This window comes from Heterodontus francisci, chromosome 9, assembly GCF_036365525.1.
Source record: "Heterodontus francisci isolate sHetFra1 chromosome 9, sHetFra1.hap1, whole genome shotgun sequence".
Classification (NCBI taxonomy): domain Eukaryota; kingdom Metazoa; phylum Chordata; class Chondrichthyes; order Heterodontiformes; family Heterodontidae; genus Heterodontus; species Heterodontus francisci.
In genome coordinates this window covers 1,557,139-2,133,854 of record NC_090379.1, presented here as the reverse complement: position 1 = coordinate 2,133,854, position 576,716 = coordinate 1,557,139, and the positions used below count along the sequence as shown (strand labels likewise).

General features: G+C 47.7%; 3 protein-coding genes across 5 annotated transcripts; 2 read left to right on the top strand and 1 right to left on the bottom strand.

Annotated features, from left to right (window-relative positions):
• Window positions 1-5,603: 5,603 nt before the first annotated feature.
• Window positions 5,604-22,880, top strand: batf (basic leucine zipper transcription factor, ATF-like). The gene is made up of 3 exons (XM_068038441.1): window positions 5,604-5,771; window positions 9,600-9,704; window positions 21,821-22,880. Exons 1-3 carry the CDS (start codon window positions 5,706-5,708, stop codon window positions 22,022-22,024), a joined length of 375 nt encoding a protein of 124 aa, XP_067894542.1. The 5' UTR covers window positions 5,604-5,705; the 3' UTR covers window positions 22,025-22,880.
• Window positions 22,881-131,811: 108,931 nt separating this feature from the next.
• On the top strand, window positions 131,812-478,961 carry flvcr2a (FLVCR choline and putative heme transporter 2a). 2 transcript variants are annotated; one of them, XM_068038428.1, is made up of 11 exons: window positions 131,812-132,552; window positions 149,267-149,408; window positions 158,202-158,342; window positions 200,018-200,085; window positions 286,646-286,749; window positions 357,769-357,879; window positions 373,172-373,277; window positions 408,118-408,229; window positions 440,097-440,155; window positions 447,024-447,110; window positions 477,669-478,961. In XM_068038428.1, exons 1-11 carry the CDS (start codon window positions 132,025-132,027, stop codon window positions 477,732-477,734), a joined length of 1,524 nt encoding a protein of 507 aa, XP_067894529.1. In that variant the 5' UTR covers window positions 131,812-132,024; the 3' UTR covers window positions 477,735-478,961. The 2 variants fall into 2 exon arrangements, with proteins under 2 accessions (XP_067894529.1, XP_067894530.1); XM_068038429.1 differs by lacking the exon at window positions 447,024-447,110.
• Window positions 478,962-506,499: 27,538 nt separating this feature from the next.
• Window positions 506,500-565,663, bottom strand: erg28 (ergosterol biosynthesis 28 homolog). 2 transcript variants are annotated; one of them, XM_068038427.1, is made up of 5 exons: window positions 565,595-565,663; window positions 547,881-548,014; window positions 516,003-516,093; window positions 508,525-508,643; window positions 506,500-506,848 (listed from the first exon to the last, which is right to left on the bottom strand). In XM_068038427.1, the coding sequence occupies exons 2-5, from the start codon at window positions 548,011-548,013 to the stop codon at window positions 506,760-506,762; spliced, it is 432 nt and encodes a 143-aa protein (XP_067894528.1). In that variant the 5' UTR covers window position 548,014; window positions 565,595-565,663; the 3' UTR covers window positions 506,500-506,759. The 2 variants fall into 2 exon arrangements, with proteins under 2 accessions (XP_067894528.1, XP_067894527.1); XM_068038426.1 differs by having other exon boundaries at window positions 565,560-565,617.
• Between the last annotated feature and the right edge of the window lie 11,053 nt (window positions 565,664-576,716).

Below are 576,716 nucleotides of genomic sequence, written 5' to 3'. Positions count from 1 at the left end.
TGATGTGGACAGTGTAGAGGGAGCTTTACTCTGTATCAAACCTGTGCTGTACCTGCTCTGGGAGTGTTTGATGTGGACAGTGTAGAGGGAGCTTTACTCTGTATCAAACCTGTGCTGTACCTGCTCTGGGAGTGTTTGATGTGGACAGTGTAGAGGGAGCTTTACTCTGTATCAAACCTGTGCTGTACCTGCTCTGGGAGTGTTTGATGTGGACAGTGTAGAGGGAGCTTTACTCTGTATCAAACCCCGTTTTTTTTTTCTTTTTGTACCTGTCCTGGGAGTATTTGATGGGACAGTGTAGGGGGAACTTTACCCTGTCTCTCACCTCTTATTTCAGGAGTTAACACTACTTGTCTATTACACAGTATTTACAACTCAGAAATAGGCCATTCAGCCCAACATTTCTCTGTTGATTTTGATGTCTCACCCTATCACCATATCCTTCTATTCCTTTCTCCCTCGTGTGTTTATCCAGCTTCCGCTTAAATACATCGATACTATTCACCTCAAGGACTCCCTGTGGGAGCGAGTTCCACATTCTCACCACTCTCTGGGGAAAGGAGTTTCTCCTGAATTCCCTATTGGATTTATTAGTGACTATCTCATATTTATGGTCCAATGTTCTGGTCTTGCCCACTAGTGGAACAATCTCTATATCTACTCTATCGAACCCCTTTATCATTTTAAATTCATAAATTTATCTCCCATAACACACTACTGGAGACGTCACTAGGCAGCGTGCAAATTGTGTGATTGTTGCAAAAACATGTGAGTAGGAGGAGGAGGAGTCTATTGAAGTGTGGGCCAGTGATTGTCCATGAGCAAAGGGGACCTCGACAAACAGGATGGTCTTCACCTGAACCAGAGGGGTACCAATATCCTGGGGGGGAGATTTGTTAGTGCTCTTCGGGGGGGTTTAAACTAATTCAGCAGGGGAATGGCAACCTAAATTGTAGTTCCAGTGTGCAGGATGTTGAGAGTAGTGAGGTCAGGGATAAGGTTATAAGGACACAAGAGGGCACTGGCAAGCAAGAGCTTGGTTTAAAATGTGTCTACTTCAACGCCAGGAGCATCCGGAATAAGGTGGGTGAGCTTGCAGCATGGGTTGGTACCTGGGATCTCGATGTTGTGGCCATTTCAGAGACATGGGTAGAGCAGGGGCAGGAATGGATGTTGCGGGTTCCTGGATTTAGATGTTTCAGTAAGAACAGAAAAGAGGATAAAAGAGGGGGGGGTGTGGCATTGTTAATCAAGGAAAGTATTACAGCGGCAGAAAGGACGTTTGAGGACTCGTCTACTGAGGTAGTATGGGCCGAGGTTAGAAACAGGAGAGGAGAGGTCACCCTGTTGGGAGTTTTCTATAGACCTCCGAATAGTTCCAGAGATGTAGAGGAAAGGATAGCGAAGATGATTCTCGACAGGGGCGAGAGTAACAGGGTAGTGGTTATGGGGGACTTTAACTTTCCAAATATTGACTGGAAATACTATAGTTCGAGTACTTTAGATGGGTCTGTTTTTGTCCAGTGTGTGCAGGAGGGTTTTCTGACACAGTATGTGGACAGGCCAACCAGGGGCGATGCCACATTGGATTTGGTACTGGGTAATGAACCGGGCCAGGTGTTAGATTTAGAAGTTGGTGAGCACTTTGGCGATAGTGATCACAATTCGGTTAGGTTTACCTTAGCGATGGGCAGGGACAGGTATATACCGCAGGGCAAGAATTATAGCTGGGGGAAAGGAAATTATGACGCGATTAGGCAAGATTTAGGATGCGTAGGATGGGGAAGGAAACTGCAGGGGATGGGCACAATCGAAATGTGGAGCTTATTCAAGGAGCAGCTACTGCGTGTCCTTGATAAGTATGTACCTGTCAGGCAGGGAGGAAGTTGTCGAGCGAGGGAGCCGTGGTTTACTAAAGAAGTTGAAGAGCTTGTCAAGAGGAAGAAGAAGGCTTATGTTAGGATGAGACGTGAAGGCTCAGTTAGGGCGCTTGAGAGTTGCAAGCTAGCCAGGAAGGATCTAAAGGGAGAGATAAGAAGAGCAAGGAGAGGACACGAGAAGTCATTGGCGGATAGGATCAAAGAAAACCCTAAGGCTTTCTATAGGTATATCAGGAATAAAAGAATGACTAGAATTAGATTAGGGCCAATCAAGGATAGTAGTGGGAAGTTGTGTGTGGAATCGGAGGAGATAGGGGAAGTGTTAAATGAATATTTTTCGTCAGTATTTACAGTGGAGAAAGAAAATGTTGTCGAGGAGAATACTGAGATACAGACTACTAGGCTAGATGGGATTGAGGTTCACAAGGAGGAGGTGTTAGCAATTTTGGAAAGTGTGAAAATAGATAAGTCCCCTGGGCCAGATGGGATTTATCCTAGGATTCTCTGGGAAGCCAGGGAGGAGATTGCAGAGCCTTTGTCCTTGATTTTTATGTCGTCATTGTCGACAGGAATAGTGCCGGAAGACTGGAGGATAGCAAATGTTGTCCCCTTGTTCAAGAAGGGGAGTAGAGACAGCCCTGGTAATTATAGACCTGTGAGCCTTACTTCGGTTGTGGGTAAAATGTTGGAAAAGGTTATAAGAGATAGGATTTATAATCATCTTGAAAAGAATAAGTTCATTAGCGATAGTCAGCACGGTTTTGTGAAGGGTAGGTCGTGCCTCACAAACCTTATTGAGTTTTTTGACAAGGTGACCAAACAGGTGGATGAGGGTAAAGCCGTGGATGTGGTCTATATGGATTTCAGTAAGGCGTTTGATAAGGTTCCCCACGGTAGGCTATTGCAGAAAATACAGAAGTATGGGATTGAAGGTGAATTAGTGCTTTGGATCAGAAATTGGCTAGCTGAAAGAAGACAGAGGGTGGTGGTTGATGGCAAATGTTCATCCTGGAGTTTAGTTACTAGTGGTGTACCGCAAGGATCTGTTTTGGGGCCACTGCTGTTTGTCACTTTTATAAATGACCTGGATGAGGGTGTAGAAGGGTGGGTTAGTAAATTTGCGGATGACACGAAGGTCGGTGGAGTTGTGGATAGTGCCGAAGGATGTTGTAGGTTACAGAGGGACATAGATAGGCTGCAGAGCTGGGCTGAGAGATGGCAAATGGAGTTTAATGCGGAAAAGTGTGAGGTGATTCACTTCGGAAGGAGTAACAGGATTGCAGAATACTGGGCTAATGGGAAGATTCTTGGTAGTGTAGATGAGCAGAGAGATCTTGGTGTCCAGGTACATAAATCCCTGAAAGTTGCCACCCAGGTTAATAGGGCTGTTAAGAAGGCATATGGTGTGTTAGCTTTTATTAGTAGGGGGATCGAGTTTCGGAGCCACGAGGTCATGCTGCAGCTGTACAAAACTCTGGTGAGACCGCACCTGGAGTATTGCGTGCAGTTCTGGTCACCGCATTATAGGAAGGATGTGGAAGCTTTGGAAAGGGTGCAGAGGAGATTTACTAGGATGTTGCCTGGTATGGAGGGAAGGTCTTACGAGGAAAGGCTGAGGGACATGAGGTTGTTTTCGTTGGAGAGAAGGAGGAGAAGAGGTGACTTAATAGAGACATATAAGATAATCAGAGGGTTAGATAGGGTGGATAGTGAGAGCCTTTTTCCTCGGATGGTGATGGCAAACACGAGGGGACATAGCTTCAAGTTGAGGGGTGATAGATATAGGACAGATGTCAGAGGTAGTTTCTTTACTCAGAGAGTAGTAAGGGCGTGGAACGCCCTGCCTGCAGTAGTAGATTCGCCAACTTTAAGGGCATTTAAGTGGTCATTGGATAGACATATGGATGAAAATGGAATAGTGTAGGTCAGATGGTTTCACAGGTCAGCGCAACATCAAGGGCTGAAGGGCCTGTACTGCGCTGTAATGTTCTATGTTCTATGTTCTAAGCAGGAATGAGGTTTGAGTAGTGTAAAAGAACAGTAGTCTGAACTTGACAACTCAGGTGAAATCATTGAACCTTTTGCTTCATTCCAGCACATCCTAGCATTGACCTGTGTGACCTCTTCCCACTGTTGTCTAGTCAGTGTTGAGGAAAATAGGGAGGAGCAACATTGGGACAGCTCCCGACACATTCCTGCCTCTGGGGGATTTTTCCACAGCGGGCTGGGAACCGTGCCAGTTCCACGGAGGCAGGCAGTGAATTAGGACAATTAAGGCCCCACTTAGAGGCCATTTTGTTAGTAAATCACCAATGTCAGAGTCGTCTCTCTGTCAAGTGCAGAAACCACCAGCTCATTTGAGGCAGCCTCCTAGCGGCGGGCCACTGGGTCATCGATGCTGGAGGTTCCCTAACCCAATAATAGGGAAGCAGGGATGAAACGCCGTTAATGGTCCAGCCGAGGGATTTTCCCTCCAATCTGATGGCCCTACTGGTTTTGGGCCTCTATAATTTATCACTGCTATGCAGGCAGTCAAGGGCAGCTCGACATTGAGGCACCCTCATCCTTGCCTGCCTGTCCCAGCAGCGCCCACTTCTCCCAGTGGGACTGCCGGACTGACATTGCTGTGTGCCCTCTGATTGGGCCTCTACCCTTGGGAGCCAATTCAGAGGCTGCATCCCGGAAGGTTGTGCCCACAGGTGTGGAGAGGACATGGGTAGGCCTGGGACCCCCATAGGGGCCCATTGTCAGGGTCTGAATGCCCAGTGGAAAGTCCATCCCATTATCTCTCTTTCACTTTATAGATGCTGCCTGACCTGCTGAGTATTTCCAGCATTTTCTATGTTTATTTACAGCACATCCATTAACTGTGAGCTAATACAGATAAAGTGGAAACTGAACCTGATCTACCCTGTGCATCAGTCACACACATAATTCATAAAATAAGGGATCAGACCATATGATAATTCTCTTGGTGCTGGTGTGAATGGGTTCTGATCTATTCACATGCTCTCTGTGATGGTAAACTCCAGCTTTCTGTACTCCCTGGTTTCACCTCACGGACTTTCTGCCTTCCAGGTTACACAGTGCTGAGAAAGAAAGCTCAGTCTCCTGTACGTTTGGAAATGATAGCAGCATAAAAGCAGTACAGTGGTGAGAATAGGAATTCCTGTTATTGGTAAGGAATTGACTGGCTACAAACTGTATATTAACTCACATGTTTTTTCCAAGTAGGATGTAACATTTGTGATTTCATTGGGGCCACTTTGCTGTCATTTCCTATGAGATACACTTTCACCTTGCAACCTAACTTCCTTTTTGTGGTGACCATAAAATACATAGATTTAAACATTATTAATTCTTACTTTTCCAGAGTTATTATTGTTTAATTCTGAAACAATAAGTTTGAAAATCCTGAACTTTTTAAAGTCAAGTTATCTCTGTTGCTCTCTATGTATTTATAGATATATATGCATGGTAAAGCATGTAATGAACTGCATTTAGTTTAAACTCTGCTATGTGCTCTCCGTGTCTCCTGTGACTCTGTGGCTTTTCTCTTGCTCTTTGCCTGTAGTTTTTGTGTATTCTCTATTCTGCCAGTTTGTGTTGCTCCCACTCACTGAGAGACACTTGGGTTTTTTGCTGGGTTTTTGCAGCTTCTATTCCCAGATGTATGTGACACAGTTTCCGCCACAATCACGTGACTTCCAGCTTAACAGGGTATGTTACTTACCAGAAGTGGTTGGTTGAGACTTTAGAAAAGTGAGATGAGAGGCGCAATCAGTGAGAGACTGAGAGAGAGTACGAAGGACTGCTCCGCGAGGCATGGCTCAGGACTCTGACAGTAGCGACAGCAGCTACAGCAGATATCAGCCATCCAGTGGCAAACAGGTACATTAAATAGAGAGAGAGTGGAAACTCCTGAGCAGTAGATATTGCATTGTATGTATAACAGGGAAACATAAGGCAAGGCAGAATTAGTGTTAGAATTTGAATTAGTAAATGCAGTTCTCAATCTTTCTTAGGACTAATGCCTCTTATTAAATTGAAATTCTTTGCACTGTGAGAGGCTGTACCATGTATCAAAGTATGCATCTGTTTTCTTTCCTTTATTTCCCAATTTTCTCCTTTCCTTTCTGGAAGTTTCTGACTCTTGTTGGGCTACAATTTCCATGCTCCTGATCAGCCTTTGCTGCCTCAGCCCAATTCACTATTGAAGTGAACCTGGGCAGTAACACTTTCGAACTCGACTACAAAATCCATCATAGCCAGGCCAGCCCTGTGCTCACCTGATATCTGCACACGTGCCCTCTCGGCAAGTCAGGGAGAGCAGAGACTTGCCTTCGCTTCCCCCTCTGGAACTCTGCAGTACTCCATTTGCTGAGTTCACTCAGTTTGAAACGGCAATCTTTTTTGTTCTGTGTGACTCAGCTGAGTTTGTCATTTTTTGGCTTCTAAAATTTCCAAAGGGAAATGGCCACGTTTTACAGGAGCCAGAGACCATTTCCTCACAGATGGAATTTTAGTTGCCAGCATTCTTCGGGTTTTGTCACAGTTCTGACTGAAGCTGATATTCTCCTCAACTAAAGAGTTGTGTTGGAATCCTTTCCCTTTTTATATACTTTTAACCTCTGCTTTACCACTTCTTATGAGCAGAAGGAATCTAATTCTGCAGAACCTCATTCTTTACAACTTTTGAATGATTTGTCTAATTTGTTTTTTAGAAATATTGATTTGTATTTGATTGTTAGTGTGATTACACAGCAAAACGGATTCCTCTAAATTAATCTTTGCATAAAGTATAAAATATAAAAAGAATTTGCTGTTCTGCTCACAAGTAGCAGATTTAAATATTCATTGCACTCCCAGCCTGTACTGCTAGTGTGTCCTCTTATACAAAAAACTGATATGGATTTCCTTACAAGTGTAAGGAAACACACTGGGATCAGGCATTGCTGTGCTCCAGACAGAATTCCAACCCTCACACAGTGTAACCAGAGATGCATCTCAGGCTGCAATTCAACTTTCAAACAGTTCCATTCTGCAGTGCATGTTCCTGCAGTGCAGCATTACAAACCCACTTTTATTCAGTTTCAGTACTCTCATTTACACAGCTAGACATTTTGTACTGTTAAAGACAGTGATTATAAAAGCTCAGAAATACTTCACTTTACTGTGTTAGAGTTCAGCTGCAGCAACGGACAAAATGCCAAACTGGGCAACAAACAATTAGCTCCTGAGGAATTAAGTAGTAAATCACAATGGATAGATCATAATGGTACATAGACTCTGTATCAGTGCTATACCCTGTCCTGGGAGTGTTTGATGGGGACAGAGTAGAGGGAGCTTTACTCTGTATCTAACTCCATGCTGTACCTGTCCTGGGAGTGTTTGATGAGGACAGTGTAGAGGGAGCTTTACTTTGTATCTAACCCCGTTTTCTTTTTTTTTCCTGACACCCACCTCTCCAGAAAAATTGCAGCCTTCCTTGATGGTTTCCCTCCACTCTGTATTCACCTTTCTCCAGTCTCTCTCCCCAGTTGCCGCAGTCTCCACTCTCCACTCTGTATTCACCTTTCTCCAGTCTCTTTCTCCAATTGCTGCAGTTTCCAGTCTCCTCTCTCCACTCTGCAGTTGGTGCAGCTGCTCCCCCTGATTGCTGGCAGGAAATGCTCCAAATTGCCCAGCCAATCCCAGTGCTGTACCTGTCCTGGGAGTGTTTGATGGGGACAGTGTAGAGGGAGCTTTACTCTGTATCTAACCCCGTGCTGTACCTGTCCTGGGAGTGTTTGATGTAGAGGGAGCTTTCCCTATCTGGAAACCTGGAACACCACACAATTGTCAAACAAAATCTAACAAGTGGAAAAAGTTACATTCTCTGACATGGATAATTAAAGGAGTTATATAAATACAAATTCATTCTTTCTTCTTATTTATAAGGATGTTCCTCATCTAGTGGAGCAAAAAGATAAAAGGTGTTGACATTTTTTTAGCTCTAAGATAAATCATTCTGCATTTCTAGTCACTTTATGTGAAATTAATTTCTGAGCTCCCAGGATTACAGCTGTGTTACATATGCTCCTTGTTTTGCTCTGTCTGGAAGTTCTTTCAGGTTAAATTATGGGCACAGGTTGAGTTAACCTGGGTTGTGTTCTCTTGATTTTAGAAGCTTGAGGGGTAGTCTAATTGAGGTGTTTAAGTGGTTTAAGTATTCCATAAAGTCAATATAGAAAAAACTGGTGGGGAAATCCAAGAGGGTCTAACCTTCAAATTAGAGCCTGTCTGTTCAGGGGTGATGTCATGAAGAACTTTCTTCACACAAAGGGGAGTGGAATTTGTGGAACTCTCTCCTTCAAAAGACTGTAGATGCTGAGGATTGGTTGTCATTTTCAAGACTAAGATTGATTTTTTTTTTTGGTAAGTTTATTAAGCGATATGGAGCTGATGGAGTTGGGATACTGATCATGATCTGATTCAATGATGGAACAGGCGCAAGGGGTTGAATGGCCTCCTCCCTGTTGCTATATTTCAACTCGTCCTATAGATGACAAAGAATTACCTTGATGAAAAACAGACACCAGGGCTTGTAAATGCGATCTAGATTTTATAAATTGTTAGCTCCTTCAAACATCTCTGGATTTGTCTGATGAGTGGAATCCTCAGAATGAGTTTGGTGATTGGTAGCAAATGTATTTGTTGGAGGACTGAGAGACAAGGACAGAGACATCAGTAACAGCAACTTGCACTTTCACAGAACATTTAACATAGAATAAAGGGTCCAAGACCCTTCACAGAGTTGTAATCAGACAACTGCACAGGAGTGACTGGTTTAACATGTGATGTGCAACCTGCCAATCAGAAACATGTATCAAAAATTGTCATTTCAGTTACACACTAATGGTAACAGGCAGATGTTGACCTACTTAAAATGGTAGCTGAAAGTTCTAATTTATCATTTTATTTTTCTTGAAAGCATGTAATGTACAGAGTACAGTGGCAGTGCGAGTGTCTGGGGGGATGTGCAGTGCAGCATATCCAGAGGTCGCATGGTTAATCAGCTCTGTCATGCTGCCACTGATTCACATGACAGCAGGCTACTAAATTTAAACTGGTCACAACATCAGTGTACATTGACATTTAACACAGAGGGAGCAGAGCCAGTACTTTTTTTTTATTCATTCCTGGGATGTGGGCGTCACTGGCCAGGCCAGCATTTACTGCCCATTCCTAATTGCCCTTGAGAAGGTGGTGGTGAGCTGCCTTCTTGAACCACTGCAGTCCATGTAGGGTAGGTACACCCACAGTGCTGTTAGGAAGGGAGTTCCAGGATTTAGACCCAGCGACAGTGAAGGAACGGCGATATAGTTCCAAGTCCGGATGGCACGAATGTTACTTGCCACTTATCAGCCCAAGCCTGGATATTGTCCAGGTCTTGCTGCATGTCTACACGGACTGCTTCAGTATCTGAGGAGTCACGAATGGTACTGAAATAAATAAATGCTGTAATAAATAGACAGCAACAGATAGGATCCACTAACTGAAACAGCATTGTTTAGATGGAATGCAATATTACATACATCTTCTAAACACTACTGTACATCGAGGATACCATCTGTACACTTGGAAATGTGGTATACAATTTCAATCTCAACAGTGTTGCATGTATTCTGTAATCATATTTATCGAAAAATTATCAAACCTCCTCTCACTTATTTCCAGGAAAACTTTGAAGAGACAAAGAAAGTCATGAGAAGGGAAAAGAATCGTCTCGCAGCTCAGAAGAGTCGACAAAGACAGACTCTAAAAGCAGACACACTACATCAGGTATGGGAATCGAATGAATGAGACAGACTTAGACACCAGAGCAGGTAAAGAGGGACATAGTAACAGATGCCAAAAACAGGAGCAGCTTCAGGATCAGATTAGAGGAAGAAGAGTTGGGAAAAGCACAATACAGATGAGTACACAGCACAGAAAGAGACCATTCTACCCAACTGCTTTATACTGGTGTTTCTGCCCATCTCTCCATCTCACCCCATCAGCATATCCATCTATTCCTTTCTCCTTCATGTGTTTATCCAGCTTCCCTTAAATGTATCTATACTATTCACCTCAACTACGCCCTTGTGATAGTGAATTCCAAGGCTATGGGGCAAGTGCTGTAAAATGGGATTAGAATAGTTAGGTGCTTGATGGCCGGCATAGACACGATGGGCTGAAGGGCCTGTTTCTGTGCTGTATAACTCAATGACACTATTTATGCCCCTAATTCTGATCTCACCTGCCAGTGAGACCCATTAAACTCTTTCACAATCTTGGAGACCTTGATCAGATCACCCCTCAGACTTCTCTTGTCCAGAAAGAGTCCCAGCCTAATTGGTATATCCTCTCAGTTCTGGTATCATTTTAGTGAATCTTTTTTGCTCCTTCTCGAGTGCCTCTATATCATAAGAACATAAGAAATAGGAGCAGCTGTGGTCCATTGGACCCCTCAAACATGCTCTACCATTCAATACAATCATGGCCAATCTTCTATCTCAATTCCCCTTTCCTAGTCGAACCCCATATCCCTTGATTCCCTGAGGGATCAAAAATCTATTGATCTCAGCCTCAATTTACTCAATGATGGTGCATCACACCCTCTGGGTTAGAGAATTCCAAAGAATTACAGCCCTCTGAGTGAAGAAATTTCTCCTCATCTCAGTCCTAAATGTTTCACCCCTTATCCTGAGACTGTGTCCCCGTGTTCTAGATTCCCCAGTCAGGGGAAACAACCTCTCAGTGTCTACCCTATCCAGCCCCTTCGGAATGTTCTATATTTCAATCAGATCACCTCTCATTCTTCTAAACTCCAGAGAATACAGACCCAATTTACTCAGCCTCTCATCACAGGGACCAATCTAGTGAACCTTCACTGTACGAATGCAAGTATATTGTTCCTAAAATATGGAGACCAAAACTGCACACAGTATTCCAGATGTGGTCTCACCAAAGCCCGGTACAATTGTAGCAAGACTTCTTTATTCCTGTACTCCAATCCACTTGCAGTAAAGGCCAACATGCAGTTTGCCTTCCGAATTGCTTGCTGTACCTGCATGTTAACATTTTGTGTTTCATGCACAAAAACACTCAAATCCCTCTGAACATCAACATTTCATAGTTTCTCACCAATTAAAAATATTCAGTTTTTCAATTCTTCCTACCAAAGTGAATAAGAACAAAGAACAAAGAAAATTACAGCACAGGAACAGGCCCTTCGGCCCTCCAAGCCTGCTCCGATCCAGATCCTCTATCTAAACATGACGCCTATTTTCTAAGGGTCTGTATCTCTTTGCTTCCTGCCCATTCATGTATCTGTCTAGATACATCTTAAAAGACGCTATCGTGCCCGCGTCTACCACCTCCGCTGGCAACGCGTTCCAGGCACCCACCACCCTCTGCGTAAAGAACTTTCCACGCATATCCCCCCTAAACATTTCCCCTCTCACTTTGAACTCGTGACCTCTAGTAATTGAATCCCCCACTCTGGGAAAAAGCTTCTTACTATCCACCCTGTCTATACCTCTCATGATTTTGTACACCTCAATCAGATCCCCCCACAACCTCCGTCTTTCTAATGAAAATAATCCTAATCTACTCAACCTCTCTTCATAGCTAGCGCCCTCCATACCAGGCAACATCCTGGTGAACCTCCTCTGCACCCTCTCCAATAACCTCTCACTTCCCCACATTATACTCCATCTGCCACCTTTTTGCCCACTCACCTAACCTGTCTCTTTCCATTTGCAGACTCTTTATCCTCACAGTTTACTTTCCCACCAAGCTTTGTATCATCAGCAAACTTGGATCCTTTTCAAGTATGAGACCACACTGTTCACAGTAGTGAAAGTATGGTCTAAGCAAGGTTTGGAACAAGTTTAACACAATGCTTTTCAACTTTTCAAATGAAATTTAGAAATAATAGCGAATACTGCACGTCAAACGGTCAGATTGTCGAGTCAGAGAGTCATTTAGATCACAGAGAAGGCCAGTCAGTCCATCCAGTCCATACTGGATCTCCATGAAGCTATACAGTCAGTCCCACTCCCCCACACAATCCCTGGAGCAATGCAAGTCTATTTCTCTCAGGTGGCCATCGAACCTCCACTTCAATTCTTCTGCCCGGTTTGTGTAAATGGAGCAGAAGGAGCTTGGAGAATTTACACAAGGATAAGTGACGCAGTTTCCCTCAGTGTTGATACTTCCACCTCCGAATGAAAAAGCTGTTGGTTCAAACACCACTCCAGAACTGGAAAACCTAAGATTCAAGCAGGAGAAGCAAAGAGGGAATTCAATCCCTTAATCTGGGCTGAAATTTACACTGCAGTACTGAGGGAGTGCTGTACTGTCAGAGGGTCAGTACTGAGGGAGCGCTGCAATGTCAGAGGGTCAGTACTGAGGGAGCGCTGCACCGTCAGAGGGTCAGTACTGAGGGAGTGCTGTACTGTCAGAGGGTCAGTACTGAGGGAGTGCTGCACCGTCAGAGGGTCAGTACTGAGGGAGCGCTGCAATGTCAGAGGGTCAGTAGTGAGGGAGTGCTGTACTGTCAGAGCGTCACCACTGAGGGAGTGCTGCACTGTCAGAGGGTCAGTACTGAGGGAGTGCAGCACTGTCAGAGGGTCAGTACTGAGGGAGCGCTGCACCGTCAGAGGGTCAGTACTGAGGGAGTGCAGCACTGTCAGAGGGTCAGTACTGAGGGAGTGCTGCACCGTCAGAGGGTCAGTACTGAGGGAGCGCTGCAATGTCAGAGGGTCAGTAGTGAGGGAGTGCTGTACTGTCAGAGCGTCACCACTGAGGGAGTGCTGCACTGTCAGAGGGTCAGTACTGAGGGAGTGCTGCACTGTCAGAGGGTCAGTACTGAGGGAGCGCTGCACTGTCGGAGGTCAGTACTGAGAGAGTGCTGTACTGTCAGAGGGTCAGTACTGAGGGAGTGCTGCACTGTCAGAGGGTCAGTACTGAGGGAGCGCTGCACTGTGGAAGGTCAGTACTGAGGGAGTGCTGCACTGTGGAAGGTCAGTACTGAGGGAGTGCGGCACTGTGGAAGGTCAGTACTGAGGGAGTGCTGCACTGTGGAAGGTCAGTACTGAGGGAGTGCTGCACTGTCAGAGGGTCAGTACTGAGGGAGTGCTGCACTGTGGAAGGTCAGTACTGAGGGAGTGCTGCACTGTCAGAGGGTCAGTACTGAGGGAGTGCTGCACTGTGGAAGGTCAGTACTGAGGGAGCACTGCACTGTGGAAGGTCAGTACTGAGGGAGTGCGGCACTGTGGAAGGTCAGTACTGAGGGAGTGCTGCACTGTGGAAGGTCAGTACTGAGGGAGTGCTGCACTGTCAGAGGGTCAGTACTGAGGGAGTGCTGCACTGTGGAAGGTCAGTACTGAGGGAGTGCTGCACTGTGGAAGGTCAGTACTGAGGGAGTGCTGCACTGTCAGAGGGTCAGTACTGAGGGAGTGCTGCACTGTGGAAGGTCAGTACTGAGGGAGTGCTGCACTGTGGAAGGTCAGTACTGAGGGAGTGCTGCACTGTCAGAGGGTCAGTACTGAGGGAGTGCTGCACTGTGGAAGGTCAGTACTGAGGGAGTGCTGCACTGTCAGAGGGTCAGTACTGAGGGAGTGCTGCACTGTGGAAGGTCAGTACTGAGGGAGTGCGGCACTGTGGAAGGTCAGTACTGAGGGAGTGCTGCACTGTCAGAGGGTCAGTACTGAGGGAGTGCTGCACTGTGGAAGGTCAGTACTGAGGGAGCGCTGCACTGTGGAAGGTCAGTACTGAGGGAGTGCGGCACTGTGGAAGGTCAGTACTGAGGGAGCGCTGCACTGTGGAAGGTCAGTACTGAGGGAGTGCTGCACTGTGGAAGGTCAGTACTGAGGGAGCACTGCACTGTGGAAGGTCAGTACTGAGGGAGTGCTGCACTGTCAGAGGGTCAGTACTGAGGGAGTGCTGCACTGTGGAAGGTCAGTACTGAGGGAGTGCTGCACTGTCAGAGGGTCAGTACTGAGGGAGCGCTGCACTGTCAGAGGGTCAGTACTGAGGGAGCGCTGTACTGTCAGAGGGTCAGTACTGAGGGAGTGCTGCACTGTGGAAGGTCAGTACTGAGGGAGTGCTGCACTGTGGAAGGTCAGTACTGAGGGAGTGCGGCACTGTGGAAGGTCAGTACTGAGGGAGTGCGGCACTGTGGAAGGTCAGTACTGAGGGAGTGCGGCACTGTGGAAGGTAGGACACTATGATACTGCCTGCTTGTTTGGGCCACCTGAAAACTCTATGGTATTATTTGCAGAACAAGGTGTTCTGATCAATTCTTCACTTTCAACTAACACGATATGAACAGATGACCTTGTCCTTTATTTCTGTGCTGTTTGAGGAACTTTGCTATTGGAAATTTGGTCACTGTGTTTGCCTCTGTAGCAATACTGTGAAGTGCTTTCGGATATCCTCACTATGTAAAAGTTCCTATATAAATGCAATTCTTTCTTTCTAACTACTAAAAATACCATATCATAGAATTATACAATAGCACAGAAGGAGGCCATTCAGCCCATTGTGTCTGTGCTAGCTCTTTCGAAGATCAATCCAGTTAATTCCACTCTCCCGCTCTTTCCCCATATCCTAGAAATTTTATTCTCCTCTTAATCCAATTTCCTTTTGAAGGTTACTATTGAATCTGTAACCACCGCACTGTCAGGTAGCAAATTGCAAATCCTAACCACTCGTTGCTTCAAAGATTTTCCTCGTGTCTCCTCTAGTTCTTTTGTCTATCAGTTTAAATCTGTGCCCTCTAGTTATCAACTCTTCAGCCATTGGAAACAGTTTCTCTCCATTTACTCTTTCTAAACCCATCATGATTTTAAACACATCTATCAAATCTCCTCTCAGCCTTCTCTTCTCTAAGGAGAACAACTCCAACTCCTCAGTCACTCCATGTAACTACAATCCATCATTACTGGAACCATTCTAGTAAATCCGCTCTGCACCCTCTCCAAATCCTTCATGTCCTTCCTAACGTGCAGTGCCCTCCACCTCTCTTTACATCTGCATTGTCTCTCATTTGTCAGATTGCTTGTCCTGGATGAGCAGAAATTTCCTCCAAACTAATTTTAGGAAGATTGAAGTCATTGTTTTCAGTTCCTGCTACAAACTCCATTCCTGAGCTACTGACTCCATCCCTCTGCCCAGCAACTGCATGAGGCTGTTCACAACCTTGCTGTTATCTTTGACCTTATGATGAGCATCCGACCACATATCACCACGACTGCCTATTTCCACCTCTGTAACACAGCAACATAGGAACAGGAGTAGGCCATTCAGCCCATCGAACAGCTCCACCATTCAATATGATCATGGCTGATCATCCACTTCAATGTCTTTTTCCCACACTATCCTCATATCCCTTTAAGACATTGGTATTCAGCAATCTGTCAGTCTCTGCTTTAAACATACTCAATGACTGAGCTTCCACAGCCCTCTGGGATAGAGAATTCCAAAGATTCACAACCCTCTGAGTAAAGACATTTCTCCTCATCTCGGTCCTATTATGTCCCCTGGTTCTAGACTCCCCAACCAGGGGAAACATCTTAGCTGCATCTACCCTGTCTATCACTTTAAGTATTTTGTAGGTTTCAATGAGATCACCTCTCATTCTTTGAAACTCTAGAGAATACAGGCCCAGTTTCCCCAATCTCTCTTCATATAACAGTCCCGCCATCCCGGGTACAGGTCTGGTGAACCTTTGTTGTACTCCCTCTATGGCAATAATATCCTTCTGAAGGGGACCAAAACTGCACACAGTACTCCAGGTGCGGTCTAACCAAGGTTCTGTACAATTGAAGCAAGACTTCACTACTCCTGTTCTCAAATCCTCTTGTGATGAAGGCTAACATACCATTAGCCTTCCTAATTGCTTGCTGCACCTGCATTTAGCTTTCAGTGACTTATTGACAAGCACACCACAGTTCTGGTCACCACACTATAGGAAGGATGTGATTGCCCTGGAGAGGGTGCAGAGGAGATTCACCAGGATGTTGGCTGGGCTGGAGAATTTCAACTATGAGGTGAGACTGGATAGACTAGGGTTGTTTTCTTTGGAGCAGTGAAGGCTGAGGGGGACCTGATTGAGGTATACAAAATTATGACGGGCATTGATAGGTTAGATAGGAGGAAACTTTTTCCCTTAGCGGAGGGGTCAATAACCAGGGGGCATAGATTTAAGATATGGGGCAGTAGGTTAAGAAGGGATTTGAGGGGAAAAAAATTCACCCAGAGGGTGGTTGGAATCTGGAACGCACTGCCTGAAGGGGTGGTAGAGGCAGGAACCCTCACAACATTTAACAAGTATTTAGATGAGCACTTGAAACACCATAGCATACAAGGCTACGGACCAAGTGCTGGAAAATGGGACTAGAATACTTAGGTGCTTGATGGCTGGCACAGACATGATGGGCTGAAGAGTCTGTTTCTGTGCTGTATAACTCTATGACTTATAATCATAGTTTATGACTGTGACTCTATGACACCCAGGTCCCTTTGTACATCTACACTTTCTAATGTCTTACCATTTAAGAAATACTCTGCACATCTATTCCTCCTACCAAAGTGGATAACCTCACATTTCTCCACATTATATTCCATCTGCCATGCTTTTGCCCACTCACTAAGTCTGTCCAAATCCCCTTGGGCCGCTTTGCATCTTCCTCACAACACACATTCCCACCTAGCTTTGTGTCATGCGTGAACTTGGAAATATTACATTTGGTCCCCACATCCAAATCATTGATATATATTGTCTACAGCTGAGACCAAAGCACTGATCCCTGCGGCACCCCACTTATCACAGCCTGCCAATGTGAGAATGACCTGTTTATTCCTACTCTCTGCTTTCTGCCTGTTAACCAATCCTTAATCCATGCCAATATATATTACCTCCTATCCCATGTGCTTTAATTTTGCTAACCAACCTCCTGTGGGGGACTTTATCAAAAGTCACATCACCCTAAAGACCTGCTTGGGTCTGGAAAAAATAACCCGACCTGAACCCGACAGAACTACATCAGACCTGAGCCCGACCCGGCCCGAGTCCTTCCATTTTTTCCTGCGCCGACCCGACCCGCTCCTGATCTGAGCCCCACCCGACCACCGGAATGTTCACTTTCTCCAGTTGACAGCATTCGTTTTACATCCATAGTGCACTCACTGTACTTACCACTTTTGGAAGGATGGAATGGAAGGAAACTGCAGCATGATTGCAATGACGTCATAGAGATGCTCACTCACTGCGCAGACTCAGAGTCTGTGGAGTCCGGATGCACGTTTCCCTCCTTGACATCCCGCACTCCCAGCTAAGGCAGGCTTTTCAAATTTTGATACTTACTCAACTTCCCTTTTCCTCCCAGCAGAACAAAAGGTAGTACTGTGTGTGTGTCCGACCCGGACCCAGCACAACCCGACCCAAGCCCAAAAGCGGGATCCGGAAGAGTGACCCGACCCGAACCCGAACCCGACACATGTCATCGGGCCCTGTCGAGTTCGGGTCGGGTATCCGGTCTTTACATCACCCGACTTCACCCCTGCTGCTGAAACTCTGATCCATGCCTTTGTTACCTCTAGACTTGAGTATTCCGGCCTCCCATATTCCACCATCCAGAAACAAGAGCTTATCTAAAACTGCTGCCTGCATCCTAACTCATGTCAAGTCCTGTTCACCCATCACCCCCTGTGCTTTCTTTGCTAGAACAAATGCTGGAAAGTGGGATGAGGCTGGGTGGCTCGTTTCACAATGGGCTGTGTGCCCTCTATCTGTGCTGTGAACTTGCTATGATTCTATTAGTCTATGAATCAATCTCAAACTAATCCCACTGTCCTGCTGCCTTTAAACAGCCCTGAAATTTCATTTGCTTCAAATATTTACCTAATTTTCACATAAAAGATTCAATGTTCTCGGCCTCAACCTCTTCCTGTGGTGAAGCATTTCACCATACCCTGGGAAGACTTTTATAAATTCCTTTATCTGAAGAGTGCAGCATTAATGGAAGATTGATTAATTTGTGTGCACTTCAAATTGAAACCCATCCTGCCCTGTATCCAGTGATTATCCCGACTGCAGATCTGTCATGGCCTTTTCCCTTAGCTGGGAAGTACATGGATTTTTCAGGAAGCAGTAAAATCTTTCCTTTTTCCCATTATCTTTGTAGGTATAACCTAATGACAGCTGACCCCGGAGGCTCTGTGCTGTTTATATCAAATGCAGAGAGTGAGCAGTGTTTCTCTGAAAACAATAGCACACTGTCATGGTTGGATCAGACACATGTGTGGTTGTTATATGTGAAACTGTCAGAGGAAGCAGTGAATCTGGTTTGTAAGCTGGTGATGACTGCACACTTCCTGCAGTTGGCGCGTATAAATTAACAACAATCCTATATTCTGAAAACTACTTAGCAGTGAAACGTGTAGGTCTTTACAAAAAACTCCGACTTGTCTTCTCTGCCATTCTCTTTCTGTCTCTCCACGTCTGCTTCATTCCATTTCTAAAACAACCTGGGGTTTTGATCCCCAAATCTCACAGCATTAAAGAAATTATATAATTTTAATTTACCAGATGTGATAATGTCACCTCCATGAAATAACACAGCCTTCAACCTGCAACTTTAAAGTTTGAGTTATTCCATCCCCACCCTCCGAGTGCAGCATAAACCCGATGTATTATTCATGTGTAGTGTTGCACTCAGTTCACAGATTTCACAAAATAGTTTGCCTCAGTGAGAGTGTAGGCGATAAAAGTTTAACTGTTTCCATCAAAAAATGTCAAGAATTTCCATCATCTTGTAATCTGATGCCCCCTACCGTCAGCAGTAGTGTGAGAAAGGAGTGACCTTTTCATGTGATAAAGATGGAACATTTGACAGGGAAAATCAACAACATCTCAGTAAAAATAGCTGACATTGTTGTAGAGTCAGGAGTCCTGACTCTGATACTGAAATATTCTTTCCCTCGCTCTTAGTTTGAAATGATTTAGACTCCTGTCTTGCTCGAAATGCTATTGAAAATGATTCTTTCCATGTTCTTACTGGTTATTCAGCCAGTAGCAGCTGCTCTGAGTATCCACCCCAGGGACAGTGTTACCTGACCAGCTGGGAGAGTTGGGTTAGGAAATGGGGACTTCCCACTCACTGGGCTGAATTTTACAAGCCCACCACCACGAAAACAATGCTTTTCCAAAGCACGGCAGCTCATTTAAGCTGGGACGGGCTGCACCCCACACCACTCCCGATCATGTGGAGGCGGTGGGCTGTCTATCCCCAGCAATGGGATCAGCTGCCTGTGCACTGACACCAATTTTAAAGGGCTTTGAGACCTACAATTAAATTTAATTATTTAAAGCACAAGGACAGAAGAATAAATAAAGACATTTCTTCTGCCCCTCTCCCATTCCCCAATAACAGTTAAATTAATAACTTTCCCTCTCCCCCTGCCGAACACTGACCTTGTCCACCTGACCTTCCCCCCCTCCCCCCGCAAAGTGCATAAACTTTAACCTCAAACCCTTCACACTAATGATGTTACTTTGACCCCCATTCCCCCCCCCGAACGCACTAAGAAACTTACGTCCTCCCCGCTCCCCACCAGCATTCCACCTCGTTTCCCAGACGGGGATCCAAAGGCGCAGGAGTGCCGGTCACCAGGCCGAAGATCAGAGCGGGAACTCAGGCAGGGATGTAAGTATAATTAATGCATTCATTTACATTTATTTGAATATGCAAATGAAGGTCCTGTCACCGAGCAGTGAAGGGTCCGTCACGAGGCCTTACCGCTGCTGGCAATATCAGGCCATGCCCTCCGAGCGTCAGGGTGTGTGACAGCCCTCTCTCTCAGGCATTTTCCGCTCCCGCTCCCACCCCCCGCCACGAAACCCAATGTCATGGGGTCTGTAAAATCCAGCCCAGTCTGTGGAGTTTTCACTCCACACACACAGCATGCACATAATGTCACACATCGTTCACAACCCAGAAGCCAAGCATGATTGACAGGAGGGTGGATTGGAGAGTGATGGGGACGGCTGCCAATCCGGAGGGTGGATTGGAGAGTGATGGGGTCGCTGTCAGTCCGGAGGGTGGATTGGAGAGTGATGGGGTCGCTGTCAGTCCGGAGGGTGGATTGGAGAGTGATGGGGTCGCTGCCAGTCCGGAGGGTGGATTGGAGAGTGATGGGGTCGCTGCCAGTCCGGAGGGTGGATTGGAGAGTGATGGGGTCGCTGTCAGTCCGGAGGGTGGATTGGAGAGTGATGGGGTCGCTGTCAGTCCGGAGGGTGGATTGGAGAGTGATGGGGTCGCTGTCAGTCCGGAGGGTGGATTGGAGAGTGATGGGGTCGCTGCCAGTCCGGAGGGTGGATTGGAGAGTGATGGGGTCGCTGTCAGTCCGGAGGGTGGATTGGAGAGTGATGGGGTCGCTGTCAGTCCGGAGGGTGGATTGGAGAGTGATGGGGTCGCTGTCAGTCCGGAGGGTGGATTGGAGAGTGATGGGGTCGCTGTCAGTCCGGAGGGTGGATTGGAGAGTGATGGAGTCGCTGCCAATCCGGAGGGTGGATTGGAGAGTGATGGGGTCGCTGTCAGTCCGGAGGGTGGATTGGAGAGTGATGGGGACGGCTGCCAATCCGGAGGGTGGATTGGAGAGTGATGGGGTCGCTGTCAGTCCGGAGGGTGGATTGGAGAGTGATGGGGTCGCTGCCAGTCCGGAGGGTGGATTGGAGAGTGATGGGGTCGCTGCCAGTCCGGAGGGTGGATTGGAGAGTGATGGGGTCGCTGCCAGTCCGGAGGGTGGATTGGAGAGTGATGGGGTCGGCTGTCAGTCCGGAGGGTGGATTGGAGAGTGATGGGGTCGCTGTCAGTCCGGAGGGTGGATTGGAGAGTGATGGGGTCGCTGTCAGTCCGGAGGGTGGATTGGAGAGTGATGGGGTCGCTGCCAGTCCGGAGGGTGGATTGGAGAGTGATGGGGTCGCTGTCAGTCCGGAGGGTGGATTGGAGAGTGATGGGGTCGCTGTCAGTCCGGAGGGTGGATTGGAGAGTGATGGGGTCGCTGTCAGTCCGGAGGGTGGATTGGAGAGTGATGGGGTCGCTGCCAGTCCGGAGGGTGGATTGGAGAGTGATGGGGTCGCTGTCAGTCCGGAGGGTGGATTGGAGAGTGATGGGGTCGCTGTCAGTCCGGAGGGTGGATTGGAGAGTGATGGGGTCGCTGTCAGTCCGGAGGGTGGATTGGAGAGTGATGGGGTCGCTGTCAGTCCGGAGGGTGGATTGGAGAGTGATGGAGTCGCTGCCAATCCGGAGGGTGGATTGGAGAGTGATGGGGTCGGCTGCCAATCCGGAGGGTGGATTGGAGAGTGATGGGGTCGCTGCCAATCCGGAGGGTGGATTGGAGTGATGGGGTCGCTGTCAGTCCGGAGGGTGGATTGGAGAGTGATGGGGTCGGCTGTCAGTCCGGAGGGTGGATTGGAGAGTGATGGGGTCGGGGGTCGGCTGCCAATCCGGAGGGTGGATTGGAGAGTGATGGGGTCGGCTGTCAGTCCAGAGGGTGGATTGGAGAGTGATGGGGTCGCTGTCAGTCCGGAGGGTGGATTGGAGAGTGATGGGGTCGCTGCCAATCCGGAGGGTGGATTGGAGTGATGGGGTCGCTGTCAGTCCGGAGGGTGGATTGGAGAGTGATGGGGTCGGCTGTCAGTCCGGAGGGTGGATTGGAGAGTGATGGGGTCGGGGGTCGGCTGCCAATCCGGAGGGTGGATTGGAGAGTGATGGGGTCGGCTGTCAGTCCAGAGGGTGGATTGGAGAGTGATGGGGTCGGCTGCCAATCTGGGGACCTGTGGCCTCAGTAACAGCAAAACGTTCAGAAATGTTCCTCCAATATTTTTATTTATATTTTCTTTGCAGGAAAGTGAACATTTAGAGAAGGAAAATGCTGCCTTAAGGAAGGAGATTAAACAGCTGAATGAAGAGCTGAAATACTTTAGCACTGTGCTGAAAAGTCATGAGAGTCTTTGTTCTGTGATGAGTTCCCCAAATGAGGACATGGTTTATCCGAATCATTCCTTCCACCAGACACACACCAACACTCCATCTCGGCTCCATCTGTGAGCCGAGAGCTGAGAGAAAGGAAGCTTGGAATTAGCACTGAACAAATAGAATGGTAATAATCATGGACTGACTTCAGGCAAGATGAGAGCAAATACAAACTGAGCTACCAGTGTCAACTCTTCTAGAGAAACCGCATGCTCACATATACCAGCACTCTACTCTTCGTGCTGCACCATCCATTCAAAGTTCAGTGTCTGGCAGTTTCACAAAGTTTGTTTTTCAAAAGCATAAATACTAATGCCTTCTTAAAGATGGAGCAGTAAGTCCAAGGCTGACAACTGAGACAGACAGTTACAGGAGAATCCTGCCATCAAAATAACTTCAAATGCAGAATCCGTTTGAGTTTGGCAAATGCTAAAAAGCAATTTATCAACACACAATGATGTGAGTGTTAACACAGACTGCATCTTCACACCCTGAATGGTAAAGGATCTGAAGGAACTGAGGTTGTCGTGGTTACTGAGGAACAGAATTCAGTGTTAATACTCCTCCTCCAGAGGATCTGCCAGGTCGATCTGGAATTTACAAAGAGACATTCAAATCCTCCAATCAATGGAATGTATCAGGCCCAGGAGCTCACGGTGCACCAAGGAGGCAAACTCAGGACAGCTGTGCACTATAACGAACTTCTACCAGAGCTACAGAGAACATTTTAAACTGGCGGGCGGGCGGGCAAACGGGCAGGCAGCAACTGAAACTGCTCCATTACTCAACACTGCCCTCATTCAGTGCCAGGAATAGAAGCTGAGCAATCTCATTGTGAAGTGTTAATTACCAATGATTACACAGTTTACATTAACAAATACAACAGAGTTTCACATGGTCAGTAAGATAATCATGTAGAGCCCAGGCTGACTGGGGGGGCAAGGGGGGTGGGGGGGGGGGGGAGTGTGGGAGGTGTGTAGGTGGGGAGGGAGTGGGTGAAGGGTGTAGGTGGGGAGGGGGTGGGCAGAGTGGGTGAAGGGTGTAGGTGGGGAGGGGGTGGGCGGAGTGGGTGAAGGGTGGCACCTCATTTACTTGCCTGATTGCGATGGTGCATTTGAATCCCAGTGACATCAGACCATTTTAATTGGGGATGTGACAGAACCTTCCGGGCTCCAGCCCATCAGTGAAAGCTGCTGCCGGTATTAAAAGGGTCCAGGACACAGAGACTCAGCTCAGCAGTTTATGCCAACAGGATCCAGAATCTGCTTCCTGGCCCTTTCCTGCCTCCCCTGCCTCGGGCTGTCCTTACCCCATCCCTTACCTTGCTGGGGACTGATCCTGTGGGTCCCTGGAGCATTCTGACCTCCCCCCAACCCCACCCCCCCTCTTTGGGTATTGGCCCTCGACCACTGGGGGTGACATCATTCCCACTGGTTTTGGGCCTGAGTCAGTGTTGGGCATTTCAATATTTAAATCTCCCTGTTCTCACACTCACCTTTGGCCTCACACCCCTGATTCCCACCCGCCACCTCCCGCCCCACACAACAAACCACCCAGAGTTAAAATCAGGACTGCCAGCTTTCATCAGGATTAGTAAGAATTTAGACATTTCAGTGACCTGCCCATGATGCTGTATCAGGAATAATATACAAAGGGTACAAGACCTTATCTCAGCAATCCCTCTCTACCACTTCCTGTTCGAATGTGTTCACAGTTGTTGTACAGCCCATGAGCACACCACTACTTTCCCAGGTTTTATATTTGTGTGCTTGATGTTAAGTGTTGCCAGGCGTTCCCACGTAGGGGTCTGTGCATGTCTTAACCCATATTTACACACACATAGATATGGGATAGCGATCATGAGCACGATGAACCCCCCCCCCCCCCCCAACGCTAGGGTACTGAGGCAAAATGCAGTACCATGTTGCTGTCCTAACAGATCAGCTCAGTCTGAGGATGAGTCTTCCCCATTCCTGAGTCAATCACTCTTAAACTCATTGAGGATAGGGAGCCTGTCAGCTGTTAAATGAGGATCCATTGATGCAGTTCAGTGCTTGGATCATCTACCTCAACGCCACTTTCCCGCGTTATCCCTGTATCCCTTGATGTCATTAGTATATAGATATCTATCGATTTCTGTCTTGAACATGCTCAATGATTGAGTTTCCACAGCCCTCTGAGATAGAGAATTCCAATGATTCACCACCCTCTGAGTGAAGAAATTCCTCCTTATCTCAGTCTTAAATGGCCTTTCCCTTATTCTGAGACTGTGTCCTCTGGTTCTAGACTCACCAGTCAGGGAAAACATCCTCTCCACATCCACCCAGTCACGCCCTGTCAGAATTTTGTAAGTTTCAATGAGATCACCTCTCATTCTTCGAAACTCTAGAGAATACAGGTCCAGTTTCCTCAATCTCTCCTCATAAGACAATCGCGACATCGCAGGGATTAATCTGGTGAACCTATGTTGCACTCCCTCTGTGGCAAATATATCCTTCCTTAGATAAGGGGACCAGAACTGTACACAGTACTCCAGGTGAGATCTCACCAAGGCTCTACACAATTGCAGCAGGACATCTTTCCTACTGTACTCAAATCCCCTTCCAATAAAGGCCAACATACCATTTGTCTTCCTAATTGCTTGCTGCACCTGCATGCTAGCTTTTAGTGACTCATGAACAAGGACACCCAGGTCTCTTTGGATATCAACACTTCCCAACCTCTCACCATTTAAGAAACACTCTGCCTTTCTGGTTTTTTTCTACCAAAGTAGATTACTTCACACTTATTCACATTATATTCCATCTGCCATGTTCTTGTCGACTCACTTAGCCTGTCCTTTTCTTTTTTATTCTTTCGTGGGATGTGGGCGTCACTGGCAAGGCCAGCATTTATTGCCCATCCCAAATTTCCCTTGACAACTGAGTGTCTTGCTAGACCATTTCAGAGGGCAGTTAAGAGTCAAACACATTGCTGAGAGTCTGTAGTCACATGTAGGCCAGATCAGGTAAGGACAACAGATTTTCTTCCTGAAAGGGCATTAGATGGGTTTTTACAACAAAAAGAACAATTAACGATAGTTTCATAGCACCATTACTGAGGCTTTCAATTGCAGATTTTTTTATTAATTAATTGATTTAAATGCCTCTAACTGTGGTGGGAAATGAACCCATGTCCTCAGGATACTAGTCTGGACCCGTGAATTACTTGTTCAGTGACATTACCACCACACCCTAGAATCATAGAAAGTTTAAGGTACAGAAAGAGGCCACTTGGCCCATCAAGCACCTTTCACAATCTCAAGACATCCCAAAGTGCTTTACAGCCAATGAAGTACAAAGCCACCAGGATAATTCCTCAGAATAATAAGTTATGAAGAAAGGCTTGCTCATTTAAGAGTTTAAAAGGAAATCCCAAGCCAGTGATGTCCATGGAACCTTGTTTTAGACCCATATAGCAACACCAATGTTAACTGGAGAAATTAATTCTTCATCTCTTAACGTCAGTCTTCTTAAGATCCCATTCCCAACTGTTGCTTTGTTGGGTTTGTGTTAGTAACCTTGTCGGGCGTACTAGAGAAAGTCTTATACTCTAGTAAAGGTTAACTAACAAATAAAAACAGTTACTATATACACTCTCCGCGAGCCACCGAAGCTAGCATCCTTCTTGCTGCTATACCTTCTTCACGAGCTTATCTCATGTGACTATTACACATTCACTCGGACAGTGAGAGGGGTCTCTCACTGTCTTCGGTATTAACCCTTTACATCCTTATACTACTCCAATTACATGTAACATCATCTATACTAATAGTGTTGCGTGACTGCAGCCAAACTTTGGCAGCTGCCTGGTGTCAATCTGGTTAAAGGTAGATCAGCAGCTCAACTAATCCATAATCAGTGGAATGCCTTTTAATCCCTGACCCTGTTTTGTATAATAGCACAGACAATTCCTTTTAGAGGCAAAGGTCGAGATTTCTACAAACTGTTTAATATGCAGAACATGGCCATCGAATATCTACAAGCTCGAGAGCTCAGATTTAAATATTTAACTGAAAGAAATGCCCATCTCTGATTGCTGTAGTCTTCTGCAATGTGCAATTACAAATCACTCTCCAAGACAGAGTAGTCCAAATATATTTGTGGTTAAAGTATGTTGTTTTGCTTTGTGCCATGATTCAGTTGGGCCCTACAAGATTGTGCTTGCACATTTACTACTTACAGAATATTACGAGTGAAGGCATTGAAGTGGATGATCAGCCATGATCGTATTGAATGGCGTAGCAGGATCGATGGGCTGAATGGCCTACTCCTGTTCCTAAGTTCCCATGTTTCTAAGTGGCAGTGCTATCAGTGGAGAGGCATGAAAGAAGCGATGGTGAGGGAGCATCTCTGTGTCTCAGTAACCAGGAGTGATAGTATACAAAGAATTATTACATATAGTTTGGGTGCATTGTCAGTAAACCAATTGGAGATTAGCTGGCCATGCAGTTACAAATCTCAATCAAGCTTTACTTTTTGATTGAATATTCTGTCACCAAATGTCACTGAAAACCATTAGATCAGATCATAGTTACGAAGATCTGAGTTACAAAGTTCATAGTTACAAAGATCTGAGTTACAAAGATCTGAGTTACGAAGATCTGAGTTACGAAGATCTGAGTTACGAAGATCTGAGTTACAAAGATCTGAGTTACGAAGATCTGAGTTACAAAGTTCATAGTTACAAAGATCTGAGTTACAAAGTTCATAGTTACAAAGCACGAGGCACTTTTTGATCCAAGTGTCATTGTAGTAACAACCCGTTACCCCACAGATTATTTCAATCTGACATTGAACTTCTGAAATTGGGCTCTTTCTCTGATCTTTTCCCCTGTCAAGTAGTTTTCATTCATTTGTAAGTATGTGATTCACACAAACATTGACAAATTTGTTAAAACTACTGCTCACAGGAAACATTGGGGCTAACAGCCACATTTCTACTAAACAGACTTAAGTTTCAATGAGTTAAACTTTGACTATGAAGTTCCTAACCCTATTCATTTCATTCCTGTTAAAGACATTTACTATGGAAATTTTTGCAGTTTGGAATTTTAAATTAAGGAAAACAAAATACCTTTGAAATGATTTTTTGGGAGGCTGAGATTAAAAGATTAGAGATACAGCACTGAAACAGGCCCTTCGGCCCACCGAGTCTGTGCCGAACATCAACCACCCATTTATACTAATCCTATATTCCTACCAAACATCCCCACCTGTCCCTATATTTCCCTACCACCTACCTATACTAGTGACAATTTATAATGGCCAATTTACCTGTCAACCTGCAAGTCTTTTGGCTTGTGGGAGGAAACCGGAGCACCCGGAGAAAACCCACGCAGACACAGGGAGAACTTGCAAACTCCACACAGGCAGTACCCGGAATCGAACCCGGGTCCCTGGAGCTGTGAGGCTGCAGTGCTAACCACTGCGCCACTGTGCCGCCCAAAGAAACCAATCTACTGAATACTGGTGTTTAGCCAGGGTTCTATAAATCTAAACGTTTCTCCATCTCTAAATTATCAGGCTGTTTATCTGACATCCAGTACTGGATCAGCAGAAATTTCCTCCAATTAAATATTGGGAAGACTGAAGCTATTGTCTTTGGTCCCTGTTAAAAACTCTGTTCCCCAGCTATCGACTCCTTCCATCTCCCTTGCATCTATCTGAGGCTCACTCAGACTGTTCAATACCTTGACATCCTATCTGACCCCAAGTTGTGCTTCTGGCCACATATCCACTCCATCACCATGACTGCCTACTTCTACCTGCACAGTGGCGCAGTGGTTAGCACCGCAGCCTCACAGCTCCAGCGACCCGGGTTCAGTTCTGGGTACTGCCTGTGTAGAGTTTGCAAGTTCTCCCTGTGTCTGCGTGGGTTTCCGCCGGGTGCTCCGGTTTCCTCCCACAGTCAAAGACCTGCACGTTGATAGGTAAATTGGCCATTATAAATTGCCCCTAGTATAGGTAGGTGGTCGGGAAATATAGGGGCAGGTGGGGATGTGGTAGAAATATAGGATTAGTATAAATGGGTGGTTGATGGTCGGCACAGACTCGGTGGGCCGAAGGGCCTGTTTCAGTGCTGTATCTCTAAAAAAAACATCACTTGTCTCTGCCCCTGTCTCAGCTCATCTGCTGTTGAAAGCCTCATTCATGCCTTTGTTCCCTCTAGACTTTACTATTCGAACATACTCCTGGCTGGTCTCCCACATTCTACCATTTGCAAATTCTAGCTTATCCAAAACTCTGCTGCCTGTATCCATACTCACACCCATCACCCACTGTGCTCGCTGACCTACACCGGCTCCCGGTCCGACAACACCTGATGTTAAGATTCTCATCTTTATTTTCAAATCCCTCCATAGCCTCATCCCTCCCGATCTCTGTAACCTCCTCCAGCCACACAACTCTCCCTATCTCTGTAACCTCCTCCAGCCCCTACACTCCTCCCTATCTCTGTAACCTCCTCCAGCCACACAACTCTCTCTATCTCTGTAACTTCCTTCAGCCCCTACAATCCTCCCTATCTCTGTAACCTCCTCCAGCCCCTACACTCCTCCCTATCTCTGTAACCTCGTCCAGCCCCTACAATCCTCCCTATCTCTGTAACCTCCTCCAGCCCCTACACTCCTCCCTATCTCTGTAACTTCCTTCTACCCCTACAATCCTCCCTATCTCTGTAACCTCCTCCAGCCCCTACACTCCTCCCTATCTCTGTAACTTCCTTCTACCCCTACAATCCTCCCTATCTCTGTAACCTCCTCCAGCCCCTACAACCCTCCCTATCTCTGTAACCTCCTCCAGCCCCTACAATCCTCCCTATCTCTGTAACCTCCTCCAGCCCCTACACTCCTCCCTATCTCTGTAACCTCCTCCAGCCCCTACACTCCTCCCTATCTCTGTAACCTCCTCCAGCCCCTACAACCCTCCCTATCTCTGTAACCTCCTCCAGCCCCTACAACCCTCCCTATCTCTGTAACCTCCTCCAGCCCCTACACTCCTCCCTATCTCTAACCTCCTCCAGCCCCACAACTCTCTCTATCTGTAACTTCCTTCAACCCCTACAATCCTCCCTATCTCTGTAACCTCCTCCAGCCCCTACAACCCTCCCTATCTCTGTAACCTCCTCCAGCCCCTACAATCCTCCCTATCTCTGTAACCTCCTCCAGCCCCTACAACCCTCCCTATCTCTGTAACCTCCTCCAGCCCCTACAACCCTCCCTATCTCTGTAACCTCCTCCAGCCCCTACACTCCTCCCTATCTCAGTAACTTCCTCCAGCCCCTACAACCCTCCCTATCTCTGTAACCTCCTCCAGCCCCTACAACCCTCCCTATCTCTGAAACCTCCTCCAGCCCCTACAACCCTCCCTATCTCTGTAACCTCCTCCAGCCCCTACACTCCTCCCTATCTCTGTAACCTCCTCCAGCCCCTACACTCCTCCCTATCTCTAACCTCCTCCAGCCCCACAACTCTCTCTATCTCTGTAACTTCCTTCAACCCCTACAATCCTCCCTATCTCTGTAACCTCCTCCAGCCCCTACAACCCTCCCTATCTCTGTAACCTCCTCCAGCCCCTACACTCCTCCCTATCTCTGTAACTTCCTCCAGCCCCTACAACCCTCCCTATCTCTGTAACCTCCTCCAGCCCCTACAACCCTCCCTATCTCTGTAACCTCCTCCAGCCCCTACAACCCTCCCTATCTCTGTAACCTCCTCCAGTCCCTACACTCCTCCCTATCTCTGTAAACTCCTCCAGCCCCTACAACCCTCCAAGATCTCAACACTGCTCCAATTCTGACCTCTTGCTCATCCCTGATTTTATTCACTCCACCATTGGTGGCCGTGCCTTCAGCTGCCTGGGCCCCAACCTCTGAAATTCCTTCCCTAAACCCCTCCCCCTTTTTCTCTTCTAAATCACTCCTTAAAACTTACCTCTTTGAACAAGCTTTTGGTCACCTGACTTAATAAACTCCTTCTGTGATTCAGGGTCAACTTTCACTTATTAATTACTTATTAATGCTCCAATGAAGCACCTTGGGACTTTTTACTGATACATAGTATTTGCAGCACAAAAACAGGCCATTCTGCCCATTGGGTCCATGATGCTGTTTATGTTCCACACGCGCCTCCTCCCACTCCTCTTCATTTCATCCATCAGTATATCCTTCTATTCCTTTATCCCTCATCTACTTATCCAGCTTCCCCTTTGTATTCATGTTATTTGCCTCAACTCCCCGTGATAGTGAGTTCCACATTCTGCCCACTCCCTGTGATAGCGAGTTCCACATTCTCCCCACTCCCCTTGATAGTGAGTTCCACATTCTGCCCACTCCCCTTGATAGTGAGTTCCACATTCTGCCCACTCCCCTTGATAGTGAGTTCCACATTCTCCCCACTCCCCGTGATAGTGAGTTCCACATTCTCCCCACTCCCCTTGATAGTGAGTTCCACATTCTGCCCACTCCCTGTGATAGCGAGTTCCACATTCTCCCCACTCCCCGTGATAGTGAGTTCCACATTCTCCCCACTCCCCTTGATAGTGAGTTCCACATTCTCCCCACTCCCCTTGATAGTGAGTTCCACATTCTCCCCACTCCCTGTGATAGTGAGTTCCACATTCTCCCCAATCTCTGGGTAAAGGTGTTTCTCCTGAATTCCTGATTGGATTTATTAGTGACTGTCTTCTATTGATGGTCCCTGGTTTTGGTCTCACCCACAAGTTGAAATATTTTCTCTGAGTCTACCTTATCAAACCCTTTCACAATCTTGGAGATTTGATCAGATCACTCGTCAATCTTTTTTCTAAAGTAAAGAGCCCCAGTCTGTTCAGTCTTCCTGATAGTTAGGTCAGCTATGTGGCCTTGTCCAATCTACACCTTCTCCTTTATTATCTCTTGCCCCACCCCCACCTCACTTGCTTATAACCTGTGACATTTCTAATATTTGCTAGTTCTGAAGAAGGGTCACTGACCCGAAACGTTAACTCTGCTTCTCTTTCCACAGATGCTGCCAGACCAGCTGAGTGGTTCCAGCATTTCTTGTTTTTATATCAATCCATGTTATTGATTTAAAGGGTTACTGTTTATTTTTGTCGATTTTATTCAACACATGGAAACCTCTGTTCTATTTCTGCAAAATAACAGTTGCAATCTGAAGTTTGACTAAGTGTATTTAACTCTGATTGGCCCAGTCCTGAACATAAACTTCATCAATCCAATTTCCTGCTCGCTCTGAATGCCTGTGAGCTGTTCCCTTACTCTGTGTGTCACAGTGTGATCTCACTGGGAAGAACATACTTGCACTCTATTCTGTTCATCCAGGATACATTTTCAGACAGTGGCCTGGAATGGTAAAATTGTACTGTCCCATTACAAGGATGAAAGATGCTAAACTGTTGTAGTAATTCATGACTTTTGCTGGGTCAAAATCCTGGAACTCCCTTCCTAACAGCACTGTGGGTCTACCTACCCCACATGGACTGCAGCGGTTCAAGAAGGCAGCTCACCAGCACCTTCTGAAGGGCAATTAGGGATGGACAATAAATGCTGGCCTGGCCAGTGACGCCCACATCACATGAATGAATTAAAAAAAACTTTTAAAAGAAATCTTTATAGAGGCATGTTTTGGAGCATGAGTTGATGAAGTCATTTAATTGCAGCATGTGGCTCTGATTTCTTTTGTTCGGGCAATGCTACATGTTTCTTCCACCAGAGAAAATTACCATCCGGTTTATAAAGTCAGGAATCCTGGTAGAATGAGAGCAGATTCTGAGGCAAATACCAATTTCAATAATTAAACACTTCATGGCTGTACGGAGCATGACGAAACCAAACTCACAATGGTTACGACTTCAATTAGTTATGATCCTTCCAGTGGTTTTAACACTGGTCCCACCTCAGTAAGTAATGACATTAAAATCAATCATTCTGGCAATTTCTGGCATCAGGGAAAAGTGACCATGAAAGAAGCTGTCAGGGAGGGGAAATTACTGGACATGTTCCCATCCCACCCTGTGTGCTGACTCTCAGTGCCCTCAGGGTAACTGGGTCGAAACACCCCACCCTGTGTGCTGACTCTCAGTGCCCTCAGGGTAACTGGGTCGAAACACCCCACCCTGTGTGCTGACTCTCAGAGCCCTCAGGGTAACTGGGTCGAAACACCCCACCCTGTGTGCTGACTCTCAGAGCCCTCAGGGTAACCGGGTCGAAACACCCCACCCTGTGTGCTGACTCTCAGTGCCCTCAGGGTAACCGGGTCGAAATACCCCACCCTGTGTGCTGACTCTCAGTGCCCTCAGGGTAACCGGGTCGAAACACCCCACCCTGTGTGCTGACTCTCAGTGCCCTCAGGGTAACTGGGTCGAAACACCCCACCCTGTGTGCTGACTCTCAGTGCCCTCAGGGTAACTGGGTCGAAACACCCCACCCTGTGTGCTGACTCTCAGTGCCCTCAGGGTAACCGGGTCGAAACACCCCACCCTGTGTGCTGACTCTCAGTGCCCTCAGGGTAACTGGGTCGAAACACCCCACCCTGTGTGCTGACTCTCAGTGCCCTCAGGGTAACTAGGTAGAAACACTGGTTTCCCAGTGCCGCTCACATACCAAGATCAAATAAACTACCTGACTGGATAATTCTCAAACTGCACAGCCTGGGAACCACAGTGCAGAAGGTCAGGGCTAAGAGACTAAGCACTCCGTTAATGTGTGTCTTGTGTAATCATCTACAACACAAACACGACACTGATTGTAATTTAAGTGACTGTATTCATTATATTGTGACTTCCTGGGCAAAGAGGCTCTGTGTTAAGGCAAGCTTTGCACTTTGCTTTCTACTGTGATTAATTTGAAACTCTGCAGTCTGTGTGGGGCAGTTTGGTACAACTGAGTGGCTTGGCCATTTCAGAGGGCAGTTAAAATTCCACCACATTGTAGTAAGTCTGGAGTCACATGTCAGCCAGACCAGCAGATTTCCTTCCCTACAGGACATTTGTGAAGCAGATAGGTTTTTACAACAATTGATGATAGTTGTAGGGCATCATGACTGAGACTAGTGTTTAATTCCAGATTTTTATTAATTGAATTTAAATTCCACTGGCTATGGTGGGATTTGAGGCCATGTCTGTACCTTTGGATTATTAGTTTAGTGAGATGACCAGTGTTTACAAAGCTAAGTACAAAGGATTTTTGTTGGGTAAAGATATCAAGGGATATGGAGCAAGGTAAAGAACAAAGAACAAAGAACAAAGAACAAAGAAAATTACAGCACAGGAACAGGCCCTTCGGCTCTCCAAGCCTGCGCCGATCCAGATCCTCTATCTAAACCTGTCGCCTATTTTCTAAGGGTCTGTATCTCTTTGCTTCCTGCCCATTCATGTATCTGTCTAAATACATCTTAAAAGACGCTATCATGCCCACGTCTACCACCTCCGCTGGCAACGCGTTCCAGCCACCCTCTGCGTAAAGAACTTTCCACGCATATCCCCTCTAAACTTTTCCCCTCTCACTTTGAACTTGTGATCCCTAGTAATTGAAACCCCCACTCTGGGAAAAAGCTTCTTGCTATCCACCCTGTCTATACCTCTCATGATTTTGTACACCTCAATCAGGTCCCCCCTCAACCTCCGTCTTTCTAATGAAAATAATCCTAAACTACTCAACCTCTCTTCATAGCTAGCGCCCTCCATACCAGGCAACATCCTGGTGAACCTCCTCTGCACCTTCTCCAAAGCATCTACATCCTTTTGATAATGTGGCGACCAGAACTGCACGCAGTATTCCAAATGTAGGTGAATGGAATCATGATCTAACTAAATGGCGGATTCAGCTCGAGGGGTTGAATGGGCCTTGTCCTGTTTCCCGATGGAAGGTGTTGCAGTAACACTCCTCCTTCACATTACTCAGTTGCAGGGCGTTACAGTTGAGTGGATGCTTCTTCCCAGCCTCTGACATATAACAGACCTGATAAGACAGTCAGCTATTTCCTCAGTTCAAAACTAGAACGTGGTCTTACTTTTAATTATCCTTTGTTTCCCTTAAAAGGTATTAATTATTCACAAGTAGCTGTTTAAATTGCGAAATAATAAAATGTCTTCTGAAGGCAGTGAGAAGCTGGTGATTTGGGCCTAGAATTTCCAGGCTCTGCTACTGTTACAGTCTCACAGGCAGTCCCGTGGAAATCTGTTCCCCATTCATTTCCAGCAGAGTTACAGCCGTGGAGCAGAGCAGCTCTGAGAAAAATCTGGGGCCGCAAGATTCATTCCTCCAACCCAGATTTGATGCCAGTGCTACCATTTTCGAAATTTCCACTCTTGCACTCTCTCTAAAACACATCCAGCACAACATACGTTCAGCAGCAGGAAGCAGGTCCCCACTAGCGCTATTTAAAGCAATCATGAACCACTCTGAGGTTAATTGCTGATCAATTTCCACTGGTCCTGCCTGAGTTGAGGGCCGGGTGGTTTGCACAACAGTTTAAAGTGTTTGGTGAAGTCGGCAGGATGAGGTACTGCAGCTGGAGAAGGCCTTGGGTCCGTCATCAAGGGTTCTGGTTGGGAAATTTGCTCCTGGTCATTGAGGCTGTAGTTAGAATCCCCCATGGCTTGCAGCATGAGTGGGAGATGGGGCAGAAGCAGCATAGAAGGGGACAAGCTGTTCACAGAGGGAGGGGGAGGAAGAGAAGGGGCTTCAGCAGGAGGACTTTTCGACACAGGGTTTTCAGTGAGTGCTACCAAATGACCAATGGCAGTCGCTGGAGAGTTCATCGTGTTCTTTGTGACCAGAGAGAAGCAAGTGGAATGTCCATGTGGTTTTCCCCAGGGTGCAGCGTGCCATCGACTGTACACACTGGTTTTCTGGGCGCCACATCTAAGTGCTGAGATGTAACGCGACCGCAAAGGGTTCCACTCCCTGAATGTGCAGTTGGTGTGCGTCCCTGCTCCAAACATCGTGCAGGTGAATTCTTGGTAACTTGTCAGCAGTCATCATGCCTTCAATCCACGTACGTATTTGAGCCACCAGAGGGTAGGTACTGGCTGACAAGGACTATCTGCTTTACAACTAGCTCATGACACTGGCACAACCCAACATAGAGCAGACCATGAGCACCCGACAGCACTCACAGAGCCAGTGTCCCGATTTATCCTGGTCTGCGCTGTTGTATACAAACTCACCATCAGGCAGGTACCGCCCCTGCTACCAGGGATACAGTGAGTAGCTCAGGAGGAGGATGAGGAGGAGGAAGGGAGGAGGCAAATAATATTTCCCCTTGCCGGCCAGGCTGTCTGTGTTTGCCTCATTCAATTCAGCTGAACATCACCTGAATTCCCCAATTCTATAACAGACACAGACCTTACAACCTTCGCCATATCAGCTGTGTCTCAGTGGGTAGTTCACTCAACTCAGAGTGAAAATCTTGTGGGTTTCAAATCCTACTCCAATACATCAGCATAAAAATCAAGGTTGACACTCCAGTGTAGTACTGAGGGAGTGCTGTACTGTCGGAGGGTCAGTACTGAGGGAGTGCTGTACTGTAAGAGAGTCAGTTCTGAGGGAGTGCTGTACTGTCAGAGGGTCAGTACTGAGGGAGTGCTGCACTGTCGGAGGGTCAGTACTGAGGGAGTGCTGTACTGTCGGAGGGCCAGTACTGAGGGAGTGCTGCACTGTCGGAGGATCAGTACTGAGGGAGTGCTGTACTGTCGGAGGGTCAGTACTGAGGGAGTGCTGTACTGTCGGAGGGCCAGTACTGAGGGAGTGCTGTACTGTCAGAGAGTCAGTTCTGAGGGAGTGCTGTACTGTCAGAGGGTCAGTACTGAGGGAGTGCTGTACTGTCGGAAGGTCAGTTCTGAGGGAGTGCTGCTCTGTCGGAGGGTCAGCACTGACGGACTACTGCACTTATGGAGTCAGTTCGGAGGGAGTGCTGCAGTGCCGCAGGGTCAGTACTGAGCGAATAATGTACTGTCGGAGGGTCAGTACTGAGGGTGTGCTGCACTGTCGGAGGGTCAGTACTGAGGGAGTGCTGCACTGTCAGAGGGTCAGTACTGAGGGAGTGCTGCACTGTCGGAGGGTCAGTACTGAGAGAGTGCTGTACTGTCGGAGAGTCAGTTCTGAGGGAGTGCTGCATTGTTGGAGGGTCAGTACTGAGGGAGTGCTGCACTGTCAGAGGGTCAGTACTGAGGGAGTGCTGCACTGTCGGAGAGTCAGTACTGAGGGAGTGCTGCACTGCCGGAGGGTCAGTACTGAGCGAGTGAATTACTGTCGGAGAGTCAGTACTGAGGGAGTGCTGCACTGTCGGAGGGTCAGTACAGACAGAGCGCGGTACTGTCGGAAGGTCAGGACTGAGTGAGTGCTGCACTGTCGGAGAGTCAGTTCTGAGGGACTGGTGGACTGTCAAACGGTGAGTACTGAGGGAGTGCTGCATTGACGGAGGGTCAGGACTGAGGGAGTGCTGCACTGACGGAGGGTCAGGACTGAGGGAGTGCTGTACTGTCGGAGGGTCATTACTGAGTGAGTGCTGCACTGTCTGGGAGTCAGTTCTGAGGGAATACTGTACTGTCGGAGTGTCAGTTCTGAGGGAGTGCTGTACTGTCGGAGGGTCAGTGCTGATTGAGTGCTGCACTGTCGGAGAGTCAGTACTGAGGGAGTGCTGCACTGTCGGAGAGTCAGTATTGAAGGAGTGCTGCACTGTTGGAGGGTCAGTACTGAGAGATTGCTGTGCTGTCCGAGCGTCAGTCTTGAGGGAGTGCTCGACTGTCGGAGGGTCAGTACTGAGGGAGTGCTGCACTGTCGGAGGGTCAGTACTGAGGGAGTGCTGCACTGTTGGAGGGCAGTTCTGAGGGAGTGCTGCAATGTGGGAGGGTCATACTGAGGGAGTGCTGCACTGTCAAACAGTCAGTACTGAGGGAGTGCTGCAGTGTCTGGGAGGCAGTTCTGAGGGAATACTGTGCTGACCGAGGGTCAGTACTGAGAGAATGCTGCACTGTCGGAGGTTCAGTAGTGAGGGAGTGCTACACTCTCGGAGAGTCATTTCTGAGGGAATACTGCACTGTCATAGGGTCAGTACTGAGGGAGAGCTGCACTGTCGGAGGTTCAGTCCTGAGGGAATACTGTACTGTCGGAGGGTCAGTACTGACGGAGTGCTGCACTTATGGAGTCAGTTCGGAGGGAGTGCTGTAGTCTAGGAGGGTCAGTACTGAGGTAGTGCTGCACTGTCAGAGGGTCAGTATTGAGGGAGTGCTGCACTGTCGGAGGGTCATTACTGAGGGAGTGCTGTACTGTCGGAGGGTCAGTACTGAGGGAGTGCTGCGCTGTCAGATAGTCAGTACCGAGGTAGTGCTGCATTGCCGGAGGGTCAGTACTGAAGGAGTGCTGCACTGAGGGAGTGCGGAACTGTTGGAGGGTCAGTACTGAGAGAGTGCTGCACTGTTGGAGGGTCTGTACTGAGGGAGTGCTGCACTGTTGGAGGGTCAGTACTGAGGGAGTGCTCTACTGTCGGAGGGTCAGTACTGAGGGAGTGCTGCACTGCCGGAGGGTCAGTACTGAGGGAGCGCCGCACTGTCGGAGGGTCAGTACTGAGGGAGTGCTGCAGTGACGGAGGGTCAGTAATGAGGGAGTGCTGCACTGTTGGAGGGTCAGTACTGAGGGAGTGCTGTACTGTTGGAGGGTCAGTACTGAGGGAGTGCTGCACTGTTGGAGGGTCAGTACTGAGGGAGTGCTGCACTGTCGGAGAGTCAGTTCTGAGGGAGTTCTGTACTGTCGGAGGGTCAGTACTGAGAGAGTGCTGCACTGTCGGAGAGTCACTCCTGAGGGAGTATTGTACTGTCGGAGGGTCAGTACTGACGGAGTGCTGCACTTATGGAGTCAGTTCGGAGGGAGTGCTGTACTGTCGGAGGGTCAGTACTCAGAGAGAGCTGCACTGTCGGAGGGTCCGTATTGAAGGAGTGCTGCACTGTCGGAGGGTCAGGACTGAGGGAGTGCTGCACTGTCGGAGGACAGTACTGAGGGTGTGCTGCAATGTCAGAGGGTCATTACTGAAGGAGTGCTGCACTGTCGGAAGGTCAGTACTGAGAGAGTGCTGCACTGTCCGAGAGTCAGTCTTGAGGGAGTGCTGCACAGTCCGAGGGTCAGTACTGAGGGAGTGCTGCACTGTCGGAGGGTCATACTGAGGGAGTGCTGCACTGTCAAACGGTCAGCACTGAGGGAGTGCTGCACTGTCGGAGGGTCAGTAGTGAGGGAGTGCAACACTCTCGGAGAGTCATTTCTGAGGGAGTGCTGCACTGTCGGAGAGTCAGTACTGAGGGAGTGCAGCACTGTCGGAGAGTCAGTTCTGAGGGAGTGCTGCACTGTCGGAGGGTCAGTACTGAGGGAGTGCTGCACTGTCGGATGGTCAGTATTGAGGGAGTGCTGCTCTGTCGGAGGTTCAGTACTGAGGGTGTGCTGCACTGTCAGAGGGTCATTACTGAAGGAGTGCTGCACTGTCCGAGAGTCAGTACTGAGGGTGTGCTGCACAGTCCGAGGGTCAGTACTGAGGGAGTGCTGCACTGTCGGAGGGTCAGTACTGAGGGAGTGCTGCCCTGTCGGAGGGTCAGTACTGAGGGAGTCCTGCCCTGTCGGAGGGTCAGTACTGAGGGTGTGCTGCACTGTCAGAGGGTCATTACTGAAGGAGTGCTGCACTGTCGGAGGGTCAGTACTGAGGGTGTGCTGCACTGTCAGAGGGTCATTACTGAAGGAGTGCTGCACTGTCCGAGAGTCAGTACTGAGGGTGTGCTGCACAGTCCGAGGGTCAGTACTGAGGGAGTGCTGCCCTGTCGGAGGGTCAGTACTGAGGGAGTGCTGCACTGTCGGAGGGTCAGTACTGAGGGAGTGCTGCCCTGTCGGAAATTCAGTTCTGAAGGAGTACAGTACTGTCGGAGGGTCAGTCCCGAGACAGTGCTGCACTGTCGGAGGGTCAGTACTGAGGGAGTCCTGCCCTGTCGGAGGGTCAGTACTGAGGGTGTGCTGCACTGTCAGAGGGTCATTACTGAAGGAGTGCTGCACTGTCGGAGGGTCAGTGCCGAGACAGTGCTGCACTGTCGGAGGGTCAGTACTGAGGGAGTCCTGCCCTGTTGGAGGGTCAGTATTGAGGGAGTGCTGCACTGTCAGAGGGTCATTACTGAAGGAGTGCTGCACTGTCGGAGGGTCAGTACTGAGGGTGTGCTGCACTGTCAGAGGGTCATTACTGAAGGAGTGCTGCACTGTCCGAGAGTCAGTACTGAGGGAGTGCTGCCCTGTCGGAGGGTCAGTACTGAGGGAGTGCTGCACTGTCGGAGGGTCAGTACTGAGGGAGTGCTGCCCTGTCGGAGGGTCAGTACTGAGGGTGTGCTGCACTGTCAGAGGGTCAGTACTGAGGGAGTGCTGCACCGTCGGAGGGTCAGGTCTGAGGGAGTGCTGCAGTGCCGCAGGGTCAGTACTGAGGGAGTGCTGCGCTGTCGGAGAGTCAGTACTGAGGGAGTGCTGTCCTGTCGGAGGGTCAGTACTGAGGGCTTGCTGTACTGTCGGAGAGTCAGTTCTGAGGGAGTGCTGCATTGTTGGAGGGTCAGTACTGAGGGAGTGCTGCGCTGTCGGAGAGTCAGTACTGAGGGAGTGCTGCACTGCCGGAGAGTCAGTACTGAGCGAGTGAATTACTGTCGGAGAGTCAGTTCTGAGGGAGTGCTGCACTGAGGGAGTGCTGCACTGTCGGAGGGTCAGTACAGACAGAGCGCGGTAGTGTCGGAAGGTCAGGACTGAGTGAGTGCTGCAATGTCGGACGGTCAGTACTGAGGGAGTGCTGCACTGACGGAGGGTCAGTACTGAGGGAGTGCTGCAGTGTTGGAGGGTCAGTACTGAGGGAGTGCTGTACTGACGGAGGGTCATTACTGAGTGAGTGCTGCACTGTCTGGGAGTCAGTTCTGAGGGAATACTGTACTGTCGGAGGGTCAGTACTGAGAGAATGCTGCACTGCCGGAGGGTCAGTACTGAGGAAGTGCTGCACAGTAGGAGGGTCCGTACTGAAGGAGTCCTGCACTGATGGAGGGTCAGCACTGAGAGATTGCTGCACTGTCGGAGGGTCAGTAGTGAGGGAGTGCTACACTCTCGGAGTGTCAGTTCTGAGGGAGTGCAGCACTGTCGGAGAGTCAGTTCTGAGGGAATACTGTACTGTCGGAGGGTCAGTACTGAGAGTTTGCTGCACTGTCGGAGGGTCAGTCCTGAGGGAGTGCTCTACTGTCGGAGGGTCAGTACTGAGGGAGTGCTGCACTGCCGGAGGATCAGTACTGAGGGAGTGCTGCACTGTCGGAGGGTCAGTTCTGAGGGAGCGCTGCACTGTCAGAGGGTCAGTACTGAGGGAGTGCCGCACAGTCAGAGGGTCAGTACTCAGGGAGTGCTGCACTGTTGGAGGGCAGTTCTGAAGGAGTGCTGCTATGTCGGAGGGTCATACTGAGGGAGTGCTGCACTGTCAAACGGTCAGCACTGAGGGAGTGCTGCACTGTCGGAGGGTCAGTAGTGAGGGAGTGCTACACTCTCGGAGAGTCAGTTCTGAGGGAGTGCTGCACTGTCGGAGGGTCAGTACTGAGGGAGTGCTGCACTCTCGGAGAGTCAGTTCTGAGGGAGTGCTGCACTGTCGGAGAGTCAGTACTGAGGGAGTGCAGCACTGTCGGAGAGTCAGTTCTGAGGGAGTGCAGCACTGTCGGAGAGTCAGTTCTGAGGGAGTGCTGCTCTGTCGGAGAGTCAGTACTGAGGGAGTGCAGCACTGTCGGAGAGTCAGTTCTGAGGGAGTGCTGCACTGTCGGAAGGTCAGTACTGAGGGAGTGCTGCACTGTCGGAGGGTCAGTGCTGAGGGTGTGCTGCACTGTCAGAGGGTCATTACTGAAGGAGTGCTGCACAGTCCGAGGGTCAGTACTGAGGGAGTGCTGTACTATCGGAGGGTCAGACTGAGGGAGTGCTGCACTGTCGGAAATTCAGTTCTGAAGGAGTACAGTACTGTCGGAGGGTCAGTCCCGAGACAGTGCTGCTCTGTCGGAGGATCAGTACTGAGGGAGTGCTGCACTGTCGGAGGGTCAGTATTGAGGGAGTGCTGCTCTGTCGGAGAGTCAGACTGAGGGAGTGCTGCACTGTCGGAGGGTCAGCACTGAGGCAGTGTCATAGGGGCAGTACTGAGGGAGTGCTGCGCAGTCGGAGAGTCAGTTCTGAGGGAGTGCTGCACTGTTGGAGGGTCATGTACTGAGGGAGTGCTGCACTGTCGAACGGTCAGTACTGAGGGAGTGCTGCACTGTTTGAGTGTCAGTATTGAGGGAGTGCTGCACTGTCGGAGGGTCAGTACTGAGAGAGTGCTGCACTTGCAGAGGGTCAGTTCTGAGGGAGTGCTGCACTGTCGTAGGGTCAGTACTGAGAGAGTGCTGTACTGTCGGAGAGTCGGTTCTGAGGGAGTGCTGCACGGTTTCAAGGTCAGTACTGAGAGAGTGCTGCACTGTCGGAGAGTCACTTCTGAGGGAGTACTGTACTGTCTGAGGGTCAGTAATGAGAGAGTGCTGCACTTATGGAGTCAGTACTGAGGGAGTGCTGCACTGTCAGAGGGTCAGTACTGAGGGAGTGCTGCACCGTCGGAGGGTCAGTACTGAGGGAGTGCTGCAGTGCCACAGGGTCAGTACTGAGGGAGTGCTGTACTGTCGGGCTGACAGTACTGAGGGAGTGCTGCACTGTCAGAGGGTCAGAACTGAGGGAGTGCTGCACTGGTAAGGGTCAGAACTGAGGGAGTGCTGCACTGTCGGAGGGTAAGTACAGACGGAGCGCGGTACTGTCGGAGGGTCAGTACTGAGTGAGTGCTGTACTGTCGGAGGGTCAGTACTGAGCGAGTGCTGACCTGTCGCAGAGTCAGTTCTGAGGGAGTGCTGTACTGTCGGAGGATCAGTACTGAGGGAGTGCTGCACTGTCGGAGAGTCAGTACTGAGGAGGTGCTGCAATGTTGGACTGTCATTACTGAGGGAGTGCAGCAGTGTTGGAGGGTCAGTTCTGAGAGAGTGCTGTACTGTCGGAGGGTCAGTACTGAGTGAGTGCTGCACTGTCGGAGAGTCAGTTCTGAGCGAGTGCTGCACTGTCTGGGAGTCAGTTCTGAGGGAATACTGGACTGTCAGAGGGTCAGTACTGAGGGAGTGCTGCACTGTCGGAGAGTCAGTATTGAAGGAGTGCTGCACTGTCGGAGGGTCAGTGCTGAGTGAATGCTGCACTGTCGGAGAGTCAGTACTGAGGGAGTGCTGCACTGTCGGAGAGTCAGTATTGAAGGAGTGCTGCACTGTCGGAGGGTCAGGACTGAGAGAATGCTGCACTGCCGGAGGGTCAGTACTGAGGGAGTGCTGCACTGTCGGAGGGTCAGGACTGAGAGAATGCTGCACTGCCGGAGGGTCAGTACTGAGGGAGTGCTGCACTGTCGGAGGGTCAGTGCTGAGTGAATGCTGCACTGTTGGAGGGTCAGTACTGAGAGATTGCAGCACTGCCGTAGGTTCAGTACTGAGGGAGTGCTGCACTGTCAGAGGGTCAGTTCTGAGCGAGTGCTGCACTGTCGTAGGTCAGTACTGAGGGAGTGCTGCACAGTCCGAGGGTCACTACTGAGGGAGTGCTGCACTGTCGGAGGGTCAGTATGAACGAGTGCTGCACTGTCGGAGGGCAGTTCTGAGGGAGTGATGCACTGCCGGAGTGTCAGTACTGAGGGAGTGCTGCAGTGTTGGAGGGTCAATTCTGAGGGAGTGCTGTACTGTTGGAGGGTCAGTACTGAGTGAGTGCTGCACTGTCTGGGAGTCAGTTCTGAGGGAATACTGTGCTGACGGAGGGTCAGTACTGAGTGAATGCTGCACTTCTGGAGGGTCAGTTCTGAGGGAGTGCTGCACTTGCAGAGGGTCCGTACTGACGGAGTCCTGTACTGTCAGAGGGTCAGTACCGAGACAGTGCTGCATTATCGGAGGGTCAGTACTGAGGGAGTGCTGCACTGTCGGAGGGTCAGTATTGAGGGAGTGCTGCACTGTCGGAGGTTCAGTCCTGAGGGAGTACTGTACTGTCGGAGGGTCCGTACTGACGGAGTGCTGCACTTATGGAGTCAGTTCGGACGGAGTGCTGTCGTGTAGGAGGGTCAGTACTGAGGTTGTGCTGCACTGTCAGAGGGTCAGTATTGAGGGAGTGCTGCACTGTCGGAGGGTCATTACTGAGGGAGTGCTGTACTGTCGGACGGTCAGTACTGAGGGAGTGCTGCACTGTCGGAGGGTCAGTACAGATAGAGTGCTGTACTGTCGAAGAGTCAGTTCTGAGGGAGTGCTGCGCTGTCAAAGGGTCAGTACTGAGGGAGCGCTGCACTGTCAAAGGGTCAGTACTGAGGGAGTGCTGCGCTGCCGGAGGGTCAGTACTGAGCGAGTGAAGGACTGTCGGAGAGTCAGTTCTGAGGGAGTGCTGCACTGAGGGAGTGCTGCAATGTCAGAGGGTCAGTACAGACGGAGCGTGGTACTGTCGGAGGGTCAGTACTGAGTGAGTGCTGTACTGTCGGAGGGTCAGTACTGAGGGATTGCTGAACTGTCGGAGGGTCAGTACTGAGGGAGTGCTGCACTGTTGGAGGGTCAGTTCTGAGGGAGTTCTGTACTGTCATAGGGTCAGTACTGAGGGAGAGCTGCACTGTCGGAGGTTCAGTCCTGAGGGAATACTGTACTGTCGGAGGGTCAGTACTGACGGAGTGCTGCACTTATGGAGTCAGTTCGGAGGGAGTGCTGTAGTCTAGGAGGGTCAGTACTGAGGTAGTGCTGCACTGTCAGAGGGTCAGTATTGAGGGAGTGCTGCACTGTCGGAGGGTCATTACTGAGGGAGTGCTGTACTGTCGGAGGGTCAGTACTGAGGGAGTGCTGCGCTGTCAGATAGTCAGTACCGAGGTAGTGCTGCATTGCCGGAGGGTCAGTACTGAAGGAGTGCTGCACTGAGGGAGTGCGGAACTGTTGGAGGGTCAGTACTGAGAGAGTGCTGCACTGTTGGAGGGTCAGTACTGAGGGAGTGCTGCACTGTCGGAGGGTCAGTACTGAGGGAGTGCTGCCCTGTCGGAGGGTCAGTACTGAGGGTGTGCTGCACTGTCAGAGGGTCAGTACTGAGGGAGTGCTGCACCGTCGGAGGGTCAGGTCTGAGGGAGTGCTGCAGTGCCGCAGGGTCAGTACTGAGGGAGTGCTGCGCTGTCGGAGAGTCAGTACTGAGGGAGTGCTGTCCTGTCGGAGGGTCAGTACTGAGGGCTTGCTGTACTGTCGGAGAGTCAGTTCTGAGGGAGTGCTGCATTGTTGGAGGGTCAGTACTGAGGGAGTGCTGCGCTGTCGGAGAGTCAGTACTGAGGGAGTGCTGCACTGCCGGAGAGTCAGTACTGAGCGAGTGAATTACTGTCGGAGAGTCAGTTCTGAGGGAGTGCTGCACTGAGGGAGTGCTGCACTGTCGGAGGGTCAGTACAGACAGAGCGCGGTAGTGTCGGAAGGTCAGGACTGAGTGAGTGCTGCAATGTCGGACGGTCAGTACTGAGGGAGTGCTGCACTGACGGAGGGTCAGTACTGAGGGAGTGCTGCAGTGTTGGAGGGTCAGTACTGAGGGAGTGCTGTACTGACGGAGGGTCATTACTGAGTGAGTGCTGCACTGTCTGGGAGTCAGTTCTGAGGGAATACTGTACTGTCGGAGGGTCAGTACTGAGAGAATGCTGCACTGCCGGAGGGTCAGTACTGAGGAAGTGCTGCACAGTAGGAGGGTCCGTACTGAAGGAGTCCTGCACTGATGGAGGGTCAGCACTGAGAGATTGCTGCACTGTCGGAGGGTCAGTAGTGAGGGAGTGCTACACTCTCGGAGTGTCAGTTCTGAGGGAGTGCAGCACTGTCGGAGAGTCAGTTCTGAGGGAATACTGTACTGTCGGAGGGTCAGTACTGAGAGTTTGCTGCACTGTCGGAGGGTCAGTCCTGAGAGTTTGCTGCACTGTCGGAGGGTCAGTCCTGAGGGAGTGCTCTACTGTCGGAGGGTCAGTACTGAGGGAGTGCTGCACTGCCGGAGGATCAGTACTGAGGGAGTGCTGCACTGTCGGAGGGTCAGTTCTGAGGGAGCGCTGCACTGTCAGAGGGTCAGTACTGAGGGAGTGCCGCACAGTCAGAGGGTCAGTACTCAGGGAGTGCTGCACTGTTGGAGGGCAGTTCTGAAGGAGTGCTGCTATGTCGGAGGGTCATACTGAGGGAGTGCTGCACTGTCAAACGGTCAGCACTGAGGGAGTGCTGCACTGTCGGAGGGTCAGTAGTGAGGGAGTGCTACACTCTCGGAGAGTCAGTTCTGAGGGAGTGCTGCACTGTCGGAGGGTCAGTACTGAGGGAGTGCTGCACTCTCGGAGAGTCAGTTCTGAGGGAGTGCTGCACTGTCGGAGAGTCAGTACTGAGGGAGTGCAGCACTGTCGGAGAGTCAGTTCTGAGGGAGTGCAGCACTGTCGGAGAGTCAGTTCTGAGGGAGTGCTGCTCTGTCGGAGAGTCAGTACTGAGGGAGTGCAGCACTGTCGGAGAGTCAGTTCTGAGGGAGTGCTGCACTGTCGGAAGGTCAGTACTGAGGGAGTGCTGCACTGTCGGAGGGTCAGTGCTGAGGGTGTGCTGCACTGTCAGAGGGTCATTACTGAAGGAGTGCTGCACAGTCCGAGGGTCAGTACTGAGGGAGTGCTGTACTATCGGAGGGTCAGACTGAGGGAGTGCTGCACTGTCGGAAATTCAGTTCTGAAGGAGTACAGTACTGTCGGAGGGTCAGTCCCGAGACAGTGCTGCTCTGTCGGAGGGTCAGTACTGAGGGAGTGCTGCACTGTCGGAGGGTCAGTATTGAGGGAGTGCTGCTCTGTCGGAGAGTCAGACTGAGGGAGTGCTGCACTGTCGGAGGGTCAGCACTGAGGCAGTGTCATAGGGGCAGTACTGAGGGAGTGCTGCGCAGTCGGAGAGTCAGTTCTGAGGGAGTGCTGCACTGTTGGAGGGTCATGTACTGAGGGAGTGCTGCACTGTCGAACGGTCAGTACTGAGGGAGTGCTGCACTGTTTGAGGGTCAGTATTGAGGGAGTGCTGCACTGTCGGAGGGTCAGTACTGAGAGAGTGCTGCACTTGCAGAGGGTCAGTTCTGAGGGAGTGCTGCACTGTCGTAGGGTCAGTACTGAGAGAGTGCTGTACTGTCGGAGAGTCGGTTCTGAGGGAGTGCTGCACGGTTTCAAGGTCAGTACTGAGAGAGTGCTGCACTGTCGGAGAGTCACTTCTGAGGGAGTACTGTACTGTCTGAGGGTCAGTAATGAGAGAGTGCTGCACTTATGGAGTCAGTACTGAGGGAGTGCTGCACTGTCAGAGGGTCAGTACTGAGGGAGTGCTGCACCGTCGGAGGGTCAGTACTGAGGGAGTGCTGCAGTGCCACAGGGTCAGTACTGAGGGAGTGCTGTACTGTCGGGCTGACAGTACTGAGGGAGTGCTGCACTGTCAGAGGGTCAGAACTGAGGGAGTGCTGCACTGGTAAGGGTCAGAACTGAGGGAGTGCTGCACTGTCGGAGGGTAAGTACAGACGGAGCGCGGTACTGTCGGAGGGTCAGTACTGAGTGAGTGCTGTACTGTCGGAGGGTCAGTACTGAGCGAGTGCTGACCTGTCGCAGAGTCAGTTCTGAGGGAGTGCTGTACTGTCGGAGGATCAGTACTGAGGGAGTGCTGCACTGTCGGAGAGTCAGTACTGAGGAGGTGCTGCAATGTCGGACTGTCATTACTGAGGGAGTGCAGCAGTGTTGGAGGGTCAGTTCTGAGAGAGTGCTGTACTGTCGGAGGGTCAGTACTGAGTGAGTGCGGCACTGTCGGAGAGTCAGTTCTGAGCGAGTGCTGCACTGTCTGGGAGTCAGTTCTGAGGGAATACTGGACTGTCAGAGGGTCAGTACTGAGGGAGTGCTGCACTGTCGGAGAGTCAGTATTGAAGGAGTGCTGCACTGTCGGAGGGTCAGTGCTGAGTGAATGCTGCACTGTCGGAGAGTCAGTACTGAGGGAGTGCTGCACTGTCGGAGAGTCAGTATTGAAGGAGTGCTGCACTGTCGGAGGGTCAGGACTGAGAGAATGCTGCACTGCCGGAGGGTCAGTACTGAGGGAGTGCTGCACTGTCGGAGGGTCAGGACTGAGAGAATGCTGCACTGCCGGAGGGTCAGTACTGAGGGAGTGCTGCACTGTCGGAGGGTCAGTGCTGAGTGAATGCTGCACTGTTGGAGGGTCAGTACTGAGAGATTGCAGCACTGCCGTAGGTTCAGTACTGAGGGAGTGCTGCACTGTCAGAGGGTCAGTTCTGAGCGAGTGCTGCACTGTCGTAGGTCAGTACTGAGGGAGTGCTGCACAGTCCGAGGGTCACTACTGAGGGAGTGCTGCACTGTCGGAGGGTCAGTATGAACGAGTGCTGCACTGTCGGAGGGCAGTTCTGAGGGAGTGATGCACTGCCGGAGTGTCAGTACTGAGGGAGTGCTGCAGTGTTGGAGGGTCAATTCTGAGGGAGTGCTGTACTGTTGGAGGGTCAGTACTGAGTGAGTGCTGCACTGTCTGGGAGTCAGTTCTGAGGGAATACTGTGCTGACGGAGGGTCAGTACTGAGTGAATGCTGCACTTCTGGAGGGTCAGTTCTGAGGGAGTGCTGCACTTGCAGAGGGTCCGTACTGACGGAGTCCTGTACTGTCAGAGGGTCAGTACCGAGACAGTGCTGCATTATCGGAGGGTCAGTACTGAGGGAGTGCTGCACTGTCGGAGGGTCAGTATTGAGGGAGTGCTGCACTGTCGGAGGTTCAGTCCTGAGGGAGTACTGTACTGTCGGAGGGTCCGTACTGACGGAGTGCTGCACTTATGGAGTCAGTTCGGACGGAGTGCTGTCGTGTAGGAGGGTCAGTACTGAGGTTGTGCTGCACTGTCAGAGGGTCAGTATTGAGGGAGTGCTGCACTGTCGGAGGGTCATTACTGAGGGAGTGCTGTACTGTCGGACGGTCAGTACTGAGGGAGTGCTGCACTGTCGGAGGGTCAGTACAGATAGAGTGCTGTACTGTCGAAGAGTCAGTTCTGAGGGAGTGCTGCGCTGTCAAAGGGTCAGTACTGAGGGAGCGCTGCACTGTCAAAGGGTCAGTACTGAGGGAGTGCTGCGCTGCCGGAGGGTCAGTACTGAGCGAGTGAAGGACTGTCGGAGAGTCAGTTCTGAGGGAGTGCTGCACTGAGGGAGTGCTGCAATGTCAGAGGGTCAGTACAGACGGAGCGTGGTACTGTCGGAGGGTCAGTACTGAGTGAGTGCTGTACTGTCGGAGGGTCAGTACTGAGGGATTGCTGAACTGTCGGAGGGTCAGTACTGAGGGAGTGCTGCACTGTTGGAGGGTCAGTTCTGAGGGAGTTCTGTACTGTCATAGGGTCAGTACTGAGGGAGAGCTGCACTGTCGGAGGTTCAGTCCTGAGGGAATACTGTACTGTCGGAGGGTCAGTACTGACGGAGTGCTGCACTTATGGAGTCAGTTCGGAGGGAGTGCTGTAGTCTAGGAGGGTCAGTACTGAGGTAGTGCTGCACTGTCAGAGGGTCAGTATTGAGGGAGTGCTGCACTGTCGGAGGGTCATTACTGAGGGAGTGCTGTACTGTCGGAGGGTCAGTACTGAGGGAGTGCTGCGCTGTCAGATAGTCAGTACCGAGGTAGTGCTGCATTGCCGGAGGGTCAGTACTGAAGGAGTGCTGCACTGAGGGAGTGCGGAACTGTTGGAGGGTCAGTACTGAGAGAGTGCTGCACTGTTGGAGGGTCTGTACTGAGGGAGTGCTGCACTGTTGGAGGGTCAGTACTGAGGGAGTGCTCTACTGTCGGAGGGTCAGTACTGAGGGAGTGCTGCACTGCCGGAGGGTCAGTACTGAGGGAGTGCTGCACTGTCGGAGGGTCACTTCTGATGGAGTGCTGCACTGTCGGAGGGTCAGTACTGAGGGACTGCTGCACTGTTGGAGGGTCAGTACTGAGGGAGTGCTGCAGTGACGGAGGGTCAGTAATGAGGGAGTGCTGCACTGTTGGAGGGTCAGTACTGAGGGAGTGCTGTACTGTTGGAGGGTCAGTACTGAGGGAGTGCTGCACTGTTGGAGGGTCAGTACTGAGGGAGTGCTGCACTGTCGGAGAGTCAGTTCTGAGGGAGTTCTGTACTGTCGGAGGGTCAGTACTGAGAGAGTGCTGCACTGTCGGAGAGTCACTCCTGAGGGAGTATTGTACTGTCGGAGGGTCAGTACTGACGGAGTGCTGCACTTATGGAGTCAGTTCGGAGGGAGTGCTGTACTGTCGGAGGGTCAGTACTCAGAGAGAGCTGCACTGTCGGAGGGTCCGTATTGAAGGAGTGCTGCACTGTCGGAGGGTCAGGACTGAGGGAGTGCTGCACTGTCGGAGGACAGTACTGAGGGTGTGCTGCACTGTCGGAAGCTCAGTATTGAGGGAGTGCTGCACTGTCGGAGGTTCAGTCCTGAGGGAGTACTGTACTGTCGGAGGGTCCGTACTGACGGAGTGCTGCACTTATGGAGTCAGTTCGGACGGAGTGCTGTCGTGTAGGAGGATCAGTACTGAGGTTGTGCTGCACTGTCAGAGGGTCAGTATTGAGGGAGTGCTGCACTGTCGGAGGGTCATTACTGAGGGAGTGCTGTACTGTCGGACGGTCAGTACTGAGGGAGTGCTGCACTGTCGGATGGTCAGTGCTGAGGGAGTGCTGCACTGTCGGAGAGTCAGTTCTGAGAGAGTGCTGCAAAGTCGGAGAGTCAGTTCTGAGAGAGTGCTGCACTGTTGGAGGGTCAGTACTGAGTGAGTGCTGCACTGTCGGATGGTCAGTTCTGAGGGAGTGCTGCACTGAGGGAGTGCTGCAATGTCAGAGGGTCAGTACAGACAGAGCGCGGTACTGTCGGAGGGTCAGTTCTGAGAGAGTGCTGCACTGTTGGAGAGTCAGTTCTGAGAGAGTGCTGCAAAGTCAGAGAGTCAGTTCTGAGAGAGTGCTGCACTGTCGGATGGTCAGTACTGAGGGAGTGCTGCACTGTCGGATGGTCAGTTCTGAGAGAGTGCTGCACTGTCGGATGGTCAGTACTGAGGGAGTGCTGCACTGTCGGATGGTCAGTACTGAGGGAGTGCTGCGCTGACGGAGGGTCAGTACTGATAGAGTGCTGTACTGTCGAAGAGTCAGTTCTGAGGGAGGGCTGCCCTGTCGGAGGGTCAGTCCTGAGGGAGTGCTGCACTGTCGGATGGTCAGTACTGAGGGAGTGCTGCACTGATGGGGGGTCAGCACTGAGGGAGTGCTGCGCTGACGGAGGGTCAGTACTGATAGAGTGCTGTACTGTCGAAGAGTCAGTTCTGAGGGAGTGCTGCGCTGTCAAAGGGTCAGTACTGAGGGAGCGCTGCACTGTCAAAGGGTCAGTACTGAGGGAGTGCTGCGCTGTCGGAGAGTCAGTTCTGAGAGAGTGCTGCACTGTCGGAGAGTCAGTTCTGAGAGAGTGCTGCACTGTTGGAGGGTCAGTACTGAGTGAGTGCTGCACTGTCGGATGGTCAGTACTGAGGGAGTGCTGCACTGTCGGATGGTCAGTACTGAGGGAATGCTGCACTGATGGGGGGTCAGCACTGAGGGAGTGCTGCGCTGACGGAGGGTCAGTACTGATAGAGTGCTGTACTGTCGAAGAGTCAGTTCTGAGGGAGTGCTGCGCTGTCAAAGGGTCAGTACTGAGGGAGCGCTGCACTGTCAAAGGGTCAGTACTGAGGGAGTGCTGCGCTGTCAGAGTGTCAGTACCGAGGGAGTGCTGCACTGCCGGAGGGTCAGTACTGAGCGAGTGAAGTACTGTCGGAGAGTCAGTTCTGAGGGAGTGCTGCACTGAGGGAGTGCTGCAATGTCAGAGGGTCAGTACAGACGGAGCGCGGTACTGTCGGAGGGTCAGTACTGAGTGAGTGCTGTACTGTCGGAGGGTCAGTACTGAGGGATTGCTGCACTGTCGGAGGGTCAGTACTGAGGGAGTGCTGCACTGTTGGAGGGTCAGTTCTGAGGGAGTTCTGTACTGTCGGAGGGTCAGTACTGAGGGAGTGCTGCACTGTCGGAGAGTCAGTACTGAGATCGTGCTAGACCGTCGGAGAGCCAGTTCTGAGGGACTGATGCACTGTCAATTGGTCAGTACTGAGGGAGTGCTGCACTGCCGGAGGGTCAGTACTGAGGGAGTGCTGCACGGTCGGTGGGTCAGTATTGAGGGAGTGCTGCTCTTTCGGAGGGTCAGACTGAGGGAGTGCTGCACTGTCGGAGGGTCAGCACTGAGGCAGTGCAGCACTGTCATAGGGTCAGTCCTGAGGGAGTGCTGCACTGTCGGAGGGTCAGTTCTGAGGGAGTGCTGCACTGTCGGAGAGTCAGTTCTGAGGGAGTACTGTACAGCCGGAGGGTCAGTACTGAGGGAGTGCTGCACTGTCGGATGGTCAGTGCTGAGGGAGTGCTGCACTGTTGGAGCGTCAGTACTGAGAGAGTGCTGCACTGTCGGAGAGTTAGTTCTGAGGGAGTGCTGCACTGTCGGAGAGTCAGTTCTGAGAGAGTGCTGCACTGTCGGATGGTCAGTACAGAGGGAGTGCTGCACTGATGTGGGGTCAGCACTGAGGGAGTGCTGCACTGTCGGATGGTCAGTACTGAGGGAGTGCTGCACTGATGGGGGGTCAGCACTGAGGGAGTGCTGCGCTGACGGAGGGTCAGCACTGAGGGAGCACTGCACTGTTCCTGGTGCTGTCTTTCGGCTGAGGTTTTTTTTCAGAGAAGCCATCTGCCTGCTCAGGTTGGTGTAAAAGATCCCATGCATCTATTTTGAAGACGAGCAGGGGCCGGAATTTATCCCTCAGTAAATATCTTAAAAGCAGATTATCATCCAATATCACTTTGCTGTAGGTGGGAGCTGTGTATTGGCTGGAATCATCCCTTCACTCTTGATGATTTACCCATGCCACTCCCCACGACCTCTGTGATGGTCACACCAATGATGGCCACTACCATTACCTCCATGGCGGTGAGAAGGGGCGGCCTTTCCTCTCCCTGACCGGTTAGCTGCTGCTGCCTCTGGTTATGAGCCACCTTGTCCTGGAAGAGAGAGGGAAGTGGGTCAGTGAATGGCAGAACCCTTAGGAGTATTGACAGGCAGAGAGATCTGGGCGTACAGGTCCACAGGTCACTGAAAGTGGCAACGCAGGTGGATAAGGTAGTCAAGAAGGCATACGGCATGCTTGCCTTCAGCGGTTGGGGCACAGAGTATAAAAATTGGCAAGTTCAGCTGCAGCTGTACAGAACCTTAGTTGGGCCACACTTAGAATATTGCGTGCAATTCTGGTCGCCACACTACCAGAAGGATGTGGAGGCTTTGGAGAGGATACAGAGGAGGTTTACCAGGATGTTGCCTGGTCTGGAGGGTATTAGCTATGAGGAGAGGTTGGAAAAACTCGGATTGTTTTCACTGGAACGACGGAGGTGGAGGGGCGACATGATAGAGGTTTACAAAGTTATGAGCGGCATGGACAGAGTGGATAGTCAGAAGCTTTTTCCCAGGGTGGAAGAATCAGTTACTAGGGGCTATAGGTTTAAGGTGCGAGGGGCAAAGTTTAGAGGGAATGTGCGAGGCAAGTTCTTTACACAGAGGGTGGTGAGTGCCTGGAACTTGCTGCCAGGGGAGGTGGTGGAAGCAGGTACCAGAGAGACGTTTAAGAGACATCTTGACAAATACATGAATCGGATGGGAACAGAGGGATACGAACCCCGGAAGTGCACAAGGTTTTAGTTTAGACAGGCATCAAGATCAGCACAGGCTTGGAGGGCCGAATGGCCTGTTCCTGTGCTGTACTGTTCTTTGTTTGTTCTTGTTTGTATGTGGTGCAATGTTATTGGGTGATGTGGCTGTCATGGTTGAATAGCTGGCAGTGTGTGATGTGGGTGTGAGACTTGTAACAATGTTAAGTGTGTGAGGATGAGGTGAAGCTATGAATGTTAGTTCTGAGTCCTGATTGATGGAGATGGTTGGTAGGTGAGTGATGGGGGGTGTGGTGACTTGAGCAGTGAATGAGGCTAGTGGTGAAGTCGTAAAGATCTCGCATTTCAGGATGAATTTACTGGCTTTGATCACTTGTGTGAGGTCATTAAACTTCTTTCTGCACTGCATCCAATGTCGTCAGGTCTAGACTACTGACATTGGCAGCAATTGGCTATCTGTTCCCACGACATTCTCAGTTTCTATCTCGGGGGTCTTCAGTCCCTGTGTGAAGAGAACCTCCTGCATCAAGGCCTCCACTGCTGGATCAGAGAAGCTTGGAGCTCTTTGCCCTAGAACAAAAAACCAAAGAAAATTACAGCACAGGAACAGGCCCTTCGGCCCTCCAAGCTGCGCCGATCCAGATCCTCTATCTAAACATGTCGCCTATTTTCTAAGGGTCTGTATCTCTTTACTTCCTGCCCATTCATGTATCTGTCTAGATACATCTTAAAAGACGCTATCGTGCCCGCGTCTACCACCTCCACTGGCAACGCGTTCCAGGCACCCACCACCCTCTGCGTAAAGAGCTTTCCACGCATATCCCCTCTAAACTTTTCCCCTCTCACTTTGAACTCGTGACTCCTAGTAATTGAAACCCCCACTCTGGGAAAAAGCTTCTTGCTATCCACCCTGTCTATACCTCTCATGATTTTGTACACCTCAATCAGGTCCCCCCTCAACCTCCGTCTTTCTAATGAAAATAATCCTAATCTACTCAACCTCTCTTCATAGCTAGCGCCCTCCATACCAGGCAACATCCTGGTGAACCTCCTCTGCACCCTCTCCAAAGCATCCACATCCTTTTGGTAATGTGGCGACCAGAACTGTACGCAGTATTCCAAATGTGGCCGAACCAAAGTCCTATACAACTGTAACATGACCTGCCAACTCTTGTACTCAATACCCCGTCCAATGAAGGAAAGCATGCCGTATGCCTTCTTGACCACTCGATTGACCTGCGTTGCCACCTTCAGGGAACAATGGACCTGAACACCCAAATCTCTCTGTACATCAATTTTCCCCAGGACTTTTCCATTTACTGTATAGTTCACTCTTGAATTGGATCTTCCAAAATGCATCACCTCGCATTTGCCCTGATTGAACTCCATCTGCCATTTCTCTGCCCAACTCTCCAGTCTATCTATATTCTGCTGTATTCTCTGACAGTCCCCTTCACTATCTGCTACTCCACCAATCTTAGTGTCGTCTGCAAACTTGCTAATCAAACCACCTATACTTTCCTCCCTGTTGTGCCATTTGCACTGTTTTTCCTGCTGATAATGCAATGCAATGCACCTTTAATAGGCACAGGCTGACTTTAGTTGGTACTTGCCTCGCAACAACTTAGGTCCCCTTGCTGAGATGCACAGCCATCCAGCTGCAAGTGTAGTACGGGACGGCACACTAATATCATTATAATAAGCAGGAAGTACAAAGTTTGTATGCTGCCTCTATTGCTAGAAGTAGGTGCGATCCCCAGGCTGGTTTTTGGGGCTGACCAAGTTTCCCCTGGTCCTGGACTCATACCAGCCTCCAGGAGCAGCATCACAATCTGGTTTTGGCAGCAGTCACTCCTGATCGAGCACGGGGAGCAAGGCTGCAGTTTGAAGACCCTGTAAATTAGTGTCTAGGCACAATATTCAGTGTAACACCGTGTAATACAGATTAAGAAATTCTCAGCTTAAAACCTGGGGGTAAATTGGTTAGCCTGCGAAATAGGCCCTGGGGATCACAGTGCATGATGAACCCGTGCCAATAAATTGGAATGCAGGCTGTACAGCAACTGCAATGGGAGGGTTAATGTACCAGAGGGAGGGGCTTCAATGGGAGTTAATGTACCAGAGGGAGGGGCTTCAATGGGAGTTAATGTACCAGAGGGAGGGGCTTCAATGGGAGTTAATGAAACAGAGGGAGGGGCCTCAATGGGAGGGTTAATGTACCAGAGGGAGGGGCTTCAATGGGAGTTAATGTACCAGTGGGAGGGGCTTCGATGGGAGTTAATGAACCAGAGGGAGGGGCTTCAATGGGAGTTAATGAACCAGAAGGAGGGGCTTTGATGGGAGTTAATGAAACAGAGGGAGGGGCCTCAATGGGAGTTAATGTACCAGTGGGAGGGGCTTCGATGGGAGTTAATGAACCAGAGGGAGGGGCTTCAATGGGAGTTAATGTACCAGAGGGAGGGGCTTCAATGGGAGTTAATGAACCAGAGGGAGGGGCTTCAATGGGAGGGTTAATGGACGACAGGGAGGGACTTCAATGGGAGTTAATGAAACAGAGGGAGGGGCCTCAATGGGAGTTAATGTACCAGAGGGAGGGGCTTCAATGGGAGTTAATGTACCAGAGGGAGGAGCTTCAATGGGAGTTAATGTACCAGTGGGAGGGGCTTCAATGGGAGTTAATGTACCAGAGGGAGGGGCTTCAATGGGAGTTAATGAAACAGAGGGAGGGGCCTCAATGGGAGGGTTAATGTACCAGAGGGAGGGGCTTCAATGGGAGTTAATGTACCAGAGGGAGGGGCTTCAATGGGAGTTAATGAAACAGAGGGAGGGGCCTCAATGGGAGTTAATGTACCAGAGGGAGGGGCTTCAATGGGAGTTAATGTACCAGTGGGAGGGGCTTCGATGGGAGTTAATGAACCAGAGGGAGGGGCTTCAATGGGAGTTAATGAACCAGAAGGAGGGGCTTTGATGGGAGTTAATGAAACAGAGGGAGGGGCCTCAATGGGAGTTAATGTACCAGTGGGAGGGGCTTCGATGGGAGTTAATGAACCAGAGGGAGGGGCTTCAATGGGAGTTAATGAACCAGAGGGAGGGGCTTCAATGGGAGGGTTAATGGACGACAGGGAGGGACTTCAATGGGAGTTAATGGACGAGAGGGAGGGGCTTCGATGGGAGTTAATGAACCAGAGGGAGGGGCTTCAATGGGAGTTAATGTACCAGAGGGAGGGGCTTCAATGGGAGTTAATGAAACAGAGGGAGGGGCCTCAATGGGAGTTAATGTACCAGAGGGAGGAGCTTCAATGGGAGTTAATGTACCAGTGGGAGGGGCTTCAATGGGAGTTAATGAAACAGAGGGAGGGGCTTCAATGGGAGTTAATGAAACAGAGGGAGGGGCCTCAATGGGAGTTAATGTACCAGAGGGAGGGGCTTCAATGGGAGTTAATGAAACAGAGGGAGGGGCTTCAATGGGAGTTAATGAAACAGAGGGAGGGGCCTCAATGGGAGTTAATGTACCAGTGGGAGGGGCTTCGATGGGAGTTAATGAAACAGAGGGAGGGGCCTCAATGGGAGTTAATGTACCAGTGGGAGGGGCTTTGATGGGAGTTAATGAAACAGAGGGAGGGGCCTCAATGGGAGTTAATGTACCAGAGGGAGGGGCTTCAATGGGAGTTAATGTACCAGAGGGAGGAGCTTCAATGGGAGTTAATGTACCAGTGGGAGGGGCTTCAATGGGAGTTAATGTACCAGAGGGAGGGGCTTCAATGGGAGTTAATGTACCAGAGGGAGGGGCTTCAATGGGAGTTAATGAAACAGAGGGAGGGGCCTCAATGGGAGGGTTAATGTACCAGAGGGAGGGGCTTCAATGGGAGTTAATGTACCAGTGGGAGGGGCTTCGATGGGAGTTAATGAACCAGAGGGAGGGGCTTCAATGGGAGTTAATGAACCAGAAGGAGGGGCTTTGATGGGAGTTAATGAAACAGAGGGAGGGGCCTCAATGGGAGTTAATGTACCAGTGGGAGGGGCTTCGATGGGAGTTAATGTACCAGTGGGAGGGGCTTCGATGGGAGTTAATGAACCAGAGGGAGGGGCTTCAATGGGAGTTAATGTACCAGAGGGAGGGGCTTCAATGGGAGTTAATGTACCAGTGGGAGGGGCTTCGATGGGAGTTAATGAACCAGAGGGAGGGGCTTCAATGGGAGTTAATGTACCAGAGGGAGGGGCTTCAATGGGAGGGTTAATGTACCAGAGGGAGGGGCTTCGATGGGAGTTAATGAACCAGAGGGAGGGGCTTCAATGGGAGGGTTAATGGACGACAGGGAGGGACTTCAATGGGAGTTAATGGACGAGAGGGAGGGGCTTCAATGTGAGTAAATGTACCAGAGGGAGGGGCTTCAAGTGTCGGGTTAAAGTACCAGAGGGAGGGGCTTCAATGGGAGGGTTAATGTACCAGACGGAGGGGCTTCAATGTGAGTACATGAACCAGGGAGGGGCTTCAATGGGAGTAAATGAACCAGAGGGAGGGGCTTCATTGGGAGGGTTCATGTATTAGAGGGAGGGGCTACAATGGGGGTTAATGGACGAGGGAGGGGTTTAAAAGGGAGTTAATGGACGAGAGGGAGGGGCTTCAATGTGAATAAATGAACCAGAGGGAGGGGCTTCAATGAGAGGGTTAATGTAACAGAGGGAGGGCCTTCCATGGGAGTTAATATACCAGAGGGAGGGACTTCAAGTGTCGGGTTAATGTACCAGAGGGAGAGTTGTGATGGGTAATATCTGGAGACAGGAGAGTTGTGATGGGTAGTAACTGGAGACAGGAGAGTCATGGTGGGTAGTAACTGGAGACAGGAGAGTTGTGGTGGGTAGTAACTGGAGACAGGAGAGTTGTGGTGGGTAGTAACTGGAGACAGGAGAGTTGTGGTGGGTAGTAACTGGAGACAGGAGAGTTGTGGTGGGTAGTAACTGGAGACAGGAGAGTTGCGATGGGTAGTATCCGGAGACAGGAGAGTTGCGATGGGTAGTAACCGGAGACAGGAGAGTTGCGATGGGTAGTAACTGGAGACAGGAGAGCTGCGGTGGGTAGTAACCGGAGACAGGAGAGCTGCGGTGGGTAGTAACCGGAGACAGGAGAGCTGCGGTGGGTAGGAACCGGAGACAGGAGAGCTGCGGTGGGTAGGAACCGGAGACAGGGGAGCTGCGGTGGGTAGGAACCGGAGACAGGGGAGCTGCGGTGGGTAGGAACCGGAGACAGGTGAGCTGCGGTGGGTAGGAACCGGAGACAGGAGAGCTGCGGTGGGTAGTAACTGGAGACAGGAGAGTTGTGGTGGGTAGTAACTGGAGACAGGAGAGTTGCGGTGGGTAGTAACCGGAGACAGGAGAGTTGTGGTGGGTAGTAACTGGAGACAGGAGAGCTGCGGTGGGTAGTAACTGGAGACAGGAGAGTTGTGGTGGGTAGTAACTGGAGACAGGATAGTTGCCGTCGGTAGTAGCCGGAGACAGGAGAGCTGCGGTGGGTAGGAACCGGAGACAGGTGAGCTGCGGTGGGTAGGAACCGGAGACAGGAGAGCTGCGGTGGGTAGGAACCGGAGACAGGAGAGCTGCGGTGGGTAGTAACTGGAGACAGGAGAGTTGTGGTGGGTAGTAACTGGAGACAGGAGAGTTGCGGTGGGTAGTAACCGGAGACAGGAGAGTTGTGGTGGGTAGTAACTGGAGACAGGAGAGCTGCGGTGGGTAGTAACTGGAGACAGGAGAGTTGTGGTGGGTAGTAACTGGAGACAGGATAGTTGCCGTCGGTAGTAGCCGGAGACAGGAGAGCAGCGGTGGGTAGGAACCGGAGACAGGAGAGTTGTGGTGGGTAGTAACCGGAGACAGGGGAGCTGCGGTGGGTAGGAACCGGAGACAGGAGAGCTGCGGTGGGTAGGAACCGGAGACAGGGGAGCTGCGGTGGGTAGGAACCGGAGACAGGGGAGCTGCGGTGGGTAGGAACCGGAGACAGGGGAGCTGCGGTGGGTAGTAACCGGAGACAGCAGAGCTGCGGTGGGTAGGAACCGGAGACAGGAGAGCTGCGGTGGGTAGTAACCGGAGACAGGAGAGTTGCGGTGGGTAGTAACCGGAGACAGGAGAGTTGCGGTGGGTAGTAACCGGAGACAGGAGAGTTGCGGTGGGTAGTAACCGGAGACAGGAGAGTTGCGGTGGGTAGTAACCGGAGACAGGAGAGTTGCGGTGGGTAGTAACCGGAGACAGGAGAGTTGCGGTGGGTAGTAACCGGAGACAGGAGAGTTGCGGTGGGTAGTAACCGGAGACAGGAGAGTTGTGGTGGGTAGTAACTGGAGACAGGAGAGTTGTGGTGGGTAGTAACTGGAGACAGGAGAGTTGTGGTCAGTAGTAACCGGAGACAGGAGAGCTGCGGTGGGTAGTAACCGGAGACAGGAGAGCTGCGGTGGGTAGGAACCGGAGACAGGAGAGTTGTGGTGGGTAGTAACCGGAGACAGGAGAGCTGCGGTGGGTAGGAACCGGAGACAGGAGAGCTGCGGTGGGTAGGAACCGGAGACAGGAGAGTTGTGGTGGGTAGTAACTGGAGACAGGAGAGTTGTGGTCGATAGTAACCGGAGACAGGAGAGCTGCGGTGGGTAGTAACCGGAGACAGGAGAGCTGCGGTGGGTAGGAACCGGAGACAGGAGAGTTGTGGTGGGTAGTAACTGGAGACAGGAGAGTTGTGGTCGATAGTAACCGGAGACAGGAGAGCTGCGGTGGGTAGTAACTGGAGACAGGAGAGTTGTGATGGGTAGTAACTGGAGACAGGAGAGTTGTGGTGGGTAGTAACTGGAGACAGGAGAGTTGTGATGGGTAGTAACTGGAGACAGGAGAGCTGTGATGGGTAGTAACTGGAGACAGGAGAGCTGCGGTGGGTAGTAACTGGAGACAGGAGAGTTGTGATGGGTAGTAACTGGAGACAGGAGAGTTGTGGTGGGTAGTAACTGGAGACAGGAGAGTTGCGGTGGGTATTAACTGGAGACAGGACAGTTGTGGTGGGTAGTAACTGGAGACAGGAGAGCTGCGGTGGGTAGTAACTGGAGACAGGAGAGTTGCGGTGGGTAGTAACTGGAGACAGGAGAGTTGCCGTCGGTAGTAGCCGGAGACAGGAGAGCTGCGGTGGGTAGTAACCGGAGACAGGAGAGTTGTGGTGGGTAGTAACTGGAGACAGGAGAGTTGTGGTGGGTAGTAACTGGAGACAGGATAGTTGCCGTCGGTAGTAGCCGGAGACAGGAGAGCTGCGGTGGGTAGTAACCGGAGACAGGAGAGGTGCGGTGGGTAGTAACCGGAGACAGGTGAGCTGCGGTGGGTAGTAACCGGAGACAGGAGAGCTGCGGTGGGTAGGAACCGGAGACAGGAGAGCTGCGGTGGGTAGGAACCGGAGACAGGAGAGCTGCGGTGGGTAGGAACCGGAGACAAGAGAGCTGCGGTGGGTAGGAACCGGAGACAGGAGAGCTGCGGTGGGTAGGAACCGGAGACAGGAGAGCTGCGGTGGGTAGGAACCGGAGACAGGAGCTGCGGTGGGTAGGAACCGGAGACAGGAGAGCTGCGGTGGGTAGGAACCGGAGACAGGAGAGCTGCGGTGGGTAGGAACCGGAGACAGGAGAGCTGCGGTGGGTAGGAACCGGAGACAGGAGAGCTGCGGTGGGTAGTAACCGGAGACAGGAGACTTGCGGTGGGTAGGAACCGGAGACAGGAGAGTTGTGGTGGGTAGTAACTGGAGACAGGAGAGCTGCGGTGGGTAGTAACTGGAGACAGGAGAGTTGTGATGGGTAGTAACTGGAGACAGGAGAGTTGTGATGGGTAGTAACTGGAGACAGGAGAGCTGCGGTGGGTAGTAATTGGAGACAGGAGAGCTGCGGTGGGTAGTAACTGGAGACAGGAGAGTTGTGGTGGGTAGTAACCGGAGACAGGAGAGGCGTGATGGGTAGTAACTGGAGACAGGAGAATTGTGGTCGGTCGTAACTGGAGACAGGAGAGTTGTGATGGGTAGTAACTGGAGACAGGAGAGTTGTGATGGGTAGTAACTGGAGACAGGAGAATTGTGGTCGGTAGTAACTGGAGACAGGAGAGCTGTGGTGGGTAGTAACTGGAGACAGGAGAGTTGTGGTGGGTAGTAACTGGAGACAGGAGAGTTGTGATGGGTAGTAACTGGAGACAGGAGAGTTGTGATGGGTAGTAACTGGAGACAGGAGAGTTGTGGTGGGTAGTAACTGGAGACAGGAGAGTTGTGATGGGTAGTAACTGGAGACAGGAGAGTTGTGGTGGGTAGTAACCGGAGACAGGAGAGGCGTGATGGGTAGTAACTGGAGACAGGAGAATTGTGGTCGGTCGTAACTGGAGACAGGAGAGTTGTGGTGGGTAGTAACTGGAGACAGGAGAGTTGTGGTGGGTAGTAACTGGAGACAGGAGAGTTGTGATGGGTAGGAACTGGAGACAGGAGAGTTGTGATGGGTAGTAACTGGAGACAGGAGAATTGTGGTCGGTAGTAACTGGAGACAGGAGAGCTGCGGTGGGTAGTAACTGGAGACAGGAGAGTTGTGATGGGTAGTAACTGGAGACAGGAGAGTTGTGATGGGTAGTAACTGGAGACAGGAGAGTTGTGGTGGGTAGTAACTGGAGACAGGAGAGTTGTGGTGGGTAGTAACTGGAGACAGGAGAATTGTGGTCGGTCGTAACTGGAGACAGGAGAGTTGTGGTGGGTAGTAACTGGAGACAGGAGAGCTGCGGTGGGTAGTAACTGGAGACAGGAGAGTTGTGGTGGGTAGTAACTGGAGACAGGAGAGCTGTGGTGGGTAGTAACTGGAGACAGGAGAGTTGTGGTGGGTAGTAACTGGAGACAGGAGAGCTGTGGTGGGTAGTAACTGGAGACAGGAGAGTTGTGGTGGGTAGTAACTGGAGACAGGAGAGTTGTGATGGGTAGTAACTGGAGACAGGAGAATTGTGGTCGGTCGTAACTGGAGACAGGAGAGTTGTGATGGGTAGTAACTGGAGACAGGAGAGTTGTGGTGGGTAGTAACCGGAGACAGGAGAATTGTGGTCGGTCGTAACTGGAGACAGGAGAGCTGTGGTGGGTAGTAACTGGAGACAGGAGAGTTGTGGTGGGTAGTAACTGGAGACAGGAGAGCTGTGGTGGGTAGTAACTGGAGACAGGAGAGTTGTGATGGGTAGTAACTGGAGACAGGAGAATTGTGGTCGGTCGTAACTGGAGACAGGAGAGTTGTGATGGGTAGTAACTGGAGACAGGAGAATTGTGGTCGGTCGTAACTGGAGACAGGAGAGTTGTGGTGGGTAGTAACCGGAAACAGGAGAGTTGTGGTGGGTAGTAACTGGAGACAGGAGAATTGTGGTGGGTAGTTACCGGAGTCAGGTGAGTTGTGGTGGGTAGTAACTGGAGACAGGAGAGTTGTGGTGGGTAGTTACCGGAGTCAGGTGAGTTGTGGTGGGTAGTAACTGGAGACAGGAGAGTTGTGGTGGGTAGTTACCGGAGTCAGGAGAGTTGTGGTGGGTAGTAACTGGAGACAGGAGAGTTGTGGTGGGTAGTTACCGGAGTCAGGTGAGTTGTGGTGGGTAGTAACTGGAGACAGGAGAGTTGTGGTGGGTAGTAACCGGAGACAGGAGACTTGCGGTGGGTAGGAACCGGAGACAGGAGAGTTGTGGTGGGTAGTAACTGGAGACAGGAGATTTGTGGTGGGTAGTAACTGGAGACAGGAGAGCTGCGGTGGGTAGTAACTGGAGACAGGAGAGTTGTGGTGGGTAGTAACCGGAGACAGGAGAGTTGTGGTGGGTAGTAACTGGAGACAGGAGAGTTGTGGTGGGTAGTAACCGGAGACAGGAGACTTGCGGTGGGTAGGAACCGGAGACAGGAGAGTTGTGGTGGGTAGTAACTGGAGACAGGAGATTTGTGGTGGGTAGTAACTGGAGACAGGAGAGCTGCGGTGGGTAGTAACTGGAGACAGGAGAGTTGTGGTGGGTAGTAACTGGAGACAGGACAGTCATGGTGGGTAGTAACTGGAGACAGGAGAGTTGTGGTGGGTAGTAACTGGAGACAGGAGAGTTGTGGTGGGTAGTAACCGGAGACAGGAGAGTTGTGGTGGGTAGTAACTGGAGACAGGAGAGGCGTGGTGGGTAGTAACTGGAGACAGGAGAGTTGTGGTGGGTAGTAACTGGAGACAGGAGAGTTGTGGTGGGTAGTAACTGGAGACAGGAGAGGCGTGGTGGGTAGTAACCGGAGACAGGAGAGTTGTGGTGGGTAGTAACTGGAGACAGGAGAGTTGTGGTGGGTAGTAACTGGAGACAGGAGAGCTGCGGTGGGTAGTAACTGGAGACAGGAGAGCTGCGGTGGGTAGTAACTGGAGACAGGAGAGTTGTGGTGGGTAGTAACTGGAGACAGGAGAGTTGTGGTGGGTAGTAACTGGAGACAGGAGAGCTGCGGTGGGTAGTAACTGGAGACAGGAGAGTTGTGGTGGGTAGTAACTGGAGACAGGAGAGTTGTGGTGGGTAGTAACTGGAGACAGGAGAGTTGTGGTGGGTAGTAACTGGAGACAGGAGAGTTGTGGTGGGTAGTAACTGGAGACAGGAGAGTTGTGGTGGGTAGTAACTGGAGACAGGAGAGCTGCGGTGGGTAGTAACTGGAGACAGGAGAGCTGCGGTGGGTAGTAACTGGAGACAGGAGAGTTGTGGTGGGTAGTAACCGGAGACAGGAGAGCTGTGGTGGGTAGTAACTGGAGACAGGAGAGTTGTGGTGGGTAGTAACTGGAGACAGGAGAGCTGCGGTGGGTAGTAACTGGAGACAGGAGAGTTGTGGTGGGTAGTAACTGGAGACAGGAGAGCTGCGGTGGGTAGTAACTGGAGACAGGAGAGTTGTGATGGGTAGTAACTGGAGACAGGAGAGTTGTGATGGGTAGTAACTGGAGACAGGAGAGTTGTGATGGGTAGTAACTGGAGTCAGGTGAGTTGTGGTGGGTAGTAACTGGAGACAGGAGAGTTGTGGTGGGTAGTAACCGGAGACAGGAGACTTGCGGTGGGTAGGAACCGGAGACAGGAGAGTTGTGGTGGGTAGTAACTGGAGACAGGAGATTTGTGGTGGGTAGTAACTGGAGACAGGAGAGCTGCGGTGGGTAGTAACTGGAGACAGGAGAGTTGTGGTGGGTAGTAACCGGAGACAGGAGAGTTGTGGTGGGTAGTAACTGGAGACAGGAGAGTTGTGGTGGGTAGTAACCGGAGACAGGAGACTTGCGGTGGGTAGGAACCGGAGACAGGAGAGTTGTGGTGGGTAGTAACTGGAGACAGGAGATTTGTGGTGGGTAGTAACTGGAGACAGGAGAGCTGCGGTGGGTAGTAACTGGAGACAGGAGAGTTGTGGTGGGTAGTAACTGGAGACAGGACAGTCATGGTGGGTAGTAACTGGAGACAGGAGAGTTGTGGTGGGTAGTAACTGGAGACAGGAGAGTTGTGGTGGGTAGTAACTGGAGACAGGAGAGTTGTGGTGGGTAGTAACTGGAGACAGGAGAGGCGTGGTGGGTAGTAACTGGAGACAGGAGAGTTGTGGTGGGTAGTAACTGGAGACAGGAGAGGCGTGGTGGGTAGTAACTGGAGACAGGAGAGTTGTGGTGGGTAGTAACTGGAGACAGGAGAGTTGTGGTGGGTAGTAACTGGAGACAGGAGAGTTGTGGTGGGTAGTAACTGGAGACAGGAGAGGCGTGGTGGGTAGTAACCGGAGACAGGAGAGTTGTGGTGGGTAGTAACTGGAGACAGGAGAGTTGTGGTGGGTAGTAACTGGAGACAGGAGAGCTGCGGTGGGTAGTAACTGGAGACAGGAGAGCTGCGGTGGGTAGTAACTGGAGACAGGAGAGTTGTGGTGGGTAGTAACTGGAGACAGGAGAGTTGTGGTGGGTAGTAACTGGAGACAGGAGAGCTGCGGTGGGTAGTAACTGGAGACAGGAGAGTTGTGGTGGGTAGTAACTGGAGACAGGAGAGTTGTGGTGGGTAGTAACTGGAGACAGGAGAGTTGTGGTGGGTAGTAACTGGAGACAGGAGAGTTGTGGTGGGTAGTAACTGGAGACAGGAGAGTTGTGGTGGGTAGTAACTGGAGACAGGAGAGCTGCGGTGGGTAGTAACTGGAGACAGGAGAGCTGCGGTGGGTAGTAACTGGAGACAGGAGAGTTGTGGTGGGTAGTAACCGGAGACAGGAGAGCTGTGGTGGGTAGTAACTGGAGACAGGAGAGTTGTGGTGGGTAGTAACTGGAGACAGGAGAGCTGCGGTGGGTAGTAACTGGAGACAGGAGAGTTGTGGTGGGTAGTAACTGGAGACAGGAGAGCTGCGGTGGGTAGTAACTGGAGACAGGAGAGTTGTGATGGGTAGTAACTGGAGACAGGAGAGTTGTGATGGGTAGTAACTGGAGACAGGAGAGTTGTGATGGGTAGTAACTGGAGACAGGAGAGTTGTGATGGGTAGTAACTGGAGACAGGAGAGTTGTGATGGGTAGTAACTGGAGACAGGAGAGTTGTGATGGGTAGTAACTGGAGACAGGAGAGTTGTGATGGGTAGTAACTGGAGACAGGAGAGTTGTGGTGGGTAGTAACTGGAGACAGGAGAGTTGTGGTGGGTAGTAACTGGAGACAGGAGAGTTGTGGTGGGTAGTAACTGGAGACAGGAGAGTTGTGATGGGTAGTAACTGGAGACAGGAGAGTTGTGATGGGTAGTAACTGGAGACAGGAGAGTTGTGATGGGTAGTAACTGGAGACAGGAGAGTTGTGGTGGGTAGTAACTGGAGACAGGAGAGTTGTGATGGGTAGTAACTGGAGACAGGAGAGTTGTGGTCGGTCGTAACTGGAGACAGGAGAGTTGTGGTGGGTAGTAACTGGAGACAGGAGAGTTGTGGTGGGTAGTAACTGGAGACAGGAGAGCTGTGGTGGGTAGTAACTGGAGACAGGAGAGTTGTGGTGGGTAGTAACTGGAGACAGGAGAGTTGTGGTGGGTAGTAACCGGAGACAGGAGAGTTGTGGTGGGTAGTAACTGGAGACAGGAGAATTGTGGTCGGTCGTAACTGGAGACAGGAGAGTTGTGGTGGGTAGTAACTGGAGACAGGAGAGTTGTGATGGGTAGTAACTGGAGACAGGAGAATTGTGGTCGGTCGTAACTGGAGACAGGAGAGTTGTGGTGGGTAGTAACTGGAGACAGGAGAGTTGTGGTGGGTAGTAACTGGAGACAGGAGAATTGTGGTCGGTCGTAACTGGAGACAGGAGAGTTGTGGTGGGTAGTAACTGGAGACAGGAGAGTTGTGGTGGGTAGTAACCGGAGACAGGAGAGTTGTGGTGGGTAGTAACTGGAGACAGGAGAATTGTGGTCGGTCGTAACTGGAGACAGGAGAGTTGTGGTGGGTAGTAACTGGAGACAGGAGAGCTGCGGTGGGTAGTAACTGGAGACAGGAGAGTTGTGGTGGGTAGTAACTGGAGACAGGAGAATTGTGGTCGGTCGTAACTGGAGACAGGAGAGTTGTGGTGGGTAGTAACTGGAGACAGGAGAATTGTGGTGGGTAGTTACCGGAGTCAGGTGAGTTGTGGTGGGTAGTAACTGGAGACAGGAGAGTTGTGGTGGGTAGTTACCGGAGTCAGGTGAGTTGTGGTGGGTAGTAACTGGAGACAGGAGAGCTGCGGTGGGTAGTAACTGGAGACAGGAGAGTTGTGGTGGGTAGTAACTGGAGACAGGAGAGTTGTGGTGGGTAGTAACTGGAGACAGGAGAGCTGCGGTGGGTAGTAACTGGAGACAGGAGAGTTGTGGTGGGTAGTAACTGGAGACAGGAGAATTGTGGTCGGTCGTAACTGGAGACAGGAGAGTTGTGGTGGGTAGTAACTGGAGACAGGAGAATTGTGGTCGGTCGTAACCGGAGACAGGAGAGTTGTGATGGGTAGTAACTGGAGACAGGAGAGTTGTGGTGGGTAGTAACTGGAGACAGGAGAGTTGTGATGGGTAGTAACTGGAGACAGGTGAATTGTGGTCGGTCGTAACCGGAGACAGGAGAGTTGTGATGGGTAGTAACTGTAGACAGGAGAGTTGTGGTGGGTAGTAACTGGAGACAGGAGAGTTGTGATGGGTAGTAACTGGAGACAGGAGAATTGTGGTCGGTCGTAACTGGAGACAGGAGAGTTGTGATGGGTAGTAACTGGAGACAGGAGAGTTGTGGTGGGTAGTAACTGGAGACAGGAGAGTTGTGATGGGTAGTAACTGGAGACAGGAGAGTTGTGGTGGGTAGTAACTGGAGACAGGAGAGTTGTGGTGGGTAGTAACTGGAGACAGGAGAGTTGTGGTGGGTAGTAACTGGAGACAGGAGAGTTGTGGTGGGTAGTAACTGGAGACAGGAGAGTTGTGGTGGGTAGTAACTGGAGACAGGAGAGTTGTGGTGGGTAGTAACTGGAGACAGGAGAGTTGTGGTGGGTAGTAACTGGAGACAGGAGAGTTGTGGTGGGTAGTAACTGGAGACAGGAGAGTTGTGGTGGGTAGTAACTGGAGACAGGAGAGTTGTGGTGGGTAGTAACTGGAGACAGGAGAGTTGTGGTGGGTAGTAACTGGAGACAGGAGAGTTGTGGTGGGTAGTAACTGGAGACAGGAGAGTTGTGGTGGGTAGTAACTGGAGACAGGAGAGTTGTGGTCGGTAGTAACTGGAGACAGGAGAGTTGTGGTGGGTAGTAACTGGAGACAGGAGAGTTGTGGTGGGTAGTAACTGGAGACAGGAGAGTTGTGGTGGGTAGTAACTGGAGACAGGAGAGTTGTGGTGGGTAGTAACTGGAGACAGGAGAGTTGTGGTGGGTAGTAACCGGAGACAGGAGAGTTGTGGTGGGTAGTAACCGGAGACAGGAGAGTTGTGGTGGGTAGTAACTGGAGACAGGAGAGTTGTGGTGGGTAGTAACTGGAGACAGGAGAGTTGTGGTGGGTAGTAACTGGAGACAGGAGAGTTGTGGTGGGTAGTAACTGGAGATTTTTGCTGTGTTTGGATCCCACTTATCTCACTCGCCCCAGATCATGTCAGCAGTCAGCTTCTGAGCTCGAAGAAAATGACCTTGATCTTTAATTATACTTTTAGATTATATCAGTAATTAATCATTTTGGTCAGCTCAGTCATCAAAGAGATTATTAAAACTCACATACACTGAAGGTCAAACAGACAGAAAATCAGCTGATTACACATCACAAGCACACACCCTGTGCACTTTGAACAATTACCCTCAATAAGGAAACATTCAAACTCTCACCTCCTCACTGATAAACTGTTCATTTGACATCAGCTGTTCTTTCCTTCAGCTGAATTACTATTAAGACTGAACAGGGTAAAATATTAGACTGTGGAGTGAGGCAGTGAATGGCATCACTATCTGCAAATGCTGAGGAAATGTACTGAGTTGATCTACCCTTCATGCATCCAGCTTCAGATAGGAATTGGATCTCCTTGGTCCAGTTTGAGGGGGCGACAGTGAGTTGCCGCTGTGTCACCAGTCAGAAACTTAAAATGTTAAGGCAAGTAATCTGGGGAGCCACTAAATAAATGAACAATAACTATCCTTCATGCAGCAACAGTACATAAAAAATTAAATTATAATGCTACTGTGAATATAACTTCTCCTCTCTATACCCTGAGGTTCACCAATCACTAAAGGTCTCAAATAAGTAGACACTGTATTTTCCTTCTCCAAGACCTCCCACCTTCACTAAATTGGGCTTGTCCTGGTAATGGGTTTCCAATAATGGGGTTTCTGGTAACGGGGTATCTGGTAACAGGATTTCTGGTAACGGGGTTCCTCATAATGGATTTTCGGTACCGGATTTTGTTTTTGCTTATGGGGTTCTGGTAATGGGATTACCAAGTCTTGGGAGTCAGTTGCCAGCGATCGCCAGAGCTGGCAGGCAGCCATAAAAGCGGGGCTAAAGTGTGGCGAGTCGAAGAGACTTAGTCGTTGGCAGGAAAAAAGACAGAAGCGCAAGGGGAGAGCCAACTGTGTAACTGCCCCGACAACCAATTTTATCTGCAGCACCTGTGGAAGAGCCTGTCACTCTAGAATTGGCCTTTATAGCCACTCCAGACGCTGCTTCACAAACCACTGACCACCTCCAGGCGCTTACCCATTGTCTCTCGAGATAAGGAGGCCAAAGAAGAAGAAAAATGGGATTACGGTAATCAGGTTCTGGTAATGGGATTATGGTAATCGGGTTCTGGTAATGGGATTACGGTAATCAGGTTCTGGTAATGGGATTATGGTAATCGGGTTCTGGTAATGGGATTACGGTAATCGGGTTCTGGTAATGGGATTATGGTAATCGGGTTCTGGTAATGGGATTATGGTAATCGGGTTCTGGTAATGGGATTACGGTAATCGGGTTCTGGTAATGGGATTACGGTAATCGGGTTCTGGTAATGGGATTACGGTAATCGGGTTCTGGTAATGGGATTATGGTAATCGGGTTCTGGTAATGGGATTACGGTAATCGGGTTCTGGTAATGGGATTACGGTAATCGGGTTCTGGTAATGGGATTATGGTAATCGGGTTCTGGTAATGGGATTACGGTAATCAGGTTCTGGTAATGGGATTACGGTAATCAGGTTCTGGTAATGGGATTACGGTAATCGGGTTCTGGTAATGGGATTACGGTAATCAGGTTCTGGTAATGGGATTACGGTAATCGGGTTCTGGTAATGGGATTACGGTAATCAGGTTCTGGTAATGGGATTACGGTAATCAGGTTCTGGTAATGGGATTACGGTAATCGGGTTCTGGTAATGGGATTACGGTAATCGGGTTCTGGTAATGGGATTACGGTAATCGGGTTCTGGTAATGGGATTACGGTAATCGGGTTCTGGTAATGGGATTACGGTAATCAGGTTCTGGTAATGGGATTATGGTAATCGGGTTCTGGTAATGGGATTACGGTAATCGGGTTCTGGTAATGGGATTACGGTAATCAGGTTCTGGTAATGGGATTATGGTAATCGGGTTCTGGTAATGGGATTATGGTAATCGGGTTCTGGTAATGGGATTACGGTAATCGGGTTCTGGTAATGGGATTACGGTAATCAGGTTCTGGTAATGGGATTACGGTAATCGGGTTCTGGTAATGGGATTACGGTAATCAGGTTCTGGTAATGGGATTACGGTAATCGGGTTCTGGTAATGGGATTACGGTAATCGGGTTCTGGTAATGGGATTACGGTAATCAGGTTCTGGTAATGGGATTACGGTAATCAGGTTCTGGTAATGGGATTACGGTAATCGGGTTCTGGTAATGGGATTACGGTAATCGGGTTCTGGTAATGGGATTACGGTAATCAGGTTCTGGTAATGGGATTACGGTAATCGGGTTCTGGTAATGGGATTATGGTAATCGGGTTCTGGTAATGGGTTCCTGGTTGTTGTCAGTCCCTCGAAACGAGGGTGACATCGGGCAGGGTTTATGATTTGTGTGTCCTCAGGCGATTCAGCAGGCCAATCCTGGAGCATTGTGGGGATGCGGTGGTGTAGTGGTAATGTTGCTGGACTAGTAATCCAGAGGCTAAGGCTAGCTCTCTAGGGGACATGGGTTCAAATCCCACCACGGCAGATGGTGAAATTTGAATTCAATTAATAAATCTGGAATTAAAAGCTAGTCTAATGATGGCCATGAAACTATTGTCGATTGCTGTAAAAGCCCACCTGGTTCACTAATGTCCTTTAGGGAAGGAAATCTGCTGACCTTACCTGGTCTGGCCTACATGTGACTCCAGACCCACAGCAATTTGGTTAACTCTTAAATGTTCTCTGAAATGGCCTAGCAAGACACTCAGTTGTATCTAACCATATCAAAGTCTAAGAAGGACCAAATCCCATGGACTGCAGTGGTTCAAGAAGGCAGCTCACCACCACCTTCTCAAGGGCAATTAGGGATGGGCAATAAATGCTGGCCTGGCCAGCGACACCCACAACTGTCCTCCTTGAGATTGAGTGCAATCCTTAAGTTGCGAGAAGATGATCTGCTTTGGAAGACACCCACAAACAAATAAAAAAAACCAGGTCTTTGCACAGAGAGGACAAGTGTTGCCCTGCGGGAGGGGGATTCTCAAGCCAAGGTCCTGCTCTCCTTCCGTTTTCATCGCTTCTCCACAGCAGGGTTTATGTGGTCAGTTTCTGACTGTGTTGTGGTTTGTTGGATGAGGTGTTGCCACATGGCATGGTTAGCGGCAAGTTCCTCCGACACACCGATGTCAATTTGTTCTCTTTTCAATGAGTCTTTGAGTGTCCTTAAAACATTTCCCATGTCCTCCTTGAGATTGGGTGCAATCCTTGAGATGTGAGAAGAGGCTGTGCTTTGGAAACTGATTATTTGGCATGTGGATGCAATGTCCAGACCAGTGGAGCTGATTTCACATGATCATGGTTGTGATGCTGGAGGAATTGGCTTTGGTGAGGATGCTGGAGTTTGTTAACCTGACTTCCCACTTGACTTTGAGTATACTGCGGAGACACCGCTGGTGGAAATTCTCCAGCGACCAGAGGTACCTTTGGGAGGTGACCCAAGTCGCTCTGCGAAGAGTGGTGACAACAACAGTGTTGTATACTAAATGCTTTGTCCTTTTATGCAGGTCTCTGTTGTCAAAGACCCTGTTGTACAATTTCTGGAAGGCTGCACTGGCACAGCTGATTCTCTGTTGGAGCTCCACTTTGATGGTGACCTTTTGAGAATGGCAACTGCTGAGATATGGGGAGTGTTGAGTGACTTTTAAAGTCTCCCATCAATAACAATAGCTGAAGATGTAGGTGCTTGTCTGGGGAAGCGCTGGTGGAGGATTTTGGTCTTGCTGATGTTGAGTGAGAGACCAGCTTTTTTGTCTGTGGGGTTGAAGAGCTTGAGGATGGTCTGAATGCTACTTGCAGTGTGGGCCACAACTGCACAATCATCAGCATATTGTAAGTCATGAATGTGCTGGTGGGGCACTTTAGTCTTGGCTCACAGCCAAGAGGTTGAGATTGAAAAGCTTCCCGTCGAGTCGAAACTCAAACATGACCCTTTATGGAAGTTGGTCATGAGTGAGTTCCATTACCAGGCTGAGGTCATCATAGTGAAGAGAGTTGATGCAATCACACAGCCTTGCTTGACACCCGCTTGGATACAAAAGGGCTCAGTCTCCAATCCATTGCAGAGGATGGTTGCTGTCATACCATCATGCAAGAGTGGTGGATAGCAACATATTTTACTGGACATCCAAGTCTCTGGAGAACTTTCCAAAGGGCTTTGCGATGAATGGAATCAAATGTCTTTGACAGATCAATAAAGGACATGGAGAGCTCTTTATGTTGCTCCAGACAATTTTCTTCAATTTGTTGAGCAACAAAGATCATGTCTGTGGTTCCCCTGGATGGCTGGAAACTACTAATATAAAAGCAAAATACTTCAGATGCTGGAAATCTGAAGCAAAAACAGAAAATGCTGGAAATACTCAGCAGCTCTGTGGAGAGAGAAGCAGAGTTAACGTTTCAGATCAGTGACCTTTCACACCCTGAAGGGATGAGAGTTTATTGACCTGAAACATTGGGCTGGATTTTAACTCCCGCCTCCAGGGGCGGTGACAGTTGAAAAAGATGGCGGCCCACATGTGCGGGCCCTGCGCCACGTGCCACCGAGCCGCCATGATCTCCCACGCGGCAGCTCATTTAAATGAGAAGGAGGGGGCGGGCTCTCTGACACCGGTAATGGTGTCAGCTGCCTGTGCACTGGTACTGGTGTCGTTTTTAAAGGGCAGTCAGCCCTGCCGGCTAATTAAAATTTTTAAAGGGAACCATCCCCCCCCGCACTGTTCACATCAAAATTGTATCACCACTTTCCAACCGCCCCCCCCCCCCCCCCATAACAATAAAATTAAGTATCTGTCCTTTCCTCCCCAAAACACTTACTTTACAAATATGACCTTTCCCCCCAGACTATACAAAGTTCACAGTTCACCTCTTCTCACCATCCCCTACAGTAATGACGAGAGTTTGACCCCATTTCATCGCCCCCTCCACTGCATTGAAAATTTCACATTTCCCCCCCTCCCCACCAGTGTGGCTCCTGCTTTCCCTAGACAGGAAAGTGAAGGCGTGTGAGTGCCAGTCACCATTCTGAAGGTAAAGGCAGGACTGTAAAATGGGAGGTGAGTGTATTTAAATTTGTTCATCTAATTAATTAACAGATGGTAATCCAGGTCCCATCACCCAGTAAGGGTGGGGGCCATCACGGAGCCTCAACGCCTCTGGGAAGATCGGGTCGGCCCTCCTGGTGTCGGCCTCTACCAGAACGATCTTTCGGACCCCCCTGCCACAGAGCCCAACGTTGGGAGCCTGGTAAAGTCCAGGCCGTTAACTCTGTTTCTCTCTCCACGGATGTTTCTGACTTGCTGAGATTTCCAGCATTTTCTGTTTTTGGGCTGGAAACCACATTAGATCTCGAGAAGGATCTTTTTGCTGATGGGTGGGAGGCACTTCAGGAGGATTCATGTGAAAATCTTCCTGATAGTAGACCGAAGGGATCTACCTCTATAGTTGCCACAAATAGATTTATCACCCTTCTTGAAATGTGAGATAATGATGACATTGTGGAAGTCGGGAGATAGAATCTCTTCTTCCCAGGATTTTGTAAAAAAGGTCTGAGAGTTTGAGTGAGAGTTCATGAACACCAGCTTTATAGATCTCTGCAGGAATGTTGTCAGGATCATACACCTGGTTATTCTTCATCTATGGTTTAGCCTTTAGTATCTCAGCAAGCGTTGGCAACAAAACCCAAATCTGATCTCTCAAGCTGTTGAGGGATTGTTCTGATGGTTTTGTCTGTTACTGTAGACTGCCTGTTGAGAAGGTTCCGGTAGTGCTCCTTCCAACAGTCCCAGATACTTGCATCTTCTTTGAGACGATTAATGCTATCTACCACGAGGAGCGGGGAGAGAGATTGTTTGTTTTTGGTCTATAGATGGTCCTGTTGGTCTGGAAAAAGCTGTGCTTGTCCCGCTGGTCTGTGTCACGTTGAATTTCACTGGTCTTCTCTACCTACCACTTATTCTTGATGACACGTATCATTCACTCAGCTTCAGATTTGCATTGTAAATATTCTATTTGTTTCTGCTATGGGGTAAGCTAACTTTGACATTAAAGATCAAGGTTTGCGTATTTATCATTCTCGTCAACCCAGTCTTGGTGTCTTTGAGATTTAAACCCAATGATCTGGGTACATGTCTCTTGAATCACAGATTTGATTTTGTCCCAAAGCTATTCCACACTGGCATCATTGGAGTTTGTGAGAGCAAGACAGGAAGAAAGTTGCACCTGGAATTGTTACCTGGATTTTATATCCTGGAGAGAATGGATGATAAATCTTCTCCTGGATTTCTTTGAGGAGCTTTGGTGTTTTGGTGACAGGTGTATGCTCATGATGGAGCGTACAAGTTTGTGGTCTGACCAGCAGTTGTTTGCAACCTATATGGCTCGAGTGATATGCACATCCTTCCTATCCCGGACTCAGACAATGACATCCCTGGTAATGTGTTTCTGGTAATGGGGTTCAGATAATGGAGTTTCTAGTGGTGAGGTTCTGGTAATGGCTGGCACCCATGTACTGACATGTACGGTCATTGATAGGGCACATAATCCTCAATGCCATTTTGCCCTGTTCCAGTACAGCTACAACACTGGCATCCAGCTGGCAATGTGGAAAATTGCCCAGGTATGTCCTGTCCACAAAAAGCAGGACAAATCCAACCCAGTCAATTACCACCATATCAGTCTACTCCCGATCATCAGCATTGTGATGGAAGATGTCATCAACAGTGTTCTCAAGTGGCACCTACACAACAATAACCTGCTCAGTGACGCTCAGTTTGGGTTCCGCTAGGGCCACTCAGCTCCTGACCTCATTACAGTTTTGGTCCAAACATGGACAAAAGACTGAACTCAAGAGGTGAGGTGAGAGAGTCTGCCCTTGACATCAAGGCAACATTTGACCAAGTATGGCACGAAGGAGCCCTAGCAAAACTGGAGTCAATGGGAATCAGGGTAGAGCCCGACCCGAACCTGACCGAACTACATCAGGCCCGAGCCCAACCTGGCCCGTGTCCCTCAGATTTTGCCCTGAGCCCGACCCAACCCGACCCAAACCCACCCTGACTCGACCCAGCCCGAACCCGCCCTGACTTGACTCGACCCGACCCGAGCCCGACCTGACCATCCCTTTACTTACCTTCCTGACACCGAACCTGCAGGAAGCTGTAGCGCATGCTTGATGATGTCATAGTGACGTCACTCGCTCACTGTGCAGATAGGTTTCGTCCCGGACTCCCAGCTCAGGTAAGTGTTTTTTAATTTCAATACTTACCAGCAGAGCACTTACCCTGTGTGTCCGGCCCGACCTGATCCAACTCAACCTGGACTCGGCCCAACCCAGACCGAGCCTGAAAGCCGGACCCTGAAGATGGGCCCAACCCGACCCGAACCCGACATGTGTCGTCGGGTCCCGTCGGGTTCGGGTCGAGTAGCAGGCCTCCAAATCAGGGGGAAAACTCTCCGCTGGCTGGAGTCATACCTAGCACAAAGGAAGATGGTTGTGGTTGTTGGAGGTCAATCATCTGAGCTCCAGGACATCACAGCAAGAGTTCCTCAGGGTCCAAGAGTCTTCAGCTGCTTCATCAATGACCCTCCTTCAATCATAAGGTCAGAAGTGTGGATGTTCGCTGATGATTGCACAATGTTCAGCACCATTTGTGACTCCTCAAATACTGAGCAGTCCATGTAGAAATGCAGCAAGACCTGGACAGCATTCATAGTCATACAGCATAGAAACAGGTCCTTCAGCCCTCCCTTGAACTCACTAGCTTCCATGACCTTCTCCATGGTAAATATTGACGAGAAATATTCATTTAAGACCTCGCCCATTTCCCGTGACTCCACACATAGATTGCCACACTGATCCTTAAGGGGACATACTCTTTCCCTAGCTACCCTTTTACTCTTAATATACTTATAGAATCTTTTAGGATTCTCCTTTATCTTATCTGCCAGGGAAATCTCATGGCCCCTTTTCACCCTCCTAATTTCCTTCTTAAGTGTAGTCCTACATCCCCTATACTCCTCGAGGGACTCGCTTGATCCCAGCTGCCTATACCTGACATATGCTTCCTTCTTTCTCCTGACCAGACCCTCAATATCCCTCGTCAACCAAGGTTCCCTAAACTTGCCAGCCTTGCCCTTCCATCTAACAGGAACATGCCGGCCCTGAACTCTTCCTATCTCACTTTTAAAAGCCTCCCACTTGCCAGACGTCCCTTTACCTGTAAACAGCCTCTCCCATTCAACTTTTGAGAGTTCCTGTCTGATGCCATCGAAATTAGCTTTCCCCCAATTTAGGACTTCAACCTGAGGACCAGTCCTATCCTTTTCCATAACTATCTTGAAGCTAATAGAGTTATGGTCACTGGTCCCAAAGTGCTCCCCACTGACACATCAACCACCTGCCCAGCCTCATTTCCTAAGAGGAGGTCGAGTGTAGCCCCTTCTCTAGTAGGGCCATCCACATACTGCTTCAGAAAACTATCCTGGACACACTTAACAAATTCTTCCCCATCTGATCCCTTAGCACTAAGGCAGTCCCAGTCAATATTAGGGAAGTTAAAATCACCTACTATTACAACCCTATAATTCCTACACCTATCTGTGATTTCCCGACATATATGCTCCTCCACTTCCCTCTGACTATTGGGGAACTATAGTATAATCCCATCCCTTTCTTATTTCTAAGTTCTACCCATATGGCCTCGCTGGACATTCCCCCCGGGATATCCTCTCTAAGTACTGCCGTGATGTTCTCCCTAATCAATAGTGCAACTCCCCCTCCTCTCTTACTTCCAGCTCTGTCACGCCGGAAGGATCGGTACCCCAGAACATTGAGCTGCCAGTCCTGCCCATCCCTCAACCACGTTTCCGTAATAGCTATAATATCACAATCCCATGTCCCGATCCATGCTCTGAGTTCATCTGCCTGACCTGTAAGGCTTCTTGCATTAAAGTAAATGCAGTTTAGCCTACCAGACCTTCCATGCTCCCTGTCCTGCCCCTGCTCGGCCTGCCTACTGAACTTAATAATAATAATAATAAAAGCAAAATACTGCGGATGCTGGAAATCTGAAATAAAAACAAGAAAGTGCTGGAAATACTCAGCAGGTCTGGCAGCATCTGTGGAAAGAGAAGCAGAGTTAACGTTTCGGGTCAGTGACCCTTCTTCGGAACTGCCTACTGGACTTGCTTGCTTTAACCTCTACATTTGCCTCAACTATCTCATCGGAGAGACTACTACTTTGTGTCCCACTCCCCTGCCAGACTAGTTTAAACCCTCCCGAGTAGTACTGGCAATCCTCCCCTCCTGGGGGTTATCATTGAACAGAAACTGAACTGCATCAGCCATATAAATACTGTGGCTACAAGAGCAGGTCAGGGGCTGGGAATTCTGCAGCGAGGAACTCACCTCCTGACTCCCCAAAGCCTGTCCAGCATGTTGATAGTGGGGAATTCAGTGATGGTAATGCCATTGAACATAAGGGGAGATGGTTAGATTCTTTCTCGTTGGAGATGATCATTGCCTGGCACTTGTGTGGCATGAATGTTACTTGCCACTTATCAGCCCAAGTCAGAATGTTGTCCAAATCTTGCTGCATTTCTACACGGACTGCTTCAGTATCTGAGGAGTCACGAATGGTGCTGAACATTGTGCAATCATCAGCAAACATCCCCACTTCTGACCTTATGATTGAAGGAAGGTCATTGATGAAGCAGCTGAAGATGGTTGGGCCTAGGACACTACCCTGAGGAACTCCTGCAGTGATGTCCTGGAGCTCAGATGATTGACCTCCAACAACCACAACCTGCTCTTCACTCCGTTGCAAAGAAATGGGAGCAACACAACAATAAACAGGGTCAATCAGTTTTAATGGAAGTAAAATTTGTGATTGTTGCAGTGATTGTGATTTTGCCTGCAGCTGCAGTTTTTAAATCAATAAGCAAGCCCAAGTTCACCGATATTAATCGAATATTATATGATGGTAAAACCTCCACCTGTGGAAAAAATGCATTCCAAACTCTTTAATTTGGTGCCAAGAATGCAGTGATTTATAATCATTAATAACAAAAGCATACCATTTTTACAATGCCTAATGAATGATTTGTTAAAGTGATTGAACTCTATAACTCTATCTTTATTAAGTAAGCTAGATTTCACATTATCTCCAGGTGACAAGGAACAGTGCAAAGATCATTCAGGGAAAGCATACAGGAGAAAAGCCCATTCCCCTATCGTTCATTCCCAAGAATTTTACATCATTTTGACTACATTTAGGATTTTTAAATATCGTTTTATTTTTAAATATAGTTCTGTTCTGTTTGGAGGAAACCTCTGGCTTCATGGAAGCATTCTCAGCACTGAGTCAGAAGGTGGAGGGTTCCTGACAGCCCTGGCACGTGGAGAGCAGAATACGGTCTCTAAATCCAGGGCTGGCATCCAGTGGGGGACTGGCAGCTGCACAGAGTCACCACTGACCACAGAGTGATCACTGAGTGACCACTGACTACAGAGTGACCACTGACCACAGAGTGATCAGAGTGACCACTGACTACAGAGTGATCGCTGAGTGACCACTGACTACAGAGTGACCACTGACCACAGAGTGATCAGAGTGACCACTGACCACAGAGTGATCGCTGAGTCACCACTGACCACAGAGTGATCACTGAGTCACCACTGACCACAGAGTGACCACTGACCACAGAGTGATCACTGAGTGACCACTGACTACAGAGTGACCACTGACCACAGAGTGATCACTGAGTGACCACTGATTACAGAGTGACCACTGACCACAGAGTGATCACTGAGTGACCACTGACTACAGAGTGATCGCTGATCACTGAGTGACCACTGACCACAGAGTGATCACTGAGTGACCACTGACTACAGAGTGATCGCTGATCACTGAGTGACCACTGACCACAGAGTGATCACTTGATCACTGTATTGTTTTAAATAGTAGCAGACATGGATTTATGTTGCAACATCACTCGAATCTCTACAATATATATAAACATGTTGGGAAAGATGCAACAGTACAGCTAATTTATAAAAGTTATGATGATTTACCATTGTATTACTTTGTAATGACTCTAGCCTGGGTGCAGGTACCAGTCAACGACTTCGAAAATGGATGTTGGTGCGTGCTTCTGGAAAAGCACACTCCTCCAGGTGAACAACCACTGGAAGGAGTCTTAAAGCTGTTCAGTCTAACTTTGGGATAGTTGCAGGTCCTTTTCAGTTTCTTGTATTGCACTTAGATTGGGTCATTAATTTGTCCCCTTTTGTTTAGTTTGAATTTAGCTTTGAACCATTCAAGATACTTTGCTTGACATAAGCAACACCACCCTGTGTATATCAGGGCAATACTTTGCGAATTCCTCTCACCCTACAGGCGATGAAGCATGAACAGGAACTCTTCAGCGAGGAACCAAAGGCAGGTCATAGAGTTAGTGTGTCGTACAGCACAGAAAGAGGCCCTTCGGCCCACCATGTCCATGCTGACCATAATGCCTGTCTATACTAATCCCACCTGCCTGCATTAATTCCATATCCCTCTATGCCTTGCTCATTCAAGTACCTGTCCAGATGCCTCTTAAATGTCGCTACTGTTCCTGCCTCCACCACCTCCTCAGGCAGCTCATTCCAGATACCCACTATTCTTTGTGTGAAAAATTTACCCCTTTGATCCCCTTTAAACCTCCTCCCTCTCACCTTAAATCTATGCCCTCTAGTTTTAGTCACCCCTACCATGGGAAACAGACTCTGGCTATCTACCCTATCTATGCCTCTCATAACTTTATATACCTCTATCATGTCCCCTCTCAGCCTCCTTCACTCCAGGGAAAACAGACCCAGCCTATCCAATCTCTCTTTATAACTCAAGCCCTCCAAAGCAAGCAACATCCTTGTGAATCTTTTCTGCTCCCTCTCTAGCTTAATAACATCTTTCCTGTAGTGCGGCGACCAGAACTGCACACAGTACTCCAAATGCGGCCTAACCAACATTATGTACAAGTGTAACATGACGTCCCAACTCTTGTACTCAATGCCTCGGCCAATGAAGGCAAGCATGCCATACGCCTTCTTCACCATCCTGTCTAACTGTGTTGCCACTTTCAGGGAACTATGTACTTGCACCCCAAGGTCTCTCTGCTCAACAACACTCCCCAGGGCCCTGCCATTCACTGTATATGTCCTGCCCTGGTTTAACTTCCCAAAATGCATCACTTCACACTTGTCTGTGTTAAATTTCATTTGTCACTCCCTTGCCCACTTTCCCAGTTGATCTATATCCTGTTGTAACCTTAGACAACCTTCTTCACTGTCCACTATACCACCAATTTTGGTGTCATCTGCAAACTTACTAATCATGCCCCCTACATTCACATCCAAGTCATTAACATATATGACAAACATCAGAGGGCCCAGCACCGATCCCTGCGGCACACCACCGGTCACCGGCCTCCAATCTGAAAAACAGCCCTCACTACCACCCTCACCCATGTGTTCAAAACTTCTGGACCAGCCTACCATGCGGGACCTTGTCAAAGACCTTGCTAAAGTCCATGTAGACAACGTCCATCACCCTGACCTCATCAATCCTCTTGGTCACCTCCTCGAAAAACTCAATCAAATTCGTGAGACATGATTTCCCACGCACAAAGCCATGCTGACTATCCCTAAACAGATCATGCCTTTCCAAATGCATATAAATCCTGTCTCCCAGAATCCCTTCCAATAACTTTCCCACCACTGATGTAAGGCTCACCGGCCTGTAGTTCCCTGGCTTATCTCTGCTGCCCTTCTTAAATAAAGGCACAACATTAGCTATCCTCCAGTCTTCCGGTACCTCACCCGTGGCTAACGATGATACAAAAATCTCTGCCAGGGCCCCAGCAATCTCCACCCTTGCTTCCCATAGCATCCTAGGATACACCTGGTCAGGCCCTGGGGATTTATCCACCTTAATGTGCTTCAAAACTTGCAACACCTGCTCCTTTGTAATGTTGATATGCTCCAGGATATCGCTGTTCCCTCCCTCCAACTCATTAGCTTCCATGACCTTCTCCACGGTAAATACAGACGAGAAGTATTCATTTAAGACCTCGCCCATTTCCCGTGCTCCACACATAGATTGCCACACTGATCCTTAAGGGGACATACTTTCCTAGCTGTGTGGTTTGAATTTAGCTTCTAACTATTCAAGATACTTTGCTTGACATAAGCAACACCACCCTGTGTATATCAGGGCAATCCTTTGCGAGTTACCCTTTTACTCTTAATATACTTAGAGAATCTTTTAGGATTCTCCTTTATATTATCTGCCAGGGAAATCTCATGGCCCCTTTTCACCCTCCTAATTTCCTTAAGTGTAGTCCTACATCCTCTATACTCCTCGAGGGGTTCACTCGATCCCATCTGCCTGTACCTGACATATGCCTCCTTCTTTGTCCTGACCAGACCCTCAATATCCCTCGTCAACCACGGTTCCCTAAACTTGCCAGCCTTGCCCTTCCATCTAACAGGAACATTCCGGCCCTGAACTCTTCCTATCTCACTTTTAAAACCCTCCCACTTGCCAGACGTCCCTTTACCTGTAAACAGCCTCTCCCATTCAACTTTTGAGAGTTCCTGTCTGATGCCATCGAAATTAGCCTTCCCCCAATTTAGGACTTCAAATTGAGGACCAGTCCTATCCTTTTCCATAACTATCCAGAAGCTAATAGAGTTATGGTCACTGATCCTAAAGTGCTCCCCCACTGACACATCAACCACCTGCCCAGCCTCATTTCCTAAGAGGAGGTCGACTGTCGCCCCTTCTCTAGTAGGGTCATCCACATACTGCTTCAGAAAACTATCCTGGACACATTGAACAAATTCTTCCCCCTCTGATTCCTTCTTACTAAGGCAGTCCCAGTCAATATTAGGGAAGTTAAAATCACCTACTATTAAAACCCTATAATTCTTACCCCTGTCTGTGATTTCCCTACATATATGCTCCTCCACTTCCCTCTGATTATTGGGGGACCTATAGTATAATCCCATCAAAGTGTTCACCCTTTCTTATTTCTAAGTTCTACCCATATGGCGTCGCTGGACATCGCCCCCCCCCCAGGATATCCTCTCTAAGTACTGCCGTGATGTCCTCCCTAATCAATAGTGCAACTCCCCCTCCTCTCTTACCTTCTTACCTCCACCTCTGTCACGCTGGAAAGATTGGTGCCCGGAACATTGAGCTGCCAGTCCTGCCCATCCCTCAACCACGTTTCCATAATAGCTATAATATCACAATCCCATGTACTGATCCATGCTCTGAGTTCATCTGCCTTACCTGTAAGGCTTCTTGCATTAAAGTAAATGCAGTTTAGCCTTCCAGCCCTTCCACACTCCCTGTCCTGCCCCTGCCCGGCCTGCCTACTGGACTTGCTTGCTTTAACCTCCACATTTGCCTCAACTATCTCATCGGAGAGACTACTACTTTGGGTCCCACCCCCCTGCCAGACTAGTTTAAACCCTCCCGAGTAGTACAAGCAAACCTCCCCTCAAGGATATTGGTCCCCTTCCAGTTTAGATGCAACCCGTCCTTCTTGTACAGGTCACCTCTGCACCAGAAGAGATCCCAATGATCCAAGTAGCTGAAGCCCTCCCGCCTACACCAGCTCTTCATTTGCCTAATCCTCCTATTCCTACCCTCACTAGCATGTGGCACAGGGAGTAATCCTGAGATTACAACTCTGGAGGTCCTGCTTTTTAACCTTCTGCCTAACTCCCTATATTCACTTTGCAGGACCTCATCTCTCTTCCTGCCTATGTCGTTGGTACTAATATGGACCACGACCACTGGCTGCTCACCCTCCCCTTTCAGAGTGTCCTGCAGCCGCTCCGAGACATCCTTGACCCCAGCACCAGGGAGGCAACATACCATCCTGGAGTCTCATTTGTGGCTACAGAAACACCTATCTGTACCCCTTACGATAGAATCCCTTATCACTATAGCTCTTCCAACCCTTTTCCTCCCCTGCTGTGCAGCAGAGCCCTCCGTGGTGCCACAAACTTGGCAGTTGCTGCTTTCCCCTGGGAGGTCATCCCCCTCAACAGAATCCAAAGCAGTATATCTGTTTGAGTCGGGGATGGCCACAGGGGACTCCTGTACTACCTGCCTGCGCCTACTACTCTGTCTGGTGGTCACCCACCTCTTTTCTGCCTGTGCAGCCATTACCTGCAGTGTGACCACCTCACTGAACGTGCTATCCACGACTTCCTCAGCATCGCGGATGCTCCACAGTGAATCCACCCGCAGCTCCAGCTCCGTAATGCGGGTAGTCAGTAGCTGCAGATGGATACACTTCCTGCACACATGGTCGTCAAGGACACTGGAAGCGTCCCTGATTTCCCGCATAGCACAGGAGGAGCATATCACGGGGCTGAGCTCTCCTGCCATGACTTACCCTTAGGTTAATTAGTTACTCCCTGAATTAAAAAATACTAATTACACTAGGGGCCTTGTTCTACCCACTTCAATCTAAAGTCCTTAAAAAGACACTTTAGTAGTACTCACCTTTTCACCAGAGATTTTTTTCCAACAAAAAAAACTTACCCCTTATTTTTTAAGATATTTAACAGCTGCTACTCACCAACCAATCACCTTGCAGCTCTCCTCTGACGTCACTGTTTGCCTTTTTTTCCAAAACTCCGCACGCTGGAAGAGGTCTGACTGCTGTCCGTTCCCGGAAGGTAAGAGCTTCAGTCCCTTCATCTAAGTCATTTATATAAATTGTAAAAACTTGATGCCCTGGCACTGATCCCTGTGGGACACCACTCATTACAGCTTGCCAACCAGAAAATGACCCATTTATGGCTACTCTCTGTTTCCTGTTAGCTAGCCAATCTTCTATCCATGCCAATATGTTACCCCCTACACCATGAGCTTTTATTTTCTGCAATAACCTTTGTTGTGGCACCTTATCAAATGCCTTCTGGAAATTTAAGTAAAATACATCCACCAGTTCCCCATTATCCACAGCACATGTAACTCCCTCCAAGAACTCCAATAAGTTGGTTAAACATGATTTCCCTTTCACAAAACCATGTTGACTCTGCCTGGTAACCTTGTATTTTTCTAAATGCCCTGCTATTCTTTGGCCTCCTTGTCTCAAGAGACAATGGGTAAGCGCCTGGAGGTGGTCAGTGGTTTGTGGAGCAGTGCCTGGAGTGGCTATAAAGGCCAATTCTAGAGTGACAGACTCTTCCACAGGTGCTGCAGAAAAATTTGTTCGTCGGGGCTGTTACACAGTTGGCTCTCCCCTTGCGCCTCTGTCTTTTTTCCTGCCAACTGCAAAGTCTCTTCGACTCGCCACACTTTAGCCCTACCTTTATGGCTGTCCGCCAGCTCTGGCGATCACTGGCAACTGACTCGCACGACTTGTGATCAATGTCACAGGAGCTCATGTCACGTTTGCAGACGTCTTTAAAGCGGAGACATGGACGGCCAGTGGGTCTGATACCAGTGGCGAGCTCGCTGGACAATGTGTCTTTGGGGATCCTGCCATCTTCCATGCGGCTCACATGGCCAAGCCATCTCAAGCGCCGCTGACTCAGTAGTGTGTATAAGCTGGGGATGTTGGCCACCTCGAGGACTTCTGTGTTAGAGATACGGTCCTGCCACCTGATGCCAAGTATTCTCCGGAGGCAGCGAAGATGGAATGAATTGAGACGTCGCTCTTGGCTGACATACGTTGTCCAGGCCTCGCTGCCATAGAGCAAGGTACTGAGGACACAGGCTTGATACACTCGTATTTTTGTGTTCTGTGTCAGTGCGCCATTTTCCCACACTCTTTTGGCCAGTGGAAGCCTTTCCCATGCGCTTTGTACTTTGGTCTTCGCTCTTAGACGGGAAAGGTTGAACAACCTGCCATCTGATCTTGTGTGGAGGAAAATTCCTTCTTCTGAAGACTTGAACGCATGTGAGAGCAGCAGGGAGAAGAAAATCCCAAACAATGTGGGTGGGTGCAAGAACACAGCCCTGTTTCACGCCACTCAGGATAGGAAATGGCTCTGATGAGGAGCCACTATGCTGAATTGTGCCTTCCTATTGTCATGGAATGAGGTGATGATACTTAGTAGCTTTGGTGGGCATCCAATCTTTTCTAGTCGTCTGAAGAGACCACGTCTGCTGACGAAGTCAAAGGCTTTGGTGTGATCAATGAAAGCAATGTAGAGGGGCATCTGTTGTTCACAGCATTTCTCCTGTATCTGATGAAGGGAGAACAGCATGTCCATGGTCGATGTCTCTGCACAAAAGCCACACTGTGCCTCAGGGTAGACGCGCTCGGCCAGCTTCTGGAGCCTGTTTAAAGCGACTCGAGCGAAGACTTTCCCCACGATGCTGAGCAGGGAGATTCCACGGTAGTTGTTGCAGTCACCGCGGTCACCTTTGTTTTTATAGAGGGTGATGATATTGGCATCGCGCATGTCCTGGGGTGCTGCTCCCTCATCCCAGCACAGGCATAGCAGTTCATGTCGTGCTGAGAGTATAGCAGGCTTGGCACTCTTCATTATTTCAGGGGTAATGCCGTCCTTCCCAGGGGCTTTTCCGCTGGCTAGAGAATCAATGGCATCACTGAGTTCCGATTTTGTTGGCTATATGTCCAGCTCATCCATGACTGGTAGAGGCTGGGCGTTGAGGGCGGTCTCAGTGACAACATTCTCCCTGGAGTACAGTTCTAGGTAGTGCACAACCCAGCGGTCCATTTGCTTGCGTTGGTCAGTGATTGTGTCCCCTGATTTAGATTTGAGGGGGGCGATCTTCTTGATGGTTGGCCCAAAAGCTCTCTTAATGCCATCATACATTCCTCTGATGTTTCCGGTATTGAAGGCCAGCTGAATATGACTGCATAGATGTTGCCAGTAGTCGTTTGCGCAGCGCCTGGCTGTTCTTTGTACAGTACTTCTGGCTGCCACGGATGTTAACTCGCTGGGGGCTTTCTTGTAGTTCAACAGTGCAATGTGCTTTGCGGCTATGACAGGTTCCAGCTCTTCATTATGACACGTTTGCCATAGGTGGTCATTGCTGACTCATAGATGGCATCTCTGATGTGGGCGCACTTGGTCTCAGCATCCCCTGTGGGAGTGTTTTGAAGGGCTGACACAAGTGAATTTAGAAATTTTTGTAACAGCTGTGGATGAGAAATTCTGCTCGTGTTGATGCGCGGGTGGCCCTTCTGCTTGGTGTGATGCAGCTTCTTTGGTCTAACCTTGCTGCACACCAGGGAGTGGTCGGTGTCACAGTCCACACTGTGGAAGCTGCATGTGATTTGAACACTGTTTAAGGAGGTTCGCCTTGTGATGATGAGGTCCAGCTGGTGCCAACAACGTGATCTTGGGTGCCTCCAAGAAACCTGGTGACAGGGTTTAGTGTGAAAGAACGAGTTGGTGATGCAGAGGTTATGATAGGTACACAACTCAAGCAGTCTCTGTCCATTCTCATTCATCCTTCTAATGCCATAGCGCCCAAGGCAGGAGGGCCATGAGTCATGGTCAGCCCCAACCCTGGCATTAAAGTCCCCCAGCAGGAACAGGTGTTCCGTGTTGGGGATGCTACTAATGATATTATGGAGTTCCTCGTAGAACTGGTCTTTAGCTTCAGAGTGTTGGAGCATAGATGCTGAGTAGGTGTACTGGACCAGAGGCGGTGAGCAGTCGGATGGACAGTATGCGTTCCGAGCCATTTGAGGGAGGCTCTATCATGCTGAGCAAAGAGTTTCTGATGGCGAAGTCCACTCCATGCTGTCTTGGTTCTTCAGGATCCCTACCCTGCCAGAAGAAGGTGTAGTCTTGCTCTCTTAGAGATCCACTCGCAGGGAAGCGTGTCTCCTGAAGTGCTGCAATGTCCACATTGAGTCTACTGAGCTCGTTGTTAATGATGGCGGTCTTCCGAGAATCGTTGATTTGTGTAAGGTCTTCCGACAGGCCAGGACACAGAGTTCTGACGTTCCAGCTTGCAAAATGAAGGGCTGGCACCTTCTTTCCTTTTTTTGTCGTGCTGTTTGGTGCGGTGTTGCAGTCCACTTTTCGGGCAATGACCCTGAGCTCCAAGCACCCATTGAAGCAGGCAGACTGTGGCGGGACAGAACCTTATTGACCGGGGGCTGCCCGGTTTGAGGCAGGCAGTAGCTGTCCAGTGAGGTGCGATGACCTCTCCCACCGACAAAGGCAACCCGTGGCGCCCAATCTCTACGCCAATTGAGCTGGACTTATAACCCGTAACTGCTGCCTTCCGTGTTATTTCGGTCGCTGTGAGGCGACTATGGAGTGACCTCTCCATGGCGCATGCTTGGGCGAATGTATGGAGGTTGAGAGTTCCCCAGGCGTCAAAACCACCCTCTCAACCTTTCTGGTGGGAGTGCAGAGGACGACGTTTGGCACCGGTATGGCTGCAGGAACTGCCGGAAACATGCCAAAGGTGACACATGACCGCCTACGGGGTTCTGCTACGGATTTTCTGTTAGGGTTTACTCCCTTAGCCTTGGTCTCTCCCGAGACGCCCACAAGGCAGTGGGGTTGTTCGGGCCCCTACACAGGGTTGGAGGATGCCGGTGGGAGGAGGGGGTGCGAGGGGGAAGGGTGGAGGGAAGGGGGTGCGAGGGGGAGCTGGGAAGGGGGCTGTAAGGGGGTGGGGGAGGGGGTTGCGGGGGGGGTGAGCTGGGAGAGTGGAGCTGTATCATCTTTCATAATAGCTTCTAACATTTTCCCTAAGACACAGGTGAAGCTAACCGGCCTGTAGTTTCCTGTTTTCTGTCTCCCTCCCTTTTTGAATAAAGGAAATTCATTCGTTATTTTCCAATCTCACGGAACCTTCCCCGAATCTAGGGAATTTTGGAAAATTAAAACTGACGCATCAAGTCTCTCACTAGCCACTTCTTTTAAGACCCTAGGATGAAGTCCATCAGGACCCAGAGACTTGTCAGCCCGCAGCTCCAACAATTTGCTCAGTTCCACTTCCCTGATGATTGTAATTTTCTTGAGTTCCTCCCTCCCTTCCATTTCCTGACTTACAGCTAATACCGGGATGTTACTTGTATCCTCAATAGTGAAGACTGATGCAAAATATCTGTTCAATTCATCTGCCATCTCCTTATTATCCATTATTAATTCCCCAGACTCACTTTCTATAGGACAAACGGTCACTTTGTTAACTCTTTTCTTTTTAAAAATATCTATAGAAAATCTTACTATCTGTCTTTATATTTCTGGCTAGCTTTCTCTTGTACTCTAATTTTACCTTCCTTATCAATCTTTTAGTCATTCTTTGCTGTTTTTTATATTCTGTCCAATCTTCTGACCTGCCTCCCATCTTTGCACAATTATCAGCTTCTTCTTTAAGTTTGATACTAATCTTTAACTGTTTTATTTAACCACAGATGGCGGGTCCCACCCTTGGAATTTTTCTTTCACGTTGAAATGTATCTATTCTGTATATTCGGAAATATACCCTTAAATGTCTGCCACTGCATCTCTATTGACCTATCCCTTAACCTGATTTGCCAGTTCACTTTAGCTAGCTCTGCTTTCATGCCCTCATAATTGCCCTTATTTAAGTTTAAAATACAAGTCTTGGACCCACTCTTCTCTCCCTCAAACTGAATGTAAAATTCAAACATATTATGATCACTACTACCTAGGGGCACCTTAACTATTAATCCTATCTCGTTGCACAATACCAGGTCTAGTATAGCCTGCTGTCTGGTTGGCTCCAGGACGTATTGTTCCAAGAAATTATCCCAAAAACATTCTATGTACTCCTCATCTAGGCGACCTCTGCCCATCTGATTTTTCCAGTCTATATGTTGGTTAAAATCTCCCATAATAATCACCATACCTTTCTGACAATCTGCCATTATTTCTTCCTTCATACCCCATCCTACAGTGTGGTTAATGTTAGGTGGCCAGTACACCACTCCCACAAGTGACTTCTTGCCTTTATGATTTCTCATCTCTACCCAAACTGCTTCTACATCCTGGTCTCCTGAACTTAGATCATCCTTCTCTATTGCTCTAATACCATCATTAATTAACAGAGCTATCCCTCCACCTTTTCCCAGCTTCCTGTCCTTCCTAAACGCCATGTACTCTTGAATATTCAGGTCCCAGCCTTTGTCATCCTGCAGCCATGTCTCTGTAATGGCTATCAGATCATACTTATTTATTTCTCTTTGCGCTCTCAGTTCATCTGTTTTCTATGCCTTCGACGTTTGCAGGAGAGCTGTAATAAATGAACAACAATTGTAAACTATACCACTACCAAGACATGAGAAATAATGGGGATCCATGGATGGATCAGAATATTCATCCCATAATTCCAAAATGTTTCCCGTGACCTTCGGTCAGGGATAGCCTTCACCTTTTCCTGAATTAACCTCTTCTGCTGCTCTAATTTATAGAACACTCTCCTGGACTGTTCTATTCCATTGTGCAATTCCTTCAGGTGTTCAGAGAGCAGAGGGATATCATACTTAAACCTTCCTACACATTTTCACACCTCACCTCGGAGTTCATCCTCCAGCCTCAACTCTGTCATATTGTGATGGTAAATATTGACTGATTCACACATTCCCAACCTGACTGGTCTTTGATATATAACAGAATGTCAGCTCAGTAATGCGACACACTGGTCCTTGATCTTAGAAAAACTCTTTCTCTTGGTAAAGACACAATATTCTCCCTCCCCACTGTAAGCAATCTGGGTATCAGCAAACTGTGCTCTGACAGCTTCCATTAATTATATTAAATGGACAACCTGTGTTCCTTTATTTATTACACACACACCATTCATCTACCCGTTTCTAACATCCCTCGAAACTAACTCGCATCATGTAATCTTCCAGGTTGACTGCATAGGTTATGATGTCCCGGGTCTTTACTAACATACCATCCCAAACCCTAACCCTGACCCTGATATTCTCCACCTTGTAAATGATGTGGCATCAGGGAAATATATTACCAATCCAACACCATCAGGGAAATATATTACCAATCCAACACCATCAGGGAAATATATTACCAATCCAACACCATCAGGGAAATATATTACCAATCCAACACCATCAGGGAAATATATTACCAATCCAACACCATCAGGGAAATATATTACCAATCCAACACCATCAGGGAAATATATTACCAATCCAACACCATCAGGGAAATACATTACAAATCCAACACCATCAGGGAAATATATTACCAATCCAACACCATCAGGGAAATATATTACCAATCCAACACCATCAGGGAAATATATTACCAATCCAACACCATCAGGGAAATGTATTACCAATCCAACACCATCAGGGAAATATATTACCAATCCAACACCATCAGGGAAATGTATTACCAATCCAACACCATCAGGGAAATATATTACCAATCCAACACCATCAGGGAAATGTATTACCAATCCAACACCATCAGGGAAATATATTACCAATCAAACACCATCAGGGAAATGTATTACCAATCCAACACCATCAGGGAAATATAGTACCAATCCAACACCATCAGGGAAATGTATTACCAATCCAACACCATCAGGGAAATAAAGTACCAATCCAACACCATCAGGGAAATATATTACCAATCCAACACCATCAGGGAAATGTATTACCAATCCAACACCATCAGGGAAATATATCACCAATCCAACACCATCAGGGAAATGTATTACCAATCCAACACCATCAGGGAAATATATTACCAATCCAACACCATCAGGGAAATATATTACCAATCCAACACCATCAGGGAAATATATTACCAATCCAACACCATCAGGGAAATGTATTACCAATCCAACACCATCAGGGAAATATATCACCAATCCAACACCATCAGGGAAATATAGTACCAATCCAACACCATCAGGGAAATGTATTACCAATCCAACACCATCAGGGAAATATATCACCAATCCAACACCATCAGGGAAATATATTACCAATCCAACACCATCAGGGAAATGTATTACCAATCCAACACCATCAGGGAAATATATTACCAATCCAACACCATCAGGGAAATGTATTACCAATCCAACACCATCAGGGAAATATATCACCAATCCAACACCATCAGGGAAATATAGTACCAATCCAACACCATCAGGGAAATATATTACCAATCCAACACCATCGGGGAAATATATTACCAATCCAACACCATCAGGGAAATGTATTACCAATCCAACACCATCAGGGAAATGTATTACCAATCCAACACCATCAGGGAAATGTATTACCAATCCAACACCATCAGGGAAATATATCACCAATCCAACACCATCAGGGAAATATAGTACCAATCCAACACCATCAGGGAAATATATTACCAATCCAACACCATCAGGGAAATATAGTACCAATCCAACACCATCAGGGAAATATATTACCAATCCAACACCATCAGGGAAATATATTAACAATCCAACACCATCAGGGAAATATATTACCAATCCAACACCATCAGGGAAATATAGTACCAATCCAACACCATCAGGGAAATATATTACCAATCCAACACCATCAGGGAAATATAGTACCAATCCAACACCATCAGGGAAATATATTACCAATCCAACACCATCAGGGAAATATATTAACAATCCAACACCATCCGGGAAATATATTACCAATCCAACACCATCAGGGAAATATAGTACCAATCCAACACCATCAGGGAAATATAGTACCAATCCAACACCATCAGGGAAATATATTACCAATCCAACACCATCAGGGAAATATAGTACCAATCCAAGACTATCTGGGAAATATATTACCAATCCAACACCATCCGGGAAATATAGTACCAATCCAACACCATCAGGGAAATATATTACCAATCCAACACCATCAGGGAAATATATTACCAATCCAACACCATCAGGGAAATATATTACCAATCCAACACCATCAGGGAAATATATTACCAATCCAACACCATCAGGGAAATATATTACCAATCCAACACCATCAGGGAAATATATTACCAATCCAACACCATCAGGGAAATATATTACCAATCCAACACCATCAGGGAAATATAGTACCAATCCAACACCATCAGGGAAATATATTACCAATCCAACACCATCAGGGAAATATATTACCAATCCAACACCATCAGGGAAATATATTACCAATCCAACACCATCAGGGAAATATATTACCAATCCAACACCATCAGGGAAATATATTACCAATCCAACACCATCAGGGAAATATAGTACCAATCCAACAGCATCAGGGAAATATATTACCAATCCAACACCATCAGGGAAATATAGTACCAATCCAACACCATCAGGGAAATATATTACCAATCCAACACCATCAGGGAAATATATTACCAATCCAACACCATCAGGGAAATATATTACCAATCCAACACCATCAGGGAAATATATTACAAATCCAGCACCATCAGGGAAATATATTACCAATCCAACACCATCAGGGAAATATATTACCAATCCAACACCATCAGGGAAATATAGTACCAATCCAACACCATCAGGGAAATATAGTACCAATCCAACACCATCAGGGAAATATATTACCAATCCAACACCATCAGGGAAATATATTACCAATCCAACACCATCAAGGAAATATATTACCAATCCAACACCATCAGGGAAATATATTACCAATCCAACACCATCAGGGAAATGTATTACCAATCCATCACCATCAGGGAAATATATTACCAATCCAACACCATCAGGGAAATGTATTACCAATCCAACACCATCAGGGAAATATATCACCAATCCAACACCATCAGGGAAATATATTACCAATCCAACACCATCAGGGAAATATATTACCAATCCAACACCATCAGGGAAATATATTACCAATCCAACACCATCAGGGAAATGTATTACCAATCCAACACCATCAGGGAAATGTATTACCAATCCAACACCATCAGGGAAATATATCACCAATCCAACACCATCAGGGAAATATAGTACCAATCCAAGACTATCTGGGAAATATATTACCAATCCAACACCATCCGGGAAATATAGTACCAATCCAACACCATCAGGGAAATATATTACCAATCCAACACCATCAGGGAAATATATTACCAATCCAACACCATCAGGGAAATATATTACCAATCCAAGACCATCAGGGAAATATATTACCAATCCAACACCATCAGGGAAATATATTACCAATCCAACACCATCAGGGAAATATATTACCAATCCAACACCATCAGGGAAATATATTACCAATCCAACACCATCAGGGAAATATAGTACCAATCCAACACCATCAGGGAAATATATTACCAATCCAACACCATCAGGGAAATATAGTACCAATCCAACACCATCAGGGAAATATATTACCAATCCAACACCATCAGGGAAATATATTACCAATCCAACACCATCAGGGAAATATATTACCAATCCAACACCATCAGGGAAATATAGTACCAATCCAACACCATCAGGGAAATATATTACCAATCCAACACCATCACGGAAATATAGTACCAATCCAACACCATCAGGGAAATATATTACCAATCCAACACCATCAGGGAAATATATTACCAATCCAACACCATCAGGGAAATATATTACCAATCCAACACCATCAGGGAAATATATTACCAATCCAACACCATCAGGGAAATATATTACCAATCCAACACCATCAGGGAAATATAGTACCAATCCAACACCATCAGGGAAATATAGTACCAATCCAACACCATCAGGGAAATATATTACCAATCCAACACCATCAGGGAAATATATTACCAATGCAAAACCATCGGGGAAATATATTACCAATCCAACACCATCGGGGAAATATATTACCAATCCAACACCATCGGGGAAATATATTACCAATCCAACACCATCGGGGAAATATATTACCAATCCAACACCATCGGGGAAATATATTACCAATCCAACACCATCGGGGAAATATATTACCAATCCAACACCATCGGGGAAATATAATACCAATCCAACACCATCGGGGAAATATATTACCAATCCAACACCATCGGGGAAATATATTACCAATCCAACACCATCGGGGAAATATATTACCAATCCAACACCATCGGGGAAATATATTACCAATCCAACACCATCGGGGAAATATATTACCAATCCAACACCATCAGGGAAATATATTACCAATCCAACACCATCAGGGAAATATATTACCAATCCAACACCATCAGGGAAATATAGTACCAATCCAACACCATCAGGGAAATATATTACCAATCCAACACCATCAGGGAAATATAGTACCAATCCAACACCATCAGGGAAATATAGTACCAATCCAACACCATCAGGGAAATATATTACCAATCCAACACCATCAGGGAAATATATAACCAATCCAACACCATCAGGGAAATATATTACCAATCCAACACCATCGGGGAAATATATTACCAATCCAACACCATCGGGGAAATATATTACCAATCCAACACCATCGGGGAAATATATTACCAATCCAACACCATCGGGGAAATATATTACCAATCCAACACCATCGGGGAAATATATTACCAATCCAACACCATCGGGGAAATATATTACCAATCCAACACCATCGGGGAAATATATTACCAATCCTACACCATCGGGGAAATATATTACCAATCCAACACCATCAGGGAAATACAGTACCAATCCAACACCATCAGGGAAATATATTACCAATCCAACACCATCAGGGAAATATATTACCAATCCAACACCATCGGGGAAATATATTACCAATCCAACACCATCAGGGAAATACAGTACCAATCCAACACCATCAGGGAAATATATTACCAATCCAACACCATCAGGGAAATATATTACCAATCCTACACCATCGGGGAAATATATTACCAATCCAACACCATCAGGGAAATACAGTACCAATCCAACACCATCAGGGAAATATATTACCAATCCAACACCATCGGGGAAATATATTACCAATCCAACACCATCGGGGAAATATATTACCAATCCAACACCATCAGGGAAATATAGTACCAATCCAACACCATCAGGGAAATATATTACCAATCCAACACCATCAGGGAAATATAGTACCAATCCAACACCATCAGGGAAATATATTACCAATCCAACACCATCAGGGAAATATAGTACCAATCCAACACCATCGGGGAAATATATTACCAATCCAACACCATCAGGGAAATATATTACCAATCCAACACCATCAGGGAAATATATTACCAATCCAACACCATCAGGGAAATATATTACCAATCCAACACCATCAGGGAAATATAGTACCAATCCAACACCATCAGGGAAATATATTACCAATCCAACACCATCAGGGAAATATAGTACCAATCCAACACCATCAAGGAAATATAGTACCAATCCAACACCATCAGGGAAATATATTACCAATCCAACACCATCAGGGAAATACAGTACCAATCCAACACCATCAGGGAAATATATTACCAATCCAACACCATCGGGGAAATATATTACCAATCCAACACCATCGGGGAAATATATTACCAATCCAACACCATCAGGGAAATACAGTACCAATCCAACACCATCAGGGAAATATATTACCAATCCAACACCATCAGGGAAATATATTACCAATCCAACACCATCAGGGAAATATAGTACCAATCCAACACCATCAGGGAAATATATTACCAATCCAACACCATCAGGGAAATATAGTACCAATCCAACACCATCAGGGAAATATATTACCAATCCAACACCATCAGGGAAATATATTACCAATCCAACACCATCGGGGAAATATATTACCAATCCAACACCATCAGGGAAATATATTACCAATCCAACACCATCAGGGAAATATATTACCAATCCAACACCATCAGGGAAATATATTACCAATCCAACACCATCAGGGAAATATATTACCAATCCAACACCATCGGGGAAATATATTACCAATCCAACACCATCAGGGAAATATAGTACCAATCCAACACCATCAAGGAAATATAGTACCAATCCAACACCATCAGGGAAATATATTACCAATCCAACACCATCAGCGAAACATAGTACCAATCCAACACCATCAGGGAAATATATTACCAATCCAACACCATCAGGGAAATATAGTACCAATCCAACACCATCAAGGAAATATAGTACCAATCCAACACCATCAGGGAAATATATTACCAATCCAACACCATCAGCGAAACATAGTACCAATCCAACACCATCAGGGAAATATATTACCAATCCAACACCATCAGGGAAATATAGTACCAATCCAACACCATCAAGGAAATATAGTACCAATCCAACACCATCAGGGAAATATATTACCAATCCAACACCATCAGGGAAATATATTACCAATCCAACACCATCAGGGAAATATATTACCAATCCAACACCATCAGGGAAATATATTACCAATCCAACACCATCAGGGAAATATATTACCAATCCAACACCATCAGGGAAATATATTACCAATCCAACACCATCAGGGAAATATAGTACCAATCCAACACCATCAAGGAAATATAGTACCAATCCAACACCATCAGGGAAATATATTACCAATCCAACACCATCAGCGAAACATAGTACCAATCCAACACCATCAGGGAAATATATTACCAATCCAACACCATCAGGGAAATATAGTACCAATCCAACACCATCAGGGAAATATATTACCAATCCAACACCATCAGGGAAATATAGTACCAATCCAACACCATCAAGGAAATATAGTACCAATCCAACACCATCAGGGAAATATATTACCAATCCAACACCATCAGCGAAACATAGTACCAATCCAACACCATCAGGGAAATATATTACCAATCCAACACCATCAGGGAAATATAGTACCAATCCAACACCATCAGGGAAATATATTACCAATCCAACACCATCAGGGAAATATAGTACCAATCCAACACCATCAAGGAAATATAGTACCAATCCAACACCATCAGGGAAATATATTACCAATCCAACACCATCAGGGAAATATAGTACCAATCCAACACCATCAGGGAAATATATTACCAATCCAACACCATCAGGGAAATATATTACCAATCCAACACCATCAGGGAAATATATTACCAATCCAACACCATCAGGGAAATATAGTACCAATCCAACACCATCAGGGAAATATAGTACCAATCCAACACCATCAGGGAAATATAGTACCAATCCAACACCATCAGGGAAATATATTACCAATCCAACACCATCGGGGAAATATATTACCAATCCAACACCATCGGGGAAATATATTACCAATCCAACACCATCGGGGAAATATATTACCAATCCAACACCATCGGGGAAATATATTACCAATCCAACACCATCGGGGAAATATATTACCAATCCAACACCATCGGGGAAATATATTACCAATCCAACACCATCGGGGAAATATATTACCAATCCAACACCATCGGGGAAATATATTACCAATCCAACACCATCGGGGAAATATATTACCAATCCAACACCATCAGGGAAATATATTACCAATCCAACACCATCAGGGAAATATATTACCAATCCAACACCATCAGGGAAATATATTACCAATCCAACACCATCAGGGAAATATAGTACCAATCCAACACCATCAGGGAAATATATTACCAATCCAACACCATCAGGGAAATATAGTACCAATCCAACACCATCAGGGAAATATAGTACCAATCCAACACCATCAGGGAAATATATTACCAATCCAACACCATCAGGGAAATATATTACCAATCCAACACCATCAGGGAAATATATTACCAATCCAACACCATCAGGGAAATATATTACCAATCCAACACCATCAGGGAAATATATTACCAATCCAACACCATCGGGGAAATATATTACCAATCCAACACCATCGGGGAAATATATTACCAATCCAACACCATCGGGGAAATATATTACCAATCCAACACCATCGGGGAAATATATTACCAATCCAACACCATCGGGGAAATATATTACCAATCCAACACCATCGGGGAAATATATTACCAATCCTACACCATCGGGGAAATATATTACCAATCCAACACCATCGGGGAAATATATTACCAATCCAACACCATCGGGGAAATATATTACCAATCCAAAACCATCAGGGAAATATATTACCAATCCAACACCATCAGGGAAATATAGTACCAATCCAACACCATCAGGGAAATACATTACCAATCCAACACCATCAGGGAAATATAGTACCAATCCAACACCATCAGGGAAATATATTACCAATCCAACACCATCGGGGAAATATATTACCAATCCAACACCATCAGGGAAATATATTACCAATCCAACACCATCAGGGAAATACATTACCAATCCAACACCATCAGGGAAATATAGTACCAATCCAACACCATCAGGGAAATATATTACCAATCCAACACCATCAGGGAAATATATTACCAATCCAACACCATCAGGGAAATATAGTACCAATCCAACACCATCAGGGAAATATATTACCAATCCAACACCATCAGGGAAATATAGTACCAATCCAACACCATCAGGGAAATATATTACCAATCCAACACCATCAGGGAAATATATTACCAATCCAACACCATCGGGGAAATATATTACCAATCCAACACCTTCAGGGAAATATAGCACCAATCCAACACCATCAGGGAAATATATTACCAATCCAACACCATCAGGGAAATATAGCACCAATCCAACACCATCAGGGAAATATATTACCAATCCAACACCATCAGGGAAATATAGCACCAATCCAACACCATCAGGGAAATATATTACCAATCCAACACCATCAGGGAAATATATTACCAATCCAACACCATCAGGGAAATATAGCACCAATCCAACACCATCAGGGAAATATATTACCAATCCAACACCATCGGGGAAATATCGTACCAATCCAACACCATCAGGGAAATATATTACCAATCCAACACCATCAGGGAAATATAGCACCAATCCAACATCATCAGGGAAATATATTACCAATCCAACACCATCAGGGAAATATATTACCAATCCAACACCATCAGGGAAATATAGCACCAATCCAACACCATCAGGGAAATATATTACCAATCCAACACCATCGGGGAAATATCGTACCAATCCAACACCATCAGGGAAATATATTACCAATCCAACACCATCAGGGAAATATAGTACCAATCCAACACCATCAGGGAAATATAGTACCAATCCAACACCATCAGGGAAATATATTACCAATCCAACACCATCAGGGAAATATAGTACCAATCCAACACCATCAGGGAAATATATTACCAATCCAACACCATCAGGGAAATATATTACCAATCCAACACCATCGGGGAAATATAGTACCAATCCAACACCATCAGGGAAATATATTACCAATCCAACACCATCAGGGAAATATAGTACCAATCCAACACCATCAGGGAAATATATTACCAATCCAACACCATCAGGGAAATATATTACCAATCCAACACCATCAGGGAAATATAGTACCAATCCAACACCATCAGGGAAATATATTACCAATCCAACACCATCAGGGAAATATATTACCAATCCAACACCATCAGGGAAATATATTACCAATCCAACACCATCAGGGAAATATATTACCAATCCAACACCATCAGGGAAATATATTACCAATCCAACACCATCGGGGAAATATATTACCAATCCAACACCATCAGGGAAATATAGTACCAATCCAACACCATCAGGGAAATATAGTACCAATCCAACACCATCAGGGAAATATATTGCAATTCTTTATCCCCAATCCATAATGGTACCTCCCCTTTCGCAATTTTCTGTAAATTATCCCCAGTCTGCTCAATTAACCAAGAGCCGTACATGATGCACACGTCATTTCCTGCAACTTCTGTAGACGCGTTCACCCCTTCCTTTATGATCTTGTTTATCTTTACTGCTTCAGTTTCTAGATGATCCACCATCTTTTATAAGTGGATCATCACTGCCTAACTTTTCTTTAATTCTCACCTTTGATTTCCATAGCTACCCTTTAAAATGTTCTTTAATTGACACCTTAACTTGCTCTCACCTGTGAAATTAAGACCCTCTAAACTATTTCCCTGACGAGTTATCTGGCCCCCACTTCCTTTACCTCTGCCAACTTGACTTATAGCTCGCTTCCCCTCCCGTCCCTCTCCAGTATTCATCTGTTGGGGTGCATTCTTTTCCTGGCCCTCTTTAGTTTATCCATGTTCCCCTCCCCTCCACCCGGCCATGGAACCCTCAGCCAAACTTTGGTTATTATGATCCAAAATGAAGCATCTCTATAATGGCCCCTGATGTTAATGCAATACATCTTCTTCCCCACTTCAAGAACTGCCAAACAATCCTTATCATCTGAGGTATCGTTAACAATGCTATGTTGCCTTGACCCATCCCATCATCATCCATGGACGTGCTGACCCTGGCAAGGGCGGGTCTGTTCGGTCACAACATGGTCTTTCTGTGTGCACCCAGTCACATACTTATGAGCAACAGCACCAAAGTCCACATTTCCTGCAAGATACAACAAAAACCAAAACAGCTTTGTGAGCAAAACCAGGTCACAAGTGCGTTACTTGGTTCACTGCATTTATTTACATTATTCATCATTTCATCATTTTGTTCCTTATGTATTTGCAACAGTTCCCATTTTACAAGTAAACAAACTTGGCGTCCCATTTGAATTTCGGCTTCCAAACACTTTTCCTGAGTATTCCTCTGGGTTTCCCTAGATGTTCCAGGTCTGGATGTTACTGGCAGTGACGATGATGGTCCTACCATCGGTTCTTCACCCTCTGCTTTTACTCTTTCCGGGTCAGTCATCACATCCAGCCTCAATCCCTGAGATTCTGTTAGGCCTGTTACACTGTCAGTGCTGTCAGTCACCCCAGCACTCTCACCCCTCTGTTGTGAGACTGGGGGAATCATCCTCCAAATCTCACACAATAAGCTTATGTGCCATTACCTTCCATTTACATTCCCGGAATCTCATGGGGTTATTAGTTTCATCTGATTGACATGAAGCCATTTCACCCTCTATGTCAATTAAACTCACAACCACATTCTTAGTGCCAGTGTTTATTATTCCCCTCCGAACTGCAACCCTCTCAACAACAGTTGCCACCTCCCATTTGGACCGGCCCTTCCCTCCACTCTTTGCTCTGGCCATCTCTTTGCCACCTTAAGCCACAAGGAACCTGTCTGCCAGTGACTTAGGGAATTAGCATTACAATCTTCCCCTGAGGACTAATGAGTCTCAGATTGGTGGGTTTAGTGTCGTAACAAGTGCAAGAGGGGAGCACCTGGAGCTGAGTAATCATTCACCACCATGGGATGTCACCACTGGGTGTTTGTAATGATCCCTCCAGATCACAACAATCATATACTGTTGTGTTTGATATCCTTTGCCTCCTCCAAACACAACTATCGTTAAGGTTAACTTCCACCACATTTCCTGTAAAACATGAAACAAAGCAAAATTTTGCTCTGGTATATTATGGTTACATGGGGCAGGATGTCAGAAATGCTCCATCCATCAATATTGGCGACCACGCTCTGGAAGTGGTTCAAGAGTTCACCTACCTAGGCTCAACTATCACCAGTAACCTGTCTCTAGATGCAGAAATCAACAAGCGCATGGGTAAGGCTTCCACTGCTATGTCCAGACTGGCCAAGAGAGTGTGGGAAAATGGCGCACTGACACGGAACACAAAAGTCCGAGTGTATCAGGCCTGTGTCCTCAGTACCTTGCTCTACGGCAGCGAGGCCTGGACAACGTATGCCAGCCAAGAGCGACGTCTCAATTCATTCCATCTTCGCTGCCTTCGGAGAATACTTGGCATCAGGTGGCAGGACTATATCTCCAACACAGAAGTCCTTGAAGCGGCCAACATCCCCAGCTTATACACACTACTGAGTCAGCGGCGCTTGAGATGGCTTGGCCATGTGAGCCGCATGGAAGATGGCAGGATCCCCAAAGACACATTGTACAGCGAGCTCGCCACTGGTATCAGACCCACCGGCCGTCCATGTCTCCGTTATAAAGACGTCTGCAAACGCGACATGAAATCGTGTGACATTGATCACAAGTCGTGGGAGTCAGTTGCCAGCATTCGCCAGAGCTGGCGGGCAGCCATAAAGACAGGGCTAAATTGTGGCGAGTCGAAGAGACTTAGTAGTTGGCAGGAAAAAAGACAGAGGCGCAAGGGGAGAGCCAACTGTGCAACAGCCCCAACAAACAAATTTCTCTGCAGCACCTGTGGAAGAGCCTGTCACTCCAGAATTGGCCTTTATAGCCACTCCAGGCGCTGCTTCACAAACCACTGACCACCTCCAGGCGCGTATCCATTGTCTCTCGAGATAAGGAGGCCCAAAAGATTACTTAATATAGTTCTGGTTGTGTATATACATATTCAAACTTCCTTGCTGATTTTCTTTGTACTTTCCCGCTCCTCCCTCTGGGACGGAGGTACCAGAGCCGCTGCCTTTCCTTCTTTTTTTTGGTTTCTCTTTTCCATAATTTGCGTTATTTAGATTGATATTCCTTTCGGTTCGACTCTAGTTCCTCCACCTGCAGATTACCTAACAATACAATTAATTTATTTAATTCTCTTCAAATAAAACATTATTTTTTTTTACTTATATCCATAAAACCCATCAAAATTATGTGTGTACATCCTTTTATTGTTTCCTTAAATGTTTAAAATATCAACTCATATGAATCTAATTTTACTTCAGCAATTCTAATTTCTTGTGCCCAGACTCCGAACACAAATGTCCTTAAATTCTTGCAGCTGCCCTGTAACCTGTAAAGAAACCACAAAGGATCCATTCTGCTCATGGTCAGCCCGACAACTCAAAAACTTACATTTTTTAATGATGCCCAATATCTAGAAAGGTGTGTGGTTAGGTTAAGCTGCTAGCGGAAAGGGTTAACTCTCTGCTGTTTTGAAAGAGGGCGGGACAAAAGCCCTCAGATTGACTGGTGATGTTGTTATCACCCCTCCTCCTTTTTTAAAAAGATAGTTGATAGATAGTTGTCATCCTTCCATCTAAGAAAGATAATGGACATGCAGCAAACAGTCCATTTAGGTGGGGTGTCTTCTCTTGGTGCACCTTTGCTGATGACTGTGAGGGTGAATCCGTGAGAGGCAGGCTCTGCCACATGTGTCGCACGTGAAGCTGCCAAGTGATGCTGTGAGTTGTGGTTTTCGGTGTTGGTGCCAGTTGCCATGCTGCTGTAGCCACCGGTCGTCATGGTAGTGCATACTAGTCCACAGGATGTGTCGCCATTTCCCTCTTTTACCAGCCAGTGACTCTCAGCTGTGATACTCGGCGTTTAGGACCTTCATGTCACGCTTGCAAACATCTTTGAAATGGAGCTTTGGGCTCCCCACTGGTCATCTGACCCCAGCTACCTCACCATGTAGAAGTCCTTGGGTATGCATCCATCTTCCATCCTGCAGATGTGTCTGATCCTGCGAAGCTGCCTCTGTTTGATTAGTGCCAACACACTTGGGAGCTCTGTCTTTGAGAGGACTGTCACATTTGAGATTTTGTCCTGCCAGGATATACCCATAATGCACTGCAGACAAAGACATTGCCATGTGCTCTAGCTAGTTTGAACTGAGCTTTTTTCCAAACAAAGAAAATACCCAAATCTTTTCTATTTGACTGTTTTATTATTCAAACTATTCTGATTTTTTTCCCTGCAACTTCTTCAGATTTCAGAATCTTCTGCTCAGGTTCTCTTTCAAAAATTCCAAGCTCTCCTTTTTTTAAAATCAAGAAACAAATGTATTACAAGAATCTCAACAAACCAGTTCAACCTATTTTCTTCTGAACAAAGAAAGGCTTTTAAACTTTTGCCAAATTCCTTTTCTCAACTATTTCAGAGCAAGAACGCCAATGGTTCCCAAAAAGAAACTTTTAACTTTTGTGAAAAAGTCTCGAGCCCAAGATTAACCCAACACAGGATTAATCATAAAAGCAAAATACTGCAGATGCTGGAAATCTGAAATAAAAACAGAAAGTGCTGGAAATACTCAGCAGGTCTGGCAACATCTGTGGAGAGCCAAGCAGAGTTAATGTTTCAGGTCAGTGACCCTTCATCAGAACAGGATTAATCATAATCACTTCAAACAACCCAAATTCCAATTTACATTGTCTAACATTAAAACCACCCCATTCTAGAATATGTGAATTTGTATCTGGATTAGAATCCCCACATGTTTAATAAACCCCATTCCAGTTGGGTTCCTAGTCAGCAACCCCACCTTGAATCTTATAACTTAAAACATTTATTTCAGTTAATTTACACTTCCCTTCCAAACCAACTCACAATTTTACTATGAGTTTTCAAACTTGAAGTGCTGAAACTACAACCACAAATCCACAATTTCAGGAAGAAAAACACTGAAACTTGAAGCACATAGACATCATCCACCAAAAAAATCCATTTATTCCATACACAAGCAGAAAAAAAGCACGTGCTTTTAAAAAAACAAATTACATTACTTGTCTATTTTTATTTAAGCATCTGAAGTGCTTGTAATTAAAAATCGAAACAAGGATTAATTCCCAAGAAACATCTTAAAGTATTTAGTCCAAAACAAAAGAAGCCTGTAAGTGATTTGCCTTTGCAGCTTGTACCACAGTTTCTTAAAGGGACAGAGCACTGATAGAACTTGTCACATTTCCCCACAACTCTCTTCTTTTGCCTGGGAGACGTAATAACACAATAAACTCCCAACACTAATTGCTTCCCATAGATCGACAACTTAACAGAAGATTAAATTGGCACGGGCACGTTCAATCATCAGAACCACACTTTCATAGTTCCATGCACCCGAGAAATATGAACTCGTATTTATAAACCCAAAATGTCAAAGAGCACATTAAAGCTCACACACATTATTATCAGAAGCTTCCTTTACATTCTCCATTCTTACAACATTTTTCTTGACAACTTGAAACTTAAGTCAGAACTCAAAATAGAAGTAAGTTTTAAGGTACTTGTGGATAAGGATAAGAGTAGTCCTTGGGTGAAGGTGCTAAATTGGGGAAAGGCTAATAATAACAATATTAGGCAGGTACTGAAGAATTTAGATTGGGGGTGGCTGTTTGAGGGTAAATCAACATCTGACATGTGGGAGTCTTTCAAACGTCAGTTGATTAGAATCCAGGACCGGCATGTTCCTGTGAGGAAGAAGGATAAGTTTGGCAAGTTTCGGGAACCTTGGATAACGCGGGATATTGTGAGCCTAGTCAAAAAGAAAAAGGAAGCATTCGTAAGGGCTAGAAGACTGGGAACAGACGAATCCCTTGAGGAATATAGAGAAAGTAGGAAGGAACTTAAGCAAGGAGTCAGGAGGGCGAAAAGGGGACATGAAAAGTCATTGGCAAACAGGATTTAGGAGAATCCCAAGGCTTTTTATACGTATATAAAGAGCAAGAGAGTAGCCAGGAAAAGGGTTGGCCCACTCAAGGACAGAGAAGGGAATCTATGCGTGGAGCCAGAGGAAATGGGCGAGGTACTAAATGAGTTCTGTGCATTAGTATTCACCAAAGAGAAGGACTTGGTGGATGATGAATCCAAGGAAGGGAGTGTAGATAGTCTCGGTCATGTCGTTATCAAAAAGGGGGAGGTGTTGGGCGTCTTGAAAAACATTAAGGTAGATAAGTCCCCAGGGCCTGATGGGATCTACCCCAGAATACTGTGGGAGGCAAGGGAGGAAATTGCTGGGGCCTTGACAGAAATCTTTGTATCCTCATTGGCTACAGGTGAGGTCCCAGAGGACTGGAGAATAGCCAATGTTGTTCCTTTGTTTAAGAAGGGTAGCAAGGATAATCCAGGAAATTATAGGCTGGTGAGCCTTACGCCAGTGGTAGGGAAATTATTAGAGAGGATTCTTCGGGACAGGATTTACTCCCATTTGGAAACAAACGAACTTATTAGCGAGAGGCAGCATGGTTTTGTGAAGGGGAGGTTGTGTCTCACTAACTTAGATCATAAGAACTAGGAGCAGGAGTAGGCTGTCCGGCCCCTCGAGCCTGCTCCGCCATTCAATAAGATCATGGCTGATCTTTTCATGGACTCAGATCCACTTACCCGCGCTCCCACCGTATCCCTTAAATCCTTTATTATTCAAAAAGATATCTACCTTAGCTTTAAAAATGTTTACTGAAGAAGCGTCAACTACTTCACTGGGCAAGGAATTCCATAGATTAACAACCCTCTGGGTGAAGAGGTTCCTTCTTAATTCAGTCCTAAATCTGCTCCCTCTAATCTTGAGGCTATGCCCTCTTGTCCTAGCTTCACCTGCCAGTGGAAACATCCTCTCTACTTGTATCTTATCTATTCCCTTCATAATTTTATATGTTTCTATAAGATCCCCCCTCATTCTTCTGAATTCCAATGAATATAATCCCAATCTACTCAGTCTCTCCTCATAAACCAACCCCCTCAACTCCGGAATCAACCGAGTGAACCTCCTCTGCACCCTCTCCAGTGCCAGTATATCCTTTCTCAAGTAAGGAGACCAAAACTGCACACAGTACTCCAGGTGCGGCATCTCCAGTACCTTATACAGCTGCAACATAACCTCTCTGCTTTTAAACTCAATCCCTTTAGCAATGAAGGACAAAATTCCATTTGCCTTCCTAATTACTTGCTGTACCTGCAGACCAACCTTCTGTGATTCATGCACAAGGACACCCAGGTCCCTCTGCATAGCAGCATGCTGCAACTTTTTACCATTCAAGTAATAATCCTTTTTCCTGTTACTCCTACCAAAATTAATGACTTCACGTTTACTAACATTGTATTCCATCTGCCAGACCTTTGCCCACTCACTCAATGCATCTATGTTCCTCTGCAAAGTTTCACAGTCATCTGCACACTTTGCTCTGCCATTCATCTTAGTGTCATCTGCAAACTTTGACACCCTACACGTGGTCCCCAACTCCAAATCAACTTGATTGAGTTTTCTGAGGAAGTGACAACGATGATTGATGAAGGAAGGGAAGTGGATGTTATCTGATTTGATTTTGATTTTTTTGATTTGGAGACACAGCACTGAAACAGGCCCTTTGGCCCACCGAGTCTGTGCCAACCATTAACCATCCATTTATACTAATCCTACACTAATCCTATATTCCTACCACATCCTCACCTGTCCCCTGTCCCGATATTTCCCTACCACCTACCTATACTAGGGGCAATTTATAATGGCCAAGTTACCCATCAACCTGCAAGTCTTTTGGCTGTGGGAGGAAACCGGAGCAAAGAACAAAGAAAATTTACAGCACAGGAACAGGCCCTTCGGCCCTCCAAGCCTGCGCCGATCCAGATCCTCTATCTAAACATGTCGCCTATTTTCTAAGGGTCTGTATCTCTTTGCTTCCTGCCCATTCATGTATCTGTCTAGATACATCTTAAAAGACGCTATCGTGCCCGCGTCTACCACCTCCGCTGGCAACGCGTTCCAGGCACACACCACCCTCTGCGTAAAGAACTTTCCACGCATATCCCCCCTAAACATTTCCCCTCTCACTTTGAACTCGTGACCCCTAGTAATTGAATCCCCCACTCTGGGAAAAAGCTTCTTGCTATCCACCCTGTCTATACCTCTCATGATTTTGTACACCTCAATCAGGTCCCCCCTCAACCTCCGTCTTTCTAATGAAAACAATCCTAATCTACTCAGCCTCTCTTCATAGCTAGCGCCCTCCATACCAGGCAACATCCTGGTGAGCCTCCTCTGCACCCTCTCCAAAGCATCTACATCCTTTTGGTAATGTGGCGACCAGAACTGCACGCAGTATTCCAAATGTGGCCGAACCAATGTCTTATACAACTGTAACATGACCTGCCAACCCTTGTACTCAATACCCCGTCCAATGAAGGAAAGCATGCCAAATGCCTTCTTGACCACTCTATTGACCTGCGTTGCCACCTTCAGGGAACAATGGACCTGAACACCCAAATCTCTCTGTACATCAATTTTCCCCAGGACTTTTCCATTTACTGTATAATTCACTCTTGAATTGGATCTTCCAAAATGCATCACCTCGCATTTGCCCTGATTGAACTCCATCTGCCATTTTTCTGCCCAACTCTCCAGTCTATTTATATTCTGCTGTATTCTCTGACAGTCCCCTTCACTATCTGCTACTCCACCAATCTTAGTGTCATCTGCAAACTTGTTAATCAGACCACCTACACTTTCCTCCAAATCATTTATGTATATCACAAATAACAGTGGTCCCAGCACGGATCCCTGTGGAACACCACTGGTCACACATCTCCATTTTGAGAAACTCCCTTCCACTGCTACTCTCTGTCTCCTGTTGCCCAGCCAGTTCTTTATCCATCTAGCTAGTACACCCAGGACCCCATGCGACTTCACTTTCTCCATCAGCCAACCATGGGGAACCTTATCAAACGCCTTACTGAAGTCCATGTATATGACATCTACAGCCCTTCCCTCATCAATCAACTTTGTCACTTCCTCAAAGAATTCTATTAAGTTGGTAAGACATGACCTTCCCTGCACAAAACCATGTTGCCTATCACTGATAAGCTCATTTTCTTCCAAATGCGAATAGATCCTATCCCTCAGTATCTTCTCCAGCAGCTTCCCTACCACTGACGTCAGGCTCACCGGTCGATAATTACCTGGATATTCCCTGCTACCCTTCTTAAACAAGGGGACAACATTAGCAATTCTCCAGTCCTCCGGGACCTCACCCGTGTTTAAGGATGCTGCAAAGATATCTGTTAAGGCCTCAGATATTTCCTCTCTCGCTTCCCTCAGTAACCTGGGATAGAGCCCATCCGGACCTGGGGACTTGTCCACCATAATGCCTTTTAGAATACCCAACACTTCCTCCCTCCTTATGCCGACTTGACCTAGAGTAATCAAACATCTGTCCCTAACCTCAACATCCGTCATGTCCCTCTCCTCGGTGAATACCGATGCAAAGTACTCGTTTAGAATCTCACTCATTTTCTCTGACTCCACGCATAACTTTCCTCCTTTGTCCTTGAGTGGGCCAATCCTTTCTCTAGTTACCCTCTTGCTCCTTATATATGAATAAAAGGCTTTGGGATTTTCCTTAACCCTGTTTGCTAAAGATATTTCATGACCCCTTTTAGCCCTCTTAATTCCTCATTTCAGATTGGTCCTACATTCCCGATATTCTTTCAAAGCTTTGTCTTTCTTCAGCCTCCTGGACCTTATGTATGCTTCCTTTTTCCTCTTTGCTAGTCTCACAATTTCACCTGTCATCCATGGTTCCCTAATCTTGCCATTTCTATCCCTCATTTTCACAGGAACATGTCTCTCCTGCACGCTAATCAACCTCTCTTTAAAAGCCTCCCACATATCAAATGTGGATTTACCTTCAAACAGCTGCTCCCAATCTACATTCCCCAGCTCCTGCCGAATTTTGGTATAGTTGGCCTTCCCCCAATTTAGCACTCTTCCTTTAGGACCACTCTCGTCTTTGTCCATGAGTATTCTAAAACTTACGGAATTGTGATCACTATTCCCAAAGTAGTCCCCTACTGAAACTTCAACCACCTGGCCGGGCTCATTCCCCAACACCAGGTCCAGTATGGCCCCTTCCCGAGTTGGACTATTTACATACTGCTCGAGAAAACCCTCCTGGATGCTCCTTCCAAATTCTGCTCCATCTAGACCTCTAACACTAAGTGAATCCCAGTCAATGTTGGGAAAATTAAAATCTCCTATCACCACCACCCTGTTGCTCCTACATCTTTCCATAATCTGTTTACATATTTGTACCTCTATCTCACGCTCGCTGTTGGGAGGCCTGTAGTACAGCCCCAACATTGTTACCGCACCCTTCCTATTTCTGAGTTCTGCCCATATTGCCTCACTGCTCGAGTCCTCCATAGTGCCCTCCTTCAGCACAGCTGTGATATCCTCTTTGACCAGTAATGCAACTCCTCCACCCCTTTTACCTTCCTCTCTATCCCGCCGGAAGCATCGATATCCTGGGATATTTAGTTGCCAATCATGCCCTTCCCTCAACCAAGTCTCAGTAATAGCAATAACATCATACTCCCAGGTACTAATCCAAGCCCTAAGTTCATCTGCCTTACCTATTACACTTCTTGCATTAAAACAAATGCACCTCAGACCACCAGTCCCTTTGCGTTCATCATCTGCTCCCTGCCTGCTCTTCCCCTTAGTCACACTGACTTCATTATCTAGTTCCTTACAGGCTTTAGTTACTACCTCCTTACTGTCCACTGACGACCTCATTTGGTTCCCATCCCCCTGCCACATTAGTTTAAACCCTCCCCAACAGCGTTAGCAAAAGCACCCCCAAGGACATTGGTTCCAGTCCGGCCCAGGTGTAGACCGTCCAATTTGTAATAGTCCCACCTCCCCCAGAACCGGTCCCAATGTCCCAAAAATCTGAACCCCTCCCTCCTGCACCATCTCTCAAGCCACGCATTCATCCTGACTATTCTTTCATTACTACTCTGACTATCACGTGGCACTGGTAGCAATCCTGAGATTACTACCTCTGACGTCCTACTTTTTAACTTGGCTCCTAACTCCCTAAATTCTGCTTGACGGACCTCACCCCGTTTTTTACCTATATCATTGGTGCCTATGTGCACAACGACAACTGGCTGTTCACCCTCCCCTTTCAGAATGTTCTGCAGCCGATCTGAGACATCCCTGACCCGTGCACCTGGGAGGCAACGTACCTTTCGGGAGTCTAATTTTCGACCACAGAACCGCCTATCTACTCCCCTTACAATCGAATCCCCGATAATTATAGCCCTTCCACTCTTTTTCCCACCCTTCCGAACAGCAGAGCCAACCACGGTGCCATGAACCTGGCTACTGCTGCCTTCCCCTGGTGAGCCATCTCCCTCAACAGTATCCAAAACGGTATACCTGTTTTGGAGGGAGATGACCGCAGGGGACACCTGCGCTGCCTTCCTGCTCTTTCTCTGCCTTTTGGTCATCCATTCCCTTTCACCCTCAGCAATCTTTATCTGCGGTGTGACCAATTCGCTAAACGTGCTATCCACGACCTCCTCAGCATCGCGCATGCTCCAAAGTGAGTCCATCCGCAGCTCCAGAACCGTCATGCTGTCTAACAAGAGCTGCAGCTGGACACACTTCCAGCACGTGAAGGAGTCAGGGACATCAGCCGTGTCCCTGAGCTCCCACATTGAGCAAGAGGAGCATAACACGGGTCTGAGATCTCCTGCCATTTTGAATCTTAAGCTTAAGTTAGTCTTAACTTAGATAAACGAACAAGCACCCGGAGAAAACCCATGCAGACACAGGGAGAACTTGCAAACTCCACACAGGCAGTACCCAGAATTGAACCCGGGTCGCTGGAGATGTGAGGCTGCGGTGCCAACCACTGCGCCACTGTGCCGCCCTATATGGACTTCAGTCAAGCCCCTGACCTTTACTATAGTCATGGAGAGGGACAGGAGCAGACGGGATGGGAAAATATTTAATTGGGGGAGCGGGAATTACAATGCTATTAGGCAGGAACTGGGGAGCTTAAACTGGGAACAGATGTTCTCAGGGAAATGCATGACAGAAATGTGGAGGTTGTTTAGGGAGCACTTGCTGCGACTGCTGGATAGGTTTCTCCCGATGAGGCAGGGAAGGGATAGTAGGGTGAAGGAACCTTGGACGACAAGAGATGTGGAACAGCTGGTCAAGAGGAAGAAGGAAGCTTACTTAAGGTGAGGAAGCAAGGATCAGACAGGGCTCTAGAGGGTTACAAGGTAGCCAGGAAGGAACTGAAGAATGGACTTAGGAGAGCTAGAAGGGGACTAAAAAAAGTCTTGGCGGGTAGGATTAAGGAAAATCCCAAGGCGTTCTACACTTATGTGAGGAACAAGAGGATAGCCAGAGTGAGGGTAGGGCCGATCAGGGATAGTGGAGGGAGTCTGGAGTCAGAGGAGGTAGGGGAGGTCCTAAATGAATACTTTGCTTCAGTATTCACTAGTGAGAGGGACCTGGTCATTTGTGAGGACAGCGTGGAACAGGCTGATATGCTCAAACAGGTTGAGGTTAAGAGGGAGGATGTGCTGGAAATTTTGAATGATATGAGGACAGATAAGTCCTCGGGGCCAGATGGGATATACCCAAGGATATTACGGGAAGCGAGGGAAGAGATTGCTGCGCCTTTGGCGATGATCTTTGTGTCCTCACTGTCCACTGGAGTAGTACCAGATGATTGGAGGGTGGCAAATGTTATTCCCTTGTTCAAGAAAGGGAATAGGGATAACCCTGGGAATTATAGACCAGTCAGTCTTACGTCGGTAGTGGGCAAATTATTGGAGAGGATTCTGAGAGACAGGATTTATGATTATTTGGAAAATCATGGTTTGATTGGAGACAGTCAGCATGGCTTTGTGAGGGGCAGGTCATGCCTCACAAGCCTTATTGAATTCTTTGAAGATGTGACAAAACACATTGATGAAGGAAGAGCAGTGGATGTGGTGTATATGGATTTTAGCAAGGCGTTTGATAAGGTTCCCCATGGTAGGCTCATTCAGAAAGTGAGGAGGCATGGGATACAGGGAAAGTTGGCTGTCTGGATACAAAATTGGCTGGCCCATAGAAGACAGAGGGTGGTAGTAGATGGAAAGTATTCAGCATGGAGCTCGGTGACCAGTGGTGTTCCGCAGGGATCTGTTCTGGGACCTCTGCTCTTTGTGATTTTTATAAATGACTTGGATGAGGAAGTGGAAGGCTGGGTTAGCAAGTTTGCCGATGACACGAAGGTTGCTGGAGTTGTGGATAGTGTGGAAGGCTGTTGTAGGTTGCAACGGGACATTGACAAGATGCAGAGCTGGGCTGAGAAGTGGCAGATGGAGTTCAACCTGGAAAAGTGTGAAGTGATTCATTTTGGAAAGTCGAATTTGAATGCAGAATACAGGTTTAAAGACAGGATTCTTGGTAGTGTGGAGGAACAGAGGGATCTTGGGGTCCATGTCCATAGATCGCTCAAAGTTGCCACCCAAGTTGATAGGGTTGCTAAGAAGGCGTATGGTGTGTTGGCTTTCATGAACAGGGGGATTGAGTTTAAGAGTCGCGAGGTTATGCTGCAGCTCTATAAGGCCCTGGTTCGACCACACTTGGAATATTATGTTCAGTTTTGGTCGCCTCATTATAGGAAGGATGTGGAAGCTTGAGAGAGGGTGTAGAGGAGATGTACCAGGATGCTGCCTGGACTGGAGGACATGTCCTACGAAGAAAGATTGAGGGAGCTCGGGCTTTTCTCATTGGAGCGAAGAAGGATGAGAGGTGACTTGATAGAGGGGTACAAGATGTTGAGAGGCATAGATAGAGTGGATAGCCAGAGACTTTTTCCCAGGGCGGAAAGGGCTATCACCAGGGGGCATAATTTTAAGGTGATTGGAGGAAGGTTTCAGGGAGATGTCAGAGGTAGGTTCTTTACACAGAGAGTGGTGGGTGCGTGGAAGGCACTGCCAGCGGTGGTAATAGAAGCAGATACATTAGGGGCATTTAAGCGACTCTTGGATAGGTTCATGGATGATAGTAGAATGAAGGGTAGGTAGTTAGTTTGATCTTCGAGTAGGTTAAAGGTTCGGCACAACATCGTGGGCAGAAGGGCCTGTACTGTGCTGTACTGTTCTATGTTCTATGTTCTTTGACAAGGTACCTCATGGCAGACTGGTACAAAAGGTGAATTCACACGGGATCAGAGGTGAGCTGGCAAGATGGATACAGAACTGGCTCGGTCATAGAAGACAGAGGGTAGCAGTGGAAGAGTGCTTTTCTGAATGGAGGGATGTGACTAGTGGTGTTCCGCAGGGATCAGTGCTGGGACCTTTGCTGTTTGTAGTATATAGAAATGATTTGGAGGAAAACGTAGCTGGTCTGATTAGTAAGTTTGCGGACGACACAAAGGTTGGTGGAGTTGCGGATAGTGATGAGGATTGTCAGAGGATACAGCAGGATATAGATCGGTTGGAGATTTGGGCTGAGAAATGGCAGATGGAATTTAATCCGGACAAATGTGAGGTAATGCATTTTGAATGGTTTAATGCAGGTGGGAGGTATACAGTAAATGGCAGAACCCTTAGGAGTATTGACAGGCAGAGAGATCTGGGCGTACAGGTCCACAGGTCACTGAAGGTGACAACGCAGGTGGATAAGGTAGTCAAGAAGGCATGCGGCATGCTTGCCTTCATTGATCGGGGCATAGAATATAAAAATAGGCAAGTCATGCTGCAGCTGTACAGAACCTTAGTTAGGCCACACTTAGAATATTGCGTACAATTCTGGTCGCCACACTACCAGAAGGACGTGGAGGCTTTGGAGAGGGTACAGAGGAGGTTTACCAGGATGTTGCCTGGTCTGGAGGGTATTAGCTATGAGGAGAGGTTGGATAAACTCGGATTGTTTTCACTGGAACGACAGAGGTGGAGGGGCGACATGATAGAGGTTTACAAAGTTATGAGTGGCATGGACAGAGTGGATAGTCAGAAGCTTTTTCCCAGACTGGAAGAGCCAGTTACTACGGGACATAGGTTTAAGGTGAGAGGGGCAAAGTTTAGAGGGGATGTGCGAGGCAAGTTCTTTACACAGAGGGTGGTGAGTGCCTGGAACTTGCTGCCAGGGGAGGTGGTGGAAGCAGATACGATAGCGACGTTTAAGAGGCATTTTGACAAATCCATGAATAGGATGGGAATAGAGGGATACGGACCCCGGAAGTGCAGAAGGTTTTAGTTTAGACAGGCATCAAGATCGGCGCAGGCTTGGAGGGCTGAATGGCCTGTTCCTGTGCTGTACTGTTCTTTGTTAAGCAAGATAAATAACTTATATTAGCAGTTTTCTTCCCCCTTTCGTTTAACTGCTTTTAGCTTTCTTTTTACATAAACCTCTGACCCCTTCTCCAGGGTTTCCCTGTCCTGGCCGGCTGCAGGTACGCGTGTCTCAGGTGGCGGACGACACTTATCCTACTCGTCCTTATCATCTGGGGGTTCCGGCTCTTTCTCTTCCTCTAGCTGTGTCATTAACCCCTTCACAGCTGCCTCACAATCACAATCACTAAGTTTCTTATCTGTGCCCTCAAGCTCCTTGACTGAGTTTTACTACCTCAGCCTCATACCTCCTATTCAGCTGCTAATGGCTAATGTGCCATCAGTGTTTCCAAGGCTCACCTACAAGTGGATCCCTGTGTCCACTCTACAGCCCCACATACAGGTTCACCCCTCCCCCCTTCCAGGATGGCTTGTACCCACCTCTGTTTTCGAGGCAATTTCCCTGCAACGCACTTTGTCATGTTCTCACACGTTCCTTGTTCTGCCATTTCTTTATCTTCAGGCCTCCTACCTGGCTCGCCAATGTAAACCAGTAACCTGTTTACCCCAGGTACCTTCCCCCAAATATTGTGAAATCTTGCCTTACTTTTGATATCAATGGCACATAACAGGGACACAAAGTATTTGTTTATTACAAACTACTTTATTTACCTTCTACTGAAACTATACAGATATACTCACTGTGCTGGTAGTTGGTCACTCAGTGTGCGAGAGTTCGTCCCCGAGTGTTTGATCGGCTGAATGAGTTTTCCCCACATCTTCAGTGACTGACCAGATCACTCTTCCCAACAGCAGGAACAATGTCCTTGTGAGCTGTGGCTTTCTGACCCCGGTCCCTTGACATATAAGGTAATGTCTCGAATTGGGTCATGTGATTATCAAACCCACCTTGGCAATGCAAAGACCACCTGCATGTGGTCACACGAACAGACGAATTAGAGCAGGAGTAGGCTACTCGGTCCCTGGAGCCTGCACCACCAGTCAACAAGATCATGGCTGATCTGATCATAACCTCAACTCCACATTCCCACCTACCCCCGATAACCTTTCACCCCCTTGCTTATCAAGAATCTATCTACCTCTGCCTTAAAAATATTCAAAGACTCTGCTTCCACTGCCTTTTGAGGAAGAGAATTCCAAAGACTCACAACCCTCAGAGAGAAAAAATTTATCCTCATCTCTGTCTTATTTAGGTAACCCTTTTTTTGAAAACAGTGACCCCTAGTTTTAGATTCTCCCACAAGGGGAAACATCCTTTCCGCATCCACCCTGTCAAGACCCCTCTTTTTTTGCAATCAAGTCGCCTCTTACTCTTTTAAACTCCAGTGGATCCAAGCCTAGCCTGTCCAAACCTTCCTTATATGACAACTCGCCCAACCCAGATATTAGTCTAGTAAGTCGTCTCTGAACTGCTTCCTTAACTAAGGAGACCAATACTGCGATTGAGAGATTTAATTCAAACTCAGAGGTATTGCTTAAATATACTTCTGCTCAACACTCGGAGAGACTATATGCAGAGCTGGCAGCCTTTTAAAGATGTTCCAACATCAGGTGATGCCGTGAACAGTGTCTCCATTGCTGCTCCGCCACATAATTTCTGGGGGCGGCCGTCTCCATTATGCAAAATAGCTGCCTGCCACATAATCGCAGCAGCACGGCTGTTGACGTCATATATGGGACCTCCACCATGCCAGTAGAAGGATTTTGGGTTCTCTCTTATGTTGACTGCCATTCTATTCCCATATTCTCTCTTTGCCAGTCTTTTCCTCCTCACCTCCCCTCTCAACCTATTGTAGTTAGCCTGATTCTTACTTGAAGAATTCACCTGACATGCATCATACACTCTTTTTTTTTGTTTCAGTGTGAGGTGTTCAAAAAAAGAATTTAATGTGATGCAGAACCTGTTTATATCCCTAAAGGGCAAGAAATCTACTTGTGACATAAAACAGCCGTGGATAGCTAAAGAGGTAAAAGACAATGGACTGAATTTTATCAGCCCTCGGTATTATGTTTACGCGGGGCTACTGGATATTGAGTCAAAAACAAGAAATGCTGGAATCACTCAGCAGGTCTGGCAGCATCTGTGGAAAGAGAAGCAGAGTTAACGTTTCGGGTCAGTGACCCTTCTTCGGAACTGACAAATATTAGAAAAGTCACAGATTATAAACAAGTGAGGTGGGGGTGGGGCCAGAGATAACAAAGGAGAAGGTGCAGATTGGACCAGGCCACATAGCTGACCAAAAGGTCACGGAGCAAAGGCAAACAATATGTTAATGGTGTGTTGAAAGACAAAGCATTAGTACAGATTAGGTGTGAATACACTGAATATTGAATAGCAGCAAGTGCAAACCTGAAGAAAAACAACCTGAAAAAAACAGTGGGTAAGCAAACTGAACAAACTAAGATGAAATGAAATAAATGCAAAAAAAATTGTAAAAAATGTAAGAAGGAATGTAAAAAAAGGAAGAAAAAATAACTAAAAATGAAAGTAAAATGGGGGGGCTGTCATGCTCTGAAATTATTGAACTCAATGTTCAGTCCGGCAGGCTGTAGTGTGCCTAATCGGAGGGATATTGAGTGTCTGGTCAGGACAAAGAAGGAGGCATATGTCAGGTATAGGCAGCTGGGATCAAGCGAGTCCCTCAAAGAGTATAGGGGATGTAGGACTACACTTAAGAAGGAAATTAGGAGGACGAAAATGGGCCATGAGATTTCCCTGGCAGATAGGATAAAGGAGAATCCTAAAAGGTTCGATAAGTATATTAAGAGTAAAAGGGTAGCTAGGGAGAGAGTAGGTCCCCTTAAGGATCACTGTGGTAATCTATGTGTGGAGCCACAGGAAATGGGCGAGGTCTTAAATGAATACTTATCGTCCGTATTTACCATGGAGAAGGTCACGGAAGCTAGTGAGTTCAATAGAGGGAACAACGATATCCTGGAGCATATCAACATTACAAAGAAGGAGGTGTTGGAGGTTTTGAAGTGCATTAAGGTGGATAAATCCCCAGGGCCTGACCAGGTGTATCCTAGGATACTATGGGATGGAAGGGTGGAGATTGCTGGGGCAGAGATTTTTGTATCAGCGTTAGCCACGGGTGAGGTACCGGAAGACTGGAGGATAGATAATGTTGTGCCTTTCTTTAAGAAGGCAGCAGGGATCAGTCAGGGAACTACAGGCCGGTGAGCCTTACATCAGTGGTGGGAAAGTTATTGGAAGGGATTCTGAGAGACAGGATTTATATGCATTTGGAAAGGCATGGTCTGATTAGCAATAGTCAGCATGGCTTTGTGCGTGGGAAATCATGTCTCATGAATTTGATTGAGTTTTTTGAGGAGGTGACCATGAGGATGGATGAGGGCAGGGCGATGGACGTTGTCTACATGGACCTTAGCAAGGCCTTTGACAAGGTCCCACATGGTAGGCTGGTCCAGAAGGTTCGAACACATGGGATCCAGGGTGAGCTAGCAAATTGGATATAAAATTGGCTTGGTGATAGGAGGCAGAGGGTGGTAGTGGAGGGTTGTTTTTCTGATTGGAGGCCGGTGACCAGTGGTGTGCCGCAGGGATCAGTGCTGGGCCCTCTGTTGTTTGTCATATATATTAATGACTTGGATGTGAATGTAGGGGGCATGATTAGTAAGTTTGCAGATGATACCAAAATTGGTGGTATAGTGGACAGTGAAGAAGGTTGTCTAAGGTTACAACAGGATATAGATCAACTTGGAAAGTGGGCAAGGGATTGGCGAATGGAATTTAATGCAGACAAGTGTGAAGTGATGCATTTTGGGAAGTTAAACTAGGGCAGGACATATACAGTGAATGGCAGGACCCTGGGGAGTGTTGTAAGCAGAGAGACCTTGGGGTGCAAATACATAGTTCCCTGAAAGTGGCAACACAGGTTGACAGGATGGTGAAGAAGGCGTATGGCATGCTTGCCTTCATCGGCCGAGGCATTGAGTACAAGAGTTGAGACGTCATGTTACACTTGTACATAATGTTGGTTAGGCCGCATTTGGAGTACTGTGTGCAGTTCTGGTCGCCACACTACAGGAAAGATGTGATGAAGCTGGAGAAGGTGCAGAAAAGATTCACAAGGATGTTGCCTGGTTTGGAGGGCTTGAGTTATAAAGAGAGATTGGATAAGCTGGGTCTGTTTTCCCTGGAGCGAAGGAGGCTGAGAGGGGACATGATAGAGGTATATAAAATGATGAGAGGCATAGATAGGGTAGATAGCCAGAGTCTGTTTCCCATGGGCATAGATTTAAGGTGAGAGGGAGGAGGTTTAAAGGGGATCAAAGGGGTAAATTTTTCACACAAAGAATAGTGTGTATCTGGAATGAGCTGCCTGAGGAGGTGGTGGAGGCAGGAACAGTAGCGACATTTAAGAGGCATCTGGACAGGTACTTGAATGAGCAAGGCATAGGGGGATATGGAATGAATGCAGGCAGGTGGGATTAGTATCGATAGGCATTATGGTCGGCATGGACACGGTGGGCCGAAGGGCCTGTTTCTATGCTGTACGACTCTATGACTCTAATGCTGTCACATTTTGTTTAATGGTCTCATCATGTCCCTGGGATCTCTGCTAGCATGTGTATCACTCTATCATCATACTTCTCATTGGTCCAAAGTATTTTTCAAGAGCACTCACTACCGTATTTTCTGTGAGCTGCTCGACGACTCACTGTCCTTCTGCTCCTAGACAATGTCCGAGTATTGCTTTCTTATGGTTTGTTGCTATATCTGGGATGTCCATCCCCGGAGCAAGCAAGTAGGTCTTGAACCCCAAAATCCAGCACTCCCAGCACAAAGGAGGGTTTCCTGGCATCAGAAGGAAAGGTTCTGGAGCTGGTAGCATTAGATTTTGTTGAATCACCTTCGCCACATTTTTGTTATGTTTACGCTGGGTTACTGGGTCTTGTTTGTAATATCTGATTTAACTCAGAGCAATACAGACATCACACTTGAAACATATATGCCACACAAGTGCCAGGCAATGACCATCTCCAACAAGAGAGAATCTAACCGTCTCCCCTTGACAGTCAATGGCATTACCATTGCTGAATCCACCACTATCAACATCTTGGGTGTTACCATTGACCAGAAACTGAACTGAAGTAGCCACATAAATACCATGGCTACAAGAGCAGGTCAGAGGCTAGGAATCCTGCAGCGGGTAACTCACCTCCTGACTCCCCAAAGCCTGTGATGGAATACTCTCCACTTGCCTGGATGGGTGCAGCTACAACAACACTCAAGAAGCTCGACACCATCCAGGACAAAGCAGCCCGCATGATTGGCACCCCATCTACAAACATTCACTCCCTCCACCACTGTCGCACAGTAGCAGCAGTGTGTACCATCTACAAGATGCACTGCAGCAAAGCACCAAGGTTCCTTAGACAGCACCTTCCAAACCCATGACCTTTACCACTTAGAAGGACAAGGGCAGCAGATGCATGGGAACACCATCACTTGCAAGTTCCCGTCCAAGTCACACACCATCCTGACTTGGAACTATATCGCCGTTCCTTCACTGTCACTGGGTCAAAATCCTGGAACTCCCTTCCTAACAGCACTGTGGGTGTACCTACCTTAGTTTAGTTTAGTTTAGAGATACAGCACTTAAACAGGCCCTTCGGCCCACCGAGTCTGTGCCGACCATCAACAACCCATTTATACTAATCCTACACTAATTCCGGATTTCAATCTCATCCCCACCGGTCCCTATATATTTCCCTACCACCTACCTATACTAGGGGCAATTTATAATGGCCAATTAACCTACCAAACTGCAAGTCTTTGGCATGTGGGAGGAAACCAGAGCACCCGGAGGAAACCCACGCAGACACAGGGAGAACTTGCAAACTCCGCACAGGCAGTACCCAGAATCGAACCCGGGTCCCTGGAGCTGTGAGGCTGCAGTGCTAACGACTGCGCCACTGTGCCGCCCATATCGTCCTCACGTGGACTGCAGCGGTTCAAGAAGGCAGCTCACCACCACCTCCTCAAGGGCAATTAGGGATGGGCAATAAATGCTGTGTGTTAAAACGCTTGTGTTAACTAACCAACTAGTTTATTTATAGCACATTAACTATAAAAGTTCTTACAGGATTTCAGTACATATCTTGAGCACAGCCAGTATTCTATGGAAGCTTCTCGCAGTCTTAGTTTCAATTTCACTCTGCAGCTCCACCTAGAGGCTTAAGCAATCAAACCTAGTGAACACAGATATTGGACAGACATCTACAATCCAAACCCTGATCGATCAAACACTACACCCAGGTAACTGGAGCGGCAGGTAGGGGCTGGTAAAGTAGAGGGGAGCCCCATCAACAAGTTTCCTGGTGGTGGGCTACGAGGCAGACCAACTGCCTGCTCCATGGATGCAGGCAACCAATTTGAAAAATTAAAGATTCTATTAAAAGGATCGTTTTACAGGGCTGCTGGCATTTTAGTGCTGTTAAGAAAGGAGTTCCAGGGTTTTGACCCAGCGACAGAGAAGGAGTGACGATATAGTTGCATCCAGCTCGTGGCCAAAGCCCTCGGGAATCTTTAAAAATTAGCACTCGGCCTTGATGCACTCGAGGTGGCTCAGGTGCGTAAGCACTCCCATCCGAGCTGCCCCCTGTTCAGATGGAATTTCCCATCGGTGCCAGGCCCTGAAACCACACTCAGGAGCTTTGTCTCTCGGAAATGCTCTCTCTGCCAATCCGGTCTGCACGGAGGAGTTTCCAATATGGGCTGCTGTTGCACATCCTCCACTTCCTCACCCTCATTAGCCATCCAGACACACCATGTCATTCCATCCTGCTGTCCAGAGGAGGCAGGGTCCCCGGTGGGACACTCTCTACTTGGGGATCCTGCCTTTGTCCATTAGGAATTTGGCGTGGAGCGTGTTGCATACGGCAGTCCCGTGTAATCGACTCACGGATTCCCAGGCTGCCTATAATTTCTGTAGCCTGGAGGAGTCAGTGTTTCACATCTATATACAGTGTGAGAGGTTGCAGCCCCTCTTTCACAATCTGAGGGGTCTGGTATTCAATTTCTAGCTGCACTTCAGGCCCACGCTCCTGATCTTTGGCCACCCAGTGCGGAGGGGAGTGGGCAGATTGGAGGACCTCCTGGTGGGACTGCTCCTGGCCAATGTGGCTATCAACAGGTCCAGGCAGTGGGCAATTGAGGGGGTCATTCAGCCTGACTGCCTGCCTCTCTTCAGCGGCTGCATCTGCACCCAGGTTTCCCTGGAAAGGGAGTACGTGGCGTCCGCTGGTACACTTGAAACCTTCAATGACTGGTGCTCACCCCTGGGTAATGTCCCTTCAATCTGATTAGCTAAGTTTCCTTTAAACTTTTGGGTTTTTTTTACAGTGTGTACGTGGCGTCCCTTTCAGAAGAGGCACTTAGTTCTTCTTTATTAACAACCTCCTGGTTGGTCCAATGGAGGTATTGCATTGCTGTTTCTGGGAGCTTGCTGTGCACCATTTGGCAGCTGCATTTCCTGCAACACTTCAAAAGTACTTCATTGGCTGTAAAGTGCTTTAATACATCCTGTGATTGTGAAAGACGCTACACAAATGCCAGTCTTTCTTTTCTTTTACCGTGAACAGTTCTGGGCACCACACTTCAGGAAGGATAAAGGATTTAGGCCTTGGAGAGAAGACAGTGTAGATTTGTCAGAATGACACCTGAAGTCCAAGGGTTAAGTTACAAAGAGAGATTACACAAAGTAGGGTTGTGTTCCCTGGAATTTAGAAGGTTACAGGGTAATCTGATTAAGGCTTTTAGGATTTGAAAGGAATTGATGGGATAAAGAGAAAATCTTTCTTACTGGCAGTTTACAATCAGAGTCAGGCCATTCAGCACAGAAGTTGGCAAACATTTCTTCACACAAAGGGTAGTGAAAGTAAAACATTATCTCACAAAAAGCAGAAGCTAGCTCAATTAATAATTTTAAATCTGAGATCAATAGCATTTTAAAAAATCTTCATGGGATGTGGGCGTCGCTGGTTATGCCAGCATTTATTGCCCATCCCTAATTGCCCTTGAGAAGGTGGTGGTGAGCTGTCTTCTTGAACCGCTGCAGTCCATGTGGGGTAGGTATATCCACAGTGCTGTTAGGAAGGGAGTTCCAGGATTTTGACCCAGCGACAATGAAGGAACAGCGATATAGTTCCAAGTCAGGATGGTGTGTGACTTGGAGGGGAACTTGCAGGTGATGGTGTTCCCATGTATTTGCTGCCCTTGTCCTTCTAGTTGGTAGAGGTTGCGGGTTTGGAAGGTGCTGTCTAAGGAGCCTTGGTGCATTGCTGCAGTGTATCTTGTAGATGGTACACACTGCTGCCACTGTGCGTCGATGGTGGAGGGAGTGAATGTTTGTAGATGGTGTGCCAATCAAGCGGGCTGCTTTGTCCTGGATGGTGTCAAGCTTCTTGAGTGTTGTTGGAGCTGCACCCATCCTGGCAAGTGGAGAGTATTCCATCACACTCCTGACTTGTGCCTTGTAGATGGTGGACAGGCTTTAGGGAGTCAGGAGGTGAGTTACTCGCCACAGGATTCCTAGCCTCTGACCTGCTCTTGCAGCCACGGTATTTATATAGCTACTCCAGTTTAGTTTCTGGTCAATGGTAGCCCCTAGAATATGGATAGTGGGGGATTCAGTGATGGTAATACCGTTGAATGTCAAGGGGAGATGGTTAGATTCTCTCTTGTTGGAGACGGTCATTGCCTGGCACTTGTGTGGCGTGAATGTTACTTGCCACTTATCAGCCCAAGCCTGATATTGTCCAGGTCTTGCTGCATTTCTACACGGACTGTTTCAATATCTGAGGAGTCACGAATGGTGCTGAACATTGTGCAATCATCAGCGAACATCCCCACTTCTGACCTTATGATTGAAGGAAGGTCATTGATGAAGCAGCTGAAGATGGTAGGGCCTAGGACACCACCCTGAGGAACTCCTGCAGTGATGTCCTGGAGCTGAGATGATTGACCTCCAACAACCACAACCATCTTCCTTTGCGCTAGGTATGACTCCAACCAGCAGAGGGTTTTCCCCCTGATTCCCATTGACCTCAGTTTTGCTAGGGCTCCTTGATGCCATACTCGGTTAAATGCTGCCTTGATGTCAAGGGCAATCACTCTCACCTCACCTCTTGAGTTCAGCTCTTTTGTCCATGTTTGAACCAAGGCTGTAATGAGGTCAGGAACCGAGTGGCCCTGGCGGAACCCAAACTGAGCATCACTGAGCAGGTTATTGCTAAGCAAGTGCCACTTGATGGCACTGTTGATGAAACCGTCCATCACTTTACTGATGATTGAGAGTAGACTGATGGGGCGGTAATTGGCCGTGTTGGACTTGTCCTGCTTTTTGTGTACAGGACATACCTGGGCAATGTTCCACATTGCCGGGTAGATGCCAGTGTTGTAGCTGTACTGGAACAGCTTGGCTAGGGGCGCAGCAAGTTCTGGAGCTCAGGTCTTCAGTACTATTGTTGGAATATTGTCAGGGCCCAGAGCCTTTGCAGTATCCAGTGCCTTCAGTGAATTGAATTGGCTGAAGACTGGCATCTGTGATGCTGGGGGCTTCAGGAGGAGGCCGATATGGATCATCAACTTGGCACTTCTGGCTGGTGATTGTTGCAAATGCTTCAGCCTTATCTTTCACACTGATGTGCTGGGCTCCCCCATCATTGAGGATGGGGATATTTGTGGAGTCACCTCCTCCAGTTAGTTGTTTAATTGTCCACCACCATTCACGGCTGTATGTGGCAGGATTACAGAACTTAGATCTGATCCGTTGGTTATGGGATCGCTTAGCTCTGTGTATCGCATGCTGCTTACGCAGTTTGGCACGCAAGTAGTCCTGGGTTGTAGCTTCACCAGGTTGACACCTCATTTTGAGGTATGCCTGGTGCTGCTCCTGGCATGCCCTCCTGCACTCTTCATTGAACCAGGGTTGGTCTCCTGGCTTGATGGTAATGGTAGAGTGGGGGATATGCCGGGCCATGAGGTTACAGATTGTGGTTGAGTACAATTCTGCTGCTGATGATGGCCCACAGCGCCTCATGGATGCCCAGTTTTATATTGCTAGATCCGTTCGAAATCTATCCCATTTAGCACGGTGATAGTGCCACACAACACGATGGAGGGTATCCTCAATGTGAAGGCGGGACTTCGTCTCCACAAGTACTGTGCGGTGGTCACTCCTACCAATACTGTCATGGACAGAAGCATCTGCGACAGGGAGATTGGTGAGGAGGAGGTCAAGTATGTTTTTCCTTTGTGTTGGTTCCCCCACCATCTGCCGCAGACCCAATCTAGCAGATATGTCCTTTCGGACTCGGCCAGTTTGGTCAGTGGTGGTACTACCGAGCCACTCTTGGTGATGGACATTGAAATCCCCCACCCAGAGTACATTTTGTGCCCTTTCCACTCTGTGCTTCCTCCAAGTGGTGTTCAACATGGAGGAGTACTGACTCATCAGCTGAGGGAGGGCGGTAGGTGGTAATCAGTAGGAAGTTACCTTGCCCATGTTTGACCTGAAGCCATGAGACTTCATGGGGTCCGGAGTCGATGTTGAGGACTCCCAGGGCAACTCCCTCCCTACTGTAGATCACTGTGCCACCATCTCTGGTGGGTCTGTCCTGCCGGTGGGACAGGACATACCCAGGGATGGTGATGGCAGTGTCTGGGACATTGTCTGTAAGGTATGATTCCGTGAGTATGACTATGTCAGGCTGTTGCTTGACTAGTCTGTGGGACAGCTCTCCCAACTTTGGCACAAGCCCCCAGATGTTAGTAAGGAGGACTTTGCAGGGTCGACGGGGCTGGGTTTGCCGTTGGCATTTCCGGTGCCTAGGTCGATGCAGGGTGGTCAATCCGGTTTCATTCCTTTTTATAGAATTTGTCGCGGTTAGATACAACTGGGTGGCTTGCTAGGCCATTTCAGAGAGCATGTAAGAGTTAACCACATTGCTGTGGGTCTGGAGTCACATGTAGGCCAGACCAGGTAAGGACAGCAGCTTTCCTTCCCTAAAGGACATTAGTGAACCAGATGGGTTTTTTCAACAATCGGCAATGGTTTCATGGCCATTATTAGACTAGCTTTTAATTCCAGATTTATTAATTAAATTCAAATTCCACCTTCTGCTGTTGTGGGATTTGAACCCATGTCCCCAGAGCAATACCCTGAGTCTCTGGGTTTCTAGTCCAGTGATAATACCACTACGCCACCGCCTGATAACCCAGGGTCCTGAGGGATTTGGAGAGAAGGTGGGTGGATGGAGATAGGTTACAGATTAAACATGATCTGATTGAATGATGAACTAGCTCAAGGACCTGAATGGCCTCTTACTATTGGTACAGAGACCAACTTCAGCTTGTTCTACAAAAGCAAAATATGTTGATCTGAAATTTCTGCATGTGTGGAAAATTCCCAATCTGAAAGTACAGTTAATTTATCTACACATTAATAAGGGCAGAATTTTAACAGACCCTATTCTGTCACAGAAGACAGCATCATACATCACACTGTTACAACCAGGTGAGGAAGGGGTCTAGGGCTCCCCTGTCTTTATCTGGTTTGGCCGTAGCAGGGTTTAACTTTTGAAACACAGTGCTTTTACCTTCCCCTTAGTGAGTCCTTGCTCACTGCTCTCTAATCGTAATTGTAAAGGAATCAGTCAGACAGGTTTTCTCAGATTTAAACAAGAAAGGTGTAAGTTTATTAACCTTAAATCTCTAACTCAGTTAAAACTACTAAAAATACACAATGCAACCATGCTAGCATGCATACGCAATGAACACAGACACAAATAGATACAGAGGAGGAGAAAGAATTAAAGTGGGGAAGGTTTGAAGTAGTAGATGGAATTCAGTTACTGGTTTGGTCTGGATGTAAATTCTTTGAAGTTAAGTCTTGCAGTTCTTGGTGCGGCCCAGTGCACACTTCCAAACTTGTTTCGCTGGTACCAGAAGGCTGCAGGGGTCTTCTGTCCTGAGGCTTAAGTTACTTCAGTTGGTCCCTGGAACTTTGTGTGAGAGCAAGAGAGAGAGAGAGACCTTGCTTCTCTTTGGGCTTCAAAAGCAGTCTGCCTCAAAACTGTACTGTGAGCACAATTCAATCAATTCCCAGGTTGGCCAGCAGGTTAGTCATGTGACTATCTCTTTGTTTGAGACAGCATCACCTGTGAGGTTTGTTGATTCTTCAAAGCTTACTAGACACACTCAGTGGGGGGTGGGGGGGGGGGGGGGTGGAATGCTGGCTCGTACACAGGCAATGATTATGAACAAGTTATTTGAAATGTCCAGTAAAAGTTTTAAGTAGTGTCCCATATGACAAAATTAATACGTTTCCATTTGGCAGGTGTGATTTCTGTCACACCTCTGCCCCACGTCAAACGAAGTCCTCTATTGGGAGCATTTCATTACAAGTTGGAAAGCAGAGAAAATACAGGAAAGCATATATGTGTTTCTCTCAATCATTCTCATCCACTCAGAACTCTTAAAATTGTTTCAGCCTGTCTTTTCCTTTGTAGTAGTGCTGCTTTAAACTGCCACTTTTCCCTTGAGGTGGGTCTGAAATAGTTATGTATTGCCCAAGGGGTTTAAAGTTTCTTGACTACAACTTGTAATAAGTTGGGATTGGGCATCCCAATAAACGTGTGATTTTTGGGGAGGCTTGAGGTTTGCACATCTCCATGACTGTCTAAGGTGCTTTGTTCCTGTTGCGTCTGCAGGGGGATGGTTTGGAGTTCTGATCATGGGAGTCGGCAGTGGGTGGATCCACTGTGACCTCACTTTCAGTGTTCTGGTGAGTCATCCAAGTGCTGCTTACTTCAGGGGATGGCTGGTTCCCTTTTCTCCTGACTGTGGGGGAGAATTCTTTGCTAATCTTGCCTTTGTCCTCTGGGACATTCCTGCTGACAGGTATTTGTCCAAATTCCGCTGCACGTCCCTGCAGCACTTCAACTAGCTGAAGCATCACTCTCACTGTTTCTCTGCCCTCTTGAGGACTTTCTTTGTCCCTGCAGGTTTCTGCAAATGCTGTTAGCAGCCCTTGTAGGGTTCTTCTGTTGTCTGCATTTACATAGGAGGATGTGGTGTCTAATTTTTCCAACATTTCGGGGTTGGTTGACCAGACAGTAGGGGTTTTCAATTAGGAATCCTCACGGACCTCCTTTAACCTGTCCTGTTTATCCTTTTGGTCCCCTTCCTCTCTAACTCTCTGTAAGACCTGTGCCTGTCTGTTCCCTTTCGTTCTCGGCAGGGGTCCCTCACAATTCACCAGCTCTCTGTTGGAGGCTTTCCCAAAAGCCGGTACAGGAATTAGGGGTGCAGATTTCACCACAGGTTGGGGCTTCCTCTCAATCTGGCATATGTGGCAAGTTCTACAGTACTGCACTACATCCTTGTGGAGTTTTGGCCAGTCAAACTGCTGTCTAATGTGGGCTTTAGTTTCTTGTATACCAACATGCTCTTGGGCCAACCATCAAGAAGATCGCCCCCCTCAAATCTAAATCGGGGGACATAATCACTGACCAACGCAAACAGATGGACCGCTGGGTTGAGCACTACCTAGAACTGTACTCCAGGGAGAATGTTGTCACTGAGACTGCCCTCAATGCAGCCCAGCCTCTACCAGTCATGGATGAGCTGGACATATAGCCAACCAAATCGGAACTCAGTGATGCCATTGATTCTCTAGCCAGCGGAAAAGCCCCTGGGAAGGACAGCATTACCCCTGAAATAATCAAGAGTGCCAAGCCTGCTATACTCTCAGCACTACATGAACTGCTATGCCTGTGCTGGGACGAGGGAGCAGTACCCCAGGACATGCGCGATGCCAATATCATCACCCTCTATAAAAACAAAGGTGACCGCGGTGACTGCAACAACTACCGTGGAATCTCCCTGCTCAGCATAGTGGGGAAAGTCTTTGCTCGCGTCGCTCTGAACAGGCTCCAGAAGCTGGCCGAGCGCGTCTACCCTGAGGCACAGTGTGGCTTTCGTGCAGAGAGATCGACCGTTGACATGCTGTTCTCCCTTCGTCAGATACAGGAGAAATGCCGCGAACAACAGATGCCCCTCTACATTGCTTTCATTGATCTCACCAAAGCCTTTGACCTCGTCAGCAGACGTGGTCTCTTCAGACTACTAGAAAAGATCGGATGTCCACCAAAGCTACTAAGTATCATCACCTCATTCCATGACAATATGAAAGGCACAATTCAACATGGTGGCTCCTCATCAGAGCCCTTTCCTATCCTGAGTGGTGTGAAACAGGGCTGTGTTCTTGCACCCACACTTTTTGGGATTTTCTTCTCCCTGCTGCTTTCACATGCGTTCAAATCCTCTGAAGAAGGAATTTTCCTCCACACAAGATCAGGGGGCAGGTTGTTCAACCTTGCCCGTCTAAGAGCGAAGTCCAAAGTACGGGAAGTCCTCATCAGAGAACTCCTCTTTGCTGACGATGCTGCTTTAACATCTCACACTGAAGAGTGCCTGCAGAGTCTCATCGACAGGTTTGCGGCTGCCTGCAATGAATTTGGCCTAACCATCAGCCTCAAGAAAACGAACATCATGGGGCAGGACGTCAGAAATGCTCCATCCATCAATATTGGCGAACACGCTCTGGAAGTGGTTCAAGAGTTCACCTACCTAGGCTCAACTATCACCAGTAACCTGTCTCTAGATGCAGAAATCAACAAGCGCATGGGTAAGGCTTCCACTGCTATGTCCAGACTGGCCAAGAGAGTGTGGGAAAATGGCGCACTGACACGGAACACAAAAGTCCGAGTGTATCAGGCCTGTGTCCTCAGTACCTTGCTCTACGGCAGCGAGGCCTGGACAACGTATGCCAGCCAAGAGCGACGTCTCAATTCATTCCATCTTCGCTGCCTTCGGAGAATACTTGGCATCAGGTGGCAGGACTATATCTCCAACACAGAAGTCCTTGAAGCGGCCAACACCCCCAGCTTATACACACTACTGAGTCAGCGGCGCTTGAGATGGCTTGGCCATGTGAGCGCATGGAAGATGGCAGGATCCCCAAAGACACATTGTACAGCGAGCTCGCCACTGGTATCAGACCCACCGGCCGTCCATGTCTCTGCTATAAAGACGTCTGCAAACGCGACATGAAATCATGTGACATTGATCACAAGTCGTGGGAGTCAGTTGCCAGCATTCGCCAGAGCTGGTGGGCAGCCATAAAAACAGGGCTAAATTGTGGCGAGTCGAAGAGACTTAGTAGTTGGCAGGAAAAAAGACAGAGGCGCAAAGTGAGAGCCAACTGTGCAACAGCCCCGACAAACAAATTTCTCTGCAGCACCTGTGGAAGAGCCTGTCACTCCAGAATTGGCCTTTATAGCCACTCCAGGCGCTGCTTCACAAACCACTGACCACCTCCAGGCGCGTATCCATTGTCTCTCGAGATAAGGAGGCCCAAAAGAGAAAAAGAAGAATACCAACATGTACAGCCACTGCAATCTCATGGGCCTTACTTAATAATTCTTTCCGGTACCTCTGTGGCACTGCTAACTGGTGAACCACTGTCCACTCTTTGTCCTCAGGTCTGTGAAGAGAACTCCATTTCCTCATCAGTACCTCATTCTTCAAACAGTAGCAATCAGGGACTCCCTCTGCTTCACTTTCAGACTGGGCAGCCTGTGCTAACTCTCGCAACACTGGATCAACTCGCTAAGCCTCAGCTAGGGAAAATCCACTTCGTCCATGCCCTGGGTCCTCTAACTTTCCAAAGACAGTCTCAGACAGACAGATCACATGGTCATCTGCCTGCAGTGTCAATTCAGTCTCCTCTGGGGGAGCTGGTTTGGTCATGGCCCCATTCACTACACAGTCAGGGGAACTGCCACTGCCCTGTCTCTCTGACCTCCTTCGGTCTCTCCAGCACTACTGGGGAGGCTACCATCCCCGCCCCCGCCAGATCATTACCTAGGTGCAGATCAACCCCATCCATAGGCAAACTAGGGATGATCCCTACAGTCACTGGTCCCGAAACTAGGTCGCATCCCAAGTGCACCTGGTGTATGCACTGTCCTCTAATACCATTCACCACCATTCTGGTATTTACTGCACTCTGTGGGGGAAAGGTCAGGCCTTTTCCCGCATAAGGGATCCGGTGGCCCTTGTATCCCTGCGTATGACATTGGACTTGCTTGTCCCATTGGGATATGGGGTTACTCTCTCTTTAGATACAAAATCCTGATAACCTTAAGGGACCCGATTAAAGTTTGGGATGGGGCGGAAGCGAAGGTGGGAGCGGGGGAGCAGGGTCAGGGCGGGAGCGGGGTGCGAGTGGAGGTGGGGTGGGGGGGGGGAGCGGAGGGGGAGAGGCTGGGGTGGAAGCGTAGGTGGGAGCGGGGGAGTGGGAGGGTCAGGGTGGGAGCGGGGTGCAAGTGGAGGTGGGGTGGGGGGGGAGCGGAGGGGGAGAGGCTGGGGTGGAAGCAGAGGTGGGAGCGGGGGAGTGGGAGGGTCAGGGTGGAGCGGGGTGCGAGTGGAGGTGGGGTGGGGGGGGAGCGGAGGGGGAGAGGCTGGGGTGGAAGCGTAGGTGGGAGCGGGGGAGTGGGAGGGTCAGGGTGGGAGCGGGGTGCAAGTGGAGGTGGGGTGGGGGGGGAGCGGAGGGGGAGAGGCTGGGGTGGAAGCAGAGGTGGGAGCGGGGGAGTGGGAGGGTCAGGGTGGGAGCGGAGGGGGAGGGGCGGGGAGGAGGAGTGGGGCATAGGAGAGGGAAGGGGAGGGGGGTTGGGAGCGGGGGAGGGGCGGGAGCGGGGGGGGGGAGGGGCGGGAGCGGGGGAGGGGCGGGAGCGGGGGAGGGGCGGGAGCGGGGGGGGGGGGAGGGGCGGGAGCGGGGGAGGGGCGGGAGCGGAGTCGGGGCGGGATGTTGTCCGTTGCTGAGATTGCGGGAAGTGGTTCTGAGGATCCTGGTGTCTTAGAAACAGCTGTCGCTGCCCAGACAGCCGGAGCCTCAAAATACCCCCTCCCTCAGAGCAAACCGGGAGTGTCAGTGAGTGTGAGGGGCGGAGTGTGAGGGCGGAGTGTGAGTGTGAGCAGTGTGTGTGTGAGGAGCGCCGAGCACTCTCTCTTGGTGATGGTGAAGGTGCCGGAGGAGAGCTGCGAGCCGGGGCCGGGGCCGGGGCCCGGGCAGCGGGAGAATGGCGGGAAGCTGCAGCCCCTCCACATCCATGTTTATAAGAGGCGCTGGGTGATCGTGCTGCTCTTCAGCTCCTACTCGCTCTGCAATGCTTTCCAGTGGATCCAGTATGGCATCATCAATAATATTTTTATGAAGTATTACACTGTTGATTCCTTCACCATTGACTGGCTGGCGATGATTTATTTCCTGGCCTACATCCCCATCATCTTCCCAGTCACCTGGCTGCTCGACATGAAGGGCCTGCGGGTCATCGCGCTCTGCGGCTCCGGCCTCAACTGCTGCGGCGCCTGGATCAAGATCGCCAGTGTCCGGCCAGACCTCTTCGCCATCACCTTCCTCGGACAAACCGTCTGCGGAATCGCTCAGGTCTTCATCCTGGGAATGCCGTCCCGCATCGCCTCAGTGTGGTTCGGGGCACACGAAGTCTCCACAGCCTGTGCGATCGGAGTCTTCGGAAACCAGGTGGGTGCGTGGAGGGAGGGTGGAGGGTGGGTGGAGGGTGCGTGGAGGGAGGGCAGAGGGTGCGTGGAGGGAGGGCGGAGGGTGGGTAGGTGGAGGGTGTACGGTGGGTAGGTGGAGGGAGGGCAGAGGGTGGGTGGAGGGTGCACGGTGGGTAGGTGGAGGGAGGGCAGAGGGTGATTGGTGGGTGGGCGGAGGGTGCGCGGAGGGAGGGTGGAGGGTAGGTGGAGGGTGCACGGTGGGTAGGTGGAGGGTGGTTGGTGGGTGGGCAGAGGGTGTGTGGAGGGAGGGCAGAGGGTGCGCGATGGGTAGGTGGAGGGTGCGCGGTGGGTAGGTGGAGGGTGCACGGTGGGTAGGTGGAGGGTGCACGGTGGGTAGGTGGAGGGTGCACGGTGGGTGGGCGGAGAGTGTGGAGGGAGGGCAGAGGGTGGTTGGTGGGTAGGTGGAGGGTGGTGGGTGGGCGGAGGAATGGAGGGCAGAGTGTGAGTGGAAGGTGCGCGCAGGGCGAGCGGAGGGACAGCAAAGTGCACGCGGAGGGACAGCGGAGTGCGGAGATAGAGCGGGGAGTTAGAGCAGGGAGATAGAGTGTGTGGAGGGTGAGTTGAGAGAGTGCGGGAGAGAACATAAGAGCTAGGAGCAGGAATAGGCAATTCAGCCTGCTCCACCATTCAATATGATCATGGCTGATCTCATCTCGGCTTCAACTCCACTTTCCTGCCCGTTCTCCATAACCCTTCAACCCATTATTAATTAAAAATCTGTCTATCTCCTCCTTAAATTTACTCCATGTCCCGGCACCTACTGCACTCTGAATTCCAAAGACTCACAACCCTTTGAGAGAAGTAATTTCTCCTCATCTTTGTGACCTAGATTGCGCCACCTGAGGAAACATCCTCTCCATGCCCACTTTGTCAATCCCCTTAATCACCTTATATACCTCAATTAGATCTGCTCTCATTCTTCTAAACTCTAGAGAGTAAAGGCCTAAACTGCTCAATCTCTCTTCATAAGACAAACCCCTCATCTCTGGAATCAATCTAGTGAACCTCCTCTGAACTGCCTCCAATGCAACTATATCCTCCCTCAAGTAAGGGGACCAAAACTGTACGCAATACTCGAGATGCAGTCTCACTAATGCCTTGTACAGTTGCAGCAACACTTCCCTACTTTTACACTCTATTCCTTTAGCAATAAATGCCAAAATTCCATTTGCCTTCCTTATTACCTGCTGTACCGAACTAGTTTTCTACGATTCATACACGAGGACACCCAGATCCCTCTGCACTGAAGCACTCTGAAGTTTCTCTCCAGTTAGGTAATCATTTGCCTTTCTATTCTTCCAACCAAAATGGGGAGTGTGTGGAGCAAGTGTGCGGAGGGAGAGCGCAGAGAGTGTGGACAGAGTGAAGAGGGTGTGGAGAGAGCGCACGGTGCAGGGGGAGAGGGTGCGGAGAGAGCGCACGGTGCAGGGGGAGAGGGTGCGGAGAGAGCGCACGGTGCAGGGGGAGAGGGTGCGGAGAGAGCGCACGGTGCAGGGGGAGAGGGTGCGGAGAGAGCGCACGGTGCAGGGGGAGAGGGTGCGGAGAGAGCGCACGGTGCAGGGGGAGAGGGTGCGGAGAGAGCGCACGGTGCAGGGGGAGAGGGTGCGGAGAGAGCGCACGGTGCAGGGGGAGAGGGTGCGGAGAGAGCGCACGGTGCAGGGGGAGAGGGTGCGGAGAGAACGCACGGTGCAGGGGGAGAGGGTGCGGTGTGTGCGTACGGTGCAGGGGGAGAGGGTGCAGTGTGTGCGTACGGTGCAGGGGGAGAGGGTGCGGAGAGAGCGCACGGTGCAGGGTGGGAGGGTGCGGAGAGAGCGCACAGTGCAGGGGGAGAGGGTGCGTTGTGTGCGCACGGTGCAGGGGGAGAGGGTGCGGAGAGAGCGCACAGTGCAGGGGGAGAGGGTGCGGAGAGAGCGCACAGTGCAGGGGGAGAGGGTGCGGAGAGAGCGCACAGTGCAGGGGGAGAGGGTGCGGAGAGAGCGCAGGGTGCAGGGGGAGAGGGTGCGGAGAGAGCGCATGGTGCAGGGGGAGAGGGTGTGGTGTGTGCGCACGGTGCAGGGGGAGAGGGTGCGGAGAGAGCGCACAGTGCAGGGGGAGAGGGTGCGGAGAGAGCGCACAGTGCAGGGGGAGAGGGTGCGGAGAGAGCGCTCAGTGCAGGGGGAGAGGGTGCGGAGAGAGCGCACAGTGCAGGGGGAGAGGGTGCGGAGAGAGCGCACAGTGCAGGGGGAGAGGGTGCGGAGAGAGCGCACAGTGCAGGGGGAGAGTGTGCGGAGAGAGCGCACAGTGCGGAGAGAGCGCACAGTGCAGGGGGAGAGGGTGCGCAGTGTGCACACAGTGCAGGGGGAGAGGGTGCGATGTGTGCGCACAGAGCAGGGGGAGAGGGTGCGGAGAGTGCTGATTGTGGGAAGTCTGCACAGTAATATTTCTACCATTTTCTGTGCACGGACTGTGGACAGAGTGGCAGGAGAGTGCTCAGAGTGCAAGGCCACACGGTGTTTATTGTGTTGGTGATAGCCTGCGTCAAGTACTGCTCGCAGTCACTTCTGGCCTTGCTGACCACACATTTGTCAGCTAAATGAGGAAGTAGGAGAAGGCTTGTGAAGAAAACAAATAACGATTGCCTGGCTGTTAAACTAAACTAAACTGAGCGAGTGGGAGGCAAAGAGAATGACAGGGTGATGTTCAGCTCGTGGATGACCAGGAGCAAGAGTGCAGCACCACAAGGAGCATCATGTTATTTGAACAATCAGATAGGTAAGTTAAAGGGGCAACATTAGATTTATGTCAGAGGCAATTAAAATAAACTGGTTGAAATAGAGGCATCAGTAGCAATTTACGTTAAGAGGTCATTAAAGCAGTTTTAATTATAGGTTTAAAAACTGGGGATTTTTCCAGGTTTTATTATCAAAAACCAAAAGAGAATCATGGGGGCGTTGGTGGAGAGATAAACCGGACCCCCTGAAAATCCAGATGGTCAATGGAACATTGCAAAAACTCTAGAAAATGTGTCCTTGAGTTGGCACAAAAAACAAGATAACTTTCTTTGCAATATAGGAACTTTTGAGATGCAGAGGTTTTCATGTTTGAGAAATGCAGCCTTAAACTGCTGGCAGATACAGGGAAAATCCAAATCTGTCAGTCAGTGTAGTATCAGCCATGCAATTCTCTAGCACTGGTCAGGTAGAAAAGAATTTTTTAAAAATTCATTTATGGGATGTAGGCATCGCTGGCCAGGCCAGCATTTATTGCCCATCCCTAATTGCCCTTGAGAAGGTGGTAGTGAGCTACCTTCTTGAACTGCTGCAGTACATGTGGGGTAGGTACACCCACAGTGCTGTTAGGAAGGGAGTTCCAGGATTTTGACCCAGCGACGGTGAAGGAGCGGTGATATAGTTCCAAGTCAGGATGGTGTGTGACTTGGAGGGGAACTTACAGGTGGTGGTGTTCCCATGCATCTGCTGCTGTTATGCTTCGAGGTTGTAGAGGGCATGGGTTTGGAAGGTGCTGTCTAAGGAGCCTTGGTGAGTTGCTGCAGTGCATCTTGTAGATGGTACACACTGCTGCCACTGTGCGTCGGTGGTGGAGGGAGTGAATGTTTGCGGATGGGATGCCAATCTTGTGGGCTGCTTTGTCCTGGATGGTGTCGAGCTTCTTGAGTGTGTTGGAGCTGCACCCATCCAGGCAAGTGGAGAATATTCCATCACACTCTTGATTTGTGCCTTGTAAATGATGGACAGGCTTTGGGGAGTCAGGAAGTGAGTTACTCACCACAGAATTCTCAGCCTCTAACCTGCTCTTGTTGCTACGTTATTTATATGGCTACTGCAGTTCAGTTTCTGGTCAATGGTAACCCCCAGGATGTTGATAGTGGGGGATTCAGCGATGGTAATGCCATTGCATGTCAAGGGAAATGGTTCGATTCTCTCTTGTTTGAGATAGTCTTTGTCTGGCACTTGTGTGGCGTGAGTGTTACTTGCCACTTATCAGCCCAAGCTTGTATATTGTCCAGGTCTTGCTGCATTTCTGCGCGGACTGCTTCAGTATTTGAGGAGTTGCGAATGGTGCTGAACATTGTGCAATCATCAGCGAACGTCCCCACTTCTGACCTTATGATTGAAGGAAGGTCATTGATGAAGCAGCTAAAGATGGTTGGGCCGAGGACACTACCCTGAGGAACTCCTGCAGTGATGTCCTGGAGCTCAGATGATTGACCTCCGACAACCACAACCATCTTCCTTTGCACTAGGTGTGACTCTAACCAGTGAAGAGTTTTCCCCCTGATTCCCATTGACTCTAGTTTTGCTGGGGCTCCTTGATGCCAGACTTGGTCAAATGCTGCCTTGTTGTCAAGGGCAGTCACTCTCACCTCGCCTCTTGAGTTCACTTTTGTCCATGTTTGAACCAAGGCTGTAATGAGGTCAGGTGCTGAGTGGCCCTGGAACACAATATGGAACACATAATGTGGAACACAAACTGAGTGTCAGTGAGCAGGTTATTGCTAAGCAAGTGCCGTTTGATAGCACTGTCGATGCCACCTTGCATCACTTTACTGATTGAGAGTAGACTGATGGGGCGGTAATTGGCCGGGTTGGACTTGTCCTGCTTTTTGTGTACAGGACATACCTGGGCAATTTTCCACATTGCCGGGTTGATGCCAGTGTTGTAGCCATACTGGAACAGCATGGCTAGGGGTGTGGCAAGTTATGGAGCAAAGGACTTCAGTACTATTGCTGGAATATTGTCAGGACCCATAGCCTTTGCAGTATCCAGTGCCTTCAGTCGTTTCTTGATATCACGCGGAGTGAATTGAATTGGCTGAAGACCGGCATCTGTGATGCTGGGGATTTCAGGAGGAGGCCGAGATGGATCATCAACTCGGCACTTCTTACTGAAGATTGTTGCAAATGCTTCAGCCTTATCTTTCGCACTGATGTGCTGGGCTCCCCCATCATTGAGGATGGGCATATTTGTGAAGCCTCCTCCTCCTCCTCCACAATTTCCAGTTTCCTGGTCCCAACCGCCTCCTCTTCACTATGGACGTCCAATCGCTCTACACCTCCATCCCCCACCAGGATGGTTTGAGGGCTCTCCGCTTCTTCCTGGAACAGAGGCCCAACCAGTCCCCATCCACCACCACCCTCCTCCGCCTGGCTGAACTTGTTCTCACATTGAACAACTTCTCCTTCAACTCCACGCACTTCCTTCAAGTAAAAGGTGTCGCTATGGGTACCCGCATGGGTCCTAGTTATGCCTGTCTTTTTGTGGGATATGTCGAGCATTCTTTGTTCCAGTCCTACTCAGGCCCCCTCCCCCAACTCTTTTTCCGGTACATTGATGACTGTATCGGTGCCGTTTCCTGCTCCCACCCCGAACTCGAAAACTTTATCAACTTTGCTTCCAATTTCCACCCTTCTCTCACCTTTACATGGTCCATCTCTGACACTTCCCTTCCCTTCCTCGACTTCTCTGTCTCCATCTCTGGGGATAGGTTGTCTACCAATATCCATTATAAGCCCACTGACTCCCACAGCTACCTCGACTACACTTCTTCACACCCTACCTCCTGTAAGGACTCCATTCCATTCTCCCAGTTTCTCCGTCTCCGACGCATCTGCTCTGATGATGCTACCTTCCATGACGGTGCTTCTGATATGACCTCCTTTTTCCTCAACCGAGGATTTCCCCCCACTGTGGTTGACAGGGCCCTCAACCGTGTCCGACCCATTCCCCGCACCTCTACCCTCACCCCTTCCCCTCCCTCCCAGAACCGTGACAGGGTTCCCCTTGTCCTCACTTTTCATCCCACCAGCCTCCATATCCAAAGGATCATCCTCCGCCATTTTCGCCACCTCCAGCGTGATGCCACTACCAGTCGCATCATCCCCTCCCTTCCCCTGTCAGCATTCCGAAGGGATCGTTCCCTCCGCGACACCCTGGTCCACTCCTCCATTACCCCCACCACCTCGTCCCCGTCCCAGGGCACCTTCCCTTGCAATCGCAGGAGGTGTAATACCTGCCCATTTACCTCCTCTCTCCTCACTATCCCAGGCCCCAAACACTCCTTTCAGGTGAAGCAGCGATTTACTTGTACTTCTTTCAATGTAGTATACTGTATTCGCTGCTGACAGTGTGGTCTCCTCTACATTGGGGAGACCAAGCGCAGACTGGGTGACCGCTTTGCGGAACATCTCCGCTCAGTCCGCAAGCAGGACCCTGAGCTTCCGGTTGCTTGCCATTTCAACACTCCCCCCTGCTCTCATGCTCACATCTCTGTCCTGGGATTGCTGCAGTGTTCCAGTGAACATCAACGCAAGCTCGAGGAACAGCATCTCATCTACCGATTAGGCACACTACAGCCTGCCGGACTGAACATTGAGTTCAATAATTTCAGAGCATGACAGCCCCCCACTTTACTTTCATTTTTAGTCATTTTTAGTTATTTTTTCTTCCTTTTTTTTGCATTCCTTTTTAAATTTTTTGCATTTATTTCATTTCATCTTAGTTTGTTCAGTTTGCTTACCCACTGTTTTTTTCAGGTTGTTTTTCTTCAGGTTTGCACTTGCTGATGTTCTATATTCAGTATATTCACACCTAATCTGTACTAATGCTTTGTCTTTCAAAACACCATTAACATATTGTTTGCCTTTGCTCCGTGACCATTTGGTCAGCTATGTGGCCTGGTCCAATCTGCACCTTCTCCTTTGTTATCTCTTGCCCAACCCCCACCTCACTTGTTTATAATCTGTGACTTTTCTAATATTTGTCAGTTCCGAAGAAGGGTCACTGACCCGAAACGTTAACTCTGCTTCTCTTTCCACAGATGCTGCCAGACCTGCTGAGTGATTCCAGTATTTCTTGTTTTTGCTCCTCCTCCTGTTAGTTGTTTAATTGTCCACCACCATTCACGGCTGGATGTGGCAGGACTGCAGAGTTTAGATCTGATCCATTGGTTGTGGGATCGCTTTGATCTGTCTATCACATGCTGCATATGCTGTTTGGCATGCAAGTAGTCCTGGGTTGTAGCTTCAGCTGGTTGTCACCTCATTTTGAGGTATGCCTGGTGCTGCTCCTCTCATGCCCTCCTTCACTTTTCATTGAACCAGGGTTGATCCCCGGCTTCATGGTAATGGTAGAGTGGGGGATATGCCGGGATATGAAGTTACAGATTGTGGTTGAGTACAATTCTGCTGCTGCTGATGGCCCACAGCGCCTCCTGGGTGCCCAGTTTTGCATTGCTGGATCTGTTTGAAATCTATCCCATTTAGCACGGTGGTAGTGCCACACAACACGATGGACGGTATCCTCAATGTGAAGATGGGACCTTGTCTCTCCAAGGACTGTGCGTTGGTCACTCCTGCCCATATTGTCATGGACAGATGCTCTTGCGACAGGCAAATTGGTGAGGATAACGTCAAGTATGTTTTTCCCTCTTGTTGGTTCCCTCGCCACCTGCCACAGACCCAGTCTAGCAGCTATGTCCTTTAGGACTCGGCCAGCTCGGTCAGTTGTGGTGCTACAAAACCACTCTTGGTGATGGACATTGAAGTCCCCACCCAGAGTACATTCTGTGCCCTCTGCTTCCTCCAAGTGGTGTTCAACATGGAGGAGTACTGACTCATCAGCTGAGGGAGGGCGGTAGCTGGTAATCAGCAGGAGATTTCCTTGTCCATGTTTGACCTGATGCCATGAGACATCATGGGGTCCAGAGTCGATGTTGAGGACTCCTAGGGTAACTCCCTCCCGACTGTATACCACTGTGCCACCACCTCTGCTGGCTCTGTCCTGTCGGTGGGCCAGGACATGCCCAGGGATTGTGATGGCAGTATCTGGAACTTTGTCTGTAAGGTATGATTCCGTGAGTATGATTATTTCAGGCTGCTACTTGACTAGTCTGTGGGACAGTTCTCCCAACTTTGGCACAAGCCCCCAGATGTTAGTAGGTAAGACTTTGCAGGGTCGACTGGGCTCGGTTTGCTGTTGTCGATGCCGGGTGGTCCATTCCTTATTGACTTCATAATGGTTTGGTACAACTAAGTGTCTTGCTAGGCAGTTTCAGAGGGCATTTAAGAGTCTTGTGTCACATGTAGGCCAGACCAGGTAAGGACGGCAGATTTCCTTCCCTAAAGGACATTAATGAACCAGAAGGGTTTTTACGAAATGCGACAATGGTTTCATGGCCATCATTAGACTAACTTTTAATTCCAGATTTATTAATTGAATTCAGATTCCACCTTCTGCTCTGGTGGGATTCAAACCCATGTCCCCAGAGCAATACCTTGGGTTTTTGGGTTACTAGTCCAGTGACAATATCACTATGCCACTGCATCCCCTTGTGTCCCTATGGGGCACAAAGCTCACCATGAAGAAGGTTAATATGGCTCTTTTGGACTGCCGCTGAAGACAGTTTTGAACATTGATGTATCTGATTTTTTTCTCATTGATTTAAGTTCAAATGGTGTATTTATTCTTGATAGCACCGCAAGGCCCTATAAGTTGTCTTGAAGACATTGGGTCAGTTATATAGTCTGGCATTGTAGTCACATGTAGGCAAACCGAGGTGGCAAGATCTTTCCCCTGCATTTTAAGGCAATCCAGAAGCTTTCATGGCCATTTTCTCCACAAATTGCCAGGTATTTGAACTAAATTTCACACCTTGCCATGGTGGTCTGGATTGTGAATACAATACCATAACCACTAGGCCACTATACCCCTGCTTTCCCCTCTTATCTTTCAAAGAACAGTACAGCACAGGAACAGGCCATTCGGCCCTCCAAGCCTGCGCCGATCTTGATGCCTGCCGAAACTAAAACCTTTTGCACTTCCGGGGACCGTATCCCTCTATTCCCATCCTATTCATATATTTGTCAAGATGCCTCTTAAACGTTGCTATCGTATCTGCTTCCACCACCTCCCCCGGCAACAAGTTCCAGGCACTCACCACCCTCTGTGTAAAGAACTTGCCTCGCACATCCCCTCTAAACTTTGCCCCTCACACCTTAAACTGACTCTTCCACCCGGGGAAAAAGCTTCTGACTATCCACTCTGTCCATGCCACTCATAACTTTGTAAACCTCTATCATGTCGCCCCTCCACCTCTGTCGTTCCAGTGAAAACAATCCGAATTGATCCAACCTCTCCTCATAGCTACTGCCCTCCAGACCAGGCAACATCCTGGTAAACCTCTTCTGTACCCTCTCCAAAGCCTCCACGTCCTTCTGGTAGTGTGGCGACCAGAATTGCACACAATATTCTAAGTATGGCCCAACTAAACTTCTGTACAGCTGCAGCATTACTTGCCAATTTTTATACTCTATGCCCCGACCGATGAAGGCAAGCATGCCGTATGCCTTCTTGACTACCTTATCCACCTGCGTTGCCACTTTCAGTGACCTGTGGACCTGTACGCCCAGATCTCTCTGCCTGTCAATACTCCTAAGGGTTCTGCCATTTACTATATACTTCCCACCTGCATTAGACCTTCCAAAATGCATTACCTCACATTTGTCCGGATTAAACTCCATCTGCCATTTCCCCGCTCAAGTCTCCAACCGATCTATATCCTGCTGTATCCTCTGACAATCCTCATCATTATCCGCAACTCCACCAACCTTTGTGTCGTCCGCAAACTTACTAATCAGACCATCTACATTTTCCTCCAAATCATTTATATATACTACAAACAGCAAAGGTCCCAGCACTGATCTCTGCGGAACACCGCTAGTCACATCCCACCATTCAGAAAAGCACCCTTCCACTGCTACCCTCTGTCTTCTATGACTGAGCCAGGCGTTCTTCCCACAGGTCTGCTGCTCTCTGCTCCGCTCTCGGAAGGTAAGTGACTGGGCCTTGATCATCAGGCTCAATTTTTCCCCTTCTCTCTCTCGGTGTTCTTCCCACAGGCCCGCTCCGCTCTCGGAAGGAAAGTGACTGGGCCTCGATTTTCGGGCTCAATTTATCCTCTTCTCTCGCTCGGCATTCTCCCCGCAGAAGAGTAGCAACAGGGTGATTTACTTGGTTCTGCATTTTATTTTTTGGGTGTGGGAAGGTTTTAAAGCAGAGCCATGGTGCAGCCATTTCAAATTAACAGTACTTGCTGGCATAGCTTGTTCCGATATATTATTAGTACTTGGACAAGAGACCATTTTTCCGTTGAGTCTGTGCCAGCTTTATTGAACAGCCATCTAGTTAGTCCCACTCCTTGGCTCTTTCCCCAATTTTTTTCTCTTTCAAGGATTTATCCAGTTTCATTTTAAGCTATTGTTGAATCGGTATTCCATCACCCTATCCAGAATTCCAAATTCTAACCACTTGTTGCATCAGAATATTTTTCCTCATCTTGCGTCTGGCAAAAGAATCAATCATATTAAATCTGTGCCCTCTGGCTATTGACCCATCAACCATTGGAAATGGTTTTCCTTTAGAGAACCATAGAAAGGTTATGGCACAGAAAGAGGCCATTCAGCCCATTATGTCTGCACCGGCTGAAAAAGCTAGCTGTTCATTCTAATCCCACCTTCCAGCCCTTGGTCTGTAGCCTTGGAGGTTACAGCACTTCAGGTGCATGTCCAGGTACCTTTTTTAAATGAGTTGAGGGTTTCTGCCTCCACCATCAATCCAGGCAGTGAATTCCAGACACCCACCACCCTCTGGGTGAAAGATTTTCCTCATGTTCCCTCTAATCCTTCTACCAATCACCTTAAATCTGTGCCCCCTGGTCATTAACCTCTCCGCTAGAGGGAACAGGTTCTTCCTCTTTATCTAGCCCCTCATTATTTAGAACACCTCAAGTAAGTCACCCCTCAGCCTCCTCTGTTCTAAGGAAAACAACCCTAGCCAATCCAATATTTCCTCATAGCTGCAATTTTCAAGCCCTGGCAACATTCTTGTAAATCTCCTCTGTACTCTCTCCAGAGCAATTATGTCCTTCCTGACCAGAACTGTACACAATACTCCAACTGTGGCCTAACCAGCATTTTATATAGCTCCAGAATTACATCCCTGCTTTTGTATTCTATACCTCCGGCCAATAAAGGAAAGCATTCCATATGCCTTCTTCACTTTATCTACCTGTCCTGCCACCTTCAGGGACTCGTGGACATGCACTCCAACGTCTGTCACTTCTTCTACCCCTCTCCAAATCCTCCTGTTTATTGTGTATTCCCTTGCTTTCTTTGCCGTTCCAAAATGCATTACCTCACACTTCTCTGGATTGAAACCCATTTGCCACTTTTCCGCCCACTCAACCAAACCATTGATATCATTCTGGAGTCTACAGCTATCCTCTTCACTATAAACTACAGGGCCAATTTTTATGTCATCGACAAATTTCCCAATCTTACCTTACACATTTATGTCCGAATCATGAATGTATACCACAAACAGCAAGGGACCCAACACTGAGCCCTGTGGAATGCCACGAGAAACTGCCTTCCATTCGCAAAAAGATCCATCGACCATTACCCTTTGTTTCCTAAGCCAATTTTTGGATCCAAATTGCCACATTCCCCTGAATCCCATGGGCTTTTACTTTTCTGACCAGTCTGCCATGCTGGACCTTGTCCGATTACCTTACTAAAATCCATGTAGACCACACCCACTGCACTACCATCATCAATCCTCCTGGTTATTCCTCAAAAAATTCAGTTAAGTTAGTAAGACACGACCTTCCCTTAACAAATCCATGCTGACTATCCCTGATTAATCCGTGTCTTTCTAAGTGACAGTTTATTCTATCTCTCAGAATTGATTCTAATAATTTGCACCACCACTGAGGTCAGACTGACTGGCCTATAATTGTTTGGCCTATCCCTCGCACCCTTTTTAAACAATAATACCACGGTCGCAGACCTGCAATCCTCTGGTACCTCACTTGTATCTAGTGAGGATTTGAAAATTGTCCACAGAGCATCCGCTATTTCCTCCCTAGCTTCCTTTAACACCCTGAAATACAATACGTCTGGCCTTGAGATTTATCCACTTTCAAAGATGTCAGACCCTCTAATACTTTCTCTTTCATTATGCTTATCCTATCTAATATTTCACACTTCTCTAACTACAATGTCTGCATCATCCCTCTCCTTTGTGAAGACAGAGACATAAAATTCATTAAGCACCCTGTCCACATCTTCTGCATCCACGCATACGTTCCCTTGTACATTTCTGATAATCCCTACCCTTTAGTTATCGACTTGCTCTTAATGTACTGATAAAATATCTTAGGGTTTTCCTTGATTTTACCTGCCAATATTTTTTCATGTCCTCTCTTTGCTTTCCTAATTTCCTTTTTTACTTCACCTCTGGACTTTCTGTACTCCTCAAGGCTTTCATTCCTCAAGGCTTTTATTTATTTTATCTAAACCTTCATGATTTTTAAACCTCTAACAAATTTCTTCTTGGTGTTCTTGCTCAAAGGAGAATAACCTGAATTTTTCCAGTGTGTCCATGTAACTGTAATCCCTCAGCCATGGAAACATTCTAGTAAATCTCTTCTGTAGCCTCTCCCAAAGTCTTCACATCTTTCCTAAAGTGTGGTGCTCTTAATTGAACACAATACTCCAGAAGGGGCTGAACAGATTGGAGGGTAGCTAATGTAACCCCACTATTTAAAAAGGGAGGTAGGGAGAAAACAGAATTATAGACCAGTCAGCCTGACGTCGATAGTGGGGAAAATTCTAGAGTCCATTATCAAATATTTTATAGCAGAGCACTTGGAGAACAGTGGTAGAATCAGACAGAGTCAGCATGGATTTACGAAAGGGAAATCATGCTTGACAAATCTACTAGAATTCTTCAAGGATGTAACTAGTAGAGTTGATGAGGGGAAGCCAGTGGATATGATTTGTTTTGACTTTCAGAAGGCTTTCAACAAAGTCCCACATAAGCGATTAGCGTGTAAAATTAAAGCGCGTGGGATTGTGAGTAGTGTATTGCGATGGTTAGAAAATTGTTTGGCAGACAGGGAACAAAGAGTAGGGATAAATGGGTCTTTTTCCGAATGGCAGGCAGTGACTAGTGGGGTACCGCAGGGATCGGTGCTAGGACCCCAGCTATTCACAATATATATTAATGATTTAGATGAGGGAACTAAATGTAATTTCTCCAAATTTGCAGATGACACAAAACTGGGTGGGAGGGTGAGTTGTGAGGAGGATGCAGAGAGGCTTCAGGGTGATTTGGACAAGTTGAGTGAGTGGGCAAATGCATGGCAGATGCAGTATAATGTGGATAAATGTGAGGTTATCCACTTTGGTAGCAAAAACAGGAATTCAGATTATTATCTGAATGGCTATAAACTGAGAGAGGGGAATATGCAGCGAGACCTGGGTGTTCTCGTACACCAGTCGCTGAAGGTAAACACGCAGGTGCAACAGGTGGTAAAAAAGGCAGATGGTATGTTGGCCTTCATAGTGAGAGGGTTAGAGTACAGGAGCAGGGATGTCTGGCTGAAATTATACAGGGCCTTGGTGAGGCCACACCTGGAATATTGTGTGCAGTTTTGGTCTCCTTATCTGAGGAAGGATGTTCTTGCTATAGAGAGAGTGCAGCGAAGGTTTACCAGACTGATTCCTGGGATGGTGCGACTGACGTATGAAGAGAGATTGAGTGGGTTAGGATTATATTCGCTGGAGTTCAGAAGAGTTGGGGGGGGTGGGTGGGGGGGATTTCATAGAAACGTATAAAATTCTAACAGGACTTGACAGGGTAGATGCAGGAAGGATGTTCCCGATGGTGGGGGAGTCCAGAACCAGGGGTCATAGTCTAAGGATACAGGGTAAACCTTTCAGGACTGAGATGAGGAGAAATTTCTTCACCCAGAGAGTGGTGAGCCTGTGGAATTCACGACCACAGAAAGCGGTTGAGGCCAAAACATTGTTTGTTTTCAAGAAGGAGTTAAATATAGCTTTTGGGGCGAAAGGGGTCAAAGGATATGGGGGGGAAAGCGGGAACAGGTTACTAAGTTGGTTCATCAGCCGTGAACATAATGAATGGCGGAGCAGGCTCAACGGGCCGAATGGCCTACTCCTCCTATTTTCTCTATTTTTGTGTTAATTTTCAAAACTCCAGTGGATACAAGCCTAGCCTGTCCAACCTTTCCTCATAATACAACCCACCCATGCCAGGTAGTAGTCTAGTAAACCTTCTCTGAACTGCTTCCAAAGCAGTTACGTCCTTCCTTAAATAAGGAGACCAAAACCTACACGGTACTCCAGATGCAGTCACACCAACATCCTGTATAGCTGAAGCATAACCTCCCTACTTTTGTATTCAGTTCCCCTCGCAATATATGATAACATTCTATTAGCTTTCCTAATTACTTGTCTGTACCTGTATACTAACCTTTTGCGATTCATGCACTCGGACACCCAGATCCCTCTGCATCTCCGAGCTCTGCAATCTCTCACTATTTAGATGATATGCTTTTTTATTCTTCCTGCCAAAATGAAGCATTTCACATTTTCCCAAATTTTTCTTCATTTGCCAGATCTTTGCCCACTCACTTAACCTATCTATATCCCTTTGTAGCTTCCTTATGTCCTCTTCACAAGTTACTTTCCTATTTATCTTTATTTTATCAGCAAATTTAGCAACTATACCTTTGGTCCCTTCATCTAAGTCATGTACATAAATTGTAAAACGTTGAGGCCCCAGCACTGACCCCTGTAGCACACCACTCATTACATCTTGCCAACCAGAAAATGACCCATTTATGCTTACTGTCTGCTCCTGTTGGCTAGCCAATCTTCTATCCATGCCAATATGTTGCCCCCTACACCAGTTTTCTGCAATAACCTTTGATGTGGCACCTTATCAAATGCCTTCTGGACCTTTTAAGTGCAATACATCTACTGGTTCCCCTTCATCCACAGCACATGTAACTCCCTCAAAGAACTCCAATAAATTGGTTAAACGTGATTTCCCTTTCACAAAACCGTGTTGACTCTGCCTGATTAGCTTGAATTTTTCTAAATGCCCTGCGGTAATGTCTTTAATAATAGTTTCTAACATTTCCCCTAAGACAGATGTTAAGCTAACTGGCCTGTAGTTTCCTGCTTTCTGTCTCCCTTTTTGAATAAAGGAGTTACATTTGCTATTTTCCAATCTAATGGAACCTTCCCCGAATCTAGGGAATTTTGGAAAATTAAAACGAACGCATCAACTATCTCACTAGCCACTTCTTTTAACACCCTAGGATACAGTCCATCAGGATCCGGGGACCTGTCAGCCCGCAGTTCCAACAATTTGTTCAGTACCACTTCCCCGGTGATTGTAATTTTCTTGAGTTCCTCCCTCCCTTCCATTTCCTAATTTTACAGCTATTTCTGGAATGATACATGTATCCTATATGGTGAAAACCAATGCAAAATATCTGTTCAACTCGTCTGCTGTCTCCTTATTTTCCCAAATTCCCCAGACTCACTTTCTGTAGACCAATGCTCTCTTTGTTAACTCTTTTTTAAATATCTAGGTATTAGATTTTAAGTCTAATAAATTACACTTTTCTTCTTTAAACCTAAGGAAGCCTGTTTGTGCTCGTTTCTTTGCCTTATAATTGGAAAGCGGTGAACAAGGATTCACCAAGGGGGAGCTAAAACAGAGTGTTGAAAATTAAACCCTGTTATAATAAGACTAGGTGAAGACACCTTTCTCACTTGATTGTAACAATGTTCAGGGAGACTCGGAGGTGCTCCTACAAGGAACGCACAAAGTTAACATGTAGGTGCCGTAGGCTATTAGGAAAGCAAATGGCATATTGGCCTTTATTGCAAGGGGATTGGAGTACAGGAATAAAGAAGTCTTACTAAAATTGTACCGGGCTTTGGTAAGACCGCACCTGGAATACTGTGTGCAGTTTTGGTCTCCACATTTTAAAATGGATATACTTGCACTGGAGGCATTGCAGCGAAGATTTACTAAATTGGTCCCTGGGATGAGGGGGTTGTCCAATGATGAGAGGCTGAGCAATTTGGGCCTATGTTCTCTGGAGTTTAGAAGAATGAGAGGTGATCTAATTGAGACATACAAGATTCTGAAAGGACTTGATAGGGTAGAAGCTGAGAGATTGTTTTCACTGGTCAGGGAATCTGGAACACTGGGATAGTCTCAGGATAAAGGGCCAATTGTTCAGGACTGAGATGAGGAGAAATTACTTCACTCAAAGGGTTGTGAATCTTTGGAATTCTCTACCCCAGAGGGTTGTGGATGCTCCATCATTGAATACATTTAAGCCTGAAATAGATTTTTGGTCTCGCAGGAAATCAAGGGATATATAGGGAGTGGGCAGGAAAGTGGAATTTGAAGCCCAGGATCAGCCATAATCGTATTGAATGGCAGAGTAGGGTTGATGGGCCATGTGGGCTACTTCTGCTCCTAATTCGTATGTTCGTAGGTGCAACCTATCCACTGAATTTAACCCTTTAAGTCCTGATATTTCCTTGCCATTGTGTAGCAGGTCGGCAGAAATTGATCTAGGTGAAAAAGTAATAGGCTTGATAGTGATATAGAATATGACTGGTACATAATATTATTCTCTCTTTCCTCCTTCCCCTGTCCTTTCCCTGCATTTACCCTCTCCACTACCCCCCATCCCCAAGAACTGTGGTTCTCCAGTAAGTCAAGTATTTGTAAAATGTTTTAAGTTTTCTGTCCATAACATTTCCCTCCATTCTGTCTCTCCACAGATGGGGGTTGCACTGGGGTTTCTAATTCCACCCATACTCGTACCAAATGTGGATGACCTGGATCAACTGACATACCATATCAACGTCATGTTCTATGGCACTGCTGCAGTGGCTACCGTGCTTTTCATTCTCGTTATCCTAGGTAAGCAGTCTGTTTAATAAGCTGAGAAGGACATACTGCTTTAAAAACATGTTCCATGATCAAAAATGTATTATTAACTTGAGTTGGGAACTGATTTTGGCTTTGCGTTTTCTTTAATTCATTTGGTGGTGTGGGCATCGCTGGCCAGGCCAACATTTATTGCCCATCCCTAATTGCCCTTGAGAAGGTAGTGGTGAGCTGCCTTCTTGAACCACTACAGTCTGTGTGGGGTAGGTACACCCACAGTGCTGTTAGGAAGGGAGTTCCAGGATTTTGACCCAGTGACAGTGAAGGAACGGCGATATTATTCCAAGTCAGGATGGTGTGTGGCTTGGAGGGGAACTTACAGGTGGTGGTGTTCCCATGCATCTGCTGCCCTTGTCCTTCTAGTTGGTAGAGGTCATGTGTGCATTGGTGGTGAAGGGAGTGAATGTTTGCAGATGGGGTGCCAATCAAGCGGGCTGCTTTGTCCTGGATGGTATCTGGCTTCTTGAGTGTTATTGGAGCTGCACCCATCCAGGCAAGTGGGGAATATTCCATCACACTTCTGACTTGTGTGTTGTAGATGGTGGACAGGCTTTGGTGAGTTAGGAGGTGAGTTACTCGCCATAGGATTATTAGGTTATTGCTGAACAAGTTCCGCTTGATGGCACTGTTGATGACACCTTCCATCACTTTACTGATGATTACGAGATGGCTGATGGGGCGGTAATTGACCAGGTTGGATTTGTCCTGCTTTTTATTGACAGGACATACCTGGGCAATTTTCCACATTGCCGGGCAGATGCCAGTGTTGTAGCTGTACTGGAACAGCTTGGCTAGGGGCGCGGCAAGGTCAGTTTCAACTTAAACTTAATTTTCCTTTTGTTTTTGGCGGACCAAGGGGCTGCTGGGTAAGTAAAAACCTATATATTTGGGCTGTTTCTGAACCCGAGACACTACACCTGTAGTGTCTCCCACCCGCCCTCCTCCTCTAACCAAAAAAAAGGACTCGGTGGTGTGTAGATAAGGTAAGGCTTTTTCTATTTCTCTTTTTTTTTATCGTGAGATTGGTAAAAACTTGTCGTTCCTTTTTCATTTATCTAAGTTAAGCTTAAGATTTAAAATGGCAGGAGATCTCAGACCCGTGTTATGCTCATCTTGCTCAATGTGGGAGCTCAGGGACACGGCTGATGCACGGGTCAGGGATGTCTCAGGTCGGCTGCAGAACATTCTGACGGGGGAGGGTGAACAGCCAGTTGTCGTTGTGCACATAGGCACCAATGATATAGGTAAAAAACGGGATGAGGTCCTACAAGCAGAATTTAGGGAGTTAGGAGCCAAGTTAAAAAGTAGGACCTCAGAGGTAGTAATCTCAGGATTGCTACCAGTGCCACGTGATAGTCAGAGTAGTAATGAAAGAATAGTCAGGATGAATGCGTGGCTTGAGAGATGGTGCAGGAGGGAGGGGTTCAGATTTTTGGGACATTGGGACCGGTTCTGGGGGAGGTGGGACTATTACAAATTGGACGGTCTACACCTGGGCCGGACTGGAACCAATGTCCTTGGGGGTGCTTTTGCTAACGCTGTTGGGGAGGGTTTAAACTAATGTGGCAGGGGGATGGGAACCAAATGAGGTCGTCAGTGGACAGTAAGGAGGTAGTAACTAAAGCCTGTAAGGAACTAGATAATGAAGTCAGCGTGACTAAGGAAAAGAGTAGACAGGGAGCAGATGATGAACGCAAAGGGACTGGTGGTAAAGAGTAGACAGGGAGCAGATGATGTACGCAAAGGGACTGGTGGTCTGAGGTGCATTTGTTTTAATGCAAGAAGTGTAGTAAGTAAGGCAGATGAACTTAGGGCTTGGATTAGTACCTGGGAGTATGATGTTATTGCTATTACTGAGACTTGGTTGAGGGAAGGGCATGATTGGCAACTAAATATCCCAGGATATCGATGCTTCAGGCGGGATAGAGCGGAAGGTAAAAGGGGTGGAGGAGTTGCATTACTGGTCAAAGAGGATATCACAGCTGTGCTGAAGGAGGGCACTACGGAGGACTCGAGCAGTGAGGCAATATGGGCAGAACTCAGAAATAAGAAGGGTGCGGTAACAATGTTGGGGCTGTACTACAGGCCTCCCAACAGCGAGCGTGAGATAGAGGTACAAATATGTAAACAGATGATGGAAAGATGTAGGAGCAACAGGGTGGTGGTGATAGGAGATTTTAATTTTCCCAACATTGACTGGGATTCACTTAGTGTTAGAGGTCTAGATGGGGCAGAATTTGTAAGGAGCATCCAGGAGGGTTTTCTCGAGCAGTATGTAAATAGTCCAACTCGGGAAGGGGCCATACTGGACCTGGTGTTGGGGAATGAGCCCGGCCAGGTGGTTGACGTTTCAGTAGGGGACTACTTTGGGAATAGTGATCACAATTCTGTAAGTTTTAGAATACTCATGGACAAAGACGAGAGTGGTCCTAAAGGAAGAGTGCTAAATTGGGGGAAGACTAACTATACCAAAATTCGGCAGGAGCTGGGGAATGTAGATTGGGAGCAGCTCTTTGAAGGTAAATCCACATTTGATATGTGGGAGGCTTTTAAAGAGAGGTTGATTAGTGTGCAGGAGAGACATGTTCCTGTGAAAATGAGGGATAGAAATGGCAAGATTAGGGAACCATGGATGACAGGTGAAATTGTGAGACTAGCAAAGAGGAAAAAGGAAGCATACATAAGGTCTAGGAGGCTGAAGAAAGACGAAGCTTTGAAAGAATATCGGGAATGTAGGACCAATCTGAAACGAGGAATTAAGAGGGCTAAAAGGGGTCATGAAATATCTTTAGCAAACAGGGTTAAGGAAAATCCCAAAGCCTTTTATTCATATATAAGGAGCAAGAGGGTAACTAGAGAAAGGATTGGCCCACTCAAGGACAAAGGAGGAATGTTATGCTTGGACTCAGAGAAAATGGGTGAGATTTTAAACGAGTACTTTGCATCGGTATTCACTGAGGAGAGGGACATGACGGATGTTGAGGTTAGGGACAGATGTTTGATTTCTCTAGATCAAGTCGGCATAAGGAGGGAGGAAGTGTTGGGTATTCTAAAAGGCATTAAGGTGGACAAGTCCCCAGGTCCGGATGGGATCTGTCCCAGGTTACTGAGGGAAGCGAGAGAGGAAATATCTGGGGCCTTAACAGATATCTTTTGCAGCATCCTTAAACACGGGTGAGGTCCCGGAGGACTGGAGAATTGCTAATGTTGTCCCCTTGTTTAAGAAGGGTAGCAGGGATAATCCAGGTAATTATAGACCGGTGAGCCTGACGTCAGTGGTAGGGAAGCTGCTGGAGAAGATACTGAGGGATAGGATCTATTCCCATTTGGAAGAAAATGAGCTTATCAGTGATGGGCAACATGGTTTTGTGCAGGGAAGGTCATGTCTTACCAACTTAATAGAATTCTTTGAGGAAGTGACAAAGTTGATTGATGAGGGAAGGGCTGTAGATGTCATATACATGGACTTCAGTAAGGCGTTTGATAAGGTTCCCCATGGTTGGCTGATGGAGAAAGTGAAGTCGCATGGGGTCCAGGGTGTACTAGCTAGATGGATAAAGAACTGGCTGGGCAACAGGAGACAGAGAGTAGCAGTGGAAGGGAGTTTCTCAAAATGGAGACGTGTGACCAGTGGTGTTCCACAGGGATCCGTGCTGGGACCACTGTTGTTTGTGATATACATAAATGATTTGGAGGAAAGTGTAGGTGGTCTGATTAGCAAGTTTGCAGACGACACTAAGATTGGTGGAGTAGCAGATACTGAAGGGGACTGTCAGAGAATACAGCAGAATATAGATAGACTGGAGAGTTGGGCTGAGAAATGGCAGATGGAGTTCAATCGGGGCAAATGCGAGGTGATGCATTTTGGAAGATCCAATTCAAGAGTGAACTATACAGTAAATGGAAAAGTCCTGGGGAAAATTGATGTACAGAGAGATTTGGGTGTTCAGGTCCATTGTTCCCTGAAGGTGGCAACGCAGGTCAATAGAGTGGTCAAGAAGGCATACGGCATGCTTTCCTTCATCGGACGGGGTATTGAGTACAAGAGTTGGCAGGTCATGTTACAGTTGTATAAGACTTTGGTTCGGCCACATTTGGAATACTGCGTGCAGTTCTGGTCGCCACATTACCAAAAGGATGTAGATGCTTTGGAGAGGGTGCAGAGGAGGTTCACCAGGATGCTGCCTGGTATGGAGGGCGCTAGCTATGAAGAGAGGTTGAGTAGATTAGGATTATTTTCATTAGAAAGACGGAGGTTGAGGGGGGACCTGATTGAGGTGTACAAAATCATGAGAGGTATAGACAGGCTGGATAGCAAGAAGCTTTTTCCCAGAGTGGGGGATTCAATTACTAGGGGTCACGAGTTCAAAGTGAGAGGGGAAAAGTTTAGGGGGGATATGTGTGGAAAGTTCTTTACGCAGAGGGTGGTGGGTGCCTGGAACACGTTGCCAGCGGAGGTGGTAGACGCGGGCACGATAGCGTCTTTTAAGATGTATCTAGACAGATACATGAATGGGCAGGAAGAAAAGAGATGCAGACCCTTAGAAAATAGGCGACATGTTTAGCTAGAGGATCTGGATCGGCGCAGGCTTGGAGGGCCGAAGGGCCTGTTCCTGTGCTGTAATTTTCTTTGTTCTTTGGAGCACAGGTCTTCAGCACTATTGCTGTAATGTTGTCAGGTCCCATAGCCTTTGCAGTATCCAATGCCTTCAGTCGTTCCTTGATATCACGCAGAGTGAATCGAATTGGCTGAAGTCTGGCATCTGGAGACTTCAGGAGCAGGCCGAGATGGATCATCAACTCGGCACTTCTGACTGAAGATTATTGCAAATGCTTCAGCCTTATCTTTCGCACTGATGTGCTGGGCTCCCCCATCATTGAGGATGGGGATATTTGTGGAGCCACCTCCTCCAGTTAGTTGCTTAATTATCCACCACCATTCACGACCGGATGTGGCAGGACGTAGGAACATAGGAAAATAGGAGCAGGAGTAGGCCATTCAGCCCTTTTTGAGCCTGCTCCGCCATTCAATACGATCAAACCTGATCATCGAAACTCAGTAGCCTGTTCCCACTTTCTCCCCATATCCCTTGCTCCTTTTAGCCCTAAGAACTATATCTAACTGTTTCTTGAATGTATTTAATGATTTGGCCTCAGCTGCTTTCCGTGGTAGAGAATTCCAAAGGTTCACCACTCTCTGGGTGAAGAAATCCCTCCTCATCTCAGTCCTAAATGGCTCACCCCTTATCCTTAGACTGTGACCCCAGGTCCTGGACTTCCCCGCCATCAGGAACATCCTTCTTGCATCTAGTCTGTCCAGTCCTGTTAGAATTTTGTAGGTTTCTATGAGATCCCCTCTTCTAAACTCTAGCGAATACAAGCCTAATCGGCCCTATCTCTGTTCATACATCAGTCCTGCCATCTGAGGAATCAGCCTGGTGAACCTTCGCTGCATTCCCTCCATAGCAAGAACATCCTTTCTCAGGCAAGGAGACCAAAATTGCACACAGTACTCCAGATGTGGTCTCACCAAGGCCTTGTAAAATTGCAGCAAGACATCCTTGCTCCTGTTCTCGAATCCTCTCGCTATGAAGGCCAACATACCATTTGCCTTCTTAACTGCCTGCTGCACCTGCATGCTTACTTTCAGTGACTGCTGCACAAGGACACCCAGGTCTCGCTGCACCTCCCCCTTTCCCAATCTATCAACGTTCAGATAATCTGCCTTTCTGTTTTTGCCACCTCACATTTATCCACATTATACTGCATCTGCCAGGCATTTGCCCACTTACTCAACCTGTCCAAATCACACTGGAGCTTCTCTGCATCCTCCTCACAGCTCCCACCTCCCACCCCTCCCCACCTCCCCAGCTATGTGTCATCTGCAAACTTGGATATATTACATTTTTAATTCCCTCATCTATATCATTAATATATATTGTGAAAAGCTGGGGTCCTCGCATTGATCCCTGTGGTCCCCTTCTAATCACTGCCTGCCACTTGGAAAAAGACCCATTTATTCCTACTCTTTGTTTCCTGTGTGCCAACCAGTTCTCTATCCATGTCAGTGCCTTACCCCCAATCCCATGTGCTTTAATTTTACACGCTAATCTCTTTTGTGGGACCTTATTGAAAGCCTTCTGAAAGTCGAAATACACCACATCCACTGGTTCTCCCTTATCTATTCTACTAGTTACATCCTCAAAAAATTCCAGTAGATTGGTCAAGCATGATATCCCTTTCGTAAATCCATGTTGACTTTGGTTTGCCCAATCTATATGTAGATTAAACTCACCCATAATTACAGTTGCACTCTTATTGCATGCATCTCTAATTTCCTGTTTTATGCCATCCTCTACATCACTACTGCTGTTTGGGGGTCTATATACAACCCCCACCAACATTTTCTGTCCCTTGTTGTTTCTTAGCTCCACCCATACAGATTCCACATTAGGATTCTCTGAGCTAATATCCTTCCTCACTATTGTATTGATTTCCTCATTTACTAACAGTGCTAGTCCACCTCCTTTCCCTTTTTGCCTGTCCTTCCTAAATATTGAATACCCCTGGATGTTCAGTTCCCATCCTTGGTCACCCTGCAGCCATGTCTCTGTAATCGCAAGTATATCGTATCCATTTATATCCATTTGTGCGGTTAATTCGCCTACCTTATTGCAAATACTCCGCGCATTGAGACACTAGGCCTTTAGGCTTGTTTTTTTAACATTCTTAGTCATCTAAGCATTATTTCGCACTATGGCCCTATTTGTTTCTTGCCCTTGATTTCTCTGCCTTCCACTTTTGCCTTGTTTCCTTTCGTTTCTATCCTTGTTTCCTCCTCCTGAGTCTCCCCGCTCAGGTTCCCATCCCCCTGTCATTCTAGTTTAAATCCTCCCCAACAACACTAGCAAACGCCCCCGCTAGGACATCGGTTCTGGTCCAGCCTGGGTGTAACCCGTCCCACTTGTACAGGTCCCACCTTCCCCAGAACCGGTCCCCATGTCCCAGGAGTCTAAATCCCTCCCTCCTGCACCATTTTTCCTGCCACACATCTCTCCTGTCTGTTTTCATCTCTTTCTCACAAACCTCTGAATTCACTGAATGACACATGAACCCCAAGAGAAAAACTCTCCTACAGCGAACAAGGTTTAAGAAGAATATTGGGCTCCAACGAAAAGGAAGATCTACCTACAATCAAGGACTCTACAGTGAGCTTGAAGTTTTGTTTAGTTTAGAGATACAGCACTGAAACAGGCCCTTCGGCCCACCGAGTCTGTGCCGAACATCAACCACCCACTTATACTAATCCTACACTCATCCCATATCCCTACCACATCCCCACATGTCCCTATATTTCCCTACCACCTAACTATACTAGGGGCAATTTATAATGGCCAATTAACCTATCAACCTGCAAGTCTTTGGCATGTGGGAGGAAACCGGAGCACCCGGAGGAAACCCACGCAGACACAGGGAGAACTTGCAAACTCCACACAGGCAGTACCCAGAATTGAACCCGGGTCACTGGAGCTGTGAGGCTGCAGTGCTAACCACTGTGCCACCCTAACAACACCTCTTCAGATATTGCCTCAAAATTTTCCACTTTATTTTTCTTCTGCTCGTTTCTGTCTCTATTTGCATCTGTGTATCGTGTTTGCATGCTAGCATGGGTGCGTCGTGTACCTGCAAATTTCAGCAACCTAAAAGAACCTGTTTGTGCTGGTTTCTTTGCCTTATAATTGGAAAGCGGTAAACAAGGATTCACCAAGGGGGAGCTAATAACACGGTATGTTAAAAAAAAAATTAAACTCTGTTATGGTAAGACCAGGTGAAGGCTGAGAGGGATCCCTACACCCCTTTCTCACCTGGTCGTAACAGCAGTCATCATTTACTTCAAAACTATATTACTGCGTTCAACATTGCTTTTCATGTCCTCTGGATGTCCCAAAGTGCTTCACAGCCAGTGAATTACTTTTGTAATCACTCTTATGGAGCAGCCAATTTGTGCACATGAATGAGATAAATAAATTAATCTGTTGTGATGGTAGTTGAGAATCGCTGGATCAGGAGGAGGACATTCAGCCCTTTGAGCTCATTTGGTTAGATCATACCTGATCTGTACCTCAGCCCCATTTTCCAGCTTTTTCTTAATATCCCTTCCCTAAATACAATCTTCCAGATTTATGTAAACCCAGTGGGCAAAGCTTTTAACTTAAGTGGCAGTGTACTAAGTACCATAGTGGGTCCGCTTCAATATAAAGGAAAATTGGGATGGGCATTCACTTTAGAATTAGGACAACTGTAATTCCATGATAAAAGCAAAATACTGCAGATGTTGGAAATCTGAAATAAAAGCATCTGTGGAGAGAGAAGCAGAGTTAATGTTTCAGGTCTGTGACCTTTGTTGTTTGTTCTAATTCCATGATATTAAGCCAGACAGCAATAATGATTGTGACCCTGGCTGTGTGTTCAGAGATGTAAGGGGAGCTTGTGCCATATATTAATGTGCACAGATTGCTTCTCAAATATAGATCAGGTGACCTACTCCATGGCAATCAGTAACATTGTAAACATCATTTTATATTTTAATTCCAGATTTTTTTTTGCTTCACCTGAACAAAGCTGGAATTTAGAAAAGGTTGTGATAGTATTTAATGGCTGTCGAGTTTTTTTTTTAAAGAAGTTTTTTTTAATGCATTGCATTGAACAAAAACTGTAGTTAAAGGGTTGCATGGCCTACTTTGTAACTGCGTTGTTTTATTTTAGTTTTTCAGGAAACGCCAGCCTTCCCGCCAAGCCAAGCACAGGCAACTATCCACGCAAACCCTATGATGGACTACTCCTACATCCAGTCTGTTCTGCAAATGATCAAAAATATACCATTTTTTCTTCTTATTGTCACTTATGGTAAGTTTCCATTCTATAAAAAACAGAAAATGCTGGAAATACTCAGCAGGCCTGGCAGCATCTGTGGAGAGAAAAAACAGTTAACGTTTCAGATCTGTGAGGTTTGATTGGAAATGTTAACTCTGCTTTTCTCTCCCCTCAGCTGCTGCCAGACCTGTTGAGTATTTCCAGTTGTGATCATAATATGATGGAATTCAATGTTAGCTTTGTAAAAGAGAAACTTAACAGTTACTAAGATTCTGGATGTTGATGAAATTAACTTTAATGGGAAGAGACAAACAACATAATAAGATGACAGCAAACTGGACGAAACTGTTATCAGGTGAACAGGGAGGTGCTCAAACAAGTATTTAACATAATAAAAACAGGAAATGCTGGAACCACTCAGCAGGTCTGGCAGCATCTGTGGAAAGAAGCAGAGTTAACATTTTGGGTCAGTGACCCTTCTTCGGAACTAGCAAATATTAGAAATGTCAAAGGTTATAAGCAAGTGAGGCAGGGGTGGGGCAAGAGATAACAAAGGACAAGGTGTAGATTGGACAAGGCCACATAGCTGACCAAAAGGTCATGGAGCAAAGGCAAACAATATGTTAATGGTGTGTTGAAAGACAAAGCATTTGTACAGAAAAGGTGTTAACGGACTGAAGATTGAACAGCAGCAAGTACAAACATGAAAAAAAAACAGTGGGTAAGCAAACTGAACAAACTAAGTATTTAGCATAATATAGGACCCGTATATACCCCCAAAGGGAAAGAGCTTTACCTACCAAATAAAACAGTCATGGTTAACAAAAGAGATGAGAGATAACATAAAACTAAAGATCATACAATAGTGCAAAGAATAGTGTCCATCATGGGGACTGGGAGAGATATCAAGAACAGCAAAAGATATTCAATGCTGTAGAAAGGAATGTGAAAAGATACTTGAGGGTTATCAAGATTAAGAGAAGGTTTTCACAACTATATTGAGAAGAAAAAGCGTAGTCATGGCTAATCTAAGACCGAGGCAGGAGGAGTGCACTGTTAATTCAGTCCCACTTCTCTACAGGTCACAACATAAACTTTCCCACTTATCAAAACCGTCAATTCGATACTCTATATTTTCCCCCAGAATAAAACACACCAACCAGGTTTCTTTAATAAACAACAAAATTATCAGTTTATTATAAACCAAGTTTTAACCAATAATGAAGTAAAGCATACACAAAAATTGAAATATTAAAGCCCCTTATTTATCCCATCCCTCACTCACTCTCACTCACTCTCACTCACTCTCACTCACTCTCACTCACTCTCACTCACTCTCACTCACTCTCACTCACTCTCACTCACTCTCACTCACTCTCACTCACTCTCTCTCACTCTCTCTCACTCTCTCTCACACACACAGTTATTAACCAGAAAAAATTAAAAGATATTTTTGTTTACAGCTGTTACAAAGAAATAGAAGGAATAAAAAAACACTTAGGCTGAAAAGAAGGTATGGAAAGATGTCCTTTATGTTGGTTAGGCGTCCCAAATGCAAATAGGCGGCTGTCACTAGGATCTTCCCAGAACAGTCCCTTCCAGGCGATTGTTGAAGATCAGTTTGGGTAGGCTTTCCAAGAGATGCAGCTACAGAAGCTCCAAATTAGGTCTCACAGCAGGAATGCAGCAACAAGGTTTTAGTTCCCACACATTCAATGCAAGATTTCTTTAAAGGTGCAGGATTTATTTTCAAGAGAAAGAGATGAGCTGTCTTCTCCTAGCAGGTCAATAAGCAAACTAGCTTTTTTAACAGTTCAAATTAAAACTAAAACTTTTTCCAGAAACAAGTCTCACTAAATCTTGACTTGTCACTTCGTTGTAAAGATCTCTTAGTTTAGTTTAGTTTAGAGATACAGCACTGAAACAGGCCCTTCGGCCCACCGAGTCTGTGCCGACCATCAACCACCCATTTATACTAATCCTACACTAATTCCATATTCCTAACACATCCCCACCTGTCCCTATATTTCCCTACCACCTACCTATACTAGGGGCAATTTATAATGGCCAATTTACCTATCAACCTGCAAGTCTTTGGCTGTGGGAGGAAACCGGAGCACCTGGAGAAAACCCACGCAGACACAGGGAGAACTTGCAAACTCCACACAGGCAGTACCCAGAATTGAACCCGGGTCGCTGGAGCTGTGAGGCTGCGGTGCTAACCACTGCGCCACTGTGCCGCCCTAGTCAAAAACAATCCCTGCTAGGTTATTTGAAAACAGGTGCCTTCCAGTAACTGCAGCTCAAGCTTAGTCCAAACCTTGTGGTAACCTCTTTATAAAAAAAAACCCCACAAAGTTCAGCCGTCTCCAAGATTCCAGATGAATCAGTGTCCATAATTCAAATATAAGTCTTTAACACATATTTTACAAAAGAAAAAGAAGCAATCTTGGAACACAATAGATGAGGGTAATAATGCAATTTAAAATAAGGATATAGCAGACGTATTGAATAATTACTTTGTGTAAGTCTTCACAATAGTGAAGTAACAGTTTAAAGAACCAAACTGAAATTTTTGAGGATGTAATTTAAAATAGCAGGCAGGGGAATGTCTAAGGATGTGGTTTTTATGGACTTCCAGAAGGCATTCAATAAGGTTCCATGTTAAACAATAAAGCTTATTGAGTTGACGGCAAACTATAGAACTGCTTCGGCGACAGATTAGGCAATAGAAGACTTAGAGTAGGGATAATGGGATGCTACAAAGGCTGTGGGCCCTGACAACAGCTGTAGTACTGACGTCCTGTGCTCCAGAACTAGCTGCGCCCCTAGCCAAGACGCTCCAGTACAGCTATAACACTGGCATCTACCTGACAATGTGGAAAGTTATCCAGGTATGTCCTGTTAGAAAACACAGGAAAAATGCAATCTGGCCAATGACCGCCTCATCAGTCTACTATCGATCATCAGCAAAGTGCTGGAGGGTGTCCATAGAACCATAGAAAAATTACACCTCAGAAGGAGGCTGTTCAGCCCATTGTGTCCGTGCCAGCCGAAAAACCAGCCACCCAATCTAATCCCACCTTCCATCACCTGGTACATTGACTTGCAGTTACAGCACTTCAGAGTTGAGGATTTTTGCCTCCACCACCGTTCCTGGCAGTGAATTCCAGGCACCCACCACTCTCTGGGTAAAAACGTTTTTCCTCATGCCCCTCTTATCCTTCTATCAATCACCTTAAATCTGTGCCCTCTGGTAATTGAACTCTCCACTAGGGGAAACAGGTCGTTCCTGTCTACTCTATCTCGGCCCCTCATAATTTTGTACACCTCAATTAAGTCAGTCCTCAGACTCCTCTGTTCTAAGGAAAACAACCCTAGCTGATCCAATATTTTCTCATAGCTGCAACTTTCAAGCACTGGCAACATTCTTGTAAATCTCCTCTGTACTCTCTCCAGAGCAATTATGTCCTTCCTGTAATGTGGTGACCAGAACTGTACGCAATACTCCAGCTGCGGCCTAACCAGCATTTTATACAGTTTCAGCATTACATCCCTGCTTTTGTATTCTATACCTCGGCCAACAAAGGAAAACATTCCATATGCCTTCTTCACCAACAAAGAACAGTGCAGCACAGAAAGAGGCCATTCGGCCCTCCAAGCCTGCGCCGATCTTGATGCCTGCCTAAACTGAAAACTTCTGCACTCCCAGGGTCCGTATCCCTCTATTCCCATCCTATTCATGTATTTGTCAAGATGCCTCTTAAACGTCGCTATCGTACCTGCTTCCACCACCCTGGCAGCAAGTTCCAGGCACTCACCACCCTCTGTGTATAGAGCTTGCCTCGCACATCCCCTCTAAACTTTGCCCCTCGCACCTTAAACCTATGTCCCCTAGTAACTGACTCTTCCACCCTGGGAAAAAGCTTCTGACTATCCACTCTGTCCATGCCACTCATAACTTTGTAAACCTCTATCATGTCGCCCCTCCACCTCCGTCGTTCCAGTGAAAACAATCCGAGTTTATCCAACCTCTCCTCATAGCTAATACCCTCCAGACCAGGCAACATCCTGATAAACCTCTTCTGTACCCTCTCCAAAGCCTCTACGTCCTTCTGGTAGTGTGGTGACCAGAATTGTACACAATATTCTAAGTGTGGCCTAACTAAAGTTCTGTACAGCTGCAGCATGACTTGCCAATTTTTATATTCTGTGCCCCGACCGTTGAAGGCAAGCATGCCGTATGCCTTCTTAACTACCTTATCCACCTGCGTTGCCACTTTCAGTGACCTGTGGACCTGTACGCCCAGATCTCTCTGCCTGTCAATACTCCTAAGGGTTCTGCCATTGACTGTATACTTCCCACCTGCATTAGACCTTCCAAAATGCATTACCTCACATTTGTCTGGATTAAACTACATCTGCCATTTCTCCTCTCTTCCTGTCCTGCCACCTTCCAGGACCTGTGGACATGCACTCCAAGGTCTCTCACTCCTTCTACCCCTCTCAATATCCTCCTGTTTATTGTGTATTCCCTTGCTTTGTTTGCCCTCCCCAAATGCATTACCTCACACTTCTCCGGATTGAATTCCATTTGCCACTTTTCCACCCACTCAACCAAACCATTGATATCATTCTGGAGTCTACAGCTGTGCTCTTCACTATCAACTATATAGCCAATTTTTGTGTCATTAGCAAATTTTCCAATCTTGCCTCCCATATTTAAGTCCAAATCATTAATATATACCGCAAACACTGAGCCCTGTGGAACGCCACGAGAAACCGCTTTCCATTTGCAAAAACATCCGTCGACTACTACCCTTTGTTGCCTGTCACTGAGCCAATTTTGGATCCAACTTGCCACATTCCCCTATATCCCATGGGCTTTCAATTTTCTGACCAATCTGCCATGTGGGACCTTGTCAAATGCCTTACTAAAATCCATGTAAACCACATCCACTGCACTACCCTCATCAATCCTCCTTGTTACTTCCTCAAAAAACTCAATCAAGTTAGTAAGACATGACCTTCCCTTAACAAATCCATGCTGACTATCCCTGATTAATCCGTGCCTTTCTAAGTGGCAGTTTATCCTGTCCCTCAGAATAGATTCTCGTAATTTACCCACCACCAAGGGCAGACTGACTGGCATATAATTATTTGGCCTATCTCTCGCACCCTTTTTAAACAATGGTACCACAGTCGCAGATCTCTAATCCTCTGGCACCTCGCCCGTATCCAGTGAGGATTTGAAGATGATCCTCAGCACATCTGCTATTTCCTCCCTGGCTTCCTTTAACAGCCTGGAATACAATCCATCAGGCCCTGGTGATTTATCCACTTTCAAGGATGCCAGACCCTCTCGTACTTCCTCTTTCATTATGCTTATCGTATCTAATATTTCACACTCCTCCTCTTTAACTACAGTGTCTGCATCAACCCTCTGCTTTGTGAAGACAGAGACAAAAAACTCATTAAGCACCCTGCCCACATCATCTCCATCCATGCATAAGTTCCCTTGTACATCTGTGATAAGCCCTATCCATTCTTTCATTATCCTCTTGCTCTTAACGTACTGTTAAAACATTTTTGGGTTTTCCTTTATTTTACCTGCCAATAATTTTTCATGTCCTCTCTTTGCTTTCCTAATTTCCTTTTTTTACTTCACCCCTGCACTTTCTATACTCCTATGGGCTTTCTAAAGTATTATGTTTTTTGTGATCGTCATAAGCTTGCTTTTTCTGCTTTAACTTACCCTGGAAGCTTCAACATTACCAGGGGGCTCTAGATTTGGCCGTACCACCCTTTATCTTTGTGGGGACATGCCTACGCTGTGCCTGTAGTATCTCACTTTTGAATGCCTCCCACTGGCTTGCCACTGATTTTCCTTCAAGTAGCTGTATCCAGTCCACTTTCGCCAGGTCACCTTCCCCAGTAGACAGTGCTATCAAGCCTTGGTCCAAACATGGACAAAATGGCTGCACTCCAAAGGTGAGGTGAGTGTGATTACCCTTGACATCAAGGCAGCGTTTGACCAAGTGCAGCATTAAGGAGCCCTACACTGTCCCCATACAAACACCCCCAGGACAGGTACAGCACGGGAGTGGCAGGGCAGTTTCTGGAGTGTTACCTGTGTAATTGGAGAGAGGGGAGAGTGGAGACTGGAGTAAATGGAGAGTGGGGGAAAAAAAAATTAAGGAGCCCTAGCAAAACTGAAGTCTATGGGAATTGGAGTCATACCTAGCACAAAGGAAGATGGTTGTGGTTGTTGGAGGCCAATCATCTCTGTCCCAAGACATCACTACAGGTATAAAAGCAAAATACTGCGGATGCTGGAAATCTGAAATAAAAACAAGAAATGTTGGAAATACTCAGCAGGTCTGACAGCATCTGTGGAGAGAGAAGCAGAGTTAACGTTTCAGCTCAGTGAAGTTCCGAAGAAGGGTCGCTGACCCGAAACACTAACTCTGCTTCTCTCTCCACAGATGCTGCCAGACCTGCTGAGTATTTCCAGCATTTCTTGTTATTACATCACTACAGGTGTTCCTCAGGATAGTGTCCTCAGCCCAAACACCTTCAACTGCTTCATCAATGGCCTTCCCTGCATCGTAAGGTCAGAAGTGGGGATGTTCGCTGATGATTGCACAGTGTTCAGTACCATTTGCAACTCTTCAGATAATGAAGCAGTCCAAGCCCGCATGCAGCAAGACCTGGACAACAGTCAGGCTTGGGCTGATAAATGGCAAGTGACATTTGCGACAGACGAGTGCCAGGCAATGTCCATCTCCAATAAGAAAAATCTAACCATCTCGCCTTCAATGGCTCAAACTCCACTATCAACATCCTGGGGTTTATCATTGACCAGAAACATAACTGGACCAGCCACATAAATACTGTTGCTGCAAGAGCAGGTCAGAGGCTGGGAATTTTGCAGTGAATAACTCACCTCCTGACTCCCCAATGTTTATCCACCATTTATAAGGCACTCTATTGGGGAGACCGTGGCGTAGTGGTAATGACACGGGGCTGGTAATCCAGAGACCCAGGCTAATGCCTTGGAAACCGTGGATTCAGATTCCACCATGGCAGCTGATGGAATTAATAAAATAAATTCAATTAGTTAATAAAATAAATTCAATTAGTTAATAAAATAAATTCAATTAGTTAATAAAATTTATAATTAAAAATCTGGAATTGAAAGCTGGTCTCTGTAATGGTGCCATGAAACTACCGTCTGTTGTTGTAAAAACGCATCTGATTCACTAATGCCCTGTAGGGAAGGAAGCCACTCAGTTGCCAAGGGCAGTTGGGTTTGGAAAAAATTCTGGCCTGCCAGTGACGTCCAATGAAGGAATTCCAAAAAAATCAGAAATATGATGGATTACTCTCCACTTGCCTGGATGGGTGCAGCTCCAACAACACTTGAAGCTCGACACCATCCAGGACAAAGCAGCCCGCTTGATTGGCACCTTAAACATTCACTCCCTCTTACACTTTCGCACGGTGGCAGCAGTGTGTACCATCTACAAGATGCACTACAGCAACTCACCAAGGCTCCTTGGACAGCACCTTCCAAACCCGCGACCTCTACCAACTAGAAGGACAAGGGCAGTAGATGCATGGGAACACCACCACCTGCAAGTTCCCCTCCAAGTCTCACACCATCCTGACTTGGAACTATATCACCATTCTTTCAGTCGCTGGATCAAAATCCTGGAACTCCCTTCCTAACAGCACTGTGGGTTTACCTATCCCACATGGACTGCAGCGGTTCAAGAAGGCAGCTCACCAGCCCCTTCACAAGGGCAATTATGAATGGCCTAGCCAGTGACGCTCACAATCCATGGATGATTAAATTAAAAAGACATTGGAAGGAAGTGACTAGTGGTGTGCCTCAAGGATCTCTGCTGGGGCCTCAACTAATCACTATATTTATATAACACAATACTTAGATAACACAATGAGAGCCATATTTCCTAGGTTGCCAAAGACAGGTAAAAAAGGTAGACGGGAGGATAAAATTACCAAGAAAGAAATGAAGACTTGCATTTATATATCACTTTTCATGACCACGGAGGCCCCAAAGCACTAGCCAATGAAGTACTTTTTCAAGTTTAGTAACTTGTCGTCATGTAGGAAATGTGGCAGTCAATTTGTGCACAACGAACTCCCAAAAACAGTGTGATAATGTGATAATGACCAGATAATCTGTTTTCGTGATGTTGGTTCATAGATAAGTATTGGCCGGTATGCCGGAGGTAACTCCTTTGCTCGTCTTTGGAATAGTGCCATGTGAACATTTATGTCCACCTGAGGGGTGGACATCTCATCTGAAAGTCAGCAGCCACAGCAGACTCGCAGCTGGCAAAATCAAAGAGACAGTGATAAATTAAGTGAGTCATAGAATCATAATGGCACAGAAAAAAGCTATTTGGCCCATTGAGTCCATGCTGGTTCCTTGCAGAACAATCCAGTCACTCCCATTGCTCATATCACTGTAGTCATGTAAGTTTATTTCTTTCAAGTGCCCATCCAATTATATTTCTAAATCATTTTCTCCACTTCCACCACACTCGTAGGCAGCGGGTTCCAGGTCATTACCACCCGCTGCGTAAAAAGTGTTCTTCCTCATATTCCCCCTGTTACACTTGCCCAAAACCTTATATTTGTGTCCCCTAGCCATTGTACCATCAGCTAATAAGGTAGACAAAGTAAAGCTATTCCTATCTAAACCTGTCATAATCTTGTACACCTCTATCAAATTTCCCCTCAATCTCCTTTGCTCCAAGGAGAACAACCCCAGCTTCTCCAACCTAACCTTGTAACTACAATCCATCATCCCTGGAACCATTCTGGTAAATCTCCTCTGCACCCTCTAAAGAATCTTCACATCCTTTCTAAAGTGTGGTGGCCAGAACTGAATGCAATACTCTCGCTGTGGCCCAACTAGAGCTTTATAAAGGTTCAGTTTGTACTCAATACCCCTATTTATGAAGACCAAGATCCCTTGGAACCTTCAAAGATTTATGCACATGAACCCCTAGGTCCCTCGATCCCTGTAAACTCTTTAGAACTGCGTCTTAAGCATATATTGCCTCTCCCTATCTTTTTTCCCAAAATGCATTACCTCGCACTTGATAGTAATAAATTCCATCTGTCACCTCTTTGCCCATTGTGCTCGCCTGTGTATGTCCTGTTGCAGTCAATTGGTATCATGTTCACTGTTTGCAACTCCTGCAAGTTTGGTATCATGAGCAAATTTTGAAATTTTAGGCTGTATTCCAACATCTAAGTCATTTAAAAGCAATGTGGGCAAAACTAGCAGATGAATTTCAGTACAGCTAAGTATGAGGTCATCCATTTTGGATCAAAATTTAATTAGTGAAAACTTAAGAACAGGAGTGGTCCAAAGAGATTTAGGCGTCCATGTACAGAGATCACCTAAAATAAGATCAGAGAGTTGATTGTGTGGCTTAAAACTTGATGTGGAAGAAATGGGTTTCAATCCATGGGGCACTGGCGCCAGTTCTGGCGAAAGTGGGAGTTTTTTTTATTCTTCCACAGGATGTGGGCGTCGCTGCCTAGGCCAGCATTTATTGCCCATTCCGAATTGCCCTTGGGAAGGTGGTGGTGAACCGCTGCAGTCCTTGGGTTGTAGGTAGGCCAACAGTGCTGTTGGGAAGGGAGTTCCAGGGTTTTGACCCAGTGACAGTGAAGGAACGGCGATATAGTTCCAAGTCAGGATGGTGTGTGGCTTGGATGGGAACTTGCAGGTGGTGATGTTCCCATGCATCTGCTGCCCTTGTCCTTCTAGGTGGTAGAGGTCGCGGGTTAGGAAGGCGAGTTCGTGCAGTGCATCTTGTAGATGGTACACACTGCTGCCACTGTGCGTCGGTGGTGGGAAGAGTAAATGTTGAAGGTGATGGATGGGCTGCCAGTCAAGTGGGTTGCTTTGTCCTGGACGGTGTCGAGCTTGAATGTTGTTGGAGCCGCACTTATCCAGGCAAGTAGACAGTATTCCATCACACTCCTGACTTGTGCTTTGTAGATGGTGGACAGGCTTTGTGGAGTTGGGAGGTGAGTTACTCGCCGCAGAACTCGCAGGCCCGGACCTGCTCTTGTTGCCTCAGTAGTGATATGGCTGGTGCAGTTCAATTTCAGGATGTTGATAGTGGGGGATTCAGCGATGGTAGTTCCAATGAATGTCAAGGGGAGATGGTTAGATTCTCTCTTGTTTGAGATGGTCATTGCCCGTCACTTGTATGGCGTGAATGTAACTTGCCATTTATCTGCCCAAGGCTGGATGTGTCCAGGTGTGGCTGCATTTGGACACGGACTGCTTCAGTATCTGAGGAGTCGCAAATGATGCTGAACATAGTGCAATCATCAGTGAACATCCCCACTTCTGACCTTGCGATGGAGGGAAGGTCATTGATGAAGGAACTGAAGATGGTTGGGCCTAGGACACTGCCCTGAGGAACTCCTGCAGTGATATCCTGAGACTGAGATGATGGACCTCCAACAACCACAACCATCTTCCTTTGTGCTAGGTATGACTCTCTCCAGCGGAGAGTTTTCCCCCTGATTCCCATCGACTCCAGTTTTGTTCAGGCTCCTTGATGCCATACTTGGTCAAATGCTGCCTTGATATCAAGGGCAGTCACTCTCACCTCCATTGGCACGAGCTTCACTTGTACCATGCTGGGACTGGTACCCTGGCAAATGGAATAACTAGGGCTGTAAGGAATGCTTTAAACTAAATAGTTGGGGAGGGTTCACCTGAAGGGAAATTTAGAAAGTTACAGAGAAAGAACAAGGCTGGGTAACGATATGGGTGATTCTAACCAGAGTGTGACAGGAAGACAGAGCGTACAAACCTAACAGTGCACTAGCAAATAAGGTCAGAGTAGGGAAAAATGGTAAAAAGACAAAATTAAAGGCTCTTTATTTGAATGCATGCAACATTCGTAACAATATAGGTGAATTGATGGCACAGATAAAAATAAATGGGTATGATATGATGGCGTGGTTGCAAGATGACCAAAGCTGGGAACTGAATATTCAGGGATACTTGACATTTTGGAAGTATAGCCAGAAAAGTAAAGGAGTTGGGTAGCTCTGTTAATAAAGGATGAGATCAGTACAGTAGTGAGTTATGATCTTGGCTCAGAAGATCAAGATGTAGAGTCAGTTTGGGTGGAGATAAGAAATAGCAAGGAAAAGAAGTCACTGGTGGGAGTAGTGAATAGGGCCGTAACAGTAGCTACACTGTAGGACAGAGCCTAAATCAGGAAATAATGAGGGCTTATAAAAAAGGTGCTGCGATAATCATGTGCAATTTTAATCTTCATATAGATTGGACAAATCAAATTGGCAATTGTAGCCTTGAGGACGAGTTCATAGTGTGCATTCAGGTCAGTTTCTCAGACCAGTGCGTTGTGGAACCAACCAGGGACAGGCTATTTTAGATCTGATAATGTGTAATATGACAGGATTAATTAATCTCGCAGTAAAGGATCCTCTTGAGAAGAGTGATCGTAACTAGATAGAATTTCAAATTGTTTGAAGGTGTGCCAAAATTGGGAGAGCTGTCCCACAGACTAGTCAAGCAACAGCCTGGCATAGTCATACTCACGGAATCATACCTTGCAATGTCCCAGACATCACCATCCCTGGGAATCCTCAACGTTGACTCCGGATCCCATTAAATCTCATGGCATCAGGTCAAACATGGGCAAGGAAACCTCCTGCTGATTACCACGTACCACCCCACCTGCCTCGGCTGATGAATCAGTACTCCTCCATGTTGAACACCACTTAGAAGAAGCACTGAGGGCAGCAAGGGCACAGAATGTACTCTGGGTGGGGGACTTCAATGTCCATCACCAAGAGTGGCTCGGTAGCACCACTACTGACCGAGCTGGCCGAGTCCTAAAGGACATAGCTGCTGGACTGGGTCTGCGGCAGGTGGTGGGGGAAGTAACAAGACGAAAGAACCTACTTGACCTCGTCATTACCAATCTACCTGTTGCACATGCATCTGTCCATGACAGTGTTAACAAAGAGAACAAAGAACAAAGATAATTACAGCACAGGAACAGGCCCTTCGGCCCTCCAAGCCTGCGCCGATCCAGATCCTCTCTCTAAACATGTCGCCTATTTTCTAAGGTTCTGTATTGGTAGGAGGGACCACCACACAGTCCTTGTGGAGATAAAATCCCGTCTTCACATTGAGGATACCCACCATCATGTCATGTGGCACTACCACCATGCTAAATGGGACAGATTTCAAACAGATCTAGCAACTCAAAACTGGGCATCCGTGAGGTGCTGTGGGCCATCAGCAGCAGCAGCAGAATTGTATTCAATCGCAATCTGTAACCTCATGGCCTGGCATTTTTTTCTTATTATTGGTTCATGGGATCTGGGCATCGATGGCTAGGCCAGCAATTATTGCCCATCCTTAATTTCTCTTGAGAAGGTGTTGGTGAGCTGCCTTCTTGAATCGCTGCAGTCCATATGTGTTCGAAAGGGAGTTCCAGGATTAAACAGAGTGCAGATTGCAAACTGAGTGTGGAGATTGAAGTTCGGTGATGTGGGGAGGAGATGCTCCATTTTTCTACTCTTTTTTTTTTTGTTGACGTTTTTCACCATCCAGTATTTGGTTCCTGCTTCAGTGCAGTGGAAGGAGCTGTTTGGTGAGTACCTGGTAAGCTATTCCACTTATAATAGATAGTCTGTAAAGTTAAGGCATGGCAGGGCAGCTCTGCCAAGTGGAATGTACAGCCTGTGGTATGTGGGAAGTCATGGACACACTGCGTGTCCTAGACAAACACATCTGCAGGAAGTGTCACCGGCTGCAGAAGCTTGAACTCCGGGTGTTGGAACTCGAGCGGTGGCTGGAGTCACTGTTGTGCATCCACGAGGCGGAGGACTACGTGGATAGCGCATTTAAGGAGGTGGTCACACTGCAAGTTAGGAGCATGCAGGCAGATAAGGAATTTTGTGGCACCACAGATGGCTCAGCTGCACAGGAAGAGTAGAAGAGCAGTAGTGAAAGGGTATTCGTTAGTTAAGGGAACAGACAGGCGTTTCTCCAGCAGTAAACGCGACTCCAGGATGGTGTGTTGCCTCCCTTGTGCCAGGGTCAAGGGTGTCACGGAGCGGCTGCAGGACATTCTTTTGGGGGAGGGTGAACAGCCAGAGGTCGTGGTCCACATTGGTACCAATGACATTGGTAAGAAGGGGGATGAGCTCCTGAAAGCAGATTTTAGGGAGCAAGGAAGGAGATTAAAAAGCAGGACCTCAAAAGCAGTAATCCCAGGATTGCTCCCAGTTCCACATGCAAGTGAGCACAGGAATAGGAGAATTGAGCGATTGAACACGTGGAGAACTGGTGTAGGAGGGAGGGCATCAGATTTCTGAGACATTGGGACCAGTTCTGGAGTACAGGTGGGACCTGTACAAGATGGACGGTTTGCATCTTAGCAGACTGCGATGAATATCCTCATAGGGAGATTTGCATGTGCTGTTTGGGAGGGGAAATTGTCAGGGGGTGGGAACCTGCGAGGGAGCTCAGATTGGAGGGAAGCAAAACTGGTAACTTGTCAGGGGCGTGGGAACCAGGAGCAAGATTCAGAGAGGAATACCAAGGAGCACCGAATACTGGGGGGAGATATATAGCACGAGAGTAGGGAAGAGTATTCCATCACACTCCTGACTTATGCCTTGTAGAAGGTACACAGGCTTTGGGGAGTCGGGAAGTGAGTTAAGCGTGGCAGGATTTCTAGCCTCTGACCTGCTCTTGTAGCCACGGTGTTTATATGGCTACTCCAGTTCAGTTTCTTGTCAATGGTAACCCCCCCAGGATGTTGATAGTGGGGGATTCAGTGATGGTAATGCCATTGAATGTCATGGGGAGATGGTTAGATCCTCTCTCTTATTGCAGATGCTGATTGCCTGGCACTTGTGTGGCGCGAATATTACTTGCCACTTACCAGCCCAAGCCTGGATATTGTCCAGGTCTTGCTGCATTTCTACATGAACTGCTTCAGTATCTGAGGAGCCGTGAATGGTGCTGAACATTGTGCAATCATCAGCGAACATCCCCACTTCTGACCGTATGATTGAAGAAAGGTCATTGAAACAGCTGAAGATGGTTGGGCTTAGGACATTATCTTGAGGAACTCCTGCAGTGATGTCCTGGAGCTGAGATAATTGACCTTCAACAACCACAACTATTGCTATAAAGCCGGGGTTCAACCCTGGCTCAATGAAGAGTGTAAGAGGGCATGCCAGGAGCAGCACCAGGCATACCTAAAAATGAGGTTAAAAACAAGAAATGCTGGAACCACTCAGCAGGTCTGGCAGCATCTGTGGAAAGAGAAGCAGAGTTAACGTTTCGGGTCAGTGACCCTCCTTCGGAGGTGTCAGTCTGGTGAAGCTACAACACAGGACTACTTGCGTGCCAAACAGCGGAAGCAGCATGCAATAGGCAGGGCTAAGTGGTCCCACAATCAATGGATCAGATCTATCAAGTGGCACTTGCTCAGCAATAACCTGCTCACTGACACTCAGTTTGGGTTCCGCCAAGGCCACTCAGCTCCTGACCTCATTACAGCCTTTGTCCAAAATGGACAAAAGAGCTGAACTCGAGGTGAGGTGGGAGTGACTGCCCTTGACATCAAGGCAGTGTTTACCAGAGCATGTCATCAAGGATCCCTAGCAAAACTGGAGTCAATGGGAATCAGGGAGAACTCTCCACTGGTTTGAGTCATACCAAGATGGTTGTGGTTATTGGAGGTCAATCATCACAGTCCCAGTTCATCACTGCAGGAGTTCCTCAGGGAAGTGTCCTCGGACCAATCATCTTCAGCTGCTTCATCAATGACCTTCCCTCCATCATAAGGTCAAAAGTGGGGCTGTTCGCTGATGATTGCACAATTATCAGCACCATTCGCGACTCCTCATAGTCAAACAGCCCAAGTCCATTGGCAGCAAGACCTGGACAACATCCAGGCTTGGGCTGATAAGTGGCAAGTAACATTTGCGCCACATAAGTGCCAGGCAATGACCATCTCAAACAAGAGAGAATCTAACCATCACCCCTTGACATTCAATGCTGTTACCATCACTGAATCCCCCACTGTCAACATCCTGGGAGTTACCATTGACCAGAGACTGAACTGGAGTAGCCATATAAATGCTGTGGCTACAAGAGCAGGTCAGAGGCTAGGAATTCTGTGGCGATTAACTCACTACCTGTCTCTCCCCAATGCATGTCCACCATCTGCAAGGCACAAATCAAGTGTGTGATAGAATACTCCCCACTTGCCTGGATGGGTACAGCTCCAAGACTCAGGAAGCTAGTCACCATCCAGGACAAAGCAGCCCGCTTGGCACCCCATCCACCATCTTCAACATTCACGCCCTTCACCACTGACACACAGTGGCAGCAGTATGCAAGATGCACTGCAGTAACTCATCAAGGCTCCTTGGCCAGCACCTTCCAAACCTGTGACCTCTACCACCAAGAAGGACAAGGGCAGCAGATGCATGGGAACACCACCACCTGCTAGTTCCCCTCCGAGTCACACACCATCCTGACATGGAACTATATCGCCGTTCCTTCACTGTCGCTGGGTCAAAATCCTGCAACTCCCTTCCTAACAGCACTGTGGGTGTACCTACAGCCCAAGGACTGCAGTGGTTCAGGAAGGCAGCTCACCACCACCTTCTCAAGGGCAATTCGGGATGGGCAATAGATGCTGGCCTAGCCAGCGATGCCCACATTCCACGAACGAATAATTAAAAAAAAAACAACCTGGGTCTGAAACTAGTGTCTTAAACTTAAATAATGGTAATTACAAATGTGTGAAGATAGAGTTGGCTAAAGTGGACTGGGTAAATAGATGAAAAGGTAAGATGGTAGTTACGCAGTGGCAGAAATTTAAGGGGACAGTTGATAATTCTCAGCAAAGATATATTCCATTTGAGAAAGAAAGATTCTGAGATGAACGAACCATCTGCTGGTAACTAAGGAAGTTAAGGATGGTATCAAATTGTAAGAAAACGCTGTGAAGATTAGTGGTAGGCTGGAAGATTGGGAAAATTTTAGATACTAGCAAAAGATGACAAAAAAATAATAGATGGAGAAAATAGATTGAGAGTTAACTAGCAAGAAATATAAAAACAAACAGAGCCTCTGCAAGTATGTAAAAAGGAAGAGAGTAGCTAAAGTAAATATTTGTCCCTCAGAGGATGAGACGGAATGGCGGCACAGTGGCGCAGTGGTTAGCACTGCAGCCTCACAGCTCCAGCGACCCGGGTTCGATTCCGGGTACTGCCTGTGTGGAGTTTGCAAGTTCTCCCTGTGTCTACGTGGGTTTTCTCCGGGTGCTCCGGTTTCCTCCCACAAGCCAAAAGACTTGCAGGTTGGTAGGTAAATTGGCCATTATAAATTGTCACTAGTATAGGTAGGTGGTCGGGAAATATAGGGACAGGTGGGGATGTTTGGTAGGAATATGGGATTAGTGTAGGATTAGTATAAATGGGTGGATGATGTTCGGCACAGACTCGGTGGGCCGAAGGGCCTGTTTCAGTGCTGTATCTCTAATCTAATCTAATAAATAATGGGAAACAAGGAAATGGCAGAAACTCTGAACAAGTATTTTATATTGGTCTTCATGGTAGAAGATAGTAAATGCATCCCAATAATAGAAAGTCAGGGGGAAAAGAGAGGGAGGAACTTTAAACTATCACTAGAAAAAAAAAGTACTCTGAAAACGGTGGGACTAAAGGCTGACAAGTTCCCTGGCCTATATCCTAGGGTCTTAAAAGAAGTGGCTGCAGTGATGGGTGATGTATTGGTTGGCTCGGTTGTGTAGGGGGGCACGAGGAAGATTGGGAAAGCAATTATAATGGGGCTTCTATAGTTAGGGGAACAAACAGGCATTTCTGCAGCTGCAGACATGAATCTGGGATGGAATATTGCCCCCTTGGTGCCGGAGTCAAGGATGTCACTGAGTGGCAGGAGAGCACTCGTAGGCAGTGCGTTCCAGATCCTAACCACTCGCTGTGTAAAACAAGGTTTTCCTCATGTCACCTTTGCCAATTACCTTAAATTACACTGTCCTCTGGTTCTGGATCCTTCGACCAATGGGAACCATTACTCCCTATCTACTCTGCCCTGACCCTTCATGATTTTGAACACCTCTATCAAATCCCTTCTTAATTTTCTCTTCCCCAAGGAGAACAGACCCAGCTTGTCCAATCTCTCCATGTAACTGAAGTTACTCACCCTGGAACCATTTTCATGAATCTTTTCTGCACCCTCTCTAATACCTTTACATCCTCCCTAACATGTGGTCATTGGGTCGTTGACATTTATTTGATGGTCCTGCCCAGAGTCCTCATTTACAGCTTCAAATTTGTTTGAGACAATAAATTGTTCTGGGTGCTGCTGTTCCAACCTTTCCATCCTGCCTTTCCTCACCCCTCAGATAGTCACCCATCTTTCCTGTTACTGATCTGTGTGTGTACCTACCCTCTAAAACTCTCATTTCAAATAGTACTCTCCCTCTCTGCGCTGTCAGCTTGTCTCCATCTCAAATGTTGAGATTTTGAACTTGAGTAATGAGAGTTGGAAACACTTCCTCAGATGTGATTGGTTTTATTTTCTATTGGGTTGGATTTTGTGGGGTGAGTGTGGTGGGGGGTAGTTGATGGTGAATTGTCAGTGTTTCTGATCATTACCCCTCTGAACCTGACCGCAATTTCAGGATGTTGGGCATGCGCAGATTAGAGTGGAAATCCTGAAGCTGTGGTCTGTCACTCAGGGCTCCACCACAGGCTGCACTGTGCCGACAATCACTGAAATCAACGAGAACTTCAACTTTCCCACTTCCACTTTACTCTTTGAAATCCTTTGAACAAAGTGCAACTTTTTAATCAATTAATAAAATTTGATCGACAACAGCACTTGGCCTAAAAAAAAATTATATTCCTGGAATGTTGTTAAACATTCATTTGAATTTTTTTAAGTGAGATATTTAAATTTTTTTAAAGAATATTTTACCTTCTCCCTTTAATTCATGTGTATGTCCCAATGTTTAATTTGTTCTGTGAAAAACCTTTAATGTGATTGGCTGCTTGGATAGCCTGATGACATCACTCCAGCACCATACTGACACCCTAGTAAAGCACACTACAATCAATTTCTGTAACACTGCACAGTGGTAGAGGTGAAAATCTCACCAGAGAGATCATTTGATCTCTCAGGCAGACTTACTTCAAGGTCAGCAGTGTGTGTCCTTACTTCGCCACTGACCACAAGCTCTGGAATGTGGGCACAGCTGGCAAGGCTGGCATTTATTGCTTATCCCTCATTACTGTTGAGGAGATTGTGGTGAGTCACCTTCTTAAACCACTGCAGTTTGTGCAGTGAAGGGGCTCCCACAGTCCCACAGTGCTGTTGGATAGGGAGTTCCTGGATTTTGGCTCCATGATATTTCCAAGCCAGGATGGTGTGTGACTTGGAGGGGAACTTGCAAGTGATGTTACCATGCATCTGCTGCTCTTGTTCTTGTAGGTGGTAGAAGTTGCTGTCGAAGGAGCCTTGGCAAGTTGATGCAGTGCATCTCGTAGATGGTACACGCTACTGCCACTGTGCCGAGCCAACAGCTGGTGCTCAAAGCTCCCATATCTTTCAGGAATGACCCATCACTATCCAGGCTTACCAATTCTCATTGAGCGTATTCTGGAATGTTTGGTTTAACAAAATTATTGCAGTTACCTTCTAATGGCTGGGTCCCCTGTAGTAAAGCCTGGCTACCTGACCTGACCCGACTACGTGTGTCGAGCTCGGGTCGAGTCAAAATTCCGAGTCCAGCATTCGGGCTCGGGTCGGGTCGGGCTGGACAGTGCTTCCAGGAAGTCACGGGATCAGGCTTACCCATGATTCCCCACAACTCCAGATGCAGGAATAGCCTGCTGCCAGAACAGATGAAGGAGATTCGTGTCAGGTCGGGTTCGGGCGCGAATAATATTAAAGGGGTTGGGTTCGGGTTCGGGTTTGGTTGTGGTCGGGTCGGGCCCGGGCCGGGTTTTAATTTTATACCTGAGCCAGGCTTTACCCTGTAGTTGAATGTTTTTGCTCTTGGTTTTGAGTCAGCAGCTGTAGTGCAAGAAGTTTTAAAAAATTAATTCTTGGGGTGTGGGCATCACTAATGAGGCTGACATTTGTTGCTGATTCCTAATTTCCCTTGAAGGCAGTGGTGAGCCCTTCATGAACCACACAATGCGTGTTGTAATAGTGCTCTCACAGTGCTGTTAACGAGTGCAGGATTTTGACCTAGTGACAGTGAAAGAATGGTGAGATATTTCCAAGTCAGGATGCTGTGTGACTTAGAAGGGAGCTTGCAGGTGCTGGTGTCCCTATGCCTCTGCTGCCTTGTTCAACTCTGTGGTAAAGGTCGCAGATCTGAAAGGTGCTATTGAAGTTCTGAGAACCTGAAGGCCTCTCGAAAGCAGGCACAGAAAGTTTACAAACACCAATTTTAGTGACGAAAGACAACTTGTATGTGTTTCCAAAATCCTCCTCCCACCCACCTGTGTTCAACTGTGTTCACTTAACTATTTTGCAGTCTAAACTTCTGTTTCATTTCAAGTGCTCTCACTTGGAGCTGCACATAATTTCATTAAGAAGCTGCCTTTCTCAGTTCTACCACCAGCATTAGAATCTTCACAGGACAGAGAGCAGTGTGATGATGGGTTGCGGTCCCGGGGTGATCAATCATCAACTCTGGAAACTGCTAGACGATATCCTGAAGGGTTGGTGATCCTCTCGCTGTTCCTCCTGTGCTGCCTTTTTTAACTTTATATAGTTTGCTCTATTTTAAAGTTCCTATTATCCTTTTATAACCAGTCTTTTATCACCCAGTCTGCTTAGTACTTCCTTCTCCCTCTGCATCCAGTCCCCACTCTCACCAAATTCTCGTTGCAGAAGTCTTTACTCTCAGTACCAACACACTCCACTTTTCTCTTCCAAATATGCTCCCTATAAATACCTTTCAGACACAAACCAATGTCAACTGGTCAGTCAGCACAGACCTTCCAGTAGCAAATTAACACAAAGCCAGTGATACTTATGGCTGACTAACTGTTATCTGCCAACTTGTTGTAATTATTCAAGTGAAAAACCAAGTTTACATTTCAGTTCAGCAAAAAGCAACAATTTCTCTGACTTACCCAGTGTGTTTTTCTATTCATCACTCCCATTCTCACCAAATTCTTGTTTTAGAATTCATAACACTCACTCTTTCCACCTCACTCTGTTACCTGACCACTCTTTGATGCTGTTGCAAATATCCTCCCAATATGTACCTTTTAGATTGAAACCAGTTTTAACTTCAGTCAGTGCTAAAGCAATGGCTCACCGCACATGCACTACTGCACTAATCAGATTTCCTCTTTGACTGACAATATGTACAAAAAACTGTGCTATCCAGATTACTGCAATAGCTTGGGTGCTGGAGGCCTTCACAAGATAATTGATGTGAAAGAAATACCTTCTGGAGTTTTTGCCACCATTACACTTCCTGATCACCACAGAAGGAGGCCATTCAGTTCATCGTGCTTGTACCAGCTCTTTGAAAGAACTATCCAATTAAGTCCACTCTCTTCTTTCTCCATAGCCCTGAAAAATTTCCTCTCCATGTATTTATCCAATTCTCTTTTGAAAGTTATTATTGAATGGCACTAAGTGAATTGCTCATTTGGAGAGCCGGTGCAGGCACGATGGGCCGAATGGCCTCCTTCTATGCTGTAACAGTTTTGTGATTCTGTGACTCTGCTTCCATCACCCTTGCAGGCAGTGCATTCCAGATCATCATAACTCACTGCATTTAATAAGTCTCTTCATCTCCCCTCTGGTTCTTCTGCCAATTACATTAAATTTGGTTACCAATCCTCCTGCCAGTGGAACGTATACCTCTTACATTTCCCAGTGGCCTTCTATGCTCTAATGAGAACACTCCCAGCTTCTGTTTTGTCTTATAACAGAAGTCTTGCATCCTGGTATTATTCTGGTATATCTCATCTGCACTCTCTCTCCAAAGCCTTGACATCCTTCCTGTAGTGTGGTGCCCAGAATTGGCCACAATATTCTATCTGAGGATTAACCAATGATTAATAAAAGGTTTACCATAATTTCTATGCCTCAAGGATTTTGTTTATATTTTTAATAGTCTTCTCAACTTGTCCTGCTGCCTTCAAGGATTTGTGTACATAAACCGTCAGGTCATAGAGTTATACAGCACAGAAACAGGCCCTTTGGTCTACCGTGTCCATGCCGGCCATCAAGCACCTAACCTAATCCCATTTTCCAGCACTTGACCCGTAGCCTTCTATGCTATGGCGTTTCAAGTGTTCATGTAAATCCTTTTTAAATGTGAGGGTTCCTGCTTCGACTGCCCCTTCAGGCAGTGTGTTCCAGATTCCAACTACCCTCTGGCTATCAGTTCCTCCCCCTCAGCCTTCTCTGTTCTAAGGAAAACATCCCTAGCCTAACTAGTCTCTCTTCATAGCTGAAATGCTCCAGCCCAGGAAACAGCCTGGTGAATCTGCTCTGCACCCTCTACAGTGCAATCGCATCCTTGCTATAGTGTAGTGCCCAGAACTGTACACAGTACTCCAGCTGTGGCCTAACTAGCATTTATACAGCGCCATCATAACCTCCCTGCTCTTATATTCTATGCCCTGGCTAATAAAGGCAAGTATCCCATATGCCTTCCTAACCACCTTCTCTACCTGTGCTGCTGCCTTCAATGATCTATGGATAAGTACACCAAGGACACTCTGACCCGCTGTACTTCCTAGGGTCCTACCATCCATTGTATGTTCCCTTGCCTTGTTAGTCCTCCCAAAATGCATCACCTCACACTTCTCAGGATCAAGTTCCATTTGTCACTGCTCCGCCCATCTTACCAGCCCATCTATATCATCCTTTATTTATTATGGGTAACAAAGAAATGGCTGACCATCTAAATGCATTCTTTGATTCTGTCTTCACAAAGGAGGACACAAATATCATACCAGAAATGTTGGGGAACACAGGGTTTAGTGAGAGGGAGGAACTGAAGGAAATCAGTGTTAGAGAAATGGTGTTGGGGAAATTGATGGGATTGAAGGCCGATTAGTACCCAGGGCCTGATGATATACATCCCAGAGTACTTAAGGAAGTGGCCCTAGAAATAGTGGATGCATTGGTGGTCATCTTCCAAGATTCTATAGACTCTGGAACAGTTCCTACAGATTGGAGGGTAGCTAATGTAACCCCACTATTTAAAAAGGGAGGTAGAGAGAAAGCAGGGAATTATAGACCAGTCAGCCTGACGTCGGTCGTGGGGAAATGCTAGAGTCCATTATCGAAGATTTTATAGCAGAGCACTTGGAGAACAGTGGTAGAATAGGGCAGAGTCAGCATGGATTCGAATTCTTAGAGGATGTAACTAGTAGAGTTGATGAGGGGGAGCCAGTGGATGTGGTTTATTTGGACTTTCAGAAGGCTTTCGACAAAGTCCCACATAAGAGATGAGCGTGTAAAATTAAAGCGCATGGGATTGGGGGCAGTGTCTTGCGCTGGATAGAAAATTGTTTGGCAGACAGGAAACAAAGAGTGGGAATAAACAGGTCTTTTTCCGAATGGCAGGCAGTGACTAGTGGGGTACCACAGGGATCGGTGCTTGGACCCCAGCTATTCACAATATATATTAATGATTTAGATGAGGGAACTAAATGTAATATCTCCAAATTTGCAGATGAGACAAAACTGGGTGGGAGGGTGAATTGTGAGGAGGATGCAGAGAAGTTTCAGGGTGATCTGGACAAGTTGAGTGAGTGGGCAAATACATGGCAGATGCAGTATAATGTGGATAAATGTGAGGTTATCCACTTTGGTGGCAAAAACAGGAAGGCAGATTATTATCAGAAGGGCTATAAACTGAGAGAGGGGAATATGCAGCAAGACCTGGGTGTTCTCGTACACCAGTCCCTGAAGGTAAGCATGCAGGTGCAAAAGGTGGTAAAAAAGGCAAATGGTATGTTGGCCTTCATAGCGAGAGGTTTCGAGTACAGGAGCAGGGATGTCTTGCTGAAATTATACAGGGCCTTGGTGAGGCCACACCTGGAATGTTGTGTGCAGTTTTTGTCTCCTTATCTGAGGAAGGATGTTCTTACGACAGAGAGAGTGCAGTGAAGGTTTACCAGACTGATTCCTTGGATGGTGGGACTGACATATGAGGAGAGATTGAGTCGGTTAGGATTATATTCGCTGGAGTTCAGAAGAGTGAGGGGGGATTCTCATAAAAACCTATAAAATTCTAACTGGACTTGATAGGGTAGATGCAGGAAGGATGTTCATGATGGTGGGGGAGTCCAGAACCAGGGATCATAGTCTAAGGATACGGGGTAAACCTTTCAGGACTGAGATGAGAAATTTCTTCACCCAGAGAGTGGTGAGCCTGTGGAATTCGCTACCACAGAAAGCAGTTGAGGCCAAAACATTGTATGTTTTCAAAAGGGAGTTAGATATAGTGCTTGGGTCTAAAGGGATCAAAGGATATGGGGGGTGTTTGTTCAAGTGGCAATGCTTCCTCCACTGGTGTGAGGTTGTTTTCCCTCTTCCTCTTGGGTGTGCTGTGGCTGGGCCAGGTGGATGTTCCTGGTTTAATAAAAACAAGAAATGCTGGAAATACTCAGCAGGTCTCGCAGCATCTGTGAAGAGAGAAGCAGAGTTAACGTTTCAGGTCAGTGACCTTTCATCAGAATTGGCAAAGTTAGAAATGTAATAGGTTTTAAGCAAATAAGGTGGGGGTGGGGCAAGAGATAACAAAAGGGAAGATGTTGTTAGGACAGAGGGTCACAGAGAGTAACTGACAAGAAGGTCATGGAGCAAAGGCAAATGGTATGTCAATGGCGTGGTGAAAGGCAAACCATTCGTGCAGAGAGGGTGTTAATTGACAGAAAAATGAACAGTCCTGACCCAAAGCACAAACATGAAAAAAACCAGTAGGCAGGCACATGGTAAAAAAAAAATGAATTATGAAACAAACTTAAAATAAAATAAAAAGAAAATAACTAAAAATAAAAAGGGCCCTGTCATGCTCTGAAATGATTGAATTCAATGTTCATTCCGGCAGGCTGTAGCGTGCCTAATCAGTAAATGAGATGCTGTTCGTCGAGCTTGCGTTGATGTTCACTGGAACACTGCAGCAATCCCAAGACAGAAATGTGGGCATGAGAGCAGGGGCATGTGCTGTTCCTGGGTGTCTGAAAGCAGAAGGGAGGGTTGGGGTATGTGAATGTTCGGCTTGAGTTCTGAATGTCAGGGATGAGTGATGGGTGGTGGGGTGGGGGGGAAAGATGTTGAGAAATGTGAGAGGCTGGTGGTGTGGTGGCTAGGAGATGTCAGGTGAAGATGCATGACTGCCTTTGACCACTCGTGTGAGGTCATTAAAATTCTTGTGGCATTGCTGCCAAGTCCTTATGGCCAGACTCTGGGCATTGGCCTCCCTTGCCACCGGGGCTTCCATTCCCTTCCGAAGGTTTACCTTGAGGGTTTTCCGGCCTGCCATGGAAATGTGGCCTCTCTCCTCCTACCCACCTCCATGTCTAATGCCTCCAGCGCTGCATCAATAAACCTGGAACTAAAGGCCTGCTACCCAACCCGAACCTGACTGCAGCAAGCGAGTGAGCATCTCTATGACGTCATTGCAATCATGCTGCAGTTTCCTTCCATTCCATCCTTCCAAAAGTGGTCAGTACAGTGAGTGTACTATGGATGTAAAATGAATGCTGTCAACTGGAGAAAGTGAACATTCCGGTGGTCGGGTGGGGCTCAGATCAGGAGCGGGTCGGGTCGGCGCAGGAAAAAATGGAAGGACTCGGGCCGGGTCGGGCTCAGGTCTGATGTAGTTCTGTCGGGTTCAGGTCGGGTTTTTTTTTCCAGACCCAAGCAGGTCTTTACCTGGAAGCCCTCTCTCTGCCCTGGTGTTCCATTTCCCTTGTGTAGAATTGCAGCAGTAGCATTCAGCTGCCTCCTGTGATTATCGCGTTTATCTGTTTATCGCGAAGGGAATTGAATACAAAAGTATGCTGCCAGACCTGCTGAGTGGTTCCAGCATTTCTTGTTTTTATTACAAAAGTAGGGAGGTTGTGCTTCAGCTATACAGGGCATTGGTGAGACCACATCTGGAGTACTGTGTACAGTACTAGTCTCCTTATTTAAGGAAGGATGTAAATGCGTTGGAGGCAATACAGGGAAGGTTTACTAGACTAGTACCTGGAATGGGCGGGCTGTCTTAAGAGAAAAGATTGGACAGGCTAGGCTTGTATCCACTGGAATTTAGAAGAGTAAGGTGACTTGATTGAAACATATAAGATCCTGAGGGATCTTGACAGGGTGGATGTGGAAAGGATGTTTCCCCTTGTGGGAAAATCTAGAAGAACTAGGGGTCACCGTTTAAAAATAAGGGGTCACCCATTTAAGACAGAGATGAGGAGAAATTTTTTCTCTCAGAGGGTCATGAGTCTTTGGAATTCTCTTCCTCAAAAGGTGATGGAAACAGAGTTTTTGAATATTTTTAAGGCAGAGGTAGATAGATGCCTGATAAGCAAGGGGGTGGAAGGTTATAGGGGATAGGTGGAAATGTGGAGTAATCAGTTCAGCCATGAACTTATTGAATGGCGGATCAGGCTCGAAGGGCCGAGTGACCTACTCCTGCTCCTAGTTCGTATGAAAGAAAGCCACATGACATAAAGATAGGTGGCATTGTAAGCCGTCTAGATGGAAGCATAAAATTACAAAGAGATATAGGCCAGGATTTTCGTTACGTGCTGGGGAGCCCGCTACCCAGAACGTGCCAGGTCCCGACCCCACGCCATGTCAGTGTCAGTGATGCATCACGATTTTTAAATGGAAAGTTGTTAACTGGCCTGGAGGTGAGTCCGGCACCTAATTAGAGGCACCGGAAGCGTCCTGGAGATGGGAATAGGTCACTGAGGGCAATTTTAAAAGGCAAGTGGCAGGCATGACCAGGCTTGCCATTGCCTTCAGTAATACAGCACCAGGGAGATCGGAGGGCCTCTGTGGGCATGGGTATGCTTCCCTGGGTGGCACCCCCATTTCTCTGATTCCTCGCAGGAAACGCTGACTGATGCAGTCTTGCAGAAGAGAGAGCTGTTCTTCCCAGCCTCAGAAAGGAGAAATTCACCCAGCGAAACCAAGAGAACTTGGATGGAGGTGGCCACGGAGGTCAGCAGCTGTACCTGGGTGTAGTATAGAAAAAGGTTCAGTGACTGCTTGCGATCTGGTAAGGTGAGTGGCCAATGGCACCCAGTTCATTGGGCACCAGAATGCATCCCACACATTGTCAGAGTAAATGAATGGTCACTATACTGAGACACAGCCACCCTCACATATGGGGCGACATTCAGATGGAGACATCACTGAGGGGAGCATCAACTCACGTGTGTCATGCTGGAAGAGATGAGGGCAAGCAGCCCACTCATGAATAATTTTCCTCTCATCCTGCAGGAGAAGAGAGCCCATAATACGCAGAGATGGCCATAACAGGTGGTGGAGTGTCCCAGCTCCACTTTCTGATTGCAGTGGAGGAGGCGGCACTGGAGATCGCCAGGGTGCCCTCAAGGCATTTGGTGGGAGATTCTGAGACAGGAGGCCATGAGCAACAGGGTCATTGGGTAGCTCTTACTTAAAGTGAAGCCTTAAGGTGAAGGAGGAGACTCCTGCTCAATGCTAGCAATGGATCTTAGACTGCTGTCATCTGAGGGGATGTCTGTGCTGGGGCACTTGTTGAGTAGGACCAGTTCTCATTAGCATTCTCCTGTGTCTCCCACGGGAACAGTTGCACAGCGGTGCCAAACCGAACCTGCCATATTGGCGCCGCCATCCTCGGGGTGGTGGGTGGTGTGAGGTAGTGGGGAGTCCACAGAACCTGCACCATCACATACTTCAGCACCCTCCACCAGCACAGAGACACACCTCGGTTGAGCCACAGATTAGCATTAGAGGGGAGCACCGGGTGTACCTTACAGCACACAGGAGGAGGAGGGTGAGGCAGTCAGCTGAGGCTGTAACCCTCGGAGGATGGAGGACAGACACAGTGATGCTCTGCTGGGTGACAGTTCTGGGCCTTGGGTGTTACAGACAAAAAGGGCCTTCCTGGAGAACCAGAGGCAGATAAGTTCCTGTTTGTCGGAGCTCCCTGAAACCTTGAGGAGCCATGGGCAAGCATTGGAGGAGTCCATGCAGCGCATGTGCTCTGTCATTGCTCAGGGATTCAGTCGCATGAGTGCCTCCATTGAGAGATTTTTATTTCTATTCGTTCTTGTGATGTGGGCATCGCTGGCTCTTCCAGCATTTATTGCCCATCCCTAATTACCTTTGAGAAGGTGGTGGTGAGCTGCCTTCTTGAACCGCTGCAGTCCTTGAGGTGTAGGCATACCCACAATGCTGTTAGGAAGGGAGTTCCAGGATTTTGACCCAGTGACAGTGAAGGAACGGCGATATAGACCCAAGTCAGGATGGTGTGTGACTTGGAGGGAACTTGCAGGTGGTGGTGTTCCCATGTATTTGCTGCCCTTGTCCTTCTGGGTGGTAGAAGTCACAGAATTGGAAGGTGCTGTCGAAGGAGGCACTGAGTTGCTTCAGTGCATCTTGTAGATGGTACACACTGCTGCCACTGTCCATCAGTGGTGGAGGTCGTGAATGGGGTGCCAATCAAGCCGGCTGCTTTGTCCTGGATTGTGTTTAGCTTCTTGAGTGTTGTTGGAGCTGCACCCATCCAGGCAAGTGGAGATATTCCATCACACTCTTGACTTGTGCCTTGCAGATGGTGGACAGGCATTGGGGAGACAGGCGATGAGTTGCTCGCCTCAGAATTCCCAGACTCTGTCCTGCTCTTGTAGCCACGGTATTTATACGGCTGCTGCAGTTCAGTTTCTGATCAATGGTAATCCCTATTGGGGGATTCAGCAATGGTAATGCCATTGAATGTCATGGGGAGATGGTTAGATTCTCTCTTGTTGGAGATGGTCATTGCCTGGCATTTGCGTGGCGTGAATGTTACTTGCCACTTATCAGCCCAAGCCTGGATATTGTCCAAGTCTTGCTGCATATTGACATGTGCTGCTTCAGTATCTGAGGAGTCGCGAATGGTGCTGAACATTGTGCAATCATCAGTGAACATTCCCATACTTGACCTTATGATGGAGGGAAGGTCATTGATGAAGCAGCTGAAGATGGTTGGGCCTAGGACACTATCCTGAGGAACTCCTGCAGTGATGTCCTGGAACTGAGATGATTGACCTCCAACAACCACAACCATCTTCCTTTGTTCTAGGTAATACTCCAACCAGTGGATAGTTTTCCCCCTGTTTCCCATTGACTCCAGTTTTGCTAGGACTCCTTGATGCTGTACTCGGTCAAATGCTGCCTTGATGTCATTTTCCCCTCACCTATGGAGTTCAGCTCTTTTGTCCATGTTTGAACCAGGGCTGTGATGAGGTCAGCAGCTGAGTGACCCTGGCAGAACCCAAACCGAGCGTCAGTGAGCAGGTTATTGCTGAGCAAGTGCGGCTTAATAGCACTGTCGACGACCCCTTCCATCACTTTGCTGATGATTGAGAGTAGACTGATAGGGCGGTAATTGGCTGGGTTGGACTTCTCCTGCTTTTTGTGCACAGGACATACCTGGGCATTTTTCCACATTGCCGGGTAGATGCCAGTGTTGTAGCTGTACTGGAACAGCTTGGCTAGGGGTGGAGCTAGTTCTGGAGCACAAGTCTTCAGTACTGTTGCCGGAATGTTGTCAGGGACCATAGCCGTTGCAGTATCCAGTGCCTTCAGCCGTTTCTTGATAGTTTCTTGGAGTGAATTGGATTGGCTTAAGATTGACATCTGTGATGCTGGGGACCTCAGGAGGAGGCCGAGATGGTTCATCCACTCGGCACTTCTGGCTGAAGCTGGATGCAAATGTTTTGGCCTTGTCTTTTGCACTGATGTGGTGGGATCCCCCATTGTTGAGGCTGGGGATATTTGTGGAGCCTCCTCCTCCAGTTAGTTGTTTAATTGTCCACCATTCATGACTGGATGTGGCAGGACTGCAGAGCTTAGATCTGATCCATTGGTTATGGGATTGCTTAGCTCTGTCTATCGCATGCTGCTTCCGCTGTTTGGCGTGCAAGTTGTCTTCTGTTGTAGCTTCATCAGGCTGACAACTCATTTTTCAATATGCCTGGTGCTGCTCCTAGCATGCCTTCCTGCACTCTTCATTGAACCAGGGTTGGTCCCCCAGCTTGATGGTAATGGTAGAGTTGGGGATATGCCGGACCATGAGGTTACAGATTGTGGCAACCACTTGGAGAGCCATGTGCAGCACCACGCCAAGTGGGAGCAACAATAGCACACCGATATGCATAGAAGGAGTGAAACTCTTTGCTGCATTGACCGTTCAGTGTCCCCATGGTGCAAAGGTGCTTGGAATGGTTGCCAGTTGCATCCCAGTCGATGGCCGCATCCAAGGGTGGTGCAAGGAAAGGGCTGAGACAGCTGTAGCGGCAGACAAGAGGACCACCCCTCAAGGTGTATTGGCGTCACCCTTTGGCCTCTTGACATCTCCAACTCAGGAGCCTCTGTGTGCCAGGGCCCCATGGCAGAGGCAGCCCCTGCCATGACTCAGGCATGGTGGCCTGTGAAGGAGCCCCCATGGGCACCTGCAAGATGAGGATGGAAGCCATGGACATCTCAGCTGGTGGCAGAGAGTAGGGAACAGGCTGCCTCCACCTCACCCTCTGCCACAGGGGGAGCATCATGTAGAGGTGTTTTGGAGAGGAATTCACGTAATGGGTCATCTGGGTACTATTGGCTACATCTGTCATTTTGTTTGCCTCACGATATAACTGCTTCATTTCATCTCTCTGACAGGTGTGTTGTTGATGTCTGATCTCAAAAGGGGGATGTGTGACTGGTGGCAGGGACCTGGGGCCCTGAGAATGTTATGTGCCCATGCCTTGTGATGTTGAACATGTTAGCAGAGGAACCCCACATCTGGCTGCCTCCTCGTGGCTGCCGATGGGACCTCACAGTTAAGGGTGATAGTAGTGAATGATGTCTAAGCTGGAAGGTGAGTTTAGGGGTCATCAGCCACAAGGGCTCGAGGGTGATCAGATGAGACACTGCTGAATCAGCTTGGCCCTTGCTGCCATGCCAGCCTGAAGTTCACCCTGAGGTCTGGGACGCCATTGACGGGCGTCCTCCGCCGCCTGGGGGCTGGCCAATCCTTGAGCAATCACTTCCTCCTCCTCATACTCCTCCTCTACTTCCTCCTCTTCTTCCTCCTCCGAGGTGGAGTGGCATTCCAGCTCCTCCTCTTCATCCATCTCCAGGCCTCTTTCCAGTGTCATGTATTGGGCGCAGCAGACGACCACGCCGTGGGAGACTTTGGCTGGCTCATGCTGCAGAGCACCATCTGACTGCTCAAGGCAACGGAAGTGCATCTTCAAGAGGCCAATGGTCTGTTCAATGCAGGTCCATGTTAGGAGATGGCTCTGGTTGTACTGCCTCTTTCCATCTGTGTCTGGGTTTCAAATGGGTGTCAGGAGCCATCCCTTTAAGGGATAACCCTTATCCCCCAGCAGCCACCCACAGAGTCTAGGTGTGGGCCTGAAGAGGAACAGCACCCTGGGACTTTGGCAGGATAAAGGAGTCTTGACAGCTGCCTGGGAATCGGGTGCAGATCTGCAAGATTCACATCCTGTGGTCACAGACCAGCTGGACATTCAGTGAGTGGTAGCTCTTTCTGTTCAGGAATCTGACTGGCTGCTCTTTCGGTGCCTTGATGGCTACATGTGTGCAGTCGATGACCCGAAGCCCTCTGTGCCTGCGCTGGCCCATCTGTGCCAAAGTGGATGAAGTCCCCCGGCCTCCGGAATTTGGCATCCGTGACCTGCCTGATAACGTGATGAGCTGCCGATTGTGAGGTGCTACCTAGGTCCACAGCTGATCACTGGAATGACCCGGCTGCATAAAAATTCAGGGCGACGGTGACCTTGACCCCAGCAGGTAGGGCCTCAGGTCATTATGGATCAGAGCATACAGGTCCAAGACCATCTGCCTGGATAGGCGCAGCCTCCTACAGCACTGGCGCTCTGTCATTTGCAGGTTTCTGACTCTTGGGTGGTAGACCCGATGTCTAGATGTCTATGGTAGCAGTTTCTTCCCCTTGAAGACCCTCCCTGTGCTCCTCTGGCCTGCTGTCCAGGATGTTGTATCTGCTGAAGCTCATCCTGGCTGTTCTGTCCTATGTCAGAATAGCCTGTTCCCATCTGAACTCTCTCAGCTGGACTTTGTGTGTTCACCAGGTTTCCCCTGCCAACCTCAGCTGCCCAAGTGAGGCCAACGGCCTCACGTTCCACTCCAGATTCCTATCACTCACCACTGAGAAAAGCAAGTCTTACATCTCCAGCAGTGGCTACTCTGTGGCACATTTGGAGCATCTAAGCTTTATATTGGGCTTCTGCGCTATGTAAATCAGCCCTTCCCATAGTCCTCTTGGCTCCCTGTAGTGTTCATGGCTTGTACACCCTGCTGTGTTCCAGACATGCTGTTTTCCACAATCTCTTCCTTTGAAAATATGAGGTCATCCACTTTGGACCTAAAAAGCATAGCACAAGAACTTTATAAATGCTGAAAAGCTAGAAACAGTGGAGACCCGAAAAGACTTGGGAGCAGGGGGGGTCCAGGTACACAGATCATTAAAATGTCACAGACAGCTACGGAAAATAATCAAAAAGGCTGCTGGAATACTTGCCTTTATATTTGGAGGACGAGAGTACAAGGGGGTAGAAATCATAATATAAAAGCAAAATACTGCAGATGCTGGAAATCTGAAATAAAAACAGAAAATGCTGGAAATACTGAGCGGGTCTGGCAGCATCTGTGGCGAGAGAAGCAGAGTTAACGTTTCAGGTCTGTGACCTTTCATCAAAACTGGCAACAGTTAGAAAAGAATTAGTTTTAAGAAAGTGGAAGGGGAGGGGGGTGGGGGAGAGAACAAAGAGGAAGGCGTTTGATAGGGCAGAGGGAGATTAAATAACAAAGCTGTCCTGGGACAAAGGCAAAGCCAAAGACAAAAGCGACAGAGTGTTCAGAGCAGAATAATGAGCAGCTCTGACTACATGAAAAACAGGCACATGGTTAAAAAATAAAATTTAAAAAAAAGGCGTCATGCTCTGAAGTTAGGGACATGGACAGAGTGGATAGTCAGAAGCTTTTTCCCAGGGTGGAAGAGTCAGTTACTAGGGGACATAGGTTTAAGGTGAGAGGGGCAAAGTTTAGAGGGGATGTGCGAGGCAAGTTCTTTACACAGAGGGTGGTGAATGCCTGGAACTTGCTGCCGGGGGGAGATGGTGGAAGCAGGTACGATAATGACGTTTAAGAGGCATCTTGATGAATAGGATGGGAATAGAGGGATACGGTCCCTGGAAGTGCAGAAGGTTTTAGTTTAGGCAGGCATCAAGACCGGCGCAGGCTCGGAGGGCCGAATGGCCTGTTCCTGTGCTGTACTGTTCTTTGTTCTTTGTTATTGAACTCAATGTTCAGTCCACAAGGCTGTAGAGTGCCTAATCGAAAGATCAGGTGCTGCTCCTCGAGCTTGCGTTGATGTTCACTGGAGCAGGGCAAAGACAGAAATGTTAGCATGAGAGTGGAGGGAGTGTTGAAGTGGCAAGCAATTGGAAAGTCGGGGTCATGCTTTCGGACAGAGAGGAGGTATTCAGCAAAGCGGTCACCCAATCTGCGTTTGGTCTCCCCAATGTAGAGGAAACCACATTGTGAGCAGCGAATACAGTATACTAAATTGAAAGAAGTGCAAGTAAATCGTTGCTTCACCCGAAAGGCGTGTTTGGGGCCTTAGATAGTGAGGAGAGAAGAGGAAAAGGGCAGGTATTACACCTCCTGCGATTGCATGGGACGGTGCTGTGGAAAGGGGACGAGGTGTTGGGGTTAATGGAGGAGTGGACCAGGGTGTTGCGGAGGGAATGATCCCTTCAGAATGCTGACATGGGAAAGGAGGGGAAGATCCTCGGTTGAGGAAAAAGGAAGGCATATCAGAAGTGCTGTTGTGGAAGGTAGCATCATCAGAGCAGATACGTTGGGGATGGAGAAACTGGGAGAATGGAATGGAGTCCTTACAGGAGGCAGGCTGTGAAGAAGTGTAGTCGAGACAGCTGTGGGAGTTGGTGGGCTTATAATGAATATTAGTAGACAGCCTATCCCCAGAGATGGAGGCAGAGAAGTTGAGGAAGGGAAGGGAAGTGTCAGAGATGGACCATGTGAAGGTGAGAGAAGGGTGGAAATTGGAAGCAAAGTTGATAAAGTTTTCCAGTTCGGGGCGGGAGCAGGAAACGGCATCGATACAGTCATCAATGTACCGGAAAAAGAGTTGGGGGAGGGGGTCTGAGTAGGACTGGTATAAGGAATTTTCGTCATATCCCACAAAAAGACAAATAACTAGGACTCCTGCAGGTTCTCATAGCAGCACCTTTTTCTTGAAGGAAGTGAGTGGAGTTGAAGGAGAAGTTGTTCAATGTGAGAACAAGTTCAGCCAGGCGGAGGAGGGTGGTGGTGGATGGGGACTGGTTGGGCCTCTGTTCAAGGAAGAAGTGGAGAGCCCTCAAACCAGCCTGATGGGGGATGGAGGTGTAGAGAGATTGGATGTCCATAGTGAAGGGGAGACGGTTAGGTCCAGGAAATTGGAAATTGTTAAAATGACGTAGGGCGTCAGAAGACTCACGGATGTAGGTGGGAAGAGACTAGACCAGTGGAGAAAAGATAGAGTCAAGATGGGAAGAATCGTAGAAAGTTTAAGGCACAGAAAGAGGCCACTTGGCCCATCGTGTCTGTGCCGTCTGAAAAACAATCCACCTGTTCTATTCGAAGCTTCCAGCATTTGGTCCATAGCCCTACAGATTACAGCACTTGAGGTGCATATCCAGACTCCTTTTGAATGAGTTGAGGGTTTCTGCCTCAACTACCCTTTCAGGCAGTGAGTTCCAGACCATCTCCGCCCTCTGGGTGAAAAAGTTTTTCCTCATCTCCACTCTAATTTTTCTACCAATCACTTTAATTCTATGCCCCCTCGTCACTGGCCTCTCTGCTAAGGCGAATAAACCCTTCACCTCCACTCTATCCAGGCCCCTCACAATTTTGTACATCTCAATCAAATCTCCCCATAGCCTTCACTGTTCCAAGGAGAACAATGCAATCTTTCCATGTGAGCATGTGATGAATCGAGTACAATAATAGTGAGCATGTGATGAATGTGAAGAAGTGTAGTCAACTCCATTCATCGGATGCTCGCTATTACTGTACTCCATTCATGCTCATTGAAATAAGTTCAATGGGGCATGAACAAGCTGAAATGATGGGTCTGCCAGGACAGTCCTGTTTGTGGATTTTGGGAAGGAGGTAGAAGCGGGCTGTCCGGCGTTGTGGGACTATGAGGTTGGAAGCTGTAGAGGGACGATCTCCGGGGGAGATGAGTTCATTGACAGTCCTGTGGACAGTAGCTTGATGTTCGGTGATGGGGTCATGGTCCGGGGGAGGTAGGATGAAGTGTCTGAGAGTTGGCGCTCAGCCATGTTTCAGTCATTCTTCAGATGTACAAAGCCCTGGATAGACCACACCTGAAGTTACTGTGAGCAGTTCTGGGCACCACACCTTAGGAAGGATATATTGGTCTTGGAGGGAGTGCAGTGTAGATTTACCAGAATGATACCTGGACTCCAAGGGTTAAATTAAGAGAAGAAATTACACAAACTAGGGTTGTATTCCTGGAATTTAGAAGGTTAAGGATTTATTTGATCGAAGTTTGCAAGATATTAAGTGGGACAGATAGGGTAGATAGAGAGAAACTATTTCGGCTGGTTGGGGAGACTAGGACGAGGGGGCAGAGTCTAAAAATTAGAGCCAGACCTTTCAGGAGTGAAATTGGGAAACACTTGGACACACAAAGGATTGAAGAGGTTTTGAACTCTTTTCCACAAACGGCAATTGATGCTAGATTAATTGTTAATTTGAAATCTGAGATTAATAGATTTTTGTTAAGCAAAGGAATTATGGGATATCGGACAAAGGCGGGTAAATGAAGTTAGGTCACAGATCAGCCATGATCTCATTGACTGGCAGAAAAGGCTCAGGAGATAAAAAGCTCCTGTTCCTAACTGTGAGCTATTATCGTACTCCATTCGTTACATGCTCACTATTATCGTACTCCATTCATTACATGCTCACTATTACTGTACTCCATTCATTACATGCTCACTATTACTGTACTCCATTCATTTGCACTGGAGTGCTGACTTGGGTTGCATTAGAGTGCTATAGTGGAAGTTTGGTAACTGAGGATAATTAAGGGTTAATTTTATCTTAAATCTAATCTGTCTTTTATTTAGCAGATTAATTTAACAGTTGCTGTTTGGGTTGGAGAAGGTGAATTTTAGACCAGCTTTAAACAGGGTTCACTCAGGCTCTGCTTGCAGCTGCACCTTGTTAATTAGAGAATTGGCTTAAACCAGTTTTCAGTCAGTATAAAAGTGAGCCATCTTACAGTGCTGACTTTGTTTGCACTCTAGTGCTGATTTGGGTTGCATTAGAGTGCTATAGTGGAAGTTTGGTAGGTGAGGAGGGAGCGAGGAGCTCCTTTCATTTCCTACCTGTCCTCCGAGTGAGGGGAGCCAAGAGCTTCCAAAGAACACAGCTGACTGGTGAGTAAGTCCTGGTGGGTATTTTTCATAGAGGATTGAATTGTAAGTCATTGTTTTAGCAAAACTTAATTGTTTTTTAAAATTATAATCATCTATAGTTTTAAATTTAAAGGGTTTAGTCATGGCAGGAGAGCTTAAAGCCGTGGTTTGCTCCTCTTGCTGCATGTGGGAATCCGGGAACATTTCCAGTCCCTGGGCCCAGCATGTGTGCAGGAAGTGTGTTCAGCTGCAGCTCCTGGAAGCTCCGGTTTCAGAACTGGAACAGTGACTGGAAACACTGTGGACCATCCGCAAGTCTGAGAGCATTGTGGATAGCACGTATAGAGAGGTGGTCACACCGCAGCTGAAGGGACTTGAGGAAGGAAGGGAATGGGTGACCACCAGGCAGTCCAAGAGAAACAGGCAGGTAGTTCAGGAGTCCCCTGGGGTCCCGCTTGCAAATCGGTATTCCATTTTGGAGGCTGATGAGGCTGGTTCCTCCAGGGAGTGCGGACAGAGTCAAGCTTCTGGCACCGCAAGCAGCCTGTCTGCACAGGAAGGGGGAAAGAGAGGAAGAACAGTAGTAATGGGGGATTCTATAGTCAGGGGAACAGATAGGCGCTACTGTGGCCGTCAACGTGACTCCAGGATGGTGTGTTGCCTCCCTGGTGCCAGGGTCTGGGATGTCAGTGAACGGCTGCAGGGCATCCTGAAGGGGGAGGGTGATAAGGTCATGGTACATGTTGGTACCAATGACATAGGTAGAAAGAGGGATGAGGTCTTGCATCAAGAATTCAGGGAGTTAGGCAGTAGACTTAAAAAGCAGGATCTCTCAGGTTGTAATCTCTGGATTACTCCCAGTGCCACATGCTAGTGAGTGTAGAAATAGGAGAATAGCACAGATGAATGTGTGGCTTAAGAGTTGGTGCAGGAGGGAGGGTTTTAGATTCCTGGACCACTGGGACCGTTTCTGGAGAAGGTGGGACCTGCACAAGTGGGACGGTCTACATCTGAACCAGATGGTGGGTTTGCTAGTGCTGTTGGGAGGAGTTTAAACTAATTTGGCAGGGGGAGGGGACGCAGACTCCGAGCAGAATAGGGACACAGCTAAGCACAGGAAAGCAAACCAGTCAGAAGGAATACAGCGGAAGTAAGTTCCAAGGGAGTAAGACCAGGATAGAAGGCCTCTACTTTAATGCCAGGAGTATTACAGGTAAAACGGATGAGTTCAGGGCAATGATTGACACGTGGAATTGTGATATAGTAGCCATCACGGAGACATGGTTGAGGGAGGGGCAGGATTGGCAGCTCAATATCCCGGGATATAGAATCTTCAGGCGAGACAGAGGAGGGGGTAAAAGAGGAGGGGGCATTGCAATATTAGTTAAGGAGTCAGTTACTGCAGTAAGGAGAGATGATATCTTGGAGGGGGCATCAAATGAAGCTTTATAGGCAGAGTTTAGGAATAAAAAAGGGACAGCCACATTGCTGGGTGTTTATTATAGACCCCCAGATAGTCAGCGGGAAATTGAGGAGCAAATATGTGTGCAATTCGCAGAGGTGTGTTAAAATAATAGGGTAATTATATTAGGTGATTTAAACTTTCCCAACATTAATTGGGATGGTCATCGTGTTAAGGGCTTTGATGGAGTGGAGTTCTTAAAATGTATACAGGAGAACTTTTTAGCCCAATATGTAGAGGATCCAACAAGGCAGGGTGCAGTGCTGGACCTAATTCTGGGGAATGAAGCCGGACAGGTGGTTGATGTGTTGGTGGGGGAGCATTTTGGTGATAGTGAACATAACATGGTACAATTTAAGCTTGTTATGGAGAAAGAAATAGACAAGTTGCAAAAAAAGGTTTTGGATTGGGGGAGAGCGAATTTTAGTAAAATAAGGCAGAAACTGGCCAAGGTAGACTGGAAAGAGTTACTTGTCGGGAAATCTACAGAAGAGCAGTGAGGGGCATTCAAAAAGGAAATGGGGAGGGTACAGGCCCAGCATGTTCCCTCTAGGGTAATAGGTAGGAGCAACAAGCCCAGAGAACCATGGATGACCAGAAACATTCAGGGTAAGATGAGAAGGAAAAGAGAGGCTTTTAGCAAATACAAAGTTGCCACCCAAGTTGATAGGGTTGTTAAGAAGGCGTATGGTGTGTTGGCTTTCATTAACAGGGGGATTGAGTTTAAGAGCCGCGAGGTTATGCTGCAGCTCTATAAGGCCCTGGTTCGACCACACTTGGAATATTGTGTTCAGTTCTGGTCGCCACATTATAGGAAGGATGTGGAAGCTTTAGAGAGGGTGCAGAGGAGATTTACCAGGATGCTGCCTGGACTGGAGGGCATGTCCTACGAAGAAAGATTGAGGGAGCTAGGGCTTTTCTCATTGGAGCGAAGAAGGATGAGAGGTGACTTGATAGAGGGGTACAAGATGATGAGAGGCATAGATAGAGTGGATAGTCAGAGACTTTTTCCCAGGGTGGAAAGGCCTATCACCAGGGGGCATAATTTTAAGGTGATTGGAGGAAGGTTTCGGGGAGATGTCAGAGGTAGGTTCTTTACACAGAGAGTGGTGGGTGCGTGGAATGCACTGCCAGCGGTGGTAGTAGAAGCAGATACATTAGGGGCATTTAAGCGACTCTTGGATAGGTACATGGATGATAGTAGAATGAAGGGTAGGTAGTTAGTTTGATATTAGAGTAGGTTAAAGGTTCGGCACAACATCGTGGGCCGAAGGGCCTGTACTGTGCTGTACTGTTCGATGTTCTATGTACAAGGAGAGTAAATCAGTGGAAGCATTAGTGGAATACAGAAAGTGTAGGATGGAGCTTAAGAAAGCAATTAGGAAAGCAAAGAGGGGATATGACAAAGCTCTGGCTGGTAAAAGTAGGGAAAATCCCAAGATATTCTAGAAGTATATCAATGGGAAGAGGATAACCAGGGAAAGAGTAGGACCCATTCGGGACCAAGGGGGAAATTTGTGGGTGGAGCCAGAGGACATTGGTAGGGTGTTGAATGAATACTTCACATCTGTCTTCACCCAAGAGAATGAGGATGTCGATATGGAACGCAGAGAGAGAGACTGTGAGGTTCTTGAGCAAATTGTCATAGGGAGTGACAAGGTATTGGAGGTTATGGCAGGCTTAAAAGTAGACAAATCTCCATGTCCGGACGATTTGTGTCCCAAGATGCCATGGGAGGCGAGGGTGGAGATTGCAGGGGCTCTGACCCTAATTTTTAATTTTTCTCTGGCCACGGGGGAGGTGCCAGAGGACTGGAGAACAGCTAATGTGGTCCCACTATTTAAGAAAGTTTGTAGAGATAAGACAGGGAACTACAGACCAGTGAGTCTCACGTCATTGGTAGGGAAAGATTAGATTAGATTAGAGATACAGCACTGAAACAGGCCCTTCGGCCCACCGAGTCTGTGCCGAACATCATCCACCCATTTATACTAATCCTATATTCCGACCAAACATCCCCACCTGTCCCTATATTTCCCTACCACCTACCTATACTAGTGACAATTTATAATGGCCAATTTACCTGTCAACCTGCAAGTCTTTTGGCTTGTGGGAGGAAACCGGAGCACCCGGAGAAAACCCACGCAGACACAGGGAGAACTTGCAAACTCCACACAGGCAGTACCCGGAATCGAACCCGGGTCCCTGGAGCTGTGAGGCTGCAGTGCTAACCACTGCGCCACTGTGCCTATTGGAGAAAATTCTGAAAGAGAGAATCTATCTCCACTTGGAGAGGCAAAATTTGATCAGGAATAGTCAGCATGACTTTGTCAGAGGGAGGTCATGCCTAACAAATTTGATTGAATTTTTTGAGCATGTGACCAGGTGTGCAGATGAGGGTAGTGCAGTTGATGTAGTTTAAATGGATTTCAGCAAAGCCTTTGACAAGGTCCCACATGGGAGACTTATCAAGAAAGCAAATGCACATGGGATGCAGGGTAACTTGATAAGGTGGATTCAAAATTGGCTTAGCTGTAGGAGATAGAGAGTGATGACAGACGGCTGTTTTAGTGACTGGAAGCCAGTGTCCAGTGGCGTACCACAGGGATCTGTGCTGGGTCCCCTATTGTTTGTCATTAATAGAAACGACATAGATGACTATGTGGGGGGTAGGATCAGTATGTTCGCGGATGACACAAAGATTGGCCGAGTGGTTAACAGTGAGGTGGAGTGTCTTAGGTTACAGGAAGATATAGACGGGATGGTGAAATGGGCAGAAAAGTGGCAGATGGAATTTAACGCTGAAAAGTGAGAGGTGATACACTTTGGAAGGAGTAATGTGACACGGAAGTATTCAATGAATGGCCTGACACTGGGAAGTTCCGAGGAACAAAGGGACCTTGGCGTGTTTGTCCATAGATCTCTGAAGGCATAAGGGCAAGTTAATAGGGTGGTGGAAAAGGCATATGGGACACTTGCCTTTATCAATCGAGGCATAGATTACAAAAGCAGGGAGGTCATGTTGGAGTTGTCCAGAACTTTGGTAAGGCCACAGCTGGAGTACTGTGTGAAATTCTGGTCGCCACATCATAGGAAGGATGTGATTGCACTGGAGGGGGTGCAGAGGTGATTCATCAGGATGTTGCCTGGATTGGAACATTTAAGCTCTGAAGAGAGGTTGGATAAGCTTGGGTTGTTTTCGCTGGAGCAGAGAAGACTGAGGGGTGACCTGATCGAGGTGTACAAGATTATGAGGGGCATAGACAGGGTGGATAGGGAGCAGCTGTTCCCCTTAGTTCAAGGGTCAGTTATGAGGGGTCACAAGTTTAAGGTGAGGGGCGGGAGGTTTAAGGGGGACTTGAGGAAGAACATTTGTACCCAGAGAGTGGTGATGGTCTGGAATGCACTGCCTGGGAGGGTGGTAGATGCAGGTTGCCTCACATCCTTTAAAAAGTACCTGGATGAGCACTTGGCACGTCAGAACATTCAAGGCTATGGGCCAAGTGCTGCCAAATGGGATTTGGTAGACAGGTCAGGTGTTTTAATGCATCGGTGCAGACTCGATGGGCCGAAGAGCCTCTTCTGCACTGTATTATTCTGTGATTCTGTGATTACATGCTCACTATTACTTTACTCATTCTCTGCATGCTCATTATTACTGTACTCCATTCATTACATGCTCATTATTACTGTACTCCATTCATTACATGCTCATTATTACTGTACTCCATTCATTACATGCTCACTATTACTGTATTCCATTCATTACATGGTCACTATTACTGTACTCCATTCATTACGTGCTCACTATTAACATACTCCATTCATTACATGCTCACTATGACCGTACGCCATTCATTACATGCTCACTATGACCGTACGCCATTCATTACATGCTCACTATTACTGTATTCCATCCATCAATGCTCACTCTTACTGTAATCCATTCACCACAAGTTCGCTATTGCTGTACTCCGTTCATCACACGCTCGCTGTTACGGTACCCCATTTATCACATGTTCATTATTACTGTACTCCATTCATCACACGCTCATTACTGTACTCCATCACATGCTCACTATTACTGTAATCTATTAATCACATGCTCACTATTGCTGTACTCTATTCATTGCATCACTTTTATTGTACTCCATTCAGCACATGCTCACTATTACTGTACTCTATTCATTACGTCACTTTTATTGTACTCCATTCAGCACATGCTCACTATTACTGTACTCTATTCATTACGTCACTTTTATTGTACTCCATTTATTACATGCTCACTATTGCTGTATTCCATTCATTACATGCTTGGCATTACTGTACTCCATTTATTACATGCTCGTTATTTTGATTCTTTCTGACATACTAATTATTTTACAATTCCTAATCCAAATTTTTTTAAATTTTTTTTTGACAGGAATTAACACAGGTTCCTATTATGCAGTTTCAACTCTTCTGAACAAGATGGTGCTGGCACATTACGAAGTATGTATCCTGTCCTCTCATGGGCTTATTCTTACTCATAGATAATGCTTCAATGCCAAGAGAAATTGTGACTGTAAGTGAAGAGTATTTTTTAATCTCACTATATTGAGCACCAAGCATCCAGTGCAATCAATCAGGTGCACTTGTGTTCTGAGGCTCACAGGTCCTGCTGTCTGTTCTCTCTTGTCTCACAAGACGCAGCTGCCTGGTGCTCATTGTTTCATTTGGATTAGGAAAATGGGAAGAGAAATGAATCAGACCTAAACCATTATATCTCCCAGCATGTATACTTCCCATAGAAGTCAGAGACAATTGGCTTATTTTGCATACAGTTCCAATGCAAAGGAGATCACTTTCAAGATAAGCAGAACTTGGGGATTGGAGGTGCTGGGGGAGGGCGAAATGTGACAGATGCAAAAAGTGACAGTAAATTCAGGCTCTGAATGGCTCCTGACGTGCAATGTACTGCCCTATTCAGGCTCTGATTGGCTCCTGACGTGCAATGTACTGCTCTGTTCAAGCTCTGATTGGCTCCTGACATGCAATGTACTGCTCTATTCAAGCTCTGATTGGCTCCTGACGTGCAATGTACTGCTCTATTCAGGCTCTGATTGGCTCCTGACGTACAATGTACTGCTCTATTCAGGCTCTGATTGGCTCCTGACGTACAATGTACTGCTCTATTCAGGCTCACCCTAGTTCAATACTTTTTTTCTGCAATGCTAACCTGGAACTGCACAAATATCAACTGCTCACTGCATAAAAAGTTAATTTTTGCTGGTTTTAAGTTTCTTTTTAGTAGCTGTTATACTTTTTTATTCTTCATTTTAAAAAAAGTACCTGAACATGCAAAAGCAACCTTGAGTGGGATCAGTGCAGTGGTTGCAGCATTCTGCCTCTTCTCTTGACTCATTGAACTTGTACTTATAAATAGTCAGTCGTCCAATTGGGGAAAACCAACTGCAATTCGGTGAATTTAGCATATCTGGGACATCTACCTTCCTTTTGTCTTTCATGCCAATTGTGAGTGTACGTAAGCACATTCTGAAAATGTACCCAGTTCTTTTTTCGCCATCAGTTGACAGTTCCATTGTTCACACACCAAGAAGCATACTTAAATTATCCTTCTCTAGTTTCTTCTTTTGCAAATTGTTTTATAAAGTTTCGGGTAGAATTTTAACTTCACTTGGGAAACTGAGAGGTGTTTATGGGTTTGCATTTGAAATTGGTCAGTCAAGTCTTATATTGCTTCAGTTGTTGTACCGAAGCTGTTTCAAGAAATTCATCTGTCATCAATCCTTGGGACAACCAACTCTGACACCTGTGGATAATTCCAGAAGTCATCAGTCTTCCAAGGCTGTACCCTGGTACCTATGAAGTGCAAGTCACTAAAATGACTGAAAAATTTTCAGAGGTTCTGTCAAATATCAACCAAGCCTCCAATTGTTTATTGAGTCAATAATGGTTATAGTTGATGCTATCGCAACATTCCAGCGATCCTCCGTACCAAAACAGTCAAGCTGTTCCAGTGCAGCTAGAATACTGGCAACCATTCAACAATGTGGAAAATTGTTCAGGTGTGTCCGACTTACAAAATGCAGCATAAATCCAATCTGGCCAATCACCACCTTTCAGCCTCCTTCCAATCATCAGTAACCTGATGGAAGGATTTCATACATAGTTTACAAATTAATAATAAGGAGACATAGACTCGTCATTATCACTAGAAAAACAAAGCCGCATCAGTAACTGGGTAAGCATTTAAATATATGTTGTGACCTGTGGAGAAGTGAAACTAGAAAAGACAGTGCATTCCTCCCACCTCGGCCGTAACATAAATTGGGGGCTCTGTGCGGGATAACCCAAAGCTGACGGCATGTAATTGTAGGTGGGGTATTAATAATTGAAAAGAGGAGAAGGAAAAAACAGGTTTCTTGTGCATTAGAGTAAATTTTGCATTACCAGAATGTCTTTGTCAGTTGCGATAACATTTCTGGGGAGTGAGGATTTATCCCTGAGTGATTTGAGAAACTTAACCAATGTTAGGCTAAAGGAATTGGCAGAAAAGTTAACACCAGGGGTTAAGCAAGCAGACGTAATTGAAGTAATAGAAAAGCATTTGCAACTGGAAGAAAGAAAAGGCGATCCAGATGGTAGTTCAGTTGAATTAGCTAGGATTCAGTTGCAGATGAAGCAGCTTGAACTTGAAAAGGAAAAAGAAAAAGAATTGGACATGAAAAAACACTGGCGATCAATATAAAGGAAAATCCGAAGGCATTTTATAAGCATATTAAGGGTAAGAGGATACCCAGGGAAACATTAGGGACCAATCTGGAAATCTGTGTGTGGAGCCGGAGGACATAGGTGAGGTTTTAAATGATTATTTTTCATCGGTGTTCACTATGGAGAAGGACGATGTAGGTGTAGAGATCAGGGAGGGGGATTGTGATATACTTGAACATATTAGCATTGAAAGGGAGGAAGTATTAGCTGCTTTATCGGGCTTAAAAGTGGATAAATCCTCAGGCCCAGATGAGATGTATCCCAGGTTGTTATGTGAGGCAAGGGAAGAGATTGCAGGGGCTCTGCCACAAGTTTTCAAATCCTCTCTGGCCACAGGAGAGGTACCAGAGGACTGGAGGACAGCGAATGTGGTACCATTATTCAAGAAGGATAACAGGGATAAACTAGGTAATTACAGGCCAGTGAGTAACATCAGTGGCTGGGAAAATATTGGAAAAAAATTCTGAGGGACATGATTAATCTCCACTTGGAGAGGCAGGGATTAATCAGGGATAGTCAGCACAGCTTTGTCAGGGGGAGATTGTGTCCAACTAACTTGATTGAATTTTTCGAGGAGGTGACTAGATGTGTCGATGAGGGTAAAGCAGTAGATGTAGTCTACATGGTTTTCAGTAAGGCTTTTGATAGGCCCCGCGTGGGAGATTGGTTAAGAAGGTAAGAGCCCATGGGATCCAGGGCAATTTGGCAAATTGGATCCAAAATTGGCTTATTGGAAGGAGGCAGAGGGTAATGGTCGAGGGCTGTTTTTGCGATTGGAAGCCTGTGACCAGTGGTGTACCACAGGGATCAGTGCTGGGACCCTTGCTGTTTATAGTGTACATTAATGATTTAGACATGAATATAGGAGGTATGATCAGTAATTTCGCAGATGACACAAAAATTGGTGGTGTCATAAATAGTGAGGAGGAAAGCCTTAGATTACAGGATGATATAGATGGGCTGGTAAGATGGGCAGAGCAGTGGCAAATGGAATTTAATCCTGAGAAGTGTGAGATGATGCATTTTGGGAGGACTAACAAGGCAAGGGAACATATAATGGATGGTAGGACCCTAGGAAGTACAGAGGGTCCTTGGTATACTTGTCCATAGATCACTAAAGGCAGCAGCACAGGTAGATAAGGTGGTTAGGAAGGCATATGGGATACTTGCCTTTATTAGCCGAGGCATAGAATATAAGAGCAGGGAGGTTATGATGGAGCTGTATAAAATGCTAGTTAGGCCACAGCTGGAGTACTGTGTACAGTTCTGGTCACCACACTATAGGAAGGATGTGATTGCACTGGAGAGGGGGCAGAGGAGATTCACCAGGATGTTGCCTGGGCTGGAGCATTTCAGCTATGAAGAGAGACTGAAAAGGCTGGGGTTGTTTTCCTTGGAGCAGAGAAGGCTAAGGGGGGACATGAGTGAGGTATACAAAATTATGAGGGGCATTGATAGATTAGATAGGAAGAAACTTTTTCCCTTAGCGGAGGCATCAAGAACCAGGGGGCAAAGATTTAGGGCAAGGGGTAGGAGGTTTAGTGAGGATTTGAGGAAAAATATTTTCACCCCAGCGGGTGGTTGGAATCTGGAACGCACTGCCTGAAGAGGTGGTGGAGGCAGGAACCCTCACAACATTTATGAAGTATTTCGATGAGCGCTTGAAACACCATAGCATACAAGGCTATGGGGCAAGTGCAGGAATATGGGATTAGAATAGTTGGGTGCTTGATGGCCGGCACAGACGGGATGGGCCAAAGGGCCTGTTACTGTGCTGTATGACTATAACAGGAAAGGGCAAAAGAGAGGGCATTTGAAAGTGAAAGAGTTGAAAGTTAAAAAGCTGCAACTAAATCAAATGAGTGGCCTTGCCTCCAAGGAAAATTCTGGTGAGGAAAGATCTGACTCCAGCCCAGGACCCAGTGGAGAGCTGTTTAAATTTGTGCATGCCCTCCCGAAGTTTGAGGAAAGGGACGAGAGGCATTTTTCATTTATTTTGAAAAGATAGCCAGACAGATGAAGTAGCCAAAGGAGAGCTTGACACTGCTTATGCAAAGCAGGTTGATGGGCAGAGCTTATGAAGTTTATGCCATCCTTTCTGAGGAGGCTTCTGCGGATTATGAGATGGCAAAAAATGATATTCTCGCTGGTTTTGAGTTGGTCCCTGAAGCATACAGACAAAAATTTTGGAACCTCCAGATACAGCCTGGGCAGACTTAGAAACATAGAAACAGAGAAAATAGGAGCGGGAGTAGGCCATTTGGCCCTTCGAGCCTGCTCCACCATTTATTGTGATCACAGCTGATCATTCAACTCAGTAGCCTGTTCCCGCTTTCGCCCCATATCCTTTGATCCCTTTAGACCCAAGAGCTATATCTAACTCTTTCTTGAAAACATAGTGTTTTGTCCTCAGCTGCTTTCTGTGGTAGCGAATTCCACAGGCTCACCACTCTCTGGGTGAAGAAATTTCTCCTCATCTCAGTCCTGAAAGGTTTACCCCGTATCCTTAGACTATGACCCCTGGTTCTGGACTCCCCCACCATCGGGAACATCCTTCCTGCATCTACCCTGCCAAGTCTTCTCAGAATTTTATAGGTTTCTATGAGATCCGCCCTAACTCTTCTGAACTCCAGCGAATATAATCCTAACCGACTCAATTTCTCCTCAGATGTCAGTCCCGCCATCCCAGGAATCAGTCTGGTAAACCTTCGCTGCACTCCCTCTGTAGCAAGAACATCCTTCTTTAGATAAGGAGACCAAAACTGCACACAATATTCCAGGTGTGGCCTCACCAAGGCCCTGTATAATTGTAGCAAGACATCCTGCTCCTGTACTCGAATCCACTATGAAGGCCAACATACCATTTGCCCTTTTTACCACCTTTTGCACCTGCATGCTTACCTGCAGCGACTGATGTACGAGAACACCCAGGTCTCGCTGCATATTCCCCTCTCTCAGTTTATAGCCATTCAGATAATAATCTGTCTTCCTGTTTTTGCTACCAAAGTGGATAACCTCACATTTATCCACATTATACTGCATCTGCCATGCATTTGCCCACTCACTCAACTTGTCCAAATCACCCTGAAGCCTCTCTGCATCCTCCTCACAACTCACCCTCCCACCCAGTTTTGTGTCATCTGCAAATTTGAAGATATTACATTTAGTTCCCTCATCTAAATCATTAATATATATTGTGAATAGCTGCGGTCCTAGTACTGATCCTTGCGGTACCCCACTAGTCACTGCCTGCCATTCGGAAAAAGACTCATTAGGTAGGTAGGAATAGGTCGGAAAGTAACTTGTGAAGAGGACATAAGGGGGCTGCAAACAGATATAGATAGGTTAAGTGAGTGGGCAAAGATCTGGCAAATGGAGTATAATGTGGGAAATTGTCCACTTTGGCAGGAAGAATAAAAAAGAAGCATATTATCTAAATGGTGAGAGATTGCAGAGCTTTTAGATGCAGAGGGATCTGCGTGTCCTATTGCATGAATCGCAGAAGGTTAGTATGCAGGTACAGCACGTAATTAGGAAAGCTAATGAAACGTTATTGTTTATCGCGAGGGGAATTGAATACAAAAGTAGGGAGGTTATGCTTCAGCTATACAGGGCATTGGTGAGACCACATCTGGAGTACTGTGTACAGTACTGGTCTCCTTATTTAGTATAGCCTGCTCTCTGGTTGGCTGGAGTGGTGAATAATTATTCTTGATGTGTTGAGAACAGGAAGAACTGCTGTCAATAAGCTGAGAAAGGAAGCAAGGTGCATTTTTGGAGTGAGGGGAGAAATTAACAGCCACTTTGTCAATGCCCTCCTGTGTGGTATATCATAAGTTTGTGAAGGGCAAATTTCAAGTAGATTATCCTCTGTTTATATCAATGGTATTTCACCTTTCCTGTGTGGTGTGTGCTGCAAATATTGATACACCCCTGCAAACTTCTTGCCATAACGTTTCTGGAAGCGAGTGTGAGCATTCCAAATGTGGAGCATTATTGCTGCAGAAATGTATTTTATTTAGTCTTGGCAACAGAATAATTCTGTGGCAAAAGGCACAGGAAAAAAGTCTGTTATATGTCACTACTGCTGTCAGTAACTGTACTGTGCTGACTCAAAGAGTGAAACCAGATCCCACGATACACTGCAGGTTAGCTGCTGGCCTCTAGTGATTTTTTTAATGATAATTGGGCATTTACACAGTTCTCATGTAGCCCCTTGCAGATACCTCCTGCCATTGAGTGATCAGCTATGAAATGTTCCATCAGAATTATAGATGTGCTGACAGAAATTCAGATTTCGTATGGTGAACATGTAAGCATCCTGGGAACCCAGTTTGAAAGCCACTAATTTAATTGCTTGTCTGTTCATGTGTTTAAAAGTTGTGTAGGCAATGTATTTTGAACATAACAAAAATTGGAGATGAGAGTAGGATGTATAACCCCTCAAAACTCATCTCCAGTATTCTGATTCTCTAATTACAGCATCCAACTGATTTTGATATGTTACAAACAGCTTACAAAATGCAATAAGTCTTTTCCCCCATTGTAGATGGTTAAAGTGAATGTTTTCTCTCCCTATGTCAAAGTATGACTCTGAACTTCGTCAGATTTGCTTTGATTTTGCAATCAACATCAATTTTGATTTGTTCCAATAGGAAGTTTAGAAGCAGAATTGTCAGAGGCAAAAACAATCCAGCAACTCCCATTTGGTGCTGCTAATATCTGGTTGGTATCAGGTACCACTCAGAGGCTCACCTCACCATGTGCTGCCCTGAAAACAAGTATTTTGAATGTCTGCCAAACAACAGCAATGGTATCAGCCTCAGAGAGACCTTTGGGTATGCTAGATGCAGCCAGCAACAGTCTGGCAAACTGCCTTGCTGCCACTTGCTACTGTGTGTGCATCAACTCCCGCAATCACTGGAGGAAGATTATAAACTAGGTCATCTCTCTACACAAATCCCATATCCATTTGTCCTGCTATGATTGTCAGATTGATCTGTTACATAGAATGTCCAATGCAGTATTACTAACAGTAAACAGGTAGGATATTCTAGTTATTAGACATAGTAGGAAAATATATTCTTGATCTTTGAAAACCTACAAATGTATTTAGGAATATCATCTACCTGTAATGGCAAATCAGTCTAAGGGATATGTAACTTTTCAAGGTCGCTCTGTGTGTAAGTGGAAATGTGTGACCATTTAATTAACCTTTACGGAAATGTCTTACAGTTTCTGCTTTTCACCCTTGTTATGTATGCCACAATTGATAGAAAAAACAGAATACGTTAAAGATGATAATTTTATGTATTTTTTCAAATGGGTCTGGAGGACAAGACTCTTCTGTCCTTGTTTTAGGAGTCAATCTTTTTCCTCGGCTAGCTTACCTTCCAAGCCCAGTTCTTCAATTTAGAAAAATATGGACTGATTGGGCAGCACTCTTAGACACGTTGGTGTATCTGTGTGCTGTGCAATGAAATAAAAGGATGATAGCTTGCGCCTGCATTTTCCCACAAATTTCTCCGTCTTGATTGTTCGATCTAGAGGAGATGCAGAGTGGATACAAGGTTCTTCTCCATACAGATGGAAGGAAATCGAAGGGCCAGTCCTGGCCTTTCATGCACTTTCTGCCAGCTGCTTGCAAAACAGTATTGGTAGTTGCTGTAGCCTATTTTTACCCACTCTCTTAGAAATTTGACACTGTAGAAATCTATAAAAGAAATGCAACTTCTTCATTATTTAAATTTAATTGATGTGACTCCAATTTGTACTGCAACTCCTGAGTGTCTATTTCGGACATCCATATACTGTACAAAATGATAGTGTCATCTTACTCAGCAAACAGATTCTTAAGGTGGATGCCGGGTAGCTGGAGTACAGTACTACTGTGTTGGTTTCTACAGACGTACAACACAGCTGGAAGAGTGCTGGTAGGAAGTGATGAAATGGTTCATAAAATTCACATTTATTTTAAACAGTAAACTTAAAAGGGCCAGTTACTCAATCCAGAATGAATCATAAACTCAAATCGCTTAATTGGAGCAGAATTTGTTTAAATTTTCTGCCAGCAATAGTGAAGGGTTTAATATAAAGCAGTGTTTTTAACTGCATTTTAAAGGAGGTGTGTGTCTTAATAGCAAATTTTATGATGGTGAATTAATGATTCTTCATCCTAGCACACTGAATATACCACAGGAGTAAGTCTATGTCTCACTAGGAAAAATATGAGGACAGCAACCCTTTTTAAGAGTGTGTTATGTCAGTTAGCCGCACTATTTTTTATCTGCCCTATCTTCCCTTTCCCACTCTGCCACCTAGAAGGACCAGGGCAGCAAATGCATGGGAACACCACCACCTGCAAGTTCCCCTCCAAGTCACACACCATCCTGACTTGGAACTATATCGCCGTTCCTTCACTGTCGCTGGGTTAAAATCCTGGAACTCCCTTCCTGACAGCACTGTTGGTGTACTGACCCCACATGGTCTTCAGCAGTTCATGAAGGCAGCTCACCACCACCTCGAGCAATTAGGGATGGGCAATAAATGCTGGCCTAACCAGTGACGTCCACATCCCATGAATGAATAAAATTATCTGGGCTGGCATTCCATTTCTTTTTTTCAATGACAGGAGGCTGGTTACTTGCTCTTTATTGATTTTTATTTAAAAACAAGCATTATTTAAAGCCAGTTTTAAGATCTGAAACTCTAAAAGCTGCTTCAGGTCGGTATTGTCAAAAATTATTCAGTGCTTCCTCCCTGCAAAATGCCTGAGATTTTTGGTTAATATTCAGAGGGAGACCATGATATTAGGAATGAGTACAGGGCCAATGGAAGGAAGCAAGAACCATTGGAAATGGAACACTGAGGTGCTCGATGTGGGTCAACATCCCCTGCTGCAACACAAGGCAGACACACTTTAAATTGGGGCTGTACACTGGGCAGCCTCGGAACTGATTCCTCTCCAAGTTTATGCTCCACGGCTTCCAATGCTGGTGAGACATCGTGTAACTTGTCCTTTGGGGAGATTCCCCATCATTAGTAAGGTATAGGTCAAGGGTCATCAATGACAGCCGTTGGCGATTGTATTTACAAAGTCAAAGCATGTGTATGTCAAGGATGATTCTGCAGTGATTACCAAGTGAATATGAAACATGGGAAAACATCAGTTTAGGGCCAGAACATTGTTCTGCCAAACAGTTGGCAGGGATGGTGGCGTAGTGGGAATGTCACTAAACTGATAATCCAGAGGCCCAGGGACACCGGTTCAAATCCCACCACAGCAGCTAGTGGAATTTAAATTCAATGAATTAATAAAAATCTGGAATTGAAAGCTGGTCGCAGTAATGGTGCCATGAAACTATCATTGATTGTGATAAAGGCCCATTTGATTCACTAATGTCTTCCAGGCAAGGAAATGTGCCGACCTTACCCGGTCTGGCCTACATGTGACTGCAGACCCAAAGCAATGTGGTTGACTCTTAACTGCCCTCTGAAATGGCCGAGCAAGACACTCAGTTGGTTGGGGAAATTAGGGATGGGCAACAAATGCTGGCCTTGCCAGTGACGCCCACATCCCATGAAATAAAAATAAATGCTTGCCACTTCAGCTTCGATTTGGAATTTTCTGTTGCAGGCACTGCTTATATCAAGTAAATCAGTAGCCACTCGATCACAGACAGTAGATATTCAACTGTAAATGGACAGAGGTCATGTTCAGCAAGCGGCTAGAGGGGTCCGCGTGGGGCCTGCAAGATTTTCAGGGACAGTTGTCATTCTCATGCAATCAGCGAGATGCCAGTGCGAAATACACTCCCAGCAGGTGGAGAGCAGCCAGTGCGAAATACGCTCCCAGCAGGTGGAGAGCAGCCAGTGTGAAATATGCTCCCAGTAGGTGGAGAGCAGCACGTGCAAAATAGGCTCCCAGTAGGTGGAGAGCAGAACCTGCAAAATACACTCCCAGTAGGTGGAAATCAACCGGTGTGCAATACACTCCCAGTAAGTATAGAGAGCAGACAGTGCGAAATATACTCCCAGTAAGTGCAAAGCAGCCAGTGCGAAATACGCTCCCAGTAAGTGCAAAGCAGCCAGTGCGAAATACGCTCCCAGTAAGTGCAAAGCAGCCAGTGCGAAATACGCTCCCAGTAAGTGCAAAGCAGCCAGTGCGAAATACGCTCCCAGTAAGTGCAAAGCAGCCTGTGCCAAATACACTCCCAGTCGGTGGAGAGCAGCCAGTGCGAAATACACTCCCAGTCGGTGGAGAGCAGCCAGTGCGAAATACGCTCCCAGTAAGTCGAGAGCAGCCAGTGCGAAATACACTCCCAGTAGGTGGAGAGCAGCCAGTGCGAAATACACTCCCAGTAGGTGGAGAGCAGCCAGTGCGAAATACACTCCCAGGAGGTGGAGAGCAGCCAGTGCGAAATACACTCCCTGTAGTCGGAGAGCAGCACCTGCGAAATACACTCCCAGTAGGTGGAGAGCAGCCAGTGCAAAATATGCTTCCCGTTTGTGCAGAGCAGCCAGTGCGAAATACACTCCCAGTCGGTGGAGTGCAGTCAGTGCGAAATACGTTCCCAGCAGGTGGAGAGCAGCACCTGTGGAATACACTCCCAGTAGGTGGAGAGCAGCCCCTGCGAAATACACTCCCAGTAGGTGGACAGCAGCCAGTGAGAAATACGCTCCCAGTAGGTGGAGAGCAGCCAGTGCGAAATACGCTCCCAGTAGGTGGAGAGCAGCCAGTGCGAAATACACTCCCAGTAGGTGGAGAGCAGCCAGTGCGAAATACAGTCCCAGTAGGTGGAGAGCAGCACCTGCAAAATACACTCCCAGTAGGTGGAGAGCAGCCCCTGCGAAATACACTCCCAGTAGGTGGAGAGCAGCCCCTGCGAAATACACTCCCAGTAGGTGGAGAGCAGCCCCTGCGAAATACACTCCCAGTAGGTGGAGAGCAGCCCCTGCGAAATACACTCCCAGTAGGTGGAGAGCAGCCCCTGCGAAATACACTCCCAGTAGGTGGAGAGCAGCCCCTGCGAAATACACTCCCAGTAGGTGGAGAGCAGCCCCTGCGAAATACACTCCCAGTAGGTGGAGAGCAGCCCCTGCGAAATACACTCCCAGTAGGTGGAGAGCAGCCCCTGCGAAATACACTCCCAGTAGGTGGAGAGCAGCCCCTGCGAAATACACTCCCAGTAGGTGGAGAGCAGCCCCTGCGAAATACACTCCCAGTAGGTGGAGAGCAGCCCCTGCGAAATACACTCCCAGTAGGTGGAGAGCAGCCCCTGCGAAATACACTCCCAGTAGGTGGAGAGCAGCCCCTGCGAAATACACTCCCAGTAGGTGGAGAGCAGCCCCTGCGAAATACGCTCCCAGTAGGTGGAGAGCAGCACCTGCGACATACGCTCCCAGTAGGTGGAGAGCAGCCAGTGCCAAATACACTCCCAGTAGGTGGAGAGCAGCCTGTGCGAAATATGCTCCCAGTCGGTGGAGAGCAGCCAGTACGAAATACACTCCCAGTAGGTGGAGAGCAGCACCTGTGGAATACACTCCCAGTAAGTAGAGAACTGCCAGTGCGAAATACGCTCCCAGTAGGTGGAGAGCAGCCAGTACGAAATACACTCCCAGTCGGTGGAGAGCAGCCAGTGCGAAATACACTCCCAGTAGGTGGAGAGCAGCACCTGTGAAATACGCTCCCTGTCGGTGGAGAGCAGCCAGTGCAAAATACGCACCCAGTCGGTGGAGATCAGCCAGTGCGAAATACATTCCCAGTCGAAGAGCGGCCAGTGCGAAACACATTCCCAGTAGGTGGAGATCAGCCAGTGCAAATATGCTCTGAGTAGGTGCAGAGCAGCCTTTGCGCAATGTGCTCCCAGTGGGAGGATAGCAGCCTGTGCCAAATACACTCCCAGTCGGTGGAGAGCAGCCAGTGCGAAATACACTCCCAGTCGGTGGAGAGCAGCCAGTGCGAAATATGCTCCCAGTAAGTAGAGAGCAGCCAGTGCGAAATATGCTCCCAGTAAGTAGAGAGCAGCCAGTGCGAAATATGCTCCCAGTAAGTAGAGAGCAGCCAGTGCGAAATATGCTCCCAGTAAGTAGAGAGCAGCCAGTGCGAAATATGCTCCCAGTAAGTAGAGAGCAGCCAGTGCGAAATATGCTCCCAGTAAGTAGAGAGCAGCCAGTGCGAAATTCACTCCCAGTAGGTGGAGAGCAGCCAGTGCGAAATACGCTCCCAGTAGGTGGGGAGCAGAACCTGCGACATACGCTCCCAGTAGGTGGAGAGCAGCCAGTGCCAAATACACTCCCAGTTGATGGTGTGCAGCCTGTGCGAAATATGCTCCCAGTAGGTGGAGAGCAGCCAGTACGAAATACACTCCCAGTAGGTGGAGAGCAGCACCTGTGGAATACACTCCCAGTAAGTAGAGAACTGCCAGTGCGAAATACGCTCCCAGTAGGTGGAGTGCAGTCAGTGCGAAATACGTTCCCAGCAGGTGGAGAGCAGCACCTGTGGAATACACTCCCAGTAAGTGCAAAGCAGCCAGTGCGAAATACGCTCCCAGTAAGTGCAAAGCAGCCAGTGCGAAATACGCTCCCAGTAAGTGCAAAGCAGCCAGTGCGAAATACGCTCCCAGTAAGTGCAAAGCAGCCAGTGCGAAATACGCTCCCAGTAAGTGCAAAGCAGCCTGTGCCAAATACACTCCCAGTCGGTGGAGAGCAGCCAGTGCGAAATACACTCCCAGTCGGTGGAGAGCAGCCAGTGCGAAATACGCTCCCAGTAAGTCGAGAGCAGCCAGTGCGAAATACACTCCCAGTAGGTGGAGAGCAGCCAGTGTGAAATACACTCCCAGTAGGTGGAGAGCAGCCAGTGCGAAATACACTCCCAGGAGGTGGAGAGCAGCCAGTGCGAAATACACTCCCTGTAGTCGGAGAGCAGCACCTGCGAAATACACTCCCAGTAGGTGGAGAGCAGCCAGTGCAAAATATGCTTCCCGTTTGTGCAGAGCAGCCAGTGCGAAATACACTCCCAGTCGGTGGAGTGCAGTCAGTGCGAAATACGTTCCCAGCAGGTGGAGAGCAGCACCTGTGGAATACACTCCCAGTAGGTGGAGAGCAGCCCCTGCGAAATACACTCCCAGTAGGTGGACAGCAGCCAGTGAGAAATACGCTCCCAGTAGGTGGAGAGCAGCCAGTGCGAAATACGCTCCCAGTAGGTGGAGAGCAGCCAGTGCGAAATACACTCCCAGTAGGTGGAGAGCAGCCAGTGCGAAATACAGTCCCAGTAGGTGGAGAGCAGCACCTGCAAAATACACTCCCAGTAGGTGGAGAGCAGCCCCTGCGAAATACACTCCCAGTAGGTGGAGAGCAGCCCCTGCGAAATACACTCCCAGTAGGTGGAGAGCAGCCCCTGCGAAATACACTCCCAGTAGGTGGAGAGCAGCCCCTGCGAAATACACTCCCAGTAGGTGGAGAGCAGCCCCTGCGAAATACACTCCCAGTAGGTGGAGAGCAGCCCCTGCGAAATACACTCCCAGTAGGTGGAGAGCAGCCCCTGCGAAATACACTCCCAGTAGGTGGAGAGCAGCCCCTGCGAAATACACTCCCAGTAGGTGGAGAGCAGCCCCTGCGAAATACACTCCCAGTAGGTGGAGAGCAGCCCCTGCGAAATACACTCCCAGTAGGTGGAGAGCAGCCCCTGCGAAATACACTCCCAGTAGGTGGAGAGCAGCCCCTGCGAAATACACTCCCAGTAGGTGGAGAGCAGCCCCTGCGAAATACGCTCCCAGTAGGTGGAGAGCAGCACCTGCGACATACGCTCCCAGTAGGTGGAGAGCAGCCAGTGCCAAATACACTCCCAGTAGGTGGAGAGCAGCCTGTGCGAAATATGCTCCCAGTCGGTGGAGAGCAGCCAGTACGAAATACACTCCCAGTAGGTGGAGAGCAGCACCTGTGGAATACACTCCCAGTAAGTAGAGAACTGCCAGTGCGAAATACGCTCCCAGTAGGTGGAGAGCAGCCAGTACGAAATACACTCCCAGTCGGTGGAGAGCAGCCAGTGCGAAATACACTCCCAGTAGGTGGAGAGCAGCACCTGTGAAATACGCTCCCTGTCGGTGGAGAGCAGCCAGTGCAAAATACGCACCCAGTCGGTGGAGATCAGCCAGTGCGAAATACATTCCCAGTCGAAGAGCGGCCAGTGCGAAACACATTCCCAGTAGGTGGAGATCAGCCAGTGCAAATATGCTCTGAGTAGGTGCAGAGCAGCCTTTGCGCAATGTGCTCCCAGTGGGAGGATAGCAGCCTGTGCCAAATACACTCCCAGTCGGTGGAGAGCAGCCAGTGCGAAATACACTCCCAGTCGGTGGAGAGCAGCCAGTGCGAAATATGCTCCCAGTAAGTAGAGAGCAGCCAGTGCGAAATATGCTCCCAGTAAGTAGAGAGCAGCCAGTGCGAAATATGCTCCCAGTAAGTAGAGAGCAGCCAGTGCGAAATATGCTCCCAGTAAGTAGAGAGCAGCCAGTGCGAAATATGCTCCCAGTAAGTAGAGAGCAGCCAGTGCGAAATATGCTCCCAGTAAGTAGAGAGCAGCCAGTGCGAAATTCACTCCCAGTAGGTGGAGAGCAGCCAGTGCGAAATACGCTCCCAGTAGGTGGGGAGCAGAACCTGCGACATACGCTCCCAGTAGGTGGAGAGCAGCCAGTGCCAAATACACTCCCAGTTGATGGTGTGCAGCCTGTGCGAAATATGCTCCCAGTAGGTGGAGAGCAGCCAGTACGAAATACACTCCCAGTAGGTGGAGAGCAGCACCTGTGGAATACACTCCCAGTAAGTAGAGAACTGCCAGTGCGAAATACGCTCCCAGTAGGTGGAGTGCAGTCAGTGCGAAATACGTTCCCAGCAGGTGGAGAGCAGCACCTGTGGAATACACTCCCAGTAAGTAGAGAACTGCCAGTGCGAAATACGCTCCCAGTAGGTGGAGAGCAGCCAGTGCGAAATACACTCCCAGTAGGTGGAGAGCAGCACCTGCGAAATACACTCCAGCAGGTGGAGAGCAGCCAGTGCGAAATACATTCCCAGTAGGTGGAGAGCAGCCAGTGCGAAATACGCTCCCAGTCGGTGGAGAGCAGCACCTGTGAAATACGCTCCCAGTCGGTGGAGAGCAGCCAGTGCAAAATACGCACCCAGTCGGTGGAGATCAGCCAGTGGGAAATACATTCCCAGTCGGTGAAGAGCGGCCAGTGCGAAACACATTCCCAGTAGGTGGAGATCAGCCAGTGCAAATATGCTCCCAGTAGGTGCAGAGCAGCCTTTGCGCAATGTGCTCCCAGTGGGAGGATAGCAGCCTGTGCCAAATACACTCCCAGTTGGTGGAGAGCAGCCTGTGCCAAATACACTCCCAGTAGGTGGAGAGCAGCCAGTGCGAAATACACTCCCTGTAGTCGGAGAGCAGCACCTGCGAAATACACTCCCAGTAGGTGGAGAGCAGCCAGTGCAAAATATGCTTCCCGTTTGTGCAGAGCAGCCAGTGCGAAATACACTCCCAGTCGGTGGAGTGCAGTCAGTGCGAAATACGTTCCCAGCAGGTGGAGAGCAGCACCTGTGGAATACACTCCCAGTAGGTGGAGAGCAGCCCCTGCGAAATACACTCCCAGTAGGTGGACAGCAGCCAGTGAGAAATACGCTCCCAGTCGGTGGAGAGCAGCCAGTGAGAAATACGCTCCCAGTAGGTGGAGAGCAGCCAGTGCGAAATACACTCCCAGTAGGTGGAGAGCAGCACCTGCGAAATACACTCCCAGTAGGTGGAGAGCAGCACCTGCGAAATACACTCCCAGTAGGTGGAGAGCAGCCCCTGCGAAATAGACTCCCAGTAGGTGGAGAGCAGCCCCTGCGAAATAGACTCCCAGTAGGTGGAGAGCAGCCCCTGCGAAATACACTCCCAGTAGGTGGAGAGCAGCCCCTGCGAAATACACTCCCAGTAGGTGGAGAGCAGCCCCTGCGAAATACACTCCCAGTAGGTGGAGAGCAGCACCTGCGAAATACAGTCCCAGTAAGTAGAGAGCAGCCAGTGCGAAATACATTCCCAGTCGGTGGAGAGCAGCCAGTGCGAAATACGCTCCCAGTAGGTGGAGAGCAGCACTTGCGAAATACGCTCCCAGTAGGTGGAGAGCAGCACCTGTGAAATACGCTCCCAGTCGGTGGAGAGCAGTCAGTGCGAAAAACGCTCCCAGTAGGTGGAGAGCAGCCAGTGCGAAATACGCTCCCAGTAGTTGGAGAGCAGCCAGTGCGAAATACGCTCCCAGTAGTTGGAGAGCAGCCAGTGCGAAATACGCTCCCAGTAGTTGGAGAGCAGCCAGTGCGAAATACGCTCCCAGTAGGTGGAGTGCAGCCAGTGCGAAATACGCTCCCAGTAGTTGGAGAGCAGCCAGTGCGAAATATGCTCCCAGTAGGTGGATAGCAGCACCTGTGACGTACGCTCCCAGTAGGTGGAGAGCAGTCAGTGCGAAGTACGCTCCCAGTCGGTGGAGAGCAGTCAGTGCGAAATACGCTCCCAGTAGTTGGAGAGCAGCCAATGCGAAATACGCTCCCAGTAGTTGCAGAGCAGCCAGTGCGAAATACGCTCCCAGTAGGTGGATAGCAGCACCTGTGAAAAATACTCCAAGTAAGTAGAGAGCAGCCAGTGCGAAATTCACTCCCAGTAGGTGGAGAGCAGCCAGTGCGAAATACGCTCCCAGTAGGTGGGGAGCAGAACCTGCGACATACGCTCCCAGTAGGTGGAGAGCAGCCAGTGCCAAATACACTCCCAGTTGATGGTGTGCAGCCTGTGCGAAATATGCTCCCAGTCGGAGGAGAGCAGCCAGTGCGAAATACGCTCCCAGTAGGTGGAGAGCAGCACTTGCGAAATACGCTCCCAGTAGGTGGAGAGCAGCACCTGTGAAATACGCTCCCAGTCGGTGGAGAGCAGCCAGTGCGAAATACGCTCCCAGTAGTTGGAGAGCAGCCAGTGCGAAATACGCTCCCAGTAGTTGGAGAGCAGCCAGTGCGAAATACGCTCCCAGTAGGTGGAGAGCAGCCAGTGCAAAATACGCTCCCAGTAGTTGGAGAGCAGCCAGTGCGAAATACGCTCCCAGTAGTTGGAGAGCAGCCAGTGCGAAATACGCTCCCAGTAGTTGGAGAGCAGCCAGTGCGAAATACGCTCCCAGTAGTTGGAGAGCAGCCAGTGCGAAATACGCTCCCAGTAGGTGGAGTGCAGCCAGTGCTAAATACGCTCCCAGTAGTTGGAGAGCAGCCAGTGCGAATTATGCTCCCAGTAGGTGGATAGCAGCACCTGTGACGTATGCTCCCAGTAGGTGGAGAGCAGTCAGTGCGAAGTACGCTCCCAGTAGTTGCAGAGCAGCCAGTGCGAAATACGCTCCCAGTAGTTGCAGAGCAGCCAGTGCGAAATACGCTCCCAGTAGTTGCAGAGCAGCCAGTGCGAAATACGCTCCCAGTAGGTGGATAGCAGCACCTGTGAAAAATACTCCAAGTAAGTAGAGAGCAGCCAGTGCGAAATTCACTCCCAGTAGGTGGAGAGCAGCCAGTGCGAAATACGCTCCCAGTAGGTGGGGAGCAGAACCTGCGACATACGCTCCCAGTAGGTGGAGAGCAGCCAGTGCCAAATACACTCCCAGTTGATGGTGTGCAGCCTGTGCGAAATATGCTCCCAGTCGGTGGAGAGCAGCCAGTACGAAATACACTCCCAGTAGGTGGAGAGCAGCACCTGTGGAATACACTCCCGGTAAGTAGAGAACTGCCAGTGCGAAATACGTTCCAGTAGGTGGAGAGCAGCCAGTACGAAATACACTCCCAGTCGGTAGAGAGCAGCCAGTGCGAAATACACTCCCAGTAGGTGGAGAGCAGCACCTGTGAAATACGCTCCCTGTCGGTGGAGAGCAGCCAGTGCAAAATACGCACCCAGTCGGTGGAGATCAGCCAGTGCGAAATACATTCCCAGTCGAAGAGCGGCCAGTGCGAAACACATTCCCAGTAGGTGGAGATCAGCCAGTGCAAATATGCTCTGAGTAGGTGCAGAGCAGCCTTTGCGCAATGTGCTCCCAGTGGGAGGATAGCAGCCTGTGCCAAATACACTCCCAGTCAGTGGAGAGCAGCCAGTGCGAAATACACTCCCAGTCGGTGGAGAGCAGCCAGTGCGAAATATGCTCCCAGTAAGTAGAGAGCAGCCAGTGCGAAATATGCTCCCAGTAAGTAGAGAGCAGCCAGTGCGAAATATGCTCCCAGTAAGTAGAGAGCAGCCAGTGCGAAATATGCTCCCAGTAAGTAGAGAGCAGCCAGTGCGAAATTCACTCCCAGTAGGTGGAGAGCAGCCAGTGCGAAATACGCTCCCAGTAGGTGGGGAGCAGAACCTGCGACATACGCTCCCAGTAGGTGGAGAGCAGCCAGTGCCAAATACACTCCCAGTTGATGGTGTGCAGCCTGTGCGAAATATGCTCCCAGTAGGTGGAGAGCAGCCAGTACGAAATACACTCCCAGTAGGTGGAGAGCAGCACCTGTGGAATACACTCCCAGTAAGTAGAGAACTGCCAGTGCGAAATACGCTCCCAGTCGGTGGAGAGCAGCCAGTACGAAATAGGCTCCCAGTCGGTGGAGAGCAGCCAGTGCGAAATACACTCCAGCAGGTGGAGAGCAGCACCTGCGAAATACACTCCAGCAGGTGGAGAGCAGCCAGTGCGAAATACATTCCCAGTAGGTGGAGAGCAGCCAGTGCGAAATACGCTCCCAGTAGGTGGAGAGCAGCACCTGTGAAATACGCTCCCAGTCGGTGGAGAGCAGCCAGTGCAAAATACGCACCCAGTCGGTGGAGATCAGCCAGTGCGAAATACATTCCCAGTCGGTGAAGAGCGGCCAGTGCGAAACACATTCCCAGTAGGTGGAGATCAGCCAGTGCAAATATGCTCCGAGTAGGTGCAGAGCAGCCTTTGCGCAATGTGCTCCCAGTGGGAGGATGGCAGCCTGTGCCAAATACACTCCCAGTCGGTGGAGAGCAGCCAGTGCGAAATACACTCCCAGTCAGTGGAGAGCAGCCAGTGCGAAATACGCTCCCAGTAGGTGGAGAGCAGCCAGTGTGAAATACACTCCCAGTAGGTGGAGAGCAGCCAGTGTGAAATACACTCCCAGTACGTGGAGAGCCTCCAGTGTGAAATACACTCCCAGTAGGTGGAGAGCAGCCAGTGCGAAATACACTCCCTGTAGTCGGAGAGCAGCACCTGCGAAATACACTCCCAGTAGGTGGAGAGCAGCCAGTGCAAAATATGCTTCCCGTTTGTGCAGAGCAGCCAGTGCGAAATACACTCCCAGTCGGTGGAGTGCAGTCAGTGCGAAATACGTTCCCAGCAGGTGGAGAGCAGCACCTGCGAAATACACTCCAGCAGGTGGAGAGCAGCCAGTGCGAAATACATTCCCAGTAGGTGGAGAGCAGCCAGTGCGAAATACGCTCCCAGTAGGTGGAGAGCAGCCAGTGCGAAATACGCTCCCAGTAGGTGGAGAGCAGCACCTGCGAAATACACTCCAGCAGGTGGAGAGCAGCCAGTGCGAAATACATTCCCAGTAGGTGGAGAGCAGCCAGTGCGAAATACGCTCCCAGTCGGTGGAGAGCAGCACCTGTGAAATACGCTCCCAGTCGGTGGAGAGCAGCCAGTGCAAAATACGCACCCAGTCGGTGGAGATCAGCCAGTGCGAAATACATTCCCAGTCGGTGAAGAGCGGCCAGTGCGAAACACATTCCCAGTAGGTGGAGATCAGCCAGTGCAAATATGCTCCCAGTAGGTGCAGAGCAGCCTTTGCGCAATGTGCTCCCAGTGGGAGGATAGCAGCCTGTGCCAAATACACTCCCAGTCGGTGGAGAGCAGCCAGTGCGAAATACACTCCCAGTCGGTGGAGAGCAGCCAGTGCGAAATATGCTCCCAGTAAGTCGAGAGCAGCCAGTGCGAAATACACTCCCAGTAAGTAGAGAGCAGCCAGTGCGAAATACGCTCTCAGTAGGTGGAGAGCAACCAGTGCGAAATATGCTCCGAGTAGGTGCAGTGCAGCCAGTGCGAAATACGCTCCCAGTAGGTGGAGAGCAGCCAGTGCGAAATACGCTCCCAGTAGGTGGACAGCAGCCAGTGAGAAATACGCTCCCAGTAGGTGGAGAGCAGCCAGTGAGAAATACGCTCCCAGTAGGTGGAGAGCAGCCAGTGAGAAATACGCTCCCAGTAGGTGGAGAGCAGCCAGTGCGAAATACACTCCCAGTAGGTGGAGAGCAGCCAGTGCGAATTACACTCCCAGTAGGTGGAGAGCAGCACCTGCGAAATACACTCCCAGTAGGTGGAGAGCAGCCCCTGCGAAATACACTCCCAGTAGGTGGAGAGCAGCCCCTGCGAAATACACTCCCAGTAGGTGGAGAGCAGCCCCTGCGAAATACACTCCCAGTAGGTGGAGAGCAGCCCCTGCGAAATACACTCCCAGTAGGTGGAGAGCAGCCCCTGCGAAATACACTCCCAGTAGGTGGAGAGCAGCCCCTGCGAAATACACTTCCAGTAGGTGGAGAGCAGCCCCTGCGAAATACACTCCCAGTAGGTGGAGAGCAGCCCCTGCGAAATACACTCCCAGTAGGTGGAGAGCAGCCCCTGCGAAATACACTCCCAGTAGGTGGAGAGCAGCCCCTGCGAAATACACTCCCAGTAGGTGGAGAGCAGCCCCTGCGAAATACACTCCCAGTAGGTGGAGAGCAGCCCCTGCGAAATACACTCCCAGTAGGTGGAGAGCAGCCCCTGCGAAATACACTCCCAGTAGGTGGAGAGCAGCCCCTGCGAAATACACTCCCAGTAGGTGGAGAGCAGCCCCTGCGAAATACACTCCCAGTAGGTGGAGAGCAGCCCCTGCGAAATACACTCCCAGTAGGTGGAGAGCAGCCCCTGCGAAATACACTCCCAGTAGGTGGAGAGCAGCCCCTGCGAAATACACTCCCAGTAGGTGGAGAGCAGCCCCTGCGAAATACACTCCCAGTAGGTTGAGAGCAGCCCCTGCGAAATACACTCCCAGTAGGTGGAGAGCAGCCCCTGCGAAATACACTCCCAGTAGGTGGAGAGCAGCACCTGCGAAATACAGTCCCAGTAAGTAGAGAGCAGCCAGTGCGAAATACATTCCCAGTGGGTGGAGAGCAGCCAGTGCGAAATACGCTCCCAGTGGGTGGAGAGCAGCACTTGCGAAATACGCTCCCAGTGGGTGGAGAGCAGCACCAGCGAAATACGCTCCCAGTGGGTGGAGAGCAGCCAGTGCGAAATATGCTCCCAGTGGGTGGAGAGCAGCACTTGCGAAATACGCTCCCAGTGGGTGGAGAGCAGCACCAGCGAAATACGCTCCCAGTGGGTGGAGAGCAGCCAGTGTGAAATACACTCCCAGTGGGTGGAGAGCAGCACCTGTGAAATATGCTCCCAGTAGGTGGAGAGCTGCCAGTGCGAAATATGCTCCCAGTAGGTGGAGAGCAGCACATGTGAAATACGCTCCCAGTAGCTGGAGAGAAGCCAGTGCGAAAGACACTCCCAGTAGGTGGAGAGCAGCCAGTGCGAAATACACTCCCTGTAGTCGGAGAGCAGCACCTGCGAAATACACTCCCAGTAGGTGGAGAGCAGCCAGTGCAAAATATGCTTCCCGTTTGTGCAGAGCAGCCAGTGCGAAATACACTCCCAGTCGGTGGAGTGCAGTCAGTGCGAAATACGTTCCCAGCAGGTGGAGAGCAGCACCTGCGAAATACACTCCAGCAGGTGGAGAGCAGCCAGTGCGAAATACATTCCCAGTAGGTGGAGAGCAGCCAGTGCGAAATACGCTCCCAGTAGGTGGAGAGCAGCCAGTGCGAAATACGCTCCCAGTAGGTGGAGAGCAGCACCTGCGAAATACACTCCAGCAGGTGGAGAGCAGCCAGTGCGAAATACATTCCCAGTAGGTGGAGAGCAGCCAGTGCGAAATACGCTCCCAGTCGGTGGAGAGCAGCACCTGTGAAATACGCTCCCAGTCGGTGGAGAGCAGCCAGTGCAAAATACGCACCCAGTCGGTGGAGATCAGCCAGTGCGAAATACATTCCCAGTCGGTGAAGAGCGGCCAGTGCGAAACACATTCCCAGTAGGTGGAGATCAGCCAGTGCAAATATGCTCCCAGTAGGTGCAGAGCAGCCTTTGCGCAATGTGCTCCCAGTGGGAGGATAGCAGCCTGTGCCAAATACACTCCCAGTCGGTGGAGAGCAGCCAGTGCAAAATACACTCCCAGTCAGTGGAGAGCAGCCAGTGCGAAATATGCTCCCAGTAAGTCGAGAGCAGCCAGTGCGAAATACACTCCCAGTAAGTAGAGAGCAGCCAGTGCGAAATACGCTCTCAGTAGGTGGAGAGCAACCAGTGCGAAATATGCTCCGAGTAGGTGCAGTGCAGCCAGTGCGAAATACGCTCCCAGTAGGTGGAGAGCAGCCAGTGCGAAATACGCTCCCAGTAGGTGGACAGCAGCCAGTGAGAAATACGCTCCCAGTAGGTGGAGAGCAGCCAGTGAGAAATACGCTCCCAGTAGGTGGAGAGCAGCCAGTGAGAAATACGCTCCCAGTAGGTGGAGAGCAGCCAGTGCGAAATACACTCCCAGTAGGTGGAGAGCAGCCAGTGCGAATTACACTCCCAGTAGGTGGAGAGCAGCACCTGCGAAATACACTCCCAGTAGGTGGAGAGCAGCCCCTGCGAAATACACTCCCAGTAGGTGGAGAGCAGCCCCTGCGAAATACACTCCCAGTAGGTGGAGAGCAGCCCCTGCGAAATACACCCCCAGTAGGTGGAGAGCAGCCCCTGCGAAATACACTCCCAGTAGGTGGAGAGCAGCCCCTGCGAAATACACTCCCAGTAGGTGGAGAGCAGCCCCTGCGAAATACACTCCCAGTAGGTGGAGAGCAGCCCCTGCGAAATACACTCCCAGTAGGTGGAGAGCAGCCCCTGCGAAATACACTCCCAGTAGGTGGAGAGCAGCCCCTGCGACATACACTCCCAGTAGGTGGAGAGCAGCCCCTGCGAAATACACTCCCAGTAGGTGGAGAGCAGCCCCTGCGAAATACACTCCCAGTAGGTGGAGAGCAGCCCCTGCGAAATACACTCCCAGTAGGTGGAGAGCAGCCCCTGCGAAATACACTCCCAGTAGGTGGAGAGCAGCCCCTGCGAAATACACTCCCAGTAGGTGGAGAGCAGCCCCTGCGAAATACACTCCCAGTAGGTGGAGAGCAGCACCTGCGAAATACAGTCCCAGTAAGTAGAGAGCAGCCAGTGCGAAATACATTCCCAGTGGGTGGAGAGCAGCCAGTGCGAAATACGCTCCCAGTGGGTGGAGAGCAGCACCTGCGAAATACGCTCCCAGTGGGTGGAGAGCAGCACCTGCGAAATACGCTCCCAGTGGGTGGAGAGCAGCACCAGCGAAATACGCTCCCAGTGGGTGGAGAGCAGCCAGTGCGAAATACGCTCCCAGTGGGTGGAGAGCAGCACTTGGGAAATACGCTCCCAGTGGGTGGAGAGCAGCACCAGCGAAATACGCTCCCAGTGGGTGGAGAGCAGCCAGTGTGAAATACACTCCCAGTAGGTGGAGAGCAGCACCTGTGAAATATGCTCCCAGTAGGTGGAGAGCTGCCAGTGCGAAATATGCTCCCAGTAGGTGGAGAGCAGCACATGTGAAATACGCTCCCAGTAGCTGGAGAGAAGCCAGTGCGAAAGACACTCCCAGTTGGTGGTGTGCAGCCAGTGCGAAATATGTTCCCAGTAGGTGGAGAGCAGCCAGTACGAAATACACTCCCAGTAGGTGGAGAGCTGTCAGTGCGAATTACGTTCCCAGCAGGTGGAGAGCAGCACCTGTGAAATACACTCCCAGTAAGTAGAGAACAGCCAGTGCGAAATACATTCCCAGTAGGTGGAGAGCAGCCAGTGCGAAATACGCTCCCAGTAGGTGGAGAGCAGCCAGTGCGAAATACGCTCCCAGTAGGTGGAGAGCAGCCAGTGCGAAATACGCTCCCAGTAGGTGGAGAGCAGCCAGTGCGAAATATGCTCCCAGTAAGTAGAGAGCAGCCAGTGCGAAATATGCTCCCAGTAAGTAGAGAGCAGCCAGTGCGAAATTCACTCCCAGTAGGTGGAGATCAGCCAGTGCAAATATGCTCTGAGTAGGTGCAGAGCAGCCTTTGCGCAATGTGCTCCCAGTGGGAGGATAGCAGCCTGTGCCAAATACACTCCCAGTCGGTGGAGAGCAGCCAGTGCGAAATACACTCCCAGTCGGTGGAGAGCAGCCAGTGCGAAATATGCTCCCAGTAAGTAGAGAGCAGCCAGTGCGAAATATGCTCCCAGTAAGTAGAGAGCAGCCAGTGCGAAATATGCTCCCAGTAGGTGGAGAGCAGCCAGTGCGAAATTCACTCCCAGTAGGTGGAGAGCAGCCAGTGCGAAATACGCTCCCAGTAGGTGGGGAGCAGAACCTGCGACATACGCTCCCAGTAGGTGGAGAGCAGCCAGTGCCAAATACACTCCCAGTTGATGGTGTGCAGCCTGTGCGAAATATGCTCCCAGTAGGTGGAGAGCAGCCAGTACGAAATATACTCCCAGTAGGTGGAGAGCAGCACCTGTGGAATACACTCCCAGTAAGTAGAGAACTGCCAGTGCGAAATACGCTCCCAGTCGGTGGAGAGCAGCCAGTACGAAATATGCTCCCAGTCGGTGGAGAGCAGCCAGTGCGAAATACACTCCCAGTAGGTGGAGAGCAGCACCTGCGAAATACACTCCAGCAGGTGGAGAGCAGCCAGTGCGAAATACATTCCCAGTAGGTGGAGAGCAGCCAGTGCGAAATACGCTCCCAGTAGGTGGAGAGCAGCACCTGTGAAATACGCTCCCAGTCGGTGGAGAGCAGCCAGTGCAAAATACGCACCCAGTCGGTGGAGATCAGCCAATGCGAAATACATTCCCAGTCGGTGAAGAGCGGCCAGTGCGAAACACATTCCCAGTAGGTGGAGATCAGCCAGTGCAAATATGCTCCGAGTAGGTGCAGAGCAGCCTTTGCGCAATGTGCTCCCAGTGGGAGGATGGCAGCCTGTGCCAAATACACTCCCAGTCGGTGGAGAGCAGCCAGTGCGAAATACACTCCCAGTCAGTGGAGAGCAGCCAGTGCGAAATACGCTCCCAGTAGGTGGAGAGCAGCCAGTGTGAAATACACTCCCAGTAGGTGGAGAGCAGCCAGTGCGAAATACACTCCCAGTAGGTGGAGAGCAGCCAGTGTGAAATACACTCCCAGTGGGTGGAGAGCAGCCAGTGCGAAATACACTCCCTGTAGTCGGAGAGCAGCACCTGCGAAATACACTCCCAGTAGGTGGAGAGCAGCCAGTGCAAAATATGATTCCCGTTTGTGCAGAGCAGCCAGTGCGAAATACACTCCCAGTCGGTGGAGTGCAGTCAGTGCGAAATACGTTCCCAGCAGGTGGAGAGCAGCACCTGTGGAATACACTCCCAGTAAGTAGAGAACTGCCAGTGCGAAATACGCTCCCAGTAGGTGGAGAGCAGCCAGTGCGAAATACGCTCCCAGTAGGTGGAGAGCAGCCAGTGCGAAATACACTCCAGCAGGTGGAGAGCAGCCAGTGCGAAATACATTCCCAGTAGGTGGAGAGCAGCCAGTGCGAAATACGCTCCCAGTCGGTGGAGAGCAGCACCTGTGAAATACGCTCCCAGTCGGTGGAGAGCAGCCAGTGCAAAATACGCACCCAGTCGGTGGAGATCAGCCAGTGCGAAATACACTCCCTGTAGTCGGAGAGCAGCACCTGCGAAATACACTCCCAGTAGGTGGAGAGCAGCCAGTGCAAAATATGCTTCCTGTTTGTGCAGAGCAGCCAGTGCGAAATACACTCCCAGTCGGTGGAGTGCAGTCAGTGCGAAATACGTTCCCAGCAGGTGGAGAGCAGCACCTGTGGAATACACTCCCAGTAGGTGGAGAGCAGCCCCTGCGAAATACACTCCCAGTAGGTGGACAGCAGCCAGTGAGAAATACGCTCCCAGTAGGTGGAGAGCAGCCAGTGAGAAATACGCTCCCAGTAGGTGGAGAGCAGCCAGTGCGAAATACACTCCCAGTAGGTGGAGTGCAGCCAGTTCGAAATACACTCCCAGTAGGTGGAGAGCAGCACCTGCGAAATACACTCCCAGTAGGTGGAGAGCAGCCCCTGCGAAATAGACTCCCAGTAGGTGGAGAGCAGCCCCTGCGAAATAGACTCCCAGTAGGTGGAGAGCAGCCCCTGCGAAATAGACTCCCAGTAGGTGGAGAGCAGCCCCTGCGAAATAGACTCCCAGTAGGTGGAGAGCAGCCCCTGCGAAATAGACTCCCAGTAGGTGGATAGCAGCCCCTGCGAAATACACTCCCAGTAGGTGGAGAGCAGCCCCTGCGAAATACACTCCCAGTAGGTGGAGAGCAGCCCCTGCGAAATACACTCCCAGTAGGTGGAGAGCAGCCCCTGCGAAATACACTCCCAGTAGGTGGAGAGCAGCCCCTGCGAAATACACTCCCAGTAGGTGGAGAGCAGCACCTGCGAAATACAGTCCCAGTAAGTAGAGAGCAGCCAGTGCGAAATACATTCCCAGTCGGTGGAGAGCAGCCAGTGCGAAATACGCTCCCAGTAGGTGGAGAGCAGCACTTGCGAAATACGCTCCCAGTAGGTGGAGAGCAGCACCTGTGAAATACGCTCCCAGTCGGTGGAGAGCAGTCAGTGCGAAAAACGCTCCCAGTAGGTGGAGAGCAGCCAGTGCAAAATACGCTCCCAGTAGTTGGAGAGCAGCCAGTGCGAAATACGCTCCCAGTAGTTGGAGAGCAGCCAGTGCGAAATACGCTCCCAGTAGTTGGAGAGCAGCCAGTGCGAAATACGCTCCCAGTAGTTGGAGAGCAGCCAGTGCGAAATACGCTCCCAGTAGGTGGAGTGCAGCCAGTGCTAAATACGCTCCCAGTAGTTGGAGAGCAGCCAGTGCGAATTATGCTCCCAGTAGGTGGATAGCAGCACCTGTGACGTACGCTCCCAGTAGGTGGAGAGCAGTCAGTGCGAAGTACGCTCCCAGTAGGTGGAGAGCAGTCAGTGCGAAATACGCTCCCAGTAGTTGCAGAGCAGCCAGTGCGAAATACGCTCCCAGTAGTTGCAGAGCAGCCAGTGCGAAATACGCTCCCAGTAGGTGGATAGCAGCACCTGTGAAAAATACTCCAAGTAAGTAGAGAGCAGCCAGTGCGAAATTCACTCCCAGTAGGTGGAGAGCAGCCAGTGCGAAATACGCTCCCAGTAGGTGGGGAGCAGAACCTGCGACATACGCTCCCAGTAGGTGGAGAGCAGCCAGTGCCAAATACACTCCCAGTTGATGGTGTGCAGCCTGTGCGAAATATGCTCCCAGTCGGTGGAGAGCAGCCAGTACGAAATACACTCCCAGTAGGTGGAGAGCAGCACCTGTGGAATACACTCCCAGTAAGTAGAGAACTGCCAGTGCGAAATACGCTCCCAGTAGGTGGAGAGCAGCCAGTACGAAATACACTCCCAGTCGGTAGAGAGCAGCCAGTGCGAAATACACTCCCAGTAGGTGGAGAGCAGCACCTGTGAAATACGCTCCCTGTCGGTGGAGAGCAGCCAGTGCAAAATACGCACCCAGTCGGTGGAGATCAGCCAGTGCGAAATACATTCCCAGTCGAAGAGCGGCCAGTGCGAAACACATTCCCAGTAGGTGGAGATCAGCCAGTGCAAATATGCTCTGAGTAGGTGCAGAGCAGCCTTTGCGCAATGTGCTCCCAGTGGGAGGATAGCAGCCTGTGCCAAACACACTCCCAGTCAGTGGAGAGCAGCCAGTGCGAAATACACTCCCAGTCGGTGGAGAGCAGCCAGTGCGAAATATGCTCCCAGTAAGTAGAGAGCAGCCAGTGCGAAATATGCTCCCAGTAAGTAGAGAGCAGCCAGTGTGAAATATGCTCCCAGTAAGTAGAGAGCAGCCAGTGCGAAATTCACTCCCAGTAGGTGGAGAGCAGCCAGTGCGAAATACGCTCCCAGTAGGTGGGGAGCAGAACCTGCGACATACGCTCCCAGTAGGTGGAGAGCAGCCAGTGCCAAATACACTCCCAGTTGATGGTGTGCAGCCTGTGCGAAATATGCTCCCAGTAGGTGGAGAGCAGACAGTACGAAATACACTCCCAGTAGGTGGAGAGCAGCACCTGTGGAATACACTCCCAGTAAGTAGAGAACTGCCAGTGCGAAATACGCTCCCAGTCGGTGGAGAGCAGCCAGTACGAAATACGCTCGCAGTCGGTGGAGAGCAGCCAGTGCGAAATACACTCCCAGTAGGTGGAGAGCAGCACCTGCGAAATACACTCCAGCAGGTGGAGAGCAGCCAGTGCGAAATACATTCCCAGTAGGTGGAGAGCAGCCAGTGCGAAATACGCTCCCAGTAGGTGGAGAGCAGCACCTGTGAAATACGCTCCCAGTCGGTGGAGAGCAGCCAGTGCAAAATACGCACCCAGTCGGTGGAGATCAGCCAGTGCGAAATACATTCCCAGTCGGTGAAGAGCGGCCAGTGCGAAACACATTCCCAGTAGGTGGAGATCAGCCAGTGCAAATATGCTCCGAGTAGGTGCAGAGCAGCCTTTGCGCAATGTGCTCCCAGTGGGAGGATGGCAGCCTGTGCCAAATACACTCCCAGTCGGTGGAGAGCAGCCAGTGCGAAATACACTCCCAGTCAGTGGAGAGCAGCCAGTGCGAAATACGCTCCCAGTAGGTGGAGAGCAGCCAGTGTGAAATACACTCCCAGTAGGTGGAGAGCAGCCAGTGTGAAATACACTCCCAGTAGGTGGAGAGCAGCCAGTGTGAAATACACTCCCAGTAGGTGGAGAGCAGCCAGTGTGAAATACACTCCCAGTAGGTGGAGAGCAGCCAGTGTGAAATACACTCCCAGTAGGTGGAGAGCCTCCAGTGTGAAATACACTCCCAGTAGGTGGAGAGCAGCCAGTGCGAAATACACTCCCTGTAGTCGGAGAGCAGCACCTGCGAAATACACTCCCAGTAGGTGGAGAGCAGCCAGTGCAAAATATGCTTCCCGTTTGTGCAGAGCAGCCAGTGCGAAATACACTCCCAGTCGGTGGAGTGCAGTCAGTGCGAAATACGTTCCCAGCAGGTGGAGAGCAGCACCTGCGAAATACACTCCAGCAGGTGGAGAGCAGCCAGTGCGAAATACATTCCCAGTAGGTGGAGAGCAGCCAGTGCGAAATACGCTCCCAGTAGGTGGAGAGCAGCCAGTGCGAAATACGCTCCCAGTAGGTGGAGAGCAGCACCTGCGAAATACACTCCAGCAGGTGGAGAGCAGCCAGTGCGAAATACATTCCCAGTAGGTGGAGAGCAGCCAGTGCGAAATACGCTCCCAGTCGGTGGAGAGCAGCACCTGTGAAATACGCTCCCAGTCGGTGGAGAGCAGCCAGTGCAAAATACGCACCCAGTCGGTGGAGATCAGCCAGTGCGAAATACATTCCCAGTCGGTGAAGAGCGGCCAGTGCGAAACACATTCCCAGTAGGTGGAGATCAGCCAGTGCAAATATGCTCCCAGTAGGTGCAGAGCAGCCTTTGCGCAATGTGCTCCCAGTGGGAGGATAGCAGCCTGTGCCAAATACACTCCCAGTCGGTGGAGAGCAGCCAGTGCGAAATACACTCCCAGTCGGTGGAGAGCAGCCAGTGCGAAATATGCTCCCAGTAAGTCGAGAGCAGCCAGTGCGAAATACACTCCCAGTAAGTAGAGAGCAGCCAGTGCGAAATACGCTCTCAGTAGGTGGAGAGCAACCAGTGCGAAATATGCTCCGAGTAGGTGCAGTGCAGCCAGTGCGAAATACGCTCCCAGTAGGTGGAGAGCAGCCAGTGCGAAATACGCTCCCAGTAGGTGGACAGCAGCCAGTGAGAAATACGCTCCCAGTAGGTGGAGAGCAGCCAGTGAGAAATACGCTCCCAGTAGGTGGAGAGCAGCCAGTGAGAAATACGCTCCCAGTAGGTGGAGAGCAGCCAGTGAGAAATACGCTCCCAGTAGGTGGAGAGCAGCCAGTGCGAAATACACTCCCAGTAGGTGGAGAGCAGCCAGTGCGAAATACACTCCCAGTAGGTGGAGAGCAGCCAGTGCGAATTACACTCCCAGTAGGTGGAGAGCAGCCCCTGCGAAATACACTCCCAGTAGGTGGAGAGCAGCCCCTGCGAAATACACTCCCAGTAGGTGGAGAGCAGCCCCTGCGAAATACACTCCCAGTAGGTGGAGAGCAGCCCCTGCGAAATACACTCCCAGTCGGTGGAGAGCAGCACCTGCGAAATACAGTCCCAGTAAGTAGAGAGCAGCCAGTGCGAAATACATTCCCAGTCGGTGGAGAGCAGCCAGTGCGAAATACGCTCCCAGTGGGTGGAGAGCAGCACTTGCGAAATATGCTCCCAGTGGGTGGAGAGCAGCACTTGCGAAATATGCTCCCAGTGGGTGGAGAGCAGCACCAGCGAAATACGCTCCCAGTGGGTGGAGAGCAGCCAGTGTGAAATACACTCCCAGTAGGTGGAAAGCAGCACCTGTGAAATACACTCCCAGTAGGTGGAGAGCTGCCAGTGCGAAATATGCTCCCAGTAGGTGGAGAGGAGCACATGTGAAATACGCTCCCAGTAGCTGGAGAGAAGCCAGTGCGAAAGACACTCCCAGTAGGTGGGGAGCAGAACCTGCGACATACACTCCCAGTAGGTGGAGAGCAGCCAGTGCCAACTACACTCCCAGTTGGTGGTGTGCAGCCAGTGCGAAATATGTTCCCAGTAGGTGGAGAGCAGCCAGTACGAAATACACTCCCAGTAGGTGGAGAGCAGTCAGTGCGAATTACGTTCCCAGCAGGTGGAGAGCAGCACCTGTGAAATACACTCCCAGTAAGTAGAGAACAGCCAGTGCGAAATACATTCCCAGTAGGTGGAGAGCAGCCAGTGCGAAATACGCTCCCAGTAGGTGGAGAGCAGCCAGTGCGAAATACGCTCCCAGTAGGTGGAGAGCAGCCAGTGCGAAATACGCTCCCAGTAGGTGGAGAGCAGCCAGTGCGAAATACGCTCCCAGTAGGTGGAGAGCAGCCAGTGCGAAATACGCTCCCAGTAGGTGGAGAGCAGCCAGTGCGAAATACGCTCCCAGTAGGTGGAGAGCAGCCAGTGCGAAATACGCTCCCAGTAGGTGGAGAGCAGCCAGTGCGAAATATGCTCCCAGTAAGTAGAGAGCAGCCAGTGCGAAATATGCTCCCAGTAAGTAGAGAGCAGCCAGTGCGAAATTCACTCCCAGTAGGTGGAGATCAGCCAGTGCAAATATGCTCTGAGTAGGTGCAGAGCAGCCTTTGCGCAATGTGCTCCCAGTGGGAGGATAGCAGCCTGTGCCAAATACACTCCCAGTCGGTGGAGAGCAGCCAGTGCGAAATACACTCCCAGTCGGTGGAGAGCAGCCAGTGCGAAATATGCTCCCAGTAAGTAGAGAGCAGCCAGTGCGAAATATGCTCCCAGTAAGTAGAGAGCAGCCAGTGCGAAATATGCTCCCAGTAAGTAGAGAGCAGCCAGTGCGAAATATGCTCCCAGTAGGTGGAGAGCAGCCAGTGCGAAATTCACTCCCAGTAGGTGGAGAGCAGCCAGTGCGAAATTCACTCCCAGTAGGTGGAGAGCAGCCAGTGCGAAATACGCTCCCAGTAGGTGGGGAGCAGAACCTGCGACATACGCTCCCAGTAGGTGGAGAGCAGCCAGTGCCAAATACACTCCCAGTTGATGGTGTGCAGCCTGTGCGAAATATGCTCCCAGTAGGTGGAGAGCAGCCAGTACGAAATACACTCCCAGTCGGTGGAGAGCAGCACCTGTGGAATACACTCCCAGTAAGTAGAGAACTGCCAGTGCGAAATACGCTCCCAGTCGGTGGAGAGCAGCCAGTACGAAATATGCTCCCAGTCGGTGGAGAGCAGCCAGTGCGAAATACACTCCCAGTAGGTGGAGAGCAGCACCTGCGAAATACACTCCAGCAGGTGGAGAGCAGCCAGTGCGAAATACATTCCCAGTAGGTGGAGAGCAGCCAGTGCGAAATACGCTCCCAGTAGGTGGAGAGCAGCACCTGTGAAATACGCTCCCAGTCGGTGGAGAGCAGCCAGTGCAAAATACGCACCCAGTCGGTGGAGATCAGCCAATGCGAAATACATTCCCAGTCGGTGAAGAGCGGCCAGTGCGAAACACATTCCCAGTAGGTGGAGATCAGCCAGTGCAAATATGCTCCGAGTAGGTGCAGAGCAGCCTTTGCGCAATGTGCTCCCAGTGGGAGGATGGCAGCCTGTGCCAAATACACTCCCATTCGGTGGAGAGCAGCCAGTGCGAAATACACTCCCAGTCAGTGGAGAGCAGCCAGTGCGAAATACGCTCCCAGTAGGTGGAGAGCAGCCAGTGCGAAATACACTCCCAGTAGGTGGAGAGCAGCCAGTGCGAAATACACTCCCAGTAGGTGGAGAGCAGCCAGTGTGAAATACACTCCCAGTAGGTGGAGAGCAGCCAGTGCGAAATACACTCCCTGTAGTCGGAGAGCAGCACCTGCGAAATACACTCCCAGTAGGTGGAGAGCAGCCAGTGCAAAATATGATTCCCGTTTGTGCAGAGCAGCCAGTGCGAAATACACTCCCAGTCGGTGGAGTGCAGTCAGTGCGAAATACGTTCCCAGCAGGTGGAGAGCAGCACCTGTGGAATACACTCCCAGTAAGTAGAGAACTGCCAGTGCTTAATACGCTCCCAGTAGGTGGAGAGCAGCCAGTGCGAAATACGCTCCCAGTAGGTGGAGAGCAGCCAGTGCGAAATACACTCCCAGTAGGTGGAGAGCAGCACCTGCGAAATACACTCCAGCAGGTGGAGAGCAGCCAGTGCGAAATACATTCCCAGTAGGTGGAGAGCAGCCAGTGCGAAATACGCTCCCAGTCGGTGGAGAGCAGCACCTGTGAAATACGCTCCCAGTCGGTGGAGAGCAGCCAGTGCAAAATACGCACCCAGTCGGTGGAGATCAGCCAGTGCGAAATACACTCCCTGTAGTCGGAGAGCAGCACCTGCGAAATACACTCCCAGTAGGTGGAGAGCAGCCAGTGCAAAATATGCTTCCCGTTTGTGCAGAGCAGCCAGTGCGAAATACACTCCCAGTCGGTGGAGTGCAGTCAGTGCGAAATACGTTCCCAGCAGGTGGAGAGCAGCACCTGTGGAATACACTCCCAGTAGGTGGAGAGCAGCCCCTGCGAAATACACTCCCAGTAGGTGGACAGCAGCCAGTGAGAAATACGCTCCCAGTAGGTGGAGAGCAGCCAGTGAGAAATACGCTCCCAGTAGGTGGAGAGCAGCCAGTGCGAAATACACTCCCAGTAGGTGGAGAGCAGCCAGTTCGAAATACACTCCCAGTAGGTGGAGAGCAGCACCTGCGATATACACTCCCAGTAGGTGGAGAGCAGCCCCTGCGAAATAGACTCCCAGTAGGTGGAGAGCAGCCCCTGCGAAATAGACTCCCAGTAGGTGGAGAGCAGCCCCTGCGAAATAGACTCCCAGTAGGTGGAGAGCAGCCCCTGCGAAATAGACTCCCAGTAGGTGGAGAGCAGCCCCTGCGAAATAGACTCCCAGTAGGTGGAGAGCAGCCCCTGCGAAATAGACTCCCAGTAGGTGGAGAGCAGCCCCTGCGAAATACACTCCCAGTAGGTGGAGAGCAGCCCCTGCGAAATACACTCCCAGTAGGTGGAGAGCAGCCCCTGCGAAATACACTCCCAGTAGGTGGAGAGCAGCCCCTGCGAAATACACTCCCAGTAGGTGGAGAGCAGCCCCTGCGAAATACACTCCCAGTAGGTGGAGAGCAGCACCTGCGAAATACAGTCCCAGTAAGTAGAGAGCAGCCAGTGCGAAATACATTCCCAGTCGGTGGAGAGCAGCCAGTGCGAAATACGCTCCCAGTAGGTGGAGAGCAGCACTTGCGAAATACGCTCCCAGTAGGTGGAGAGCAGCACCTGTGAAATACGCTCCCAGTCGGTGGAGAGCAGTCAGTGCAAAATACGCTCCCAGTAGTTGGAGAGCAGCCAGTGCGAAATACGCTCCCAGTAGTTGGAGAGCAGCCAGTGCGAAATACGCTCCCAGTAGTTGGAGAGCAGCCAGTGCGAAATACGCTCCCAGTAGGTGGAGTGCAGCCAGTGCTAAATACGCTCCCAGTAGTTGGAGAGCAGCCAGTGCGAAATATGCTCCCAGTAGGTGGATAGCAGCACCTGTGACGTACGCTCCCAGTAGGTGGAGAGCAGTCAGTGCGAAGTACGCTCCCAGTAGGTGGAGAGCAGTCAGTGCGAAATACGCTCCCAGTAGTTGCAGAGCAGCCAGTGCGAAATACGCTCCCAGTAGTTGCAGAGCAGCCAGTGCGAAATACGCTCCCAGTAGGTGGACAGCAGCCAGTGCAAAATACGCTCCCAGTAGGTGGAGAGCAGCACCTGTGAAAAATACTCCAAGTAAGTAGAGAGCAGCCAGTGCGAAATTCACTCCCAGTAGGTGGAGAGCAGCCAGTGCGAAATACGCTCCCAGTAGGTGGGGAGCAGAACCTGCGACATACGCTCCCAGTAGGTGGAGAGCAGCCAGTGCCAAATACACTCCCAGTTGATGGTGTGCAGCCTGTGCGAAATATGCTCCCAGTCGGTGGAGAGCAGCCAGTACGAAATACACTCCCAGTAGGTGGAGAGCAGCACCTGTGGAATACACTCCCAGTAAGTAGAGAACTGCCAGTGCGAAATACGCTCCCAGTAGGTGGAGAGCAGCCAGTACGAAATACACTCCCAGTCGGTGGAGAGCAGCCAGTGCGAAATACACTCCCAGTAGGTGGAGAGCAGCACCTGTGAAATACGCTCCCTGTCGGTGGAGAGCAGCCAGTGCAAAATACGCACCCAGTCGGTGGAGATCAGCCAGTGCGAAATACATTCCCAGTCGAAGAGCGGCCAGTGCGAAACACATTCCCAGTAGGTGGAGATCAGCCAGTGCAAATATGCTCTGAGTAGGTGCAGAGCAGCCTTTGCGCAATGTGCTCCCAGTGGGAGGATAGCAGCCTGTGCCAAATACACTCCCAGTCGGTGGAGAGCAGCCAGTGCGAAATATGCTCCCAGTAAGTAGAGAGCAGCCAGTGCGAAATATGCTCCCAGTAAGTAGAGAGCAGCCAGTGCGAAATATGCTCCCAGTAAGTAGAGAGCAGCCAGTGCGAAATACGCTCCCAGTAGGTGGGGAGCAGAACCTGCGACATACGCTCCCAGTAGGTGGAGAGCAGCCAGTGCCAAATACACTCCCAGTTGATGGTGTGCAGCCTGTGCGAAATATGCTCCCAGTCGGTGGAGAGCAGCCAGTACGAAATACACTCCCAGTAGGTGGAGAGCAGCACCTGTGGAATACACTCCCAGTAAGTAGAGAACTGCCAGTGCGAAATACGCTCCCAGTCGGTGGAGAGCAGCCAGTACGAAATACGCTCCCAGTCGGTGGAGAGCAGCCAGTGCGAAATACACTCCCAGTAGGTGGAGAGCAGCCAGTGCGAAATATGCTCCCAGTAGGTGGAGAGCAGCACCTGTGAAATACGCTCCCAGTTGGTGGAGAGCAGCCAGTGCAAAATACGCTCCCAGTAGGTGGAGAGCAGCCAGTGCGAAATACCCTCCCAGTAGGTGGAGAGCAGCACCTGCGAAATACACTCCAGCAGGTGGAGAGCAGCCAGTGCGAAATACATTCCCAGTCGGTGGAGTGCAGTCAGTGCGAAATACACTCCCAGCAGGTGGAGAGCAGCACCTGTGGAATACACTCCCAGTAAGTAGAGAACTGCCAGTGCGAAATACGCTCCCAGTAGGTGGAGAGCAGCCAGTGCGAAATACGCTCCCAGTAGGTGGAGAGCAGCCAGTGCGAAATACACTCCCAGTAGGTGGAGAGCAGCACCTGCGAAATACACTCCAGCAGGTGGAGAGCAGCCAGTGCGAAATACATTCCCAGTAGGTGGAGAGCAGCCAGTGCGAAATACGCTCCCAGTCGGTGGAGAGCAGCACCTGTGAAATACGCTCCCAGTCGGTGGAGAGCAGCCAGTGCAAAATACGCACCCAGTCGGTGGAGATCAGCCAGTGCGAAATACATTCCCAGTCGGTGAAGAGCGGCCAGTGCGAAACACATTCCCAGTAGGTGGAGATCAGCCAGTGCAAATATGCTCCCAGTAGGTGCAGAGCAGCCTTTGCGCAATGTGCTCCCAGTGGGAGGATAGCAGCCTGTGCCAAATACACTCCCAGTCGGTGGAGAGCAGCCAGTGCGAAATACACTCCCAGTCGGTGGAGAGCAGCCAGTGCGAAATATGCTCCCAGTAAGTAGAGAGCAGCCAGTGCGAAATACGCTCTCAGTAGGTGGAGAGCAACCAGTGCGAAATACGCTCCGAGTAGGTGCAGTGCAGCCAGTGCGAAATACGCTCCCAGTAGCTGGAGAGCAGCCAGTGCGAAATACGCTCCCAGTAGGTGGACAGCAGCCAGTGAGAAATACGCTCCCAGTAGGTGGGGAGCAGAACCTGCGACATACGCTCCCAGTAGGTGGAGAGCAGCCAGTGCCAAATACACTCCCAGTTGATGGTGTGCAGCCAGTGCGAAATATGCTCCCAGTAGGTGGAGAGCAGCCAGTACGAAATACACTCCCGGTAGGTGGAGAGCAGCACCTGTGGAATACACTCCCAGTAAGTAGAGAACTGCCAGTGCGAAATACGCTCCCAGTCGGTGGAGAGCAGCCAGTACGAAATACGCTCCCAGTCGGTGGAGAGCAGCCAGTGCGAAATACACTCCCAGTAGGTGGAGAGCAGCACCTGCGAAATACACTCCAGCAGGTGGAGAGCAGCCAGTGCGAAATACATTCCCAGTAGGTGGAGAGCAGCCAGTGCGAAATACGCTCCCAGTAGGTGGAGAGCAGCACCTGCGAAATACGCTCCCAGTGGGTGGAGAGCAGCCAGTGTGAAATACACTCCCAGTAGGTGGAGAGCAGCACCTGTGAAATACACTCCCAGTAGGTGGAGAGCTGCCAGTGCGAAATATGCTCCCAGTAGGTGGAGAGCAGCACGTGTGAAATACGCTCCCAGTAGCTGGAGAGAAGCCAGTGCGAAAGACACTCCCAGTAGGTGGGGAGCAGAACCTGCGACATACACTCCCAGTAGGTGGAGAGCAGCCAGTGCCAACTACACTCCCAGTTGGTGGTGTGCAGCCAGTGCGAAATACACTCCCAGTAGGTGGAGAGCAGCCAGTACGAAATACACTCCCAGTAGGTGGAGTGCAGCCAGTGCGAAATACGCTCCCAGTAGGTGGGGAGCAGAACCTGCGACATACGCTCCCAGTAGGTGGAGAGCAGCCAGTGCCAAATACACTCCCAGTTGATGGTGTGCAGCCAGTGCGAAATATGCTCCCAGTAGGTGGAGAGCAGCCAGTACGAAATACACTCCCAGTAGGTGGAGAGCAGCACCTGTGGAATACACTGCCAGTAAGTAGAGAACTGCCAGTACGAAATACGCTCCCAGTCGGTGGAGAGCAGCCAGTCCGAAATACGCTCCCAGTCGGTGGAGAGCAACCAGTGTGAAATACACTCTCAGTAGGTGGAGAGCAGCACCTGCGAAATACACTCCAGCAGGTGGAGAGCAGCCAGTGCGAAATACATTCCCAGTAGGTGGAGAGCAGCCAGTGCGAAATACGCTCCCAGTAGGTGGAGAGCAGCACCTGCGCAATACGCTCCCAGTGGGTGGAGAGCAGCCAGTGTACAATACCCTCCCAGTCGGTGGAGAGCAGCACCTGTGAAATACACTCCCAGTAGGTGGAGAGCTGCCAGTGCGAAATATGCTCCCAGTAGGTGGAGAGCAGCACGTGTGAAATACGCTCCCAGTAGCTGGAGAGAAGCCAGTGCGAAAGACACTCCCAGTAGGTGGGGAGCAGAACCTGCGACATACACTCCCAGTAGGTGGAGAGCAGCCAGTGCCAACTACACTCCCAGTTGGTGGTGTGCAGCCAGTGCGAAATATGTTCCCAGTAGGTGGAGAGCAGCCAGTACGAAATACACTCCCAGTAGGTGGAGAGCAGTCAGTGCGAATTACGTTCCCAGCAGGTGGAGAGCAGCACCTGTGAAATACACTCCCAGTAAGTAGAGAAGAGCCAGTGCGAAATACATTCCCAGTAGGTGCAGAGCAGCCAGTGCGAAATACGCTCCCAGTAGGTGCAGAGCAGCCAGTGCGAAATACGCTCCCAGTAGGTGCAGAGCAGCCAGTGCGAAATACGCTCCCAGGAGGTGGAGAGCAGCCAGTGCGAAATACGCTCCCAGTAGGTGGAGAGCAGCCAGTGCGAAATACGCTCCCAGTAGGTGGAGAGCAGCCAGTGCGAAATACGCTCCCAGTAGGTGGAGAGCAGCCAGTGCGAAATACGCTCCCAGTAGGTGGAGAGCAGCCAGTGCGAAATACGCTCCCAGTAGGTGGAGAGCAGCCAGTGCGAAATACGCTCCCAGTAGGTGGAGAGCAGCCAGTGCGAAATACACTCCCAGTAGCTGGAGAGCAGCCAGTGCGAAATACACTCCCAGTAGCTGGAGAGCAGCCAGTGCGAAATACACTCCCAGTAGGTGGAGTGCAGCCCCTGTGAAATACACTCCCAGTAGGTGGAGAGCAGCACCTGCGAAATACACTCCCAGTAAGTAGAGAGCAGCCAGTGCGAAGTACATTCCCAGTAGGTGGAGAGCAGCCAGTGCGAAATATCCTCCCAGTAGGTGGAGAGCAGCACTTGCGAAATACGCTCCCAGTAGGTGGAGTGCAGCACCTGTGAAATACGCTCCCAGTAGGTGGAGAGCAGCCAGTGCGAAATACGCTCCCAGTCGGTGGAGAGCAGCCAGTGCGAAATATGCTCCCAGTAGGTGGATAGCAGCACCTGTGAAATACGCTCCCAGTCGGTGGAGAGCAGCCAGTGCGAAGTACGCTCCCAGTAGGTGGAGAGCAGTCAGTGTGAAATACGCTCCCAGTAGGTGGAGAGCAGTCAGTGCGAAGTACGCTCCCAGTAGGTGGAGAGCAGTCAGTGCGAAATACGCTCCCAGTCGTTGGAGAGCAGCCAGTGCGAAATTGACTCCCAGTAGGTGGAGAGCAGCCAGTGCGAATTACGCTCCCAGTAGGTGGGGAGCAGAACCTGCGACATACGCTCCCAGTAGGTGGAGAGCAGCCAGTGCCAAATACACTCCCAGTTGATGGTGTGCAGCCAGTGCGAAATATGCTACCAGTAGGTGGAGAGCAGCCAGTACGAAATACACTCCCAGTAGGTGGAGAGCAGCCAGTGCGAAATACACTTCCGGTTTGTGCAGAGCAGAATGTGCGAAATACGCTCCCAGTGGGTGGAGAGCAGCACCTGCGAAATACGCTCCCAGTGGGTGGAGAGCAGCACCTGCGAAATACGCTCCCAGTGGGTGGAGAGCAGCACCTGCGAAATACGCTCCCAGTGGGTGGAGAGCAGCCAGTGTGAAATACACTCCCAGTAGGTGGAGAGCAGCACCTGTGAAATACACTCCCAGTAGGTGGAGAGCTGCCAGTGCGAAATATGCTCCCAGTAGGTGGAGAGCAGCACGTGTGAAATACGCTCCCAGTAGCTGGAGAGAAGCCAGTGCGAAAGACACTCCCAGTAGGTGGGGAGCAGAACCTGCGACATACACTCCCAGTAGGTGGAGAGCAGCCAGTGCCAACTGCACTCCCAGTAGGTGGAGAGCAGCCAGTGCGAAATACACTCCCAGCAAGTGGAGAGCAGCCCCTGTGAAATACACTCCCAGCAAGTGGAGAGCAGCACCTGCGAAATACGCTCCCAGCAAGTGGAGAGCAGCCAGTGCGAAATACACTCCCAGTTGGTGGAGAGCAGCACCTGCGAAATACACTCCCAGTAGGTGGAGAGCAGCCAGTGTGAAATACACTCCCAGTAGGTGGAGAGCAGCACCTGTGAAATACACTCCCAGTAGGTGGAGAGCTGCCAGTGCGAAATATGCTCCCAGTAGGTGGAGAGCAGCACGTGTGAAATACGCTCCCAGTAGCTGGAGAGAAGCCAGTGAGAAATACGCTCCCAGTAGGTGGGGAGCAGAACCTGCGACATACGCTCCCAGTAGGTGGAGAGCAGCCAGTGCCAAATACACTCCCAGTTGATGGTGTGCAGCCAGTGCGAAATATGCTCCCAGTAGGTGGAGAGCAGCCAGTACGAAATACACTCCCGGTAGGTGGAGAGCAGCACCTGTGGAATACACTCCCAGTAAGTAGAGAACTGCCAGTGCGAAATACGCTCCCAGTCGGTGGAGAGCAGCCAGTACGAAATACGCTCCCAGTCGGTGGAGAGCAGCCAGTGCGAAATACACTCCCAGTAGGTGGAGAGCAGCACCTGCGAAATACACTCCAGCAGGTGGAGAGCAGCCAGTGCGAAATACATTCCCAGTAGGTGGAGAGCAGCCAGTGCGAAATACGCTCCCAGTAGGTGGAGAGCAGCACCTGCGAAATACGCTCCCAGTGGGTGGAGAGCAGCCAGTGTGAAATACACTCCCAGTAGGTGGAGAGCAGCACCTGTGAAATACACTCCCAGTAGGTGGAGAGCTGCCAGTGCGAAATATGCTCCCAGTAGGTGGAGAGCAGCACGTGTGAAATACGCTCCCAGTAGCTGGAGAGAAGCCAGTGCGAAAGACACTCCCAGTAGGTGGGGAGCAGAACCTGCGACATACACTCCCAGTAGGTGGAGAGCAGCCAGTGCCAACTACACTCCCAGTTGGTGGTGTGCAGCCAGTGCGAAATACACTCCCAGTAGGTGGAGAGCAGCCAGTACGAAATACACTCCCAGTAGGTGGAGTGCAGCCAGTGCGAAATACGCTCCCAGTAGGTGGGGAGCAGAACCTGCGACATACGCTCCCAGTAGGTGGAGAGCAGCCAGTGCCAAATACACTCCCAGTTGATGGTGTGCAGCCAGTGCGAAATATGCTCCCAGTAGGTGGAGAGCAGCCAGTACGAAATACACTCCCAGTAGGTGGAGAGCAGCACCTGTGGAATACACTGCCAGTAAGTAGAGAACTGCCAGTACGAAATACGCTCCCAGTCGGTGGAGAGCAGCCAGTCCGAAATACGCTCCCAGTCGGTGGAGAGCAACCAGTGTGAAATACACTCTCAGTAGGTGGAGAGCAGCACCTGCGAAATACACTCCAGCAGGTGGAGAGCAGCCAGTGCGAAATACATTCCCAGTAGGTGGAGAGCAGCCAGTGCGAAATACGCTCCCAGTAGGTGGAGAGCAGCACCTGCGCAATACGCTCCCAGTGGGTGGAGAGCAGCCAGTGTACAATACCCTCCCAGTCGGTGGAGAGCAGCACCTGTGAAATACACTCCCAGTAGGTGGAGAGCTGCCAGTGCGAAATATGCTCCCAGTAGGTGGAGAGCAGCACGTGTGAAATACGCTCCCAGTAGCTGGAGAGAAGCCAGTGCGAAAGACACTCCCAGTAGGTGGGGAGCAGAACCTGCGACATACACTCCCAGTAGGTGGAGAGCAGCCAGTGCCAACTACACTCCCAGTTGGTGGTGTGCAGCCAGTGCGAAATATGTTCCCAGTAGGTGGAGAGCAGCCAGTACGAAATACACTCCCAGTAGGTGGAGAGCAGTCAGTGCGAATTACGTTCCCAGCAGGTGGAGAGCAGCACCTGTGAAATACACTCCCAGTAAGTAGAGAAGAGCCAGTGCGAAATACATTCCCAGTAGGTGCAGAGCAGCCAGTGCGAAATACGCTCCCAGTAGGTGCAGAGCAGCCAGTGCGAAATACGCTCCCAGTAGGTGCAGAGCAGCCAGTGCGAAATACGCTCCCAGGAGGTGGAGAGCAGCCAGTGCGAAATACGCTCCCAGTAGGTGGAGAGCAGCCAGTGCGAAATACGCTCCCAGTAGGTGGAGAGCAGCCAGTGCGAAATACGCTCCCAGTAGGTGGAGAGCAGCCAGTGCGAAATACGCTCCCAGTAGGTGGAGAGCAGCCAGTGCGAAATACGCTCCCAGTAGGTGGAGAGCAGCCAGTGCGAAATACGCTCCCAGTAGGTGGAGAGCAGCCAGTGCGAAATACACTCCCAGTAGCTGGAGAGCAGCCAGTGCGAAATACACTCCCAGTAGCTGGAGAGCAGCCAGTGCGAAATACACTCCCAGTAGGTGGAGTGCAGCCCCTGTGAAATACACTCCCAGTAGGTGGAGAGCAGCACCTGCGAAATACACTCCCAGTAAGTAGAGAGCAGCCAGTGCGAAGTACATTCCCAGTAGGTGGAGAGCAGCCAGTGCGAAATATCCTCCCAGTAGGTGGAGAGCAGCACTTGCGAAATACGCTCCCAGTAGGTGGAGTGCAGCACCTGTGAAATACGCTCCCAGTAGGTGGAGAGCAGCCAGTGCGAAATACGCTCCCAGTCGGTGGAGAGCAGCCAGTGCGAAATATGCTCCCAGTAGGTGGATAGCAGCACCTGTGAAATACGCTCCCAGTCGGTGGAGAGCAGCCAGTGCGAAGTACGCTCCCAGTAGGTGGAGAGCAGTCAGTGTGAAATACGCTCCCAGTAGGTGGAGAGCAGTCAGTGCGAAGTACGCTCCCAGTAGGTGGAGAGCAGTCAGTGCGAAATACGCTCCCAGTCGTTGGAGAGCAGCCAGTGCGAAATTGACTCCCAGTAGGTGGAGAGCAGCCAGTGCGAATTACGCTCCCAGTAGGTGGGGAGCAGAACCTGCGACATACGCTCCCAGTAGGTGGAGAGCAGCCAGTGCCAAATACACTCCCAGTTGATGGTGTGCAGCCAGTGCGAAATATGCTACCAGTAGGTGGAGAGCAGCCAGTACGAAATACACTCCCAGTAGGTGGAGAGCAGCCAGTGCGAAATACACTTCCGGTTTGTGCAGAGCAGAATGTGCGAAATACGCTCCCAGTGGGTGGAGAGCAGCACCTGCGAAATACGCTCCCAGTGGGTGGAGAGCAGCACCTGCGAAATACGCTCCCAGTGGGTGGAGAGCAGCACCTGCGAAATACGCTCCCAGTGGGTGGAGAGCAGCCAGTGTGAAATACACTCCCAGTAGGTGGAGAGCAGCACCTGTGAAATACACTCCCAGTAGGTGGAGAGCTGCCAGTGCGAAATATGCTCCCAGTAGGTGGAGAGCAGCACGTGTGAAATACGCTCCCAGTAGCTGGAGAGAAGCCAGTGCGAAAGACACTCCCAGTAGGTGGGGAGCAGAACCTGCGACATACACTCCCAGTAGGTGGAGAGCAGCCAGTGCCAACTGCACTCCCAGTAGGTGGAGAGCAGCCAGTGCGAAATACACTCCCAGCAAGTGGAGAGCAGCCCCTGTGAAATACACTCCCAGCAAGTGGAGAGCAGCACCTGCGAAATACGCTCCCAGCAAGTGGAGAGCAGCCAGTGCGAAATACACTCCCAGTTGGTGGAGAGCAGCACCTGCGAAATACACTCCCAGTAGGTGGAGAGCAGCCAGTGTGAAATACACTCCCAGTAGGTGGAGAGCAGCACCTGTGAAATACACTCCCTGTAGGTGGAGAGCATCCAGTGCGAAATACATTCCCAGTAGGTGGAGAGCAGCCAGTGCGAAATAGGCTCCCAGTAGGTGGAGAGCAGCACTTGCGAAATACACTCCCAGTAGGTGGAGAGCAGCACCTGCGAAATACGCTCCCAGTAGGCGGCCATCAGTCAGTGCGAAATACGCTCCCAGTAGGTGGAGAGCAGCCATTGCGAAATACACTCCCAGTAGGTGGAGAGCAGAACCTGCGACATATGCTCCCAGTAGGTGGAGAGCAGCCATTGCGAAGTACGCTCCAAGTAGGTGGAAAGCAGCCATCACGAAATAAGCTCCCAGTAGGTGGAGAGCAGCCTGTGCAAAATACGCTCCCAGTAGGGGGATAACAGCCAGTGGAAAATACGCTCCCAGTAGGTGGAGAGCAGCCAGTGCAAAATACGCTCCCAGTCGGTGGAGAGCAGCACCTGCGAAATACACTCCCAGTAGGGGGAGAGCAGCCAGTGTGAAATACGCTCCCAGTAGGTGGAGAGCAGCCAGTGTGAAATACGCTCCCAGTAGGTGGAGAGCAGCCAGTGCGAAATACGCTCCCAGTAGGTGGAGAGCAGCCAGTGCGAAATACGCTCCCAGTAGCTGGAGAGCAGCCAGTGCGAAATACGCTCCCAGTAGCTGGAGAGCAGCCAGTGCGAAATACACTCCCAGTAGCTGGAGAGCAGCCAGTGCGAAATACACTCCCAGTAGCTGGAGAGCAGCCAGTGCGAAATACACTCCCAGTAGGTGGAGTGCAGCCAGTGCTAAATACACTCCCAGTAGTTGGAGAGCAGCCAGTGCGAAATATGCTCCCAGTAGGTGGATAGCAGCACCTGTGAAATACGCTCCCAGTAGGTGGAGAGCAGCCAGTGCGAAGTACGCTCCCAGTAGGTGGAGAGCAGTCAGTGCGAAATACGCTCCCAGTCGGTGGAGAGCAGCCAGTGCGAAGTACGCTCCCAGTCAGTGGAGAGCAGTCAGTGCGAAATACGCTCCCAGTAGTTGGAGAGCAGCCAGTGCGAAATACACTCCCAGTAGTTGGAGAGCAGCCAGTGCGAAATTCACTCCCAGTAGGTGGAGAGCAGCCAGTGCGAAATACGCTCCCAGTAGGTGGGGAGCAGAACCTGCGACATACGCTCCCAGTAGGTGGAGAGCAGCCAGTGCCAAATACACTCCCAGTTGATGGTGTGCAGCCAGTGCGAAATATGCTCCCAGTGGGTGGAGAACAGCCAGTACGAAATACACTCCCAGTAGGTGGAGAGCAGTCAGTGCGAAATACGTTTCCAGCAGGTGGAGAGCAGCACCTGTGGAATACACTCCCAGTAAGTAGAGAACTGCCAGTGCAAAATACATTCCCAGTAGGTGCAGTGCAGCCAGTGCAAAATACATTCCCAGTAGGTGGAGAGCAGCCAGTGCGAAATACACTCCCAGTAGGTGGAGAGCAGCCCCTGTGAAATACACTCCCAGTAGGTGGAGAGCAGCACCTGCGAAATACGCTCCCAGCAAGTGGAGAGCAGCCAGTGCGAAATACACTCCCAGTTGGTGGAGAGCAGCACCTGCGAAATACACTCCCAGTAGGTGGAGAGCAGCCAGTGTGAAATACACTCCCAGTAGGTGGAGAGCAGCACCTGTGAAATACACTCCCAGTAGGTGGAGAGCATCCAGTGCGAAATACGCTCCCAGTAGGTGGAGAGCAGCCAGTGCGAAATACGCTCCCAGTAGGTGGAGAGCAGCACTTGCGAAATACACTCCCAGTAGGTGGAGAGCAGCACCTGCGAAATACGCTCCCAGTAGGCGGCGATCAGTCAGTGCGAAATACGCTCCCAGTAGGTGAAGAGCAGCCATTGCGAAATACACTTGCAGTAGGTGGAGAGCAGAACCTGCGACATATGCTCCCAGTAGGTGGAGAGCAGCCATTGCGAAATACGCTCCAAGTAGGTGGAAAGCAGCCATCGCGAAATAAGCTCCCAGTAGGTGGAGATCAGCATGTGTGAAATACGCTCCCAGTAGGTGGAGAGCAGCCAGTGCGAAATACGCTCCCAGTTGGAGGAGATCAGCCAGTGCAAATACGCTCCCCGTAGGTGCAGAGCAGCCCCTGCGAAATAAGCTCCCAGTCGGAGGAGATCAGCCAGTGCAAATATGCTCCCAGTAGGTGCAGAGCAGCCCTTGCGAAATATGCTGCCAGTGGGAGGAGAGCAGCCACTGCCAAATACTTTCCCAGTTGGTGGAATGCAGCCAGTGCGAAATACGCTCCCAGTAGGTGGAGTGCAGCCAGTGCGAAATACGCTCCCAGTCGGTGGAGAGCAGCACCTGCGAAATACACTCTCAGTAGGTGGAGAGCAGCCAGTGTGAAATACATTCGCAGCAGGTGGAGAGCAGCACCTGTGAAATACACTCCCAATAGTTGGAGAGCAGCCAGTGTGAAATACACTCCCAGTAGATGGAGAGCAGCCAGTATGAAATACGCTCCCAGTAGGTGGAGAGCAGCACCTGCGAAATACACTCCCAGTAGTTGGAGAGCAGCCAGTGTGAAATATGCTCCCAGTAGGTGGATAGCAGCCAGTGCAAAATACGCTCCCAGTAGGTGGAGAGCAGCACCTGTGAAATATACTCGAAGTAAGTAGAGAGCAGCCAGTGCGAAATTCACTCCCAGTAGGTGGAGAGCACCCAGTGCGAAATACGCTCCCAGTAGGTGGGGAGCAGAACCTGCGACATACGCTCCCAGTAGGTGGAGAGCAGCCAGTGCCAAATACACTCCCAGTTGATGGTGTGCAGCCAGTGCGAAATATGCTCCCAGTAGGTGGAGAGCAGCCAGTACGAAATACACTCCCAGTAGGTGGAGAGCAGTCAGTGCGAAATACGTTCCCAGCAGGTGGAGAGCAGCACCTGTGGAATACACTCCCAGTAAGTAGAGAACTGCCAGTGCGAAATACACTCCCAGTAGGTGGAGAGCAGCCAGTGCGAAATACACTCCCAGTAGGTGGAGAGCAGCCCCTGTGAAATACACTCCCAGCAAGTGGAGAGCAGCACCTGCGAAATACGCTCCCAGCAAGTGGAGAGCAGCACCTGTGAAATGCACGCCCAGTAGGTGGAGAGCAGCCACTGTGAAATGCACTCCCAGTAGTTGGAGAGCAGCACCTGTGAAATATGCTCCCAGTAGGTGGAGAGCAGCCAGTGCGAAATACACTCCCAGTAGGTGGAGATCAGTCAGTGCGAAATACATTCCCAGTAGGTGGAGAGCAGCACGTGTGAAATATGCTCCCAGTAGGTGGAGAGCAGCTAGTGCGAAATATGCTCCCAGTAGGTGGAGAGCAGCCAGTGCGAAATACGTTCCCAGTCAGAGGAGATCAGCCAGTGCAAATACGCTCCCAGTAGGTGCAGAGCAGCACCTGTGAAATACACTCCCAGTGGGTGGAGCGCATCCAGTGCGAAATACATTTCCAGAAGATGGAGAGCAGCCAGTGCGAAATACGCTCCCAGTAGGTGGAGAGCAGCCAGTGCGAAATACGCTCCCAGTCGGTGGAGAGCAGCTCGTGTGAAATACACTCCCAGTAGGTGCAGAGCAGCCCCTGCGAAATACGCTCCCAGTCGGAGATCAGCCAGTGCATAATACGCTCCCAGTAGCTGGAGAGCAGCCAGTGCGAAATACACTCCCAGTAGGTGGTGCGCAGCACTTGTGAAATACGTTCCCAGTAGGTGGAGATCAGCCAGTGCAAAATACGCTCCCAGTTGGTGGTGTGCAGCCAGTACCAAATACACTCCCAGTTGGTGGTGTGCAGCCAGTGCGAAATACGCTCCCAGTAGGTGGAGAGCAGCCAGTGTGAAATTCGCTGCCAGTAGGTGGAGAGCAGCACCTTTGAAATATGCTTCCAGTAGGTGAAGAGCAACCAGTGTGAAATACACACCCAGACGTTGCAGAGCAGCACCTGTGAAATACACTCCCAGTAGGTGCAGAGCAGCCAGTGCGAAATACGCTTCCCGTTTGTGCAGAGCAGCCAGTGCGAAATACACTGCCAGTAGGTGGAGAGCAGCACCTGCGAAATACACTCCCAGTAGGTGGAGAGCAGACAGTGTGAAATACACGCCCAGTAGGTGGAGAGCAGCACCTGTGAAATACGCTCCCAGTAGGTGGAGAGCAGCACGTGTGAAGTACATTCCCAGTAGATGGAGAGCAGCCAGTGCGAAATACGCTCCCAGTCGGTGGAGAGCAGCCATTGCGAAATACGCTCCCAGTCGGTGGAGAGCAGCCATTGCGAAATACTCTCCCAGTCGGTGGAGATCAGCCATTGCGAAATACTCTCCCAGTAGGTGGAGAGCAGCCAGTGCGAAATACGCTCCCAGTAGGTGGAGAGCAGCCAGTGCGAAATACGCTCCCAGTAGGTGGAGAGCAGCCAGTGCGAAATACGCTCCCAGTAGGTGGAGAGCAGCCAGTGCGAAATACGCTCCCAGTAGGTGGAGAGCAGCCAGTGCGAAATACGCTCCCAGTAGGTGGAGAGCAGCCAGTGCGAAATACGCTCCCAGTAGGTGGAGAGCAGCCAGTGCGAAATACGCTCCCAGTAGGTGAAGAGCAGAACCTGCGAAATACACTCCCAGTAGGTGCAGAGAAGCCCCTGCGAAATACGCTCCCTGTCGGAGGAGATCAGCCAGTGCAAATACGCTCCCAGTAGGTGCAGAGCATCCCTTGCGAAATATGCTCCCAGTGGGAGGAGAGCAGCCAGTGCCAAATACATTCCCAGTTGGTGTTGTGCAGCCAGTGCGAAGTAAGCTCCCAGTAGTTGGAGAGCAGCCAGTGCGAAATACGCTCCCAGTAGTTGGAGAGCAGCCAGTGCGAAATACGCTCCCAGTAGGTGGAGAGCAGCCAGTGCAAAATACACTCCCAGTAGTTGGAGAGCAGCCAGTGTGAAATACGCTCCCAGTAGGTGGTGTGCAGCCAGTGTGAAATACGCTCCCAGTCGTTGGAGAGCAGCCAGTGCGAAATATACTCCCAGTGGGAGGAGAGCAGCCAGTGCCAAATGCACTCCCAGTTGGTGGTGTGCAGCCAGCGCAAAAAACTCTCCCAGTAGGTGGAGAGCAGCCAGTATAAAATACGCTGCCAGTTGGTGGAGAGCAGCTCCTGCGAAATATGCTCCCAGTAGGTAGCGAGCAACCAGTGCAAAATTCGCTTCCAGTAGGTACAGTGCAACCAGTTTGAAATACACACCCAGAAGGTGCAGAGCAGCACCTGTGAAATACGCTCCCAGTAGGTGCAGAGCAGCCAGTGCGAAATACGCTTCCCGTTTGTGCAGAGCAGCCAGTGCGAAATACACTCCCAGTAGGTGGAGAGCAGCCAGTGCGAGATACACTCCCAGTAGGTGGAGAGCTGCCAGTACGAAATACATTCCCAGTAGGTGGAGAGCAGCACCTGCGAAACACAGTCCCAGTAGGTGGAGAGCAGCACCTGCGAAACACAGTCCCAGTAGGTGGAGAGCAGCCAGTGCGAAATACACTCCCAGTAGTTGGACAGAAGCCAGTGCGAAATACACTCCCAGTAGGCGGAGAGCAGCCGGTACAAAATAGACTCCCAGTCGGTGGAGAGCAGCACCTGTGAAATACACTCCCAGTAAGTAGAGAGCAGCCAGTGCGAAATACACTGCCAGTAGGTGGAGAGCAGCCAGTGGGAAATACGCTCCCAGTAGGTGGAGAGAAGAACCTGCAAAATACACTCCGAGTAGGTGCAGAGCAGCCCTTGCAAAATATGCTCCCAGTGGGAGGAGAGCAGCCAGTGCCAAATACACTCCCAGTTGGTGTTGTGCAGCCAGTGCGAAGTACGCTCCCAGTAGGTGGAGTGCAGCCAGTGCGAAATACGCTCCCAGTAGGTGGAGAGCAGCCAGTGCGAAATACACTCCCAGTAGGTGGAGAGCAGCACCTGTGAAATATACTCCAAGTAAGTAGAGAGCAGCCAGTGCGAAATTCACTCCCAGTAGGTGGAGAGCAGCCAGTGGGAAATACGCTCCCAGTAGGTGGGGAGCAACCAGTGCAAAATTCGCTTCCAATAGGTACAGTGCAACCAGTTTGAAATACACACCCTGAAGGTGCAGAGCAGCACCTGTGAAATACACTCCCAGTAGGTGCAGAGCAGCCAGTGCGAAATACGCTTCCCGTTTGTGCAGAGCAGCCAGTGCGAAATTCACTCCCAGTAGGTGGAGAGCAGACAGTGCGAAATACACTCCCAGTAGGTGAAGAGCAGTCAGTGCGAAATACGCTCCCAGTCGTAGGAGAGCAGTCATTGCGAAATACGCTCCCAGTCGGTGGAGAGCAGCCAGTGCGAAATACGCTCCCAGTAGGTGGAGAGCAGCCAGTGCGAAATACGCTCCCAGTAGGTGGAGAGTAGCCAGTGCGAAATACACTCCCAGTAGGTGGAGAGCTGTCAGTGCGAAATACGCTCCCAGTACATGGAGAGCTGTCAGTGCGAAATACGCTCCCAGTAGGTGGAGTGCAGCAAGTGCAAAATACGCTCCCAGTAGGTGGAGAGCAGCCAGTGCGAAATACGCTCCCAGTAGGTGGAGAGCAGCCAGTGCGAAATACGCTCCCAGTAGGTGGAGAGCAGCCAGTGCGAAATACGCTCCCAGTAGGTGGAGAGCAGCCAGTGCGAAATACGCTCCCAGTAGGTGGAGAGCAGCCAGTGCGAAATACGCTCCCAGTAGGTGGAGAGCAGCCAGTGCGAAATACGCTCCCAGTAGGTGGAGAGCAGCCAGTGCGAAATACGCTCCCAGTAGGTGGAGAGCAGCCAGTGCGAAATACGCTCCCAGTAGGTGGAGAGCAGCCAGTGCGAAATACGCTCCCAGTAGGTGGAGAGCAGCCAGTGCGAAATACGCTCCCAGTAGGTGGAGAGCAGCCAGTGCGAAATACGCTCCCAGTAGGTGGAGAGCAGCCAGTGCGAAATACGCTCCCAGTAGGTGGAGAGCAGCCAGTGCGAAATACGCTCCCAGTAGGTGGAGAGCAGCCAGTGCGAAATACGCTCCCAGTAGGTGGAGAGCAGCCAGTGCGAAATACGCTCCCAGTAGGTGGAGAGCAGCCAGTGCGAAATACGCTCCCAGTAGTTGGAGAGCAGCCAGTGCGAAATACGCTCCCAGTAGGTGGAGAGCAGCACCTGTGAAATTTACTCCAAGTAAGTACAGAGCAGCCAGTGCGAAATTCACTCCCAGTAGGTGGAGAGCAGCCAGTGCGAAATACGCTCCCAGTCGGTGGGGAGCAGAACCTGCGACATACGCTCTCAGTAGGTAGCGAGCAACCAGTGCAAAATTCGCTTCCTGTAGGTACAGTGCAACCAGTTTGAAATACACACCCAGATGGTGCAGAGCAGCACCTGTGAAATACACTCCCAATAGGTGCAGAGCAGCCAGTGCGAAATACACTCCCAGTAGGTGGAGAGCAGCCAGTGCGAAATACACTCCCAGTAGGTGGAGAGCAGCGACTGCGAAATACGCTCCCAGTAGGTGGAGAGCAGTCAGTGCGAAATACGCTCCCAGTCGGTGGAGAGCAGTCAGTGCGAAATACGCTCCCAGTCGGAGGAGAGCAGTCAGTGCGAAATACGCTCCCAGTAGGTGGAGTGCAGCCAGTGCGAAATACGCTCCCAGTAGGTGGAGAGCAGCCAGTGCGAAATACGCTCCCAGTAGGTGGAGAGCAGCCAGTGCGAAATACGCTCCCAGTAGGTGGGGAGCAGAACCTGCGACATACGCTCGCAGTAAGTGGAGAGCAGCCAGTGCCAAATACACTCCCAGTTGGTGGTGTGCAGCCAGTGCGAAATATGCTCCCAGTAGGTGGAGAGCAGCCAGTGCGAAATACACTCCCAGTAGGTGGAGAGCAGTCGGTGCGAAATACGTACCCAGCAGGTGGAGAGCAGCACCTGTGAAATACACTCCCAGTAAGTAGAGAACAGCCAGTGCGAAATACATTCCCAGTAGGTGGAGAGCAGCCAGTGCGAAATACGCTCCCAGTAGGTGGAGAGCAGCCAGTGCGAAATACGCTCCCAGTAGGTGGAGAGCAGCACTTGCGAAATACGCTCCCAGTAACTGGAGAGCAGCCAGTGCGAAATACGCTCCCAGTTGGTGGAGAGCCGCCCCTGTGAAATACACTCTCAGTAGGTGGAGAGCAGCACCTGCGAAATACGCTCCCAGTTGGTGGAGTGCAGCCAGTGCGAAATACGCTCCCAGTTGGTGGAGAGCAGCACCTGCGAAATACACTCCCAGTAGGTGGAGAGCAGCCAGTGTGAAATACACTCCCAGCAGGTGGAGAGCAGCACCTGTGAAATACCCTCCCAGTAGCTGGAGAGCATCCAGTGCGAAATACATTCCCAGTAGGTGGAGAGCAGCCAGTGCGAAATACGCTCCCAGTAGGTGGAGAGCAGCCATTGCGAAATACACTCCCAGTAGGTGGAGAGCAGATCCTGCGACATATGCATCCAGTAGGTGGAGAGCAGCCGTTGTGAAATACATTCCCAGTAGGTGAAGAGCAGCCTGTCCGAAACACATTCCCAGTAGGTGGAGAGCAGATCCTGCGACATATGCATCCAGTAGGTGGAGAGCAGCCATTGTGAAATACATTCCCAGTAGGTGAAGAGCAGCCTGTCCGAAACACATTCCCAGAAGGTGGAGAGCTGCACGTGTGAAATACGCTCCCAGTCGGAGGAGATCAGGCAGTGCAAATACACTCCCAGTAGGTGGAGAGCAGCTAGTGCGAACTGTGCTCCCAGTAGGTGGAGAGCAGCCAGTGCGAAATACGCTCCCAGTCGGAGGAGATCAGCCAGTGCAAATACGCTCCCAGTAGGTGCAGAGCAGCCCCTGTGAAATACGCTCCCAGTCGGAGGAGATCAGCCAGTGCAAATACGCTCCCAGTAGGTGCAGAGCAGCCCTTGCGAAATATGCTGCCAGTGGGAGGAGAGCAGCCAGTGCGAAATACGCTCCCAGTAGGTGGAGAGCAGCACCTGCGAAATACACTCCCAGTTGGTGGTGTGCAGCCAGTGCGAAATACACTCCCAGTAGGTGGAGAGCAGCCAGTGCGAAATACGCTCCCAGTAGGTGGAGAGCAGCACCTGCGAAATACACTCCCAATAGGTGGAGAGCAGCCAGTGTGAAATACACTCCCAGCAGTTGGAGAGAAGCCAGTGTGAAATACACCCCCAGTAGGTGGAGAGCAGCCAGTACAAAATACGCTCCCAGTAGGTGGAGAGCAGCGCCTGTGAGATACACTCCCAGTAAGTAGAGAGCATCCAGTGCGAAATACATTCCCAGTAGGTGGAGAGCAGCCAGTGCGAAATACGCTCCCAGTAGGTGGAGAGCAGCACCTGTGAAATGCGGTCCCAGTCGGTGGAGAGCAGCCAGTACGAAATACGGTCCCAGTAGGTGGAGTGCAGTCAGTGCGAAATACGATCCCAGCAGGTGGAGAGCAGCACCTGTGAAATACACTCCCAGTAGGTGGAGAGCAGCCAGTATAAAATACGCTGCCAGTAGGTGGAGAGCAGCACCTGTGAAATATGCTCCCAGTTGGTGGTGTGCAGCCAGTGCGAAATACACTCCCAGTAGGTGGAGAGCAACCAGTGCGAAATACGCACCCACTAGGTGGAGACCAGCCAGTGCGTAATAGATTCACATTAGGTGAAGAGCAGCCAGTGCGAAATACGCTCCCAGTAGGTGCAGAGCAGCCCTTGCGAAATATGCTCCCAGTGGGAGGAGAGCAGCCAGTGCCAAATACACTCCCAGTTGGTGGTGTGCAGCCAGTGCGAAATACGCTCCCAGTAGGTGGAGAGCAGCACCATTGAAATACACTTCCAGTAGGTGGAGAGCAGCACCTGCGAAATACACTCCCAGTAGGTGGAGAGCAGCCAGTGTGAAATACACTCCCAGTTGGTGGTGTGCAGCCAGTGCGAAAAACGCTCCCAGTAGGTGGAGAGCAGCACCTTTGAAATACACTCCCAGTAGGTGGAGAGCAGTCAGTGCGAAATACACTCCCAGTAGGTGGAGTGCAGCCAGTGCGAAATACGCTGCCAGTAGGTGGAGAGCAGCCAGTGCGAAATACGCTCCCAGTAGGTGGAGAGCAGCCAGTGCGAAATACGCTCCCAGTAGGTGGGGAGCAGAACCTGCGACATACGCTCGCAGTAAGTGGAGAGCAGCCAGTGCCAAATACACTCCCAGTTGGTGGTGTGCAGCCAGTGCGAAATATGCTCCCAGTTGGTGGAGAGCAGCCAGTGCGAAATACACTCCCAGGAGGTGGAGAGCAGTCGGTGCGAAATACGTACCCAGCAGGTGGAGAGCAGCACCTGTGAAATACACTCCCAGTAAGTAGAGAACAGCCAGTGCGAAATACATTCCCAGTAGGTGGAGAGCAGCCAGTGCGAAATACGCTCCCAGTAGGTGGAGAGCAGCCAGTGCGAAATACGCTCCCAGTAGGTGGAGAGCAGCACTTGCGAAATACGCTCCCAGTAACTGGAGAGCAGCCAGTGCGAAATACGCTCCCAGTTGGTGGAGAGCCGCCCCTGTGAAATACACTCTCAGTAGGTGGAGAGCAGCACCTGCGAAATACGCTCCCAGTTGGTGGAGTGCAGCCAGTGCGTAATACGCTCCCAGTTGGTGGAGAGCAGCACCTGCGAAATACACTCCCAGTAGGTGGAGAGCAGCCAGTGTGAAATACACTCCCAGCAGGTGGAGAGCAGCACCTGTGAAATACCCTCCCAGTAGCTGGAGAGCATCCAGTGCGAAATACATTCCCAGTAGGTGGAGAGCAGCCAGTGCGAAATACGCTCCCAGTAGGTGGAGAGCAGCCAGTGCGAAATACGCTCCCAGTAGGTGGAGAGCAGCCATTGCGAAATACACTCCCAGTAGGTGGAGAGCAGATCCTGCGACATATGCATCCAGTAGGTGGAGAGCAGCCGTTGTGAAATACATTCCCAGTAGGTGAAGAGCAGCCTGTCCGAAACACATTCCCAGTAGGTGGAGAGCAGATCCTGCGACATATGCATCCAGTAGGTGGAGAGCAGCCATTGTGAAATACATTCCCAGTAGGTGAAGAGCAGCCTGTCCGAAACACATTCCCAGTAGGTGGAGAGCAGCACGTGTGAAATACGCTCCCAGTCGGAGGAGATCAGGCAGTGCAAATACACTCCCAGTAGGTGGAGAGCAGCTAGTGCGAACTGTGCTCCCAGTAGGTGGAGAGCAGCCAGTGCGAAATACGCTCCCAGTCGGAGGAGATCAGCCAGTGCAAATACGCTCCCAGTAGGTGCAGAGCAGCCCCTGTGAAATACACTCCCAGTCGGAGGAGATCAGCCAGTGCAAATACGCTCCCAGTAGGTGCAGAGCAGCCCTTGCGAAATATGCTGCCAGTGGGAGGAGAGCAGCCAGTGCGAAATACACTCCCAGTTGGTGGAGAGCAGCCAGTGCGAAATACACTCCCAGTAGGTGGAGAGCAGCCAGTGCGAAATACGCTCCCAGTCGGTGGAGAGCAGCACCTGCGAAATACACTCCCAATAGGTGGAGAGCAGCCAGTGTGAAATACACTCCCAGCAGTTGGAGAGAAGCCAGTGTGAAATACACTCCCAGTAGGTGGAGAGCAGCACCTGCGAAATACACTCCCAGTAGGTGGAGAGCAGCCAGTGTGAAATACACTCCCAGTTGGTGGTGTGCAGCCAGTGCGAAAAACGCTCCCAGTAGGTGGAGAGCAGCACCTTTGAAATACACTCCCAGTAGGTGGAGAGCAGTCAGTGCGAAATACACTCCCAGTAGGTGGAGAGCAGCCAGTGCGAAATACACTCCCAGGAGGTGGAGAGCAGCTCCTGTGAAATACGCTCCCAGTAGGTGGAGAGCAGCCAATGCAAAATACACACCCAGTAGGTGGAGAGCAGCCTGTGCGAAATACGCTGCCAGTAGGTGGAGAGCAGCCAGGGTGAAATACACTCCCAGTAGGTGGAGAGCAGCACCTGTGAAATACACTCCCAGTAGGTGGAGAGCAGCCCCTGTGAAATACGCTCCCAGTAGGTGGAGAGCAGCCCCTGTGAAATACACTCCCAGTAGGTGGAGAGCAGTCAGTGCGAAATACACTCCCAGTAGGTGGAGAGCAGCCAGTGCGAAATACACTCCCAGGAGGTGGAGAGCAGCTCCTGTGAAATACGCTCCCAGTTGGTGGAGAGCAGCCAATGCAAAATACACACCCAGTAGGTGGAGAGCAGCCTGTGCGAAATACACTCCCAGTAGGTGGAGAGCAGCCTGTGCGACATACACTCCCAGTAGGTGGAGAGCAGCCAGTGCGAAATACACTCCCAGTAAGTAGAGACCAGCCAGTGCGAAATACGCTCCCAGTAGGTGGACAGCAGCGAGTGCGAAATACGCTCCCATTAGATGGAGAGCAGCCAGTGCGAAATACGCACCCAGTAGGTCGAGAGCAGCACCTGTGAAATAAGCTCCCAGTAGGTGGAGAGCAGCCAGTGCGCAATACACTCCCAGTAGTTGGAGAGAAGCCAGTGCGAAATACACTCCCAGTAGGTGGAGAGCAGCCAGTGCGAAATACACTCCCAGTTGTTGGAGAGAAGCCAGTGCGAAATACACTCCCAGTAGGTGGAGAGCAGCCAGTACAAAAAACGCTCCCAGTAGGTGGAGAGCAGCACCTGTGAAATACACTCCCAGTAAGTACAGAGCATCCAGTGCGAAATATATTCCCAGTAGGTGGAGAGCAGCCATTGCGAAATATGCTGCCAGTAGGTGGAGAGCAGCCAGTGCGAAATACACTCCCAGTAGGTGGAGAGCAGTCAGTGCGAAATACACTGCCAGTAGGTGGAGAGCAGTCAGTGCGAAATACACTCCCAGTAGGTGGAGAGCAGCCATTGCGAAATACGCTCCCAGTAGGTGGAGAGCAGCCAGTGCGAAATACGCTCCCAGTAGGTGGAGAGCAGCCAGTGCAAAATACGCTCCCAGTAGGTGGAGAGCAGTCAGTGCGTAATACACGGCCAGTAGGTGGAGAGCAGCCATTGCGAAATACGCTCCCAGTAGGTGGAGAGCAGCCAGTGCGAAATACGCTCCCAGTAGGTGGAGAGCAGCCAGTGCGAAATACGCACTCAGTAGGTGGAGACCAGCCAGTGCGTAATAGATTCACAGTAGGTGAAGAGCAGCCAGTGCGAAATACGCTCCCCGTAGGTGCAGAGCAGCCCTTGCGAAATATGCTCCCAGTGGGAGGAGAGCAGCCAGTCCCAAATACACTCCCAGTTGGTGGTGTGCATCCAGTGCGAAATACGCTCCCAGTAGGTGGAGAGCAGCACCTTTGAAATACACTCCCAGTAGGTGGAGAGCAGCACCTGCGAAATACACTCCCAGTAGGTGGAGAGCAGCCAGTGCGAAATACGCTGCCAGTAGGTGGAGAGCAGCCAGGGTGAAATAAGCTCCCAGTAGGTGGAGAGCAGCCCCTGTGAAATACACTCCCAGTAGGTGGAGAGCAGTCAGTGCGAAATACACTCCCAGTAGGTGGAGAGCAGCCAGTGCGAAATACACTCCCAGGAGGTGGAGAGCAGCTCCTGTGAAATACGCTCCCAGTAGGTGGAGAGCAGCCAATGCAAAATACTCACCCAGTAGGTGGAGAGCAGCCTGTGCGAAATACACTCCCAGTAGGTGGAGAGCAGCCTGTGCGACATACACTCCCAGTAGGTGGAGAGCAGCCAGTGCGAAATATGCTCCCAGTAGTTTGTAGAGCAGCCAGTGCGAAATACACTCCCAGTAGTTGGAGAGCAGCCAGTGCGAAATACACTCCCAGTAAGTAGAGAGCAGCCAGTGCGAAATACGCTCCCAGTAGGTGGAGAGCAGCACCTGCGAAATACACTCCCAGTTGGTGGTGTGCAGCCAGTGCGAAATACACTCCCAGTAGGTGGAGAGCAGCCAGTGCGAAATACGCTCCCAGTAGGTGGAGAGCAGCACCTGCGAAATACACTCCCAATAGGTGGAGAGCAGCCAGTGTGAAATACACTCCCAGCAGTTGGAGAGAAGCCAGTGTGAAATACACCCCCAGTAGGTGGAGAGCAGCCAGTACAAAATACGCTCCCAGTAGGTGGAGAGCAGCGCCTGTGAGATACACTCCCAGTAAGTAGAGAGCATCCAGTGCGAAATACATTCCCAGTAGGTGGAGAGCAGCCAGTGCGAAATACGCTCCCAGTAGGTGGAGAGCAGCACCTGTGAAATGCGGTCCCAGTCGGTGGAGAGCAGCCAGTACGAAATACGGTCCCAGTAGGTGGAGTGCAGTCAGTGCGAAATACGATCCCAGCAGGTGGAGAGCAGCACCTGTGAAATACACTCCCAGTAGGTGGAGAGCAGCCAGTATAAAATACGCTGCCAGTAGGTGGAGAGCAGCACCTGTGAAATATGCTCCCAGTTGGTGGTGTGCAGCCAGTGCGAAATACACTCCCAGTAGGTGGAGAGCAACCAGTGCGAAATACGCACCCACTAGGTGGAGACCAGCCAGTGCGTAATAGATTCACATTAGGTGAAGAGCAGCCAGTGCGAAATACGCTCCCAGTAGGTGCAGAGCAGCCCTTGCGAAATATGCTCCCAGTGGGAGGAGAGCAGCCAGTGCCAAATACACTCCCAGTTGGTGGTGTGCAGCCAGTGCGAAATACGCTCCCAGTAGGTGGAGAGCAGCACCATTGAAATACACTTCCAGTAGGTGGAGAGCAGCACCTGCGAAATACACTCCCAGTAGGTGGAGAGCAGCCAGTGTGAAATACACTCCCAGTTGGTGGTGTGCAGCCAGTGCGAAAAACGCTCCCAGTAGGTGGAGAGCAGCACCTTTGAAATACACTCCCAGTAGGTGGAGAGCAGTCAGTGCGAAATACACTCCCAGTAGGTGGAGTGCAGCCAGTGCGAAATACGCTGCCAGTAGGTGGAGAGCAGCCAGTGCGAAATACGCTCCCAGTAGGTGGAGAGCAGCCAGTGCGAAATACGCTCCCAGTAGGTGGGGAGCAGAACCTGCGACATACGCTCGCAGTAAGTGGAGAGCAGCCAGTGCCAAATACACTCCCAGTTGGTGGTGTGCAGCCAGTGCGAAATATGCTCCCAGTTGGTGGAGAGCAGCCAGTGCGAAATACACTCCCAGGAGGTGGAGAGCAGTCGGTGCGAAATACGTACCCAGCAGGTGGAGAGCAGCACCTGTGAAATACACTCCCAGTAAGTAGAGAACAGCCAGTGCGAAATACATTCCCAGTAGGTGGAGAGCAGCCAGTGCGAAATACGCTCCCAGTAGGTGGAGAGCAGCCAGTGCGAAATACGCTCCCAGTAGGTGGAGAGCAGCACTTGCGAAATACGCTCCCAGTAACTGGAGAGCAGCCAGTGCGAAATACGCTCCCAGTTGGTGGAGAGCCGCCCCTGTGAAATACACTCTCAGTAGGTGGAGAGCAGCACCTGCGAAATACGCTCCCAGTTGGTGGAGTGCAGCCAGTGCGAAATACGCTCCCAGTTGGTGGAGAGCAGCACCTGCGAAATACACTCCCAGTAGGTGGAGAGCAGCCAGTGTGAAATACACTCCCAGCAGGTGGAGAGCAGCACCTGTGAAATACCCTCCCAGTAGCTGGAGAGCATCCAGTGCGAAATACATTCCCAGTAGGTGGAGAGCAGCCAGTGCGAAATACGCTCCCAGTAGGTGGAGAGCAGCCAGTGCGAAATACGCTCCCAGTAGGTGGAGAGCAGCCATTGCGAAATACACTCCCAGTAGGTGGAGAGCAGATCCTGCGACATATGCATCCAGTAGGTGGAGAGCAGCCGTTGTGAAATACATTCCCAGTAGGTGAAGAGCAGCCTGTCCGAAACACATTCCCAGTAGGTGGAGAGCAGATCCTGCGACATATGCATCCAGTAGGTGGAGAGCAGCCATTGTGAAATACATTCCCAGTAGGTGAAGAGCAGCCTGTCCGAAACACATTCCCAGTAGGTGGAGAGCAGCACGTGTGAAATACGCTCCCAGTCGGAGGAGATCAGGCAGTGCAAATACACTCCCAGTAGGTGGAGAGCAGCTAGTGCGAACTGTGCTCCCAGTAGGTGGAGAGCAGCCAGTGCGAAATACGCTCCCAGTCGGAGGAGATCAGCCAGTGCAAATACGCTCCCAGTAGGTGCAGAGCAGCCCCTGTGAAATACACTCCCAGTCGGAGGAGATCAGCCAGTGCAAATACGCTCCCAGTAGGTGCAGAGCAGCCCTTGCGAAATATGCTGCCAGTGGGAGGATAGCAGCCAGTGCGAAATACACTCCCAGTTGGTGGAGAGCAGCCAGTGCGAAATACACTCCCAGTAGGTGGAGAGCAGCCAGTGCGAAATACGCTCCCAGTCGGTGGAGAGCAGCACCTGCGAAATACACTCCCAATAGGTGGAGAGCAGCCAGTGTGAAATACACTCCCAGCAGTTGGAGAGAAGCCAGTGTGAAATACACTCCCAGTAGGTGGAGAGCAGCACCTGCGAAATACACTCCCAGTAGGTGGAGAGCAGCCAGTGTGAAATACACTCCCAGTTGGTGGTGTGCAGCCAGTGCGAAAAACGCTCCCAGTAGGTGGAGAGCAGCACCTTTGAAATACACTCCCAGTAGGTGGAGAGCAGTCAGTGCGAAATACACTCCCAGTAGGTGGAGAGCAGCCAGTGCGAAATACACTCCCAGGAGGTGGAGAGCAGCTCCTGTGAAATACGCTCCCAGTAGGTGGAGAGCAGCCAATGCAAAATACACACCCAGTAGGTGGAGAGCAGCCTGTGCGAAATACGCTGCCAGTAGGTGGAGAGCAGCCAGGGTGAAATACACTCCCAGTAGGTGGAGAGCAGCACCTGTGAAATACACTCCCAGTAGGTGGAGAGCAGCCCCTGTGAAATACGCTCCCAGTAGGTGGAGAGCAGCCCCTGTGAAATACACTCCCAGTAGGTGGAGAGCAGTCAGTGCGAAATACACTCCCAGTAGGTGGAGAGCAGCCAGTGCGAAATACACTCCCAGGAGGTGGAGAGCAGCTCCTGTGAAATACGCTCCCAGTTGGTGGAGAGCAGCCAATGCAAAATACACACCCAGTAGGTGGAGAGCAGCCTGTGCGAAATACACTCCCAGTAGGTGGAGAGCAGCCTGTGCGACATACACTCCCAGTAGGTGGAGAGCAGCCAGTGCGAAATACACTCCCAGTAAGTAGAGACCAGCCAGTGCGAAATACGCTCCCAGTAGGTGGACAGCAGCGAGTGCGAAATACGCTCCCATTAGATGGAGAGCAGCCAGTGCGAAATACGCACCCAGTAGGTCGAGAGCAGCACCTGTGAAATAAGCTCCCAGTAGGTGGAGAGCAGCCAGTGCGCAATACACTCCCAGTAGTTGGAGAGAAGCCAGTGCGAAATACACTCCCAGTAGGTGGAGAGCAGCCAGTGCGAAATACACTCCCAGTTGTTGGAGAGAAGCCAGTGCGAAATACACTCCCAGTAGGTGGAGAGCAGCCAGTACAAAAAACGCTCCCAGTAGGTGGAGAGCAGCACCTGTGAAATACACTCCCAGTAAGTACAGAGCATCCAGTGCGAAATATATTCCCAGTAGGTGGAGAGCAGCCATTGCGAAATATGCTGCCAGTAGGTGGAGAGCAGCCAGTGCGAAATACACTCCCAGTAGGTGGAGAGCAGTCAGTGCGAAATACACTGCCAGTAGGTGGAGAGCAGTCAGTGCGAAATACACTCCCAGTAGGTGGAGAGCAGCCATTGCGAAATACGCTCCCAGTAGGTGGAGAGCAGCCAGTGCGAAATACGCTCCCAGTAGGTGGAGAGCAGCCAGTGCAAAATACGCTCCCAGTAGGTGGAGAGCAGTCAGTGCGTAATACACGGCCAGTAGGTGGAGAGCAGCCATTGCGAAATACGCTCCCAGTAGGTGGAGAGCAGCCAGTGCGAAATACGCTCCCAGTAGGTGGAGAGCAGCCAGTGCGAAATACGCACTCAGTAGGTGGAGACCAGCCAGTGCGTAATAGATTCACAGTAGGTGAAGAGCAGCCAGTGCGAAATACGCTCCCCGTAGGTGCAGAGCAGCCCTTGCGAAATATGCTCCCAGTGGGAGGAGAGCAGCCAGTCCCAAATACACTCCCAGTTGGTGGTGTGCATCCAGTGCGAAATACGCTCCCAGTAGGTGGAGAGCAGCACCTTTGAAATACACTCCCAGTAGGTGGAGAGCAGCACCTGCGAAATACACTCCCAGTAGGTGGAGAGCAGCCAGTGCGAAATACGCTGCCAGTAGGTGGAGAGCAGCCAGGGTGAAATAAGCTCCCAGTAGGTGGAGAGCAGCCCCTGTGAAATACACTCCCAGTAGGTGGAGAGCAGTCAGTGCGAAATACACTCCCAGTAGGTGGAGAGCAGCCAGTGCGAAATACACTCCCAGGAGGTGGAGAGCAGCTCCTGTGAAATACGCTCCCAGTAGGTGGAGAGCAGCCAATGCAAAATACTCACCCAGTAGGTGGAGAGCAGCCTGTGCGAAATACACTCCCAGTAGGTGGAGAGCAGCCTGTGCGACATACACTCCCAGTAGGTGGAGAGCAGCCAGTGCGAAATATGCTCCCAGTAGTTTGTAGAGCAGCCAGTGCGAAATACACTCCCAGTAGTTGGAGAGCAGCCAGTGCGAAATACACTCCCAGTAAGTAGAGACCAGCCAGTGCGAAATACGCTCCCAGTAGGTGGACAGCAGCGAGTGCGAAATACGCTCCCATTAGATGGAGAGCAGCCAGTGTGAAATACACACCCAGTACGTGGAGAGCAGCACCTGTGAAATACACTCCCAGTTGGTGGAGAGCTGCCAGTGCGAAATACGCACCCAGTAGGTCGAGAGCAGCACCTGTGAAATACGCTCCCAGTAGGTGGAGAGCAGCCAGTGCGCAATACACTCCCAGTAGTTGGAGAGAAGCCAGTGCGAAATACACTCCCAGTAGGTGGAGAGCAGCCAGTGCGAAATACACTCCCAGTTGTTGGAGAGAAGCCAGTGCGAAATACACTCCCAGTAGGTGGAGAGCAGCCAGTACAAAAAACGCTCCCAGTAGGTGGAGAGCAGCACCTGTGAAATACACTCCCAGTAAGTACAGAGCATCCAGTGCGAAATATATTCCCAGTAGGTGGAGAGCAGCCATTGCGAAATATGCTGCCAGGAGGTGGAGAGCAGCCAGTGCGAAATACACTCCCAGTAGGTGGAGAGCAGCCAGTGCGAAATACACTCCCAGTAGGTGGAGAGCAGTCAGTGCGAAATACACTCCCAGTAGGTGGAGAGCAGCCATTGCGAAATACGCTCCCAGTAGGTGGAGAGCAGCACCTGCGAAATACACTCCCAATAGGTGGAGAGCAGCCAGTGTGAAATACACTCCCAGCAGTTGGAGAGAAGCCAGTGTGAAATACACCCCCAGTAGGTGGAGAGCAGCCAGTACAAAATACGCTCCCAGTAGGCGGAGAGCAGCGCCTGTGAGATACACTCCCAGTAAGTAGAGAGCAGCCAGTACGAAATACGGTCCCAGTAGGTGGAGTGTAGTCAGTGCGAAATACGATCCCAGCAGGTGGAGAGCAGCACCTGTGAAATACACTCCCAGTAGGTGGAGAGCAGCCAGTATAAAATACGCTGCCAGTAGGTGGAGAGCAGCACCTGTGAAATATGCTCCCAGTTGGTGGTGTGCAGCCAGTGCGAAATACACTCCCAGTAGGTGGAGAGCAACCAGTGCGAAATACGCACCCACTAGGTGGAGACCAGCCAGTGCGTAATAGATTCACAGGAGGTGAAGAGCAGCCAGTGCGAAATACGCTCCCAGTAGGTGCAGAGCAGCCCTTGCGAAATATGCTCCCAGTGGGAGGAGAGCAGCCAGTGCCAAATACACTCCCAGTTGGTGGTGTGCAGCCAGTGCGAAATACGCTCCCAGTAGGTGGAGAGCAGCACCATTGAAATACACTCCCAGTAGGTGGAGAGCAGCACCTGCGAAATACACTCCCAGTAGGTGGAGAGCAGCCAGTGTGAAATACACTCCCAGTTGGTGGTGTGCAGCCAGTGCGAAAAACGCTCCCAGTAGGTGGAGAGCAGCACCTTTGAAATACACTCCCAGTAGGTGGAGAGCAGCACCTGCGAAATACACTCCCAGTAGGTGGAGAGCAGCCAGTGCGAAATACGCTGCCAGTAGGTGGAGAGCAGCCAGGGTGAAATACACTCCCAGTAGGTGGAGAGCAGCACCTGTGAAATACACTCCCAGTAGGTGGAGAGCAGCCCCTGTGAAATACGCTCCCAGTAGGTGGAGAGCAGCCCCTGTGAAATACACTCCCAGTAGGTGGAGAGCAGTCAGTGCGAAATACACTCCCAGTAGGTGGAGAGCAGCCAGTGCGAAATACACTCCCAGGAGGTGGAGAGCAGCTCCTGTGAAATACGCTCCCAGTAGGTGGAGAGCAGCCAATGCAAAATACACACCCAGTAGGTGGAGAGCAGCCTGTGCGAAATACACTCCCAGTAGGTGGAGAGCAGCCTGTGCGACATACACTCCCAGTAGGTGGAGAGCAGCCAGTGCGAAATACACTCCCAGTAAGTAGAGACCAGCCAGTGCGAAATACGCTCCCAGTAGGTGGACAGCAGCGAGTGCGAAATACGCTCCCATTAGATGGAGAGCAGCCAGTGTGAAATACGCACCCAGTAGGTCGAGAGCAGCACCTGTGAAATACGCTCCCAGTAGTTGGAGAGAAGCCAGTGCGAAATACACTCCCAGTAGGTGGAGAGCAGCCAGTGCGAAATACACTCCCAGTTGTTGGAGAGCAGCACCTGTGAAATACACTCCCAGTAAGTACAGAGCATCCAGTGCGAAATATATTCCCAGTAGGTGGAGAGCAGCCATTGCGAAATATGCTGCCAGTAGGTGGAGAGCAGCCAGTGCGAAATACACTCCCAGTAGGTGGAGAGCAGTCAGTGCGAAATACACTGCCAGTAGGTGGAGAGCAGTCAGTGCGAAATACACTCCCGGTAGGTGGAGAGCAGCCATTGCGAAATACGCTCCCAGTAGGTGGAGAGCAGCCATTGCGAAATACGCTCCCAGTAGGTGGAGAGCAGCCAGTGCGAAATACGCTCCCAGTAGGTGGAGAGCAGCCAGTGCGAAATACGCTCCCAGTAGGTGGAGAGCAGCCAGTGTGAAACACGCCCCCAGTAGGTGGAGAGCAACCAGAGCGAAATACGCACTCAGGAGGTGGAGACCAGCCAGTGCGTAATAGATTCACAGTAGGTGAAGAGCAGCCAGTGCGAAATACGCTCCCCGTAGGTGCAGAGCAGCCCTTGCAAAATATGCTCCCAGTAGGTGGAGAGCAGCCCCTGTGAAATACACTCCCAGTAGGTGGAGAGCAGTCAGTGCGAAATACACTCCCAGTAGGTGGAGAGCAGCCAGTGCGAAATACACTCCCAGGAGGTGGAGAGCAGCTCCTGTGAAATACGCTCCCAGTAGGTGGAGAGCAGCCAATGCAAAATACACACCCAGTAGGTGGAGAGCAGCCTGTGCGAAATACACTCCCAGTAGGTGGAGAGCAGCCTGTGCGACATACACTCCCAGTAGGTGGAGAGCAGCCAGTGCGAAATATGCTCCCAGTAGTTTGTAGAGCAGCCAGTGCGAAATACACTCCCAGTAGTTGGAGAGCAGCCAGTGCGAAATACACTCCCAGTAAGTAGAGACCAGCCAGTGCGAAATACGCTCCCAGTAGGTGGACAGCAGCGAGTGCGAAATACGCTCCCATTAGATGGAGAGCAGCCAGTGTGAAATACACTCCCAGTACGTGGAGAGCAGCACCTGTGAAATACACTCCCAGTTGGTGGAGAGCTGCCAGTGCGAAATACGCACCCAGTAGGTCGAGAGCAGCACCTGTGAAATACGCTCCCAGTAGGTGGAGAGCAGCCAGTGCGCAATACACTCCCAGTAGTTGGAGAGAAGCCAGTGCGAAATACACTCCCAGTTGTTGGAGAGAAGCCAGTGCGAAATACACTCCCAGTAGGTGGAGAGCAGCCAGTACAAAAAACGCTCCCAGTAGGTGGAGAGCAGCACCTGTGAAATACACTCCCAGTAAGTACAGAGCATCCAGTGCGAAATATATTCCCAGTAGGTGGAGAGCAGCCATTGCGAAATATGCTGCCAGTAGGTGGAGAGCAGCCAGTGCGAAATACACTCCCAGTAGGTGGAGAGCAGTCAGTGCGAAATACACTGCCAGTAGGTGGAGAGCAGTCAGTGCGAAATACACTCCCAGTCGGTGGAGAGCAGCCAGTGCGAAATACGCTCCCAGTAGGTGGAGAGCAGCCAGTGCGAAATACGCTCCCAGAAGGTGGAGAGCAGCCAGTGCAAAATACGCTCCCAGTCGGTGGAGAGCAGTCAGTGCGAAATACACTCCCAGTAGGTGGAGAGCAGCCATTGCGAAATACGCTCCCAGTAGGTGGAGAGCAGCCAGTGCGAAATACGCTCCCAGTAGGTGGAGAGCAGCCAGTGCGAAATACGCTCCCAGTAGGTGGAGAGCAGCGAGTGTGAAACACGCCCCCAGTAGGCAGCGAGCAACCAGTGCAAAATTCGCTTCCAGTAGGTGGAGCAACCAGTGTGAAATACGCTTCCCATTTGTGCAGAGCAGCCAGTGCGAACATCACTCCCAGTAGGTGGAGAGCAGCCAGTGCGAAATACAATCCCAGTAGGTGGAGAGCAGCCAGTGCGAATTACACTCCCAGTAGTTGGAGAGAAGCCAGTGCGAAATAGACTCCCAGTAGGTGGAGAGCAGCCAGTACAAAAAACGCTCCCAGTAGATGGAGAGCAGCACCTGTGAAATACACTCCCAGTAAGTACAGAGCATCCAGTGCGAAATACATTCCCAGTAGGTGGAGAGCAGCCATTGCGAAATATGCTGCCAGGAGGTGGAGAGCAGCCAGTGCGAAATACACTCCCAGTAGGTGGAGAGCAGTCAGTGCGAAATACACTCCCAGTAGGTGGAGAGCAACCAGTGCGAAATACGCACCCACTAGGTGGAGACCAGCCAGTGCGTAATAGATTCACAGTAGGTGAAGAGCAGCCAGTGCGAAATACGCTCCCAGTAGGTGCAGAGCAGCCCTTGCGAAATATGCTCCCAGTGGGAGGAGAGCAGCCAGTGCCAAATACACTCCCAGTTGGTGGTGTGCAGCCAGTGCGAAATACGCTCCCAGTAGGTGGAGAGCAGCACCATTGAAATACACTCCCAGTAGGTGGAGAGCAGCACCTGCGAAATACACTCCCAGTAGGTGGAGAGCAGCCAGTGTGAAATACACTCCCAGTTGGTGGTGTGCAGCCAGTGCGAAAAACGCTCCCAGTAGGTGGAGAGCAGCACCTTTGAAATACACTCCCAGTAGGTGGAGACCAGCACCTGCGAAATACACTCCCAGTAGGTGGAGAGCAGCCAGTGCGAAATACGCTGCCAGTAAGTGGAGAGCAGCCAGGGTGAAATACACTCCCAGTAGGTGGAGAGCAGCACCTGTGAAATACACTCCCAGTAGGTGGAGAGCAGCCCCTGTGAAATACGCTCCCAGTAGGTGGAGAGCAGCCCCTGTGAAATACACTCCCAGTAGGTGGAGAGCAGCCAGTGCGAAATACACTCCCAGGAGGTGGAGAGCAGCTCCTGTGAAATACGCTCCCAGTAGGTGGAGAGCAGCCAATGCAAAATACACACCCAGTAGGTGGAGAGCAGCCTGTGCGAAATACACTCCCAGTAGGTGGAGAGCAGCCTGTGCGACATACACTCCCAGTAGGTGGAGAGCAGCCAGTGCGAAATATGCTCCCAGTAGTTTGAAGAGCAGCCAGTGCGAAATACACTCCCAGTAGTTGGAGAGCAGCCAGTGCGAAATACACTCCCAGTAAGTAGAGACCAGCCAGTGCGAAATACGCTCCCAGTAGGTGGACAGCAGCGAGTGCGAAATACGCTCCCATTAGATGGAGAGCAGCCAGTGTGAAATACACTCCCAGTACGTGGAGAGCAGCACCTGTGAAATACACTCCCAGTTGGTGGAGAGCTGCCAGTGCGAAATACGCACCCAGTAGGTCGAGAGCAGCACCTGTGAAATACGCTCCCAGTAGGTGGAGAGCAGCCAGTGCGCAATACACTCCCAGTAGGTGGAGAGCAGCCAGTGCGAAATACACTCCCAGTTGTTGGAGAGAAGCCAGTGCGAAATACACTCCCAGTAGGTGGAGAGCAGCCAGTACAAAAAACGCTCCCAGTAGGTGGAGAGCAGCACCTGTGAAATACACTCCCAGTAAGTACAGAGCATCCAGTGCGAAATATATTCCCAGTAGGTGGAGAGCAGCCATTGCGAAATATGCTGCCAGTAGGTGGAGAGCAGCCAGTGCGAAATACACTCCCAGTAGGTGGAGAGCAGCCATTGCGAAATACGCTCCCAGTAGGTGGAGAGCAGCCAGTGCGAAATACGCTCCCAGTAGGTGGAGAGCAGCCAGTGCAAAATACGCTCCCAGTAGGTGGAGAGCAGTCAGTGCGAACTACACGCCCAGTAGGTGGAGAGCAGCCAGTGCGAAATACGCTCCCAGTAGGTGGAGAGCAGCCAGTGCGAAATACGCTCCCAGTAGGTGGAGAGCAGCCAGTGCGAAATACGCTCCCAGTAGGTGGAGAGCAGCCAGTGTGAAACACGCCCCCAGTAGGTGGAGAGCAACCAGTGCGAAACACGCACTCAGTAGGTGGAGACCAGCCAGTGCGTAATAGATTCACAGTAGGTGAAGAGCAGCCAGTGCGAAATACGCTCCCCGTAGGTGCAGAGCAGCCCTTGCGAAATATGCTCCCAGTGGGAGGAGAGCAGCCAGTCCCAAATACACTCCCAGTTGGTGGTGTGCATCCAGTGCGAAATACGCTCCCAGTAGGTGGAGAGCAGCACCTTTGAAATACACTCCCAGTAGGTGGAGAGCAGCCAGTGCGAAATACGCTGCCAGTAGGTGGAGAGCAGCCAGGGTGAAATACGCTCCCAGTAGGTGGAGAGCAGCCCCTGTGAAATACACTCCCAGTAGGTGGAGAGCAGTCAGTGCGAAATACACTCCCAGTAGGTGGAGAGCAGCCAGTGCGAAATACACTCCCAGGAGGTGGAGAGCAGCTCCTGTGAAATACGCTCCCAGTAGGTGGAGAGCAGCCAATGCAAAATACACACCCAGTAGGTGGAGAGCAGCCTGTGCGAAATACACTCCCAGTAGGTGGAGAGCAGCCTGTGCGACATACACTCCCAGTAGGTGGAGAGCAGCCAGTGCGAAATATGCTCCCAGTAGTTTGTAGAGCAGCCAGTGCGAAATACACTCCCAGTAGTTGGAGAGCAGCCAGTGCGAAATACACTCCCAGTAAGTAGAGACCAGCCAGTGCGAAATACGCTCCCAGTAGGTGGACAGCAGCGAGTGCGAAATACGCTCCCATTAGATGGAGAGCAGCCAGTGTGAAATACACTCCCAGTACGTGGAGAGCAGCACCTGTGAAATACACTCCCAGTTGGTGGAGAGCTGCCAGTGCGAAATACGCACCCAGTAGGTCGAGAGCAGCACCTGTGAAATACGCTCCCAGTAGGTGGAGAGCAGCCAGTGCGCAATACACTCCCAGTAGTTGGAGAGAAGCCAGTGCGAAATACACTCCCAGTAGGTGGAGAGCAGCCAGTGCGAAATACACTCCCAGTTGTTGGAGAGAAGCCAGTGCGAAATACACTCCCAGTACGTGGAGAGCAGCACCTGTGAAATACACTCCCAGTTGGTGGAGAGCTGCCAGTGCGAAATACGCACCCAGTAGGTCGAGAGCAGCACCTGTGAAATACGCTCCCAGTAGGTGGAGAGCAGCCAGTGCGCAATACACTCCCAGTAGTTGGAGAGAAGCCAGTGCGAAATACACTCCCAGTTGTTGGAGAGAAGCCAGTGCGAAATACACTCCCAGTAGGTGGAGAGCAGCCAGTACAAAAAACGCTCCCAGTAGGTGGAGAGCAGCACCTGTGAAATACACTCCCAGTAAGTACAGAGCATCCAGTGCGAAATATATTCCCAGTAGGTGGAGAGCAGCCATTGCGAAATATGCTGCCAGTAGGTGGAGAGCAGCCAGTGCGAAATACACTCCCAGTAGGTGGAGAGCAGTCAGTGCGAAATACACTGCCAGTAGGTGGAGAGCAGTCAGTGCGAAATACACTCCCAGTCGGTGGAGAGCAGCCATTGCGAAATACGCTCCCAGTAGGTGGAGAGCAGCCAGTGCGAAATACGCTCCCAGAAGGTGGAGAGCAGCCAGTGCAAAATACGCTCCCAGTCGGTGGAGAGCAGTCAGTGCGAAATACACTCCCAGTAGGTGGAGAGCAGCCATTGCGAAATACGCTCCCAGTAGGTGGAGAGCAGCCAGTGCGAAATACGCTCCCAGTAGGTGGAGAGCAGCCAGTGCGAAATACGCTCCCAGTAGGTGGAGAGCAGCCAGTGCGAAATACGCTCCCAGTAGGTGGAGAGCAGCGAGTGTGAAACACGCCCCCAGTAGGCAGCGAGCAACCAGTGCAAAATTCGCTTCCAGTAGGTGGAGCAACCAGTGTGAAATACGCTTCCCATTTGTGCAGAGCAGCCAGTGCGAACATCACTCCCAGTAGGTGGAGAGCAGCCAGTGCGAAATACAATCCCAGTAGGTGGAGAGCAGCCAGTGCGAATTACACTCCCAGTAGTTGGAGAGAAGCCAGTGCGAAATAGACTCCCAGTAGGTGGAGAGCAGCCAGTACAAAAAACGCTCCCAGTAGATGGAGAGCAGCACCTGTGAAATACACTCCCAGTAAGTACAGAGCATCCAGTGCGAAATACATTCCCAGTAGGTGGAGAGCAGCCATTGCGAAATATGCTGCCAGGAGGTGGAGAGCAGCCAGTGCGAAATACACTCCCAGTAGGTGGAGAGCAGTCAGTGCGAAATACACTCCCAGTAGGTGGAGAGCAACCAGTGCGAAATACGCACCCACTAGGTGGAGACCAGCCAGTGCGTAATAGATTCACAGTAGGTGAAGAGCAGCCAGTGCGAAATACGCTCCCAGTAGGTGCAGAGCAGCCCTTGCGAAATATGCTCCCAGTGGGAGGAGAGCAGCCAGTGCCAAATACACTCCCAGTTGGTGGTGTGCAGCCAGTGCGAAATACGCTCCCAGTAGGTGGAGAGCAGCACCATTGAAATACACTCCCAGTAGGTGGAGAGCAGCACCTGCGAAATACACTCCCAGTAGGTGGAGAGCAGCCAGTGTGAAATACACTCCCAGTTGGTGGTGTGCAGCCAGTGCGAAAAACGCTCCCAGTAGGTGGAGAGCAGCACCTTTAAAATACACTCCCAGTAGGTGGAGAGCAGCACCTGCGAAATACACTCCCAGTAGGTGGAGAGCAGCCAGTGCGAAATACGCTGCCAGTAAGTGGAGAGCAGCCAGGGTGAAATACACTCCCAGTAGCAGGAGAGCAGCACCTGTGAAATACACTCCCAGTAGGTGGAGAGCAGCCCCTGTGAAATACGCTCCCAGTAGGTGGAGAGCAGCCCCTGTGAAATACACTCCCAGTAGGTGGAGAGCAGCCAGTGCGAAATACACTCCCAGGAGGTGGAGAGCAGCTCCTGTGAAATACGCTCCCAGTAGGTGGAGAGCAGCCAATGCAAAATACACACCCAGTAGGTGGAGAGCAGCCTGTGCGAAATACACTCCCAGTAGGTGGAGAGCAGCCTGTGCGACAGACACTCCCAGTAGGTGGAGAGCAGCCAGTGCGAAATATGCTCCCAGTAGTTTGAAGAGCAGCCAGTGCGAAATACACTCCCAGTAGTTGGAGAGCAGCCAGTGCGAAATACACTCCCAGTAAGTAGAGACCAGCCAGTGCGAAATACGCTCCCAGTAGGTGGACAGCAGCGAGTGCGAAATACGCTCCCATTAGATGGAGAGCAGCCAGTGTGAAATACACTCCCAGTACGTGGAGAGCAGCACCTGTGAAATACACTCCCAGTTGGTGGAGAGCTGCCAGTGCGAAATACGCACCCAGTAGGTCGAGAGCAGCACCTGTGAAATACGCTCCCAGTAGGTGGAGAGCAGCCAGTGCGCAATACACTCCCAGTAGTTGGAGAGAAGCCAGTGCGAAATACACTCCCAGTAGGTGGAGAGCAGCCAGTGCGAAATACACTCCCAGTTGTTGGAGAGAAGCCAGTGCGAAATACACTCCCAGTAGGTGGAGAGCAGCCAGTACAAAAAACGCTCCCAGTAGGTGGAGAGCAGCACCTGTGAAATACACTCCCAGTAAGTACAGAGCATCCAGTGCGAAATATATTCCCAGTAGGTGGAGAGCAGCCATTGCGAAATATGCTGCCAGTAGGTGGAGAGCAGCCAGTGCGAAATACACTCCCAGTAGGTGGAGAGCAGTCAGTGCGAAATACACTGCCAGTAGGTGGAGAGCAGTCAGTGCGAAATACACTCCCAGTAGGTGGAGAGCAGCCATTGCGAAATACGCTCCCAGTAGGTGGAGAGCAGCCAGTGCGAAATACGCTCCCAGTAGGTGGAGAGCAGCCAGTGCAAAATACGCTCCCAGTAGGTGGAGAGCAGTCAGTGCGAACTACACGCCCAGTAGGTGGAGAGCAGCCAGTGCGAAATACGCTCCCAGTAGGTGGAGAGCAGCCAGTGCGAAATACGCTCCCAGTAGGTGGAGAGCAGCCAGTGTGAAACACGCCCCCAGTAGGTGGAGAGCAACCAGTGCGAAATACGCACTCAGTAGGTGGAGACCAGCCAGTGCGTAATAGATTCACAGTAGGTGAAGAGCAGCCAGTGCGAAATACGCTCCCCGTAGGTGCAGAGCAGCCCTTGCGAAATATGCTCCCAGTGGGAGGAGAGCAGCCAGTCCCAAATACACTCCCAGTTGGTGGTGTGCATCCAGTGCGAAATACGCTCCCAGTAGGTGGAGAGCAGCACCTTTGAAATACACTCCCAGTAGGTGGAGAGCAGCCAGTGCGAAATACGCTGCCAGTAGGTGGAGAGCAGCCAGGGTGAAATACGCTCCCAGTAGGTGGAGAGCAGCCCCTGTGAAATACACTCCCAGTAGGTGGAGAGCAGTCAGTGCGAAATACACTCCCAGTAGGTGGAGAGCAGCCAGTGCGAAATACACTCCCAGGAGGTGGAGAGCAGCTCCTGTGAAATACGCTCCCAGTAGGTGGAGAGCAGCCAATGCAAAATACACACCCAGTAGGTGGAGAGCAGCCTGTGCGAAATACACTCCCAGTAGGTGGAGAGCAGCCTGTGCGACATACACTCCCAGTAGGTGGAGAGCAGCCAGTGCGAAATATGCTCCCAGTAGTTTGTAGAGCAGCCAGTGCGAAATACACTCCCAGTAGTTGGAGAGCAGCCAGTGCGAAATACACTCCCAGTAAGTAGAGACCAGCCAGTGCGAAATACGCTCCCAGTAGGTGGACAGCAGCGAGTGCGAAATACGCTCCCATTAGATGGAGAGCAGCCAGTGTGAAATACACTCCCAGTACGTGGAGAGCAGCACCTGTGAAATACACTCCCAGTTGGTGGAGAGCTGCCAGTGCGAAATACGCACCCAGTAGGTCGAGAGCAGCACCTGTGAAATACGCTCCCAGTAGGTGGAGAGCAGCCAGTGCGCAATACACTCCCAGTAGTTGGAGAGAAGCCAGTGCGAAATACACTCCCAGTAGGTGGAGAGCAGCCAGTGCGAAATACACTCCCAGTTGTTGGAGAGAAGCCAGTGCGAAATACACTCCCAGTAGGTGGAGAGCAGCCAGTACAAAAAACGCTCCCAGTAGGTGGAGAGCAGCGCATGTGAAATACACTCCCAGTAAGTACAGAGCATCCAGTGCGAAATATATTCCCAGTAGGTGGAGAGCAGCCATTGCGAAATATGCTGCCAGTAGGTGGAGAGCAGCCAGTGCGAAATACACTCCCAGTAGGTGGAGAGCAGTCAGTGCGAAATACACTGCCAGTAGGTGGAGAGCAGTCAGTGCGAAATACACTGCCAGTAGGTGGAGAGCAGCCATTGCGAAATACGCTCCCAGTAGGTGGAGAGCAGCCAGTGCGAAATACGCTCCCAGAAGGTGGAGAGCAGCCAGTGCAAAATACGCTCCCAGTAGGTGGAGAGCAGTCAGTGCGAAATACGCTCCCAGGAGGTGGAGAGCAGCCATTGCGAAATACGCTCCCAGTAGGTGGAGAGCAGCCAGTGCGAAATACGCTCCCAGTAGGTGGAGAGCAGCCAGTGCGAAATACGCTCCCAGTAGGTGGAGAGCAGCCAGTGTGAAACACGCCCCCAGTAGGTGGAGAGCAACCAGTGCGAAATACGCACTCAGTAGGTGGAGACCAGCCAGTGCGTAATAGATTCACAGTAGGTGAAGAGCAGCCAGTGCGAAATACGCTCCCCGTAGGTGGAGAGCAGCCCTTGCGAAATATGCTCCCAGTGGGAGGAGAGCAGCCAGTCCCAAATACACTCCCAGTTGGTGGTGTGCATCCAGTGCGAAATACGCTCCCAGTAGGTGGAGAGCAGCACCTTTGAAATACACTCTCAGTAGGTGTAGAGCAGCACCTTTGAAATACACTCCCAGTAGGTGGAGAGCAGCCAGTGTGAAATACACTCCCAGTTGGTGGTGTGCAGCCAGTGCGAAATATGCTCCCAGTAGGTGGAGAGCAGCACCTTTGAAATACACTCCCAGTAGGTGGAGAGCAGCACCTGCGAAATACACTCCCAGTAGGTGGAGAGCAGCCAGTGCGAAATACGCTGCAGTAGGTGGAGAGCAGCACCTTTGAAATACACTCCCCGTAGGTGGAGGGCAGCACCTGCGAAATTCACTCCCAGTAGGTGGAGAGCAGCCAGTATGAAATACACTCCCTGTAGGTGGAGAGCAGCACCTGTGAAATACGTTCCCAGTAGGTGGAGAGCAGCCCCTGTGAAATACGCTCCCAGTAGGTGGAGAGCAGCCAGTGCGCAATACACTCCCAGTAGGTGGAGAGCAGCCAGTGCGAAATACACTCCCAGTAGTTGGAGAGAAGCCAGTGCGAAATACACTCCCAGTAGGTGGAGAGCAGCCAGTACAAAAAATGCTCCCAGTAGGTGGAGAGCAGCACCTGTGAAATACACTCCCAGTAAGTACAGAGCATCCAGTGCGAAATACATTCACAGTAGGTGGAGAGCAGCCATTGCGAAATATGCTGCCAGTAGGTGGAGAGCAGCCAGTGCAAAATACACTCCCAGTAGGTGGAGAGCAGCCATTGCGAAATACGCTCCCAGTAGGTGGAGAGCAGCCAGTGCGAAATACACTCCCAGTAGGTGGAGAGCAGTCAGTGCGAAATACACTCCCAGCAGGTGGAGAGCAGTCATTGCGAAATACGCTCCCAGTAGGTGGAGAGCAGCCAGTGCGAAATACACTCCCAGTAGGTGGAGAGCTGCCAGTGCGAAATACGCACCCAGTAGGTCGAGAGCAGCACCTGTGAAATACGATCCCAGTAGGTAGAGAGCAGCCATTGCGAAATACGCTCCCTGTAGGTGGAGAGCAGCCAGTGCGAAATACGCTCCCAGTAGGTGGAGAGCAGCCAGTGCGAAATACACTCCCAGTTGGTGGAGAGCAGTCAGTGCGAAATACGCTCCCATTAGTTGGAGCAGCCAGTGCGAAATACGCTCCCAGTAGGTGGAGAGCAGCCAGTGCGAAATACGCTCCCAGGAGGTGGAGAGCAGCACCTTTGAAATACACTCCCAGTAGGTGGAGAGCAGCACCTGCGAAATACACTCCCAGTAGGTGGAGAGCAGCCAGTGTGAAATACACTCCCAGTTGGTGGTGTGCAGCCAGTGCGAAATACGCTCCCAGTAGGTGGAGAGCAGCACTTTTGAAATACACTCCCAGTAGGTGGAGAGCAGCACCTGCGTAATACACTCCCAGTAGGTGGAGAGCAGCCAGTGTGAAACACGCCCCCAGTAGGTGGAGAGCAACCAGTGCGAAATACGCACCCAGTAGGTGGAGACCAGCCAGTGCGTAATAGATTCACAGTAGGTGAAGAGCAGCCAGTGCGAAATACGCTCCCAGTAGGTGCAGAGCATCCCTTGCGAAATATGCTCCCAGTGGGAGGAGAGCAGCACCTGTGAATTACGCTCCCAGTAGGTGGAGAGCAGCCAGTGCGAAATACACTCCCAGTAGGTGGAGAGCAGCCCCTGTGAAATACACTCCCAGTAGGTGGAGAGCAGCACCTGTGAAATACGCTCCCAGTAGGTGGAGAGCAGCACCTGTGAAATACGCTCCCAGTAGGTGGAGAGCAGCCAGTGCGAAATACACTCCCAGTTGGTGGTGAGCAGCACCTGTGAAATACGCTCCCAGTAGGTGGAGAGCAGCCCCTGTGAAATACGCTCCCAGTAGGTGGAGAGCAGCACCTGTGAAATACGCTCCCAGGAGGTGGAGAGCAGCCAGTGCGAAATACACTCCCAGTCGGTGGAGAGCAGCACCTGTGAAATACGCTCCCAGTAGGTGGAGAGCAGCCCCTGTGAAATACGCTCCCAGTAGGTGGAGAGCAGCCAGTGCGCAATACACTCCCAGTAGTTGGAGAGAAGCGAGTGCGAAATACACTCCCGGTAGGTGGAGAGCAGCCAGTGCGAAATACACTCCCAGTAGTTGGAGAGAAGCCAGTGCGAAATACACTCCCAGTAGGTGGAGAGCAGCCAGTACAAAAAACGCTCCCAGTAGGTGGAGAGCAGCACCTGTGAAATACACTCCCAGTAAGTACAGAGCATCCAGTGCGAAATACATTCCCAGTAGGTGGAGAGCAGCCATTGCGAAATATGCTGCCAGTAGGTGGAGAGCAGCCAGTGCGAAATACACTCCCAGTAGGTGGAGAGCAGCCATTGCGAAATACGCTCCCAGTAGGTGGACAGCAGCCAGTGCGAAATACACTCCCAGTAGGTGGAGAGCAGTCAGTGCGAAATACACTCCCAGCATGTGGAGAGCAGCCCCTGTGAAATACACTCCCAGTAGGTGGAGAGCAGCACCTGTGAAATACGCTCCCAGTAGGTGGAGAGCAGCACCTGTGAAATACGCTCCCAGTAGGTGGAGAGCAGCCAGTGCGAAATACACTCCCAGTAGGTGGAGAGCAGCACCTGTGAAATACGCTCCCAGAAGGTTGAGAGCAGCCCCTGTGAAATACGCTCCCAGTAGGTGGAGAGCAGCCCCTGTGAAATACACTCCCAGTAGGTGGAGAGCAGTCAGTGCGAAATACACTCCCAGTAGGTGGAGAGCAGCCAGTGCGAAATACACTCCCAGTAGGTGGAGAGCAGCTCCTGTGAAATACGCTCCCAGTAGGTGGAGAGCAGCCAGTGCAAAATACACACCCAGTAGGTGGAGAGCAGCCTGTGCGAAATACACTCCCAGTAGGTGGAGAGCAGCCTGTGCGACATACACTCCCAGTAGGTGGAGAGCAGCCAGTGCGAAATATGCTCCCAGTAGTTGGAGAGCAGCCAGTGCGAAATACACTCCCAGTAGTTGGAGAGCAGCCAGTGCGAAATACACTCCCAGTAGGTGGAGAGCAGTCAGTGCGCAATACGCTCCCAGCAGGTGGAGAGCAGCACCTGTGAAATACACTCCCAGTAAGTAGAGAACAGCCAGTGCAAAATACATTCCCGGTAGGTGGAGAGCAGCCAGTGCGAAATACGCTCCCAGAAGGTGGAGAGCAGCCAGTGCAAAAAACGCTCCCAGTAGGTGGAGAGCAGCACCTGTGAAATACACTCCCAGTTAGTACAGAGCATCCAGTGCGAAATACATTCCCAGTAGGTGGAGAGCAGCCAGTGCGAAATACGCTCCCAGTAGGTGGAGAGCAGCACCTGTGAAATACGCTCTCAGTAGGTGGAGAGCAGCCATTGCGAAATATGCTCCCAGTCGGTGGAGAGCAGAACCTGCGACATACGCTCCCAGGAGGTGGAGAGCAGCCAGTACAAAAAACGCTCCAAGTAGGTGGAGAGCAGCACCTGTGAAATACACTCCCAGTAATACAGAGCATCCAGTGCGAAATACATTCCCAGTAGGTGAAGAGCAGCCAGTGCGAAATACGCTCCCAGTAGGTGGAGAGCAGCACCTGTGAAATAAGCTCCCAGTCGGTGGAGATCAGTCAGTGCGAAATACGCTCCCAGCAGGTGGAGAGCAGAACCTGCGTCATACGCTCCTAGTATTTGGAGATCAGTCAGTGTGAAATACACTCCCAGTAGGTTGAGAGCAGCGTGCAAAATACGCTCCCAGTAGGTGGAGAGCAGCCAGTGCAAAATACATTCCCAGTAGGTGGAGAGCATCCTGTGCGAAATACACTCCCAGTAGGTGGAGAGCAGCCCCTGTGAAATACGCTCCCAGTTGGTGGTGAGCAGCACCTGTGAAATACGCTCCCAGTAGGTGGAGAGCAGCCAGTACAAAAAACGCTCCCAGTAGGTGGAGAGCAGCACCTGTGAAATACACTCCCAGTAAGTACAGAGCATCCAGTGCGAAATACATTCCCAGTAGGTGGAGAGCAGCCAGTGCGAAATACGCTCCCAGTAGGTGGAGAGCAGCACCTGTGAAATACACTCCCAGTAAGTACAGAGCATCCAGTGCGAAATACATTCCCAGTAAGTGGACAGCAGCCAGTGCGAAATATGTTCCCAGTCGGTGGAGAGCAGAACCTGCGACATACCCTCCCCGTAGGTGGAGATCAGTCAGTGCGAAATACACTCCCAGTAAGTACAGAGCATCCAGTGCGAAATACATTCCCAGTAGGTGGACAGCAGCCAGTGCGAAATACACTCCCAGTAGATGGAGAGCAGCCATTGCGAAATACGCTCCCAGTAGGTGGAGAGCAGCCAGTGCGAAATACGCTCCCAGTAGGTGGAGAGCAGCCAGTGCGAAATACGTTCCCAGTCGGTGGAGAGCAGCCATTGCGAAATACGTTCCCAGTAGGTGGAGAGCAGCACCTGTGAAATACATTCCCAGTAGGTGGAGAGCAGCCAGTGCGAAATACGTTCCCAGTAGGTGGAGAGCAGCACCTGTGAAATACGTTCCCAGTAGGTGGAGAGCAGCCAGTGCGAAATACGTTCCCAGTAGTTGGAGAGCAGAACCTGCGAAATACATTCCCAGTAGGTGGAGAGCAGTCAGTGCGAAATACGCTCCCAGTCGGTGGCGAACAGAACCTGCGAAATACACTCCCCTTAGGTGGAGAGCAGCCATTGCGAAATACGCTCCCAGTAGGTGGAGAGCAGCCAGTGCGAAATACACTCCCAGTAGGTGGAGAGCAGCCAGTGCGAAATACACTCCCAGTAGGTGGAGAGCAACTCCTGTGAAATACGCTCCCAGTCGGTGGAGAGCAGCCAGTGCGAAATACGCTCCCAGTAGGTGGAGAGCAGCACCTGCGAAATAACCTCCCAGTAGGTGGAGAGCAGCCTGTGCGAAATACACTCCCAGTCGGTGGAGAGCAGCCCCTGTGAAATACACTCCCAGTAGGTGGAGAGCAGCCCCTGTGAAATACGCTTCTAGTAGGTGATGAGCAGCCAGTGCGAAATACACTCCCAGTAGGTGGAGAGCAGCCCCTGTGAAATACACTCCCAGTAGGTGGAGAGCAGCCAGTGCGAAATGCACTCCCAGTAGGTGGAGAGCAGCCAGTGTGAATCACGCTCTGAGTATGTCATGAGCAGCCAGCACAAAACGGGGAGAGAGTATTGGGTGATGCAGCAGCTTGTCGAGGGCCTCCCCTTTTACAGGGGAAATTTAATTTTCATCGGCAACAGAAAGAAGCAACACTGTAAACCAGCGGGAAACATTGTGCTGAACCCATAGTAATTTCTAATACATTAAGGTGGTACGTCCACAAGTGACTGGCTGGAAAATGCCTCTGAAAGATCCATCCAGGTGTACCTAATTGCTGTTGATTATCTTTTATTCCTTTTCAGGATGTGGCCATTGCTGGCAAGCCTGGCATTTCTTACTCAGAGAAGCTGGTGGTGGGTCGTCATCTTGAACTGTTGGTGGTGGGTTTGATATAAACTCCATGGCATGTTCGGTCACTTCAGAGGGAAATTAAGTATTAGCCACATTGCTGTGGGACTGGAGTCACATATAGGCAAGGGACACTACAGCCTGCCGGACTGAACATTGAGTCCAATAATTTCAGAGCATGATGGGCCCCCCATTTTACTTTTATTTTTCTTTTTATTTTATTTTTTACATTTTTTTTTGTTTATTTCATTTCATCTTAGTTTGTTCAGTTTGCTTACCCACTGTTTTTTTTCATGTTTGCACTTGCTGCTGTTCAATCTCAGTCCGTTAACACCTTATCTGTACTAATGCTTTGTCTTTCAACACACCATTAACATATTGTTTGCCTTTGCTCCATGACCTTTTGGTCAGCTATGTGCCCTTGTCCAATCGACACCTTCTCCTTTGTTATCTCTTGTCCCACCCCCGCTTTACTTGCTTATAACTTTTGACATTTCTAATATTTGCTAGTTCCGAAGAAGGGTCACTGACCCGAAACGTTAACTCTGCTTCTCTTTCCACAGATGCTGCCAGACCTGCTGAGTGAATCCAGCATTTCTTGTTTTTATTTCAGATTTCAAGCATCTGCAGTATTTTGCTTTTATTTTAGTGTTTAATTCACTGCCACATCTCTTCCAGGAATGCCTACCTTGAAGAAGTTCTGCTCTTCTCTCTGACGGGATTTTCGTTTGTCTCTTTTACCTTGTTCACCTTCATTGCTTTCTATTTCCCTCCTGGTGTTTGATAAAGTGTCGACCAAAACTCGTTTTCACAGCCACATCTCCTTCCTCAGTGACTGCCTCCGGTTCCGACTTATTCCACGTGGATTCCAACTTAAGTTTCATCCTTTGTGTTTTGAATCCACCCAGGATTACAGATATCTCCGAGAAATACAACGTTCCTCGGACTGCTACACTCGCCGCATCCTGAGATCCACACTCAGTGCTATGCGCCACCACATGCACACACTGAACCTCTCTCTCCAGCAGCACCGCCTCACCTTATCTCAAAGCTGTTCTACTCCACAGTTTCATTTCATCCTTCGTCTCATCCGACACATTAACAAAAAACTTTTTTTCTTCCTTTCAGATGTCAAGGAGCGCAAGCTCCAGCAGCTGATGGGAACGAATGCTCCTCCAGATCCTCCTTCCGCTTCATTTCCCTCTGACCCCACCCCTTCTGATCTGACCCCTTGCTGTGTATTCACGATACCCTCTGACCTCCCCCTCTCTGATGCTGAACGATCTGTACTCAGCAAAGATCTCAGTTTTATCCCCTTATGCCCCCATCTCAATGAATTTCGCGCTCGGCATGACGTTGAGCTCTTCTTCCGTCGCCTCCGCCTCCGGGCTCACTTCTTTGACCAGTCCTCCCCCCGACCAGCAGACCCATTCACCCGCCTCCAGCATTCTCCCTCTACCTGGACCCCTCCCCCTGGCCTCTTACCCGCTCTTGATCTCTTCATTGAAAACTGTCGGCGAGACATTGGTCATCTCAATTTCTCTGCCCCCCTCACTCATTCTAACCTATCCCCCTCTGAACTTGAGGCACTCCGTTCTCTCAGGTCTAACCCCGACATGGTCATCAAACCTGCAGACAAGGATGGTGCTGTTGTTGTATGGCGTACCGACCTCTACCTTGCAGAACCTCAACGCCAATTCTCAGACACTTCTTCCTACCTCCCCCAGACCATGACCCCACCACCGAACATCAAGCCACTGTCCAAAGGACTCTCACTGACCTCATCTCCTCTGGAGATCTTCCGTCTACAGCTTCCAACCTCATAGTCCCGCAACCCCGGACAGCCTGCTTCTACCTCCTTCCCAAAATCCACAAACGGGACTGTCCCAGCAGACCCATTGTGTCAGCCTGCTCCTGCCCCACTGAACTTATTTCTTCCTATCTTGACTCTATCTTTTCTCCGCTGGTCCAGTCTCTTCCCACCTACATCCGTGACTCTTCTGACGCCCTACGTCATTTTGACAATTTCCAATTTCCTGGTCTCAACCGCCTCCTCTTCACCATGGACGTCCAATCGCTCTACACCTCCATCCCCCACCAGAATGGTTTAAGGGCTCTCTGCTTCTTCCTTGAACAGAGGCCCAACCAGTCCCCATCCACCACCACCCTCCTCCGCCTGGCTGAACTTGTTCTCACATTGAACAACTTCTCCTTCAACTCCACTCACTTCCTTCAAGTAAAAGGTGTTGCTATGGGTACCCGCATGGGTCCTAGTTATACCTGTCTTTTTGTGGGAAATGTCGAGCATTCTTTGTTCCAGTCCAACTCAGGCCCCCTCCCCCAACTCTTTTTCCGGTACATTGATGACTGTATCGGTACCGTTTCCTGCTCCTGCCCCACACTGGAAAACTTTATCAACTTTGCTTCCAATTTCCACCCTTCTCTCACCTTTACATGGTCCATCTCTGACACTTCCCTTCACTTCCTCGACTTCTCTGTCTCCATCTCTGGGAATAGGTTGCCTACTAATATCCATTATAAGCCCACCGACTCCCACAGCTACCTCGACTACACTTCTTCACACCCTACCTCCTGTAAGGACTCCATTCCATTCTCCCAGTTTCTCCGTCTCCGACGCATCTGCTCTTATGATGCTACCTTCTATGACGGTGCTTCTGATAAGACCTTTTTCCTCAACCGAGGATTCCCCCTCACTGTTGTTGACAGGGACCTCAACCGTGTCCGGCCCATTTCCCGCACCTCTACCCTCACCCCTTCCCATCCCTCCCAGAACCGTGATAGGGTTCCCCTTGTCCTCACTTTCCACCCCATCAGCCTCCACATCCAAAGGATCATCCTCCGCCAATTCCGCCACCTCCAGCGTGATGCCACTACCAAACGCATCTTCCCCTCCCTTCCCCTGTCAGCATTCCGAAGGGATCGTTCCCTCTGCAACACCCTGGTCCACTCCTCCATTACCCCCACCACTTCGTCCCCGTCCCATGGCACCTTCCCCTGCAATCGCAGGAGATGTAATACCTGCCCATTTACCTCCTCTCTCCTCACTATCCCAGGCCCCAAACACTCCTTTCAGGTGAAGCAGTGATTTACTTGTACTTCTTTCAGTATACTGTATTCGCTGCTCACAATATGGTCTCCTCTACATTGGGGAGACCAAGCGCAGACTGGGTGACCGCTTTGCGGAACACCTCCGCTCAGTCCACAAGCAGGACCCTGAGCTTCCGGTTGCTTGCCATTTCAGCACTCCCCCTTGCTCTCATGCTCACATCTCTATCCTGGGCTTACTGCAGTGTTCCAGTGAACATCAATGCAAGCTCGAGGAACAGCATCTCATTTACCGATTAGGCACACTACAGCCTGCTGGACTGAACATTGAGTTCAATAATTTCAGAGCATGATGGGCCCCCCATTTTACTTTTATTTTTATTTATTTTTCTTTTTTTTCATTTATTTCATTTCATCTTAGTGTGTTCAGTTTGCTTACCTACTGTTTTTTTTCATGTTTGTACTTGCTGCTGTTCAATCTTCAGTCCGTTAACACCTTAACTGTACTAATGCTTTGTCTTTCAACACACCATTAACATATTGTTTGCCTTTGCTCCATGACCTTTTGGTCAGCTATGTGACCTTGTCCAATTTACACCTCCTTTGTTACCTCTTGCCCCACCCCTGCCTCACTTGCTTATAACCTTTGACATTTCTAATATTTGTCAGTTCCGAAGAAGGGTCAGACCCGAAACGTTAACTCTGCTTCTCTTTCCACAGATGCTGCCAGACCTGCTGAGTGGTTCCAGCATTTCTTGTTTTTATTTCAGATTTCGAGCATCTGCAGTATTTTGCTTTTATTATTATAGGCAAGGGACAGCAGGATTTCCTTCCTTGAAGGACATTAATGAACCCATTGGATTTTTTTAACAATCCAACCACTTCATTGTCATTTCTACTCATTGCAGTTTTTCAATGTGAATTCAAATTCTCAAACTGCCATGGTAGGATTTGAATTTATGTTTTCCGGATTATTAGTCTAGATGTCTGGATTGCTAGTTTAGTAACATAACCACTACACTATCTTACCAGTCTAAATAGTACTGGAAATGGCCACCACTACCCATGGTTGGTAGGCAGTAGTCAGACAGGCAGAGATGAAAATAGTGTTGGGGTCTAAATGATGCCATTTGACCTTTACTTGCTTCTATTTACAATGCCTTTGCCTGTTTCTGACAGAAACTCAGACCACCAAGATTCAAGTCTGCCTGAAAAACAGAACAGGCATCAAACCTTTTTTGTGTACACCATTTCGCTCTGCAGCATGTATTCTATGCTTCACCAATATTCCCAATCTCCTCCACCTTTCTAAAGCATTTTATAATGTGACATGTTTGTTTATTTGTCACTCTTGCCTTGCAATGCATTTTACATAGTGAGACATTGGAGGAACCCTCTAGTAATGTTATTCATTTCAAAACTTTGTCTTCAGTGATTTTTTTTCCCTAGTATCAACATAGGTTTATTTCTGTGCTGTATCCTGTTTTCATTTAAAGAATGAAGAATATTCATGGGTTCATTTCTGTGCTGTATGTAGATTGTTTTCACTTAAGAATGTAGGTATTGTAACTTAGCTATAAGTAATCACTATTAAATTATCCCAGATGTTTTGAAGGGAAGAAGACTAAAGATTCAGTGTGATCTGCCAGTTGTGGGAGGGGTTCTGCAGCTGTGCATTTTTACAGGACACAACAGGCATGATTGGCCAAATGGCCATCTTCTGTGTAGTAAGGTTCAATGAACAGAGACTCATAACACTGTCTGCCTTACCCACAGCAAAGGCAGATCTATACCTCTGTACTTCCTTATTTTAGAGTCATAGTCGTACAGCATAGAAACAGGCCTTTCGGCCCACTGTGTCTATGGCGACCATAATGCCTATCTATACTAATCCCACCTGCCTACATTAATTCCATATCCCTCTATGCCTTGCTCATTCAAGTACCTGTCCAGATGCCTCTTAAATGTCACTACTGTTCCTGCCTCCACCACCTCCTCAGGCAGCTCATTCCAGATACCCACTATTCTTTGTGTGAAAAATTTACCCCTTTGATCCCCTTTAAACCTCCTCCCTCTCACCTTAAATCTGTGCCCTCTACTTTTAGTCACCCCTACCATGGGAAACAGACTCTGGCTATCTACCCATTTTGATGGTAATACTCTTTTTTTGTGTATTTTCTGCTGCTTCTGGGGTCTCAACACGCTATCCCGGTTTGAGACATAGAAAGGTCACCTATTCCTCGTCCTCACTCTTAAATTGGCTGTTGGGAGGCTCATGATTGGAGTTTGAGGTGACTTTCCTTCATAACGTTTTCCTCGTTCTTTGAGGGCAGGTGTTTGGTTTCTGCTGTTGCCGCTCCATGCGAGTATGGTTGATATTGGTAGCCAGAGAACCATAGAAAAATTGCAGCACAAAAGGAGGCCATTCAGCCCATCATGTCCGTGCCAGCTGAAAAAACTAGTTGCCCAATCTAATCCCACCTTCCAGCACCTGGTGCATAGCCTTGCAGGTCACTGCATGACCAGGTATCTTAACTGAGTTGAGGGTTTCTGCCTCCACCATCGTTCCAGATACCCACCCCCTCTGGGTGAAAAAGTTTTCTCTCAGGTTCCCTCTAATCCTTCTACCAATCACCTTAAATCTGCACCCCTGGTAATTGACCTCTCCACTGGGGAAACAGGTCCTTCCTGTCTATCTAGGCCCCTCATAATTTAGAACACCTCGATTAAATCACCCCTCAGCCTCCTCTGTTCTAAGGAAAACCGCCCTCGCCAATCCAATTTTTCCTCATAGCTGCAACTTTCGAGCCCTGGCAACATTCTTGTAAATCTGCTCTATACTCTCTCCAGAGAAATTATGTCCTTCCTGTAGCACTATGTCAGTGTGTTGGGGCTCCATTTTATTTTACCACAACATTGCCACATTGGATTTTACTTTTTCAGTTCGGCCAACCTCAGTCTCGTTGATGCCAGTCCACACTCCAAATGTGTCCGTTTATTTGTCCAGTTGCCAGTTAAGGAAATGGAAATATCTGATTGGTCACCATAGAGCAGTAATGTGGTTTTGAAATAAGCAGTCATCTGATGCACCAGGAAAAGGTACTAAGTGCTTTGCTAGCCTTTTCTGTACTTTTGCCATCAATTGAGCAGTTGGAGTCTTTACACGTGCAGTTTGTCCTTGAGGCACTGATAACTGGTTATGAGCTTCATGCTGCTGCTTGTGTGTTGTAAGTGTTGTCTTATCAAGCCACAATGGAGCCACAAGATTTCCTCCCTAACATGACTGTTTGAATATTGAAACATTAAAATAATCTCAAGGCAGCTGGCCTAGCTGTTGTATCTGAATGTTTCTCTCAAAGCTGCTTGTCCAGTTTTATCTTGAAAAGATCTAACCTAGTAGATTGAAATCTGATGAAATCAACTGAGAGCAATAAGAACAGAAGACAGAAATAATCCAAAAATATAATCATTTTATTTTTGCATGAATCTTGTTTTATAGAAAGCTGATTTCCTGGTGGCCTACAGTGTGCGTATGAGTGCAGGCCAGATATGTGTGAATGTGTGAAAAATGACAAAGTATGGTGAATAAATGTGAACTTGATCCATCTACCAACTCGCAATGATACTGATATTATTAACGTGATAAACCTGATCATTTTCACTCAGGGTGAAGAATTGAATGCTGGGAGGATTGGGCTCACTATTGTGGTTTCTGGAATGGTTGGCTCCATTATCTGTGGACTCTGGTTGGACAAAACACGAACATACAAGTAAGAATTAACCCCAATCAGCTTCCCTTTTTCAAAAATAATTCTCCATGTTCTGATTAGCACCCACAGCTTTGGAGAGGAGCAAGGTGGTGTAGTTAATACCCAACTGATATCACAAGATATGTGGTGTGACAATGAATCCACAAATGATGGCAAAACCAAATTCCTTAGATCAGCAAGCACAGAATATTCTGACTAGAGGTACAAGAAGCAGGAGACGGAGCCTGTGATACCTTGAAATGATGACTGGTGCTGGTATTTTATTGTGGGGAGTGATATCACTGTATTGCCAGAGTAACCCAGTTTTGTCTCCAAGATTCCTTGTGTGATGAGCATTCATGCTCAGTGTCGTTTGTTGAATGATGGCAAAGTACTTCCGAGGACAGGTTATTTTTACCATTCATCAACAGCTCACTTCCCTGTGTCTTTCTTAGGGTTGAACAAAGAACGCAATATAAAAAGAAAATATGACCAATGAGACTTGAATTTGTAACAGCTCTTTCCTCATGTGTTTAATACTCTTAGTCTATAATGCTGTACTCAGAAGATAATGAGTTGATATTAACTGGGCTGCTTTGCAATCCCAGTATTACTTAGTACAAGATATTACTACCATTCTCAGGTATTTCTTGCTCAGACAGATCAGAATTTTGAGTCTATGTTAGAGATCTATGTCAGCTGATTTTTCAGCTATCTGGCTGAGATTTTGAAATTGTTAGCAATTAACTATTGTAACTAGCATTATTAGAACATAAACATTGTGTGTGTTTAAATGTTAAAAGTTTATTTGCATTTTAAAATTGGCAACCAGGGGAGATTTGAAAAACCTGGCTGAATTTACAATAAACCAACCAGGTAGCAACCTGGGCTTTGCTGTGAGACAGTAACTGCAAAACAACTCTAATGGTACAGGTCCCATTTTGGTACCAAAATAGCATCGCCGCTACTCATACACTTCCTGCTCCCACTGCTTTCAGAGTGTCTGCCTTCTTGCCTCTCTCTCCCCTCGAGTGCATCTGTTGCACCAAGGCTTCCAGTGCTGCATCAGAGAACTTTGGAGCATGTTCACTGGCAGTACAGGCCCTTCGGCCCTCGATGTTGCGCCGACCTGTGAAACCATCTGACCTACACTATTCCATTTTCATCCATATGTCTATCCAATGACCACTTAAATGCCCTTAAAGTTGGCGAGTCTGCTACTGTTGCAGGCAGGGCGTTCCACGCCCCTACTACTCTGTGTAAAGAAACTACCTCACAGTGGCGCAGTGGTTAGCACTGTAGCCTCACAGCTCCAGGGACCCGGGTTCGATTCTGGGCACTGCCTGTGTGGAGTTTGCAAGTTCTCCCTGTATCTGCGTGGGTTTTCTCCGGGTGCTCCGGTTTCCTCCCACAAGCCAAAAGACTTGCAGGTTGGTAGGTAAATTGGCCATTATAAATTGTCACTAGTATAGGTAGGTGGTAGGGAAATATAGGGACAGATGGGGATGTTTGGTAGGAATATGGGATTAGCATAGGATTAGTATAAATGGGTGGTTGATGGTCGGCACAGACTCGGTGGGCCAAAGGGCCTGTTTCAGTGCTGTATCTCTAATCTAATCTGTCCTATATCTATCACCCCTCAACTTAAAGCTATGTCCCCTCGTGTTTGCCATCACCATCCGAGGAAAAACGACTCACTATCCACCCTATCTAACCCTCTGATTATCTTATATGTCTCTATGAAGTCACCTCTCCTCCTCCTTCTCCAACAAAAACAGCCTCAAGTCCCTCAGCCTTTCCTCGTAAGACCTTCCCTCCATACCAGGCAACATCCTAGTAAATCTCCTCTGCACCTTTTCCAAAGCTTCCACATCCTTCCTATAATACGGTGACCAGAACTGCACGCAATACTCCAGGTGCGGTCTCACCAGAGTTTTGTGCAGCTGCAGCATGACCTCGTGGCTCCAAAACTCGATCCCCCTACTAATAAAAGCTAACACACCATATGCCTTCTTAACAGCCCTATTAACCTGGGTAGCAACCTTCAGGGATTTATGCACCTGGACACCAAGATCTCTCTGTTCATCTACACTACCAAGAATCTTCCCATTAGCCCAGTACTCTGCATTCCTGTTACTCCTTCCAAAGTGAATCACCTCACTTTTCCACATTAAACTCCATTTGCCATCTCAGCCCAGCTCTGCAGCCTATCCATGTCCCTCTGTACCCTACAACATCCTTCAGCACTATCCACAACTCCACCGACCTTAGTGTCATCCGCACATTTACTAACCCACCCTTCTACACCCTCTTCCAGGTCATTGATAAAAATGACAAACAGCAGTGGCCCCAAAACAGATCCTTGCGGTACACCACTAGTAACTGAACTCCAGGATGAACATTTGCCATCAACCACCACCCTCTGTCTTCTTTCAGCTAGCCAATTTCTGATCCAAAGCTCTAAATCACCTTCAACCCCATACTTCCGTATTTTCTGCAATAGCCTACCGTGGGGAACCTTATCAAACGCCTTACTGAAATCCATATACACCACATCCACTGCTTTACCCACATCCACCTGTTTGGTCACCTTCTCGAAAAACTCAATAAGGTTTGTGAGGCACGACCTACCCATCACAAAACCGTGCTGACTATCTCTAATGAACTTCATCTTTTCAAGATGATTATAAATCCTGTCTCTTATAACCTTTTCCAACATTTTACCCACAACCGAAGTAAGGCTCACAGGTCTATAATTACCACGGCTGTCTCTACTCCTTCTTGAACAAGGGGACAACATTTGCTATCCTCCAGTCTTCCGGCACTATTCCTGTCAATGACGACATAAAAATCAAGGACAAAGGCTCTGCAATCTCCTCCCTAGCTTCCCAGAGAATCCTAGGATAAATCCCATCTGGCCCAGGGGACTTAGCAATTTTGGAAAGTGTGAAAACAGATAACACCTCCTTGTGAACCTCAATCCCATCTACCCTAGTAGTCTGTATCTCAGTATTCTCCTCGACAACATTTTCTTTCTCTACTGTAAATACTGACGAAAAATATTCATTTAACGCTTCCCCTATCTCCTCTGATTCCACACACAACTTCCCACTACTATCCTTGATTGGCCCTAATCTAACTCTAGTCATTCTTTTATTCCTGATATACCTATAGAAAGCCTTAGGGTTTTCCCTGATCCTATCTGCCAATGACTTCTCGTGTCCTCTCCTTGCTCTTCTTAGCTCTCCCTTTAGATCCTTCCTGGCTAGCTTGTAACTCTCAAGCGCCCTAACTGAGCATTCACGTCTCATCCTAACATAAGCCTTCTTCTTCCTCTTGACAAGCGCTTCAACTTCTTTAGTAAACCACGGCTCCCTCGCTCGACAACTTCCTCCCTGCCTCACAGGTACATACTTATCAAGGACACGCAGTAGCTGCTCCTTGAATAAGCTCCACATTTCGATTGTTCCCATCCCCTGCAGTTTCCTTCCCCATCCTAAATCTTGCCTAATCGCATCATAATTTCCTTTCCCCCAGCTATAATTCTTGCCCTGCAGTATATACCTGTCCCTGCCCATTGCCAAGGTAAACCTAACCGAATTGTGATCACTATCACCAAAGTGCTCACCTACATCTAAATCTAACACCTGGCCCGGTTCATTACCCAGTACCAAATCCAATGTGGCATCGCCCCTGGTTGGCCTGTCTACATACTGTGTCAGAAAACCCTCCTGCACACTGGACAAAAACTGACCCATCTAAAGTACCGGGGGTGGATGATGATTGGACTGTTATTTTGGGGGTGGATGATGATTGGACTGTTATTTTGGGGGGGTGCGGCGATGTTTAAATGTTTGTTAACAGCTCATGTCTAACTGTTGGGAAGAAGCAGGAGACTTCAATCTTCCTGAAGGCTGTGAAAATTAAGGGAATGAGATTCCCACCCTCCTGGAGGCTGGATTTTGCCACTGCCTTCGGATTTCCTGCCTCACATCCTGTCGTGTGTTTCCCTTTCTCCTCCCTGATGTAAAGCATATCGATATGCTGAAATAAGATCTGCGTGTACTCTCTCCTTCCTAATTTACCTGCAATTCTGAGTAGATTCTGGATAATATCTTGATTCATCCTAGTGGATTGTTTATGATATTAGCCTTGCAACCAGAGGTTACAAGGTCAAATTGTACCATGATAAATTGTGACATTGCATGCAATAAATCTGGTTATTTCTTGTTACAGTCCACAAATTATGACCATGAAAGGAATTGTTGTAAAAGGCCGATTCATTCACTAATTACAAACTATTTACGAATACATGAAATAGGAACAGATATGGGCCTTTTGGCCCTTCAAGCCTGGTCCACCCTTCAATACATTCTCCATCTTAACTGCATATCTCTTGATTCTCTCATTGTCCAAATATCTGACAACCTTTGTCTTAGATATACTCAATGACTGATCATCCACAGCTTTCTGGGGAAGAGAATTCCTAAGATTCACAACGCTGAGTGAAGCAATTCCTCCTCAGTGCACTCCTAAATTGTTAACCCCCTTATCCTGAGACTATTGCTCCTTGTTCTAGACTCTCCAGCCAGGGGACACCTTCAGCATCTACCCTTCCAAGCCTGCTAAGAATTTTTTCCATTTCAATGTGAAATGGAAAAACTCCATAGCATATAAGCCTATTCTATGAAATCTTTCTTGAGACAATTTGGTCAATTTAGTGAACCTTCTTTGCATCCCTTCTGTGGCAAGTGTATCCTTTAAGAAAGTAGACCAAAACTGTACAGAGTTCTCCAGGTGCAGGCTCATCATAAATATAAATGCTTCTCAGAAACAGGCCGTTCCCCCTTCAGGTTCATGTGGTGTTTATGTTCTACGAGAGCCTCCTTCGTCCCTACTTCATTGAATCCCACAAACATAACCATCTATTCTTCATGTGCTTGTCCAGCTTCACCTTGAATGCATCCACACAATTCACCTCATCTACTCCATGTGGTGGCAAGTTCCACATTCTAACCACTCTCTGCATAAAGAAGTTTCTCCTGAATTCCCTGTTGTATTTATCAGGTGACTAACTTTTATTTATAGCCAGAAAGTGCTGGAAATACTCAGGTCAGGCAGCATTTGTGGAGAGAGAAGCAGAGTTAACATTGCAGGTCAGTGACTCTTCATCAGAACTGGCAACGGTTAGAAAAGAATTAGGTTTTCAGAAAGTGAAGGGGGTGGGTTGTTGGTATGGAGGAGAACAAAAGGGAAGGTGTGTGATCAGGCAAAGAGCTGGAGAGATTAAATAACAAAGCTGTCCTGGAACAAAGGCAAAAAGTGTGATCATGTTTGTGAAAGACAAAGCTTTAGTCCAGAGAGAGTGTTAATAGTGGAATAATGAGCAGCTCTGTCTGCATGAAAAACAGACACATGGTTAAAAAACTAAAATAAAACATATAAAAATATTTAAAAGGCCAGTCATACTCTGAAGTTATTGAACTCAATGTAGAGTCCGCAAGGCTGTAGAATGCCTAATGGAAAGATCAGGTGCTGTTCCGAGTTTGCGTTGATGTTCACTGGAAGCAGGCCAAGGACAGAACTTTGTTTCGAGATACAGCACTGAAACAGGCCCTTCGGCCCACCGAGTCTGTGCCGACCATCAACCACCCATTTTATACTAACCCTACACTAATCCCATATTCCTACCGCATCCCCACTTGTCCCTGTATTTCCCTACCACATACCTATACTAGGGGCAATTTATAATGGCCAATTTACCTACCAACCTGCAAGTCTTTTGGCTTGTGGGAGGAAACCGGAGCACCTGGAGAAAACAGACACAGGGAGAACTTGCAAACTCCACACAGGCAGCACCCAGAATTGAACCCAGGTCACTGGAGCTGTGAGGCTGCAGTGCTAACCACTGCGCCACTGTTGGCATGAGAGCAGTGTGGGGGAGGGGGTGTGGGGGGTGGGTGGTGTTGAAATGGCAAGCAACCAGAAGCTCAGTCATGCTTTTGGACAGAGCAGAGGTGTTCCGCAAAGTGGCCACTCAATCTGCTTTTGGTCTCCCCAATGTAGAGGAGACCAGATTGTGAGCAATGAATAAAGTATACTAAATTGAAAGAAGTGCAAGTAAATCACTGCTTCACCTCTCTCCTCACCATCCAAGGCCCCAAACACTGGGTGACTGCTTTGCAGAACATCTCCGCTCAGTCCAAGAGCATGACTCCGAGCTTCTGGTCACTTGCCACTTCAACACACCCTCCTGCTCTCATGCCCACATTTGTGTCTTTGGCCTGCTCGCGTTCCAGTGAACATCAATACAAGCTCGAGGAGCAGCACCTGATCTTTCAATTAGGCACTCTACAGCCTTCCAGACTCATTGAGTTCAATAACTTCAGAACCTGACTGGCCTTTTAATATTTTTTATTTAATTTTTTTTTTAAACCATGTGCATGTTTTTCATGTAGACAGAGCTGCTCATTATTCTGCTATGAACACACACCCTGGACTAATGCTTTGTCTTTCACCACCAGCATCAGAATAGAATCATTGAAAGTTTAAAGCACAGAAAGAGGCCACTTGGCCCATTGTGTCTGTGCTGACTGAAAAACGATCCACACTCTGCCATTGTCCCAGGACAGCTTTGTTATTTAATCTCTCCTGCCCTCTGCCCCATCATACATTCCCTTTTGTTCTGTTCCCCACCAACAAACCCCCACCCTCTTCACTTGCTTAAAACCTAATTCTTCTCTAACCTTTGCCAGTTTTGATGAAAGGACACTGACCTGCAATGTTAACTCTGCTTCTCTCTCCACAGATGCTGCCTGACCTGCTGAGTATTTCCAGCATTTTGTTTTTATTTCAGATTTCCAGCATCTGCAGTATTGTGCTTTTATTTTATTTATAGCCCATAGATTTTGAGCTCCCCCAGAAGTAGAAACATTGTCTCCACATCTTCTGTCAATCCCTTTCACAATCTAAAAGACCTCTGTCAAGGCACTCTTCAGTCTCCTCTTCTAACCTCCTCGGGGGAAAAAACCAAAGCTAGTCTGTTCATGACTCCATCCCATGTTGTGAACATAGGAGTAGGCCATTCAGCCCATGAAGCCTGCTGTGCTATTCAGTTAGATCATGGCTGATCATCTACCTTAACGTCACTTTCCCACACTTTTCCCATATCTAGTGAGGGTAGGAATAGGAGGATAAGGCAAATGAATGCATAGCTGAAGAGCTGGTATAAGCAGGAGGGCTTCAGCTACTTGGATCATTGGGTTCTCTTCTGGTGCAGAGGTGATCTGTACAAGAGGGACGGAAGGGGACCAATATCTTTGCAGGGAGGTTTGCTAGTACTACTCGAGAGGGTTTAAACTAGTCTTGCAGGGGGGTGGGACCCAAAGTAGTAGTCTCTCCGATGAGATAGTTGAGGCAAGTGTAGAGGTTAAAGCAAGTCCAGTAGGCAGGCCGAGCAGGGGCAGGACAGAGCATGGAAGGTCTAGTAGGCTAAACTGCATTTACTTTAATGCAAGAAGCCTTACAGGTAAGGCAGATGAACTCACTCAGAGCATGGATCAGGACATGGGATTGAGAGATTTATAGCTGTTATGGAAACATGGTTGAGGGATGGGCAGGACTGGCAGCTCAATGTTCCGGGGTACTGATGCTTCCGGCATGACAGAGGTGGAGGTAAGAGAGGAGGGGGAGTTGCACTATTGATTAGGGAGGACATGACAGAAATCACAGAATAATACAGTGCAGGAGGCCCTTCGGTCCATCGAGTCTGCACCAATGCATTAAAGACACCTGACCTGTCTACTAATCCCATTTGCCAGCACTTGGCCCATAGCCTTGAATGTTATGACGTGCCAAGTGCTCATCCAGGTACTTTTTAAAGGTTGAGAGGCAACCTGCCTCTACCACCCTCCCAGGCAGGGCATTCCAGACCGTCACCACCCTCTGGGTAAAAATGTTCTTCCTCAAATCCCCCTTAAACCTCCCGCCCCTCACTTTAAACTTGTGACCCCTCGTAACTGACCCTTCAACTAAGGGGAACAGTTGCCCCCGATCCACCCTGTCCATGTCCCACAATCTTGTACACCTCGATCAAGTCACCCCTCAGTCTTCTCTGCTCCAGCAAAAACCACCCAAGCCTATCCAACCTCTCTTCATAGCTTAAATGTTCCATCCCAGGCAACATCCTGGTGAATCACCTCTGCACCCACTCCAGTGCAATCACATCCTTCCTATAATGTGGTGACCAGAATTGCACACAGTACTCCAGCTGTGGCCTTACCAAAGTTCTATACAATTCCAACATGACTGCTCTGCTTTTGTAATCTATGCCTCGATTGACAAAGGCAAGTGTCCCATATGCCTTTTTCACCACCCTATTAACCTGCCCTTATGCCTTCAGAGATCTATGGACAAACATGCCCAGGTCCCTTTGTTCCTCGGAACTTCCCAGTATTAGGCCATTCATTGAATACTTCCGTGTCACATTACTCCTTCCAAAGTGCATCACCTCTCACTTTTCAGGGTTAAATTCCATCTGTCACTTTTCTGCCCATTTGACCATCCCATCTATAATCTTCCTGTAACCCAAGACACTCCACCTCACTGTTAACCACTCGGCCAATCTGTGTCATCCGCAAACTTACTGATCCTACCCCCCACATAGTCATCTATGTCATTTATATAAATGACAAACAATAGGGGACCTAGCACAGATCCCTGTGGTACACCACTGAACACTGGCTTCCAGTCACTAAAACAGCCATCTGTCATCACTCTGTCTCCGACAGCTAAGACAATTTTGAATCTACCTTATCAAGTTACCCTGCATCCCATGTGCATTTGCTTTCTTGATAAGTCTCCCATGTGGGACCTTGTCAAAGGCTTTGCTGAAATCCATGTAAACTACATCAACTGCACTACCCTGGTCACATGCTCAAAAAGTTCAATCAAATTTGTTAGGCATGACCTCCCTCTGACAAAGCCATGCAGACTATTCCTAATCAAATTTTGCCTCTCCAAGTGGTGATAAATTGTCTCCTTCAGAATTTTCTCCAATAGTTTCCCTACCACAGACGGGAGACTCACTGGTCTGTAGTTCCCTGTCTTATCTCCACAACCTTTCTTAAATAATGGGACCACATTAGCTGTTTTCCAGTCCTCTGGCACCTCCCCCTTGGCCAGAGGGGAATTAAAAATTTGGGTCAGAGCCCCTGCAATCTCCACCCTCGCCTCCCACAGCATCCTGGGACACAATTCGTCCAGACCTGGAGATTTGTCCACTTTGAAGCCTGCCAAAACCTCCAATACCTTGTCACACCCTATGAAAATTTGCTCAAGAACCTCAGTCTAAGTTCCATATCTACATCCTCATTCTCTTCAGTGAAGAGAGATGTGAAGTATTCATTCAACACCCTACCAATGTCTTCTGGCTCCACCCACAGATTTCCCCCTTGGTCCCGACTCTTTGCCTGGTTATCCTCTTCCCATTGATATACTTATAGAATATCTTGGAATTTTCCCTACTTTTACCAGCCAGAGCTTTCTCATATCCCCTCTTTGCTCTCCTAATTGCTTTCTTAAGCTCCATCCTACACTTTCTGTACTCCACTAATGCTTCCATTGATTTGCTCTCCTTGTATTTGCTAAAAGCCTATTTTCCTTCTCATTGTACCCTGAATGTTTCTGGTCATCCATAGTTCTCTGAGCTTGTTGCTCCTACCCTTTACCCTAGAGGGAACATGTTGGGCCTGTACCCTCCCCATTTCCTTTTTGAATGCCCCCCAATGCTCTTCTGTAGATTTCCCAACAAGTAACTCTTTCCAGTCTAGCTTGGCCAGATCCTGCCTTATTTTACTAAAATTCACTCACCCCCAATCCAAAATCTTTTTCTGCAACTTGTCTGTTTCTTTCTCCATAAAGAAGCTTAAATTGTACCATGTTATGTTCACTATCACCAAAATGCTCCCCCACCAACACATCAACCACCTGTCTGGCTTCATTCCCCAGAATTAGGTCCAGCACTGCACCCCTTTGTTGGATCCTCTACATATTGAGCTAAAGTTCTCCTGTATACATTTTAAGAACTCCACTCCATCTAAGCCCTTAACACAATGACTATCCCAGTTAATGTTGGGAAAGTTGAAATCACCTAATATAATTACCCCATTATTATTTTTACACACCTCTGCAAATTGCACACAGTTGCTCCTCAATTTCCCACTGACTATCTGAGGGTCTATAATAAACACCTAGAAATGTGGCTGTCCCTTTATTCCTAAACTCTGCCCATAAATTCATTTGATGCCCCCTCCAAGACATCATCTCCTTACTGCAGTAACTGACTCACTAATATTGCAATGCCCCCTCTTTTACCCCCTCCTCTGTCTTGCCTGAAGATTCTGTATCCCGGGATATTGAGCTGCCAATCCTGCCCCTCCCTTAACCATGTCTCCATGATGGCTACTATATCACAATTCCACATGTCAATCCTTGCCTTTAACTCATCCGTTTTACCTGTAATACTCCTGGCATTAAAGTAGAGGCCATCCATCCTGGTCTTACTCCCTTGGAACTTACTTCCGCTGTATTCCTTCTGACTTGTTTGCTTTCCTGTGTTTAGCGGTGTCCCTATTCTGTTAGGAGTCTGCATCCCCTCCCCCCGCCAAATTAGTTTAAACTCCACCCAACAGCACTCGCAAACCCGCCAGCAAGGATGTTAGTCCCCCTCTGGTTCAGATGTAGACCGTCCCACTTGTACAGGTCCCACTTTCCCCAGAAACAGTCCCAGTGGTCCAGGAATCTGAAACCCTCCCTCCTGCACCAACTCTTAAGCCACGCATTCATCTGTGCTATTCTCCTATTTCTATACTCACTAGCACGTGGCACTGGGAGGAATGCAGAGATTACAACCAGAGAGATCCAGCTTTTCAGTCTACTGCCTAACTCCCTGAATTCTTGATGCAAGACCTCATCCCTCTTTCTACCTATGTCATTGGTACCAACGTGTACCATGACCTCTGCCTCATCACCCTCCCCCTTCAGGATGCCCTGCAGCTGTTCATTGACATCCCGGACCCTGGCAACAGGGAGGCAACACACCATCCTGGAGTCACGTTGACTGGCACAGTAGCGCCAATCTGTTCCCCTGACTATAGAATCCCCCATTACTATTGCTCTTCCTCTTTCCCCTTTCCTGTGCAGACAGGCTGCTTGTGGTGCCAGATGCTTGGCTCTGTCCACACTCCCTGGAGGAACCAGCCTCATCAGCCTCCAAAATGGAATACCGATTTGTAAGCGGGACCCCAGGGGACCCCTGAACTACCTGCCTGCTTCTCTTGGACTGCCTGGTGGTCACCCATTCCCTTCCTTCAAATCCCTTCAGCTGCAGTGTGACCACCTCTCTGTACGTGCTATCCGCAATGCTCTCAGACTCACGGATGCTCCAGTGTTTCCAGTCACCGTTCCAGTTCTGAAACCGGAGCTTCCAGGAGCTGCAGCTGGACACACTTCCTGCACACATGCTATTCCCAGGGACTGGAAATGTTCCCGGATTCCCACATGCAGCAAAGGAACAAAGGATTGACGAGGGCAGGGTGATGGACGTTGTCTAAATGGACTTTAGCAAAGCCTTTGACAAGGTCCCGCATGGTAGGCTGGCCCAGAAGGTTTGATCACATGGGATCCAGGGTGAGCTAGCAAATTGGATACAGAACTTAGAGCATGGATCAGTACTTGGAGCTACAATGTTGTGGCCATTACGGAGACGTGGATATCACAGGGGCAGGAATGGATGTTGGATGTTCCGGGGTTTAGATGTTTCAAAAGGAATAGGGAGTGAAGTAAAAGAGGTGGGGGAGTGGCATTGCTAATCAGGGATAGTATCACAGCTGCAGAAAGGGAGGTCGTCGCAGAGGGTTTGTCTACTGAGTCATTATGGGTGGAAGTCAGAAACAGGAAAGGAGCAGTCACTTTGTTGGGAGTTTTCTATAGACCCCCCAATAGCAACAGAGACATGGAGGAACAGATTGCGAGGCAGATTTTGGAAAGGTGCAGAAGTAACAGGGTTGTTGTCATGGGTGACTTCAACTTCCCTAATATGGATTGCAACCTCCTTAGTGCAAATAGTTTGGATGGAGCAGTTTTTGTCAAGTGTGTCCAGGAAAGTTTCCTGACTCAATATGTAGATAGGCCGACTAGAGGGGAGACTATGTTGGACTTGGTGCTTGGCAACAAACCAGGCCAGGTGGCAGATCTCTCAGTGGGAGAGCATTTCAGCGATAGTGATCACAACTCCCTGACCTTTACTATAGTCATGGAGAGGGACAGGAGCAGAAGGGATGGGAAATTACAATGCTATTAGGCAGGAACTGGGGAGCATAAATTGGGAACAGATGTTCTCAGGAAAATGCACGACAAAAATGTGGAGGTTGTTTAGGGAGCACTTGCTGCGACTGCTGGATAGGTTTGTCCCGATGAGGCAGGGAAGGGATGGAAGGGTGAAGGAACCTTGGATGACAAGAGATGTGGAACAGCTAGTCAAGAGGAAGAAGGAAGCTTACTTAAGGTTGAGGAAGCAAGGATCAGTCAGGGCTCTAGAGGGTTACAAGGTAGCCAGGAAGGAACTGAAGAATGGACTTAGGAGAGCTAGAAGGGGACATGAAAAAGTCTTGGCGGGTAGGATTAAGGAAAATCCCAAGGCGTTCTACACTTGAGGAACAAGAGGATGGCCAGAGTGAGGGCAGGGCCGATCAGGGATAGTGGAGGGAACTTTTGCCTGGAGTCGGAGGAGGTAGGGGAGGTCCTAAATAAATACTTTGCTTCAGTATTCACTAGAGAGGGGGACCTGGTCGTTTGTGAGGACAGCGTGGAACAGGCTGATATGCTCAAACAGGTTGAGGTTAAGAGGGAGGACGTGCTGGAAATTTTGAATGATATGAGGACAGATAAGTCCCCGGGGCCAGACGGGATATACCCAAGGATATTAAGGGAAGCGAGGAAAGAGATTGCTGCGCCTTTGGCGATGATCTTTGCGTCTTCACTGTCCACTGGAGTAGTACCGGATGATTGGAGGGTGGCAAATGTTGTTCCCTTGTTCAAGAAAGGGAATAGGGATAACCCTGGGAATTATAGACCAGTCAGTCTTACGTCAGTAGTGGGAAAGTTATTGGAGAGGATTCTGAGAGACAGGATTTATGATTATTTGGAAAAGCATGGTTTGATTAGAGACAGTCAGCATGGCTTTGTAAGGGGCAAGTCATGCCTCACATGCCTTATTGAATTCTTTGAAGATGTGACAAAACACATTGATGAAGGAAGAGTAGTGGATGTGGTGTATATGGATTTTAGCAAGGCATTTGATAAGGTTCCCCATGGTAGGCTCATTCAGAAAGTAAGGAAGCATGGGATTCAGGGAAAGTTGGCTGTCTGGATACAGAATTGGCTGGCCCACAGAAGACAGAGGGTGGTAGTAGATGGAAAGTATTCAGCCTGGAGCTCGGTGACCAGTGATGGATGTTCCACAAGGAACTGTTCTGGGACCTCTGCTCTTTGTGATTTTTATAAATGACTTGGATGAGGATGTGGAAGGCTGGGTTAGCAAGTTTGCCGATGACATGAAGGTTGCTGGAGTTGTGGATAGTGTGGAGGGCTGTTGTAGGTTGCAATGGGACATTGACAGGATGCAGATCTGGGCTGAGAAGTGGCAGATGGAGTTCAACCTGGAAAAGGGTGAAGTGATTCATTTTGGAAGGTCAAATTTGAATGCAGAATACAGGCTGAAAGACAGGATTCTTGGTAGTGTGGAGGAACAGAGGGATCTTGGGGTCCACGTCCATAGATCCCTCAAAGTTGCCACCCAAGTTGATAGGGTTGTTAAGAAGGCGTATGGTGTGTTGGCTTTCATTAACAGGGGGATTGAGTTTAAGAGCCGCGAGGTTATGCTGCAGCTCTATAAGGCCCTGGTTCGACCACACTTGGAATATTGTGTTCAGTTCTGGTCGCCTCATTATAGGAAGGATGTGGAAGCTTTAGAGAGGGTGCAGAGGAGATTTACCAGGATGCTGCCTGGACTGGAGGGCATGTCCTACGAAGAAAGATTGAGGGAGCTAGGGCTTTTCTCATTGGAGCAAAGGAGGATGAGAGGTGACTTGATAGAGGGGTACAAGATGATGAGAGGCATAGATAGAGTGGATAGCCAGAGACTTTTTCCCAGGGTGGAAAGGGCTATCATCAGGGGGCATAATTTTAAGGTGATTGGAGAAAGGTTTAGGGGAGATGTCAGAGGCAGGTTCTTTACACAGAGAGTGGTGGGTGCGTGGAATGCACTGCCAGCGGTGATATTAGAAGCAGATACATTAGGGGCATTTAAGCGACTCTTGGATAGGTACATGGATGATAGTAGAATGAAGGGGAGGTAGTTAGTTTGATCTTAGAGTAGGTTAAAGATTCGGCACAACATCATGGGCCGAAGGGCCTGTACTGTGCTGTACTGTTCTATGTTCTAAAATTGGCTTGGTGATAGGAGGCAGAGGGTGGCAGTGGAGGGTTGTTTTTCAGATTGGAGGTCAGTGACCACTGGTGTGCCACAGGGATCGGTGCTGGGCCCTCTGTTTGTCAAATATATTAATGACTCGGATGTGAATGTGAAGGGCTAGTATGATTAGTAAGTTTGCAGATGACACCAAAATTGGTGGTATAGTGGACAGTGAAGAAGGCTGTCTCAGGTTACAACGGGATTAGAGATCAACTGGGAAAGTGGGCAAGGGATTGGCAAATGGAATTTAACACAGACAAGTGTCAAATGATGCATTTTGGAAAGTTAAACTAGGGCAGGGCATATAAAGTGAATGGCAGGGCCCTGGGGAGTGTTCTTGAGCAGAGAGACCTTGGGGTGCAAGTAACATAGTTCCCTGAAAGTGGCAACAGGTAGACAGGGTGGTGAAGAAGGTGTATGGCATGCTTGCCTTCATCGGCCGAGGCATTGAGTACAAGAGTTGGGACGTCATATTACAGTTGTACATAACATTGGTTAGGCCGCATTTGGAGTACTGTGTGCAGTTCTGGTTGCTGCACTACAGGAAAGATGTGATTAAGCTAGAGAGGGTGCAGAAAAGATTCACAAGGATGTTGCCTGGTTTGGAGGGCTTGAGTTAGAAAGAGAGATTGGAAAGGCTGGGTCTGTTTTCCCTGGAATAAAGGAGGCTGAGAGGGGACATGATAGAGGTATATAAAATGATGAGAGGCAGAGGAGGGGTAGATAGCCAGAGTCTGTTTCCCATGGTAGGGGTGACTAAAGCTAGAGGACATAGATGTAAGGTGAGAGGGAGGAGATTTATAGGGGATCAAAGAGGTAAATTTTTCACAAAGAATAGTGGGTATCTGGAATGAGCTGCCTGAGGAGGTGGTGGAGGCAGGAACAGTAGTGACATTTAAGAGGCATCTGGACAGGTATTTGAATGAGCAAGGCATAGAGGGATATGGAATTAATGCAGGCAGGTGGGATTAGTATCGATAGGCATTATGGTGGGCATGGGCACGGTGGGCCGAAGGGCCTGTTTCCATGCTGTACGACTGACTCTCTCTTGATTTCATTCGTCTCCAAAAATCTATCGATTTCTGTCTTGAACATGCTCAATGAGCTTCCACAGCCCTCTGGAATAGATAATTCCAAAGATTTACCACCCTCTGTGGCTGACTTAACTTTTTTTAAATTCTGTCACTAGGCATCACTGGCAAGGCCAGAATTTGTTGTCCATCCCTAATTGCCATTGACAACTGAGTGTTTTGACATTAGTTAAGAGTCAACCACATTGCTGTGGAGTCACATGTAGGCCAGACCGAGAAGAGGACAAATATCGTTCCCGAAAGGAAATGAGTGAATCAGATGGGTTTTTACGACAATTGATGATACCATTACGGAGACTGGCTTTAAATTCCAGGGTTTTTCAATAAATTAATTGTTTATTAATTAATTGACTTTAAATTGCACCAGCTGGTGGGATTTGAACCTCTGTCCATCGGGTAACTAGGGATAGTTACCTCTCAGGGTAACTGGGGATGAGCAACAAATTCTACTTTCCCAGAAGTGTGCACATCCTCAGAACAAATACACAAAAGTGAACATTTATTATTAGGATAGGCTGTCTACTAATATTCATTATAAGCCCAGCCACTCCCATTGCTACCTCAACTACACTTTAGAATTAGAACATTACAGCGCAGTACAGGCCCTTCGGCCCTCGATGTTGCGCCAATCATCTGACCTACACTATTCCATTTTCATCCATATGTCTATCCAATGACCACTTAAATGCCCTTAAAGTTGGCGAGTCTACCACTGTTGCAGGCAGGGCGTTCCACGCCACTACTACTCTCTGCGTAAAGAAACTACCTCTGACATCTGTCCTATATCTTTCACCCCTCAACTTAAAGCTATGTCCCCTCGTGTTTGCCATCATCATCCGAGGAAAAAGACTCTCACTATCCACCCTATCTAACCCTCTGATTATCTTGTATGTCTCTATTAAGTCACCTCTCCTCCTCCTTCTCCTTCTCTCCAACGAAAACAACCTCAAGTCCCTCAGCCTTTCCTCGTAAGACCTTCCCTCCATACCAGGCAACATCCTAGTAAATCTCCTCTGCACCCTTTCCAAAGCTTCCACATCCTTCCTATAATGCGGTGACCAGAACTGCACGCAATACTCAAGGTGCGGCCTCACCAGAGTTTTGTACAGCTGCATCATGACCTCGTGGCTCCGAAACTCGATCCCCCTACTAATAAAAGCTAACACACCATATGCCTTCTTAACAGCCCTATTAACCTGGGTAGCAACTTTCAGGGATTTATGTACCTGGACACCAAGATCTCTCTGCTCATCTACACTACCAAGAATCTTCCCATTAGCCCAGTACTCTGCATTGCTGTTACTCCTTCCAAAGTGAATCACCTCACACTTCTCCGCATTAAACTCCATTTGCCATCTCTCAGCCCAGCTCTGCAGCCTATCTATGTCCCTCTGTACCCTACAACACCCTTCGACACTATCCACAACTCCACCGACCTTCGTGTCATCCGCAAATTTACTAACCCACCCTTCTACACCCTCATCCAGGTCATTTATAAAAATGACAAACAGCAGTGGCCCCAAAACAGAACCTTGCGGTACACCACTAGTAACTAAACTCCAGGATGAACATTTGCCATCAACCACCACCCTCTGTCTTCTTTCAGACAGCCAATTTCTGATCCAAAGCTCTAAATCACCTTCAACCCCATACTTCCGTACTTTCTGCAATAGCCTACCATGGGGAACCTTATCAAACGCCTTACTGAAATCCATATACACCACATTCACGGCTTTACCCTCATCCACCTGTTTGGTCACCTTCTCGAAAAACTCAATAAGGTTTGTGAGGCACGACCTACCTTTCACAAAACCGTGCTGACTATCGCAAATGAACTTATTCTTTTCAAGATTATAAATCCTATCTCTTATAACCCTTTCCAACATTTTACCCACAACCGAAGTAAGGCTCACAGGTCTATAATTACCAGGGCTGTCTCTACTCCCCTTCTTGAACAAGGACAACATTTGCTATCCTCCAGTCCTCCGGCACTATTCCTGTCAACAATGACGACATAAAGATCAACAACAACGGCTCTGCAATCTCCTCCCTAGCTTCCCAGAGAATCCTAGGATAAATCCCATCTGGCCCAGGGGACTTATCTATTTTCACTCTTTCCAAAATTGCTAACACCTCCTCCTTGTGAATCTCAATCCCATCTAGCCTAGTAGGCTGTATCTCAGTAATCTCCTCGGCAACATTTTCTTTCTCCACTGTAAATACTGACGAAAAATATTCATTTAACGCTTCCCCCATCTCATCTGATTCCGCACACAACTTCCCACTACTATCCTTGATTGGCCCTGTTCTAACTCTTGTCATTCTTTTATTCCTGATATACCTATAGAAAGCCTTAGGGTTTTCTTTGATCCTATCCGCCAATGACTTCTCGTGTCCTCTCCTTGCTCTTCTTAGCCCTCCTTTTAGATCCTTCCTGGCTAGCTTGTAACTCTCAAGTGCCCTAACTGAGCCTTCACATCTCATCCTAACAAAAGCCGCCCTCTTCCTCTTGACAAGCGCTTCAACTTCTTGAGTAAACCACGGCTCCCTCGCTCGACAACTTCCTCCCTGCCTGACAGGCACATACTTATCAAGGACACGCAGTAGCTGCTCCTTGAATAAGCTCCACATTTCGTTTGTGCCCATCCCCTGCATTTTCCTTCCCCATCCTACACATCCTAAATCTTGCCTAATCGCATCATAATTTCCTTTCCCCCAGCTATAATTCTTGCCCTGCGATATATACCTGTCCCTGCCCATCGCTAAGGTAAACCTAACCGAATTGTGATCACTATCGCCAAAGTGCTCACCTACATCTAAATCGAACACCTGGCCGGGTTCATTACCCAGTACCAAATCCAATGTGGCATCGCCCCGGGTTGGCCTGTCCACATACTGTGTCAGAAAACCCTCCTGCACGCACTGGACAAAAACAGACCCATCTAAAGTACTCGAACTATAGTATTTCCAGTCAATATTTGGAAAGTTAAAATCCCCCATAACCACTACCCTGTTACTCTCACTCCTGTCGAGAATCATCTTCGCTATCCTTTCCTCTACATCTCTGGAACTATTCGGAGGTCTATAGAAAACTCCCAACAGGGTGACCTCTCCTCTCCTGTTTCTAACCTCGGCCCATACTACCTCAGTAGACGAGTCCTCAAACGTCCTTTCTGCCGCTGTAATACTTTCCTTGATTAACAATGCCACACCCCCCCCCCCCCTCTTTTACCATCTTCTCTGTTCTTACTGAAACATCTAAATCCCGGAACCTGCAACATCCATTCCTGCCCCTGCTCTACCCATGTCTCTGAAATGGCCACATCAGGATCCCAGGTACCAACCTATGCTGCAAGCTCACCCACCTTATTCCGGATGCTCCTGGCGTTGAAGTAGACACACTTTAAACCAAGTTCTTGCTTGCCAGTGCCCTCTTGCGTCCCTGTAACCTTATCCCCTACCTCACTACTCTCAACAGCCTGTACACTGGAACTACAATTTAGGTTCCCATTCCCCTGCTGATTTAGTTTAAACCCCCCCCGAAGAGCACTAACAAATCTCCCCCCTAGGATATTGGTACCCCTCTGGTTCAGGTGAAGACCATCCTGTTTGTACAGGTCCCACCTACCCCAGAAAGAGCCCCAATTATCCAGGAAACCAAAACCCTCCCTCCTACACCATCCCTGCAGCCACATGTTCAACTCCTCTCTCTCCCTATTCCTCTCTTCGCTAGCACGTGGCACGGGCAACAACCCAGAGATAACAACTCTGGTTGTTCTCGCTCTAAGCTTCCACCCTAGCTCCCTGAATTTCTGCCTTAAATCTCCATCTCTCTTCCTACCTATGTCATTGGTGCCTATGTGGACCACGACTTGGGGGTGCTCCCCCTCCCCCTTAAGGATCCCAAAAACACGATCAGAGACATCACGTACCCTGGCACCTGGGAGGCAACACACCAACCGTGAGTCTCTCTCGTTCCCACAGAACCTCCTATCTGTTCCCCTAACTATGGAGTCCCCAATGACTAATGCTCTGCTCCTCTTCCCCTTTCCCTTCTGAGCAACAGGGACAGACTCTGTGCCAGAGACCTGCACCCCATTGCTTACCCCTGGTAAGTCGTCCCCCCAACAGTATCCAAAACGGTATACCTGTTGTTGAGGGAAACGGCCACAGGGGATCCCTGCACTACCTGCTGGTTCCCTTTCCTTCCCCTGACGGTAACCCATCTACCTACTTCTTTTACCTGAGGTGTGACTGCCTCCCTATAACTCCTGTCAATAATCCCCTCCGCCTCCCGAATGATCCGAAGTTCATCCAGCTCCAGCTCCAGTTCCAGTTCCCCAACGCGGTCTGCGAGGAGCTGGAGTTAGGTGCACTTCCCGCAGATGCAGTCAGCAGGAACACTCTTGGCGACCCCTACCTCCCACATTCTGCAGGAGGGACATACAACTGCCTTTACCTCCATTCCCACTATTCTAGATTCCCAACAAATCTGCTGAAAAACCAAACGAAAAAAAAAAGTCAAAACTTGTTCGCTTAGCAATCCGACAGACTGAACTTTTTAAATAAAAAGCTCACCTTATCAACACACCAGAGTCCCTTTTTTTTTTGGTTAGAGGAGGAGGGTGGGTGGGAGACACTACACTTCTTCACACTCTGCCTCCTGTAAGGACTCCATTCCATTCTCCCAGTTTCTCTGTCTCCGACGCATCTGTTCTAATGATGCTACCTTCCATGACAGTGCTTCCGATATGTCTTCCTTATTCCTCAACCGAGGAATCCCCCCCCCTCAACTGTGTCCGGCCCATTTCCCGCACCCCGACCCTCACCCCTTCCCCTCCCTCCCAGAACCACGACAGGGTTCCCCTTGTCCGACTTTCCACCCTACCAGCCTCCACATCCAAAGGATCATCCTCTGCCATTTCCGCCACAGCCAGCGTGATGCCACTACCAAACGCATCTTCCCCTCCCTTCCCCGTCAGCATTCCAAAGGGATCGTTCCCTCCGCGACACCCTCATCCACTCCTCCATTACCCCCACCACCTCGTCCCCTTCCCATGGCACCTTCCCCTGCAATCGCAGGAGGTGTAATACCTGCCCATTTACCTCCTCTCTCCTCACTATCCAAGGCCCCAAACACTCCTTTCAGGTGAAACAGCAATTTACTTGTACTTCTTTCAATGTACTATACTGTATTCGCTGCTCCCAATATGGTCTTTACATTGGGCAGACCAAACGCAGACTGGGTGACCGCTTTGCAGAACACCTCCGCTCAGTCCGTAAGCATGACAGCTTCCAGTTGCTTGCCATTTCAACACTCCCCCTGCTCTCATCTCTGTCCTGGGATCACTGGAGATTTCAGTGAATATCAACCCAAGCTCGAGGAACAGCAGCTCATTTACCAATTAGGCACACTACAGTCTGCCAGACTGAACATGGAGTTCAATAATTTCAGAGCATGACGGGTCCCCCTTTTTATGTTTAGTTATTTTTCTTTTCCTTCTTCCTTTATTTGGTTATTTTATTTGACAAAGGACAGTACAGCACAGGAACAGGCCATTCGGCCCGCCAAGTCTGCACCGATCTTAATGCCTGCCAAAACTAAAACTTTCTGCACTTCCGGGGACCGTATCCCTCTATTCCTATCATATTCATCTATTTGTCAAGATGGCTCTTAAACGTCTCTATGGTACCTGCTTCCACCACCTCCCCAGGCAGCAAGTTCCAGACACTCACCACCCTCGAAATAACTTGCCTCGCACATCCCCTCTAAACTTTGCCCCTCTCACCTTAAACCTATGTCCCCTAGTAACTGACTCTTCCACCCTGGGGGAAAAGCTTCTGACTATCCACTCTGTCCATGCCACTCATAACTTTGTAAACCTCTATCATGTCGCCCCTCCACCTCCGTCGTTCCAGTGAAAACAATCAGAGTTTATCCAACCTCTCCTCATAGCTAATGCCCTCCAGACCAGGCAACATCATGGTAAACCTCCTCTGTACCCTCTCCAAAGCCTCCACGTCCTTCTGGTAGTGTGGCAACTAGAATTGCACACAATATTCTAAGTGTGGCCTAACTAAGGTTCTGTGCAGCTGCAGCATGACTTGCCAATTTTTATACTCTATGCACCGACCGATGAAGGCAAGCATGTAGTTTGCCTTCTTGACTACCTTATCCACCTGCATTGCCACTTTCAGTGACCTGTGGACCTGTACGCCCAGATCTCTCTGCCTGTCAATACTCCTAAGGGTTCTGCCATTTACTGTATACTTCCCACCTGCATTAGACCTTCCAAAATGCATTACTTCACATTTGTACAGATTAAACTCCATCTGCCATTTCTCCGCCCAAGTCTCCAACCAATCTATATCCTGCTGTATCCTTTGACAATCCTCATCACTATCCACAACTCCACCAACCTTTGTTGTCTGCAAACTCACTAATCAGACCAGCTACATTTTCCTCCAAATCATTTATATATACACTACAAAGAGCAAAGGTCCCAGCACAGCTCCTTGCAGAACATGACTCGTCACATCCCTCCATTCAGAAAAGCACCCTTCAACTGCTACCCTCTGTCTTCTATGACAGAGCCAGTTCTGTATCCATCTTGCCAGCTCACCTTTGATCCCAAGTGACTTCACCTTTTGTCCCAGTCTGCCATGAGGGACCTTGTCAAAGGCTTTACTGAAGTCCATATAGATAACATCCACTGCCCTTCCTTCATCAATCATCTTTGTCACTTCCTCAAAAAACTCAAATGAGAGAGACATAACCTCCCCTTCACAAAACCATGCAGCCTCTCGCTAATAAGTTTGTTTGTTTCCAAATGGGAGTAAATACTGTCCCGAAGAATCCTCTCTAATAATGTCCCTACCACTGACGCAAGGCTCACCGACCTATAATTTCCTGGATTATCCTTGCTACCCTTCTTAAACAAAAGGAACAACATTGGCTATTCTCCAGTCCTCTGGGACCTCACCTGTAGCCAATGAGGATGCAAAGATTTCTGTCAAGGTCCCAGCAATTTCTTCCCTTGCTTCCCTCAGTATTCTGGGGTAGATCCCATCAGGCCCTGGGGACTTATCTACCTTAATGCTTTGCAAGACACCCAACACCTCCTTTTTGATACTGAGATGACGGAGACTATCTACACTCCCTTCCCTAGGCTCATCATCCACCAAGTCCTTCTCCTTGGTGAATACTGATGCAAAGTACTCATTTAGTACCTCACCCATTTCCTCTGGCTCCACACATAGATTCCCTTCTCTGTCCTTGAGTGGGCCAACCCTTTCCCTAGTTACCCTCTTGCTCTTTATACAAGTCTAAAAAGCCTTGGGATTTTCCTTAATCCGGTTTGCCAATGACTTTTCATGACCCCTTTTAGCCCTCCTGACTCCTTGCTTAAGTTCCTTCCTACTGTCTTTATATTCCTCAAGTGCTTCATCTGTTCCTAGCCTTCCAGCCCTTACGAATGCTTCCTTTTTCTTTGACTAGGCTCACAATATCCCGCGTTATCCAAGGTTCCCGAAACTTGCCAAACTTATCCTTCTTCCTCACAGGAACATGCTGGTCCTGGATTCTAATCAACTGACGTTTGAAAGACTCCCACATGTCAGATGTTGATTTACCCTCAAACAGCCGCCCCCAATCTAAATTCTTCAGTTCCTGCCTAATATTGTTATAATTAGCCTTCCCCCAATTTAGCACCTTCACCCAAGGACTGCTCTTATCCTTATCCACAAGTACCTTAAATCTTATGGATTGATGGTCACTGTTCCCGAAATGCTCCCCTTCTGAAACTTCGACCACCTGGCCGGGCTCATTCCCCAATACCAGGTCCAGTACGGCCCCATCCCTCATTGGACTATCTACGTACTATTTCAAGAAGCCCTCCTGGATGCTCCTTACAAATTCTGCCCCATCCAAACCCCTAGCACTAAGTGAGTTCCAGTCAATATAGGGGAAGTTAAAATCACCCACCACCACAACCCTGTTACCTTTACATCTTTCCAAAATCTGTCTACATATCTGCTCCTCTACCTCCCGCTGGCTGTTGGGAGGCCTGTAGAAAACCCCCAACATCGTGACTGCACCCTTCCTATTCCTGAGCTCCACCCATATTGCCTCACTGCACAACCCCTCCAAGGTGTCCTCCCGCAGTACAGCTGTGATATTTTCCTTAACCAGTAATGCAACTCCCCCACCTCTTTTACATCCCCCTCTATCCCACCTAAAGTTTCTAAATCCTACAACGTTTAGCTGCCATTCTTGTCCTTCCCTCAACCAAGTCTCTGTAATAGTAACAACATTATAGTTCCAAGTACTAATCCGAGCTCTAAGTTCATCTGCCTTACCTGTTATACTTCTCGCATTGAAACAATTGCACTTCAGACCACCAGTTCCACTGTGCTCCGCAACATCTCCCTTCTTGCTCTTCCTCTTAGTCGTATTGGCCTGATTTACCAGTTCCCCTCATTTATTTCACTTGCTGTCCTACTGCTCTGGTTCCCACCCCCCTGCCACACTAGTTTAAACCCTCCCAAGTGACACTAGCAAACCTCACAGCCAGGATATTTGTGCCCCTCCAGTTTCGATGCAACCCGTCCTTTTTGTACAGGTCCCATCCGTCCCTGAAGTGATCCCAATGGTCCAGATATCTGAAACCCTCCCTTCTACACCAGCTGTTCAGCCACATGTTTAGCTGCACTATCTTCCTATTTCTAGCCTCACTAGCATGTGGCACAGGGAGTAATCCAGAGATTACAACCCTAGAGGTCCTGTCCTTCAACTTTCTACCTAACTCCCTAAACTGCCCCTGCAGGACCTCGTCACTCTTCCTGTCTTTGTCATTGGTACCGATGTGTACCACAACCTCTGGCTGTTCACCCTCCCCCTTCAGAATGCCCCCTGTCCGTTCAGAGACATCCTTGACCCTGGCACCAGGGAGGCAACATACCATCCTGGAGTCTTTCACATCCACAGAAGCACCTATCTGTGCCCCTGATTATAGAGTCCCCTATACTTATTGCTCTTCTGCAATTTGTCCCTCCTTGAACAACAGTGCCAGCTGTGGTGCCACTGCTCTGGCTGCTGCTGTTTTCCCCTGATAGGCCATCCCCCAATAGTATCCAAAACAGTATACTTGTTAGAGAGGGGGATAGCCACAGGGGATTCCTGCACTGACTGCCTGCCCCTTCTCACAGTCACCCATCTATCTGCCTGCACCTTGGGTGTAACCACTTCTCTAAAACTCCTGTCTATGACACTTTCTGCCACCTGCATGCTCCTAAGTGCATCCAGTTGCCGCTCCAACCGATCCATGTGGTCTGTGAGGAGCTGCAACTGGGTACACTTCCTGCAGATGTAGTCGTCCGGAACGCTGGAAGCGTCACAGACCTCCCACATCTCACAGGTGAAGTACTTCACCCCTCGAACTGACATTTCTAGCACTAATTAATAAATTAATTTAAAATACTTCTTAAATCTTTACTAAATGGTTATAATTAACTATATAGTCCCTAGTGCTAGATTCCTACTCTAAATATTAAATGCTAACTAAGTACAGTAATCTCCTCCCTCTAGTTTAGTTACTCTACTTATTAATTAGTTAATTCAGGTTTTAATCAATTTTTATCAATGTTTTATTTTCAAATTCAGTTAAAAAAAATTCCCTACCAGCCAATCAGGTCACAGCTTTCCTGTGACATCACTTTCAATTTTTTTTACCAGAGGTAAGTTTTTTTATACTTATCGGTCCAGAACTCCACCCTCAGAGTCTTCTCCCAGTCAGCTGTGCTCTTTGGAAACTCTCAGCTCCCTTCACGCTGAGGGCAGGTGGGAAATGAAAGGCACTTCCTCAGTTACCAAAATTCCATTGTAACACTTCAGTACAAACAAAGTCAGCACTGTAAGATGGCTCACTTTTATACTGACTCACTCTCGCCCCCTGAAAACTGGTTTAAGCCAATTCTCTAATTAACAAGGTGCAGCTGCAAACAGAGCCTGAGTGAACCCTGTTTAAAGCTGGTCTAAAACTCACCTTCCCCAACCCTAACAGCAACTGTTAAATTGATCTGCTAAATAAAAGACAGATTAGATTGAAGATAAAATTAACTCTTAATTATCCTCAGTTACCAAACTTCCACTGCAGCACTCGAATGCAACCCAAGTCAGCACTCCAGTGCTGTTTTGTTTAGTTTGTTTCCACTGTGCTTACCCACTGTTTTGGTTTTTTTTTAATGTGTTTTTTTATGTTTGTGCTTGGTGTGCTCTGTGCTTTACAGTCATTCACACCCTCTCTGTACTAACGCTTTATCTTTCAGCACACCATTAACATACCCTTTGCCTTTGTTCCATGACCTTCTCGTCAGTTATTCTCTGTGACCCTGTCATATCAACACCTCTTTTGTTATCACTTGCCCCACCCCTGCTTTACTTGCTTAAAACCTTTTACATTTCTAATATTTGTCAGTTCTGAAGAAGGGTCACTGACCTGAAACGTTAACTCTGCTTCTCTCTCCACAGATGCTACCAGACCTGCTGAGTATTTCCAGCATTTCTTGTTTTTATTTATTATTAGCTGTTCTTTATGTCTGTAGTGTAAGTTGCTAAAATATTTTTACAATTTTTACTGATATGTTAAGTCCTGAAATAGTTAAATGATTTACTGTAGGGATGAGCTCAATGTTCATTTCATCAGCAGAATCTTTCCTCTATTCTGTGGAAACGATTAGTGTTATATTAAGTACAAAGAACAGTACAGCACAGGAACAGGCCATTCGGCCCTCCAAGCCTGCGCTGATCTTGATGCCTGCCTAAACTAAAACCTTCTGCACTTCCAGGGTCTGTATCCCTCTATTCCCATCCTATTCATGTATTTGTCAAGATGCCACTTAAACGTCGCTATCGTACCTGCTTCCACCATCTCCCCCGGCAGCAAGTTCCAGGCATTCACCACCCTCTGTGTAAAGAACTTGCCTCGCACATCCCCTCTAAACTTTGACCCTCTCACCTTAAACCTATGTCCCCCAGTAATTGACTCTTCCACCCTGGGAAAAAGCTTCTGACTATCCACTCTGTCCATGCCGCTCATAACTTTGTAAACCTCTATCATGTCGCCCCTCCACCTCCATCGTTCCAGTGAAAACAATCCGAGTTTATCCAACCTCTCCTCATAGATAATGCCCTCCAGACCAGGCAACATCCTGGTAAACCTCTTCTGTATCCTCTCCAAAGCCTCCACTTCCTTCTGGTAGTGTGGTGACCAGAATTGCACGCAATATTCTAAGTGTGGCCGAACTAAGGTTCTGTACAGCTGCGGCATGACTTGCCTATTTTTATACTCTATGCCCCGACCGATGAAGGCAAGCATGCCGTATGCCTTCTTGACTACCTTATCCAGTAGTGTAGACAGGACCATAAAATTACAGAGACATTGATAGATTAAGTGAGTGGGCAAAACTGTGGCAGATGGATTTCAACACAGGTAAGTGTGAGATCATCCATTTTGAAGTAAAAAAAATAGATCAGAGTATTAAAGAGTGAAAAGTTAGGAATGAATGGGGAGGTCTAAAGATATGGGTTCATTCACACAGGTCACGAAAATGTAATAGTTAAGAACAACAAGAAAAAATTATAGAATGTTAGCCTTTATAATTGGTTGGTTGTCATCCTTCCATCTGAGAAAGATGATGGACACGCAGCACACAATCCATTCAGGTGGGTTGTCTTCTCTTGGTGCACCTTTGCTGATGGCTGTGAAGGCCAATCCTTGAGAGGCAGGTTCTGCCACAAATGTTGCAGTTGTGTCGCCATTTCCCTCTTTCACTAGCTAGTGACTCCCAAGTGCCATAGTTGATATTTAAGGCCTTCATATCACGCTTTCAATCATCCTTGAAACAGAGCTTTGGGTGGCCCACTGGTCGTCTGGCCCTGGCTACCTCATCATACGGAAGTCCTTGAGCATGTGACCATCCTCCATCTACTGAAGCCACCAACAGATTAGGGGCTCTGCATTTGCAAGGAATGCTGCTTTTGTGATTTTGTCCTGCCAGGATATACCCATAATGCACTGCAGACAGCAAAGCTGAAAATTATTGAACTTCTTTTCCTGGTAGCTGTAAGTCACCCGTGTTTCACAACCATACAGCAAGGTGTTGAGAACACAGTCCTTATAAACCATCAGCTGGGTCCTAAGGGTCAGCTGGGTGTTATTCGATGCAAGTTGGCCAAAGGTGGTAGCTGCTTTCCCCATGCGTGTATCGAGCTCTGCATCAAATTGTCTGTCACTGTGGACCCAAGGTCGGAGAATATGCTAACCACTTCCAGTGGGGTGTTATTTAATGTGATCGGGGTGGAGATGCAACACCTTGTCCCATGACCAGAGTTTTCTTACCGCTTATAGTCAAGGCGAACAAGTTACAAGTTACGGGCACGGGAGAGACAGTCCATGAGTCTTTGTAGCTGAATTTCTGTTTGAGCGACTAGCGCAGCATCATCAACATAGAGGAGGTAGATCTCTGATCAGGACGTGATGTGTTTTTGGCTTTGCTTTCAGCCTTCATAGATTGTAGAGCATGGCATCTGATAGTTTGGGGAGTAGAATATAAAAGGGGAGGAGGTTTTGCTGCAGCTATTTAAAGCCCTGATTAGATCACATCTGGAGCACTTTGTACAGTTCTGTGCACCATACCTTGGAAGGAGTGCAGTGTAGATTCACCAGAATGTTACCAGGGCTCCAAGTGTTAGATTATGATGTGAGATTATGTAAAATAGGATTGTAGTCCCTGGAATATAGGAGGTTAAGGGGTGATTTAATTGAGGTCTTTAAGATTGAGAAGAATTGATAGGGTAAATACTGAGAAACTTTTTCCACTGGAGGGGATGTCAAGAACAAAGGGACAGAGTCAGGCCATTCAAGCAAATACTTCTTCATGCAAAGGGTGGTAGAAGTGTTGAAGTGTCTCCCACCAAAAACAGTAGATGCTAGCTTGATAATCTTAAATCTGAGGTCAATAGATTTTGCTAGCCAGGAGTATTAAACGATATGGAGCCAAGGTGGGTAATGCATTTAGGAATACAGATCAACCATGATCTCATTGAATGATGGAACAGGTTTGAGGGGTTGAATGGTCTCATCCTGTTCTTATGTCGCACCTCATTCTCAGTGATTATAGCTGCGTATTGTTTCTCAAAACTTGGAGTACAAGAGTGCTGCTCTTGTCCTTATTACTCATCCTTCAGTTATGGCTTTGCAAATCCACCACTGAGTAGTTGAAATCCAGATTTCTACTTTATATCATCTTTCATATTTTTCACGGCCACCAGCTGGTAGAATTATGGGGAGCATCAGTTACATGATTGTGAGATATGTATCACATCAGATCATTCCTTACAGAGTGCAAGGCACTTTGATCATGGTAGAAGATGGCCAAGTTGGAGAATAACATGCTCTAGCTCAGTCAGGCCAAGTGCTTGGGAACATAAAGCTTTGAATGAGATAAGGGCATGTGGCCCTTCAATCCTTGCACAAGGACCCCAATCCTGGAAATCTACCTCCCCATCCAAGGTCTCCATAATGTCTTCTTAATTTCCAGTTAAATTGTTAGATATGTTTTTTAATTCATTCATGGAATGTGAGTGTCACTGACAAGGCTAGCATTTATTGCCCATCGTTAATTGCCCCTGAGAAGGTGATGCTTCATCAAGTACTTCTTACACAAACTGCAGAACCCCTTGCAACTCATCCGATATCCCTTGAGAATAAGGAATTGTCTATTTTGGCAAACTATCTTTTCATCCATTGTTCTTTTTGATCCTTAGGATTCTTGTCTCCTACTGAGCTTTTTTTTTTAATCTGTAATTCGTTTTCACACTTTCACAGTAGGATTAATTGGAGGGTTTAGAGGGTTGCTCCTGTATCAGTGTCTTCTGTTATCACACTGGCAGTTCTATGAAGAGTCTGGGTTCTCAGTTTCTGTACCTGCAAACAACCTATGTTTAAACTTTTTTTCTAAATTCTGTTCTGCCAAAGAAAATGTTAAAATGTGTTAATTACTGGATCTTTAATTGCCATTGTATTTATTCTGCTTACCTTTATTGTTCTTGTTGCATTGTACAGAATGATTATTAGTTTTTTGTTTGTTTGCAAAAAGGATGCCTTGGAAAAGCATGCAGGTAAGAATTTCATTCTTGCGTTTGAAAAAATGCAATGCCAAATTGAACCAAATAGTTTCTTTAAAAAAATTACCGTGGGTTAGATCTGCTGGGCCAGGATAGCCATATTTGGAAACTGTGTGATCATTATTGCAATTTGCTAATTGTACATGAAACACTAGTCAATAGGTTTATATAAACTGGTTATCTGCACCTGTAGCAAATGCACTCTAAGCAAAGAGCTGTGTTCTGTTACCTGCAGTAACTGTCTTTCCAGTGCTGCAAGATTGAATTCCACATGGAAAGGAAGGTGTGAGATCCGCTGACCTTGCCTGTTGGAATTATGTGTCTGTTCAATTATGAATATTGACCTTATTGAGGTATGGGCTTCAAAGAGTTACTGAGGCTGATTGAGGGAGCTGAATTTACAGTGATACACAAAAGATCAATGTTGCAAATCTGAAATAAAAAGCTGTTGCATCGATACAGTGGGTTAGTCAGTGTTTGAAGGGGAGTGCAAGGTTAGCATATGCTGAATCATAAATTAATGGTTAAATAGGGTGAGATTCCTCTCTGCTAATTTTAACAAACAAGTGCTGCAAGTATGAAAGTGTTCCATGCTTATACAGCAATTTACCAGACTGAAAAATATCAACCAGTTCTTCAACTCTATTTAATTTTCTGGTATAATTAGCCTTGGCCTCCTCTCTGGGCAGTCAATTCCATAAATTTTGTCAGCTATGCCGGAAGTGAACATACGAATTAGGAGCAGGAGTAGACCACTCGGCCCCTTGAGCCTGCTCCACCATTCAACAAGATCATGGCTGATCTGATTGTAACCTCGACTCCACATTCCCACCTACCCCCAATAACCTTCCACCCCCTTGCTTATCAAGAATCTATCTACCTCTGCCTTAAAAATATTCAAAGACTCTGCTTCCACTGCCTTTTGAGGAAAAGAATTCCAAAGACTCACAACCCTCTTAGAGAAAAAATTTCTCCTCATCTCTGTCTTAAATGGGCGACCCCTTATTTTTAAACAGTGACCCCAGTTCTAGATTCTCCCACAAGGGGAAACATCCTTTCCACATCCACCCTGTCAAGACCCCTCAGGATCTTATATGTTTCAATCAAGTCACCTCTTACTCTTCTAAATTCCAGTGGATACAATCTGCCCATTCCAGGTATTAGTCCAGGAAACCTTCTCTGAACTGCTTCCAACGCATTTACATCCTTCCTTAAATAAGGAGACCAGTACTGTACACAGTACTCCAGATGTGATCTAACCAATGCCTTGTATAACTGAAGTATAACCTCCCTAATTTTGTATTCAATTCCCCTCGCGATAAACAATAACATTCTATTAGCTTTCTTAATTACTTGCTGTACCTTCAAACTAACCTTTTGCAATTCATGTACTACGACACCCAGATCCCTCTGCATCTCAGAGCTCTGCAATCTCTCACCATTTTGCTAATATGCTTTTTTATTCTTCCTGCCGAAATGGACAATTTCACATTTTTCCACATTATGCTCCATTTTCCAGATCTTTACCCACTCACTTAACCTATATTCCTTTGTAGCCTCCTTATGTCCTCTTCACAACTTACTCTCCTACCTATCTTTGTGTCATCGGCAAATTTAGCAACCATACCTTCGGTCCCTTCATCCAAGTCATTTATATACATTGTAAAAAGTTGAGGCCCCAGCACAGATCCCTGTGGCACACCACTCGTTACATCTTACTAACCAGAAAATGACCCATTTATGCCTACTCTCTGTTTCCTGTTATCTAGCCAATCATCTATCCATGCCAATATGTTACCCCCCCCCCCCCCCCCCCCACACCATGAGCTTTTATTTTCTGCAATAACCTTTGATGTGGCACCTTATCAAATGTTTCTAAGTGCCTTGTAATAACATCTTTAATAATAACATTTTCCCTGTGACAGATCTTAAGCTGTAGGCCTGTAGTTTCCTGCTTTCTGTCTCCCCTTTTTGAATGAAGGAGTTTGTCAAGCAAACCCCACCTGCTAAGACTGAGGCACACATTATTTCACCACATGAACATTAAAACTTAATATTGCAAGCCCTGGCTGGAAAGACATTTCCATGGTAACAGACAATGTTGAAACATTGGGGATCCAGCAGTTGCTTCTGCAACACACAGAAGTGGTCAGACCAGTTCTGGTCACATGGCTAACTGGCTGTGACAGAGAAATTTGAACCTCCAACCAAGGATGTGAAGAGACTGTTCCATATAAGGAACTAGCCACATGACTAACCTGCAGGGCAACCTGAGTGTTTTTTTTGAGTTTGAACTCCCATCAAAGGGATTTGAACAGAGACAAAGCTGTGTGCTCATGGAGTAAACACCTCTCTTGGAACTGAAGCAAGAATTACAGCCTCTCCTGTCCGCCTGTCTGCATCTCTTCCCACGGAACTGAATCTTGTGAAAACACATGAAACTCGAAGAGAGAACGGTTTGCCACGTGAACAAAGTTTTCAGAAGATTACTGGGCCCCAACGAATTGCAAGACTATAACTTCAATCAAGGACTACAGCGAGCTCGAGAAACAGTAACAAGATATTGCTTCAAATTGTTCTACTTATCTTTTCTTCTGCTCTTTTCTATTCCTAGCTGCATGTTTATATCGCGTGCGCATGCGAGCGTGAGCGTGTCATATATGCGTAGGCATGAACCGTATTAGAGTTTATTTATTTATTTATTTAGGAGAAACAGGCCCTTCGGCCCACCGAGTCTGTGCCGACCAACAACCATCCATTTATACTAACCCTACAGTAATCCCATATTCCCTATCACCTACCTACACTAGGGGCAATTTACAATGGCCAATTTACCTATCAACCTGCAAGTCTTTGGAGCCGGAGCACCCGGCGAAAACCCACGCGGTCACAGGGAGAACTTGCAAACTCCGCACAGGCAGTACCCAGAATCGAACCCGGGTTGCTGGAGCTGTGAGGCTGCGGTGCTAACCACTGCGCCACTGTGCTGCCCAAAGTTTAAGGTTTCATAAATTTCCTCTTTCTGCTTTAAACCAAAGAAAGCCTGTTTGTGCTCAGTTATTTGCCTTATAATTGGAAACTGTGAACAAGGATTCACAAAAAGAGGAGCTCTGTGTGTTTAAAATTAAACCCTGTTACAATAGACCAGGTGAAGACAGCAAGAGATCCCTAGACACATTGCTCACCTGGTCATAACAAGTTACATTTGCTATTTTCCAATCTAATGGAACCTTCTCTGAATCTAGGGAATTTTGGAAAATGAAGTCCATCAGGACCCAGGGACTTGTCAGCCTGCAGCTCCAACAATTTGATAGGTACCACATCCCTGGGATTGTAATTTTCTTGAGTTCCTCCCTCCCTTCAATTTCCTGACATACAGATATTTCTGGGATGTTACTTGTATCCTCGATGATGAAGACCAATACAAAATACCTGTTCAATTCATCTGCTAACTCCTTATTTGCCCATATTAATTCCTCAGACTCACTTTCTGTGGATCAACGCTCCTGATTAAATATAAAGGTTAAATACAAACTTTATTTACCACCACCCCCACCCCCCCCACTTTCCAGGTTTAAGACCATGCCTTTTTGTAGAATCTCATATTAATATTTATCTTGTCTGTGCCCTTTAGAATCTTGCATCCACTACAAAATCATCCCTGAACCATTTTCTCCAGTATAAACATTCCCAATTGCCGCAGCCTCTCCTAAGAAATAGGAGCAGGAGCAGGCCATTCAGCCACTCGAGCCTGCTCCACCATTCAATAAGATCATGGCTGATCTGATTGTGGCCTCAACTCCACCTTCCTGCCTGTCACCACCCCGTCCCCCCGCACAACCCTTGACTCTTGTAGATCAAACATTTGTCTCAGCCTTTAATATATTTAATGACCCAGCCTCCACTGCTCTCTGGGGAAGCGAATTCCAAAGATTAACAATCCTGAGATGAAATTCCTCCTCACCTCTGTCTTAAATGGGAGACCCCTTATTTTGAAACTGTGCCCCCTAGTTCTAGATTCCCCAACAAGGGGAAAGTTACTCTCGACCCTGTCAAGCCCCCTCAGAATCTTTTATGTTTCAATGATTGAGTACAGGCACAACCTTTCCTCGTAAGACAAACCCCTCATCCCAAGAATAAAAACAAAGTGCTGGAAATACTCAGCAGATCTGGCAGCATCTGTGGAGAAAGAAGCAGAGTTAACGTTTCAGGTCAGTGACCTTTCATCAAAACCCTCATCCCAGGAATCAGCCGAGTGAATCTTCTCTGAACTGCTTTCAGTGCAAGTATATTCCTCCTTAAATAAGGAACCCAAAAAAGTGCTGTGTACATTAAGGTGCAGTCTCAACAGCGCCCTGTATAGTTGTAGCAAAACTTCCCTACTTTTAGTCACCATCCCCCTTGTAATAAATGCCAGAATTCCAATTCCCTTCCTAATTACTTGCTGTACCTGATTGCTAGCTTTTTGTGATCCCTCTGTCTCTCCCCACTCTCTGATGCTTCTCTATCTCAGTCTCTCCCCACTCTCTGAAGTTCCTCTATCTGTCTCTCCCCACTCTCTGATACTCCTCTATGTGTCACTCTCCACTCTCTAAATCTCCTCTCTCTGTCTCTCCCCACTCTCTGATACTCCTCTATCTCAGTTCCTCCCCACTCTCTGAAGCTCCTCTATCTGTCTCTCCCCACTCTCTGATACTCCTCTATCTCAGTTCCTCCCCACTCTCTGAAGCTCCTCTATGTGTCTCGCCCCACTCTCTGAATGATTTGGAGGAAAGTATAGGTGGACTGATTAGCAAGTTTGCAGATGACACTAAGATTGGTGGAGTAGCAGATAGTGAAGGGGACTGTCAGAGAATACTGCAGAATATAGATAGATTGGAGAGTTGGGGAGAGAAATGGCAGATGGAGTTCAATCAGGGCAAATGCGAGGTGATGCATTTTGGAAGATCCAATTCAAGAGTGAACTATACAGTAAATGGAAAAGTCCTGGGGAAAATTGATGTACAGAGAGATTTGGGTGTTCAGGTCCATTGTTCCCTGAAGGTGGCAACGCAGGTCAATAGAGTGGTCAAGAAGGCAGACGGCATGCTTTCCTTCATCGGACGGGGTATTGAGTACAAGGGTTGGCAGGTCATGTTACAGTTTTATAAGACTTTGGTTTGTCCACATTTGGAATACTGCGTGCAGTTCTGGTCGCCACATTACCAAAAGGATGTAGATGCTTTGGAGAGGGTGCAGAGGAGGTTCACCAGGATGTTGCCTGGTATGGAGGGCGCTAGCTATGAAGAGAGGTTGAGTAGATTAGGATTGTTTTCATTAGAAAGACGGAGGTTGAGGGGGGACCTGATTGAGGTGTACAAAATCATGAGAGGTATAGACAGGGTGGATAGCAAGAAGCTTTTTCGCAGAGTGGGGGATTCAATTACTAGGGGTGACGAGTTCAAAGTGAGAGGGGAAAAGTTTAGGGGGGATATGCATGGAAAGTTCTTTACGCAGAGGATGGTGTGTGCCTGTAACGCGTTGCCAGCGGGGGTGGTAGAAGCAGGCACGATAGCGTCTTTTAAGATGTACCTAGACAGATACATGAATGGGAAGGAAGCAAAGAGATACAGACCCTTAGAAAATAGGCGATATGTTTAGACAGAGGATCTGGATCGGCGCAGGCTTGGAGGGCCGAAGGGCCTGTTCCTGTGCTGTAATTTTCTTTGTTCTTTGTTCTTTGTTCTTTGAAGCTCCTCTATCCCAGTCTCTCCCCATTCTCTGAAGCTCCTCTATCTGTCTCTCTCCACTCTCTGATGCTTCTCTATCTCAGTCTCTCCCCACTCTCTGAAGCTCCTCCATCTGTCTCTCCCCACGCTCTGATACTCCTCTATGTGTCACTCACCACTCTCTGAATCTCCTCTCTCTGTCTCTCACCACTCTCTGAATCTCCTCTATCTCAGTCTCTCCCCACTCTCTCAATCTCCTCTATCGGTCTCTCCCCACTCTCTGAATCTCCTCTATCTGTCTCTCCCCACTCTCTGAATCTCCTCTATCTCAGTCTGTCCCCACTCTCTGACGCTCCTCTATCTGTCTCTCCCCACTCTCTGAATCTCCTCTATCTCAGTTTCTCCCCACTCTCTGAATCTCCTCTATCTGTCTCTCCCCACTCTCTGAATCTCCTCTATCTCAGTCTCTCCCCACTCTCTGATACTCCTCTATCTCAGTTCCTCCCCACTCTCTGAATCTCCTCTATCTCAGTCTCTAACCACTCTCTGAATCTCCTCTATCTGTCTCTCCCCACTCTCTGAATCTCCTCTATCTGTCATTCCCCACTCTCTGAATCTCCTCTATCTGTCTCTCCCCACTCTCTGAATCTCCTCTATCTGTCTCTCCCCACTCTCTGAATCTCCTCTATCTCAGTCTCTCCCCACTCTCTGAATCTCCTCTATCTCAGTCTCTCCCCACTCTCTGAATCTCCTCTATCGGTCTCTCCCCACTCTCTGAATCTCCTCTATCTGTCTCTCCCCACTCTCTGAATCTCCTCTATCTCAGTCTGTCCCCACTCTCTGACGCTCCTCTATCTGTCTCTCCCCACTCTCTGAATCTCCTCTATCTCAGTCTCTCCCCACTCTCTGAATCTCCTCTATCTGTCTCTCCCCACTCTCTGAATCTCCTCTATCTCAGTCTCTCCCCACTCTCTGATACTCCTCTATCTCAGTTCCTCCCCACTCTCTGAATCTCCTCTATCTCAGTCTCTAACCACTCTCTGAATCTCCTCTATCTGTCTCTCCCCACTCTCTGAATCTCCTCTATCTGTCATTCCCCACTCTCTGAATCTCCTCTATCTGTCTCTCCCCACTCTCTGAATCTCCTCTATCTGTCTCTCCCCACTCTCTGAATCTCCTCTATCTCAGTCTCTCCCCACTCTCTGAATCTCCTCTATCTCAGTCTCTCCCCACTCTCTGAATCTCCTCTATCTCAGTCTCTCCCCACTCTCTGAATCTCCTCTATCTCAGTCTCTCCCCACTCTCTGACACTCCTCTATCTGACTCTCCCCACTCTCTGAATCTCCTCTATCTCAGTCTCTCCCCACTCTGAATCTCCTCTATCTCAGTCTCTCCCCACTCTGAATCTCCTCTATCTCAGTCTCTCCCCACTCTCTGATTCTCCTCTATCTGTCTCTCCCCACTCTCTGAATCTCCTCTATCTCAGTCTCTCCCACTCTCTGAATCTCCTCTATCTGTCTCTCCCCACTCTCTGAATCTCCTCTATCTCAGTCTCTCCCCACTCTTTGATACTCCTCTATCTCAGTTCCTCCCCACTCTCTGAATCTCCTCTATCTCTGTGTCTCCCCACTCTCTGAAGCTCCTCTATCTGTCTCTCCCCACTCTCTGAATCTCCTCTATCTGTCATTCTCCACTCTGTGAATCTCCTCTATCTGTCTCTCCCCACTCTGACTCTATCTCAGTCTCTCCCCACTCTCTGAATCTCCTCTATCTCAGTCACTCCCCACTCTCCGAATCTCCTCTATCTGTCTCTCCCCACTCTCTGAATCTCCTCTATCTCAGTCTCTCCCCACACTCTGAATTCCCTCTATCTGTCTCTCCCCACTCTCTGAATCTCCTCTATCTCAGTCTCACCCCACTCTCTGAATCTCCTCTATCTCAGTCTCTCCCCACTCTCTGAATCTCCTCTATCTCAGTCTCTCCCCACTCTCTGAATCTCCTCTCTCCCAGTCTCTCCCCACTCTCTGAAGCTCCTCTCCCCCAGTCTCTCCCCACTCTCTGAATCTCCTCCATCTCAGTCTCTCCCCACTCTCTGATACTCCTCTATCTCAGTTCCTCCCCACTCTCTGAATCTCCTCTATCTGTCTCTCCCCACTCTCTGAAGCTCCTCTATCTGTCTCTCCCCACTCTCTGAATCTCCTCGATCTGTCATTCCCCACTCTCTGAATCTCCTCTATCTGTCTCTCCCGACTCTCTGAATCTCCTCTATCTGTCTCTCCCCACTCTGACTCTCCTCTATCTCCAGTCTCTCCCCACTCTCTGAATCTCCTCTATCTCAGTCTCTCCCCACTCTCTGAATCTCCTCTATCTGTCTCTCCCCACTCTCTGAATCCCCTCTATCTGTCATTCCCCACTCTCTGAATCTCCTCTATCTCAGTCTCTCCCCACTCTCTGAATCTCCTCTATCTGTCTCTCCCCACTCTCTGAATCTCCTCTATCTCAGTCTCTCCCCACTCTCTGAATCTCCTCTATCTGTCTCTCCCCACTCTCTGAATCTCCTCTATCTCAGTCTCTCCCCACTCTCTGAATCTCCTCTCTCTTTAGATTAGATTAGATTAGAGATACAGCACTGAAACAGGCCCTTCGGCCCAGCGAGTCTGTGCCGAACATCAACCACCCATTTATACTAATCCTACACTAATCCCATATTCCTACCAAGCATCCCCACCTATCCCTATATTTCCCTACCACCTACCTATACTAGTGACAATTTATAATGGTCAATTTACCTATCAACCTGCAAGTCTTTTGGCTTGTGGGAGGAAACCGGAGCACCCGGAGAAAACCCACGCAGACACAGGGAGAACTTGCAAACTCCACACAGGCAGTACCCGGAATCGAACCCGGGTCCCTGGAGCTGTGAGGCTGCGGTGCTAACCACTGCGCCACTGTGCCGCCCACAATCTGTCTCTCTCCACTCTCTGAATCTTCTCTATCTCAGTCTCTCCCCACTCTCTGAATCTCCTCTATCTCAGTCTCTCCCCACTCTCTGAATCTCCTCTATCTCAGTCTCTCCCCACTCTCTGAATCTCCTCTATCTCAGTCTCTCCCCACTCTCTGACGCTCCTCGATCTGTCTCTCCCCACTCTCTGAATCTCCTCTATCTCAGTCTCTCCCCACTCAGAATCTCCTCTATCTCAGTCTCTCCCCACTCTGAATCTCCTCTATCTGTCTCTCCCCACTCTCTGAATCTCCTCTATCTCAGTCTCTCCCCACTCTCTGATTCTCCTCTATCTGTCTCTCCCCACTCTCTGAATCTCCTCTATCTCAGTCTCTCCCACTCTCTGAATCTCCTCTATCTGTCTCTCCCCACTCTCTGAATCTCCTCTATCTCAGTCTCTCCCCACTCTCTGATACTCCGCTATCTCAGTTCCTCCCCACTCTCTGAAGCTCCTCTATCTGTCTCTCCCCACTCTCTGAATCTCCTCTATCTGTCATTCCCCACTCTGAATCTCCTCTATCTGTCTCTCCCCACTCTGACTCTCTATCTCAGTCTCTCCCCACTCTCTGAATCTCCTCTATCTCAGTCTCTCCCCACACTCTGAATTCCCTCTATCTGTCTCTCCCCACTCTCTGAATCTCCTCTATCTCAGTCTCTCCCCACTCTCTGAATCTCCTCTATCCCAGTCTCTCCCCACTCTCTGATGCTCCTCTCTCCCAGTCTCTCCCCACTCTCTGAATCTCCTCTATCCCAGTCTCTCCCCACTCTCTGAATCTCCTCCATCTCAGTCTCTCCCCACTCTCTGATACTCCTCTATCTCAGTTCTTCCCCACTCTCTGAATCTCCTCTATCTGTCTCTCCCCACTCTCTGAAGCTCCTCTATCTGTCATTCCCCACTCTCTGAATCTCCTCTATCTGTCTCTCCCAACTCCCTGAATCTCCTCTATCTGTCTCTCCCCACTCTGACTCTCCTCTATCTGTCTCTCCCCACTCTCTGAATCTCCTCTATCAGTCTCTCCCCACTCTCTGAATCTCCTCTCTCTTTAGATTAGATTAGATTAGAGATACAGCACTGAAACAGGCCCTTCGGCCCACCGAGTCTGTGCCGAACATCAACCACCCATTTATACTAATCCTACACTAATCCCATATTCCTACCAAGCATCCCCACCTATCCCTATATTTCCCTACCACCTGCCTATACTAGTGACAATTTATCATGGTCAATTTACCTATCAACCTGCAAGTCTTTTGGCTTGTGGGAGGAAACCGGAGCACCCGGAGAAAACCCACGCAGACACAGGGAGAACTTGCAAACTCCACACAGGCAGTACCCGGAATCGAACCCGGGTCCCTGGAGCTGTGAGGCTGCGGTGCTAACCACTGCGCCACTGTGCCGCCCACAATCTGTCTCTCCCCACTCTCTGAATCTTCTCTATCTCAGTCTCTCCCCACTCTCTGAATCTCCTCTATCTCAGTCTCTCCCCACTCTCTGAATCTCCTCTATCTCAGTCTCTCCCCACTCTCTGAATCTCCTCTATCTCAGTCTCTCCCCACTCTCTGACGCTCCTCTATCTGTCTCTCCCCACTCTCTGAATCTCCTCTATCTCAGTCTCTCCCCACTCTGAATCTCCTCTATCTCAGTCTCTCCCCACTCTGAATCTCCTCTATCTCAGTCTCTCCCCACTCTCTGAATCTCCTCTATCTCAGTCTCTCCCCACTCTCTGATTCTCCTCTATCTGTCTCTCCCCACTCTCTGAATCTCCTCTATCTCAGTCTCTCCCACTCTCTGAATCTCCTCTATCTGTCTCTCCCCACTCTCTGAATCTCCTCTATCTCAGTCTCTCCCCACTCTCTGATACTCCTCTATCTCAGTTCCTCCCCACTCTCTGAAGCTCCTCTATCTGTCTCTCCCCACTCTCTGAATCTCCTCTATCTCAGTCTCTCCCACTCTCTGAATCTCCTCTATCTGTCTCTCCCCACTCTCTGAATCTCCTCTATCTCAGTCTCTCCCCACTCTCTGAATCTCCTCTATCTCAGTCTCTCCCCACTCTCTGATTCTCCTCTATCTGTCTCTCCCCACTCTCTGAATCTCCTCTATCTCAGTCTCTCCCCACTCTCTGAATCTCCTCTATCTCAGTCTCTCCCCACTCTCTGAATCTCCTCTATCTCAGTCTCTCCCCACTCTCTGACGCTCCTCTATCTGTCTCTCCCCACTCTCTGAATCTCCTCTATCTCAGTCTCTCCCCACTCTGAATCTCCTCTATCTCAGTCTCTCCCCACTCTGAATCTCCTCTATCTCAGTCTCTCCCCACTCTCTGAATCTCCTCTATCTCAGTCTCTCCCCACTCTCTGATTCTCCTCTATCTGTCTCTCCCCACTCTCTGAATCTCCTCTATCTCAGTCTCTCCCACTCTCTGAATCTCCTCTATCTGTCTCTCCCCACTCTCTGAATCTCCTCTATCTCAGTCTCTCCCCACTCTCTGATACTCCTCTATCTCAGTTCCTCCCCACTCTCTGAAGCTCCTCTATCTGTCTCTCCCCACTCTCTGAATCTCCTCTATCTGTCATTCCCCACTCTGAATCTCCTCTATCTGTCTCTCCCCACTCTGACTCTCTATCTCAGTCTCTCCCCACTCTCTGAAACTCCTCTATCTCAGTCTCTCCCCACACTCTGAATTCCCTCTATCTCAGTCTCTCCCCACTCTCTGATGCTCCTCTCTCCCAGTCTCTCCCCACTCTCTGAATCTCCTCTATCCCAGTCTCTCCCCACTCTCTGAATCTCCTCCATCTCAGTCTCTCCCCACTCTCTGATACTCCTCTATCTCAGTTCTTCCCCACTCTCTGAATCTAGTCTATCTGTCTCTCCCCACTCTCTGAAGCTCCTCTATCTGTCTCTCCCCACTCTCTGAATCTCCTCTATCTGTCATTCCCCACTCTCTGAATCTCCTCTATCTGTCTCTCCCGACTCTCTGAATCTCCTCTATCTGTCTCTCCCCACTCTGACTCTCCTCTATCTCCAGTCTCTCCCCACTCTCTGAATCTCCTCTATCTCAGTCTCTCCCGACTCTCTGAATCTCCTCTATCTGTCTCTCCCCACTCTCTGAATCCCCTCTATCTGTCTCACCCCACTCTCTGAATCTCCTCGATCTCAGTCTCTCCCCACTCTCTGAATCTCCTCTATCTCAGTCTCTCCCCACTCTCTGAATCTCCTCTATCTGTCTCTCCCCACTCTCTGAATCTCCTCTATCTCAGTCTCTCCCCACTCTGAATCTCCTCTATCTCAGTCTCTCCCCACTCTCTGATTCTCCTCTATCTGTCTCTCCCCACTCTCTGAATCTCCTCTATCTCAGTCTCTCCCACTCTCTGAATCTCCTCTATCTGTCTCTCCCCACTCTCTGAATCTCCTCTATCTCAGTCTCTCCCCACTCTCTGATACTCCTCTATCTCAGTTCCTCCCCACTCTCTGAATCTCCTCTATCTCTGTCTCTCCCCACTCTCTGAAGCTCCTCTATCTGTCTCTCCCCACTCTCTGAATCTCCTCTATCTGTCATTCCCCACTCTGTGAATCTCCTCTATCTGTCTCTCCCCACTCTGACTCTATCTCAGTCTCTCCCCACTCTCTGAATCTCCTCTATCTCAGTCACTCCCCACTCTCCGAATCTCCTCTATCTGTCTCTCCCCACTCTCTGAATCTCCTCTATCTCAGTCTCTCCCCACACTCTGAATTCCCTCTATCTGTCTCTCCCCACTCTCTGAATCTCCTCTATCTCAGTCTCACCCCACTCTCTGAATCTCCTCTATCTCAGTCTCTCCCCACTCTCTGAATCTCCTCTATCTCAGTCTCTCCCCACTCTCTGAATCTCCTCTCTCCCAGTCTCTCCCCACTCTCTGAAGCTCCTCTCCCCCAGTCTCTGCCCACTCTCGGAATCTCCTCCATCTCAGTCTCTCCCCACTCTCTGATACTCCTCTATCTCAGTTCCTCCCCACTCTCTGAATCTCCTCTATCTGTCTCTCCCCACTCTCTGAAGCTCCTCTATCTGTCTCTCCCCACTCTCTGAATCTCCTCTATCTGTCATTCCCCACTCTCTGAATCTCCTCTATCTGTCTCTCCCGACTCTCTGAATCTCCTCTATCTGTCTCTCCCCACTCTGACTCTCCTCTATCTCCAGTCTCTCCTCACTCTCTGAATCTCCTCTATCTCAGTCTCTCCCCACTCTCTGAATCCCCTCTATCTGTCTCTCCCCACTCTCTGAATCCCCTCTATCTGTCTCACCCCACTCTCTGAATCTCCTCGATCTCAGTCTCTCCCCACTCTCTGAATCTCCTCGATCTCAGTCTCTCCCCACTCTCTGAATCTCCTCTATCAGTCTCTCCCCACTCTCTGAATCTCCTCTATCTGTCTCTCCCCACTCTCTGAATCTCCTCTATCTCAGTCTCTCCCCACTCTTTGAATCTCCTCTATCTCAGTCTCTCCCCACTCTCTGAATCTCCTCTCTCTTTAGATTAGATTAGTTTAGAGATACAGCACTGAAACAGGCCCTTCGGCCCACTGAGTCTGTGCCGAACATCAACCACCCATTTATACTAATCCTACACTAATCCCATATTCCTACCAAGCATCCCCACCTATCCCTATATTTCCCTACCACCTACCTATACTAGTGACAATTTATAATGGTCAATTTACCTATCAACCTGCAAGTCTTTTGGCTTGTGGGAAGAAACCGGAGCACCCGGAGAAAACCCACGCAGACACAGGGAGAACTTGCAAACTCCACACAGGCAGTACCCGGAATCGAACCCGGGTCCCTGGAGCTGTGAGGCTGCGGTGCTAACCACTGCGCCACTGTGCCGCCCACAATCTGTCTCTCCCCACTCTCTGAATCTTCTCTATCTCAGTCTCTGCCCACTCTCTGAATCTCCTCTATCTGTCTCTCCCCACTCTCTGAATCTCCTCTATCTCAGTTTCTCCCCACTCTCTGATTCTCCTCTATCTGTCTCTCCCCACTCTGACTCTCCTCTATCTCCAGTCTCTCCCCACTCTCTGAATCTCCTCTATCTCAGTCTCTCCCGACTCTCTGAATCTCCTCTATCTGTCTCTCCCCACTCTCTGAATCCCCTCTATCTGTCTCACCCCACTCTCTGAATCTCCTCGATCTCAGTCTCTCCCCACTCTCTGAATCTCCTCTATCTCAGTCTCTCCCCACTCTCTGAATCTCCTCTATCTGTCTCTCCCCACTCTCTGAATCTCCTCTATCTCAGTCTCTCCCCACTCTGAATCTCCTCTATCTCAGTCTCTCCCCACTCTCTGATTCTCCTCTATCTGTCTCTCCCCACTCTCTGAATCTCCTGTATCTCAGTCTCTCCCACTCTCTGAATCTCCTCTATCTGTCTCTCCCCACTCTCTGAATCTCCTCTATCTCAGTCTCTCCCCACTCTCTGATACTCCTCTATCTCAGTTCCTCCCCACTCTCTGAATCTCCTCTATCTCTGTCTCTCCCCACTCTCTGAAGCTCCTCTATCTGTCTCTCCCCACTCTCTGAATCTCCTCTATCTGTCATTCCCCACTCTGTGAATCTCCTCTATCTGTCTCTCCCCACTCTGACTCTATCTCAGTCTCTCCCCACTCTCTGAATCTCCTCTATCTCAGTCACTCCCCACTCTCCGAATCTCCTCTATCTGTCTCTCCCCACTCTCTGAATCTCCTCTATCTCAGTCTCTCCCCACACTCTGAATTCCCTCTATCTGTCTCTCCCCACTCTCTGAATCTCCTCTATCTCAGTCTCACCCCACTCTCTGAATCTCCTCTATCTCAGTCTCTCCCCACTCTCTGAATCTCCTCTATCTCAGTCTCTCCCCACTCTCTGAATCTCCTCTCTCCCAGTCTCTCCCCACTCTCTGAAGCTCCTCTCCCCCAGTCTCTCCCCACTCTCGGAATCTCCTCCATCTCAGTCTCTCCCCACTCTCTGATACTCCTCTATCTCAGTTCCTCCCCACTCTCTGAATCTCCTCTATCTGTCTCTCCCCACTCTCTGAAGCTCCTCTATCTGTCTCTCCCCACTCTCTGAATCTCCTCTATCTGTCATTCCCCACTCTCTGAATCTCCTCTATCTGTCTCTCCCGACTCTCTGAATCTCCTCTATCTGTCTCTCCCCACTCTGACTCTCCTCTATCTCCAGTCTCTCCTCACTCTCTGAATCTCCTCTATCTCAGTCTCTCCCCACTCTCTGAATCCCCTCTATCTGTCTCTCCCCACTCTCTGAATCCCCTCTATCTGTCTCACCCCACTCTCTGAATCTCCTCGATCTCAGTCTCTCCCCACTCTCTGAATCTCCTCTATCTCAGTCTCTCCCCACTCTCTGAATCTCCTCTATCTGTCTCTCCCCACTCTCTGAATCTCCTCTATCTGTCTCTCCCCACTCTCTGAATCTCCTCTATCTCAGTCTCTCCCCACTCTTTGAATCTCCTCTATCTCAGTCTCTCCCCACTCTCTGAATCTCCTCTCTCTTTAGATTAGATTAGTTTAGAGATACAGCACTGAAACAGGCCCTTCGGCCCACTGAGTCTGTGCCGAACATCAACCACCCATTTATACTAATCCTACACTAATCCCATATTCCTACCAAGCATCCCCACCTATCCCTATATTTCCCTACCACCTACCTATACTAGTGACAATTTATAATGGTCAATTTACCTATCAACCTGCAAGTCTTTTGGCTTGTGGGAAGAAACCGGAGCACCCGGAGAAAACCCACGCAGACACAGGGAGAACTTGCAAACTCCACACAGGCAGTACCCGGAATCGAACCCGGGTCCCTGGAGCTGTGAGGCTGCGGTGCTAACCACTGCGCCACTGTGCCGCCCACAATCTGTCTCTCCCCACTCTCTGAATCTTCTCTATCTCAGTCTCTGCCCACTCTCTGAATCTCCTCTATCTGTCTCTCCCCACTCTCTGAATCTCCTCTATCTCAGTTTCTCCCCACTCTCTGATTCTCCTCTATCTGTCTCTCCCCACTCTCTGAATCTCCTCTATCTCAGTCTCTCCCACTCTCTGAATCTCCTCTATCTGTCTCTCCCCACTCTCTGAATCTCCTCTATCTCAGTCTCTCCCCACTCTCTGATACTCCTCTATCTCAGTTCCTCCCCACTCTCTGAATCTCCTCTATCTCTGTCTCTCCCCACTCTCTGAAGCTCCTCTATCTGTCTCTCCCCACTCTCTGAATCTCCTCTATCTGTCATTCCCCACTCTGTGAATCTCCTCTATCTGTCTCTCCCCACTCTGACTCTATCTCAGTCTCTCCCCACTCTCTGAATCTCCTCTATCTCAGTCACTCCCCACTCTCCGAATCTCCTCTATCTGTCTCTCCCCACTCTCTGAATCTCCTCTATCTCAGTCTCTCCCCACACTCTGAATTCCCTCTATCTGTCTCTCCCCACTCTCTGAATCTCCTCTATCTCAGTCTCACCCCACTCTCTGAATCTCCTCTATCTCAGTCTCTCCCCACTCTCTGAATCTCCTCTATCTCAGTCTCTCCCCACTCTCTGAATCTCCTCTCTCCCAGTCTCTCCCCACTCTCTGAAGCTCCTCTCCCCCAGTCTCTCCCCACTCTCGGAATCTCCTCCATCTCAGTCTCTCCCCACTCTCTGATACTCCTCTATCTCAGTTCCTCCCCACTCTCTGAATCTCCTCTATCTGTCTCTCCCCACTCTCTGAAGCTCCTCTATCTGTCTCTCCCCACTCTCTGAATCTCCTCTATCTGTCATTCCCCACTCTCTGAATCTCCTCTATCTGTCTCTCCCGACTCTCTGAATCTCCTCTATCTGTCTCTCCCCACTCTGACTCTCCTCTATCTCCAGTCTCTCCTCACTCTCTGAATCTCCTCTATCTCAGTCTCTCCCCACTCTCTGAATCCCCTCTATCTGTCTCTCCCCACTCTCTGAATCCCCTCTATCTGTCTCACCCCACTCTCTGAATCTCCTCGATCTCAGTCTCTCCCCACTCTCTGAATCTCCTCTATCTCAGTCTCTCCCCACTCTCTGAATCTCCTCTATCTGTCTCTCCCCACTCTCTGAATCTCCTCTATCTGTCTCTCCCCACTCTCTGAATATCCTCTATCTCAGTCTCTCCCCACTCTTTGAATCTCCTCTATCTCAGTCTCTCCCCACTCTCTGAATCTCCTCTCTCTTTAGATTAGATTAGTTTAGAGATACAGCACTGAAACAGGCCCTTCGGCCCACTGAGTCTGTGCCGAACATCAACCACCCATTTATACTAATCCTACACTAATCCCATATTCCTACCAAGCATCCCCACCTATCCCTATATTTCCCTACCACCTACCTATACTAGTGACAATTTATAATGGTCAATTTACCTATCAACCTGCAAGTCTTTTGGCTTGTGGGAAGAAACCGGAGCACCCGGAGAAAACCCACGCAGACACAGGGAGAACTTGCAAACTCCACACAGGCAGTACCCGGAATCGAACCCGGGTCCCTGGAGCTGTGAGGCTGCGGTGCTAACCACTGCGCCACTGTGCCGCCCACAATCTGTCTCTCCCCACTCTCTGAATCTTCTCTATCTCAGTCTCTGCCCACTCTCTGAATCTCCTCTATCTGTCTCTCCCCACTCTCTGAATCTCCTCTATCTCAGTTTCTCCCCACTCTCTGAATCTCCTCTATCTGTCTGTCCCCACTCTCTGAATCTCCTCTATCTCAGTCTCTCCCCACTCTCTGAATCTCCTCTATCTGTCTCTCCCCACTCTCTGAATCTCCTCTATCTCAGTCTCTCCCCACTCTCTGAATCTCCTCTATCTGTCTCTCCCCACTCTCTGAATCTCCTCTATCTCAGTCTCTCCCCACTCTCTGAATCTCCTCTCTCTTTAGATTAGATTAGATTAGAGATACAGCACTGAAACAGGCCCTTCGGCCCACCGAGTCTGCGCCGAACATCAACCACCCATTTATACTAATCCTACACTAATCCCATATTCCTACCAAGCATCCCCACCTATCCCTATATTTCCCTGCCACCTACCTATACTAGTGACAATTTATAATGGTCAATTTACCTATCAACCTGCAAGTCTTTTGGCTTGTGGGAGGAAACCGGAGCACCCGGAGAAAACCCACGCAGACACAGGGAGAACTTGCAAACTCCACACAGGCAGTACCCGGAATCGAACCCGGGTCCCTGGAGCTGTGAGGCTGCGGTGCTAACCACTGCGCCACTGAGCCGCCCACAATCTGTCTCTCCCCACTCTCTGAATCTTCTCTATCTCAGTCTCTGCCCACTCTCTGAATCTCCTCTATCTCAGTCTCTCCCCACTCTCTGAATCTCCTCTATCTCAGTCTCTCCCCACTCTCTGACGCTCCTCTATCTGTCTCTCCCCACTCTCTGAATCTCCTCTATCTCAGTCTCTCCCCACTCTGAATCTCCTCTATCTCAGTCTCTCCCCACTCTGAATCTCCTCTATCTCAGTCTCTCCCCACTCTCTGAATCTCCTCTATCTCAGTCTCTCCCCACTCTCTGATTCTCCTCTATCTGTCTCTCCCCACTCTCTGAATCTCCTCTATCTCAGTCTCTCCCACTCTCTGAATCTCCTCTATCTGTCTCTCCCCACTCTCTGAATCTCCTCTATCTCAGTCTCTCCCCACTCTCTGATACTCCTCTATCTCAGTTCCTCCCCACTCTCTGAAGCTCCTCTATCTGTCTCTCCCCACTCTCTGAATCTCCTCTATCTGTCATTCCCCACTCTGAATCTCCTCTATCTGTCTCTCCCCACTCTGACTCTCTATCTCAGTCTCTCCCCACTCTCTGAATCTCCTCTATCTCAGTCTCTCCCCACACTCTGAATTCCCTCTATCTGTCTCTCCCCACTCTCTGAATCTCCTCTATCTCAGTCTCTCCCCACTCTCTGAATCTCCTCTATCCCAGTCTCTCCCCACTCTCTGATGCTCCTCTCTCCCAGTCTCTCCCCACTCTCTGAATCTCCTCTATCCCAGTCTCTCCCCACTCTCTGAATCTCCTCCATCTCAGTCTCTCCCCACTCTCTGAAGCTCCTCTATCTGTCTCTCCCCACTCTCTGAATCTCCTCTATCTGTCATTCCCCACTCTCTGAATCTCCTCTATCTGTCTCTCCCGACTCTCTGAATCTCCTCTATCTGTCTCTCCTCACTCTCTGAATCTCCTCTATCTGTCTCTCCCCACTCTCTGAATCTCCTCTATCTCAGTCTCTCCCGACTCTCTGAATCTCCTCTATCTCAGTCTCTCCCGACTCTCTGAATCTCCTCTATCTATCTCTCCCCACTCTCTGAATCCCCTCTATCTGTCTCACCCCACTCTCTGAATCTCCTCGATCTCAGTCTCTCCCCACTCTCTGAATCTCCTCTATCTCAGTCTCTCCCCACTCTCTGAATCTCCTCTATCTGTCTCTCCCCACTCTCTGAATCTCCTCTATCTCAGTCTCTCCCCACTCTCTGAATCTCCTCTATCTCAGTCTCTCCCCACTCTCTGATTCTCCTCTATCTGTCTCTCCCCACTCTCTGAATCTCCTCTATCTCAGTCTCTCCCACTCTCTGAATCTCATCTATCTGTCTCCCTCCACTCTCTGAATCTCCTCTATCTCAGTCTCTCCCCACTCTCTGATACTCCTCTATCTCAGTTCCTCCCCACTCTCTGAATCTCCTCTATCTCTGTCTCTCCCCACTCTCTGAAGCTCCTCTATCTGTCTCTCCCCACTCTCTGAATCTCCTCTATCTGCCATTCCCCACTCTGACTCTATCTCAGTCTCTCCCCACTCTCTGAATCTCCTCTATCTCAGTCACTCCCCACTCTCTGAATCTCCTCTATCTCAGTCTCTCCCCACACTCTGAATTCCCTCTATCTGTCTCTCCCCACTCTCTGAATCTCCTCTATCTCAGTCTGACCCCACTCTCTGAATCTCCTCTATCTCAGTCTCTCCCCACTCTCTGAATCTCCTCTATCTGTCTCTCCACACTCTCTGAATCTCCTCTATCTCAGTCTCTCCCCACTCTCTGAATCTCCTCTCTCTTTAGATTAGATTAGATTAGAGATACAGCACTGAAACAGGCCCTTCGGCCCAGCGAGTCTGTGCCGAACATCAACCACCCATTTATACTAATCCTACACTAATCCCATATTCCTACCAAGCATCCCCACCTATCCCTATATTTCCCTACCACCTACCTATACTAGTGACAATTTATAATGGTCAATTTACCTATCAACCTGCAAGTCTTTTGGCTTGTGGGAGGAAACCGGAGCACCCGGAGAAAACCCACGCAGACACAGGGAGAACTTGCAAACTCCACACAGGCAGTACCCGGAATCGAACCCGGGTCCCTGGAGCTGTGAGGCTGCGGTGCTAACCACTGCGCCACTGTGCCGCCCACAATCTGTCTCTCCCCACTCTCTGAATCTTCTCTATCTCAGTCTCTGCCCACTCTCTGAATCTCCTCTATCTGTCTCTCCCCACTCTCTGAATCTCCTCTATCTCAGTCTCTCCCCACTCTCTGAATCTCCTCTATCTCAGTCTCTCCCCACTCTCTGACGCTCCTCTATCTGTCTCTCCCCACTCTCTGAATCTCCTCTATCTCAGTCTCTCCCCACTCTGAATCTCCTCTATCTCAGTCTCTCCCCACTCTGAATCTCCTCTATCTCAGTCTCTCCCCACTCTCTGAATCTCCTCTATCTCAGTCTCTCCCCACTCTCTGAATCTCCTCTATCTCAGTCTCTCCCCACTCTCTGATTCTCCTCTATCTGTCTCTCCCCACTCTCTGAATCTCCTCTATCTCAGTCTCTCCCACTCTCTGAATCTCCTCTATCTGTCTCTCCCCACTCTCTGAATCTCCTCTATCTCAGTCTCTCCCCACTCTCTGATACTCCTCTATCTCAGTTCCTCCCCATCTCTGAAGCTCCTCTATCTGTCTCTCCCCACTCTCTGAATCTCCTCTATCTGTCATTCCCCACTCTGAATCTCCTCTATCTGTCTCTCCCCACTCTGACTCTCTATCTCAGTCTCTCCCCACTCTCTGAATCTCCTCTATCTCAGTCTCTCCCCACACTCTGAATTCCCTCTATCTGTCTCTCCCCACTCTCTGAATCTCCTCTATCTCAGTTTCTCCCCACTCTCTGAATCTCCTCTATCTGTCTGTCCCTGCTCTCTGAATCTCCTCTATCTCAGTCTCTCCCCACTCTCTGACGCTCCTCTATCTGTCTCTCCCCACTCTCTGAATCTCCTCTATCTCAGTTCCCACTCTCTGAATCTCCTCTATCTGTCTCTCCCCACTCTCTGAATCTCCTCTATCTCAGTCTCTCCCCACTCTCTGAATCTCCTCTATCTGTCTCTCCCCACTCTCTGAATCTCCTCTATCTCAGTCTCTCCCCACTCTCTGAATCTCCTCTATCTCAGTCTCTCCCCACTCTCTGAATCTCCTCTATCCCAGTCTCTCCCCACTCTCTGAATCTCCTCTATCCCAGTCTCTCCCCACTCTCTGAATCTCCTCTATCCCAGTCTCTCCCCACTCTCTGAAGCTCCTCGATCCCAGTCTCTCCCCACTCTCTGAATCTCCTCTATCTCAGTTCCTCCCCACTCTGAATCTCCTCTATCTGTCTCTCCCCACTCTCTGAATCTCCTCTATCTCAGTCTCTCCCCACTCTCTGAATCTCCTCTATCTGTCTCTCCCCACTCTCTGAATCTCCTCTATCTCAGTCTCTCCCCACTCTCTGAATCTCCTCTATCTCAGTCTCTCCCCACTCTCTGAATCTCCTCTATCTGTCTCTCCCCACTCTCTGAATCTTTTCTATCTCAGTCTCTGCCCACTCTCTGAATCTCCTCTATCTGTCTCTCCCCACTCTCTGAATCTCCTCTATCTCAGTTTCTCCCCACTTTCTGAATCTCCTCTATCTGTCTGTCCCTGCTCTCTGAATCTCCTCTATCTCAGTCTCTCCCCACTCTCTGACGCTCCTCTATCTGTCTCTCCCCACTCTCTGAATCTCCTCTATCTCAGTCTCTTCCCACTCTCTGAATCTCCTCTATCTGTCTCTCCCCACTCTCTGAATCTCCTCTATCTCAGTCTCTCCCCACTCTCTGAATCTCCTCTATCTCTCTCTCCCCACTCTCTGAATCTCCTCTATCAGTCTCTCCCCACTCTCTGAATCCCCTCTATCTGTCTCTCCCCACTCTCTGAATCTCCTCTATCTGTCTCACCCCACTCTCTGAATCTCCTCTATCTCAGTCTCTCCCCCCTCTCTGAATCTCCTTCATCTGTCTCTCCCCACTCTCTGAATCTCCTCTATCTCAGTCTCTCCCCACTCTCTGAATCTCCTCTATCTCAGTCTCTCCCCACTCTCTGAATCTCCTCTATCCCAGTCTCTCCCCACTCTCTGAATCTCCTCTATCCCAGTCTATCCCCACTCTCTAAAGCTCCTCTATCTGTCTCTCCCCACTCTCTGAATCTCCTCTATCTGTCTCTCCCCACTCTCTGAATCTCCTCTATCTCAGTCTCTCCCCACTCTCTGAATCTTCTCTATCTCAGTCTGTCCCCACTCTCTGAATCTCCTCTATCTGTCTCTTGCCACTCTCTGAATCTCCTCTATCTCAGTCTCTCCCCACTCTCTGAATCTCCTCTATCTGTCTCTCCCCACTCTCTGAATCTCCTCTATCTCAGTCTCTCCCCACTCTGAATCTCCTCTATCTCAGTCTCTCCCCACTCTGAATCTCCTCTATCTCAGTCTCTCCCCACTCTCTGAATCTCCTCTATCTCAGTCTCTCCCCACTCTCTGAATCTCCTCTATCTCAGTCTCTCCCCACTCTCTGATTCTCCTCTATCTGTCTCTCCCCTCTCTCTGAATCTCCTCTATCTCAGTCTCTCCCACTCTCTGAATCTCCTCTATCTGTCTCTCCCCACTCTCTGAATCTCCTCTATCTCAGTCTCTCCCCACTCTCTGATACTCCTCTATCTCAGTTCCTCCCCACTCTCTGAAGCTCCTCTATCTGTCTCTCCCCACTCTCTGAATCTCCTCTATCTGTCATTCCCCACTCTGAATCTCCTCTATCTGTCTCTCCCCACTCTGACTCTCTATCTCAGTCTCTCCCCACTCTCTGAATCTCCTCTATCTCAGTCTCTCCCCACACTCTGAATTCCCTCTATCTGTCTCTCCCCACTCTCTGAATCTCCTCTATCTCAGTCTCTGCCCACTCTCTGAATCTCCTCTATCTGTCTCTCCCCACTCTCTGAATCTCCTCTATCTCAGTTTCTCCCCACTCTCTGAATCTCCTCTATCTGTCTGTCCCTGCTCTCTGAATCTCCTCTATCTCAGTCTCTCCCCACTCTCTGACGCTCCTCTATCTGTCTCTCCCCACTCTCTGAATCTCCTCTATCTCAGTTCCCACTCTCTGAATCTCCTCTATCTGTCTCTCCCCACTCTCTGAATCTCCTCTATCTGTCTCTCCCCACTCTCTGAATCTCCTCTATCTCAGTCTCTCCCCACTCTCTGAATCTCCTCTATCCCAGTCTCTCCCCACTCTCTGAATCTCCTCTATCCCAGTCTCTCCCCACTCTCTGAATCTCCTCTATCCCAGTCTCTCCCCACTCTCTGAAGCTCCTCGATCCCAGTCTCTCCCCACTCTCTGAATCTCCTCTATCTCAGTTCCTCCCCACTCTCTGAATCTCCTCTATCTGTCTCTCCCCACTCTCTGAATCTCCTCTATCTGTCTCTCCCCACTCTCTGAATCTCCTCTATCTCAGTCTCTCCCCACTCTCTGAATCTCCTCTATCTGTCTCTCCCCACTCTCTGAATCTCCTCTATCTCAGTCTCTCCCCACTCTCTGAATCTCCTCTATCTCAGTCTCTCACCACTCTCTGAATCTCCTCTATCTGTCTCTCCCCACTCTCTGAATCTTCTCTATCTCAGTCTCTGCCCACTCTCTGAATCTCCTCTATCTGTCTCTCCCCACTCTCTGAATCTCCTCTATCTCAGTTTCTCCCCACTTTCTGAATCTCCTCTATCTGTCTGTCCCTGCTCTCTGAATCTCCTCTATCTCAGTCTCTCCCCACTCTCTGACGCTCCTCTATCTGTCTCTCCCCACTCTCTGAATCTCCTCTATCTCAGTCTCTTCCCACTCTCTGAATCTCCTCTATCTGTCTCTCCCCACTCTCTGAATCTCCTCTATCTCAGTCTCTCCCCACTCTCTGAATCTCTTCTATCTGTCTCTCCCCACTCTCTGAATCTCCTCTATCTCAGTCTCTCCCCACTCTCTGAATCTCCTCTATCTCAGTCTCTCCCCACTCTCTGAATCTCCTCTATCTGTCTCTCCCCACTCTCTGAATCTCCTCTATCCCAGTCTCTCCCCACTCACTGAATCTCCTCTATCCCAGTCTCTCCCCACTCTCTGAATCTCCTCTATCCCTGTCTCTCCCCACTCTCTGAAGCTCCTCTATCCCAGTCTCTCCCCACTCTCTGAATCTCCTCTATCTCAGTTCCTCCCCACTCTCTGAATCTCCTCTATCTGTCTCTCCCCACTCTCTGAAGCTCCTCTATCTGTCTCTCCCCACTCTCTGAATCTCCTCTATGTCAGTTTCTCCCCACTCTCTGAATCTCCTCGATCTGTCTCTCCCCACTCTCTGAATCTCCTCTATCTGTCTCTCCCTGCTCTCTGAATCTCCTCTATCTGTCTCTCCCCACTCTCTGAATCTCCTCTATCTCAGTCTCTCCCCACTCTCTGATACTCCTCTATCTCAGTCTCTCCCCACTCTCTGACGCTCCTCTATCTGTCTCTCCCCACTCTCTGAATCTCCTCTATCTCAGTCTCTCCCCACTCTGAATCTCCTCTATCTCAGTCTCTCCCCACTCTGAATCTCCTCTATCTCAGTCTCTCCCCACTCTCTGAATCTCCTCTATCTCAGTCTCTCCCCACTCTCTGAATCTCCTCTATCTCAGTCTCTCCCCACTCTCTGATTCTCCTCTATCTGTCTCTCCCCACTCTCTGAATCTCCTCTATCTCAGTCTCTCCCACTCTCTGAATCTCCTCTATCTGTCTCTCCCCACTCTCTGAATCTCCTCTATCTCAGTCTCTCCCCACTCTCTGATACTCCTCTATCTCAGTTCCTCCCCACTCTCTGAAGCTCCTCTATCTGTCTCTCCCCACTCTCTGAATCTCCTCTATCTGTCATTCCCCACTCTGAATCTCCTCTATCTGTCTCTCCCCACTCTGACTCTCTATCTCAGTCTCTCCCCACTCTCTGAATCTCCTCTATCTCAGTCTCTCCCCACACTCTGAATTCCCTCTATCTGTCTCTCCCCACTCTCTGAATCTCCTCTATCTCAGTTTCTCCCCACTCTCTGAATCTCCTCTATCTGTCTGTCCCTGCTCTCTGAATCTCCTCTATCTCAGTCTCTCCCCACTCTCTGACGCTCCTCTATCTGTCTCTCCCCACTCTCTGAATCTCCTCTATCTCAGTTCCCACTCTCTGAATCTCCTCTATCCCAGTCTCTCCCCACTCTCTGAATCTCCTCTATCCCAGTCTCTCCCCTCTCTCTGAATCTCCTCTATCCCAGTCTCTCCCCACTCTCTGAAGCTCCTCGATCCCAGTCTCTCCCCACTCTCTGAATCTCCTCTATCTCAGTTCCTCCCCACTCTCTGAATCTCCTCTATCTGTCTCTCCCCACTCTCTGAATCTCCTCTATCTCAGTCTCTCCCCACTCTCTGAATCTCCTCTATCTCAGTCTCTCCCCACTCTCTGAATCTCCTCTATCTGTCTCTCCCCACTCTCTGAATCTCCTCTATCTCAGTCTCTCCCCACTCTCTGAATCTCCTCTATCTCAGTCTCTCCCCACTCTCTGAATCTCCTCTATCTGTCTCTCCCCACTCTCTGAATCTTTTCTATCTCAGTCTCTGCCCACTCTCTGAATCTCCTCTATCTGTCTCTCCCCACTCTCTGAATCTCCTCTATCTCAGTTTCTCCCCACTTTCTGAATCTCCTCTATCTGTCTGTCCCTGCTCTCTGAATCTCCTCTATCTCAGTCTCTCCCCACTCTCTGACGCTCCTCTATCTGTCTCTCCCCACTCTCTGAATCTCCTCTATCTCAGTCTCTTCCCACTCTCTGAATCTCCTCTATCTGTCTCTCCCCACTCTCTGAATCTCCTCTATCTCAGTCTCTCCCCACTCTCTGAATCTCCTCTATCTGTCTCTCCCCACTCTCTGAATCTCCTCTATCAGTCTCTCCCCACTCTCTGAATCCCCTCTATCTGTCTCTCCCCACTCTCTGAATCTCCTCTATCTGTCTCACCCCACTCTCTGAATCTCCTCTATCTCAGTCTCTCCCCCCTCTCTGAATCTCCTTCATCTGTCTCTCCCCACTCTCTGAATCTCCTCTATCTCAGTCTCTCCCCACTCTCTGAATCTCCTCTATCTCAGTCTCTCCCCACTCTCTGAATCTCCTCTATCCCAGTCTCTCCCCACTCTGAATCTCCTCTATCTCAGTCTCTCCCCACTCTGAATCTCCTCTATCTCAGTCTCTCCCCACTCTCTGAATCTCCTCTATCTCAGTCTCTCCCCACTCTCTGAATCTCCTCTATCTCAGTCTCTCCCCACTCTCTGATTCTCCTCTATCTGTCTCTCCCCTCTCTCTGAATCTCCTCTATCTCAGTCTCTCCCACTCTCTGAATCTCCTCTATCTGTCTCTCCCCACTCTCTGAATCTCCTCTATCTCAGTCTCTCCCCACTCTCTGATACTCCTCTATCTCAGTTCCTCCCCACTCTCTGAAGCTCCTCTATCTGTCTCTCCCCACTCTCTGAATCTCCTCTATCTGTCATTCCCCACTCTGAATCTCCTCTATCTGTCTCTCCCCACTCTGACTCTCTATCTCAGTCTCTCCCCACTCTCTGAATCTCCTTAATCTCAGTCTCTCCCCACACTCTGAATTCCCTCTATCTGTCTCTCCCCACTCTCTGAATCTCCTCTATCTCAGTCTCTGCCCACTCTCTGAATCTCCTCTATCTGTCTCTCCCCACTCTCTGAATCTCCTCTATCTCAGTTTCTCCCCACTCTCTGAATCTCCTCTATCTGTCTGTCCCTGCTCTCTGAATCTCCTCTATCTCAGTCTCTCCCCACTCTCTGACGCTCCTCTATCTGTCTCTCCCCACTCTCTGAATCTCCTCTATCTCAGTTCCCACTCTCTGAATCTCCTCTATCTGTCTCTCCCCACTCTCTGAATCTCCTCTATCTCAGTCTCTCCCCACTCTCTGAATCTCATCTATCTGTCTCTCCCCACTCTCTGAATCTCCTCTATCTCAGTCTCTCCCCACTCTCTGAATCTCCTCTATCTCAGTCTCTCCCCACTCTCTGAATCTCCTCTATCTGTCTCTCCCCACTCTCTGAATCTCCTCTATCTCAGTCTCTCCCCACTCTCTGAATCTCCTCTATCTCAGTCTCTCCCCACTCTCTGAATCTCCTCTATCCCAGTCTCTCCCCACTCTCTGAATCTCCTCTATCCCAGTCTCTCCCCACTCTCTGAATCTCCTCTATCCCAGTCTCTCCCCACTCTCTGAAGCTCCTCGATCCCAGTCTCTCCCCACTCTCTGAATCTCCTCTATCTCAGTTCCTCCCCACTCTCTGAATCTCCTCTATCTGTCTCTCCCCACTCTCTGAATCTCCTCTATCTCAGTCTCTCCCCACTCTCTGAATCTCCTCTATCTGTCTCTCCCCACTCTCTGAATCTCCTCTATCTCAGTCTCTCCCCACTCTCTGAATCTCCTCTATCTCAGTCTCTCCCCACTCTCTGAATCTCCTCTATCTGTCTCTCCCCACTCTCTGAATCTTCTCTATCTCAGTCTCTGCCCACTCTCTGAATCTCCTCTATCTGTCTCTCCCCACTCTCTGAATCTCCTCTATCTCAGTCTCTCCCCACTCTCTGAATCTCCTCTATCTCAGTCTCTCCCCACTCTCTGAATCTCCTCTATCTCAGTCTCTCCCCACTCTCTGATTCTCCTCTATCTGTCTCTCCCCTCTCTCTGAATCTCCTCTATCTCAGTCTCTCCCACTCTCTGAATCTCCTCTATCTGTCTCTCCCCACTCTCTGAATCTCCTCTATCTCAGTCTCTCCCCACTCTCTGATACTCCTCTATCTCAGTTCCTCCCCACTCTCTGAAGCTCCTCTATCTGTCTCTCCCCACTCTCTGAATCTCCTCTATCTGTCATTCCCCACTCTGAATCTCCTCTATCTGTCTCTCCCCACTCTGACTCTCTATCTCAGTCTCTCCCCACTCTCTGAATCTCCTTAATCTCAGTCTCTCCCCACACTCTGAATTCCCTCTATCTGTCTCTCCCCACTCTCTGAATCTCCTCTATCTCAGTCTCTGCCCACTCTCTGAATCTCCTCTATCTGTCTCTCCCCACTCTCTGAATCTCCTCTATCTCAGTTTCTCCCCACTCTCTGAATCTCCTCTATCTGTCTGTCCCTGCTCTCTGAATCTCCTCTATCTCAGTCTCTCCCCACTCTCTGACGCTCCTCTATCTGTCTCTCCCCACTCTCTGAATCTCCTCTATCTCAGTTCCCACTCTCTGAATCTCCTCTATCTGTCTCTCCCCACTCTCTGAATCTCCTCTATCTCAGTCTCTCCCCACACTCTGAATTCCCTCTATCTGTCTCTCCCCACTCTCTGAATCTCCTCTATCTCAGTCTCTCCCCACTCTCTGAATCTCCTCTATCTCAGTCTCTCCCCACTCTCTGAATCTCCTCTATCTGTCTCTCCCCACTCTCTGAATCTCCTCTATCTCAGTCTCTCCCCACTCTCTGAATCTCCTCTATCTCAGTCTCTCCCCACTCTCTGAATCTCCTCTATCCCAGTCTCTCCCCACTCTCTGAATCTCCTCTATCCCAGTCTCTCCCCACTCTCTGAATCTCCTCTATCCCAGTCTCTCCCCACTCTCTGAAGCTCCTCGATCCCAGTCTCTCCCCACTCTCTGAATCTCCTCTATCTCAGTTCCTCCCCACTCTCTGAATCTCCTCTATCTGTCTCTCCCCACTCTCTGAATCTCCTCTATCTCAGTCTCTCCCCACTCTCTGAATCTCCTCTATCTGTCTCTCCCCACTCTCTGAATCTCCTCTATCTCAGTTCCTCCCCACTCTCTGAATCTCCTCTATCTGTCTCTCCCCACTCTCTGAATCTCCTCTATCTGTCTCTCCCCACTCTCTGAATCTCCTCTATCTCAGTCTCTCCCCACTCTCTGAATCTCCTCTATCTGTCTCTCCCCACTCTCTGAATCTCCTCTATCTCAGTCTCTCCCCACTCTCTGAATCTCCTCTATCTCAGTCTCTCACCACTCTCTGAATCTCCTCTATCTGTCTCTCCCCACTCACTGAATCTTCTCTATCTCAGTCTCTGCCCACTCTCTGAATCTCCTCTATCTGTCTCTCCCCACTCTCTGAATCTCCTCTATCTCAGTTTCTCCCCACTTTCTGAATCTCCTCTATCTGTCTGTCCCTGCTCTCTGAATCTCCTCTATCTCAGTCTCTCCCCACTCTCTGACGCTCCTCTATCTGTCTCTCCCCACTCTCTGAATCTCCTCTATCTCAGTCTCTTCCCACTCTCTGAATCTCCTCTATCTGTCTCTCCCCACTCTCTGAATCTCCTCTATCTCAGTCTCTTCCCACTCTCTGAATCTCCTCTATCTGTCTCTCCCCACTCTCTGAATCTCCTCTATCTCAGTTTCTCCCCACTCTCTGAATCTCCTCTATCTGTCTCTCCCCACTCTCTGAATCTCCTCTATCTCAGTCTCTGCCCATTCTCTGAATCTCCTCTATCTGTCTCTCCCCACTCTCTGAATCTCCTCTATCTCAGTTTCTCCCCACTCTCTGAATCTCCTCTATCTGTCTGTCCCTGCTCTCTGAATCTCCTCTATCTCAGTCTCTCCCCACTCTCTGACGCTCCTCTATCTGTCTCTCCCCACTCTCTGAATCTCCTCTATCTCAGTTCCCACTCTCTGAATCTCCTCTATCTGTCTCTCCCCACTCTCTGAATCTCCTCTATCTCAGTCTCTCCCCACTCTCTGAATCTCCTCTATCTGTCTCTCCCCACTCTCTGAATCTCCTCTATCTCAGTCTCTCCCCACTCTCTGAATCTCCTCTATCTCAGTCTCTCCCCACTCTCTGAATCTCCTCTATCTGTCTCTCCCCACTCTCTGAATCTCCTCTATCTCAGTCTCTCCCCACTCTCTGAATCTCCTCTATCTCAGTCTCTCCCCACTCTCTGAATCTCCTCTATCCCAGTCTCTCCCCACTCTCTGAATCTCCTCTATCCCAGTCTCTCCCCACTCTCTGAATCTCCTCTATCCCAGTCTCTCCCCACTCTCTGAATCTCCTCTATCTCAGTTCCCACTCTCTGAATCTCCTCTATCTGTCTCTCCCCACTCTCTGAATCTCCTCTATCTCAGTCTCTCCCCACTCTCTGAATCTCCTCTATCTGTCTCTCCCCACTCTCTGAATCTCCTCTATCTCAGTCTCTCCCCACTCTCTGAATCTCCTCTATCTCAGTCTCTCCCCACTCTCTGAATCTCCTCTATCTGTCTCTCCCCACTCTCTGAATCTCCTCTATCTCAGTCTCTCCCCACTCTCTGAATCTCCTCTATCTCAGTCTCTCCCCACTCTCTGAATCTCCTCTATCCCAGTCTCTCCCCACTCTCTGAATCTCCTCTATCCCAGTCTCTCCCCACTCTCTGAATCTCCTCTATCCCAGTCTCTCCCCACTCTCTGAAGCTCCTCGATCCCAGTCTCTCCCCACTCTCTGAATCTCCTCTATCTCAGTTCCTCCCCACTCTCTGAATCTCCTCTATCTGTCTCTCCCCACTCTCTGAATCTCCTCTATCTCAGTCTCTCCCCACTCTCTGAATCTCCTCTATCTGTCTCTCCCCACTCTCTGAATCTCCTCTATCTCAGTCTCTCCCCACTCTCTGAATCTCCTCTATCTCAGTCTCTCCCCACTCTCTGAATCTCCTCTATCTGTCTCTCCCCACTCTCTGAATCTTCTCTATCTCAGTCTCTGCCCACTCTCTGAATCTCCTCTATCTGTCTCTCCCCACTCTCTGAATCTCCTCTATCTCAGTCTCTCCCCACTCTCTGAATCTCCTCTATCTCAGTCTCTCCCCACTCTCTGAATCTCCTCTATCTCAGTCTCTCCCCACTCTCTGATTCTCCTCTATCTGTCTCTCCCCTCTCTCTGAATCTCCTCTATCTCAGTCTCTCCCACTCTCTGAATCTCCTCTATCTGTCTCTCCCCACTCTCTGAATCTCCTCTATCTCAGTCTCTCCCCACTCTCTGATACTCCTCTATCTCAGTTCCTCCCCACTCTCTGAAGCTCCTCTATCTGTCTCTCCCCACTCTCTGAATCTCCTCTATCTGTCATTCCCCACTCTGAATCTCCTCTATCTGTCTCTCCCCACTCTGACTCTCTATCTCAGTCTCTCCCCACTCTCTGAATCTCCTTAATCTCAGTCTCTCCCCACACTCTGAATTCCCTCTATCTGTCTCTCCCCACTCTCTGAATCTCCTCTATCTCAGTCTCTGCCCACTCTCTGAATCTCCTCTATCTGTCTCTCCCCACTCTCTGAATCTCCTCTATCTCAGTTTCTCCCCACTCTCTGAATCTCCTCTATCTGTCTGTCCCTGCTCTCTGAATCTCCTCTATCTCAGTCTCTCCCCACTCTCTGACGCTCCTCTATCTGTCTCTCCCCACTCTCTGAATCTCCTCTATCTCAGTTCCCACTCTCTGAATCTCCTCTATCTGTCTCTCCCCACTCTCTGAATCTCCTCTATCTCAGTCTCTCCCCACTCTCTGAATCTCCTCTATCTGTCTCTCCCCACTCTCTGAATCTCCTCTATCTCAGTCTCTCCCCACTCTCTGAATCTCCTCTATCTCAGTCTCTCCCCACTCTCTGAATCTCCTCTATCTGTCTCTCCCCACTCTCTGAATCTCCTCTATCTCAGTCTCTCCCCACTCTCTGAATCTCCTCTATCTCAGTCTCTCCCCACTCTCTGAATCTCCTCTATCCCAGTCTCTCCCCACTCTCTGAATCTCCTCTATCCCAGTCTCTCCCCACTCTCTGAATCTCCTCTATCCCAGTCTCTCCCCACTCTCTGAAGCTCCTCGATCCCAGTCTCTCCCCACTCTCTGAATCTCCTCTATCTCAGTTCCTCCCCACTCTCTGAATCTCCTCTATCTGTCTCTCCCCACTCTCTGAATCTCCTCTATCTCAGTCTCTCCCCACTCTCTGAATCTCCTCTATCTGTCTCTCCCCACTCTCTGAATCTCCTCTATCTCAGTTCCTCCCCACTCTCTGAATCTCCTCTATCTGTCTCTCCCCACTCTCTGAATCTCCTCTATCTGTCTCTCCCCACTCTCTGAATCTCCTCTATCTCAGTCTCTCCCCACTCTCTGAATCTCCTCTATCTGTCTCTCCCCACTCTCTGAATCTCCTCTATCTCAGTCTCTCCCCACTCTCTGAATCTCCTCTATCTCAGTCTCTCACCACTCTCTGAATCTCCTCTATCTGTCTCTCCCCACTCACTGAATCTTCTCTATCTCAGTCTCTGCCCACTCTCTGAATCTCCTCTATCTGTCTCTCCCCACTCTCTGAATCTCCTCTATCTCAGTTTCTCCCCACTTTCTGAATCTCCTCTATCTGTCTGTCCCTGCTCTCTGAATCTCCTCTATCTCAGTCTCTCCCCACTCTCTGACGCTCCTCTATCTGTCTCTCCCCACTCTCTGAATCTCCTCTATCTCAGTCTCTTCCCACTCTCTGAATCTCCTCTATCTGTCTCTCCCCACTCTCTGAATCTCCTCTATCTCAGTCTCTCCCCACTCTCTGAATCTCTTCTATCTGTCTCTCCCCACTCTCTGAATCTCCTCTATCTCAGTCTCTCCCCACTCTCTGAATCTCCTCTATCTCAGTCTCTCCCCACTCTCTGAATCTCCTCTATCTGTCTCTCCCCACTCTCTGAATCTCCTCTATCCCAGTCTCTCCCCACTCACTGAATCTCCTCTATCCCAGTCTCTCCCCACTCTCTGAATCTCCTCTATCCCTGTCTCTCCCCACTCTCTGAAGCTCCTCTATCCCAGTCTCTCCCCACTCTCTGAATCTCCTCTATCTCAGTTCCTCCCCACTCTCTGAATCTCCTCTATCTGTCTCTCCCCACTCTCTGAAGCTCCTCTATCTGTCTCTCCCCACTCTCTGAATCTCCTCTATGTCAGTTTCTCCCCACTCTCTGAATCTCCTCGATCTGTCTCTCCCCACTCTCTGAATCTCCTCTATCTGTCTCTCCCTGCTCTCTGAATCTCCTCTATCTGTCTCTCCCCACTCTCTGAATCTCCTCTATCTCAGTCTCTCCCCACTCTCTGATACTCCTCTATCTCAGTCTCTCCCCACTCTCTGACGCTCCTCTATCTGTCTCTCCCCACTCTCTGAATCTCCTCTATCTCAGTCTCTCCCCACTCTGAATCTCCTCTATCTCAGTCTCTCCCCACTCTGAATCTCCTCTATCTCAGTCTCTCCCCACTCTCTGAATCTCCTCTATCTCAGTCTCTCCCCACTCTCTGAATCTCCTCTATCTCAGTCTCTCCCCACTCTCTGATTCTCCTCTATCTGTCTCTCCCCACTCTCTGAATCTCCTCTATCTCAGTCTCTCCCACTCTCTGAATCTCCTCTATCTGTCTCTCCCCACTCTCTGAATCTCCTCTATCTCAGTCTCTCCCCACTCTCTGATACTCCTCTATCTCAGTTCCTCCCCACTCTCTGAAGCTCCTCTATCTGTCTCTCCCCACTCTCTGAATCTCCTCTATCTGTCATTCCCCACTCTGAATCTCCTCTATCTGTCTCTCCCCACTCTGACTCTCTATCTCAGTCTCTCCCCACTCTCTGAATCTCCTCTATCTCAGTCTCTCCCCACACTCTGAATTCCCTCTATCTGTCTCTCCCCACTCTCTGAATCTCCTCTATCTCAGTTTCTCCCCACTCTCTGAATCTCCTCTATCTGTCTGTCCCTGCTCTCTGAATCTCCTCTATCTCAGTCTCTCCCCACTCTCTGACGCTCCTCTATCTGTCTCTCCCCACTCTCTGAATCTCCTCTATCTCAGTTCCCACTCTCTGAATCTCCTCTATCTGTCTCTCCCCACTCTCTGAATCTCCTCTATCTCAGTCTCTCCCCACTCTCTGAATCTCCTCTATCTGTCTCTCCCCACTCTCTGAATCTCCTCTATCTCAGTCTCTCCCCACTCTCTGAATCTCCTCTATCTCAGTCTCTCCCCACTCTCTGAATCTCCTCTATCCCAGTCTCTCCCCACTCTCTGAATCTCCTCTATCCCAGTCTCTCCCCACTCTCTGAATCTCCTCTATCCCAGTCTCTCCCCACTCTCTGAAGCTCCTCGATCCCAGTCTCTCCCCACTCTCTGAATCTCCTCTATCTCAGTTCCTCCCCACTCTCTGAATCTCCTCTATCTGTCTCTCCCCACTCTCTGAATCTCCTCTATCTCAGTCTCTCCCCACTCTCTGAATCTCCTCTATCTCAGTCTCTCCCCACTCTCTGAATCTCCTCTATCTGTCTCTCCCCACTCTCTGAATCTCCTCTATCTCAGTCTCTCCCCACTCTCTGAATCTCCTCTATCTCAGTCTCTCCCCACTCTCTGAATCTCCTCTATCTGTCTCTCCCCACTCTCTGAATCTTTTCTATCTCAGTCTCTGCCCACTCTCTGAATCTCCTCTATCTGTCTCTCCCCACTCTCTGAATCTCCTCTATCTCAGTTTCTCCCCACTTTCTGAATCTCCTCTATCTGTCTGTCCCTGCTCTCTGAATCTCCTCTATCTCAGTCTCTCCCCACTCTCTGACGCTCCTCTATCTGTCTCTCCCCACTCTCTGAATCTCCTCTATCTCAGTCTCTTCCCACTCTCTGAATCTCCTCTATCTGTCTCTCCCCACTCTCTGAATCTCCTCTATCTCAGTCTCTCCCCACTCTCTGAATCTCCTCTATCTGTCTCTCCCCACTCTCTGAATCTCCTCTATCAGTCTCTCCCCACTCTCTGAATCCCCTCTATCTGTCTCTCCCCACTCTCTGAATCTCCTCTATCTGTCTCACCCCACTCTCTGAATCTCCTCTATCTCAGTCTCTCCCCCCTCTCTGAATCTCCTTCATCTGTCTCTCCCCACTCTCTGAATCTCCTCTATCTCAGTCTCTCCCCACTCTCTGAATCTCCTCTATCTCAGTCTCTCCCCACTCTCTGAATCTCCTCTATCCCAGTCTCTCCCCACTCTGAATCTCCTCTATCTCAGTCTCTCCCCACTCTGAATCTCCTCTATCTCAGTCTCTCCCCACTCTCTGAATCTCCTCTATCTCAGTCTCTCCCCACTCTCTGAATCTCCTCTATCTCAGTCTCTCCCCACTCTCTGATTCTCCTCTATCTGTCTCTCCCCTCTCTCTGAATCTCCTCTATCTCAGTCTCTCCCACTCTCTGAATCTCCTCTATCTGTCTCTCCCCACTCTCTGAATCTCCTCTATCTCAGTCTCTCCCCACTCTCTCATACTCCTCTATCTCAGTTCCTCCCCACTCTCTGAAGCTCCTCTATCTGTCTCTCCCCACTCTCTGAATCTCCTCTATCTGTCATTCCCCACTCTGAATCTCCTCTATCTGTCTCTCCCCACTCTGACTCTCTATCTCAGTCTCTCCCCACTCTCTGAATCTCCTTAATCTCAGTCTCTCCCCACACTCTGAATTCCCTCTATCTGTCTCTCCCCACTCTCTGAATCTCCTCTATCTCAGTCTCTGCCCACTCTCTGAATCTCCTCTATCTGTCTCTCCCCACTCTCTGAATCTCCTCTATCTCAGTTTCTCCCCACTCTCTGAATCTCCTCTATCTGTCTGTCCCTGCTCTCTGAATCTCCTCTATCTCAGTCTCTCCCCACTCTCTGACGCTCCTCTATCTGTCTCTCCCCACTCTCTGAATCTCCTCTATCTCAGTTCCCACTCTCTGAATCTCCTCTATCTGTCTCTCCCCACTCTCTGAATCTCCTCTATCTCAGTCTCTCCCCACTCTCTGAATCTCCTCTATCTGTCTCTCCCCACTCTCTGAATCTCCTCTATCTCAGTCTCTCCCCACTCTCTGAATCTCCTCTATCTCAGTCTCTCCCCACTCTCTGAATCTCCTCTATCTGTCTCTCCCCACTCTCTGAATCTCCTCTATCTCAGTCTCTCCCCACTCTCTGAATCTCCTCTATCTCAGTCTCTCCCCACTCTCTGAATCTCCTCTATCCCAGTCTCTCCCCACTCTCTGAATCTCCTCTATCCCAGTCTCTCCCCACTCTCTGAATCTCCTCTATCCCAGTCTCTCCCCACTCTCTGAAGCTCCTCGATCCCAGTCTCTCCCCACTCTCTGAATCTCCTCTATCTCAGTTCCTCCCCACTCTCTGAATCTCCTCTATCTGTCTCTCCCCACTCTCTGAATCTCCTCTATCTCAGTCTCTCCCCACTCTCTGAATCTCCTCTATCTGTCTCTCCCCACTCTCTGAATCTCCTCTATCTCAGTCTCTCCCCACTCTCTGAATCTCCTCTATCTCAGTCTCTCCCCACTCTCTGAATCTCCTCTATCTGTCTCTCCCCACTCTCTGAATCTTCTCTATCTCAGTCTCTGCCCACTCTCTGAATCTCCTCTATCTGTCTCTCCCCACTCTCTGAATCTCCTCTATCTCAGTTTCTCCCCACTTTCTGAATCTCCTCTATCTGTCTGTCCCTGCTCTCTGAATCTCCTCTCTCTCAGTCTCTCCCCACTCTCTGACGCTCCTCTATCTGTATCTCCCCACTCTCTGAATCTCCTCTATCTCAGTCTCTTCCCACTCTCTGAATCTCCTCTATCTGTCTCTCCCCACTCTCTGAATCTCCTCTATCTCAGTCTCTCCCCACTCTCTGAATCTCCTCTATCTCTGTCTCTCCCCACTCTCTGAATCTCCTCTATCTCAGTCTCTCCCCACTCTCTGAATCTCCTCTATCTCAGTCTCTCCCCACTCTCTGAATCTCCTCTATCTGTCTCTCCCCACTCTCTGAATCTCCTCTATCCCAGTCTCTCCCCACTCACTGAATCTCCTCTATCCCAGTCTCTCCCCACTCTCTGAATCTCCTCTATCCCAGTCTCTCCTCACTCTCTGAAGCTCCTCTATCCCAGTCTCTCCCCACTCTCTGAATCTCCTCTATCTCAGTTCCTCCCCACTCTCTGAATCTCCTCTATCTGTCTCTCCCCACTCTCTGAAGCTCCTCTATCTGTCTCTCCCCACTCTCTGAATCTCCTCTATGTCAGTTTCTCCCCACTCTCTGAATCTCCTCGATCTGTCTCTCCCCACTCTCTGAATCTCCTCTATCTGTCTCTCCCTGCTCTCTGAATCTCCTCTATCTGTCTCTCCCCACTCTCTGAATCTCCTCTATCTCAGTCTCTCCCCACTCTCTGATACTCCTCTATCTCAGTTCCTCCCCACTCTCTGAATCTCCTCTATCTGTCTCTCCCCACTCTCTGAATCTCCTCTATCTCAGTCTCTCCCCACTCTTTGACTCTCCTCTATCTCAGTCTCTCCTCACTCTCTGAATCTCCTCTATCAGTCTCTCCCCACTCTCTGAATCCCCTCTATCTGTCTCTCCCCACTCTCTGAATCTCCTCTATCTGTCTCACCCCACTCTCTGAATCTCCTCTATCTCAGTCTCTCCCCCCTCTCTGAATCTCCTTCATCTGTCTCTCCCCACTCTCTGAATCTCCTCTATCTCAGTCTCTCCCCACTCTCTGAATCTCCTCTATCTCAGTCTCTCCCCACTCTCTGAATCTCCTCTATCCCAGTCTCTCCCCACTCTCTGAATCTCCTCTATGTCAGTTTCTCCCCACTCTCTGAATCTCCTCGATCTGTCTCTCCCCACTCTCTGAATCTCCTCTATCTGTCTCTCCCTGCTCTCTGAATCTCCTCTATCTGTCTCTCCCCACTCTCTGAATCTCCTCTATCTCAGTCTCTCCCCACTCTCTGATACTCCTCTATCTCAGTTCCTCCCCACTCTCTGAATCTCCTCTATCTTTCTCTCCCCACTCTCTGAATCCCCTCTATCCCAGTCTCTCCCCACTCTCTGAAGCTCCTCTATCTGTCTCTCCCCACTCTCTGAATCTCCTCTATCTGTCTGTCCTCACTCTCTGAATCTCCTCTATCTCAGTCTGTCCCCACTCTCTGAATCTCCTCTATCTCTGTCTCTCCCCACTCTCTGAAGCTCCTCTATCCCAGTCTCTCCCCACTCTCTGAATCTCCTCTATCCCAGTCTCCCCACTCTCTGAATCTCCTCTATCTCAGTCTTTCCCCACTCTCTGACTCTCCTCTATCTCAGTCTCTCCCCACTCTCTGAAGCTCCTCTATCTGTCTCTCCCCACTCTCTGAATCTCCTCTATCCCAGTCTCTCCCCACTCTCTGAAGCTCCTCTATCCCAGTCTCTCCCCACTCTCTGAAGCTCCTCTATCCCAGTCTCTGCCCACTCTCTGAAGCTCCTCTATCCCAGTCTCTGCCCACTCTCTGAAGCTCCTCTATCCCAGTCTCTGCCCACTCTCTGAAGCTCCTCTATCCCAGTCTCTCCCCACTCTCTGAAGCTCCTCTATCCCATTCTCTCCCCACTCTCTGAAGCTCCTCTATCCCAGTCTCTGCCCACTCTCTGAAGCTCCTCTATCTCAGTCTCTCCCCACTCTCTGAAGCTCCTCTATCTGTCACTCCCCATTCAGTAATGCTCCTTTATCTCAGTCTTGAGTTTGGTGACATGCAAATATATAAGTTTGAACTGATTTGTTTTGCTGAATATTGTGTAATCTGGATGGATTACGCAGATATTTCCGTTATAAACCAATCACACAGTACGTCAGTTTAATTGAGATCATCTTCCTTTTGATTGCATCCTTCCATTTATATTTTTAGAAATGTTTTAATTGAAGCCAGTCTCCCCAGATGTTCAACAGTTGCTAAAAAGGGTTGGTGTGTCTGTTAGTGTTAAGGAGTTGGAGTAAACTTTTAGAAATGTTAACAAATAGTACTTTTCCATCATCAGCCTGTTGTTCAACTGCTCAAACCATGGATCGGTAACAGTTCAATTTCATTAGTCCTCATTTATTTATTAAAATATTCAAGCAACGTTCAAGTTAATAATTGTGAGAACTGTTTCTCCTCTGCGAAGGTGCTGCCTCTGCTGCAGTTCCACCAGCCCCAGTAGCTCACTGGTGCCTTCATCCATTCTTCCGATATGAGCTGGACTGTGAGTGTAAGCAGTCAACTTCATTGTCATGAGGGGAGGGCATGAGTATCACAGACAAGCCTGATCCTGTCCTCTACTATCTGCAGGTTTCAGTGGATCATAGCTACCAATGGGATTCCTGACTGCTTCTCTTTCCCCCACCCACAACCTAGAGATTCTGTAACCCCACCCTCTCCCCCACTTGAAATCAGCTAATTAAATACAGACTGAGATTGGGTTTAGAGCTCTCATGCTTGGACTGTGGCTCAGCATCACACACATGTGACTCAGCTATCAGCACCAATTAGGATTCAGCCTAGACCCTTCTGGCACACTCTGGTTTGCTCCCATACCGACCCACTGAACTCAAATGTTTGAATTTTGAAGCCAGCTCTTACTTTAATGTACCTGCTTTAAATTTATGTGTACACCATTGAAGACATGCTACTTTGACGCACTCATTTATTAGGTCAATTTTGATGGGCAAGTTTCATTTAAATTGACGCTGTACATTACACTGTGTGTAAAAGATTTGAGTTTTCACTTTGTGGAAGTTTCAACTCACCATTAAAGTTGATAAAATGAAAATTCACTTAATTGTGTATGATACCTATTGCTCCAAGAACCTCTCGCAGAATTGTATGCCTGTGTATGTTTCTGTATGTGCCATTAACGCTTAGCTTTTCTGAGTGTTGTATGCATCCTCCGTTTAACAGGATTGGCAGCACCATTGCTCAGTGGCAACTGTGTGAACCAGTTATGATTGATGCAAACTGGACGCTGCTGAATCATAGCTGCTTAATCTGGTGGGAGTTGACTGAAGGCTCACTGTAATGTCGAGGGGGGGTGGTGCTGGGGAGGTGGTGTACAGTGAAAACTGATATTCATTCTCTTGCTGTGGAAGCTGCTGAATACAGCACGATTGACCACATGGTCACTCTACTGTGGGATGACTACTCAGCATGGGTGCTGTGGAAGGCTGACCACTTCCTTGCTGTGTCAGGAACTGACCGCCTGCTTTGGTGAGGAATGACTGCTCGCTCGCTTATTTGCTCTGAAGGGAGCTGCTCAACAACATTTTTTTTGTTTGTTTATCTTTCCCTTCTTAGGCCTCCCTTTCTTCCCCTCCCCAGCTCCTCGGTTTGGTTGAGAGAGGCTGGACAGGCAGGCCACCTTCACCTGGGCCTCGGCAGTGCTTCTTGTGGTTAATTGCTGTGGTAGAAGTCCCATCCCTGGGACTCAGTGTAACCTAGATTATTCTTTCTTGTTAGAACAGTTCCATCCACTTTGTAGCTGGGTGCTAGAAGGACCACAAGAGCGGCCTGAGTTGACTTCCTCGATTTTCCCTCTTCTCTATTCGGTGCCCTTGCCTTTCGTGGTCCAGCTGAGATCAGGAATTCAGCGTGTGGAGAATCGCAGTGCACGAACCTCCATCCTACTACTCCGCGGAACAGCACGTTGGTACACTGCCAGGCTGCCGAATGTTTTAATGTAACAAAGCAATGCTGATGCTGCTAATAACTTGATCAGGGATTTCCTTCAAAAAGCTGAGTGTGAGATCGCAACCTCAGTTTGAATGTGCTGCCCCAGATTTTAAACACAAGTATTTCCTGCTCTGCACAACCATGAGCTGTTGGCTGCATGAAGTCAGAGTGGACAGAAGCAGAGCTTTGTGTGCTGGACTGACTATAGCTGAAGAATGTGCTTCTTTTAACTGTCCTGTGTAGTTTCGGATGGTTTGCGTGGCTAAGGCCAACTGACCACGTCTGCTTTAATGTTTATTCACTTGATAATATTGCAGGTGAAATAAAACTGAATATGGCAGCCTTCTTTAAAGGGGGAATGCAGCTGCAAGGGTAATTACTATCACTGATGGGCATTGTAGAAGGGGAAGACATGGAACCTAAGCTGCACTTTATCTTTGAGATTAATAAAGCTAACTGGTCATTCGATGAAGCAGCTCAAGGCCACTTTATGCCCAGTGGATCTGCTCTGTACCTCCTGCCTGAAATGGGAGTTTTACAGGAGACCTTCAGATAAAGATAAACCAAAAAACCAGTGGGAATGGGTGGGCAAGTAATCAAATGTGATGTCTTTTACCTATGGAAGTGGCAGAAGTTCATTGGTACTAATACACCACTGTTAAATATGGTTAGCCAATACAACAGCAATCCTCTTAAACTACTTTTCTTTTATCTTTTCTCTTAGACAGACCACATTGGCCGTTTACTTTATGACCTTTGCAGGGATGGTGATCTTCACATTCACGCTTAACTTGGGTCACCTGTGGATTGTCTTCCTGACTGCTGGGGTGCTAGGGTAAGTAGCAACATGTGCTTCACCCTGTTGCATTCTAAGGTAATAGAACAGAGATTTGGGGGTGTATATACACAGGTCTTTGAAGATGGCAGCACAAGTTGAGAAAGCTGTTTAAAAAAGCATATGAGTTCCTCATATAAATAAAGGAATAGAGTACAAAATTAAGAAGGTTATGCTAAATCTTTATAAATCTCTGCTTCGGGCCCAGCTGGAATATTGTGTTCACCACACTTTAGGAAGGATGCCAAGGCGTTGAACATGGTGCAGAGGAGATTTACTAGGATGGTATCAGGAATGAGGGACTTCAGTTACGTGGAGAGACTGGAAAAATTGGGATTGTTCTCCTTAGAGCAGAGGAGGTTAATGGAAGATTTGTTCAAAATCATGAATGGTTTTGGTAGAGTAAATCATTCAAAGCCTTCAAAAGGGAATTGGATAATTATCTGAAAGGAAAAAATTTTCAGGACTACAGCAAGGATGTCTTACTACAGTTATACAGGGCCTTGGTGAGACCACATCTGGAGTATTGTGGACAGTTTTGGTCTCCTTATCTGAGGAAAGATGTTCTTGCTTTGGAGGGAGTGAAAGGAGATTTATTAGGCTGATTCCTGGGATGGCACAATTGACGTATGAGGAGAGATTGGGTCAATTAGGCCTATTTTTTTAATTCATTCATGGGATGTGGGTGTCACTGGCTATGCCAGCATTTATTGCCCATCCCTAATTGCCCTTGAGAAGGTGGTGGTGAGCTGCTTTCTTGAACCGCTGCAGTCCATGTGGGGTAGGTATATCCACAGTGCTGCTAGGAAGGGAGTTCCAGGATTTTGACCCAGCGACAGTGAAGGAACGGCGATATAGTTCCAAGTCAGGATGGTGTGTGACTTGGAAGGGAACTTGCAGGTGGTGGTGTTCCCATGCATCTGCTGCCCTTGTCCTTCGAGGTGATAAAGGTCGCGGGTTTGGAAGATGCTGTCGAAGGAGCCTTGGTGCGTTGCTGCAGTGCATCTTGTAGATGGTACACACTGCTGCCACTGTGCGTCGGTGGTGGAGGGAGTGAATGTTTGTAGATGGGGTGCCAATCAAGCGGGCTGCTTTGTCCTGGATGGTGTCGAGCTTCTTGAGTTGTTGGAGCTGCACCCATCCAGGCAAGTGGAGAGTATTCCATCACACTCCTGACTTGTGCCTTGTAGAATGTGGACAGGCTTTGGGGAGTCATGGGGTGAGTTACTCGCTGCAGGATTCCCAGCCTCTGACCTGCTCTTGTAGCCACGGTATTTATATAACTACTCCAGTTCAGTTTCTGGTCAATGGTAGCCCCTAGAATGTTGATAGTGGGGGATTCAGCGATGTTAATGCCATTGAATGTCAGGGGAGATGGTTAGATTCTAACTTGTTGGAGATGGTCATTGCCTGGCACTTGTGTGGCACAAATGTTACTTGCCACTTATCAGCCCAAGCCTGGATATTGTCCAGGTCTTGCTGAATTTCTACATGGACTGCATCAGTATTTGAGGAATTGCGAATGGTGCTGAACATTGTGCAATCATCAGCGAACATCCCCACTTCTGACCTTATGATTGAAGGAAGGTCATTGATGAAGCAGCTGAAGATGGTTGGACCCAGGACACTACCCTGAGGAACTCCTGCAGTGATGTCCTGGAGCTCAGATGATTGACCTCCAACAACCACAACCATCTTCCTTTTGCGCTAGGTATGACTCCAACCAGAATAGAGTTTTCCCCCTGATTCCCATTGACTCCAGTTTTGCTATTCACTAGAGTTTAGAAGAATGAGAGGGGATCTCATAGAAACCTATAAGATTCTAACAAGACTAGACAGGCTAAATGCAGGGAGGATGTTCCCGATGACTGGGGAGTCCAGAACCAGGGGTCACAGTCTCAGGATACGGGGTAAGCCATTTAAAACCGAGATGAGGAGAAATTTCTTCACTCAGAGGGTGGTGAACCTGCGGAATTCTATACTGCAGAAGGCAGTGGAGGCCAAGTCATTAAATATATTCAAGAAGGAGATAGATATATTTCTTAATGCTAAAGGGATCAAGAGATATGGGAAGAAAGCGGGAACAGGGTACTGAATTAGATGATCAGCCATGATCTTTTTTGAATGGCGGAGAAGGGCCGAATGGCCTACTCCTGCTCCTTTTTTCTATGTTTACAGGGGAAAGGCGGCGGAGTAGGACTAGGTGCAGAGAGCCTCCATGGACATGATAAGCTGAATGGCCTCCTGTGCTGTATAATTCTATGATTAGAATCTGTGCTGGGGCGAGGGTGGTTAATGAGAGAAGCAATGCTTTGCGCATGACAAAATTATTTTAACTTGAGGAAGAGCAAATCATGCAGAATAGTATCAAGGTTGAAAAAGTAGGAGGAAAGAAGGAAAGTGGGCTCACCTAAACTAGTTGCTCTGGTATCGTACAAAAACAAAACACTGCAGATGCTGGAAATGGTAACCCATCACTTCATGCAACTGTACTTTCACAAACAGTGTTTTTTGCTTCGATTACGTTGTCTTTTGTCTCTGATATCTGTGGCTCACTTGGTAGCACTGCTGTCTCTGAGGCAGAAGGTTGTTGGTTTAAGTTCCACTCTAGAGCCTAAACACAAAATAAATCAATGCTGAAACTCCAGTGTAATAGTGAGTGTTTCACTGTTAGAGGGGCAGTACTAAGGGAGTGCTATTTTCCAGATAGGATATTAAATGAAGACCCCATTAGAAATAGTAGTAGGCCATTTGACCCCATGAGCCTGCTGTGCCATTCAATAAGTTCATGGCTGATCTTATTGTGACCTTAATTCCAATTTCCTGTCTGACCCCCCCACCCCACCCACATAGCCCTTGGCTCCCTTGTAGTAGAGGTGTGCAAAGGAAACCTGACCCGAACCCAACACATGGTGTTGGGTCCCGTCGGAGTCAGGTCAGGTGGCAGGCAGGCCTTCACCCATGTACCGATATAAAGGCCTGCCACCCGACCCCGTTCCGACGACATGTGTCGGTTTCAGGTTGGGTCGGACTTCCGGGTCCGGAATTTGGGCTCGCGTTGGGTTTCCTTTGCATACCGCTACCTGGTAGATCAAAAATCTGTCTAGATCAGCCTTGAAAATAGTCAATGAGCCAGCCTCCACTGCTCTCTGGGGAAGAGAATTCCAAAGATTAACAACCCTTTAAGAGATGAAATTCCGCCTCGTGTCAGTCTTAAATGGGAGACCTCTTATTTTGAAACAGTGCCCCCTAGTTCTAGATTCCCCCACGAGGGGGAACATCTTCTCAGCATCTACCCTGTTAAACCCCCTCAGAATCTTATATATTTCATAGAGTTATACAGCACAGAAACAGGCCCTTCAGTCCATCGTGTCTGTGCTGGCCATACAGCACCGAACTATTCTAATCCCATATTCCAGCACTTGGCCCGTAGCCCTGTATGCTATGGCGTTTCAAGTGGTCATCTAAATACTTCTTAAATGTTGTGAGGGTTCCTGCCTCCACCACCTCTTCAGGCGTTCCAGATTCCAACCACCCTCTGGGTGAAAAAATGTTTCCTCAAATCTCCCCTAAAAATAAGATCAATAAGATCACCTCTCATTATTCTAAACTCCAATAAATATAGGCCCAACCTGCTCAACCTTTTCTCATAAGACAAACCCTTCATCCCAGGAATCAGCCGAGTGAACCTTCTCTGAACTGCTTCCAATGCAAGTTTATCCATCCTTAAATAAGGTGACCAAAACTGTACTAGATGCAGTCTCACCAATGCCCTGTATAGCTGTAGAGTCATTTATGACATAGAAGGAGGCCATTTGGCCTATCAAGTCCATGCTGGCTCTCTGCGGAGCATTCCCACTCAGTCCCACTGCCCCGCTCGATCCCCATAGCCCTGCAAGTTTATTTCCTTTAAGTACCCATCCAATTTCCTTTTGAAATTATTGATTGTCTCCACTTCCACCACCCTCGTGGGCAGCGAGTTCCAGGTCATTACCACTCGCTGCGTAAAAACATTCTTCCACACATTCCCCCACATCTTTTGCCCAGAACTTTACATCTGTGTCCCCTAGTCCTTGTACCATCAGTTAATGGGAACAGTTTTTCCTTGTCTAACTTATCTAAGCCTGTCGTAATATGTACACTTGTATCAAATCTCCCCTCAATCTCCTTTGCTCCAGGGAGAACAAATCCCAGCTTTTCCAACCTAACCTTGTAACTAAAATTCCCATCCCTGGAACCATTCTAGTAAATGCCCTCTGCACCCCCTCAAGGACTCCCACATCCTTCCTAAAGTATGGTGACCAGAACTGGACACAATACTCTAGTTGGGGCCTAACCAGAGCTTTATAAAGGTTCAGCATAACTTCTCTGCTTTTGTACTCAGTACCTCTGTTTATGAATCCCAAGATCCCATATACTTTACTAACCACTCTCTCAATATGTCCTGCCACATTCAACCATAATGTACATGCACCCCCAGGTACCTCTGTCCCTGCACACTCTTTAGAACTGTGCCATTAAGTCTATATTGCCTCACCCTATCCCTTCTGCCAAATGGTATCACCTCATACTTGTCAGTATTAATTCCATCTGCCACTTCTCTGCCCAGTCTGCTAGCCTATCTGTCCGGTTGCAGGTGGTTCGTATCATCTTCACTGTTTGCCACTCCTCCAAGTTTGGTGTCGTCAGCAAATTTTGAAATTCTACTCTGTATTCCAAGATCCAAGTCATTTATATATAGCAAAAAGCAGTGGGCCCAGCACTGACCCGTGGGGAACAGCACCGTCTACCATCCTCCAGTCTGAAAAATAGTCATTTACCATGACTTCCTGTTTTCTGTCCTTGAGCCAATTTTTTATCCAACTGGACACTGACCCTCCTATTTCATGAGCCGCAATTTTGTTAACCAGCCTTTTATGTGGTACCTTGTCAAATGCTTTCTGAAAATCCATGTAGACAACATCCACCACATTCCCTTTATCAACCTTCTCTGTTATTTCATTAAAAAAATTCAATTAGATTAGTCAAGCACGATCTGCCTTCTACAAATCTGTGTGGGCTCTCCTTAATTAACTCAAACCTCTCCAAGTGTGTGTTGATTTTTTCCCTGATTATTGTTTATAAAACCTTATCCACCACTTCCCTACTTTTATACTCCATCCCCCTTGCAATAAAGGCCAACATTCCATTTGCCCTCTCATGGACATGATGGTACTATTTCGAAGAAGAGCAGTGGATTCGCCCTAGTGACCTGGGCAATACTTGTCCCTCAATCTACATCACAAAAGACGATTATTACATTGTTGTTTGTGGGAGCTTGCTGTGTGTAAATTGGCTGCTGTGTTTCCTACATTACAACAGTGACTACACTTCAGAAAAGTACTTCCTTGGTTGTAAATGTCCTGTGGTGGAGAAAGGTGCTATAGAAATGCAAGTCTTTTTCTTTATTACTGTGCCTTGTAGTCATTTCAAACATTTTCTACTCTGTAAAGAAGTTCTTCCTAATGACAGTTAATACAAAACTTACTTTTCACCAGTTTTCATATTTGTTCTCTGATCCTACTTCCTGGGTTTACTTTGTAATAGAACCATAGACAAAAGTATAGCACAGAAGGAGACCATTCAGCCCAAATGGTATTTGGCCCATATTCCCTTGAGCAAAGGTTCTGTCAAACAGTCCCTTCAACCTTCTCCAGCCTCCCTACCTTAAGTCAAGTAAATTTCAGGCACACTTACCAAATATTATTTGCTGCATTTGGAGCAGTTGTTTTCCTTTTGGGATCACAAGGTTCCATCATATTCCACATAGCGATCCATCATCTCTCAGCTTATCATAATGAATTCCCAGTCCTGCTCCTGTTTTTTCAAAGTATTAATCCATCTGCTGGCCGACTGTCAGAGGAACTGTTAATGTCCAGGAACATAGAAACAGGAGTAGGTCATTTAGTCCCTCGAGCCTCTTCCACTATCATGAGATTGTGGTTGATCTGAAACCCGACAACATTTACCTGCCTTTGCCCCATATCCCTTAATACCTTTACTTAACAAAAAGCTATCAATCTCAGATTTAAAAAGAACAGTTGATCTAGCAATTGCCATTTGCGGAAGAGAGTTCCAAACTGTTACAACTCTTTGCGTGTCAAAGTGTTTCTTAATTTCACTCCTGAAAGTTCTGGCTATAATTTTTTGAATATGCCCCCTCGTCCTAGTCCTAACCAGCAGAAATAGTTTCCCCAATCTACCCTCTCTGTTCCCCTTAATATCTTGCAAAAGTCAATCACATCACCCCTTAACCTTCTAAATTCCAAGAAATACAGCCCTAGTTTGTGTAATATTGCCTCGTAGCTTAACCCTTAGGGTCCAGGTATCATTCTGGTAAATCTACACTGCACATCCTCCAAGGCTAATATACCCTTCCTCAGGTGTGGTGCCCAGAATTGTTCACAGTAACTCCAGGTGTGGTCTAACTAGTGCTTTGTTTATCTGAAGCATGACTTCTACCCCCTAGTATTTTAGTCCTCTAGATATAAAGATCTGGATCCATTAGCCTTTTTGATTATTTTCTGTACCTGTTCATGGCATTTTAATGTTGGAGAGAGAAGCAGAGTTAACGTTTTAGGTCATGACCTTTCATCAGAACTGAAATGTGTTTCTCTCTCCATAAATGCTGCCTGACCTGCTGAGTATTTCCAGCAATGGCAGATGGAGTTTAATCCGGACAAATGTGAGGTAATGCATTTTGGAAGATCTAATACAGGTGGGAAGTATACAGTAAATGGCAGAAGCCTTAGGAGTATTGACAGGCAGAGAGATCTGGGCATACAGGTCCACAGGTCACTGAAAGTGGCAACGCAGGTGGATAAGGTAGTCAAGAAGGCATACGGCATGCTTGCCTTCATCGGTCGGGGCATAAAGTATAAAAATTGGCAAGTCATGCTGCAGCTGGACAGAACCTTAGTTAGGCCTCACTTAGAATATTGCGTGCAATTCTGGTCGCCACACTACCAGAAGAACGTGGAGGCTTTGGAGAGGGTACAGAGGAGGTTTACCAGGCTGTTGCCTGGTCTGGAGGGCATTAGCTATGAGGAGAGGTTGGATAAACTCGGATTGTTTTCACTGGAACGACGGAGGTGGAAGGGCAACATGATAGAGGTTTACAAAGTTATGAGTGGCATGGACAGAGTGGATAGTCAGAAGCTTTTTCCCAGGGTGGAAGAGTCAGTTACTAGAGGACTTGGGTTTAAGGTGCGAGGGGCAAAGTTTAGAGGGGATGTGCGAGGCAAGTTCTTTACACAGAGGGTGGTGAGTGCCTGGAACTTGCTGCCGGGGGAGGGGGTGGAAGCAGGTACGATAGCGATGTTTAAGAGGCATCTTGACAAATACATGAATATGATAGGAATAGAGGGATACGGACCCCGGAAGTGCAGAAGGTTTTAGTTTAGACAGGCATCAAGATCGGCGCAGGCTTGGAGGGCCGAATGGCCTGTTCCTGTGCTGTACTGTTCTTTGTTCTTTGTTGTTCATTTTCTGTTTGTGTTTCAGATTTCCAGCATCTGCAAAATTTCACTTTTGTATACCTGTTTTAAGTGTTGATTGAGGGACAAATGTTGACCAGAATACTGGGAGTATAGTGCCGTAGTATCTTTTACATTTAGCTAAGAGGGCAGACAGGGCCTAGGTTTAACGTCTCATCCGAAAGCCAGTATCTCTGACAGTGAACGCAAGGAGTAGGCCGCATGGCCACTTGAGCCTGCTCCGCTAATCAATAAGATACATCGACTTCACTTTCACGCCAGATCCCCATATTCCTTTATTCCCTTCGTGCCAAAAATCTATCAACCTCACTCTTGAGTGTACTCACTGACTGAGTATCCACAGCCCTCGGGGGTAGAGAATTCCAAAGATTCACAGCCCTCTGAGTGAAGAAATTTCTTCATCTCAGTTTTACATGGTCAACCCCTTATTCTGTGACTATGATGCCCAGTTCTGGACTCCAGCCAGGGGCAGCAGTCTCACAGCATCTCCGCTGTCAAGTCCTCTAAAAATTTTACATGTTTCAATGAGATCACCTCTCGTTCTTCTAGACACCAGAGAATATAGACCCATTCTACCTAATCTCCCCTCAGGGCAGCCCTCTCATCCCAGGAATCAATTTGGTGAACCTTTGTTGCACTCCCTTGTATACTTCCTTAGGTAAGGAGACTAACATTGTATACAGTACTCATTGAATGTTTTCAAAAAGGAGTTAGATATAGCTCTTGAGTCTAAAAGGATCAAAGGGTATGGGGCGAAAGCCGGAACAGGTTACTGAGTTGGATGATCAGCCATGATCATAATGAATGGCGGAGCAGGCTCGAAGGGCCAAATGGCCTACTCCTGCTCTTATTTTCTATGTTTCTATGTTTCACGATGTAGGCTCATCAAAGCCCTATATAATTGCAGCAAGGCTTCCTTACTCTTATACTGATGTCCCCTTACAGGAAATGCCAACATGCCATTTGCCTTCCGAAATACTTGCTCTACCTGCTCATAGAAGAACTCCCAAATCCCTCTGAATTCCAACTCATTTACTCATCTCTCATCTTTAAAAAAATTCTGCTTTTCCATTCTTCATACCAAAGTGGATAATTTCACCTCCTCACATTCTACTCAGTATGCCACCTTCTTTCCCAATCACTAAACCTATCTATATCCCTTTGCAGCCTCTTTACGTCTTTCTCACAGCTTACGTTCCAACCTAGCCTTTGTATCGCCAGCAAACTTGGATATATGGCACTTGGTCCCTTGTCTAGGTCATTGACGTAGATTGTAAGTAGCTGAGGCCCAAGCATTGATCCTCACAGATAACATTCCCTCCAATTCTTTTTCAAGTGTGCAGGCCATTTCTTTAAGTGTATAGCACCTTTAAATATTTTTGCACAGTCGTGTCTATGCGGTAATTTTAAGGTCCTGACTTGTCATAGAGTCATACAGCACAGAAAAAGGCCCTTCGGCCCATCGTGTCTGTGCCGGCCATACAGCACCGAACTATTCTAGTCCCATTTTCCAGCACTTGGCCCGTAGCCTTGTATGCTATGGCATTTCAAGTGCTCATCTAAATACTTCTTAAATGTTGTGAGGATTCCTGCCTCTACCACCTCTTCAGGCAGTGTTCCAGATTCCAACCAACCTCTGGGGGAAATTTGTTTTCCTCAAATCCCTTCTTAACCTCCTGCCCCTTACCTTAAATCTATGCCCCCTGGTTATTGACCCCTCTGCTAAGGGAAAAAGTTTCTTCCTATCTAACCTATCAATGCCCCTCATAATTTTGTATACCTCAATCATATCCCTCCTCATCCTTCTCTGTTCTAAGGAAAACAACCCTAGCCTTTTCAGTCTCTCTTCATAGCTGAAATGCTCCAGCCCAGGCAACATCCTGGTGAATCTGCTCTGCACCCTCTCCAGTGCAATCACATCCTTCCATAGTGTGGTGCCCAGAACTGTACACAGTACTCCAGCTGTGGCCTAACTAGTGTTTTACAGCTCCACCATAACCTCCCTGCTCTTAAATTCTGTGCCTCGGCTATAAAGGCAAGTATCCCATATGCCTTCCTAACCACGTTATCTACCTGTGCTGCTGCCTTCAGTGATCTATGGACAAGTACACCAAGGTTCCTCTGACACTCTGTACTTCCTAGGGTCCTACCATCCATTGTATATTCCCTTGCCTTGTTAGTCCTCCCAAAATGCATCACCTCACACTTCTCAGGATTAAATTCCATTTGCTACAGCTCCGTCCATCTTACCAGCCCATCTATAATCGTCCTGTAATCCAAGGCTTTCCTCCTCACTATTTACGACACAACCAATTTTCATGTCATCTGCGAACTTACTGATCATACCTCATATATTCATGTCTAAATCATTAATGTACACTACAAACAGCAAGGGTCCCAGCACCAATCCCTGCGGTACACCACTGGTCACAGGCTTCCACTCGCAAAAACAACCCTGGACCATTACCCTCTGCTTCCTGCCACTAAGCCAATTTTGGATCCAATTTGCCAATTGCCCTGGATCCCATGGGCTCTTACCTTCTTAACCAATCTCCCATGCGGGACCTTATCAAAAGCCTTACTGAAGTCCATGTAGACTACATCAACTGCTTTACCCTCATCTACACATCTAGTCACCGCCTCGAAAAATTCATTCAAGTTAGTTAGACACAATCTCCCCCTGACAAAGCCATTTTCTATGTTTCTATCTTTTTCTTTAATGGATATCTAGTGGGTAAGTAAACCAACTTCACGCCTTTCCTGTGTTTGAATGCCCAGTCTTTTGGTGAGATGCACAGAAAATAGGAGCAGGAGTAGGCCATTCGGCCCTTCGAGCCTGCTCCGCCATTCATTATGATTGGCTGATCATCCAACTCAGTAACCTGTTCCCGCTTTCCCCCATACCCTTTGATCCCTTTAGACTCAAGAGCTATATCTAACTCCTTCTTGAAAACATACAATGTTTTGGCCTCAACTGCTTTCTGTTGTGGCGAATTCCACAGGTTCACCAATCTCTGGGTGAAGAAATTTCTCCTCATCTCAGTCCTGAAAGGTTTATCCCGTATCCTTAGACTACAACCCCTGGTTCTGGACTCCCCCACCATCGGGAACATCCTTCCTGCATCTATCCTGTCAAGTCCTGTTAGAATTTTATAGATTTCTATGAGATCCCCCTCACTCTTCTGAACTCCTGGTGTTGTGGTTCAGCAGGGCAACCCGGATAGCAACTTCCTGATTTCCATGTTTAACCGCGCACATGCAATCACTAGAAGTTGCTGCCAAGTTTAGCCTCGCCATTATTCTTGACAGAAAATCCCGGCCATTGTCTCTTGCCCTGAGAGAAGAACATAGGAACAGCCGTATATCCCCTTGAGCCTGCTCTGCTATCCAATTAGATATTGTCTGATATGTACCTAAACTCTTTTTTCCTGCCTTTACTCCTTATTCTTTGATACCCTTGCCGAACAGAAATCTATCTATCTCAGTCTTGAAAATTCCAATGGTCCCACAGCATCCACAAGCTTTTGGGGATGTATTGAGCGGATGTGGGGTTTGGGGGAGGTGGGGTTGAGTTCTGGATTTCTACTGCTCTTTGTGCCTCCTGAATTTGCTCCTGAACGGCATATCTCTAATTTGAAGATTATGTTCCATCATTCTGAATTTCCCCAGCAGAGGAACTAGTTGTTCTCTATCTATCCCATCAAATTCTTTGAAAATTTGAAACAATCTTTTGTTGTGAAGGAAATAAGAAATGCTGGAAATACTCAGCAGGTCTGGCAGCATCTGTGGAGAGAGAAGCAGAGTTAACGTTTCAGGCCAGTGACCCTTCATCAGAACTGGCAAATATTAGAAATGTGAAAGGTTTTAAGCAAGTAAAGTGGGGGTGGGGAAAGAAATAACAAAAGAGAAGGTGTTGATAGGACAAGGTCACAGAGAATAACTGACCAGAAGGTCATGGAACAAAGGCAAACAGTATGTTAATGGTGTGGTGAAAGACAAAGCATTAGTACAGAGAGGGTGTTAATTGACAGAAAAATGAACAGCCCTGGGCTCCCTTTTATGTTAACTGCCATTCTATTCTTGTGTTCTCTCTTTACCAGTGTCAGTTTGTTCTGATGAAGGGTCACTGACCTGAAACGTTAACTCTGCTTCTCTCTCCACAGATGCTGCCTGACCTGCTGAGTATTTCCAGCATTTCATGTTTTTATTTCAGATTTCCAGCATCTGCAGTATTTTGCTTTTATTTTGTTGTGAAGGTACCGATTTCATGTTGTGGTGTATTTCTACAGGTACAAGTGGCCATTCTTCCTGTGTGAGCCTCCAGAATGTTAGAGTTTATGTCCCAATGAGGGAATGGGGGACATTGCAGCTTAGACCAATTCTACTGTTACAACTTAATTTGATTAGAATTGCCGAAATGAGGTGCAGAAACCCTGATTCCTCTGCCTTCATCCATATTTCTGCACGCTGTCCAATCGAGAAACTAAGGCAATACATATAAAAAGGAAGCTTTTAGAACAAGCTTAGGAGAACGATAGACCAATTAGCATCAGTGGTAGGAACAATAATCAAATCCTTAATCAATGCATAATAGAAAACATGTAGAAACTGAAAATATTATAAATAGTAGCCAGCACGGATTCCAACAGGGAAGGTCCTGCTTGACCAACCTTATTATACAATCTTTGAAGAAGCAACAGATAGGGTAAATAAGGAGAGCACAGTAGAACTGGATTTCCAAAAAAAGCCTTTGATAAGGTACCTTATAATCAAGGGACAAGTAAGAGAATGGATAGTGAGCTGGCTACAAAGCAGAAAACAGAAAGTAGGGGTTAAAAGTAGTTACTCAGACTGGCAAAAAGTGGGTAGTGATGTTCCACAGGGATCAGTGCTGGGATCACTGTTGTTAATCATTAACATAAATAATTTGGACTCCGGAATCAGAAATGAAATTTCAAGATTTACTAAGGACACAAAATTGGGTGGAGTTTATACGGAGGAATGCAACAAAATACAGTCATTAATAAACTTGTGGAATGGCCGTGTTATTGTCAAATGAACTTTAATATATGCATTTTTGGTAGGAGGAATAAGGATGCCAGATATTTCTTAGAAAATAATTGTCTAAATGGGGGTTGTGAAACAGAGAGAGATGTATGAGTACAGATACATAAATCACAAAACAAAGCAACGCAGGTTAATAACGCCAAAAAAAAGCAAAGCACTCAGGTTTATTTCTAGAGGCATAGCATTGAAAAGCAGAGAAGTTATGTTAAACATGTATGGAAACGTGGTTAGACCACACTTGGAGTACTGTGAACAATTCATTGAAAATGATATAGAGGCACTAAAGAAGGCACAAAAAAGATTTAGTTTAGTGATACAGCACTGAAACAGGCCCTTTGGCCCACTGAGTCTGTGCCGACCATCAACCACCCATTTATACTAATCCTACACTAATTCCATATTCCTACCTCATCCCCACCTGTCCCTATATTTCCCTACCACCTACCTATACTAGGGGCAATTGTTAATGGCCAATTTACCTATCAACTTGCAAGTCTTTGGCATGTGAGAGGAAACCGGAGGACCCGGAGGAAACCCATGTAGACACAGGGAGAACTTGCAAACTCCACACAGGCAGTACCCAGAATAGAACCCGGGTCGCTGGAGCTGTGAGGCTGCGGTGCTAACCACTGCGCCACTGTGCCACCCCTATTTACTAGAATGATACCAGAACTGAGAGGTTATACCTGCCAGGAAAGATCGAACAGGCTGGGACTCTATTCTCTAAAAAAGAGAAGACTGCGGGGGGTAACGTGATAGGAGTCTCCAAGATTCTGAAAGGGTTTGATAGGGTAGACATGGAAAAGATGTCTCTACTTGCAGGTGAGATCAGAACTAAGTGGCGCAGTGGTTAGCACCGCAGCCTCACAGCTCCAGGGACCCAGGTTCGATTCTGGGTACTGCCTGTGCAGAGTTTGCAAGTTCTGCCTGTGTCTGCGTGGGTTTTCGCCGGGTGCTCCGGTTTCCTCCCACAGCCAAAGACTTGCAGGTTGATAGGTTAATTGGCCATTGTAAATTGCCCTTAGTGTAGGTAGGTGGTAGGGAATATGGGATTACTGTAGGGTTAGTATAAATGGGTGGCTGTTGGTCGGGACAGACCCGGTGGGCCGAAGGGCCTGTTTCAGTGCTGTATCTCTTAAAAAAAAAAAATTCAATAGGGAATTCAAGAGAAATGTCTTTAGCCAGAGAGTGGTGAGAATGTGGAACTTGCTACCACAGGGAGTGGATGAGGTGAATAACATAGATGCATTCAAGGGGAAGCTGGATAAGCACATGACGGAGAAAAGAATGGGTTAGATGAAGATGGGTGGGAGGAGCATAAACACTGGCATGGACCTGTTGGGCCGAATGGCCTGTTTCTATGCTGCAAATACTTTGAGGGGGGGTCATTTTTTTTACAATCTTCTAAACTGAAAGGAATACAAGCCAATTTAATGCAACCTGACTTCATAATATAACCTTCTAAGCCCAGGTTACTATTCTCATGAATCTGTGATGCCCTCCCTCCAAGACTAGTATATCATTCCTGAAGTGCGGTGCCTGGAACTGAAGGCAGTACTCCAGATGGGATCTAACTAGAACTCTGTACAGTTGTAACATAACTTTCACCCCTTTGTATTCTAGCTCTCGTGAGATGAAGACCAACATTCCATTAGCCTTTTTGATTGTTTTTTGTAGCTGTCCACTAGTTTTTAGTGATTTGTGCTCTTAGACTCTGAAATCTCTCTGTTATTCAACAATATCTAGTTTCTCACCATTTATAAAATAAACTGATTTCCAATCTTTCATGGGTCCCGAGTGGATGACCTCATATTTCCCATATTGAACTCCATTTGCCATAGATTTTCACACTTCAGCTGGATAGACTCTAGGGTAGTGCATTCAGTGTGGCAGAAATATGTATCCTTAATTTAGCTAGTTAGTCATAGTTTCAGTTTTGTTCCAGTAGATGCCTCTACTATAGGTATGCATTACACTTTTGTAACAGTTCTTTAGAACCTTCTCCATTAAATTGTTAGTGACCATCAGCCCATTTTCCTTCATCCTGAACAGAAAAGTTTGTGCTGCCGTGCAATCAGAGCTCTTCGCTGGAGCACTGCATGTATATAAATCATATGTCCAGGTATTGGTCAGTTTCCAACCCAAAGCTGATTGTTACTAATTTTAGTTCCATTGAATTTGCGCTTGGTATGATGCACTGGTGTAGTGGTGATTTTGGACTCGTAATCAAGAGGCCTGGACTAATGATCAAGAGAATATAAGTTAAAATCCCACCATGGCAGTTTGAGAATTTAAATTCAGTTTAAAAAATCTGGAAATAAAAATCTACTATGAGTAACAGTGACCATGAAGCTGTTGAGTTATTGTGAAAAACAAAATGGCTTACTAATGTACTTTAGGGAAGGAAATCTACCATCCTTACCCCTTTGAGACTCTGTCCCACATCAACATGGTTGACTCTTGGCAATCCTCTGAAGTGGCATAGCAAGTGGCATCAAATGCAGCAGCTCAAGAAGGCAGACCACCAACACCTTCTTAGGGCAACAAAGGATTGGCAATAAATGCCAGCCTTCCCAGGGATGCCCACATCCTGAGAATGTTTTTTTAAAAATTCATACTGTGTGATACTTGTTTGCCAAGTTAACTATTGTTTCTCATGCTGTCACTCCCTCCTCCTATTTCATTTTCAGGTTCTTTATGACTGGTTACCTGCCACTTGGCTTTGAGTTTGGTGCAGAACTTACCTACCCTGAGTCTGAAGGAACATCTTCGGGCCTGCTTAATGAATCTGCACAGGTAAAATACACTTGCACATTCATTCCTCCTCTTTTGTGATCTTCCATCTTTGCATTAGAGTCATAGAGTTATACAGCACAGAAACAGGCCCATCGTGTCTGTGCTGGCCATCAAGCACCTATCTATTCTAATCCCATTTTCCAGCACTTGGCCCGTAGCCTTGTATGCTATGGCGTTTCAAGTGCTCATCTAAATACTACTTAAATGTTGTGAGGATTCCTGCCTCTACCACCCCTTTAGGCAGTGTGCTCCACATTCCAACCACCCTCTGAATGAAAATCTTTTTCCTCAAATCCCCTCTAAACCTCCTGCCCCTTACCTTAAATCTATGCCGCTGGTTATTGACCCCTCTACTAAGGGAAAAGGTTTCTTCCTATCTAACCTATCAATTCTCCTCATAATTTTGTATACCTCAATCATGTCCCCCCTCAGCCTTCCACTCTCAAAACAACCTTCGACCATCATCCTCTGCCACGAAGCCAATTTTGGATCCAATTTGCCAAATTGCCCTGGATCCCATGGGCTCTTACCTTCTTAACTAATCTCCCATGCGGGACCTTCTCAAAAGCCTTACTGAAGTCCATGTCGACTACATCAACTGCTTTACCCTCATCTACACATCTAGTCACTGCCTCGAAAATTCAATCACGTTAGCTGGACACAATCTCCCCCTGACAAATCCCACCGCGGCAGATGGTGAAATTTGAATTCAATTAATAAATCTGGAATTAAAAGCAAGTCTAACGGTGACCATGAAACCATTGTTAAGTGTTGTAAAAACCCATCAGGTTCACTAATGTCCTTTAGGGAAGGAAATCTGCTGCCCTATATGTGACTCCAGACACACAGTAATGTGGTTGACTCTTAAATGGCTTAGCAAGCCACTCAGTTTAAGGGCAAATGGGGGTGGGCAATAAATGCTGGCCTTGTCAGTGATTCCCACATTGTTCGCCCCTGATAACACTTGACTCCCTTGTAGATCAAAAATCTGTCTAACTTGAATATATTTAATGACCCAGCCTCCACTGCTGTCTGGGGAAGAGAATTCCAAAGATTAACAACCCTCAGAGAGAAGAAATTTCTCCTCATCTCCAACTTAAAAGGGAGACCCTTATTATGAAACGTCCTCTCAGCATCTATCCTGTCAAGCCCCCTCAGGATCTTGTATGTTTCAATAAGATCACCTCTCATTCTTCTAAATTCCAAAGAATTTAGGGCCAATCTGCACAACCTTTCCTCACAAGGCAACCCCTTCATCCCAGGAATCAATCTAGTGAACCTTCTCTGAACTGTCCCTTTATATGAAGAAGTGCTTCCTGACAGCACCCCAGATGATAAAAGTTTCTTAACACTCAGTCATCTGTGCTATTGCTATCCACTACAATGTTGACAACATTTGCTATTTGATCATTTCAACTTGGTAAGTCATGCACTTCATGCAAACATGACTCAGCTCCCCAGTGTCCATAAGTGGCGGCACAGTGGCGCAGTGGTTAGCACCGCAGCCTCACAGCTCCAGCGACCCGGGTTCAATTCTGGGTACTGCCTGTGTGGAGTTTGCAAGTTCTCCCTGTGTCTGCGTGGGTTTTCTCCGGGTGCTCCGGTTTCCTCCCACATGCCAAAGACTTGCAGGCTGATAGGTTAATTGGCCATTACAAATTGCCCCTAGTATAGGTAGGTGGCAGGGAAATATAGGGATAGGTGGGGATGTGGTATGAATATGGAATTAGTGTAGCATTAGTATAAATGGGTGGTTGATGGTCGGCACAGACTCGGTGGGCCGAAGGGCCTGTTTCAGTGCTGTATCTCTAAACTAAACTAAACTAAGAACATCTTGGATACAACTCGCATGTTATCCACTATTCACTTAAGTCACAATGGTTTCAAGATTACAAATGTAAAGCCATCACGTGAAGCCTGTTAAAAAAAAAAACTACTCCTATCTGCCTTTAATAGTCAACATACAGACTGGTGTTATCATTCAACAAAGACTGTCATTGGTTACAAGGGTGAGCATATAGTAATGAGCTCGCCCCGAACTATAACACTAAACAGTGTGGCACCTTCCACTCAGCAAAATACCCCCCCTTACATCTGCTGGGTTACATCAATCAAAAGTTATCTACAAGCAGCATCATGCGCTGTTCTCAGTCAACACTAACCATCACTTATCCATGTCAGCCTGCAACCAGTGAAACTTCAGGAAAGATAATTGGACTTTATTCAACTGTTGAATGAATCATTGTTACTTCCCCATGGCATAACATTGTAATCAAGGAAGCTTACAAATACTTATGCGGCACCCTCTACAAAGCATTAAGAGGGACCAGTATCAAAATTTGACGATGATACTATAATAGAAGGTATAATTAATTCTTTAGAAGAGCAAATTAACTCCGATGGAATATTGATGAGTTGAGGGAGTGGGCTAAAATGTGGTAGTTGGAATTCAGTGTCAGAATGAGGTGATGCTTTTTGGTAAAAGAAATATCAGCATTGGAGTGAAGGAAGGCTCAGGGCTGTGGAAGAGCGGGTTTACAGGTCATTAAAGGCAGCTCCTTAGGTTTTTCGACAGCCTTTTCAACCTAACAAAATTCCAAGCTTTATCATAAGAGGTAGAGAATATAAAAGTGGAGACGTAATGGTGATTCGATATAAAACTTCAGTATGTTCACAGTTGGAGGACTGTGTGCAGTTTTGGGTTGGAAAGATATTGAAGCTTTAGAGAGGGTACAGCACAGGATGTTGCTTGGTATGAGGAAACACAAATACAAAAAAAGACTTAAAAAGTTGAGGCATTATGCATTAGAACAGCACAGTTTACAGGGCGATATGATGGAAGTGTTTAATGTTAAGAAAGTAGGTAGAAGCAGACTTTCTGGTAGTTGAGGGTGTAGAACAAAAAGCCATAGACAAAAGATTAAATGTAGGAGATTGGATATGTGGATGAAGAGATGTGGGATAAAGGTGATTAGGACTTTCTGCTTGCATGGAGGGTAAAACACTGACATAGACAGGTTGGGCTGAATGGTTTGTTCCATGTTGTAACTTCTGAGATCTATCACAAAGCAATGACCTTCTTGAGCGTAATGGCTCTCTCACTCTCCGTTTCTTTCTCAATTTCTCCACTGCCTATGGCATTGTTGGCCACTTCAACCTTCTGTCACCTCCATCCTATGCAGTCCACCCCTGTCACTGTTCTAATCTAGATCAGCTCAAGTTGGTGCAATGCAGAAATTGAATTATTTAAGGTGTCTTCTTTGTTACATGCAGTGTACCCAAGGACTTTATCTTTGACCTCCTCTTTGCCATTGACTTATTAGTTCTCAGTTGTTATCATCTGAAAGCTTGGGGCCAACTTCAATGTATGCTGATGACGTTGTACCTCTTACTTTGATCTCCAGGAAGTTGCTAAGTACGTGATTACCTTCCTACCATCAAAATTTCCTCTAAGTTAATGTTGACAAAACTGAGGCCACTAATACTTAATAAGGCTTTTACCTTGTTGTCATTGCCTGCCAACTCAGGCTAGATCTATGTGTGGGGCCACAGGAAATGGGCAAGGTACTAAATGGGTGATTGATGGTCGGCACAGACTCGGTGGGCCGAAGGGCCTGTTTCAGTGCTGTATCTCTAAACATAAACATAAATGAGTTCTTTGCATCAGTATTCAGCGAAGAGAAGGACTTGGTGGATGATGAGTCTAGGGAAGGGAGTGTAGATAGTCTGGGTCATGTCGTTATCAAAAAGGATGAGGTGTTGGGCGCCTTGCAAAGCATTAAGGTAGATAGGTCCCCAGGGCCTGATGGGATCTACCCTAGAATACTGAGAGAGGCAAGGGAAGAAATTGCTGGGGCCTTGACAGAAATCTTTGCATCCTCATTGGCTACAGGTGAGGTCCCAGAGGACTGGAGAATAGCCAATGTTGTTCCTTTGTTTAAGAAGGGTAGCAAGGATAATCCAGGAAATTATAGGCCGGTGAACCTTACGTCAGTGGTAGGGAAATTATTAGAGAGGATTCTTCGGGACAGGATTTACTCCCATTTGGAAACAAATGAACTTATTAGTGAGAGGCAGCATGGTTTTGTGAAGGGGAGGTCGTGTCTCACTAACTTGATTGAATTTTTTGAGGAAGTGACGAAGATGATTGATGAAGGAAGGGCGGTGGATGTTGTCTATATGGACTTCAGTAGAGGCTTTGACAAGGTCCCTCATGGCAGACTGGTACACAGGTTGAAGTCGCACGGGATCAGAGGTGAGCTGGCAAGATGGATACAGAACTGGCTCGGTCATAGAAGACAGAGGGTAGCAGTGGAAGGGTGCTTTTCTGAATGGAGGGATGTGACTAGTGGTGTTCTGCAGGGATCAGTGCTGGGACCTTTGCTGTTTGTAGTATATATAAATGATTTGGAGGAAAATGTAGCTGGTCTGATTAGTGAGTTTGCGGACAACACAAAGGTTGGTGGAGTTGCAGATAGTGATGAGAATTGTCAGAGGATACAGCAGGATATAGATCGGTTGGAGACTTGGGCGGAGAAATGGCAGATGGAGTTTAATCCGGACAAATGTGAGGTAATGCATTTTGGAAGATCTAATACAGGTGGGAAGTATACAGTAAATGGCAGAATCTTTCGGAGTATTGACAGGCAGAGAGATCTGGGCGTACAGGTCCACAGGTCACTGAAAGTGGCAACACAGGTGGATAAGGTAGTCAAGAAGGCATACGGCATGCTTGCCTTCATCGATCAGGGCATAGAGTATAAAAATTGGCAAGTCATGCTGCAGCTGTACAGAACCTTAGTTAGGCCACACTTAGAATATTGCATGCAATTCTGGTCGCCACACTACCAGAAGGACGTGGAGGCTTTGGAGAGGGTACAGAAGATGTTTACCAGGATGTTGCCTAGTCTGGAGGGCATTAGCTATGAGGAGAGGTTGGATAAACTCGGATTGTTTTCACTGGAACGACGGAGGTGGAGGGGCAACATGATAGAGGTTTACAAAGTTATGAGTGGCATGGACAGAGTGGATAGTCAGAAGCTTTTTCCCAGGGTGGAAGAGGGGACATAGGTTTAAGGTGCGAGGGGCAATGTTTAGAGGGGATGTGCGAGGCAAGTTCTTTACACAGAGGGTGGTGAGTGCCTGGAACTTGCTGCCGGGGGAGGTGGTGGAAGCAGGTACGATAGCGACGTTTAAGATACATCATGACAAATACATGAATAGGATGGGAATAGAGGGATACGGTCCCCGGAAGTGCAGAAGGTTTTAGTGTAGACAGGCACCAAGATCGGTGCAGGCTTGGAGGACTGAATGGCCTGTTCCTGTGCTGTACTGTTCTTTGTTCTAGATTTGGAGGTGCAGAACCTCTGCCGGACTGTTCGACCATAAGCTAAGCTTCCTCTCCAACATTCATTCTGGTACCAAGACCACTTTGTTCCACCTCTGTAATGTTGCCTGTCTCCATCTTACACCTTCTCCACTACCAGTAAACACTCTTCCATATCTTCTTCCTCAAAGTCCACAGTTTTTTGAGTCTGAATGTTTTTTTGTGTCTCAGAGGCATCACCCTGCAGTTTGAGCACTGTTGTTGCTGCTGCTGCTTTCCTGTTTTCAACAATTCTTGGTCCCATCCTTGGTCTTTTTTTCCCCCTTTGAAAATAGATTTACTTTATCTTCCCCACCCCCCTCTTTTTCAAAACTCAGAGATGTCAAACTGGAATTGCCTTTGTTACTCTTGTCTGAATCCTTTCTGCTGCCCCTTGAACATTTCAATCTCTCCCAGATTCAGTACTCAATGTCAAGTACCAGTGCCACTTCCTTGGAACTCATCTGATACTCTTCACTGTGTAATCACATTTACTATTTTAGTACTGACGTGTATTTCTTTCTAATTATCTGTATTAAATGCCATTCTTCTTCATTCCAGCATCTTCATCCCACACATATCAAAAGTCACAAGGGATGACGTCTCTTTAAGACAGTTTGACAAATGGGATGGTACCTGTGTGACTTTTCCCTTCCCATGCTATATAAGGCACCTGCACTGGGCTGACAGCATTTAGTTTTCTTTGTTGTCAACAATCAGGACATTCCTCGCTTTTGTTTCATATGATAAAGTCCTCGTAATTATCGTATGAATAGTGACTTGTTTCTTTTTATTCAGTATCTTGCACATTGTATAGTGAAAAAGATGGGTTTTCAGCACTATTACTGTAACAGTTAGTAGGGTAAGTATCACTTATATCAGCTGAGAAACTGGTATTTTCACTTCCTCTGGGTTCTTTTATGTAAAATGACGTAAAGTGAAGTGCACTATCTGTGGTGAGTATGGATATTCACATCCCATTGCAGGATGCTGTGCTACAGCAAATCACTTGCCCTAAAAATTGCTGATGGCCACAGTCTGAGCTTCAGAGCCTCCTGAGCATCCATAATGTCTAGTGCCTTTCATAGAGCCCAATGTGGTGCTGGCTGGCTTTGAACACTGCACTCTTGTGAAGCCCCTGCAGTTCTCACAGGAACTTCTTGGAGGTTCCCCTTCACTAGTGGCAGAGTGTTGGGTAACTACAGTCACATTCACGTTGGAAATGGCAGTGCTGGCTATCACCGCGGAAGTACAACTGCAAACAGTACTGAGAGCAAAATACAATGGATATTTGAAATCTGAATAAAAATGAGGCTACAGTTTCAAATTGTTAAACTCAATATTGAGTCCAGAAGGTTGTAAATGCCTCATCGAAAGATGAGTGAGCTTCATCAGAACACTGCAGGAGGCTATTCTTGATAAGCAAGGGGTGAAAGGTTATCGGGGTTAGGTGGAAATGTGGAGTAATCAGTTCAGCCATGAACTTATTGAATGGCGGAGCAGACTCGAAGGGCTGAGTGGCCTACTCCTGCTCCTAATTCGTATGTTCGTATGTTGTTCATAACCGAGTGATCTTAGTGGGAGCAAGGTTGAGAATTAAAATGACAAGCACCTCTAAGTTCGGGGTCATGCTTGCGCACTGAACGGAGGTGTTCTGCAAAAAGATCACCAAATATGTGATTGGTGTCCCCAGTTTATGGGAAATTGCATTGTGAGCAGCGAATGCAGTATACTAAATTGAAAGAAGTACAAGTAAATCATTGTTTCACCTGGAAGGAGTATTTAGGACCTTGGAAGGAGAGGTAAAAGGGCAGGAGTTGCAATCTTGTGCTTGCATGGAAAGGTGTCGTGGGAAGGGGAGGTGGTGTTGGCAGTGATTGAGTGAACCAGCCTGTCCCAGAGGTAAAGGTCTCTCCGGAATGCTGAAAGAGATGGGGAAGATGTGATGGCTCAATGCTGGAGGTGGTGGAAATGGTGGAGGATGATTTGATGAATACAGAGGCTGATGGGGTGGAAGGTGAGGACAAGGGAAACTCTATCATGGCTCTGTGAGGGAGGGGAAGGGCTGAGAGCAGAAGTGCAGGAAATGGGGCAGACAGCAGGGTCAAGGGACCTGGCAGCAACTTTGGTGATGAATCCTCGGTTGAGGATAAAGGAAGACATATCAGAAGCACTAGTATGGAAGGTTGCATTGTCAGAACAGTTGCAATGGAGACGGAGAAACTGGGAGAATGGAATAGGGTCCTTACAGGAAGCAAGGTGTGTTGAGGTGTAGTCCATGTGGCTGTGGGAGTCAGTGGGCTTATAGTGAATATTGGTTGATAGCTTGTCCCCAGAGATGGAGACAGAGAAGACAAGAAAAGAAAGGGAAGACTCGGAGATGGACCATGTGAAGGTGAGAGTAGGGTGAAAATTGGAAGCACGGTTGATGAAATTTCTGTTTCAGGGTGACACCAGGAAATGGCACCGATACAGTCAGCAATGTACGGGAAAAAGAGGAGAGACAGGGGGCCAACACATAGGTGTTGCTATGGGAATCTGTACAGGTCCTAGTTATGCCTGCCTTTTTGTGGGTTATGTGGAACTTTCTTTGTTAAATGGTTGATGGTTAGATTCTCTCATGTTGGAGGTGGACATTGTCTGGTGCATGTGGTCACAAACTGCTTCATTATCTGAGCATAAAAGCAAAATACTGCAGATGCTGGAAATCTGAAATAAAAACAAGAAATGCTGGAAATACTCAGCAGGTCTGGCAACTCAAGGTTTGAAAGAAGGGTCACTGACCTTAAACGCTAACTCTGCTTCTCTCACCACAGATGCTGCCAGACCTGCTGAGTACTTCCAGCATTTCTTGTTTTTATTTCATTATCTGAGGAGTTGTGAACAGTACAGAATACTGTGAAATCCTCAGCAAACATCCCCACTTCGAAGGGAAGGTTATTGATGAAGCAACTGAAGATGATTACTATATACCGTGTTCGTCGCTTACCATGCGGTCTCCCCTACATCGAGGAGATTAAACGTAGATTGGGTGACTGCTTTGTGGAACACCTCCATTCAGTCCACTAGCGTGACCCCGAGCTTCCGGTCGTCTGTCATTTTAATTCCCCACCGTGCTCCCACTCTGACCTCTCTATCCTCAGCCTCCTGCAGTGTTCCAATGAAGCTCATCCTAAGCTTGAGGAAAAGCACCTCATCTTTGAATTAGGCACTTCACAGCTTTACAGACTCAACATTGAGTTCAGCAATTTCAGATCATAACTTCTGGCTCCATTTTGTTTCCTTTCTCTTTGCTGGTTTTGTTTTTTTCTCTCCTTTTTCTTTTCAGATAGCAGCTGTTCATCATTCTGTCATTTAGATCTCCTCTCAACCCATCTTTTTTTTCTTTACTCGTCCCCTTTTGCTAATTGTTCCATTTAATTTCACAATGTAATTTCATAATGTAATTTCACACCGCAGGTAATGGCTGCACAGGCAGAAAAGGGATGGGTGACCACCAGAAGGAGTAGTAGGCGCAGGCAGGTAGCGCAGGAGTCCCCTGTGGCCATTTCCCTCTCAAACAGCTTTGGATACTGCTGGGGGGGATGACCTCCCAGGGGAAAGCAGGAACAGCCAAGTTCGTAGCACCACGGAAGGCTCTGCTGCACAGCAAGGGAGGAAAAGGGGTGGAAGAGCTATAGTGATAGGGGATTCTATCGTAAGGGGTGCAGATAGGTGTTTCTGTGGCCGCAAATGAGACTCCAGGATGGTATGATGCCTCCCTGGTGCTAGGGTCAAGGATGTCATGGAGTGGCTACAGGACATTCTGAAGGGGGAGGGTGAACAGTCAGAGGTTGTGATACACATTGGTACCAACGACATAGGTAGAAAGAGGGATGAGGTCCTGCAACAAGAATTTAGGGAGCTTGGTAGCAGATTAAAAAGCAGGACCTCAAAGGTTGTAATCTCTGGATTAGTCCCGGTGCCATGTGCTAGTGAGTATAGGAATAGGAGGATAGAGCAGATGAATGCATGGCTGAGGAGATGGTGCAGGAGGGAGGGCTTTAGTTTCCTGGATCACTGGGTTTGTTTCTGTCAAAGGTGGGACCTGTACAAGTTGGACGGGTTGCACCTGAACAGGAACTGGACCAACATCCTTGCTGGGAGGTTTGCTAGTGCTGTTGCGGGGGGTTTAAACTAATTTGGCAGGGTGATGGGATACAGAATGGAGGCACAATAGGGGGTGAGGCACAGCCAAATATAGAAGAGAAACTGAGTCAGTCTGGAAGGCAGAGCAAATATAGACCTGTTAAGGCACAAGTGAAAAATGTAATGCTGGATTGCATTTACTTTAATGCAAGGAGTCTTACTATAAGGCAGATGAACTGAGGGCATTGATTAGCACATGGAATTATGATATTATTGCGATCACAGAGTCATGGCTGAGGGAGGGGCAGGACTGGCAACTCAATATTCCAGGGTATAGAATCTTCAGGTGTGATAGGGGAGGGGATAAAAGAGGAGGTGGTATTGCACTGTTGATCAAGGAGTCAATTACTGCAGTAAGGAGGGATGATATCTTAGAAGGTTCCTCAAATAAGGCCATACGAGTCGAGCTGAAGAACAAAAGGGGGGCAATCACTTGGCTGGGCGTGTACTACAGGCCTCCAAACAGTCAGGGAGAGATAGAGGAACAGATATGTAGGCAAATCTCAGAGAGGTGTAAAAATAATCGGGTAATAATAGTAGGGGATTTCAACTTACCGAATATCAACTGGGATAGTCTTAGTGCAAAAGGCTTAAAAGGAGCGGAAGTCTTAAAATGCATACAGGAGAGCTTTTTGAGCCATTACATAGAAAGTCCAACAAGAGAAGGGGCAGTACTGGACCTAATCCTAGGGAATGAAGCTGGACAAGTGGTAGAAGTATCAGTGGGGGAGCATTTTGGGAATAGTGACCATAACTCTAAGATTTAAGGTAGTTATGTAAAAGAACAAAGACGGGCCAGAAATAAAGGTACTGAATTGGGGAAAGGCCGATTTCAATATGATAAAACAGGATCTGACCAAAGTGGACTGGGAGCAGCTACTTGTAGGAAAGTCTACATCAGACCAGTGGGAGTCATTCAAAGAGGAAATAGTGAGCGTTCAGGTCCAACATGTACCCGTTAAGGTGGAGGGTAGGGCCATCAAGTGCAGTGAACCCTGGATGTCAAGGGATATAGAGTATTGGATCAGGAAAAAAAAGGAAGCTTTTGGCAGATTCGGAGCGCTGAAAACAGCGGAGGCCCTAGAGGAGTATAGAAAGTGTAGGGGGTACTTAAAAAAGTAATTAGGAGAGCGAAGAGGGGACATGAGAAAACACTGGCGGGCAAGATAAAGGAAAATCCTACGGTGTTTTATAAGTATATTAAGGGCAAGAGGATAACCATGGAAAGAGTAGGGTCCATTAGCGACCAAAGTGGCAATATGTGTGTGGAGCCGGAGGACATAGGTGAAGTTTTAAATGATTACTTTTCATCTGTTTGCACTGTGGAGAAGGACGATGTAGGTGTAGAGATCAGGGAGGGGGATTGTGATATACTTGAACAAGTTAGGATTGAAAGGGAGGAGGTATTAGCGGTTTTAGCGGGCTTAAAAGTGGATAAATCCCCAGGCCCAGATGAGATGTATCCCAGGCTGTTATGTAAGGCAAGGGAGGTGATAGCAGGAGCTCTAACACACATTTTCAGATCCTGGACTGGAGGACTGCGAATGTGGTACCATTACTCAAGAAGGGTAGCAGAGATAAACCAGGTAAATACAGGCCGGTGAGTCTAACATCAGTGGTTGGGAAACTATTGGAAAAAATTCTGAGGGACAAGATTAATCTCCACTTGCAGAGGCAGGGGATAATAAGGGATAGTCAGCACAGCTTTGTCAGGGGGAGATCGTGTCTAACTAACTTGATTGAATTTTTCGAGGAGGTGACTGGATGTGTAGATGAGGGTAAAGCAGTTGATGTAGTCTACATGGACTTCAGTAAGGCTTTTGATAAGGTCTGCATGGGAGATTGGTTAAGAAGGTAAGAGCCCATGGGATCCAGGGCAATTTGGCAAATTGGATCCAAAATTAGCTTCATGGCAGGAAACAGAGGGTAATGGTCAAGGGTTGTTTTTGCGAGTGGAAGCCTGTGACCAGTGATGTACCACAGGGATCGGTGCTGGGACCCTTGCAGTTTGTAGTGTACATTAATGATTTAGACATGAATATGTGAGGTATGATCAGTAAGTTTGCAGATGACATGAAAATTGGTGGTGTCGTAAATAGTGAGGAGGAAATCCTTAGATTACAGGACGATATAGATGGGCTGGTAAGATGGGCAGAGCAGTGGCAAATGGAATTTAATCCTGAGAAGTGTGAGGTGATGCATTTTGGGAGGACTAACAAGGTAAGGGAATATACAATGGATGGTTTTCACCCAGAGGGTGGTTGGAATCTGGAATACATTGCCTGAAGAGGTGGTAGAGGCAGGAATCCTCACAACATTTAAGAAGTATTTAGATGAGCACTTGAAACACCGTAGCATACAATTTCTCCCGAGAAGAAACTTTCTGGGGTTTTTTTATATCCAGGAACCACCTAGACTGCTTTTTCATCAGTTTTTTTGTTGAATAAAAATTTGATTATCCCCTTAAATTTCAAATAAATTCCCCTTTGAGTGCTTGAAATAACCACTCATATCAATTTAATTTTATCGATGCCATTTCTTATGCCCAGGCTTGGTGGTATTGGATAGTGTTTTACATTTAAGACTGAAATGCTTGCAACTAGTGTAGAGATAACTTCTATATCTCTCCTTCTCAAGCACTTTGTCTCGGAAGATAACAAATGGCCTGAATGGGTTAAGGCCAAGTCTTTGAAAGGCAAGGCCTTTCGTTGAAATCTGATATCTACAGTTAAGTTATTAAATTCTTAAAGCTGCTGGATCTTTTACTGAGGCATCAGTTCTCATGTGGCCTTGCAAACCATCGTCACCTGTTTAAAAAAACACAAAGAATTCATCGTGACTCTGCCCCAAAGCCCAGTGGGTTAATTTGTCGAATTATATCTGTCAATTTAGAATTTAAAATTTAATAATGTCCAATATTGCTGAAAACAGAGACATTTTGTCGAAGCTTTTCATCTCGGACTCATCAGGACAATTCACAAGAATACCAATGTATGGGAAAGCAACAAATTTATACTATATGAGAAGAGATTGGTTGGCAAGTGGATTCTGATGTAGAGGCATTGTCATGGAGAATGCTCCAGTTTACGTTGACTGACAGTTAACTGCCAAGCTTTGTTTGAAACGTAAACCAGGCAGCTTGATTCTGATTGGACAAAGCATTGCCCTGCGGAATGAACCAACGAATGGCTGTCACTTATTTTGTTTAGCTGAAACAGGCACAATGTGTGTACATGTTCTCTCTGTCTGCAAATAACAGAACCCTGTGTATTAATATATGTAGCTTCCAGTACATGCAATGCACCATGTTGTGACCGCAACTGACAATCTTAAATTGGTTGTCAGTGTAATTCTTAGCACACTGAAGATTATTTAGCAAATGTTGTCCAATCGCAGAATCACGTCTAATGTTGAACACTGTGTTTTGAGTTTTGAAAGCACGGGCTGGATGGGTACGGCCTATACCTTGTCTGTTTCGAACAGCGGAACTCTACTCTCACCTTCACATGATCCATCTCTGAGTCAGACAAAATGTTTTGCATTTTTTTCATTTCATCTTAGTTTGTTCAGTTTGCTTACCCACTGTTTTTTTTCATGTTTGCACTTGCTGCTGTTCAATATTCAGTCCGTTAACACCCTATCTGTACTAATGCTTTGTCTTTCAACACACCATTAACATATTGTTTGCCTTTGCTCCATGACCTTTTGGTCAGCTATGTGGCCTTGTCCAATCTGCACCTTCTCCTTTGTTATCTCTTGCCCCACCCCCACCTCACTTGCTTATAACCTGTGGCATTTTAAATATTTGTCAGTTCTGAAGAAGGGTCACTGACCCGAAACGTTAACTCTGCTTCTCTTTCCACAGATGCTGCCAGACCAGCTGAGTGGTTCCAGCATTTCTTGCTTTTATTTCAGACAAAATGTCTCTGTTTTCAGCAGTACTCAAGTTCTGTACTAAACGACTAATGACCAATATTTACATTTTACACTCAGCAAAAGTTATGTGGTAAATTAAATGAAAAAAAACAACAGCTGCGGGGGTTAGTTTCTCTGTTAGTTTTCAAGGGGACGGCAAAAAACATTCTCAGATGCGGCACTTTATGTAACCATTTTTTTTTAAAGGATTTTCCCGATCTAAAAAGACTCAAATTCCAAACCAAACTCCATTTTAAACAGTTTTTTGTCCAATTCTTTTTGGTATCCTGATGGTTTGAAAACAACAAAAATCATTAGTAACAATATCAACTTCAAAGGAAAACATCTCCATTAGGGAAGACAGCATTTTAGATAAAACTCCAGTTGTTTCCAAAATTTCTTGAACATCTTTTGTAAGAGGTTTCTAACCCAAACATTTTTTTGATACAACCAGGATGATTCCAAATTCCAATTCACAGCAATAAACATTAAAAATTCAAAGCTGCTAATGTTATATGAATGAACCTTATATCCAGAATTAAAGACTACCCCCATACTATGACATGATAACTTAGAAGTCCATTGTAGCCACTAATGAAATTCCAGTTTTCCCAACTTAACAGGTTAGTTAACCTTAATAATTTAAACTTAATTCAGACCAATAATTACTAACTAACACAGAACAGAAAGCATGTGCTTTTTTTTAAAGAAAAGGTAAATTACGAGCTAGATTTTACCTACGCCCGACATCGGGTTTCATGGCGGTGGGGGCCGGGGGAGCGGAAGATGCCTCCAGGAGAGGGCTGCCACACACCCCAATGCAGGGAGGGCCAGGTCCGATATTATCAACGGCAGCAAGGCCATTGGTAGCCCCCCCACCACTCAGCGACGGGACCCCAATTTGAATATTTAAATAAGTTAAAATGATTGATTTAATTAAGCTCACATCGCTACCTCATGTCCCGCTGCGATCATCGGCCCGGCAGCCGGCATTCCTGCACCTGTGGATCCCCATCTGGGGAAACGAGGTACAACACTGGTGGGGAGGGGGGGGCAAGTTTATCAGTGCAGGGGTGTGGGGAACAGGGTCAAATTAGCGTCATGGGTGTAAGGGATGGTGGGAAGGGTTGTAGTTGAAAGTTTGTGCAGTTTAGAGGGGGAAGGTCAGATGGCAAAGGTAAGTTTTTCTGGGGGGGTGGGAGAGGGGCAAAAGAGATGTTTTTTTATTTTAATTCAGTTTACCTTTAAATATTTAAATTAGCAGTAGGGCTGAAAGCCCTTTAAAAATGGCATCAGTGCCTATGCACAGGCAGCTGCCACCATTGCCAGCGATGGACTGCCCACCCCCTCCACGTGATCGGGGGCGGCCCACCCTGGGGGTACAAATGAGCCACCGCATGGATGATTGCGGCAGCTCTGTGGCGCGGTGGCGAGATTATAAAATCCAGCCCTGTGTCTTTTTTTTTGTACTTTCTTCAGGCACCTTTTCAAATGACTGTAATAAAACCAAGAAAAGTAAAAAAACAGTTATTTTACATTCTTACAACAAAAGACTTAACACCAGCCCCTTAAATAAACTTCAACAGAATCTTTCTCATATCTCCTTGATTTATCCTTTCTCTCCCTAAACCAATTTCCAATTCCTAACATTTGCTACTTAAAAACAGTCAGTAAGACATATCCTTAATTTAAACTGCAAAAAAGCAATAGCAGATTTTAAACTTTGGTCCAATTAAAGCAAAGTGTTTTAAAACGACAAATTGGATTTCTGCCAGGCGCCTTCAAGGCTCCCAAGGTTTATTGCAGACACAATTGCCCATTGTCTCACCAAACTTCCTTGCAGTGCCAAATCTTTTTAAACACTCATTCTCCTCCTCTTGTTGTTTCAGCTGACTATTATTTTCATGAGCGTCAATCATGGCTGTGCAGCATTCAGGTTAGAGACATGTTGCAATTGTAACAGAGTGGTCGTACATAGAAACATAGAAAATATGAGCAGGAGTAGGCCATTCGGCCCTTCGAGCCTGCTCCGCTATTCATTATGATCATGGCTGATCATCCAACTCAGTAACCTATTCCCACTTTCGCCCCATACCCTTTGATCCCTTTAGACCCAAGAGCTATATCGAACACCTTCTTGAAAACATACAATGTTTTGGCCTCGACTGCTTTCTGTGTTAGAGAATTCCACAGGCTCACCACTCTCTGGGTGAAGAAATTTCTCCTCATCTCAGTTCTGAAAGGTTTACCCCGTATCCTTAGACTATGACCCCTGGTTCTGGACTCCCCCACCATCGGGAACATCCTTCCTGCATCTACCCTGTCAAGTCAAAGAACAAATAACAGTACAGCACAGGAACAGGCCATTCGGCCCTCCAAGCCTGCGCCTATCTTGATGCCTGCCTAAACTAAAACCTTCTGCACTTCCGGGGACCGTATCCCTCTTTTCCCATCCTATTCATGTATTTGTCAAGATGCCTCTTAAACGTCGCTATCGTACCTGCTTCCACCACCTCCCCTGGCAGCAAGTTCCAGGCACTCACCACCCTCTGTGTAAAGAACTTGCCTCGCACATCCCCTCTAAACTTTGCCCCTCTCACCTTAAACCTATGTCCCCTAGTAACTGACTCTTCCACCCTGGGAAAAATCTTCTGACTATCCACTCTGTCCATGCTGCTCATAACTTTGTAAACCTCTGTCATGTCGCCCCTCCACCTCCGTCATTCCAGTGAAAACAATCCGAGTTTTTCCAACCTCTCCTCATAGCTAATGCCCTCCAGACCAGGCAACATCCTGGTCAACCTCCTCTGTACCCTCTCCAAAGCCTCCACGTCCTTCTGGTAGTGTGGCGACCAGAATTGCACGCAATATTCTAAGTGTGGCCTAACTAAAGTTCTGTACAGCTGCAGCTGAACTTGCCAATTTTTATACTCTGTGCCCCAACCGATGAAGGCAAGCATGCCGTATGCCTTCTTGACTACCTTATCCACCTGTGTTGCCACTTTCAGTGACCTGTGGACCTGTACGCCCAGATCTCTCTGCCTGTCAATACTCCGAAGGGTTCTGCCATTTACTGTATACTTCCCACCTGCATTAGACCTTCCAAAATGCATTACCTCACGTTTGTCCAAATTAAACTCCATCTGCCATTTCTCTGCCCAAGTCTCCAACCGATCTATATCCTGCTGTATCCTCTGACAATCCTCATCACTGTCTGCAACTCCACCAACCTTTGTGTCGTCTGCAAACTTACTAATCAGACCAGCTACATTTTCCTCCAAATCATTTATATATACTACAAACAGCAAAGGTCCCAGCACTGATCCCTGTGGAACACCACTAGTCACATCCCTCCATTCAGAAAAGCACACTTCCACTGCTACCCTCTGTCTTCTATGAAAGTTTGAAAGACTCCCACATGTCAGATGTTGATTTACCCTCAAACAGCCGCCCCCAATCTAAATTCTTCAGTTCCTGCCTAATATTGTTATAATTAGGCTTCCCCCAATTTAGCACCTTCACCCGAGGACTACTTTTATCCTTATCCACAAGTGCCTTAAAACTTATGGAATTATGGTCACTGTTCCCGAAATGCTCCCCCACTGAAACTTCGACCACCTGGCCGGGCTCATTCCCCAATACCAGGTCCAGTACAGCCCCATCCCTAGTTGGACTATCTACATTCTGTTTCAAGAAGCCCTCCTGGATGCTCCTCACAAATTCTGCCCCATCCAAGCACTAAGTGAGTCCCAGTCAATATAGGGGAAGTTAAAATCACCCACCACTACAACCCTGTTACCTTTACATCTTTCCAAAATCTGTCTACATATCTGCTCCTCTACCTCCCGCTGGCTGTTGGGAGGCCTGTAGTAAACCCCCAACATCGTGACTGCACCCTTCCTATTCCTGAGCTCCACCCATATTGCCTCGCTGCATAACCCCTCCGAGGTGTCCTCCCGCAGTACAGCTGTGATATTCTCCTTAACCAGTAATGCAACTCCCCCACCCCTTTTACATTCCCCTCTATCCCGCCTGAAGCTTCTAAATCCTGGAACATTTAGCTGCCAATCCTGTCCTTCCCTCAACCAAGTCTCTGTAATAGCAACAACATCATAATTCCAAGTACTAATCCAAGCTCTAAGTTCATCTGTCTTACCTGTTCTACTTCTTGCATTGAAACAAATTCACTTCAGACCACCAGTCCCGCTGTGCTGTGCAACACCTCCCTGCCTGCTGTTCCTCTTAGTTTAAGTCCAGTTAGAATTTTATAAGTTTCTATGAGATACCCCCCTCACTCTTCTGAACTCCAGCGAATATAATCCCAACTGACTCAATCTCTCCTCATAAATCAGACCTGCCATCCCAGGAATCAGTCTGGTAAACCTTTGCTGCACTCCCTCTATAGCAAGAACATCCTTCCTCTTTGATAATGGACTCTAGAATTTTCCCCACTGCTGACGTCAGACTGACTGGTCTATAATTCCCTGCTTTCTCTCTACCTCCCTTTTTAAATAGTGGGGTTACATTAGCTACCCTCCAATCTGTAGGAACTGTTCCAGAGTCTATAGAATCTTGGAATTAGACCACCAATGCATCCACTATTTCTAGGGCCACTTCCTTAAGTACTCTGTGATGCAGACCATCAGTCCCTGGGGATTTATCGGCCTTCAATCCCATCAATTTCCCCAACAACATATCTCTACTAATACTGATTTCCTTCAGTTCCTCTCTCTCAATAAGCCCTGTGTTCCCCAACATTTCTGGTATGATATTTGTGTCCTTTGTGAAGACAGAACCAAGGTATGCATTTAGTTGGTCAGCCATTTCTTTGTTCCCCATAATAAATTCCCCTGTTTCTGACTATAAGGGACCTAAATTTGCCTTCACCAATATTTTTCTCTTCACATACCTATAGAAACTTTTACAGTCAGTTTTTATGTTCCCCGCAAGCTTACTTTCATACTCTATTTTCCCCTTCTTAATCAATCCCTTGGTCCTCCTTTGCTGAATTCTAAACTGCTCCCAATCCTCAGGTCTGTTGTTTTTTGTGGCAAATTTATATGCCTCTTCCTTGGATCTAATGCTATCTCCAATTTCCCTTGTAAGCCATGGTTTGGCTACCTTTCCCGTTTTACTTTGGCACCAGGTGTTGACACCATTTTTAAAGGGCTATCAACCCAGCCGGGATATTTAAATATTTCAAGGAAAATGGAATTAAAATAAATAAATACATCTCTTCTGCCCCACTCCCACTCCCCCCAATAACAACTAAATTAATTATTTGCCCTTCCCCTCCCCCCCCCCAAAACACTTAGCTTTACCATCTGACCTTCCCTCTCCCACCCCCCGCACCCCCCCCCCCCCACCCCACCAAACTGCTCAAACTTTCAACTTCAACCCTTCCCACCATCCCCTATACCCATGACACTACTTTGACCCCGTTTCCCCTGCACTGACCCCCTCCCATAAGTGTTGCGCCTCGTTTCCCCGGATGTGGATTCAAAGGCGTGGGAGTGCCGGCTGCTGGGCTGAAGATCATGGCGGGACATCAGGACGTGACGTGAGATTAATTAATTCACTTATTTTAATTTATTTAAATAATTAAATTGCAGTCCCCCACAGAGGAGCCGCCATGAGTCATTGATGCCACCGGTAATATCGGGCCGGGCCCTGCTGGCTTTGGGTGCGTGGCAGGTCTCATCCGGGGCCATCTTCAGCCCCCCCCCCTCACCACAGATCCCGACATTAAGGGCTTCTTAAAATCCAGCCCATGGGAACCAAAACTGCGCTCAGTACTCCAGATGTGGTCTCACCAAAGCCCTGTTCAATGGTAGCAAGACCTCTTTATTCCTGTACTTCAATCCACATGCAATAAAGGCCTCATGCTATTTGCCTTCCCAATTGCTTGATGTGCCTGCATGCTAACTTTCTGTGTTCCTTGTACGAGTACACCCATGTCTCTGAACACCAACATTTACAAGTTTCGCACCTTTTAAAAAATATTCTGTTTTTCTATTCCTACTATCAAAGTGAATAACCTGACACTTCCCCACATTATAATCCATCTGTCACCTTGTTGCCCACTTACTTAACCTGTCTATATCTCTTTGTAGCCTCTCTGTGTCCTCTTGACAACCTCACTTTGTATCATCAGCAAAAACTTAGATACATTACTCTCTGTCTCTTCATCTAAGTCATTAATATAGATTGTAAATAGCTGAGGCCCCAGCACTGATCCTTGTGGCACTGCACTAGTTGCAGTCTACCAACTAGAAAATGCCCCATTTATCTCTACTCTTGCTTCCTGTCACTAACCAATCCTCTATCCATGCTAATATATTACTGCAACTCCATAAGCCCTTATCTTGCATATTACTTTTTGTGCGGCCTTTTGAAAATCCGGGTATACTACATCTACTGGTTCCCCTTCATCTACCCTACTAGTTACATCCTCAAAAAAGTCTAATAAATTTGTCAAACACGATTTCCCTTTCGTAAAAATTGTGTTATCTTTGTCTGATCATACTATGATTTTCTAAGTGTATTGTTAAGACTTCTGTACCAATAGATGGTAAATCAACATCCTAGGGGCTACCATTGACCAGAAACTGAACTGGAGTAGCCATATAAATACCGTGGCTACAAGAGCAGGTCTGAGGCTGGGAATTCTGCAGTGAGTAACTCACCTCCTGACTCCCCAAAGCCTGTCCACCATCTGCAAGGCACAAGTCAGGAGTGTGATGGAATACTCTCCACTTGCCTGGTAAGTGCAGCTCCAATAATACTGAGGAAGCTCAGCATCATCCAGGACAAAGCAGCCCGCTTGATTGGCACCCCATCCACCACCCTAGACATTTACTCTCTCCACAACCAACGCACAGTGGCAGCAGTGTGTACCATCTACAAGATGCACTGCAGCAACTCACCACGCCTCCTTTGACAGCACCTTTCAAACCCGCGACCTCTTCCACCTAGAAGGACAAGGGCAACCGACATGTGGAAGCACCACCATCTGCAAGTTCCCCTCCAAGCCACATAATATCCAGACTTAGAACTATATCGCCGTTCCTTCACTGTCACTGGAGCAAAATTCTGGAACCCCCTTCCGAACAGCACTGTGGGTGTACCTGCACCCTAAGGACTGCAGCAGTTCAAGAAGGCGGCACAGTGGCGCAGTGGTTAGCACCGCAGCCTCACAGCTCCTGCGACCCGGGTTCAATTCTGGGTACTGCCTGTGTGGAGTTTGCAAGTTTTCCCTGTGTCTGCATGGGTTTCCTCCGGGTGCTCCGGTTTCCTCCCACATGCCAAAGACTTGCAGGTTGATAGGTTAATTGGCCATTATAAATTGCCCCTAGTATAGGTAGGTGGTAGGGAAATATAGGGACAGGTGGGGATGTGGTAGGAATATGGAATTAGTGTAGGATTAGTATAAATGGGTGGTTGATGGTTGGCACAGACTCGGTGGGCCGAAGGGCCTGTTTCAGTGCTGTATCTCTAAACTAAACTAAACTAAACTAAGGCAGCTCAACACCACCTACTCAAAGGCAATTAGGGATGAGCAATAAATGCTGGCTCAGCTAGCAATGTCCACATCCCATGAAACAAATAAAAAAAAATTCCAGCACTTTCCCAATGACTGATGTCAGGCTAACTGGCCTGTAGTTATCTGCTTTCTCCCTCTTTTCTTGAATAGCAGTGTTACATTTTGCTGACTTGGTCCTAGAATCTAGGGAATTTTGGAAAATTTTAACCAGTGCATCCACTATCTCTGCAGCTGCCTCTTTTAGAACCCTTAGTTTCCTCACTCTTATTAGCCCCTAGATTACCCGCTATTTCTGGTATGCAACTTGTGTCTTCTACTGTTCATTGTCTTTGCCATTTCCTCATTTCCCATGATAATTTCTCCTATCTCTGCTTCTAAGAGACCAATGTTTACTTTAGCTACTCAACTTTTTATATACTGTAAAAGCTCTTACAATCTGTTTTCGTATTCCTGGCTAGTTTTGTCCACGTGACTGATAATGGAATTATTGTTTCTAAAAGCTTTTCATCACCAAGGTTAAACTGACTGGCCTGTAGTGTTGGGCTTGTCCTAACACCCCTTTGTGGACAAGGGTGTAACATTTGCAATTCTCCAGTTCTCGGGCTTCACCCCTGTATCTAAGGAGGATGGAAAGATTATGGCCAGTGTCTCCACAATTTGCACCCATACTTCCCTCAGTATCCTTGGATACATCTCATCCTATGTCCTGGTGATTTATCAACTTTTAAGTTCAGCCAGCCTATCTAATACCCCCTCTTTAACAATTTCTAGCCCATTCAGTGTCTCAACTATAACTTGACCAGCATCTTTTTTCCTTGGTAAAGAGGAGTACAAAGTACTCATTTAATACCACAGCCATGCCCTCTGTCTCCATGCATTAAACTCCTTTTTGGTCCCTAATTGCTCTTTTTACCACCCTTTTACTACATGTATGACTGTTGAAGATATTATTTTTTTTTTATTAGAGATACAGCACTGAAACAGGCCCTTCGGCCCACCGAGTCTGTGCCGAACATCAACCACCCATTTATACTAATCCTACACTAATCCCATATTCCTACCAAACATCCCCACCTGTCCCTATATTTCCCTGCCACCTACCTATACTAGTGACAATTTATAATGGCCAATTTACCTACCAACCTGCAAGTCTTTTGGCTTGTGGGAGGAAACCGGAGCACCTGGAGAAAACCCACGCAGACACAGGGAGAACTTGCAAACTCCACACAGGCAGTACCCAGAATCGAACCCGGGTCCCTGGAGCTGTGAGGCTGCAGTGCTAACCACTGTGCCACCACTGTGATTCCCTTTTATGTAAGCTGCCAATTTCTTCTCATACTGTCTCTTTGCTTCTCTTTTTTTTTCACGTGCCCTTTGAACTTTCTATATTCAGTTGGTTCTCAATAGTATTATCCAGCTGACATCTGCCATAACAAGCACAACAACTTTATACAGTGACTTCACAAGAGCATTATAAACAAAATAGGACACCAAGCCACAAAAGGAGATATGAAGTGAGATGATCAAAAGCTTGATCAAAGACGTAGGTTTCAAGGTGTGTCTTAAAGGAGGAAAGAGAGGTGGAGTGGGTGAGAGGTATAGGGAAGGTACTCCAGAGCTTGGGGCCTAGGCCATTGAAGGTGCAGCCACCAATGGTAAAGAGATTAAAATCAGGAATGCACAAGAGGCTAGAATTAGAGGAGCGCAGGTATCTTGGAGGGTTGTGGGGCTGGAGGAGATTACAGAGATAGGGAGGGGCTGGACCATGAAGGGATTTGAAAATACGGATGAGAATTTTAAAATCAAGACATTGCTTGATCGACAGCTAATGTAGGTCAGTGAGCACAGGGGTGAGAGGTGAATGGAACTTGGTGAGAGTTAGGACATGGGCAGCAGAGATTTTTGGATGACCTCATGTTTACAGAGAGTAGAATGTGAAACTAGCCAAGAGTACATTGGAATAGTTCTGGAAAAATAGGCAAAAAGGAAAAGGAGGTGGGGTAGCTTTGTTAATAAAGGAAGGTATCAGTGCGGTGGTGAGTAGTGATATAGATGCAATAGATCATGATGTAGAATCAGTTTGGGTGGAAATAAGGACTAGCAAGGGGAAGAAGTCACAGGTGCGAGTCGTCTAAAGACCCCCGGAAGAGTTGCCTCATCTACTGAGGAATCAGTGTCAGAGGGAGGACAAAGTATAAAGCGGGAAACAATGGAGGCATGTAAGAAGGGCGCTACAGTTGTCATGGGTGATTTTAATCTGCATATTAACTGGACAAATCAGATTGGCAGAGGTAACATGGAAGTCAAATTTGTACAGTGCATCAGGGATTCTTACTTAGATCAATACGTTGCAGAACCTACCCGGGAACAGGCTATGTATGTGTAATGTATAATGAGGTAGGATTAATAAGAGATATAGTAATTAAGGATCCTCCAGGAGGTAGCAATCACAACATGGTAGAATTTCAAATTCAGTTTGAGGGCGAGCAACTTGGGTCTCAAACCAGTGTCTTCAACCTAAACAATGGCAATTACAGAGGTATGAAGAAAGAGTTGTCTAAAGCAGGCTGGGAAAATAGACTAAGGGGAAGGTCAGTGGATGAGCAGTGGCAGACATTTAAGCAGATATTTCATAATGCTCAGCAAAAATTTATCGCGGTCAAAAAGAAGGACTCGATGAGAAGGATGAACCACCGTGATTAACAAAGGCAGTCAACGAGAGTATCCAATCAAAAACTAAGGCATACAAGGTGGCGAAAACTAGTGGTAGGCCAGAGGATTGGGAATTTTTTAGGAACCAGCAGCAGATGACTTCTTCTTTGGCCTTCTTGTCTCGAGAGACAATGGGTAAGCGCCTGGAGGTGGTCAGTGGTTTGTGAAGCAGCGCCTGGAGTGGCTATAAAGGTCAATTCTAGAGTGACCCTCTTCCACAGGTGCTGCAGATAAAATTGGCTGTTGGGGCTGTTACACAGTTGGCTCTCCCCTTGCGCCTCTGTATTTTTTCCTGCCAACTGCTAAGTCTCTTCGACTCGCCACTCTTTAGCCCCACGTTTATGGCTGTCCGCCAGCTCTGGTACTAGTGGAATTTTTTAGGAAACGGCAGCAGATAACTAAAAAGCCAATAAAGAGGGAGAAAATTGATTATGAAAGTAAATTGGCAGAAAATATAAAAGCAAACAGCAAGAGCTTCTACAGGTATATAAAAAGAGAGTAGCTAAAGTGAGCGTAGGACCCTTGGAGGATGCAACTGGAGAATTGATAACAGGGAACAGGGAAATAGCAGATAATTTAAACCAATATTTTGCATCGGTCTTCACTGTGGAGGACACTATAAACATCCCACAGATATCAGATACGCAAGTGGCTAATGGGAGGAAAGATCTTGTAACAGTCTCTGTCACGAGGGACAAAGTATTTGACAAACTAATGGGACTAAAGGCAGACAAGTCGCCAGGACATGATGGCCTAAATCCAAGGGTTTTAAAGGAAGTGGCTGCAGAGATAGTGGAGCCATTGGTCAAAATATTCTAGAACTCACTGGATTCCGGGAGGGTCCCAGCGGATTGGAATATCGCTAATGTGACGCCCCTGTTCGAGAAGGGAGGGAGACAAAAAGCAGGAAACATTGATCATTGGGAAAATGCTAAAGTCTATTATTACAGAAGAAATAGCAGGACATTTAGAAAAGCTTAACGCAATCAAACAGAGTCAATATGTTTTTGTGAAAGGGAAATCATGTTTGACAAATTTGCTAGAGTTCTTTAAGGATATAACAAGCAGAGTTGATAAAGGGGAACCGGTAGATGTAGTGTATTTAGATTTCCAGAAGGCATTTGATAAGGTGCCATATAAAAGATTATTGCACAAATTAGGAGCTCACGATACTGGTGGTAATGTATTAGCATGGACTGAGGATTGATTAACTCACAGAAGGCAGAGAGTCGGGATTAATGGGTCTTTATCAGGTTGGAAAGACATAACTAGTGGAGTGCCACAAGGATCAATTATTTACTATCTGTATTAATGATATGGAGGAGGGGGCAGAGTGTAATATATCCAAATTTGCTGCTGATACAAAAATAGGTGGGAGGGCATGTTGTGATGAGGACATAAGGAATCTGCAAGAGGATATAGATAGGTTGAGTGAGTGGGCAAAAACCTGGCAGATGGAGTTTAATGTAGCAAAGTGTGAGGTCATGCACTTTGGTAGGAAGAATCAAAAGACAGACTATTATTTAAATGGAGAGAGACTCCAATAAAAATGCAGTACAGAGGGATCTGGGTGCTCTTGTGCATGAAACACAAAAAGTTAGCATGCAGGTGCAGCAAGTAATTAAGAAGGCAAATGGAATTTTGGCCTGTATTGCTAGGGGGTTGGAGTTTAAAAATAGGGATGTCTTGTTACAACTGTACAGGGTGTTGGTGAGGCCGCACCTGGAGTACTGTGTACAGTTTTGGTCCCCGAATTTAAGAAAGGACATACTGGCATTGGAGGCAGTTCAAAAGAGATTCACTAGGCTGATTCCTGGGATGAAGGGGTTGTCTTATCAAGAACAGCTTTTATTCATTAGAGTTTAGAAGAATGAGGATTGATCTCATTGAAATGTACAAGATTCTGAGGGGGCTTGACAGGGTAGATGTTGAGAAGATGTTTCCACCAGTGGGGGAATCTCGAACTAGGGGATATAGTTACAGGATAAGGGGACAATCATTGAAAACCGAGATGCAAAGGAATTTCTTCCCTCAGAGGGTAGTGAACGTCTGGAATTCTCTATCCCAGAGAGTTGTGGAGGCTAGATCACTGAAGGTATTTAAAGAGGACGTAAATAGATTTTTGAAATATCGGGGAGTTGAGGGCAATGAGGAACTGGCATGAAAGAGGAGTTGAAGTCTGGGGTAGATCAGCCATGATCTTATTGAAAGGCGGGGCAGGCTTGAAGGGCCGAATGGCCTAGTCCTGCTCCTATTTCTTATGTTCTAATGTCAAGTCTAGAGGTAACAAAGGCATGAATGAGGGTTTCAGCAGCAGATGAGCTGAGACAGGGCGAAGTCAGGCGATGTTATGGAGGTGGAAATAGGTGGTCTTAGTGACGGCATGGATATAAGGTTGGAAGTTCAACTCGGGGTCAAATCTGACACCACGGTTGGGAACAGACTGGCTTCATCTCAGATTGTTGCCATGGAGAGGGATGGAGTCGGTAGCTAGGGAACGGAGTTTGGAGTGCGGACCGAAAGCAATGGCTTCGGTCTTTCCAATATTTAATTGGAGGACATTGCTGCTCAGCCAGTACTGGATGTCGGATAAGTAGTCTGATAATTTAGCAACAGTGGCGGAGTCGAGAGAAGTAGTGCTGAGGTAGAGTTGGCAGTCGTCAACATACATGTGAAAACTAATGTGCTTTCAGATGAAGTCACCGAGGGTCAGCATGCAGATGAGAAATTGGAAGGGGCCAAGGATAGATCCTTGGGGGGCATCAGATGTAATGGTGAGGAAGCAGGGAGAGAAGCCATTGAAAATGAGGTTGTGGTACACATCGGTACCAATGACATAGGCAGGAAGAGTGACAATGTCCTGCAGGGGGAGTTTAGGGAGTTGGGTAGAAAGTTAAAAGACAGGACCTCGAGGGTTGTAATCTCAGGAATACTCCCTGTGCCACGTGCCAGTGAGGCTAGGAATATGAAGATAGTGCAGCTAAACATGTGGCTGAACAGCTGGTGTAGAAGGGAGGGTTTCAGATATCTAGACCATTGGGATTTCTTCAGGGACAGATGGGACCTGTACAAGAAGGTCGGGCTGCATCTAAACTGGAGAGGCACTAATATCCTGGCTGCAAGGTTTGCTAGCGTCACTTGGGAGGGTTTAAACTAGTGTGGCAAGGGGGTGGGAACCAGAGCAGTAGGACAGCTAGTGAAGTAAATGAGGAGGACATAGTAAGTAAGGCCAGTAGGACTAAGAGGAAGAGCAGGCAGGGAGATGTTGCTGAGCACAGCGGGACTGGTGGTCTGAAGTGCATTTGTTTCAATGCGAGAAGTATAACAGGTAAGGCAGATGAACATAAAGCTTGGATTAGTACTTGGAAATATGATGTTGTTGCTGTTACAGAGGCTTAGTTGAGGGAAGGGCAGGATTGGCAGCTAAATGTTCCAGGATTTAGAAGCTTCAGGCGGGATAGAGGGGGATGTAAAAGGGGTGGGGGAGTTGCATTACTGGTTAAGGAGAATATCACAGCTGTACTGCCGGAGGACACCTCAGAGGAGTCATGCAGTGAGGCAATATGGGTGGAGCTCAGGAATAGGAAGGGTGCAGTCATGATGTTGGGGGTTTACTACAGGCCTCCCAACAGCCAGCGGGAGGTAGAGGAGCAGATATGTAGACAGATTTTGGAAAGATGTAAAGGTAACAGGGTTGTGGTGGTGGGTGATTTTAACTTCCCCTATATTGACTGGAACTCACTTAGTGCTTGGATGGGGCAGAATTTGTGAGGAGCATCCAGGAGGGCTTCTTGAAACAGTATGTAGATAGTCCAACTAGGGATGGGACCATTCTGAACCTGGTATTGGGGAATGAGCCCGGCCAGGTGGTCGAAGTTTCAGTGGGGGAGCATTTCGGGAACAGTGACCATAATTCCATAAGTTTTAAGGTACTTGTGGATAAGGATAAGACTAGTCCTCAGGTGAAGGTGCTAAACTGGGGGAAGGCTAATTATAACAATATGAGGCAGGAACTGAAGAATTTAGATTGGGGGCGGCTGTTTGAGGGTAAATCAACATCTGACATGTGGGAGTCTTTCAAACGTCAGTTGATTAGAATCCAGGACCAGCATGTTCCTGTGAGGAAGAAGGATAAGTTTGGCAAGTTTCGGGAACCTTGGATAACGTGGGATATTGTGAGCCTAGTCAAAAAGAAAAAGGAAGCATTCGTAAGGGCTGGAAGGCTAGGAACAGACGAAGCACTTAAGGAATATAAAGACAGTAGGAAGGAACTTTAGCAAGGAGCTAGGAGGGCTAAAAGGGGTCATGAAAAGTCATTGGCAAACAGGATTAAGGAAAATCCAAGGCTTTTTATACGTATATAAAGAGAAAGAGGGTAACTAGGGAAAGGGTTGGCCCACTCAAGGACAGAGATGGGAATCTATGTGCGGAGCCAGAGGAAATGCTAAGTGAGTACTTTGCATCAGTATTCACCAAAGAGAAGGACGGTGGATGATGAGCCTCGGGAAGGGAGTGTAGATAGTCTCAGTCATCTCATTATCAAAAAGGAGGAGGTGTTGGGTGTCTTGCAAAGCATTAAGGTAGATAGGTCCCCAGGGCCTGATGGGATCTACCCTAGAATACTGAGGGAGGCAAGGGAAGAAATTGCTGGGGCCTTGACAGAAATCTTTGCATCCTCATTGGCTGCAGGTGAGGTCCCAGAGGACTGGAGTATAGCCAATGTTGTTCCTTTGTTTAAGAAGGGCAGCAAGGATAATCCAGGAAATTACAGGCCGGTGAGCCTTACGTCAGTGGTAGGGAAATTATTAGAGAGGATTCTTCGGGACAGGATTTACTCCCATTTGGAAACAAACGAACTTATTAGCGAGAGACAGCATGGTTTTGTGAAGGGGAGGTCGTACCTTACTACGACCTCCGAAGAAGTTCCGAAGGGGTTCCGAAGAAGGGTCGCTGACCCGAAACGTTAACTCTGCTTCTCTTTCCACAGATGCTGCCAGACCTGCTGAGTGATTCCAGCATTTCTTGTTTTTGTTTCAGATTTCCAGCATCCGCAGTATTTTGCTTTTATATTATCGTATCTTACTAATTTGATTGAGTTTTTTGAGGAAGTGACGAAGATGATTGATGAAGGAAGGGCAGTGGATGTTATCTATATGGACTTCAGTAAAGCCTTTGACAAGGTCCCTCAGGGCAGACTGGTACAAAAGGTGAAGTCACATGGGATCAGAGGTGAGCTGGCAAGATGGATACAGAACTGGCTCGGTCATTGATGACAGAGTGTATCAGTGGAAGGGTGTTTTTCTGAATGGAGGGATGTGACTAGTGGTGTTCCGCAGGGATCAGTGCTGGGACCTTTGCTGTTTGTAGTATATATAAATGATTTGGAGGAAAATGTAGATGGTCTGATTAGTAAGTTTGCGGACGACCCAAAGGTTGGTGGAGTTGCGGATAATGATGAGGATTGTCAGAGGATACAGCAGGATATAGATCGGTTGGAGACTTGGGCGGAGAAATGGCAGATGGAGTTTAATCCGGACAAATGTGAGGTAATGCATTTTGGAAGGTCTAATGCAGGTGGAAGATATACAGTAAATGGCAGAACCCTTAGGAGTATTGACAGGCAGAGAGATCTGGGCGTACAGGTCCACAGGTCACTGAAAGTGGCAACGCAGGTGGATAAGGTAGTCAAGAAGGCATACGGCATGCTTGCCTTCATCGGTCGGGGCATAGAGTATAAAAATTGGCAAGTCATGTTGCAGCTGTACAGAACCTTAGTTAGGCCACACTTAGAATATTGTGTGCAATTCTGGTCGCCACACTACCAGAAGGATGTGGGGGCTTTGGAGAGGGTACAGAGGAGGTTTACCAGGATGTTGCCTGGTCTGGAGGGCATTAGCTATGAGGAGAGGTTGGATAAACTCGGATTGTTTTCACTGGAATGACGGAGGTGGAGGGGTGACATGATAGAGGTTTACAAAGTTATGAGTGGCATGGACAGAGTGGATAGTCAGAAGCTTTTTTCCAGGGTGGAAGAGCCAGTTACTAGGGGACATAGGTTTCAGATGAGAGGGACAAAGTTTAGAGGGGATGTGCGAGGCAAGTTCTTTACACAGAGGATGGTGAGTGGCTGGAACTTGCTGCCGGGGGAGGTGGTGGAAGCAGGTGCGATAGCGACGTTTAAGAGACATCCTGACAAACACATGAATACGAAGGGAATAGAGGGATATGGGCCCCGGAAGTGCAGAAGGTTTTAGTTTAGGCAGGCATCATGATCGACTCAGGCTTGGGGGGCCGAATGGCCTGTTCCTGTGCTGTACTGTTCTTTGTTCTTGTTCTATGATTAGATAGATAAGAACGGAACCAGGTGGGAACAGTCCCACCCAGCTGGATGACGGTGGAGAGGTGTTGGAGGAGGATGGTGAGTCAACTGTATCAAAGACTGCAGACAGATCGAGGAGGGAGAGTTTACCTTTGTCACAGTCACACAGAATGTCATTTGTGACTTTGATAAGAGCTGTTTCAGTGCTGTGGCAGGGATGGAAACCTGACTGAAAGAATTCAAACATCGACATAGGAACATATGGATTAAGAGCAGGAGTAGCCCATTTGGCCCCTCTGTCATTCAATATGATCATGGCTGATCTGATTGTGGTTTCAACTCTGCTTTCCTATCTGCCCCCACATCCAGGAGCTCTGGAAAAGATGGGAACAGATTTGGGAGGTGACAACATATTCAAGGATTTTGGAGGGGAAAGGGAGGTTGGAGATAGGATGGTAGTTTGTAAGGGTGATGGGATCAAGGGTTTTTTTGAGGAAGGGGTGATGACAGCAGATTCAAAGGAGAGAGAGACAACACTTGAAGAGAGAGAACCGTCAATATCAGCTGACATGGGGACCAGGAGGGGAAGTTGGGTGATCAGCATTTTAGTAGGAATAGGATTGAGGAAACAGGAGGTGAAACTCATGGGTAAGGTGATCTCAGGGAGGGGATGAGGGGAGATAGGAGAGACACCATAGAAAGATGCGAATTCTGGGCTAAGGCAGAGGGGAGCATTATGGGAAGTTTGGCCAGATGGGCTGGGGAAGTGAGGGACACGGCAGAAGCAGCTGATTGGATGGACTCAATCTTAATGACAAAGTCCATGAGCTCTTCGTACTTATTGTTGGAGGTGAATTTAATAAGACAGTTTGCGGTAGAGAAAGGATTCTCGGAGTTATCTTTGCATTCCAGGATGATCCTGGAATAGTGAGCAGTTTTAGCGGATGTGAGGAGGATCCCATAGTGTTTTAAGTGGTCCAATCTGATCTGACGGTGGATGGTTAAACCAGTTGTCTGCCATACTGTTTCAAGTTTGTATCCCTTGGACTTCAGGCGGTGGAGATGAGGGCCGTACCAGGGGGAAAAGCCAGGATGAGAGAGACTGATCTTTTTATTGGGGACTGGGTCATCATCAAAGGGGAAGGTGATCTGAACAGTAGCTGCAGAAATGTTGTGGCGAGCAGAGGGCCAAAGTCTCGAGAGTTGGGATCTTGAAAGTGCAGTTGCAAGTGAATTGGGGGATAGTTCAGGGACGGATACAGAATGAGGTAGGGTTGAGGTGTGGAAGGAGAATGTGAGTGGAGAGTGATACAAGGGAGTGATCAGAGGTGACCTCTAATTTATACGATGGGACTAGAAAGATCACGTGAGATGGCAAGTCGAGGGGGTGGCCGTCAATATGGGTTGGGGAGTTTACGTGGAGGGAGAGATTTAGGGAGGATAAGAGGGCGGGGAACTCAGAGGAGAGAAAACATGATGAGATGGAGATTGAAATCACCGAGGATGAGAAGTCGTTCGGTACAGCGGCTGAGAGAGGAAAGCAGTGAAGATATCTCGGTGAGAACATTTTTATCGTACTTGGAAGGACGGTAAAGAATAATGAATTTGAAAGGGAGGTGAGAGGGGTGGAAAAAGATAAGATGCTCAAAGGAGGAGAAAGTGCCAGAGGAGGAGGGGGTCAGGCCAAGGTGTAATCTGGTGATAAGCTCAACACCGCCACCACAGCGGTCTTGGCGGGGCAAGAGCTGGAAGATGTAGCCGAGCATGAGGCTTCAGTTAGGGGCAAGGTGTCAGAACTGCTCAGTCAGCTTTCCATAAAGGCCATGATGTCGATGTGATCATCCACAATAATTTCATGGATGACAAGGGGCTTGTTCACAAGTGAACAGACATTCTGGACTGAGATCTGTAGAGGGTGGTGAGAGCTGATCCGCTGGCAGAGTCCACACGGGCAGCAGTGGGAGGGGTGAGTTGGACAGGCAGGAGATTGGCAAGATTAGCCCCCAGCGGGCACACTGGGTGGAAAGGTCGACGAGAGAGTGGGATGGGGCAATTGGGGTTGCTATTCATAATGAGCCAACGCTGAGGGTCGCAATGAGTCTGTCAGGATGCCAAGAGAGGCACAGAGGGAAGCTGTAGCCTTATCCAACTGCTCCAGTCAAAGCCCCCAATCAAAATATACGATTCTGATTGTGGTGGGGGAAACGCACTGTTAATTCAATCCTGTCGCTCCACAGATCGCCTAACATATCATTTAAAACTTTCCAAATTAAAGAAAGACCTAGCCAAATTGTACCATCTATTAACCCCGGAATGAGGCTAACCAAACCAGGTGACTTTAAATCATCAAATTAACTCTTTAATTAGAAGAACTAAATTCTTAATCACTATGAAGATATAAACAACATTTAAAATAGAAAAAATTAGAGTCCTTGCAAATTTACAGTCCAGTGTTGCTTGAAGTCTTCACAGAATGTTGCTTGAAGTCCTCAGTCTTCCGATGTGAGAAAAAAGGTTCTTCCACAGTACAACAGTCTGTAATCTAACTTCAGCAGTAGGTGATGCTTTCCTTCTCCAGCAAATTTCAACAATTAACGATTTGCAAACACTTTCAATAGAATCAAGCTGACTTTAGCGTTTTTAAGGGATAAAAGATTGTCACAGTCTAATTTCCCTTTCTTCAATTTAAATTACCAGAGATCTCTGTTTTGGCTTGACTTTTTTAAAATTTTGAGAGATAATAATTAAACAGACTAAAATCTTATTCCTTCAATTTAAATAGTTGAGAGCTGTTTTTCCAGGTGCTGTCACCACAGCTGTCTGTGTGTCCTCTGTATCTGTGTTCTGTTAGAACAAACTGTCTTCAACTAAAAAGCCAGTTCAAAATTAAATTGTAACAAATGTATCGCTTAATACTGACTCCCAGTGGCTGAATCTATGGTAACCAGAATGCACCCTTTGAATCGCAGCCTCCAAATGGCTGTTTCTAAGGCAATGAAAATGGACCTTCCTATAACTCCTGATGCTTGCTGGTTCTTAAAGCAATACTGACCCTTTGCAAGCCTTAAATGCAAACTGCATATTCCCAGAAGAAAACTACAGGACCTTGACACAATAGGGAGTCAAGCCTGGGACAGCAACAAGAGAGCAGGAAGATTGAGGAGTTCTGAAGGGTTGGGGTAGGGAATTGGGAGGGCAGAGTACCTGAGAGGGGAGGTGAAAGGAGGCATGACAATAGAAGAGAGTCTAGAAGGGGTAAATAGAAAAGAAGTTAAAGAGAAAGAGGAAATAGATTGATGGGCTCAGGTCCGGAGTGGCAGCAAAAATGTGCATGCGATTGGAGAGCTCAAGTTGCATATGTTTAGTTACATAAAAATTAGGGTACATAAAAACATGATAGTAAACAGGAAATGGAAAATTTATGGAGATAACAGTCCAGAGTTAAAGTCGTAGGTCCCGTGGTGGAATAATGATGACTTACGTCGGGTGGAATCAGCATGGAGCATCAATGAGTTGTTGTCCAAGTTTGGAGACAGGTGTAGCAAGTGAGGTCAAGAAGCTGTTTGAGGGTAGAGTATCAGAGGATGCACTTATGGAGGTATTTTCAGAGGAATGAAGTTCCAGAAGGCATACAGTCAGTTGCAGGATAAAATGCATATGCACCCTTTTTCTGTTTCATTTTACTCTCTATCTCTTTTGTCATCCAGCGAGCTCTGGCTTTGTTTGATATAAAGAAGCAGGCACCAGCAGACAAGATCAGCAATCATGTTGAACGTTCATTAAAGTAAATGCACAGTGACTTCGGGAGATCTGTGTGGAACATTTAATTTTTAGATCTTGATGAGACTGTGACATGTGAACATCAGTGTTACAAACTCAGACAATTATTGTCATTTTTAAGGTGACTATTTCACTACTAACTCATTGTTGTGGCCTTTATAGTTTCAAGACAAATAATTACTGTGAAAATCGCCTCAAAATGTTCTGAGTCTGCCGGCAGATATATCAAGTTAGTGTGTGTTTAGTCTTTCCGTTCATCCCATTTTACGCCACTGCAACACCACTTACAATCCTCTTAGTCAGAGGACAGGCTGGTAGGCACCACTCATCTAAGCATTGGCAATTCCAAGATGGTACATACAGGAACTACCCCGAAGTGCTTTCAGTCACTTAGTATTGCTGCGTAGCAGTTGATCTGGGAGGCTCCTCTGGCACCTCTCTCATTCTCAGGCATGATACAAGTAAAGCGTGTCAGTGATCCTAGTATAATATCAACTTCTCTTTTTCCCTCCATCTCTTTTTCTAACTCTGTCTTTCTGTCTCTCTCTCTCTTTCTTTTTGTCTTTCTCTCTTGGTCATTCCTGTTCTAAAGTTCCTTCTCTTGTTCCTCCTAAACTGCAAGTACCACATCCTACAGTTTTCCTCGTTTCTACATCTGGAACCCATCATACGACCTGCTGTCGTAACTTACACTTACCCAGGTCCTCAAACTGTGAAACTCATAATCTCCCTCATCTCCTCCTGGAATGTTCAAGCTTGGTGCCTCCTAGTCAGTTTCTCAATTAACCTCATTTTCTCTCTTTTTCACCTATGGTTTCTTGCACCATGGGTGTAAATTTAAATTTTAAAAAGTGATGACTTGTAAATGTCTGTGATCAGGTTTCTTTTTGTCCCTTACTGTCACAGCTTGATTTCCACATTGTGAACTCATCTGATCCCAGAAATTATTACAAATTTGAGAACATACTGTTAAAAATTGCTGAGGTGTACTTAAATTGTGTGTTCTTTTATATTTTAGGTTTTTGGAATCATTTTTACCATTGCACAGGGTAAACTGATTGATCATTTTGGAACTGTGGCAGGAAACATTTTCATCTTTGTATTTCTCTTTGTGGGAACTGTTATAACAGGTAAGAAAATACTGAAATCTATTATTAAGCAAGTCTTAACAATGCACTCAGAAAATCATGGTATGATTGGACAGAGTCAACATGGTTTTACCAAGGAAAATCTTTACCACTGCCCAGAAATTTAACTGGACCAACCAGCCATATAAATATTATGGCCACAAGAGCAGGTCAGAGGCTGGGAATTCTGTGGCAAGTAACTCACTTCCTGTTTCCCCAATGCCTGTCTACAAGGCACAAGTCAGGAGTGTGATGAAATACTCTCCACTTGCCTGGACGGGTACAGCTTCAACAACACTCAAGAAGCTCGACACCATCCAGGACAAAGTAGCCCGCTTGATTTGCACCCCATCCACCACCTTCAACATTCACTCCTTCCACCACCGACGCACAGTGGTAGCAGTGTGTACCATCTACAAGATACACTGCAGCAACTCACCAAGACGCCTTCGATAGCACCTTCCAAACCCGCGACCTCTACCACCTAGAAGGACAAGGGCAGCAAATGCATGGGAACACCACCACCTGCAAGTTCCCCTCCAAGTCACACACCATCCTGACTGGGAATTATATCACCGTTCCTTCACTGTCGCTGGGTCAAAATTTTGGAACTCCCTCGCTAAGAACGCTGTGGGTGACCTACAACACTGGGTGTACCTACACCACACTGACTGCAGCGGTTCGGGAAGGCAGTTAAAGAAGGGAAATTAGGAATGAGCAGCAATGGCCTTTCCAGCAACGTTCACATCCCATGAACAAATAAAAATAAATACATTTATTTATTTATTAGAGTTTTTTGAAGATATAATTAGTAGGGTAGAAAAAGGGGAGCTAGTCGATGTAGACGACTTGGATTTCCAAAAGGCATTTGATACAGTCCCAGACAAAAGATTAATATGCAAGGGCTCATGGAGTTGGGGGTAATATATTATCATGGATAGAGGATCAGTTTACGGACACAAAGCAGACAGTAGACATAAACAGGCCATTTTCAAGTTGGCAGGCTGTAACTAGTGCAGTGCCGCAAGGATCCGTGCTGGGCATCAGCTATTTACAATCTATATTAATGACTTAGACAAAGAGACAGAGAGTAATGTATCCCAGCTTGCTGATGATACAAAGCTAGGTGGGAATGTAAGCTGTGAGGAGGACACAAAGAGGCTGAACAGAGATATAAACGGGTTAAGTGAGTGGACAAGATGGCAGATGGATATAATGTGGGAAAGTGTGAGATTATTCACTTTAACAGTAAGAATAGGAAAGCAGAAAATTATTAAAAGGCATGAAATTTTTAAATGTTGATGTTGAGAGAGACTTGGATGTACTCATACAAGGAACGCAAAAGTTAGCATGCAGGTACAGAAAGCAATTAGAAAGGCAAATAGCATGTTGGCCTTTATTGCAAGGGTGTACAAGAATAAAGAAGTCTGGTTACAATTGTATAGGACTTTGGTGATACCACATCTGGAGTACTGTGTGGAGTTTTGGTCTCCATATCTCCATATGCATGCCTTGAAGTCAGTACTGTGAAGGTTCATTAGATCAGTTCCTGGGATGAAAGGGTTGTCCTTTGATGAGAGGCTGAGTAAATTGGGTCTATACTCTCTCTAGAGTTTGGGAGTATGAGAAATGATCTAATTGAAACGTACAAGAATCTGACAGGGTAGACACTGAGAGGTTGCTTCCCCTGGCTGGGGAATCTAGAACACAGGGTCATGGTCTCAGGATAAGGGTCTGATCATTTAGGACTGGGATGGGAAATTTCTTTACTCAGAGGGTTGTGAAGCTTTGGAATTCTCTACGCCTGAGGGGTGTGGATGCTGCATTGTTCAGTATACTCAAGACTGAGATAGACATATTTTTGGTCTCTCAGGGATCAAGAGATTTGGGCAGCAGGCAGACAAGTGGAGTTGAAACCAAAGACCAGCCATGACCGTAATGTTTAACGGAGCAGGCTCAAGGGGCCATATGGTCTGCTCCTGCTCCTATTCCTTATGCTCTTAAAAGACATAAAGATCATTAGGTTAAATGCATCGCTGGAAATAGGACTATGGGACAGAAGCGTTAATACTTTAGTATAAATCCACATTGCATTCAAGTATTTAATACATATAAAACTTCAAATTTTCATTCCACTTTAAGGAAGGATCAGTGAGCTGTTGTGCTTTTGTTTGTGTTCCAGTTTGGTCCTTCTGTAATGAATTGAGGCCCATGTAGGGGCTGATTTTCCACAATCCTGTTTTCCTGCTTACTACCCAAGTTAATAGCCAAGGATGAAAAGGGAGGCCCAACCTTTCAATGCTTAACATGGCCAAACAATGCAGAGCAACCATCAATAAAGCCAATATAATGTTGAACTGAGTAGTCAAAACAATAGAATACAAGTCAGAGATTCTTTTGGGCCTCCTTATCTCGAGAGACAATGGATACGCGCCTGGAGGTGGTCAGTGGTTTGTGAAGCAGCGCCTGGAGTGGCTATAAAGGCCAATTCTGGAGTGACAGGCTCTTCCACAGGTGCTGCAGAGAAATTTGTTTGTTGGGGCTGTTGCACAGTTGGCTCTCCCCTTGCGCCTCTGTCTTTTTTCCTGCCAACTACTAAGTCTCTTCGACTCGCCACAATTTAGCCCTGTCTTTATGGCTGCCCGCCAGCTCTGGCGAATGCTGGCAACTGACTCCCACGACTTGTGATCAATGTCACACGATTTCATGTCGCGTTTGCAGACGTCTTTATAACGGAGACATGGACGGCCAGTGGGTCTGATACCAGTGGCGAGCTCGCTGTACAATGTGTCTTTGGGGATCCTGCCATCTTCCATGCGGCTCACATGGCCAAGCCATCTCAAGCGCCGCTGACTCAGTAGTGTGTATAAGCTGGGGATGTTGGCCGCTTCAAGGACTTCTGTGTTGGAGATATAGTCCTGCCACCTGATGCCAAGTATTCTCCGAAGGCAGCGAAGATGGAATGAATTGAGACGTCGCTCTTGGCTGGCATACGTTGTCCAGGCCTCGCTGCCGTAGAGCAAGGTACTGAGGACACAGGCCTGATACACTCGGACTTTTGTGTTCCGTGTCAGTGCGCCATTTTCCCACACTCTCTTGGCCAGTCTGAACATAGCAGTGGAAGCCTTACCCATGCGCTTGTTGATTTCTGCATCTAGAGACAGGTTACTGGTGATAGTTGAGCCTAGGTAGGTGAACTCTTGAACCACTTCCAGAGCGTGGTCGCCAATATTGATGGATGGAGCATTTCTGACATCCTGCCCCATGATGTTCGTTTTCTTGAGGCTGATGGTTAGGCCAAATTCATTGCAGGCAGACGCAAACCTGTCGATGAGACTCTGCAGGCATTCTTCAGTGTGAGATGTTAAAGCAGCATCGTCAGCAAAGAGGAGTTCTCTGATGAGGACTTTCCGTACTTTGGACTTCGCTCTTAGACGGGCAAGGTTGAACAACCTGCCCCCTGATCTTGTGTGGAGGAAAATTCCTTCTTCAGAGGATTTGAACGCATGTGAAAGCAGCAGGGAGAAGAAAATCCCAAAAAGTGTGGGTGCGAGAACACAGCCCTGTTTCACACCACTCAGGATAGGAAAGGGCTCTGATGAGGAGCCACCATGTTGAATTGTGCCTTTCATATTGTCATGGAATGAGGTGATGATACTTAGTAGCTTTGGTGGACATCCGATCTTTTCTAGTAGTCTGAAGAGACCACGTCTGCTGACGAGGTCAAAGGCTTTGGTGAGATCAATGAAAGCAATGTAGAGGGGCATCTGTTGTTCACGGCATTTCTCCTGTATCTGACGAAGGGAGAACAGCATGTCAATAGTCGATCTCTCTGCACGAATGGTCATGATCAAATTGTATAGGATTCTGATCAGACCCACCTTGAACACTGTGTCCAGTTCTGGTCAGATCCATCTTGAACATTGTGTCCAGTTCTGGTCAGACCCACCTTGAACACTGTGTCCAGTTCTGGTCAGACCCACCTTGAACACTGTGTCCAGTTCTGGTCAGACCCACCTTGAACACTGTGTCCGGTTCTGGTCAGACCCACCTTGAACACTGTGTCCAGTTCTGGTCAGACCCACCTTGAACACTGTGTCCAGTTCTGTTCAGACCCACCTTGAACACTGTGTCCAGTTATAGTCAGACCCACCTTGAACACTGTGTCTAGTTCTGGTCAGACCCACCTTGAACACTGTGTCCAGTTCTGGTCAGACCCACCTTGAACACTGTGTCCAGTTCTGGTCAGACCCACCTTGAACACTGTGTCCAGTTCTGGTCAGACCCACCTTGAACACTGTGTCCAGTTATAGTCAGACCCACCTTGAACACTGTGTCCAGTTCTGGTCAGACCCACCTTGAACACTGTGTCCAGTTCTGTTCAGACCCACCTTGAACACTGTGTCCAGTTCTGGTCAGACCCACCTTGAGCACTGTGTCCAGTTCTGTTCAGACCTACCTTGAACACTGTGTCCAGTTCTGGTCAGACCCACCTTGAGCACTGTGTCCAGTTCTGGTCAGACCCACCTTGAACACTGTGTCCAGTTCTGTTCAGACCCACCTTGAACACTGTGTCCAGTTCTGGTCAGACCCACCTTGAGCACTGTGTCCAGTTCCGGTCAGACCCACCTTGAACACTGTGTCCAGTTATAGTCAGACCCACCTTGAACACTGTGTCCAGTTCTGGTCAGACCCACCTTGAACACTGTGTCCAGTTCTGTTCAGACCCACCTTGAACACTGCGTCCAGTTATAGTCAGACTCACCTTGAACACTGTGTCCAGTTCTGGTCAGACCCACCTTGAGCACTGTGTCCAGTTCCGGTCAGACCCACCTTGAACACTGTGTCCAGTTATAGTCAGACCCACCTTGAACACTGTGTCCAGTTCTGGTCAGACCCACCTTGAACACTGTGTCCAGTTCTGTTCAGACCCACCTTGAACACTGCGTCCAGTTATAGTCAGACTCACCTTGAACACTGTGTCCAGTTCTGGTCAGACCCACCTTGAACACTGTGTCCAGTTCTGTTCAGACCCACCTTGAACACTGTGTCCAGTTATAGTCAGACCCACCTTGAACACTGTGTCCAGTTCTGGTCAGACCCACCTTGAACACTGTGTCCAGTTATAGTCAGACCCACCTTGAACACTGTGTCCAGTTCTGGTCAGACCCACCTTGAACACTGTGTCCAGTTCTGTTCAGACCCACCTTGAATACTGCGTCCAGTTATAGTCAGACCCACCTTGAACACTGTGTCCAGTTCTGGTCACTGAGACACAAGGGAGGTATTCAAACATGGGATGCAGGTCAGTGAGCAGGGACTGAGTTATTGCAAACTGATTGCAGAAGCTTGGACTTTTCCATGGAGAGGAGACTCTGACCTTGCAGAGAATTATAAGATAGTACAAAAACAGAGTACTGGGGATGCTGGAAATCAGAAATAAAAACAGAAAATGCTCAAAATACTCAGCAGGTCAGACTGAAGGAAGATAGAGAATGGGGCTCCCTAGGGGTCAGTGTTAGGACCACTGCTTTTCCCGATATATATTCATGACCTAGGGCACAATTTCAAAATTGTGGATGACTCAAAACTTAGAAGTATTGTGAAGTGTGAGGAGGTTAGTGATAAATTTCAAGAGGACATAGGCTGGTGGAATGGGCAGACAAGTGGCAGATGAAATTTAATGCAGAACAGCATGAAGTGATTCATTTTGGTAGAAAGAATGAGGAGCGGCAATATAAATGAAAGGATACAGTTCTAAAGTGGGTGCAGAGGGACCTGGGGGTACAGGTGCGCAAATCATTGAAGGTTGCAGGGCAGGTTGAGAAAGCGGTTAATAAAACACACAAGATCTGGGGCTTTACAATCAGGGGCATAGAGTAGAAGAACAAGAAAGTTATGGTAAAACTGTATTAAACACTGGTTCGGTTTCAACTGGAGTATTGTGTCCAGCTTCGGGCACCACATTTCAGGAAGGATGTGCAGGCATTAGAGCAGGTGCAGGAAAGACTCATAAGAATGCTTCCAGGGATGAGGAACTTCAAAGACAAGGATAGGTTAGAAAACTGGGACTGTTGTCCTTGGAGAAGAGAAGATTAAGAGGAGTTGACAGAGGTGTTCAAAATCATGAGGTGTCTGGACCGAGTAGACAGAGAGAAACTGTTCCCATTGGCAGAAGGATCCAGAACCGGAGGACACTGATTTAAGGTAATTGGCGAAAGAAGCAACGGCAACATGAGGAAGAACCTTTTTACGCATTGAGTGTTTAGGATCTGGAATGCACTGTCTGAGAGTGTGTTGGTGGCAGGTTCAGTGAGTGTTTAGGATCTGGAATGTACTGTCTGAGAGTGTGGTGGAGGCAGGTTCAGTGAGTGTTTAGGATCTGGAATGCACTGTCTGAGAGTGTGGTGGAGGCAGATTCAATCAAGGCCTTCAAAAGAGATTTGGATAATTATCTGAAGAGAAAAAAATTTGTGGAGCTACAGGGAAAAGGCAGGGGAGTGGGACTTTCAGAGAGCTGGCATAGACACGATGGGCTGAATGGCTTCCTTCTGTGCTGTAACCATTTTATAATTCATGGTGTTTGTCTCTGGCAAGGCCGGCAATTATTGCCTATCCCTACAGAACTGAATACCTTCTGGGCCATTTCAGGAGACAGTGAAGAGTCAACCACATTGCTGTGGTTCTGGATTATGTATCAGCCAGACTGGGTCTGAATGGCAGAATTCCTTCCCACAGGAACCTGATAGGTTTTTCTCCAAAAATCTGGTAGTTTCATCGTCACCATCACTAATAGTAGCTTTTCATTTTGTTTTTACATAATGAACAGAGTTTAAATTACCCAGCTGCTGTGGTGGGATTAGATCTCATGTCTCAGGATAAGGAGGGGGACCAATATCCTTGCGGGTAGGTTTGCTAGTACTACTCGGGAGGGTTTAAACTAGTCTGGCAGGGGGGTGGGACCCAAAGTAGTAGTCTCCCCGATGCGATAGTTGAGACAAATGAGAGGTTAAAGCAAGTAAGTCCAGTAGGCAGGTCGAGCAGGGGCAGGACAGGGAGCATGGAAGGTCTGGTAGGCTAAACTGCATTTACTTTAATGCAAGAAGCCTTACAGGTAAGGCAGATGAACTCAGAGCATGGATCGGTACATGGGATTATGATATTATAGCTATTACGGAAATGTGGTTGAGGGATGGGCAGGACTGGCAGCTCAATGTTCTGGGGTACCGATGCTTCCGGCGTGACAGAGGTGGAGGTAAGAGAGGAGGGGGAGTTGCTCTATTGATTAGGGAGAACATCACGTCAGTACTTAGAGAGGATATCCCAGGGGGAATGTCCAGCGAGGCCATATGGGTAGAACTTAGAAATAAGAAAGGGGTGATCACTTTGATGGGATTATACTATAGGCCCCCAATAGTCTGAGGGAAGTGGAGGAGCATATATGTTGGGTAATCACAGATAGGTGCAGGAATTATAAGGTTGTAATAGTAGGTGATTTTAACTTCCCTAATATTGACTGGGACTGCCTTAGTGCTAAGGGATCAGATGGGGAAGAATTTGTTAAGTGTGTCCAGGATAGTTTTCTGAAGCAGTATGTGGATGGCCCTACTAGAGAAGGGGCTACACCCGACCTCCTCTGAGGAAATGAGGCTGGGCAGGTGGTTGATGCGTCAGTGGGGGAGCACTTTGGGACCAGTGACCATAACTCTATTAGTTTCAAGATAGTTATGGAAAAGGATAGGACTGGTCCTCAGGTTGAAGTCCTAAATTGGGGGAAAGCTAATTTCGATGGTATCAGCCAAGAACTCTCAAAAGTTGAATGGGAGAGGCTGTTTACAGGTAAAGGGACATCTGGCAAGTGGGAGGCTTTTAAAAGTGAGATAGGAAGAGTTCAGGGCCGGCATGTTCCTGTTAGATGGAAGGGCAAGGCTGGCAAGTTTAGGGAACCTTGGTTTCACAGCTGGGATCAAGCGAGTCCCTCGAGGAGTATAGGGGATGTAGGACTACACTTAAGAAGGAAATTAGCAGGGCGAAAAGGGGCCATGAGATTTCCCTGGCAGATAAGATAAAGGAGAATCCTAAAAGATTCTATAAGTATATTAAGAGTAAAAGGGTAGCTAGGGAGAGAGTATGTCCCCTTAAGGATCAGTGTGGTAATCTATGTGTGAAGCCACAGGAAATGGGTGAGGTCTTAAATGAATACCTCTCATCTGTATTTACCATGGAGAAGGTCATGGAAGCTAGTGAGTTCAAGGGAGGGTACAGCGATATCCTGGAGCATATCAATATTACAAAGGAGGTTGTGTTGGAGGCTTTGAAGCGTATTAAGGTGGATAAATCACCAGGGCCTGACCAGGTGTATCCCGGATGCTACGGGAAGTAAGGGAGGAGATTGCTGGGGCCCTGGCAGAGATGTTTGTATCATCGTTAGCCACGGGTGAGGTACCGGAAGACTGGAGGATAGCTAATGTTGTGCCTTTATTTAAGAAGGGCAGCAGGGATAAGCCAGGGAACTACAGGCTGGTGAGCCTTACATCAGTGGTGGGAAAGTTATTGGAAGAGATTCTGAGAGATAGGATTTATATGCATTTGGAAAGGCAAGGTCTGATTAGGGATAGTCAGCATGGCTTTGTGCATGGGACATCATGCCTCACGAATTTGATTGAGTTTTTTGAGGAGGTGACCAAGAGGATTGTCGAGGGCAGGGTGATGGACGTTGTCTACATGGACCTTAGCAAGGCCTTTGACAAGGTCCCGCATGGTAGGCTGGTCCAGAAGGTTCGAACACATGGGATCCAGGGTGAGCTAGCCAATTGGATACAAAATTGGCTTGGTGATAGGAGGCAGAGGGTGGTAGTGGAGGGTTGTTTTTCAGATTGGAGGCCGGTGAGCAGTGGTGTGCCGCAGGGATCGGTGCTGGGCCCTCTGTTGTATGTCATGTATATTAATGACTTGGATGTGAATGTAGGGGGCATGATTAGTAATTTTGCAGATGACACCAAAATTGGTGGGTATAGTGGACAGTGAAGGAGGTTGTCTAAGATTACAACAGGATATAGATCAACTGGGAAAGTGGACAAGGGATTGGCAAATGGAATTTAACGCAGACAAGTGCGAAGTGATGCATTTTGGGAAGGTAAACCAGGGCAGGACATATACAGTGAATGGCAGGGCCCTGGGGAGTGTTGTTGAGCAGAGAGACCTTGGGGTGCAACTACATAGTTCCCTGAAAGTGGCAACACAGGTAGACAGGCTGGTTAAGAAGGTGTATGGCATGCTTGCCTTCATCGGCCGAGGCATTGAGTACAAGAGTTGGGACATCATGTTGCAGTTGTACATAACGTTGGTTAGGCAGCATCTGGAGTACTGTGTGCAGTTCTGGTCGCCACACTACAGGAAAGATGTGATTAAGCTAGAGAGGGTGCAGAAAAGATTCACCAGGATGTTGACTGGTTTGGAGGGCTTGAGTTGTAAAGAGAGATTGGATAGGCTGGGTCTGTTTTCCCTGGAGTGAAGGAGGCTGAGAGGGGACATGATAGAGGTATATAAAATTAAGAGAGGCATAGATAGAGTAGATAGCCAGAGTCTGTTTCCCATGGTAGGGGTGACTAAAACTAGAGGGCATAGATTTAAGGTGAGAGGGAGGAGGTTTAAAGGGGATCAAAGGGGTAAATGTTTTACACAAAGAATAGTGGGTATCTGGAATGAGCTGCCAGAGGAGGTGGTGGAGGCAGGAACAGTAGCAACATTTAAGAGGCATCTGGACAGGTACTTGAATGAGCTAGGCATAGAGGGATATGGAATTAATGCAGGCAGGTGGGAGTGGATAGGCATTATGGTCGGCATGGACACGGTGGGCCGAAGGGCCTGTTTCTATGCTGTACGACTCTATGACTATAATTGGTCCAGTTCTCTGGGTTACTAGTCCAATAACATAACCCCTCCCCCTCACATCCCCTCCTCCCACCGGCATCATCCTACACCTGTGTAGGGGCCCTAACAACCCCACTGCCTTGTGGGCGTCTCGGGAGAGACCAAGGATAAGGGAGTAAACCCTAACAGATAAATCCGGAGCGGAACCCCGTAGGCGGTCATGTGTCACCTTTGGCATGTTTCCGGCGGTTCCTGCAGCCATACTGGTGCCAAACGTCGTGCTCTGCACTCCTTTGGACCCCACCAGAAAGGCTGAGAGGGGGGTTTTGACGACTGGGCAACTCTTAGCCTCCATAAATTCGCCCAGGCATGCGCCATGGAGACGTTACTCCATAGTTGCCTCACAGCGACTGAAACAACACGGAAGGCAGCAATTACGGGTCATAAGTTCAGATAAATTGGCGTGGAAACTGGGCGCCACGGGTTGCCTTTGTCGGTGGGAGAGGTCATTGCACCTCACTGGACAGCTACCGCCCACCTCAAACCGGGCAGCCCCCGGTCAATAAGGTTCTGTCCCGCCACAGTCTACCTGCTTCAATGGGTGCTTGGAGCTCAGGGTTATTGCCCGAAAGGTGGACCGATACACCGCACCAAACAACACGAAAAAAGGAAAGAAGGTACCAGCCCTTCGCTTTGCAAGCTGGAACGTCAGAACTATGTGTCCTGGCCTGTCGGAAGACCTTACACAAATCAATGATTCTCGGAAGACCACCATCATTAACAACGAGCTCAGTAGACTTAATGTAGACATTGCAGCACTTCAGGAGACTCGCCTCCCTGCGAGTGGATCTCTAGCGGAGCAAGACTACACCTTCTTCTGGCAGGGCAGGGATCCTGAAGAACCAAGACAGCATGGAATGGGCTTCGCCATCAGAAACTCCTTGCTCAGCATGATAGAGCCTCCCTCAAATGGCTCGGAACGCATACTGTCCATCCGACTGCTCACCACCTCTGGTCCAGTACACCTACTCAGCATCTATACTCCAACACTCTGCTCCCCACCTGAAGCTAAAGACCAGTTCTACGAGGAACTCCATAACATCATTAGCAGCATCCCCAACACCGAACACCTATTCCTGCTGGGGGACTTTAATGCCAGGGTTGGGGCCGACCATGACTCATGGCCCTCCTGCCTTGGGCGCTATGGCGTTGGAAGGATGAATGAGAACGGTCAGAGACTGCTTGAGTTGTGTACCTATCATAACCTCCGCATCACCAACTCGTTCTTTCACACTAAACCCTGTCACCAGGTTTCATGGAGGCACCCAAGATCGCGTCGTTGGCACCAGCGAGACCTCATTGTCACAAGGCGAGCCGCCTCAAACCGTGTTCAAATCACACGCAGCTTCCACAGTGCGGACTGCGACACCGACCACTCCCTGGTGTGCAGCAAGGTTAGACTCAGACCAAAGAAGTTGCATCATTCCAAGCAGAAGGGCCGCCCGCGCATCAACACGAGCAGAATTTCTCACCCACAGCTGTTACAAAAATTTCTAACTTCACTTGTAACAGCCCTTCAAAACACTCCCACAGGGAATGCTGAGACCAAGTGGGCCCACATCAGAGATGCCATCTATGAGTCAGCTTTGACCACCTACGGCAAAAGTGCGAAGAGAAATGCAGACTAGTTTCAATCTCGTAATGAAGAGCTGGAACCTGTCATAGCCGCTAAGCGCATTGCACTGTTGAACTACAAGAAAGCCCCCAGCGATTTAACATCCGCAGCACTTAAAGCAGCCAGAAGCACTGCACAAAGAACAGCCAGGCGCTGCGCAAACGACTACTGGCAACACCTATGCAGTCATATTCAGCTGGCCTCAGACACCGGAAACATCAGAGGAATGTATGATGGCATGAAGAGAGCTCTTGGGCGAACCATCAAGAAGATCGCCCCCCTCAAATCTAAATCAGGGGACATAATCACTGACCAACGCAAACAAATGGACCGCTGGGTTGAGCACTACCTAGAACTGTACTCCAGGGAGAATGTTGTCACTGAGACTGCCCTCAATGCAGCCCAGCCTCTACCAGTCATGGATGAGCTGGACATACAGCCAACCAAATCGGATCTCAGTGATGCCATTGATTCTCTAGCCAGCGGAAAAGCCCCTGGGAAGGACAGCATTACCCCTGAAATAATCAAGAGTGCCAAGCCTGCTATACTCTCAGCACTACATGAACTGCTATGCCTGTGCTGGGATGAGGGAGCAGTACCCCAAGACATGCGCGATGCCAATATCATCACCCTCTATAAAAACAAAGGTGACCTTGGTGACTGCAACAACTACCGTGGAATCTCCCTGCTCAGCATAGTGGGGAAAGTCTTTGCTCGAGTTGCTCTAAACAGGCTCCAGAAGCTGGCTGAGCGCGTCTATCCTGAGGCACAGTGTGGCTTTCGTGCAGAGAGATCGACCGTTGACATGCTGTTCTCCCTTCGTCAGATACAGGAGAAATGCCGTGAACAACAGATGCCCCTCTACATTGCTTTCATTGATCTCACCAAAGCCTTTGACCTCGTCAGCAGACGTAGTCTCTTCAGACTACTAGAAAAGATTGGATGCCCACCAAAGCTACTAAGTATCATCACCTCATTCCATGACAACATGAAAGGCACAATTCAACATGGTGGCTCCTCATCAGAGCCCTTTCCTATCCTGAGTGGCGTGAAACAGGGCTGTGTTCTCGCACCCGCACTTTTTGGGATTTTCTTCTCCCTGCTGCTTTCACATGCGTTCAAGTCCTCTGAAGAAGGAATTTTCCTCCACACAAGATCAGGGGGCAGGTTGTTCAACCTTGCCCGTCTAAGAGCGAAGTCCAAAGTACGGAAAGTCCTCATCAGGGAACTCCTCTTTGCTGACGATGCTGCTTTAACATCTCACACTGAAGAGTGCCTGCAGAGTCTCATCGACAGGTTTGCGGCTGCCTGCAATGAATTTGGCCTAACCATCAGCCTCAAGAAAACGAACATCATGGGGCAGGACGTCAGAAATGCTCCATCCATCAATATTGGGACCACACTCTGGAAGTGGTTCAAGAATTCACCTACCTAGGCTCAACTATCACCAGTAACCTGTCTCTAGATGCAGAAATCAACAAGCGCATGGGAAAGGCTTCCACTGCTATGTCCAGACTGGCCAAAAGAGTGTGGGAAAATGGCACTGACATGGAACACAAAAGTCCGAGTGTATCAGGCCTGTGTCCTCAGTACCTTGCTGTATGGCAGCGAGGCCTGGACAACGTATGTCAGCCAAGAGCGACGTCTCAATTCATTCCATCTTCGCTGCCTCCGGAGAATACTTGGCATCAGGTGGCAGGACCGCATCTCCAACACAGAAGTCCTCGAGGCGGCCAACATCCCCAGCTTATACACACTACTGAGTCAGCGGCGCTTGAGATGGCTTGGCCATGTGAGCCACATGGAAGATGGCAGGATCCCCAAAGACACATTGTACAGCGAGCTCGCCACTGGTATCAGACCCACCGGCCGTCCATGTCTCCGCTTTAAAGACGTCTGCAAACGCGACATGAAATCCTGTGATATTGATCACAAGTCGTGGGAGTCAGTTGCCAGCGTTCGTCAGAGCTGGCGGGCAGCCATAAAGACGGGGCTGAAGTGTGGCGAGTCGAAGAGACTTAGTAGTTGGCAGGAAAAAAGACAGAAGTGCAAGGGGAGAGCCAACTGTGTAACAGCCCCGACAAACAAATTTCTCTGCAGCACCTGTGGAAGAGCCTGTCACTCTAGAATTGGCCTTTATAGCCACTCCAGGCGCTGCTTCACAAACCACTGACCACCTCCAGGCGCGTATCCATTGTCTCTCGAGATAAGAAGGCCAAAGATAGATATGCTTCCATACCAGTATCAGGAAGTTCATCTTCACACACACAGGAATAATTATCTGGAACAGATTCTCAGATACAGTAGAGGAGACAAAATCTATGGAATCATTTAAGAAGAATGTGACAGAACAATAGAAATGTACAGAACAGAAGATGCCATTTGGTCTATTGTGCCTGTGCCAACTCTCAGCTAATCCCATGTTCTTCCTCTATTACCCTGTATCTTCCTCTGCTTCAAATACTACTCCCTTAAAATATACAATTATCTTCTTTCAATCACTTTCTATGGCAAAGTATTGCATCATCAGCGAGAGCATGGGACTTGCACTGAACACCAGGAAGACTAAAGTTCTCTACCAACCAACACCAAATGTATCAAATCCAACCCCTTCAACTGTGATTCATGGTGAAGTGTTGTAAAATGTCCCTCACTTCCCATATCAAGAAAGGGTGTAAAGATAAGCCCAGCAACTGCAGGCCAGTCAGTTTAACTTTGGTGGTGGGAAAACTTCGAGAAAAAATAATTTGGGACAAAATCAATAGTCACATGGACAAATGCCAGTTAATTAAGGAAAGCCAGCTTGGATTTCTTAAGGGAAAATCATGTTTAGCTAACTTGCTGGAGTTTTTTGAGGAGGTAACAGAGAGGGTTGATGAGGGCAATGCTGTTGATGTGTACATGGACTTTCAAAAGACATTTGATACAGTGCCACACAACAGACATGTGAGCAAACTTGTAGCTCAGAGAATACGAGGGATGGTAGCAACATGGATATGAAATTGGCTGAGTGACAGGAAACAGAGTAGTGGTTAATGGATGTTTTTCGGGCTAGAGGAAGGTTTGCAGTGGAGTTCCCCAGGGATCAGTGTTGGGACCCTTGCTTTTCCTGATATATATTAATGACCCTGGTGTACAGGGCACAATTTCAAAGTTTGCAGATGATATGAAACTTGGAAGCATTGTGAACTGTGAGGAGGATAGTGTAGAACTTCAAAAGGACATAGACAAGTTGGTGGAATGGGCAGACAGGTGGCAGATGAAGTTCAATGCAGAGAAATGTGAAGTGGTTCATTTTGGTAGGAAGAACATGGAGAGACAATATAGAATAAAGGGTAGAATTCTAAAGGGGGTGCAGGAGCAGAGGGACCTGGGTGTACATGTGCCGAAGTCATTGAAGGTGGCAGGACAGGTTGAGAGAGCGGTTAATAAAGCATACAGTATCCTGGGCTTTATTAATAGAGGCATAGAGTACAAGAGCAAGGAAGTTATGTTGAACTTGTATAAGACACTAGTTCGGCCTCAGCTGGAGTATTGTGTCCAGTTCTGGGCACTGCACTTGAGGAAAGACATGAGGGCATTGGAGAGAATACAGAGAAGATTCACAAGAATGATTCCAGGGATGAGGAATTTCAGTTCTGAAGATAGATTGGAGAAGTTAGGACTGTTTTCCTTGTAGAAGAGGAGGCTGAGAGGTGATTTCTTAGAGGTATTCAAAATCATGAGGGATCTGGAGAGAGTAGATGGAGAGAAACTGTTCCCACTTGTGAAAGGGTCAAGAATGAGAGGGCTCAGATTTAAAGTATTTGGTAAGAGATGCAAAAGCAACATGAGGAAAAACTTTTTCATGTAGCGAGTGGTTAAGGTCTGGAATGCGCTGCCTGAGAACGTGGTGGAGGCAGGTTCAACTGAAGCATTCAAAAGGGAATTAGTTATATGAATAGGAAGAATGTGCAGGGTTATGGGGAGAAGGCGGGGAAATGGAACTGAGGGAGTTCCTCTTTCAGAGAGCCAGTGTGGACATGATGGGCCAAATGGCCTCCTTCTGTACTGTAACAATTCTGTGATCTTGGTGGCTATTTATCCCAAAAAGCTAACATTGATGAAGACGTACACCACCAAAACTAGTATGCTACTTCAGCCCATGGTAAATTACGTACTTGAGTTTTTGAGAATCATGATATCGGACCCGGCACTAAACTCTATTAGACAGTGAATATCCCCACACTTCTCTATGGTGCTGAAGCTTGGACAACTTAGAGATGCCATATCAAGACGCTAGAACAATGTCATCAGTGCCATCTTCGAAGGATGTTGTGAATCAAATGGGAGGACAAAAGAACAAACATGAGTCCTCCAAGACAGACAGGGGTGGCACAGTGGTTAGCACCGCAGCCTCACAGCTCCAGCGACCCAGGTTCAGTTCTGGGTACTGCCTGTGCGGAGTTTGCAAGTTCTCCCTGTGACCGCTAGGGTTTCTGCCGGGTGCTCCGGTTTCCTCCCACAGCCAAAGACTTGCAGGTTGATAGGTAAATTGGCCATTGAATATTGCCCCTCGTGTAGGTAGGTGGTAAGAGAATTGAGGTAAGGTGGGGATGTAGTAGGGAATATGGGATTAATGTAGGATTAGTATAAATGGGTGGTTGATGGTCGGCACAGACTTGGCGGGCCGAAGGGCCTGTTTCAGTGCTGCATTTCTCTATGACTATGACTCTAAGACACAGACATGCCTAGTTTAGAGGCCACGATAATCTCACATCAGCTGAGATGGACAACACATGTCAGAATGCCTGACCTAAGACTGCCCAAACAGATGCTGTACTCAGCTACGCCAGGGTGTCCGTTCACACAGGAGACAAAGGAAACGTTTCAAAGACAATCTGAAAGTGTCCATGACCCATGACGGTCTGCTCTATTAACATCAACACATGGGAAGCAGATGCCCAATAGTGACTAAAATGGCGATCTATTATCAAAAATTGTGTCAAGACCTTTTAATCAACAAGAGCAGCCACTAAGAGAAAACAGCGATGAGAGACAGAAAGAGAGGGCAGATGCTCGAGGCAACAATCTGCCACCACCTCTACCAGCCGACAACTGATGTCCTCAGTGTGGGAGAGCCTGCAAGGTGAAGATAGGGGCTCACAAGCCATCTGTGAACCCACAGCAACCAATGACATCTCACTTCCACCCAGCCATCAACAAGGAAGAACCATCCTCGACACGAGGGATTGCCGATGATAATCAACAACCCACAATAATGAAATCTCTCCTCACTCTTACTTCAGTTGTGACAATTATAAATTGATGACCCCTCAACTCTGACTCCCAACCAGAGGAAACAATATTTCCCTATACAGTTACCCTGGAGTCATCAACATCGACTCCAGGCGTCACAAAGTCTCATGGCATCAAGTCAAACATGGGCAAGGAAGCCTCCTGCTGATTACCACCTACCGCCGCTCCTCCCCCCTCAGCTGATGAATCAGTACTCTGATGAAAGGTCACAGACCTGAAAAGTTAACTTTGCTTCTCTCTGCACAGATGCTGCCAGACCTGCTGAGTATTTCCAGCGCTTTTTGTTTTTGAATGAGTACTCCTCCCTGTTGAACAGCGCTTGTTTGAAGCACTGAGGGTGGCAAGGGGACAGAATGTACTCTGGGTGGGGGACTTCAATGTCCATCACCAAGAGTGGCTCGGTAGCACCACTACTGACCAAACTGGCCGAGTCCTAAAGGACATGGCTGTTAGACTGGGTCTGCGGTAGATGGTGAGGGAACCAACAAGAGGGAAAAACATACTTCACCTAATCCTCACCAGTCTGCCTGCCGCAGATGCATCTGTCCATGAGAGTATTGGTAGGAGTGACCACAGCACTGTCCTTGTGGAGACAAAGTCCCGTCTTCACATTGAGGATACCGTCCATCGTGTGTGGCACTACCACCGTGCTAAAAGGGATAGATTTCGAACAGATCTAACAATGCAAAACTGGGCATCCATGAGGCGCTGTGGGCCATCAGCAGCAGCAGAATTGTACTCAACCACAACCAATAACCTCATGGCCCGGCATATCTCCCATTCTACCATTACCATCAAGCCAGGAGACCAACCCTGGATCAATGAAGAGTGCAGGAGGGCATGCCAGGAGCAGCACCAGGCATACCTCAAAATGAGATGTCAACATGGTGAAGCTACAACAGAGGACTACCTGCGTGCCAAACTGCGTAAGCAGCATGCAATAGACAGAGCTAAGCAATCCCATAATCAACAATCAAATCTAAGCTCTGCATTCCTGTCACATCCAGCCGTGAATGGTGGTGGACAGTTAAACAACTAACTGAAGGAGGTGGCTCCACAAATATACCCATCCTCAATGATGAGGGAGCCCAGCACATCATTGTGAAAGATAAGGCTGAAGCATTTGCAACAGTCTTCAGCCAGAAGCGCTGAGTTGATGATCCATCTCAGCCTCTTCCTGAAATCCCCAGCATCACAGATGCCAGACTTCAGCCAATTCGATTCATTCCGCGTGATATCAAGGAACGTCTGAAGACACTGGATACTGCAAAGGCTATGGGCCCTGACAATATTCCGGCAATAGTACTGATGACTTTTCTCCAGAACTTGGGGCGGCATAGTGGCGCAGTGGTTAGCACCGCAGCCTCACAGCTCCAGCGACCCGGGTTCAATTCTGGGTACTGCCTGTGTGGAGTTTGCAAGTTCTCCCTGTGTCTGAGTGGGTTTTCTCCGGGTGCTCCGGTTTCCTCCCACATGCCAAAGACTTGCAAGTTGATAGGTTAATTGGCCATTATAAATTGCCCCTGGTATAGGTAGGTGGTAGGGAAATATAGGGACAGGTGGGGATGTGGTAGGAATATGGGATTAGTGTAGGATTAGTATAAATGGGTGGTTGATGGTCGGCACAGACTCGGTGGGCCGAAGGGCCTGTTTCAGTGCTGTATCTCTAAACTAAAACTAAAACTAACTTGCCGTACCCCTAGCCAAGCTGTTCCAGTATAGCTACAACACTGGCATCTACCCTGCAATGTGGAAAATTGCCCAGGTATGTCCTGCACATAAAAAGCAGGACAAATCCAACCCATCAGTCTACTCCCAATCATCAGTAAAGTGATGGAAGGTATCATCAACAGTGCCATCAAGCGGCACTTGCTTAGCAATAACCTGCGCACTGACACTCAGTTTGGGTTCTGCCAGGGCCACTCAGCTCCTGACCTCATCACAGCCTTGGTTCAAACATGGAGAAAAGAGCTGAACTCAGAAGGTGAGGTGAGAGTGACTGCCCTTGACATCAAGGCAGCATTTGACCAAGTATGGCATCAACGAGCCCTAGCAAAACTAGAGTCAATGGGAATCAGGGGGAAACTCTTGATGGTTGAAGTCATACCTAACAAAGGAAGATGATTGTGGTTCTTGGAGATCAATCATCTGAGCAAAAGGACGGAGTTCCTCAGGGTAGTGTCCTAGGCCCAACCGTCTTCAACTGCTTCATCAATGACCTTCCTTCAATCATAAGGTCAGAAGTGGGGATGTTCCCTGATGATTGCACAATGTTCAGCACTATTCGCGACCCCTCAGATACTGAAGCAGTCCATGTAGAAATGCAGCAAGACCTGGACAATATCCAGGCTTGGGCTGATAAGTGGCAAGTAACATTCATGCCACACAAATGCCAGGCAATGACTATCTCCAACAAGAGAGAATCTAACCATCTCCCCTTGACATACAATGGCATTAACATCGCTGAATCCCCCACTATCCCCCTAGGGGTTACCATTGACCAGAAACTGAACTGGAGTAGCCATATAAATACCATGGCTACAAGAGCAGGTCTGAGGCTAGGAATCCTGCGGTGAGTAACTCTTCTCCTGACTCCCCAAAGCCTGTCCACCATCTACAAGGCACAAGTCACACCTGGTTGGGCGCAGCTCCAACAACACTCAAGCAGCTTAACACCGGCCAGGACAAGCAGCCCGCTTGATTGGCACCCCATCCACAAACATTCACTCCCTCCACCACCGACACACAGTAGCAGCAGTGTGTACCATCTACAAGATGCACTGCAGCAATGCACTAAGGCTCCTTAGACAGTACCTTCCAAACCCGCAACCTCTACCAACTAGGACAAGGGCAGCAAATGCATGGGAACACCACCACCTGAAGTTCCCCTCCAAGCCACACACCATCCTGACTTGGAACTATATCGCCGTTCCTTCACTGTCGCTGGGTCAAAATCCTGGAACTCCCTTCCTAACAGCACTGTGGGTGTACCTACCCCACATGGACTGCAGCGGTTCAAGAAGGCAGCTCACTACCACCTTCTCAAGGGCAATTAGGGATGGGCAATAAATGCTGGCCTTGCCAGCAATGCCGACATCCCATGAATGAATTAAAAAAAATCCAGCCTTGTATTATTCGCTTGTGCCTTAACAGGTCGATATTTACTCTGCCCTCCAGACTGCCTTAGTTTCTCTTCTAAATTTGATTGTACATCACCCCCTACTGTACCTCCACTCTGTATCCCATCCCCCTGCCAAATTAGTTTACCCCCCCCCCCCCCCCGTCCGACAACAGCACTAGCATACCTCCCAGCAAGGATGTTGGTCCTGTTCCGGTTCAGGTGCAACCTGTCCAACTTGTACAGGTCCCACCTTCGCCAGAAACACGCCCAGTGATCCAGGAAACTAAAGCCCTCCCTCCTGCACCATCTTTTTAGCCACGCTTTCATCTGTATGCTCCTATTCCTATACTCACTGGACCATGGCACCCGGAGAAACCCAGAGATTACAACCTTTGAGGTCCTACTCTTTAATTAAGATGTGTGGTGTTCATGAAAGGCATTATGTAAATGCAAGTCTTTTTTATATTAGCTGCTAGTCTTTTTTCCTATTTTTTAGCCTTTCAAATCTCCCTTTTCACCTTCCTACTGCATTTTCTATATTCCTCATTATTAGCTTTAGTATTGTTAGTCCTAACTTTTCCATTAGTTTAGCTTTAATTCCTCTCGTTATCTAATAAACACTATTGTTTAATACACCCGCTTTTCACCCTCTAGCAATATATTTATTTTGTTCTTTCTCTGTCTTATATTTAAGATTTCCCATTGCTGATCTGTCAATCTGCTTGCTAACATTTCTGCCCAATTAATTTCAGCTAAAACCCTTATCATTCACTGTTCATTCTCCATTTCTATTCTTACAGTGAATCTATGTTATGCTCACTATTTCCCAATTGTTCTCCTACTTGCACATAAGTTACTTGTCTCACTTCAGGTCCCAGAATCTAGCAATGCTTCTTTGCTTGTCAGACTGGAGACATTGACAATTTGCATTACTTTAATTGATGTCTATCTTGGGATAATTCAAATCACCCAGTGTTGCCTTGTTCTTTTATCAGCTCTCTGAATTCTCTGCAGATCTACTGAAAACTGCATATTATACCATTTCCTTTCCTATTTCTGAGTATCTGTAAGGATTCTGTCTTAACACAACCCCCTAGGATCCATAAAGTCTGGAGCTGTGATTGAAGCAACATTTACTCAAAGCATCCCGCCACCACACACCTCTTTTACTCTTCCTCACTTGAAAAAGTTTTAACCAGGAATATTAAGTTCCCATCGCGTCTAAACTGTCTCCATTGTAGCGACTATATCACATCTTTCCATAGTTGTTAATGCTTCTAACTCTCCAGTTTTGTTTAAATACTTTGTACATTCACATGCACTCCACACAATCCTGACTCCAAACTTTTTGAATGTTGACCCAATTTTAACTCACTGCAAGTGAATGGATTTTCAGTGAGTTAAAATTCTGCCCATAATATATATTCTTTTCTCTGATTTAGTTTGTTACTACCCTTTGTCCTTTTGGTGTTTTTTTTTAATCCCTTATTGCAACAGAGCCTGTTTCTTTTCCTGCCTTCTAGAATTACATTGGCCTGGGTTTTACATTCAGTGGCGAAATGACAGCGTTCGCCACTGATCTCAAAGAAAGCTGCCCACAAAGATCTAGCGATCTCTGTGGTGTGGATTTCACCTTTCCTGACATTAGTTTGAATCTGGCGCCAAGTCAAGGGGATTTCCAGGCATCCAACAGTGACATCATCAAGCAGGATAAGCAGCTAAGAATTTCTAAGAATTATTCTTAGAAACAGCAAGTCAGGAAGTAAAATGCACTGATTATCCTTCATTTTTATTAAATTTACTGAGCGAAAAATGATTGAGACATAAACATTAGAAGCTGAGATATGAAACTTTTTAAAATACTATATGAAAATGTGGATTTTTTATTGGAATGGGAAAAATTGGCATTACTCAAATGTAAAATTAGTTTTCCAGTTATAACTTACAAAGCTCTTAAAAATCCGGTTACACCTCATTAAAGGCATAACTGTTTTGGAGGTTATTAACAGTGATATTATAGCATAAAAGGCCAAATTGCCGTCGGTTTAGTGCTTTCAAATTGACTGCAGTGTGCAGGGAATTCAGCCGCTGACCCTAAGGAGAAGCGTAGTCACTGACAGCTGTTCAATTATACACGTATGAACTGCAGAAGTAGTTGTCAGTTTCAAAGGAGTAATGGCACTGACCGTTTCAACATCATTTTACCACAAAATCTGGAATGTAGAATCTACACAGAAAGAGACCATTTGGTGCAACTGCTCTGTGCTGCTGTTTAATTTACACTAACCTTCTCCCACTCTTATTTCAGCTTCCCACCCTGCCCCCTTATCCCACGAATCCCACCCTGTCCCCGTATCCCTCTATTCCCAACCTGCCTCCCTACCCTCTATTCCCACTTGGCCCCCGTATCAGAAGAACATAAGAACTAGGAGCAGGAGTAGGCAATTCAGCCCCTCGAGCCTGCTCCGCCATTCAATGCAATCATGGCTGATCTCATCTCGGCCTCAACTCCACTTTCCTGCCTCTTCTCCATAACCCTTCAATCATTTACTAATTAAAAATCTATCTCCTCCTTAAATTTACTCAATGTCCCGGCATCCACTGCATTCTGGGGTAGTGAATTCCACAGGCTCACGACCTTTTGAGAAAAGCACCATTCGCGACCCCTCAGATACTGAAGTAGTCCGTGTAGAAATGTAGCAAGACTTGGACAATATCCAGGCTTGGGCTGATAAATGGCAAATAACATTAGCACCACACAAGTGCCAGGCAATGACCGTCTCCAAGTTGAGAGAATCTAACCATCTCCCCTTGACATTCAGTGGCATTACCATCACTGAATCCCCCACTATCAACATCCTGGGGGTTACTATTGACCAGAAACTGAACTGGAGTAGCAATATAGATACCGTAGCTACAAGAGCAGGTCAGAGGCTAGGAATCCTGTGGCGAGTAACTCACCTCCTGACTCCCCAAAGCCTGTCCACCATCTACAAGACACAAGTCAGGAGTGTGATGGAATACTCTCCACTTGCCTGGATGGGTGCAGCTCCAACAACACTCAAGAAGCTCGACACCATCCAGGACAAATCAGCCCGCTTGATTGGCACCCCATCTACAAACATTCACTCCCTCCACCACCGACGCACAGTGGCAGCAGTGTGTACCATCTACAAGATGCACTGCAGCAATGCACCAAGGCTCCTTAGACAGCACCTTCCAAACTTGCGACCTCTACCAACTAGAAGGACAAGGGCAGCAAATGCATGGGAACACCACCACCTGCAAGTTCACCTCCAAGTCACACACCATCCTGACTTAGAACTATACCCGTTTAATCTGGACAAATGTGAGGTAATGCATTTTGGAAGGTCTAATGCAGGTGGGAGGTATACAGTAAATGGCAGAACCCTTAGGAGTATTGACAGGCAGAGAGATCTGGGCGTACAGGTCCACAGGTCACTGAAAGTGGCAACGCAGGTGGATAAGGTAGTCAAGAAGGCATACGGCATGCTTGCCTTCATCGGTCGGGGCATAGAGTATAAAAATTGGCAAGTCATGTTGCAGCTGTACAGAACGTTAGTTAGGCCACACTTAGAATATTGCGTGCAATTCTGTTCGCCACACTACCAGTAGGACGTGGAGGCTTTGGAGAGGGTACAAAGGAGGTTTACCAGGATGTTGCCTGGTCTGGAGGGCATTAGCTATGAGGAGAGGTTGGAAAAACTCGGATTGTTTTCACTGGAACGACGGAGGTGGAGGGGCGACATGATAGAGGTTTACAAAGTTATGAGCGGCATGGACAGAGTGGATAGTCAGAAGCTTTTTCCCAGGGTGGAAGAGTCAGTTACTAGGGGACATAGGTTTAAGGTGCAAGGGGCAAAGTTTAGAGGGGATGTGCAAGGCAAGTTTTTTACACAGAGGGTGGTGAGTGCCTGGAACTTGCTGCCAGGGGATGTGGTGGAAGCAGATACGATAGCGACGTTTAAGAGACATCTTGACAAATATATGAATAGGAAGGGAATAGAGGGATATGGGCCCCGGAAGTGCAAAAGGTGTTAGTTTTGGCAGGCATCAAGATCGGCGCAGGCTTGGAGGGCCGAAAGGCCTGTTCCTGTGCTGTACTGTTCTTTGTTCTTTGTTCTCTATGGCTGTTCCTTCACTGTTGCTGGGTCAAAATCCTGGAACCCCCTTCCTAACAGCACTGTGGGTGTACCTACCCCACATGGACTGCAGCGGTTCAAGAAGGCAGCTCACCACCACCTTCTCAAGGGCAATTAGGGATGGGCAATAAATGCTGGCCTAGCCAGTGATCCCCCATCCCATGAATGAATTTTTAAAAAATAATTTCTCCTCATCTCCGTTTTAAATCTGCTACCTCTTTTCCTAAAACTATGACCTCTGGTTCTAGATTGCCCCACCAGAGGAAACATCCTCTCTACGTCTACTTTGTCAATGCCCTTAATAATCAACTGATATACCTCATTTAAATCTCCTCTCATTCTTATAAACGCGAGAGAGTAAAGGCCTAAACTGCTCAATCTCACACATTGAAAATAGGAGCAGGAGTAGGCCATTCGGCCCTTCGAGTCTGCTCCGCCATTCATTATGATCATGGCTGATCATCCAACTCAATAACCTGTTCCCGCTTTCCCCCCATACCCTTTGATCCCTTTAGACTCAAGAGCTATATCTAACTCCTCCTTGAAAACATACAATGTTTTGGCCTCAACTGCTTTCTGTGGTGGCGAATTCCACAGGCTCACCAATCTCTGGGTGAAGAAATTTCTCCTCATCTCAGTCCTGAAAGGTTTATCCAGTATCCTTAGAGTACAACCCCTGGTTCTGGACTCCCCCACCATCGAGAACATCCTTCCTGCATCTACCCTGTCAAGTCCTGTTAGAATTTTATAGGTTTCTATGAGATCCCCCCTCACTCTTCTGAACTCCAGCGAATATAATCCTAACCGACTCAATCTCTGCTCATACGTCAGTCCCACCATCCTAGGAATCAGTCTGGTAAACCTTCGCTGCATTCCCTGTTTCACAAGAACATCCTTCCTCAGATAAGGAGACCAAAATTGCACACAATATTCCAGGTGTGGCCTCACCAAAGCCCTGTATAATTGCAGTAAGAGATCCCTGCTCCTGTACTCGAATCCTCTCGCTATGAAGGCCAACATACCATTTGCCCTTTTTACCGCCTGTTGCACCTGCATGCTTACCTTCAGCGACTGGTGTACGAGAACACCCAGGTCTCGCTGCATATTCCCCTCTCTCAGTTTATAGCCATTCAGATAATAATCTGCCTTCTTGTTTTTGCTACCAAAGTGGATAACCTCACATTTATCCACATTATACTGCATCTGCCATGCATTAGCCCACTCACTCAACTTGTCCAAATCACCCTGAAACCTCTCTGCATCCTCCTCACAACTCACCCTCCCACCCAGTTTTGTGTCATCTGAAAATTTGGAGATATTACATTTAGCTCCCTCATCTAAATCTTTACTATATATTGTGAATAGCTGGGGTCCTAGCACCGATCCCTGCGGTACCCCACTGGTCACTGCCTGCCATTTGGAAAAAGACCCATTTATCCCTACTCTTTGTTTCCTGTCTGCCAAACAATTTTCTATCCATCGCAATACACTACCCCCAATCCCATGCGCTTTAATTTTACACACTATTCTCTTATGTGGGACTTTGTCGAAAGCCTTCTGAAAGTCCAAATAAACCACATCCACTGGCTCCCCCTCATCAACTCTACTAGTTACATCCTCGAAGAATTCTAGTAGATTTGTCAAGCATGATTTCCCTTTCATAAGTCCGATTCTACCACTGTTCTCCAAGTGCTCTGCTATAAAATGTTTGATAATGGACTCTAGAATTTTCCCCACTACCAACATCAGGCTGACTGGTCTATAATTCCCTGCTTTCTCTCTGCCTCCCTTTTTAAATAGTGGGGTTACATTAGCTACCCTCCAATCTATAGAAACTGTTCCAGAGTCTGTAGAATCTTGGAAGATGACCACCAATGCATCCACTATTTCTAGGGTCACTTCTTTAAGTACTCTGGGATGTATATTATCAGGCCCTGGGGATATATCGGCCTTCAATCCCATCAATTTCCCCAACAACATATCTCTACTAATACTGATTTCCTTCAGTTCCTCTCTCTCAATAAGCCCTGTGTTCCCCAACATTTCTGGTATGATATTTGTGTTCTTTGTGAAGACAGAACCAAGGTATGCATTTAGTTGGTCAGCCATTTCTTTGTTGCCCATAATAAATTCCCCTGTTTCTGACTGTAAGGGACCTATATTTGTCTTCACCAATCTTTTTCTTTTCACATACCGATAGAAACTTTTACAGTCAGTTTTTATGTTCCCTGCAAGCTTACTTTCGTACTCTATTTTCCCCTTCTTAATCAATCCCTTGGTCCTCCTTTGCTGAATTCTAAACTGCTCCCAATCCTCAGGTCTGTTTTTTCTGGCGAATTTGTATGCCTCTTCCTTGGATCTAATGCTATCTCTAATTTCCCTTGTAAGCCATGGTTTGGTTACCTTTCCCGTTTTATTTTTTTGCACAAGACAGGAATAAACAATTGTTGCAGTTCATCCATGCGCTCTTTGAATGATTGCCATTACCTATCCACTGTCATCCCTTTAAGTAACGTTTCCCAATCCATCATAACCAACTCGTGCCTCATACCTTCGTAGTTTCCTTTATTAAGATTCAGGATCCTAGTCTCAGAATCAACTACGTCACTCTCCATCTTGATGAAGAATTCTATCATATTATGGTCGCTCATCCCCAAGAGGTCTCGCACTAGATTGTCAATTATTCCTCTCTCATTACACAATACCCAGTCTAGGATGGCCTGTTCGCTAGTTGGCTCCTCAACGTATTGGTCCAGAAAACCATCCCATATACACTCCAAAAATTCCTCCTCTAAAGTATTGTGACTTATTTGATTTGCCCAATCTATATGCAGATGAAAGTCACCCATAATTACAGATGTTCCTTTATCGCAGGCATCTCTAATTTCCCGTTTAATGCCATTCCCAACATCACCTCTATAGTTTGGGGGTCTTTTTCAACCCCCACTAATGTTTTTTGCCCCTTAGTGTTTTTCAGCCCTACCCGTACAGATTCCACATCGTCAGAGCTAATATCCTTCCTCACTATTGCGTTAATTTCCTCTTTAACCAGCAATGTAACTGTTACTTTTTACTTTTTGTCTGTCCTTCCTAAATACTGAATACCCCTGGATGTTCATTTCCCATCCCTGGTCACCCTGCAGCCATGTCTCCGCAATCCCGACTATATCATACCCGTTTTCATCTATTTGCGTGATTAATTCATCCACTTTTTTGTGAATGCTACATGTGTTAAGGCACAAAGCCTTAAGGCTTGTCTTTTTAACATTACTTGTCCTCTTCCCAATACTTTTCACTGTGTCCCTGTTTGATTCTGGCCCTTGATTTCTTTGCCTATCACTTTTCTTATTCCCCTTACTGTCTTTTGTTCTTGTCTTTGATTCCCCCCTCCCCTGACTCCTTCCAAAGGTTCCCATCCCCCTGCCATTTGAGTTTAAACCCTCCCCAACCACTCTCGCAAATACTCCCTCTCGGACATCAGTTGCGGTCCTGCCCAGGTGTAACCCGTCCAGTTTGTGCTGGTCCCACCTCCCCCAGAATCGGTCCCAATGTCCCAGAAATCTAAAACCCTCCCCCTCACACCATCTCTTCAGCCACATATTCATCCGATATCTCCTGCTATTTCTACTCTGACTAGTACGTGGCACTGGTAGTAATCCTGAGATCACTACCTTTTGAGGTCCTACTTTTCAACTTACTTCCTAACTCCCTATATTCTGCTTTTAGGACCTCATCCTTTTTTTTACCTATGTCATTTGAACCAATGTGTACCACGAACACTGGCTGTTCACCCTCCCCCTTCAGAATGTCCTGTAACAGCTCTGAGACATCCTTGACCTTAACACCAGGGAGGCAACATAACATCCTAGAGTCTTGTTTGCAGCCACAGAAACGCCTGTCTATTCCCCTTACAATTGAATCCCCTATAACTATTGCATTCCCACACTTTTTACTCCTCCCCTGTGCAGCAGAGCCAACCGCGGTGCAACGAGTTGGGCTGTTGCTGCTTTCCCCTGAGAGGCCATTGCTCCCAACAGTATCCAAAGCAGTATATCTGTTTTGCAGGGGAATAACCACAGGAGATTCCTGCACTGCCTGCCTTGTCCTCTTGCTCTGCCTGGTGGTCACCCATTCCCTTCGTGCCTGTGGAGTCTGAGCCTGCGGTGTGACCACCTCTATATCCACGATATTCTCCGCCTCGCGGATGCTCCACAGTGTCCCCAGCCGACGCTCCAGCTCTGAAACCGGGCTTCCAGGAGCTGCAACTGGAGACACTTCCTGCACACGTGCTGGTCCCGGACATTGGGAATTGTTCCCAGCTTCCGACATGGAGCACATGGAGCACGAGGAGCACACCACAGCTTTGAGCTCTCCTGCCATGACTTAACCCTTTAAATTAAACCCTTTGGAAGATGCTTAATATCAATTGCTCTAGGGCCCTTCTTCCCTGGTCCTAGTTACTACAGAACTCCCTAAAAAACGCTATTTACTATATATGAAAATAAACTGTAGACCTTTCTTACCTTAGTTAGAAAGCCAGTTATTTAGAGCTATTCCCTAACAGCAGTTACTCACCAACCAATCACCTTGCAGCTTTCCTGTGATGTCACTGTTGACTTTTTTTTCAAAGCACCGCGTGCCTCGCCTGCTCTCCACTCCCTGTGCTGGTCCCACTCAGTATTGCTCCTTCCCGCAGTCGCTGCACTTTTAAACTGCCGGTCCCACTCAATATCACTCCTTCCTGCTGCCAACTGCTCTTCATAAGACAAACCCCTCATGTCTGGAATCAGACTAGTGAACCTCCTCTGAACTGCCTCCAATGCAACTACATCCCTCCTCAAGTAAGGGGACCAAAACTGTACACAATACTCCAGGTGCAGTCTCACTAATGCCTTGCACAGTTGCAGCAACACTTCCCTACTTTTATACTCTATTCCTTTAGCAATAAATGCCAAAATTCCAATTGCCTTCCTTATCACCTGCTGTACCTGCAAACTAGTTTTCTGCGATTCATGCACAAGGACACCCAGATCCCTCTGCACCAAAGCACTCTGAAGTTTCTCTCCATTTAGATAATAATTTGCCTTTCTATTCTTCTAACCAAAATAGATAACCTCACACTTATCCACGTTAAAATCCATCTGCCAGATTTTGGCCCATTCACCTAACCTATCCATATCCATTTGTAAATTTCTTATTTCTTTATTGCAACTTACTATCCCACTTATTTTAGTGTCATCTGCAAATTTGGCTATAGTACCTTCTATCCCTGCATCCAAGTCATTAATATAGATTGTAAATAGTTGGGGCCCGAGGACTGAACCCTGTGGCACCCCACTAGTTACATCTTGCCAACCAGAAGAAGACCCATTTATCCAGACTCTCTGTTTTCTGTTGGTTAGCCAATCTTCTATCCAAGCTAATAAATTGCCCCTAACCCCATGTGAACTTACCTTGTGTATTAACCTTTTGTGCGGCACCTTATCAAATGCCTTCTGGAAGTCCAGATAAACTACATCTACAGGATCCCCATTATCCACTTTACTTGTTACATCTTCGAAGAACTCTGGCAAATTAGTCAAACATGATTTACCCTTCATAATACCCATGCTGACTCTGATGGATTGCGTTTTGACTTTCTAAATGTCCTGTTATTACTGCCTTAATAATGGATTCTAACAATTTCCCAACGACAGATGTTAAACTAACTGGTTTGTAGTTTCCTACTTTCTGCCTCCCTCCCTTTTTGAATAAGGGTGTTATATTAGCATTTTCCAATCCACTGGAACCTTTCCTACATCCAGAGAATGTTTAGTTTAGTTTAGAGATACAGCACTGAAACAAGCCCTTCGGCCCACCGAGTCTGTGCCGACCCATTTATACTAATCCTACACTAATCCCATATTCCTACCACATCCCCACCTGTCCCTATATTTCCCTACCACCTACCTATTTTAGGGGCAATTTATATTGGCCAATTTACCTACCAACCTGCAAGTCTTTTGGCTTGTGGGAGGAAACCGGAGCACCCGGAGAAAACCCACGCAGACACAGGGAGAACTTGCAAACTCCACACAGGCAGTAACCAGAATTGAACCCGGGTCACTGGAGCTGTGAGGCTGCGGTGCTAACCACTGCGCCACTAACCAATGGATCCACTATCTCTGCTGCCACTTCCTTTAAGACCCTAGGATGTAGGCCATCAGGCCCTGGGGACTTGTCTGCCTTCAATCCCAATAGTTTGCTCAGTACTTTTGCACTAGTGATGATGATTGTTCTAAGTTCCTCCCTTTCTATAACCTCTGCATTTCCTGTTACTATTGGGATGGTACAAGAGTCCTCCACCATGAATACTGTTCCCACCTGGTGCCCGTATCCCTCTATTCGCACCCTGCCCCTGTATCCCTCTATTCGCACCCTGCCCCCGTATCCCTCTATTCGCACCCTGCCCCCGTATCCCTCTATTCGCACCCTGCCCCCGTATCCCTCTATTCGCACCCTGCCCCCGTATCCCTCTATTCGCACCCTGCCCCCGTATCCCTCTATTCGCACCCTGCCCCCGTATCCCTCTATTCGCACCCTGCCCCCGTATCCCTCTATTCGCACCCTGCCCCCGTATCCCTCTAATCGCACCCTGCCCCCGTATCCCTCTATTCGCACCCTGCCCCCGTATCCCTCTATTCCCTTTTCATGTATGCATTAAGCCTCCCTTTAAATGTGTCAAAAGTATCTGCTTCAGCCACCCCTTGTAGCAAGTGCCGCATTCTAACCATTCTTTATGTAAAGTGATAGTTGATCACCGTGTGTAAAGAAAACCTTCCTGGTATGTGTTTGCCTCGCCTTCCTAATGCCCTTGCCCTACTCTTGCAAGTTAATGAGAGTAATTTTTAAGATATACCTTTTGTATACTGTTTATAATCTTGTATACTTCTACAGGATCATCTTTCTGTTTTCTCAAGGCTGACAAGCCCTGGACTCTCTGGTCTTACCCCTTGTCAGACCTCAGTATCTTCACACTGTTTTCAAGGCTGTCTCAGTGACCAGCCAGTACTGGGATATGCACTCTCTGTGTGACCTGATTGAAACACGAGACAGCTTCATTAGAACTTCCTCCCACTGACATTCCACTGTTTTGATTACATTGTTCTTTTTGCTTTGATTGTTGCTCTGCATTGATTGGACATTTTGTTCATTGAATCTATTAAGGGTACCAGGCCTGTGTTGCACTTTCTTAATATTAGTGCTGAATAACTCCAGAATCAGTCAGCTCTACCACTTTGAGCTAGCAGCATAGTGCTCTGTTTTAATAACGGATTATTCTAGGATTACTCGGTGTTGGTGCTCCAGGGTCACAGTGGTGCCAAAATGCCCTGGGATTGCCAACTGTGTAACAGCCCCGACAATCAAATTTCTCTGCAGCACCTGTGGAAGAGTCTGTCACTCTGGAATTGGCCTTTATAGCCACTCCAGGTGCTGCTCCACACACCACTGACCACCTCCAGGCTCTTACCCATTGTCTCTCGAGATAAGGAGGCCAAAGAAGGCTCCAGGATTACTCGGTGTTGGTGCTCCAGGGTCACAGTGGTGCCAAAATGCTCTGGGATTACTCTGTGTTGGGGCTGGATTACTTCAGGATCACTATTTCTGATTTTGCATTTTTATTTTTGGTAAGGAGGAAGAACAGGGAGCAGAGAAAAGGAATGAAAAATGAATTAACAATGTAACTCTTTGATTTAACAGCAATAATTAAATCGGACCTCAGGAGACAGAAGGCAAACCTGCAGGCAGCACAGGACACGGTGAGTAAAACTCTGCTTCCAGCCTTCATGCGTCAGGTATGCTTGGTTTTGCTTGGGTAAAATACATCCTGTGGAATTCTCTCAAAAGAAACAGGGAATAGATTTTCCAGCTGGTTATGCCTAATTCACAGAATCGTTACAGTGCAGAAGGAGGCCATTCGGCCCATCGTGTCCGCACTGGCCCTCTGAAAGAGCAAATCCCTCAGTTCCATTCCCTCGTCTTCTCCCCGTAACCCTGGACACAAAATGGGTGGAGATCCATATGCCAAATTTCTGCCCTTTGAATTTTACCAACTTGCGACTGATTATATTAAAATGATATAATTTAATCATCTATGCAATTTCTCAACACTTACGCCACCAAATAAAAGGGACTGGTGAGTGTGCTGTTCATGAAAATGAATTTAAAGGCCCTCAAGTTAAATTTAGAACAGCATTTTTAAAATTATTCTGAACCCTATTTTCCAGTTTATATTTAGTTAGTCAGGAGGCTGAGTGTCCAGAACTGGCCAGGAGGTTTTGGGACACGGACTTTTCCAGTAGCAATCTCCCTTGTTTTTTTTTTGAAGAGAAAAATGAAGGGATGCAAATAAGTCACAAGAGATAGGCTGTGCCCACCTTCCCTCCACATTCAGCGCCACAGGCACATCTACCTGTCAATACCTCTCTGAAGCTGACTGAATGGGCTTTGGGGATAAGCAGACGGGTGGTTTCAGAGCTCTGTCACTTGCTGTAAGGACATCCGGCAGCAAATGTGCATCGTGGCAGTACCAGTAGTTGTGGTCAACTGTGCCTGCGAGTCCTCTTCCTTCATCTCCTTTCAGGCATGCTTCCTATTAAAACGGTGCAGGGCCATAGATGCAGGGCTACCAACTTCACTCCTACCTCATTCTCTGTACCACCTTAATCGCTAACCAGCAAGCGATTCAGATATAGTGCCACTCTGTCACTTGGCTACATATTCTGTTTACTGTCTCCACATATATTGTGCTGGCCACTGGGCATTTCTGTGACTTAAATGATGTTGCAAAGGCTCAAATAAACATTTTTTAAAATTTGCATCCTTTGTAAAGGCCAAAAGGGCACAGCTTTGAAATCTCCCATCATCCCTTCCAAGCAGCCCTTTCAGAGGTTCGACCAGAAAAATCTCTTGTCTGGAGAAAAGAATGCAGTTATAATGTGAATTGTATAGTTATTGTGCATCATGAGAGCATTGGGAGGTGTGGATTCACAAAAACACTTCCTGTAGTTATGTTCTGCTACTGTCTGAGCCTGCTTGCAGGATTTTGACATGTGAAGGTAGCACACAGTTGACGGATCAGTTCAACATCCAAACTTCACAGTACCCTTCTCAGAATCCATACAGCTTTAATAAAGGAGACAAATGTTGACTCTGAAAGGACAGCTCTCTCCCTAAACATGTTCATATTATTCTCTGAAGTAGGAATACTCTTTGTGTGGAGTTGTGAAAAGGGACTAACTCGAGGAAGGAGGTTCGTTCAAGTCTTTTGGGAAGGAAGAGTTAAATCACCTGTTTGAATCTAATCGGTGTATGGCACAAAGTGATTGCTTTTGCTTGATGTCTCTTGTAGGCCTATTCTAATTCAGAGTGAGTCTACAATTACTTATCTGCCCTACTGTGAGCTCTCACAACTTTACCCGCAAACATTATTTTATTAGTCAGCTCTGAGCAACAACATCATAAACCAGCTGATTCAGACTAGTAACTTAGGAAGCAGAATCTGTTCTTGATAAAACACTTTATAGAGCTGCAGTACTTAGATTGGAGCCAGCAGAACAACATGAGATTGTTCCTGCCTGTTTCTCTCGCTATGTTTTATTGGCCACATTCTCCATGTTCACATTCCCTCTGGGGATGAGTTTTTTAAAAAAGTAAATAGAAAATTGTCCATAGGATTTCAAGCCATTACTCCCAACTGTAGTGGGAGCAGGGTGGATATGTGGTTAATTTAGCGGTCGTGCGCTTCCTACTCCGTTCTGACGCCATTCCACCCACTGCCGTTTATCTGCCAGGTTTTAGGCACTGCCAGATCTGCCTGCCCACAGGCATTTAAAAATGTTAAATCATTCTGTCCCCGAAGCTATTCACTTGGGATCGCACATAGTCCTGGACCTGCTAGTGCTACCATGTTGGATTTGTATCAGCGAGGCCCAGGTGAGGTAAAGTTTGTAATTATTTGAAAGTTTCCTGGTGGACCAAGAGGATTGCCTCCCCTGCCCTCCTCCTCCATCTACCGTGACCACTGTCTCCTCCAGTTGCTACCCCACCACGTCAGGGCCCATTCTTTCATGTCCTCAGCGGTGGATGGCCTCCTGTCCCCCGCTTGCTGGCCAGGTAACGATTACCGCGGGTATCAGATTGGAGTGTGATCTCCCAAATGGCCCAGGGCTTCTCATCGGTACTGTCATGGGTACTTCATGCGCAGCCCATCCCTAACCTTGCCCCGGCTTAAAATTAGCATTCGGGTAATCCACATCTGCTGTCAGAAAATCTTCATACAGCTGATCTGAATAATTTCCACTTCTACAAGTTGTTTTTATAACCTTCTCACTCTTGCTGCTGGTTAGTTGACTCCCAATTGCTTGAGAGACGGGTCGTATTAACTGCTGTTCATTTCATGTGCGCAAAGTTTTGAATACCGCCAAGCACTAGGTGCTGCTCAGGAACGTCCTGGTGCCAGGCACCCTTTGATGATGTAGTTCACTGAGCAGATTCCTTTTAAGTGAGATTCACCTACTTTCTGGGTATACCTGTCTGAAGTCAAAACTGGAACTGGCTCTTTTGGGTAAAAAGTAAACAAATATTAAACTTCAAACTTAGTGTTTGATCTGAATAGAAGTTTTCAGAGGGCACAACCATCAGACACTTAGTATTTAATCAGTTCCTCCAATAGACCTCTGTTGTCTAACTAAACACCCCAGGAACTGAGGCTTGAAGTTAAATGGACCACTCCCAGTCACCATGTTGTTGATTTAATTCCATCCATTTCACTCACAATGTTCTCCAACTATTCTACGCAAAGCATTCCTTCAAAATGTGGTAACCTGACCACATAACCAACAGTTGATGCTCCAGTCATGTTGCTATGGAATATTTTGTGCTCACTCATATTGTGCACTGTTTTTGTGAAGAGCTTTTTACAGTTCTTTTAAATGTGTTTAACATATCAATGTTTTTGTTTGTTTCTCCTGGATCAGAAGACTAATATCCATATAGGATGATCAGCACTGGGCAGTGTGGAGTAATGAGAAATCGGACCCTTCTTGTAGTTATGGCCTGCCATGTGCACATGCTGGGCTCTGAGTAGTCCTAGCTGACAATGAATCATATGGTGACTTTTTTTTTTAGAATTAGAACATTACAGCGCAGTACAGGCCCTTCGGCCCTCGATGTTGCGCCGACCTGTGAAACCATCTGACCTACACTATTCCATTTTCATCCATGTGTCTATCCAATGACCACTTAAATGCCCTTAAAGTTGGCGAATCTACTACTGCTGCAGGCAGGGCGTTCCACGCCCTTACTACTCTCTGAGTAAAGAAACTACCTCTCACATCTGTCCTATATCTATCACCCCTCAACTTCAAGCTATGTCCCCTCGTGTTTGCTATCACCATCCGAGGAAAAAGACTCTCACTATCCACCCTATCTAACCCTCTGATTATCTTATATGTCTCTATTAAGTCACCTCTCCTCCTCCTTCTCTCCAACGAAAACAACCTCAAGTCCCTCAGCCTTTCCTCGTAAGACCTTCCCTCCATACCAGGCAACATCCTAGTAAATCTCCTCTGCACCCTTTCCATAGCTTCCACATCCTTCCTATAATGCGGTGACCAGAACTGCACGCAGTACTCCAGGTGCGGTCTCACCAGAGTTTTGTACAGCTGCAGCATGACCTCGTGGCTCCGAAACATGACCCCCCTACTAATAAAAGCTAACACACCATATGCCTTCTTAACAGCCCTATTAACCTGGTTAGCAACCTTCAGGGATTTATGCACCTGGACACCAAGATCTCTCTGTTCATCTACACTACCAAGAATCTTCCCATTAGCCCAGTACTCTGCATTCCTGTTACTCCTTCCAAAGTGAATCACCTCACACTTTTCCGCATTAAACTCCATTTGCCATCTCTCAGCCCAGCTCTGCAGCCTATCTATGTCTCTCTGTACCCTACAACATCCTTCGGCACTATCCACAACTCCACCGACCTTAGTGTCATCTGCAAATTTACTAACCCACCCTTCTACACCCTCTTCCAGGTCATTGATAAAAATGACAAACAGCAGTGGCCCCAAAACAGATCCTTGCGGTACACCACTAGTAACTAAACTCCAGGATGAACATTTGCCATCAACCACCACCCTCTGTCTTCTTTCAGCTAGCCAATTTCTGATCCAAAGCTCTAAGTCACCTTCAACCCCATACTTCCGTATTTTATGCAATAGCCTACCGTGGGGAACCTTATCAAACGCCTTACTGAAATCCATATACACCACATCCACTGCTTTGCCCTCATCCACCTGTTTGGTCACCTTCTCGAAAAACTCAATAAGGTTTGTGAGGCACGACCTACCCGTCACAAAACCGTGCTGACTATCTCTAATGTACTTATTCTTTTCAAGATGATTATAAATCCTGTCTCTTATAACCTTTTCCAACATTTTACCCACAACCGAAGTAAGGCTCACAGGTCTATAATTACCAGGGCTGTCTCTACTCCCCTTCTTGAACAAGGGGACAACATTTGCTATCCTCCAGTCTTCCGGCACTATTCCTGTCGACAATGACGACATAAAGATCAAGGACAAAGGCTCTGCAATCTCCTCCCTAGCTTCCCAGAGAATCCTAGGATAAATCCCATCTGGCCCAGGGGACTTATCTATTTTCACTCTTTCCAAAAGTGCTAACACCTCCTCCTTGTGAACCTCAATCCCATCTAGCCTAGTAGTCTGTATCTCAGTATTCTCAACAACATTTTCTTTCTCTACTGTAAATACTGACGCAAAATATTCATTTAACACTTCCCCTATCTCCTCTGATTCCACACACAACTTCCCACTACTATCCTTGATTGGCCCTAATCTAACTCTAGTCATTCTTTTATTCCTGATATACCTATAGAAAGCCTTAGGGTTTTCCCTGATCCTATCTGCCAATGACTTCTCGTGTCCTCTCCTTGCTCTTCTTAGCTCTCCCTTTAGTTCTCAAGCGCCCTAACTGAGCCTTCACGTCTCATCCTAACATAAGCCTTCTTCTTCCTCTTGACAAGCGCTTCAACTTCTTTAGTAAACCACGGCTCCCTCGCACGACAACTTCCTCCCTGCCTCACAGGTACATACTTATCAAGGACATGCAGTAGCTGCTCCTTGAATAAGCTCCACATTTCGATTGTGCCCATCCCCTGCAGTTTCCTTCCCCATCCTACGCATCCTAAATCTTGCCTAATCGCATCATAATTTCCTTTCCCCCAGTTATAATTCTTGCCCTGCGGTATATACCTGTCCCTGCCCATCGCTAAGGTAAACCTAACCGAATTGTGATCACTATCACCAAAGTGCTCACCTACATCTAAATCTAACACCTGGCCGGGTTCATTTCCCAGTACCAAATCCAATGTGGCATCGCCCCTGGTTGGCCTGTCCACATACTGTGTCAGAAAACCCTCCTGCACACACTGGACAAAAACTGACCCATCTAAAGTACTCGAACTATAGTATTTCCAGTCGATATTTGGAAAGTTAAAGTCCCCCATAACAACTACCCTGTTACTCTCACCCCTGTCGAGAATCATCTTCGCTATCCTTTCCTCTACATCTCTGGAACTATTCGGAGGTCTATAAAAGACTCCCAACAGGGTGACCTCTCCTCTCCTGTTTCTAACCTCGGCCCAGACTACCTCAGTAGACGAGTCCTCAAACGTCCTTTCTGTCGCTGTAATACTCTCCTTGATTAACAATGCCACACCCCCCCCCCTCTTTTACCATCTTCTCTGTTCTTACTGAAACATCTAAATCCCGGAATCTGCAACATCCATTCCTGCCCCTGCTCTACCCATGTCTCCGAAATGGCCACTACATCGAGATCCCAGGTACCAACCCATGCTGCAAGCTCACCCACCTTATTCCGGATGCTCCTGGCATTGAAATAGACACACTTTAAACCAGGTTCTTGCTTGCCAGTGCCCTCTTGCGTCCTTGTAACCATATCCCTGACCTCACCACTCGCAACATCCTGTACACTGGCACTACAATTTAGGTTCCCATTCCCCTGCTGAATTAGTTTAAACCCCCCCGAAGAGCACTAGCAAACCTCCCCCCCAGGATATTGGTACCCCTCTGGTTCAGGTGAAGACCATCCTGTTTGTCGAGGTCCCACCTACCCCAGAAAGAGCCCCAATTATCCAGGAAACCAAAACCCTCCCTCCTGCACCATCCCTGCAGCCACGTGTTCAACTCCTCTCTCTCCCTATTCCTCGCTTCGCTATCACGTGGCACGGGCAACAACCCAGAGATAACAACTCTGTTTGTTCTCGCTCTAAGCTTCCACCCTAGCTCCCTGAATTTCTGTCTTAAATCCCCATCTCTCTTCCTACCTATGTCGTTGGTGCCTATGTGGACCACGACTTGGGGCTGCTCCCCCTCCCCATTAAGGATCCCAAAAACACTGCAGTGGCAGTCTGCAATGTCACGGATGGATGCTTGGTGGTGGTTTCTTCTTATGTGGGTAATGTAGTCCAGTGCATGACTTCTGTGGGCCAGCAGTTCCTCAAGTAGAGTAGCAGCACTAACTGTCAATTGATGCTTGATCAGTAATGTCTTATGACTTGTAGCGTGTGTATTGCAGAGCATAGGAGAAAATCACCTCAGTTACGGTTCTACAGCTGCCACGATTTCCTCATTCATCTTGCCTCGTCAGTTGTTGTCGTCGGAGGTAGGAATTAGAATCACATTTTGCTTAATGGTTGACTTTGGGTTTGAGTCACCTGTTCTAACTACCCACAGTAAGTAACACTGTGAAGCAATACTGAGGAAGTGTCTGCAGCTCACTGGAACTCCCTCCCTAACAGCACTCTGGGTGTACCTATACCATAGACACTGCAGCGTTCAAGAAGGCAGCTCACCATCACCTTCGCAAAGGCAATTAGGGATAAACAATAATTGCTTGTCAGCGATGCCCACATCCCATGAATAGATAAAAAAAGCTCATGTATGCCAGTCACACATTGTTGGTGTAGCTCTCAGTCCCTACTAAAGAGTGAAAAATATACTATATAGTAGAAGGCCCGTTATCTGTGTGCTGCAAATATCTGCCTTCGGCCTTGTGTCATTATGTGCCACAATGCACACATAGTATGTATGTGAATTAGTGGGCTTTTAGTGTTATGTGAATCAAAATTTTATTAAGACATTTTATACTGGGAAATATGCCTGCTCACTTCATCCATCTACCCAAGTATCCCTGTCTCAAGAGTAAATTGATGAGTAATTAGCTTCTATCTGTCTGTGTGTTCCTACGTCAATGTACTGCCACAATCCTTGCCATTGGGCATTACAGCAGTGAAAGGAACATTGTCTCCCATCATCTTTTACATACCATGCACGGTTTTACCTTAATAGTGAACTTAAAGTCCAGGTACACATAATAAGCAAATATATGATAGAGGTATATAAAATTATGAGAGGCATAGATAGGGTAGATAGCCAGAGTCTGTTTCCCATGGTAGGGGTGACTAAAACTAGAAGGCATAGATTTAAGGTGAGAGGGAGGAGGTTTAAAGGGGATCAAAGGAGTAAATTTTTCACACAAAGAATAGTGGGTATCTGGAATGAGCTGCCTGAGGAGGTGGTGGAGGCAGGAACAGTAGCGACATTTAAGAGGCATCTGGACAGGTACTTGAATGAGCAAGGCATAGAGGGATATGGAATTAATGCAGGCAGGTGGGATTAGTATCGATAGGCATTATGGTGGGCATGGACACGGTGGGCCGAAGGGCCTGTTTCTATGCTGTACGACTCTATATATATAATTTTACATTGTGATTTTTATATAAAATGCTCTTTTTCCATTATTCTTCAAAGCAGATTAGTGTCATTCTAGAGGTGTAGCAACAACCGTTATTGTGTTAGTTTTCCTTTTACTTGAGAACCTAGCAGACAGTGTCTTTCATACCTTGGCACACTAGTGTACATCTAATCAGAAATCACACACTGCTGCACTCGAGGGTTTGTTTCACTTATGAAAAGACCCCAGCCTTTGTGCCCAGGCATCTTGTCTCTCATTCTTACAATTGAGGACTTTGTTAGTGACCTAATGAAGCTTACACAAGTGAAGAAATTTGCTATCCTCAGTATGTTCTTCCTCTGATTGAAGCTTAATATCCTTTGGTACCATGCTGCTATCTTGCTTTTTGCTCCATCTCTCTCTTTGTTGATATTTTCCATCTCATTCTCTTCTAGGCTGCTCCTTAAAACCCACCTCTTTGACCAAGCTTTAGTGTTTGTCTGATTTCACTTCTGTGAAGTGCTTTGGGACATTCACATGCATTAAAGCCAATATATGTTGCTAATTCTGTCGGCTGTGTCCGTCACGAGTAACTAGTGACTGCAGTGTAGAAATGTTACAGGAATGTTTATATCATTCTGGTGTGTGCACCTTTGCAAAACACGTTAGTATATTAGTGTATATGTCATTTTGGCGGGAGGTGGAAGGAGTGAAATGGCCTGCCTGTCTAGAAAGAGAGCTAAAATAGTCTGTTCCTGGTGTAAGGTGTTAGTAGATTCATCCATTTGAATCATTCTTGTGTTTCTAACTAATCATACTTGTGAGACTCTTCATCCATTTTGGACATGGCAAATTTCCAGACCAACTATTTGAGCACCCCTGGGGTATACTCCTCATTGGCCAGTTCAGAGCATCAGAAGACAGTAACTCCTGTTCCTGGAGTTGTACTGAGGGAAGGGAGGAAGAAGAGTAGAAGAGCAATAGTGATAGGGGATTCAATAGTCAGGGGATCAGACAGGCGTTTCTGCGGCAGTAAACGTGACTCCAGGATGGTGCCAGGGTCAAGGATATCATGGAGCAGCTACAGGACATTCTTCTGAGGGAGGGTGAACAGCCAGAGATCGTGGTCCACATTGGCATCAATGACATAGGTAGAAAGCAGAATTTCGGGAGTTAGGAAGAAAATTAAAAAGCAGGACCTCAAGAGCAGTAATCTCAAGATTACTCGCAGTGCCACATGCTAGTGAGCATAGGAATAGGAGGATTGATCGTATGAATTCGTGGCTGGAGAATGGTGTAGGAGGGAGGGCATGAGAATTCTAATGTATTTGGACCGGTCCTGGGGAAGATGGGACCTGCACAAGATGGACAGGCTACACCTTAACAGGACTGGAATTAATATCCTCGCAAATCAAAAAACAAAGCCAGTCAACCATGGCTAACAAAGGATGTTAAGGATTGTATAAGATTAAAAGAAAAGGCCTATAAAGTTGCCAGAAATAGTGGTAAACCTGAGGATTGGGAGGATTTTAGAATGCAGCAAAGGAGGACCAAGAAACTGATAAAGGGAGAATAGACTAGGAATGTAACCTAACAAAAAACATAAAAATAGACTGTAAAAGCTTCTATAGGTACTTAAAAAGGAAACGTTTGGCTAAGACAAATGTGGGTCTGGACATGCATCTGAGGTGCTGTAACCTGCAAGGCTACGGACCAGGTGCTGGAAGAGGGATTAGATTGGGCGGCTAGTTTTTTCAGCCGGCACAGATATGATGGGCTGAATGGCCTCCTTCTGTAATATAATTTTTCTATGGTTCTATGGTCCATTACAGGCAGAGTCAGGAGAATTTATAATGGGGAATAGAGAAATGGCAGAGAAGCTAAATGATTTCTTTGTGTCTGTCTTCACCGAGAAAGATAAAAGAAATCTCCCAGAATTAGAGACCCAAGGGATTAGGGGGAATGAGGAATTGAAGGAAATTAGTGTGAGTAAGAAGGTCGTATTGGCAAAATTAATGGGGCTGAAGGTTGATTGGTCCCGGGACCTGATATCCTACATCCCAGGGTGTTGAAAGAGGTAGCAATTCATTATGATCATGGCTGATAGTGGATGCATTGGTGATCATCCAAAATTCTATAGATTCTGGAATGGTTCTTACAGATTGGAAGGTCACAAATGTCACCCCACTATTGAAGAAGGGAGGGAGAGAGAAAACAGGGAACTGCAGACCTGTTAGCCTTACATCAGTCATTGGGAAATGCTGGAATCTATTCTAAAGGATGTGATAAATGGACACTTGGATAATAATCATCTGATTGGACATCGTCAACATGGATTTATGAATGGGAAATCATGTTTGACAAACTTGTTGGAGTTTTTGAGTATGTTACTAACAGAATTGATAAAGGGGAGTCGGTGGACATGGTATACTTGGATTTTCAGAAGGCTTTTGATAAAGTTCCCCACAGGAGGTTGGTTAGCAAAATTAAAGCACATGGGATAAGAGGTAATATACTGGCATGGATTAAGGATTGGTTAACAGGCAGAAAGCAGAGAGTAGGAATAAACAGGTCATTCTCGCATTGGCAGACTGTGACTAGTGGGGTACCGCAGGGATCAGTGCTTGGGCCCCAGCTGTTCACAATATATATCAATGATTTGGATGTGGGGACCAAATGTAATATTTCCAAGTTAGCGGATAACACAAAACTAGGTGAGAATGTGTGTTGTGAGTAAGATGCAAAGCGGCTTCAAGGGGATTTGGACAGTCAGAGAGAGGTGTCACAACCGAGGTGGGAGGAGTACACTGTCTTTTCTAGTTTCACTTCTCCACAGGTCACAACATATATTTAAATGTTTACCCAGTTACCAATGCGGTCAATCATAAACTATTTCTTATCCCAGAATAAAATACACCAACCAGTTTTCTTTAATAAACAACAAAATTATCAGTTTATTATAAAACAAGGCATAACCGGTAATGAAGCAAAGCATTAACACACAGATTGAAATATGAAAGTTCTCTGTTACCTTAGCCCTTTGCACACACACACACACACACACCAGTTAACCAGAAAATAGATATTTTCTCTTTAGACCTCTGTTACAAAGAAAATTCAAAAAGAATGCTTTGGCCAAATTTAGTTTAGTTTAGTTTAGAGATACAGCACTGAAACAGGCCCTTCAGCCCACCGAGTCTGTGCCGACCATCAACCACCCATTTATACTAATCCTACACTAATCCCATATTCCTACCACATCCCCACCTGTCCCTGTATTTCCCTACCACCTACCTATACCAGGGGCAATTTATAATGGCCAATTTACCTATCAACCTGCAAGTCTTTGGCATGTGGGAGGAAACCGGAGCACCCGGAGGAAACCCACGCAGACACAGGGAGAACTTGCAAACTCCACACAGGCAGTACCCAGAATTGAACCCGGGTCGCTGGAGCTGTGAGGCTGCAGTGCTAACTAATTCTTAAAGATAAAAAAAGGAAAGATGTCGGATATCTTTTTTTTTTGTCTGGCGTCCGGGTATACGGTGACGGGTCACTGGGATCCTTTTCTGGAGCAATCCATACACAAGAACACAAGAAATAGGAGCAGGAGTAGACCATATGGCCCAACGAGCCTGCTCCACTATTCAATACAATCATGGCTGATCTTGGGCTTCAATTCCACTTTCCTGCCCGCTCCCCATATCATTTGATTCCCTGCGAGACCAAAAATCTGTCTATCCCAGCCTTAAATGTATTCAGTGATGGAGCATCCACAACCCTCTGGGGTTGAGAATTCCAAAGAATCACAACCCTTTGAGTGAAGTAATTTCTCCTCATCTCAGTCCTGAATGATTGATCCCTTATCCTGAGACTGTGTCCCCATGTTCTAAATTCCCTGACCAATGGGAACAATCTCTCAGCTTCTATCCCATCAAGCCCTTTCAGAATCTTGTATGCATCAATTAGATCGCCTCTCATTCTTCTAAACTCCAGAGAATATAGACCCAATTTACTCAGCCTCTCATCATAGGACAACCGCACCCACCTCCCCACCCCCCCCCCCCCCCCCCACTCAGCCCAGGGACCAATTTAGTAAATCTTCACTGCACTGCCTCCAGTGCAAGTATATCATTTCTTAAATGTGGGGAGATCAAAACTGCACACAGTATTCCAGATGCGGTCTCACCAAAGCCCAGTACAATTTTAGTAAGATTTCTTTATTCCTGTACTCCAGTCCCCTTGCAATAAAGGCCAACATGCCATTTGCCTTCCTAATAGCCTGCGGCACCTGCATGTTGTCTTTGTGCGTTCCTTATACGAGTACCCGCAAGTCTGTCTGAATATCAACACTTACCAGTTTCACACCTTTAAAAAAATTTCTGCTTTTCTATTTTTACGACCAAAGTGAACAACTTCACACTTCCCTACATTATACTCCATTTGCCATCTTGTTGCCCACTCACTTAGAGCTACGATGTTGTGGCCATTATGGAGACTTGGATAACACAGGGGCAGGAATGGATGTTGGATGTTCTGGGGTTTAGATGTTTCAAAAGGAATAGGGAGGGTGGTAAAAAAGGTGGGGGAGTGGCATTGCTAATCAGGGATAGTATCACAGCTGCAGAAAGGGAGGTTGTCGAGGAGGGTTTTGGAAAGGTGCAGAAGTAACAGGGTTGTTGTCATGGGTGACTTCAACTTCCCTAATATTGATTGGAACCTCCTTAGTGCAAATAGTTTGGATGGAGCAGTTTTTGTCAGGTGTGTCCAGGAAGGTTTCCTGACTCAATATGTAGATAGGCCGACTAGAGGGGAGGCTATGTTGGACTTGGCGCTTGGCAACGAACCAGGCCAGGTGGCAGATCTCTCGGTGGGAGAGCATTTCGGTGATAGTGATCACAACTCCCTGACCTTTACTATAGTCATGGAGAGGGACAGGAGCAGACGGGATGGGAAATTATTTAATTGGGGGAGGGGGAATTACAATGCTATTCGGCAGGAACTGGGGAGCTTAAATTGGGAACAGATGTTCTCGGAAATGCACGACAGAAATGTGGAGGTTATTTAGGGAGCACTTGCTGCGACTGCTGGATAGGTTTTTCCCAATGAGGCAAGGAAGGGATGGTAGGGTGAAGGAACCTTGGATGACAAAAGATGTGGAACAGCTAGTCAAGAGGAAGAAGGAAGCTTACTTAAGGTTGAGGAAACAAGGATCAGACAGGGCTCTAGAGGGTTACAAGGTAACCAGGAAGGAACTGAAGAATGGACTTAGGAGAGCAAGAAGGGCACATGAAAAAGTCTTGGCGGGTAGGATTAAGGAAAATCCCAAGGCGTTCTACACTTATGTGAGGAACAAGAGGATGGCCAGAGTGAGGGTAGGGCCGATCAGGGATAGTGGAGGGAACTTGTGCCTGGAGTCGGAGGAGGTAGGGGAGGTCCTAAATGAATACTTTGCTTCAGTATTCACTAGTGAGAGGGACCTGGTCATTTGTGAGGACAGCATGAAACAGGTTGATATGTTCGAACAGGTTGATGTTAAGAGGGAGAATGTGCTGGAAATTTTGAAAGACACGAGGACAGATAAGTCCTCGGGGCCAGACGGGATATACCCAAGGATATTACGGGAAGCGAGGGAAGAGATTGCCGTGCCTTTGGCGATGATCTTTGCATCCTCAATGTCCACTGGAGTAGTACCAGAAGATTGGAGGGTGGCAAATGTTATTCCCTTGTTCAAGAAAGGGAATAGGGATAACCCTGGGAATTATAGACCAGTCAGTCTTACGTCGGTAGTGGGCAAATTATTGGAGAGGATTCTGAGAGACAGGATTTATGATTATTTGGAAAAGCATGGTTTGATTAGAGACAGTCAGCATGGCTTTGTGAGGGGCAGGTCATGCCTCACAAGCCTTATTGAATTCTTTGAAGATGTGACAAAACACATTGATGAAGGAAGAGCAGTGGATGTGGTGTATATGGATTTTAGCAAGGCGTTTGATAAGGTTCCCCATGGTAGGCTCATTCAGAAAGTAAGGAGGCATGGGATTCAGGGAAAGTTGGTTGTCTGGATACAGAATTGGCTGGCCCACAGAAGACAGAGGGTGGTAGTAGATGGAAAGTACTCAGCCTGGAGCTCGGTGACCAGTGGTGTTCCGCAGGGATCTGTTCTGGGACCTCTGCTCTTTGTGATTTTTATAAATGACTTGGATGAGGAAGTGGAAGGCTGGGTTAGCAAGTTTGCTGATGACACTAAGGTTGCTGGAGTTGTGGATAGTGTGGAAGGCTGTTATAGGTTGCAGCGGGACATTGACAGGATGCAGAGCTGGGCTGAGAAGTGGCAGATGGAGTTCAAGCTGGAAAAGCGTGAAGTGATTCATTTTGGAAGGTCGAATTTGAATGCAAAATACAGGCTTAAAGACAGGATTCTTGGTAGTGTGGAGGAACAGATGGATCTTGGGGTCCATGTCCATAGATCGCTCAAAGTTGCCACCCAAGTTGATAGGGTTGTTAAGAAAGCGTATGGTGTGTTGGCTTTCATTAACAGGGGTTTGAGTTTAAGAGCCGCGAGGTTATGCTGCCGCTCTATAAAGCCCTGGTTAGACCACACTTGGAATATTGTGTTCAGTTCTGGTCGCCTCATTATAGGAAGGCTGTGGAAGCTTTAGAGAGGGTGCAGAGGAGATTTACCAGGATGCTGCCTGGACTGGAGGGCATGTCTTACGAAGAAAGGTTGATGGAGCTAGGGCTTTTCTCATTGGAGCGAGGAAGGATGAGAGGTGACTTGATAGAGGGGTACAAGATAATGAGAGGCATAGATAGAGTGGATAGCCAGAGACATTTTCCCAGGGTGGAAAGGGCTATCACCAGGGGGCATAATTTTAAGGTGATTGGAGGAAGGTTTCGGGGAGATGTCAGAGGTAGGTTCTTTACACAGAGAGTGGTGGGTGTGTGGAATGCACTGCCAGCGGTGGTAGTAGAAGCAGATACATTAGGGACATTTAAGCGACTCTTGGATAGGTACATGAATGATAGTAGTATGAAGGGTATGTAGGTAGTTTGATCTTAGAGTACGTTAAAGGTTCGGCACAACATCGTGGGCCGAAGGGCCTGTACTGTGCTGTACTGTTCTATGTTCTATGTTCACTTAACCTATCTCTATCTCTTTGCAGCCTCTCAACATCCTCCCTGCAGCTTACCTTTCCACCAAGCTTTGTATCATCAGCAAACTTAGATACGTTACTCTCTGTCTCTTCATCCAAGTCATAAATATAGATTGTAAATATCTGAGGCCCCAGCACTGATCCTTGCAGCACTCCACTATTCACTGCCTGCCAACTTGAAAATGCCCCATTTATGCCCACTCTCTGCTTCCTGTCTGTTAACCAATCCTCTATCCATGCTAATATATTACCCCCAACACCATGAGCCCTTATCTGGCCTATTAATCCTTTATGTGGCACCTTATCAAATGCCTTTTGAAAATCCACGTATACTACATCTACTGGTTCCCCTTTATCTACCCTACTAGTTACATCCTCAAAAAACTCTAATATGTCAAACAGGATCTCCCTTCAGTAAAACCATGCTGACTTGTTCTGATCATACTTTGCTTTTCCAAGTGCAATGTCAAGACTTCTATAATAATAGTTTCCAGCACCTTCCCAATGGCATCAAGGGTTTATCTGGCAGTTTTTTCCAGCGTCAGAGAAATGCAGCATCAATTTCTCTATTGCTTACACTCGCTTCTAAGAGCTTCTGAAAGCGATGAAAAAGCTGACAAACTTTTCAAAGAGACAGGAAAGGCTGAGCTGAGGTCTTGTCCATGGCAAGTTAACTTTTTTTACCTCCTTTCAAAACACTGTCCATACCCCAACTGACTGTCCAAAGCGAAACCAAAACAATATCTTAAGAGTCAAGCCTCCTGACCCTGATAAATCTTGATCTGTCACTTCTCTGTGAACATCTTTCCCAAGTCAAAAAACTCCTGCTGGGTACTTACCTGAAGCCAGGTGACTTCCAGTAAGGGTTGTTTACAAACCAAGTCCAAAAGATCTTCCGATGACCTCATTTTTAAAAAAAGCCCACAAAGTTCAACATTTATAAAATTTTCACAATTTAAACACAAGTTATCAAAAAAATAATTAACAATATAGAAGCACCATCATAACATCTCCATCCTTGGAGGAATGAAATGCCATTTTTAAATGCATTTCATTACAGAGTGAAAACATTTTAAAACACATTTTCACACTCATACTCATTCACTCTTTCCCTGTAGCTAATACAGTTCTGCTTTGTACCATCAACTCAAAGCAAAATTAAATGCTAGACAAAGCATCTACAATCACTTTTTTCCCACCATATGGATAATCTTTAAGTAATAAGGTTGCAATAGTAAACTCCATCAGAATAGTCTGGCATTCTGTTTTTTGAATTTTTCCACAAAGGCTAGGGGGTTATATACCAGTGTCTCTTTAGTCAGGCGGACATAGACCTCAAAATGCTGAAGAGCTAGTATTAAGCCTAGGGTTTCTTTTTCCACTGTTGAGTATCGTTTTTAGTGTCGATTTGGCTTTTTGGAAAGGACTGCATCAACCCCCAGGTCACTAGCATCAATTGCTACCTGGTTGAAATGTTCGGGTTTTGGCATGCTTGTCTGCCCATTTCTTCTTGGTTCTTTGGGAAGCTTTAAGGTGTTCCTCGTGTTGCAGGCTCTCATGAGCCGTTCCCAGAACACGGATACATAATGTAACACAGAAGATTCGTCCCTCTGTTCTAAAAACCTTTCTTTAATTAGTTTTAGAGGACCTCTTATCTCATGTCCATAAACTAATTCAAAAGGACTAAAACCGGGAGACTCATTAGGTGAATCCCTAGTGGCAAACAAAATAAATTCTAGGAATATTCAGCAGGTCTGGCAGCATCTGTGGACAGAGAAGCAGAGTTAATATTTCAGGTCTGTGACCTTTCATCAGAACTGGCAAAGGTTAGAAATGTAGAGGTTTTAAGCAAATAAAGCGGGGATGGCGGGGGAAGAGAATAAAAGGGAAGATGTGTGATAAGACAGAGGGCCAGAGAGATTAACTGACAAGGTCGTCATGGGGCAAAGGCAAAGAGAGTGCGCTAATGGTGTGGTGAAAGACAAAGCATTAGTGCAGAGAGACTGTTAATGACAGAATAATGAACAGCCCTAGTACAAACATCAAAAACCCAGTTTAAGGCAGGCATATGTTAAAAAAATGATAAAAACAAAATAAAATAATTTAAAAAGGGCCAGTCATGCTCTGAAATTATTGAACTCAATGTTCAGTCCAGAGGCTGTAGAATGCCTAATTGGAAAATGAGGTGCTGTTCCTCAAGCTTTCACCCTCTTGCTGATCAAGAATCTATCTACCTCTGTCTTAAAAATACTCAAAGACTCTGCATCCACCACTTTTTGAGGAAGAGAGTTCCAAAGACTCTCAACTCAGAGAAAAAATTGTTCCTCATCTCTGACTTAAATGGGCGACCCCTTATTTTTAAACAGTGACCCCCAGTTCTAGATTCTCCCACAAGGGGAAACATCCTTTCCACATCCACCCTGTCAAGACCCCTCAGGATCTTTTTTGTTTCAGTCCAGTCGCCTCATATTCTTCTAAATTCCAGTGGATACAAGCCTAGCCTGTCCAACCTTTCCTCATAAGACAACCCACCCATTCCAGGTATTTGTCCAGTAAACCTTCTCTGTACTGCCTCCAACGCATTTACATCCTTCCTTAAATAAGGAGACCAGTACTGTACACAGTACTCCAGATGTGGTCTCACCAATGCCCTGTATAACTGAAGCATAACCTCCCTACTTTTATATTCAATTCCCCTCGATGATGGACAAACTATTGGAAGAAATTCTGAGGGACAGGATTCATTATTTAGAAAGATACAATTAATCAAGGACAGTCAGCATGGATTTGTTAAGGGAAGGTCATATCTGTCTAACTTTGAGAGGGTAACAAGGAGGGTTGATGAGCATGTTTGATCTCGTCTGCATGGATTTTGGCCAGGCCCCATCTGGCAGAATGGGTCAGAAAATTAAAATGCATGGGATCTAAGGAAAACTGGTAAGTTAGATCCATAATTGTCTCAGTGGGAGGAAGCAAAAGATGTTTTTGTGACTGGAAGGCTGTTTCCTGTGGCATTCCACAGGGCTCAGTACTAGGTCCCTTGCTGTTCGTGATATGTATCAATGATTTAGACTTAAATATAGGGGGTATTTTTAAGAAGTTTGCAGACGATACAAAAATTGGCTGTGTGTTGATAATTAGGAAGAAAGCTGTAGACTGCAGGAAGATATTATTGGACTGGTCATGTGGGCAGAAAGTGGAAAATGGAATTCAATCTGGAGAATTGTGAGGTAATGCATTTGGGGAGAACTAAAAAGGCAAGGGAATTCACTATAAATGGTAAAATACTGAGAAGTATAGAGGAACAGAGAGACTTTTGAGTGCTTGTCCACAAATACCTGAAGGTATACGGGATACTTGCCTTTATTAGCTGAGCCACAGACTATAAGCGCAGGGTGGTTATGCTAGAACAGTATAAAACACTAGTTAGGACTAGTTCTGGTCGCTGCACTACAGTTAGGATGGGATTGGACTGGACTGGAGAGGGTACAGAGGAGATTTACAAGAATGTTGCCAGGACTGGAAGATTTTAGCTATGAGAAAAGATTGGATAGAATGGGGTTATTTTCTTTGGAACAGAGAGGCTAAAGGGAGGTTTAATTGAGTTGTATAAAAATTATGAAGTGCCTAGATAGAATGGATAGGAAGGACCCATTTCCTGTAGCAGAGAGGGCAATAACCAGGGAGCATAGATTTAAAGTATTTGGCAGGAGGATTAAAGGGGAGTTGAGGAAATAAAATTTCACCCAGAGGGTGGTGGGGATCTGGAACTCTCTGTTTGAAAGGTTGGTAGAGGCAGAAACCCTCAACACATTTTTTTATAAATTGGATATGTACTTTAAGTGCTGTAACCTACAAGGCTATAGACAAGAGCTAGAAAGTGGGATTAAGCTGAACAGCTTGAACAGAAACGATGGCCTGAATGGCCGTAAATGTCTATGATTCTAGGTTGCATACACTTGATTTGTATTCCCTTGAATTTAGACCATTAAGGGGTGACTGAATTGAAGTATTTAAAATGATAAAAGGGATTCAGTAGCTTAGATACGGAGAAACTCGTCCCACTGGTGTACCAAGCATAGAATGCTGCAGCACAGAAAGAGGCCATTTAGCCCATCAAACCTGTGCTGACTATCCAAATAGTCCCCACTCCCCTGCTCTTTCCCCATAGCTCTGTAATTTTTTTTCTCCTTCAACTATTTATCCTAACCCTTTTGTAAGTTATTATTGAACCTACTTTCACCAACCTTTCAGGCAGTGCTTTCCAGATCACCACAACTTGCTGTGGAAATATTTTTTTCCTCAAGTCACCTCTGGTTGTTTTGCAAGTTACCTTAATTCTGTGTCCTGTGATTATCGACCCTTCTGTCACTGGAAACCATTCATGATTTTAAACACCTCTATTAAATCTCCCTGCTCTAAGGAGAATAACCCCAGCTTCTTTAGTCTCTCCCTGTACCTGAAGTCCCACATTCCTGATAGTATTCTCTTAAATATTCTCTGAGCCTGCTCTCTAAAGCCTTGATATCCTTCTGAAAGTGCAGTGCCCAGAACTGAACACAGTACTCCAGCTGAGACCTAACCAGCGTTTGCCAGAGCTGGCGGGCAGCCATAAAGGCGGGGCTAAAGTGTGGCGAGTCGAAGAGACTTAGCAGTTGGCAGGAAAAAAGACAGAGGCGCAAGGAGAGAGCCAACTGTGTAACAGCCCCAACAAACAAATTTCTCTGCAGCACCTGTGGAAGAGTCTGTCACTCTAGAATTGGCCTTTATATCCACTCCAGGCGCTGCTCCACAAACCACTGACCATCTCCAGGCGCTTACCCATTGTCTCTCGAGACAAGGAGGCCAAAGAAGAAGAACTCCAGCTGAGACCTAACCAGTGATTTATAAAAGGTTAGCCTGTTGCAATTGTACAGGACGTTGGTGAGACTACACCTGGAGTACTTTGTAAAACTCTCGTCTCCTTACCCAAGGAAGGAAATACTTGCCTTAGAAGTGCAACAAACGGTTCACTAGATTGATTCCAGAGATGAAAGGGCTGTCCGAATGAGAGGGGATTGAGTAGAATTTCTGGAATTTAGAAGAATGAGAGGTGATGTTGTTGAAACGTGTAAGATTCTGAGAGGGCTTGACAAGGTATATGCTGAGAAGCTAGCTGGAGATTCTAAAACTAGGGGGCATAGTCTCGGGATAAGGGATCAGACATTTAGGACTGAGATGAGGAAAAATTTCTTCAAAGGGTTTTGGATCTTTGGAATTCTCTACTCCAGAGAGCTGTGAATGAGGAAAGTGGAGTTCAGATAGAAGATCAGCTATGATTGTAATGAATCGCGGAGCAAACTCGAGAGACCATTTGTCCTACTCCTGCTCCTATTTCTTATCTTTTTAACATGACCTCTTTGCTTTTTACTCAATGTTCAGAATTTTCCTAGGCCCATGGAGGCGGGGTGGGGAGGGGGAAAGGTGTGGAATTTTTGAAATCAAAACGTCGGGCTGGCTTCCCGACATGTTCTCACTTCTTTGCACTTTTCCTAGAACAGCCATCATGCACTCGGCGGTGGCAGGTGCTAAGCGGGCATTTTGTAAGCAGACTGCAATCTTGTCAACAATGCATGGGCCCGCCCCCTGTCAAGCAAGAGGAGGAAGGTGCATGGGAGAGATGAAGACTGCGTTACATTTGATTTAGATTAAACTGGTAGTGACAGAAAATGACAAGGCTGCCACCTTCCCATCTCAGTGCCTTGCCTTTTTTTTTATTTGTTCATGGGATGTGCATGTCACTCTCACCTCCTGGAGACAGTAGCGCAGTGGTAATATGGCTGGACCAATCATCCAGAAACCCATGCTAATACTCTGGGGACACAGGTTCAAATCCCACCACGGTAGCTGGTGGAATTTAAATTCAATTAATTAATTAATTCAATTGTTTATTAAAAATCTGGAATTGAAAGCTAGTCTCAATAATGGTGATCATGAAACAACCATCAGTTGTTGTAAAAAGCCATCTCGATCTGGTTCACTAATGTCCTTTAGGGAAGGAAATCTGCCATCCTTACCTGGTCTGGCCTACATGTGATTCCAGACCCACAGCAATGTGGTCGATTCTTAACCGTCCTCTGAAATGGCCAAGCAAGCCATTCAGTTGTACAAAACCGGTACACAAAAGTTGAAAAGGAATAAAACCAGACGGAACACTCGACATTGACCTTGGCACCGTTAACAACAACAGCAAATCAGACCCTGCAAAGTTCTCCTTACTAATATCTGGGGGCTTGTCCCAAAATTGGGAGAGTTGTCCCACAGACTAGTCAAGCAACAGCCTGACACAGTCATTCACACGGAAACAAACCTTACAGACAATGTCCCAGATGCCACCATCACCATTCCTAGGTATGTCCCGTCCCACCGGCAGGTTAGGCTCACCAGAGGTAGCGGCACAGTGATATACAGCCCAGAGGGAGTTGCCCTGGGAGTCCTCAACATTGACTCCGGACCCCATGTAGTCTTATGACATCAAGTCAAACATGGGTAAGGAAACCTCCTGCTGATTTACACCTATTGCCCTCCCTCAGCTGATGAATTAGTACTCCTCCATGTTGAACACGAGTTGAAAAAAGCACTGATGGTAGCAAGGGCATAGAATGAACTCTGGGTGGGGGAACTTCAATGTTCGTCATCAAGAGTGGCTCAGTAACACCACTGCTGACCGAGCTGGCCAAGTCATAAAGGATATATCTACCAGACTGGGCCTGTGGCAGGTAGTGAGAGAACCAACAAGAAGGAAAATCCTACTAGACCTTATCCTCACCAATCTACATGTTGCAGGTGCTTCTGTCCATGACAGTATTGGTCGGAGTGACCACTGCACATTCCTTGTGAAAAACAAAGTCTCGTCTTCACACTGAGGATTACCCTCCATCATCTTGTGTGGCACTACCACCATGCTAAATGGGATAGGTTCAGAACAGATCTGGCAACTCAAAACTGGGCATCCATGAGGCGCTGTGGACCATCAGCAGCAGCAGAATTGTACTCAACCACAATATGTAACCTCATGACCCAATATATCCCTCGCTCTACAATTATCATCAAGCGAAAGGATCAAACTTAGTTCAATAAAGGAGAGCATGCCAGGAACAGCACCAGGCATACCTAAAAATGAAGTGTCAACCTAGTGAAGCTACAACACAGGACTACTTGCATGCCAAACAGTGCCATGCAATGAACAAAGCTAAGCAATCCCATAACTGACGAATCAATGGTCTTGCCTCATCCAGTCATGAATGGTGGTGGACAATTAAACAACTAACCAGAGGAGAAGGAGGAGGCTTCACATATATCCACATCTTCAGCCAGAAATGCCAAGTGGATGATCCATCTCAGCCTCCTCCTCAGGTCCCCAGAATCACAGATGCCAGTCTTCAGCCAATTCAATTCACTCGACATGATATCAAGAAACGGCTGAAGCCATTGGATACTGCAACGCCTATGGGCCCTGACAACATCCCGGCTGCAGCACTGAAGACTTGTGCTCCAGAATCTGCCATGCCCCTAGCCATGTACAGCTACAACACTGGCATCAACCCAGCAATGTGGAAAAGTGCCCAGGTATGTCCTGTGCACAAAAAGCAGGACAAATCCAACCCAGCCAATTACTACCCTATCAGTCTACTCCCGATCTTCAGCAAAGTGATGGAAGGTGTTACTGACAATGCTACCCAGCAATAACCTGCTCACTGATGTTCATTTTGGGTTTCAATCCACATGAGCCTCATGATGTCTCAGCAACTCCCCTGATGCTGATGGTAGTTACACTGCTTTGTTGGCGCTCTAGCTGTTCAACAATGGAAGCTGCCGGCCTCCCTTGTAGTGGGTTATACTGTCCTGAGCTCCCACCTCCAGAACCCGCCAACCATCCCTAATTGGAGGCTGCCTCCTGTAAAATTAAACGAGTAGCACGCTACTGAAAGGCACAGGCTCAGGACCCAGAAATAGTCCCAACACCCGTGGGAAAATTCAGCCCTATGTCTCTGTTTGTGAAACCAAGGATCCTGAATGCTTACCTGGAAGAGTGGAGCGGAGCGGACCTGGGAGGAATCGGCATCGGAGAGGGAGAGGATAAATCCAGCCTGAGGCTCGAGGCCCGCACTTAGCTGGAAGAGCGGAGCCGACCTGAAAGAGCGGAGGGGGCCTGGGAGGATAAAAACAGACACAGTCCGGAGTGTTTGAAAAAAACACCAACAGTGACATCACAGTAAAGCTGCAAGGGATTGGTTGGTGAGTAACTGCTGTTAGGGAATAGCTCTGATTAGCTGGCATAGTAACTAAGGTAAGAAAGGTTTACAGTTTAGTTTCATATATAGTAAGTAGTGTTTTTAAGGGAGTTCTGTAGTAAGGACCAAAAAAGAAGGGCCCCAGAGTAATTGATATTATTTGATATTAAGCATCTTCCAAAAGGTTTAATTTAAAGGGTGAAGTCATGGCAGGAGAGCTCAAAGCCGTGGTGTGCTCCTCGTGCTCTGTGTGGGAAGCCAGGAACAATTCCAGTGTCCAGGACCACCAGATTTCAAGAAACGACTGAAGGCACTGTATACTGCAAAGGCTATGAGCTCAGGCAATATTCTGGCAAGAAGACCTGTGCCCCAGAACTTGCCACGCCCCTAGCCAAGCTGTTCCAGTACAGCTACAACACTGGCATCTACCCTGCAGTGTGGAAAATTGCCCAGGTATGTCCTGTACACAAAAAGCAGGACAAGTCCAACCCAGCCAATTACAGCCCCATCAGTCTACTCTCAATCATCGGTAAAGTGATGGAAGGTGTCATCAACAGTGCCATCAAGCGGCACTTGCTTAGCAATAACCTGCTCAGTTTGGGTTCCGCCAGGGCCACTCAGCTCCTGACCTCATTACAGCCTTGATTCAAACATGGACAAAAGAGCTGAACTCAAGATGTGAGGCGAGAATGACTGCCCTTGACATCAAGGCAGCATTTGAACGAGTATGGCATCAAGGAGCCTAGTAAAACTGAGGTCAATGGGAATCAGGGGGAAAACTCTCTGCTGGTTGGAGTCATACCTAGCGCAAAAGAAGATGGTTGTGGTTGTTGGAGATCAATCATCTCAGCTCCAGGACATCACTGCAGGAGTTCCTCAGGGTAGTGTCCTAGGCCCAACTATCTTCAGCTGCTTCATCAGTAACCTTCCTTCAATCTTAAGGTCAGAAGTGGAGATGTTCGCTGATGATTGCACAATGTTCAGCACCATTTGCAACTTCTCAGCTACTGAAGCAGTCCGTGTAGAAATGCAGCAAGACTTGGACAATATCCAGGCTTGGGCTGATAAGTGGCAAGTAACATTCGCACCACACAAGTGCCAGGCAATCTGACCATCTCCAACAAGAGAGAATCTAACCATCTCCCCTTGACTTTCAATGGCATTACCATCGCTGCATCTCCCCCTATCAACATCCTATGGGCTACCATTGACCAGAAACTGAACCGGAGTAGCCACATAAATACCACGGCTACAAGAGCAGGTCAGAGGCTAGGAATCCTGCAGCGAGTAACTCACCTCATGACTCCCCAAAGCCTGTCCACCATCTACAAGGCACAAGTCAGGAGTGTGATGGAGTACTCTCCACTTGCCTGGATGGGTGCAGCTCCAACAACATTCAAGAGGCTCGACACCATCCAGGACAAAGCAGCCCGCTTGATTGGCACCCCATCTACAAACATTCACTCCCTCCACCACCAATGCACAGTGGCAGCAGTGTGTACCATCTACAAGATGCACTGCAGCAATGCACCAAGGCTCCTTAGACAGCACCTTCCAAACCCACAACCTCTACCAACTAGAAGAACAAGGGCAGCAAATGCATGGAAACACCACCACCTGTAAGTTCCCCTCCAAGCCACACACCATCCTGACCTGGAACTATATCACCGTTCCTTCACTGTCGCTGGATCAAAATCCTGGAACTCCCTTCCTAACAGCACTGTGGGTATACCTACCCCACATGGACTGCAGCAGTTCAAGAAGGTAGCCAAGGGCAATTAGGGATGGGCAATAAATGCTGGCCTGGCCAGCGACGCCCAAATCCCATGAATGAAAAAAAATAAGCCTTCCAAAAGGTTTAATTTAAAGGGTTAGGTCATGGCAGGAGAGTTCAAAGCCGTGGTGTGCTCCTCATGCTCTATGTGGGAAGTCAGGAACAATTCCAGTGCCCGGAACCAACCCATGTGCAGGAAGTGTCTCCAGCTGCAGTTTCTGAAAGCCCAGGTTTCAGAGCTAGAGCAGTGGCTGGGGACACTGTGGAGCATCCACGAGGGGGAGAGTATCGTGGATCATACATTTAGCGAGGTGGTCACACCGCAGGCTCAGACTCCACAGGCAGGAGGGGAATGGGTGCCCACCAGGCAGAGCAAGAGGACAAGGCAAGCAGTGCAGGCATCTCCCGTGGCTTCTTTCTTTTTTGGGCCTCCTTATCTCGAGAGACAATGGATACGCGCCTGGAGGTGGTCAGTGGTTTGTGAAGCAGCGCCTGGAGTGGCTATAAAGGCCAATTCTGGAGTGACAGGCTCTTCCACAGGTGCTGCAGAGAAATTTGTTTGTCGGGGCTGTTGCACAGTTGGCTCTCCCCTTGCGCCTCTGTCTTTTTTCCTGCCAACTACTAAGTCTCTTCGACTCGCCACAATTTAGCCCTGTCTTTATGGCTGCCCGCCAGCTCTGGCGAATGCTGGCAACTGACTCCCACGACTTGTGATCAATGTCACACGATTTCATGTCGCGTTTGCAGACGTCTTTATAGCGGAGACATGGACGGCCGGTGGGTCTGATACCAGTGGCGAGCTCGCTGTACAATGTGTCTTTGGGGATCCTGCCATCTTCCATGTGGCTCACATGGACAAGCCATCTCAAGCGCCGCTGACTCAGTAGTGTGTATAAGCTGGGGGTGTTGGCCGCTTCAAGGACTTCTGTGTTGGAGATACGGTCCTGCCACCTGATGCCAAGTATTCTCCGAAGGCAGCGAAGATGGAATGAATTGAGACGTCGCTCTTGGCTGGCATACGTTGTCCAGGCCTCGCTGCCATAGAGCAAGGTACTGAGGACACAGGCCTGATACACTCGGACTTTTGTGTTCCGTGTCAGTGCGCCATTTTCCCACACTCTCTTGGCCAGTCTGGACATAGCAGTGGAAGCCTTACCCATGCGCTTGTTGATTTCTGCATCTAGAGACAGGTTACTGGTGATAGTTGAGCCTAGGTAGGTGAACTCTTGAACCACTTCCAGAGCGTGGTCGCCAATATTGATGGATGGAGCATTTCTGACGTCCTGCCCCATGATGTTCGTTTTCTTGAGGCTGATGGTTAGGCCAAATTCATTGCAGGCAGACGCAAACCTGTCGATGAGACTCTGCAGGCACTCTTCAGTGTGAGATGTTAAAGCAGCATCGTCAGCAAAGAGGAGTTCTCTGATGAGGACTTTCCGTACTTTGGACTTCGCTCTTAGACGGGCAAGGTTGAACAACCTGCCCCCTGATCTTGTGTGGAGGAAAATTCCTTCTTCAGAGGATTTGAACGCATGTGAAAGCAGCAGGGAGAAGAAAATCCCAAAAAGTGTGGGTGCGAGAACACAGCCCTGTTTCACACCACTCAGGATAGGAAAGGGCTCTGATGAGGAGCCACCATGTTGAATTGTGCCTTTCATATTGTCATGGAATGAGGTGATGATACTTAGTAGCTTTGGTGGACATCCGATCTTTTCTAGTAGTCTGAAGAGACCACGTCTGCTGACGAGGTCAAAGGCTTTGGTGAGATCAATGAAAGCAATGTAGAGGGGCATCTGTTGTTCACGGCATTTCTCCTGTATCTGACGAAGGGAGAACAGCATGTCAATGGTCGATCTCTCTGCACGAAAGCCACACTGTGCCTCAGGGTAGACGCGCTCGGCCAGCTTCTGGAGCCTGTTCAGAGCGACTCGAGCAAAGACTTTCCCCATTATGCTGAGCAGGGAGATTCCACGGTAGTTGTTGCAGTCACCGCGGTCACCTTTGTTTTTATAGAGGGTGATGATGTTGGCATCGCGCATGTCCTGGGGTACTGCTCCCTCGTCCCAGCACAGGCATAGCAGTTCATGTAGTGCTGAGAGTATAGCAGGCTTGGCACTCTTGATTATTTCAGGGGTAATGCTGTCCTTCCCAGGGGCTTTTCTGCTGGCTAGGGAATCAATGGCATCACTGAGTTCCGATTTGGTTGGCTGTATGTCCAGCTCATCCATGACTGGTAGAGGCTGGGCTGCATTGAGGGCAGTCTCAGTGACAGCATTCTCTCCGGAGTACAGTTCTAGGTAGTGCTCAACCCAGCGGTCCATCTGTTTGCGTTGGTCAGTGATTATGTCCCCCGATTTAGATTTGAGGGGGGCGATCTTCTTGATGGTTTGCCCAAGAGCTCTCTTCATGCCATCATACATTCCTCTGATGTTTCCGGTGTCTGAGGCCAGCTGAATATGACTGCATAGGTGTTGCCAGTAGTCGTTTGCGCAACGCCTAGCTGTTCTTTGTGCAGTACTTCTGGCTGCTTTAAGTGCTGCGGATGTTAAATCGCTGGGGGCTTTCTTGTAGTTCAACAGTGCAATGCGCTTAGCGGCTATGACAGGTTCCAGCTCTTCATTATGAGATTGAAACCAGTCTGCATTTCTCTTCGCACTTTTGCCGTAGGTGGTCAAAGCTGACTCATAGATGGCGTCTCTGATGTGGGCCCACTTGGTCTCAGCATCCCCTGTGGGAGTGTTTTGAAGGGCTATTCCCCTGCAAAACAGATATACTGCTTTGGATACTGTTGGTGGGAATGGCCTCTCAGGGGAAAGCAGCAACAGCCCAATTCATTGCATCACAGTTGGCTCTGCTGCACAGGGGAGGAGTAAAAAGTGTGGGAATGCAATAGTTATAGGGGATTAAATTGTAAGGGGAATAGACAGGCGTTTCTGTGGCCGCAAAAGAGACTCCAGGATGTTATGTTGCCTCTTTGGTGCTAGGACCAAGGATGTCTCAGAGCTGTTACAGGACATCCTGAAGGGGGAGGGTGAACAGCCAGTGGTCGTGGTACACATTGGTACAAACGACATAGGTAAAAAAAAAAGGATGAGGTCCTAAAAACAGAATATCGGGAGCTAGGAAGTTGAAAAGTAGGACCTCAAAGGTTTTGATCTCATGATTACTACCAGTGCCACGTGCAAGTCAGAGTAGAAATAGCAAGATATATCAGATGAATACGTGGCTGAAGAGATGGTGTGGTGGGGCAAAAACTGTTAGTAGGGGTTGTATATAGACCCACTAACTGTAGTGGTGATGTTGGGAATGGCATTAAACAGGAAATTAGAGACGCATGCGATAAAGGAACATCTGTAATTATGGGTGACATTAATCTGCATATAGATTGGGCAAATTGGGGAAGGCAGCAGTAGCCAGGTCCATGGCACCGTGGCTGGCTCTGCTGTTCAGAAGGGCGGGAAAAAGAGTGGAAGGGCTATAGTCGTAGGGGATTCGATTGTAATGGGAGTAGATAGGCGGTTCTGTGGTCGAAAACGAGGCTCCCGAATGGTATGTTGCCTCCCAGGTGCACGGGTCAGGGATGTCTCAGATCGGCTGCAGAACATTCTAAAGGGGGAGGGTGAACAGCCAGTTGTCATTGTGCACATAGGCACCAATGATATAGGTAAAAAACGGGATGAGGTCCGACAAGCAGAGTTTAGGGAGTTAGGAGCCAAGTTAAAAAGTAGGACCTCAGAGGTAGTAATCTCAGGATTACTACCAGTGCCACGTGATAGTCAGAGTAAAAATGAAAGGATAGTCAGGATGAATGCGTGGCTTGAGAGATGGTGCAGGAAGGAGGGGTTCAGATTTTTGGGACATTGGGACCGGTTCTGGGGGAGGTGGGACTAATACAAATTGGACGGTCTACACCTGGGCCGGACTGGAACCAATGTCCTTGGAGGTGCTTTTGCTAACGCTGTTGGGGAGGGTTTAAACTAATGTGGCAGGGGGATGGGAACCAATTGAGGTCAGTTGACAGTAAGGAGGTAGTAACAAAAGCCTGTAAGGAACTAGATAATGAAGTCAGTGTGACTAAGGGGAAGAGCAGGCAGGGAGCAGATGATGAATATAAAGGGACTGGTGGTCTGAGGTGCATTTGTTTTAATGCAAGAAGTGTAATAGGTAAGGCAGATGAACTTAGGGCTTGGATTAGTACCTGGGAGTATGATGTTATTGCTATTACTGAGACTTGGTTGAGGGAAGGGCATGATTGGCAACTAAATATCCCAGGATATCGATGCTTCAGGCGGGATAGAGAGGGAGGTAAAAGGGGTGGAGGAGTTGCATTACTGGTCAAAGAGGATATCACAGCTGTGCTGAAGGAGGGCGCTATGGAGGACTCGAGCAGTGAGGCAATATGGACAGAACTCAGAAATAGGAAGGGTGCGGTAACAATGTTGGGGCTGTACTACAGGCCTCCCAACAGCGAGCGTGAGATAGAGGTACAAATATGTAAACAGATTATGGAAAGATGTAGGAGCAACAGGGTGGTGGTGATAGGAGATTTTAATTTTCCCAACATTGACTGGGATTCGCTTAGTGTTAGAGATCCAGATGGAGCAGAATTTGTAAGGAGCATCCAGGAGGGTTTTCTAGAGCAGTATGTAAATAGTCCAACTCGGGAAGGGGCCATACTGGACCTGGTGTTGGGGAATGAGCCCGGCCAGGTTGTTGAAGTTTCAGTAGGGGACTACTTTGGGAATAGTGATCACAATTCCGTAAGTTTTAGAATACTCATGGACAAAGACGAGAGTGGTCCTAAAGGAAGAGTGCTAAATTGGGGGAAGGCCAACTATACCAAAATTCGGCAGGAGCTGGGAAATGTAGATTGGGAGCAGCTGTTTGAAGGTAAATCCACATGTGATATGTGGGAGGCTTTTAAAGAGAGGTTGATTAGCGTGCAGGAGAGACATGTTCCTGTGAAAATGAGGGATAGAAATGGCAAGATTAGGGAACCATGGATGACAGGTGAAATTGTGAGACTAGCTAAGAGGAAAAAGGAAGCATACATAAGGTCTAGGCGGCTGATGAAAGACGAAGCTTTGAAAGAATATCGGGAATGTCGGACCAATCTGAAACGAGGAATTAAGAGGGCTAAAAGGGGTCATGAAATATCTTTAGCAAACAGGGTTAAGGAAAATCCCAAAGCCTTTTATTCATATATAAGGAGAAAGAGAGTAACCAGAGAAAGGATTGGCCCACTAAAGGACAAAGGAGGAATGTTATGCTTGGACTCAGAGAAAATGGGTGAGATTCTAAACGAGTACTTTGCATCGGTATTCAGCGAGGAGAGGGACATGACGGATGTTGAGGTTGGGAACAGATGTTTGATTACTCTAGGTCAAGTCGGCATAAGGAGGGAGGAAGTGTTGGGTATTCTAAAGGGCATTAAGGTGGACAAGTCCCCAGGTCCGGATGGGATCTATCCCAGGTTACTGAGGGAAGTGACAGAGGAAATAGCTGGGGCCTTAACAGATATCTTTGCAGCATCCTTAAACACGGGTGAGGTCCCGGAGGACTGGAGAATTGCTAATGTTGTCCCCTTGTTTAAGAAGGGTAGCAGGGATAATCCAGGTAATTATAGACCGGTGAGCCTGACGTCAGTGGTAGGGAAGCTGCTGGAGAAGATACTGAGGGATAGGATCTATTCCCATTTGGAAGAAAATGGGCTCATCAGTGATAGGCAACATGGTTTTGTGCAGGGAAGGTCATGTCTTACCAACTTAATAGAATTCTTTGAGGAAGTGACAAAGTTGATTGATGAGGGAAGGGATGTCGATGTCATATACATGGACTTCAGTAAGGCGTTTGATAAGGTTCCCCATGGCAGGCTGATGGAGAAAGTGAAGGCGCTTGGGGTCCAAGGTGTACTAGCTAGATGGATAAAGAACTGGCTGGGCAACAGGAGACAGAGAGTAGCAGTAGAGGGATGTTTCTCAAAATGGAGACGTGTGACCAGTGGTGTTCCACAGGGATCCGTGCTGGGACCACTGTTGTTTGTGATATACATTAATGATTTGGAGGAAAGTATAGGTGGACTGATTAGCAAATTTGCAGACGGCACTAAGATTGGTGGAGTAGCAGATAGTGAAGGGGACTGTCAGAGAATACAGCAGAATATAGATAGATTGGAGAGTTGGGCAGAGAAATGGCAGATGGAGTTCAATCAGGGCAAATGCGAGGTGATGCATTTTGGAAGATCCAATTCAAGAGTGAACTATACAGTAAATGGAAAAGTCCTGGGGAAAATTGATGTCCAGAGAGATTTGGGTGTTCAGGTCCACTGTTCCCTGAAGGTTGCAACGCAGGTAAATAGAGTGGTCAAGAAGGCATACGGCATGCTTTCCTTCATCGGACGGGGCATTGAGTACAAGAGTTGGCAGGTCATGTTACAGTTGTATAGGACTTTGGTTCGGCCACATTTGGAATACTGCGTACAGTTCTGGTCGCCACATTATCAAAAGGATGTGGATGCATTGGAGAGGGTGCAGAGGAGGTTCACCAGGATGTTGCCTGGTATGGAGGGCGCTAGTTATGAAGAGAGGTTGAGCAGATTAGGATTATTTTCATTAGAAAGACGGAGGTTGAGGGGGGACCTGATTGAGGTGTACAAAATCATGAGAGGTATAGACAGGGTGGATAGCAAGAGGCTATTTCCCAGAGTGGGGGTTTCAATTACTAGAGGACACGAGTTCAAAGTGAAAGGGGAAAAGTTTAGGGGGGATATGCGTGGAAAGTTCTTTACGCAGAGGGTGGTGGGCGCATGGAACGCATTGCCAGCGGAGGTGGTAGATGCGGGCACGATGGAGTCATTTAAGATGTATCTGGACAGATACATGAATGGGAAGGAAGAAAAGAGATACAGAACCTTAGAAAATAGGCGACATGTTTAGAGAGAGGATCTGGATCGGCGCAGGCTTGGAGGGCCGAAGGGCCTGTTCCTGTGCTGTAATTATCTTTGTTCTTTGTTCTTTGTAAGTCACAATACCATTGAGGAGGAATTCATGTAGTGTTTATGGGATGGTTTTCTTGACCAATACGTTGAGGAGCCAACTAGAGAACAGGCCATCCTAGGCTGGGTATTGTGTAATGAGAGAGGAATAATTGACAATCTAGTTGTGCAAGACCCCTTGGTGATGAGCAACCATAATATGATAGAATTCTTCATCAAGATGGAGAATGACGTAGTTGATTCTGAGACTTCTTTTGGGCCTCCTTATCTCGAGAGACAATGGATACGCGCCTGGAGGTGGTCAGTGGTTTGTGAAGCAGCGCCTGGAGTGGCTATAAAGGCCAATTCTGGAGTGACAGGCTCTTCCACAGGTGCTGCAGAGAAATTTGTTTGTTGGGGCTGTTGCACAGTTGGCTCTCCCCTTGCGCCTCTGTCTTTTTTCCTGCCAACTACTAAGTCTCTTCGACTCGCCACAATTTAGCCCTGTCTTTATGGCTGCCCGCCAGCTCTGGCGAATGCTGGCAACTGACTCCCACGACTTGTGATCAATGTCACACGATTTCATGTCGCGTTTGCAGACGTCTTTATAACGGAGACATGGACGGCCGGTGGGTCTGATACCAGTGGCGAGCTCGCTGTACAATGTGTCTTTGGGGATCCTGCCATCTTCCATGCGGCTCACATGGCCAAGCCATCTCAAGCGCCGCTGACTCAGTAGTGTGTATAAGCTGGGGATGTTGGCCGCTTCAAGGACTTCTGTGTTGGAGATATAGTCCTGCCACCTGATGCCAAGTATTCTCCGAAGGCAGCGAAGATGGAATGAATTGAGACGTCGCTCTTGGCTGGCATACGTTGTCCAGGCCTCGCTGCCATAGAGCAAGGTACTGAGGACACAGGCCTGATACACTCGGACTTTTGTGTTCCGTGTCAGTGCGCCATTTTCCCACACTCTCTTGGCCAGTCTGAACATAGCAGTGGAAGCCTTACCCATGCGCTTGTTGATTTCTGCATCTAGAGACAGGTTACTGGTGATAGTTGAGCCTAGGTAGGTGAACTCTTGAACCACTTCCAGAGCGTGGTCGCCAATATTGATGGATGGAGCATTTCTGACATCCTGCCCCATGATGTTCGTTTTCTTGAGGCTGATGGTTAGGCCAAATTCATTGCAGGCAGACGCAAACCTGTCGATGAGACTCTGCAGGCATTCTTCAGTGTGAGATGTTAAAGCAGCATCGTCAGCAAAGAGGAGTTCTCTGATGAGGACTTTCCGTACTTTGGACTTCGCTCTTAGACGGGCAAGGTTGAACAACCTGCCCCCTGATCTTGTGTGGAGGAAAATTCCTTCTTCAGAGGATTTGAACGCATGTGAAAGCAGCAGGGAGAAGAAAATCCCAAAAAGTGTGGGTGCGAGAACACAGCCCTGTTTCACACCACTCAGGATAGGAAAGGGCTCTGATGAGGAGCCACCATGTTGAATTGTGCCTTTCATATTGTCATGGAATGAGGTGATGATACTTAGTAGCTTTGGTGGACATCCGATCTTTTCTAGTAGTCTGAAGAGACCACGTCTGCTGACGAGGTCAAAGGCTTTGGTGAGATCAATGAAAGCAATGTAGAGGGGCATCTGTTGTTCACGGCATTTCTCCTGTATCTGACGAAGGGAGAACAGCATGTCAATAGTCGATCTATCTGCACGAAAGCCACACTGTGCCTCAGGGTAGACGCGCTCGGCCAGCTTCTGGAGCCTGTTCAGAGCGACTCGAGCAAAGACTTTCCCCACTATGCTGAGCAGGGAGATTCCACGGTAGTTGTTGCAGTCACCGCGGTCACCTTTGTTTTTATAGAGGGTGATGATGTTGGCATCGCGCATGTCCTGGGGTACTGCTCCCTCGTCCCAGCACAGGCATAGCAGTTCATGTAGTGCTGAGAGTATAGCAGGCTTGGCACTCTTGATTATTTCAGGGGTAATGCTGTCCTTCCCAGGGGCTTTTCCGCTGGCTAGGGAATCAATGGCATCACTGAGTTCCGATTTGGTTGGCTGTATGTCCAGCTCATCCATGACTGGTAGAGGCTGGGCTGCATTGAGGGCAGTCTCAGTGACAGCATTCTCCCTGGAGTACAGTTCTAGGTAGTGCTCAACCCAGCGGGCCATCTGTTTGCGTTGGTCAGTGATTATGTCCCCCGATTTAGATTTGAGGGGGGTGATCTTCTTGATGGTTGGCCCAAGAGCTCTCTTCATGCCATCATACATTCCTCTGATGTTTCCGGTGTCTGAGGCCAGCTGAATATGACTGCATAGGTGTTGCCAGTAGTTGTTTGCGCAACGCCTAGCTGTTCTTTGTGCAGTACTTCTGGCTGCTTTAAGTGCTGCGGATGTTAAATCGCTGGGGGCTTTCTTGTAGTTCAAAAGTGCAGACTAGGATCCTGAATCTTAATAAAGGAAACTACGAAGGTGTGAGGCGCGAGTTGGCTATGATGGTTTGGGAAACGTTACTTGAAGGGATAACGGTGGATAGGCAATGGCAAACATTCAAAGAGTGCATGGATGAACTGCAACAATTGTCTATTCCTGTCTGATGCAAAAGTAAAATGGAAAAGGTAGCCAAACCATGGCTTACAAGGGAAATTAGAGATAGCTTCAGATCCAAAGAAGAGGCATACAAATTCACCAGAAAAAACAACAGACCTGGGGATTGGGAGCAGTTTAGAATTCAGCAAAAGAGGACCAAGGCATTGATTAAGAAGGCGAAAAGAGAGTAAGCTTGCAGGGAACATAAAAACTGACTGTAAAAGTTTCTTCTATAGGTATGTGAAGAGAAAAAGATTGGTGAAGACAAATGTTACTGTCAGAAACAGGGGAATTTATTATGGGCAACAAAGAAATGGCTGACCAACTAAATGCATACTTTGGTTCTGTCTTCACAAAGGAGGACACAAATATCATACCAGAAATGTTGGGGAACACAGGGCTTAGTGAGAGAGAGGAACTGAAGGAAATCAGTATTAGTAGAGAAATGGTGCTGGGAAAATTGATGGGATTGAAGGCCAATAAATCCCCAGGGCCTCATAATCTACATCCCAGAGTACTTAAGGAAGTGGCCCTAGAAATAGTGGATGCATTGGTGGTCATCTTCCAAGATTCTATAGACTCTGGAATAGTTCCTACAGATTGGAGGGTAGCTAATGTAACCCCACTATTTAAAAAGGGAGGTAGAAAGAAGCCAGGGAATTATAGACCTGATGTCGGTAGTGGGGAAAATTCTGGAGTCCATTATCAAAGATTTTATAGCTGAGCACTTGGAGAACAGTGGTAGAATCGGATAGAGTCAGCATGGATTTACAAAAGGGAAATCATGCTTGACAAATCTACTAGAATTCTTCAAGGATGTAACTAGTGGAGTTAATAAGGGGGAGCCAGTGGATGTGGTTTATTTGAACTTGCAGAAGGCTTTCAACAAAGTCCCACTTAAGAGATTAGCATGTAAAATTAAAGCGCATGGGATTGGGGGTAGTGTATTGCGATGGATAGAAAATTGTTTGGCAGACAGGAAACAAGGAGTAGGAATAAACGGGTCTTTTTCTGAATGGCAGGCAGTGACTAGTGGGGTACCGCAGGGCTTGGTGCTAGGACCCCAGCTATTCACATATATTAATGATTTAGATGAGGGAACTAAATGTAATATCTCCAAATTTTCAGATGACACAAAACTGGGTGGGAGGGTGAGGTGTGAGGAGGATGCAGGGAGGCTTCAGGGTGATTTGGACAAGTTGAGAGAGTGGGCTAATGCATGGCAGATGCAGTATAATGTGGATAAATGTGAGGTTATCCACTTTGGTAGCAAAAACAGGAAGGCAGATTATCTGAACGGCTATAAACTGAGAGAGGGGAATATGCAATGAGACCTGGGTGTTGTACACCAGTCGCTGAAGGTAAGCATGCAGGGGCAACAGGCGGTAAAGGCGGCAAATGGTATGTTGGCCTTCATAGCGAGAGGTTTCGAGTACAGGAGCAGGGATGTTTTGCTGCAATTATACAGGGCCTTGGTGAGGCCACACCTGGAATATTGTGTGCAGTTTTGGTCTCCTTATCTGAGCAACGATGTTCTTGCTGTCGAGGAAGTGCAGCGAAGGTTTACCAGACTGATTCCTGGGACAGCAGGACTGACGTATGAGGAGAGATTGAGTCGGTTAGGATTATATTCGCAAGAGTTCAGAAGAGTGAGGGGGGGATCTCATAGAAACCTATAAAATTCTAACAGGACTTGACAGGGTAGATGCAGGAAGGATGTTCCCGATGGTGGGGGAGTCCAGAACCAGGGGTCATAGTCTAAGGATACGAGGTAAACTTTTCAGGACTGAGATGAGGAGAAATTTCTTCACCCAGAGAGTCGTGAGCCTGTGGAATTCACTACCACAGAAAGCAGTTGAGGTGAAAACATTGAATGTTTTCAAGAAAGAGTTGGATATAGCTCTTGGGGCGAAAGGGATCAAAGGGTATGGGGGGAAAGTGGGAACAGGTTACTGAGTTGGATGATCAGCCATGATCATAATGAATGGTGGAGCAGGCTCGAAGGGCCTACTCCTGCTCCTATTTTCTACGTTTCTATGCCTTTTTAACAGCCTTCTCAACTATTCCTGCCACCTTCAAAGCCAGAATAACCTTAAAATATGAGCTAAACCTACAGGAGTGAAATCATGAAAAACTTTTTCTCACAAAGGATAGTGGAAATCTGAAACTCTCTTCTCCAGAAGGCTGTTGATGCTTGGGGAACAACTTGAATTTTGCAAGACTGAGATAGATATTTTTATTGGGTAAAGGTATCAAGAGATATGGAACAAAGATAGCTAAATGGAGCTGCAGTACAGATTAGCCATCAGCTGATTGAATGACACAGGGGCTGATTGGCCTCCTCATGTTCCTGTGTAGCAGGTACAAGGGGCTGATTGGCCTCCTCTTGTTCCTTTGTTTCAATTCCTAGTCACTCTCTAATTGTTCACACTATTCTGACAAAGCTTTAACTGTGCGCTTTTATTTTTTCTTCATTTGTGTGCAGACATTTAAAAGTTTTGCATTATTTATTGGTTCTGGTCTTGGAGAAGTGTGGTCAGCAGGTTGTGTGTCTCTGGAATCAGGCCTGTGCTCCTCCAGTTCAAAATGCAGGCTGCCTTCTAAATAATGTGGTACTATGATGGTCTGAACTCCACCTGGCCTATAAACAGAGGCTGCTGCAGCTGCTGGTTGTCGTCACTGTGTCCCTAATGCAAGCTTTTTTTTCCCACGTATCACAGGAGTTATCCAGAAAGACGGAGGATGGAATCTGCAGTTCCATAATCTTAAACGAAGCAGCACTCTGAAGAGAACCAGCCAAATCCACGGATAGAGCCATGGACACTCAGCCAGCACCGTGAGCTCCATCTACAAAGCCAGCAAAGACTGCTTTATACCTGCAGATTTTCTTTGAAACTGATTTGTCAAAGTCTAGTATTTTGAATACGTATCATGATCACCTCATCAGCATTAACTAAACCGGTACCCCTCCAGAAAAGCACTTCCATAATAAAACTCATCATGTTGCTATTTTCCAATTTCTGGGCATCAGTAAAATCTTTCGTCTTCTGAGGGACTTGTGCTGGCAATCCGAGTAGGGGTGCTGTACACAGACATTGTGTATAAGGGCCTCAGTCAATTGATTTTGAAATACCCCTTTAACAGATGTGACTACATAGCTCAACACTGATTTATTTTTTTTTTTATTTAGAGATACAGCACTGAAACAGGCCCTTCGGCCCACCGAGTCTGTGCCGACCATCAACCACCCATTTATACTAACCCTACAGTAATCCCATATTCCCTACCACCTACCTACACTAGGGGCAATTTACAATGGCCAATTACAGTCCCTTGAAAACAGCACAAACCACACATACAGACACCTGGAAAGAACCCAGAATTCTGCTCAACATTTTGTTCAGGATTCTGAACTCCATAGAAATAACAAACTGGTAGATGCCTGTAGTCCAAGCATAGGTGTACAACTGCTGCCTGCAGTCAGAATGTACAGCTGGAGCCTGTAGCCTGAGTCTGGATGTACAGCAATGAGGATCAAGTCTTTAAGATCCTTGCAGTGTGGGCAAACCCAGTGATTCAGTGTAGCCTCATCATTGTACTTTTAAAATAAAGTCTACTCAACAAGCCATCAATGTAAATGTATTAATTGAGGACAATGAAGGGTCATTTGGCCTGCTCCTGTGCTGCATCATCCGATCATTCTATGAAGTACAGCACAGCAAAAGCACAAGATGATTTAATCTCTTGATCCATTAAGTCTTGATGCTCCCAACTCTTCACTTTTCTGTTGGCTAAAACAGACGCTTTGTGAAAGAGTGCTGTTTATCAGCTGCTTGGCTCTGAGGCTGACGCAGGTCCTGTGCTTGTCAGGCCCACCTATTTTCTAAGAACAATAGTGAGATTTTATTCATTTACATTTGGAAAATAGCAGCACAAACTGCAGGATCAGCTGATGGTATTTCAAATTGAAAGAATGAGATAGGGTTCAGAATTATCAATAAAATCTCTAATAACTGCTAAAATGTGACCGATTTGATTGTTTCATTACATGACTTTGAAATGAGCACCAGTTCCAGCAGCTTTTGAATTGGCTGTATAATCTCCAGACAAGGTTACCACTGTCTTTGGTACAAATGCTTTTCACACAAACTGCATCTCCAATTGCACAACCAAAGAGGTCTACAGCACAGAAGGAGGCCATTCAGCCCACCATGTCTGTTCCGACTTTGCCAGAGCAATCCAAAATAATCTTAGTGACTTAACCATGTCATGCCAACTTTAACAGAAAGAGGATTTGCTTAACAGAGTTGTCTGTGGGCTTGCGGCAGTATGTTCCATAAGGAGCCGCGGTATGTTATGGAACTATAGAATGGTTACACCAGTGAAGGAGGCCATCATGTGCATGCCTACTCTCTGTAAGAGCAACTGAGCTAGTTCCACTCCCCAGCCCTTTCCCTGTAGCCTTGCAAATTTTTTCTCTTCACATAATTATGCAATTCCCTTTTGAAAGCCATGATTGAATCTGCCTCCACCACACTCTCTGAGTGCGTTCCAGATCCGAAACACTCACTGAACCTGCCTCCACCACACTCTCAGACAGTATATTCCAGATCCTAAACACTCATTGAACCTGCCTCCACCACACTCTCAGACAGTGCATTCCAGATCCTAAACACTCACTGAACCTGCCTCCACCACACTCTCAGACAGTACATTCCAGATCCTAAACACTCACTGAACCTGCCTCCACCACACTCTCAGACAGTGCATTCCAGATCCTAAACACTCACTGAACCTGCCTCCACCACACTCTCAGACAGTACATTCCAGATCCTAAACACTCACTGAACCTGCCTCCACCACACTCTCAGACAGTGCATTCCAGATCCCAAACACTCACTGAACCTGCCTCCACCACACTCTCAGACAGTGCATTCCAGATCCTAAACACTCACTGAACCTGCCTCCACCACACTCTCAGACAGTGCATTCCAGATCCTAAACACTCACTGAACCTGCCTCCACCACACTCTCAGACAGTGCATTCCAGATCCTAAACACTCACTGAGCCTGCCTCCAACACTCTCAGACAGTGCATTCCAGATCCTAAACACTCACTGAACCTGCCTCCAACACTCTCAGGCAGTGCATTCCAGATCCTAAACACTCACTGAACCTGCCTCCACCACACTCTCAGACAGTACATTCCAGATCCTAAACACTCATTGAACCTGCCTCCACCACACTCTCAGACAGTGCATTCCAGATCCTAAACACTCACTGAACCTGCCTCCACCACACTCTCAGACAGTACATTCCAGATCCTAAACACTCACTGAACCTGCCTCCACCACACTCTCAGACAGTGCATTCCAGATCCTAAACACTCACTGAACCTGCCTCCACCACACTCTCAGGCAATATGTTCCAGATCCTAAACATAAAAACATTTTTCCTCATGTCGCTGTTGGTTCTTTTGTCACTCACCTTATATCGATGTCCTCTGGTTCTCGACCCTTCTGCCAATACCAATAGTTTCTATCTACTCTGTCCAGACCCCACATGATTTTGGACACCTCTATCAAATCTCCTCTCAAATCTAATAACAGCCCCAGTTTCTCCAATATATCCACACAATGGAAGTCTTTCATCCCTAGAACCATTCTTCCTAAAGTGTGATGAGGTGGAGGTGAGTGGGGGAGGGATGTTGGTGATTAATGGGGGTGATATTGAGTGCAAGGGGGATGGGGATGTGGGGGGGCGAGTGGGATGTGGGGGGGGCGAGTGGGGTGCGAGTGCGGGATGTTGGGGGCGGGTGCGGGATGCTGGGGGTTGAGTAGCGATGTTGGGGATGAGTGCAGGATGCTGGGGGCCAGTGGGGGACGTTGGGGTTCAGTGGGGGACATTGGGTGTGAGGGGGTGAGTTGGGGTTGAGTGGGGGGGGTGAGTGAAGGGCTGCACCACTCACTGTCTGACTTCATGGATGAGAGCATCTACAGGGATTTAGGTGTTCTGGTGCATGAATCATGAACGGTTAGTATGCAGGTACAGCGAGTAATAAAGAAGGCTAATGGAATGCTATCCTTTATTACAAGAGGAATTGAAAATAAAAGTAAGGATGTTATGCTTCAGTTAACAACATCTCGAATACTGTGTGCAGTTTTGGTCTCCTTATTTAAGGAAGGATGTAAGTGCATTGGAGGTGGTTCAGAGGAGGTTGACTAGATTGAGTTCTGATGAAGGGTCACTGACCTGAAATGTTAACTCTGCTTCTCTCTCCACAGATGCTGCCAGACCTGTTGAGTATTTCCAACATTTGTTTTTATTTCAGTTTTCCAGCATCTGCAGTATTTTGCTTTTATTTTACAAAGTAATTCATGACAACGCTACTTCATCGGACACGCCATCAGGATGCGCCGAGGTGCGCACATGCGCAGACGGTCTCATGCCCCCTGCGCATGCGCTGCGGTCCGGCTTACCAGGACCGTTGTGTGCATGCGCAGAGGACGTCATCGCGTTATTTCGTCTTCCTCGCCGACGCGCCAGTTTGGCCTCTGCGCATGCGTCAAAGCTTCGGCGCGACTTTTTGAAAGTGGAAGGAGGGGAGGTTTCGTCGGGCATTTTCTTGCATTTTATCTGAATTATTTATTCGTTTTGGAGACTTGCTTCATTTTTATTTGACACAGGAGATTGTTCCAAGGTAAGTTGCTCTGCCTTTGTAAGTTGCTCTGAAAACATTTCCATTGGCTGGGCCACCGCATGTTCTCCAGTCCCTGTTGTCAGTTGCTCTGAAAACATTTCCATTGTCTGGGCCACTGCATGTTCTCCAGCCCCTGTTGTGAGTTGCTCTGAAAACATTTCCATTGTCTGGGCCACCGCATGTTCTCCAGCCCCTGTTGTGAGTTGCTCTGAAAACATTTCCATTGTCTGGGCTACCGCATGTAGCAGGATGAAGGCACAGTGACTGTGATTTCTGGCGCCAAACAGTACACACTGCAGATACATGATGGCCAGGCTACCTGCAGCTGCATCTTCTCCATTCAGACTTTGTTGCCCTGCAAATATGCTGTTGTTGTGCAGAGGCATCTGGGTCTGCCTTTGGACAGGCTCGCCCCCAATTGTCGCTGGCGTGCATCTCAGACACCAACGACGACAGGCATGGCTGCTGCCATTGTGATTACAGAGGAACAGCCAAGGCCCCTCAGCCACAATGAAAAATACAGCTTGCTTTCAGATCAATTGTACCAGCTACAACAGGCCGTTCTGCAGAGTGGAACGGCAGCATTCATGAGGAGACTGGACTGGCTGCGGCAACAGACTCTCCGCTGGCAGCAAGGACTGGCTGATGAGATGGAGCCATTTACTATGCCCAACAATTGCCCGGAAGCACCTACGGATGGAGGTGGCCGCGCGCTGGACATCAGTCACGTGTCACAAACCCTGGATCCTGAGTGTCTCACCCCCTGGCCTAATGTTCTGATGGACCATACATATGCCTGCCTGTTCAAATCTCCACTTCCCCTACCTGCGGTACCCTCTCCTTGCTGCTCAGTTACACAGTCACCTGCTCCTACACCCATCAGGGCAGTGCACATGGACACACAGTTACCTGCTCCTACACCCATCAGGGCAGTGCTCATGGGCACACAGTTACCTGCTCCTACACCCATCAGGGCAGTGCACATGGACACACAGTTACCTGCTCCTGCACCCATCAGGGCAGTGCTCATGGGCACACAGTTACCTGCTCCTACACCCATCAGGGCAGTGCTCATGGACACACAGCCACCTGTTTCCCCATCCGACGTTGAAACAACCATGCAGAGCCTTGTGAGACTCCGCAATTGCCAGTTGCTGCCTGTCAAGCAGAGAGGGCATCCAAAGGGGTCAAGCACTTGGGGAACATTCAGCAAGAAGAGACTGAGCACTAAAAGAAACAAGCATGCCGTGTCCAGTGGTAGCAGAAATGTGAATGCTCTTGCTGTGAACACAACTGGTGATAGTAGTAGGCAGGATTAAATGGGAATGGATGGAAAGACGCACGAGTAACATAACCACTGGCAGGGAACTGCTGGGCTAAATGGCCAGCTTTATGTTCATAGCCCAAAAGAAATGTGCTTCTTTTCCAGCACCCTCACATCAGTTCTGAAGAAGGGTCACTGACCCGAAACGTTAACTCTGCTTCTCTTTCCACAGATGCTGCCAGACCTGCTGAGTGATTCCAGCATTTCTTGTTTTTGTTCCCTCACATCATTCATGTTTTCCCTGAGAGCAGCATTGAACCATCACGAGATAGGGGCAGTAACATCATCCTGACTCCTACAGCTGAGGTGGGTACTAAGTGATTCATTGGCGGTGTTATCAGTACATGCCTTTACCGCAGAACACAAAGCATGCTCAACAGTAATTTCATTGGAGGGAGGGAAGCTCTGACACTGATGTTCTTTCCTTATTTTCTTTCATGTAAAACGTGCCCTTGAGAAAACAATCCTTGACACTTAAGGACGGCATTCAAGCAAAGGAGGCAGTGCAGGAGATGACACAAGGATGTGCTGATTCCTGCATCTGAGGTGGGTAATAAGTGCTTCATTGGCGACGTTATCAATTGGTGCCTTCACTGCAGAACTTAAAAAGGTGTGTGCAACAGTAATTTCAGTGGATGGAGGGAGGCAAGCTCTGACTCTGATTTGCTTTATTTCTTTTCATGTAAAACATGCCGTCGAGAAAACAATCCTTGAGACTTAAGGTCAGCATTCAAGCAACGAAGGCAACTAGATCATGCTGCGGAGCTCATCACGATGTGGAAAGGAACATTGCATTTATGGATGAATTGGGAATGCACATTGGGATGCGCTTGGGGAACATTCACCAAGAATAGACTGAGCTCAGACTCTTGTGACTTTAGAATTAGAATTAGAATTAGAATATTACAGCGCAGTACAGGCCCTTCGGCCCTCGATGTTGCGCCGATCATCTGACCTACACTATTCCATTTACATCCATATGTCTATCCAATGACCACTTAAATGCCCTTAAAGTTGGCGAGTCTACTACTGTTGCAGGCAGGGCGTTCCACGCCCCTACTACTCTCTGCGTAAAGAAACTACCTCTGACATCTGTCCTATATCTTTCACCCCTCAACTTAAAGCTATGTCCCCTCGTGTTTGCCATCCTCATCCGAGGAAAAAGACTCTCACTATCCACCCTATCTAACCCTCTGATTATCTTGTATGTCTCTATTAAGTCACCTCTCCTCCTCCTTCTCTCTAACGAAAACAACCCCAAGTCCCTCAGCCTTTCCTCGTAAGACCTTCCTTCCATACCAGGCAACATCCTAGTAAATCTCCTCTGCACCCTTTCCAAAGCTTCGACATCCTTCCTATAATGCGGTGACCAGAACTGCACGCAATACTCCAGGTGCGGCCTCACCAGAGTTTTGTACAGCTGCATCATGACCCCGTGGCTCTGAAACTCGATCCCCCTACTAATAAAGGCTAACACACCATATGCCTTCTTAACAGCCCTATTAACCTGGGTAGCAACTTTCAGGGATTTATGTACCTGGATACCAAGATCTCTCTGCTCATCTACACTACCAAGAATCTTCCCATTAGCCCAGTACTCTGCATTGCTGTTACTCCTTCCAAAGTGAATCACCTCACACTTCTCCGCATTTTTACCTTCTTCACATGGACAATACAGTAGTGGAATAGAGAGCCAAGCGTTTATTCACCACAAGGCTCTCAAGGAACAATCTCTTTATCTGTGCATAGCAGAGACTCGGCCTGTCTGTCTAACGGGAATGCTGGACACAACACTCATGTATCCATGCACAGCAGTTCCTCGGATACTTAATGAACTTAATAAAACTTTTCAATAATTAAACCCAGAATTGTTTAGGTTTTGTTTTGCATGTTATTTCCCTGACTTTGCAACTGCACTTCAGATATTCAACTATGGTGAGGGGGGGTAGAGGGAGGGGTGTTTGAAGAGGGGGAGGGGTGGGGAGTGCGGGGAGGGGTGGGGAGAGGGAGCATGCAAAATGCAGGGACCAAACAGTTGCAATGCCTGAAGTACTGAGGAGAAGTAGAGAAAGCAACTGGGTAGGGGAGAACGCAACTGGATTGGGCATCCGCAGCTGGAGGGAACGGCTGAATGGAGAGGGCCGGAAGCGAGAGGCCGTAGAGAGCCGCGGGGAGCGAGCGTGCGAAGACCTTGGTGTCACCGGGTCCAGGGACTGGCCAGTAAGTCTTTTGCTGTTGTGTTTATGGCGCATGCACAGAAAAAGGCACTCCCCTTCCGTTCTGCTGCTCCCACCCCCACTCTCACCCCTTCCTCCCTCTCCCCCCAGCTCTCCCCCTCCCCCCTTCCTTACCCCTCCCTCTCCCTCTTTCTCCCCCACCTCTCCCTTTTTCACCCCCCCTCCCCTCCCTCTTTCTCTCCCCCTCCCCTCCCCTCCCTCTTTCTCTCCTTCTTTCTCCCCCTCCCCCTGCCTTACCTCTCCCTCTTTCTCCCCCTCCCCCTGCCTTACCTCTCCCTCTTTCTCCCCTCCCTCTTTCTCCCCCTCCCCCTTCCTTACCTCTCCCTCTTTCGCCCCCCTCCCTCTTTCTCCCCCCTCCCCCTTCCTTACCTCTCCCGCCCCCCTCCCTCTTTCTCCCCCTCCCCCTTCCTTACCTCTCCCGCCCCCTCCCTCTTTCTCCCCCTCCCCCTGCCTTACCTCTCCCTCTTTCTCCCCTCCCTCTTTCTCCCCCCTCCCCCTTCCTTACCTCTCCCGCCCCCCCTCCCTCTTTCTCCCCCCTCCCCCTTCCTTACCTCTCCCGCCCCCCCTCCCTCTTTCTCCCCCCTCCCCCTTCCTTACCTCTCCCGCCCCCCCTCCCTCTTTCTCCCTCTCCCCCTTCCTTACCTCTCCCTCTTTCGCCCCCCCTCCCTCTTTCTCCCCCCTCCCCTCCCTCTTTCTCCCCCCTCCCCTCCCTCTTTCTCCCCCCTCCCCCTTCCTTACCTCTCCCTCTTTCGCCCCCCTCCCCTCCCTCTTTCTCCCCCCCTCCCCTCCCTCTTTCTCCCCCCCTCCCCTCCCTCTTTCTCCCCCCCTCCCCCTTCCTTACCTCTCCCTCTTTCTCCCCCCCTCCCCGGCACCGCTACCGCTGGTCTCCCCGCGCTGATCTCCCCGGCCCCCTCGCTGCTCTCCCCGGCCCCCGCGCTGATCTCCCCGGCCCGCTCCACTCTCTCACTCCGGCCATTGTATTCTGCCACGTGTTTGTTAGTTTTCATCTCTGTGATTTTTTGAGCAGCGCCATCTTTAGTCCTGGCAGCTGCTACAGTCGCAGGCTGTGACGTTTTCGTGGCACATGCTGTATCTGCGCATGTGCCAAAACAGCTCCACCTACCGATCGCGTTGTCAACAATTGCGGTCTTTATTTTACTAGATTGATAACTGGAATGAGCAGGTTGTCTTCTGAGGAAAGGTTGGACAGACTGGACTTAATTTCACTGGACTTTAGAAGGGTGAGGGGAGACTTGATTGAGGTTTATAAGCTCCTGAATAGTCTTTTGACAAGGTGGATGTGGAAAGGATGTTTCCTCTTGTCAGTGAGTCCAGAACTAGGGAGCACTGTTTTAAAATTAGGGGTCGCCCTTTTGGACAGAGCTGAGGAGAAATTTTTTCTCTGAGGGTTGTGCGGTTTTTGAACACTCTGCCTCAGAAGGTGGTGGAGGCGGGGTCATGGAATACTTTTAAGGTGAGGCAGATAGAATCTTGTTCGGCAAGGGAATTAAAGGTTATCAGGGGTAGATGGGAGTGTGGAATTCGAGACACAAACAGATCAGCCATGATCTTATCACATTATACTCCATCTGCCAGATTTTTGTCCACTCACTCAACCTATCTATAATCGGTCTGCAACCTCATGTCCTCTTCACAACATACTTTCCTATCTATCTTTGTGTCATTTGCAAATTTAGCTACCATGCCATCGCTCCCCTCATCTAAGTCATTGATATAAATTGTAAAAAGTTGAGGCCACAGCACAGACCCCTGCAAGACTCCAGTCGTCACACCCTACCAATCAGAAAAGGACCTAAATTTGCATACTCTAAAGCCAGCCAATCTTCTGTCAGTGCTGATACGTTACCCCCTACACCATGAGCTCCTACTTTGCACAATAACCTTTTGTGTGGCACTTTGTCAAATGCCTTCTGGAAATCTAAGTACAGTACGTCAACGGGCTCCCCTTTATTCACAGCACATGTTACTCCTTCAAAGAACTCCAATAAATTGGTTAAACATATGACCATATGAATTAATTAGGAGCAGAAGTAGGCCAATCAGCCTGTTGAGCCTGCTCCGCCATTCAATAAGATCATGGCTGATCTGTTTCTTGCTCAAATTCCACACTCCCATCTACCCCCCAATAACCTTTGATTCCCTTACCTAACAAGAATTTATCTACCTCTGCCTTAAAAGATTCAATGACTCCGCCTCCACCACCTTCTGAGGCAGAGAATTCCAAAGTCGTACAACCCTCAGGGAAAAAAACTTATCCTCCTCTCTTTCCTAAAAGAGCAAACCTTAATTTTCAAACAGTGCCCCGTGATTCTGGACTCACCCACAAGAGGAAACATCCTTTCCACATTCACCCTGTCAAGACTGTTTAAGATCTTATAAACTTCAATCAAATCTCCCCTCACTCTTCTAATATTTCTTCTTGGATACTGTGTCCTACATTGTGATTACTGTTAGGGGGCCTGTAGACCATTCCCACTAGTGATTTCTTTCCCCTACTATTCCTCAGCTCCATCCAAATCGATTCTACATCCTGATCACCTGAACCAAGGTCATCTCTAACTATTGCACCAATGCCATCCTTGATTACAGTGTGACCCCTCCACCTTTACCTAGCTTCATATTCTTCTTGTACGTTATATACTCCTCAATATTGAGAACCCAATCCTTGTCATTCTGCAGCCAGCTCTCTGTAATGGCTATCAGATTGTATTTATTTACTTCAATGTGCACTATCAGTTCGTCTACTTTGTTATGAATGCTATATGCTTTCAGATACAAAGCCTTTAGTTTTGTCTTTTTGTTATCTTTGTAACATTTAGTCTTGACTGTTGGTGTGTTCTTAGGTTTTTTCTCTCTGTCCCTTCCTGCCATTCTCTGACCTTCATTTCCCATATTACTATTCTGCTCTCCTGTCTTAACTCTAGCCCTTGATTTGCTGCATCTACCCAGGCTTGATCCCGCTCCCCCTTGTTTAGTTTAAAGCCCTCTCTACTTCCCTAGTTATATGGTTTGCTAGAACACATGTCTCAGCATGGTTCAGGTGTAGACCGTCCCAACGGTAAAGCCCCCACTTTCCCCATTACTGGTACCAGTGCCCAATGAACCGAAACCCACTTCTCCCACAGCAGTTTTTGAGCCACATATTCATTTCACTAATCTCATGTGCCCACTGCCATTTGGCACCTGGATCAGTAATTACCCTAGAGGTTCTGCTCTTCAATTTGGCGCCGAGCTCATCATACTATCTAAGCAGAACCTCTTTCCCAGTCCTACCTATGTCGTTCATACCTACATGGACCACGGCAACTGGATCCTCCCCTTCCCACTCCACGTTCCTGTCCAGTCCTGGGCAGATGTCCCGAACCCTGGAAACACAACCTTCTGGACTCTCTCTCTCGGCTGCACAGAACAGTGTCAATCCCCCACCTATACTGTCCCCCAATACCACTACGTTTCTATTTGCTCCCCTGTTATGACCAGGTGAGAAAGGCGTCTAGGGGTCTGTTACTGTCTTCACCTGGTCTTATTGTAACGGGGTTTAATTTTAAACACACTGTGTTTTGAGCTCCCCCCTTTGTGAATCCTTATTCACAGCTGTCCAATTTTAAGGCAAAGAAACCAACGCACCAGGTTTTCTCAGGTTTAAAGGAGAAAAGTGAAATTTATTAAAACTTTGACTGAAACTCTAATACGGTTGACACCTACGGATATACGAAGCGCCCACGCCAGCATGCACACGTGATATACACATGCAGATAGGGACAGAAAAAAGAGAAGAAAAGATAAAATGCAACAGTTTGAGACAATACCTTGTTACTTCGAGCTTACGGTCTAGTCCGTTTGTAGGTAATTCTTGCTGTTTCGTTGGGGCCCAGTATTCTGCTTAAACCTTTTTCACGTAGGAGACTTTTCTCTCTTTGAGGTTCACGTGTTTTCACAAGATTCAGTTCCGTGGGAACAGCAGGCAGACAGGAGAGGGTTCTGCTTCAGTTCCAGGAGCACATGGCGTTCTGATCTCCAATACTGTTTTCTCCAATTCAAAAATCTCAGTTCAAAACTCTGCAACAGCCAGTTAGTCATGTGGCTAAAACTGGTCTGACCACATCTTCTGTGTATTAGGAAAGCAACGACTGCGTCCCCATTGTTCCAATACTGTCTGTTACTGTGCAAATGTCTTTCCAGTCAGGGGCTTGCAATTTTAAGTTTTAATGTTCAACATCTACAACTAAAGACATACTTTTCTTGAATATACAGCTATGTAAACCTTACCAATGCTCATAAAGCTTTGCCAATACTAATAAACCTTATTAGTATTTTTTTTTTTTACTGAATTTGAAAATAAAACATTGATAAAAATTGATTAAAACCCTAATTAACTAATTAATAAGTAGAGTAACTAAACCAGAGGGAGGAGATTACTGTATTTAGTTACCATTTAATATTTATAGTAGGAATCTAGCACGAGGGACCATATAGTTAATTATAACAATTTAGTAAGGATTTAACAAGTATTTATTTTAAATTAATTTATTAATTAGTGCTAGAAATGTCAGTTAGAGGGGTGAAGTGCTTCACCTGTGAGATGTGGGAGGTCTGTGACGCTTCCAGCGTTCCGGACAACTACATCTGCAGGAAGTGTACCCAGTTGCAGCTCCTCACAGACCACATGGATCGGTTGGAGCGGCAACTGGATGCACTTAGGAGCATGCAGGTGGCAGAAAGCGTCATAGACAGGAGTTTTAGAGAAGTGGTTACACCCAAGGCAGATAGATGGGTGAACGCTAGAAGGGGCAGGCAGTCAGTGCAGGAATCCCCTGTGGCTATCCCCCTCTCTAACAAGTTTTGGATACTGTTGCGGGGGGGATGGCCTATCAGGGGAAAACAGCAGCAGTCAGAGCAATGGCACCACGGCTGACACTGTTGTTCAGCAGGGAGGGACAAAGCACAGAAGAGAAATAGTTATAGGGGACTCTATAGTCAGGGGCACAGATAGGCGCTTCTGTGGACGTGAAAGAGACTCCCTGGTGCCAGGGTCAAGGATGTCTCTGAACGGACAGGGGACATTCTGAAGGGGGAGGGTGAACAGCCAGAGGTTGTGGTACACATCGGTACCAATGACAAAGGCAGGAAGAGTGACGAGGTCCTGCAGGGGAAGTTAGGTAGAAAGTTAAAAGTCAGGACCTCTAGGGTTGTAATCTCGGGAATACTCCCTGTGCCACGTGCCAGTGAGGCTAGGAATAGGAAGATAGTGCAACTAAACATGTGGCTGAACAGCTGGTGTAGAAGGGAGGGTTTCAGATATCTGGACCATTGGGATCTCTTCAGGGACAGATGGGACCTGTACAAGAAGGTCGGGCTGCATCTAAACTGGAGGGGCACTAATATCCTGGCTGCAAGGTTTGCTAGCGTCACTTGGGAGGGTTTAAACTAGTGTGGCAAGGGGGTGGGAACCAGAGCAGTAGGACAGCTAGTGAAGTAAATGAGGAGGACATAGTAAGTAAGGCCAGTAGGACTAAGAGGAAGAGCAGGCAGGGAGATGTTGCTGAGCACAGCGGGACTGGTGGTCTGAAGTGCATTTGTTTCAATGCGAGAAGTATAACAGGTAAGGCAGATGAACTTAGAGCTTGGATTAGTACTTGGAACTATGATGTTGTTGCTATTACAAAGACTTGGTTGAGGGAAGAACAGGATTGGCAGATAAATGTTCCAGGATTTAGAAGCTTCAGGCGGGATAGAGGGGGATCTAAAAGGGGTGGGGGAGTTGCATTACTGGTTCAGGAGAATATCACAACTGTACTGCGGGAGGACACCTTGGAGGGGTCGTGCAGCGAGGCAATATGGGTGGAGCTCAGGAATAGGAAGGGTGCAGTCACGATGTTGGGGGTTTACTACAGGCCTCCCAACAGCCAGCGGGAGGTAGAGGAGCAGATATGTAGACAGATTTTGGAAAGATGTAAAGGTAACAGGGTTGTAGTGGTGGGTGATTTTAACTTCCCCTAATTTGACTGGGACTCACTTAGTGCTAGGGGCTTGGATGGGGCAGAATTTGGAAGGAGCATCCAGGAGGGCTTCTTGAAACAATCTGGAGATAGTCCAACTAGGGATGGGGCTGTACTGGACCTGGTATTGGGGAATGAGCCCGGCCAGGTGGTCGAAGTTTCAGTGGGGGAGCATTTCGGGAACAGTGACCATAATTCCATAAGTTTTAAGGTACTTGTGGATAAGGATAAGAGTAGTCCTCGGGTGAAGGTGCTAAATTGGGGGAAGGCTAATAATAACAATTTTAGGCAGGAACTGAAGAATTTAGATTGGGGGCGGGTGTTTGAGGGTAAATCAACATCTGACATGTGGGATTCTTTCAAACGTCAGTTGATTAGAATCCAGGACCAGCATCTTCCTGTCAGGAAGAAGGATAAGTTTGGCAAGTTTCGGGAACCTTGGATAACGCGGGATATTGTGAGCCTAGTCAAAAAGAAAAAGGAAGCATTCGTAAGGGCTGGAAGGCTAGGAACAGGCGAATCCCTTGAGGAATATAAAGACAGTAGGAAGGAACTTAAGCAAGGAGTCAGGAGGGTTAAAAGGGGTCATGAAAAGTCATTGGCAAACAGGATTAAGGAAAATCCAAGGCTTTTTATACGTATATAAAGAGCAAGAGGGTAACCAGGGAAAGGGTTGGCCCACTCAAGGACAGAGAAGGGAATCTAAATGTGGAGCCAGAGGAAATGGGCGAGGTACTAAATGAGTACTTTGCATCAGTATTTACCAAAGAGAAGGACTTGGTGGATGATGAGCCGAGGGAAGGAAGTGTAGATAGTCTCAGTCATCTCTATCAAAAAGGAGGTGGTGTTGGGTGTCTTGCAAAGCATTAAGGTAGATAAGTCCCCAGGGCCTGATGGGATCTACCCCAGAATATTGAGGGAGGAAAGGGAAGAAATTGCTGGGGCCTTGACAGAAATCTTTGCATCCTCATTGGCTGCAGGTGAGGTCCCAGAGGATTGGAGAATAGCCAATGTTGTTCCTCTGTTTAAGAAGAGTAGCAAGGATAATCCAGGAAATTATAGGCCGGTGAGCCTTACGCCAGTGGTAGGGAAATTATTAGAGAGGATCATTCGGGACAGGAATTAATTCCATTTGGAAACAAACGAACTTCTTAGCGAGAGGCAGCATGGTTTTGTGAAGGGGAGGACGTCTCTTACTAATTTGATTGAGTTTTTTGAGGAAGTGACGAAGATGATTGATGAAGGAAGGGCAGTGGATGTTGTCTATATGGACTTCAGTAAAGCCTTTGACAAGGTCCCTCATGGCAGACTGGTACAAAAGGTGAAGTCACACGGGATTAGAGGGGAGCTGGCAAGATGGATACAGAACTGGTTCGGTCATAGAAGACAGAGGGTAGCAGTGGAAGGGTGCTTTTCTGAATGGAGGGATGTGACTAGTGATGTTCCGCAGGGATCAGTGCTGGGACCTTTGCCGTTTGTAGGAAATATAAATGATTTGGAGGAAAATGTAGCTGGTCTGATTAGTAAGTTTGCGGACGACACAAAGGTTGGTGGAGTTGCGGATAGTGTTGAGGATTGTCAGAGGATACAGCAGGATATAGATCGGTTGGAGTCTTGGGCGGAGAAATGGCAGATGGAGTTTAATCCGGACAAATGTGAGGTAATGCATTTTGGAAGGTCTAATGCAGGTGGGAAGTATACAGTAAATGGCAGAACACTTTTCATTGCAGCAGCTTATTCGGAAGCAGAGAGTGCGAGCGAGTGATCAGCTGGGAAGGTCAGTTTCAACTTAAACTTAATTTCCTTTTGTTTTCGGCGAACCAGGGGGCTTCTGGGTAAGCAAAAAGCCTATATATTTGGGCCGTTTCTGAACCCAAGACACTACACATGTAGTGTCTCCCACCAGCCCTCCTCCTCTAACCAAAAAAAAAAAAGGACTCGGTGGTGTGTAGATAAGGTAAGGCTTTTTCAATTTCTCTTTTTTTTTTAAACCGTGTGATTGGTAAAAACCTTTCGTTCCTTTTGCATCTATCGAAGTTAAAACTAAGTTAAGCTTAAGATTAAAAATGGCAGGAGATCTCAGAACCGTGTTATGCTCCTCTTGCTCAACGTGGGAGCTCAGGGACACGGCTGATGTCCCTGACTCCTTCACGTGCAGGAAGTGTGTCCAGCTGCAGCTCTTGTTCGACCGCATGACGGCTCTGGAGCTGCGGATGGACTCACTTTGGAGCATCCGCGATGCTGAGGAGGTCGTGGATAGCACGTTTAGTGAATTGGTCACACCGCAGATTAGGATTGCTGAGGGAGAAAGGGAATGGGTGACCAAAAGGTAGAGAAAGAGCAGGAAGGCAGCGCAGGTGTCCCCTGCGGTCATCTCCCTCCAAAACAGGTATACCGTTTTGGATACTGTTGAGGGAGATGGCTCACCAGGGGAAGGCAGCAGTAGCCAGGTTCATGGCACCGTGGCTGGCTCTGCTGTTCGGAAGGGCGGAAAAAAGAGTGGATGGGCTATAGTCATAGGGGATTCGATTGTAAGGGCAGTAGAGAGGCGGTTCTGTGGTCGAAAACGAGACTCCCGAATGTTATGTTGCCTCCCAGGTGCACGGGTCAGGGATGTCTCAGATCGGCTGCAGAACATTCTGACGGGGGAGGGTGAACAGCCAGTTGTCGTTGTGCACATAGGCACCAATGATATAGGTAAAAAAACGGGATGAGATCCTACAAGCAGAATTTAGGGAGTTAGGAGCCAAGTTAAAAAGTAGAACCTCAGAGGTAGTAATCTCAGGATTGCTACCAGTGCCACGTGATAGTCAGAGTAGAAGTGAAAGAATAGTCAGGATGAATGCGTGGCTTGAGAGATGGTGCAGGAGGGAGGGGTTCAGATTTTTGGGACATTGGGACCGGTTCTGGGGGAGGTGGGACTATTACAAATTGGACGGTCTACACCTGGGCCGGACTGGAACCAATGTCCTTGGGGGTACTTTTGCTAACGCTGTTGGGGAGGGTTTAAACTAATGTGGCAGGGGGATGGGAACCAAATGAGGTCAGTAGAGAGTAAGGAGGTAGTAACTAAAGCCTGTAAGGAACTAGATAATGAAGTCAGCGTGACTAAGGGAAAGAGTAGGCAGGGAGCAGATGATGTACGCAAAGGGACTGGTGGCCTGAGGTGCATTTGTTTTAATGCAAGAACTGTGTAATGGAGACTGTGTGTTGAGCCGGAAGAGATAAGTGAGGTTTTGAATGAGTACTTCTCTTCGGTATTTACGAATGAGAAGGGGTGTATTACTGAAGAGGACGGTGGGAAGCAGACTGGTAAGCTCGAGGAAGTGCTCGTTAGGAGGGAAGATGTGTTGGGGTTTTTGAATAACTTGAAGATAGACAAGTCTCCCGGGCCTGACGGGGTATATCCAAGGATGTTATGGGAAGCAAGGGATGAAATTGCAGAGCCGCTGGCAATGATCTTTTCATCTTCTCTGCTGACGGGGGTGGTACCAGGTGATTGGAGGGTGGCAAATGTTGTGCCCCTGTTCAAGAAAGGGAATAGGAACAACCCTGGGAATTACAGGCCAGTTAGTCTTACTTCGGTGGTAGGCAAGTTGATGGAAAAGGTGCTGAGGGATAGGATTTCTGAGCATCTGGAAAGACACTGCTTGATTCGGGACAGTCAGCACGGTTTTGTGAGGGGTAGGTCTTGCCTCACAAGCCTGATTGAATTCTTTGAGCAGGTGACCAAGCAAGTGGATGAGGGTAAACCAGTGGATGTGGTGTACATGGATTTTAGTAAGGCATTTGATAAGGTCCCCCATGGTAGACTTATGGAGAAAGTCAGGAGGCATGGGATAGTGGGGAATGTGGCCAGTTGGATTAAGAATTGGCTAACTGATAGAAGGCAGAGAGTGGTCTTAGATGGTAAATACTCAGCCTGGAGCCCAGTTACCAGTGGCGTGCCGCAGGGATCAGTTCTGGGTCCTCTCCTGTTTGTGATTTTTATTAACGACTTGGATGAGGAAGTCGAAGGGTGGGTCAGTAAATTTGCAGATGATACAAAGGTTGGTGGAGTTGTGGATACCGAGGAGGGCTATTGTCGTCTGCAAAGGGACTTGGATAGGTTGCAGTGCTGGGCTGAAAAGTGGCAGATGGAGTTTAACCCTGAAAAGTGTGAGGTCGTCCATTTTGGAAGGACAAACATGAATGCAAAATACTGGGTTAACGGTAGGGTTCTTGGGCATGTGGAGGAGCAGAGAGACCTTGGGGTCTATGTGCATAGATCATTGAAAGTTGCAACTCAAGTGGATAGGGCTGTGAAGAAGGCATATGGGGTGTTAGCGTTCATTAGCAGAGGGATTGAATTTAAGAGCCGTGAGGTGATGATGCAGCTGTACAGGACCTTGGTAAGGCCTCATTTGGAGTACTGTGTGCAGTTCTGGTCGCCTCATTTTAGGAAGGATGTGGAAGCCTTGGAGAGGGTGCAGAGGAGATTTACCAGGATGTTGCCTGGAATGGAGAATAAGTCTTACGAGGAAAGGCTGAACATTCTAGGCCTCTTCTCATTAGAAAGGAGAAGGATGAGGGGTGACATGATAGAGGTTTATAAGATGATCAGGGGAATAGATAGGGTAGACAGTCAGAAACTTTTTCCCCGGGTGGAGCAAAGCGTTACAAGGGGTCATAAATTTAAGGTGAAGGGTGGGAGATATAAGGGGGATGTCAGGGGAAGGTTCTTTACCCAGAGAGTGGTCGAGGCATGGAATGCCTTGCCCGGGGAAGTTGTTGAGTCAGAAACTTTAGGGACTTTCAAAAGGCTTTTGGATAGGTATATGGATAAAGGAGAATGATGGGGTATAGATTAAATTGTCCTTGACAGAGGACAAAGGATCGGCACAACATTGTGGGCCGAAGGGCCTGTTCTGTGCTGTATGTTCTATGTTCTATGTTCTATGTAACTGTAGTAGGTAAGGCAGATGAACTCAGGGCTTGGATTCGTACCTGGGAGTATGATGTTATTGCTATTACTGAGACTTGGTTGAGGGAAGGGCATGATTGGCAACTAAATATCCCAGGATATCGATGCTTCCGGCGGGATAGAGAGGGAGGTATAAGGGGTGGAGGAGTTGCATTACTGGTCAAAGAGGATATCACAGCTGTGCTGAAGGAGGGCACTATGGAGGACTCGAGCAGTGAGGCAATATGGGCAGAACTCAGAAATAGGAAGGGTGCGGTAACAATGTTGGGGCTGTACTACAGGCCTCCCAACAGCGAGCGTGAGATAGAGGTACAAATATGTAAACAGATTATGGAAAGATGTAGGAGCAACAGGGTGGTGGTGATAGGAGATTTTAATTTTCCCAACATTGACTGGGATTCACTTAGTGTTAGAGGTCTAGATGGAGCAGAATTTGTAAGGAGCATCCAGGAGGGTTTTCTAGAGCAGTATGTAAATAGTCCAACTCGGGAAGGGGCCATACTGGACCTGCTGTTGGGGAATGAGCTCGGCCAGGTGGTTGAAGTTTCAGTAGGGGACTACTTTGGGAATAGTGATCACAATTCCGTAAGTTTTAGAATACTCATGGACAAAGACGAGAGTGGTCCTAAAGGAAGAGTGCTAAATTGGGGGAAGGCCAACTATACCAAAATTCGGCAGGAGCTGGGAAATGTAGATTGGGAGCAGCTGTTTGAAGGTAAATCCACATTTGATATGTGGGAGGCTTTTAAAGAGAGGTTGATTAGCGTGCAGGAAAGACATGTTCCTGTGAAAATGAGGGATAGAAATGGCAAGATTAGGGAACCATGGATGGCAGGTGAAATTGTGAGACTAGCTAAGAGGAAAAAGGAAGCATACATAAGGTCTAGGAGGCTGAAGAAAGATGAAGCTTTGAAAGAATATCGGGAATGTAGGACCAATCTGAAACGAGGAATTAAGAGGGCTAAAAGGGGTCATGAAATATCTTTAGCAAACAGGGTTAAGGAAAATCCCAAAGCCTTTTATTCATATAGAAGGAACAAGAGGGTAACTGGAGAAAGGATTGGCCCACTCAAGGACAAAGGAGGAAAGTTATGCGTGGAGTCAGAGAAAATGGGTGAGATTCTAAACGAGTACTTTGCATCGGTATTCACCGAGGAGAGGGACATGACGGATGTTGAGGTTAGGGACAGACGTTTGATTACTCTAGGTCAAGTCGGCAGAAGGAGGGAGGAAGTGTTGGGTATTCTAAAAGGCATTAAGGTGGACAAGTCCCCAGGTCCGGATGGGATCTATCCCAGGTTACTGAGGGAAGCGAGAGAGGAAATAGCTGGGGCCTTAACAGATATCTTTGCAGCATCCTTAAACACGGGTGAGGTCCCAGAGGACTGGAGAATTGCTAATGTTGTCCCCTTGTTTAAGAAGGGTAGCAGGGATAATCCAGGTAATTATAGACCGGTGAGCCGGAAGTCAGTGGTAGGGAAGCTGCTGGAGAAGATACTGAGGGATAGGATCTATTCCCATTTGGAAGAAAATGGGAATATCAGTGATAGGCAACATGGTTTTGTGCAGGGAAGGTCATGTCTTACCAGCTTAATAGAATTCTTTGAGGAAGTGACAAAGTTGATTGATGAGGGAAGGGCTGTAGATGTCATATACATGGACTTCAGTAAGGCGTTTGATAAGGTTCCCCATGGTAGGTTGATGGAGAAAGTGAAGTCGCATGGGGTCCAGGGTGTACTAGCTAGATGGATAAAGAACTGGCTGGGCAACAGGAGACAGAGAGTAGCAGTGGAAGGGAGTTTCTCAAAATGGAGACGTGTGACCAGTGGTGTTCCACAGGGATCCGTGCTGGGACCACTGTTGTTTGTGATATACATAAATGATTTGGAGGAAAATATAGGTGGTCTGATTAGCAAGTTTGCAGACGACACTAAGATTGGTGGAGTAGCAGATAATGAAGGGGACTGTCAGAGAATACAGCAGAATATAGATAGATTGGAGAGTTGGGCAGAGAAATGGCAGATGGAGTTCAATCAGGGCAAATGTGAGGTGATGCATTTTGGAAGATCCAATTCAAGAGTGAACTATACAGTAAATGGAAAAGTCCTGTGGAAAATTGATGTACAGAGAGATTTGGGTGTTCAGGTCCATTGTTCCCTGAAGGTGGCAACGCAGGTCAATAGAGTGGTCAAGAAGGCATACGGCATACTTTCCTTCATCGGACAGGGTATTGAGTACAAGAGTTGGCAGGTCATGTTACAGTTGTATAGGGCTTTGGTTCGGCCACATTTGGAATACTGCGTGCAGTTCTGGTCGCCACATTACCAAAAGGATGTGGATGCTTTGGAGAGGGTGCAGAGGAGGTTCACCAGGATGTTGCCTGGTATGGAGGGCGCTAGCTATGAAGAGAGGTTGAGTAGATTAGGATTATTTTCATTAGAAAGACGGAGGTTGAGGGGGGACCTGATCGAGGTGTACAAAATCATGAGAGGTATAGACAGGGTGGATAGCAAGAAGCTTTTTCCCCCCCAGAGTGGGGGATTCAATTACTCGGGGTCACGAATTCAAAGTGAGAGGGGAAAAGTTTAGGGGGGATATGCGTGGAAAGTTCTTTACGCATAGGGTGGTGGGTGCCTGGAACGCGTTGCCAGCGGAGGTGGTAGACGCGGGCACGATAGCGTCTTTTAAGATGTATCTAGACAGATACATGAATGGGCAGGAAGCAAAGAGATACAGACCCTTAGAAAATAGGCGACATGTTTAGATAGAGGATCTGGATCGGTGCAGGTTTGGAGGGCCGAAGGGCCTGTTCCTGTTCTGTAATTTTCTTTGTTCTTAGGAGTATCGATAGGCAGAGAGATCTGGGTGTACAGGTCCACAGGTCACTAAAAGTGGCAACGCAGGTGGATAAGGTAGTCAAGAAGACATACGGCATACTTGCCTTCATCGGTCGGGGCATAGAATATAAAAATTGGCAAGTCATGCTGCAGCTGTGCAGATGTTTAGTTCGGCCACACTTAGAATATTGCGTGAAATTCTGGTCGCCACACTACCAGAAGGACTTGGAGGCTTTGGAGAGGGTACAGAAGAGGTTTACCAGGATGTTGCCTGGTCTGGAGGGCATTAGCTATGAGGAGAGGTTGGATAAACTCGGATTGTTTTCACTGGAACGACGGAGGTGGAGGGGTGACATGATGGAGGTTTACAAAGTTATGAGCGGCATGGACAGAGTGGATAGTCAGAAGCTTTTTCCCAGGGTGGAAGAGTCAGTTACTAGGGGGCATTGGTTTAAAGGTGAGAGGGGCAAGGTTTGGAGGGGATGTGCGAGGCAAGTTCTTTACACAGAGGGTGGTGAGTGCCTAGAACTTGCTGCCGGGGGAGGTGGTGGAAGCAGATACGATAGCGATGTTTAAGAGGCATCTTGACAAATACATGAATAGGATGGGAATAAAGGGATACGGTCCCCACAAGTGCAGAAGGTTTTAGTTTAGGCAGACATCAAGATCGGCGCAGGCTTGGAGGGCCGAATGGCCTGTTCCTGTGCTGTACTGTTCTTTGTTCTTTTGTTCTCATCAGTAAACCTTCCAAATACTGATAAACCCGAATAATACTTAATGTAGCTCATGTATTAATTTGTCCTAATTTGAACCAATGCATTCCCTGCTGGTTGCTGTCTCTCACTCCGTATGATAAATGATAAAAATCCACCTTAGCTCTTCGTTTATATACTAATGAATCACTCAAGTCTTATTTTATATTTGATTGATTTAGATTAAATTCAATTATACGCTTACCAGTATGCTCACCCCAGCCGGCTTTCTGTTTCCCTGCTCTCTGTTGATTGTGACATCACTCTTCGATTTTATTTTTCCCTGCTCCGCTCTGCCCCTCGCTATCTCTGGCCTCCGATTTTTGGCGAGCTTTTTAAATCTCTAGGCTGTTCCGCTGCTCCCTGTCTCTTTCTCTCCCAAGTGGAGATGGTTAGATTTTCCCTTATTCAAGACGGTCATTGCCTGGCACTTTTGTGCCACAAATGTTACTTGCCACTTGTCAGCCCAAGCCTGACTGTTGTCCAGATTTTGCTGCAGAGAGGCACGCACTGCTTCAGCATCTGAGGAGTTGCAAATGATTCTGAGCATTGTGCAGTCATCAGTGAACATCCCCATTTCTGACTTAATGACGGAGGGAAGATCATTGATGAAGCAGTAGATGATGGTTGAGCCTGGGACACTACCCTGAGGAACTCCTGCAGTGATGTCCTGGAGCTGAGATGATTGGCCTCCAACAACCACAATCATCTTCCTTTGTGCTAGATATGACTGCAACCAGTGGAGAGATTTTTTCCCCGATTCCCATTGACCTCAGTTTTGCTGGGGCTCCTTGATGCCATACTCGGTCAAACACTGCCTTGATGTCAAGGGCAGTCACTCTCACCTCACCTCTTGAGTTCAGCTCTTTTGTCCATGTTTGGTCCAAGGCTGTAATGAGGGCAGGAGCTAAGCGGTTCTGGTGGAACCCAAACCTGAGCAGGTTATTGCTGTTTAAGTGGCGCTGATAGCACTGTTGATGACACCTTCCATCACTTTACTGATGATTGAGAGTAGGCTGATGAGATGGTAATTGGCCGGGTTGGATTTGTCCTGCTTTTTGTGTACAGGATATACCTGGGTAATTTTCCACATTGCTGGGTAGATGCCAATGTTGTAGCTGTACTGGAACAGCTTGGCTAGGGGCACGGCAAGTTCTGGAGCACAGGTCTTCAGTATAGTTGCCAGAATGTTGTCAGGGCCCGTAGCCTTTGCAGTATTTGCAGCTTAATGGTAATGGTAGAGTGGGGGATATGCCAGGCCATGAGGTTACAGATTATGTTTGACTACAATTCTACTGTTGCTGATGGCCCACAGCGCTTCATGGATGCCCAGTTTTGAGCTGCCAGATCTGTTCTGAATCAATCCCATTTAGCACGGTGGTAGTGCCACACAAGATGATGGAGTGTATCCTCAATGTGATGACGGGACTTCGTTTGCACATGGATTGTGCAGTGGTCACTCCTACCAATACTGTCATAGACAGATGCATCTGCACTAGGTGAGGACTGGTGAGGACACCACCTGCCACAGCCTAGACTGGCAGATATGTCCTTCAGTACTCGGCCCACTCTGTCAGTAGTGGTACTACCAAGCCAGTCTTGGTGAGGGATACTGAAGTCCCCCATCTAGAGTACATTCTGTGCCCTTACCACCCTCACTGCTTCTTCCAAATGGTGTTCAATATGGAGGAGTACCAATTCAGCAGCTGAGAAAGCACACTTTAAGAAGGATGTGAAGGCTTTAGAGAGGATGCAGAAAGGTTTACAAGATTGGTTCCAGGAATGAGGGACTTCAGTTATGAGAATAAATTGGAGAAGCTGGGATGCACAGCATGAGAGTATGATAAGCACAGATTCACTTGTTGCTTTCAAAAAGGGAATTGGGTAAGCACCCGAGGAGAAAAAATTGCTGGGCTACAGGTAAAGGGCAGGAGAGTGGGACCAGCAGATCTGCTGTTGCAGAGAGCCAGCACAGACACAACTGGCCAAATGGCTTCCTTCTGTGCTGTAACCAATGATTCTATGTAACAAAAGCATGGATGAGTGTTTCTACAGAAGATAAACTGAGGCACGGACGGAGTCAGGTGTGGTATACAGGTGGAAATAGGTGGTCTTAGTGATGTGTGGTTAGAAGCTCATCTTGGGTCAAATATGATACCAAGGTTGCAATGTTCACTGATGACTGCACAATGTTCAGTACCAGTTGTGACTCCTCAGATACTGAAGCAGTCCGTGTAAAAATATAGCAAGAGCGGGACAATATCCAGGTTTGGGCTGAGAAGTAACAAGTAACATTCGCACCATACGAACCAAGAACAAAGAACAGTACAGCACAGGAACAGGCCATTCGGCCCTCCAAGCCTGCACCGATCTTGATGCCTGCCTAAACTAAAACCTTCCGCACTTCCGGGGACCGTATCCCTCTATTCCAGGCAAGTGCCAGGCAATGACCATCTCCAACAAGTGAGAATCTAACCATCTCCCCTCGACATTCAATGGCATTACAATCACTGAATCCCCCCACTATTGGGTTACCATTGACCAGAAACTGAACTGGAGTAGCCGTATAAATACAGTGGCTACAAGAGGTCAGCGGCTAGGAATTCTGTGGTAAGTAACTCACCTCCTGACTCCCCAAAACCTGTCCACCATCTACAAGGCACAAATCAGGAATGCGATGGAATACTCTCCACTTGCCTGGAGAGTTATGAGAATAAATTGGAGATTTCCAGAAGGTATTTGACAAGATGCCACATAAAAGGTTATTGCACAAAGTAGAAGCGCATGGTGTAGGGAGTAACATACTGGCATGGTTAGAAGATTGGCTGGCTAGCAGAATACAGAGAGTATGCATAAATGGGTCCTTTTCTGATTGGCAGAATGTGATGAGTGGAATCCCGCAGGGGTCTGTGATGGGACCTCAACTTTTTACAATTTATATCAATGACTTAGATGAGGGGAGCGATGACTCGGTAGCTAAATTCGCAGATGACACAAAGATAGGTAGGAAAGTATGTTGTGAAGAGGACATAAGCAGGTTACAGACCAATATAGACAGGTTGAGTGAGTGGGCAAAAATCTGGCAGATGGAGTATAACGTGGAAAAATGTGAAGTTTTCCACTTTGGCAGGGAGAATCTTTTTAAAAAGAGTATTACTTAAACGGAGAATGACTGCAGAATTCCGAGGTGCCGAGGGATCTAGGTGTTCTAGTGCATGAGTCACAAATATTAGTAGACAGGTACAGCAAGTAATAAAAGGTGGCTAATGGAATGCTATCCTTTATTACGAGAGGAATTGAAAATAAAAGTAAGGATGTTATGCTTCAGTTAAACAGGGCATTGGTGAGACCACATCTCGAATACTGTGTGCAGTTTTGGTCGCCTTATTTAAGCAAGGATGTAAATGCTTTGGAAGCGGTTCAGAGGAGGTTTATTAGATTGATATCTGGAATGAACGGGTTGTCTTATGAGGAAAGGTTGGACAGACTGGGCTTGTTTTCACTGGAGTTTAGAAGGGTGAGGGGAGACTTGATTCGCAGTGGTTAGCACTGCAGCCTCACAGCTCCAGTGACCCGGGTTCGATTCCGGGTACTGCCTGTGTGGAGTTTGCAAGTTCTCCCTGTGTCTGCGTGGGTTTTCTCCGGGTGCTCCGGTTTCCTCCCACAAGCCAAAAGACTTGCAGGTTGATAGGTAAATTGGCCATTATAAATTGTCACTAGTATAGGTAGGTGGTAGGGAAATATAGGGACAGGTGGGGATGTTTGGTAGGAATATGGGATTAGTGTAGGATTATTATAAATGGGTGGTTGATGTTCGGCACAGACTCAGTGGGCCGAAGGGCCTGTTTCAGTGCTGTATCTCTAATCTAATCTAATCTAAATAAGAGCCTGAACGGTCTTGACAAGGTGGATGTGGAAAGAATGTTTCCTCTTGTGGGGGAGTCCAGAACTTGGGGGCACTGTTTTAATATTAGGGGTCATCCTTTTAGGACAGAGGAGAATTTTTTTCTCTGAGAGTTTTGCAACTTAGGAACGTTCTGCCTCAGAAGGTGGTGGAGGCGGGGTCATTGAATCTTTTAAGGCGGAGGTAGATAGATTCTTGTGAGGCAAGGGAATCAAAGGTTATTGTGGGCAGATGGGAGTGTGGAATTCGAGAAACAAACAGATCAGCCATGATCTTATTGAATGGCAGAGCAGGCTCGAGGGGCCGAATGGCCTACTTCTACTCCTAATTCATATGAATGCATGAGTGTAGCTCCAACAACACTCAAAACCATCCAGGACAAAGCAGCCCGCTTGACTGTCACCCCATCTACAGACATTCACTCCCTTCACCACCGATGCACAGTGGCAGCAGTGTGTACCATCTACAAGATGCACTGCAGCAATGCACCAAGGCTCCTTAGACAGCACCTTCGTAACCCGTGACCTCTACCAACTAGAAGGACAAGGGGAGCAGATACATGGGAACACCTCCACCTGCAAGTTCCCCTCAAAGCAACACACCATCCTGACTTGGAACTATATCACCATTCCTTCACTGTCGCTGGGTCAAAATCCTGGACTCCCTTCCTAACAGCACTGTGGATGTACCTACCCCACATGGACTGCAGCAATTCAAGAAGGCAGCTCACCACCTTCTCAAATGCTGGCCTAGCCAGCTATGTCCACAAAAAGCCTCAGTTACCAGCCAGAGGGATGGAGTCGGTGACTTGGGAATGGAATTTGTAGAAGGGACCCATTACGTTCACATGAAGTGCAGCGATCAAAAATACAAGAATCCAAACTGACGAGTTTGAGAATGTCCACTTTCTTTAAAAGAAAAGTCCAATGAGCTGCAAAATGACCACTGAAGGTCAAATTGTATATTCAAACTGTCTTACCCTCTGATAAGGATACATTCCAAGCTAAGAGGTGTCAATTACACCCATCCTGAACCCATCAAGAGACATTATTGAAATGAACAGTTTCTTCTGAAAAAAAGACGGTGTGAAATAGCCACATCCTGGGCCACTGTCAGTCAGTACAGGAAGGCTGATCTGCCTCTCCCAACAGAGGCGAGATGCGAGACCATTTTGACCTTAAAAAATAGCTCTCTCAAGAGAGAGAGCACCAGAACAAACATCACGGAAGCCTGCAAAGCTGAGAGCAGGGAGAAATCCGCAAAAGCCAAAGAAGGTGCTGTTAGGAAGGGAGTTCCAGGATTTTGATCCAGTGACAGTAAAGGAACGGCGATATAGTTCCAAGTCAGGATGTGTGGCTTGGAGGGGAACGTTGGTGGTGGTGTTCCCAAGCATCTGCTGCCCTTGTCCATCTAGGTAGTAGAGGTTGCGGGTTTGAAAGCTGCTGTCTAAGGAGCCTTGCTGCAGTGCAACTTGTAGATTGTACCCACTGCTGCTACTATGCACCAGTGATGGGAGTGAATGTTTATGGTAGTGGATGGGGTGCCAATCAAGCGGGCCGCTTTATACTTTATGTTGTTGAGCTTCTTGAGTGTTGTTGGAGCTGAAATCATCGAGGCATTTTTTAAAATTCTTTCGTGGGTTGTGGACGTCACTGGTAAGCCAGTATTTGTTGTCCATCCCTAATTGCCCTTGAACCGAGTGGCTTGCTAGGCCATTTCAAAGGGCAGTTAAGAGTCAACCACATTGCTGTGTGTCTGGAGTCACAAGTAAGCCAGATCAGGCAAGGACACCAAATTTCCTCCCCTGAAGGACATTCGTGAACCAGATGGGTTTTTACGACAAGCAATGAGTTTCATGGCACCATTACTGAGCTTGCAATTCCAGATTTTCATTAATTAATTAAATTTTAATTCTACCAGCTGCCATGGTGGGATCTGAACCATGTCCCTCGGCCTCTGGGGTACTAGTCCAGTGACACCACCATTACGCCACCATCTCCCCTCTTGGTGAGGGGACAGTATTCCATCACATTCCTTATTTGTGCCTTTTAGATGATCAAGAGGCTTTAGGGAGTCAGATGGTGAGTTACTCACCACAGTATTCCCAGTCTCTGACCTGCTCTTGTAACCACAGTATTTATATTGCAAGTGATACTCTGGAAACAGTTAGATAGATAAGAATGGAACCAGGTCAGTGCAGTCCCACCCAGTTGGACGATAGCACACAGGTAATGGAGGATGATGTGCTCAACTGTGTCAACAGTCCAGTGTACAATACGCCCAAATTGTAGAGACTCCAACACAGTGTGCGATGCAAAGTGACTTTGCTGCTCACTGACAGACTCTGTGCCCAGACCTGCTGTGGTGAAATGGACTATTCAAACACTGCCTTTTCCAGTCTATTCACCTCTGGATCAGGGAAGTGAGGGGAGGCAGGGACAAGCAGAATTTTCATATTAGGGACTCTCACCGGGGAACGGGTCCCTTTCTCTCCCGAAGGTGCTGACTCTCACTGAGGTACAGTTAAAGCCACTCTGTAATTAACCCAAGAGCCTTTCTTCATGTCTGTATCAAGACTGAGCATCAGCCTGTTATTCAGTTATAGGAAACATCACATTTGAGCCTAATACTACATAACTGCACCAAGAAATTGCAGATAGCACTGCAGCTAAATCCAGCCTGGGATCCCTCACATCAGACCCCAGTCAGGGGTTACAGCATCAACAAAAACACAACTGTGAATTATTACAGACTTGAATGTTTTTCACACAGTGGATAGGTGATACTAAAGTAGAAATTGTTACAAACAGCATATTTTCACAATGAAAATTTAGTGATGGAAAAAAAGACTCCCATTTCTACAGCACCTTTCCTGACTTCAGGACATCCCAAAGCACTTTACAGCCAATGATTTACTTTTAGTTACCGTTATGTAGAGGAATAAAATTGATGCAAGTGCAGTGCAGAGAGTGCCCAAGTTAACGGGTCAGATGTACAGCAGGGATGGGATCGCCTTTCAACTTGATCTGGTCCATATTTCATAACTGTGATCGGTCAGCCCATCAGGGGAGACTTTAGATCCTCTTCTTTAGTCGAATGGAAGTCACTTCCTGGGGATCCTCCATGTACTGAAATCCAACCAGCATTCCCAGGATAGTGAAACCTCAGGACAGAGGGGGAAAAGTCAGTGAAAGGAAATGCAACAAATGCAGGACAACAGGTAATACAAAGACATTCCTTTGTTCAAGGGATATGGGCATCACTGGCTAGGCCAGCATTTATTGCCCATTCCTAATTGCCCTTGAAAAGGTGGTAGTGAGCTGCCTTCCATGCAGTCTATGTGGTGTGGGTAGACCCACAGTGCTGTTAGGGGGTGAGTTCCAGGATTTTGACCCAGTCACAGTGAAAAAAACGCAATATACTTCCAAGTCAGGATAGTGTGTGTCTTGGAAAATTCCAGAGCTCAAGGGCCATTGATAAAAGGCTGCATTTGCTGACAACACAACCACTAGGTGGTGCAGTACTTGCACAAGCGCAAATGCAGCCTCTTCCACTGAAACGTCAGTGTCTGCGACATTCAGGCAACTGCCAGGATTAAAGATGGCGCTGCTCAATTTATCAGAGGAAATGCTTATGGCTAGATCGTTCTAGCAAACTAATCTTACATTAAGTTGGATGGAAGCCCAGTAATATGCTACTGTATAGTTATAGGATACTAACTGTAATCCTCAGATCCATTTAATATTCCAGTAATCCTATTAAATACAAAAGGAATTTTATGATTGAATTTCCATTGGAAGATAGTGAATTGGCACCCTGATGGATGGATAGAAAAATCAGGCAGAGTATAAAATGTGCTGCCAATTCGTTATTGGGATTCGTTTGTATGACTGACCAGGACTGATTTCACCCGAACGCAGCCTCTCGCTCCCGCCCTAACGGCCACACTCCCCCCTCCCCACTGGCTGCTTCCGCCCCTCAGCCGCTTGCTCCAGACCTCGCTGCTCCCCGACTGCCCTGCCCAATTGTTCCCTTCTCCTCGGCATCCCGCTCTCCCCCACCACCTGCTCCAGCCGCTCACTCCATGCTGTGCCGTTTCCCTCCTCTCAGCCATTTGCTCCCACATTTGATTAGTCTCAATGCGCCACCCAAAGAAGCAAGGGATGACGGGGCGACATAGGAGCGAGTGGCCAAGAGGAGGGAAGCGGCACGGCATGGAGCTGGACGGGCAGGGGGCGGGAAAGCGGGGGACGGGCAGCCGGAGAGTGGGGTGGCGCGAAGCGAGGAACAATCGGCCGGGGGAGTGGGAGGGAACAGCGAGGTCTGGAGCAAGGTGGCAGAGCTCCAGCTTCAAAGCCTCCCATTCAGCCACTCTCTCCAGCCGAGTGAGGGACTGGATACCCAATGACGCTGTATCGCACATGCGCAAAGGTGGACCGGGCGCAGATACGCGATGACGTCAGTGCTGCGCGGTGACGTCATCCTGCACACACGCCACTTAGTCCTGGCAAGATGCAGCTGCGCATGTGTGCAACTTGGCGCACTCTGATGACGTCAACAGGCTGCTGCATTGTCAAGAATCACTTTGTTGATAAAAAATGTAGTTGATTAAAAGGTCGAGCAGTTTCTGTTGTATACTTGATTGATTTGGATAATGGTGAAGTTTTGTGACTAACATGTGCAAGAACTAACATCTACTTCCATAATCTCAATGCCAGTAAATGGGTTGCTGAATCCCCACAGACAGTGGCATCCTGACCTCATCATATAAGCTCAGGTTACCAATTATAAATATCCCTTAAAATAGACTACCCTTGTGTCTGAACACGTTCTACTTACTAGCCACTAACAGGGGTGCCATGACGCCTATTGTGATGGGCGCTGTGTGATAAATGAATGACTCTGACAAGAAGTGACCAAAAGCCAGAATAAAGGTCCAGAGAGTAATGTGGTACAACCTATGGGAACAAAAAAAAATAATCAGCAGCCCAATGGTCACTGTGCGCTCCCCCCCCACCCCCCTCCCCCTCCCTAAGTCAAAGATTCAATGCATCCTATTCAAACATTCTCAGAGCAGATATATCATGCGTTAGATAGAGTACAGCATTGTCCCATCAAACACTCCCAGGGCAGGTACACCATGGGGTTAGATACCCTGGGGCTGGCCAAAGTGGCAATTCACAGGTCCAGGCTGCAGGCCATCAGGAGGTCTGTCCACCCTAATGCCTGCCCCTCTTCCGAGGTTACATTCACGCCCAGGTGTCCCTGGAGAAGCAGCATGTGGCGTCCGGCGATTCGCTTGAGGCCTTCCGCGACCGGTGGGCACCGCAGGAGCTGGAGTGCATAATTGATGCCCAAAATGGCATTTTAATTTGAGATTAGTTTTATTTATCTGTTTAATAAAGTTATTTTATAAAATGTATATAAGGGGAGCCTGAGGAATTAAGGACCCTTCGACCTAAAATGAATAAAAGGGGCCTGGGGTATAAACGCCACTTTAATAAATAAAAAATGGGTTAGATACAGAGTAAAAAAAAAAAACTGGGGCCGACTGCTGCCTGATTGGGACCACTGACTGCTGGGTGCACGAGTCTCAGCTAACTGCTGATTGTAGACTGGGAGTTGGAGGCTGAATGATTGCTGCAAGAGGAAGGCTGAGACTTTAAGCAGGGTTTTTCCATCTATCCCGGTCTACAAAACAGAAGGCCAAAGAACTGACAGCTCTTGTGAGTTTGGCTTTTTGAAGCCCTTTGATTGTTATGGGAGGGGGAAAGAAAATACCTGAAGACCTTGGGTGGGACTGTTTTGTTTAAACAAGGAGCTCCTGTGTTTAACAGCATTGAATAAGAGCTCCCTCACCACCCCAATGACCTAGCCTGGGATAGCTGGAGCTGCCCAGTTGAAGACATCACACCCCCACCCCCTCCCACCACCAACTAGAAGACCAGCGAAAGGACAGCCTGAAAATAAGATCTGCAAAGAGATGGACACCTCCTGGCCTTCCTCTCCTTCAGTCCCTCTCCCCTGTGATAAGCCCCCAGCAAAGTATTTTTGGGACTATTTGTTCTTATTATTCTTTTTTTTTCTCCTTTGTCTCAAACTCTCTTTTTACTCAATGGTGGGTGTGACTCATCTACCCCATGGCTTCACAGTCCCCTCCGGTGGCAAGGCCTTCCTATGCTGCCGTAGCAGCTGCAGCCGCTCCTGTATCCCCGTCACCATTTTAAATCTTGACATCAAAACATGGGGTGAAAAGTTACACCCATCCGACCATGACTATCGAGACATGTGTTATTTATTTTTTTATTTATTTAGAGATACAGCACTGAAACAGGCCCTTCGGCCCACCGAGTCTGTGCCGACCATCAACCACCCATTTTATACTAATCCTACACTAATTCCATATTTCTACCACATCCCCACCTGTCCCTATATTTCCCTACCACCTACCTATACTAGGGGCAATTTATAAAGGCCAATTTACCTATCAACTTGCAAGCCTTTGGCATGTGGGAGGAAACCGGAGCACCCGGAGGAAACCCACGCAGACACAGGGAGAACTTGCAAACTCCACACAGACAGGACCCGGAACTGAACCCGGGTCGCTAGAGCTGTGAGGCTGCGGTGCTAACCACTGCGCCACTGTGCCGCCCATAAGGCAATGTTAAGGCAATGGCCGAGGTTGTCAGCCGCTCGACCATTGTGGCAGCGTCAAAGATGTACGAAAAGGCTGTGTTCTTCCTGAAGACCAAGCCAGCAGAGTGTCTGGCCCTGAGTAAGGGGCTCACAGTTGGGGGGACCTTCCTGCCAGTGGACACGCTGGGGGCAACTGCACAGTGGATAATGTTGTCAAACGTCCTGCCTTTCATTCCCAGTGAGCTCCTCCTCCCCCACCTGCACCATTTGGGGGGAGGGGAGGTCAGGGATCACCCCAGTCTACTCCTTACGCCGCCAGCTATTTATGCAGCTGGCGCGGGAGGAGTTATAGGAGCGCCAATTTAATGTTGAGTTCCAGGAGGCGGCCTACCGCGTCTTCTGGACCATGGACAGGGCGCAGTGCCATGCCTGCAAGGGAGTGGGGCACGCTCGTAAGAACTGCTCCAACCTCCCGGCCGCCAACTCCACTTCGGTGGCCCAGGGTGGCGCCGCTGCACCTTCTCCCACTCCCCTACACCGCCAACAGACACCAGTCAGTCAGTTCCGGAGGCCGTGGTTTTCCCAGCCTCCAGCAGGGAGGGGAATGCCCGTCCGAGTGTAAGATGTGGAGAAAAATTAAACACAGAGAGAGGCGCGACTCCTGGACACCATGACACAACCCGAGCCTGAGCTCAGCCCAAGACCCGATCACAGGGAACCCACTTCCCCAGGGCTGGGCTCAGGCCCGGGTAACCAAACAAAAGGAGGGTGCGGAGGCAGAGGCCTCTGATGACATGGAGGTCTCTGAGCCTATGCGCCCTAGTGAGAAAAAGAGAAGGCACCCCTCCACAGAGGTAACACAGGGCCCTAAGGTGCAGGATGCATCTGTTGGAGGGCAGCTGACTCCTGGTTCAGGTCCCCAGGTTCCCCCTGCCGCCACCTCCATCAAGGCTGTAAAGTCCGGGCAGGAGCTCCCTACCCCTCAGGATGAGGGGAGGGGGAGACCCCTGTACAATGAGGCCCCTCCTGAAGGAGCAATTGGAGCCCAGCTTGTGGTAGGGGAGCTCCTGGTGAAGCCTTCCCATCTGTCACTGGGTCGGGTGTCCTGAATGGAGGGGAGGGTGAGGCCGCAAAGAGTCGGCCTTCCCAGCCAAAATCCACACCTGACCATGATGTACCCGACCCAGTTATAGTTGAAAATGCTGCCCCGTTTGCTGGGTCTGTGGGTGCTGGCAGGCCGAGAGATGACCTCCTCTCTCCTCCTCCGGTCTCAGCTCCGGCTGAATTTCCGGAGTCGGGAACTTCCGTCTCCCCTGGACCGCTTATCGTCCTGGGACAGAGGTGGAGGGGGGTCCTGAACCACTGGCGCCCATGGGCTCCAGTTCCACAGTAGAATCCAGAGAGGAGGACGCCGCCATCGATCCTGGGGGTGGGATCGTGACAGAGGAGGGACCAGCTGACGCGGCCGGGACGTCGGCCCCACAGTGTGTAGTGGATGTGTCATCCACTGGCGGTGACGACCCAGAGGAGGATGGGAACTCTATGTGGGGCACGGAGGACGACCTTGAATCCATCACCAGTGAGGCAGTGGAATCCCTCGTGCCTCCCACCGAGTCTCCTCCCATCCCCACCGCAGAACTCCGGGACTTTCTTGCGGCATGCAGGGGTTGCTGCAATTAAGTTCAGCTGGCCCTCGGCTGTTGGTCGAATCTGAAGCTGATCATCAAGTCCATCCGTGCCGCCCTCAAGAAAGCAGGGAAGGGCGCAGGCGTGAAACTGGTTGAGAGGCGCCAATTTAATGTGTTCCTCAATGGGTTGCTGGGGGAGTGGAAGGCCAGGTGCACTTCCGCTCCCTCCTCACAGTGAAGTGTTGGTGACGGGTTTCTAAGTACTTTTGACATGAAGATAACCATAGCCAACCTCAACAACAACGGCAGCAGGAGGTATCACCGCAGATTTCACAATCTCTCAGTCCTCAGGGAAGGGAGATACGCAGTGAGCTTTCTGCAGGAAACCCACACCGTTCCGGGAGACGAAGCCACCTGGTTCCTGGAGTGGCAGGGTGGGGTCAACGTGAGTCACCTCACCCCTATTTCTACTGAAGTGCATCTTGTTGGACCCAACTTTTCAGCCGGAGATCTTGGAGGGACAAGGAGCTTGCGCCGGGCCGCTTGTTCCACCTCACCGTTCACCTGGGTAGTGTGCCACTCCACTTTGTGAACGTGCACGCGCCCAGGTCCGGCGCACTACAAGCGCACTTCTTTGAAAAAGTGTCCGCTCTCTTGAGCTCCATCGATAGCGGCGAGTGCATCATTCTCGGGGGGGATTTCAACTGCACCCTCAAGGTGGGGGATCGCTCTGGTCCCCAGCGCGGCCAAACATCGGTGGAGAAGTTGAGGGAACTGATCAGCTCCCTCAACTTGGTGGACGTCTGGCGGAATCTCCATCCCGACTCCAGCGCCTTCACATGGAGGGCTGACGGAGGAGTCCCAAATCGAAGGCCTCTACATTTCGCAGGTGTACATCGTCCGCATCTCGGCGGCCTCAATGCGGCTGGTGCCGTGCTAGGACCACCACTTGGTGTGGGCGGAGTTCACTCCACAGGCGGGCGGGGTCCGCGTACTGGTACTTTAACAACTGGCTGCTGGAGGACGAGCAATTCCAGGACTTGTTCCATCGATTCTGGGCCAATTAGAGAAGGAAACAGGGGGGGCTTCCCCTCCTTGAGGCTATGGCGGGATGTGGGAAAGACTCACATCCGCGTCTTCTGTCAGGAGTATGCGAAGGGATCGACCAAGAGGCGGGAAGCCGGGATCGTGCGCCTAGAGGGGGAGGTGCTCGACTTGGAGTCCCGCCTTGGGCATGCTGTCGTGGACACGGCCCTGTGGCAAGCGTACAAAGAGAAGGAGGGCACACTGAGGGACCTGCAGCTCATAGGGTCCCAAGGCACATACGTGAGGACGCGGATCCAGATCCTGGAAGATTTGGACCGCGCCTCACCCTTCTTCTACTCGTTGGAAAAATGGCGGGGGGTCCGTAAGCAGATGTTTGAGCTGCTGGCCGACGACGGATCCTCCATCACAGATCCGGAGGGAATGGGCCTCCTGGTCCGTACTTATTACAGTGCGTTGTTCTCTCCGGATCCGTCCAGCGAGGACACGCACAGAGTTTTGTGGGAGGACCTGCCGCAGGTCAGCCCGGAGGGCGCCGAAGGATTGGAGGCTCCGCTCACGTTGGCGGAGCTGACCAGTGCCCTCCACCAGCTCTCGAGTTGCAAATCCCCGGGGCTGGACGGGCTGAACATGGAGTTCCTAAGGGCATTCTGGAACGTCCTGGGGGGACAATTACGCACGGCTACTTGGGGAAAGCCTGGCGACCGGGGAAATGCCCTTCTCATGGCGCAGGGTGATCATCGTCCCTTTGCCTAAGAGAGGCGATCTCCACTTGCTTAAGAACTGGCGTCTGGTCTCCCTCCTCAGTACGGATTATAAGATCTTTGGCTGGGCTCCGTGCTGGCCCACATGATCCACCCCGACCAGTCCTACACGGTCCCGGACCGGTCCATCCAGGACAACATCCACCTTGTCCGGGACCTGATCCATCTTTCCCAGAGGACCGGTCAGTTGGTCACCTTTCCCTCGATCAGGAGAAGGCGTTCGACAGGGTAGATCACAAATACCTTTTCGGGACTCTGCGCGCATTCGGACTCGGGTCGCATTTTGTGGCCTGGGTACGACTTTTATACGCTGCCGCAGAGTGTCTGGTCAAAGTTAACGGGTCCTTGACGGCACTCCTTTGCATTGGGAGAGGAGTGCATCAGGGATGTCCCATGTCCGGCCAATTGTACATCATCTGTGTGGAGCCATTCCTGTGCCTGCTTCGCAGGAGGTTAATGGGTTTGGCTCTGCGTGGACTGGCCATGCTGGGTGTCCTCTTGGTTTACGCCGATGACGTGCTCCTTGCAATCTCAGATCCCAATGACTTCCAGCAGACCTTTACTGCCATGTCCTCCGTGAGGATCAACTGGGAGAAATGTTTTGGACGCCTGGCGGGTCAGTAGCGGGTGGACACCCTGCCGGAGTTGACCTTTTGCATGGAGCACCACGCACTTCCTCTATCTGGGAGTCCACTTTATCCCATTGAGGAAGCCTGGCTGGCAAACTGGCAGGAGTTGGAGGCAAAAGTCACCACTCGGCTGGGGCGCTGGACAGGACTGCTCCGAGTCCTTTCCTACAGTGGCCGAACGCTCGTCATACACCAACTGGTGGCCTCGATGCTGTGGTACTGGTTGGTCACTTTGGCCCCGCCCCCTGCATTCGCCACCAAGATCCAAAAGAAGCTCGATTTCTTCTGGGGCAAGAGGAAACACTCAGTCTCTGCCGCGGTCCCGAGTCTCCTGATTGAGGAGGGCAGTCATTTGCTGGTGTGCGTCCGCACCCAGGCTGTGACTCTCCGCCTTCGGACCCTGCAGAGATACCTGTACGTCGAGCGTCCTCCCAGATGATGTGCGCTGGCGACGTATTTTTTCCGCCAGTGTCACTGCCTTCAAGACGACACATAGCTCCCGGCGGAGAACATCAGCCATGCCTCTCTGAGGGAGTTGCCTGTCTTTTACCGGGATCTAGTCAGAGTCTGGAACACTGTCACCTCCAGTCAGGACGCTCCCCTGGTCGGCCGCAACTGCTCCTCGGACCCAGGCCCCGAAACCCTCCTTGGGAGCCAGTCCCGCACAACCCGAGCCGCCTCTCGGAAATGCCCTCTGTGCCATTGCACATGCCGCAGAGGGGTTTCCTGTACGGGCTGCTCCTGCACTCTCCACTTCCTCGCCCTCATCAGCAAGCCAGACATGCCCTGGCGGTCCGTGTTGTCATCTGGTGGCAAAAGGAAACCCCAGTGGAGGTCTTTCTACGCGGGAGTCCTCCCCCTTTACATCAGGAACCTGGGGTGGAGGGTGCTGCACACGGCAGTCCTGTGCAATAGACTTTTAAGCAGTTTCACAGACTCCCAGGCCGCCTGTAATATCTGCGGCCTGGACAAGTCCATGTTCCACGTATGTGTGAGGTTGCAGCCCTTGTTTGCATATTTAAAGGGGCTGCTCCTCATATTCAGCCCCATGCTCCTGATCTTCGGGTACCCGGTGCGGAGGGGCGATGGCTAGGAGGAGACGCTCCTTGTCGGTCTGCTCCTGGACCTGGCCAAGGTGGCAATTCACAGGTCCAGGCTGCGGGCCGTCGGGGGGTCCGTCTGCCCTGATTGCCTGCCCCTCTTCAGTGGTTACGATCGCTCCCAGGTGTCCCTGGAGAAGGAGCATGCGGTGTCCGCTGGTACGCTTGAGGCCTTCCGTGACAAGTGGGCACCGCAGAGGTCGGAGTGCATCATCAATTCCGAAAATGGAGTTTTAATTTAAGTTTTGTTTTATTTATTCATTTTAATAGTTTGTTTTTAAAAGTATAAAGGCCCCCTTGACATAAAATTCATAAGAGGGGCCTGGGGTATAAAAGCCACCTTCGAATACAAAATGGGATAGATACAGAATAAAGCTCCCCCTACACAAAAAAAACGGGGTTCGAAATAGAGTAAAGCTCCCTCCACACTGTCCCATCAAACACTCTCAGAGCAGGTACAGCACGGCTTAGAGTACAGCTCTCTCTATGATTTTTTACAGTTCCACAGTTACCTACGTTCTGTTGTGAATATCCACCGCACACGTACACCGAATGATGGAAGACAGCAGAGTCCAGATCCCAAATGTCCTCGCCTGGAGACCATTAACTGCACAGAAACAAAAGCAAAATACAACCACCAGCTGCAAATAAGGTCAAGCGTAAAACATTTCAAAAACAGGCGTTTCTGTAAGAGTCATGGTCAGGGTAAAGGACATCATGGAGAGGGTGCAGACCATTATGCAGGGGAAAGGAAGTGAGCCAGAAATTGTGGTACACGTTGGAACCAACAACAGAGAGAGCAGGTATCAAGGGTCCTGTCATCAGACTCTCAGGAACAAGGGAAGAAGTTAAAAAGTAGGACCTCAAAGGTGGTCATCTCTGGATTACTCCCAGTGCCACATGCCAGCGAGATTAGAAATAGGAAGAGAGGTGGCTTGAGGCATGGTGCAGGAGGGAGGGCTTCAAATTATTGGGGCATTGGGACCAGCTCTGGGCCAGGAGACACCTCAACAGGACTGGGACCAAGGTGCTCATGGGGAGGTGCACTCGTGTGGTTGAGGAGGGTTTAAATTAATTCAGCAGGGGGGGTGGACACCAGCATATAGAAGTAGTCAAGAAGAATACGGTGCATAACATTGGGAGAGTGTTGGATAGTTCAAAAGAAGAAAGTAGTACCATATTAGGAAAAGACTAATAAAGGACAACAAGGAATACAAAGGCAGGTTTACAATTCATGTACGCAAGTGCACAAAGTGTAGTGAATAAGATCGGTGAGCTACAAACACAAATAGCCATGTGGGAATATGATGTAGTGGCAATAATGCAAGCGTAGTTTAAAAATAATGAGGTCTGGGCACAATATTCAACAAAGAACAGTACAGCACAGGAACAGGCCATTCGGCCCTCCAAGCCTGCGCCGATCTTGATGCCTGCCTAAACTAAAACCTTCTGCACTTCCGGGGATCTCTATTCCCTTCCTATTCATGTATTTGTCAAGATGCCTCTGAAACGTCGCTATCGTACCTGCTTCCACCCCCTCCCCAGGCAGCAAGTTCCAGGCACTCACCACCCTCTGTGTAAAGAACTTGCCTTGCACATCCCCTCTAAACTTTGCCCCTCTCACCTTAAACCTATGTCCCCTAGTAACTGACTCTTTCACCCTGGGAAAAAGCTTCTGACTATCCACTCTGTCCATGCCGCTCATAACTTTGTAAACCTCTATCATGTCGCCCCTCCACCTCCGTCATTCCAGTGAAAACAATCAGAGTTTATCCAACCTCTCCTCATAGCTAATGCCCTCCAGACCAGGCAACATCCTGGAAAACCTCTTCTGTACCCTCTCCAAAGCCTCCACGTCCTTCTGGTAGTGTGGCGACCAGAATTGCACGCAATATTCTAAGTGTGGCCTAACTAAAGTTCTGTGCAGCTGCAGCATGACTTGCCGATATTTATACACTATGCCCCGACCGATGAAGGCAAGCATGCCGTATGCCTCCTTGACTACCTTATCCACCTGCGTTGCCACTTTCAGTGACCTGTGGACCTGTCAATACTCCTAAGGGTTCTGCCATTTACTGTATACTTCCCACCTGCATTAGACCTTCCAAAATGCATTACCTCACATTTGTCCGAATTAAACTCCATCTGCCATTTCTCCACCCAAGTCTCCAACCGATCTATATCCTGCTGTATCCTCTGACAATCCTCATCACTGTCCGCAACTCCTCCAACCTTTGTGCCGTCCGCAAACTTACTAATCAGACCAGCTACATTTTCCTCCAAATCATTTATATATACTACAAACAGCAAAGGTCCCAGCACTGATCCCTGCGGAACACCACGAGTCACATCCCTCCATTCAGAAAAGCACCCTTCCACTGCTACACTCTGTCTTCTATGACAGAGCCAGTTCTGTATTCATCTTGCCAGCTCCCCTCTGACTTCACCTTTTGTATCAGTCTGCCATGAGGGACCTTGTCAAAGGCTTTACTGAAGTCCACATAGATAACATCCACTGCCCTTCCTTCATCAATCATCTTCGTCACCTCCTCAAAAAACTCAATCAAATTAGAGAGACATAACCTCCCCTTCACAAAACCATTCTGCCTCCCGCTAATAAGTCCATTTGTTTTCAAATGGGAGTAAATCCTGTCCCGAATGATCCTCTCTAATAATTTCTCTACCACTGACGTAAGGCTCACCGGCCTATAATTTCCTGGATTATCCTTGCTACCCTTCTTAAACAAAGGAACAACATTGGCTATTCTCCAGTCCTCTGGGACCTCACCTGCAGCCAATGAGGATGCAAAGATTTCTGTCAAGGCCCCAGCAATTTCTTCCCTTGCCTCCCTCAGTATTCTGGGGTAGATCCCATCAGGCCCTGGGGACTTATCGACCTTAATGCTTTGCAAGACACCCAACACCTCATCCTTTTTGATAATGAGATGACTGAGACTATCTACACTCCCTTTCCTAGGCTCATCATCCACCAAGTCCTTCTCCTTGGTGAATACTGATGCAAAGTACTCATTTAGTACCTCGCCCATTTCCTCTAGCTCCACACATAGATTCCCTTCTCTGTCCTTGAGTGGGCCAACCCTTTCCCTGGTTACCCTCTTGCTCTTTATATACGTATAAAAAGCCTTGGGATTTTCCTTAATCCTGTTTGCCAATGACTTCTCATAACCCCTTTTAGCCCTCCTGACTCCTTGCTTAAGTTCCTTCCGACTGTCTTTATATTCCTCAAGGGATTCGTCTGTTCCTAGCCTTCCAGCCCTTACAAATGCTTCCTTTTTCTTTTTAACGGGGATCACAATATCCCGCGTTATCCAAGGTTCCCGAAACTTGCCAAACTTATCCTCCTTCCTCACAGGAACATGCTGGTCCTGGATTCTAATCGACTGATGTTTGAAAGACTCCCAAATGTCAGATGTTGATTTACCCTCAAACACCCGCCCCCAATCTAAATTCTTCAGTTCCTGCCTAATATCGTTATAATTAGCCTTCCCCCAATTTAGCACCTTCACCCGAGGACTACTCTTATCCTTATCCACAAGTACCTTAAAACTTATGGAATTATGGTCACTGTTCCCGAAATGCTCCCCCACTGAAACTTCGACCACCTGGCCGGGCTCATTCCCCAATACCAGGTCCAGTACGGCCCCATCCCTAGTTGGACTATCTACATATTGTTTCAAGAAGCCCTCCTGGATGCTCCTTACAAATTCTGCCCCATCCAAGCCCCTAGCATTAAGTGAGTCCCAGTCAATATTGGGGAAGTTAAAATCACCCACCACTACAACCCTGTTACCTTTACATCTTTCCAAAATCTGTCTACATATCTGCTCCTCTACCTCCCGCTGGCTGTTGGGAGGCCTGTAGTAAACCCCCAACATCGTGACTGCACCCTTCCTATTCCTGAGCTCCACCCATATTGCCTCGCTGCATGACCCCTCCAAGGTGTCCTCCCGCAGTACAGCTGTGATATTCTCCTTAACCAGTAATGCAACACCCCCACCCCTTTTACATCCCCCTCTATCCCGCCTGAAGCTTCTAAATCCTGGAACATTTAGCTGCCAATCCTGTCCTTTCCTCAACCAAGTCTCTGTAATAGCAACACCATTATAGTTCCAAGTACTAATCCAAGCTCCAAGTTCATCTGCCTTACCTGTTATACTTCTTGCATTGAAACAAATGTACTTCAGACCACCAGTCCCACTGTGCTCCGCAACATCTCCCTGCCTGCTCTTCCTCTTAGTCTTACTGGCCTTATTTACTAGTTCCCCTTCATTTATTTCACTTGCTGTCCTACTGCTCTGGTTCCCACCCCCCTGCCACACTAGTTTAAACCCTCCCGAGTGACGCTAGCAACCCTCACAGCCAGGATATTTGTGCCCCTCCAGTTTAGATGCAACCCGTCCTTCTTGTACAGGTCCCATCTGTCCCTGAAGAGAGCCCAATGGTCCAGATATCTGAAACCTTCCCTTCTACACCAGCTGTTCAGCCACGTGTTTAGCTGCACTAGCTTCCTATTTCTAGCTTCACTGGCACGTGGCACAGGGAGTAATCCTGAGATTACAACCCTAGAGGTCCTGTTTTTTTATAACTTTCTACCTAACTCCCTAAACTTCCCCTGCAGGACCTCATCACTCTTCCTGCCTATGTCTTTGGTACCGATGTGTACCACAACCTCTGGCTGTTCACCCTCCCCCTTCAGAATGCCCCCTGTCTGTTTAGAGACATCCTTGACCCTGGCACCAGGGAGGCAACATACCATCCTGGTGTCTCTTTCACGTCCACAGAAGCGCCTATCTGTGCCCCTGACTATAGAGTCCCCTATAACTATTGCGCTTCTGCGCTTTGCCCCTCCCTGCTGAACAGTGCCAGCCGTGGTGCCACTGCTCTGGCTGCTGCTGTTTTCCCCTGATAGGCCATCCCCCCCAACAGTATCCAAAACGGTATACTTGTTAGAGAGTTCATGGATATAAAATGTTCTGAAAAGCTAGGAAAAGAAAAAACGGAAATGGTACTGGTTAGAGTAGATGGACATTGTGGTGTTGGGAAGAGGGAAGTCCTTGAGTGGGCAATCCATTTGGTTAGCAAAATACTGCGGATGCTGGAAACCTGAAATAAAAACAGAAAGTGCTGGGAATACTCAGCAAGCCCAGCATCTGTGGAGCAAAGTTAACATTTCAGGTCTGTGATCTTCTATCAGAACCATTTGATTAGAGTTGGGAAGCAAGAAAAGGGTATTATCATGCTACTGTGGTATTCTTATAGGCCTCCAAATGGTGAGTGAGAGAGAGGGGTGGGGAAGCAAATATAGAGGGAAATCACAGAGATGTGCAAGAACTTTAGAGTGATGATATTGGAGGACTTTAATTACCCAAATATCGATTGGGATAACATTAGAGTGAAGGGTAAGGAGGGAGAAGAATTTCTGAAATGTGTTCAGGAGAACTTCTTTGATCAGTGTCAGCTCAACTAGAAAAGAGACATTGCTGGTATGATCAGATTATTAGGGGTATTGTCTGGGCCTCCAGATAGTGAGAGGGAGATAGAGAAGCAAATCTGCAGGGAAATCAGAGAGATGTGCAAGAACTATAGAGTGGTGATATTGGGGGACTTAAATTCCCCAAATTTCGATTGGAATAAGGTTAGAGTAAAGAGTAAGGAGGGGAGGAATTTTTGAAACGTGTTTAGGAGAGCTTCCTTGTCTAGTTTGTTCTTGGTCCAACTAGGAAGGAGGCATTGCTGGATCTGGTGCTGGGGAATGAGGTGGGCCAAGTGAACCAAGTATCTGTGGGAGAACACTAAGGCGAGAATGATCAGATCATAAAGTTTAGATTGATTGGCACCCCATCCATCACCTTCAACATTCACTCCTCTACCACCGATGCACAGTGGCAGCAGTGTAAACCATCTACAAGCTGCACTGCAGCAACTCACCAAGGCTCCTTCGACAGCACCTTCAAAAAGGCAGCTCACCAACACCTTCTCAAGGGCAATTAGGGATGGGCAATAAATGCTGGCATGGCCAGTGACACCCACATCCCCCGAATGAATAAATATTAAGATTTTTTTTATTCTTTCATGGGAAGTGAGCAATGATGGCAAGCCCAGCATTTGTTGCCCCTCTCTAATTTTCCTTGACAACTGAGTGGCTTGTTAGGCCATTTCACAGGCAAGTTGAGTGAACCATATTGCTGTGGGTCTGGAGTCATATGTAGGCCAGACCAGGTAAGGACGGCAGATTTGCTTCCCTAAAGGACATTAGTGAACCAGATGGGTTTTTATGACAATCAATGATAGTCTCCGTAATGGTGCCGTGAAACTATCTTTCAATTCCAGATTTTTATTAATTCATTGAATTTATTAATTCATTGGATTTAAATTCCACCAACTGCTATGGTGAGATTTAATCTGGTGTTCCTAGAGCATTAGCCTGGGCCTCTGGACTACTAGTTCAGTGAAATTACCATCAAGCCACAGTCTCCCCCCCCCCCCCCCCCCCCCCCTTACTAGATTAGTAATGGAGAATCTAAAAGTAGAGCTTCTAAATCAGAAGAGGGCTAACTTCAATGGGATGAGAAGGGATCTAGCCAGGGTAAAATGGAACAATGATCTTTAAGGAAAAGATGTTTCAGGTACACACTAAATACATTCCAACGAGAGAGAAAGGCAGGGGATCAAAGCCAGGGCTCCTTACATGATGAGGCACTTAGAGAATATGAGAATAGAATGGCAGTTAACATAAAAGGGAGCCCAAAAATCTTCTACTGGCATGTGAATAGTAAACAGGTAGGAATAGAAACATAGAAAATAGGAGCAGTAGTAGGCCATTCGGCCCTTCGAGCCTGCTCTGCCATTCATTATGATCATGGCTGATCATCCAACTCAGTAACCTGCTCCCGCTTTCCCCCCATATCCTTTGATCCCTTTAGACCCAAGAGCGATATCTAACTCCTTCTTGGAAACATACAATGTTTTGGCCTCAACTGCTTTCTGTGGTAGCGAATTCCACAGGTTCACCACTGTCTGGGTGAAGAAATTTCTCCTCATCTCAGTCCTGAAAGGTTTACCCTGTATCCTTAGATTGTGAGCCCCGGTTCTGGACTCCCCCACCATCGGGAACATCCTTCCTGCATCTACCCTGCCAAGTCTTCTCAGAATTTTATAGGTTTCTATGAGATCCCCCCTCACTCTTCTGAACTCCAGCGAATATAATCCTAACCGACTCAACCCCTCCTCATACGTCAGTCCCACCATCCCAGGAATCAGTCTGGTAAACCGTCGCTGCACTCCTTCTATAGCAAGAACATCCTTCCTCAGATAAGGAGACCAAAACTGCACACAATATTCCAGGTGTGGCCTCACCAAGGCCCTGTATAATTGCAGTAAGACATCCCTGCTCCTGTACTCGAATCCTCTCACTATGAAGGCCAACATACCATTTGCCTTTTTTACCGCCTGTTGCACCTGCATGCTTACCTTTAGCGACTGGTGTACGAGAACACCCAGGTCTCGCTGCATATTTCCCTCTCTCAGTTTATAGCCATTCAGATAATAATCTGCCTTCTTGTTTTTGCTACCAAAGTGGATAACCTCACATTTATCCACATTATACTGCATCTGCCATGCATTTGCCCACTCACTCAACTTGTCCAAATCACCCTGAAGCCGCTCACAACTCACCCTCCCACACAGCTTTGTGTCGTCTGCAAACTTGGATACATTACATTTAGTTCCCTCATCTACATCATTAATATATATTGTGAATAACTGGGGTCCTAACACCAATCCCTGCGGTACCCCACTAGTCACTGCCTACCCTTCGGAAAAAGACCCATTTATCCCCACTCTTTGTTTCCTGTCTGCCAACCAATTTTCTATCCATCGCAATACAATAGTAAGAGGTGGGTTGGGACCTATTAGGGACAAAGAGTGTAATATTTGCTTAGAGGCACAAGGCAATGCTAGAATAAGACTTTGCAGCAGTGTTTACTATGGAAAAGGATGCTGATAAAATATCAGAAGTGGAATTGGTAGAGATAATAGATGGGGTGAAAACTGATAGGTAGGGTGTACTGAATAGGCTGGCTCTACTTAGAGTGGCTACGTCGCCTGAATTGGATAGCTAGCATTCCAGATTGCTAAGGGAAGTGGGGGTGGAGATAGCACAAGTGCTTGCCATAATCTTCCAATCTTCCCTAGAAACAGGGTAAGTGCCAGAGGATTGCAGAGTGGCAAATGTGACACCCTTATTCAAGAAAGGATGCTGGACAGTCCTAGCAACTACAGGCCAGTTAGTTTGACATCAGTGGTAAGGTTTTAGAAACAATAATCAAAGGAAAATTTCAGCAAGCACTTGGAGGTTCGAGTTAATTAAGAGTAGCCAACATGGAGTTGTAAAATGCAAATCGTGCTTCACTAATTGAATTTTTTGATGAAGTAACAGAGGGGGAATGCAGTGGATGTTGTCTATATGGATTTTAAGAAAGTGTTTAACAAAGTACCATATAAAAGGCTGATTAACAAAATTGAGGCTCACGGAATGGAGGATCACTGTTAAATTGGTAAAAAATTTGCTTAAGGTTAGTCATGGCAAATGGTTGTTTTTCAGACTGGAAGATGGTACAGTGGTGTTCCCCCAAGGTTCAGTGCTACGATCATTGCTTTTTTCATAAATATAAAAATGGCAGATAATGGAATACAGAATGAAATACCAGAATTTGTCTATGATACCACACTTGGAAGTGTGGCAAACAGTGATGATGATATGAACGACCTACAACAGGACATAGGTAAGCTAGCAGAATGGGCAGACAGCTACCAGACGGAATTTAATACAGGAAGAATGAGGTGATGCATTTTGGCAGAAAGGATAAGGAGAGGTAATGTATACTTAATGGCACAGTTAGAGAGTCTGCACAAACAGAGGGAACTGGCAGTGAGTCAGAGTTATACAACACAGAAACAGGCCCTTCGGCCCATCGTGTCTGTGCCGGCCATCAAGCACCTAACAATTCTTATCCCATTTTCTAGCACTTGGCCTGTAGCCTTGTATGCTATAGCATTTCAAGTGCTCATCTAAATACTTCTTAAATGTTGTGAGGGTTCCTGCCTCTACCACCCCTTCAGGCAGTGTGTTCCACATTCCAACCATCCTCTGGATGAAAGCATTTTTCCTCGAATCCCTCCTAAACCTCCTGCCCCTTACCCTAAATCTATGCCCCCTGGTTATTGACCCGTCCGCGAAGGGAAAATGTTTCTTCCTATCTAACCGATCAATGCCCCTCATAATTTTGTATACCTCAATCATATCTCCCCTCAGCCTTCTCTGCTCCAAGGAAAACAAACAACCCTAGTCTTTTCAGTCTCTCTTCATAGCTGAAATGCTCCAGCTCAGGCAACATCCTGGTGAATCTCCTCTGCACCCTCTCCAGTGCAATCACATCCTTCCTATAGTGTGGTGACCAGAACTGTACACAGTACTCCAGCTGTGGCCTAACTAGCGTTTTATACAGCTCCACCATAACCTCCTTGCTCTTATATTCTATGCCTCGACTAATAAAGGCAAGTATCCCATATGCCCTCCTAACCACCTTACCTACCTGTGCTGCTGCCTTCAGTGATCTATGGACAAGTACACAAAGGTCCCTCTGACCTTCTGTACCTCCTAGGGTCCGACCATCCATTGTATATTCCCTTGCCTTGTTAGTCCTCCCAAAATGCATCACCTCATACTGTTCAGGATTAGATTCCATTTGCCACTGCTCCACCCATCTTACCTGCCCATCTATATCGTCCTGTAATCTAAGGCTTTCCTCCTCACTATTTATGACACCACCAATTTTCGTGTCATCTGCGAACTTACTGATCATACCTCCTGTATTCACGTCTAAATCATTAATGTATACTACAAACAGCAAGGGACCCAGCACCGATCCCTGCAGTACACCATTGGTCACAGACTTCCACTCGCAAAAACAACCCTTGACCATTACCCTCTGCCTCCTGCCACTAAGCCAATTTTGGATCCAAATTACCCTGGATCCCATGGGCTCTTACCTTCTTAACCAATCTCCCATGCGGGACCTTATCAAAAGCTTTACTGAAATCCATGTAGACTACATCATGAGGGCTTAACCCTCATTTACACATCTCGTCACCGCCTCGAAACATTCAATCAAGTTAGTTAGACACGATCTCCCCCTGACAAAGCCATGCTGACTATCCCTGAATAATCCCTGCCTCTCCAAGTGGAGATTAACCCTGTCACTCAGAATTTTTTCCAATAGTTTCCCAACCACTGATGTTAGACTCACCAGTCTGTAATTACCTGGTTTATCCCTGCTACCCTTCTTGAATAATGGTACCACATTCGCTGCCCTCCAATCCTCTGGTACTTGTCCTGTGGCCAAAGAGGATTTGAAGATTTGTGTCAGATCCCCTGCTATCTCCTCCCTTGCCTCACATAACAACCTGGGATACATCTCATCTGGGCCTGGGGATTTATCCACTTTTAAGCCCGCTAAAACCACTAATACCTCCTCCCTTTCAATGCTAATATGTTCAAGTATATCACAATCCTTCTCCCTGATCTCGAAACCTACATCGTCCTTCTCCATAGAACACAGATGAAAAGTCGTCATTTAAAACCTCACCTATGTCTCCGGCTCCACACACAGATTGCCACTTTGGTCCCGAATGGGCCCTACTCTTTCCCTGGTTATCCTCTTGCCCTTAATATACTTATAAAATGCCTTGGGATTTTCCTTTCTCTCGCCTGCCAATGTTTTTTCATGTCCCCTCTTCACTCTCCTAATTACTTTTTTTTTTAAAAAGTACCCCCCCCCCCCCCTTACACTTTTAATGCCTCTGAATCTGTCGAAGCCTTCTTTTTTTTCCTGATCCAATCAAGATCCCTTGACATCCAGGGTTCCCTGGACTTGTTGGTCCTACTCTTCACCTCAATGGGTACATGTTGGCCCTGAACTCTCACTATTTCCTCTTTGAATGACTCCCACTGGTCTGATGTAGACTTTCCTACAAGTAGCTGCTCCCAGTCCACTTTGGCCAGATCCTGTTTTATCATATTGAAATCAGCCTTCCCCCAATTCAGTACCTTTATTTCTGGTCCATCTTTGTCCCTTTCCATAACTACCTTAAATCTTACAGAGTTATGGTCACTATCCCCGAAATGTTCCCCCACCCCATATCCGGCTTCATTCCCCAGGATTCGGTCCAGTACTGCCCCTTCTCTTGTAGGACTTTCTACATACTGGCTCAGAAAGCTCTCCTGTATGCATTTTAAAAATTCCGCCCCCTTTAAGCCTTTTGCACTAAGACTCTCTCAGTTGATATTGGGGAAGCTGAAATCCCTACTATTATTACCCTATTATTTTTACAGCTCCCTGAGATTTGCCGACATATCTGCTCCTCTATCTCTCCCTGACTGTTTGGAGGCCTGTAGTACACTCCCAGCCAAGTGATTGCCCCCTTTTTATTTTTAAGTTCTACCCATATGGCCTCATTTGAGGAACCTTCTAATATATCATCCCTTCTTACTGCAGTAATTGACTCCTCGATCAACAGTGCAATACCACCTCCTCTTTTACACCCACCCCTGTCACGCCTGAAGATTCTATACCCTGGAATATTGAGCTGCCAGTCCTGCCCCTCCCTCAACCATGTCTCTGTGATAGCAATAATATCATAATCCCATGTGCTATTCATCGCCCTCAATTCATCTGCCTTACTAATAAGACACCTTGCATTGAAATAGATGCAATCCAGCCTTGCATTTTTCACTTGTGCCTTAACAGGTCTATATTTGCTCTGCCTTCCAGACTGACTCAGTTTCTCTTCTATATTTGACTGTGCATCACCCACTACTGTACCTCCACTCTGTATCCCATCCCCCTGCCAAATTAGTTTAAAATCCCCCAACAGCACTAGAAAACCTCCCAGCAAGGATGTCGGTCCCATTTCGGTTCAGGTGCAACCCCTCCAACTTGGACAGGTTCCACCTTTGCCAGACACAGACCCAGTGATCCAGGAAACTAAAGCCCTCCCTCCTGCACCACCTCCTCAGCCACGCATTACCTGCTCTATCCTCCTATTCCTATACTCACTAGCACGTGGCACTGGGAGTAATCCAGAGATTACAACCTTTGAGGTCCTGCTTTTTAATCTGCTACTTAGCTCCCTAAATTCTTGTTGCAGGACCTCATCCCTCTTTCTACCTATGTCGTTGGAACCAACGTGTTCCACGACCTCTGACTGTTGACCCTCCCCCTTCAGAATGTCCTGCAGCCGCTCAGAGACATTGACCCTAGCACCAGGAAGGCAACATACCATCCTGGAGTCTCGTTTGCAGCCACAGAAATGACTGTCTGTTCCCTTTACAATTGAATCCCCTATCAGTATGGCTCTCCCACTCTTTTTCACCCCCTCCTGTGCAGCAGAGCCATCCGTGGTGCCACGAACTTGGCTGTTGCTGCTTTCCCCTGGGAGGCCATTCCCCCCCCCTACACTATTCAAAAGGGATATATCTGTTTGATTTTAGATTAGATTAGATTAGATTAGAGATACAGCACTGAAACAGGCCCTTCGGCCCACCGAGTCTGTACCGAACATCAACCACCCATTTATACTAATCCTACCAAACATCCCCACCTGTCCCTATATTTCCCTACCACCTACCTATACTAGTGACAATTTATAATGGCCAATTTACCTATCAACCTGCAAGTCTTTTGGCTTGTGGGAGGAAACCGGAGCACCCGGAGAAAACCCACGCAGACACGGAGAACTTGCAAACTCCACACAGGCAGTACCCGGAATCGAACCCGGGTCCCTGGAGCTGTGAGGCTGCGGTGCTAACCACTGCGCCGCTTTGAGAGGGGGATGGCCACCGATCCACTGAGTAGCCGCCACAACGGCCACCACTGAGAGTGCATTGATCTTAGAAAGTGACAGGACATATTGAGAGTGGTTAGTAAAGCATATGGAAACTTCAGCTTCATAAATAGAGGTATTGTGTACAAAAACAGGGAAGCTCTGCTGAACCTTTATAAAGCTCTGGTTAGGCCCCAACAAAAATACTGTGTCCAGTTTTGGTAACCATACTTTGGGAAGTTGCGAGGGTCCTTGTGAGGGTGCAGGGAAGATTTACAGAATGGTTCCAGAGATGGGGGATTTTATTTACAAGGGAAGGCTAAAGAAGCTGGGGTTGTTCTCCGTGCAGTAGAGGAGGTCGAGGGGTGATCTGATAGAGGTTTCCAAGATTGACAGGTTTGGATAAGGTAGACAAAGAAAAACTGTTCCCATAGCTGATGGTACAAGGACGAGGGAACACAGATTTATGGTTTTGGGAAAGAGCTGTAGGTGGTGGGATGTGAAGAAATTTTTTTATGCAACAAATGGTAACCTGGAACTTGCTGCCTACAAGGACAGTAGAAGTGGAGACAATCAATGACTTAAAAAGGAAATTGGATGGACACTTGTGGGAAATAAACTTGCAGAGCTACAGGATTAGAGCACATGAATGAGATTGGATTGCTCTACATAGAGCCAGCATGGACTAGACAGGCCAAATGGCCTCTTTCTGCGTCATAATGACTCTGAGTTAGACAGATAGGAGAGGAAGTTGGATGGAACCGAAACGAAGGCCCCGAAATCTATTAACATGAGGCTTGGTGAGACATGGATTAATTAAACAAGCATCCAGTGGTGAGATCTCACTGTCCTGCCCAAGAATAGTCAAAAATCAAAGAGCAAAAGGGAGGGAAGAACTTGAAACAATCACTATCACTAGAGAAAAAGTACTAGGAAAATTATTAGAACTAAAGGCTGACAAGACCCCTGGACCCGATGGCCTGCATCCAAGGGTCCTAAAAGTAGTGCTGCAGAGATAGTGGATGCATTGGTTGTAATCTTCCAAAATTCCCTAGATTCTGGAAATGTCTCAGTGAATTGACAACAGTGCAGAAAGTCCATATGCACAGCGGTGGCAGATAGAGAGCGAGAGAGACAGAGAGAAAAAATACAGGAAAAAAAAATTCAAGGAGTGACAACACAGGAAGAAAGCCCTTCGACCCATCATGTCCATGCTGGTCCTCTGTGGGATTGGAATTTCTCCCCCCCCACCCCCCCCTTGGACTTTGTGGAGTATGGGGAGGGAATCCCAACCCCTATGCACACCAGTACTGTTAATAAGAGCCAAACCTCAACACAAAGCACACAAAGGCAGGCTGCATTCCGATGAGTCAATTTTCAAACATACCAACAGAACTAAAAGCAAAATACTGCAGATGCTGGAAATCTGAAATAGAAACAAAGTGCTGGAAAAACTCAGCAGGTCTGGCAGCATCTGCGGAGAGAGAAACAGAGTTAATGTTTCAGGTCAGTGACCCTTCTTCCTGAAGCATGCTTGCCTTCATCGCTCGGGGCATAGAGTATAAAAATTGGCAAGTCATGTTGCAGCTGTACAGAACTTTAGTTAGGCCACACTTAGAATATTGCATGCAATTCTGGTCACCACACTACCAGAAGGACATGGAGGCTTTGGAGAGGGTACAGAAGAGGTTTTCCAGGATGTTGCCTGGTCTGGAGGGCATTAGCTATGAGGAGAGGTTGGATAAACTCGGATTGTTTTCACTGGAACGATGGAGGTGGAGGGGCGACATGATAGAGGTTGACAAAGCTAAGAGTGGCATGGACAGAGTGGATAGTCAGAAGCTTTTTTCCCAGGGTGGAAGAGTCAGTTACTAGGGGACATAGGGTTAAGGTGAGAGGGGCAAAGTTTAGAGGGGATGTGCGAGGCAAGTTCTTCACACAGAGGGTGGTGAGTGCCTGGAACTTGCTGCCAGGGGAGGTGGTGGAAGCAGGTACGATAGCGACGTTTAAGAGGCATCTTGACAAATATATGAATAGGATGGGAATAGAGGGATACGGTCCCCGGAAGTGCAGAAGGTTTTAGTTTAGGCAGGCATCAAGATAGGCGCAGGCTTGGAGGGCCGAATGGCCTGTTCCTGTGCTGTACTGTTCTTTGTTTGATGGGGACTGGTCATCTCAGGTCCAGGCCTACAATCGACATTGGTAATGACCAGCTGTGTGGGCGATTGTAAGTTTTTCAGTCAAATCTTGAAGGGGTTTGTACTGTGGGGGCTGCAGTCAAGGAGGGGGTCAGGAATGGTCAACCTGGCTCGTGGACCCACAAATTCTCACCAGAAGGACCAACTGCATGGAGGATTGTAAGTTATCAGCCAAATCCAAGAGGTATTTGGGGCTGAGAGTTTTAAAACAATTTTAAGTGTAGCAACCAAATCCTGGGAGGGTTTGGGTTTTGAATTGAGTGAATTTGGGCAGAAACGTGGGATTTTGCCTGTGGTTATTTTTTGAAAAGGTTTATTTTTTATAAGTCATGGTTTTTTTTTAGATTAGAGATACAGCACTGAAACAGGCCCTTCGGCCCACCGAGTCTGTGCCGAACATCAACCACCCATTTATACTAATCCTACACTAATCCCATATTCCTACCAAACATCCCCACCTGTCCCTATATTTCCCTACCACCTACCTATACTAGTGACAATTTATAATGGCCAATTTACCTATCAACCTGCAAGTCTTTTGGCTTGTGGGAGGAAACCGGAGCACCCGGAGAAAACCCACGCAGACACAGGGAGAACTTGCAAACTCCACACAGGCAGTACCCGGAATCGAACCCGGGTCCCTGGAGCTATGAGGCTGCGGTGCTAACCACTGCGCCACTGTGCCGCCCACAATCTGTCTCTCCCCACTCTCTGAATCTTCTCTATCTCAGTCTCTGCCCACTCTCTGAATCTCCTCTATCTGTCTCTCCCCACTCTCTGAATCTCCTCTATCTCAGTCTCTCCCCACTCTCTGAATCTCCTCTATCTCAGTCTCTCCCCACTCTCTGACGCTCCTCTATCTGTCTCTCCCCACTCTCTGAATCTCCTCTATCTCAGTCTCTCCCCACTCTCTGAATCTCCTCTATCTCAGTCTCTCCCCACTCTCTGAATCTCCTCTATCTCAGTCTCTCCCCACTCTCTGAATCTCCTCTATCTCAGTCTCTCCCCACTCTCTGAATCTCCTCTATCTGTCTCTCCCCACTCTCTGAATCTCCTCTATCTCAGTCTCTCCCACTCTGAATCTCCTCTATCTGTCTCTCCCCACTCTCTGAAACTCCTCTATCTCAGTCTCTCCCCACTCTCTGATACTCCTCTATCTCAGTTCCTCCCCACTGCACCTTCCAAACCTACGATCTCTACCACATAGAAGGACAAGGGCAGCAGATGCATGGCAAGATTAAATAGATTGAAGAATCTGGGTCTGTTCTCCGATAAGAGGAAGTTGACAGGAGATTTGATAGAGGTGTTCAAAATCATCAGGGGTCTAAACAGAGTAGATAGGGAGAAACTGTTCCCATTGACAAAAGGTTTGAGAACTGGAGGACACCGATTTAAGGTGACTGGCAAGGAACCAAAGGCGACTTGAGAAAAACCTTTTTTTTTAAAACACAGCCTGTGTTTAGGATCTGGAATGCACTGCCTGAGCACGTGGTGGACAGAAATTCAATTGTGACTTTCAAAATGGAACTGGATAACTCTCTGAATGAAAAAAAACTGCAGGGCTATGGGGAAAATGCAGGGGAGTGAGACAAGCTTGAGGCAATAAATGCTGGCCGAGCCAGTGATGCCCACATCCCATGAACAAACAAAAAAAACTCTATCCAGGCCCCTCATATTTCAATCAGATCTCCCCTCAGTCTCATCTATTCCAAGGAAAATGACCCCAGCCTATCCAATCTCTCCTCATAGCTGCAACTTTCCAGTCTTGGCAACATCCTCGTAAATCTCCTCTGTACCCTCCCTAGTGCAATTACATCTGTTCTGTAATGAGGTGACCAGAACTGCACACAGTACTCAAGTTGTGGCCTAACTAATGTTTTATATAGTTTCAGCATAACATCCCTGCTCTTATATTCCATGCCTCAGCTAATATAGGAAAGTATTCCATATTCCTTCTTAACCACTTTAATCGACCTGTCCTGCTACCTTCAGGGATCTGTGGACATTCACTCCAAGGTCCCTCACTTCCTCTACACTTCTCAGTATTTTCCCATTTATCATGTATTCCTTTGCCTTGTTTGACCTCCCCAAATGCATCACCTCACACTTCTCCGGCTGAATTCTATTTGTCACCTTTCTGCCCACCTGACCAGTCCATTGATATCTTCCTGCAGTCTACAGCTATCCTCCTCGCTATCTACCACGTTGCCAATTTTTGTGTCATCCGCAAACTTCTTGATCATGTCTCTTACAAAAAGCTGAGGACCTATTTCTGATCCCTGCGAAACCCCACTGGAAAGCAGGTAAGTGATTGGTTGTTGAGTGTTTTTCTTTTTCTCTCCCTAAACCTGCGTGTGTGGTGGAGGCAGGTTCAATTGAAGCATTCAAAAAAGGAATTAGACAGTTATATGAAAAGGAAGAATGTGCAGGGCTATGGGGAGAGGACAGGGGAACAGAACTGAAGGAGATGCTCTTTTAGAGAGCCAGTGCAGACATGATGGGCTGAATGGCCTCCTTCTGCACTGTAACAATTCTGTGAACTAGCAAAATACGAGCTGGGAAATTAATAACCTCAATCAGGGTGAGTATAACAATGAATGAATCAATAAAAGTAGTAGCACAGAGCAGGTCTACAGGCATTAATTAAAATTAATACTTTAAACAAAGTACCAAATACATTACGAAAGAGGGAACTGAGTTTTTTTTTAAGATCATGGATGGGTAGTTGCGACCTGTTGAACAGAAGAACACAAGAAATAGGAGCAGGCCTAAGCAAGATGGCCCATCGATCCTACTCCGCCATTCAATACGATCATTGCTGATATTAGGCCTCAACTCCACTTTCCCACCCACTCGCCATATCCTTTGATTCCGAGACACCAAAAATCTATCTAACTCTGCCTTAAATATATTCAACAATGGAGTATCCATAACCCTCTGGGGTAGAGAATTCCAAAGATTCACAACTCTGTGTAGTAATTTCTCCTCATCACAGTCCTGAATGAGCAGCCCCTTATACTGAGACTGTGCCCCCGTGGTTTAGATTGCCCAACCAGTGGTAATAATCACTCAGTGTTTACCCTATCCAGCCCCTATAGAATCTTATATGTTTCAATGGGATCACCGCTCATTCTTCTAACCTCCAGAGAATATAGACCCAATTTACTCAGCCTCTCATCATAGGACACCCCCTCATCCCAGGGATCAATCTAGTGAACCTTCACTGTACCGTCTCCAATGCAAGTATATCCTTTCTTAAATGTGGAGACCAAAACTGCACACACTATTCTCACCAAAACTCTGTACATTTGTAGCAGTACTTCCTTATTCCTGTAATCCAATCCCCTTGCAATTTGCCTTCCTAATTGCTTGCCGTACCTGCATGTTAACTTTCTGCATTCCTTTTACAAGCACACCCAAGTCTCTCTGAACATCAACACTTACAAGTTTCACACCTTTTAAAAAATATTCTGCTTTTCTATTCTTATGACCAAAGTGAACAATTTCACACTTCCCTACATTATACTCCATTTGCCATCTTGTTGCCCACTCATTTAACCTGTCTATATCTCTTTGCAGCCTCTGTGTCCTCCCCACAGCTTACCTTTCCACCTACCTTTGTTCCACCTACCTTTGTATCACAGCAAACTTAGATACATTACTCTCTGTATCTTCATAAATCATTAATATAGGGTGTAAATAGCTGAGGCCCCAGCACTGATCCTTGCGGACTCCACTATTTTAATATAAAAGCAAAATACTGCAGATGCTGGAAATCTGAAATAAAAACAAGAAATGCTGGAACCACTCAGCAGGTCTGGCAGCATCTGTGGAAAGAGAAGCAGAGTTAACGTTTCGGGGTTCCGAAGAAGGGTCACTGACCTGAAACGTTAACTCTGCTTCTCTTTCCACAGATGCTGCCAGACCTGCTGAGTGGTTCCAGCATTTCTTGTTGTTATTTCAGGACTCCACTATTTACTGCCTGCCAACTTGAAAATGCCCCATTTATGCCCACTCGTTGCTTCCTGTCTGTTAACCAATCATCTATCCATGCTAATATATCACCTCCAACTCCATGAGCCCTTATCTTGCCAATTAACCTTTTGTGTGATATCTTATCGAATGCCCTTTGGAAATCCAGGTATACTATATCTACTAGTTCCCCTTAAACTACTCTACTAGTTACATCCTCAAAAAACTAATAAATTTATCAAACAGGATTTCACTTTAGTAAAACCATGTTGATTTGTTCTCATCATACTGTGCTTTTGTAAGTGCGTAGTTAAGACTTCCTTAATAATAGATTCCAGCATTTTCCCAATGACTGACATTAGGCTAACTGGTGTGTAGTTCACCGTTTTCCCTCTTTCTCTCTCTCCTTTCTTGAAAAAAGGTGCAACATTTGCCAACTTCCAATCTAATGGGACTGTTCCCAAATCTAAGGAGTTTTGGAAAATCATAGCTAGTGCATTCACCATCTCTTTTAGAACCCTAGGGTGTAGACCATCAGGCCCTGGAGATGTCAGATTTTAGTCCCTCAAGTTTCTCCAATTTTTTTTCTCTGCTGATATGAATTTCCTCACTTGTTTTAGCCCCTAGGTTACTGTCTATTTCTGGTATGGAACTTGTGTCTTCTAATGTGAAGACAGACACAAAATATTTGTTCAATGTCTCTGTCATTTCCTCATTCCTCATGATGATTTCTCCTGTCTCTGTTTCTAAGGGACCAACGTTTACTTTAGCTATTCTCTTCCTTTTTATATACCTAGAAAAGCTCTTCCAATGTTTTTATATTACTGGCTAGTTTACTCATTATTTTTTTCCTTTTTTATCAACTTTTTTGGTGGCCCTTTGCTGGTTACTGAAACACTCCCAATCTTCAGGCTTGCTACTCTTTTTTGCAACATTGGAAGCCTCTTTTAATCTAATAGTATCCTTAACTTCCTGAGTGAGCCAGGGATGGGTCTTGCTCAGTTTTTGTTTTTCAAAGGAATGTATTTTTGTTGAACATTTTGAATTGTTTCTTTAAAATGTTTCCCATTGTTCATTTACTGCCATACGTTTTAGTCTACCCAATTTACCTTAGCCAGTTCTCCACTCATGCCTATGTAATTGCCTTCGTTTAATTTTAAGATTCTTGTTTGTGATCGGAGTATGTCACTTTCAAACTTAACATGGAATTCAATGGTATTATGATCACTATTTCCCAGTGGATCTTTTACTACAACATTGCTAATTAACCCTGCTTCATTACACAATGCTAGATCTAAGATAGCTTTATCCCTAGTTGGCTCCACAACGTATTGCTCCAAGAAACTGTCCCGAAAACATTCTTCAAATTCATCTTATAGACCATTCACGCCAATTTCATTGTCCCAGTCTATATGAAGACTAAATTCCCTCACAATTATTACATTGCCTTTGTTCCAAGCTTCAATAATTTTTTGTTTAATGCTCTGCCAAACAGTATAACTACTGTTAGGGAACCTATAAAGTAGTCCCACCAGTGTTTTCTGATTCTTGCTATTCCTTATTTCCATATGGATTTACTTGATGATCTTCTGAGGTCAGATCCTTTTTCACCAATGCCCTCATGTCATCCTTTATCATCACTGCTACCCCTCCTCTTCTACTATTCTGTCTGTCTTTCTGAAATATTGTGTACCCTGGAATATTTATTTCCCAACCTTGATCACCTGCTGCTTACAATTCCTGCACCATGTCAGAACTTCAGGATACTTCACATGTCTTGGGTGACCATGTGTGTAGGAAGTGTCTCCAGCTGTTTCAGCTCAAGCTCAGGATTCCTGAACTTGACGGACAGCTGGAATCACTGCTGAGCATCAGGGAGCAGGAGAGTTTCCTGGATCATACTTTCTAGGAGGTGATCACCCACAGGCAGTAACAGTTCAGGATATTAGGTGGGTGAGCATCTGGAAAACTAGGAAGAGGCAGGAGGTGCAGGAGTCTTCAGGGTGTGTGTAACTCTCAAACTGGTGCTCAGCATTGGAAATAGCTGGGAGTAACGATATGCTGAAGCAGTGCAGTCCAGACCATGGCACCAATAGGCAAGTGACTAGACAGGAAGAAGCAGCAAAGTGTAGAAATGCAGTTGTTATAGGAGATTCCATGGACAGGGAACAGGCAGGCATTTCTATAACCATCATCATGAGTCCCACATGGTGTATTGCCTACCTGGTGTCAGGGTAAAAGGACATTACAGACAGGGTGCAGAATATTCTGCAGGGGGAAGGGAGTGAGCCAGAAGTTGTGGTACATGTTGGTACCAACAAAATAGCAAGTGCAGGTATCGAGGTCCTATGGTCAGATTTTCAGGAACCGGGGAGGAAGAGTAGGACCCTACTCTGGATTACCCACAGTGCCATGCACTAGCGAGAGTAGAAATAGGAAGGATCAATGCATGGTGCAGGAGGGAGGGCTTCAGATTCCTGGGGCATTGGGACTAGTTCTTGGACAGAAGGCAACTGTTCAAAAAGGGACAGGATGCACAACAGGACTGGGACCAACATCCTCGAAGTTGCAGTTGGGACAAGGTTTAAATAAAATTGGCAGGAAGATGGGCACCAGCAAAGAGAAGTGGAAAAGAAAATAAGGTGCATAATGTAAGACTGTTGGACAGTATTAAAGGAGGAAGTAGTTCCATTATTAGATAGGTGCAGACTGAGCAGGACTACAAGGAACGCAAAGACAGGAATTACAATGCATGTGTGTAAACACACAAAGTGGGGTGAATAAGGCTGGCAAGCTACAGGTACAAATAGCAGTATGAGAATATGATGTAATGGCAAAAACAGAACCGCGACTTAAAATAGTAAGGACTGGGTACGAAATATACAAGGATGTAAAGTGTTCAGAAAAGATAGAGAAGGAAAAAAAGGGAGGTGGGGTGGTAGTACTGATTAGGGAAGACATTGTAGTAACAGGAAGAGGGGATGTCCTTAACAGGGAAAGGACAGAATCCATTTGGTTAGAGCAGAGAAGCAAAAGGGTATAATCGGGCTACTAGGGGTATTCTATAGGCCTCCAAATAGTGAGAGAGAAAAATAGAAGAGCAAATCTGCAGGGAAATCACAGAAATGTGCAAGAACTATATTGGGGGACTTTAATTACCCAAATATCGATTGGGATCATTTTAAGGGAAAGGGCGGGGAGGAATTTCTGAAATGTGTTCAGGAGAACTTCCTTGATCAGCATGTTGAGGGTCCAACGAGAAAGGAGGCACTGCTGGATCTGGTGCTGGGAAAGGAGGTGGGCCAAGTGTCTGTGGGGAGCTCTTAGGTAAGAGTGATCATATCATAAGGTTTAGACTCACAATGCAAAAAATTAAGGAACGACATAAGGTTGAACATCTAGATTGGAAGAGAGCGGATTTAAACGCAATGAGAAGGGATCTAGCCAGGATAAAATGGAACCAAAGACTGACTGGCAAAACTGTAATGGAACAATGGGTTATCTTTAACAAAGCGATGCAAAGGTACAGGCCAAGTACATTCCAAAAAGGGCAGAAGGTAGGGGAACCAAAAAAAGAGCTCCTTGGATGATGAAGGAGATAGATATTATGATGAAACAAAAAAAAAAGCGAGAACCATGCCAATTGCAACAGGTTGACAGGGGAGGTGAAGAGGAAAATAGGACTGGCAAAGGGAGAATGAGAATAGAATGTCAGTCAACATAAAAGGCAACCTAAAAATCTTCTAGCGGTATGTAAATAGTGAGCAGGTGGAGTGAGGCCTATTAGGGACAAAGAGGGTAATAGATGCTTAGAGGCACAGGGCAAGGCTAGAATACATAATGAGTACTTTGTATCTGTGTTTTTTTTTTTAAAAGGAAGAGGAATCTGACAACATATCAGTGGAAGCAGAGAGAGTAGAGGCAATGACAGGGTAAAAATTGAGTGTGAGGAGATACTGGAGTGGTTGGCTATGCTTAGGGTAGATATATGTCACCTGGTCTGGATGGTTTACATCCCAGGTTGCCAAAGGACGCGGGGGTGGAGATAGCAGAAGGGCTTGCCATAATCTACCAATCTTCCCTAGATACAGGGGAGGTGCCAGAGGATTGGAGAGTGGCAAGTGCTACACCCTTATTCAAAAAAGGGTGCAAGGACAGTCCTAGCAACTACAGGCCACTTAATTTAACATCAGCGTTCGCCAGAGCTGGCGGGCAGCCATAAAGACAGGGCTAAATTGTGGCGAGTCGAAGAGACTTAGTAGTTGGCAGGAAAAAAGACAGAGGCGCAAGGGGAGAGCCAACTGTGTAACAGCCCCGACAAACAAATTTCTCTGCAGCACCTGTGGAAGAGCCTGTCACTCCAGAATTGGCCTTTATAGCCACTCCAGGCGCTGCTTCACAAACCACTGACCACCTCCAGGCGCGTATCCATTGTCTCTCGAGATAAGGAGGCCCAAAAGAAAAGAAAAAAGAAAGAAGTGGTGGGTAAGGTTTTAGAAACAATAATCAGGGGGAAAAAAATCAACAGGCACTTGGAGAGATTTGAGTTAATTATGTAGAGCCAGCATGGATTTGTAAAAGGCAGATCATGCTTGACTAATCTAATTCAATTTTTTGATGAAGTAACAGAGAAGGTTGATGAAGGTAATGCAGTGGATGTTGTCCATATGGATTTTAAGAAAGCTTCGACAAAGTACCATATAAAAGACTGATTAACAAAATTGAGGCTCATGGCATCGGAGGACCAGTGTTCATCTGGATAAAACAAAACTGACTCAAGAACAGAAAACAGCAAATCATGGTAAATGCTTGTTTTTCAGACTGGAGGATGGTAGACAGTGATGTTCCCCAAGGGTCAGTGCTAGGACCACTGCTTTTTTTGCGATATATAAATGATTTTGAATACAGGAGTAGAATTTTAAAGTCTTCCCATGATACTAAATTTGGAGGAGTTGCAGTGATATGAACCGCCTGCAATAGGACATAGATAGGCTAGCAGAATGGGCACACATGTCTATATTAAATTCTATGTGCTACAAGTGTGAGGTGATGCATTTTGGCAGAAGGAATAGGGCAATATAGACTTAATGGCACAGTTCTAAAGAGTATGCAGGAACGGAGGGTTCTGAGGGTGCATGTGCATATAGAAGGCGTTATTGTGAGAGTGGTTGGCAAAGCATATACGATTTTGAGCTTCACAAATAGAGGCATTCAGTACAAAAGCAGGGAAGTTATGCTGAACCTTTATAAAGTTCTGGTCTCTCGGAAGGATGTGAGGGTCCTTGATAGGACGTGGATGAGATTTACCAGAATGGTTCCAGGGATAAGGGATTTAATTACAAGGTTAGGTTGGAAAAGCTGGGGCTGTTCTCCCTGGAGCAAAGGAGCTTGAGGGGAGATTTGATAGAGGTGTACAAGATTATGACAGGCTTATAAGTTAGACAAGAAAAAACTGTTCCAATTAACGGATGGTACAAGGACTGGGGAGACAGATTTAAGGTTTTGGGCAAGAGATGCAGGGGGAATGTAAGAAAGGACGTTTTTACGCAGCACGTGCCCACGAAGGTGATGGAAATGGAGACAATCAATAATTTCAAAAGGAAACTGAATGGGCACTTGAAGGAAATAGACTTGCTGGGCTACGTGGATCCAGTGGGGAAGTGGGACTGATTGAATTGCTCCACGGAGAACTAGCATGGACCCGATGGAATGAAAGGCCTCCTTCTATGTCATAAATGACTCCATGACTCTATTCAAGTAAGTAGGGAGACAGAAAGCAGGCAACTATTGGCCAATTAGCCTAACATCTATCTTTGAAAAATGCTGGAATTCATTATTAAAGAAGTAATAGCAGAACATTTAGAAAGTCTAAATATAATCAGGCAGAATCAACATGGTTTTATGAACGGGAAATTGTGTTGGGAAAATTTATTAAAGTTGTTTGAGGATGTAACAAACAGGGTGGACAAAGGGGAACCGGTAGATGTAATGTATTTGGATTTCCAAAAGGCATCCGATAAGGTGCCACGTAAAAGGTTACTGCATAAGATAAGAGCTCACGGTGTTGGGGGCAATATATTGGATAACTAATAGGGAACATTGAGTCAGGATAATGAACATAGAACATAGAACAGTACAGCACAGTACAGGCCCTTCGGCCCACGATGTTGTGCCGAACATTTAACCCACTCTAATATCAAACTAACTACATACCCTTCATTCTACTATCATCCATGTACCTATCCAAGAGTCGCTTAAATGTCCCTAATGTATCTGCTTCTACTACCACCGCTGGCAGTGCATTCCACGCACCCACCACTCTCTGTGTAAAGAACCTACCTCTGACATCTCCCCGAAACCTTCCTCTAATCACCTTAAAATTATGCCCCCTGGTGATAGCCCTTTCCACCCTGGGAAAAAGTCTCTGGCTATCCACTCTATCTATGCCTCTCATCATCTTGTACCCCTCTATCAAGTCACTTCTCATCCTTCTACACTCCAATGAGAAAAGCCCTAGCTCCCTCAATCTTTCTTCATAAAACATGCCCTCCAGTCCAGGCAGCATCCTGGTAAATCTCCTCTGCACCCTCTCTAAAGCTTCCACATCCTTCCTATAATGAGGCGACCAGAACTGAACACAATATTCCAAGTGTGGTCGAACCAGGGCCTTATAGAGCTGCAGCATAACCTCGCGGCTCTTAAACACAATCCCCCTGTTAATGAAAGCCAACACACCATACGCCTTCTTAACAACCCTTTCAACTTGGGTAGCAACTTTGAGCGATCTATGGACATGGACCCCAAGATCCCTCTGTTCCCCCACACTACCAAGAATCCTGTCTTTAAGCCTGTATTCTGCATTCAAATTCGACCTTCCAAAATGAATCACTTCACCCTTTTCCAGGTTGAACTCCATCTGCCACTTCTCAGCCCAGCTCTGCATCCTGTCAATGTCCCGTTGCAACCTACAACAGCCTTCCACACTATCCACAACTCCAGCAACCTTCGTGTCATCGGCAAACTTGCTAACCCAGCCTTCCACTTCCTCATCCAAGTCATTTATAAAAATCACAAAGAGCAGAGGTCCCAGAACAGATCCTTGTGGAACACCACTGGTCACCGAGCTCCATGCTGAATACTTTCCATCTACTACCACCCTGTGACTTCTATGGGCCAGCAAATTTTGTATCCAGACAGCCAACTTTCCCTGTATCCCATGCCTCCTCACTTTCTGAATGAGCCTACCATGGGGAACCTTATCAAACGCCTTGCTAAAATCCATATATACCACATCCACTGTTCTTCCTTCATCAATGTGTTTTGTCACATCTTCAAAGAATTCAATAAGGCTTGTGAGGCATGACCTGCCCCTCACAAAGCCATGCTGACTGTCTCTAATCAAACTATGCTTTTCCAAATAATCATAAATCCTGTCTCTCAGAATCCTCTCCAATAATTTGCCCACTACCAACGTAAGACTGACTGGTATGTAATTCCCAGGGTTATCCCTATTCCCTTTCTTGAACAAGGGAACATTTGCCACCCTCCAATCATCCGGTACTACTCCAGTGGACAGTGAAGACGCAAAGATCATCGCCAAAGGCGCAGCAATCTCTTCCCTCGCTTCCCGTAATATCCTTGGGTATATCCCGTCTGGCCCCGGGGACTTATCTGTCCTCATATCATTCAAAATTTCCAGCACATCCTCCCTCTTAACCTCAACCTGTTTGAGCATATCAGCCTGTTCCACGCTGTCCTCAAACGACCAGGTCCCTCTCACTAGTGAATACTGAAGCAAAGTATTCATTTACGACCTCCCCTACCTCCTCCGACTCCAGGCACAAGTTCCCTCCACTATCCCTGATCGGCCCTACCCTCACTCTGGCCATCCTCTTGTTCCTCACATAAGTGTAGAACGCCTTGGGATTTTCCTTAATCCTACCCGCCAAGACTTTTTCATGTCCCCTTCTAGCTCTCCTAAGTCCATTCTTCAGTTCCTTCCTGGCTACCTTGTAACCCTCTAGAGCCCTGTCTGATCCTTGCTTCCTCAACCTTAAGTAAGCTTCCTTCTTCCTCTTGACTAGCTGTTCCACATCTCTTGTCATCCAAGGTTCCTTCACCCTACCATCCCTTCCCTGCCTCATCGGGACAAACCCGGGACAAATGGATCATTTTCAGGTTGGCAAACTGTAACTAGCAGAGTGTCACAGGGATCAGTGCTGGGGTCTCAAACATTTATGATCCCGACGACACACAGATTGGGCATGTGTTTGACAGTGAGGACTGCAGGTTGCAGGAAGATAAAAATGGACTAGTCACGTGCGCAGAAAAGTGGCAAATGGAATTGTACCCGGATAAGTATGAGGTGATGCATTTGGGGAAGTCAAACAAGGCAAAGGAATACACGATTAATGAGAGAATACGGAGAGGTGTAGAGGAAGTGAGAGACCTTGGAGTGAATGTTCACAGATCTCTGAAGGTTGCAGGACAGGTCAATAAGGTGGTTAAGAAGACGTATGGAATCCTTCATAATAATAGTAATATTCTGAAGGGTCACTGACCTGAAATGTTAACTCTGCTTCTATTTCCACAGATGCTGCCTGACCTGCTGAGCATTTCCAGCATTTCTTGTTTTTATTTCAGATTTCCAGCATCTGCAGTATTTTGCTTTTATTCTATGAAATCCTTTCCTATATTAGCCTTGTTATAGAATATAAAAAAACAGGAAGGTTATGCTAAACTATATAAATCATCAGTTAGGCCACAACTTGAGTACTGTGTGCAGTTCTGGTCACCCCATTCCAGAAAGGATGTAATTGCACTACAGAGGGTACAGAGGAGATTTACGAGGATCTCGCTAGGACTGGAAAAATGCAACTATGAGGAAAGATTGGATAGACTGAGGTTATTTTCCTTGGAACAGAGAAGGCTGAGGGGAGATTTGATTGAAATATTCAAAATTGTGAGGGCCCTGGAAAGAGTGATGTGAAGGGCCTATTCACCTTAGCAGAGTCAAGTTGCCTGGTTTAAATTTCAAACAAAGCTTGGCAGTTAACTGTCAGTCACCGTAAACTGGTATATGCTCCATGGCAACACCTCTGCCAAGCAGAGTTCACTTGCCAACCAATCAGTACTCTCTTCTCATACAGTATAAAATTGTTGTTTTTCCTTACATTGGTACTCTTGTGGATTGTCCTGATGAGTGCAAGTCAAAAAGCTTCAACAACATGTCTCTATTTTCAGCAATACTCAAGTTCTGTACTACCAAATAACAAGAACAAAGAACAGTACAGCACAGGAACAGACCATTCGGCCCTCCAAGCCTGCGCCGATCTTGATGCCTGCCTAAACTAAAACCTTCTTTAGAAGCTTCAGGCAGGATAGAGGGGGATGTAAAAGGGGTGGGGGAGTTGCATTACTGGTTAAGGAGAATATCACAGCTGTACTGCGGGAGGACAACTCAGAGGGGTCATGCAGCGAGGCAATATGGGTGGAGCTCAGGAATAGGAAGAGTGCAGTCACGATGTTGGGGGTTTACTACAGGCCTCCCAACAGCCAGCAGGAGGTAAAGGAGCAGATATGGAGACAGATTTTGGAAAGATGTAAAGGTAACAGGGTTGTGGTGGTGGGTGATTTTAACTTCCCCAATATTGACCGGGACTCACTTAGTGCTAGGGACTTGGATGGGGCAGAATTTGTGAGGAGCATCCAGGAGGGCTTCTTGAAACAGTATGTAGATAGTCCAACTCGGGATGGGGCCATTCTGGACCTGGTATTGGGGAATGAGCCCGGCCAGGTGGTCGAAGTTTCAGTGGGGGAGCATTTCGGGAACAGTGACCATAATTCCATACGTTTTAAGGTACTTGTGGATAAGGATAAGAGTAGTCCTCGGGTGAAGGTGCTAAATTGGGGGAAGGCTAATTATAACAATATTAGGCAGGAACTGAAGAATTTAGATTGGGGGCGGCTGTTTGAGGGTAAATCAACATCTGACATGTGGGAGTCTTTCAAACGTCAGTTGATTAGAATCCAGGACCAGCGTGTTCCTATGAGGAAGAAGGACAAGTTTGGAAAGTTTCGGGAAGCTTGGATAACGCGGGATATTGTGAGCCTAGTCAAAAAGAAAAAGGAAGCATTTGAAAGGGCTGGAAGGCTAGGAACACATGAAGCACGAGGAATATAAAGACAGTAGGAAGGAACTTAAGCAAGGAGTTAGGAGGGCTAAAAGGGGTCATGAAAAGTCATTGACAAACAGGATTAAGGAAAATCCCAAGGCTTTTTATACATATATAAAGAGCATGAGGGTAACCAGGGAAAGGGTTGGCCCACTCAAGGACAGAGATGGGAATCTATGTGTGGAGCCAGAGGAAATGGGCGAGGTACTAAATGAGTACTTTGCATCAGTATTCACCAAAGAGAAGGACTTGGTGGATGATGAGCCTCGGGAAGGGAGTGCAGATAGTCTCAGGCATCTCATTATCAAAAAGGAGGTGGTGTTGGGTGTCTTGCAAAGCATTAAGGTAGATAAGTCCCCAGGGCCTGATGGGTTCTACCGTAGAATACTGAGGGAGGCAAGGGAAGAAATTGCTGGGGCCTTGACAGAAATCTTTGCATCCTCATTGGTTACAGGTGAGGTCCCAGAGGACTGGAGAATAGCCAATGTTGTGCCTTTGTTTAAGAAGGGTGGCAAGGATAATCCAGGAAATTATAGGCCGGTGAGCCTTACGTCAGTGGTAGGGAAGCTATTAGAGAGGATTCTTCAGGACAGGATTTACTCCCATTTGGAAACAAACAAACTTATTAGCGAGAGACAGCATGGTTTTGTGAAGGGGAGGTCGTGTCTTACTAATTTGATTGAGCTTTTTGAGGAAGTGACGAAGATGATTTAGTTTTAGTTTAGTTTAGAGATACAGCACTGAAACAGGCCCTTCGGCCCACCGAGTCTGTGCCGACCATCAACCACCCATTTATACTAACCTTACACTAATCCCATATTCCTACCACATCCCCACCTGTCCCTATATTTCCCTACCACCTACCTATACTAGGGGCAATTGCTAATGGCCAATTTACCTATCAACCAGCAAGTCTTTTAGCATGTGGGAGGAAACCGGAGCACCCGGAAGAAACGCACGCAGACACATGGAGAACTTGCAAACTCCACACAGGCAGTACCCAGAATTCAACCCGGGTCGCTGGAGCTGTGAGGCTGCGGTGCTAACCACTGCGCCACCCCTTTGATTGAAGGAAGGGCAGTGGATGTTGTCTATATGGACTTTAGTAAAGCCTTTGACAAGGTCCCGCATGGCAGACTGGTACAAAAGGTGAAGTCACACGGGATCAGAGGTGAGCTGGCAAGATGGATACAGAACTGGCTTGGTCATAGAAGACAGAGGGTATCAGTGAATGGGTGTTTTTCTGAATGGAGGGATGTGACTAGTGGTGTTCCGCAGGGATCAGTGCTCGGACCTTTGCTGTTCATAGTATATAGAAATGATTTGGAGAAAAATGTAGCTGGTCTGAGTAGTAAGTTTGCGTGGAGTTGTGGATAATGATGAGGATTGTCAGAGGATACAGCAGGATATAGATCGGTTGGAGACTTGGGCGGAGAAATGGCAGATGGGGTTTAATCCGGACAAATGTGAGGTAATGCATTTTGGAAGGTCTAATGCAGGTGGGAAGTATACAGTAAATGGCAGAACCCTTCGGAGTATTGACAGGCAGAGAGATCTGGGCGTACAGGTCCACAGGTCACTGAAAGTGGCAACGCAGGTGGATAAGGTAGTCAAGAAGGCATACGGCATGCTTGCCTTCATCGGTCGGGGCATAGAGTATAAAAATTGGCAAGTCATGCTGCAGCTGTACAGAACCTTAGTTAGGCCACACTTAGAATATTGCATGCAATTCTGGTCGCCACACAACCAGAAGGACGTGGAGGATTTGAAGAGGGTGCAGAAGAGGTTTACCAGGATGTTGCCTGGTCTGGAGGGCATTAGCTATGAGGAGAGGTTGGATAAACTCGGATTGTTTTCACAGGAACGACGGAGGTGGAGGGGCGACATGATAGAGGTTTACAAAGTTATGAGGGGCATGGACAGAGTGGATAGTCAGAAGCTTTTTCCCAGGGTGGAAGAGTCAGTTACTAGGGGACATAGGTTTAAGGTGAGAGGGGCAAATTTTAGAGGGGATGTGTGAGGCAAGTTCTTTACACAGAGGGTGGGGAGTGCCTGGAACTTGCTGCCGGGGGAGGTGGTGGAAGCAGGTACGATAGCGACGTTTGAGAGGCATCTTGGCAAATACATGAATAGGATGGGAATAGAGGGATACGGGCCCCGGAAGTGCAGAACCAAGAACAGTACAGCACAGGAACAGGCCATTCTGCCCTCCAAGCCTGCGCCAATCTTGATGCCTGCCTAAACTAAAACCTATTGCTCTTCCACAGGTGCTGCAGATAAAATTGGTTGTTGGGGCTGTTACACAGTTGGCTCTCTCCTTGCACTTCTGTCTTTTTTCCTGCCCACTACTAAATCTCTTCCACTTGCCACTCTTTAGCCCCGCCTTTATGGCTGCCCACCAGCTCTGGTGATCACTGGCAACTGACTCCCACGACTTGTGGTCAATGTCATAGGACTTCATGTCGCGTTTGCAGACATCTTAAAAGTGGAGACATGGACGGCCGGTGGGTCTGATACCAGTGACGAGCTCGCTGTACAATGTGTCATGGCCAAGCCACCTCAAGCGCCGCTGGTTCAGTAGGGTGTATATGCTGGGGATGTTGACCGCCTCGAACACTTCTGTGTTGGCATCAGGTGGCAGGACCGTATCTCCAAGGATTCTCCGGAGGTAGCGAAGATGGAATGAGTGGAGACATCGCTCTTGGCTGACATACATTGTCCAGGCCTCGCTGCCATAGAGCAAGGTACTGAGGACACAGGCTTGATACACTCGAACTTTTGTGTTCTGTGTCAGTGCGCCATTTTCCCACACTCTTGACCGTTTCTGAATAAGGGGTCTCCCTTTTAAGACGGAAATGAGGAGTCATTTCTTCTCTCAGAGGGTCATTAATCTTTGGAATTCTCTTCCCCAGAAAGCTGAGGAGGCTGAGTCATTGAACAGATTCAAGGCTGAGTTAGACAGATGTTGACCTGAAGGGTTATGGGGGGAGCAGGCAGGAAAGTGTTGAAGCCAAGATCTGATCAGCCATGCTCTTATTGAATGGTGGAGCAGGCTTGAGAGACGTATGGCCTACTCCTGCTTCTATTTAGCATGTTGTTCCATCCCCAAGCCCTCTCCTCCCCCCAACAGGGGCCCCTTTCCTTACCAAGTGTTGGGGTCCCCGTGTACAGTTTGTCCGATAAGAAGCTGTGGTCCCGGAAACTCTGAATTGTGTTGCCTGCGGCAATGATGGCAACCATTACTAACCAACTGCGAAGCACATTGAGAAACCGGCTCATCCTGGAACATGGAGAAAACATAGGGAGAGAAATAATTAAATAGAAAGCGAGAGAGAGCGCGCAAGAGAGCAAGCATGAGACAGCGAGAGAAATTAGAGACGCATGCAATAAGGGTACAACTGTAATCGTGGGTGACTTTAATCTACGTATAGGTTGGTCAAACCAAATTAGCAATAATATCGTGGAGGAGGATTTCCTGGAGTGAGTGTGTGACGGTTTTTTAGACCAATATGTTGAGGAACCAACTAGAGAACAGGCTATCCGAGACTGGGTATTGTGCAATGAAAAAGGATTAATTAACAATCTTGTTGTGCGGGGTCTCTTGGGGAGGAGCGACCATAACATGATAGATTTCTTCATTAAGATGGAGAGTGAAGTAGTTGAATCCGAAACTAGGATCCTGAATCTAAAGAAAGGAAACCACGAAGGTATGAGGCACGAGTTAGCTACGATAGATTGGGGAACTTTACTAAAAGGGTTGAAGGTGGATAGGCAATGGATAATATTTAAAGAAAGTATGCATGAATTACAACAATTATTCATTCCTGTCTAATGCAAAAATAAAACCAGAAAAGTGGCTCAACCATGGCTTACAAAAGAAATTAGGGATAGTATTAGATCCAAAGAGGAGGTATATAAAATTGCTAGAAAAAGCAGCAAGTCTGAGGATTGGGAGCAGTTTAAAATTCAGCAAAAGGAGGACAAAAAGGATAATTAAGCAGGGAAAAACAGAGTATCAGAGTAAATGTGCAGGAACACAAAAACTGACTGTAAAAGCTTCTATAAATATGTGAAGAGAAAAAGATTAGTGAAGATAAATGTAGATCCTTTACATTCAGAAACAGGGGAACTTATAATGGGGAACAAAGAAATGACAGAACAATTAAATACATACTTTGGTTCTGTCTTCACAAACAAGGACACAAATAACCTCCCAGAAATGTTAGGGAATCAAGGGTCTAATGAGAGGGAGGAACTGAAGGAAATCAGTATTCGTTAAAAAAAAAGTGCAGGAAAATTAATGGGGTTAAAGGCTGACAAATCCCCAGGGACTGATAATCTACATCCCAGAGTACTAAAGGAAGTGGCCCTGGAAATAGTGGATGCATTGGTGATCATCTTCCAAAATTCTATAGACTCTGGAGCAGTTCCTACAGACTGGAGGATGGCAAATGTAACCCCACTATTTAAAAAAAGAGGAAGAAAAAACAGGGAATTACAGACCAGTTAGCCTTACATCAGTAGTGGGGAAAATGCTACAGTCTATTGTAAAGGATATGATAACAGAACACCTGGAAAGCATAAACGGGATTGGGCAAAGTCAGCATGGGTTTATGAAAGGGAAATGCTACACAAATCTACTGGAGTTTTTTTGAAGGTGTAACTAATAGAATAGATAAGGGAGAACGAGTGGATGTGGTGTATTTGGATTTTCAGAAGGCTTTTGATACCATTCCACATCAGAGGTTAGTGTGCAGAATTAAAGCATGTGGGATTGGGGTAATATACTGGCATGGATTGAGAATTGGAAACAGAGAGTAGGAATAAACGGGTCTTTTTCCGGGTGGCAGGCAGTGACTAGTGGGGTACTGCAGGGATCAGTACTTGGGCCCCAGCTATTCACAATATATAATAATCACTTGGGTGAGGGAACTAAATGTAACATTTCCAAATTTGCAGACAACACAAAGCGGGGAGGAAAGTGAGCTGTGAAAAGGATGCAAAGAGGCTCCAATGTGATTTGGACAAGTTGGGTGAGTGGGCAAATGCATGGCAGATGCAGTATAACGTGGATAAATGTGAGGTTATCTATTTTGGTTGTAAAAACAGAAAGGCAGATTATCTGAATGGTGATAGATTGGGAAAGTGGGAAGTGCAACGAGACCTGGGTGTCCTTGTACACCAGTCGCTCAAAGCAAGCATTCAGGTGCAGTAAGCAATTAGGAAGGTGAATGGTGTGTAAGAACATAGAACAATACAGCACAGTACAGGCCCTTCGGCCCACGATGTTGTGCCGAACCTTTAACCTACTCCAAGATCAAACTACCTAGATACCCTTCATTCTACTATCATCCATGTACCTATCCAAGAGTCGCTTAAATGTCCCTAATGTATCTGCTTCTACTACCACCGCTGGCAGTGCATTCCACGCACCCACCACTCTGTGTAAAGAACCTACCTCTGACATCTCCCCGAAACCTTCCTCCAATCACCTTAAAATTATGCCCCCTGGTGATAGGCCTTTCCACCCTGGGAAAAAGTCTCTGACTATCCACTCTATCTATGCCTCTCATCATCTTGTACCCCTCTATCAAGTCACCTCTCATCCTTCTTCGCTCCAATGAGAAAAGCCCTAGCTCCCTCAATCTTTCTTCGTAGGACATGCCCTCCAGTCCAGGCAGCATCCTGGTAAATCTCCTCTGCACCCTCTCTAAAGCTTCCACATCCTTCCTATAATGAGGCGACCAGAACTGAACACAATATTCCAAGTGTGGTCTAACCAGGGCTTTATAGAGCGGCAGCATAACCTCACGGCTCTTAAACTCAATCCCCCTGTTAATGAAAGCCAACACACCATACACCTTCTTAACAACCCTATCAACTTGGGTGGCAACTTTGAGCGATCTATGGACATGGACCCCAAGATCCCTCTGTTCCTCCACACTACCAAGAATCCTGTCTTTAAGCCTGTATTCTGCATTCAAATTCGACTTTCCAAAATGAATCACTTCACACTTTTCCAGGTTGAACTCCATCTGCCACTTCTCAGCCCAGCTCTGCATCCTGTCAATGTCCTGTTGCAACCGACAACAGCCTTCCACACTATCCACAACTCCAGCAACCTTCGTGTCATCGGCAAACTTGCTAACCCAGCCTTCCACTTCCTCATCCAAGTCATTTATAAAAATCACAAAGAGCAGAGGTCCCAGAACAGATCCTTGTGGAACACCACTGGTCACCGAGCTCCATGCTGAATACTTTCCATCTACTACCACCCTCTGTCTTCCATGGGCCAGCCAATTTTGTATCCAGACAGCCAACTTTCCCTGTATCCCATGCCTCCTTACTTTCTGAATGAGCCTACCATGGGGAACCTTATCAAACGCCTTGCTAAAATCCATATACACCACATCCACTGCTCTTCCTTCATCAATGTGTTTTGTCACATCTTCAAAGAATTCAATAAGGCTTGTGAGGCATGACCTGCCCCTCACAAAGCCATGCTGACTGTCTCTAATCAAACTATGCTTTTCCAAATAATCATAAATCCTGTCTCTCAGAATCCTCTCCAATAATTTGCCCACTACCGACGCAAGACTGATTGGTCTATAATTCCCAGGGTTATCCCTATTCCCTTTCTTGAACAAGGGAATAACATTTGCCACCCTCCAATCATCTGGTACTACTCCAGTGGACAGTGAGGACACAAAGATCATCGCCAAAGGCGCGGCAATCTCTTCCCTCACTTCCCGTAATATCCTTGGGTATATCCCGTCTGGCCCCGGGGACTTATCTGTCCTCATGTCTTTCAAAATTTCCAGCACATCCTCCCTCTTAACATCAACCTGTTTGAGCATATCAGCCTGTTCACGCTGTCCTCACAAACGACCAGGTCCCTCTCACTAGTGAATACAGAAGCAAAGTATTCATTTACGACCTCCCCTACCTCCTCCGACTCCAGGCACAAGTTCCCTCCACGATCCCTGATCGGCCCTACCCTCACTCTGGCCATCCTCTTGTTCCTCACATAAGTGTAGAACGCCTTGGGATTTTCCTTAATCCTACCCGCCAAGACTTTTTCACGTCCCCTTCTAGATCTCCCAAGTCCATTCTTCAGTTCCTTCCTGGCTACCTTGTAACCCTCTAGAGCCCTGTCTGATCCTTATGATGTTGGCCTTCATTGCAAGAGGATTTGAGTACAGGAGCAAGGATGTCTTACTGCAGTTATACAGGCCTTGGTGAGACCACCTCTGGAGTATTGCGTGCAGTGTTCTTTATTTGAGGAAGGATGTCCTTGCCGTGGAGGGAGTGCAAAGAAGATTTACCAGGCTGATTCCTGGGATGTCAGGATTGACGTATGAGGAGAGATTGGGTCGACTAGGCCTATATTCACTAGAGTTTACAAGAATGAGAGGGGATCTCATAGAAACTTACAAAGTTCTAACAAGACTAGACAGGCTAGATGCAGGGAGGATGTTCCCGATGGCTGGGAAGTCCAGAGCCAGGGGTCACAGTCTCAGGATACGGGGTAAGTCATTTAGAATCGAGATGAAGAGAAATTTCTTCACTCAGAGGGTGGTGAACCTGTGGAATTCTCTTCTGCAGAAGGCAGTGGAGGCCAAGTCATTAAATATATTCAAGAAGGAGATAGATATATTTCTTAATGCCAAAGGGATCAAGGGATATGGGAAGAAAGCGGGAACAGTGTACTGAATTAGGCAATAAGCCATGATCTTTTTTGAATGCAGAGCAGGCCCGAACGGCCAAGTGGCCTACTCCTGCTACTATTTTTCTGTGTTCTATGTTTCTACGTATCTTCCTTATGTCCTCTTCACAAGTTACTTTCCTATCTATCTTTGTTTCATCAGCAAATTTAGCAACGATTCCTTCAGTCCCTTCATCTAAGTCATTTATATAAATTGTAAAAAGTTGAGGCCCCAGCACAGATCCCTGCGGCACACCACTCGGTACATCTTGCCAACCAGAAAATGACCCATTTATGCCTACTGTTTTCTGTTGGCTAACCAATCTTCTATCCATGCCAATATGTTACCCCCTACTCCATGTGCTTTTATTTTCTGCAATATCCTTTGATGTGGCACTTTATCAAATGCCTTCTGGAAATCTAAGTACAATACATCCACCAGTTCCCCTTTATCCACAGCACCTATAACTCCCTCAAAGAACTCCAATAAATTGGTTAAAAATGATTTCCCTTTCACAAAACCATGTTCACTCTGCCTGATTACCTTGATTTTTTCTAAATGCCCTGCTATAACATCTTCAATAGCTTCAGTGCTACAGACCAGTGCTATAGACCAAATGCCAGAAAGTGGGATTAGGCTGGGTAGCTCATTTCTCAGTTGGTGCAAACACGATGGGCTGAGTGGCCTCTTTCTGTGCCTTAAACCTTCCATGATTCTATGACTATTATACTGCCTCACCTCATTCTTCCTCCCCAAAAGTATCACTTCACATTTCTCTTCTGCATTAAATTTTAACTGCCACTTGTCCACCCATTCCACCAGTTAGTCTACATCCTCCTGATGTTTATCACTATCCTCCTCACAGTAACAATACTTCCAAGTTTCCTGTCATCCACAAATTTTGAAATTGTGCCCTGTGCACCCAAGTCCAGGTCTTTGATATAGATCAAGAAAAGCAGTCCCCGGGGAACCCCATTATATACCGTCCTCCAGTCTGAAAAACAACTATTCATCACTACTCCCAGTTTCCTGTCACTCAGCCAATTTCGTATCCATCCTGCTACTGTCCTGTTTATTCCATGGGCTCTAACTTTGCTGAGAAGCCTGTTATGTGGCACTTTTATCAAATGCCTTTTGGAAGTTCATGTACACAACATCAATTACATTACTCTCATCAACCCTTTCTGTTACCTCATCAAAAAACTCAATCAATTTAGTTGAACATGATTTGTGCTTAACAAATCCATGCCGGCTTTCCTTAATTAATCTACATTTACCCAAGTGACTGGTACTTTTGTCCCAGATTATTGTTTCTAAAAGCTTTCCCACCACTAAGTTTAAACTGACTGGCCTGTAGTTGCTGGGATTATCCTTAAACCCTTTTTTGAACAAGGCAGAAATAAAGATGAGGTCCTGAAGCCAAAGGTTAGGGAGCTAGAAGAGAGATTGAAATGCAGGACCTCAAAAGTTGTCATCTCCAGATTACTCCCAGTGCCACGTGACAGTGATGACAGAAATAGGAAAGCTGATGAATATGTGGCTGGAGAGATGGTGCAGGAGGGAGGGCTTTAGATTCCTGGGACATCAGGACCAGCTCTGGGGAAGGTGGGACCTGGACAAGCAGGACGGGTTACACCCAGGCAGGACCGGAACCGATGTCCTCGCAGGGGCGTTTGCTAGTGCTGTTGGGGAGGATTTAAACTAGAATGACAGGGGGATGGGAACCTGAGCGGGGAGACTGAGGAGGAGGAAACAAGGATAGAAACGAAAGGAAACAAAAAGGCAAAAGTGGAAGGCATAAAAATCAAGGGCAAGAAACAAATAGGACCATTGTGCGAAATAATGCTAGAATGTTAAAAAGACAAGCCTAAAGGCATTGTGTCTCAATGCGTGGAGTATTCGCAATAAGGTAGGTGAATTAACCGCGCAAATAGATATAAATGGATACGATATAGTTGCGATTACGGAGACATGGCTGCAGGGTGACCAAGGATGGGAACTGATGGTCCTTCTAGAAAAGGGGCTACACTCGACCTCCTCTTAGGAAATGAGGATGGGCAGGTGGTTGATGTGTCAGTGGGGGAGCACTTTGGGATCAGTGACCCTAACTCTATTAGCTTCTAGATAGTTATGGAAAAGGATAGGACTGGTCCTCGGGTTGAAGTCCGAAATTGGGGGAAGGCTAATTTTGATGGCATCAGACAGGAACTCTCAAAAGTTGAATGGGAGAGGCTGTTTACAGGTAAAGGGACATCTGGCAAGTGGGAGGCTTTTAAAAGTGAGATAGGAAAAGTTCAGGGCCGGCGTGTTCCTGTTAGATGGAAGGGCAAGGTTGGCAAGTTTAGGGAACCTTGGTTGACGAGGGATATTGAGGGTCTGGTCAGGAGAAAGAAGGAGGCATATGTCAGGTATAGGCAGCTGGGATCGAGCGAGTCCCTCGAGGAGTATAGGGGATGCAGGACTACACTTAAGAAGGAAATCAGGAGGGCGAAAAGGGGCCATGAGATTTCCCTGGCAGATAAGGTAAAGGAGAATCCTAAAAGATTCTAGAAAGTATAGATTCTTTGTTCTTTGTTTGTATATGAACAGTAAAAGTGTAGCTAGGGCGGGAGTAGGTCCCCTTAAAGATCAGTGTGGTAATCTATGTGTGGAGCCACGGGAAATGGGCGAGGTCTTAAATGAATACTTCTCGTCTGTACTTACCGTGGAGAAGGTCATGGAAGCTAGTGAGTTGGAGGGAGGGAACAACAATACCCGAGAGCATATCAACATTACAAAGGAGGAGGTGTTGGAGGTTTTGAAGCACATTAAGGTGGATAAATCCCCAGGGCCTGACCAGGTGTATCCTAGGATGCTATGGGAAGCATGGGAGGAGATTGCTGGGGCCCTGGCAGAGATTTTTGTATCATCATTAGCCACGGGTGAGGTACCGGAAGACTGGAGGATAGCTAATGTTGTGCCTTTATTTAAGAAGGGCAGCAGGGATAAGCCAGGGAACTACAGGCTGGTGAGCCTTACATAGTGGTGGGAAAGTTATTGGAAGGGATTCTGAGAGACAGGATTTATACACATTTGGAAAGGCAAGGTCTGAATAGGGATAGTCAGCATGGCTTTGTGCGTAGGAAATCGTGTCTCACAAATTTGATTGAGTTTTTCGAGGAGGTGACCAAGAGGATTGATGAGGGCAGGGCGATGGACGTTCTCTACATGGAGTTTATCAGGGCCTTTGACAAGGTCCTGCATGGTAGGCTGGTCCAGAAGGTTCAAACACATGGGATCCAGGGTGAGCTAGCAAATTGGATACAAAATTGGCTTGGTGATAGGAGGCAGAGGGTGGTAGTGGAGGGTTGTTTTTCCGATTGGAGGCCGATGACCAGTGGTGTGCCACAGGGATCAGTGCTGGGCCCTCTGTTGTTTGTCATATATATTAATGACTTGTATGTGAATGTAAGGGGCATGATTAGTAAGTTTGCAGATGACACCAAAATTGGTGGTATAGTGGACAGTGAAGAAGGTTGTCTAAGATTACAACAGGATATAGATCAACTGGGAAAGTGGGCAAGGGATTGGCAAATGGAATTTAACGCAGTGTGAAATGATGCATTTTGGGAAGTTAAACCAGGGCAGGACATATACAGTGAATGGCAGGGCCCTGGGGAGTGTTGTTGAGCAGAGAGACCTTGGGGTGCAAGTAACATAGTTCCCTGAAAGTGGCAACACAAGTAGACAGGATGGTGAAGAAGGCATATGGCATGCTTGCCTTCATCGGCCGAGGCATTGAGTACAAGAGTTGAGACATCATGTTACAGTTGTACATAACTTTGGTTAGGCCGCATCTGGAGTACTGTGTGCAGTTCTGGTCGCCGCACTACAGGAAAGATGTGATTAAGCTAGAGAGGGAAAAGATTCACAAGGATGTTGCCTGGTTTGGAGGACTTGAGTTATAAAGAGAGATTGGATAGGCTGGGTCTGTTTTCCCTGGAGTGAAGGAGGCTGAGAGGGGACATGATAGACTTATATAAAATTATGAGAGGCATAGATAGGGTAGATAGCCAGAGTCTGTTTCCCATGGCAGGGGTGAGTAAAACTAGAGGGCATAGATTTAAGGTGAGAGGGAGGAAGTTTAAAGGGGATCAAAGGGGTAAATGTTTTACACAAAGAATAGTGGGTATCTGGAATGAGCTGCCTGAGGAGGTGGTGGAGGCAGGAACAGGAGCGACATTTAAGAGGCATCTGGACAGGTATTTGAACGAGCAAGGCATAGAGGGATATGGAATTAATGTAGGCAGGTGGGATTAGTATAGATTGGCATTACGGTCAGCATGGACGCAGTGGGCCGAAGGGCCTGGTTCTATGCTGTACGACTCTATGACTCTATGAACATCCAAGGGTATTCAATATTTAGGAAGGACAGGCAAAAAAGGAAAGGAGGTGGAGTCGCGTTATTAATAAATGAGGAAATCAATACAATAGTGAAGAAGGATATTAGCTCTGAGAATCCTGATGTGGAATTTGTATGGGTGGAGCTAAGAAACACCAAGGGACAGAAAACGTTGGTGGGGGTTGTTTATAGACCCCCAAACAGCAGTGATGTAGAGGATGGCATAAAACAGGAAATTAGAGACACATGCAATAAGGGTACAACTGTAATTATGGGTGAATTTAATCTACATCTAGATTGAGCAAACCAAATTAGAAATAATACTGTAGAGGAGGAATTCCTGCAGTGCGTACGTGATGGTTTTTTGGACCGATACGTTGAGGAACCAACTCGGGAACAGGCTATCCTAGACTGGGTATTGTGTAATGAGAAAGGATTAGTTAATCTTGTTGCGTGGGGTCCCTTGGGGAAGAGCGACCATAACATGATAGAATGAAGATGGAGAGTGAGAGTGTTAATTCCGAGAGTAGGGTCCTGAATCCAAATAAAGGAAACTAGGAAGGTATGAGGCACGGTTGCTATGATAAATTGGGGAACGTTATTTGAAGGGTGGACAGTACATAGGCAATGGCTAACATTTAAAGAGTGCATGGATGAATTGCAACAATTGTTCCTTCCTGTCTGGCACAAAAATAAAACAGGAAGGGTGGCTCAACCGTGGCTGACAAAAGAAATTTGGGATAGTATTAGATCCAAGGAGGAGAAATATAAAATGACCAGAACAAGCAGCAAACCTGAGGATTGGGAGCAGTTTAGAATTCAACAAAGGAGGACAAAGGGATTGATTAAGGAGGGGAAAATAGAGTATGAGAGTAAGCTTCCAGAGAACATAAAAACTGACTGGAAAAGCTTCTATAGATATGTGAAGAGAAAAAGATTAGTGAAGACAAATGTAGGTCCCTTACAGTCAGAAACAGGTCAATTTATAATGGGGAATAAAGAAATGGCAGAACAATTAAATATATATATATAATAAAAGCAAAATACTGTGGATGCTGGAAATCTGAAATAAAAACAAAAAATGCTGGAACCACTCAGCAGGTCTGGCAGCATCTGTGGAGAGAGAAGCAGAGTTAACGTTTCGGGTCAGTGACCCTTCTTCGAAACTGGCAAATATTAGAAATGTCAAAGGTTATAAGCAAGTAATGCGGGGGTGGGGCAAGAGATAACAAAGGAGAAGGTGTAGATTGAACGAGGCCACATTGCTAACCAAAAGGTCATGGAGCAAAGGCAAACAATATGTTAATGGTGTGTTGAAAGACAAAGCATCAGTACAGATAGGGTGTTAATGGACTGAAGATTGAACAGCAGCAAGTACAAACGTGAAAAAAAAAGTGGGTAAGTAAACTGAACAAACCAAGATGAAATGAAATAAACATACAAAAAAAATTGTAAAAAATGTAAAAAAGAAAAAATAACTAAAAATAAAAGTGAAACGGGGGGCCCCATCATGCTCTGAAATTATTGAACTCAATGTTCAGTCCGGCAGGCTGTAGTGTTCCTGATCAGTAAATGAGATGCTGTTCCTCGAGCTTGCGTTCATGTTCACTGGAACACTGCAGCAATCCCAGGATAGAGATGTGAACATGAGAGCAGGAGGGAGTGTTGAAATGGCCAGCAACCGGAACTCAGGGTCCTGCTTGCGGACTGAGCGGAGGTGTTCCGCAAAGCGGTCAGCCAGTCTGCGTTTGGTCTCCCCAATGTAGAGGAGACCACATTGTGAGCAGCGAATACAGTATACTACATTGAAAGAAGTACAAGTAAATCGCTGCTTCACCTGAAAGGAGTGTTTGGGGCCTGGATAGTGAGGAGAGGAGGTAAATAGGCAGGTATTACACCTCCTGCGATTGCAGGGGAAGGTGCCATGGGACGGGGACAAGGTGGTGGGGGTAATGGAGGAGTGGACCAGGGTGTCGCGGAGGGAACGATCCCTTCGGAATGCTGACAGGGGAAGGGAGGGGAAGATGCGACTGGTAGTGGCATCACGCTGGAGGAAATGGCGGAGGATGATCCTTTGGATATGGAGGCTGGTGGGGTAGAAAGTGAGGACAAGGGGAACCCTGTCACGGTTTTGGGAGGGAAGGGAAGAGGTGCGGGAAATGGGCCGGCCATGGTTGAGGGCCCTGTCAACAACAGTGGGGGGGAATCCTCTGTTGAGGAAAAAGGAGGTCATATCAGAAGCACCGTCATGGAAGGTAGCATCATCAGAGCAGATGCGTCGGAGACGGACAAATTGGGAGAATGGAATGGAGTCCTTACAGGAGGTAGGGTGTGAAGAAGTGTAGTCGAGGTAACTGTGGGAGTCAGTGGGCTTATAATGGATATTAGTAGACAACCTATCCTCAGAGATGGAGGCAGAGAAGTTGAGGAAGGGAAGGGAAGTGTCAGAGATGGGCCATGTAAAGGTGAGAGAAGGGTGGAAATTGGAAGCAAAGTTGATAAAGTTTTCCAGTTCGGGGCAGGAGCAGGAAATGGCACCGACACAGTCATCAATGTACCGGAAAAAGAGTTGGGGGAGGGAGCCTGAGTAGAACTGGAACAAAGAATGCTCGACATATCCCACAAAAAGACAGGCAGAACTAGGACCCATGTGGGTACTTTGGTTCTGTCTTCCCAAAGGAGGACACAAATTACCTCCCAGAAATGTTGAACATCGGAGGAACTGTATGAAATCAATATTAGTAGGGAAATGGTGTTAAGGAAATTGATGGGATTGAAGGCCGATAAATCCCCCAGGCCTGATAATCTACATCCCAGAGTACTTAAGGAAATGGCCCTAGAAATAGTAGATGCATTGCTGGTCAATTTTCAAAATTCTAAGACTCTGGAACAGTTCCAACGGATTGGAGGGTAGCTAATGTAACCCCACTATTTAAAAAAAGATAGAGAGAAAACAGGGAATTATAGACCGGTTAGCCTGACATCAGTAGTGGGGAAAATGCTAGAGTCCATTATAAAAGATGTAATAGCAGAGCTCTTGGAAAACAATGACAGGATCGGACAAAATCAACATGGATTTACGAAAGGGAAATCATGCTCGACAAATCGACTGGAATTTTTTGAGGATTTAACCAGTAGAATAGATAAGGGAGAACAAGTAGATGTGGTATATTTGGACTTTCAGAAGGCTTTCGATAAGGTCCCACATAAGAGATTAGCGTGTAAAATTAAAGCACATGGGATTGGGGGTAAGGCACTGACATGGATAGAGAACTGGTTGGCAGACAGGAAACAAAGAGTAGGAATAAATGGGTCTTTCTCCGAGTGGCAGGCAGTGACTAATGGGGTACTGCAGGGATCAGTACTAGGACCCCAGCTATTCACAATATATATTAATGATATAGATGAGGGAATTAAATGTAATATATCCAAGTTTGCAGCCAACACAAAGCTGGGTGGGAGCGTGAGCTGTGAGAACGCAGAGAAGCTCCAAGGTGATTTGGACAGGTTGAGTGAGTGGCAAATACATGGCAGATGCAATATAATGTGGATAAATGTGAGGTTATCCACTTTGGTGGCAAAAACAGAAAGGCAGATTATCTGAACGGTGACAGATTGGGAAAGGGGGAGGTGCAGCAAGACCTGGGTGTCCTTGTGCACCAGTCATTGAAAGTAAGCATGCAGGTGCAGCAGGCAGTTAAGAAGGCAAATGGTATGTTGGCCTTCATAGCGGGAGGATTACAGTACAGGAGCAAGGATGTCTTGACCACATCTAGAGTATTGTGTGCAGTTTTAGTTTCTTTATCTGAGGAAGGATGTTCTTGCTATGGAGGGAGTGCAGCAAAGGTTTACCAGACTGATTCCTGGGATGGCGGGACTGACGTATGAAGAGAGATTGGGTCGATTAGGCTTGTATTCGCTAGAGTTTAGAAGAATAAGAGGGGATCTCATAGAAACCTACAAAATTCTAACAGGACTGGACAGACTAGATGCAAGAAGGATTTTCCTGATGGCGGGGGTGTCCAGGACCAGGGGTCACAGTCTAAGGATAAGGGGTAAGCCATTTAGGACTGAGATGAGGAGAGATTTCTTCACCCAGAGAGTGGTGAACCTGTGGAATTCTCTACCACGGAAAGCAGTTGAGACCAAATCATTAAATATATTCAAGAAAGAGTTAGATATAGTTCTTAGGGCTAAAGGGATCAAGGGATACGAGGAGAAAGCAGGAACAGGTTAATGAGTTTGGATGAGCAGCCACAGTCTTATTGAATGGTGGAGCAGGCTCGAGGGGCCGAATGGCCTACTCCTGCTCCTATTTTTCTTTGTTTCTATGCATTATCTGCAAACTTCATAGTCATACCCCTCCTTCATTCAAGTCTAGATCATTAATATATACCAAAAAAAGCAAGGTACCTAGTACTGAGCCCTGCAGAACTCCACGAGAAACAGCCTTCCAGTCACACAAACACCCATCAACCATTACCCTTTGCTTCTGAACCAATTTTGGATCCAACCTGTCACTTTTTCTTGGATCCCATGGGCTTTTACTTCCATGACCAGTCTGCCATGTGGAACTCACTGCCTGAAAGGATGGTAGAGACAGAAACTCTCTTAACATTTCAAAAAACTTGGATATGCACTTGGAGTGCTATAACCTACAAGACTACAGACGAAGAGCTGGAAGTGGGATTAGTGGCAGCAGCGTGTACCATCTACAAGATGCACTGCAGCAACACACCAACGCTCCTTAGACAGCACCTTCCAAACCCGCAACCTCAACCAACTAGGACAAGGGCAGCAAATGCATGCAATTCTGGTCGCCACACTACCAGCACGACGTGGAGGCTTTGGAGAGGGTACAGAAGATGTTTACCAGGATGTTGCCTGGTCTGGAGGGCATTAGCTATGAGGATTGCTTTCACTGGAACGACGGAGGTGGAGGGGCGACATGATAGAGGTTTACAAAGTTATAAGCGGCATGGACAGAGTGGATAGTCAGAAGCTTTTTCCCAGGGTGGAAGAGTCAGTTACTAGGAGACATAGGTTTAAGGTGAGAGGGACAAAGTTTAGAGGGGATGTGAGAGGCAAGTTCTTTACACAGAGGGTGGTGAGTGCCTGGAACTTGTTGCCGGGGGAGGTGGTGGAAGCAGGTACGATAGCGACGTTTAAGAGGCATCTTGACAAATACATGAATAGGAAGGGAATAGAGGGATACGTACCCCGGAAGTGCAGAAGGTGTTAGTTTAGGCAGGCATCAAGATCGGCGCAGGCTTGGAGGGCCGAATGGCCTGTTCCTGTGCTGTACTGTTCTTTGCATGGGAACACCACCACCTGCAAGTTCCCCTCCAAGTCACACACCATCCTGACTTGGAACTACATCGCCGTTGCCTCACTGTCACTGGGTTAAAATCCTGGAACTCCCTTCCCAACAGCACTGTGGGTGCACCTACCCCACATGGACTGCAGCAGTTCAAGAAGGCAGCTCACCACCACCTTCTCAAGGGCAATTAGGGATGGGCAATAAACACTGGCCTGGCCAGCGACGCCCACATCCCTTGAATGAATAAATAAAATGGCTGGATGGCTACTTGTAGGCTAGTACAGACACGATGGGGCAAATGGCCTCCTTCTATACTGTAAATAGCTATGATTCTTATGACTTGCAATTCCCCAGTCCTCTGGCACCACCCCTGTATCTAAGGAGGATTGGAAGATTATGGCCAGTGCTTCCACCCTTACTTTCCTCAGCATCCTCGGATGCATCTGATCCAGTCCTGGTGACTTATCAATTTTAAGTTCAGCCAGCCATACTACCACCTCCTCTTTATCAATTTTTATCCCAACCAGTATCTCAACCACCTCCTTTCACTGCGACTTTGACAGCATCTTCTTCCTTGGTAAAGACAGAAGCAAAGTACTCATTTAGTACCTCAGCCATGCCCTCTGCATAAATCTCCTTTTTGGTCCCTAATCGGCCCCACTCCACCTTTTACTAAAGATATGTCGATAGAAGGTTTTTGAGTTCCTTTTATGTTAGCTACCACTCTCTTCGCTTCTCATTTCTTTTTCCACTTCCCCCCTGAACTTTCTATATTCACTTCCCAGCAACTTGATATCAATTATCGACCTGGCATCAGCAATAAAAACACGAAATGCTGGAAATACTCAGCAGGTCTGGCAGCAGCTGTGGAGACAGAAGCAGAGTTAACGTCTCAGGTCGCGACCTTTCATCAGTTCTGATGCTGATTCTCTGATACTTGCCTTTATTTGCCGAGGCATAGAATATAAGAGCAGGAAGGTTATGATGGAGCTGTATAAAACACTAGTTAGGCCACAGCTGGAGTACTGTGTACAGTTCTGGGCACCACACTATAGGAAGGATGTGATTGCACTGGAGAGGGTGCAGAGCAGATTCACCAGGATGTTGCCTGGGCTGGAGCATTTCAGCTATGAAGAGAGACTGAAAAGGCTAGGGTTGTTTTCCTTAGAGCTGAGAAGGCTGACGGGGGACCTGATTGAGGTATACAAAATTATGAGGGGCATTGATAGGTTAGATAGGAAGAGACTTTTTCCCAACTTAATAGAAGTCTTTGAGGAAGTGAGAGTGTTGATTGATGAGGGAAGGGCTGTAGATGTCATATACATGGACTTCAGTAAGGCGTTTGATAAGGTTCCCCATGGCAGGCTGATGGAGAAAGTGAAGGCACATGGGGTCCAAGGTGTACTCGCTAGATGGATAAAGAACTGGCTGGGCAACAGGAGTCAGAGAATAGCAGTGGAAGGGAGTTTCTCAAAATGGAGACGTGTGACCAGTGGTGTTCCACAGGGATCCGTGCTGGGACCACTGTTGTTTGTGATATACATAAATGATTTGGAGGAAAGTATAGGTGGTCTGATTAGCAAGTTTGCAGACGACACTAAGATTGGTGGAGTAGCAGATACTGAAGGGGACTGTCAGAGAATACAGCAGAATATAGATAGACTGGAGAGTTGGGCAGAGAAATGGCAGATGGAGTTCAATCAGGGCAAATGCGAGGTGATGCATTTTGGAAGATCCAATTCAAGAGTGAACTATACAGTAAATGGAAAAGTCCTGGGGAAAATTGATGTACAGAGAGATTTGGGTGTTCAGGTCCATTGTTCCCTGAAGGTGGCAACGCAGGTCAATAGAGTGGTCAAGAAGGCATACGGCATGCTTTCCTTCATCGGACGGGGTATTGAGTACAAGAGTTGGCAGTTCATGTTACAGTTGTATAGGACTTTGGTTCGGCCACATTTGGAATACTGCGTGCAGTTCTGGTCGCCACATTACCAAAAGGATGTGGATGCTTTGGAGAGGGTGCAGAGGAGGTTCACCAGGATGTTGCCTGGTATGGAGGGCGCTAGCTATGAAGAGAGGTTGAGTAGATTAGGATTATTTTCATTAGAAAGACGGAGGTTGAGGAGGGACCTGATTGAGGTGTACAAAATCATGAGAGGTATAGACAGGGTGGATAGCAAGAAGCTTTTTCCCCAGAGTGGGGGATTCAATTACTAGGGGACACGAGTTCAAAGTGAAAGGGGAAAAGTTTAGGGGGGATATGCGTGGAAAGTTCTTTACGCAGATGGTCGTGGGTGCATGGAACACATTACCAGTGGAGGCGGTAGACGCGGGCACGATAGCGTCTTTTAAGATGTATCTAGACAGATACATGAATGGGCAGGAAGTAAAGAGATACAGACCCTTAGAAAATAGGCGACAGGTTTAGATAGAGGATTTGGATTGGCGCAGGCTTGGAGGGCCGAAGGGCCTGTTCCTGTGCTGTAATTTTCTTTGTTCTTAGTGGAGGGGTCAATAATCAGGGGGCATAGATTTAGGGTAAGGGGCAGGAGGTTTAGAGGGGATCTGAGGAAAAAATTTTCACCGAGAGGATGGTTGGAATCTGGAACACATTGCCTGAAGAGGTGGTAGAGGCAGGAACCCTCAACATAAGTATTTAGATGAGCACTTGAAACACCATAGCATACAAGGCTACGGGCCAACTGATGGAAAATGGGGCTCGAATAGTTAGGTGCTTGATGGTCGGCACAGACACAATGGGCCTAAGTGCTTGTTTTTGGATAACTCCATGACTCTCTCCACAGATGCTGCCAGACCTGCTGAGTATTTCCAGCATTTCTTGTTCTTATTTCAGATTTCCAGCATCTGCAGTATTTTGCTTTTATATCAGTCATACGCACCTCTTTCTGCTTCATCTTACTCTCCAACTCTGTCATCCAGGAAACACTGGCTTTGTTTGTCCTACCTTACCCAATGAAAATGTACCTCAGCTGTACCCAAACCATCTCCTTTTTAAATGTAGCCCATTGTTACTTTGCAGATTTGCCCTCCAAACTTTTTAATTCCAATTTCTCACCCCACTGAAATTATTTTTACTCCAGATTGCTCCTTGTTCTTTTCTGTAGCCAAACTAAACCTTTTACTATTGCCACTCTCAATACTGACCCCTCCGACACTGCGGCGCTCCCTCGGCACTGACCCCTCCGACACTGCGGCGCTCCCTCGGCACTGACCCCTCCGACACTGCGGCGCTCCCTCGGCACTGACCCCTCCGACACTGCGGCGCTCCCTCAATACTGACCCCTCCGACACTGCGGCGCTCCCTCAATACTGACCCCTCCGACACTGCGGCGCTCCCTCAATACCACCTGTAGTTAGCAGGTGAGTTCGGCTGCGATGCGCACTATAGTCGACTTGCCTGAAAAGCGGCCCGAGCCGCGCGCTGACTCTCACCTGTCAATCACCCGCTCTCGCTGCGTAACGCATTGGGCCAGAAGTCCAAAACGTTCCTGGCGCTGATTGGCGGATGCTCCAGAAAGGGGCGGGTCCACGATGATTGACAGGAGCGTTCCCCAATAGTAGAAGCCGTCTCGCTCGTTCCACGAGCACCAGCCTGTCGCTCTGATTGGCTGAAGGACACCTGCAGAGCCCAGCCCCAATTTAAAGGGACAGGCTCCTAGTGGGAGACAAAACGAAGTGGTGGCAAATCCTGCTGTTTATTGCCCCATTCCCTGGTGTTTGTCCTTTATTATCCCTGTTCCAAGTGACCCAGTTTCCAGGTGTTTATCCCTTTTTCATTCATTCATGGGATGTGGATATTTATTGCCTAAAATAAAAGCAAAATACTGCGGATGCTGGAAACTTGAAATAAAAACAAGAAATGCTGGAAAAACTCAGCAGGTCTGGCAGCATCTGTGGAGAGAGAAGCAGTGTTAATGTTTCGGGTCAGTGACCCTTCATCAGAACTGCGAAGAAGGGTCACTGACCCAAAATGTTAACTCTGCTACACTCTCCACAGATGCTGCCAGACCTGCTGAGTTTTTCCAGCATTTCTTGTTTTTATTTCAGCATTTATTGCCAATCCCTAATTATCCTTGAGAAGGTGGTGGTGAGCTGCCTTCATGAACCTCTGCAGTTCATGTGGGGTAGGTACACCCACAGTGCTGTTAGGAAGGGAGTTCCAGGATTTTGACCCAGCGACAGTAAAGAAACGGCGATATAGTTCCAAGTCAGGATGGTGTGTGACTTGGAGGGGAACTTGCAGGTAGTGGTGTTCCCATGTATTTGCTGCCCTTGTCCTTCTAGATGGTTGAGGTCGCAGGTTTGGAAGGTGCTGTCTAAGGAGCCTTGGTGCGTTGCTGCAGTGCATCTTGTAGATGGTACACACTGCTACCACTGTGCGTCGGTGGTGGAGGGAGTGAATGTTTGTGGATGGGGTGCCAATCAAGTGGGCTACTTTGTCCTGGATGGTGTCGAGCTTCTTGAGTATTGTTGGAGCTGCACCCATCCAGGCAAGTGGAGAGTATTCCATCACACTCCTGACTTGTGCCTTGTAGATGGTAGACAGGCTTTGGGGAGTCAGGAGGTGAGTTACTCGCCGCAGGATTCCTAGCCTCTGACCTGCTCTTGTAGCCACGGTATTTATATGGCTACTCCGGTTCAGTTTCTGGTCAATGGTAGCCCCTAGGATGTAGATAGTGGGGGATTCAGCGATGGTAATGCCGTTGAATGTCCAGGGGAGATGGTGAGATTCTCTCTTGTTGGAGATGCTCATTGCCTTGCACTTGTGTGGTGCAAATGTTACTTGCCACTTATCAGCCCAAGCCTGGATATTGTCCAGGTCTTGCTGCATTTCTACACGGACTGCTTCAGTATCTGAGGAGTCACGAATGGTGCTGAACATTGTGTAATCATCAACAAACATCCCCACTTCTGACCTTATGATTGAAGGAAGGTCATTGATGAAGCAGCTGAAGATGGTTGGGCCGAGGACACTACCCTGAGGAACTCCTGCAGTGATGTCCTGGAGCTCAGATGATTGACCTCCAGCAACCACAACCATCTTCCTTTGCGCTAGGTCTGACTCCAGCCAGCAGAGAGTTTTCCCCCAATTCCCATTGACTCCAGTTTTGCTAGGGCTCCTTGATGCCATACTCGGTCAAATGCTGCCTTGATGTCAAGGGCAGTCACTCTCATCTCACCGCTTGAGTTCAGCTCTTTTGTCCATGTTTGAACCAAGGCTGTAATGAGGTCAGGAGCTGAGTGGCCCTGGCGGAACCCAAACTGAGCGTCGCTGAGCAGGTTATTGCTAAGCAAGTACTGCTTGATAGCACTGTTGATGGCACCTTCCATCACTTTACTGATGATTGAGAGTAGACTGATTGGACAGTAATTGGCCACATTAGATTTGTCCTGCTTTTTGTGTACAGGACATACCTGGGCAATTTTCCACATTGCAGGGTAGATGCCAGTGTTGTAGCTGTACTGGAACAGCTTGGCTAGGGGTGCGGCAAGTTCTGGAGCACAGTTCTTCAGTACTATTGCTGGAATGTTGTCAGGGCCCATAGCTTTTGCAGTATCCAGTGCCTTCAGTGAATCGAATTGGCTGAAGACTGGCAGGAGGGAGGGCTCCAGATTCCTGGGATATTGGTACTGATTCTTGGGGAGATGGGACCTGTACAGGCAGAATGGGTTCCTGGTGCTGTTGAGGAGGGTTTAAACTTGAAGCTAACTTGATAGGGGTATGGAAACCAGAAAGTAGCATCAAAGGAGAAACAACAATAACTTATATTTATGTAGTGCCTGTAATGGAATAAAACATTCCAAGGTACTTTACAGGAGCATTATAAAACAAAATATGAACTGAGCCACAGAAGGAGATATTAGGTCAGATGAGCAAAAACTTGCACACAGAGATCGGTTTTAAGGAGTGTCTTAAAGGAGGAAAGCGAGGTGGAGAGGCAGAGAGGTTTAGGGAGAGTATTCCAGAGCTAAGGATCCCAGGCAGCTGAAGACGCAGCCACCAATAGTGGAGCGATTAAAATCGATGATGCACAAACAAGAGGGCAGAATTAGATGAGTGCAGATATCTCAGAGGATTGTAGGGCTGGAGGAGATTACAGAGATAGGGAGGGGTGAGGCCATGGAGGGATTTGAAAACAAGGATGAGAATTTTAAAATTGAGGCCTTGCTTGATCAGGAGCCCGTGTAGGTCAGTGAGCACAGAGGTAATAGGGGAAAGGGACATGGTGTGAATTGAGACATGGGCAGCAGAGTTTTGGATAACCTCACATTTATGGAGATTACAATGTGGGAGGCTGACCAGGAGTGCATTGGAATAGTCAAGTCTAGAGATAACAAAAGCATGAATGAGGGTTTCAGCAACAGATGAGCTGAGACAGGGGCAAGGTCAGGTGATGTTACAGAGGTGGAAATAGGTGGTCTTAGTGATGGTACGAATATGAGGTTGGAAGCTCATCTCGGGGTCAAATGTGATACTAAGGTTGTGAACAGAGTGGTTTAATCACAGACTGTTGCCAAGAAGAAGGATGGAGTCAGTAGTGAGGGAACAGAGTTTGGATGGGGACCAAACACAATAGCTCCAGTCTTTCCAACATTTAATTGGAGGAAATTCTGCTCATCCAGAACTGGATGTCAGAGAAAAAGTGTACAAAGGTTTGGGAGACGCAGGTAGCACAAGAGTAAGGTATGATAAGGTATTAGGCGGGGTCAGACTAAGGGGGAAAACAGTAAGGTCCAAGTTCAGATTACACTGTATGTGTCTGAAAATGGCAGATAGAGTCATAGAGTTATACAGCACAGAAACAGGCCCTTCGGCCCATCATGTCTATGCCGACTATTAAGCACCTATCTATTCTAATCCCATTTTCCAGCACTTGGCCCGTAGCCTTGTATGTTATGGCATTTCAAGTGCTCATCTAAATATTTCTTAAATGTTGTGAGGGTTCCTGCCTCTACCACCTCTTCAGGCAGTGTGTTCCAGATTCCAACCACCCTCTGAGTGAAATTTTTTCTCTCAAATCTCCTCTAAACTTTCTGCCCCCTTCCTTAAATCTATGCCCCCTGGTTATTAACCCCTCCGCTAAGGGAAAGAGTTTCTTCCTATCTAACCTATCAATGCCCCTCATAATTTTGTATACCTCAATCAAGTCCCCCCTCAGCCTTCTCTGCTCTAAGGAAAACAACCCCAGCCTATCCAGTCTCTCTTCATAGCTGAAATGCTCCAGCCCAGGTAACATCCTGGTGAATCTCCTCTACACCCTCTCCAGTGCAATCTCATCCTTCCTATAGTGTGGTGCCCAGAACTGTACACAGTACTTCAGCTGTGGCCTAACTAGCATTTTATACAGCTCCATCATAACCTCCCTGCTCTTATATTCTATGCTATGGCTAATAAAGTCAATTATCCCATATGCCTTCCTAACCACCTTATCTACCTGTGCTGCTGCCTTCAGTGATCTATGGACAAGTACACCAAGGTCCCTCTGACCCTCTGTACTTCCTAGGGTCCTACCATCCATTGTATATTCCCTTGCCTTGTTAGTCCTCCCAAAATGCATCACCTCACACTTCTCAGGATTAAATTCCATTTGCCACTGCTCCGCCCATCTTACCAGCCCATCTATATCATCCTGTGATCTAAGGCTTTCCTCCTCACTATTTACAACACCACCAATTTTAGTGTCATCTGCAAACCTACTGATCATACCTCCTGTATTCTTGTGTAAATCATTAGTTTAGTTTAGTTTAGTTTAGTTTAGTTTAGAGATACAGCACTGAAACAGGCCCTTCGGCCCCCCGAGTCTGTGCTGACCATCAACCACCCATTTATACTAATCCTACACTAATCCCATATTCCTACCACATCCCCACCTGTCCCTATATTTCCCTACCACCTACCTATACTAGGGGCAATTTATAATGGCCAATTTACCTACCAACCTGCAAGTCTTTTGGCTTGTGGGAGGAAACCGGAGCACCCGGAGAAAACCCACGCAGACACAGGGAGAACTTGCAAACTCCACACAGGCAGTACCCAGAATTGAACTCGGGTCGCTGGAGCTGTGAGGCTGCGGTGCTAACCACTGCGCCACTGTACACTACAAACAGCAAGGGTCCCCAGCACCGAACCCTGTGGTACACCAATGGTCACAGACATCCATTCGCAAAAACAACCCTCGACCATCACCCTCTGTCTCCTGCCACTAAGCCAATTTTGGATCCAATTTGCCGAATTGCCCTGGATCCCATGGGCTCTTACCTTCTTAACCAATCTCCCATGCGGGACCTTATCAAAAGCCTTACTGAAGTCCATGTAGACTACATCAACTGCTTTACACATCTAGTCACCTCCTCGAAAAATTCAATCAAGTTTGTTAGACATGATCTCCCCTTGACAAAGCCATGCTGCCTATCCCTGATTAATCCCTGCCTCTCCAAGTGGAGATTAATCCTGTCACTCAGAAATTTTTCCAATAGTTTCCCTCCCTCTGATGTTTGACTCGCTGGCCTATAATTACCTGGTTTATCCCTGTTACCCTTCTTGAATAATGGTACCATATTCACTGTCCTCCAGTCCTCTGGTACCACTCCTATGGCCAGAGATAGAACAAAGAACAAAGAACAAAGATAATTACAGCACAGGAACAGGCCCTTCGGCCCTCCAAGCCTGCGCCGATCCAGATCCTCTCTCTAAACATGTCGCCTATTTTCTAAGGTTCTGTATCTCTTTTCTTCCTGCCCATTCATGTATCTGTCTAGATACATCTTAAAAGACTCCATCGTGCCCGCATCTACCACCTCCGCTGGCAATGCGTTCCAGGTGCCCACCACCCTCTGCGTAAAGAACTTTCCACACATATCCCCCCTAAACTTTTCCCCTTTCACTTTGAACTCGTGTCCTCTAGTAATTGAAACCCCCACTCTGGGAAAAAGCCTCTTGCTATCCACCCTGTCTATACCTCTCATGATTTTGTACACCTCAATCAGGTCCCCCCTCAACCTCCGTCTTTCTAATGAAAATAATCCTAATCTGCTCAACCTCTCTTCATAGCTAGCGCCCTCCATACCAGGCAACATCCTGGTGAACCTCCTCTGCACCCTCTCCAAAGCATCCACATCCTTTTGATAATGTGGCGACCAGAACTGTACGCAGTATTCCAAATGTGGCCGAACCAAAGTCCTATACAACTGTAACATGACCTGCCAACTCTTGTACTCAATGCCCCGTCCGATGAAGGAAAGCATGCCGTATGCCTTCTTGACCACTCTATTTACCTGCGTTGCCACCTTCAGGGAACAGTGGACCTGAACACCCAAATCTCTCTGGACATCAATTTTCCCCAGGACTTTTCCATTTACTGTATAGTTCACTCTTGAATTGGATCTTCCAAAATGCATCACCTCGCATTTGCCCTGATTGAACTCCATCTGCCATTTCTCTGCCCAACTCTCCAATCTATCTATATTCTGCTGTATTCTCTGACAGTCCCCTTCACTATCTGCTACTCCACCAATCTTAGTGTCGTCTGCAAATTTGCTAATCAGTCCACCTATACTTTCCTCCAAATCATTAATGTATATCACAAACAAGATGATTTGAAAATTTGTGTCAAAGCCCCTGCTATCACCTCCCTTGCCTCACATAACAGCCTGGGATACATCTCATCCGGGCCTGGGGATTTATCCACTTTTAAGCCAGGTAAAACAGCTAATACTTCCTCCCTTTCAATGCTAATATGTTCAAGTATATCACAATCCCCCTCCCTGATCTCTTCACCTACATCGTCCTTCTCCATAGTGAACACAGATGAAAAGTAATCATTTAAAACCTCACCTATGTCCTCTGGCTCCACACACAGATTGCCACTTTGGTCCCTAATGGGCCCTACTCTTTCCCTGGTTATCCACTTGCCCTTAATATACTTATACTTTAGCCATCCACTGCCAGATCTGGCTGGACCACCTGAAACGCTATGGGGTCCTGCACTCTTCTGATAAAACTGCTCACTATTACAAGATCATCCTTGAATGCAAAGGTAACCCCCATCTTCGTTTATCTGCTGCAAACTGTCTTCTTAAACCCCTCCTCCCCTATCCCCTCCACCCTCACCTCCAACACCACTGTCAAATTTTGTTTTATAATGCTCCTGCGAAGTGCCATGTGATGTTTTATTGTGTTAAATATGCTATGGAAATATAGTTGTTGTTGTTATGTAAATGCACAAAGTGTGGTAAATAAGGTTGGTGAGCTGCAGGCACAAATAGCCTCCATGGACAGGGATAGGCATTGACATGTTGCAGCACGGACATTTGACAAAATTATTCAATCAGCCACGGACATAGGGGCAATTAAGCTGTATAGCAAATCTATAGCCAATCTAATGCCATCAAAATACATTTCTCCCTATAAAGTAGCTCAGCATACAAACATCAATGGAGAGCAGCACAACTGTATTAGCGAGCAAGCAAGCAAAATAGTGTGCAATGCTAATGTAAATTACTTTTGTTGACAGAATAGAGCTAGCTACATCATGTCACAGAGTGGTAGATGGACCTTATCGGATGACCTCTGTGGCTTCTCACTGTGTCAGGGGTGCAAGTTCATCCAATAAACCATGAAACTCAAGGAGAGGATGGTTATTGTGGTTATTGAGGTGAGGCAGTGGAAAAATCAGCAATAGGAAGACGCACCATTTGTCACAATGCTGTTGTCACAAAACAATTTAATTCGTGATGGTATCTTGCAACTTTTCCAACTGCTTGTAATATGTATCTGGGACAGGGCAGCCAATAAAAGGGCAGTGATCTCCAAATCAGGAGAATTTTATAGGGTGAAGCAGATAGTACCTCAGAAGTGTCATGTAAAACAGAAAAATAGTGTGTGACAGGAAGGGACAGAGAGATTAACAGTAGGTAGCCAAGATTAGTTTATTCATCTTCACAAGCTGTTTAGAGCGAGAACAGCACTTCCAATTCAGACAAGTACGTGGTTTTCGGCTGGCTTTTAAAAAATAAATCGGAAACCGCCAGAAAACCATGAACTTGTCTGAATTGGACGTGCTCGGTCTATGCTCTGAATACCTATCAGCTGTGAAACTGATGGCTGAGATTTTTTTTAAAGTAGGACTGGAGCCAATGGTAAATTTCTCATCCCTGAAATTACCAGTCACGGACCTCAAAATTTTTAGCACGGACACTGGTGTCCGTGTACAGTGTTATGACCAACCACTCCAGTCGAAGCCCCCAGTCAAAATATACGATTCTGATTGTGGTGGAGAAACGCACTGTTAATTCAATCCCGTCGTTCCACAAATCGCCTAACATATCATTTAAAACTTTCCAAATTAAAGTAGACCCACCAAATTGTACCATCTATTAACCCCCGAATAAGGCTAACCAAACCAGGTGTCCTTAAATCAACAAATTAACACTTTAATTAAAAGAACTAAATTCTTAAACACTATGACGATATAAACAACATTTAAAATAGAAAAAATTAGAGTCCTTGAAAATTTACAGTCCAATGTTGCTCGAAATCCTCACAGAATGTTGCTCAAAATCCTCACAGAATGTTGCTTTCCTTCAGCGAATTTCAACAGTTAATGACTTGCAAACACTTTCAACAGAATCCATCTAACTTTAGGGTTTTTGAGGGAGAAAAGATTGTCACAGTCTAACTTCCCTTTCTTCAATTTAAATTACCAGAGATCTCTGATTTGGCTTGACTTTTTTTTAGAATTTTGAGAGATAATAATTAAACAGACTAAATTCCTATAGTTTAAATGGTTGAGAGCTCTTTCCTCAGGTCATAGAGAGATACAGCACTGAAACAGGCCCTTCAGCCCACCAAGTTTGTGCCGACCATCAACCACCCATTTATACTAATCTTACATTAATCCCATATCCACTCCACATCCCCACATTCCCTCAATTCTCCGAGCAATACCTACACTGGGGGCAATTTACAATGGCCAATTTACCTATCAACCTACAAGTCGTTGGCTGTGGGAGGAAACCAGAGCACCCAGTGGAAACCCAGGTGGTCACAGGGAGAACTTGCAAACTCCGCACAGGCAGTACCCAGAACCGAAACCGGGTCGCTGGAGCTGTGAGGCTGCCATGCTAACCACTGCACCACTGTGAGGTGTGCTCATCACAGCTGTCTGTGTCGTCTGTCTGTGTCTGTGTGTCCTGTTAGAACAAACCGTCTCACTAAACGCCAGTTCAAACTGAATTGAAACAAATGTATCACATCAAGCTCACTCCCAGTGGCTGTATCAATGGTAATGAGAATGCATCCTCTGAATCGCTGTCTCCAAATGGCTGTTTCTAAATAAACGAAAATGCACCTTCCTATAATTCCTGAGGCTTGCTGGTTCTTAAAGCAATACTGATCCCTTGCAAGCCTTAAAGGCAAACCGCATATTCCGAAAAAAAACTACAGGGCCATGACAACAGACACGTTGCTGATCCCTACCATGGGAATATGATGCCATGATGAAAATGGAGACATGGCTCAAAAAAGGGCAGGTCTGAGTACTAAACATTCCTGGACACAAGATCTTTAGGGAAGATAGGAAAGGAAAGAAAGGAGGAGGGGTGGCAGTATTGATTAAGGAGAATATTACAATGCTGGAGAGAGATGATGTCCTGGAGGGGTCAATGGTGTTGGAACTGACGAAGATGATTGATGAAGGAAGGGCAGTGGATGTTGTCTATATGGACTTTAGTAAAGCCTTTGACAAGGTCCCGCATGGCAGACTGGTACAAAAGGTGAAGTCACACAGGATCAGAGGTGAGCTGGCAAGATGGATACAGAACTGGCTCTGTCATAGAAGACAGAGGGTATCAGTGGATGGGTGTTTTTCTGAATGGAGGGATGTGACTAGTGGTGTTCCGCAGGGATCAGTGCTGGGACCTTTGCTGTTTGTAGTATATAGAAATGATTTGGAGGAAAATGTAGCTGGTCTGATTAATAAGTTTGCGGACGACACAAAGGTTGGTGGAGTTGTGGATAGTGATGAGGATTGTCAGAGGATACAGCAGGATATAGACCGGTTGGAGACTTGGGCGGAGAAATGGCAGATGGAGTTTAATCCGGACAAATGTGAGGTCATGCATTTTGGAAGATCTAATGTAGGTGGGAGGTATACAGTCAATGGCAGAACCCTTAGGAGTATTGACAGGCAGAGAGATCTGGGCGTACAGGTTCACAGGTCACTGAAAGTGGCAATGAAGGTGGATAAGGTAGTCAAGAAGGCATACGGCATGCTTGCCTTCATCGGTCGGGGCATAGAGTATAAAAATTGGCAAGTCATGCTGCAGCTGTACAGAACCTTCGTTAGGCCACACTTAGAATATTGCGTGCAATTCTGGCCGCCACACAACCAGAAGGACGTGGAGGCTTTGGAGAGGGTACAGAGGAGGTTTACCAGGATGTTGCCTGGTCTGGAGGGCATTAGCTATGAGGAGATGTTGGAAAAACTGGGATTGTTTTCACTGGAACGATGGAGGTGGAGGGGCGACATGATAGAGGTTTACAAAGTTATGAGCGGCATGGACAGAGTGGATAGTCAGAAGCTTTTTCCCAGGGTGGAAGAGTCATTTACTAGGGGACATAGGTTTAAGGTGAGAGGGGCAAAGTTTAGAGGGGATGTGAGAGGCAAGTTCTTTACACAGAGAGTGGTGAGTGCCTGGAACTTGCTGCCGGGGGAGGTGGTGGAAGCAGGTACGATAGCGATGTTTAAGAGGCATCTTGACAAATACATGAATAGGAAGGGAATGGAGGGATACGTACCCCGGAAGTGCAGAAGGTGTTAGTTTAGGCAGGCATCAAGATCGGCGCAGGCTTGGAGGGCCGAATGGCCTGTTCCTGTGCTGTTCTTTGTTCTTTGTTCTTTATTTGGTTAGACTTAAGAAACAACAGAGCTACTATTATTAACGAGTTGACACTGTTCCGGCTGTTTATTATTGAGATGCCCCAGTTTGGGTGTTTATTCTTTATTTGCCCCTATTCTGTGTGTTTATTATTGAGTTGCCCCTGTTACAGGTGATTGACATTGAGTGCCCAGGTCTAGGTGTTTTGATTGAGTTGCCTCTATTCCGGAACTTTATTAAGTTGTCCCTGTGAGGGTGTTTATTGTTGGTTTATCCCTGTTCCTGGTGTTATCATTAAGTTGCCCCTCTTCTGGGTATTTATTATTGAGTTGCCCTTGTCCTGGGTGTTCATTCAATTGCCCCAGTCTGGGTATTTATTATTGAGTTGTCCTTGTTCCAGTGTTTATTCTTGAATTCTCCCAGTTCTGGGTATTTATTGAGCTGCCTGTATTCCGGATGGTTATTATTGAGTTTGCCCCTGTTCCAGATGTTTATTGAGTTGTCCTGTGAGAGTGTATGCTGTTGATTTATCCTTGTTTCCAGTGTTTATCATTAAGTCGCCCATGTTCCGGGTGTTTATTAGTGAGTTGCCTCTGTTCCGGGTGTTTATGATTAATCTACCACAGTTCCAGATGTGCATAAGTGTGAAGTTATCCATTTTGGTAGAGGTTGGGAA

What these genes read in the sequence shown, in the direction of transcription:
- batf (XM_068038441.1), top strand. Translation starts at nt 5,706, where the DNA reads ATGGCTCAGGACTCTGACAGTAGCGACAGCAGCTACAGCAGATATCAG. An exon ending in AGCCATCCAGTGGCAAACAG is followed by an intron (nt 5,772 to 9,599) that starts GTACATTAAATA and finishes ACTTATTTCCAG; the next exon opens with GAAAACTTTGAAGAGACAAA. An exon ending in AAGCAGACACACTACATCAG is followed by an intron (nt 9,705 to 21,820) that starts GTATGGGAATCG and finishes TTTTCTTTGCAG; the next exon opens with GAAAGTGAACATTTAGAGAA.
- flvcr2a (XM_068038428.1), top strand. Translation starts at nt 132,025, where the DNA reads ATGGTGAAGGTGCCGGAGGAGAGCTGCGAGCCGGGGCCGGGGCCGGGG. An exon ending in TTTCATTCTCGTTATCCTAG is followed by an intron (nt 149,409 to 158,201) that starts GTAAGCAGTCTG and finishes GTTTTATTTTAG; the next exon opens with TTTTTCAGGAAACGCCAGCC. An exon ending in GACAAAACACGAACATACAA is followed by an intron (nt 286,750 to 357,768) that starts GTAAGAATTAAC and finishes CTTTTCTCTTAG; the next exon opens with ACAGACCACATTGGCCGTTT.
- erg28 (XM_068038427.1), bottom strand. Translation starts at nt 548,013, where the DNA reads ATGAGCCGGTTTCTCAATGTGCTTCGCAGTTGGTTAGTAATGGTTGCC. An exon ending in CACGGGGACCCCAACACTTG is followed by an intron (nt 516,094 to 547,880) that starts GTAAGGAAAGGG and finishes GTTTCTGTGCAG; the next exon opens with TTAATGGTCTCCAGGCGAGG. An exon ending in GTGGATATTCACAACAGAAC is followed by an intron (nt 508,644 to 516,002) that starts GTAGGTAACTGT and finishes TTGTTCCCATAG; the next exon opens with GTTGTACCACATTACTCTCT.